The 536,003-nt window shown below is 40.6% G+C and overlaps 8 protein-coding genes, 2 long non-coding RNA genes, 4 other non-coding genes and 2 pseudogenes across 45 annotated transcripts; 7 read left to right on the top strand and 9 right to left on the bottom strand.

Annotated features, from left to right (window-relative positions):
• Nucleotides 1-13,190: 13,190 nt before the first annotated feature.
• LOC141423515 (U2 spliceosomal RNA) lies at nt 13,191-13,380 on the bottom strand. Its single transcript, XR_012448377.1, has one exon. It is a non-coding gene; the product is annotated as a U2 spliceosomal RNA (small nuclear RNA).
• A 5,541-nt stretch (nt 13,381-18,921) lies between these two features.
• On the top strand, nt 18,922-19,028 carry LOC141423601 (U6 spliceosomal RNA). The gene has a single exon (XR_012448446.1). It is a non-coding gene; the product is annotated as a U6 spliceosomal RNA (small nuclear RNA).
• Nucleotides 19,029-44,570: 25,542 nt separating this feature from the next.
• Nucleotides 44,571-100,378, top strand: Muc4 (mucin 4, cell surface associated). 2 transcript variants are annotated; one of them, XM_074073386.1, is made up of 25 exons: nt 44,571-45,004; nt 63,922-78,603; nt 78,862-78,987; nt 80,276-80,409; nt 81,149-81,313; nt 82,036-82,191; nt 82,809-82,939; nt 84,568-84,656; nt 85,027-85,206; nt 85,288-85,413; nt 86,095-86,214; nt 86,539-86,747; nt 87,237-87,327; nt 87,744-87,911; nt 88,361-88,462; nt 88,798-89,034; nt 90,131-90,268; nt 91,866-92,044; nt 92,969-93,128; nt 94,253-94,432; nt 94,833-94,906; nt 96,162-96,226; nt 96,314-96,546; nt 98,505-98,667; nt 99,789-100,378. In XM_074073386.1, exons 1-25 carry the CDS (start codon nt 44,923-44,925, stop codon nt 99,982-99,984), a joined length of 18,186 nt encoding a protein of 6,061 aa, XP_073929487.1. In that variant the 5' UTR covers nt 44,571-44,922; the 3' UTR covers nt 99,985-100,378. The 2 variants fall into 2 exon arrangements, with proteins under 2 accessions (XP_073929487.1, XP_073929488.1); XM_074073387.1 differs by lacking the exons at nt 44,571-45,004; nt 63,922-78,603; nt 78,862-78,987; nt 80,276-80,409; nt 81,149-81,313 and adding an exon at nt 81,707-81,927.
• Nucleotides 55,131-55,189, bottom strand: LOC141423784 (small nucleolar RNA SNORD78). The gene has a single exon (XR_012448592.1). It is a non-coding gene; the product is annotated as a small nucleolar RNA SNORD78 (small nucleolar RNA).
• On the bottom strand, nt 57,036-57,178 carry LOC141423670 (small nucleolar RNA SNORA73 family; annotated as a pseudogene).
• Nucleotides 100,379-101,766: 1,388 nt separating the features above from the next.
• Muc20 (mucin 20, cell surface associated) lies at nt 101,767-118,096 on the bottom strand. 2 transcript variants are annotated; one of them, XM_074073388.1, is made up of 5 exons: nt 117,954-118,096; nt 113,468-114,904; nt 110,595-112,229; nt 104,202-104,293; nt 101,767-102,099 (listed from the first exon to the last, which is right to left on the bottom strand). In XM_074073388.1, exons 1-5 carry the CDS (start codon nt 118,024-118,026, stop codon nt 102,031-102,033), a joined length of 3,306 nt encoding a protein of 1,101 aa, XP_073929489.1. In that variant the 5' UTR covers nt 118,027-118,096; the 3' UTR covers nt 101,767-102,030. The 2 variants fall into 2 exon arrangements, with proteins under 2 accessions (XP_073929489.1, XP_073929490.1); XM_074073389.1 differs by lacking the exon at nt 110,595-112,229.
• An 8,401-nt stretch (nt 118,097-126,497) lies between these two features.
• On the bottom strand, nt 126,498-133,407 carry LOC141423258 (uncharacterized). 2 transcript variants are annotated; one of them, XR_012447979.1, is made up of 4 exons: nt 133,269-133,407; nt 128,338-128,472; nt 127,711-127,905; nt 126,498-126,753 (listed from the first exon to the last, which is right to left on the bottom strand). It is a non-coding gene; the product is annotated as an uncharacterized lncRNA (long non-coding RNA). The 2 variants fall into 2 exon arrangements; XR_012447978.1 differs by having other exon boundaries at nt 127,811-127,905.
• A 30,998-nt stretch (nt 133,408-164,405) lies between these two features.
• Nucleotides 164,406-229,707, bottom strand: Rubcn (rubicon autophagy regulator). Of its 8 annotated transcripts, none has more exons than XM_074073380.1 (21): nt 229,442-229,707; nt 201,273-201,426; nt 193,726-193,809; nt 191,764-191,923; nt 191,037-191,143; nt 189,880-190,036; nt 188,705-189,238; nt 187,123-187,167; nt 184,330-184,445; nt 182,599-182,809; nt 182,114-182,215; nt 179,058-179,132; nt 173,555-173,615; nt 172,871-173,003; nt 172,113-172,258; nt 171,405-171,469; nt 170,704-170,942; nt 170,035-170,096; nt 169,438-169,591; nt 167,630-167,723; nt 164,406-167,123 (listed from the first exon to the last, which is right to left on the bottom strand). In XM_074073380.1, the coding sequence occupies exons 1-21, from the start codon at nt 229,498-229,500 to the stop codon at nt 166,945-166,947; spliced, it is 2,937 nt and encodes a 978-aa protein (XP_073929481.1). In that variant the 5' UTR covers nt 229,501-229,707; the 3' UTR covers nt 164,406-166,944. The 8 variants fall into 8 exon arrangements, with proteins under 8 accessions (XP_073929481.1, XP_073929484.1, XP_073929485.1 ...); XM_074073383.1 differs by lacking the exon at nt 229,442-229,707 and adding an exon at nt 227,631-228,125; XM_074073384.1 differs by lacking the exon at nt 229,442-229,707 and adding an exon at nt 211,126-211,341.
• LOC141423607 (U6 spliceosomal RNA) lies at nt 226,352-226,455 on the bottom strand. The gene has a single exon (XR_012448450.1). It is a non-coding gene; the product is annotated as a U6 spliceosomal RNA (small nuclear RNA).
• Fyttd1 (forty-two-three domain containing 1) lies at nt 227,879-253,147 on the top strand. Of its 2 annotated transcripts, none has more exons than XM_074073385.1 (9): nt 227,879-227,897; nt 233,488-233,616; nt 241,232-241,380; nt 242,801-242,913; nt 244,787-244,883; nt 245,297-245,358; nt 247,608-247,682; nt 248,583-248,709; nt 250,689-253,147. In XM_074073385.1, exons 2-9 carry the CDS (start codon nt 233,583-233,585, stop codon nt 250,785-250,787), a joined length of 756 nt encoding a protein of 251 aa, XP_073929486.1. In that variant the 5' UTR covers nt 227,879-227,897; nt 233,488-233,582; the 3' UTR covers nt 250,788-253,147. The 2 variants fall into 2 exon arrangements, with proteins under 2 accessions (XP_073929486.1, XP_020039787.1); XM_020184198.2 differs by lacking the exon at nt 227,879-227,897 and adding an exon at nt 228,219-228,420.
• Nucleotides 253,148-257,827: 4,680 nt separating this feature from the next.
• Lrch3 (leucine rich repeats and calponin homology domain containing 3) lies at nt 257,828-365,344 on the top strand. 10 transcript variants are annotated; one of them, XM_074073361.1, is made up of 21 exons: nt 257,828-258,110; nt 301,781-301,925; nt 304,082-304,208; nt 307,322-307,427; nt 314,657-314,793; nt 316,443-316,552; nt 321,708-321,801; nt 323,391-323,511; nt 325,172-325,317; nt 328,248-328,324; nt 334,134-334,185; nt 334,683-334,832; nt 338,370-338,420; nt 339,984-340,037; nt 344,203-344,274; nt 348,265-348,313; nt 349,153-349,260; nt 350,531-350,637; nt 351,796-351,933; nt 355,412-355,489; nt 362,465-365,344. In XM_074073361.1, the coding sequence occupies exons 1-21, from the start codon at nt 257,849-257,851 to the stop codon at nt 362,591-362,593; spliced, it is 2,313 nt and encodes a 770-aa protein (XP_073929462.1). In that variant the 5' UTR covers nt 257,828-257,848; the 3' UTR covers nt 362,594-365,344. The 10 variants fall into 10 exon arrangements, with proteins under 10 accessions (XP_073929462.1, XP_073929458.1, XP_073929460.1 ...); XM_074073357.1 differs by having other exon boundaries at nt 359,099-365,344; XM_074073359.1 differs by having other exon boundaries at nt 344,203-344,325.
• On the bottom strand, nt 296,567-297,322 carry LOC141423153 (protein archease pseudogene; annotated as a pseudogene).
• Nucleotides 365,345-365,964: 620 nt separating the features above from the next.
• Nucleotides 365,965-424,772, bottom strand: Drc9 (dynein regulatory complex subunit 9). 7 transcript variants are annotated; one of them, XM_074073372.1, is made up of 13 exons: nt 424,333-424,772; nt 422,032-422,099; nt 420,811-420,873; nt 419,642-419,906; nt 418,671-418,876; nt 411,706-411,780; nt 411,466-411,594; nt 405,431-405,512; nt 379,666-379,827; nt 378,272-378,346; nt 368,899-369,030; nt 368,137-368,238; nt 365,965-366,563 (listed from the first exon to the last, which is right to left on the bottom strand). In XM_074073372.1, exons 3-13 carry the CDS (start codon nt 420,816-420,818, stop codon nt 366,429-366,431), a joined length of 1,371 nt encoding a protein of 456 aa, XP_073929473.1. In that variant the 5' UTR covers nt 420,819-420,873; nt 422,032-422,099; nt 424,333-424,772; the 3' UTR covers nt 365,965-366,428. The 7 variants fall into 7 exon arrangements, with proteins under 7 accessions (XP_073929473.1, XP_073929472.1, XP_073929474.1 ...); XM_074073371.1 differs by having other exon boundaries at nt 424,577-424,772; XM_074073373.1 differs by having other exon boundaries at nt 424,702-424,719.
• LOC141423257 (uncharacterized) lies at nt 395,885-407,306 on the top strand. Of its 2 annotated transcripts, XR_012447977.1 has the most exons (3): nt 395,885-396,040; nt 405,517-405,608; nt 407,043-407,306. It is a non-coding gene; the product is annotated as an uncharacterized lncRNA (long non-coding RNA). The 2 variants fall into 2 exon arrangements; XR_012447976.1 differs by lacking the exon at nt 405,517-405,608.
• A 267-nt stretch (nt 424,773-425,039) lies between the features above and the next one.
• LOC109698881 (large ribosomal subunit protein eL33) lies at nt 425,040-428,404 on the top strand. Of its 2 annotated transcripts, none has more exons than XM_020183309.2 (5): nt 425,040-425,064; nt 425,777-425,821; nt 426,019-426,171; nt 427,260-427,404; nt 428,334-428,404. In XM_020183309.2, exons 2-5 carry the CDS (start codon nt 425,811-425,813, stop codon nt 428,355-428,357), a joined length of 333 nt encoding a protein of 110 aa, XP_020038898.1. In that variant the 5' UTR covers nt 425,040-425,064; nt 425,777-425,810; the 3' UTR covers nt 428,358-428,404. The 2 variants fall into 2 exon arrangements, with proteins under 2 accessions (XP_020038898.1, XP_073929479.1); XM_074073378.1 differs by lacking the exon at nt 425,040-425,064 and adding an exon at nt 425,127-425,294.
• A 144-nt stretch (nt 428,405-428,548) lies between these two features.
• Lmln (leishmanolysin like peptidase) lies at nt 428,549-491,193 on the top strand. 4 transcript variants are annotated; one of them, XM_020183310.2, is made up of 17 exons: nt 428,549-431,905; nt 441,637-441,734; nt 442,616-442,646; nt 443,846-443,928; nt 444,439-444,556; nt 450,154-450,332; nt 453,398-453,503; nt 458,692-458,786; nt 462,043-462,160; nt 464,305-464,412; nt 466,550-466,626; nt 468,433-468,543; nt 473,751-473,883; nt 476,311-476,470; nt 478,499-478,629; nt 482,747-482,957; nt 489,520-491,193. In XM_020183310.2, the coding sequence occupies exons 1-17, from the start codon at nt 431,600-431,602 to the stop codon at nt 489,618-489,620; spliced, it is 2,166 nt and encodes a 721-aa protein (XP_020038899.2). In that variant the 5' UTR covers nt 428,549-431,599; the 3' UTR covers nt 489,621-491,193. The 4 variants fall into 4 exon arrangements, with proteins under 4 accessions (XP_020038899.2, XP_073929470.1, XP_073929468.1 ...); XM_074073369.1 differs by lacking the exon at nt 489,520-491,193 and having other exon boundaries at nt 478,558-478,629; nt 482,747-482,884; XM_074073366.1 differs by lacking the exon at nt 428,549-431,905 and adding an exon at nt 440,805-441,487 and having other exon boundaries at nt 441,637-442,646.
• Nucleotides 491,194-536,003: the final 44,810 nt, after the last annotated feature.

Genomic DNA, 536,003 nt, shown 5'->3' with positions numbered 1-536,003 from the left:
ACATATTCTTATTTTTACTTAGAGTAGTTACTGGAAGCACCTTCCCATTCTTGCTTAGTCTTTTGCTGATGGATATTTTGCTTGTTTACAGTCCCTTGCAGTAAGTCCCCTCGGTGGGAGAGTCAGTCTGAAGGATGAGCTGCCTACAGTTGGGCTCCTGGGTCAGTAGGAGGGGTGATGATGGATGCTGCTGAATGGCCCTCAGTAGGTGTGAGGTAGTTTCAGTTGTCAGCAGCAGTGTGGGAGAGGCGGCCACACATGTTAGGGAGCTTTCTGCTCTTTGCCAGACTGACTGGTGGGAAATGGTGTTTCTGGAATTTCAATTTGCATTTCTTTCTCTTAGGAGTGAATAGACTTAAAAAATAAGTTGAGCCATTTGTATTTCTTTTTCTTTGAGTTGCCAATTATTATCTTTGTCCCATTTTTTTTAAAGGACAGTTATTAATCAGTTCCTTACTGGTTTTTAGGAAATTAGCTCTTGGAGCTTCACATTTTATCACATGAACTTTAGAAAAAGAGATATATCATAGAAAGTAAGCTGACTTGGACTTATTAAAAACAAAGCAGAATCTAGATGCAGTGATACCTGCCTGTAATCCCAACACTTGGGAAGCCTAGGAGGGATGTTGCAAGTTCAAGACTAGCCTGGGCTATATAGGGAGACCTTGTCTCAAAAAAAAAGAAACCATGTGAGGCCCTGAGTTCAAACTCCAGTACCAGAAAAACGAAAAACAAGCCCAACCAAACAAAAACAAAAGCAGGAACCTTTCATTGTGGACCAGAATTGCTGTGTATGTCTGGGGCTCTAGGCTGGCTTGTGTGGTGGGCACCAAGGCTCTGTGGACCCTGTTTCTAAGGCAGAAATTAAGTTATTTTCAGTTACAATTAAGAAAAATAGTTTATGTCAGAAAAGGGAGAAAGTTAATATGAAGTAAGCTTTGAACATTGCTGTTCGACCTAGAGTCTATTTTCAGCTGTTGCATAAACGTTATTTCATCTTTCTGAGCCCATAAAGGGTGAGAACCCTTCCCATCTAATAGGATGTTAGTGGGGCCGAAAGGACGTCACGGAGATAAAATATTTTGTTTGTGCATGCCATAGTAAAGTACCCACTAAACTGTAATCATTGTAAGTTTTGTTTCTTAAATGTTCCTTCCTGTTTCTGCCATTGGTACCGTACATCATACACACCACACTCACTGTAGAATTGCCTTACTTTTTCCATTCTCTCTCTCTCTCTTTTTTTGTTTTTAAACACTGTGTTCTTTTGCTGTGCACAGTCATCTTATTTATAGATTATGGACATTTTTAACTCCATTTTTAGAAGGTCAATTTTTGTAAATGTGTGCTTTCCCAGCATATAAGAGCCAAACACAGAAAACAAGTTTTGGGAAGGTTTTTGCAGGGGCAGGGGTGCCAGAGCAGCTGGAGGTTTCTCAGGGGATGAAAAAATCCAGCCTCCTTTTCTTGCTGTGTTTCCCAACCCTAGGGTTTCCTGATGGCTTTTGTACTTGTAATCAGCTAGCATCTTGCCAGCATCTCCTGGATTTACTGAAAACATTTTAAAGGTAATGTTGAGAAGTCAACTCAATGGGGATTTACTGGTCAGTGTCAACCCCCCACCACACACACCATGACAGGACACAGTCTTTCGGAACTGTGATGTCATCCCAGCAAGATTATTGAGGTCATTATGTACCTGAGGAGGTGGCTCCCTAGAAGGTGACATGTGTTGACTTAATAGGTCAGGATAGGCAAATGCCAGGAAGGTGAGGGAATGGCAGTTTAGCAGTGGTCGGCTGCATGGTAGGAGGCCATGAACTGGTTTGTCCTGGAGCCCGTTCTGCCTTGTTTTGGTGTAGGATGGAGAAAGCTCTTGTATCTTGGTGAGGGAGGTAGGCCTGGATCGTGAGGCTGCCGTTTTGACTCTAGGCTAAGGGAGACAGCACAGGAGGTGTTGGGGGGAGTCTGTCTTTCAGCAAGATGGATCTGCTTCAAAGTAGTAAGGAAGGAATGATCTAGCACATGTTGCACTGCACCCTAGAAACGAAAAAGCTGTTCTTAATTTGAAGCAAGTTAATTTTTATAGAACTTTGAACTTGGATAATGAAAGAACTTCCAATGCCTGGAAGCCTCAATGACAGCAGCAGTTCTCGAAGCCAGTCTAAGGCCACTGCTGGCCAAGGGTCATATTTTTACTAGTCAGAGGTGAAATGGTAAGAACTATACCACTGACTTTTTCTTTAAATGTATTCTATTTCAAGAATTGCCTTACTCTGAGACTTTTGCCTGCCTTTGTGGGTGTTCTTGTGTGGTAGTTGTGTTAGGTAGTATCGGCCTGTGTGTAGTGATGCTATGTCAGCACACCCCTCCAGCAATTAATACTATTGAATAATGCCTAAAATCTGCCTTGAGGACCCCTGGACAAAAGCATTTCTGTGTTGGCAGCGCCACCTACTGTCAAAAAGTGACATTGCACATTCAGGCTAAATTTCAGAGTGGGAGGAAGGGGATGAGATTGTGTAAAGTATAGCCCAGTCAATCCACTAAGTCCGTTGCTGCTGGCCCAAGGCCATGGGTGCTTAAAGGGACTCAGCCAGGGAAGCTTGGAAGGGAGGGAACTGGTCTGTCTACCATCTGGAGCCAAATGGGGAACAGCTAGGGTCAAATGCCAGGAAAAGGGACTGGGGGACCTTGAAGGAGGCCATACCGAACTTGGGAAAGAAGTCAGCAGCCACGGGGCTACCTGGAAGGACACTGAGGATTTGGGGAGAGCACTCAGTCTCTCCCCAGGGGAGTCCTGGTGCAATGCCACTCTGTTTAGGATATCTAAGTCTCCACTGTATTTTTTAATGTGGGTTTTTTTTGTTGTTTTTTGTTTTTTTTTTGTGGTCCTGTGGCTTAAGCCACTCCACCAGCCTATTTTTGTGAAGGGTTTTTCAAGATAGGATCTCATGAACTATTTGCCTGTGCTGGTTTCGAGCTGCTATCCTCCCGATCTCTTGCCTTCTGAGTAGCTAGGATTACAGGTGTGAGCCACCGGCACTTAGTGTTGTTTTTATGATTGTCATAATGCCCATTGTTGAAATGGAACATTCAGAAAAGCACTGGTTTCTTCCAGTTTTTTTTTCTGTACACATATATATTGCATTGTGTTTTTATAAAAATAATGCTATCTGGCATGTACTATTTATAATCTGCTTTTTAAATTTTCACATTTTGGGACAGGCGAGGTGGCTCACGCCTATCATCCCACCAAGGGATTGTTTTGCTAGGAGGGATTGAGATTCAAGACCAGTCCAGGCAAGAAGTCATCCTAGACTATATCTCAAAGAATAAGCTGGGTGTGATGGTACAGGGGGCTGGGGACATGACTCAAGTCGATCATTTGCCTAGCAAGTGCAAGACCCTGAGTTCAAACCCTAGTACTGCAACTGAGTGCATAAATAAATAAAATTTCATAGTTTGTACTACAAGCGGTTTTCCATATCTTTAAAGTCATCTTCTCAAAGAATATTTAAACACTGCAATAATTTTCATTCTGTGGAGGAACTCTTTGTTGTTTAACACATTTTAATATTTTTATTTTGTAACAAATTATTTAAACAACTATTGCTAAACGTCTTTCCGGAAAGATTTTATCTTCTTTTTCAAAAAATAAAATATGTTTCTAAAGAGAGGAATTAGATTCTGGAAATATGCTTTAAAATGTTTATGAATGAAATGATCTGATGAGGGAATGACAGGTGGCTGACAGCTCTTCCAGTGGCTAGGACTGAAAATCGTTGAAGCTGAAATGGGTGGTGGGACTTGTACTGCTCTACTCACACGAATGTGTGAACATGTCCACAAGCCTGAGTTAAAACGTGCTCTCTGGATGGGGACATGCCCTTTGGTCCCAATGTTTTCTCTGAAGTCCCTTTGGAGATCTTACTTTGGTCTTGTATCCACCATCAGGGCAGTCCCAGGACACATGACTTCCCTCTTGAATCTCTTTCTTTTACTGGCCTTTTTGAGGTGGAGAATGAGGGAAGGTGGGAACCCTTGCAGTGCTGTCATCACTAGCTTATCACAGCCCCAGCCCCCATGTGTTCCTTTGTCCCTTGTCCTAAGATCTTCTCATATGCAGGGCAGCATGAGGCCCAGGGAGTCAGCTAGAAATGCAAACCCTGCTCCAGCCTGGACTAGAATCTGCATCCTACCAAGATTCCCAGGGATCCTCAGACACGATGGAGTCTGAAAATCCTTGAACTAAGGCAGCAAAACTTGCAGAACTTTGGGGGTCCTGAGCCCCTCGTGGTCCTCTGGTGTCTGTTCCCTGCCACTGCAAGATAGCTCCTTACCTATCCTACCTTCCCTTCCTTTGAGTAAAAAATACTTTTGCCTTCCTTTGTAGCCACGCTGGTCTAGAACTCACAAGACTCCTGAACACTGGGATTATATTATGCCTGGCCAGATGTTTGTTTTTAATTGAGGGAAAATACCCGTAAAACCACTCTCTGAACTATTTGAAGTGTACAGTTAAGAAGTATTAAGTATATTTACACCATGTTGTGCAAACATCACCACCCATCTCCAGACTTGCTTATCTTGCAAAGTTGAAACCATATGAAACCCATTAACAACTCATTCCCCACCCCTGGCGATCACCATTTTACTTTCTGTTCCTGTGACTTTTGATGACAATTTGAGTGTCTCATATAAATGGATTCATACACTGTGTGTCCTGTGACTGGCTTACTTCACTTAGTGTATCTTCAAGGTACATCCACATCGCAGCAAGGGTTGAAATTTAAAGTCTGAATGAGATCCCACTGAAGGCACAAACTACATTCTGTGTATCCATTTGCTGGACTCTGGGTTGCCTCCTCCCCTTGGCTGTTGTGAATGACACCACAGTGAGCGTAGGTGTACTAGCATCAAGACTCTTCTTTTCATTCTTTTGGGTATATACCCAGAAGTATGATTGCTGGATCATCTGATAATTCCATTTTTAATTGTTCGAGGACCTGCTATCCCATTTTTTATAGTGGCAGTAGCATCTTACATTCTCACCAACAGGGTACAGGGCTGCAGTTTCTTTTTCTGCTTGCCAGCTCTTGTTATCTTCTGATGGCGTGAGGTGGCTCTGACTTGCACTTCCCCAGTCATTAGTGATGGTGAATGTATTTTCACATGCTTGTTGGCATTATGTAGCTTTGCAGAAACATCTGTCTGAGTCCTTTGCCGGTTTTTAATCCAGGCATTTGTTGTCCTAATTGTCCTTTATTTAGAACTCCTAAGCTGGAGCTTCATCCCTCACCAGCTGCTTTAATGGGCTTGCAAATCCTACTTTCTGCCCTTTCCTTGTCTCCCATGTGAACATAGGCCCAGCTCTCTCTCTCTCTATATATACTCCAGCACATCCTATCCTGGCTTTTCCTTTTCTTAGGGTATTGTCAGCCTGTTTCTCCCCCTCTGAGCCAGGCCTCCACACTCTGACAGGCTAGGAAATACCAACTTCCCCACAGCCAGGAGGCCTCTTCCACAAGGCCAAGGCCAATACCACTACTGTTCACTTTGTAGTGGTCCTGTCTAGCCGTGAGCCACCCCCCATGGAGGGGCTATTCAGCCCTCTGGGCTCACAATGAATGAGGGAAAACATTCATACACGTAGAGGTTTGTGTAATGTCTGACAAAGCAGATGGGAATAGGAGCACAATCTCAGAAATGGATGGGTCCTGGAGGGTGAGAAGTTGCCAGGCAGAGAGAAAGTTGCAAGTTAGAAGGAAGGTGTGAGCAAAGATCTGAAACCATGGTGAAGGGAAGGCTGGTGAAGGAAGGCCTGGTAAAGGAGGCCTAATGAAGGGAGGTAGGGGGAGACCAGAGGAAAAACTGGAAAGACTGCCTGGAAGTGGGTCTGTCTTGTGATTAGGGTTTTGAGCTCTAGAGAACAGACCTATATCTTACTCCTTCAGGTATCCTTGAGAGTATATGGACTGGATTTCCTGTTGGCTTTCAAGGTTAGCATTTTGATTTGATTTCATCCCTTCCTCCCCTCTCCTCTTTCTGTTACTCCCCCCCACAGGTGGCCTAGAACAAATTAATCAGATTAGCATGAGATGTATTGTCTGTGACAGTGCATCTCGAGGCAGTGAGTGTAGCTGTGTTAGGGACAGGACCCCCACCCCTGTGTCTTCACTGTACACCTCCCTCGCCCACTTTCCCTCAGAACCTCAGGCTTGATTATAGAGAGCTGGAGGACAGCTGAGGTCCAAAAAAGTGATGTCATTTCCACCTAAACTGGATTTTAGGTGGAAATACTACAGACCACAGGCTTCTTGGAAAGTGGTTGGACTGCTGGAGGGCTGGGCCAGGAGCACTGCATTGTCTGATAACCAGGTTCTGTTTAACCACAGCCTAGTCTGCAGGTGGGGAAACTAACAGCTTCCTCTACCTCAGGTGCATTTATTTCTCTTTTCTCAGTTACATACTTCCTATTTGGAATACTTATTTCTAACTCTTTTATTTCTGTATTAGAATTTTTAAAAAAAATCAAGTGTTGACTTGTTTCCAAATATGTCATTCTCAACAAATGAATTCATCAACGAATGAGTTCCACATTCCTATTGCGTACTTGGCCCTGTACTAGGAGCTGGAGCTGGAAGTGGCTTAAACTCAGACCAACTATTGTCCTCCTACTGAAATAAAAGACTGTCTCTTCCCCTAAATAAAACATTCTCTTTCCTTGCCAAAGGAAAATTCTCATTATGAAACTTCTAGAATAGAAAAATCAATCTTCAAGCTCATTCTTGTTGGTTGAATACAACCACTCTTTAATATACTGACGTTTCTATCCTGTCGTGTGTCTGTGTATTCATGTGTTTACTTCACTACATAAACATTGAGTCTATGTGACAAAATATCCTCAGTCATTTTTCTTTGGTGGGTTTCAGAGGTAGTTCCTATTTTTCTTGTATTATTCTTATTGCCAAAGTGACTTGTGCTAAATCTCTTCCTATTTAACCACCCCTCTCTGTGCTTGGCATTTAATCTGTGTGGAAAGAGAATGATTTGGTGGGGGCCATGCTCTGATCACTCATTGTCCCCTGCTGAAAGCCCCAGGCTGCAGGCAACAGACCTGGTGTGCGTTCCTACTCTGTTCCTTCTTGCAGCCTCCGTCTGGTCCTTAATGTCACAGGAGCATCAGTTTCTTCATCTTAAAAGCAGTGTTGAGAAATTGTGAGGGAGTCCAAGAGGCAGAGCTGTCAGCTCTACATAAGATCACATCACCGGCTAAATTCTGCCTCCCCCCTTCTCCTCACAGCCCAAGGTGGAGGCAACGCCTCAGTTGGCCAGACCTCTTTTTGTGCCTCTTGCTATATGCAGAGAAAAACCAGCAGTCTCTTCCCAACAGACGCTGACAGCTGTATAGGGGCGCCCTCTATAGGAGGTGGTGAGGAATGCGTAGCCGTGTCCCAGGGCAAGCGCCCCAAACTGATTAGGACCTAGTTTGGCTGCTTGAAGCAGGACTGGGAGGACCAGAGCAGATATGAATCTCAGTGGCTGCAGTACCAATGCTTCTGACACCAAAGCCACCTGGTTTGGTTATGGCCCATTAATGTCCCCACCATAGTCCTCCACACCTGAGGAATCTGAGAGCTGCCTGAGTCCATTCTGATATTGTTCCTAGCTAGTGACTTTTTAATTTTGGTTATTGTGTGTTTTGTTCTAAAATTTGCATTCGTGAACCTGGCATGGTGGTGCACACTTGTCACCCCAGCATTTGGGAGGCTAAGTCAGGAGGATCACAAGTTTCAGGCCAGGGTTTCAGACCAGCCTGGACTACATAGTCTGAGGTGAGCCTGGGCAACATAGCCAGTCCCTGTCTCAAAAAAAAAAAAAGGTCTGGGAGCATGGCTAAAGTGATCGAGCGCTTGCTTAGCAAGTGCTGGGTGCTAAATTCAATCCCTACACCACAAATAATAATAACTGCATTCATTTCTTTTTAAAATTTCTTTCTCTGTGAGGCCTTCTATCTTTCTGCTAGGAGCATGGTAATCATGGCTGTCTGATAATTCCAACACCTGCCTCATCTTGGACTTGGCACTGTTGAATGTCTTTTTTCCTTGTGAGATGTAAGATTTTTCTGACTGTGTACCAAGTATTTTGAATTGTGACTATTATGTTTTGGAACTCTGGGTTTTGTTTAAAACCTCTGGAGGAGATTTTGGTTTTCTGCTTGTGTTAGCAGATAATTGACTGAGGTTCCGGCCCAGGTTTCTGCCTATCTCCTGTGAGCTGTGGCACTCTTTGGATCTGTTCCACATGTGTGCCACCCAGTGGCAGGGACCTGGGTATAGTGAACTGTACAGTTTCCTTCTCAAAGCCATCAGATCCATTCCTGTGCAGCACAGGACTGGGTCCACAGTTCCATACAACTTTCTGGAATCATCAGCTTGAGCCACACAATCTCTTCCATGTTTTCTCCCCGCCCCTCAATCCCCACATGCCCTTTCAAGCCTGGTTCTCTGGCTTGGAAGACTTGATTTTCATTTTCCTGTTTTTTTTGTTTATTTTCTGGTGTTACTGGGGTTTGAACTCAGGGCCTCACGCCTGCTAGACAGATGCTGTACCACCTGAGCTTCTCTGCCAGCCCTCGTTTCCCTGCTCCTAACACACACTTCCTGTGACTGCAACTGCCTCTGTGGTCAAGCCAACAGAAGATGAAAAGAAGAAAACCCCACACTTTGGGGACTACAGATCCTCTGGTCCTTGGACTTTTAGTGGTGCCCAGCAGTTGTGGTGGGTTTACTGTGAACTGGATGCCCATTGTCTGACACAGCAGAGGGACATAGAGGGCTGTGTTCACTGTCTGAGTACCCTGCCACCTGATAGAATGTAACCCCAATGAGGGCAGGGGACTTTGTGACTTTGTTCATTGCTGAATCTTCTAGTGCCCAGAACAGTGCCTGGTACATGGTAGGCACTGAATACATATTTGCTGACTTTGGTGAACTGTTCTTTCTGTCAGTAGAAACCGCCACCCCTTGCGGGTTTCAAGCCTATTAAACCCAATGTCCCCTTTCTATATACAGCATTTGGAAACATTTTTATTATACTGTAATGAAATGTCACAGAAACACGATCTGTCCACATACACCATTTAAAAAATCTGAAAATTGCTGTAGTGGACACCGGCCATGCACCCAACCTCTCACCTGGCACTGAGACCCTTCTGAAATCTCACAGCTGAGGGCAAAGAGAGTCAAGCTGATGTCTCTTGGAGGAGGGGACACTGTCTTCCAGTGCCCTGCTCTCCTGCTTTTGTTTGGGACATAGCTGAAGGAGCTGAGTTCCCTGGGGGACTCACTCTGTTGTGACTGTCTCAAGAGCCACTTCTTCTTCTGCCAGTCCTGCATTTTGTGTCCCTGTCTGACATTCCTGAGAGCAGGCTCGGGTAGACCATCTGAGCACGGTGCTATCTCTCAGCCCATCTCCTGGGCAACTGGACCTGAGCCGGTGGCCTGCCATACAAAGGAGGAATCAAAGAAGTGCAGTTTATAATAAAACATGTTCTCTGCGTGTTGTGGCTCAGGCCTGGATGCATGGGGCCCTTCCAGCATCAGTGTCTCCTGTAGGCTCCTTCAAGAAGCGCAGACTTAGGTCCCTCCCGCCTCAGACCCTCTGCGTGGGACAGTGCACATACAAGATCCCCGGGGGATTTACGTGCACGTTAAAGAGGGAGAAATGTTTTCCAACAACTGTTGCAAGGGTCAGATGGGCACCCAAGTGGCTCCTGTTACAATGTGGATGACACACACGGGTTCTGCATGGCCATTCGTATCACAAGTGACAGTGCTATCAGTGGTGAGATTTTCTGTATCAGTGCAGTGACTCTTGGTAAAGTGCTAAACAAAATACATAAAACTCTCTGAATTTACTTAATAGTTGGGTTCCAGGAAATTCAGTCTGTCTTAAAACAGTGAAAGAAAGTCCTTGTCACATACAGCATTTGCTCACTGCTGCCCCTTGTATTACAGGAGGGAGGTCTGGGAGCCTTGGCCTTTCCACCAGTAGCTTCTGACACAGCAGGAACTGAAAACAGCCCTGACCTTCCCAACTTGTCCTCTAGAGGTCATCGCTGTTCTCACTGAGAACCATTGCTCTGGAAGCTAAAACACCATGCTTACGACCCTTCATGTCATTTTCTCTCAAGAAGCTGAAGGAGTCAGTGTTATGGAATGAATACAGAAACCTCAAACCAGGGCCACCACGGGAAGGGGACTAGAGAGCATGAAAGGACTGGTAGAGATGAACCAACTGGGGTTGTAATACATACATGCATGGAAACAACACAAGGAAACTCCCTGTGTAGCTATCTTTCTCTCAAACTAGCAAAAACGCCATGTTTCTCTTTCTCTTTTATGTTTTTTATTCTACAAAATCAGAGAACAGGAGGGCAGAACAGGTGGTGGTGGTGGTTTGACACTGGTGGGAGGGGGGAGGTAATGGGGAAAGAGGTGGGAGGATGAATATGGTGCAAATAATGTATACACATGTGTAAATGCAAAAATGATACCTGTTGAAACTGTTCTGGGAGTTAGGGGAGTGGGATGAAAGAGAGCAGTGGAGGGTGAATTCAAGTATGATATATTTGATACAGTGTAAGAACCTTTATAAATGCTACAATGTACTCCTACCCAGCACAGCAATTAAAAAAAAATCAGTGTTATTATTCTCTTCCTTTGGTTAAGAGAATCAAATTCTGAGATGGTAAGCAATTTGTCCACAGTCACACAGCTAGTAAGTGGGGGAGAAAGGCAGATCTGCACCCAGGCTGGCCTTTACCAAAGCCCAGGTTTTCTTCTGTAGGTGGCTTTGCTGGTGTTTGTAGTTGGTGAAGAGTTGCACTGTCACTAGGTCAAGGTCAACCTTGTTTATAACAGAAAAGAATAGCCATGTTTAGGGCCCATCCTCTTTTTGGGACATGGAGCTATAGGAACTGAAGGCTGAGTGCAGCTGGGCCTCACTGGGGAGCCTCACCTTACCTGCCCGTGCCTTCAGAGCCTGGGTTGGTGGATAGACTAGTCCCAGGCCTCCTTCCTCATGTGCAACCCCAAGTGATTGTCCATAGACATACATACACAGAGACATGTGGACCAGATCAGGAGGTGCCCTGAATCCTACGATTCTTCTCATCCTCGAACCTGGGCTCTAGGTGGTACCCCAGTGTCTAGCTCAGGCACCATGCAGCCAACAAACCATCCTCCTATGGCCCCTGGGCATCCACTGCTCTTCCTGTGAACTTCACACCCACACCCATACCCTCTTCCGGAATGGAGGAAATGTACAGCATCCTTTAAGACCCTGAACGCAAGTGGCTGGGGCATATCTCAAGTGGTAGAGCACTTGCCTAGCAAGCCCGGGACCCTGATGGTACTCTAGTACCATCAGAAAAACCCAAAAAACAAGATGCCCAGATTCTCAACTGGATCTGTTTCCTCAAGAGTGTGAGTCCCAGGAACAGGAACCAAGGGATGGGTCTTGTGCCCCCGTATCTCTCCCCATCATCTTCACTGCCACTACCACTGTCTTACCATCAGTGAGTGTGGCTTACTTGAAAGGGGCCAGGTTGAGAATCAACTCGTGGTGGGTACCCACTGCATGACTAGGACAACAACTGGTGACCACTTGCTCCTGTGCTCCCCTATCTTAGAACAACCCCAGGGACCAGTGATCACGAGCCCCATTTGATTGAGGTTGAGAGACCTATGCTAACTTCTTAAGTTACAGCTGTGGCAGAAATGGGACCTTAGCCTGTTCAGTTTCAAATTCTTCCCTGCACCAGTGCCTCTCCACCCTGGCTGCCCTTTGGATTCACCTAGGAGTGTATGCAATCCAGATGCCTGGACCTCATGCCCCTGGGACTCTGATCTAATTGGTCACAGACTCAAAAAGGCTCTCCAGGTAGTTCTGATGGGCAGGTGGGAGCCATTGCTTCACTTTGAATTACCTTGACCTTGAGCAAAACTTTGAAGGATGTCTATTTGGCAGGTGTAAGCCACAGAGACAAAGACATGGAGGTAGGGGTGGAGATGGGAGGTTTCTAGGACAGGGTTCTCCCCCAGCTGAGTTCCCCCAGAGTGAGCCTTGAACCAGAGGGCAGAGGGAGTGCTCTGTGTGTGCTTCGCCCCTGCTGGTAGGATCCCGCACTGCTTCCTCAGTGTTGGGTTTGCCTGGGGCTTGAGGGTGCGTGGAGATGTGCACGGCTGGATTCTGTTGGTCTAGATCCTTTAAGAAAGCAGTCACCAAGATGGGATTAAACACCCAAGAATTTCACTAGGGGAAGTAACTGTGTGAGAGAAAAGAAAGGAGAAGAGAAACTGGGAGAGGCCCCAGAATGCCATGCAAGCCTGAACCTGAGTGAAGAAGGAGGAAGGGAAGGTAGAGGGGACGCCCTGGTGGCCCTGTTGTATAAGGAAGGTTCCTCCTGCCCCCCAACCTTGCCCCAGTCAGTCTTGCCCAGGAGCTGCCCCTGGGAGGCACCATCTTGGTATACACCCAGTGAGGGGGTCCAAAGGCTGCTGTCGGGCCTTGTAATTTGAGGTTCACTCACTTCACCAGTGTGGCAGCCAGGAAGGCAGGCTTTAAGCCAAGGCTGCTTGGGCCACCCACCCCCCTCCTGTGTATATGAGTGTGAGCAAGTTTCCCAGCCTTCCTGGGCTGTGGTTGTCTCATCTGTATAATAGACATGCATGAGCATCTGCCTCAGAGAGCTATGGTAAGACCAGTAATGTGCCTCCCATGTGCACAAGCCTCATCTGTGTGGGGCTCAGAGGTAGAGCTTGCCCAGCATGAGAGAGGCCCTGGTTCCATCCCCAGCATCCCCGCCCCCCTCCACACACCATCATCACCGTCTTCACCATCTTCACCGTCATTAGTGATTGTTCTTAGAAACTGAGCCATGCTATGTCATTTGGAAGGGCATAAAGATACAGACTATTTTAAAAGGAGATCTTCCTTATAAAGCAATCCAATAGGTTTAGAAATCATGCTTGCTGCCCACTGGTCCCTTCAGAGTTCCTGCCCTTGCCCCATGGTGGGGACACTGGGGAGCTTCCTTCCTTCCTTTCCCTTTGATCTCCTCTCCTCTCCTCCCCTCCCCTCCCCTCTCTTCCCCTCCCCTCTATTCCCCTTCCTTCCCCCTCTCCTTCTTCACCATTCCTGGGGGAGCTGCAATACCAGGAGGATACATGAAGTGTGAATGAAGCGAGCTCCTATTCCTTCTCCCTGTTCCAAAAGTCCATTAAATATATTGTCCTCAGACAAACAAATCAAATAGGAAACTGATAGGAACAAGCACTATACTGGATCTTAACCAAAAGACTGAGAAGCAAAGGGGGGTCTTTTTCGGGTCTGACCTTGACCCTCCTTTCCATCCCCACATCCAGTGGGTATCATCTGTAGGACGGGTTCAGGCTTGGTCATTCCTGAGTGCCCAAGAGGCTACAAAACCCTGGGGCAAGTCCTTGTTCTGAAGCCCAGACCTCCTCTGTATCCTCCCAGTGACTCCATCATCTTTGTTACCCCATGCTCCCTGAGCTAAGTGACTCATGCACAGTAACCTCCCCAGGAAGAGCAGAGATCAGGCTAAACTCTGAAATGGAAACCAAAACCCAAGTGGCATGGTTGATAAGCTGGGCAGCCAGCCACTCATCTGTGCCACTGTACCAGGAGAGAGGTGTGGGCCTGGGGAGAGGAAGGAAGGGGTAAAGGCAAGAAGAGAGGCAGGCAGAGGGAGAGGGTGTAGGAGGGATAGGGAAAGGTTTCCCACTAGACTCCATGAAGACAAGAACCAGGTTTGTCTCACACACCCGAGGCCTGGCAAGCAACTGGCACATAGTAAGCAAAGAACATTTATTGATTGATGGATTGATTTTGAACACACTCACCTAGTGGGACTGCACAAAGGAGGGTGAAAATGGTGTTGGGTTGAGAGGAACTAGTTTGCTCCCCAGGAGAGACACAGCCTCTGGATAAAAGTGGTAGAGCCTTTTTGTACCTTAGAATAGCAGCCTTTTGAGAAGTCACAGTGGGGTCAAGGGAACTATCTAGAAGGTGCACTTCAGGGAGGGACCTCCCCTGATTCTGTGTCCAGGGTCAGTGCCAATGTCCACAGAGCACTGGGGGGGGACGATGATGGAGCAGGAGAGTGCTTCTCTCGGGGAGTGCCAGGCAGTCATTTCCTGCTGTGCGTTTGCTCTTCATGCACCATTCAAGGTAGCCCCTCCAGTATGGCAGCCACTGTCACCTGTGGCTATTGGCCCTTGAAACATGGCCAGATGGAGACATACAGTCAGTATAAAATACACTGGATTTCAAAGACACGGCATAGGAAAAATGTGAAATATCTCATTCATAATTTTTCAAACTAATAGTTGAAGTGATAATATTGTAAATATTTTGGGTTAAATAAAAATTAGTAATTTATCCCATTTGCTTTTTATTTTTAATGTGGCTCATAGAACATTTAAAATTATATACGTGCCAGGTGGTCCTGTCAGTGCCCTGGCTCCGCAGTCGACACCTGGAAACTGTCCTGTGTTGGGTTAATTTGTGCCACACAGATGTGACCCAGGATTCAGTGATCTCCCTTGGGGCTCATCCCCAAACCTTCCCCCACCCCATTCCCCCACCTTGCCCCACCTCTGCTGAGGGTATTTCAGTGACTTTATTTCCAGGGAAGCTCCAGGGAAAGAAAGAGGTTAAGAGGCTCTGATCTTTGAGCTCCTGTCCTGCCCATGGCTGAGCTGAGTCTGGGACCCTGAGTGGTGGCTTACTCTAGCCTGTGGTGGAGGAACGAGATTGCATTTGGTGACATGGGAAGCTTTTCCCCCTTTGCAAGAGGGAACTTGTGAGTTCTAGAGACACTGCTTCTTTGCAGATTGCATTACTGAAAGGAGTAACTTCTGAGGGCGAAAGAGAGGACCTTTACGGGTCCATCCAAAGGTAAGAAAGGTGCGAGCCCAGGTGTGGGTTTCAAAGCTCCTTCCTGAAAGGCCTGTCAGCCACTTATTACACAGGGCACATAGGTGACCAGATTTTTCAGTACTGCCTCTGCAGAACACCCTTCTTCCAGAAATGGGGGTACACAGACGTCTTTGCAATCAACAGGTGATTGTTGCTTCACAGAATTGCAAATCTGGTGTTATGCTTTTGGTAAGCCAGGATGGGCTTGGCTTTTCTACAGTCCAGTTTTTGTGTATTATTTGCAACTATGAAATTTCTATTAACTGCTAAACTTTAGAAAAGAGGCAGCTTGCTCTCAGGTATGGCCACCCTCCAAAAGCAGAGAGCGCTGAATGTCCTGGCGGGGGATTTAGATTTTTTTTATTCATATTTTATTTATTTACTTTTTTTCAATCCTCTCTGTCTCTCTAATGCCTGCTGAGCTTACTGTTGATTAGTACACTATCTCTCCCTGTTTATATCTTTGAAACTTTTTTTGTATCTTTGTTTTTTTCTACTTGTTTATTTGTTTTTCTTATTTTCTTTAACTTTTTTGCTTTCCATCTCCTCTCACCCTTCCATTCTAAATATCACCAGTGCTATTATCACAAGCTAGAAAATACTTAATTGCACACAATACAGGGATAGTAACAACACCAAGGGAAATGATGGGAAGACAGAAAAAACAGGGAAACCAGTTTCCCCACAGCAAAAAATTAGTACAGGAACCAGAGAGAAATGAAGAAAACAGGTACTCAGATCCAGACTCCAACAAAATGAAGATAAACTATGCCAAAGAACCCAATGAAGCCCACAAGAATAATTTAAAAGAAGACACACTACAGGTACTCAATGAGAATTTTATAGAGATGATACTGGATATGGTCAACCAAAATGTACAGGAGACACTCAAGAAATTCCAAGACAACAAAAATAGAGAATTTGAAAAAGCAAAAGAATAAATAAAGGAAACCATAGAAGCACTGTATAAACACCAAAGTGAAGCAAAGAACATGATTTATAAAGAGATAAATGAACTCAGGACAAAAATAGACAACATTAAAGAGGAAACAACCCAAGAAATGGAAAACCTCAGAAAAAAGAACGAAACAGAATTGCAAAACAAAACGGAAGGCCATCCAGCAGAACAGAACAAACAGAAGACAGAATCTCAGAACTCGAAGATGAAATGGTAATTAAAGGAAAAACCAAAGAACTATTAGTTAAACAACTCAAGACCTGTGAAAAGAAAATGCAAGAACTCACCGACTCCATCAAAAGACCAAACTTGAGAATCATGGGCATCGAAGAAGGAGAAGAGGTGCAAGCGAAGGGAATTCGTAATATATTCAACAAAATAATAAAGGAAAATTTCCCAAATCTAGAGAAAGATATTCCCATACAGATGCAAGAGGCCTCCAGGACACCAAACAGACCAGATCAAAATAGAACTACCCCACTACATATCATCATTAAAACAACAAGTTCAGAAACTAGGGAAAGAATATTGAAGGCTGTAAGAGAGAAAAAGCAAATAACATACAAAGGTAAACCCATCAAAATCACAGCAGACTTCTCAACAGAAACATTAAAAGCAAGAAGAGCTTGGGAAGAGATCTTCTGGGCACTGAATTTTCATTCAACCCTAGGATACTCTGCCCAGCAAAACTATCATTCAAAATAGATGGAGCAATAAAAGGCTTCCATGATAAGCAGAAACTAAAACAATATGTGACCACAAAGCCACCACTACAAAAGATTCTTCAAGGGATTCTGCACACAGAAAGTGAAACCCAACATAACCATGAAAGGGCAGGCAGCACCAAACTACAGGAAAAGAAAAAGCAAGACAGTAGAGAGTAACCTCAACTTAGATACACATGATCAAACCTTCAAACAACTAAGACAAGTAAATGACAGGAATCACCACATACCTATCAGTACTAACACTTAATGTTAACGGACTTAATTCCCCCATCAAAAGGCACCGTTTGATGAAATGAATTAAAAAGGAAGATCCAATAATTTGTTGCTTACAGGGGACCCATCTCACCGACAGAAATAAGCATAGGCTTAGGATGAAGGGCTGGAAGAAGATTTACCAAGCCAATGGCCCCCGAAAACAGGCAGGAGTAGCAATACTTATCTCTGACAAAGTAGACTTCAAACCTACATTGATCAAACGAGATAAAGGACATTCCATACTAATAAAAGGGGAAATAGACCAAAAGGAAATAACAATTATCAACCTATATGCACCCAATGTCAACGCACCCAATTTCATCAAACATACCCTGAAAGACCTAAAAGCATATATTAACTCCAACACAGTGGTTGTGGGAGACTTCAACACCCCATTATCATCAATAGATAGGTCATCCAAAAAAAAATCAATAAAGAAATCCAAGATCTAAAATATACAATAGATCAAATGGACCTACTTGCTGTCTACAGAACATTTCATCCAACCTCTACACAATACACATTCTTCTCAGCAGCCCATGGAACCTTCTCCAAAATAGATCATATCCTAGGGCACAAAGCAAGCCTCAGCAAATATAAGAAAATAGAAATTATACCGTGCATACTATCTGATCACAATGCAATAAACAAAACAACAAAAGTAAAGACAAAAAACATGCAAACAGCTGTGATCCTAGCTATTCAGGAGGCAGAGGTAGGAGGATTAAGGTCTGAGGCTGGCTCTGGGGAAAAAGCAAAAATCCCTACCCAAAAAATAACCGAAAGCAGCTGGGCGCCGGTGGCTCAAGCCTGTAATCCTAGGTACTCAGAAGGTAGAGATCAGGAGGATCATGGTTCGAAGCCAGCCCTGGGCAGATAGTTTGGCAAGACCCAATTTGAAAAAACCCATCACAAAAAAGGACTGGTGGTGTGGAGTGACTGTTTAGTAAGTGTGCAAGGTCTGGAGCTTTTGCACAGGCTGACCTAGAACCTTGGTCCTTCTGATCTCTACCTCCCAAGTACCTAGGATTATAGGCGTGCACCACAGGATTGAGAGTTTGAGGCCAGCCTGGACTACTTAATGAGTTCAAGTCCAGCCCATCCTACACAGAGACACAGTGAAATCATGTCCCCCTCCCAAAGGACACATAGATTGCTAGGTAAAAAACATTATTGTAAATTTATTTTTATTTTCTGGTGGTACTAGGGCTTGAACTCAGGGAGTCACACTTACTAGACAGGAGCTCTACCACTTGAGCCATTCCACCAGTCCTTTTTGCGTTGGGTGTTTTCAAGATAGGTTTTCTGGAACTATTTGCCTAGGCTGGTTTCGAACCACGATCCTCCTCATCTCTGTCTCCTGAGTAGCTAGGATTACAGGCATAAGCCACTGGTGCCCAGCTTATGTAAAAAACATTTTGAAAAGCAATTTGTATGAAGAGCCATAAAAGACTTATACACTTGGACTCAGTAATACTACCTCTGGGAATCTACCCTGAGGAAATCCAGTTGCCTCTTAGTATGCATGGGGGATTGCTTCCAGCACACCCTTCTGGTACTCAAATCCTTGGACACTCAAGCCCTTATGTAAAATGGCCTTGTATTTGCATGTAGCCTACATGCTTTTGTACTCACCTAGATTATTTGTAATATCTATTACAGTGTACATGCTCCGTAGTAGCATTTGGAGAATAAAGAGAAGAAAAGTCTGCACATGTTTCAGTACAGATGAAATTGTTTTCCTGAATATTTTCATTCTGAAGTTGGTTGAATCCATGCATGCAGAACCCACATATACAGAAAGCCAACTGCACAGAAAGAAAAGCTATAGGTGTACTTACCACTGCACTATTTATGATAGTTAAGCAAGCAAACCAACTAAATATTTAATTGTTCAGTAATAGGGGAAAGCTCATTAAATTACAATATGACTACTTGATGAAGCTGTTCCATTGAAACTAAAGACATATGCTCACTTGGGCAGCACATCTACTAAAATTGGAACAATGCAGAAAAGATTAGTATGGCTCCTGTGTGAGGATGACACACAAATTCGTGGAGCCTTCCATATTTTTAAGCAATCATGTACAGGCAAAGGAAGGGATGGTAGGAGAGGGTGAATGGGATCATCCAGTCCTTTCTCTGTATGGATTGAACCCAGGTCGCCATTGCCCTGTACATTTCCACTTAGCACGGATTTGTAATCATGCATTTGCAATAAAGCACAGCCTTATCCAAAAAAAAAAAGTAGTAATATTGCAGATGTTTAATATGACAAATAAAACCACAGAACACAAGCTATGTTAAAATCCACATGCAGTTGTAAAAAATTGGGAGCTGAGCTCAAGTATTAATATGTGGAAAAGGTGGGTTATATATGATCTTTGCCCTCTAACGTCAGATTTTCTATGCTGTGTATTGTACTTTATTTTTTTTAAGGAAGAAAGGAGGACTGGTGGAGTGGCTCAAGTGATAGAGTGCCTGCCAGCAAAAAAAAGAAGGAAAGAATGGGGGCGATGGTGGGGAGAGACAGAGAGACACAGGGTGCCCTCCCAGCTGCAGGAATTTTGGAGACCGTCTTGGTGGTGGACACTGCTGTGCCTCCTCCCCCCCCCCCCCCCGGCCCCTTCCCTTCAGTCCTCCATTCTGGGTCCTCCCAGGAAGGAGAGGAGCAGGTGGCAGGCAGTAGCTCCTGCAGGGGAGAGGGTGTTATGGTTTGAAATTCATGTGCTGAAAACAACCCCCAACTCCAAAAAGATTAGGGGTAATCAGGATGAGATGAGACGTGAGAGTAGGACCTTCCTGGTGGCATTAGTAGTTTCGTAAGAGAGGCTTAAGCCAACATACTTCTCTCTTGTCCACTATGTTACGGTGTAGCTAGAAGCCCTGGGCACGGTGCCCTTGGAGCTGGAAGTTTCTGGCCTCCAGAATTGTGAACCATGTTTCTTCCTTTCTTCCTTCCCTTTCTTCTTTCCTTTCTTTCCTTCTTTCTTTTTTTTCAGTGCTGGGGTTTGAACTCAGGACCTCACTTTCCTAGACAGGTGCTCTACCATTTAACGGTCTGCAGCCCTTGTATGCTTTAGTTACTTTTTGGATAGGGTCTCGTGCTTTTGCCCTGGGCACACCTCAGACAGAGATCCTCATACTTATGCCTCTTCAGGATCTGAGAAAACAGGCATGTACCACCACACCTGCTTGTTGGTTGAGATGGGGTCTCATTAATTTTTGCCCAGACTTGTCTCTAACTGCAACCCTCCAGATCACTACCTCTTGAGTAGCTGGGATTACAGTTATGAACCATCATGCCCAGCCCTATTTCTGCTGTTTCTAAACTACATGGTTTCAGGTATTTTGCTATAGCAACAGAAACCAGACTAAGTCAGGAAGAAAGAGTTGTGGTCTGGTCCTTCCTTGCCAGCGCCCTTCCTTCCACCACGGGGTTCCTCCTCTACCTATTCCAGTCCTACCATCCTTCAATACCTGCTCACATCTCTTTATTGCTCTCCAGGTGGGAGTCTGGCAAGGCAGAAAGCCAAGGTTAGTTCCAGAAACTTGCCTAGAATGTCATAACTGATAGTGGCTAACAGTTCACTGAGGCTCACGTCTCTCCACTCAAGGATGGGGGAGAAAGGGGACTCTGGGTTGTTTGCTAAATGTATCCCTCTGCAGAGAACCTTCCCCTTTTCTTTGACTAATTTCTATAGACTTGGAGCACTCAGCTGAGGAGCCCCCTCCTGTGGGAAGCCTTCCAGGCTTCTCTGGCTGGGACTGCTGGGAAGACAGAACAGTGCTTCCCAAACCTGGGCAGAGCTGAGCTTAGAAAATGTGCTAACTGAACAGAACATCACCTGCTTGGAATTTATTTGGTCCTTGACCTCACTTCTCCCTGGGCCCAAATCCTTTTTACTACACATATTATCTTTTTGTTTTGTTGAGACAGGGAAGCCCATTATGTGAGACCAGGCTGGTCTCAAACTCTCAATTCTCCTGCCCCAGCCACCCAAGTGCTGGGATTATAGGTGTGTGCCACCAGGCCTGGCTCATATATGTTATCTTTTAAAGAACAACTTCTTTGATTAATTTATGTACCATGTGGTTGGGGGGGGTGCATTTTGGTGTAGTGACTGCCATGAAAGCGTTCCACTTGGGCTTCTGTTGCAGGAGCACAACTGCTTGACACCCCAGCTGCTGTCCCTAGACACCCACCCACCCTCTGCCCAGGTGCAGCGCCTCCCCTAGCTGCTCCCAGCCTGTGCTTGAACACATGGGGTACAAGGCAGGCACCTCCTATGAAGTGCGTGGCATCTCTAGTGGCTAACTGAAGGCGAGAACATCCTATTGGTCTGACAGAAGCTTCCTTAGGACTGAGCTGCAGTACAGACTCTTGCTATGCAGCCATCTCCCTCTCCCCTTTCCTCACAGAGTTCAGACCCTGATCACGAGCTGAACCCTCTCTTGTCTCCTGCCTGTGGTCACTAATCTTCAAGATGGCCCCAAATGATCCACACATGCTGATTTCATATTCTCATGTAGCCCCTCCCACATTGAACCCAGGTTGCTCTGTGTAACCAGCAGAATATGGCACCAGAGACAGTATGTCGCTTCTGGGATTAGGTTGTAAAAGACAGATACTGCAGTTTCTCTTGGTTGTATTCTCTCTTTCTCTCTCTCTCTTCCTTTCTGCCTCTCTCTTTCTGTCTGTCTGTCTCTCTCCAGTCGCCATGGCCCCAGCCAAGAGCATACAAATGAGCATGGAAGCCTTTACCTGATTGTAGTCCCCATTGACACCTGACCACCAGCTCATACCACCTAGCTCAGCTCTCTAACCTCCCACCCCCACCTTCAGAAACTGGATGAAATAACTTTAAGCCACTCAGTTTTGGAGTCATTTGTTAGGCAGCAACAAACACCAATACACTCTCCTGTCCCCTTCGGAGCCATTTCCTCCAGTAAATCTTTTGCACATCTAATGCTATCATGGAGTCAGCATTTCAGAGCACTGACATAACACAGGTGTAAAGAGACAATAGTGAATGGGGCATGGCGATACATGTCTATAATCCCAACACTAGGGATGCAGAAGCAGAAGGATCACAAGTTTGAGGCCAGGCTAGGCTATATAGCAAGTTCCAAGGCAGTCGGGGCTATGAGATCCCATCTTTAAAAAGACAAAAAACAAAAAAAGCAACAAAAAGAGAGACAATAGTGAAAACAGCTAATCCTTACTGAACATCTATCGGTGGTAGAATCTTCTAATCATGTATCTTTGTGTGTGTGTGTGTGTGTGTGTGTGTGTGTGGTACTGGGGTTTGAACTCAGGGCCTTTACCTTGAGCCACTCCACTGGCCATTTTTTATGTGATAGGTTTTTTTAAGGCAGGGTCTTAAGAACTACTTGCCTGGGCTGGCTTCGAACCACGATCCTCCTAATCTCTGCCTCCTTACAGCCATGAGCCACCAGCACTGGGCTCACATGTCCTTTTAATTAATCCTCACAGCAATCCCATGTGCTATGTTTTATAGATGGGGAAACTGAGACAGAGATGTTATTTATTTATTTATTTTTTGGCAGTACTGGGGGTTGAACTCAGGGCCTCACCCTTGCTAGGCAGGAGCTCAATCACTTTTGTCACTCCTCCAACCCCTCAGAAATGTTAACTTTTGAATGTGGAGAGAGAAACTAGAATAGTGAAAAGAGCTGTGGTTACCATAGAAGGTTCTAGTTCTAGCTCTGCCATGTGGCTTTGGATCAGCCATTTCACTCCTCAGAAGCTGTTCTTCATGTCTACCATGACGGAACTAAATAGCTGGACTCTGACGTCTCTTTTATATGGTAACACAGGTAACGATGAGGCACCACCTCGTTGTGTGATAGACAAGACCACACAGACCATGCCAGTGTTTGCATGCAAACCAACGACACAAATGTCACCTGGAGTCATCCTTCTCTTGGGATCTAGAGAAAAGATTGGCTCAGCTCCATCACCCCCCATTGTCCCAATGCTCTTTTGCCAGCACCAGCTCCAGAGTCCTGCCTGAGGGTTTCTTGGGTCTCTTGCTGCACACATTCTGCCCCTGTGTCAACCCAAATGTGTCACATGGTATTCTCTCCTTGTCCTGGGCCCCTATGTCTCACCTCCCTGAGGTGCCCAGCCACAGTGGAACACGGTCTCCAGGCCATCAGCCACACTGTACTGCAATCTACTATCTGTCACAGAGTGGCAAATGACCCTTCAAGTGTCACCTTTCCCAGTCTCCCCTATCTGCCCCCTTGTCCCCACTGCCTGCCCCACTGCCCCAGCCACCAGTGCCTGCTGCTGTGTGGGATTACCAGACAAAATACAGGACATTCTAACAGATCTGAATTTCACACAAACTACACATAATCCTTGGTACACGTATGCTTGAAATTTTGTATGGGACATAATTTTCTTTCTTTTTTTTTTTTTGGTGGGACCAGGGTTTGAACTCAGGGCTTTACGCTTGCAAAGCAGACACTCTACTGCTTGAACCACACCTACAGCCCATTATTTTGGAGACGGGATCTTGTGAACTATTTGCCTGTGCTGGTCTTGATCCTCGATCCTCCCAATCTCAGCCTCCCAAGTAGTGCCTGGCTTGTGTGGGATATATTATAGTAAAAATGCATCATTTGCACGAAATTCAGCTGTAACTAAACGTTCTGTGTTTTCGCTTGTTAGATCTGGCTTCCCCTCTCTTTGCAAGCCTTCTCCTTACCCTGTTCATCCAGATTGTCCTGACACTCTAGATTCTGGTCACTGTGTATGCTAGAGCAATTCTGCTCTTTCCAGACCTCACCCCAAAACTCAGCCAGGGTCCACACCTGCATGCCTAAATCCCTTGAAGACGTGTGCCCTTTCATTAGCTCAGGACACCCGAGGTTTCTGTTTTTTCCTTAATTCCTTCAACCTGTTCCAAAGAGCATCCTCCCTCCTTGCTTGCTAGACTGGAAGCTGCCTTAAGCAGAGAAAGGCTCACTGAGCTGACATCAGGGTGTGGTGGGTGGTCACACATTGATTACAGGGATAAAGAAAGAATTTGCCCTCACAGGAGGACAGGAATGGGGTCCGAGATGCTGAAGAGGGGCGGGCAGCCTAGGGACACAGGGACCCTGCTCTGCCATTCTCAGAGTGGTCTGGGAGACCAGGCTGGACTCCCAGCCTGACTCTTTAGGTAGTGTTAAGGAGTTCAGGGAAAAGCAATTTTGTGGTCAAATAAATCTGGAGAACTTGTAAAGCATTGTTCACTCCAGACTCACAAACAGGCCTGTGCATGCTTTGGGGACATGTGGCTGCCTCTGTAGCCACGGAGCTCTTCTGGAAAGAAGCTCATGCCACAGGGCTCTGCTTTGGGAAATGTGGCCTTACCCTTTCTGTTCTCTGATTCTGTTTCTAGGCTTATCACACTACCTAGTTCATCTTCAGATACCCAGAAGTTGTGAAGCCCTATGGTCAGACACAAGGATGCTGGTCTTTGCAAAGGGACAGACCGGATGAAGGTTAAGAGTCCCATTCCAGGGAGAAGAAATCAATAGTTAGAGTGAGGCATTGGCTGATTTGGGATTTGTGTTTTATACTGTAAGTTAATACACTGGCTTTCTGGTTTATACATCAACCCCCACCCCTAGGGGTCTGGTTAGCAGGAATCATTGGCTCAGTTGGAGGACACTGACATGACCCTACTCCTAGCTTCTGGGAAGAGAGAACTGCCCCCCAAAATTACCAGCAGACTCCTCATTACCTCTCATCAGCACCTTCCAACTCTGAGAGCATGGGGGTTTAGCCACATGAAGCTTTTATAAGTAACAGTTTTTATAAATGTTAAATTTGCTGAAGGCCAAAGGGGTCATTGTGGGGGGAGCTGTCTTAGCAATGGGCAGAAGGCCAGAGGCATGGGAGGAAGGAGAGACAGAAGACGGAGGGGAAGATAAAAAGAGGAAAGGTGAGTCAGGGAGGCAGCATCAGGCACTGACAGGTGGGACAGTTGTCCAGCTGGAGGGCAGTGGCAGTGGGAGGAAGCAGCGGGAAGGGAGGCACACAAGTCTTTCCCTTGAGGTCGACACATGGCTGTCTGCAAGGGTGGCCAGTCATTGAGGCTTCTCTTCTGAGCACTCACACTAGGGAGGAGGGTCTGGCTGCTGGAGGGCCCTTGCTGGGGTTCAGAGTAGGGGCAAGAAAGTTCTGGAACTCAAAGCTTCGTGTGCTTCATCTTCCCTTTTGGCCTTGCTCCTGTGGCCTTTCCTGGTTATGTGAGGGCATGTGGCCTTTTGGAGACAGTTGAGACCCCTCCACAGAGGATCCTCTCCACCTCTAGCAGGATACTCAGGTCCATGTCTTCGGCCTTGCTGAGCACACAGCCACCGACTCTCCCCCCAAGTAGACAGGAGCTGGGACAGGCTTGTCACTCATCAGCCTCCTTCTCCTAAAATTGTCAGAGCACAATCCCCACCCAGTTTTCTGAGCAGCCCAGATAGAAACTGTATTTGAGATATCTCCTTACTTCCTTGTTCCTCTTGGCAGCTGGGTCACCACGGTCCCAGCCCCAAACATCTGTTTCATGCCAGCACCCTTCAGAATCACACACCCACCCAAGCCAACTCAAAGTCTGATGATTCAGAGCTGGAAGGGACAGACCACGCCAAACTCATTTCAAAGCAAAAGAAACCAAACGTAGACTGGGTGGCAGCCACCCAAGTTCACCCAGGGGGGAGACTGTCCAGGTCTCCTGCACCAAAGTGGCGTCCACATAGAGAGAGCCTGTGACCAAAATCCAGCTTCTGGCCTTAGTGGTCAGTGACAACAGGATGGCTGCCATCCCATAATCTGGGTTCAAGGCCGCCCGGCCCTATGGGATGCCATGGCCCAGGGCAGCACCGCTCCTCCCGCAGGTTGTTCTGACCTCACAGTGGCAGGGAGGGGAATGGTCACTTCTCTGAGGCTCAGTGTATTTAGCGGGAAGTAAGGGACATTGCAGCAAGCTTGCAGTGGTGTGATTCTTGGGGAAAGGACTCAGGTGGTGGGAGAACTGCAAGGCCTCTGCCAAGGTCGTTGGGGAAGGAAGCTTGGTCACTGACATTTGGTATCACTTGGCTGTCGGCTCTGTGGCTGCCTTGTCCCCACACACCTCTGAGCCAAGTGGATCCTTGCTTTGCTATGTTGCTTCCTCCATCCCTTGGTATATCCATCTGACAGGGTTTGATGAGTTATACTTCATTTTGGAAGAGACAGTGTCCCTGAGGTTTTAGAATTAGATCTGGTTTCAAATCCTGACTGCACCAGCCTGCCACATGGCTTTGGTCTCAGTGGCTTCCTTTCCTCTTAGGAAAAGTCTCAGATCTTTCAAATGGCCCACAAGATCTACACTTGTCTCTCTTGAATCATCCTCCTCCGGCCACCAGCCTCTGTACCAGCCGGAGAAATAGGTCCACAAGAGACTGAGTGAAGACTGCCTTGAAGCAGCTCTCTCAGGAGACTCCTTGCATGCCATGCCCACAGAGTTGCAGACCTACAGGATCTGACTCCTGTCTTGCTCTCTAACCTCGTCTGGCTCATCCCTCCCCCTCCAGATCCCTTTTAGATTCTTTTTTTTTTTTTTTTCTTTTTTTTTTTTTCCCTTTTAGATTCTTACAGAGGCAAATTTTCTGTCTATCTTAGGGCCCGCACCTGCTAACATGCTCACAGAAGTCCTGCCCAGTCTCCACCTGGCTAACTCCTTCTTTAGCTTCAGCATAGGTTTCCTTCTTCCCACCCCAACTAAGTAAATGTCCATGTTGCCTGTCCCTAGAGTGCGTTCTACTTTTCCTTCCTAACGTTTGTCACAATTATAATTGTTTCTGTTTCTGCTTCATTTCTGCTTCTAGTCAGACTGATGAGAGCAGAGATGGCCTTTACCTCTGCTTCTAGCCCTCTCCCTGTCACTGTGAGATGCTTAAGAGGCAGCGATGGAACAAAAATTTAACCTCTCTTTAATCTTCTCATCTGCCAAATAGAATGGAAACTCCAACTGCAGGATTTCCAGGGATTAGAGATTACATATTAAGTCACTGTAATTTAAAATTGCTTTTTCTAACTGAGAATAAACCTTGTATATATTATGGTGATAACGTTTAATATATGTACATGTGTGGAAGGGCTAAATTGAGGTAATTAACATGTTCATTACTCATATATTTTGATTTCTTTGTGGAGAGAATTCTTAAAATCTACCCTTAGCAATTTTTAAGTATATAATGTTATTAACTATGGTCATATGACACACAATGGCTCTTTTGAACCTATCCTCCTAACTGAAATTTTGTGACTGTTGATCTACCCAACTTCCCAGCCTCTGGAGAACAATGTGTCTGGGTTTTTTTTTTCCTTTCCTTTTTTTTTGGTGGTACTGGGGTTTGAACCCAGGGCCTTGTGCGAGCTAGGCAGGTGCTCTAACACTTGAGCCATACCTCCAGCTCCTAAGCCCTGTCTGTTTCCATGAGTTTGATGTTTTTAGATTCTGCTTCTGATGAGATCACCCAGTATTTGTCTTTCTGTGGCTGGCTTATGTCACTTAGCATAATATCCTCCAGGTTTGTCCATGACACAAATGATAGGCCCTCATTAGTTTTCATGGCTGAATAGTATTCTTCTCTATATGTGCACCACACTTTCTTTCTCCATTCATTGTGAAGGGACACTAGCTTGATTCCATATCTTGGCGACCGTAAGTAGGGCTGTAATAAACATGGGAGTAAGTGCAGATGTCTATTCAGATACTGGCTTCATTTTCTTTGGACAAATGCTCAGTAGCACAACTGCTGGATGATGTGGCATTTCTGTTTTTAATATCTTGAGGAATCTCCATGTTGTTTTCTATAGTGACTGGACACCAAGCATATACAAGGGTTCCCTTTTCTCCACTTGCTCACCAGCACTCACCTTTCATCTTTTTCATACTAGATATTCTGGTGAGTGGAAAATAATATTTCACTGTGGTTTTAAGTTTCATTTTCCTGATGATTGGTGATTTTTTTCATATGCTCCTTGGCCATTTATGTGCCTTCTTTTGAGAAATGACTATTCAGATTCTTGGCCCATTTTCAAATCTGGTTTTTTTTTTGCCATTGAGTTAGTTGTTGGACTTCCTTCTATATTTTGCATTCTCAGATGTATGACTTGCAAGTATTTTCTCCCATTCCTTGGCCTATCTCTTCACTGTGCTGATTGGTTCCTTTGCTGGGCAGAAACTTTTTAGTCTGATGAAATCATATTTGTTTAATTTTGCTTTTGTTTCCTGTGCTTTTGGGATGAGAGCCAAAAAAATCATTTCCCAGCCCAATGTCCTGAAGCTCTCTCTAAATATTTTCTTGTAGTAGTTTTATAGTTTCAGGTCTTATGTTTCAGTCTTTAATCTGTTTTGAGTTAATTTGTTTTTTTGATGATAACAGGATTTGATCTCAGGGCTCCATGCTTGCTAGGCAGGTCAGGTGATCTACCACTTGAGCCACACCTCCAGCCCAGAGTTGGTTTTTCTATATGTTATGAGATGGGGGTCTACTTTCATTCTTCTGCATGTGGCTATCCAGTTTTCTCAGCACACCACATATGTGTTCTCATCATTGCTGTTGAAAATCAATTAGCTGTAAATGTGGAAATTTATTCCTAGGCTCTATTCTATCCCATTGGTCTATGTGTCATTTTACACTGATGCCATGTTATTTTGGTTAAATTCCAAACACAGTTGGCGCTCAATAAATGGTTTATTTTATTTTATTTTACTTTTTTGGTGGTAATGGGGTTTGAAATCAGAGCCTTACTCTTGCTAGGCAGGCTCTCTACCACTTGAGCCACTCCTCCAGCCCTGTTTGCTGTTGGGTATTTTCAAGATAGGGTCTTGTAAACTATTTGTCCAGACTGGCTTCGAACCGCAACCTCCTGAATAGATGCAGGGATTACAGGTGTGAGACACCAGCGCCTGGCCCCAGATCAAATCTTTACAAATTTATTTAAAAAATAGTTTCTTGTTTGATATGCATTTTTTAAAATGATGGATCTTTTACCATTATGGTTATCATATTTAGGCTTAAGTAACGTCTTAGCGTAATTTTCATTATTTTGCTTAAGTAATTGTAAACAAAACAGTCAAAAGTATAATTGTAGCTTCCAGATGTTGCTTGCTAATTTTTGCATCTCTGTGACAAGAAACCCAACATACACTAGTTAAGGGGAGGAACTATCAATTTTGACTGAACGTTTCAGAGGGTTCAGTCCATGGTCACTTGGTTCCATGTGTTTGGGCTCATGGTGAAGCGGCACGGCTTGGTGGCAGGAGGGTGTGGTGAAGGAAGGCTGATCATGTCATGGTGGACAAGAAGCAGAGAGCTAATATGTATTTCTTTAAGCTAGTGAGAGTGAAAGCTTTTTCTCATTATTTCCTACTTTCATTCTTTTGTTCTCATGGTTTTGCCCCCATTTTTAAAGTAGTGATACTATTATAAGTGTTCTTTATATATTAAAGAACTTATTTCAAATACAAATATTCTCCTTATTTAAGATCATCTTCCATGCTATGCTTCTTTTTATATACAGAGCTTTAAAAATGTATTGCCAAATGCATTCAAAAGCCCCAAGTGACAATGTTTGGATTTGCATGCTATTTTGCCCACCTCCTCACTGTCCCTTCTGTCTTCCCTTTCTCCACCAGGAAGCAAGTGAGGGTTCTTTTGATTAGTGAGACTGTCTTATTTTTCTATCTCTTATTTTCTCTGCTGCTCTCTTGCTCATAGTCAGGAGTAGGACCAGATAAGTCCAATGTTGATTTTCTGTCCTGAGTTTCCTATCCAAATAATCCAAAACTGTATTGATGCAGTGACTCTGCCTTGCCCTCCCTTGCCCACAAAACCTGGCAGCATCCCTGACTAATAGGGGACAGAGCAGGGTTGGCAGGACTCCCTCCTGGCTTCTGTACCTCCTCTGCCTTCTCCTGCCCCGCCAGGCAGGCTGCTCAGGAAGCTTCCAAAGAGTAAAGGCCTTCTGAAGCCCTGTCTCCTGGGCCAGGCACAGCCATTCCTATTTTCAGATTGATCCTCTCACAAAACCCCCCTGAGTTCCGGATGTCTTCCTGCCCTGACCTCTCCACCTGCACACCCTCTGTCACTCCATGAAGAAGCTATAGGAGCTTCTGTCTTTGGGGGAAGAAGAGTTGTAGTGTTACTGAACTCAGGTCTGGAAGTTCATTCCATGGAAAAACCAATGCCTGAGAGATGAGCATCAGGGACAAAGACAGCCTCGTTGAGAATGCGAGTGACCTGGAAAGGTGGCAGACTAACGCTTCAAGCCCCCCTTTCAAGATCTTTAGAAAAGTGGGATGATAAGGTGAGGATCAGGTCAGGGGCTATGTATAGACATCGACGTCTCCCAGGACCTTGAGTTTGGGCCCCAACTGCAAGTGGCAAACTCCCTGTGAAGGCATTCTCTTATCTTGAGGATGGGATGTTCCAGTTTTGCGGTCAACTTCTGGTTTCTGGAATCAGCTCAAAAACACAAGAACTATCTCAGGAATCAGAATGGGGGCTGTATCTGGGAATAAGACAGGGAACAGGAAGAAAGCAAGATGGAGTCACTGATGACCACAGCCTGTCATGGTCCTCCTTTATCTTTCCAGTAGAAATCTGACCCCAAAGTTAAGACTGCAAAAGAGACAGACAAAATATGAAGGTAGAGATGCCAAACCTTTTCACCAGTCACCCATCAGACATCTGCAGGCTCAAGTAAGAAGTCAGTCTTTTCAGTAAAAGTGGCTTTCAATCTCTGAAAAGTAACCTAGGCAACTGTTACCATGCTAACCTACATGTCAGAGGTCTTATCTACAACAAAGCTAGTAGGAGACTAATAATATATTGTTCAGCTGTGTGACCTCCAAAATTAGTCATTTTTTAAAAAAGTCAACTAAGCCAGGCACAGGTGGCTCAGGCCTGTAATCCTAGCTACTCAGGAGGCAGAGATCAGAAGGACCACAGTTCAAAGCCAGCTGAGGCAAATAGTTCTGGAGACCCTATCTCAAAAAAACCCATCACAAAAAAGGGCTGGTGAAACTTGAAAGTGTTTGATGCGCCCACTGCAGAGGTGTAACGTCAGAGGTCTCTCTGTATAGCTGTCCTTATCTCAAAGTAGCAAAAATGCTATGTCTTTCTTATTATGGCTTATGTCTTTTCTTCAATAAAATTGGAGAAGAGGACAGATCAGGTTCTGCCTGGAAGCGAGGAGGGTGGAGGGGAGAGGGAGGAATGGTGGGCAGGGAGGAGAAATGGCCCAAACAATCTATGCACATATGAATAAATGAATAAATAATAATAAAAAACAGAGCTGGTGGAGTGGCTCAAGCAGTACGAGCACCTGCCTAGCAAGCGTGAAAACATGCGTTCAAACCCCAGCGCCACCAAAAAAAAAAAAAAAGTCAACTAAGAATGAGTAAGCTAGAAAGCTTATTTAATTTTCCCTCAGTGAGAGTGAAAAGGCTGTGGAGAAGATCTGCGATCTAATTCTGGCCTCCGTCAATGTCCACTGCACAATCCGGGACAGACAACTTGCCTCGGAGCTATTCAGAGACAGTTATGTCATTCTCTGCCTGCAAATAGTTTGCTCACTTATTTGAGGAAGAACGCCCATGAGGCTCTTGTCAATGAGCAAAGGAAAACCAGGATTTTAAAAAAGAGAGCAGAGAAAAAAAGTAGTCTAGGAAGAGTGACATTTGTGTTTATACTTTTTCAGTTAATTGATAGATAAGTGGCTGGGCTAGGGGCCCCAGGGTGGTGTGCCCCTAAGCATCAAGAACAGCAGTTTTAATTACGTATGGATTCTCTGGGAGGGCTTGAGTGTAGCCATGCAGAATACGGTGTCAGGTTCACCAGGGTCCCTCTTAACCCATAGTCCCTCACGTAGGTGGTCCCCTCCACTCACTCATCAGAACATCTCACGGAAACTTCCTGGAGAGTTTATTACTCTAATGGCTGTGTGTATCAACACCTGCAAACGCTAGACCAAGACAGTGAGCTCTGCTAAAACTCTTGTTTCACAAACTTGGATTTGTTTCAGTGCGATAGATGTATTAGGGTACAATTTAAGCATAGTGAGAATATTGCATTTATTTATGAGCAACTTTGTCTTTGAGAAAACTAGGTAAAAGAGCAAAATACTGCCCTGGGTTGAATTGAGCCCTGTACAAACACAGAAGGCCTGCACCCACACACGACTCACACGTCCACTACGTGTGTTGTGAGCTACATCCTTCTACATCTGATGTCAGACAACCCACCTTCCTCCATGTGTGATAACAACAGCCCTCACCTTTCCAACACCACGCTCACACGCTAACTGCAGCTTTTTACTGGAGTGTTAATGTGGTTTTGAACTATTTATCTGTGTAAACATGCTACCACTTTTTTTGGTGTGTTTTTAATGTGTAACTGATAAAGGCTTTTGTTTTGCTTTGATTTTTGTTTGATTTTTTTGAGACAGTGTCTTGCTGTGTAGCTCAGGTTGGCCTCAAACTTGCAGTCCTCCTGCCTCTGCCTCCTGGGAGCCGGGAACAGAAGTGTGCACCACCATGTCCAGACACTGATGAAGTTTTTGGGGTTGCATCCCTACTCTATTTTTCCCATAAGCCCCGTTGTTTTTATTTCATGATTCTGCATAGCTTTCTGATTTTTAGGAATGAATGTGTGGTGTTATAGCCTGGACCAGCTGCATAATTTGTGGAGGCCTATCACAAAATAAAGAATTTCAAGATGGTGCTGAATGCAGAGTGTTAAACCAAGCATGGTGCTCTCCTAAGCGAGATGCCCTGAGTGCGCAGGACACCAACGCTTGAAGTCAGCTCAGACAATGGCAGGACGGACTAGACTGGCCTGCTGTTTCTTTTGGGGTTTCCCTCATGATTCATCTATCTCCATGCTATTAAAGCATGCTATGATTTGAATCTGAAAGGCCCACCGAAAAGCTCATGTAAAGGTTTGGTTGCCAGCTGATAGGGATTTTGGAAGTGATTGGATCATGGGACTCTGATGTCATCGATGAATCAATCCATTTATGGAGTTGCAATTTGGTGGCATCATTGGAAGGGTCAGAGATTTAGGAGTGGGGCCTAGTTAGTCATTAGGGGTGTGCCTTTTATGGGCATATCCTGTCCACAACCCTCTTGGTCTCACTCTTGGTTTTTTTGGGAATGGGGTTTGAACTCAGGGCCTCACACTTGCTGCTTTTGCTAGGCAGGCACTCTTTTCACTTGGGCCACTCTGCCAGCCAATCTATTTTTCTCTCTGTCTGCTTTCTGGCCACCATGAGTTGAGCAGCCTCTCTGTCACATCCTTCCACCCTGCTGTTTCTGCTTTGTCACAGGCCTGAAAACATTGGAGCCAACTGACCCTGGACTGGAACCTCTTAAACCATGAGCCAAAATAAACCTTTCCTCCTTTAAATTGTTTATCTCAGGTGTTTGTCACAGCAAGGAAAAGTCTGACTACACAAAGCAGAAATTCTCTAAAGACCCTGTACTCATTCATTCGTTCACCTACCCATCAACAGACATTGATGGAGAATCTTTTAGGGCCTGGGCACTGTACTAGCGTGGAGACCTACAGGATGGGAATGTGTAGCACCTGAATGAGCTACCCAAGGAAACCAAAGATGGGGAAAGAGCCAACAACCTCTGCCAGCTGTCAGTTGGGCCTGGGTTTCCCCTGGCTCTCAGGTATTGGGAGACAATTGTTCCTGGGTCGCTCACATCTCAGAAAGATTTTTGTTCTGACTCTCTTCCAGGATACTTCTACAGGGAAAGCCTTGGGAGACCAGGCAGGCCCCTGTGGCAGAAGGCAGATTGGTTTGCCATCCAATATCACAAGATTATGCCCAACTCTGGAGAAAGGGTTTGGCAGGTTTCTTTCACAGCCCCATATAAGAAATTGGTGTTTCCTGGGCTGTGATGCAAATCCAAGTGGGCCTGCCTCTGCGTTGTCCCAGAGGGACTTGGGGGTGGGGGGGGAGGGAAAAGAAGGAGACCATGAAATTCACACTGCCTGCTGTGCCTTGAGTACAAAGTCCTTTGTCTCAGACTCAGCGTGCCTTCTGCCAGCATCCACAATTGTGGAAGGCAAACCTGTTGGCTTGCAAGTAGGCTAAGATTGTCACAGTTCTTGACATCCTGAGTCTGTCTTTTCAGCTTAGTAGGTGAGTTGTGAAGCCAGTGTAGGAGGGAGCAGTAGGAGGGCAAGTCTGGACACTGGGCACTTTGGGGTTATCTCAGGGCAAAGCTGGGCAGGAGAGCAGGTAAGGAAGCTAAGGGTTGCCTGGGGGAGACAGAGCCCCAGTGACTCCCTAAGAATAAGCTTTAGTGAAACTCTGAGGCGCTGTGAAGACCAGCCAGGATAAGAGAAGACTGCAAGTCTCTTCCTCCTTCCTGCAGCAAGAAGGAAGGCCCAGAGGAATCCTGGAGCTGAGAAGCAGGTGTCAGCCTCCAGGGGACTTGGCAGGAGCTTCCTGAGCAGGGAGAAGGTGGCAGCAAGGTCAGGGAGGAAGGGCCTGGAGCCCAGAAGACTTTACAGAAAGCTCCATCTCCCTAGGATGACGATTGTCACATTTTGGTGCTGTGAGAATCAACTGAAGTCAGGTCATTTCTGTCAAAGGGGTTAACGTATAGTATATTATCATTGTACAGATGTCAGCTTAACTTCCTTGAATTGTTGCCTATGTGCCTTGTGAGATGTCACTTAACCTTGTAAATTCCCGTTTTGAACAAAGGGATGTTCTTAGCTGAGCAAGTTCCTGTTATCACCAGGTGCCCTAGTTTCAAAAACTGCTTGCTTAAGGAAACTATTGTTCAAGTAAATCTTTGCTGTCCCTGCTCCAGGGTCCCTTGCCCCATGTGCCCCCTTTTCAAATTAGCCAATCATGAAGACTGTGAACCCAAAACCCGTTCATTCAGGGTGAGGGACAGACTTCCCGCCCAGTGTGCTTGCTTACCGGACTCTTTGTTGGTTGCACACCCTTCTGCAGAAGTAAATTTTCCTTGCCTAGTGACTTCCAAGTTGTGTCATCTCTCTAGTGACACCCCAATATTCTAAATTAATTTCTAGCAGGTGCAACCTACTCTCTCTCTCTCTCTCTTTCTTTTTGTCTATTCTTAGCCCCCTTCTATGAACTCAAAGGCCTCCATCTGGAGGAGAAAGCAGAGAACTCTTCCCAAACATGGCCACCCTCTGCACAGAGCCCCTCGCCACCTTCCAGCACAGAGTGGTAGGAGATGTTGCTCCTCACAGCCCCACAGGCTCTCCTCTGCAGTTTTCTTCCTATCTGAGGCTGCCCAGCAGCACCCAGGCTCCAGCCAAATACCAAAGGACTTCCCCCATGTTTGAGGGAGTCTGCGTGAGCCAGCTCCCTGTACTTGACACGTTTCTTACAGGGTCACTCACACAAGTTGAAAGCATTACACCACCAACACCCTGCCCAAGGGGCTCTAGTTTCATGACTGCATTTATTCTTATAAGAGCTCCTTCCATCCCCTGCTTAGGCAGGGTACATAGCTGTCAGATTTCTGATCCACCTCAGTTACAGCTGTCATCTGAGTCCCATGAACTTGGTCCCTTCTGTGGTCCTGAGTTCAAGGTTGGGACCGTTTGCCTGAATGGAACCTGCAAATTTGCTTAGCACTTTGCTGCTGGCCTCTGCATTTTCTCCCTGCTTTTCTCGTTCTGTGTAGGTACCCGAGGAAAGGCTTTACTTAACGTCCTGAAAAGGGTAAATGAAGTCGTTGTTGTTGTTTTTTGTCAGTACTGGAGTTTGAATGCAGAACTTTCACTTGCTAGGCAAGTGCTGTACCTCTTGAGCCACACTGTTGTTCTTTAAATGCATTGATCACTTACACAGACAAAACACCAGGGACTTTTAATCTTGCCTCTCATTCCTGTCGAGGCTGGTGGGAAAGGCAGGAGAGCTTGGGAGCAGAGAGCAGGAGCTGGGTTTTATGTTCTCTCTGCTGTAGGCAGAGCACAGCCATCTTCACTCTGATGACAAGAGGGTGGGAGTGGGTGTCTCCCCAATAGCCAGAGCCCTCTGAAAGCCAGGTCCTTGCTGGCTAAAAATCAACATCTGGCCTTTCTGGAGAGTCACCTTCAGGACCCGGGCCTGCCTCTTGGTAGAAGGGTGAAGCTAACTGAAGACAGGTGGCCTAGTGTCTCAGGGTAACCTAGGCTTGGGGTCCGGCTGCCCGGAAATGTTAAAGGGCATCAGACATTCAGGGACTCCCCACACAATAACAGTTCATGCAACATTTTAAAGAACCTTTAAAAGGTCGATCTCACAGGTATCATATGGTCTGTTGTATAATAGTGCATATTATATGCACACACTATTCACAGTGTTTATTACACATCGTGTACACTATATACACTATCATGCAACCCATCACGAAGTATTTCACAATGTATTATTAGGTGTATATTATTATACTATAGATATCTGAGCCTGAACTTGAACTTCCATCACACAGTCAGGTTGCATCTAGGGTTTGGCCTGCTCTGTGAAATGGCCTCGTGTCAAATTTTTAAAAAGACCTTAAATAAAAATATCCTTCCAGACCCCCTCTTCCTTTGTCCTTGTATGTTATGCCTTTTAGTAGGCCAATTCAATTCTATTGCTTCTGAATCTGCAAACTTTATTCTCTCAAACATATCTCTCTCCCCCAATCACTAAATCACAGTCTTTTTGAGACTGGGTCTTTCTCTGTAGACCAGGCTGGCCTAGAATGCTCTATCCTTCTGACTCAACCTCCAGAGTGTTAGGATTATAGGCATGGCATGTGCCCCCATGCTCAGTTTAATATGTTTTTGTCTCTTTCCATGCTCACACACACTTGTTGAGGACACTCTATGTTAATGGGAATTATTACCACTGCTCCTGCTGTGCAGATGTGAAGACTTAGGTCACAGTGCTGCCAAAGCCCTCGCTCCGCCTCCCAGGGACCACAGCAGCCCTCACAGAAGGAAGGCAGGCTGATGGCTCCCCTGGTCCTCGGCAGGTTATTTTGTACCTGGCACCTTGTGCCTAAAGCCGTCACTAGACCCTGGACTTTTGTGTCAGGGAAAACCTTATCTTGCAGCTAATGTACCACGTAAGATGCAGGTTTATTCATCACCATCTCTCTCCTCCAGCTCAGGGCGCATGCGTGGGAACTAGGGCCTGGGGAAGAGAAACCCTTCCCATTGCATCTGAGCGAGCAATTTCAAGGAACTGTGCAGTGTTGAGAAGTCACGTTTTCCTATAAAGGGAGAATGTAGCATTGTGTAGCTAAGGAGAAAACGTCTAGGTCTAGTTCTTCCCACTTGGAGAGCAGCTGGGGTCAATTTGGGGGGTGTGGGGAGTTGGCCCACACGACTGGCTGTGGAATGTTTGAGGACGGGGTGGAGTTGATTTATTTTTAAACATACCGTTCTGTCCTTCTGCCCTCTCTCACCCTTACTCTCTTCTCTGGGTTCTGGAGGAAACTAGGAAGTGTGATACCTTCATTCAGCTGTGGCAAGTCCACCTTTGAGGGAGCAGGGCTGAAGTCACCACAGGCAGAGGTGGCCAGCACCACCTAGGCTCTGCTTTTCTGCTCCTATCATTTCTCCCCAGCTCTCCAGGACAGTGGAGTGTGGTCTCAGCATGGGTCTGATGAGGCACAGCTGCTGTTCATCCAGCTTCATGCCTTAAGGAAGTTCGATCAAGGGATTAGTTCACCTGTTTCCCTTGGTTACCCAGCCTGGCTTGTGACTCCTTGATGACGTGGGCAGGTATTTGGAAGACTTCCAGGGCCATCCCAGGATGAGTGGGTCACCAGCTGGTCTTCCCCACATACAGGATTGCCTACTTTCTTCAAGAAGATTGTACTGAGTTGAATAAGTGCTCCGCCCAAATTCAGGTCACCTGAAACCTCAGAATGTGACCTGATTTGGAAATAGTCTTTGCAGGTGTTATTAGTTAAGTTAAATTGAGATCATACTGGATGAAGGTGGACCCTTGTCCAACAACTGGTGTCCTTAGAAGAAAAGAAAACAGAGCCAGATACATGGAAAGAGAGCAGCCATGTGACAATTTTGGTAGCCACTGGAGTGATGCACCTATAAGCCAAGAAATACCAAGGATGGCCAGCCACCAACAGAAGCCAGGAACGAGGCAGGGAAAGGTCTTGCCTTAGAGCTCTGGAATCCTTGGAGACCTTGGAGCACAGAACAGTCTTGCTGATGCTTGATTTTGGACTTCCAGCTTCCAGAACTATGAGAGAATAAATGTCTAATGTCTGAAGCCACTAAGTTTGTAATGGTGGCCCAAGGAAGCTAATATAGAGGTCTTCTTAGATAGCTCTCATCGAACCTTCTCCACTCTCCAACACACACACACACATACATCAGGGCCACAAGCCAAGAGGCTTTTCCTTAAATTAGCTCTCTCCCCCGTGTCTAGATCCCACTAGACTGTGATCCTGTGAGGGATCGTCTTGTTCATCTTCGCAATCCCTGAGGCAGGCATGGTGCCTGGGACCCAGGGTCATATAGTAACTGGCTGTTGGGTTGCCAGGCTGACCCTCTGCCTGAGTTCTGCTACTTCTCCTACCCATGGAGGAGGCTGCTGGGACTTCCTGGCTCTGTTCCCTTTGGTCCTCCTGATCTTCCCCTCCAGCTGCAGCTGGTCCCTCTCCCAGGAAGCAAGAGGGAGAAAGAATGAGCCTCACTCCTTAGCGAGGTTTTGCTGCAGAACCACTTCCATTTTCTTCTGTTCTAACCTCCTGGATAATTTTCTCTCTCCTCATTCCCCTTTACTCTTATTAGTTCCTTCTACATTACTTTCTCTAGAATACACAGCTGGACTAAGAATCAAGTTTCAGATACTCAGATGAGAGGCCTGGCAGTTGGTCATGCATCATGGCTGAAAGGTCACCCAGGAAGGAGGCTTGGGCTTCCCCACCTGTTTATCAAACCACCTACAGAGTCCTTAATTCACCTGTCATTTTTGTGTCACTTGAATAATTATCTTATTCTCCTATTGGTTTTCCCTCTACCATTAGACTGTCAACATTAAAAGATTTAATGGACCCCAAGTGCCCAAGAAAATGCTCTATATCTTGGGGTAAGCAAAGTCATGTTCATTGACTTCCTGCTGCACAGAAGGAAACACCTTGGATCTAAGGAGGCCTGATTCTAGCTTAAGGAAATGAGTCTAAATACAGAAGGAGCTTTGAGTGTAAAGACTATCATCTCTGTGTCACTTGTAATAGGGATGACTATAAACAACTCAAGTGGCCAACTTAAACAAGTTATGGTGGCATTGAATGGAATACAACACAGTCTTTAAAAATATGTGAATGAGCTGGCCATATGCCTGTAATCCCAGCACTCAGGAGGCTGAGACTTGAGTTCAAGGCTCCATAGAGAGACTGTCTCAAAAAAAAATGTGAATGAAATGTTTGTGAAAACAAAATACACATTCAGGTTAAAAGTTAATTGGTAAAGTAGGAATATAAATTATATCAATGATATGATAGATTTAAACTTTGTCTATGAACTCTTCATGAGAAAAAGCCCAGAAATCTATCAAAGTATTTGTAGAAGTTTGTCGGGTCCTTGACCTGAAAGGGCTCAGGGAAGAAATGAACAGATGAGACACATGAAAGGATTCAGTCACTCAGGAAGGGAATGACAAAACACATTATCAAGAGGGCCAGCAGGCTGATGACCAACTGGCAAAATTTTATTTTTCTCAGCAAGCTTTATACAAAAGAGGAAGAGACTTAAACATCAAAACACTCTGACCTAGTTATAACCTTTCTGTTTTTGCCACCCTGCATTCCTACTGCCAGTGTCCTTGACTAAGTATAAACTTCTTTTCAGTCAAGGGAAACCATTTATCCCACTGTGATAGACATGGTGCACCTGCAGATTCTGACCTGTCAGAATGCTGCTAAGCCACACTGATCTTGTCACTGTGGCTTTTGGTTCTCAACAGAGGTTGTTCTTGGGTGGTAAATACAGATGATGTTTGTCTTCTCTGTAAGTATTTTCTGTATCTCTATAATGAGCATGCACCATTATTATAATGGGAAAAACCCCAGTAAACTTTATTGTAAAAGTCAACTTTGGATTGACTTTGGGTTGGGCCCTTCATCAGAAACCTGCATGGTTGACATGGTGGTACATATCTATAATCCCAGAACTCATGAGGCAGAGGCAGAAGGATCAAGAGTTCAGAGCCATCCTGGGCTACATGAATTAAAGTCCAACCTGGGTTACATAGCAAGACCTTGATGAGAGAGAGAAAGAGAGAGAGAAGGAGGGAGGGAGAGAGGAAGAAAGGAAGGAAGGAAGGAAGGAAGGAAAAGAAAGGAAAGAAAGAAAGAAAGAAGGAAGGAAGGAAAGAAAGAAAGAGTTGAAGATCTCATGGGCTCACCCTGAGAGGACATCCATCATGGCCATAATTACTGAAGGTTTCCCTGTATGTAAACTGGGAGAAATGGTTCTAACTAGGGTACTAGAAGGATGAAAAGAGAGCTTAATAAAAACACAGGAGGCAGTGACAAAGCAGAAACAGTACAGGGAACCTGTGTTTCAGGCCAGAGCTGCGACCCAGAGCTGGGTGAACTTGGATACTTCCTTCCTGGGCCCACACCTCCTCTTTGGCAGAATGATTTGGGCTACATGGCTGCCAGCATCTCTTCAGTTCTAAGATTAAGTTGAGATTCTTTTGTTATTTCACGTTTTAAAAGGGGAAGCCCAATTGCAGAACACAGGTGATAAATCCGAGGACCTGACTTAGCAATGTGTCTAACTTCCTGGTCTTAGTTTTCTTCTGCATAAAGTTGAATAAATAGAGCAAGCTGAGATTCCTGGGCTTCAAGCCAGCTCTGGCCGTCCATGCCTCCTGTGCACCCAGAATGCCCCTTGCTTCAGGGGCATATCCAGAGGATGTAGGTTGCGTAGGCATTATGCATCTCTCCCTGAGATGCAAGCTGAGAAGGGAAGTGAGCTAATTGTAATCATGCTTAGTACTTCTAGAGAAAGGGTCTGAGAAACCCTATCCTGGGAGAATAATGGTGGCCTTTGTGTGGTCCAAATGCCAGGGCCCCTGCTGTCACCATAGCCCATAGGCCAAGGCTCCAGGCATAGGACTTCCCATTGTCACCTCGTGATTGCTCCTTTGCAGTGGCACCAACAAACACTCCCCTGTGAAGGGATCCAGCCACGGGGCTACTGGTATCTTTCTCTTCTGCAATGTGAGGATCTTGTCATCACAAGCAGGTCACACATTTTCATGGACAGGGACCATGAACAGCAGGGCACACCTCTCCTTGCTGAACTGTAGGGGATGGAAAAGTGGGAAGACCCAGTCTTTGGGCTGGGGATGATCTAGATCCAAACCTTCCCTCAGGGGCCAGTTTGACTATCTAAAATAATCCTCCCCCTTTTAAGTCAGGGTCTTGGGCTGGGACCTATTGTAAGCTGAGATGGAGTTAGGATGAAAAAGCCCATTGGGGTTCAACATCCTTGAAAAGGGAAGAGGCAGGGTTGGGTAGGGATCGTGGCAGAGCTGACAGTCAAAAAGCCTCTGCCCTATGGGATGCTCTGAGGCACAGACTGCTATTCAAAGCGTCCCTGGGGGTGGAACTGACCAGTCCTTGCACTGCCATTTTGCTTAGTCATTGGCTAAAAAGTGCATGGAATAAAGGCACGAACTCAGCTTAAAAGCTGCAGGGTGGCTGGAAGGAGCCAGCAGCTAGAAGCTGTCTCCCAACCACTCCTCTTGCAGCTGGACAGCAAGTCCCCTTGTAAAGGTCGCCTCTGTGTCAGTCACAGAAAAGTCAAGCGTACAGTAATCACCCAGCCCAGCTTAATTCCCTTCTTTCATTTAGGGACCAGGTAGACTTGGCTCAAATTCCAGCTTTGTGATTTAGCGTGTGACCATGTGATTAGGACAAGTGCAATCAGGGAAGTCAGCTTTCTCTAGTGTCACTTGATCACCCAACCTGGCCTTGACACAATGATGAGGGGAGTATCTGAGTATCTGCTCTCCTTCCTGAACCTCAGTTTCCTTACATGTGAGAAGGGCACCTCCCAGGGTGCAAGGGACACACACAGGGCCTCACATTCTAGTTACAAATCTTTCTAGTCAAGACTTAATCAATAGATTTCACAAGTGTTCAACTTCTTGCCCTAGCTCAGTCTGCTTTCTTAAGTCTCACCCAAAATTGTTTCTTTTTCTTTTTCTTCTTTCTTTCTTCTTCTCTCTTTTGTCCTCCTCCCCCTCTTCTCTTTCTCCCCCTCCTCCTCCTTCTTCTCCCTCTTTCCTTATTTCCTTTTTCTGTTTGAATAGCTTTATCAGCAGCATATTAGTGGCATAAATTGTATATGTGGGGACCCCAAGAACTAGAGACTCCCACTATGGGGAGCTTAGAAGAGCCATGTCCTTGAAGATCCTGATTTTGCTGCCCAGAACTAAACAGTCTGTGCCAACTAGGTCAGCCTTCCTCCTATTGGAAAATATTATCCCTGCTCCAACTCACATAGACCCCCGACTGAGCTCTTCTCCCCACACCCCAGGGCATATCAACTTAAACCTGACTTCAGATTCCTGCCTGGGGGTAAACCCAGTAGTTTACAGGTCGAGGTCTCCACTGGACAGAGCTCAGAGAATCCACTCATTTCCTCTTCTCTTATCAGAGACCTAGAAGCATCCTAACGCTGGGAAATAGGTGAGTTGAGGAGCTGGTCTCACAGAGAAAGCAGAGGGAGCTGGGAGAGGACAGGGAGGAGACGAATAGGATCCCATGCACCTCCTTATCCAAAGTCTTAGGTTCCTAGTTAAAAGATTGCAAAACCCAAAGGGAACTAGGTAGATAGGCCTACAGATTCACGTCCAGATACCTCCTCTTCCCCTGGCTTGCCTCATTTGTATTCACCTTGGGGGATGATGTCAGGATGAAGTGAGGAAGCTGATGCCCTCTACAGGTGTCTTAACATTTGCAAAGCACTTTAACACCTATAAGCTCATTTCAGTCTTACAACCTTTGGGTAAGTATTACTATCCCCATTTTAGAGATGAGGATAACAAGGCTCAAAGAGACTGTGACTCACGTTGTGTGGCAGTTAGGATTGAAGCCCAGGTGCCCAAATGTCCAGTTGGAGCCTTGACCACCACATCAGCCTCTAAAGAATGCTCTGCCCCTCTGGCTTTCCTTGCATCGCAAAGTGGGAGGCCATCTGTGCTAGGGTGACAAGATGTCCACCTCTTACTTTAGTAAGAGGATTTTCTTTTCTCATCTCTGCTGCAAATGGGGGAAAACTGTAATCGAGAGAGTGACACCAAAAAAAAAAAAAACCCTCAAAAACAAACAAACAAAAACTAGATGGCAAGTTAATAGGGAGAACTCACAAGCAAGAATTGACACAGAAAAGTTGACAAGACCAAGTTGGGCCTTGGTACCTATACAAATTGTCTTCAGTGACATTCTGCTGTACTGTCCAGAGCCCAAGTCCCTCTTTACTTTTGTGGCTTTCCTGCTCCTGGAAAAGAATGGAATCAACCATACAGAATCCCATACAGAGGTGGAGGGGTGCGTGGGTAACTTTGCCACGTCTCTGTAGGACCTGCATGATAACAGCAAGGGGCCACCTGTGGGCTTGGGCCATAACTGGACTTTTAGCTTCAGAAGACAAGTGGTCAACAAGGTGATAAGGCCACCAGTGTCACCCTCTTCTCCTCCTTGGCAAGGTTGGCTCTGCCTAAGAATGCAGAAATGCTGACTCCTCATCCCAGGCTATGCAATGTCTGGGAGCCTGGGAGCCTAAGATCCTGCTCTGAGGCCAGTCACTCCACAGACTACAGACTCCCCACACTCAGGGGTCATGTATTAGGGTGCCAGGAGCATAGATTCACACTGTGGGGAAGGGTGGGGGAAATCACCATTGTTTTCCTTGAAACATATATAGAATAGCTTACACCAGCTATTCTCCCCCACCTTCAGAATTCTGCCTGGCACACCCTGTCTGGGATCCCTGTCCCATTGTTGCTTGAGTCTGTGAGTCCTCTAAGAGGTAAAAAATGGGCAATCTAATCCCAAGGTCTCCAGGAGCACTCCACCACCACCCGGCTGCCCACTTCTATGGCACAGCAACACAATCCACTCAGGTTCTACCTCATCCTCAACCCTCATGTCAGATCCCTCAAGCTGCTTTCCCAGGTTGCATTGGGCTCTCTGGACCCTGGCTCTGTGTTCTCTGTTCTGGACAGAAGACATCCGTTCTGTGGTGAGGGTCCTCCATGTGTCGGCACTGAACAGATGGCCTAAGCCCACCGCCTCTCTCTAAAACATGCCTACAGGATATTTCTAATTCTTATCCCTCACTCCACGTGGGTCCCCCAACTTCCCATGCTTCTTAGAGTCTCTATAAATCTTGCTATCTTGTCCTATTAGTACAATCCCAAAGTCAATCTCTCAGTACCCTTTATTCCCTTCCCCTTTCTTCTGAAGTGAGCCAGCTGCCTCCTACTATAGATAGCTGTAGCCATCTACAGCCCTTGGAGAGGGTGGAAAGGGCCCAAGACTTCAGGCAGGAGGGTGCCCACTCATTTCCGGTGTGTCTTGTTTCTCTTTCCCCACTTCCTCCTCCTATTCTCCTCCCCCCCCCCCACCTTGGCTCAGGCTGACAAGGAGCAGAGCATTGGGTGTATCGGTATTTTTTCCTGGTGGGGGAAGGGGGTGGAGATTGAGGAAGAAAAGACCTTGGAAGGATGATTGGCATGGGGCCCCGCCTTCTTTTGTCCTCCTCCCCCTGGTACTCACTCTGGCCCCTTCAGGAAATACACCTGCTTGAGGTTTGTCTTCTGCTCCTCTCTCTGCCACTTCTGTGCTGTGGAGCTTCTCTAGGGGAGCCTGAGGAACTTTTTCTGAAGCCATGAGGGGGCCCCACTGGAGGAGGGTCCCCTGGGTGTTCCTGAGCTGCTTGTGTTCCTGCCTCCTTTGGCCAGTGGTCCTGGGTAAGTGATGTACCTGGGGTGGCTTTCTGGCTTCAGGGAACCTGTCAAGGATGCTGGAGACTCTGTGTGTGTGTGTGTGTGTGTGTGTGTGTGTGTGTGTGTGTGTGTGTGTGTGTGAGAGAGAGAGAGAGAGAGAGAGAGAGAGAGAGAGAGAGAGAGAGAGAGAGAGAGAGGGAGAGATGAATGATGAGCAGAGATGGGATAAAATGGGGAGATTGAGTGGGGGAGAAGGGGAGAACACTGGAAAGACAGAGAAAACAGGAGACAGAGGCAGAGAGAACAAGATGTGGCCTGGTTTGGGAACCATTGGTGGGAGGCAGGGCTTAGTTTGCATTGAGAAAGAGGCAAAACTATAGCAAGGAAGAGAGTTGAGGAGAGAGACTGTGACAGAAAAACCAGGAAAGCTGGTGACAGAAATGGAAGAACAATTCATATAAGGATATCAAGTTAGAGGACAAGACAGTTGAAAATCAGACAAAGCAAAGCCAATGGACAGGGAAAGAAGAGAAAATTGGAGACAAGCAGAGCCAAGGGAAAAGGCCAGGAAGCATGAGGTAGGCTGGCTTGAAGAATGGTAGATAGAGACACCAGGCAGGAACAAGTACTGGAGAAATGAAATATTCTGCCTTCCTTGACATTTGTAAGGAATAGTTTAAGAGCAAATGAAACAATCACCACCTCCCCAACCCTCAATCCCCCTACTTCCTAGGCCCCTAGGCATCACACAGTGAGGAAGCAGAGGCTAGAAGGAGCCAGCCTTGGCCACTGTTCAGGGGCTTCTCCTAAGATGAGGAAGAAAGGGTTGCCATGAGAACGATGACTCCCAGGGCAGTGGAGATAAAGTGGCTTGGAATCAGGAGCTCTGAGCCATGTTTTGGCTTTGCTGCTAGCTGTTCTGGTCCCTGTGACCAGGTCCTACCCTAGCTCTCCTGGCCTTGGTTCTCCTGCATTAAAAGCAGGGTGGTAAACGCCACAACTTCTAACTCCTCAAGTTTGTTGTTCTTGTTCCTTTTCTTTTTCTTCCGAACAGTGCAGGAAATCAAATCAGCTAAAATCACACTACCATTGAGCTATATCCCTAGCCTGGTTCTTAAGTTTTGACATTCTGTGATTTCAAGTCAATTCTGAAAGTGTTGGGTATCAATTCTACACTTGACCCCAAAGTGTCAGGACCATTAAACTCAAGAGGAGTTTAAGAAGTGGGGTCTCCAGAAAGGATCCCTAGGGGCAAGAGCAGGGAAAGTGGAGGGGTGTGGCCTAGAGAAGGAAAAGAGGCCACTGGAGACCTGAAGAACTGTGGGCATGCCCTGGAGCTCCCAGTCCTGTGACACCATGGAGCAGGGCCAGGAAAGTAGGTGGGAGTGGCGTGGGAGATGGTGCCCGAGGATGAGCTGGAGTATTATGAGAGCCTTGGTAGGGAAAAGCAGACACTGGGACAAACAGACAGTCCCTCTGAGGGGCTGGGAGCCCATCAGTATGGTTCCTTCTGGGTCTCCAAGGGGCTTATCAACCTGCCTATATTTCATAGTGTGACTCTCTCCCAAGCATGGGCTACCGCTAAAGCAGATGTTGGAGCTGCCTCTTCCCCAGGGCAGAGGGAAAACCCAGAGTTTCCACAAAGGAACCCAGTGGTGAGGGCTGCTGTCCAAGCAGAGGTAGGGAAGCAGCATAACAGAAGTGGGTTGTACAAGGAGCAAACAGAAACTCTGTGGCTCTGTGGCTCCTGGTCGCCCTAGGCAGGGATGGCTAAGGAGGAAACCTGGCAGCCCTACTTTCTTGTCCCACAGTTAGGAAGCTGGGCCAGCAAAAACCTTCATATCCAGTACTGTCAGTGGCCCAGTGATGCAGGGGCCACTACTTTGGGTGGCCCCTAGGAGGTTGGGGGCTGTAGCAAGGGCAGGGCAGGAGAGGAGATCCACGGTCACAGGAGACCAGAGAGGAAGGGTCCTATTGGCCTCTCTCAGAACCTCCAATCTGCCCTTCGGACTGAAAGAGGCTTCTCCAACCTGCACCAGGGACACCAAAGCCTCCACAGGCCTACCAGCACCTGCAGGAGACACTCTCTGTGCCCAGGGACACTCAAAATGGATAATTCCTGGACAACAGGTCCTGCCAAGAAAATCAAAATGCAGGTCAGTGAGATGTATAGCAAAGAGCAGGAACTTAGAGTCACAAGGCCAAGTTGATGTTGTCACTTACCTACCAGGGAATATAAGCAAAATCCCCTTAGTTCTGGAGCCTCAGGATATTCAAAGGGAAAACTGGGTTGAAGGGAGGGGCTCCCATGTAGAGTTGTCATGAGGATAAAATGAACAGCATCTGTTTTAAAGCAAAAGAACCATAATATTTCTTTGAGATGATCCAGTCCACTTCTGAGCTGGGAGGTTGGGGGCGGGAAGAACGATGGGACAGGAATAGAGTGGGCACCTCCAGTGGTGGGCAAATCCATTCACCCAAAGAGCTCAGGCATCTCTGAAGCCACCCCATCCTTCCTATGGGTCTGCAAGGGCTGGCTCAGTTTATTCAGACTGCAATTTATCGCATGGGCTGACCTGACGGCCAGCCTCTGCCACGGAGTGGATCATGTGTGAAGCTGTGCCAATCTCCTCCACACCCTGGTTTCTGGGATCAGCTCTGAGGCAGAGGCCACGGGGCACAGTTTAACAAGTGAGTGGTTTGTGTCTTCATTGCCAGGAGAGGCTGAGAAGTAGTTAGCCTTTTATGTGCTCAAACAAGTGGTTTTGCTACTGCATCTGCTCTCTGGTTTCATGGTGCGTTGTTAAATTCTTCACACAGATCCATAGCACAGCCTGTGGAGACACTTCTCTGCAGTCCAGGATTGACGTCCTCCAGGCCAGGTCTCCTCTGAGTTTTCAACCTTCACCTCTATTACATGTCTTTGTGTGAGGCTGAGCTGGCCTGGCCTGAGCTGCTGAGTCAAAATAAAGGAAAGCTGTTGGCACTTCACAAAGGTTGAGTATTCACCATTTTCCCAGAGCTCTGAAAAGGCCCTGGGAATGGGGTGTCTGTGTGGCACAAGGCCTGTGCAATGGCAGCCGTGCTCAGGGGGGCCCAGCTGAAGTGGCAGGCAGCTCCCATCTCCACGTGTGCATTTTGAGGACTGTGTAGACATTGACTCACTGTGTTGCTACTCCAACTTGCATAGTAGTTTGTGTTTCAAAAGTCCAGTGACAGAGGGGTTTGGGGGATAAAGAGCTTAGACTTTGGAGTTATTCACTTGCTGGACACTAAGGTGAATAAGTCATGGTCCTTCCATAGTTCTCTGTCTAGTTAAGTGACCTGTTTAAGATCATGTGACCTGGAAGTGAGGCAGTGGAACTAGAATCCAGGTCTTCTGAATCTGGGTTTCCCTGGCAGCCCTCAGCCGTCCACAAACAAACCTCCTCACCAGCCCAGCCCGTGTGTGGAGGGAAGAACAGAAGTGTTCACAACCCCTGAGTCACTCTTCATTCATTTCCTAATTAAAGGACCAGTTAAGGAATGCTGCCATTGTTCCAGAACAGCACTGTATGTTCACAGTAAAGCATGAAATAGACATGGCCAGCCTTTGGCAGTTGAGACCTCACCATATGCAATAGACATTAAATAGTTACAGAAAAGTTCCAAGAACCAGTGTGGCAGGTGCAATGTGGAACAGCCCAGGGGGTAATGAGAGTAAAACAGTGGGGAGTCATTTCCATTGGTCAGTCCCGGAAGGTTTCTCTGAGGAAGTGCTGTGTATGAGCTGAGACCTGATGGCTGAGGAAGAAGCCGGGGAACGTGCGGCAGACATGTGCAGGCAGGGCAAGAGCAAGTGCAGATCAGGAAAGAGCTCAGCTCTTAAAAGAAGGACTTAAAAGAGGTAGGTGAGCACCTGATCCTGCAGGGCTTTGTAGGCTGTGAAATAGATTATGGGTCTTAAGTCACTAGCGTGAGCAGACAGTGAGGGGCTTAGGTAAGAGGGACATGTTCACATTTTGGAATGGTCTTTGAAATGACCTTTGAACTACTGCTCTGTACACTGTGAGGAAAATGCATTAGGAGGAGGCAATGGTGATAGGAGAGATTACTTAGGAGCTGGTGTAGGTGTCTAGCCAGTAGATGCTGTGGCTTGGCCTGGTGGCAGCAGCAGAGATCTGAAAATGCAAAAACAGCAAGGTGAGCTCCCATAAGAACCCCGTCCCAAGGACTGCTGCCTCTGCCAGGACTTTGAATTTGTAGACAAAAATGGCACAATGCCAGACAATGTTTATTGAGCTAAGGTACTTAGCTAAGTCCTTTGCATACTTTACCTCACTGCTATTACTATTATTTGTCATCCTGCCAGTTTTATGGTAAGGACCCCAAACGTCAGAGAAGTCAAGTTACTTGCCCAAGTCTCACAACAAATGCTAGTCGGTCTAACTCTAGAACCCATGGTCTTAACCATTCCATGGCCTCAATACGTTATACCATTACTTGTCCTAGTCAGGATCAGAAAGACCCTTGCTAGGGGGTGTCAAAAGCACCATGTCTGGCAGGAGTCAGAGCAGAAGCAAGAAAACAGCACATTGCCATAGTTCCTGCAATGTCTTCTTCATTCCTTTATCCCCCAAGTCAAAGACCAGATGACCTGTGTTCAAGGGAACATCACTGACATCATCCCAGCTTTCTTAGGCCCCCCTTTTATTCCCTCTCCAGTAAGTGGAATCACCCCCTCTCAACTGACCCTAAAATTGACATCAATAAGAAAAGAATGTAGAATCATGCTTCACCTTCTTTTCCAACTCTGCCTGCTAAACTCCCAGCAAACAATGCCTGTCGGTCACTGTGCCTGTCAGTCAGGCACTTCTTCACCTTGGCCGTTGCTGCATGTCATCTGATCTCCTTTCTCCCAGCATGTGGGAGATGATAGCTCCACAAGCTCTAAGACTAGTGACAAAGTCCCAAGACCCACTGCAACCACCACATACCAGCCCAGCTCCCACTTTCTTCTCTCTCTTGCCTCCCTCTCCTCAGAAGTTTGACCTCCAGCCTCTGCCATTGTGGTTTTGGAGCTCATCTCTCCTGGCTCCCATTGGAGCCAGGCTAGGGTTGCTTCAGGGTATTTGATCACTGTCTGCTACAGTGATGGTCATAACCTCAGGCTAGAACTGTCATGTCAGCCTCATCCTTGCCCGGGGGACCACCATGACAGGAGAGAAACCTCACCCTACCTCCAACCTCAGTTGAAGAAGCCAAAAACATCTGTTGATTCATTCAACAGATGTTGATGACATAATTACTGTATACCAGGCACTGTTCTAGGCACTGTAGTAGTTACTCTTAGGGTGTTCTCAGTTAGCATCTTTCTTCATCTTCAGTTCTAGCAGCCATAGAGAGAAAATTCCTAGTGGTGGATGCCACACTGGTCACTGTTAATTCTGAGGGAGATACACACACGAGTAGCTCTTGACTCTTCACACAGGTTGGCAAGGCTGGCAGTCCTCTCACTCCCTCTGCTTCTTCACACCTTTCCCAGCACCTGCTGTCCAGGTGTGAATGCCTTTTCTCCTCAAGGCTGTCCTTACAGTTGGGTGCTGTGCTTAAGTTCTAGCCTGCTCTAGGCAGCCCTGCCAAGAACCCACCACACACCCAATGGAGAAAGCACAGAAGGTAACACATCATGGGAGATCTATTTTTGGGTTCCCCACCTCCAGTTCCAGGAAGAGCTCAAGACAAACAGACCAGGTGCTAAGAAGCAGGCTCAACCCACAGGGCACACAAGGCACAGGCTTTGTTCTCTGTTTGGGGAGTGACTTCGCTGCTCTCTTGGAATGTTATCTTCCATTATCTATACCACTGCGGCCACCACTCCTCCTGAATCAGCCACACACCCATCAATTCTTCATGCCTGTGGAGTCACCAAGGAGGAATGCCTACGAGGACTTTCAATTTTGCCATCCTTGGCGCCCCGGAGGCATACACAGCCGCTAGGTGTCTCCCACCTGGCATAGCTCAGGGAGAGTCGACTTTGCTGAGACTCTGTGACTGCAGTGGGGGCAGAGAATGGAAGATGGTCTCAGGGCCCATCTTATGGCCACCTTCAGGACCCTCACCATCCCTTGGTGAAGTCGCCTTTCCTGACAGAACTTCTTAAACCTCTCCATTTTAGGCTTGATCACACATGTCATCAGTTACCCATAAGGTCAACAGTCATCACAGCTCACTCTGACATCATCACAGAAAGGAGACACCAGGAAACTAAGCAGAAATGTTCCAGGGTCACGATCGGACCCTGATAATATGCCAGATTTGTCCTGCACGTGGGAGGCCAAGAATGTAGGGCAGGTCAACCACTGTGGCTCGATGTCTACCTCAGCTCTCCCTCCACTCAGTGACCATCCCAGAGTGGAACAATGGCTCACATCTTCAGCGCCTTGGCCTTCACATTGGAGGCCCCAGCCTTGCTGCTTACTAGAGATGTGATGTTGGGAAAGTTGCTTAGCCCCACCTGTAAAATGGGGGTCACTATTAGAGAAGCTATAAAGCACTATATGAATATGAGGTATTAACATTTTTATTCTTTATAATCAAAGTGTGCCTACTGGGAACAGTAAAAAGCAATCTATTTATGGGTTAGTTAATCACAAAAGTCAACTGACACTCAAGAACTCAAAGTGAAGACAATGTCCCTGCTGAAACTGCTCTAGCATAGAAGCCCCAGGCACTTCCTTCTCACAGAAGCCACCCTCCCAGAGAGACCGACCTAGTGAAAGAATTCTTAGACACTCAGCCACAACCAGAGGTTAGCTATCACCAAGTGGCCTCTCTCTGAGGAGGGGCCCTGGATTCTGGCATCCTTATCACAGTTGAGGGGGGTGACAGGAGCAACTCTAGTCACCAGTCTCCATGGCTCTGATAAGGCCCAAGACCCATGCACTCAGCCTCCAAGCAATGCCTTCCAGTGTAGACGATACAGACCACTTTCTAAAGCATTCTTGCTAAGGAGACGAGAGGAGAAGCTCTCCTTCCTGTTTCCTGTAGCTGAAGATCAACACAGCAGTAGTGGAGAAATATTAGTCAGCTTTCATTACGATAACAAAATACCTGGGGCAGATTTATTTATTTATTTTTTTAAAAAGAGGTGTATTTAGCTCAGAGTTTGGGATGCACGGTGCAAGCTCTGGTGAGATGGTAGAACAGTAAGAATACATATGGGAGTGAGCAATCACATCACCAAAACAGGAAGCCAGAGAGAGACAGGAGTCCCACAATTGCTTCCCAGGGCACATCTCCAGTTGACCTTCCACTTGCCCATGTCTTAAAGGTCCCACTACCCCACTGAGAACCAAGCTTCCAACAGAGAAGCCTTTGGGGGACAAAGTCACACCAGACTCAAACCATGGGTATGAGGACTGGAGTCAGGAGTGGTTAAGAGGCTGCAGCGAACAGTTCGAGTGACAAGGATGACACAACAAAGCAAGTAAGAGGATATGAAGAGTTGGTACCAAACTGTGATGCTGGGGACAAGGAAGAGGAAGGGATTGAAGATGACTCGGAGGCTTCTGGTTGGGATATCTGGGGACTGTTAACAATTAACAGAAGAAAGGAAGATGGAAGAAATAGTTCCAGGAAAGTTCCACTTGTACATGTGGCATAGGACAAGCTAGGCAGGAAGTCACTGGATGATGAGTCTGGAATGTGGGTTAGAGGTTAGGAAGCACTGTAGCTTTGTAAGGCATGAAAGTAGGTGCAATGGAGAGAGAGAGAGAGAGAGAGAGGTAGAGACAGAGACAAATAGAGAGAGAGAGAGAGAGAGAAAGAGAGAGAGAGAGAGAGAGAAGTAGGACAGGGGAAAGGCCTGAAGCTGTCACCCAGAAGCTCAGCTCCATGTGTGGGCTGAGGTGGAGAAGGACTGGGGAAAGTGGAGGCAGGAGATACCCATTCAGCTGGAGGACCATACCATGCAAATATCGGGGGGCACTGGCCAAGGGGTCAGCGGTCAGCGCTTCGTAAATACCATGCATGAATGGATAAATTGATGATAATTAGGAGAGTCTGGTTTCAGTGAGGAGGCTGTGGTGGAGGGCAGAGCAAAAGGAGGGCATGATGAAGCAGGGATGGTGTCAGCTGCTCTCTCTAGACACTTGAAGATGAAACAAAATGTAGACAAGGAGGGCACAAGATGGATGATACTTTTATCTTAGGTCCAAAGAGACCTACATGAGAACAGGGTTGCAGGAGAACTGAAGGATGAAGTAATTCAAGCAGATTGGAACCCGGGGAGGGGTGTAGCTGTTAGTGGAGGTCATTTCTTTACTAAGACGAAATGGGGACTCGGTAAAGTCAGAAACATTTCCTGATGGAGAGGGCTTTGGGACATGGAATAGGTTGAAGATGGGTGGCTTTTCAGTGAAGTGTAAGATGCATGTAAGAAGCGGTGGAGAAAGGAGCAGATTCTCTGTTTCTCTCAAACACCAACCTGTGCAGGGAACTCTTCAGCTCTCTCCTCTGCATCTGTGCTATGTTGCAACAGTCTGGAGAGCCACATTGCATTCTGGGAAAAGACAAGGTCAGTTCATTCCCCCAATGTTTGGGCACAAGGTCAAGACTGAGAACATGCTTTAGAACACAGCTTGATCGAGACCCCAGATTTTTGTGCCTTGCAACTTCCATACGACAGTTTTAGCTTACAAACACTTTTGAGGGGGTGTTGGGGATTGCACCCGAGGCCTGGCATATGCTAAGCACACATTGTACCCTTGAGCTATTCTCCGAGCCCTGAGGAGCAGTTTTAAAAGCAGATACTATCACTTCAGTATTAGAATTACCCTGAACACCCTGGCACAGATTCCTGGATCCCATCTCATAAATAAAAAATTAGGCTCCCACTATCAACCCAAGGGTACATTTTTAAAGCTCCCTCAGGGATTTTGACTTATCTTGACCAAAAAAGAACTTCTTATCCCTCACCAAGGTAGGGTACCTATCAAGGTAGGCACTTGATAGGTACCTACTACCTACTCAAGGTTAATAGTTTGAATTATCTGCCAACTGTTTCTCTAAAGAGCTGAATAATCTGTTGAGGGAGTGGCTTAAGAGTTATTGTTTAAATAGTGACAAAAGACAAATACGATAACTGTAGTTTGTGGTGATTTTTTTTTTGAGCTCAGAAGAGATGCTTTTTAAAAAATTATTTATTTATTTATTTATTTTATTTATATGTGCATACAAGGCTTGGGTCATTTCTCCCCCCTGCCCCCACCCCCTCCCTTACCAGCCAGCCCTGCCCCCTCCCTCTCCCACCCACCTCCTCGCTATCCAGCAGAAACTATTTTGCCCTTATCTCTAATTTTGTTGAAGAGAGAGTATAAACAATAATAGGAAGGAACAAGGGTTTTTGCTAGTTGAGATAAGGATAGCTATACAAGGAGCTGACTTGCATTGATTTCCTGTGCATGTGTGTTACCTTCTAGGTTAATTCTTCTTGATCTCACCTTTTCTCTAGTTCCTGGTCCCCTTCTCCTATTGGCCTCAGTTGCTTTTAAGGTATCTGCTTTAGTTTCTCTGCGCTGAGGGCAACATGGTTTGTGGTGATTAATGCAAATCTCTTCCTTCTCACGACAAGCCTAACAGATTTGGGGACTTTGTGCCTTCTCCCATAAATAAAACCATGTCATTCACATGAAGCAGCTCCCTTCTGGTCCACTGAGCCAGGAGATTCTAATAAATCAATCAATCAGGATTAGGAAGTTCTTTTAAAAAAAAGCCATTTGAAAGGAGGACTGCCAGGTCATGGCCCTGTTTGGCAAGATTTTGAATCAGTACTGCAATGCAAAGCATTTTTCAGAGGGAGGCTGTTGGGAAACGGGCCCCCTCATATATTGCCAACAGGTGGTAAGGTGGCCAGGATCTTTCTACCAAGAAATTTAGAAATGCACGAATATCATGAAAAATTGTATAGCAGCATTAACCAGTAATTCCACTAACAGAAATTTATATGAAGGAAATGGGCTGAAATAATGAAAACAAGACTGAGCATTATGCACAGAGAAAGTTGTCAAAACTTCATTTATAATACACACTCCCTAAAAACAGCCAAAATATTCAGGAATAAGTTAATTACAAGTTTTCCCTATGATGGAATATATATTTAATGATTTTTTTCTTCAGCATTAAATTTGTCTATATTACCAATCAGACATTTGATCAACTTAATTATAAATATTTAATATTCAAAGACCATGCCCAATTTTCCACAGACACATGGATAAATACACACACAAACAATCACATACAGATACTAGTCACACATGGAATAAGCACAAAGTAAGATTTATTAAGGAAAGACTTGTAAGCCACAAACAGGATCATGACCCTGAGCTGTCATTATTGCAGAGAAGGGGGCCCATTGCAGGAGGAGCCTCAGGAGGGGACTTGTCCCTGTGCTACTGCTCTAATCTACATGGACATGGGAATTTAATACCAGAAGTTTCCAGCTGAGGGGCAAGGATTTGTTAGGAAGGAGGTTCTCTAAAGCCTGGCAAGAAGAGTTTTCACACAGCACCAAGGTTTTGCTGTTGGCCTGAGCTCACCCAGGCTCCAAAACGGGGAAAGAGAAAGAACTACCACCCAAAATGCAAAATATTGGGCTCTCCTCAGGGTATGCTTACAAAAATAATAACATGAAAAAATGCTTATAATATCAGCTAAAGTTAAATATACTGGGCACATTAAAATTTTGGAAGGAAGCATAGCAGTGTAGTTTTCTGGACAGTTAAATAAAGGTCTAACTATATATGGTCTTTCAACTACATATGTTTTCTAACATGTATTAAGTGAGTATCTTCATTAATATATGTCAATGAAGACATCACTTTCTCCATAAAGATGAGACACTCACTAGTTAGATTTATATTTAATAAACAGTCTAAATCTTTCTTTATATTTTTTGTCACTACACAAACATTATAGTTTTAAAAATATTATTTCTTTCACTGATGCAGTGATTTTTTTTAAAATTTTGACCATGTATATAGAACTTTGTTTATAAGTTATAAGTTTGGGAGGATTTTTCTTTTCTTGTTTTGGTGGTGCTGGGGATCAAACCCAGGGCCTCACACATGCTAGGTAAGAGCTCTCTACCATGGAGCTAAATTCTCAGCCCCAACTGGCTTTCTTATGTAAACGGTTATATTATCTGCAAGCAATCATAGGTTTGTTTCTTCCTTTCCATACAAAAAAAATCTTAGAATTGTCATACCTATGTTTATTTTTCTTGTCGTATTTTACTGGTGAGACCTCCAACCTAATGTTGAGTAGAAACAATAACTGTTGGCATCTTGGTCTTATTTCCGATTTTAATGGAAATATTTCCAATGTCTTATCTTTATTGTGTTGACCATGGGGTTTTTATTGATATGGTTGATGAGGTTAAGGTAGCTAGCTTCTATTTTTCATTTGCTAGGGCTTTTAACAAGAATTTTATCAAATTCTTTTTCTGTATCTCTGGATAGTCATGTTTTCCTGTTCACTCTGTTTCTATAGTGATTTACATTAATTCTTATATTCATCTTGCATTTCTGATTCCAATATACTTTTTAAAAATCCAACATTGAATTTGGCTTACTGATATTTTGCTTAGTTAGGATGCTTCTATCTATGTTGTCATTAAGATGTATTAACCTACAGTTTTCCTTTCTTATACTGTCTTTGTTTAGTTTGGGTTTTAAAGTTACAGCAACACTGTAATATTAGTTATAGAACATCCTCTTGTTTTAAACTCTGGGAAAGTTTATGTAAAATGGAAATGATCTATTCCTTGTCTGATAAGAATTGCCCATAAAATTATCTTGATCTACATTTTTTGGTGGGGTGGGTAGATTCGCTTATTTATTTTTCTGGTGCTGATGGAGATTGAACCCAAAGCCTCTGCCATGCTAAGCATAGGTTCTGCCACTGAGTTCTTCCCCAACTTCCTAGATTCTTTTTTAAAGTGCTGATAATTTAAGTTAGTTTGTATTAGAGTTTTCTATTTTTTCTCATCCATTTTTTTCTTTTATTGTTTTTACATTGTTTCCTGCATGGTTTGTCTCCTCAGTCATTGTTCACAGGACTCTGGGAAGTTGTGGGAATATGCAGGCAGAGACTCAAGGCCCAGCTTCTTTGCCAACATTGTGGAAAGGGACTCTCATCCATTTTTGTTGTTGTTGGTACGGGGGTTTGAACTCAGGGCCTTGCACTTGTTAGGCAGCTGCTTTACCATTTGAGCCATGTGCACAGTCCTTTTTGCTTTAGTCATTTTGGGGAGAGAGTCTCAAGTTTTTGCCTGGTCAGACTGGACTACAATCCTCCATTTATGCTTCCCACCATAGCTGAGATGATAGGTGTGCAATGCCATGCTGTTATTTGTTGAGATGGGGATCTCGCTAACTTTTTCCCTGCGCTGGTCTCCAACTGATCTCTACTCTCAATCTGTTTTTGATAAGTTATATTTTTTAGAGAAATTGTCCAATTCACCTAAACTTTCACACTCTTTGGAATAAATTCATCAGAGCATTGTCTAAATGTTTTTCTGAAGTTATAGCACCTTCTTCATTCCTAATAATTTTCTTTTCCCTCTTCTCTTCTCCTTCATTTCTTTTTTTCTTTTTTAACCTTGCCAGGAGGTTGTTTATTTTATCATCAAAGAAACCAACTTTTGGATTGATTGATTCCACTTTTAATTGTGTGTGCCAAGATCCATTCTGCTGTTACTCTATTCTTCATTCTGCTTGCTTTTTCTTCCTAATTTTTCCAATCTGTCTTTTTCACTTTATGCAGGAGAAACTCAATTTAGTGTCCTAAGATCTTGATTTCTTTCCCCTTCCATTCTTAAAACTCAAGACCATGCTGGACATGGTGCTGTATACCTGTAATCCCAGCAACCTGGAAGGCAGAGATAGGAGGATTGAGCAGACCCTATATGAAAAACAAACTAAAACAAAAAGGGGTGTGGGCATGGCTCCAGTGGTAGAGCCCTGAAAAGCAAGGTTGTGAGTTCAAACCCCAGTACTGTCAACAAACAACAACAAAGCTATGATCTTAGAAATAGTGAATTCCTAAAGGGAATTAACTCAACTTCTTCACTCCTGAGCTTTTTCCTTTCTTCTGATCCCAGCTCTGCATTGGAAAACATTTATGTGCAATGTTTGCCCTTGCATGTTTTGTAGTTAGAGGCTAACTCTTCTACCAGACTGTTGAAGTAGAAGCCTATCACTTTTATAAACAAAAATCTTTACTTTAAAAAAATTGGTCTATGTTATCGGGTATTTATTACAACGGAAGTGACAGAGAAAAGATGGTAATTGCTAAAAACCTCCAAGTTCAGAAATTTGGCTTGGAAATAGCTTCTGCCTATTGACCCAAAGCCTGATGACAGGACAATGTTTAGGAATGTCCTTAGGAAAAAGGAACAAGTTTAACAGTAATTGCATAGAGAGTGCTTCTTAATCTAAACCTCATTTGGAGAAATGAAGTTTTGCAATTTTATTGAGGAGAGGTGAGGTATAGACCTCAGAGTCCAATAAGCAAATCTCTCATTGGATTAAGTAGGGCCAAGGACCTTGTAGCCCAGCTCTGCAGTTCCATCCAGGCCTTTGTCCAGACCTCATCAGCTTAGAAGTGTCCCTAGGAAGTAGTTACTATTAGTAAAGTACACGAGCTTGTGGGCGGTCATTTCTAGTAAATGAGAGCTGATTTGTAATGTTAGAATAACACGGCGCTGCCATGGTCACAAATCAGACACATGCTCGAAAGCTGGTGGACAAGGAAAAATTTACTTCTGCAGAAGGGTGTGTGCCTCTGACCTAGGTCAGGCAAGCCAGCACACACACACTGGGGCGGAAGGACCCCTCAGTTTTCACCCCTGATGCAGGACTGCCCCTTGCTCTGAGGAGGGGCTCAGGTTCACAGTCTTCACGACTGACTAAGGCTGAGGTTTAGGGGAGGGCACAGGGGAAGAGCAGACATGAATGGAGAGCATGGACATGAAACTTATTTGAGTGGTTTTCCCCCAAGACAAAGAGGTGACCCATAAGGTGGGAATTTCTAGGATTCTGGAGAAACTGAGGCCTGAAATGACTGTTTGACCTGGAATAGCAGCACCAAGTATATAATTAACCTGTGGGCCAAGGGGACCTTGAAGCAGAGATTCTGCTGGACAATGATTATCCTAAGACTAGCAGTTTGAGTTTTAGGACATCCAATGACAATCAATTCTCTGCTTAAAGGCAAAAATTTTACAGCCAGGGGAAGTGTCACCGAGCACAGAGACAGCTGGGGAAATTAGCTAATGCTCATACAGTGACAGATATATTCCATAGTGTGATACCGGGGGATGGGAGGGGAAGGGGATCAAACCTAGCACCCTGAGATTAAGAGTCTCATGTTCTACTGACTGAGCTAGCTCTTTGGCAGAAAAGACCCAGTTTAGTTGATTGTCACAGTAATCATTCTCCCTCACTTGAAATTCTCTGAGGAAGAGAAAGTGGGCGTCAGGTGTGGTGGTGCAAGCCTACAATCCCAGCATGTGGGAAACTGAGGCTTTAGAGAGAGAACATGAGTGAGAATTACAGTCAACTCAAGGGACTCTACTTGAACCAAAATTCTTCCCTGGGAGTTTCCTTTCTCGGTGAACTTCCTCCCTCCCAGCTAGTGAGTACCAAGGTTAAAAAAAGGGTGAGGGTTTGGGGTGGTGGAGGGGTAGTATAGCACTCACCTGCCCTTTTGAGAGGCCCTGGAATTGATCCTTCCCCCCACAAAATAGTTTGAAAGGCCCAAAGAATGAGTTCCTAAGGGAAAAAGTCTTTTAGAAAGCTCAGATAAAGAAAAAGTTTAGGAAGATGGTACCTAACTAATGTAGGTACAGACAGACAAATATTTTGAATAAAATAGATCAATATTTAAATATTCTGCTTGGGACTTCAATTTTTTTTAGTGAAATTGTCAAGACCAATTTAATTAGCATCATGTTAGGTTGTGACCAGTGCTGTGGTATATGTATTGACTTCTTAGGCTTCTGCCAGATTAGGATAAATGGGAAAAATGAAAAAAATAAGATAAAATAAGCCTAGAAATTTAACTTACTTTCCAAAAGCAATGCTACACGTATGCTCCTCTGGTCAACTGTGGTCTGAAAATGTTAAATGGAAAATTCCAGAAATGAACAATTCGTAAGTTTTAAATGACATTTATTATTATCACTGTTCTATTATATTCTTTTTGTTATTAGTCTCTTACTAATTGCCTAATTTGTAAATTGAATTTTATCATAGCTGTGTATGTATAGGAAAAGACAGTGTATATGAGGTTCAGCACCATTTGAGGGTTCAGGCAAATGCTGGGATCTTAGAACACATCCCCTGAGGATAAGGGGAACGTCTAACCCAAGTTGAAAGTCACCACAACTTACAGCAAGGCATTGTCTCCCTCCACCAGGGACTTCACCACAATTGGTCACCATTCCAATTTAATCTTGCCATTTTCCTCATAATGATGTCAGCTGGGGAAACCCAGAGCGTCAAGTATGCTAAACTGAGCTCTGCTACTGAACCACACCCCCAACTCTGAGATTTCTTTACAAGATAGTTTAAGCCCCTTTTCAGTGGGAATCTTGTGCCTCCACCTGTCATTGTTTCTTGCAGTTTTCCTGGACACCTCCCTACAGGGACCTCTAAACATCTGACCAGGAGCCAGCCTGTTGACCAGGCCTGACTTGAGGGTGGGGGCTCACTCAGCCCCCCAAAGATGCACGGTGTGGAAGGTTAAATCACTGACTTCCAGCCAGGAAGGAGCTCCTTCATGGTGAGGGAAGCTGCCTCCATGTCTTTGTAACCTCTTTGGTTGTTTGAAGGGAAGGAATATTTGGCAATTTTAGCAAGAAAGATTGGCCACTTGGAATCACATCGAATAATTAAAGTTTTAATTTTATTTCTAAATTCCTTGGAAAGGTGATTTTTTTTTTTTCATTTGAGGGACATTCACATTGCAGGATTTATTTATTTATTTTTGGAGTACTGGGGCTCGAACTCAGAGCCTTGCACTTGCTAGGCAGGCAGGTACTCGACCACTTGAGAGCTACTCTGCCAGCCTGTATTTGAGGATTTTAAAAACAACTCATTTATAGAAGGGGACAGGTTGACTTCCCAGGCCTCGAGCATATGTATCAGAACTCTCAGCCAGCCATAGAGGGCCATCCATGGAACCATTACCCTTATCAGTTCTCTGAGTGTTTTGAATTTGGCTAGCCATGGTAAATTTTCCTTCTTTTGGTTACAAAAATTTTAAGTTATTTTATTTTTTATTCACACCTGTTAGTTATACATATTAAGGTGGTTCAGTGTGATATTTCTACACGTGTGCAGTGTGCACTGATCAAATCTAATCTTCCTTTATTTATTCTCCCCTCTCACACCCTTCTCACCTTCCCAACTTCTAGAATTTTACAACTGGCAAACATTGCCTTAGAGGAAACAGCATTCTCACCTTAAGATTCTTCTTTTGCTTTTGCTCTTTTAAGATAGGGCCTCACTAAGTAGCCCGGGCTGGCCTTGACCTCTCAGTCCTCCTGCCTGTTCATATTCTTTAAGACAACATCTCTTGATTTATGGAAAAGGGTTTTCGGTGAAGAACGAAGTTTGTTAAACCTGACTTTACTGTTGTATCAAAATCTTTTCAGCATCAATGTGGTTGAGGCAAAAAGAAGGTAGCTCTGTGATTTTTTTAATTAACATTTTACTTTTTGAAACTAGAGATAATTATTGTGTGTTGGAAAACACCAGAACAGGTTGCCCAACCAATGTAAAATATAAAATGATTCAGACTGTTATCAGTAACTGTCTATTGTGTCTATCTCTTTATTAAGGGCCACATTTTTTGTGTGTGTAAATGTGGTGCTGGGGCTTGAACTCAGGGCCTACACCTTGCACCACTCCACCAGCCCTTTTTTGTGATGGGCTTTTTTTCAAGATAGGGTCTCACAAACTATTTGCCCAGGCTGACTTCGAACTGTGATCCTCCTGATCTCTGCTTCTTGAGTAGCTGGGATTACAGGTATGAGCCACCAGCATCCATCTTAGGGACCACACTATGACTCTTACAGGCCCTAGGCACTGTTGCCTTCTATAAAAGAAAAAATTAAAACATATTTTATAGTGTTGGACTAAAGAGATCCAATAGGGACTGGACTCATTGATTATTGTGTTGATTTTTTTTCTTTCTGACTATAAAAGAAATTGTGGGGCCCTAAAAGTATCTTAGTCCTGAGTCCAGTTCTTCTGGGCCTCGGTGATTCATTGGACCTCCTGATTATAAGGTGTAGCACCTCAAAAGCTGTCCACTAAGGTTTGTCTCGAGCTTGGCCACAATCTTTTCCGTGGAATATTGAAAACAAAACAAGAGAGAGAATTCACTCTTGCTACCTGTTAAAAAGAAAGGGTGAAGCAGGAAGGGGAAGTTCTGGGTTTTAAGTACTGGGAAGCAACCAGAGGCAGAGACACCTGCAAGGACTGTCCCTGGGGAAACCAAAATGAAATATAAACAATCTATATCTGAAGATAAGGCAGGAGACCCTCCCCACTTCCTGCTCCCAAAACACCTTCACATTGTCTCTAAGGAAGAGGGAGTGTCACTGGAACTAGAGTCCTCATACATTCTCTGGTGTTAGTGGGTGCTCTCTCAGTTATTTTGTACTGAATAATGAAGCCATTTAAGCCAGTGCCAAAGCACATGTATTCAGGAGGGTATTCATATAGTCATGTGTCACTTAACGAGAAATGAGACATCAGACGTTCGTGTCATCGTGCAAACATCAGAGTACTTGTACAAATGAGAATGGCTAAAACAGCACTAGACCATAGATCACACAGGACCACCATCTATGTGTGATCCATCCTTGACTGAAATGTACTTACGTGTCACATGACTGCACACAGTCATGGCCTTTTCCCTAGCTCTACTCTCCAAACAAGGTCTTGCTGGGCCGTAGAGGTCTTCCGGCTTTCGAATAGATATTAGAGATGAAGGAGGACAAGAGGATCAGGTAGTTCTTCCTATGGTAGAAGTTATTTGGGATGGGTAAGAAAATGAGTAGAGAAGAAAAAGTGATGTCAGTAAGTAATAGATTGAGAAGAAAAGGGGGCTGTGAAAGAGCACCCTGTGAAAGGTGAATCATTCCCTTGGTAGTGATGGAAAACTACATGTATAGGACAAGGGGTAATTGAATTTAGTTTTGCTTTACAGGGTCTCCCTAAGTAGTCCAGGCTGATCTCAAACTCATCAACCCTGACACAGCCTTTTTAGTGATGGGATTTAGACAGGTACCACAAACCTGGCTTTAACATGTAATTTTTTTATCACATGATTTGTGTGTATATTTTAGTTAAAAAAGGTTTTAAGAATGAGGCATATGATTTTGCAGAGAATAGGGCATGCATTGGATCAATGATACTCCATTATTACATTTACAAATAATCTGTCAGGATGCAAAATATGGACACACGCTATTTATAGAGCTATTATTCATCAGTAGTTATGTGCATATGAGAATTTCTGGCTGGAATTAAATAACAACTTGTAACAATCACTCTTTAAGAATGTTCAATAGAGTGCTACATGAATAATTATGGGCTATAAACTTTAATTTCACTGGTTACAATATCTAGTCAAAAACCTAGCAATTATATCTTAACTATATGTCACCACTGCAGGTGGTTCAATCTCAGGCAAATCCACTGAGACAAGCACAATTTCAACAACATTCTCTACTCCAGAATCATCTACCATTTCTCAGAACACCAAGAATCAGGGCATAGAGACTACCAGCCAATATCAAACAGGGCCCTTCACAGAAGTCATCAGGTCAGCTCTCTCATCCTCCCCAAGTAGACACACTATGATACACACTGCTTCTCCTACAGGTGCAAAAACCACCTCAATGTCCACAGACTCCACTCCAGGAAGCACAGTGGACACATCACCATATACAACTGGAAGTCTCACTGAAGTCACTTCAGCAGTCTCAACAACACCTTCACCAAATGGAGGATCAACAGCAGAAACACCAAGCACTCCTTCTCAGGACTCATCTACACTTTCTCAGAGTACCCAGACTCAAAAAATGGTGACCACCAGCCAGTCTCAAATTGAGCCCCTCACTGAGATGACCACCTCAACTCTTTCATCCTCCCCAAGTGGACACACAAAGACAGAGACTGTTTCTCAGAAGACATCTCCTACAGGTGAAAAGACCACCTCATCCTCATCCAGTGTCAGCAACACACCTTCAACCACATCTGAGGGGCTCACCACAACAATGTCCACAGGCTCCACTCCAGGAAGCACAGGGGACTCATCCACATATGTAACTGTCAGTCTCACTTCAATCACTTCAGGAGTCTCAATGACACCTGCATCAAATGGACTATCAACAGCAGAAGGAACAAGCACCTCTTCTCTGCATTCACCTACATTTTCTCAGAGTACCCAGACTCAAAGTATATTGACCACCAGTCAATATCAAGCAGGGCCCCTCACAGAAGTGACCACCTCAAGTCTTTCATCTTCCCCAAGTGGACACACTCTGACAGAGACTATTTCTCAGAGGACATCTCCTACAGGTGAAACAAGTACCTCATCCTTCTCCAGTGTTAGCAACACTCCTTCAACCATATCTGAGGGGCTCACCACAACAATGTCCACAGAAACCACTCTAGGACGCACAGAGGACACATCACCACATACCACTGGAAGTCTCACTGCACTCACTTCAGAAGTCTCAACGACACCTGCATCAAATGGACTATCAACAGGAGAAAGACAAAGTACCTCTTCTCAGGAATCATCTGTACTTTCTCTGAGTACCCAGAATCAAAGCATGGTGACCACCAGCCAGTCTCAAACCAGGCTCCTAACTGAGGTAACCACCTCAACCCTTTCATCCTCCCCAAGTGGACACACAAAGACAGAGACTGTTTCTCAGAAGACATCTCCTACAGGTGAAACAACCACCTCATCCTCATCTAGTGTCAGCAACACACCTTCAGCCACATCTGAGGGGCTCACCACAACAATGTCCACAGGCTCCACTCCAGGAAGCACAGGGGACTCATCCACATATGTAACTGGCAGTCTCTCTGCAATCACTTCAGGAGTCTCAGTGACACCTGCATCAAATGGACTATCAACAGCAGAAGGAACAAGCACCTCTTCACTGCATTCATCTACATTTTCTCAGAGTACCCAGACTCAAAGTATAGTGACCACCAGCCAGTATCAAGCTGGGCCCCTCGCAGAAGTGACCACCTCAACTCTTTCATCTTCCCCAAGTGGACACACTCTGACAGAGACTATTTCTCAAAGGACATCTCCTACTGGTGAAAAAACTACCTCATCTTTGTCCAGTGTCAGGAATACTCCTTCAGCCACATCTGAGGGACTCACCACAACAATGTCCACAGACACCACTCCAGGAAGCACAGTGGACACATCACCACATACCACTGGAAGTCTCACTGCACTCACTTCAGAAGTCTCAATGACACCTGCATCAAATGGACTATCAACAGGAGAAAGACCCAGTTCTTTTACTCAGGAATCATCTGTACTTTCTCAGAGGTCCCAGACTCAAAGTATGGTAACCACCAGCCAGTCTCAAACTGGGTTCCCCACTGAGGTAACCACCTCAACCCTTTCATCCTCCCCAAGTGGACACACACAGACAGAGACTGCTTCTCAGAGGACATCTCCTACAGGTGAAACAACCACCTCGTCCTCATCCAATGTCAGCAACACACCTTCAACGACATCTGAGGGGCTCACCACAACAATGTCCACAGGCTCCACTCCAGCAAGCACAGGGGACATTTCCACATATGTAACTGGCAGTCTCACTGCAATCACTTCAGGAGTCTCAACAACACCTGCATCACATGGACTATCAACAGGAGAAAGACCCAGCACTTCTACTCAGGAATCATCTGCATTTTCTCAGAGTTCCCACACTCAAAATATGGAGTCTACCAGTCAGTTTCAAACTAGGCCCCTCATAGAGGTCACCACCTCAGCTCTTTCATTCTCTCCAAGTGGCCATACACTGACAGAGAATGTTTCTCAGAGGACATCTCCTACAGGTGAAAAGACCACCTCATCCTCATCCAGTGTCAGCAACACACCTTCAACCACGTCAGAGGGGCTCACTGTCAAAGCTTCCACAGATTCCACTCCAGGAGGCACAGTGGACACATCACCACATACCACTGGAAGTCTCACTGAAGTCACTTCGGGAGACTCAATGACACCTGCATCAAATGGAGTATCAACAGGAGAAACATCAAGCACTCCTTCTCAGGACTCATCTACACTTTCTCAGAGTACCCAGACTCAAAAAATGGTGACCACCAGCCAGTCTCAAATTGAGCCCCTCACTGAGATGACCACCTCAACTCTTTCATCCTCCCCAAGTGGACACACAAAGACAGAGACTGTTTCTCAGAAGACATCTCCTACAGGTGAAAAGACCACCTCATCCTCATCCAGTGTCAGCAACACACCTTCAACCACATCTGAGGGGCTCACCACAACAATGTCCACAGGCTCCACTCCAGGAAGCACAGGGGACTCATCCACATATGTAACTGTCAGTCTCACTTCAATCACTTCAGGAGTCTCAATGACACCTGCATCAAATGGACTATCAACAGCAGAAGGAACAAGCACCTCTTCTCTGCATTCACCTACATTTTCTCAGAGTACCCAGACTCAAAGTATATTGACCACCAGTCAATATCAAGCAGGGCCCCTCACAGAAGTGACCACCTCAAGTCTTTCATCTTCCCCAAGTGGACACACTCTGACAGAGACTATTTCTCAGAGGACATCTCCTACAGGTGAAACAAGTACCTCATCCTTCTCCAGTGTTAGCAACACTCCTTCAACCATATCTGAGGGGCTCACCACAACAATGTCCACAGAAACCACTCTAGGACGCACAGAGGACACATCACCACATACCACTGGAAGTCTCACTGCACTCACTTCAGAAGTCTCAACGACACCTGCATCAAATGGACTATCAACAGGAGAAAGACAAAGTACCTCTTCTCAGGAATCATCTGTACTTTCTCTGAGTACCCAGAATCAAAGCATGGTGACCACCAGCCAGTCTCAAACCAGGCTCCTAACTGAGGTAACCACCTCAACCCTTTCATCCTCCCCAAGTGGACACACAAAGACAGAGACTGTTTCTCAGAAGACATCTCCTACAGGTGAAACAACCACCTCATCCTCATCTAGTGTCAGCAACACACCTTCAGCCACATCTGAGGGGCTCACCACAACAATGTCCACAGGCTCCACTCCAGGAAGCACAGGGGACTCATCCACATATGTAACTGGCAGTCTCTCTGCAATCACTTCAGGAGTCTCAGTGACACCTGCATCAAATGGACTATCAACAGCAGAAGGAACAAGCACCTCTTCACTGCATTCATCTACATTTTCTCAGAGTACCCAGACTCAAAGTATAGTGACCACCAGCCAGTATCAAGCTGGGCCCCTCGCAGAAGTGACCACCTCAACTCTTTCATCTTCCCCAAGTGGACACACTCTGACAGAGACTATTTCTCAAAGGACATCTCCTACTGGTGAAAAAACTACCTCATCTTTGTCCAGTGTCAGGAATACTCCTTCAGCCACATCTGAGGGACTCACCACAACAATGTCCACAGACACCACTCCAGGAAGCACAGTGGACACATCACCACATACCACTGGAAGTCTCACTGCACTCACTTCAGAAGTCTCAATGACACCTGCATCAAATGGACTATCAACAGGAGAAAGACCCAGTTCTTTTACTCAGGAATCATCTGTACTTTCTCAGAGGTCCCAGACTCAAAGTATGGTAACCACCAGCCAGTCTCAAACTGGGTTCCCCACTGAGGTAACCACCTCAACCCTTTCATCCTCCCCAAGTGGACACACACAGACAGAGACTGCTTCTCAGAGGACATCTCCTACAGGTGAAACAACCACCTCGTCCTCATCCAATGTCAGCAACACACCTTCAACGACATCTGAGGGGCTCACCACAACAATGTCCACAGGCTCCACTCCAGCAAGCACAGGGGACATTTCCACATATGTAACTGGCAGTCTCACTGCAATCACTTCAGGAGTCTCAACAACACCTGCATCACATGGACTATCAACAGGAGAAAGACCCAGCACTTCTACTCAGGAATCATCTGCATTTTCTCAGAGTTCCCACACTCAAAATATGGAGTCTACCAGTCAGTTTCAAACTAGGCCCCTCATAGAGGTCACCACCTCAGCTCTTTCATTCTCTCCAAGTGGCCATACACTGACAGAGAATGTTTCTCAGAGGACATCTCCTACAGGTGAAAAGACCACCTCATCCTCATCCAGTGTCAGCAACACACCTTCAACCACGTCAGAGGGGCTCACTGTCAAAGCTTCCACAGATTCCACTCCAGGAGGCACAGTGGACACATCACCACATACCACTGGAAGTCTCACTGAAGTCACTTCGGGAGACTCAATGACACCTGCATCAAATGGAGTATCAACAGGAGAAACATCAAGCACTCCTTCTCAGGACTCATCTACACTTTCTCAGAGTACCCAGACTCAAAAAATGGTGACCACCAGCCAGTCTCAAATTGAGCCCCTCACTGAGATGACCACCTCAACTCTTTCATCCTCCCCAAGTGGACACACAAAGACAGAGACTGTTTCTCAGAAGACATCTCCTACAGGTGAAAAGACCACCTCATCCTCATCCAGTGTCAGCAACACACCTTCAACCACATCTGAGGGGCTCACCACAACAATGTCCACAGGCTCCACTCCAGGAAGCACAGGGGACTCATCCACATATGTAACTGTCAGTCTCACTTCAATCACTTCAGGAGTCTCAATGACACCTGCATCAAATGGACTATCAACAGCAGAAGGAACAAGCACCTCTTCTCTGCATTCACCTACATTTTCTCAGAGTACCCAGACTCAAAGTATATTGACCACCAGTCAATATCAAGCAGGGCCCCTCACAGAAGTGACCACCTCAAGTCTTTCATCTTCCCCAAGTGGACACACTCTGACAGAGACTATTTCTCAGAGGACATCTCCTACAGGTGAAACAAGTACCTCATCCTTCTCCAGTGTTAGCAACACTCCTTCAACCATATCTGAGGGGCTCACCACAACAATGTCCACAGAAACCACTCTAGGACGCACAGAGGACACATCACCACATACCACTGGAAGTCTCACTGCACTCACTTCAGAAGTCTCAACGACACCTGCATCAAATGGACTATCAACAGGAGAAAGACAAAGTACCTCTTCTCAGGAATCATCTGTACTTTCTCTGAGTACCCAGAATCAAAGCATGGTGACCACCAGCCAGTCTCAAACCAGGCTCCTAACTGAGGTAACCACCTCAACCCTTTCATCCTCCCCAAGTGGACACACAAAGACAGAGACTGTTTCTCAGAAGACATCTCCTACAGGTGAAACAACCACCTCATCCTCATCTAGTGTCAGCAACACACCTTCAGCCACATCTGAGGGGCTCACCACAACAATGTCCACAGGCTCCACTCCAGGAAGCACAGGGGACTCATCCACATATGTAACTGGCAGTCTCTCTGCAATCACTTCAGGAGTCTCAGTGACACCTGCATCAAATGGACTATCAACAGCAGAAGGAACAAGCACCTCTTCACTGCATTCATCTACATTTTCTCAGAGTACCCAGACTCAAAGTATAGTGACCACCAGCCAGTATCAAGCTGGGCCCCTCGCAGAAGTGACCACCTCAACTCTTTCATCTTCCCCAAGTGGACACACTCTGACAGAGACTATTTCTCAAAGGACATCTCCTACTGGTGAAAAAACTACCTCATCTTTGTCCAGTGTCAGGAATACTCCTTCAGCCACATCTGAGGGACTCACCACAACAATGTCCACAGACACCACTCCAGGAAGCACAGTGGACACATCACCACATACCACTGGAAGTCTCACTGCACTCACTTCAGAAGTCTCAATGACACCTGCATCAAATGGACTATCAACAGGAGAAAGACCCAGTTCTTTTACTCAGGAATCATCTGTACTTTCTCAGAGGTCCCAGACTCAAAGTATGGTAACCACCAGCCAGTCTCAAACTGGGTTCCCCACTGAGGTAACCACCTCAACCCTTTCATCCTCCCCAAGTGGACACACACAGACAGAGACTGCTTCTCAGAGGACATCTCCTACAGGTGAAACAACCACCTCGTCCTCATCCAATGTCAGCAACACACCTTCAACGACATCTGAGGGGCTCACCACAACAATGTCCACAGGCTCCACTCCAGCAAGCACAGGGGACATTTCCACATATGTAACTGGCAGTCTCACTGCAATCACTTCAGGAGTCTCAACAACACCTGCATCACATGGACTATCAACAGGAGAAAGACCCAGCACTTCTACTCAGGAATCATCTGCATTTTCTCAGAGTTCCCACACTCAAAATATGGAGTCTACCAGTCAGTTTCAAACTAGGCCCCTCATAGAGGTCACCACCTCAGCTCTTTCATTCTCTCCAAGTGGCCATACACTGACAGAGAATGTTTCTCAGAGGACATCTCCTACAGGTGAAAAGACCACCTCATCCTCATCCAGTGTCAGCAACACACCTTCAACCACGTCAGAGGGGCTCACTGTCAAAGCTTCCACAGATTCCACTCCAGGAGGCACAGTGGACACATCACCACATACCACTGGAAGTCTCACTGAAGTCACTTCGGGAGACTCAATGACACCTGCATCAAATGGAGTATCAACAGGAGAAACATCAAGCACTCCTTCTCAGGACTCATCTACACTTTCTCAGAGTACCCAGACTCAAAAAATGGTGACCACCAGCCAGTCTCAAATTGAGCCCCTCACTGAGATGACCACCTCAACTCTTTCATCCTCCCCAAGTGGACACACAAAGACAGAGACTGTTTCTCAGAAGACATCTCCTACAGGTGAAAAGACCACCTCATCCTCATCCAGTGTCAGCAACACACCTTCAACCACATCTGAGGGGCTCACCACAACAATGTCCACAGGCTCCACTCCAGGAAGCACAGGGGACTCATCCACATATGTAACTGTCAGTCTCACTTCAATCACTTCAGGAGTCTCAATGACACCTGCATCAAATGGACTATCAACAGCAGAAGGAACAAGCACCTCTTCTCTGCATTCACCTACATTTTCTCAGAGTACCCAGACTCAAAGTATATTGACCACCAGTCAATATCAAGCAGGGCCCCTCACAGAAGTGACCACCTCAAGTCTTTCATCTTCCCCAAGTGGACACACTCTGACAGAGACTATTTCTCAGAGGACATCTCCTACAGGTGAAACAAGTACCTCATCCTTCTCCAGTGTTAGCAACACTCCTTCAACCATATCTGAGGGGCTCACCACAACAATGTCCACAGAAACCACTCTAGGAGGCACAGAGGACACATCACCACATACCACTGGAAGTCTCACTGCACTCACTTCAGAAGTCTCAACGACACCTGCATCAAATGGACTATCAACAGGAGAAAGACAAAGTACCTCTTCTCAGGAATCATCTGTACTTTCTCTGAGTACCCAGAATCAAAGCATGGTGACCACCAGCCAGTCTCAAACCAGGCTCCTAACTGAGGTAACCACCTCAACCCTTTCATCCTCCCCAAGTGGACACACAAAGACAGAGACTGTTTCTCAGAAAACATCTCCTACAGGTGAAACAACCACCTCATCCTCATCTAGTGTCAGCAACACACCTTCAGCCACATCTGAGGGGCTCACCACAACAATGTCCACAGGCTCCACTCCAGGAAGCACAGGGGACATTTCCACATATGTAACTGGCAGTCTCACTGCAATCACTTCAGGAGTCTCAACAACACCTGCATCAAATGGACTATCAACAGCAGAAGGAACAAGCACCTCTTCACTGCATTCATCTACATTTTCTCAGAGGTCCCAGACTCAAAGTATGGTAACCACTAACCAGTCTCAAACTGGGTTCCCCACTGAGGTAACCACCTCAACTCTTTCATCTTCCCCAAGTGGACACACACAGACAGAGACTGCTTCTCAGAGGACATCTCCTACAGGTGAAACAACCACCTCGTCCTCATCCAGTGTCAGCAACACACCTTCAACCACATCTGAGGGGCTCACCACAACAATGTCCACAGGCTCCACTCCAGGAAGCACAGGGGACATTTCCACATATGTAACTGGCAGTCTCACTGCAATCACTTCAGGAGTCTCAACAACACCTGCATCACATGGACTATCAACAGGAGAAAGACCCAGCACTTCTACTCAGGAATCATCTGCATTTTCTCAGAGTTCCCACACTCAAAATATGGAGTCTACCAGTCAGTTTCAAACTAGGCCCCTCATAGAGGTCACCACCTCAGCTCTTTCATTCTCTCCAAGTGGCCATACACTGACAGAGAATGTTTCTCAGAGGACATCTCCTACAGGTGAAAAGACCACCTCATCCTCATCCAGTGTCAGCAACACACCTTCAACCACGTCAGAGGGGCTCACTGTCAAAGCTTCCACAGATTCCACTCCAGGAGGCACAGTGGACACATCACCACATACCACTGGAAGTCTCACTGAAGTCACTTCGGGAGACTCAATGACACCTGCATCAAATGGAGTATCAACAGGAGAAACATCAAGCACTCCTTCTCAGGAATCATCTACACTTTCTCAGAGTACCCAGACTCAAAAAATGGTGACCACCAGCCAGTCTCAAATTGAGCCCCTCACTGAGATGACCACCTCAACTGTTTCATCCTCCCCAAGTGGACACACAAAGACAGAGACTGTTTCTCAGAAGACATCTCCTACAGGTGAAACAACCACCTCATCCTCATCCAGTGTCAGCAACACACCTTCAGCCACATCTGAGGGGCTCACCACAACAATGTCCACAGGCTCCACTCCAGGAAGCACAGGGGACATTTCCACATATGTAACTGGCAGTCTCACTGCAATCACTTCAGGAGTCTCAACAACACCTGCATCACATGGACTATCAACAGGAGAAAGACCCAGCACTTCTACTCAGGAATCATCTGCATTTTCTCAGAGTTCCCACACTCAAAATATGGAGTCTACCAGTCAGTTTCAAACTAGGCCCCTCATAGAGGTCACCACCTCAGCTCTTTCATTCTCTCCAAGTGGCCATACACTGACAGAGAATGTTTCTCAGAGGACATCTCCTACAGGTGAAACAAGTACCTCATCCTTCTCCAGTGTTAGCAACACTCCTTCAACCATATCTGAGGGGCTCACCACAACAATGTCCACAGAAACCACTCTAGGAAGCACAGAGGACACATCACCACATACCACTGGAAGTCTCACTGCACTCACTTCAGAAGTCTCAACGACACCTGCATCAAATGGACTATCAACAGGAGAAAGACAAAGTACCTCTTCTCAGGAATCATCTGTACTTTCTCTGAGTACCCAGAATCAAAGCATGGTGACCACCAGCCAGTCTCAAACCAGGCTCCTAACTGAGGTAACCACCTCAACCCTTTCATCCTCCCCAAGTGGACACACAAAGACAGAGACTGTTTCTCAGAAGACATCTCCTACAGGTGAAACAACCACCTCATCCTCATCTAGTGTCAGCAACACACCTTCAGCCACATCTGAGGGGCTCACCACAACAATGTCCACAGGCTCCACTCCAGGAAGCACAGGGGACTCATCCACATATGTAACTGGCAGTCTCTCTGCAATCACTTCAGGAGTCTCAGTGACACCTGCATCAAATGGACTATCAACAGCAGAAGGAACAAGCACCTCTTCACTGCATTCATCTACATTTTCTCAGAGTACCCAGACTCAAAGTATAGTGACCACCAGCCAGTATCAAGCTGGGCCCCTCGCAGAAGTGACCACCTCAACTCTTTCATCTTCCCCAAGTGGACACACTCTGACAGAGACTATTTCTCAAAGGACATCTCCTACTGGTGAAAAAACTACCTCATCTTTGTCCAGTGTCAGGAATACTCCTTCAGTCACATCTGAGGGACTCACCACAACAATGTCCACAGACACCACTCCAGGAAGCACAGTGGACACATCACCACATACCACTGGAAGTCTCACTGCACTCACTTCAGAAGTCTCAATGACACCTGCATCAAATGGACTATCAACAGGAGAAAGGCCCAGTTCTTTTACTCAGGAATCATCTGTACTTTCTCACAGGTCCCAGACTCAAAGTATGGTAACCACCAGCCAGTCTCAAACTGGGTTCCCCACTGAGGTAACCACCTCAACCCTTTCATCCTCCCCAAGTGGACACACACAGACAGAGACTGCTTCTCAGAGGACATCTCCTACAGGTGAAACAACCACCTCGTCCTCATCCAATGTCAGCAACACACCTTCAACCACATCTGAGGGGCACACCACAACAATGTCCACAGGCTCCACTCCAGCAAGCACAGGGGACATTTCCACATATGTAACTGGCAGTCTCACTGCAATCACTTCAGGAGTCTCAACAACACCTGCATCACATGGACTATCAACAGGAGAAAGACCCAGCACTTCTACTCAGGAATCATCTGCATTTTCTCAGAGTTCCCACACTCAAAATATGGAGTCTACCAGTCAGTTTCAAACTAGGCCCCTCATAGAGGTCACCACCTCAGCTCTTTCATTCTCTCCAAGTGGCCATACACTGACAGAGAATGTTTCTCAGAGGACATCTCCTACAGGTGAAAAGACCACCTCATCCTCATCCAGTGTCAGCAACACACCTTCAACCACGTCAGAGGGGCTCACTGTCAAAGCTTCCACAGATTCCACTCCAGGAGGCACAGTGGACACATCACCACATACCACTGGAAGTCTCACTGAAGTCACTTCGGGAGACTCAATGACACCTGCATCAAATGGAGTATCAACAGGAGAAACATCAAGCACTCCTTCTCAGGACTCATCTACACTTTCTCAGAGTACCCAGACTCAAAAAATGGTGACCACCAGCCAGTCTCAAATTGAGCCCCTCACTGAGATGACCACCTCAACTCTTTCATCCTCCCCAAGTGGACACACAAAGACAGAGACTGTTTCTCAGAAGACATCTCCTACAGGTGAAAAGACCACCTCATCCTCATCCAGTGTCAGCAACACACCTTCAACCACATCTGAGGGGCTCACCACAACAATGTCCACAGGCTCCACTCCAGGAAGCACAGGGGACTCATCCACATATGTAACTGTCAGTCTCACTGCAATCACTTCAGGAGTCTCAATGACACCTGCATCAAATGGACTATCAACAGCAGAAGGAACAAGCACCTCTTCTCTGCATTCACCTACATTTTCTCAGAGTACCCAGACTCAAAGTATATTGACCACCAGTCAATATCAAGCAGGGCCCCTCACAGAAGTGACCACCTCAAGTCTTTCATCTTCCCCAAGTGGACACACTCTGACAGAGACTATTTCTCAGAGGACATCTCCTACAGGTGAAACAAGTACCTCATCCTTCTCCAGTGTTAGCAACACTCCTTCAACCATATCTGAGGGGCTCACCACAACAATGTCCACAGAAACCACTCTAGGAGGCACAGAGGACACATCACCACATACCACTGGAAGTCTCACTGCACTCACTTCAGAAGTCTCAACGACACCTGCATCAAATGGACTATCAACAGGAGAAAGACAAAGTACCTCTTCTCAGGAATCATCTGTACTTTCTCTGAGTACCCAGAATCAAAGCATGGTGACCACCAGCCAGTCTCAAACCAGGCTCCTAACTGAGGTAACCACCTCAACCCTTTCATCCTCCCCAAGTGGACACACAAAGACAGAGACTGTTTCTCAGAAAACATCTCCTACAGGTGAAACAACCACCTCATCCTCATCTAGTGTCAGCAACACACCTTCAGCCACATCTGAGGGGCTCACCACAACAATGTCCACAGGCTCCACTCCAGGAAGCACAGGGGACATTTCCACATATGTAACTGGCAGTCTCACTGCAATCACTTCAGGAGTCTCAACAACACCTGCATCAAATGGACTATCAACAGCAGAAGGAACAAGCACCTCTTCACTGCATTCATCTACATTTTCTCAGAGGTCCCAGACTCAAAGTATGGTAACCACTAGCCAGTCTCAAACTGGGTTCCCCACTGAGGTAACCACCTCAACTCTTTCATCTTCCCCAAGTGGACACACACAGACAGAGACTGCTTCTCAGAGGACATCTCCTACAGGTGAAACAACCACCTCGTCCTCATCCAGTGTCAGCAACACACCTTCAACCACATCTGAGGGGCTCACCACAACAATGTCCACAGGCTCCACTCCAGGAAGCACAGGGGACATTTCCACATATGTAACTGGCAGTCTCACTGCAATCACTTCAGGAGTCTCAACAACACCTGCATCACATGGACTATCAACAGGAGAAAGACCCAGCACTTCTACTCAGGAATCATCTGCATTTTCTCAGAGTTCCCACACTCAAAATATGGAGTCTACCAGTCAGTTTCAAACTAGGCCCCTCATAGAGGTCACCACCTCAGCTCTTTCATTCTCTCCAAGTGGCCATACACTGACAGAGAATGTTTCTCAGAGGACATCTCCTACAGGTGAAAAGACCACCTCATCCTCATCCAGTGTCAGCAACACACCTTCAACCACGTCAGAGGGGCTCACTGTCAAAGCTTCCACAGATTCCACTCCAGGAGGCACAGTGGACACATCACCACATACCACTGGAAGTCTCACTGAAGTCACTTCGGGAGACTCAATGACACCTGCATCAAATGGAGTATCAACAGGAGAAACATCAAGCACTCCTTCTCAGGACTCATCTACACTTTCTCAGAGTACCCAGACTCAAAAAATGGTGACCACCAGCCAGTTTCAAATTGAGCCCCTCACTGAGATGACCACCTCAACTCTTTCATCCTCCCCAAGTGGACACACAAAGACAGAGACTGTTTCTCAGAAGACATCTCCTACAGGTGAAACAACCACCTCATCCTCATCCAGTGTCAGCAACACACCTTCAGCCACATCTGAGGGGCTCACCACAACAATGTCCACAGGCTCCACTCCAGGAAGCACAGGGGACTCATCCACATATGTAACTGTCAGTCTCACTTCAATCACTTCAGGAGTCTCAATGACACCTGCATCAAATGGACTATCAACAGCAGAAGGAACAAGCACCTCTTCTCTGCATTCACCTACATTTTCTCAGAGTACCCAGACTCAAAGTATATTGACCACCAGTCAATATCAAGCAGGGCCCCTCACAGAAGTGACCACCTCAAGTCTTTCATCTTCCCCAAGTGGACACACTCTGACAGAGACTATTTCTCAGAGGACATCTCCTACAGGTGAAACAAGTACCTCATCCTTCTCCAGTGTTATCAACACTCCTTCAACCATATCTGAGGGGCTCACCACAACAATGTCCACAGAAACCACTCTAGGAAGCACAGAGGACACATCACCACATACCACTGGAAGTCTCACTGCACTCACTTCAGAAGTCTCAACGACACCTGCATCAAATGGACTATCAACAGGAGAAAGACAAAGTACCTCTTCTCAGGAATCATCTGTACTTTCTCTGAGTACCCAGAATCAAAGCATGGTGACCACCAGCCAGTCTCAAACCAGGCTCCTAACTGAGGTAATCACCTCAACCCTTTCATCCTCCCCAAGTGGACACACACAGACAGAGACTGTTTCTCAGAAGACATCTCCTACAGGTGAAACAAGTACCTCATCCTTCTCCAGTGTTAGCAACACTCCTTCAACCATATCTGAGGGGCTCACCACAACAATGTCCACAGAAACCACTCTAGGAAGCACAAAGGACACATCACCACATACCACTGGAAGTCTCACTGAAGTCACTTCGGGAGACTCAATGACACCTGCATCAAATGGAGTATCAACAGGAGAAACATCAAGCACTTCTTCTCAGGACTCATCTACACTTTCTCAGAGTACCCAGACTCAAAAAATGGTGACCACCAGCCAGTCTCAAATTGAGCCCCTCACTGAGATGACCACCTCAACTCTTTCATCCTCCTCAAGTGGACACACAAAGACAGAGACTGTTTCTCAGAAGACATCTCCTACAGGTGAAAAGACCACCTCATCCTCATCCAGTGTCAGCAACACACCTTCAGCCACATCTGAGGGGCTCACCACAATGTCCACAGGCTCCACTCCAGAAAGCCTAGGGGACATTTCCACATATGTAACTGGCAGTCTCACTGCAATCACTTCAGGAGTCTCGATGACCCCTTCATCAAATGGACTATCAACAGGAGAAAGACCCAGCACCTCTACTCAGGAATCATCTGCACTTTCTCAGAGCACCCAGATTCAAAGTATGGAGACCACCAGTCAGTCTCAAACTAGGCCTACCACAGAAGTGACCACCTCAACTTTTTCATCTTCCCCAAGTGCATACACTCTCACAGAGACCGTCTCTCAGGGGACATGGCCTCCAGGTGAAATAATTACCTAGTGTTTTTTGTAGGGGCTGAGGTGAGATTCACCAGAAAGGTTAATGAGTTTTGTCGTAATGGGTGACCTATTCTCCTTCTCTTCTTGCTACGGGTACCTATGTAGGTTGTGGTTTGGAGGTGATTAGCATTCATACCAAAAATTTCTTCTGTCTCTTCTAGGCCCTTACTTTCTGAATCTCTTTGACTCTGCTATTCTTTGTTTCTATGTCTCACTCACGTCTCCTATACTTCCATTTCCAGGAGTTTTTTCAAGCTCCCTGAGTCCCAACACTGGAGGAAGCACAGTGACACTTACAACCTCTACTCTTGGCACAACCGCAGGCTTGAGCTCTGCCACTACCTCACGCCCTGTGAAGCCAGAGCAAGGTGAGTGATGCCACTGGACTGGGCTCTTTCCACCCTGCATCTGAGCTAGACATAGAGGTTATAGTTGGAGTACTGCATTGGAAGGGCCTTGTGTGGAGTTGAGGGAACCAGTTCTCTGCATACCTTCACCATCCCATTTGAACCATGGGAAATCCAGCTGCTCCCCATATTCTCTTAAGACAAGTGGTATAAAACTCAGACTGCTTGCTCACAGTCTCTGCTCTCTAAGATCAGAAGGGCTTTACCTGGGGACAAAGAGACAGCATCAGAGTTGGGAGCTAAAGGTGGCTTTGAGCGTGGTGCTGGACTAGGAGCTGGAGATACGAAAGTGATGTTGGTGCCATTCATCAAAGGACAGACTAGTGGTCCTGTAGGTTCAAGCCCAATGTTCATAGCCTCTGAAGGATGTGGAAGGTGAACAGCAACCTTCATGACAAAAGCAAATAGGAGCCAGGGGAGGGCAGCACCGTAGGCAGGGAGGAGTCTGAGTTTCTAAGCAGCTGAAACAAAGGCATGGACATGAAAAAGTAGGCCCTGAGTTGCATGCAGAGGAGATCCTCAAGGCATTTGGCATTGCTGGAAGTAAGGTGAAAGTAGTGAGAAGGAGGCTTCTGTGGGTGAGAGTCCTGGAGCTAAGGAGAACCATGGAGGACACAGCTAGATTTGTATCTTATGCGTGGTACTATGGTGGCTGGGGGTGGGTAGTTAGTGAAGAGGCAGAGGGCTATGGAGAGACTCTTCACAGTATTCCAAGCAAGGCCAGGCATGGGCCCCAATGAGTCAGTGGCTACCAGTATAAGGGAGACACATTTGAGAAACACTTAGGATAACCTTTCTCAGACTGGACCCCAAGGACCTCTTGGTGGCCCTAGGACAAATTCTAGGGGGCTTCAAGTTTCTCTGGAGAAATACTGTCTTTGGAAACAAGTCCCAGTCTATGAAAAGGTCTTTCAGTTAATACTCTTCACTGCACCTGATTTGTCTTTTAATCCTGAGAAGAATTATGACACCAAAACAGATGCAGAATAGTTTGTTGGAATTCTGACATCAAGACTTGTTTTAATCCCAACTGGGGGATGATAAAAGTAACAGTAAATGGAGTAAAGGAGTGATGGTTAAATGTGAGAGAAGAACCCTTGATGGCTCTTAGTCAGGACCTACTGGAGCCTTCTGAGGAACAGAGGAAAGGGTGAGGAGCAAATTTTAGGGAAGCTTTCTGGGATCCTTCTGAGCCTGAAAGAAGGTCAAGGTTCAGAAGGACTCCATACTGTTCTTTGTACTGGCTCAGGCGTTCCCCTCTTCCCCTACGGGTCAAGTGCTGGAGACGTGCAATTGTTTGCTAGGACTGTGGACGTTACCTCTCGACTCTTCAAGCTCCAGATTGGCTTCCCCTTTGGCTCCTCTCTACGGGATTCCCTCTACGTGAGTCTCTGGCTGCAGCCCACGTGGCCAGACTTGTGATCTTGGCCCTGCTTCTCTAGCCAGCTTGGACATGGCTCCGTGACTGATAGAAAGGGAGAATGGAAGCCATCTTTGTTAGGCACTGTCTTTTTGTTTACAGCCTTCTTTAATGGCAAGGCTCTAGCTGTGAAAAAAGAGACTGAAGCAACCCCCCCCCCACTTCCTGTGTGAACAAAAATGTCCTCGCCTCAGTATAAAGAGATCAGGGTGAGAAGTGATACTTGGGAAACTTGACTGGTGCATGTATTTCCATTTTCTGTGACTACTTCCTTGTTCCCTGATTTGTGTCTCCATAGTAGACTTGGAATAGTAGTCCTGGCCCCTGTTGCTCTCAGGGAGGGGCTTTAGTCAGCAACTCAGCAATAGGAGTAAGGATATCAATTTCTTTAGCCCTACCTGATGTCACCTGATGTGGGGAAGGGGCTTTATCAAGAAGGCTTTCCTCCATGAGGGGCAGGGCTATAGCCAGGGTTCTACCACTGAGGTAGGACACAGTTACCCAGGTTACTAGGTAAAGAGATCTCCCAGAAGGCTGGAAGTATCTGAGGTGACCTTTCAGGCATTGTTGACACCTCTAACCTTCTGCCCAGAAGGCAGAAGAAGCTCTTAGGGGTATCACTTCTGAAGAGCTGTCCCTTGGGTTGGGACATCTCCTCACCTCCTCCCTCCTTGAATGCTAACCAAGAACCCTTGTGCTCAGTTCACAGATAATGGCCAGATCATTTTCCCAGAGTCAGACTATCATATTTTCTCCTACCCCAACCCACCCACAAGATGCTTCACAGGATGGGACCCTGTGGCCATGGTGGCTCCATTCTGGGATGATGCAGATTTCTCCAGCTATAGGGGAACCATGTTTTACCAGGTGGGTTTTCAAGCTTGACTGTCAGGAGCCCCCAGTAACCTGCCAGGGGGAGACCAAGGACTGTTAGAAGGCATTAGAAGTGTTGCTGCTGTCTCAGCCTGGGCTCTTGTGGGCAGGTACTGAGGCTTAATTATGGGATAGGGAGGAAGTCAATAGGGAATATTAAATAGACTCAGAAATATCCCAGTCCAACCATGAAGACCTGCAGGTGACAGGGATAAAGACTGGCAACTCAGCATTTGGTCTTAAAATTAGGTGTAGAAGGTCGGTCCTAACAAGTCTGAGACAAGCAGGCTTGGAGTTTCTCAGTGCCCCTGGATTGGGTTAATAATTCCAGACAGTAGAAACACATCAGGAAAAGCTACTGCAGCAAATGTGTTTTGTGTCCCTGCCTTGGACAAGGCACTGCAGAGGCTTCAAAGATGGGGAGACACTTGCCTGTCCTTAAGGAGCCCAAGTCAGACACTGGGAGGTAAAAATGGAAACATGGTCACACCATCTGAGCCAATTTGAGCTAAGAGATGTGTCAGTTCAAGTCTAGGGGACTTGGCTGGGGCACTCCTAGTCCACATACCCCAGGTTTTCCTGCAGCCCAAATTTGAATTGATCTTAAGGTAAGAACTCTCGTAAAAATTCAGGCCCTGGTGAGGGAAGGTGGGGGTTCCTCAGAAGTATTAAGAGAGACCCTCATTTCCTTGCTCTTATCTGCCTTTCTTTTCTAGGAATATGAGACACTGTATGACGAATACAACTCACTAGTCTGGCAGGTGGAGACTTGGATAAATAAATTCACAAGTGCAAGGAGCTTCAAAGCCAAGTGGACCCTGAAGGTCACATGGGTCAATGTGCCTCCCTATCCTGCCCAGTGGACCTTGGGGGTGAGTGGACCATGGACAGCTAACTCAAGAAAAGATTACTAATTATAGCAACCCCACCCCCACCCCCACTGCACTCTGTGCAAGCACAGTGCAAGGCCTGCCTCTTCCCTTCATGGACATAACCCCATGGAAGCCCAGAAATAGGAAATCGGTTTTTTGGTTAAAAAAAAAGTCTGGCTATTGGCAATTTCAAATGGCTTATGTTATTAGATTTTTGTTGCCATAACACTGGAAACAGGCTACTTATGAAGAAAAAAGGTTATTTAGCTCATAGTTCTGAAGGGTGAAAGTCTAAGCAGCATTACACAGGCTCCTTGGCAGTTATCACCTCATAACAGGGAGAGCAAGGGTGGGAGCAGCATGGCTGGCGTCACGTTGGCTTCTTTGTAATAACCCTCTCAAGAGAACTCAAGGGGTCACTCAAGAACTATCTGATGCCTCCAATGATCTAAGGACATCCCACCAGGCCCCACCTCTTAAAGGATCCACCACCTCTCAATAAACCCAACCTGAGGACCAAATCTCTAAACAATAAACCTTGGACCAGTGTGGGGACACCAGGGAGAAGATCCCAGGTCTGTCATAGGAATCTCTGTTTGTCTCCCACCAACCCCCAGACCAACACCTACCAAGTCATCCTCTCAACGGACGGGAGCAGGTCCTACGCCTTGTTTCTCTACCAGAGTGGTGCGATGCAGTGGGACGTGACCCAGCGTCTGCACAACTCGGTCATCATGGGTTTCTCCAGGTGGAGTGAGAGTGGCTAGCAGTACTGAACTGGTAACAGGGAGGGGCACAGAACATGCTTCCCTGCACACACACTCCCATCCCTGAGGTGAGGCACAGCTCCTCCTTGCTGGAGTGTGGCACACACTGACTCCAGCTCCCGCAGAGCCTCTCAGCTTTCTGTCTCCAGTGAAAGGGTCCCCAGCAGTCCTGCCGTCTTTCCTATCCCAATCCTATGCATTGTAATAATTTCCACATTGATCTCCCCAATTTCCATTGATTTTAGTGAAGTTCTCTTGACCTCTGAAATACCATAATAATAACGGCCAACTTTTATTATGCTAAGTATGTTATATATACCTTATTTTGTTGATTATCACAATCACTTATGAGGTGTATACTATATATGATCCCCATTCTACAGATAAGGAAACTGAGGTACAAAACTCACAGTTCAGAAGAGGCAAAGGGGGGATTTGAACCCACACATCTGAGGCTAGAATCTGCCTTCCTGACTCCTAGGAATTGCCCACTTGCCAAGGGACATCCTGCAGCCTAGATGTCATGGGCGGGAGGAGGGAAGGGGGCTGCGGAAGGTTGCGCTGTGGGTGGGTTCCTGTGGGTGGAGAGCCTCAGGCTCTGGGACCAGTTTTTCCAGCCACATGCTGGTGTGTGGCAATCAGCTGTGATGGTAATGCGTCATTCCCTTACTGGTAATTGCTGCAAATGGTTTTCTTTTACATTAGGGTGTGTAAGGGTGCCCTATAATTACATTGCTTTCCCTTGCTTTTTGATGTTCTGTAAAAGAGAAAAGAGTGGAATTACCTAGCTAGCTAGGAATTTCACACCTCACAGAGGTGTCAGGCATTGTGTGTGTAACAACCCTGTGTGACAGAGGAGCAAGCATCAGGATCCCTGCTTTGTGGCACACACCTGCAGTGAGTGTGGGACTGCTGCTCCAGGCTTCCCTCCATCCTAGACCCATACTGAAGACAGTGGAAGTGGCAGCACCATTACATTGGGTCTCCACTTGGTTCTGAGGGATTTACAAATGTTACTGCATTGAGGTCCCACAATGCTGTGAGGTAAATGCTACCGCAATCCCTTTTACCTGGATGTGAAAACCAAGAATCAGAAGTTACGTATCTTGCCCATAGCCACCAACCTAGTAAGGGCTGGAATCAGCAGTTAAATCTATGACAGCCTAACTCAAGACCAGCTCTGCACCATCACAATATTCTGTCCTCTACAGTACTCCTTTCCACTCCCCTCGTTTAAGGAAAACAATCAAGAAGGAGGCCTGAACCCTGTTGTTCACATCCCTCTATCTCGTGGCTACTTTCTTGCCATCAGCAATCAGACATGGAATAAGGCAGAGCCCCTCCCCTCTCTCAGTACTGGCCAACTCAGTAATAGGCTGCCAGCTGCCGACTGCAGACTAGCTAGACTGAATGCTGAGTGAATGTAACTTTATTTTATTTTAATTTTGGGGGGGCAATGCTGGGATTTGAACTCAGGGCCTCACACTAGCTAGGCAGGCACTATGACACTCAAACCACTCTGCCAGCCCAAGTGAAGAGTAACTTTAGCTGAGAGGACAGAGCCTGTGTGTGACACAGACAGACCTAAGAGTCTTTCCTTTGCCTGCAGTGGAGACGGGTATTTTGAAAACAGCCCACTGACATTCCGGCCAGCGTGGGAGAAGTACCGTCCGGATCAATTCCTGAATCCCAAATTAGGTAAAAGTGCCAACTATCACACGTGAGCTGACCTCAGTCTTCTCTTGCCCTCTACTCCGTATGCCATGACATCCTAGAAGGCAGCTCCCTAACGTCTCCACCACTCCAAAGAGCACCCCACACAGGTTGACTACCTACAGATATATTCCAGACCTGGCACTGCCTGAGACATAGGGTGCATGAGGAGGAACAAGTTTGGGGGAACTGCGAGTTGTTGGAGCTTACAGGGGTGGGTCCCCTCTCAGGAAGAGCTGCCCAGAGAGGCAGGGAGCAGCCTGGGCAGCTGCAGTCATAAATTTGAGTTGACCCTAAACTTAAGCCAAGCCTGTGGCCCCGCCCGGGATGACCCCTGCTTCTCTTGCTTCTTTAGGTGTCCGGGGGCTGCAGTTCTACGAACTCCACAGGGAAGAGAGGCCCAACTTCCGCCTCAAGTGCCTGTGGTGGTTGAGGAGCCAGCCTCAGTGGCCCAGCTGGGGCTGGAGCCGGCTTTCCTGCCCTTGCTCCTGGCAGCAGGGACGGTGGGACTTACGATTCCAGCCCATTGGCACAGGTGACACCTCCTCCCCCGCCCCCACAGCCCCTGCCCATCCCTGCCCCTCCACAACCTGGGCCTGAGGGCATCTCCTTGCAGACTCGTGGGACTTGAACGGCAGGCAGCTGTGCAGCTTCCACTCCCGGCGAGGGGGCGTGTGCTGCAGCTATGGGCGCTGGGGAGAGCTCCGAGAAGGCCGGGGCATGCAGAATCCTTGGCAGTTTGGTATGTGTGTCCCAGGAGGTCTCAACCCCACCTGCTCTGGAGCCTACTGCTCTTCCAAGCCAAGCCTGGGACCCTCTGAATGCAGCCCCAGGTCCCCATTCCTTCCCAGCTCCTTCCTTCTTGCCCTAATCCTCTGATCCTGGGAATTTAGGAAGCTTCCTCTCTGCCGGCCATTTGATGTAGCCTTTTATGACTGAGTGCCTCTTGCTCCATATCCACTTGGCCCCATGGCCCTCGCCTGGAGTGGGGACATCTTTCAGGGAAGGGAAGAGGACCTAGTCTGACCCTGTCCCTCTGGGCCTACCTCAGCAGGCTATTTGGAGGAAGTCAGCTCCCTGCAAAGACCCTCTCTCCAAGAGAGCACAAGGGAGTGTGGAGGGGGCAGTGTAGGCTGTCTGCCCTGTGCCTTCCTGCCTGCTCCTCCCCACACTGTAAGCCATGCCCTCTCCATTCCTACCTCTTTGAGAGCTTCTACCATTTGCCCTACTGTGTAGTGGCCCCAACACATCTGCAAGGGACCTAGTACTATGTCTATCCCCAAAGCTCATTGAGCAGGGCAGAAAGGCAACTGTGCCATGCCTGATTCCAAAGCCATGGTTTTGCCACTGATGCCATCTTGCCCCATCAGACCTCCTCACTGGCTCTCCAGGGCCTCCACCCCCCATACACTGTTCTCCACAGACCAGGAGCTGGAGGCGCAGAACTGGTGTTGTCATTGGAACAACAAGCCCTTCTTCTGTGACCTGTACTGGCAGAGGCGGCCCCGCATCGGCTGCACTGGGTACCGGCCTCCACGCCCTGGTGAGCACCAGGGCCAAGGCAGAGCGTCTGGGGAGGGGGTCTCTTGGCCTCTGGGACCTGGAGTCTAGATTGTCAGAGGATCAGCTTCCTGGGGCCAAGCTGTGGTCACAAAGGAAGATGGGAACAATTCCACTGAGAAGCTGATGATGAACAGGGGAGGGGTGAGGTTGGGAGTGGGGACCCACGAGTGCCCAAAGGCAGGTTCTATTTCTTATGAGCATCTTCCCAGGATTGAGTCTGCCTGGACAGATGTCTTGCCTGTGGGTCTTCCTAGTTGGGAGACCTCGGCCCTGGTTTGCTTATGTGTTACTTCCTTTTTGTCAGCCTGGATGTTTGGAGATCCCCATATTGTCACCTTGGATAACGCCAATTTCACATTCAATGGGCTGGGGGACTTCCTGATGATCCGGGCCAGGGATGGAAACTCCTCCTTCCTGCTGCAGGGCCGCACCGCCCAGACTGACTCAGCCCTGGCCACCAACTTCATTGCCTTTGCTGCTGAGTACAACTCCCTTGGCCTGGACCCCATCACGGTGAGTGAGGGACACCCAGGATGTCCCTGCACTAAACCCCAGCCCCTCAGAGACCTTCAGCTGGACACTGAGGCCCAGGAAGAGGAAGAGGACCAAGTAAGGAAGGGAGTAGAAGGGCGGGTACAGCCTGCCAGTGGAAACATCTGTGAGCTTTCTGATAGCAGAATTAGAATCCTGGCTCCACCTCTTAGCAGCTGCTTGGCTCTGAAGCAACTACTGAGCGTCCAGTGTCCTGGTTTCTTTATAGCCCTACTTCACAGGGCTGCTGTGAGATTCAGATGAGATAACCCAAGAGACGTGTAACACAGAGCCTGGCCCATGCTGAGCTCTCCACAGATGTCAGCTGACACAACTTCACGGTCAAACGCTCCATCACCTTCCTCTTCCTCTGGGCCTGGGTTCTAGCCCAGAGTTGCTCTCAGGAGCCTTGTTTCTAGGCCTCTGCTCCACCAGCTGGTTGGGCTTAGGCCTGCCCCAATTCCCTTCTAGGTTCAGTGGTTCCTTGCGTCCAATGACACAATCCACGTTCTGCACAATAACCAGAGTGTAATGTTTGAGACCAACCACACGGACCCAGAAGGTAGGCTGGAGGTAGCTGTCAGCTACCTGCCCTTAGGTCCCTAGGCTGGGGTTCAGCAGGTTGCTCAGCACCCTTCAGTGGTGTGTGGGAACATGGAGGTGCAGCATCTGGCAAAGTGGCCCCCACTTCTGCTCTCCCTTCAGCAGCAGTGTCTGAGCAGCTTCTATACCCAGGTCCGTGGCATTGAACTTGCCTTCCTTGCGTCTCTCTTTCTCTCCACGCTGAGTCTGCTCTTTGGTTAGCACCTGTCTTCAGGCCCCAGGAAGCAGGGCCTTGAAGGTGGCCTGAATGGTTTGGGGCCACTCAACTAGGCACCCTCAAGCCATCCCAGCGTGGCCCTCCTTGGAGTCCCCTTGGAATTGTGGCCCTCAGTGTGCCAGTGCTGACTGCCTCTTCACGTCCTCTCCGTCTTCTAGGCTTACAGATATTCAACACTACTGGCCTCCTACTGACCCGCAATGGCTCCCAGGTCTCAGCCAGCTTTGATGGGATGGTGACCATCTCAGTGACTGCTCTCTCCAACATCCTCCATGCTGCCTTCAGCCTCCCAGAGGAGTACCAAAACCACACAGAGGGCCTCCTGGGTAAAAAGCAGTAGCTGGGACCCTATATGGAGGCAACTGGTTCTCACCTAGAGCTGTACCGCCCTGCCCAGCCCAGTTCTCTTTCTCAGCCCCCGCTTAGGGCATACAGCCAGACAGGGATGGGAGGGGCCACTTCAACCACCCTGAGTTTCACTCCCTGTCCTTTTCCTGTGCTGCCAGGGAGCATAAGGATGGGCTCTGAGGAGGCTGGGACCGAGTCCCCTCCCCTCCCTCCATCTCCACACCTTTCCTTCCCTTCTCTTGCCCCTTGCATTCCTCCCAGCTTCCTCCATTTCCTCCTTGGTTTTCTTCTCCTGTCTCTAAGGCATAGGGGCAGGGTGTAAGCTCATGGGCCCCTCCCCTCACCCTGAGAGCATGACCCCCTTGTTGGATGACCCCAGGGAAGGGAGAGCTACCTTCTGAGGTGGCCAACCTACTTTGTCCCTAAGGGGTCTGGAACAACAATCCAGAAGATGACTTCAGGATGCCCAATGGCTCCACCATCCCCTATGACAGCTCTGAGGAGACGCTCTTTCACTATGGAATGACGTGTGAGTCTGGGCCTCAGCCAGCTGATGGGGCAGGCCAGTGAGGGGTGGGGAGGCACTGGATGGGGAGGATGGGTCCTTTAGACCTCCATCCTCTTTAAGGGTCTGAGGACTCTGCTGCCACCCCAGATTTGTCCCCCGCCAGCTCCCCCGCCTGCATATCTATCAGGAAACAAGGTGGGGCAGGTGGTTATCCATTCCCTGCAGGGATTTCACTCTGTCCCCACACCCTTCCCCCACTGAGTCAGGTACTGTGAGGACTAGGAGTGGACACAGTCCAAATATGGTAGTCCCACCCCTGGACCTGCCACCATCAAATGTAACCATTTGTGTTACAGGGCAAATCAATGGAACAGGCCTCCTTGGGAAGAGGATCCACCCTCTGCCTTCCACCTTCACCCCTGTGTTTTTTTCCGAACTAATAAAGAGAAATAACTCCTTGGACGAAAAGTTGATTTCTGGCTGTAATGGAGATAAACAATGCATTTATGACACCCTGGCCACAGGAAACGCAGACACTGGACATCACACCCAGATGATCTTTGGAACATACCAGCTCATGAACACCACCCTCAGTAAGAGGCGTGAGGCCCAGGAAGGCATTTCCACAGCTAAGAAACAGATATGGGCGCCCCCTTCCATGACATTCCTTTAAGCTTCAAATTTTTATTTCCTTAATGGATCATTCTCCTCAGCTCAAAACTCTCTGACCTTGCAATTCTGGCCCTATGCAGTCTGTGTGCTTTTTATCTGCAAACTGTTTTCCTGGCACTCCACACCTCTCCATCCCCCACGAAGCTCACTCGTAGTTCTGAGACTTTCACCAGCTGTCTCTTGTCTCTTGTCTGGAAGATCCTTTTCCCACATAGACACATGTGGCTTGCTCCCTCCCTTCCTTCTCCTGGCCTCAGTGAGGCCCCTCAACTACCCTCTCTAAAATTTCACATTCACTCACACTTCCTATTTTCCTTTCCTGCTTTATTTTTTCCTTAGCATTTATAACTGCTAAACATAGTTTATTGTTTTCATAGGTGCTTTTTCTTGTTCATTGCTCTAAGAATAGTGCATCCACATATTAGATGCTTAATAAAAATATTTGTTACAGGCTGCCACCGTGGCTCAAGTGGCATTTATTTGTATATAGAAAAATATATTTATGTATGTGTATGTGTATATATATATATATATATATATATATATATATATATTTGTTAGCTGACTGACCATATGAGTGAATGAACAATGCAGTAGAATTAGCAGAGCTCCAAGAAACAGACAATTGAAAGGATTTGACTGCCTCTCTATTTGTAGATAAATGTAGTGTGCATCGAGATATCCCCCTTATGGTTTTTAGCCCATCCCCAGATATAGAACTGTGATCAGAACAGCCCTGTTCTCTGAATCACTTTGTGCCAGATCCAGCATGACACTCTGTTTGAGAAAAACTGGAAATGAGCCCTGTTTGAGGAGGGGATAGAAAAGGAGAGGGTAAAGGTTTGGACAGATGGGCAGTTCAAGCTCAACCTGTTTTGCATAGAACAGGCAACAGGGACACAGACTAACTCCTACCTCCAGGGATGGGTCCCAAGCCTGGGAAGGCCTCCCAAGGCATAGGGACAGGAGAGAGGAGAAAGACAGGCACCCTTAGCAACAGTCCTCTGTGTGTTTCAGATCAGAACCCACCGTCTATCAATGGTCCCAGTGTGATTGAAGCCTTCAAGAGGAAGACCAAGAGGATTCAGTTCACTAGCAACTCTAAGAATGTCACATTCAGTCTTGGGAAAAACTGCACTGACTTCAAGCTCTTTGGTAAGAACCTTTGGCTGGGAGGGTGAGCATAGAGGATGAAGTCAGAGTCAAACTGGGTCATTGTGTCTCTCTTTTTTTTTTTTTTTTGGATGGGGAGACTGGGGTTTGAACTCAGGGCTTTGTACTTGCAAAGCAGAAACTCTGCCACTTAATCCACACCCCCAGACCATTTTGCATTGGTTATTTTGGAGATGGGGGTCTCACAAACTATTTTCTGACCTTGAACTGTGATCCTCCCTAGCTCAGCCTCCCAAGTAGCTAGGATGCCTGGCTCATTTTATATCTCTTTACTCTGTACAACACCCCATCACATTTTCATTCGAATATCCAGAACCAGCATTTCTTAAGAATGATACGTCTGATTCAAATAGGTGCTCCTCCCTACCCCCTCCAGACAATAGTAATGACAGGCTTAAGAAGATTTGGCCTGATAGATAGGCTGACTCTGGGCACACACAGTTGATTCAAAGACCATCTCATCTCCATCTAATAATATGCAGTTATTGTTAATCATCATTATGCATTCATAAAATAATTAGAATATTCAAGTACAACAATTAAAAATACTAATTTACAGCATTTTCATATTTATTAAAAGAAGGAAATAATGTGGGGCAAGATTTAAAGAAATTCAAATACTTCATTTGGAACCTTTCCCATTATTTTCATGTTGTTTAGCCCTCCTTTGACCTTGTCTCTCCTTGTCTGATTTATTTTGTGCTGGGACCAAGCAAAGGTTGCCTTCCCTTCTCAGTAATGGTGTTAGAGACCCCCCAGGCTAGCATACATGATCTGGGTCACAGGGCCAAAGCACAAGGATTGTAGCTTTCCTTCCCTTCCCTGAACTAATCTTACTGGTTACTGTCTTTTGGTAAACCAAAGCCCTCCAGGACTTTATTCTGAGCTCTGATCACCTCTCCTCCTCATTTTCTTTCTCTGTGGCTAAGGAGGGACTGCTGACTGCATCCTTTTTGCTTCATGTGTCATCTGCCCTGGTGTACAGTGGCCTTCTACAATTTTCTTTTCCACTGGCTCCTCTCCTAAAGAGTGACGGTTTAGAAGTTCCTCCTGTCTATTTCCTACTATCTGCTCCTTTAAACCTGCTGTTTCCAAGGAGGCTTTCATTCTTCCTGAAAATCATAAGGCAGGTTTCTAGCAGCATTTCCCCCTACTATTGTGGGTAAGAGGGTAGTTGGGCAAAGTCCAGAAATGGGGCAACAAGAAATCAGGACAAGGGATGGGACCTCCCCATAGTTGGGGAGGTGTTGGGAGGATTCTGGCCTTCATCCTCCTCCCCGCAGGTCATCCCATCATGGTGCAGATCTAGGTGGGGGGGTGCCCTTTGGAGGGTCTCTTCAGGTGAAAATGGCATTCCACTTTGTGGATTTTACCCACAGTCAATAAGTTGGACCTCTTTCCAGGTGGGAGCATGGCCAAGATCTCCCCAGGAGACCTGCCTTACTCAAAGAAGATGCCTGATGAGCTTGGGGGTGGGCTGAGAGGGGTCAGGAGCCCAACATCAGCAGTTAGGGTGGTTCATTGAACCACAAACTGGAGGAGTCACCTAACCTTTAATGATCTCATCTTCCCTGGACAGAGAATGGGACTTTGATATGGACACCAACATTGGAACCATGCACCCTGGAGATTCTAGCAAGAAAGGCCAATGTGGACTGGCCATCTCTATTCCGGCCCAAGATTGTGGTCTGCTTTTGTGTTGCAGAGAGCCAGTGTTTGTATAACCAGACCAACAGGGTGGGCAATTCCTCTCTGGAGGTGAGTGCTAGAAAGAATGTTGTGCTTCGGTAAGGTGAATGTTGGGAGGTGGGTGGCTCTGTCAGGGTGAGTAGGGCAGACAGCAATCTCAGGCCATTCATTCATGTGTGAAGAACTGGAACTGTCTTTATTGCTTCTAGCTCAACTGAGTTTTTGTGTGCCACCCCCATTTGGCCAAGCTGGCAGGAAGCTTCCACTTCAGCACCTCCTACAGTTAGTTCCCCCAGATGTAGCTATGAGGTGTGGATAGGAAAAGAGTCCCTTGAGCTTCTTGGGCATGATTCTGTGCCATCCTACATCGGCTCCACCCTCCTCCCCCCAGGCCCAGGGAGAGTCATGCTGCGTTGGGATGCTCAAGGCCTTCTCAAAGCAGACACTTCCTGGCCATTGACCCAGTGCAGCCCACAGACATGTCTCTCGGGTGTTGGGAAGGGAGGTGCAGGTCCCTCTACCTTGACACCCACAAATCCCTTTGTTTCCTCTTTTTCTCTCTCCCTTCAGCTTAAAGGAGCATCTCTTTTTTTTTTAGTTTGGAAAAATTCCTCCCCATCCAAGTTTCTTGTCAAGATAGTTGGCCTAAATCCGTGAATCTTGTCCTATCTGCTTTTTTATTCTTTCCTCTCTTCTCCCTTCCTCCCTTCCATGTCTTACTCTGTCCAGGATTCCAGGGAAAGAGATACAGTGTGAGAAGGACAGGACTCAGGGTAAAGAAGAGTTAGGAAGGCTGGGTGTGCAGAAGGACAGTGTAGCTTTGGGCAGGGCTCTCAGGTCTGGCCTGATCAAGCAGGTGTTCAGTAGATGCTGGCAAAACTGTCAAGCACTCAGGCTCCATGGGTTCTCACACCAGAGGGGTCAGTACAGAGACCCCAGAAGCCCCTAATGGTTCAGCCTCTTGGCTACCCAGTGATTGGCAACCTATTCCAGGAGGCCACCTGCAAGTGTGATGGGGACACCTTTGGCCACTACTGTGAACACTCCAAGGACCCCTGTGATGAGCAGTGCTTTCCAAATGTGAAGTGCATTCAAGGAAGTGGTTGTGAGGCTTGTCCACCAGACATGACTGGGGATGGGCATCACTGTGCAGGTGAGTGAGCCAGGAGTAGGGCCCTGGCAGAAAGAGATTCTGGGGCCAGGTGACATCTCAAGGGTCCTGGGCAGCAAAAGGCAAATTGCCCATCCCCCTTTCCTAGCAAGTCTGTAGAATGCTCACTATGGGAAACCTTGGTGAGGAGGGCTTAGAAAAGGGGTGGTGGGATGGAAGAGAAGAGGCTATACAGGGAGGGAGGGGTCAGGCAGAGCAGCTCAGAGGCCATAATGGGGAAAACCCAGGGCAAAGGACTAAGATGGGCTAGACGGCTCATGTCTGTAACCCTTAGCTACTCAGGAGGTACAGACCAGGAGGATCGAGGTTCAAAGCCAGCCCAGGCAAGTAATTCGTGAGACTCTATCTTGAAAAAACCCATTACCAAAAAGGGCTGGTGGAGTGGCTCAAGGTGTAGGCCTTGAGTTCAAACCCCAGTACCTTAAAAAAAGAAAAAAAAAATACTGAGAAGATCTGGAGAAGGCCAGGGACCCAGAGGCAAGCTGGGCCCTTATACACAGGGGGTCTTTAGAGACAGGAGGCCTGCCCAGGGTCTGCATCTCATAAGTCAGGACATTTGGAGAAGCCACCATGGGGTCTGGCACAGAGAGCCTCATTTTTCTTTGAGTTTTCTCCCCACCATCTGCTCCTTCACCTCTGAGCCACACAGTTATGATGAAGGAGGTCATAAGAAGGCCATTCCCAGTCCCCAAGGCAGCCAAATAAAATCAGGAGACCACCTTGTCTTCTGAGCAGAGGCCTGAGTAGGCAGAACCACAGCCTGCTAGGAAATGGAAGTAAGGGAGTGAGGAACAGGGAAGGGAGAAAAGCAGGCTGGTAGTCCTCTCTCTTTAGCTTCCAGATCCTTCCCTGATATGGAAAGTTTGATAAACATGCCACTCTTTTACTTTCTGCAGAAGTAAAAGAATACCTGTCCAGCAGAGGGAGAAAGGTTGTCTTTTAGGGAAATGTCTGGAAAAAGAAAGAAAGATAATTTGAGGTTCGGAGTGGCTTGCAAGCAGAACACAGATTGAGCAGGCATTGGCAGGGGGAAGAAACCAAAATGTCACATGAGCAGGTTCCCCTGCCACAGTGTGGTGAGGCTGACCTCTCTGATACTTCTGCAGCTCTGGAGGACTCTCTCGTCTGTCAGAACCACTCCTGTCCTGTGGATTACTGCTACAACCAAGGCCACTGCTACATCTCCCAAGCTCTGGACTGCCAGCCCATGTGTACTTGCCCCCCAGCCTTCATTGACACACAATGCCTCCTGGCTGGGAACAGTTTCACTCCAACTGTTCATGGAGGTACGACCAGATGCCCTGCTGTCCCCACCCCATACTCTCTTGGCTCTGGGGAAACTGGGGTTCAGGGCCAGCTCCTCAGAGTCATAGATCAGAACTCCGACTTCTCCTTACATGTAGTGAGTTATAGGCTGTGGGAGCAGGTGAGGCCAGCTGTCATGTCATGAACCACTGGCCTGTGCCTTCTGCTGGGGACAGACTAAAGCAGAGGCCTCTCAGCTTGGTGAGATGGGCATTACAGGTGCCTTGGCCATCACAGAAGAAGCGTGAGGGTGAAGGTCAGAGACCTGCCAGTGACCTTCTGTCATGATGGAATGGAGCAGTCTCCCTAGACTGGCCAGCAGACATCTTGGATAAGTCTGATAAACATGAGATGTGGTAATAAATCTTCTTCTATCTGCAGAGCTTCCCTTAAGAGTCATCCAGCTGTCACTCAGGGAAAGCGAGAATGCCTCAGAAGCTGATGTGAACGCCTCGGTGAGTGCCACATGCCAGGCTCCGGGGAGGGGGGGACTTGAATCTTTGTAGGGTTGGGTCATCACTTGTGCATCCCTCCAGCTTCAATCGCCAGAAGGGGCTAGAGCCTCTTGCTTAGGGGAGGTCAGAGACTTGGGAAGTCAGGCAACCTTAGGCTAGAGACCCCAGACACGTTAGAATCATCAGCTTGCTATGAGCAAGCTAGGGGGCCAAGTCACCCCAGCTCCTCACTCTGAATGCCCTTTGAGACCTATACTCTTGGCCCAAGTGGTAGAATGCCTGCCTAGCAAGCATGAGGCCCTGAGTTCAAGTCCCAGTACCACCAAAAAATTTTTTTAAAGACCTGTACTCTTGGCATGTCACATGGAAGAATCACAAAGAGGCATATCACCTCCACCCCAACTTCCCAGAGGGAAATGGGGCACCTTTTGGCCTCTATACCCTGCCCACCCTTCAGTCACAGGCAAAGCATTCCAGGTGTTGAGTAAACTGGGGTTTCAAATCCCTGCCTACCCTTAACAAAGCAGGTGAAATGGTCAAACTATTTTTATTCTTTACTTTTTATGCACATATATTAAATTTTACATAATAAAGTGTTTCATTATGACATTGCCACACAGTCACATGATGTACTTTGATCATATTACACAAACTATTTAGTGGCTATTTGTATTAAAAGGGCTGATAATATTACCTATGTCAACTAGGTATGTGTCAAGGTTTAAATTAGAATGTATGTAAAGAACTTAGCGTGGTGCCTGAAATACAAGCATTGAAAAATTATTATTACAATTACTAATACTTTTACAAGTCACTCCACACTCCAAATGGTAAAATCTGTTGATGTTTGTCTCCTGCACCTGACTGGGTACAAGCTGTTCCTAAGTCACCCTGACGCCTGCAACCTGACCATCCCAAGGTCTGGCTAAACAACTCGTGTTTGGTACGCATGAGGGAAGGGAATGAGGAGGGATCAGAAGCGAGATAGGGGTCATTCAGTTCAGGTCCTCTCCCTGTAATGAGAGGCAGAAAGAATGTCACGTCCTTTGCTTGCCAAAAAGGATTGATCAAGCAAGGACCCACACCAATCACTGGCCTAGGCAGGAGATTGGGGGAGCAGAGGTGGTGAGAAATGTTTCAGGGTCCTGGGTTCATGTTCACAGGTGAAACCAGACAGGGATGATGACAGTGGAAGGGGTCTTCTGGTCTGAGCCTCACCATCACCCCACCCTTCCCTCTCCCCCATCTGTCCCAGGTGGCATACAGACTGGACACCCTAGATGTGCCGGCCTTTCTCCAGAATAGCCAAGTGCAACTAATGTAAGTGAGACTGTCCCTGTGTGCCCCCCGCCCTCCCTCCATCTTCTACGCCTACTCCTTAACCCTTACTGTCTCCTTCCCACACAGCTCTCAAACAGCAATGGCCTCAGGAAGTTTCATTCAACACTGGTTAGTCACCTCCGAGTTCCAGTACCGCCCTTGGGGCCCAGTCATCTACTTCCTGAACAATCAGCTGCATCAGGCCGTGGTGGAGGCCTTCCGCCAGGCTCTGACAGGGAGGCAGAAGAGGAGCCCAGGGCCCAGGAACAACGTGAACTTCCACCCCATCTCAAGGAGAGATGTGCGCGATGAGATGGCTTGTGAGTCACTGTGTTTTGGGGAAAGTACAGGACAATTAGGGGAGGGGGAGGCAAGTGACTAGAGGGAGCCTGTCTCAGATCTTCAGGCCAGGCAGACCCATGATGGAAAAGTGTGCTGTGGAAGTCCACAGACTAATAGGAAGCAGACTAATTTAGTGTTGCTGTTTGTAACTGAGAGAAATTTTGGATTCGGAGCAGAGGCACAAAGGATCCTGACACACCCACATAGGTGGTTTCACACAGCAATTACTCCAACCATGGCCTGTCTGACCATTGCAGCTAATTTTGCTCATGGTGTCTCTCTCTCTCTCTCTGGCAGCACTGGGGGGTTGAACTCAGAGCCTCATGCTTTATTAGCAAGTGCTCTACCACTTGAGCCATGCCCTCAAGTCCTTTTGCTTTTTTTTAGGGCTTCCCACTTTTTCCTGAGCTAGCCTTGGACCATAATCCTCCTATCTCTGCCTCTGGGCAGAATAACTGGGATTATAGGCGTGTACCACCATACCCAGCTGCTTGTGGTTTTCCTAAACTGTCATTACACTTTAACACACTCAAGGACCTCTCCTTCACTTTTTCCTTTTCCTTCCAGCTGGAGGATCTTAAGGTAAGGCTGGAGACTGGCCAGTGACAGAGATACCCTTCCTCCTACTAAGCACCTTCCCCGAGCCAGGCCTCAACACTCCTGTGGAGAAAATGACATGGGATTTCTGAGGCTCCATTCAGCTCTGGCAGCATCTGGTCTTCCTGAACTGGGAATAACAGAGAGAAAAGAATAGCCCACCCTGTTTTCTGTTTATGGCTTTTTTTGTTTTTGGTGGCACTGGGGTTTGAACTCAGGGCCTCAGGCTTGCTAGGCAGGCACTCTACCACTTGAGCCACTCCACCAGCCCCCACCCTGTTTTCTGGAATGGGGCAGAGAATAGAACGGTGACCACTCACAGTACAACAGAAACTGTTGTCCTACTTGTGTCCAGGATCAGGAAAATGCTGCTTCTAGAATCCAATATATGCCTCCTTCCTCTTGGGGTGAGAAGGTGAAATCCCTCAGAACTACTGCATGTTGGGTGGGGAGTCACGGGGGGAATGGATGGCACTAAGGGAACAGCAATCCAACTCTGACTGGGATGTTCATTAATAAAAACCCACAATTTTTATTATACAAGCATAATAGGTTTATTGCAGAAACTTTAGGAATCTTAAGTTAAGAAAAAGCAGAGAGGGAAAAAGAAGCTGTAATCTCAATCCGGAGACAATAGTGCTTTGTACACATCCTTCTGAATTTTCTGTTGTGCCTTAGGGACCTTCCCACATTTATCAAGGAATCAAGTCGTACCTAACATTTGATGGCCTCCTCATTAAATAATTGTGAATGTATTCCCTCATATATTGTGTACATATTTCATGTGACATATTATTTTATAATGATATGTTTGAATATAGTGTTTTATAGTATATTTTAAATAAGTTGTGATAAAGGTTCCCCTTTTTCAGTGCTGTGTGGCAGACACTGTACTGTGTACTCTGCATACAGTATCGTATTTAAATCTAGCAGCAAGATAACTGCTATTTTATAATTTGTTTTAAAGATAAGGACACTGAGACTGAAAAAGTCAGGAAATTTTCCCTAAATCATGAACTAATTTGTAGTAGAGTTTGAATTTCAACTCAGGTCTGGCAACTTCAAAGCTTATTTTCTTCATTAATGAGTTTTCCATACTTTGGAAACTGTCATTCTGTTGGTAAGTGTACATAGTAACTTATTTACTAAGACCCCTCCTCTGCTTAAACATAGTTCATGTTTTCAGCCACATGGATCTGAATATCCACAGCTGTGTGTATTTGTGCACTCTTCTAATGATTTCTCAGGAAAAACGCCTGAAAAGGGAACTCTTGGTTGAAAAGGCTTGAATTTCTTTTACTTGGTTGCCCTCCGTGTAAATCTGTGTTCTACTTGACAGTGAACGTTAGCACGCTGGAGACTTACTTCAGATGCAATGGCTACAGGGGCTACCGTCTGGTCTACAGCCCCCAGAGCGGCTTCACCTGCGTGTCCCCATGTAGTGAGAGCTACTGTCACCACGGAGGCCAGTGCCAGCACCTGCCCAATGGGCCCCGCTGCAGGTGTGTAGGGCCTCAGGCGGGAGGTGCTCGGGAATCCATGCTGGGCAAGACACTGCAAGGAGCTAGGAAATGCCATGGTGCCATCCCTGAAATAGGGAAGACTCCTTGTGTGATCAGAGAGAAAGGGAGCAGGGGAAAGGGGCAATGGGGAAGAAGACCCTTTGTGGAGGAAAAAGATGCTATATTACACCGACACTCAAGCTAGCCACAAGTTCGTGCCATGTTTGGCCATTCTGGAGATGATAAGGAAGTTAAGTAGCAAACTCTTCTACCTGACTGTGCTTCCTGAGAGTGACACTGAGGGTCCCTTGTGAGAATGGAACCCATCCTGCGGTGTCTGGGGCCAGCCCTGCTCCTCCATAAGCACACTGTCAGAAACTGGCACCTTCTGTCCCCTTGTACAGAAGCAGTGGCTCCCATAAGGACAGTGCATCAAGGTGGCAGCACCACCCTGGTGCCTGTCTCCGAGTGCCCTGGGCTCCAGATCCTCCAAGACCCCTGGTTGGAGTTGGGGGGCGGGGGTGGGGTGACTTTGTGGTCCCCATGCGTGCTCCTGTTGCATGAGCCTTCCGGGCGGTCCACGTGGAGCTATTCACACCCCTGGTTTCTACGTTTTTGTTCATTTGTTTGTTTTTTAAACTGAGGGCCTTGCACTTGCTAGGCAGGCACTCTACCACTTAGCCTTGGCTCCCAGCCTTTTTTGCTTTAGTTATTTTTGACATAGGGTCTCGCTTTTATGCTGGACTGTGGTTCTTGTATTTATGTTCCCCTCAGTTGCTGGGATGACAGGTGTGCGCCACCATATCAGCTTTTTCTTGACTGAGATGGGGTCTTGGACTTTTTGCCTGTTCTGCCCTCCAACCTGTAGCCTTCTGATCTCTGCTTCCCAAGTAGCTAGGATTACAGGCGTGAGCCACCGCACCCAGCTCACACTCAGGTTATAAAGGACCACACCTCCCTGCTTTGCCCAGTGGTCTTGCTTCAGTCATCCACAGGTTTCACTAGGCCCTCTCTCCAGTGGAGACCCACCTGTGCTGGACAACCTGCCCTGGCCCCAGCAGAGAACTTCAGAGGCTGAGCCTGGCCTCCCTGCCTCTGACTCTCCCTCTTTCTGTCTGCAGCTGTGCAAACTTCTCCATCTACACGTCCTGGGGCGAGCGCTGTGAGCACCTGAGTATGAAACTTGGCGCGTTCTTCGGGATCCTCTTTGGGGCTCTGGGCGCCCTGTTGCTGCTGGGGATTGTGGCGTTTGTGGTCCTGCACTTCTGGGGCTTCACTGGGGCCAAGTACTCTTACCCTCTAGACTCAGAATCCTGAGGCCTCCTCCAGCCCAGCTGTGGCCTCCATACCTCAGGACCCGTGCCCTCACCCCACCCTTCAGGTGCCATGGCTTTGGGGAGACTAGAAAGGGAAAGGTGGGGAAAAGTGATTTGGGATTCTTCAAGAACAATGAATGATGGGAATTAAGACAAGACCTTGTTAGTAGATCCATGTGCATAGGAAAGGCCATGAAGACCAAAAACAGAAATGGATGTGAAGGAGGACACTGGCCTGGATGGGCAGGACACACACACACACACACACACACACACACACACACGGGTTGTTAATTAGGTGATTGGCTCTACCTTAACTAAAATGTTTTCACATACAAAACTCTCTGGTTTACTTGTGATTAAAGTCTATTTAAATAAAGTCTGTCCTTGTGTCTCCAAACCATGGATTCCATTCCCATTTTCCTTCTGGAGGCTGAAGGGTGAGGAACAGGGTTTTCCCAGCCATCAGGAGGCCTAGGTGTCATGTGTTAGGCAGGGGGAGGAGCAGGGTGGGCTGTACCCCGTCCTGACCCGGCTCTCAGTTCTTCCATACTGGGAAGCCTCAGTTGCCACAGTCCTGACTTGGTTCCTTGCTTCCTCCTTCCATGCCATGTTCTTCACCCAGCCCAATGCAGGTTGCAAGGCTTTGGATGTGGTTTGTCCCCAAAGGTTCGTGTGCGGTCACGAGGCATAACCCTTGGAAGAGACTGATGGATTGCTCAAATGGCCCCATCCTTGGTTCCGATGAGAGTGGGTTTTTCTAATGCAAGGCCACCCCATGCCTGTGGCCCTTCTGCATGCAGCTGGTTCCCTTTCTGTTTCTGTGCCATGTTTTGATCCAGCCAAGGGAGCCCTCATTATGGGCCCAACAAATGAGGTCATCCAATCTCAGACTTGAAGCCTCCAAAACTGTGAACTCAGTAAACCCTTCTAGTTTCTTAGTAGTTCTGTACAGATTCTTCACCATTTTCTCAAGATTAACTGGAAATGAAATTGCTGGGTTGAAGGGACTTTGGTAAATGGTCAAGTTGACCTCCAGGAAGTCTGCACTACTTTCATTCACGCTAAGAATGTTCACGCCAGGCTCACGCCTGTAACCCTAACTACTTGGGCGACTGCGATCAAGAGGACTGCAGGAAATTCAACCAAAGGCTATGTGCAGTGGCACACAGGCCGTCCCAGCTAAGGCAGGGAGCTTAAAAAAGGACAACCTGGGCCCAGGCTGACCTGGGCAAACAGCAAGACTATCACCAAAATAACCACAGCAAAAAGGGCTGGGGTGTGGCTCAAGTGGTAGAGGGTTTGTCTAGCAAGCATAAAGCCCTGAGTTCAAATGCAGTACCACCAAAAAAAGTTCACACCCTCATCTGTATGGATATTAACATTTTAAAATAAGTCTTTACCTATTTGACAGACAAAAGGTAATATCTCACTGTTTTAATTACCCCCCCTACACACACACGCTTTTTTTTTTTTTTTTTGTGGTTACTTGGGTTTGAACTCAGGGCCTCACATTTGCTCAAGTGGCTGTAGCCCTTGAGTTACACCACCAGTCCTTTTTTACGTTGGGTGTGCCTGGGCAAGTCTCAAACCTCAATCTTCCTGATCTCAACCTCCTGGTAGCTCGGATTGCACGTGTGAGCCACTGGCGCCTGACTAATTTACCCTTTTTGCTAGCAAAGTCAAACTTTCTTTTCATTTAAAAATTTGAAAAACATATGGTCACATAGATGACCTCTGGGTTATAATGAGTATAACTTCAGTGCAAAAGAAAAGTACACAGTTGGGTGATTAGGCCTCTCTTTATTGAATCTCACGGGCCAGGGGAAGTAAAGGACACCTCTGGTTCCCTAACTCCCCCTCCCCACACATACACGTAGGCATAAGTGAGCCAGGGTCCTGTGGCCACGTCTAACGTGGAGCAGCCAACCTTCACAGGAACCTTCTGGGCACCTCAGCACAGGAACAGTACGGTGGAGGAGACCCAGGCCTTAGGCAGCACTGTCCCTCCTTTGGCACTCAGGCCATGCCTGGTCACAGCTGGTATTTAGACCCTCTTGACACGCAGTAAGGAGACCTGGACAAGTGGCACGTGGATGCGCAGTTCATAGCGGAGCTGGAGAGGAAAAAGAGGCAGGTGGTGTGCCCAGCTCTTCTGGCTCACGAGCTCATTGTTGGCCAAAAACAGGAAAGGACAGTGGGAGAGGTCACCCCCATGTGATAAACATGGGCGAAGTGCTTCACGCACTTCATTTAAACCTCATAGGAGCCTGTGAAGCAGGTGCTAGTTTCCTCATTTATAAGGAATGAAGGCAATATGGGTTAACTTACCCAAGAGGTAGGAACTAGAGTTCACGGCCAGATCTACCCACTCTGAAGCTCTCTATGCCTCTGAACCCTGAACCCCACAGGATAGGCCAGCCCCCAACAGGAACTGACGCCCAACCTACATGGCCAGCTTCCTGCACATCAACTGTCTAAACTGCTTTTGAGCTCCCCAGTTTCTTCCTGAGCCCTGAAATTGTTCCAGTTTGGGGGCTCAGGTCTACACCCGTATGAGAAGTTGCCTCCCTCTTCCACTATGATTCAGACTTTCGACTTTGGTCGTCATGAGCAGAGGTGTTCGTCATTTATCGGCTGACCCACTTCAAACCTCTACACCTGATATAGGTTTGGAGGAGATCCTCCCTGGACAGTCCTGATGACGTCCACTCAAGACCCAACTATCTGTTCCCTCTTCCCATCCCCTGGAAACAACTTGTGGGCATAAGAGCTGAGCTTAGCTGAATGGCTGTTGCAGTCAGGACTTTGACTCTGAAGCAGGTGACCCAGTGGCAAAGAGGCAGGAAAGCCCATTTGCAGTAGTGTATACATGATGTCCATTGGTTATCTCCCCGCCCCCATTAACTATGAAAGATGCTAGATGCAAGTTTGAGGCATTGGTGGGGTACTGCGGAAGAGGCAGTCCACTTTAGAGTATGCACTGGATCTGTCCTCACTGGTGGCACTGTGGGCAGAGCCTAGACACTTCCCACTACCTCGTACTCCATCTCCTCCTTTGTGAAATTTATACCGAGCTAGACCAGTGAAATCTATACCAAGCCGACCCAGTCTAGCCTTCCCATGGTTCACACCAGCACCAAGAATCCTAGAATTTCACCACTGAAAACTCTGCTGAACAGTCTGGTTTTAAGAGAATTTCCCCAAGTCGTTATAGAAATATATCCCAATCTTGCTCCCAACCTAGAGTTTATATCCATTGGGATTTTTCTACTAAGCTCCCCTATTTTGTCTGGGGCCTGTCCGTCCCCATCTATGTGGTACAAATTGGGCTGACAGTCATGGTGGCTGTTGCAGTCCTTTTCTGGATGATCTGCAGATTTTGGGAAAAGGAAGTACTTGATGAGTCATAGCTCACAGCTACCCTTCCATACATATGAAGAAAGGCTAAGAAGAATGGGGATCAGGCCTGAGAAAGAGAAAGTCCACAGAATCGCAGCAAGCTGCTGGCCTCAGCCATCACTGAAGCTGGAAGAGCCACTGGTAGGTTTCTTAGACTTTGCCTTTTCCATGTAAATTACTCTGCAGTCAAGAGTCCTGATTAACTGCTCATCAATGTCATTGACCTTTCCCTCAGAGGCCAGAAGGTCTGCACTTCCTAGGACCTGAAAAGCTTGGGGCTAAGGGAAGAATTTGTTAATATTGCAGAGGAGAATGAAGAACTCAGAGGAGCCGGGCAGAAGCAAAGCCAGACAGGAAGCCTTAGATTTGGCTCCTAACACTCTGTAAGAAAGTAGACCCCCTCGCTTCCTGAAATGCTGAGATCAGGAGGATCATCGTTCAGGTCAGCCTGAGCAAAAAGTTCACAGACCTCACTTCAACAAACAGCTGGGCATGGTGGCACACACCTTATCATCCCAAGCTTCACGGGAGGCTGAAATTTGGAGGATCACAGTTCCAGGCCAGTCTGGGTAAAAAAGTTTGCGAGATCCCATCTCAAAAAACAAAACAAAACAAAAAACTGGGTGCAGTGGTGCTTCTGTCATCCCAGCAAAAAGTGAGACCCTATCTTCAAAATAACTAAAGGGGGAGACAAAAAAGAAAAAAAAAAAAAGCAGACTTTGTGCGTGTAGCAGTTGCTCTGCATTTGAAAGATGTTCCCTGTGATCCTTGAGAACCTCTCGCTTTGTTCTCCTGACCTGGAAGGTGCCCAGTTACCTGTTTCATCAGCCTCTCCGCCAGTCTGGGCTCAGTGAGGTCTTCTGGAGAGGCCACGCTCAGCCGCACAAGGAGAAAACCTCCATCTCCACCTAAAGGTTGAGAATAGAAGGAAGATTGACAATACAGTCAAGTCAGCTCCACCTTCGGCCACCTTCCTCACACATGTGTGCACTCCCACATGGAAATGTGCCTGTGTTGACACACTTGCTATACAAGGAGAAATGAGAATTCCCTCCTGGGGTAAATGTCCCCACTGCAGTGTCCTCTCCTCCAGAGCGAAAGATATGATAGCTTAGGGCACTATGCACATCTGGAAAAGCAAAAAGGGAAAGGTGAGGAAGGAGAACTGGAAGTGGATCTAGAATGCTCTCAAGAACTGGAGCTCCTACACTGGGGCAGTTGGGGAAGAGTTCAACCAGGGAGAGTGCTGGAGAGAGGCTGGCACTATGAGGGATGCCCTTGGCCAATTCTTCCAGCTGTACGATGGTGCAGGGTGAAGAGGTCTTCCAATCCAGCCATCCTGGCTCAGCAGCCCTGCAAGAAAGTGCTGTCCTTCTTTGAGTCCTCTCTCCATGGCACCTTGTAGTCATTGCTTCCTATCACAATACTATTAGAATTGATATAACAGTTGTGCTTCTAGTTTATCCTACAAAAATATACATGTGAGAAATGTACAATTTACTGCAGCATTGTTTGTCATAACAAAATACTAGAAACAACCTTAGTGTTCACCCATAGCAGGTTAATTAAATAAATGGGAGGTTGGGAGGCATGGCTCAAGTGGGAGGGAATTTGCCTAGTAAGAACCAGGCCCTAAGTTCAAACCCCAGTACCACCAAGTAAATAAACAAACAAATAAATAATGGAAAACAGAATGGAATATTGAGCAGTTATTTTTTTTTTAAAATAGCTTTCTGGAATAGAAGGAGGGAACAGAGAGTTACTAATCAATGGGGATAAAATTTTAGCTGTGTAAGAGGAGTAAGTTCTAGAAAACTGCTGCACAATCTCTGTGCACTTAGAAATCTGTTATGAGAGCCAGGCACCAGGGGCTCACGCCTATAATACTAGCTACTTGGGAGGTGGAGGTCAGGATGATCATGGTTAAAGGCCAGCCCAGGCAAACAGTTTATAAGACCTCCATCTCCAAAATAATCAGAGTAGAAGAGACTGGAGGTGTGGCTGAAGCAGTTTGCAAGTGCAAAACCATGAGTTCAAACCCCAGTTCCCCGCCCCCATCTATTAAGAGGTAGATTTCATGTTAACTGTTCTTACCAAAATGAAAAAAAAAACCCACTAAGAATAAAATCTAGAGACAAAATATGAGGTCACAAATATGACCTTAAAATATGAAATAAACGAAAGCATTTCCTTCCCCCTGCAAAAAAAAGTAACTATTGCAGAGATCTGAGTTGTCATATGCTCCACTTTCATAAAAAAGGAGGACTTGCCTTCATGGGAATGTGCTATCAAATCAACAAACGATAAAGAAAAGTCTTTTAAAATAGAAACATGTTAATAAATTAAGCTTTTAAAAATAAAAATACAATAAGAAGACTATGAGTTTTGGAATCAAATAGACTTCCACTTAAATCCCATTGCCATCTTTCTAGAACAATTTAGTTACCATCCCTAAATCTGTTTCTTCACCTGTCATATGGAGTAGTGCTATCCACCGCCTGAGGTTGTTTTGGAGGATAAATTAGAGGAGACAGTGTATGCAAAGCTCACAGTACCCTGCAGGCATCAGAGAGAACATTCAACTGCAGCCAAGCTAGCCAAAGAGAAACCTCAATAAAGCCTCTAGCTTCACTTGCTTTCAATTGACTTTAAAAATCACTAATTTTGAGGAGAGGAAAGAGAGTGTGATCAACCTAACCGGGATACTTTCCTTTTTTTTTTTTTTTCATTTTTCTTTTATTATTCATATGTGCATACAAGGCTTGGTTCATTTCTCCCCCCTGCCCCCACCCCCTCCCTTACCACCCACTCCGCCCCATCCCTCTCCCCCCCAACCCCTCGATACCCAGCAGAAACTATTTTGCCCTTATTTCTAATTTTGTTGTAGAGAGAGTATAAGCAATAATAGGAAGGAACAAGGGTTTTTGCTGGTTGAGATAAGGATAGCTATACAGGGCATTGACTCACATTGATTTCCTGTGCGTGGGTGTTACCTTCTAGGTTAATTCTTTTTGATCTAACCTTTTCTCTAGTACCTGGTCCCCTTTTCCTATTGGCCTCAGTTGCTTTAAGGTATCTGCTTTAGTTTCTCTGTGTTCAGGGCAACAAATGCTAGCTAGTGTTTTAGGTGTCTTACCTATCCTCACCCCTCCCTTGTGTGCTCTCGCTTTTATCATGTGCACAAGTCCAATCCCCTTGTTTTGTTTACCCTTGATCTAATGTCCACATATGAGGGAGAACATTCGATTTTTGGTCTTTTGGGCCAGGCTAACCTCACTCAGAATGATGTTCTCCAATTCCATCCATTTACCAGCGAATGATAACATTTTGTTCTTCTTCATGGCTGCATAAAATTCCATTGTGTATAGATACCACATTTTCTTAATCCATTCGTCAGTGGTGGGGCATCTTGGCTGTTTCCATAACTTGGCTATTGTGAATAGTGCCGCAATAAACATGGATGTGCAGGTGCCTCTGGAGTAACAGTCTTTTGGGTATATCCCCAAGAGTGGTATTGCTGGATCAAATGGTAGATCGATGTCCAGCTTTTTAAGTAGCCTCCAAATTTTTTTCCAGAGTGGTTGTACTAGTTTACATTCCCACCAACAGTGTAAGAGGGTTCCTTTTTCCCCGCATCCTTGCCAACAGCTGTTGTTGGTGGTGTTGCTGATGATGGCTATTCTAACAGGGGTGAGGTGGAATCTTAGCGTGGTTTTAATTTGCATTTCCTTTATTGCTAGAGATGGTGAGCATTTTTTCATGTGTTTTCTGGCCATTTGAATTTCTTCTTTTGAGAAAGTTCTGTTTAGTTCACGTGCCCATTTCTTTATTGGTTCATTAGTTTTGGGAGAATTTAGTTTTTTAAGTTCCCTGTATATTCTGGTTATCAGTCCTTTGTCTGATGTATAGTTGGCAAATATTTTCTCCCACTCTGTGGGTGTTCTCTTCAGTTTAGAGACCATTTCTTTTGATGAACAGAGCTTTTTAGTTTTATGAGGTCCCATTTATCTATGCTATCTCTTAGTTTCTGTGCTGCTGGGGTTTCATTGAGAAAGTTCTTACCTATACCTACTAACTCCAGAGTATTTCCTACTCTTTCTTGTATCAACTTAAGAGTTTGTGGTCTGATATTAAGATCCTTGATCCATTTTGAGTTAATCTTGGTATAGGGTAATATACATGGATCTAACTCAGGACAAAAATAGACAACAATAAAGAAGAAAACTGCCAGGATATGGAAAGCCTCAGAAAAAAGAACAAAACAGAACTGCAAAACAAAACATAAGGCCAATCCAGCAGAATAGAACAAACAGAAGACAGAATCTCAGAACTTGAAGATGAAATGTTAATTAAAGGAAAAACCGAAGAACTATTAATTAAACAACTCAAGACCTGTGAAAAGAAAATGCAAGAACTCACTGACTCCATCAAAAGACCAAACTTGAGAATCATGGGCATCGAAGAAGGAGAAGAGGTGCAAGCGAAGAGAATGCATAATATATTCAACAAAATAATAACGGAAAATTTCCCAAATCTAGAGAAAGATATTCCCATACAGATGCAAGAGGTCTCCAGGACACCAAACAGACCAGATCAAAATAGAACTACTCCACGACATATCATCATTAAAACAACAAGTTCAGAAACTAAGGAAAGAATATTGAAGGCTGTAAGAGAGAAAAAACAAGTAACATACAAAGGTAAACCCATCAAAATCACAGCAGACTTCTCAACAGAAACATTAAAAGCAAGAAGAGCGTGGGGTGAGATCTTCCGGGCACTGAATGAAAATAACTTCAACCCCAGGATACTCTACCCAGCAAAGCTATCATTCTAAATAGATGGAGCAATAAAAGTCTTCCATGATAAGCAGAAACTAAAACAATATGTGACCACAAAGCCACCATTACAAAAGATTCTTCAAGGGATCCTGCATACAGAAAGTGACACCCAACTTAACCATGAAAAGGCAGGCAGCACCAAACCACAGGATAAGAAAAAGCAAGACAGTAGAGAGTAACATCAAGTTAGGTACACACAATCAAACCTTCAAACAACTAAGACAACTAAATGGCAGGAATCACCACATACCTATCAGTACTAACGCTTAATGTTAATGGACTTAATTCACCCATCAAAAGACACCGTTTGACAAAATGGATTAAAAAAGAAGATCCAACAATTTGTTGCTTACAGGAGACTCATCTCACCGACAGAAATAAGCATATGCTTGGGATACTTTCCTGATAACACCTCTGATGTGTGGGTTATGATAACAATGGCTATATGTGTTACTTTTCAGGGATTCGAAAGCCACTTTTGCTAAAAGCACTGACTCCTCACTTGGATCTGCAGATGTCTGATGGACAATTAAAACAGATAAAAATGCTTGACTTCTATGCCTTCATATTAAATCTTCTTCTTTAGTATTTTAACCTCTGGATCATATTTCTGTTCAACTCTGCATATAGACATATTCAAGAAATGTTTTGTCGGGAACTATAATATGTCATTGATTTAACTTACCTTATCTCTCTCCTTCTCTTCAAGACTAAAGGCCCCAAAATAAGAGTAACTAAGACAACATCCTATTCCAGGTCACTAGAGTGATACTTAGAAATTTCCAGACATCAATTCTTTTCTTCCTATTACCTCCTTCCTTCTCCTTCCCCTCCCTATAAAAGCCCTTTTGTATACCTGAGTAACTAAGTGGTCTCTCTTGGCAATAGACTCCCATCTTTGGTTTTCTGGCTTTCCAAGTAAATCTTTTTCCTTGCTCCAAAAACTTGTCCTTGAGTCATTAGCCTTCTCCAATGTGGAAAAACAAATTTGGTTTGGTAACAAGTTTTGATGAGCCAGCAAAGAGGCTTTTTGCTCACAACTAGCCAGCCTCAGGCCTGGGATTCTCTGGGTCAGTCCCCAACAGCCACCAGAACCATTTATGCTCTGGAGAAATTCCCCCTGGGCTCCCTGACCCAGCACTAACTACTTTCATGCCTGGTGGTTGGAGCAAGGAAACTTGATGATGTGCAGGTTTACAGGATTTGATAATTGAATAGGGTAAGTTGTCTCAGGGTGCATACTCAGGAACTGCCTTCCCCTCTGTTAGGGTTTGAATATGAAATGGCCCCCACAGATTCATGTGTTAAATGCTGGATTCCAGTTGTTGGCACTATTTGAAGGTTTTGTAAACTTCAGGAGCTAGGGTCTAGTAGGAGGCAGTGGGTCATTAAAGACATGCCTTTGAAGGTTATACTGGTCCTTAGTCCCTTCCTCAATCTCTGCTTCCTGTCCACCATGAGGTGAGTAGCCTCAGCCACATGCTGCTTCTGCCATGATGTTTGGCCTCATGATAGGCTCAGAATCAATGGAGCCAAGGCCTATGAAACCATGTGCCAAAATAAATCCTTCCTCCCTTGAGTTGATTATGTCAGGTATCTCACACAAACACAAAGTGACAGGAAGGGAAGGCAGTTGCTGTTGGTCATCAGGATCTGGACATACCAAGGAATCTCTGACAATGGATGTCTCCCCTGAGAAGTATCTGCTGTCTCAGACACATAGCTTTGAACACTCACAATTTGCACAATTTACTTGTTCTTTTTTTTATTTGATTATTTAAAGTCTGGGCTAACACACAGCAAATACATTTAGAAAGCCTCACTTTCATGAGGGTCCCTGCTGCTCAAAAAATAGCAATTTGGGCCAGATGCCCACACACTGCTTCTCTGGGTGCCTATGGCTAGACTAGAGGCTGGCTTCAAGGCTTGAGGGCCATGTCTTAAATAAAATCTCAGGCCTTGCCTGATGCACAGTAGCTTCTCAACAGTTGCTTTCACAGAAGGTCAGAGCTGGAAAGGACTTCACTGCTCATCCAATGCAATCCTCACCTCCCAGCTGCAGGTGGAGAAATTGAAGACTCAAGAGGATTAGGGACTGCTCTAAGGTCACTCAGGTTGTAAAGACAGAGCCAAAAAATCAACCACTTCTCCAACTTCCACTCTCACACTCTTTTCATATACCACCCTAACTCACTTATTGCTGACTTTTCAAGAACCACTTGAAGATGATAAAGAGACAATATCAGTGAGATGGTACAACCCAGGCCCTCAGATCCTTCCTTCCTTCCTTCCAACACTCAAGCATGCAGAAATCCTGGAGACTCCAAATCCCAACCCCGCGAAGATCACACAAGGGGGAGTCACTTACTTGCACTAACTCCTGTGGTCTGTTTTACAGAAGCAGTGGTGGGCATAGATGTTGGGGGCTTCATCGGGGTCCTGGGTGAGGTTGTGGCTTTGGCTGAGGTGATGTTTCTGTCTCTGCTACTGTTGGCTAAAGTCGGGTGGACAGAAGGAGGAAGGCGTCTGCTGATGGGGAAGGACCCAATGGTTGTACTGTCTGTGTCAAAAGTCACTGAGTAGGTGAAGTTCTCGATGGGAGCTACTTCTGAGGGGCTGGAGGTTGAAGCTGAGGGACCAGCTAAAGAAGTCACTTTGCCCACTGCTGACCCAGCCTCTGTTGAGCCTGACACTTCAGCGTGGCTTGAGGTCTCAACAGAAGGGTCTGAGGTTTCTTTAAAGGGGTTGCTGGTAACTGTCCCCAATGCTCCACTGTGGGTAGAGGCCTTGGTTGCTGTTGTTTTTCTCTCTGTGGTGCAACTGGTGGGAAGTGTGGCTTCAAGGGTGGTAGCTGGGGAAGCTGACTCTGAAGCATCAGCAAAGGCTGTGGCCTTGGGGATGTGTGATTTTGCTTCTGTGGAGGGGGGCAAAGCTGATGTCTCAGAGGTGGACAATGCTGTCACTCCTTCTGTTGACCTTTGATCTGTGTCTGAGGTCCTAAAGGTGGGGGAAGCTGTTTCTATTTCCGTGCTGTAATTGGTAGGCTCTATGTGGGCGGTGCTGTAGGCCACTAAGGTCTTAACTGGAATCCAAATGTCAGGTGACAGGGCCTGTGAAGTTGTGAGGGCTGGAGCCAAGCTGTTAGAAGAGGAGCTGCTCTCTGAGGACAGGCTCTCAGCTTCCTTGGAAGTATGTGCCTGTGTCAATTGGTCTACCATGATCTTCTTTGTCTCTTCAGTGCTTACCCTGGTAGGAAGGGTGTCAAACATGACTTCTGTGGAATTGCTGCCTGTACCAGTCCTAACTGTGCTAGTTCCATGTCCTGTGGGGCTGCCTCTTGTGATAATGTCAATGGTGAGGTTGGAAGTTATTATCTTTGAGAGGGATGTGGTCTCTGCTGTGGAGGAAGTAGTCAGGGTGCCCAAGGTCCCTGATGCAGGGAAAGAAGTTGGGGTCCCCTCAGTCTCTGATGCAGAGAAAATGGTTTGGGTCCCCTCATCTTCTGATGTAAGGGAAGTGGACAGGAAATCCCTAATTTCTGTTGCAAGGGAAGTAGTTGGGGTCCCTCTGGCTGCTACTGCAGTAGAGGTGGTTGGAGTCCCATGCGTCTCTGGTTCAGGGGAAGTGGTCAGGAACCCCCCAGTCTCTGCTGCAGAAGTGGACAGTGTCCCCAAGGTCTCTCTTCCAGGAAAAATAGTCATGTTCTCCAAGGTCTCTGACATAGGAGACTTGGTCAGTGTCCCCCCAGTCTCTGCTGTAGGGGCCATGGTCGTGGTCTCCAGGATCTCTGCTTCTGATGGGGTACCTGATGGGATTAATGTCTTAGAAACTGTCTCAGTGCTGTAAATTAGAGTTTGCATAGAAGCATGGCTTAGCACTGAGGACTCAGCAAGGTCAGTGGTCTGGAATGTTCCCTCTGATCTTGTCCTGATCCCTTGAGTCATGGCAGGTACTTCTGTGTTGCTTGTTGTCACCAAAGGGAATGGTCTACTGGTGCTGGGGCCTGTGTTGGGTAAAACCAACTTGGTCAGCCATGAGTTCCAAAGCACTGATCGCATATGAACTCTTGCATTTATGCCCTGGGCACTATGGTGAGGATGGGAGAGATCACAGAAACCCCACTTTCCATTTATACAAATGAGGAAGAAGAAGGTAGTACTGGGAATCCCAGGCAGACCCTGTGGCAGCTATGGAGCTGGGGATGCCCTCACCAGCATCCTATGAAGCCCTTGAAACCAACTTGTGTCCAATTAGCCCTAGAATGTCAGCCAATTTGTGTGCCTGTAGTAGTCACATGCAACCTGTGTGGCTACATCACCTTCAAGGGTGGACAGAGAAGCAGAAGTCTAGGCAAGCAATTTATCACTGAGCTACATCACTAGCCAATGGTTAATATTTTATTTCCTCTGCCAAAAAGGGTGGGGCAACATGAAGATACTCAGGAACAAGGCACAAGGACAGAGTGACAGAAAAAAGAACTGAAGACCATAGGCCAATTAACAGTTGGGATCTCAAGACAAAACTGACAATGGATGTCTCCTCTGAGAAGTTTCTGTTGTCTCAGATATGCACTGAGCTCCCAGAATTGGTCCCATTCATTTGTTTGTCTGTTCATTTATTTATTCTTTTTGTTTGTTCTATTTATTTAATTTATTCATTTATACAAAGTCCCTGAGACACAAAACCCAGTAAATCTAGAGAGCCACACATTCATGGCTGCTCAGACAGCAACAGTTTGGGCCAGATGCCCACACACTGCTTCTCTGGGTGCCTATGGCTAGACTAGAGGCTGGCTTTAAGGCTTGAGGGCCATGTCTTAAATAAAATCTCAGGCCTTGCCTGATACACAGTAGCTTCTCAACAGTTCCCTTCACAGAAGGTCAGAGCTAGAAAGGACTTCACTGCTCATCCAATGCAGTCCCTGCCTCCCAGCTGCAGGTGGAGAAATTGAGGACTCAAGAGGATTAGGGACTGCTCCAAGGTCACTCAGGTTATTAAGGCAGGGCCAAAAAGTCAACCACTTCTCCAACTTCCAGTCTCACACTCTTTTCATATACCACCCTAACTCACTTATTGCTGACTTTTCAAGAACCACTTGAAGATGATAAAGAGACAACATCAGTGAGACAATACAACCCAGGCCCTCAAATCCTTCTTTCCTCCCAGCACCTCAAGCATGCAGACAACCTGGAGACTCCAAATCCCAACTCCACAAAGATCACACAAGGGGGAGTCACTTACCTACACTAACTCCTGTGGTCTGTTTTACCCAAGCAGTGGTGGGTGTAGATGTTGGGGGCTTCATCGGGGTCCTGGGTGAGGTTGTGGCCTTGGCTAAGGTGATGTTTCTGTCTCTGCTACTGTTGGCTGAAGTCAGGTGGACAGAAGGAGGAAGGCGTCTGCTGATGGGGAAGGACCCAATGGTTGTACTGTCTGTGTCAAAAGTCTCTGAGTAGGTGAAGTTCTTGATGGGAGCTACTTCTGAGGGGCTGGAGGTTGAAGCTGAGGGACCAGCTAAAGAAGTCACTTTGCCCACTGCTGACCCAGCCTCTGTGGAGCCTGTAAGCACACTTGACATCTCAGCATGGCTTGGGATCTCAACAGAGAGAGCTAAGGTTTCTTCCAAGGGATTCCTGCTAACAGTCACCAACGATTCACTCAGGGTAGAAGCCTTGGTTGCTGTTGTTTTTCTCTCTGTGGTGTCACTGGTGGAAAGCGTATCTTCAAAGGTGGTAGCTGGGATAGCTGGCTCTTTGGCACTGGCTATTGATAAGGCATCAGCAAAGGCTGTGGTCTTGGAGATGTGTGAGTCTGCCTCTCTGGAGGGGGACAAAGCTGATGTCTCAGAGGTGGACAAGGCTGTCACTTCGGTTGGGCTGTGATCTGTGTCTGAGGTCCCAGTGATGATGGCCTCTATTTCTATTTCTGTTAAACTGTAATTGCTAATCTCAATGTGGGTGGTATGATAGGTCATTAAAATCTTTGGTGGAATAGGAACAGCAGGTGACAGGGCCTGAGAAGTGCTGAGGACAGGAACTGAGCTCTTAGAAGGGTAGCTGCTGTCTGAGAATAGGCTTTCAGTTTCCGTGAAGGTGTGTGCCAGTGTCAAGAGGTCTATCACGATCCTCCTTGCCTCTTCAGAGCTGTCCTCAGTAGGAAGGGTGTCAAAGGTGACTTCTGTGGGATCACTGCCTATACTAGTCCCAACTGTGCTAGTTCCAGATCCCTTGGGACTGCCTCTTGTGTCATGAGTGTCCATAGGGTTGATAATGTCACCCATGAAGTTGGAATTTATTATCTTTGTGAGGGAGGTGGTCTCTGCTGAGGGGGAAGTAGTTGGGGTCTCTCTCGTCTGTGGTGCAGGGGAAGTGGTCAGAGTCCCCTTATTCTCTGCTGCAGGAGAAATGATTGGGGTTTCCCCAGTCTCTGCTGCAGGGACCATGGCCAGGGTCTCCTGGGGCTCTGCTTCTGATGTGATGCTTTCTGGGATTAAGGTCTTAGAAATGATCTCTGTGCTTGGAGTTGGAGCCTGCATAGAAATATGGCTTAGCCCTGAGGACTTAGCAAGGTCAGTAGTCTGGGATGTTCCCTCTGATCTTGTCCTGACCCTTTGAGTCATGACAGGCACTTCTGTGTTGTTTGCTGTCACCAAAAGGACTGGTCCACTGGTGCTGGGGCCTGTGTTGGGTAAGACCAACTTGGTGAGCTATGTGTTCCAATGGGTGACCTCATATGCACTCTTGTGTTTATGCCCTAAGCACTATGGGGAAGATAGGAGGGATCATTGTTACCCCACTTTCCATCTATACAGATGAGAAAGAAGGAGCTGGTGGAGTGGCTCAAGTGGTTGAGCATCTGCCTAGCAAGCACAAGGCCCCAAGTTCAAACCCCAGTGCCACCAAAAAACAAAACAAAACAAGACAAAAAAACGAGAAAATAGAAGGTAGTACTGGGAAGCCCAGGCTTGTATGGCAGTCACCAAATCGAGGATGGCCTGACCAGTGTACTCTGAAACCCTGGCAACTTACGTGAGGCCAGCCAGCCCCAAAATCCCAGCCGATTGTGTTGCTGTGGCCTTCAGATGCAGTGTGAGCAGCTGCATCTACTGTCAGTGGTGCAAAGTAGGCAGAGGTGCAAGTGAGGCAAGAATGTCAGAGCAAGGACCAGACTCTCAGGACTTTCTAAAAGAGTCTTGTCACTTTCCTGGGGATACTTTTCTCATTCAACAAATGTGTCCCTTTGGAAGTATTTTCTTAATATACAAGAAGGATCTGTGGTTTTCCTTTTTTTTTTTTTCAAATTTATTTTGCAGTACTGGGGTTTGAACCGAGTGTCTGGCTTTTGCTAGGCAGGCACTCTACCACTTGAGCCATACCTCCAGCCTTTTTTGTTTTAGTTATCTTTTAGATTTAGTCTCATGTTTTATTTAGCCCAGGTCAACCTGTGACTTTGAACCTGTATGTATGTCTCATGAGTTGCTGGTAGGCATGAGGTACCATTCCCAGCTATGGTTTTGGCTATAGAGCTGACTGGGGTTGGGGGTGGGGAGACTGGGGAAGCATGAGTTTGGAGTGTGCTGCTAAGAAAACCAGGTGACAGGCGGAGTCCCTGGTACCGCAGCCAGGGAAAAGAGAGCTTATTCTCCTTGCCAATGCTCTCCTGAGTATGGACCTGAGCACTACTTGATGGACCCCAGAACCACAGAAGTGGTGGACTCAGTCTTCTCCACATGTCTCAGGAAGCTGGTGAGGCAGAAAACTTAAGCATTAGAGAAACTCTGCTGGCACTTTCCTGTAGAGCGGGTGACCTGGGTTGAATAATTGTTCCCTGAAGTTGGAAGAATGGAGAGACATCCAGCATGCTTTGATGACAATTTTTTTAGATGTAGGAGAGAGTGAATAAATATTAGTACAGGTATTTTTCATGCACTAGTTGAGACATACACTTAAAAAAAAGTCATTTTTCCAAATTCAAATTTAACTGGATGCCTTGTATTTTGTCTAGTAACCCTACTCTTGGAAGAAAGAGGATCAAACTATGCACCCCCTTTTGACCTTCTGAGGGTTTATGATGGTCTTTACTGAGATCCACTGGTGTACACACAGCCCAAGAGCACAAAAGAAACCTAGGACCTCCACGCTGGGTGTCAGGACAGGGCCCCAGGGCCCAAGCTGATCCTCCTGTGGGCCTCATTGAATGATAGAGTAGGAGTCAAGAGAACAGGTTGCTGTTCTAGGTCTGCTGTCCACTAGCTCACTGATCTACTGGTGCCAGCCCTGAGCCTACCTCCTACTGGCTAGGCTAGCCACTAGGTCTCTCCCAGACTCATGTCTTCACTTTACCCATCCTGCCAACACAGTGAGAACCAAAGGAAGAGGAAAAGGGAAAGCTCCAATCCTCAAAGCCATCAAGGAATTAGGAAGCATCTTCCCCATTGTATCCTCTCAAAATATCATTTGAAAGCACACACCCTACTTAACACAGTGGGCATTTGGCATGCACAGCAGTGGGCCATGGGCAACCCAGCTGTGCGCACAGCTCTTGCTTCTGCAGGAACCGCTAATCACCTTCTTCAAACACTTTCTCCTCCCCACTGCCAAGCCTGAGCTGTGTTTCTGAGCCTCCTAGTTCAGAGAATCCATCCCTCCCCGCCTCTACAATGTTGCCACACTCTGGGACATTGGAGCCTGGTTTGAGCCCCCATTTCTGCTCCTTACTCTGCTGTGTACCAATCCTGTCACCCTGGCCAAGTCTCCAGGCTCCAAGCTGGCATTTTGTCATCTGTAAAGTGGAGCTATGGGCATCTATTTCATGAGATTGCAAGAATTAAACTCACTGGTTTCCATTCACTGAATGGAAAATGCAACACAAGTGAGGTCCACTGTGAGCACATGCAGGAGGCAGTGTGGACAAGTGGTTAAGCACTGGCCTCAAACACTGGATCTGTGGATAGATGATTTAATCCCCATAAGCCTTGGTTTTCTTGCCTTTAAAGGGGTGGCGGTGACAGTAAGACTAGTACCTACTGCATAGGGTTAGTAGGAGGGTTAAGAAGGAGAATGTATGGCAATGATGTGTCCTTGTGGGGTCATAAAATGTAACCAGTGTGCCACTCTGGTGGGAGATGTGGAGAACAGGAAGGTTGTATGTGGTGGGGACAGGGTAAATATGGCAATTCTCTGTACGTTCTGCTCAATTTTACTACGAACCTAACACTGCTCTTTAAAAAGTCTATTTTTAAAATATATATAACAATGAGTTTGGCACAGTTCCTGTTAGTGACAGATCAATGTGAACACCCTTCTTTCATTACAAAGCTCTGTCTCTCAGAATCTCCCTGGTCTGAGCCATTTGTCGTTGGACTTTCCAAACAAAAAGCCATATTTGGAAGGAAGTCCAGGCTAGGCAACAAACTTGGAGGAACCTGAATCTTGTTAAGCCACATTCTTCAGCTTTAGGCAGAATTATAAGCAGCTGCCACCTCCCCACCCCTCACCCCACTTACACTGCCACCTGCACTAAAGACAAGCTCTGAGAGCCTCAAAGGTGGCTGTAGTGTCACACATGCTTAAGCTCATTACTGACAATAGCCATAGTTCACATACAGCCTGTGGTTAATTGTCATTAATGAAAGAGCCTACCCTGGCCCAGAAGGGTTGCCTATGTTGAAACTCACACCCAGAGTCCTGCCAGGGGGAAGCCCACAGAGTCCCTCTCACCCCCTTACCTGTAGAGCTCCCAGAGACCCCAGCCTCCCAGCAGAAGAAAAGAAGCAGAGCGAGGCCCCAGACAGAGCCCATCCTAGCTGGGCTGTGGCCACCACTGGCCCACAGACCTGCCCACTGCCTCTCTCACCACGGTCTTTTTCTGCTTCCTTAACCCAGAGAGAGGGGCGGGCCACCTGCCTAGGTGTGACTAGGTAGTTTCCAGGATGCAACAGGTGAACACAAATGTGCAGGGTTAGATCTGGCAGGTCAGGGCTGTGAGCAAGCTACCTTCCTGCCCCCCTTGCCCAGTGACCTCTCCTATCTGAAGGCTGATTTAAAGATACAGAATCATTTCCATGCTTATATTTACCCCCTCAGTTCTGCAGCTGGAGAGGTTGTGGGAGATGGTGTTTACCCATGCTGGGTTTGGGTTTCATGGACAGAGCTGGGTTTCATTCCTGATCCTAGACCTTATCAACTCTAGAATCTAGGGCAAATTAGAGAACCTTTCTGAACCTCAACTCCCTGATCTATAAAATAGGCATAATGTCTCTACCTCAGCAGGATGATGTTGTAAGGACTATGTGAGGTTGTAAAACTCTCACACAGTGCCCGCTACACAGTTAGTGCTCATCAAAAAAACAAAAACAAAAACAAAAACAAAAAATAAACCATGTATCTTAGCTTCTTGGTAAAGGAGAGTAAGCTCTGACATTCGCTCTGATCCTCAAGCAAGGAGAGAAGACTCAGCGTCTGAGAGCTCAAGGAGACAGCTCCCCAAGGTGGGGCAGGACTCTAATCTCTAATATCCTTCTGTCCCCAACATCCTGTGGCACTGCATCCAAGTAAAGCTGGGACCATGTCCCCACCTAGGCTGGAGGTACCAGGATGGAGAGGGTAAGCATGCTCATCTGAGTCCCAGGACCTGAGAGGAGGGGACAGGTAAGGGTGATGACTTAGGGACACTCAGGGAATCAGTGCACAGAAGGGGAGTGAAGTGTGAAGGATATTTCCATAGAGAATTTTCTCCCTCAAGGGGCCAAGGACATGAGCTGTTATAGCTACAAGGAATGGATAGACAAGTATCTTTAGGGAAGAACGTTCTGATGAAAGCAACGCTGGGGTGGAGGAATCACAAAGCTCAGGCAGAGCGGGGAAGAAATTGAAAACTAGATCAGATCTCCAGGTTCTTTTTCCAACTTTTTCCCTAAGGGTGGCCCTGGGAGCTGTGTGATCTTGGACAAGTCACTTATTCTCTCTGGGCCTCAGTCATTAAGAGCCACAAGGTTTTCTTAGCCCTGCAGTCTGGGATTCTGTATTACGTATGTGTCATTGTCTTCTAGAACTTTACCCCATATTGAAATGAAAGGCTGTGCTGCCAGGATTGAGTCGTCCTCCTAGGGCATGGAAGAGGAAGACTCTCCCAGAAGAGGTGGAAGGGGTCCATGTGGGGACAACATGACATTGGGGCCTTAGTTCCAAGGACACTATTAGTCTGTAGACTGAGCCCCTTTCATCCTTCCACTCAAACTCAACTCTTCACTCTATAAACTGGGAGAATGGACTCCCTGTGGAAGGTTTTGGGTGGGGAGAGGAGGCTGGGGCCTGGACTCAGAGATCCTGTCTCGGAGTGGTGATCCAGTGCAAGGCTCACCCAAGAGAAGGTGAGGGAGAAACCCAGCAAGAATGCAGCTCCTCTCGGCCACCTCCCTTACCTCTCCCACCCCACCCCATCTGGGCTAGGCGAGGGGTTTCCTCATTCCTGGAGCAGGTAGGTCCCTAGACCTGGCTTAATCTGCTAACAAGCATTCAGGTGAATACCTCTTTTACCCTACCAGGGACTCCTCCACTCCATTTCCTTTTTCCTTTATCACTGAGATAATCAACAGCCTCTTGCAAATGAGGAGATAAGGAACCCCTGAGAAGGAAGTCTGGGCCAGTTTCTTCTGCATCTGGGGCACTTCTAAACCTGGAGGGAGATTGTTGGTCCTGGGGACCTTAACAAGTTTATCCAGAATGTTCTTGGAGCATTTCTTCAGTCAAACTCGGCTCTCACCTGTATGAGCAAAGAGGCTAGTTTCACTAATTTAACAAGCATAGACAGAGTGCCTACTACCTGTCAGGCCCCATTCCAGGCACTTGGGATACACCATTGATAGAGCAGATCCCTGCTGTCATGGAACTAACTTCCCACTGAAGAGATGGCCAACAGAAAGCACAATAAATTAGTGAATATATGGAAAAAAGGAAAGCCAGGGGAGAATAATCGTGGGCACTGGTAGGGTAATGCAGGTTACAGTATTAAACAGCATGGTGAGAGGAGGGAAGGAAGCTGCCAAGTGGAGCCCTGAAAAGAAATATGTCAGGCAATGGGATCTGCTAGAGAAGGATCTAGAGGCCTAGGCAGCAACAAGTTCAGCAAACACCAAAAAGCTAGTGAAGCTGGAACCACCCCAGTTGGGGTGTAGGGGACACTAAAGTGGTAGGGGGCAGATGATAAAGGACTTTGTAGGCTTTGGGGGCTTTTACTGTCAAAAGACAAATTACGGACTGGAAGAGTGGCTCAAGTGGTAGAGCACCTGCCTAGCAAGCTTGAGACCCTGAGTTCAAACTCCAGTACCACTTCCCCTCCACCAAAAAAAAAAAAGACAAATTATAATTGAGTTTAAAGGTCTTAATTGACTTTATTCGTGTTTCTAGAACTGGGCAACACTTCATTCCATAAAACAGAGTAAGTGTTCTAATGAGCTGAGCTGAGGAAGTTGTTTTCATAGACAGGGAAGGGTTGACTAAAGCAGAAAAAAGGAAACAAAGAAAAAGAACATGGGCTGGGGTGTGGCTCCTTGCCTCTCAAGGACAAGGTCCTGGGTCTGATCCCCAGCATTGCAAAAAAAAAAGTGGACTTCAAAGTTGCTTCCCTTGTAAGGTGGGGACAGGGAAACAGAACAGAAAATAGAGATGACTGATCGGTTAATATCAGGTTACTTTTTCTTTTCTTTTGGTAAGTACAAAAGCAGAGGGACTTTATAATCATGTCAACTGAAAGTGGCCTGTGTGGGAAATCTGGCTGTCACTCTTTCCTGATTTGTCACAAGGTCACATAACAACTTAGTTTTCTGGGTGGTGAGGAGGAGCTTAAGCATGGGTGACTCCCCTTTGGCTTTTAGTCAGATCTGTTTGACCAAGTGCAGGTGCTTTGTCCAAAGCAGTGGCCTCTGTAATTTTAACAACCGAGCAAGGTAAGAGAGGTGACCCTGGAGGATTCTGAATAAAGAGTGTTTATGTTCTAAAACATAGGTTTTAGAAGGCTCACCCTGACAGCTGTGTTGAGAACAGGTAGAAACAGGACATTAGGAGGCTTTTAGTCCAGTCCAGGTGAGAGGTAGGATAGCAGAGAGGTGGGGGTAAGTGGTATAATTCCTGATATATTTTGAAAATAGGGCCAGAATGTTTCCTTCCAGATTGATTTGAGATGTCAAAAAGAGGAGTCAAGAATAACCACCAGATTTTCATCCCATGTACCTGGAAGTATGGCATTGTCATCAGCATCATCTAGGTCTGCCTCTAAAGCCCCCTGCCCCCATGAGACCAGAATATGGGGTAGGGATGAATCTGACTCAGGACGAGGGCCTCAAGTACAGCCCAGAGCACTGGCATGCTAAGGGCCTGATAGAAAGAGTTACGTTGGTAAAATGTCCTTGAAATTCAAGTTCAAAGGTCTGTTAGACCACTGAGCTGAATCCTAGCTCCACAGGCCACAAACAATTTGTTCTGGGTTGTTGAAAGGAAAACAGACTAAATGTGTAAAGTCTAAAAAGACTAAATGTGTAAGTATATACTGGAAGTTGTTCAGTAATGAGTGACTCACTGAAGAACCAAAGGTTTATATACCAAACTTAACAAAAGGGGAGGGGCTTCGGGGCACCCTGGGAAAATATGGAAGGGTCTGTTGGGCTTTTTGATGCTAATGGGATCTGTCTGGCTCCAAGGCAGTGGAATTGTCAGGAAACTGTCAACCTCCATGTTTGGGGAGGCTCTGCCTAGTCAGATAAGAAAGTAGGGTATGAAGGCTTCCTGCATCTCTGTATCTCAAATGCTTTCACTCCAAAATATTTTTTATGCCAACTCTGCAGGGATGAGAGGACCCCATAATTCCCAATGCTGAGCAGGCAGAGATGGTGTGATTGAGATCCTGGTGAGAATCCTTTAAGTTTACCAGGCTCCGAGAATGGCCCCTCCCACGCCAACCCTCATTTCCTAGGGTTGTAGAAAAACAAACTCCAGGGAGGCCTCTGTTCATTTGATCTTTCACCTCTTTATTACAGTAAAACTTTGATACTGTAAACTAGGCAATCGTCAGTAGTATACAGCTGGGTGAATTTTTAAATACATATGGGCGTAGAATATATTTGTCCCTCAGCTCAAGATACAGAAAAGAACATTTTCAACACCTCAATAGTCTCTCTAGCTACATGGTGATGCACACCTGCAATCCTAGCACTCAAGAGGGTGAGGCAGGAATATGGAGAGTTTGAGGCCAGCCTGGGCCTCATAGTTAGACACTGTTGAAATAAAATAGAGGATCATTTGTTATGGTTTGGATAAGAAGTATAGCCCCCAAAAGGCTCACGTTGAATGCTTGACCCCCAGCTGTTGGCGCTATTTTGGGTGTAAACTCTGGGAAGGAGGACGTAGCTGCAGACGACCACTGGATATGTGTCCTTGGGTGTATCTTGTTCTCCCCCAGCCCCCCTTCCCCCATCCCTGCTTCCTGTCTGCCATGAGGTGAATGTTCTCTTCCATGTTCTCCCACCAACATGATGTTCTGCCCAAACTCACAGGGCCAAGCAACCGTGGCCTCAACGCTGTGAAACTGTGAGCCTAAATTGATCCTTCCTCCTGTGGATTGTTCTCTCAGAGTTACAAAAAAAAGTAAAAAATACAGAAAATTTGTACCAGAGAAGTGGGGTTGTTGTTGTGACTAAACCTTACCATGCAGTTCTTAAGACTTTGGAACTGGTTTGTGGAAGGAATTTGGAAAAGTTTGGAGAAACAGGCTAGAGAAAGCCTACAGTGCTATAAGCAGACTTACTGGATGATTCCGGTGGAAACTCAAGGACCAGAATGCTGATTAAAATGCAGACAGTAAAGACTGTTAAGTTTCAGGTAGAAATGAGGACTCTATTTATTAGGAATTGGACTAAAGGCCATTCCTGTTACATTCTGGCAGACGATTTGTCTATATTTTGTATGTGACCTGAGACTTTAAATGAGACTGAATTTAATTGGTGATTAAATTTGGTGATGATTAATTAGGTGGGAGAAATTTCAAGTTAGCATAACATTCGGCCTGTGACATGGGTATTGCTGGCTTGTTTTAGCCAGGTTTACAGAGAGAATCAGAAGCAAAAGGCAGAATAGAAAGACTTGAAAATGCATTTTGGTCAAAAAAAAGCCCATGTGAAGTTGGAGCTAAAGAAGACCTGATTTCTGAATAGACTAGTGCCACTAAAAAGAAGCCAAGCACTGCATTGGGACAACAGAAAAGATGCCTTGAGGTCATCTCAGGAATTGACCCCACCCCACCCACTGCAGGCTCAGGGGATAGAAGAGAAAACTCATTTGAAAGACCTTCCCTTGAGAAGAGAGCTCCTCCAGGGTGTGCTGTTTCCAAAGAGCAGCTGAGGAAAGTGTTTCCTGGGATTTCTTTTTTTTTTTTTTGCAGTACTGGGGCTTGAACTCAAGGCCCTCACCTTGAGTCACTCTACCAGCCCAATTATTGAGAAGGTTTTTCAAGATAGGGTCTCACAAACTATTTGCCTGGGCTAGCTTCAGAAATCCTCTTGATCTCTGCCTCCGGAGTAGCTAGGATTACAGGTGTGAGCCATGCTCAGCTGCCCAGGTACTCAGAGAACACGACAGCCATGGCCCAAGTGGGCTTCGTTACTGCTTACACTGGTAGCAGACCTTGGCATCGTCCACGTGATGCTGGTTTTATAGACATGCAGAATCCAAGAGTTGTGAAGTCATGGAGGCTTAGATCCAGATTTCAAAGAAGGCCTAGGTGTGTGTATCAGAGTTGGAGCTGGAGTCCCGGCAGGCAGGACCTAAATAATTATGTGAAGCCGAGGGTGAAGCTTAAGCTGCAGTGAACACCCGAGAGTGGTGAAGATGCAAGAGACATGCAACATCTGTTGAGGAAAGCTGTAGGCAATGAGTGGCGCTTCCCCAAGAGGAAGGCCATGTTGGTGGCAGCTGTCAAGGCCACAGGAGTGGGACTAGCCAAGCCCTTGGAGCTTAGTTTTGACACCACATGCACTGGATGCCACACATGGGGTTACAGGATTTAATGTCCTGATGGGTTTTTGTCTTGCTTTGGTTTAATCCTTCCTTGGTATTCTCCTATCGGAATGGGTGTGTTTACTCTGTTCATTGAATATTGTAGGCATGTGATATCCTTTCTTGATTTTTATAGGGGGCTCACAGCTAAGAGTTGCCTTGTGCTTGTTCGGCAGACATTTTACTACTTGAATTATGCCTTCACCCTCCCACCCCCTTTTTTTTGCTTTAGTTATTTTTCAGATAGGGTCTAGCATTTTTGCCCAGGACTGGCCTCAGACTGCCATCCTACTGACTATTCCTCCCATAGCTAGAACTACAGATGCAAAGCACTATGCCCAACTTGTTGGTTGAGATGGGGTCTCCCTAATATTTTTGCCTAGGCTGGCTTTCAACTGCAATCCTCCTAATCTACACCTCCTAAGTAGTTGGGATTACACACGTGCCACCATGTCTGGCCTAGACTATAGGGACTTTTGCAGATGGACTGAATGCGTTTTGCATTGCAAGATAGACAGAAGCCTTTTGGAGACTAGGGGTGAATATTATGGTTTGGATATGAAACGTTCCCCCAAAAGGTTCATGTGTTGAATGCTTGGTCCCTAGCTGATGGCACTATTTGGGGAGGTTCTGGAAACTTTAGGGGGTTTTGCCTTGCTACCACTAGGGGCATGTCCTTGGGGGCTATTATCTTGTTCTGGGCTCCTCTCTGCCTCTTGTCTCTGTCTCTGTCTCTGTCTCTCTCTGTCTCTCTCCCACTTTCTCTCTGTGTGTCACTCTCTCTGCTTCCTGTCCACCTATGTTACCACCATGATAGGGCAGAAGCCAAAGTGCATGGGGCCAAGAAATTTATGAGCCCCCTGAAACTGTGAGCCAAAATAAATCTTTCTTCCTTTAAGTTGTTTTCTCAGGTATTTCTGTCCCAGCTACACAAAAGTAGTTAATACACTCCTGTCCCTTCCAGTCAATGTCCCCCTCACAGTGTCACCACCCATTGATGAGTTCTATTCCTGAGCTTCATATGATGGGATCACACATCGCACTCTTTTGTCTGGCCTCTTTCTCTTAACATTATGTCAGTGAGGCTCACCATTGTTTGCACAACAGTTCTTCATCCTTTTTTGATGTTGGGTAGTTTTCCATTGTATAAATATACAATTTATTTGTCCATTTTCCTATTAATGGACACTAGGGTAATTCCAATTTTTTGCTCTTCTGGACATTCTTACATATGTCTAGGGTACATTTCCAGAATCCCTGGAGTGACTTGTAACCAATGGAGAATGAGCGCTGCAGATAAACTTGTTCTCATGACAAATGGCTCTCTTCACATTCCTGAAGCTTTCCTAAAGGAACCCGCAGGGTCAAGCAACCAGTCAGTGTCTTACTGGATAGTATGTCTTTATGCTGGCTCTCCCTCCATTCCTCTTTCACTTCCCCTTTCCTAACCATGTTCCTTGGGATTGTGTTCCCAAATAAATTATTCTGAGAAACTAAGCCAAGACCAACCCATTAGCTAAGAGTGGGATCTGTGCCAACAGGGCTCCTTGCTATAATCATTTACCTAGAAACCCGTGTTCAGATTAGCAAAGGCCTAGAGCCAGGACTTGAGTGGGGATAATGTGTCATTCCGTTCAGGGAAAACACAGGAGTGTGCCAAGAGGATTACCATGGGATCGGCCTGAAGCGTGCATTGGGCCCTGCCCTGGGGGACCTGGCATGCTCTAGCCAGAAGTGTAGTCTTTGTTCTGTAGATGATGGGAAGCCGGTGCTGGTTTCTGAGCAGAGAAATTTGGCAAGACCGAAGTTCTACTTTGGACTGTATGATCTGGGCAGAGAGCAGTCAGGGAACAGAATTAGGCAAGAGGACCAGGTGGGAACCTGTGACCTAGGACTTCAGGAGTGAGACTATGATAAGGATGGATGTGACAGTGTTGTGAAGGAGATCTAGAAAGTTTTGGCAACTTGGAGAAGGCCAGGGGCAGAGAAAAGTAAAAGATGACTCTGAGGTTTGAAATCAGAGAGGCTGAAAACAGGGAACCCACTCATGACCCAGGAAGAAATATGGAAGGGAGAGGATGAAATTACTTAGCTAAAGGGGTGTTAGGTTCTTATTTCCTGCTTTCAAGAAATCACAGTAAGCATCACAACACAAATAAGCTAGATCATGGGTCAGATGTATATGTCATAGTTTGCATGGCCAATTCTACGCATAATTAAATGTGTTTATAATTGCAGATTTTTATTTTCCTCAGCTGAAACAACATGGAAATATATAGAATGGCAGCTGGAGACCAACACCTCCAGACCCAGCAATAGTGGCCCAGACAGCCAAGGTCAGGACAGGTGACCTCTGTTCTGTGGGTCCTGCCGGCATGGGTGGAGGAAGAGCCTCAGGAAGAGTCAGGTTCTCTTCTTGATTCCCTTCACAGTCATGGAGAATGGATTTCCCGTGAGGTTGGTTTGGAGAAGCTGATGAACCTAAAAGAGCAGGAGACAAAAGTCTGTCCCCTATCCTAAAGATGCAGTCATCTCTCATCCCCACCAAGAACCATGGCCTTTCATGTTTGACCTAAATTAATTCTCACATAGTCCTACCAGGCAAGCTTTAGGATACAATAGAGGAAGCTGAGGCTCAGAAAGAAGTCGTTTGTGGTTCCCCACATAGCAAGTGGCAGAGCCAGGACTTGAGGGCAGGTCTGTCTGACCCTGCTCTTTCCTTTGTTCTGCCTTCTTTTATTTCCCAAATGATAATATACCAGGATGGGGCCCGAGGCCATCCTCCAGTGCTGGGCTGGGTGCTCTGGACAGGTCAGGGTTCCAGTCAGGACACAGAAGGAAAAAAGAGAAGGGACAAGGGCTTAGGGTAGAGGGCAGCTGAGTACAACCTGTTTGTACAAATTTCTTTTTTGTACAGCTTGCAAGCAAAGAATGCTTTCCGCATTCTTAAATGTTAGGAAAAAGAATCAAAAGAAGAATAATATTTCATGACACATGAAAATTAAATGAAATTCACATTTCTGTGTCCCAGTTCCTACTCCTAAAGCCATCGCAATGGAGCTCCCCTCTAGCTCAGGGAACCCCTTCTTCCCCTCCCTGACTCTGGGGCCTGGAAGCCAGAGAGGCTGATAAGGAAACCCTGAGAAAGATCAAAGTTAGGGAAAGGATCAAAGAGGAGTAAAGCCCTTCTCCCTTGTTGGGGCCCCTGCATGCAGCTATCCCGCCAGAAACTGCAGATGGCCTTCGTCCACAGCTGTGCTGACATGATATATTGTAACCTTGAACAGCTAACTGCCAAGTCTGCTTCTGCACTCCCTGCTTGCTTGCTGCCGCTTTTCTAGATATAAAAACAACCACCCTGAGCTTGGGGCCGGTGCCCTTTTGGAGATATTCAGGTGCTGGCCCGCTAGCGTAATAAACTTCCTTTCCTCCGTCTACCTGGGTTTGAGTCTTGTTCTCACTGGCCTGGTGATTTTCCCACAACAAGGCAAGAGCAGGCCGCTACCCAGGCCTGGCAGGGAAGCTTCAGGGCACGCACCATGCTCTTCACCCAGTCTGGATTGCTTCTGGCAGGGCCGAATGGATTCCCCATCCTCAGCACCATCTGCAGCACCATCCTGGCATTGTGAGAAACTGAGGGAGACAGAGTTGAAGTTCCTGCCCTTGTCCTTGCCTCCCACCCCTGCTACTGCTACCCAGCACCACCAGCGTCTCTCTGCAGACTCCTGTCTGGTCTCAAAAGTCTACCTGGGGCAGGCCAAGAGGCACGCACACTGCAGGAGAAGGTGGGGCAGTTAAGTGGCACCCACCACAATCCTCACTACCAACAGCTTAACCTCTCCCTTTGGAACCTGGAAAAGAGGCTCAGAGGAGAATAGCAGGTGACAAGGAGCACTGGAGGAAAAGCTGGGAGGAACCCTTAGGTACTTTTGACGAGATGGCTAGAATGCAAGGATCTTAGGATGGCTAGGGACTTTAAGTGCCATCCAGTCCACATCCTGGTAAGGGACTTTCCTCTGTCAAGCCTGCTTTGCCATGGGCAGAAATGAGCCTAATGTGAGTTACCAGGGCTGCAGAGGGCATGGTAGTCTGAGCAGCAGTCTGGTACCACATGGCAGAATTCATCACAGTAGCAGCTTCCCCTCCTGCAGCGGTGATCTGTTCCAAGGCAGCAGAGAGGCTGGGGTTGGGAACAACTGCCTGGAAAAAAAGGGACATAAAAACAGACAAATGGCCAGACACTGGTGGCTCACACCTGTAATCCTAGCTACTCAGGAGGCATATATCAGGAGGATGGCAGTTTGAAGCCAGCAAATAGTTCCACAAAACCTTATCTCGAAACCTTCTCAAAAATAGGGCTGATAGAGTGGCTCAAGGTGAAGGCCGTGAGTTCAAGCCCCAGTATCACACACACACACACACACACACACACACACACACACACACACAAAACCAGACAAATGATGTCAGGACAACTGAATTTCCACATGCAAAAGAATGGCTTTGGATCCCTACCTCATACCCTATACAAAAATTAACTCAAAATGGATCACATATCTAACCATAAGATCTAAAACTATAAAACTGAGAGGAGAGTGTGTAAGAGGAAGAGAAAACTTCTATGAATTTGGAAGTTCTCTATATTCCCTCTTCACAAAAGTTTTTCCAATCCTATCCCCCCAAACCATCTCCTGAGTTGCTCAACTCAGTGATTATCTGATTCTTATCCATTCACTACAGGATGAGGAGATGCATCTTTCAGAGATGGGAAAAGCAAGACATTGGCAGGTAGGGACCATGGAACAGTTCCCTGGCGAGTCTGTCACTCAGGTGGGAACAGGCTGCAGGTGTTCTCACCCCAGGACTCTCAGTGTTGTTCTGTCTCTGCTCTATCTTCCTTTCCCAATTGCCTCCTGTCAGGTTAGCACCTGCCTAGGGCTTTGTTTAAGGATAAACCCGAAGGCTTTTCAAGGTTGACAGGATCAACAGGGAGCAAAGGCTCTGAGAAGATGTGGGACTGGATAGTCCACAATCTATTGTGGAAACAGGGTCAATGGGTATCTGGCCAGAGGACAGCAGAAGCCTGGGACCTCTCAAGGTGAAGGCAGGCTGTGCTGGGGGCGGTGCCATCTAAGTTTGGCTTGGCTTCTGCTCATGTTCAACTCAGGAGCCTCCTACAAGTGATCCCTTTCCCCAAGTGCCCAGGCCACATCAGGACGGTCAGAGAGGGTGAGTCCAGGGGCCATCCAAATGAGAGTTGAAGCCCATTTGTGAGCCAGAGATCATTTCGTTGGTCACAACCAACATTTGTCTTAATTGGATGGGATGGGATGGGATGAAGTGAAATAAGATGAACTGGAATCAAATAGAGTCAAATCAAACTGAACAGCTCCACCTACATTATATATATGCTCAAAATAAGTTGTTTGGGATTACTTTTGAAATTTTTTTGATTTTTCTACATATATAGATGTATTCAGTTAGCATAAAACATGTTTATTAATGTGCATTAGAGCCAGAAAATCTTGAAAGTCACTAGTCTAGAGAGATGCCCTCATTTTATAGATGAGCATTTACCCAGGGTCATGCTTGAGGTGGTGACAGTGTTGGGAGTAGAAGAAGAAATCCTGACTTCTTCCATGCCTTCTTACTGCAGCACGCTCAGAAGTCCCACTCAAAAAGCCTCTCATTAGCCAGGAGCCATGTAATCCTAGCTACTTGGGAGGCTGAGAATAGGAGGATCAAGGTGTGAGGCCAGCCTACGCAAATAGTTCACAAGACCCCCATCTCCAAAGTAACCAGAGCAAAATGAGCTGGAGGTGTGGCTCAAGTGGTAGAGGGCCTGATGTGCAAGCACAAAGCTCCAAGTTCAAACTCCAATCCCTCCACCCCAAAAAAAGCCTCTTTTATATGAAGCCACCCGTTTCTGCTATTCTTTCAACACCCTCCATGCACCTGACTCTAGAGCTTGAATTATGCTCTTTCCTCAGTTTGGGAAGCCCTTCCCTCCCAAATCCATTAGAAGAAAACATTCTTATATTTGCACCGAGCCTCCCCACGGCTGGGAAGGAACTCACTCATTATTGTAAATATGTTCAGTAAAGAATCAAATATTTACCCAGCCTTTCCAGATCAGCCAAAGCGTTAACAGGGGAAATTCTTCTGGGCACCAATAAATTCAGACAGAATTAGACAATCACTATTTGGTAACTCGTGGTGAAAAAAAAAAGGCTCTAAGTAATAATTATCCCTAGGAGCTAAAATCATTGGAGAAAGGTTGATAGGGAACCTTTATAATGGACCTGTTCTCTGGCAGATCAAGTTCAGTAAAAGTGGGACATGTAGCACTGTGTGTCTCCTTGAAGATGCAATGAGTATTACACGACCCCATAGATGGAATATTCTTGCCAAAGAAATGATGTGTTTCTGGTCTTACCTTAATAACCAGACTTCAGGAAATATAGAAGCAGAGGGATATTCTCAAGAATTTGATCAGCCCCCCACTCAGCACAACAATAAATAAATAAAGAAATTCAATCAACTTAATCTAAGAATGTAGGCTATGCTTCCAGATGGACAATTTCCCTGGTTTGTTCAACAAATAAATGGTGTGGAAAAAATGAGGCTGATGTATAGATTTAATCTATGGCCATACCACCCTGATACACATCTGATATACAGATTTAAGGACACTTAAGAAATATGCCAGTTAAATGTGTGTATGAATCATTTTTGTGTCCTGAATCAAATAAGACAGCTGTAAAAGGTCATTTGACAAGTGAGGAAACATGAACACTGGTAGATATCAAATCATACTAAGCATTTTAATTGTTTTAGCTCAGATAAGGTATTGTGGTTATATTCTTTAAGTATTGAGGATAAGAATTTGAGCAAAATTTCAAAAATTTCAAGACAGGTAACTTGATTGGGTTCATTATACTAAACTTTCCATGATATGTAGCCTTAAAAAGGATAAAGGAGATCTGGAACTGGAGGCATGGCTCAAACAGTAGAGCACTTGCCTATCGGGCTTAGAGCCCTGAATTTAACCCCCAGTACCAAAGAAGAAAGAGGAACAGGAGGAGGAGGAGGAGGAAGAGAAGGAGAAAGAGGGAAAGAAGAGGAGGAGGAGGAAATGAGATCTATCCTAAGAGGCCTTCCCCTATCCTCCCAGTGGGAATAATTTTTTTTTTTACCTTAAAACATACTGATTTTAGCCGGGTGTGGTGGTCATGCCTGCAATCCCAGCACTTGGAAAGCTGAGATAGGACAATCATAAGTTTGGGGCCAGCCTGGGCTACCTAGTGAGACACTGTCTCAGAAAAAAAAAAGATTTTTATTTCTAACATAGCATTCATCCCTCTCTCCAGTATCATTACAGTCTGTCTTCACTACCAGTTCCCTGAAAGCAGGAAAGGCATCACTACATTTCTAAGGTCAGATAATTTTTATTTAAGTAAAAAAAAAATATGACTGGGACTTGGGCTCACATTTGAGCCACTACAGTGTCTGTGGCTCTGGAGAGACTTAGTTTTTAACTGGTACCTTTAGAAAATGACAGCATGACAGCACATTAAGAAAAAGGACATCACCCCATGGTGACCAAGCACCCATTTGCTCATTCATTCATGCACTTTAGGGATAAGTGACTCTGAGCTGGGAACCATGGCAGGCCATGGAGACCCATTCCACTGCCATTCAGCCCACACATCCATCCCGAGCTGGTAAACAGGATGGTGTCATTTCACATGGTGCTGTGCAGTGGGGAAGACACACACAGGATTTGAGGGGAGACAGGGCAGCAAGCCTATGAGGAAATGACTTCCTGATGAGGTGGCACTTCAAATGACTCCAGTAAGACTGTCAGAATACCACAGGCTGGGTAAATTATAAATGATAGACATTTATTTGGCTCACTGTTCTGGGGGCAGAGAAGTCCAAAAGAGAACCAACAAAAAGGGGAGGCCAAATTCCCTTCATAAAAAGCCCACTCTCAACAAATAATCCACTTCAGTGATAATGGCATTCCTTCACAGAGTCCTTATCACCTCTCAAAGGTCCCATGTCCCAGTGCTGCAGTAGGGATCGATTTGCAACATTTTGGACACATTGAAACCATAGCAATTAGCATACCAATGACTTCAGAAATAGAAGCCAATACAAATACCAACCTGGGGGGCCAGGACCAGGCAGGCCCCAAAAGGGCTACATGAAGAACCCAAGCTAAGAGGTTGGCCCCCACCTTGAGCAATACTCTTTAAATATGTTAGAGAAGAAGGCGAGTGTAGTGAAGAAGAGGAAGGGGGCAATGGGCAGCCCTCCCAGTCCTTCATCATCCTGGCGATCCTGTTCCAGCCCCAAACTTGCAGGTCCTGCTCAGCAAATCCCTGCTCTCACCCAGAAGTTCTTTGTGCAAAGCAATTTAATGGCATGTTTGTGGTTACTTAGCATGTCCCTTGAGGCTCCCACACACAATAAGTATTCCTATCAATGACACCTAATTTTCTCCTCCCAAAAATTCTGGCACATACACCTTTATTGAAGTTCCCATTACATTTTCTGGGATGTTTTAGTGCCTGGCAGTTGATCAGTGAGTTTACTGTTAATCGGATCTGGGTCTGTCACACTCACCTTCCTCTCTGTCCCCACCCCAAAGTCACATTCTAGAGTCTCATGGTGCCTCTGTACATCAGAGCCTCCTCAGGACACTCTGTACCTCCCCAACCAAATAGACTTCCTCAGGTTAGTCACTCAAACACATATTATGGACACAAAATAACATACAGAGAAGCTACCTCAAACCATCACAGGTACTTAGTAAATGTCTCAATAAATGAATTATTTGATTAATGAATGCTAGCTCTCAGAAGGTGGTGGCTTTTGTCAGAAACAAGAGATTAGTTGATTGAATCATGAATGAATGAATGAATGAATGAAAGAGTTCAGAGGCCCGGGTCCCTTTGACCTCTGCCACAGGTGGCAGCCCAGCTCCTCACCTTTCTTCCATATTGGGGTCACAGGGCTCAGCCACAGCAGGAAGAGAAGGACTAACCACATGGATGCAGGCTTGACAGACACTGAGTGCTTTGTGGATCAGGGCCAGGGCTCAATACCTACCCTCCCCAGTAAGCTCACCTGGTATCTGCACCCAGGGGAGGAGCCGGCTGACACTTGGATATTCTCTGACTGAGGACAGGGGTGTGGCATCAAGGCGGTGGCACAGGTGTCCCAATGGTTTGAAATAGCCCATCTCAGCTGAGGTAATTTTCACATCTCTTGGGAATTTCCCACTCTGGGAAGAATCAGAAATACTAGAGTGGCAGAGTTGCCAAGGACCTTGGAGATGATCTAGTTTGACCTTCATGTTTTACAGTTAACAACACTGAGGCCCAAGGACAACGAGGGACACCCGGGCTCACACAGCTTCGGTGATGTAGAGCTAAGGCAAGAATTCTGATCTTCTGGCTCCCACTCCAGTGTTCTTTCAACCAAAATGCAGAGGGGATATTAAGAGTGTCCTCTGAGAGACCCGTCGGCCATGAGAACAAGCTGGGTGGGCATCTCTGTCTCTCTCAAGTTGGTGTAAGTTCTCTATACCACAGGGATGCTGGCTGCTAACAGAACAAGAGAGAGTTGAGGGGTAGAGATTTTTTTTCTTATCTCCTATAAGAAAATGTGAAGAGCTGACTCTGTTGGACACCATGGAAATGCCTAACTGTGATCTGGTACTGGTTATACCCAACTGACTGGACCAAGCGGTTCCTCATTAATCCCTACGTGTGGCAGAGGATCTGCCTTAAAAGAGACAGTGAGTGCCTACGACAGACTCAATAGCCATACTAACCACAGCCTGGCACCTTTCACTAGGTGAGGGGCTGGACAAATGAAATCTTACTTTCCCAGCCTCTCTTCACTTGGTAACCACTGATAGACTTTTGACCAATTACATATAAATGAAATTATGCTGGAGAATCGGAGACTCCTTCTTACAAAGGGGTCAGGAAGAAGAGGAGAGTTTGCTGGCACTCCCCCTTTCCTTTCTTCCTGTCTTTAACAAGAGTCAATGTCCAGGGCTGTGGCAGCCATTCTACAATCACAAGGCACAAGGGTGAAAGAAAAGGCAACATGGCATAGCAACAAGATGGAAAGAGCCTGGGTCCCAAAGACATCATTGAGCAACTGAACCAGAATCATTCATTGATTTGCCTACCTTGGTATATGAGGGAAATCAGCCTGCATTTGTTCAGCACTTCTAGTTGGGATTCCTGCACTCGCAACTGGAAGCATCGAGCAGATGACCTCATAGTGACCAGTCCTCAGGCCAGGTTGCAAAGCCAGCTCTCCAGGAGGCTGTCATGGAGACTGCACTTGATTAGAAAGTGGATCCAATGACCCACTGAGGTTCCTTCCAGCTCAGAGATTCTGGGGTGCTATGACAAGGGGAGTAAGCTTTTCCTTTCTATCAGCCCCTAAATTGTTGCTGCAGGAGATGCAGAAAGGCTTAGGGGGTCTTGGGATTATGAATGCATTCTGTTACCTTGTCACATTCCTGAATCTTCACAATTGATTTAATAACACTATTTAACACCTATTCTAATCCAACACTGAGAATTCAACAACGAACAAGAGAATGCAATTCTGCCTTCAAGGAGCTTAGGTCTAGTGGCAAAAGAGATGTACAGACTGGTAATTGCAATTTAATTTGATGATGACTGTGAAAAACAGAGACAGGATGGGGATCTAAGGAGCTGAGATGCAAGCAGGTGGGCTGGAAAGACTTTCTACAAGTATCCTGTGTATGCCAAGATTTAGACGGTAAGCAGGGCCTATGAAGACAGTGTGCCAGGTACATAGGGGAATGTCCCCAGAAGGGGAAATGATGGGTTTAGGAGTTCCATGCCGTGTATTATTTAATATAGCCTTATTAAATGGGTATCTTAATTATGCATAATATTGCACAATGGAGTGTAAAATGGTACAGCCCCTGTGAGAAATAGTCTGTTGGTTCCTCAAAAAATTACAAATAGAATTACTGTATCCTCTAGCAGTTCCACTTCTAGATACATCCCAAAAGAATTGAAAGCAGGGACTCACTATTCATACACCTACATTCATATTTACAATAGTCGAAAAGGTGGAAAGGAAGGCCCAGGAACAGTGGCTCATACCTGTAAGCCCAGCTTCTTGGGAGGCAGAGATTGGGAGAATCACTGTTCAAGGTCAGGCCTAGGCAAAAAGTTAGCTCAACTCTATTTCAATTAATAAGTGGGGTGTGGTGGATCATGCCTGTGGCCTCAGCTGTGTAAGAGGCGGCAGGTAGAAGGATTATTGCCTGATGCTGACTGGGGCAAACACACAAGACCCTATCTGAAAAATGACAAAAGCAAAACAGGGCTGGGGGCATGGATCAAGTTGTGGAACACCTGCCTAGGAAGCACAAGGCCCTGAGTTCAAAACCCAGCACTGCCCCCTCAAAAGGTAGAAATGACTCGATTGTCCATCATTGGACTATACGTGTAATGGAGTGTTATTCAGTCTTGAAAAGGATAGAAATTCTCATACAGTCTACAGCATGGATCAATTTCAAAAACATGCTAAGTGAAAGAGCCAGATGTGCACTTCTGTCATTACAGCTGAGTGTGAGATCATTGGCCATTTGTGTTTCTTTTTCTGCAAATTGCCTGTTCATGTCCTTTGCTTTTTCTTCTTTGTTTTTATGAGTTTAAGTTTATAAGGTGTTTATCTTTTTTCTTGCTGAAAGTAGGTATCCTTTCTAAATTCCAGTTACTGCTTCTTTTTTTGTTTTGTTTTGTTTTGATGTTGCTGTGGTTTGAACTCAGGACCTTGTGCTTGCTAGGCAGGCACTTTACCACTTGAGCCATGCCTTCAGCCCAGTTACTGCTTCTTAATGGTTATGTATGTTGTAACTATTTTCTCCCAGTGTGACTTCTCTCTCTCTCTCTCTCTCTCTCTCTCTCTCTTTCCCCCCTTTGTCCTCTCTGAAGTGCAAGAACTTTATATTTTAATTTAAGACAAATTTGCCAGTCTTTTCTTTTGTGGTCTGTACTTTTCTGTGAGTTGTTTTAAGAAGTCTTTCTAGGGGCATGGCACAGTGGCTAACATCTAAAACCCAGCTACAAGGGATACATAGGTAGGAGGATCTAGTCCAAGGATAGCCCAGGCAAAAAGCATGAAACCCTATCTAAAAAATAACTACAACAGGCTTGGGGCATGGTAGAGCACCTGCCTAGCAACTGCAAGGTCCTGAGTTCAAGCCCCAGTACCACCAGAGAGAGAGAGAAAGAGATTGAGATCTTTCTCACCTCAGTATTTGTATTAGTTCCTAAGGCTGCCAGGACAGATTACCACTAATTTCAGTGATTTCAAACCAGAGAAATCTATCATCTCACAGTCCTGGAGGCCAGAAGTCACACGTCAGGTGTCAGCAGGGCCTCACTCTCTTTGAAGCTCTAGGGGAGGGAGGGTGGGTCTTGCTCTCTCTTACCTTTTGGTGGTTGGTGGCAATCCTTGCCATTCCATATCTTGCCAGTGCATCATTCCAATCTCTGCCTCTGTGGTCATATGCAGTCCCCTTGTGGGTCTCTGCATCCCTGTCCTCTTCCTGTAAGCAAACAGTCACATTTGATTTAAGGCCCATTTTACTCCAGCACGACCCCAACTTAACCTGATTGCACTTACAAAGATCCTACTTCCAAACAAGGTCACAGTCACAGGTACTAGGGGTTATGACTTGAATATATCTTTTTTTTTCATTTTTCTTTTATTATTCATATGTGCATACAAGGCTTGGTTCATTTCTCCCCCCTGCCCCCACCCCCTCCCTTACCACCCACTCCGCCCCATCCCTCTCCCCCCCAACCCCTCGATACCCAGCAGAAACTATTTTGCCCTTATTTCTAATTTTGTTGTAGAGAGAGTATAAGCAATAATAGGAAGGAACAAGGGTTTTTGCTGGTTGAGATAAGGATAGCTATACAGGGCATCGACTCACATTGATTTCCTGTGCGTAGGTGTTACCTTCTAGGTTAATTCTTTTTGATCTCACCTTTTCTCTAGTTCCTGGTCCCCTTTTCCTATTGGCCTCAGTTGCTTTAAGGTATCTGCTTTAGTTTCTCTGCGTTAAGGGCAACAAATGCTAGCTAATTTTTTAGGTGTCTTACCTATCCTCACCCCTCCCTTGTGTGCTCTCGCTTTTATCATGTGCTCATAGTCCAATCCCCTTGTTGTGTTTGCCCTTGATCTAATGTCCACATATGAGGGAGAACATACGATTTTTGGTCTTTTGGGCCAGGCTAACCTCACTCAGAATGATGTTCTCCAATTCCATCCATTTACCTGCGAATGATAACATTTCGTTCTTCTTCATGGCTGCATAAAATTCCATTGTGTATAGATACCACATTTTCTTAATCCATTCGTCAGTGCTGGGGCATCTTGGCTGTTTCCATAACTTGGCTATTGTGAATAGTGCCGCAATAAACATGCATGTGCAGGTGCCTCTGGAGTAACAGTCTTTTGGGTATATCCCCAAGAGTGGTATTGCTGGATCAAATGGTAGATCGATGTCCAGCTTTTTAAGTAGCCTCCAAATTTTTTTCCAGAGTGGTTGTACTAGTTTACATTCCCACCAACAGTGTAAGAGGGTTCCTTTTTCCCCGCATCCTCGCCAACAGCTGTTGTTGGTGGTGTTGCTGATGATGGCTATTCTAACAGGGGTGAGGTGGAATCTTAGCGTGGTTTTAATTTGCATTTCCTTTATTGCTAGAGATGGTGAGCATTTTTTCATGTGTTTTCTGGCCATTTGAATTTCTTCTTTTGAGAAAGTTCTGTTTAGTTCACTTGCCCATTTCTTTATTGGTTCATTAGTTTTGGGGGAATTTAGTTTTTTAAGTTCCCTGTATTGAATATATCTTTTTGAAGAATACAATTCAAACCACTACTGTATAAATTTTTTTCTTTGCATTTAGGTCTTTAGCCTATCTGGAATTTATTTTTGCATTTTGATTTCAAGTGTGAATTTAGTAAACTTTTTTTCCCATATGCATAAACAGTACCATGTACCAAATAACATACCATTTCCTCATTCATTTGTGATGTCATCTGTTATATGTTTTATTGGTCTGTTTGTCTTTCCCTACACCTTTCTCTGTCCCCAAACAATCTTACTTAGGATAGTTTTAGAATGCACCCTGAAATTTAGTAGAGAAAAATTCTTCTTTAGAATTTCCTTGGCTATTTTTAGCCCTTCGCACTTCCATATATGTAAATTAATTAATTAATTGACTTTTTCTGCACTGGAGCTTGAACTCAGGGCCTCACGTTTGCTAGGCAGGTATTCTACCACTTGAGCCACTCCACCAGCTAATCGACCCATAAAAATTGTGCATATTTATGGGTACTATGTGATGTTTCAAGACATGTATATGTTGTATAATGTTCGACTCAGGGTAAGCATATCTCCTCAAGCAGTTATCAATATCTTTGTGGTTAAAAAAACATTCAAAGTCCTTTCTTCTAGCATTTTGAAAATACATAGTACTTTAGTGTTATCTATAATACCTGTTGGTTGGTCAACCAACCTGTCACCATCTCTCCACTCCTTTCTGCACCACCAGCCTCTCGTGACCACTATTCTACTCTCAATTTTTATGACATTAGTGTTTTTTAGATTCCACATGTGAGATCACGTGTGGTATTTATCTTTTTTTTTTTTTCTGTGCTGGGGTTTGAACTCAGGGCCGCAAGCTTGTGTGCAAGCGCCCTACCACTGAGCCATGCCTCTAGCTAGTATTTTATCTTTCTGTTCCTGGCTTACTCAACATGATGATTTCCAGTTCCATCTGTGTTGCTACAAATGACATAATATGCTTATTTTAAATGTTTATCTTATATCTTACAACCTCCAGAAGGCTTAAAAAAAACTGATTCCTTAGGATTTTCTACAAAATCATGTCATCTGCAACTAGAGACCATTTATTTTATATTTTGTTTCTTACCTTATTGGACTGTCTAGAACCTGTAGCCCTATGTTGACTAAGAGTGGTGAGAATGGACACTGTTCCCTTGTTCTTGATCCTAGGGGAAGGCATGCAATCTTTCGTCACTAAGTATGATGTAAGCCACAGGTGTAATGTTAATTTTTACAGTGAGCGCATCATCACAAACGATTGTTTGACATGGGAGCACTGAGGCCTGGATGGTGGAGATTTATACTTACATGGAAGTACTTTCATATTTGTCACTTCCAGAGTCCTGTGGAAGTCATTGTGCTGACTTTAGCTTGGGGTTTCCCACATAGCAGAAGCATAGTTGGGGTGGTGGGGGCTCTAATTTTTCTAGGTGACTTTTCCCCCATTCAAATCCTATGACACTTGACTAAGATTCTACCCTAGAGTCCTTTCCTATAGTTTTCCTTCTTCCTTCAATTGTATTAGCTATCCCTCAATCCATCACCCCAGAATCATTGCAGTGGTCCCCTCTTCCTTATCTAAACTAGTGTGGCATGGGTTTTGCCCCTACAATCAAAAGAGCTCTAAAAGGTGATTGTTATCTTTTTTGTTGTTTGTAAGGAAACCTGTGAGAGGAGGACAATGCACCTGGGATGGACAAGTGAGAATAACGAGGCAGTAAGCAATGAGTGATACAGAGATGTTTAGGGAGCCCCGCCCCCACCCCAGACAGAGGGCGGGGCCAGCGGCAGGAGCGGGAGCGCGCCCCCAGGCGGCGGGGATGCGCAGCGCAGCCGGCCGAAATACACCTCCCCGCCCCTCCCGCGCAGCAGGGCTGCGGGTGCACTGGATGCGTGCAGCAAGCAAGCGAGGTCCGGAACTGCCGGCGACCCGGAGTGGTTGTCCCCTCTCCACCCCGCGCTGCAGCCTGGAGAGCCGACGTCTTCTGTAACCCAGGGGAGCCAAGCAGTCTTGAGCCCGAATTTCACAGGGCATCTTGTTAGTAAATGTGCACTGTCACTCCCGTTGTCACAGGGTTCATTCGCGGCCGCCGACAGAGCTTTATTAACAAGGCTGCACGTTGGAAGATGGCCGGCCCTCGCCTTTAAACGACCATTTTATCCTAAGTTAGGACCATTTTTTCTGTGATTTTTTCAAGGAAGGTCTTTGGGTCGCAGACAGGTCTGCACATATCTTACCTGGGTCACACAGGTGCAAGCCGTGGGATCTAAAGAAGGCGTCGATGATGGAAGTTTCTGTGTTGATCGAGGAGATTTGAGTCTGGCTATGCTGTGGTCAGCTTGCTGGCAAGCCCCCTTCCAGGGGAGACCCAATGGGAGGACCCCACTCCAGTGAGACCAATGTGCCTATTGCAAGGAGATTGGCCACTGGAAAAATGAATGCCCCTGCTGCAAGAGAACAGCATTGGAGCCTAACAAAATTACTCCAGGAAAGAGGACAGGATGGCAAACCAAACCAGAGGCCCAGACCTCACTGGCCTAGCAGGAATTGAATCAGACTAGGGAAGACTGGGCTTCTTGCTGCTAGGCCCTCAAGAACCTTTCAAAATGAAAGTAGGGGGTCAGTCAATAACCTTTATAGTGGACTCAGCTGCTGAGCATTCTGTGGTCACTAAGCCTGTGGCCCCACTCACTCAGCACAGGACCACAATAGTTGGAGACACTGGTACCCAAACCACCCAGCAGTTCTGCCGACCCCGGACATACCAACTAGGACACAAGGTGACTCACAAATTCCTGTATTTACCAAAATGCTTAATTCCTCTGCTGGGAAGGGACTTATTAACAAAGCTTGGAGCCCAAATCACCTTCACCCAGGAAGGGCCTATAAGCCTTACAGTGAGAGGACCAAATGCCCTCATCATGGCAGTGACCATGACTACAGAAGATGAATGGCAACTTTATCGCCAGGAAAAGTGGGACCTGGAGGAGTTTCCTGATGTCTGGGCTGAGAATGGGGCCCCCAGCCTGGCTCACAACCATGTGCCCATAATGGCAGATCTCAAACCTGGGGCTCTCCCTGTCAGACAGAGGCAGTATCCAGTACCATGGGAAGATGCCTAGGAATTCAGACCCACCCACAGCGGCTGCAGGATGCAGGAATATTAATTGACTGCCAATTGCCATGGAACACCCCACTGTTGCCCATCAAGAAGGCAGGGGGAGAAGATTACCGGCCCATCCAGGACCTGCGGGCAGTCAACAACACCATTATCACACTGTACTCAGTAGTCCCTAATCCCTACACTCTTCTGAGCCTTCTACAACCATAAGCAAGCTGGTTCACCTGCCTGGACCTAAAGGACGTTTTCTTCTGCCTCTGCCTGGCCCCAGTTAGCCAGCCTCTGTTTGCCTTTGAATGGGAAGGCCCCCATACTGGAAGAAAACCACAAATGACCCGGACTATGCTACCTCAGGGATTCAAAAACTCACCCACCTTGTTCGGGGAAGCCCTAGCAGTGGATTTGTCAACTTTCCCAGAAGAAAATCCAAGCTGTACTTTGCTTCAATATGTGGATGGTCTGTTCCTGGCAAGCCACAACTGGGAGAAATGCTGGGAGGGAAGAAGGCATTGCTAACCCGACTCTCCGAGGCAGGCTACAAAGTCTCCTGGAAAAAGGCCCAAGTTTGCCAGCAAGAGGTCCGATATCTGGGGTCTGTCATCTCGGAGGGACAATGCGCTCTGGTCCAGAGAGGAAGCTGGTTGTCTGCTCCATCCTCTGCTGAAGATCAAGAAGGAGGAAGGAGAACTCCTAGGAACAGCAGGATGCTGTTGCATCTGGATACCCAGATATTCAAGCCTGGCCAAACAACCGTATGAGGCCACAGCAGGCTTCAGGAAGGACCCTCTAAACTGGGGACCAGACCAAGAAAAAGGGCTTCCAGGAAAAAAGAGACTGTTAACCAGCACTCCTGCACTAGGGCTGTCAGATGTAACACAACCATTCAATCTCTTTGTCTGCAAGAAAAATCACACAGCTCTGGGGGTCCTCACTCAAACGGTGGAACCACGGCAGTGGCTAGTGGCTTACCTGTCGAAATGCTTAGACCCAGTGGCCTCAGGGTGGCCTCCATGTCTCTGAGCCCTGGCTGCTATGGTAACCCTAATCAGGGCGGCTGACAGGCTCACCCTGGGACAGGACACAAATGTTAAGGTCCCTCACGCAGCCATGGCTCTAATGAATGGGCAGGGTCATAAATGGCTGACCAGTTTCAGAACAGCCCATTACCAAGGACTACTATGTGAAAATCCTTGAGTCAGGCTTGACACTGTACGAACTTTAAATCCTGCCACCTTCTTGCTGACAGAGGAAGGGCTCCTGGATCATGACTGCAAAGAGGTTATGGATGAAGTGTATTCCAGCAGGCCAGACCTAATGAATGTCCCCCTCTTAGATCCAGAGCCCGAACTCTTCATGGATGGAAGCAGCTTTGTCCAGGGCAAAGGGCAAAAGGCTGGGTTCATAGTCACCACTGCTAATGATGTCATACAGGCTGATGACCTACCACATCGAGCTGAACTTTGGGCGTTGGTCCAGGAATAACTATATGCAAAGGGAAAGTGGGTGAACATCTACACAGATTCTAAATATGCCTTTGCCACCCTGCATGGAGCAATACACAAGGGAAGAGGGTTGCTGACAAAAGGGAAAGGAGATTAAAAACAAAGAGAATCCTCCAATTGCTGAAAGCCATCTGGGAACTGTCTCAAGTGGCCATCATGCACTGCAGAGGCCACCAAAGGGGCACAAATGATGTCAGTTGAGGAAACCACCTGGCTGATCAGGCGGCAAAAAAGGCAGCAGAAGAGCAAAGCTCCCCTGAGGCGCTGAAGCAAACCACCAAACTTCTGTTGGCTCCGGAGCTGCCTCCCACCCCGAATTACACCAAGAAGGAAGAACAATGGCCAAAAGATGAAAAAGGAATAAAAGAACAGGGAAGCTGGTGGAAGTTGCCTGACCAGAGACTCTGTTCCCCAGTGCTGTAACAGCCCCTCTGGTTAAACAACAACACGAGCTAACACACTTGGGGAAAACGGCCCTGGAAAAACTATTGGACAGATACTATTTCATTCCTAAGTTCCCCACCCTATGCACCCAAGTGAGTGCTAGATGCATTACATGTGCACAAAACAATGTGAGTCAAGGGCCGAAGCTAAGCTCTGGGGTACAAATAACAGGCACCGTGCCTTTTGAGGACCTGGGAGTGGACGTCACAGAGGTCAAGCCCTATCAAGGATACCGGTACCTCTTGGTTCTTGTCTGCACTTACTCAGGGTGGGTTGAGGCTTACCCCACACACAGAGAGAAAGCACAAGAGGTAATAAAGGCTCTCTTAAGAGAAATTATCCCCAGATATGGGCTTCCCCTTTCTATTGGATCAGATAATGGGCCAGCCTTTGTGGCAGAAATAATTCAGGGCCTGGCTAAAATTTTAAAAATAAAATGGAAGCTCCATACAGCGTACAGGCCTCAGAGTTCAGGGAAAGTAGAGCACATGAATCGAACCCTTAAAATTACCTTAGCTAAACTCTGCCAAGAAACACAATCTCCCTGGACAGACATGCTACCATTAGCCCTGCTTAGAGCACTCTGTACCCCTAGACCTTCCAGCTACTCACCATTTGAGATTCTCTATGGTAGACCCTCTCCCATAATAAACAGGCTCAGAGGGGACCTCAGGAAATTGGAAATCTAGACATGTTCCAATATCTGCAGGCCTTAGGAAAAACCCTATGCCACATCTCCTGGGAAGTCTTAGAAAAGACACCAATCCCCATGGGTAACTGGACCCATCCCACCAACCCAGGGATATGGTATGGATAAAATATTGGAAAAAGGAACTGCTCCAGCCCAGTTGAACGGGTCCCCATCTAGTAATATTAGCAACTCCCACAGCTGTTAAAGTTGCAGTTTCACTCCCTGAATTCATCGCCTCTGGATAAAGAAGGCAGTTGTCCTTGAAAAGCCCACTGACTGGCAGGCTGTCTGTGATTCAACTAACCCCCTCAGGTTAAGGTTCCAGAGGACATCACAGCAGCACACCATCGCCAGAGAGAGCTCCAGCCCTGCTCCAGCCACCTCCTGGAAATTGGTTGGTCAACACATGGTAGAAGCCTGAGGATTCATCCACCAGGACACAAATGTATCCCCTTTTCTGCCACCCATACCTTATCCTGTTGATTTGCATTGTTGCAACACTGTTCACACTAGGGCTGGCCATCACTGCTCCCCAGGATTGGAACATAGGCCAGAGATTACTGCTGGCCTCCTATTAGCTCCTCATAGTAGGAAGCCTTACTGCTGCTTGGTACTATCTGTAGCCCAGACCCCAGTATCAGGCATGAGGTCTCATGTGTTTTTGCCTTCTGACACTATGACATTTTAAGGTTGTTCTATCTAGAGGCCAGGATGACTGCTCAGCTTGAGTAAAACCACTCTCCTTCCAGGGAAAATGCGGTATGCCTTCACCTTTTATCAATACCTGTCACCACATGCAGCATATCAATTTCTGAATGCATCAGGGGAGGGACAATTTACTATAAGGGAAAACTGACAGGCCTGACGGGGTCCTGCAAGAACAAAGGCACTATAGGGCAGATGGTTTGCTGACAGAAAGATGGGGACCCGTTAAAGACATGGAATAGCAAAATGACAGGGGGAGGAAATAAGCCTTATTATATCTGGGCACCCTACCTTTCCACTCCATCTTCATATCAGTTTACTAAGGGGAGAGCTGCAGATCTAGAGAGGCCATCCAGAGGTGATTACCTAGGTGGATATGAGCCTATAAAAGACATTGATCTGCCACCACCACGACCCTCATTAAGGCTTCGTACCGGGACAGGGAACCTTAACTTGGAACTTCAACTATACAGTCTGTTAAATGCAACTCACCACTTCCTTAATCTTATGAACCCACATTAGTGGGTGATTGTTGGCTCTGCCTGTCCTCAGGCCCCCTCCATTACATAGCAACCCCGGTGAGCCTCCTCAACCAGAGTATTCATGACACAATTTCCAACTCTACCAGCACAAAACCCAAAGTAAAAAATATACAGCTATCTCAGAGGACCCCTAATTGTATCTACAATTCAAGAGGATACTATCCAGTGGGGAACTGACCACTGGCCAGTGTGCCCAGATCCAAAATGCTACAGACACCACCATTAGATGTACAGTTGACAGATCATGGTGCAGCAGCCTAGGAACCTTCTTTGTTTGTGGGAACCTTGTTTATTAGTGCCTGCCAGCTAACTGGAAGGGCGTTTGCACATTAGCATTCCTCATTCCCCAGATAAACATAGTGCCTAACAATCAGACCCTCCCCGTACCTTTAATGATCCATGCATGGTCTAAGAGAGCTACCCAATTCATACCTTTATTAATAGGATTAGGGATAAAGGCTGGGATAGGAACAAGCATAGGAGGAATTGCCTCATCAACCTTCTACTATAATCAATTATCTATGGATCTAACAAATGACATAGAACAAGTGGCTAGGTCCATAGTGACTATGCGGGACAGCTGGACTCCCTAGCATCAGTGGTCCTCCAAAATCAAAGAGGGTTGGACTTACTCACTGCCAAAAAGGCAGTGAAGAATGTTGTTTTTATGTGACTCCGTTGGGAATAGTTAGAGATATGGCTCAGTAATTGCAGGACTGAGTCACACGTAGGAGGCAGGAATTAGCAAATTCCTGGAACAGATGGAGCAGCATCTGGAATTGGGCCTCATGGTTTCTCCCATTGTCTGGGCCTCTTCTCATGCTTCTATTGACACTGGTATTTTGGTCCCTGCATTCTTAAAGCTATAACTCACTTTATTAGCTTGTGAATGGAGGCAATAAAGTTACAGCTCTTGATAACACAAGAGACAGGAGAAACCACATGGAATTCCTGAAATTTAGTGTTGATGCTTATCCCTGAGTAGAAAAGCATCGAGAGGGGGGAAATAAAGAAGAAGATTATCTCAGATGGCTGTAAGACATGAGAAATTGCCAATTAAAGCTATAAAAGAAAGTTCAGGGCTGAGACAAAGGGCACCATGCAGAGATAATTGCCCCTAACCAACCTTAGGTCTCTAACCCACCACTAGCTCACCTATTAACCCCAGCACATTCTTTGTAACCTGATGCCCTGCACTGCCCTTTAATTATCCTGTGAACTCTTTGTTCAGGGCCCAGATTATGAGTATGAACTCATCTGGGACCACCAGCATAAAATAAAATCTGAGTTCTCCACTTCTCCGAGTGTCGCTTCGTTTCTCATCTGACAACATTTCCACAACAATCCCAGGTGTCAGAAATATGAATATTCCAATTAAAGACACAGGAACAAAGAATGGTCTCAGCAACACAAAACTTTACTTCTGGCCAGAAAGGCGCTAGCATGCATGTGGGCAAAACCAGCACAAAGTGGGGTGGGGTAGTCCATTCCCCTTACATCCCCAAGAGAATAATCTGCCTCTTGACCTGGACTGGTCCAGATCAAAAGTTCACAATTTTCTCCACTTGCTGAAATTCTATACGTACTTGGGCAATTCTCCTGGGCAGAGGAGACTCAGCAGGAATCCCAACAAAGAAGCCAGAAATACAGCCAATTAAAAATGGTGACTTTGATAGAAAAGAATATTTTCTCACAATTCTCTCTTTTATTTCATATACTTTTCTTCAAACTCTTTTAACATCAATTGACTTTCCAAGTCAGCTGTGCTTAACAACAGCTGGCCTGACACAGGAGTTTGTTTAGCTACAGCGGTTTCTATGAGCTGACTTGTCAATCCTCATATATAGGGAATAATACAACAACCAACTAAGGTTAGGGCCCCAAATACAACAATGAGGGATGTTAAAATTGAGGTCATTACTCCCTTCCATTTTTCAAATCAGTGTTCTAACCAGCTAGTAAAGGGGTCATTTATTCCTGAGTTTTCTTTAGTTCATTCAACAGGGCTGTCAGGCCCTTGAGAGCCTTGGTTGTAGTTCCATCTGGGACTATATTGTTAGGGATGTACATACAACATTCTCCTCCAATTGGATACATACCCCCCTTTCTCTGCTAGAATCATGTCCAGAGTGATTCAGTTTTCCCATGCCATTTTACTAGTTTGACCTAGTTGTTCTGCAATTCGCTTTATTGCCTCACAGATGTAGTTAACAAACCTCTGTTGTTTATAGTAGATGTAATTAATCCAGTCTATGTTCTTATTGATAGTAGACCACCAAAATAATGCCATTTAAAGCCTGCAGCTACTTGATTTCTTGCTTTGAATTCATGGGGAATTCCTTGTGGGATGCTGATAGCATCTATATAAACATGAAAGTCGAATGACCCTCCAGGGGAAGTAAGATTTTGTTTTTGTCTTCTTCTAGCCAGAGAAGGTTTAGGGTTTTGAAATGCCAAGGTGAAAGGGATAGCCAACTGGACTAAAATACAAGTTCCACTCCATTTGACCAGAAGAACCTCAGGTAAGGTTCCATCACAATACCACAGACATCTGCTCTGGCAACAGCTCCAGTGGTTTTATTGGTTACCTCTTCAAAAGATCAGCCTTCACTGCACCCTGACACATGCCCCAGAAACTCCAATTCCTCCCCCCACCTGGAGAGGCACTAACTGTAGAGTTTTGAAGCGGGGGTCTGACTGTCTGAGGCAGCCTTAACCTTTCAGGGTCATTAATCAAGAGGAACAGTAATGACAAGGTCCAGCAAGACTTATTGCCCCAGGCTGTCCTTTCTTGGGAGAGAACAATCATACAAGCCATTTCAGCAGGGTCTATGATCCATCCCAAAGGAAAGGGGATGGTCGGGGCTCTGGTCTCCTTGCCACACGTGCACAGCAATCCATTTTGTTTAGAATGCGGACAGAATAGTTAATCCATTCCAACCAGGCCTTTGTCTCCCCATAACCCATCTCAATGGCTATAGTTTGCCTTAAGTCTTTGACTTCTACTATACTTACTCCCTCTGATTATGGTGGAGTTTGGGCAATCACGTTGGCAGCAGAGCACTGAGGGTGTTTAGGGTAGTAGGATCTGGGAGCAATTCTAAAAGAAACTTACCTATTGGGTTTTTGTATACATTAGGAGCTCATAGCCCACATTTTCTGAAGATAGAGTTTTGGTGGACATAGATAAGGGTCATTGATAATCAGTAGAAGGGGGTTACATTGAAGATGTTGAGAGTTTAGAGGGAGCATGGCCCTATGGGTTTGCATTTTTGGCAGCATATGTTTCCAAAAGGGCTGACTCATACAGCCAGAGAACCATGAAGCCGCTTGTGCAGCACTCCCTTTGGGTCTCTTGTCATTCCACAGCACTCCAACTTGCACATGGAGGATCGTTATGTTGGCTAGTGTGACTATCTCAATAGGAATGGGGTTGGGGGGCACATGCACATACATATTTCTAAGCTCTGGATATAATGTTGGTTTTAAAGATCACCACAGAGGATAGCAAGACGTGCATTAAACTTGACAGTTATAGGAGAGGAAGCCCAGGGAACACTAAGAGTAGTTATGCAATTCCCTCCATGAAGAAGAGTCTTTTCAAAGTTACTTTTGTATCACCTGGTTTTGAGGACACAGCCCAGCGCTCTACCTGGAGTGCTCACTTTACTCAAGAGTAGTGGATCCATCCTCTTTCAATGGTATGCACTGCTGTCTCTGTGGATACCACTGAGAAACCTGGAATGGTCCCTCCCAGGATGGCTCAAGCTTTTCCCCACTCCAAGTTCTGACCAGGATGTAATCTCCAGGTTGATGTGTGTGTGCCTGATCCAGTAGTCCTTGGTGCCTAAGGGATGACAAGACTGAGGAGAGACCAAGTACATAGTTTTGGAGGAACTGGTCTTTGGTTTCAAAGAGGGGAGGCCTAAGGGCTGGCCTAAGTGAGATAACTCATACAACATCTCATAAGGAGAAACTCCTATATCCTTTGGGGGAGTTGTTCTGCTACTAAGCAAGGCAAGGAGTAGACACTTAGTCCAGGGTAGCCTGGTCTCAATAACTAATTTTGTTAATTGTCTTCTTAAGATCTGGTTCATCCTTTCAACTCTTCCTGAGGAAGAGAGATGCCATGAGGTATGATGGCACCCACTTGAGGCTTAGTGCCTTTATTAATTCCTTAATTATATTGGCTGTGAAGTGGCTTCCATTATCTGAATCTATATTTTCATCAAGTCCAAATCAAGGAATTATGTCATCCAAAAGTACTTTAACCACTCCTTTTGCAGTGGCACTTGATAGAGGCATATAGCCTCAATCCAATTGGTTAAATAGCCCACTATAACCAGTAAATATTTCAAACATCCTACCTGAGGTAACTCCATATAACCCACTGGAATATTCTGGAAGGGTCTTATAATCCTGGACTTCTTCCTCCCAGGATTTGTCCTCTAAGAACCTGCTTGCTAACTTTTCTGCAAGTTAAACAGTTTTCAATAACCTGCTTTGCCAAGGTATAAATTCCTGGGCATACATAAGCCTTGAGACTAGCATCACACATGGCTTGGATTCCCCAATGACCTCCCCAGTGTAACTGAGTCATTACTTCTCTCATAAGGGGCTTAGAAAGTACTTCTCTCCCATCTGGAAGAAGCCATTTCCCTTTTGGGGTTTGGGAAGTGCCTAACTTCTCTAGTTGGACCCTATCCAAGGGAGTGAAACCAGGGTTCACAGATGATGCCTGGATAAGGGGTGAGATGTAACATTTGCAGTTCCAGATGGAGGGCAGCCTCCTTCACAGCCTTATCAGTCAAACTGTTTCCATGAGCCTCCTGGGAGTTATCCCTTGATGTCCCAGGACATGGACTACTGCAGTTTCTTCAGGAAGCATGAGACTCTCTAGCAGTTTACTAATCAATTCCTTGTGTACTAGATCCTGTCCTCTACTGCTAATTAACCCCCTTTCCACCCACATCTTCCCAAAGGTGTGTACTACCCCAAATGCATACTTAGAATCCGTACAGATGGTTCCTTCCTTATGCTTTAGGAACTTCAGGGCCTGGTTTAATGCAAACAAGTCACAGGTCTGGACCGACCAGTTGTTAGGTAATCTTCCTGACTCAATAACTTTTAATTTCTCTCCATTCACCACTGAATACCCATTGTGTCTTTTCCCCTAGATCATTTTAGAGGAACCATCTATAAACAGTTTGTATCCATCCACAAAGGGAGTCTCTCTGAGATCTGGTCTGACCTTGGACTGATAGTCAATGACATCTAAGCAACAATGTTCCGTGGGACTCTGTGTCTTTCCTCCTAATAGAAACTTGGCTGGATTTAGGTAACTCTCAGCAGTTAGAGCCAGATTATTCCTTTCTAGTGGGATAGCCTCATATTTTAAAATCCTGGAATCAGTTAACCATCTTCCCACCCTTTGCTGAAGAATAATCCTGACCTGGTGGGGTGTGCTGACTATTAGAGATCCACCAAAAGTCAGCTTCCTGCTTTCTTCAGTCAATAGGGCTGTGGCCGCTATTGCTTGGACACATTCTGGCCATCCTGTGTGACAGGATCAAGAATTTTGGACAAATAGACTATAGGCTGTCCCTTTCCTGAGTGAGGACTCCCAAGACTGTTCCTTTATCTACACTAACAAAGAGGTGAGAGGGTTTCACCAGAGAGGATAAGGCCAACACGGGGGATGGTGGCCAGAGACTGAGGGTTTTTATCATCAGAATTTCCTCTGGTTTCCAGACTAAGGGATCAGGCTCCTCTTCTAGCAGTTTGGAGTAAAATGTTTTGGTTTTGAGAGCATAGGATTCTATCCAAATCCCACAATACCCCATCAATCCTAAGAATTTTGAAGCTCCTTAGTTAGGGGCAGAGGCATGCTAGCAATCCCCTCTATCCTCTCAGGGCTCAGTCTATGTTTCCCTTCACTGATCAGGTGTCCCAGATATCTTACTTCTTCCTCGACAAACTTAATTTAGTTTTTGAGACCCCCCTAGTCCTTGATGGCCCAAGAAATTTAGAAGATTGACTGTGACATCAGTCACCTCTTTTTCAGTGAGTCTGGACAACAGAAGATCATCTATGTATTCTAATAAACTTATCTGGGGAGGGAGAGCAAATTCTTTCAGTACTCGTTCCAAAATTTGGCCCAACAAGTTGGGAGAATCAGTGAAACCTTGTGGGAGGACTGTCCACCGTTGTTTCCTGCCAGTTTGGGGGTCCTCCCATTCAGATGCAAAGATGTCCTTAATATCCTCCACCAGAAGGAAGACCTAGAATGCATCCTTCAACCCTATCACCCTAAAGCACTAGTGACTGGGAGGGGTCCTGCTGAGGAGAGTATAGGGATTTGGGACTACAGGGTATCTGCTGTGAGCTATTTGGATGATAGCTCTGAGATCCTGTACTAGCCAATAGGGTCCATCGGATTTCCTCACTGGTAGGATAGGAGTGTTTAAAGGAAGACATGCATGGTTCCAAAAGGCCATCCTTTAACAATCCCTCAATTATGGGTTTCAGACCTAAACTTCCCTCTAGGGGAATGGATGATTATCTTCTCTGTACTTTTATATTGAGGGTTTTTTAGGTCAATATGGATTGGGGAAATTTGTAACCCTCCTCTATTTCCATTCTTAGTCAAAACCTGGGGAAGAATTTGGCTCTTAATTTTCACAGTCATCAAATTTAAAGAAATTTCAAAGTTCTTTTTAGCCACTTTTATTACTATGCCCAATTCAGACATTAAATCCCTTCCCAAGGTTCCAGCCTCAGGTACGAAAAGGAGGCTGACCCATGTTACCTCATCTTGGAATTTCACTTGAGTGTGCTCAAAAAGAGAACATTGAATTCCTCTCCCTTTATTCCAGAAACTGAGAGCTGTTCTGAAGAGACAGACCTGGGGGGACCATAGTAAGGGATGACCTGGCTGCCCCAGAGTTGACCAAAAATGTGACCTCTTTTTCTTTGGGTCCTACTTTTAAATTTTTTTTCTTTATTATTCATATGTGCATACAAGGCTTGGGTCATTTCTCCCCCCTGCCCCCACCCCATCCCTTACCACCCACTCTGGCCCTCCCTCTCCCCCCTACCCCCTAAATACCCAGCAGAAACTATTTTGCCCTTATATCTAATTTTGTTATAGAGAGAGTATAAGCCATAATAGGAAGGAACAAGGGTTTTTGCTGGTTGAGATAAGGATAGCTATACAGGGCATTGACTCACATTGATTTCCTGTGCGTGGGTGTTACCTTCTAGGTTAATTCTTTTTGATCTAACCTTTTCTCTAGTTCCTGGTCCCCTTTTCCTATTGGCCTCAGTTGCTTTTAAGGTATCTGCTTTAGTTTCTCTGCGATAAGGGAAACAAATGCTAGCTAATTTTTTAGGTGTCTTACCTATCCTCACCCCTCCCTTGTGTGCTCTCGCTTTTATCATGTGATCAAAGTCCAATCCCATTGTTGTGTTTACCCTTGATCTAATGTCCACATATGAGGGAGAACATACAATTTTTGGTCTTTTGGGCCAGGCTAACCTCACTCAGAATGATGTTCTCCAATTCCATCCATTTACCTGCGAATGATAACATTTCGTTCTTCTTCATGGCTGCATAAAATTCCATTGTGTATAGATACCACATTTTCTTAATCCATTCGTCAGTGCTGGGGCATCTTGGCTGTTTCCATAACTTGGCTATTGTGAATAGTGCCGCAATAAACATGGGTGTGCAGGTGCGTCTGGAGTAACCTGTGTCACAGTCTTTTGGGTATATCCCCAAGAGTGGTATTGCTGGATCAAATGATAGATCAATGTCTAGCTTTTTAAGTAGCCTCCAAATTTTTTTCCAGAGTGGTTGTACTAGTCTGCATTCCCACCAACAGTGTAAGAGGGTTCCTTTTTCCCCGCATCCTCGCCAACACCTGTTGGTGGTGGTGTTGCTGATGATGGCTATTCTAGCGTGGTTTTAATTTGCATTTCCTTTATTGCTAGAGATGGTGAGCATTTTTTCATGTGTTTTTTTGGCCATTTTAATTTCTTCCTTTGAGAAAGTTCTGTTCAGTTCACTTGCCCATTTCTTTATTGGTTCATTAGTTTGGGAGAATTTAGTTTTTTAAGTTCCCTATATATTCTGGTTATCAGTCCTTTGTCTGATGTGTAGTTGGCAAATATTTTCTCCCACTCTGTGGGTGTTCTCTTCAGTTTAGAGACCATTTCTTTTGATGAACAGAAGCTTTTTAGCTTTATGAGGTCCCATTTATCTATGCTATCTCTTAGTTGCTGTGCTGCTGGGGTTTCTACTTTTAAATTTATCAAGGGTTCTCCATAGGACCCATCCATATAAAGGAACACTTGACCCCCGTATTCTTCCTCAAAAATCATAAGGGGAATTTTCCTCTCTTCCTTTTTCCTTTCAGAACATTCTCATTTGAAATGTCCCAGTTCCCCACACTGGTAACATTTGTTTTTTTTCTTTCCCCCTGGAGTCTGTGAATCCTGTTGGAGGTTTATATCCAGGTCTTTGAGAAGTGCTTTTCTCTTCAGTGGCCTGCCCCAGGGTGGATAGCATAATTTTAACCTTCTGTTTTGTTTTTCTTCATCCCATCTCACATAAACCTTTCAGGCTTCCCTCAATACATCATCCAAGCTCTTGTCCTTCCAGTTTTCTATTTTCTGCAATTTTTTTTTAGCAATGTCTGGCCAACTATTAGTTACAAAATGAAGTTTAAGCATTCCCTGTCCCAGAGGATCATCTATATTTAGCTATGAATAACTTCTCTTCTGTCTTTCAATCTACAAAGGAAGTCAGCAGGTCCTTCCTCTTTTCCCTGCTGCACTTCAAAAGCCTTGGCTATGAACTGGGACTGTAGGACTGTGGAAGGGATTCCCTAATCTCTTTATTGATCAGGTTCCTCCAGCCCCCATCTTCCTCTTTATCGTTGGGATCATTACTATCCCAGTGAGGATCCTCGAGAGGAAATTTTCTATCAGCTCAGTCAACTCTGGGGCCCAGGAGGTGCTCTCTCTCTCCCATATGGTCATGGAACCCCTCCTTGTAATTCTTTCCTCCCCAGAGAATAAGACTCCAGAATTGACATAAGTTTCACCCACGTGTAAATTTGTGGGTTCAGGAATTGGTCAAGCTGGTCAGCAACCTCCTTTGAATCTTCTAAAAGGGACTTTAATTCTCTCTTAAAATTCTGGACCTCAGAGCTAGTCATCTGAGCATTGACAAAACAGAAGTTTCCACTTCAAGTTGGGACCTGTCTGAGTGGCTAGAAGGTCTGGGACAGCATCTTGGGAGAGAGGGAAAGGGGAGGTTTTAAATGTCCCTCTGACATTGTCGAAGCTCTCATCTGAGCCCCGAAAAAGGATGAGCCATGACACGAAGGCGGGGCCAAGAATGGTTGGGAGTCACTTAAGGGCTAAGAGGCAGGGCTAGACTGAACCCCGGGGGCTGAACCTGACCAGGGCTAGAAGCTGACCTGACCTGAACAGACGAAACCAACTGGGGCTCCATCCTGATCTTGGGATTCTGTCTGAGGAGCCCCTGAATTATGGGAGGGTCCCATCTGGAAGGCTTCTCTTTCGGATCCGTTTTGTTTTCTGTTTTATCATCTTTCCCTGATTTTAGAGGGAATGGACTATAGGTCCCCTTCTCCAACAGAGAGCACATTCAATTACTTCTTGGCTCCCTGGGCTTTTATCATTAACATATCTAATCAGTAACCGACAGACCCAGTCCTCATGTGACCCAAATCTTGGCCAGAAAACTGCTGGTGTGAGGATGGGTCTCCGAGTCCAGATAAAACAGCAATATTTAATCATCTCTTGCTTCTTTTTGCCTCAGGTTATCTGACCAGTATCTTAACGTCTGTCCTAAGGAGCTGTCTGAAGGGATTTTATTTGTGGATCCATTTTTCCCAGAGCGGTTTTTACTTGCATTATTCCCCATCCCGGTCTATCTGACTGGTGAGAAAACCCGGTAGGTGCTCAACCTCTATTTCCCTTGAGGTGCTTCACACGCTACCCCACGCGCTTTGCTCTTTTTCTCTGATTCCCTTGCCGCACGATATCCAGCAGGTGGCGCTACTTAGCAATAGGCGGGTGGGGAAGAACCCGGCTAGGACCTTGCGGTCTGAAGCTGCCTGGATACCTGCCCAATTGCGAATTGGAATTCTGCACTCGCCTCCTGACTTAGACGCGTCTCATTCTCTCTCACATAACCTCCAAGACCTCCCCGCCCCCACCAAGGAATACTCTGCCACCCAGTGGCGTTTCTAACCTTGGCCTATGCATAGGATTTGCTTGACCACCGTGGTATGTGGGCCCTTCCTCCCTGTGTTGCTAAGAGAATTCAGACCCAGAAATGAGTCTCCAGTCCAGAGGTGCCAGTCACCCAATATCCTGCCCCACTCTCCCACTTCCACCCCTACCCCCACCCCACCCCGCAAGGAGGTGGAGGGGTGTGCCTGCCTGGAGGAAAGGGCTTCCAGTCGACTCTGCATGGATGGAACTTGAGGTTCCGGGCCAATGCACCAAAGTTTGTTAGAAATGAATATTCCAGTTGAAGATACAGGAAGAAAGAATGGTCTCAGCAACGCAAAACTTTACTTCTGGCCAGAAAGGCGCTAGCATGCATGTGGGCAAAACCAGCACAAAGTGGGGTGGGGTAGTCCATTCCCCTTACATCCCCAAGAGAATAATCTGCCTCTTGACCTGGACTGGTCCAGATCAAAAGTTCACAATTTTCTCCACTCACTGAAATTCTATACGTACTGGGGGAGGTGGAGTGGGCAGTTCTCACGGGCGGAGGGGACTCAGCAGGAATCTGAACAAAGAAGCCGGAAATACAGCCAATTAAAATGGTGATTTTGATAGAAAAGACTATTTCTCACACAGGTAAGCGGGAGGCTGTTGGTAGGAGGAGCTCATGGCTGACCAGGGGAAAAACATGAGCCCTTACTGACACATTAGGAGACAGAAAATGGTCAGGCAGAACAGAGACAGGGGGAACTCCTTGGAAACTTACCAAGGACAGAGACTAGATAAACACGTGTGGGAGTCTGGGGAATCTTAAAACCATTTGCCCAGACCTTGAAACTACTGAGGCATATGAAAGAAAGGTGTGTGAGCCATGCCCTGATAGGATGCCCAGCCAGCTATTGGGAAGGGAAAGAGGCATTTGCACAGTATCCCCATGGAACACACTGGCTGGTGATGACACACATCCCATGAATAAACCAGTAACACAGAGACACAACCAACTTCCCTTCAAACAGGAAATAAAAGCCTTATAAAACCCGCTAGACAAAGGGCCTTGGGGGCTCAGCATTTCTGAGATGCCTCCCATGCATATGGGAGCTTTTCTAGTCTTTTTCTGTTTAAGTCAAACTCTGTTCTTTTGATCACTCTGTCATCTGTGACTTTCATTCTTCAATCGCATGAGACAAAGTTCCCACAAGACAAAGTTCTCAGCAACTATTGTAGTACACCTGAGACCAGACCACTGCCACACTACCTGAACAATAACTCTAAAAAGAAAAGAAAAACAAAAAACAAGACCAAACAAAATGACTTGTGGAGTGGCTCAAGTGGTAGAGCACCTACCTAGTAAGCATGAGACCCCGAGTTCAAACCCAGTACTGCTGAAAAAAGAAAAAGAAAGGAAATATACAAAATAGTATAGTTTTGTTGGAATGATGGGTTTGTGAATTTTTTTTCCTTTTTGGTGATACTGGGGTTGGAACTCAGGGCTCTGTACTTGTTAAGCAAGCAGTCTACCAAATGAGCTAGTACTCCAGCCCAGAGTGATGGAATTGCAGAGTATTTGGGGGATTTTTTTTGTTTTTTATTTGTTTATATTTTGATACAGGCTCTCACTGTGTACCCCAAACTCAAAATTCTCCTGATTTCACCTGAGCGCTGCGATTATAGATGTGAATTACCATACCCAGCCAGAGTGATCTTTGTAATCTGTAGTCAATTATTTTTTATAATTTCAAAGGCTAAATTAGGTGGTTTGTTTTGTTTTAAGGCAAAAAAAAATTTTTCCCTTGAATGTATAGGGAATATAAAAATGTATATTGACGCTGGCATAGAGTACTTCTCATGTGACCTTGTTATTTAGTATGTGCCTAACAGAACAACAAAAAAGTGAATGAATGGAATGAAAGAATTTCCAAGTGGTGTTTGAAGGTAAAGAACTGCCTGTTCCAGTCAGAGATGGTTAGAGAAATAAAATGACTTTTTGTTTGGACAGAGAAGATTTTGCTACAGTGCCCCAGCTGGCCTTGAACTAACTATGGGCTCAATTAAACTCAAGATCCTCCTGCCTCAGCCTCCTGAGTCACTGGGATTATAGCCGTTTGCCACCATTACTTTTAAGTAAACTCCAGATTTTATCAGTTTCCCCACAAATGTCCCATCCAGGATACCATACTGCATTTAATCATTGTGTATCCCTAATCTCCTCTAGCCTGAGACAACTTCTGTCTTTCCTTGCTTTTCATGACCTAGACAGTTTTGAAGAGTACTGGTCAAGTATTTTGTACAATTCCTCAGTAGGGTTTGTCTGGTGTTTATCTCAGGATTACCTGGGGTTATGTGTTTCCTAGCAGCTGGTAGGAAGTCTTCTGTGAGAAAGCCTATCTTTTCCTCTCTACTTATTTGTTTACTCAATCGTTTATTTGTACCAGTATGGACTCATGTGCATTGGACTCATACTTCTCTTTTGTTTTCATACAACACTGTTACAAGATTCCTCCCATGTTACTATCATGGTCTTCCTAACCTTTCCCCCAAGTCCTGTTTTTATTGTTTTGTAGAATACTCAACCTAGAACATAATTGCAAACATTCCACTGTACAAAAGAGGAGCTGGTGCTTACGTGGGAATGGAGACATGATTCGTTTGTTTTAAACTAATATGGACACATAACTCTAGTCCTACAGGTGTCTAAACTCCAGATCTGAGTAGAGTATATAGACCTGAAATGACGATGACATCATCACACACACACACACACACACACACACACACACACACACACACACACACACACACCCTAGCACTCAATACATGGAATCAGCGTACCAGTGGTTACATTCTATGATCACAATGAGCCCCTTTCTGAGAACCTTCCCAGCCCTCTACAGACATGATCTTACCGGGACAAAAACAACTGGAATTTCTCAAATGTCAATGACCCACAACAGTTAAGTATTCTACGTGAATCTTTCACTTCTGTTATTACCAGCGGTTTTAATGGTTGTGTCTGTTTTGGGGTGCTTTCTGTTATTATTTTTTTGCTCACATTATGCTACAGTAAACATCTCTTTGAGCAATGCTCTATGACTTTTGTGTATTCACAGCCTTGGCATGATGTCCGGAACACAGAAATATCAATAGATGATTATGAGGGCTGGGTGGCTGGGTGAATGAATGAATGAATGAATGCTGGGCTGACACTGTGACCAGCTGGTGTTTTTTCCTACTAAACAGCTTTTTTCACTCTTTGCCTATGAAGCTCTAAAATCTAAGTTAAGAGTAGGGAAAAGAAGCTTGAGAACTTGCTGGACATCAGGCTAGTTTGTAATGCTAAACAAAGGGCCTTAGCACAAACTAAAGATTTTGTGGTCTATTTTCCCATCTGTGGTCAGCAAACTTTTGAATATTGTGTCAGTGTCAACCATGGCTCACAGGGCTTTATCATTCTCCTCTCAACTAAAATTGTAGACATGGAGTTTTTAAATTCCTAGGATGCTCTTATGGCATATAAATTATCATACCTCCTGGTTTAGTTCCTCCATGGCAAGTAAGAGCTGGCAGATTAATAGCGAAGTGAGTGAAGGCCACTTGGAATGTATCTTCCCTGATAATGACTGCTTGACAAAACATAGCAGCAGCAACTGCAAACAGAGCAGCTGAGGGAGGAGGCATGAGATGAGGAGATGTTCATCAAGATTTGGGGAGTAGCGTCTGCAGAGATTTGGTGGCAACAGAGAAACAAGAAATGAGATAGTTAGAATGGAGGTCAGAACAGTACTGTCCTTGCCCTATGGTGTATTTCTGATTATTCTCACTCCCATCGCAAGGCAGGGAGGGAAAAAACAGAAGAACAATGTTTTCCAAGTAGATCTCCCCTTCTTCTCTGGAAGTCATGCCTAGTTGTAGAGAAAGGTGATCACAGGTGAACCCACATGAACTCTGAGGGGGTGCCACCCATCCATAGAACTTATCTTCTGTGGAGCTCTTATCTGGGAGGAAACAACAGGGACATATTAAAGGATAGATTGTGCAATCTGACTAGAGCTTCCAGGGCCAATCTGCATCACATTCATCTCAAGTTTGGGCGAATGTTCTATTCCTGTGGTATGCTCGAACTGGTAGTAACACAGAAGAGGGAAGTTGCTGCAAAGATCCATGTGGCTGAGAGAACTGAGCCGATCCACCTGACTAAAGAACCCCAGTGACTGCACAGGAAAGGGAGGCAGCCAGGAAGGGCAGATGTGGGCTGCGCCTGCCAGGGCTTCCCTTCTGCCTAAGACCTCAGCCTGGGTTCTTCTGACATAATTGGGAAGGGCTTGTGCTGGGTCTTTTGGGGGGGTCTCATTGGGTTTTTGCAGAGGGAAGTCTGCTGAGCCTCAGGTGATTAAAGAGGACAGGCGATAGCAGTGGTTAGTCAGGGCCACTGCTGCAGCAAAGGCAATCCTTGTCATGAAGGGCCCTGGGATGGTTGTTTCATCCCTCCACATGGAACAGGCACTCTTCTTACATTCAAAGAGCCACTTGGCAGTTCATTTACTCATTCTAGTTACTTGTTTGTTGTTCTTCTAGGGACATAATAATGAAGAAGAGTTCTGACAGGTTTGGACAGAGTGCCCAGGGCTCACAGATGGGCAGAAAGATCAGCATGTGCTCAGGGAAAGCTGAGATACTGCTGGGTTAGTTCCTAAATGGAGGAACAAACAAGGTGTATTTGGGACTGCTAAAAGTTCAGGGAGTAACAGATGAGGCTAGGTAGCCAATGTCGCCATATACTGATGGCCCCTTATGTGCCAGGGAAGGAACCAAACTTTATTTTGTAGGTGAGAGAAGTATGGATTACTCTTAGGCCAGTGAATATGACCCCACAGGGATCCTTGCTAGCCTTCATTAGCCTTTTGTGTTGAGAGATCCATTGTTGGCATCGGGTTGGAATTTTTTAAAAACAGTTGCAACATGCTATTTTGATGTATGTATACATTAGAAATTGCTTAAATCTAGCTACTTAATACATCATCACTAGTTTGAATGTCTTCTTTCAGATTCTAAGAAGAAAATGGTCAAGAGGTGATGGGTAGGGGAAAGAAAAAGTGTCTTTTACTTCCTTGTTTTCTCATAACCACTTCTAGTGCCAAAGCAGTGTTCTGGGCTTGTGTTGTTGGAGTTTGGGGCAGAAGTTGGCAGGGAGGCTGACACCATTCCTGCAGTAGGCCAGAGAGAGAAAACCAGCTGGGCAATACCACTCTTGGGGATATACCCAAAAGAATGTGACACAGGTTACTCCAGACGCACCTGCACACCCATGTTTATTGAAGCACTATTCACAATAGCCAAGTTTTGGAAACAGCCAAGATGCCCCACCACTGATGAATGAATTAAGAAAATGTGGTATTTATACACAATGGAATTTTATGCAGCCATGAAGAAGAACGAAATGTTATCATTCGCAGGTAAATGGATGGAACTGGAGAACATCATTCTGAGTGAGGTTAGCCTGGTCCCAAAGTCCAAAAATCCTATGTTCTTCCTCATATGCGGACACTAGACAAGGGCAAACACAACAAGGGGATTGGACTTTGATCACATGATAAAGCGAGAGCACACAAGTGAGGGGTGAGGATAGGTAAGACACCTAAAAAACTAGCATTTGTTGCCCTTAACGCAGAGAAACTAAAGCAGATACTTTAAAGCAACTGAGGCCAAGAGGAGAAGGGGACCAGGAACTAGAGAAAAGGTTAGTTCGAGAAGAATTAACTTAGAAGGTGTAACACACATGTACAGGAAATCAATGCGAGTCAACTCCCTGTATAGCTATCCTTGTCTCAACTAGCAAAAACCCTTGGTCCTTCCTATTATTGCTTATACTCTCTCTTCAACAAAATTAGAGATACGGGCAGAATAGTTTCTGCCGGGTAGCGAGGGGTAAGGGGGAGTAACGGAGGGCGCGGAGCGGGGGTAAAGGAGGAGGTGGGGGGCAGGGGGGAGAAATGACCCAAGCACTGTATGCACATATGAATAAAATAAAAATTAAAAAAAAAAAAAACCAGCTGGGAACTACAGGAAAGGGAAGGGAAAGAGAAGTAGGTGAGAAATTCCTGAGAGAAAAGGACAGACTTCCCCAGGGGATGCCTCAAGTTTACAGGCCATCTGTGCCATGCTGATCCCCCAGTGTCTGCTGTAGCCTCTCAGAGGGCCCAAAACTCCACCCAGAGGCTAACAAACCTTTTTATCATTCAGGGTTTATTTTAAACCACTACCTCTACTTGCTGGTTCTGTTATCAGCCGTGCTGTCAAAGCCAAAGGTGCAGCTCTCTAGAGGCCTTTGGTTCCTCCTCCAGAGCTGGTCACAGGAGAGAGGAGGCAGGGGAGTATTTAGCATAATGTGGTATTGTCACACTCCTAGGCTAGTGCAAGGCAGATTCTTATAACTCACATTCATCTTCCATCCCAAGAATATTAGGTTCACAAGGACAAAGTGTAAGCCACATGGCAGTTGCTATCATTAAAAGTAAGCAGTTTGAGGCTGGGTGCTAGTGATTCACACCTGTAATCCTAGCTACTCAGGAGGCAGAGATCAGGAAGAGTGTGGTTCAAAGCCAGCCCAGGGAAATAGTTTGCAAGACCCCATCTCTAAGAAACTCATCACAAAAAAAAGGGCCGGCAAAGTATAGGCCCTGAATTCAAACCCCAGCACCCCACCCCTCAAAAAAAGTAAGCAGTTTGGTAACCTAGATATTGGATAGGGGAGAGGACTGTAGCGCAGAAGAGTCAGCAGCTTATGGTAGTCAGTGACCTCTTTCTCCCATTCTCTAAGTCAATCGTTCAGAGGAAAAATAAAGCCAAGTTGGGTCTCACTTTAACCAAAGTGCTATAAAAATGCTACTTGCTCTTTTTACCATTCCTGTACAGTAAACCTACACTCAGCTGAGTCCACAGAACAGGATGAGTAGCACAGTCAGTGCCACAATGGCTACATGCTCGATTCCCTTTCTTTGGTATGGGCATTACTCAGGGGTGAGTCCCCAACACAGCCATTACTCTGTGGCCTGTCTCTCTGACAGCAGGCTCAAGGGAAAGTCTGCAAATCCTGCAGTCATGGTTTCCAGAGTTGCTGTGGTCTCTGCCCTTCTGAGACATTGTTGGTTTTGTGTTTTGCCATATTTTGCCCCCAGCCTTTTGTTCCCTGCTAAACATGCCAATAGTAGCAGAACATTTGGACTTTGTCTTATCCTTAATCCTTAGAGGTTAATGAGGTGACAGTGATGGTACCCTAGTCTAAACCAACATATTTTCTCTCTTGAACTACCGGAGACATTTCCCCAGGACATTGCACTGTTTTCACTCTTCATTCTCTATGAGGGTGCTGACACTTTAAAGGAAACTCCCAATGACTTGCAATTGTCTTAGTTTGAACTCTACAAGAAAATACTAAAATACCATAAATTAAACAACAAAGATTGACTTATCTGTTCTGGAGTTGGAAGTCTTATCTCCAAATACCATCACATTGAATAAGGTTTTAAGACAAAAAAAAAAAATTGGGGGTGACACATTCAGTCCACTGCACCAATGCGCTTAGAATAAAATCTAAAATTGTGGCCAGGCCTAGTGGTGCATGCTTGTAAATCCCAGCACTCAGGAGGCAGAGGCAGGAGGATTTTGAGTTTCAGGCCAGCCTGGGCAATACAGCAAGTCCTTATCTAAAATTAAAAAAAAAAAAACCAGAAAAACTAAAATTATTAGTTTCAGTTTCTTGCCAAGTTCTTCCTATTTTAGGATCATCATATGTGCCAGTCCCTATCTAAAGCCTTTTTCTTCCTACTCTGAGCCTCATTCTTTGGGGCATGGTGAAAAAACACTTTCTTAGAGGCCTTACCTGTCTCCAGTCTAAATTAGGCTCCATTGTTATTTATTATTATTTTTAACAGCATATGCTCTTTTTTCTTTGGAGCTTGTAATTCTAGGTGTCCCTCTGTGTCTTCAGAGGATTGGCTCTAGGACACCCATGGATACCAAAATCCACTGATGCTCAAGCCCGTTATTTTAAAAAAAGGCCTAATATCTGCATCAAACCCACATGCTGCTCATATGCTTTAACTCATCTCAGATGACTTATCATACCCAGTACAATATAATGCTAGGTACAGTTATTGTACTGTACTTTTAAATTTTACTGTTTTTGTCATCTTCTTTTTTTCCAAATATTTGTTTTGAGATGAGGTCTTACTTTGTTACCTGGGCTGGTCTGAGATTTGTGACCCTCTTGTCTCTGCCTCCTGAGTGCTGGGATAACAAGCAGGTACCAGCACCTCTAGCTTACTTTCCAAATACTTTTGACTCATAGGCGTTTGAATCTACAGATACAGATGACTGTATATATTCATTTTGGTGACTTTAAGCAATGTCTGTCTCCTTCACAGGGCTTAGTTCCTTATGGGTAGAGACTGCCTCCATTTTGCTCCCTACTAGCACAGAAACTGGCACATAGTAGGGATCCAAATATTTGGTGAGTGAACAAAGGAAGAAATAGGCATGACCAGAGATAAGTGAGATGTGAAGTAACCTGAATTTGTGTGGTAGTGGTGGAAAGTGAACAAGATATATTTATTTTAAAGAAAAAACGCCAACAGACTTGATGACAGGGTAGCAGGCAGAAGACAGTGCTTCACTAGCCAGACATACCACCTGACTCAGAGAGGAAGTCAAAGACAACTAAGCTTTCAAACCTGGGTGACTAATGGTTGGGTTTGGGGAAGTATATTTAGGTTGGTTTTAGGCATATTGGTTGGAGAAATAAGGGGAGATCTAAAGGGTTTTGTGGGGAAGACACATTGCACAAAATCACCTCCAGACTTTTTAGACATGTCTTGTTTTACAATGGCTACTTGATACTACTTTCAGATCATTGACGCAGGTAAATGAGAGGCAGACTTTAATTTCCTTAGTTTATTAATGGTGACCATGAACTGCTAGGCTGTGAAAGAATTACAGCAAGTGGAAATCCAGTTCAAAACATGACATGTACACACATGGAGCACCTCTATTTGGACTCTTGCTCCTTTCGTGTTAATTCAACAAAAACTCTTAAAATCTTGGCAGAGAAAGTCAATAACAGCCTCATTTAAGTGGAAAATGTTTGCCTTCCACTCATCTGCAGTGTCTTGAATCTTGTCTCCACCTTGTAAGCAAAGGTTTCCTTCCCTTTATATTTAGAAAAGAACACTTCTCCCCTCCAATGTCATTTAGAAGGAACTCTTCAGTGCATTAAGAAGCTTATCCCCACAACAGCAGGGGGTTCTTAGATACTGCTAAGTTGCAAAGTGCTTTCAAAACATCTCTCCTCTTCCCTCTCTTCCCCATTCTCAAATAAATAAATAAGTGGACATATGGATGGTGATGACAGCCTAGTATCGGGGCACTTAAACATATGCAATCTAAAGGGATGGGGGGTAGGGTGGAGTGGTGAGGAAAAATCGTAAAAAACCAGGAGCATGTAATATGATTGTTGAGTTCAGTTTTGAACCACAGAGAGTATGTCTCTCCTCCAGTATAGTGATTTGGAGTAAAGATTCAAAATTTAAACCAAAACTGGAAGTAGAGCTCACCACTTCTACAAACTCAAGTCTGAAGCCTTTGTGAGACTTGAGTTTTGTGGGGTCATTCCTTGTCTTAAAGGGACAAGAGAGCGTCTAGTCAGCCCTTCAAAACGGTGCTAGGCCTTGGCTTTCAGAGCTTCACCATGAACTGAAAGGAGAATAGCCCTAGTCTTCCAGTTCAATGTAGCCTTCAGAACCCATGTGTGCCACAGAGCAACCAACACCATGAACCAGTTCCTACATGCTCCCTCTTGCTCTGGTAAAGCCTCAGCTCTGGCTATTGCCTCAATGCCTCTCTCACTTCCTTGTGAGACTCCTTGTTACCTCCAGCTCAGGTACTTGTCAGCTTCCACCAACCATGTGCAACTTTCTATTTGGCTTCTAGGGGCAGCACCCAAGGCAAATTTTTTCTACTAGCAACCAACTATGGGAAGACAGGTAATACAGGAAGAAGTCAATTCCAGAATGAGAATGCTGTGGGCTTTAGTTCACAGAGCTGCCAGCCCTTGGAAAAGTGACCCTGACCAGTGTTTTACATAGAGATTAGGAGCTATAGTGACTTAAAGAACACCACAAACATACCTCTGGTCCCATTCAAGAACTTTTCCCATCAAAATACATATTAAAGTATGGGAGAGTATGTTAAAATTAGTAATATGAAAAGGATGATTGAATATACAGTACCAGGCTACATAAGGAGTTAAGTGCATAATTGGCATAAAGGCTCTTGTTTTCTCAAGAAAGCAGGAATATTCACATTCACAAATTGTCAAGTTCTCTAACACTACTAATAACAGGAAGGTTTTTCCCCAACTTTGAGAAAAGAAACTAAGGCAAGAGATCAGTCACCAGGGAAGATCCCAGCTCTGTTGTAGGAAGGGGACAGAGAATGGAGTTGGGCCTTACCTTTAGTCAGAACCACAGTGGCCATCTCATAGGAAGAATAGTAAGGCACCCACTAATAAGATGGTGGGTGAGGTTTCTGTCTTCACCTTAGGATGGCACCAGGGACTTGCCTGAGCTTGAAAGACAATACCTTCACCCAAGATCTAGGTTAAGTAAGAGACCTGAATACCCAAGAGGCTGACAGCTCCTCTAACTGAATAAATGTTCCTTAAGCAACAGTTGTAGCCTCACTTATGTTTGTGGTTCTGGCTACAAATGGGCTTGTCCTAAGCCTGTTCTTTGCTTCAGACCCACCAGAGTACATAAAATCAGCTTCTGCTATCATCTATGCCTAGAATATTTCACTCAGGGAAGTTGTGGCTACCTCCTTGAGGTCTCTAAAGATTCTAGGACAGTAATGATTCTGTTCTTATGGCTCTCAAGTCCCTCAATAAGCTGAGTGGAATGCCCAGGATGCAGCCCCATTCTCTGCTGCTTCTCCTCAGGGAACTCTGACCCTATTTCAGGTTGGGAGAGAGAAAACTCCATCCCTGTTTTAGCAGCAAAGGAGAAAAGAGTTGGTTGAGAAAGACGTGGCTCAGAAGCTCTGAAACTAAAACAAAAGTGGAAATGATATTTGAGATGCAGTGGCAACCAGATCCCGTCCTAAGTAGAAAAGGCCATGGATGTCAGAAGAATTAGGTCTTACTGTTCATCAACTGACAGAGGCACTCAAAACCTCACTTAAGGACCCATGTGTTGGTTCTGATGGTAATACCTGGTGCCTGAAAATACCTGTCACAACAGACTGGACCCATCAACCTGACAAAGGTTGACTATACCTGGACAACAGACAAGTCATTAAAAAAAAAAATGACAATAACTAAAAAAAGAAAAAAGCCCCAAGTGAGGAAAGTCCTTGAAAGGGTGGCTCAGTTCTGCATCATGTGTGACCCTAGCCCCTTGACAGAGGGCTGAATGCACTTTCTTCAGGTGGTCTCCAGGACGGTGGCTTCTAGGGCCAAAGCTTCGGTGGGTTCCTCCTCATAGTCTGTCATGCAGGACTCGAGGCTCTGCTTGGCCAGTAATTCCCGCCGGGCCTGCAGCCGCTCACACCGGGGACAACTTCCAGACTTGAAACAAGCTTTATGATAGCATGCTTTACACTCTATTCAGGTTGGAAAGGTGAGAAAGAAGAAAATAATTTGTACTGTCTCAGGCTGGAAGCAAGTCACTGCCACAGCCCCTTCTAATCACAGTGGATCAGTGCTCCAGTGTGAACCTCAGAGACGTGCATTTCTTTTGGCAGTACTGGAGTTTGAACTCAAGACTTCCTGCTTGCTTGAGTCATGCCTATAGCCCTCCTTTCTCTGGTTACTTTTGAGATCAGGTCTTGTTTTTTGCCCAAGTTGGCCTATATTGCGATCTTCCTATTTTATGCTTTCTCCCTTGCTGGGATACATGCAACTTTTTTCTGTTGAGATGAGGTCTTGCCATCTTTTTTTCTTTGTGGTTTTTTTTGTGCTATCTCAGCATCCCAAGTAGCTAGGATTATAGGCATGAACCATTGGCACCTAGCTTCAAACCAAACTCTTGCCAATTGGGATAGACCATGGGTAATAAATTAACTTTGTGTTCAGCTTTGTTTGCCCCACTCCTAGCACCAGTCCTTACCATCACAGGTCCGGCACTTATGGAGCTCAAAAGGGAAGATGATGTCATCCTCATTCTGACAGAATTCACAGATGAAGCCCTTGGCTTGGCAGAGCTGGGGAGGAAAGAGACAGGTAACAAAGTCTGTCACAGGAGGACAGACTCTAGGAAGGGGACAAGGGATTCTCCTGCCTACAGGAAAGAGAATAGAGATGGATTTAGCAAGAGAGCCAAACCTGGGCCGGAGCTAGGTAATGTCAGATAAACCCAGGCTTGAGAAGCTTCTACCACTACAGTGGCTCTCAATGCAGAGAAGAAATGGAGGGAAGAATGGTTACCCTGAGGGCCTCCTATAATCAATATTCTGGTCTGGGTAATGACTTTATTTTGAAATAGGAGCCACTACTAATAAGATAAAATGTGAAGACAAGGATGTTTCCCCAAAATAATACCCAGCCTCAAGCCAGGTTATAATGAAGCATGTCTAATTCCCCCACCTATTCAGGATCCTCTACACACGCCCCATTTTGAGCACTAACTCTGGGACAGCCCCAGAAACACAAACAGCAGAACCTGAGATGGGCAGATCTAAAAATGGAATTTCTAAATTTCTATCACACTAAGTATATCATGAACAATAATAACTTGCACTTGTATAAGACTTAAAAGTTTACAAATGCTGTCACATAAATTATTTTATCAATCTGCAAAAATATAAGAGAAAAGAACAATGTGTATAATTATTATTTTAATTTTAGAGACAAGAAAATTGAGGCTCCTGGGTGTGGTGGTACATGTCTACAATCTCAGTACTTGGGAGACCGAGATAGGAGGATCATGAGTTCAAGGCCAGCCTGGGCTACATTAAAAAAAGAAAGAAAGAAAGAAAGAAAATTGAGGTTTACTTCAGAGAGGGCAAATTATTTCTTTTGGTCACAGTGATTGACAATAATAAAGCCAAGACCCACATGAGAATCCCTCTCCAGAGTATAATCAAGAGTTCTCTTCCCACATGTGACAACTCTTTACGGAAGGCTGCTCAGTCTTGCCCAGAACTACCCACGAGCAATGCCAGCACCAATTCCTTCTCTCATTTTTTTTTTGTACTTGATTTTATTGAGACAGGGTCTTGCTATGTAGCCCAGGCTGGCCTCAGCTTCCCCAGTGCTTCCTCCTTTTTTTTTTCCTTTCTTTCTTGTGGTACTGAGGTTTGCATTCAGGGCTTTAGTGTTTACTACATAGGCATTCTATTGCTTGTGCCACACCTCCAGCCTTTTTGGTTTGGTTATTTTGGAGATAGGGTCTCACTTTTTTGCCTGGGCTGGCCTGGACTGCAATCCTTCTATTTTAGGCTTCCCACAATAACTGGGATGACAGATGTGCACTGTGATGTCCAGCCTTTTTCCGTTGAGATGGGGTCTTGCAAACATTTTTGCCTGGGATGGCCTGGAACCTTGATCTTCTCTCTCAGCCTCCTGCGTACCTTGGGATGGCAGGTGCACACTACTATATCCAGCCACAGGTTGAGATGGAGGTCTTACAAACTATTTGCCTGGGTTGGCCTCAAACTATGATCCTCCTGATCCCAGTCTCCCAGGTAACTAAGACAAAGGATGTAAGCCACTGGTGCCTGGCTCAAGTTCTTCCTCTTCTAATTTTAGGTTCTTTAAAGCTGAATGACTTCACTATTCACCAACCCAGAGAACAGCAACCCTTTCCAGTTTCTCTCTCAGTGTCAATTGGCCATTTCAAGTTTCTAAAACTAAATGGCAAGAACCCTGTATTCCTAAGCAATGGCTCAGATGCAGGGTAGAGCGAGACTTTCTCACCATGCATCGTTCTACATGGGCAGCCCCTGCCCTGGTAAGCTCGGCAAGCCGGGGCCCCAGCTCGCCCTTCTTGGTTGCAGTCAGATCATTCAGCGAGTACAGGTGGAGATCCTCTGTTAAATGGCCTGGGACTGCATCAAAGGCATCCAGAAGCCTACAGATAATGAGGGGAAGAGGATGGAGAGGGAATGAACATTTTGAATAGCATGTGATAGTAGAAAAATCCCTGTTCAGAAACAGGAAAGATAAGGGGGTGCACAAAATTCAGCCAGCCCAGGCATTCCAGACCATCTCAGCCCTCCCACACTACAAGGTGTCTGAATGACAGAAGTGATTTATGTATAACCCTCTGAAGAGTGACACATGCCAATTTGCAAAGAATGGTGACTGTCTTGAGTAGAAAAAATCACAGATATCCCCCCTTCAGAGAAGACAGAGACACAGTTACTGCCATGGCTTCTTATTTACTATTTTTGGACATTTCTGCAAATCCCCCTACTATCCTTTTTCACATAACACAAGAGCCAACTGTTGGGATATGGCCTTGTCAGAGACATTAACTCGGCCATAGGACTCTGGCCTCCACACAAGACTTACTCTTTGGCTAGTCGGCATGTCTTAAACATGTTCTTCATGTGATACAACTGGACCCGCAGTAGCTGAAGAGAAAGACATGGGGAAAGGGGTGGAGAAGAGGAGAAAACTGACTGTGAGAAGGGTTAATTAATTAGTGCCTTCAAACCTGGGGGGGCCTAGAGGCTTTGCATGCAACAGCCAGAGTTGGGCTGCCCTCAACACCTCTAACTCAACAACTCACTTCAAAGGGATCTCCAGACAGGGAAGGCCTGATCAATCACATACACAGCTGGCAGCAGCTGAGAACCATGCAAACTCAAATCCCCCACTCTATTCTTTCCTCAGTAATATTTCCAGGGAAGGAAGAAATCCTGCCTTTGCTATCAAGTGCTATCTACAATTTCAGAGCTACCATTGCTAGGTTTCAGGCTGACTAGACAGATACTTGGGAAACAGGGAAAGAAACTTCCTAGAAGGCTGGGGATGTGGCTCAGTGGTAGAGTGCTTGACAAGCATGTATGAGACCACTGCCAATACTATAAAAAAAAAGAAGAAGAAAAAGAAAAAGAAAGAAAGGACATAGGCAGAGCATGAATGATGAGATAACTACAGCTCTGACAAGAAGTGGTGATCATCTGTATGAACAGAGAAGGGTAGGAATCTATGATGTAGCTTTTTCAGGGGTCTTACCCGGACTTGATTGAGCAGCTTAACTTTCCTATAGAGAACACTGTTGATGTCCTGCACATTGAAGAGAGGATCGTTCCAGATCTTAAAGAGCAGGTCCTTGGAGAAATTGCTGATGTAGTACTTGCTGAAGTCCCACTTGCGCAGAATCCGGCTGGGAATGACCATCTGGGCATTCTCATGGCAGCACTGACAGAAGTACTTGCCCAAGTACTCACAGTACCTCAGACGCTTGATATAATCTGGAAAAAACAGAAAGTCAAAAGGCCAGATGTGACTTTCCTCTGTACAACCTGGTGAGGCAGCTCTATTGATTCTTCAAAGGGTAGGAAGAGATGGCTAGTGGCCTCTAGCCACTTCTGTATGAGCAACTTAAAGCTAACAGAAACCCACAGAGTGGGGCCTGTGGTTCCTTTGTCCTATCCTGGAGGCCGCTAGGGAAACGAAACCTGTCAGAATTGGTAAGACCTAGTCTCCAAGAACCTAGATGAAATTACCCAGTTTTACATAGTACACAGTCCCAGTAATGTGTTCCCAGAGACAATTTCCCTATGATTGTCAGTGCTCTTGCCTAGGCTTTCCTCCCGATCCAGGCCCTTCTTTCCTTTTCCCCATTTCTTCCCTGTCACCTTCTCTTACTAGTTCTGACAAGTGTGGGAGAAAGCAAAGCCCTCTGGGGCAGTACAGTGCTACAAGAGACTCACCAGGGTCAGTCCGGATACCACATCCTGCACAGCGGTAATTCTGCTTGGCCACAGCAATCTTCCTCCTAAGGAAAGGCAAAGAAGATTGGCAAACGGATTTGAAGACAGCAGCTGCATGGGGCCTCTGAGGTATAAAGGATAAGTACACAAAAAGAACTCTTTGTTAAGTATGGAAGAGAAAGGAATTCATCCTCATTTCTTCCCTCCCTCTCTCTCTCCCTCCTTTCCCCCTCCCTCCTTCCTCTTTCCCTCCTTCCTCCTTCCTTCTCTCCCTTCCAAGTTGGACAAAATGAACCTATGGGGAGAACTAATTCAAACTGGGGATTTCAAGGTTAGGATCTGGGACATGGCAGTAACTTTCTCCAATAATGAACCACGTTTTCTGAACACAGGTAAGGGATGAGAAATAGTAAAGAGAAAAGAACACTAGGAGAGAAAAGTCTCCAACCTTCTTAAAAAGGGAAAACCCACTGAGTTCACGAACTAATGAGAGGAAGGGAATGACAGTGAAAAAAGGCCTTCTTTCTAGTTAGATCTGGGAAAAAATGGAAAGATTAAAGAACAAAAATAGGTAATCCTGCTCATTTGCTTTAAAATCAGCAGATATGTGTGTGTGAAGTACAGCTGCAGCAGAAACAAGAGGGTGAGAAGGACAATCCAAAGCAGACGTGTCCAATTTTCCAAAAGGCATGGCTACTGGCTACTCACGTTGGAGCTGGATGAACATTAAATATTATTTGGGGCCGGGGTGGCGCCCACTCCAGGTTGCCACGAACACGGATACGCAGCTTATAGATGTCTGCATGCTGCCCATCATCTGGTGAGATGGGCAGTGAGTCAGGGATAGGCAGAAGCTGCAGGAAAAAAGCACAGGTGAGCTCACCTGAACAGTATGGGAAACACATATGCTTGACCCATTTGGCCATGACAGAAGCATAGTTAATGAAAGACACTTCAGAAATATCACAAGCTAAGGGCTGCAAGAAACCTTGGCCTCAAGACAAACTAGACAGCACCAGGGTACTAGAAGTGAGGACCTTGGGTTCAAAGAAGCAAACAAATAGTATCTCACGGTGGTGTCACCAATTGCTGATGCTGTCCCTACACTCATCCCAGGACCCTTGTTATGCCTAGGGGTGCTTCAACTACAGAGCACAGAGTCTTAACAATTCATATTTGAATAGTGTCTCAAAGTTGGCCACAAAAAATGAGTTCTACCTCTAGGTCTACAGAGTGGTTATGTGGAATAAGGACACTGAAGTACCATCACATCCTGTTTTGACAACTCCTAGGGAAAAACCTACACAAGCAAGCATCCACTCACTCATTCAACACATTTGTAACACATGGCTTTTATGAGTAAGGTGGGAAACACATAGGCTTATTTCAGACTGGGGTCAAGTGAGAAAGCAAAACAAATCAAAAGGGCTTACAGCCTCCTGAGCAGAGAACACGGGAGAGCCTACCTTTTGAGGGGCATCGTGCTCTGGGACTAGCCACTCTAGCTCTGAGGCAGCTGGAAGCTGCATCCCCTCAAACTGCTTCAGGAGCCCCATAGCCACAGCCTCAGCAGATGTGGAGTGCAGGAAGCAATGGGAGCTGGAAAGGAGAGAATCAAGGGAAGCTGAGCACAGGGGAAAGACGGGAAGATCAGAGCGTTCCCTCAGGATACCATACCACATGCAGAAACATGCTAGCTGAGGAAACACTCATGATCTGCTCAACTTTTTACTCATCTTCAGATACACAGGGACAGTGAAAAATATACTATGCTTACAGTCCTAAGACTTAGACTCAAATCCTACTTACATACATTATGTAGCACTGCTAGTTAAGGGTCCTGTAACGTCCTTTCTCTAGCCTTCCAGTTTAACTGACAAGTGGAGACTATAATGCCCGTTTATAAAATAAAGTGAGTAAAATTGCTTTGTAGACTACAAAGGGATACTGTACTTTTCAAATGAGCTAGTGCATATCAAAGATGAACTGTCTCTTTCTTCCTAGGGCTGCCACCATCAGGCAGGCCCCATCACTTGAACCTTGCCTCATCCTAAATTGGGATAGCTTTATCTGTGGCCTTTCCCACCCATATGCTAACATTTCTCCACAAACTCGGAGGTTATTAGAAAGGAAAAAAGAAATGTACTCACAAGGACTGGGAGGAAATGGAGGGTTTGCTATTTGAGGCTGTGCTCCTTCTGATGTCAGCATCTAAATGGAAACCAGAGATAAGGGGAGCAGGAAATGGAAAGGGAGAAAGCAAAGGACGATGGAGACCATTACAAGGTACTGCCAGCTAAGCACTCAAGGCAGCAGCCAGGTGCTACATTTTATGCAGGATTAAGGGGCAAGTGAAGCTCTAAATGCTACTTGTAATTTGGCTCTATTCAAGTTTCAACCAGGCTGAGAAAATCAAAGTGGCTACAAATTCAGGTAGGAACCAAATGCTTACTTGGTGCAAAGCAGTGAATGAGAAAAGGAAGCATCCTAATACACACAAGGACACAGCCCCTAGCAGGGACAAACACAAAATAATGACTCAAATCTTTCTCCCAGCATAGTTGTGCATCCCTGTAATCTCAGCACTTAGGAGGCAGAAAGATCATGAGTTCAAGGCCAGCCCAGCCTACACAGCAAAACTTCCCAGAGACAAGAACTCTGGATGACTTTTTAAAATGTAAGAATTAGCACTGATCTAATATAGAACCTGGAACATAGAAATTACTCATTAAATGTCTGTGAAATTGGAAGTTTGCTTCTAACTTCTCACCATTATTGCTATTACCCTTGAGTGTTAGAAGTTTTCTGTGTTCTTAAGAAAGTTTCATGGAAAGATTTCATTCCTGTCTGGTGACACCAGGAGAAAAAAGTACTTCTCTATGACTTGACAACTTCCTGGTAACCAACAACTTTTCAGAGATTATCAATATGATCTTTACTACAGAGTTCTCACATGCAATTATAGGAAACTATGGTAGACTTTCCAAAGTCTGGGGGTTTTTTGTAGCAAAAATAATAGTACTAAGTTTATGAGGAAAAAAATTTAGTATAACAGGATAAAAGTGGGGAGAAATGGAAAAAAAAAAAAGAAACATTTCTTAGCCCCCATGCAGGTAATGGGAGTAGAGACTCCCCAAAACCTATGTCTAATAAAGAATTTTGAAGAGGATTTCTTTTCTTTTTCCTTTATTTTATTATTTATTATTCTTATTATTAGCAGTAGTGGGGTTTGAACTCAGGGCTCAACACTTCCTAGGGAGTGTTCTACTGCATAAGCCAAATGGTTATTTTGGAAACAAGATCTTGGTTTTTGACCAGGCTGGCCTGGACCACGATCCTCCTATTTTAAGCTCCCCATTGTTACTGGGTGACAGGCACCACCACACCCAACTCTTCTCTGGAGAGATGGGGTCTCAGGCGCTCTTGCTTGGGTTGGTCTGGAATTGCAGTCCTCCTACTCTCAGCCTCCTCCATAGTTTGGGATGACAGGCATGCACTACTGTGCCCAGCTTTTGGTTCAAATGATGAACTCCCTGTCCAGGGCTGGCCTTGAACCACAATTCTCCTGATCTCAGTCTCCTATACAGCTAAGTTTATAGGTGTGAGCCACCAGTGCCCAGTTTGAAGAAGATTTCTAGTAATGATACACCTGAGCCTCCAGGAACCCAAATACTTTTGATGAGGGGAGAGGGCAGTGAAATACAGAAGTCATGTTCTGGAAAGGCAAACAGATCCTAACCAAGTCATGAAGACTGTTTTGATCAATCCCATCTTCATTTCCTTTGGTGCCTACTGAAAAAACCCTTTTTCTTCAACTTAGTCTGCCATTGTCTGAGCCCCTTAACAAAGGACTAACCTTACATGACATCACTCTGTAATTGGTCATGAGTAGTTCAATTGTTCGTCATATGTTTCACTGTACAAAGATTTTTTTTAATATATACAACCAGATTAAACCAGATTATAAAAATCTCCTTGTGAGGAAATGAAATTATTCTAACTCTTCTTTTAGACCTACAATTCTTAACAAAATCCTGTAAACAAGCACATGTTCAAATAATGGTGACAAACTAATGACTCAAAGCATATAATCAGTTTAATAGAAGTGAAATTTGTTGGTTAGATTTAATATGCTCTTGAAGCACAGAAAAACAAGACATTGATCAAATTTTTGGTGGTAATTAACAGTCTATTTAACAAAAAAGATGCTCATCTATCTCATCTTTTCTGTCTGAACATGTGTGTCACCAAATCCAGATCCCAATGCAGTGCTAGTAGGGGAAAAAAAAAAAAAAAACAAGTCTAGGCAACAGTACACCAGACCATTTGGTTTGTAATGATTATTTGGGAAACACATACACTGCCTCAGATTGTATGTAAGCCTTGCCTTCTCCTAGTAACATTCAAGAGTGCTTTGTACATAATAGGTTTTTAGAAAGTATTTCCTATATGAATATTAATTGACTAAAAGCAATTAAAAATTTTTTGCACATTTTGTTTTGTTTAGGAGTAATAAAGGAAGAAAAATGAAAGAAAATCTTAAAGATAGGTATCTTTGAATAAGGGGCTAGCCAATTTTGTTACTTTAGGACCAGGCTATTAAAAACAAACAGACAAACAAAACCACTACACAGTAGAAAGAGGAGGCAATTGATAATGATAACTCATAATTGCTAAGGAAACCAGTTTTCACAAAAACTACAATTATGTGCTAACTAAGGATATTAATGTTAATGATAGACTATTTATTTGACAGTGGCCCCATAACATTATACTGTCTAGTGACTGGTAGCTTAGCTTGTGTAAGTACACTCTATGATGATATTCACAGAAAATCACCTAATGACACATTTCTCAGAATGTATTCCTATATTTAAGCAAAGCATGACAGTATTTAGCAGCTCTTCATCCTCACAGAGAGGAAGTCTTTATTTTCCACTTTGAGAGAGGGAAAAAAAAAATCTCCTTTCTTTAAAATCTATAATCAAGTAAGAATTGATCATGTTTGTTCTTTTTTCTCACCAGAGGTACAAAGAAGTCAGAGGTATGTGTGGCAGGGGCTTTTTAGCTAATCATGAATACTTCCTCCAAGAGTGTGAAAGACAATACTGCTTCAGGGATAAAGATTTTACCAAAGGAGCAAGAGGAAGAGCAGCACCTAACATCAAAGGGGACAAGACACTTCACCTAAGGCTCCTCTGGGCCTCCACTGCACCCTGCTGGCTCTCTGGTTAGGTCAAGCAGATGACTAAGTTGATGTGGGCGGAGCATTATTTGAGGATGTGAATAAAAGTAGAATAAGGTCTAAGATAATTAAGGAGTGAAGAGAAAGGAGGAAGTCATTCAACTGGATGGATTAAATGTACTCAAATAAGAGCATTTGAGAAAGAAGTCTGAGAAACTCATCTTCCAAGCGGAATTTAATGAAATTATGAAACTTTTGTAATCTTTTGTACAAAAATGAATATATATTTTTCTAAGACATCTATCTGATGTTTTAGATAGAATAAGGACATTATTATTGACTAGAAAAAGTTAGAAAATATACAAGCAAACACCAAAAACATTGACATGCTATAAGAAGATGACTGTGCAGCATGTTCAGACACTGGTATTGGGGTGATCAGGGAAGAACTGGTTAAAGCTTAGAATCTTAGCAAAATCTGGAAAATTAAAAAAAAATAAGTGAAGCATAGGAAGAGTCACTTTGGAATTTACTGGCCAGTTTGATGCTGGTTTCCATCCTGTTTTCCTTCTAGCAGACAAGGTGATACCAACACATCTGGGGATCCAATGCAATGAATTTTCTGTAATTGCTAACTCAAAGATGAAACACTTTAAGATGGAGAATCACTATTATTGTGTTAAAAAGAGAAAAAAATGACAAGGGAGGAAAGAAAAGCAATTGGTTACCTTGAAAGTTTCTCTTTATATCAATTTATTGCTTTTTGGTCCCAAATATGCCCTTCTTTTTGCTCCCTCTGTGATAATGGAGCTGGATTCATAAACATCTCTGCCAGCTGGCACAATGTTGAGCTTTGTCACCAGAGGGCATTGGAGGGACTCTGAAGAAGAAGGGACTTCTGTGGTGTCTGGTCTGTGCCTACCTAGGCTGACAGCTACAATACAGGTGACTTTCCCCAAGGAGGTAGACCTTGGGTGCTTTTGCAATAGAGTGACACTAGTGGTTCCTCTCATCATCGGCTTCTGTCAGCACCTCATGGGAGAGCTTCAAGGCAAGTATCAAAGGCTGGCACTTCCCTGAACTACTTTTCTCAGTCTTGCTTGAGGTCTGAGGCAAGGCACTGCCCCCAGCAGCTGAGAAGTTTCCCAGTGAAGGCTTCTGGCATTGCACCTCCCCATGGACAGCATCTGAGAGCTCTGCCTCCATCCAGTGAGACAGGTCTGGACTTCAGTCCTGAGGTACGGCACTATTTTCTATCTGTTCTGTCCCTAGGTGTTCTATCCTAGCCCTGGAGAGAATGACTACCATCTATAGCTATCCTTCTTGTATTCTCTAGAGTTGTTTAACTCTTTATGAGCCAATCTTCCATTACTTCACTCCCCCATTACAGTTAAGAGTTCTTTTTATTTTTTGCAGTAAGGGATTTGAATTCAGACCTCACACTTAAGCCACACACACACCCCCACCCTCATTTGCTTTAGTTATTTTTGGATGGGGTCTTGGCCTGGACCAGACTCAGACTAAGATCCTCCTATCTATGCCTCCTGTGTAGCTAGGATTACAGATGCATACCACTATCCCAGGTTTGCTTGCTGAGATGGAGTCTCACTAACTTTTTGCCTGGGTTGGCCTTGAACCTCAAAAAAAAAGTGACCTAGGATTAATTACCTCTCAAGCAGGGGAAGAATAAATTACAACAGTTCCGAAGTACAGAAAAAAGAACATTACCCTTATTTCTCTAATTCTTGATCTAATTTTATGTAATTATTTCAAATGCTTATGGCTAACAATATTGTCATAAATAACTGTCATTAACATAACTAAAAGTTCTGAGTTTAATTATGAACTCAAGTTCTGAGTTTTTTGTTGTTTGTATTTTAAAAGCATTTTGAGTAGAAAGCTGCTACTTCCTTTCAGTTAATCCTGCCTACAGAAAGCCTACTTGTTTGAATGACAAAGCAATTTATAATAGCAACTCCTAATTGTATATGAAGTACTTTTAGAGGAGCTAGCTCTCTGAAAGTTGGCTTTGCAAATTCAAAATACTAAGATTTAGACAGTAGGCTTCATGCCATTCTGCTCTATTTTTGTTGTCTGAATGTATGAAAGTAGCTTAGCTAAAGATTTGAACTAAACTTCTTTATTGGACTATTCCTTTCCAAACTACCAATATCTTTCATCAGTCACACAACTACTTAATCTAAAATTATCACTGTAAGGCAGGATCAACAAGGACAAACTCAATGACGAGGACTGTTGGAGTCATATGCGAAAGACTATCTGAATGTCTGAATTGTAACTGACTTCTTGTTATGGTCTAAGTCTGGTGTTTTCCAATTAGTTCTCCAGACCACATAGTCCTTATAACCTTGACAGGTATCACATTATCAAGTATATACAAAGCCAGTGCAAACATTCGTTCACGCACATGCATATATAAGCACAGCCACACTTTCAACATAGGCTACCTGAGAACATCGAGGCCATTGACACTGAGAGTCCATTCTTTGACATGTGAGTCAGGTTAGATCCTTCGCTACCATCTGTGTAATAATAATTATAATAATAATTATAAAAGGAGTCCCTTTAGTTTTCTGACAGAAAGCAAGTTGATGAGATTGACAGTTCATGGGATCCCACATGTTCTTGGGATCAGGACCTGACTTTGCTCCAAAAGATGAAATGGCTTTTAGGAACTTACAAGTACAGGTAGGTGTTCACAATAGCTTGGGAGATAGTTATTGCTACTCTCAAGAACCTCCTAAAACTGAGTGGTTCTCAATCAGGGGTGATGTTGGAATATCTGGAGATATTTTTTACTGTTGGGTAAACAGTGAAGTAGTACTGGCACCTAGAGCATAGAGGCCAGAGATGATATGCAACATCTTAGAATGCACAAGAAAGTCCCTCACAAGAATTACAGAGACAGAGGATGAGAACCCTGTTCCAAGATCTTTTCCTTTAAGGATTTCTGCTTTGAAATGACTAGGGAATTAGTTGATTAAACATCTCTTGGGGCCCACACTGCAGCAACAGTTTCCAAGGGAGTGCACTTTGTGTCTCCCACTAGGCAGGCTCCTTCCACACTGGCTCCCTACTTTGCTGCAGGGAACATGACATTTAGTCAAGAGGACTGCTCCACACCTGGCAAAACAGCAAGTTCTGATTTTATCTCAATATTATCCTCTTGAAATTCTGCTGCTGATCCTGAGAGAGAGGGTGGAACTCTTTTATTTTCTTTTAATTTGGAGATCAAGTCAATCATAGATTGTGATATAATAAAATATAAATATCTTGTTATATAAAACATTATATAAAGCTAAATATAGTATCTTCCTAAGTTCTGACTTCTAGTATAGAATGCCTCAAACTCTTGGATTTTTCTGAATGATAGCACTGTCTTTAATGTTTTATTATTCACAAGGAGCCCCCTTCAATCATATCTGAGCATATGCTAATGAATGACTTTTTTTTTTTTTTTTTTGGGAGACATGGTCTTGCTGTTAGCCAAGGCTGCCCTCAAACTCTGTCTCAGTCTTCTGATTGAGGGGGTAACAGTTGTGAATCACAATGCCTAGCTTGAAGGGACACTTATTAGGCCTCTCAAAAGCTTTAGGGTCAGGGCCAGTCAGCAGAAGAACAAACCACATGATTATAGTGTTAGATTTTTACTCCCCCTTTACTCTAGGGGGTAGAGAAATGGGTTGAAGACAGAGTTCAATTATCAATGGCTAATGATTTAATTATTCATGCCCATGTTATAAAACCACAATAAAAAACTTATAACAAGGTTTGGGGGAGCTTTTGGTAGGTGACTATATCAGTACTGGGAGGGTGGTGCGCCCTGACTCCATGGAGACAGAGGTTCCTGTGCTCGAGACTCTGTCCTTCATACCCCTTCATGTGGCTATTTATTTGTATCCTTTATAATAAACCATAATAATAAGGACAGTGTCCTCCTAAGTACTGTGAATCATTCTGGAGAATTATCCAACCTGGGGGAAGGAGTCATGGAAATTTCTCAATTTGTAATCAGCAAGATAGAGTGTGGGTGACCCCACTTGCATCTAGCATCCGAAGTGGGAACAATCTTGTGAAACTAAGTCCTTAACTCGTGGACCTGTGCTGACTCTACATAATTAGTGTCAGAACTGAATTAGAGGACAGGTAGTGTTTGGGAATTGTTGCTGGAAAACCATATACAAACTAAGAAAAAAACCAAAAAGGTTTTTGGTTTTGTTTTGGTTTTTTGGTGGTATTAGTGTTTGAACTCAAGGCTTAGTGCTTGCTAAACAGGCACACTACCACTTGAGCCATGGCCCCAGCCCTATTTGCTAGCTATTTTTCAGATAGGGTCTCTCATTTTTTGCCCTGGACCACAATCCTCCTACTAATGTCTCCCATGTAGCAAACGTCTAGGATAACAGACATAAATCACTATGCCCAGCTTGTTTGTTGAGATGGGAGAGTCTCACTAACTTTCTTGCCTGGGCTGGTCATGAACTGTAATCCTCCCAATCTGCACCTCCTCAGTAGCGGATCTCAGTGAAGTTTATAGATATGAGCCATAGAACCTGCTTAAAACAGGAGTGTTGAGTGACTATTATTGTCATGAATAGAAATCTGATACATTAAGGAGAACAAAGAAGGAAGACTTCCTGGAGGCCTGAAAAATATGAATTTGAATTTCTGAATAGGAAATAAACCTGGCTACTTCATCTGGAGGGTATATGCAGATGAATGGGTTGTCTAAAATGCAGTAAAAGATCTATTCATCAGCATGCTACAATGTTATACGGATTATGAGAGAAACAGTTCAGCTCTGTACAAAATCACTCTTGGTTTCATCCACGGGGAAGAGTCTGTCCTTGAACTGTTTGTTCATTTGTCTTACTGATGGAAACTTGAGGAAATCTATGATTTACAGGAATGGGACATTAACCTGATTTAACACAACTGCCTTCCCAGATAGGAGTACCTCCCCTTTTCAAGGCTGACACTTCCAACAAGGAGCCTGTGATTCTGCTAAGCAAGTTAGCACTGGTAGGATAGAAATTAAAGCTCTACTTTGTAAACTTAATTTTCCCCCCTTTTTGCTTCCCCCTCAATGATGCTCCTTATCCTTTTCTCTTAGGATTATAATAAAGCTCATTTTGAATACTTTGAAACAATTTCAGTTGTATCAGAGACCACAGGAAAAGATGATTCTCACTTCATGTGGCATGGGTCAGCCCAACAAGCAAGAACCTTTGGGTTCTCACTCAGAGGAATCAGAGTGAGAACCCAAAGAAAAGATGCAAATGAGGAAGGAACATCGGGGTGACTTCAACAACAGTCAACCCATCCATAATGCTTCTGCTTAAATTTTAAAGGGGTTTTGTTTTTAGCAAGAGAAGCTGTCCCTGACAGTAGCCAACATTCCATAATGAGCCATAATGAAGACCAACTCCAGAAGTCTCTCAACCTGATTCCAGAATGAAAGAAACAAGTAATAAAAAAGCTCTAATGAAGTGTCACTTCTTACCTTGGATTTCAAGTTCATCAACCTCATCAGCAGAGCCAGAGTCAGAGAACTGTGCAGAATCACGAGAACTAAACTGGGAGCTGCTGGAAGTAACTCGAAAGCCTGTTATATTAAAAAATAATAATGGTAAGTAGGACAGAAAAGGGTTCCTACTTCTTTCAATGTCACAATAAAAGGGACCTAGTATGACTTCGACAGAGAGAAGTAAACAGAACCTTGGCTGGGAGTGAGACTGTGAAGTAGAAACTAGTTATTCTTTCTGGGTTATGCCTTAGAAGTTTTAATGTAAATAGGAGGCAGTACTATTTGGGAAGCATATCTAGAGCCAGAGGTCTTAGTTCTCACATCTGAAGCCTGTGTTGGAAGGAAGCTACTTCTAATGTAGAAATGGATGAGCTCTAGGATGAGTATTCCTAGTCTGGTAGGGAAAAAAAAAAACAAAAAACATAGCAATATCTTGTCCTGAAGCTTGACGCCTCACTCACTCCCATGCTCAGTTTCCTGGTACGCAGGGAGCAGGTTCTTGGTACGAATCTGTTGGCGCCGAAGGCGGATCTTCTGCTTCAATTCCTGAATCTCTCTATCACTGTCTTCCTCCTCTACTTCCTCCTCTTCCAGGCACTGGCTCATCATGTTGCATTTCATTAGCTCGATGGCAGCAATCAAAGACTCTGAGATGCTGAAATGAGCGTTCTCCTGGAGGAAGGAGAGCACCAAAGAAATTGCTTAGCAATCAAACACCTCCCTGATGGTAACGTGGGAAAGCAGAGTTTTCAAGACATGAAGACACTTGGTGGAAGTGGACACATCTACTATAAAGACAGTGATAGCCAGAAAACCTATTCCAGATTATCTTTGCTCTCTTACCTAAACATGCCTGTCCCCTCTCCTATTCCACTTTCTACACAGAAATGAGAAGAGAAACTCAGCCAATTGGTCCAAGATTCCCGAGTGCTAACCTTAATCCCCCAGTGTGGCCCCATTTCCACCCCAACAAGGTGAAAGAAACAATGGTGAAAACTCTCAAACTGTAGGCACAGTGCACACTGTAGGAAGAGAACTTCTCAGAGAGAGAAGGAACAGTTCATAGAACTACAGAGGATGATTTAGAGAGAGAGAGAAAGAGAGAGAGAGAGAGAAAGAAACCTGAATACAAAAAACCTTCAGTTCTCCTTGAAGAGGGCAGGGGTAAAAACTCTATTTAATACTGAAGCAGTGAATATGTTTATAAACCAAAGAACAGTGATCCACCTGAATACACAAAGTTCAGGCATCTCTTTCCCCATGACAGGCCATGCTGAGACAATGCAGGTAAAAGGAATACTAAGACATCTTAAGCCAGCATACTGCAGACAGTCTGAGAATTTAAGGAAACTGGCTGAAGCCACTTGCTATTGGAGAAGATGATGGTGAATGACTGTCTAGATCTTGCAGAGAATTTTGACAAGGCTTCAAATGAGGCAAATTGAATTGAATCAACTTCTGAAGAAGGTAAAACTTGAAGAAGTTACTGGGAGCTGCTATTTCATCTCATGATAGTTTTAAAAATTGTTTTGTTTATGGACACGATAAAAAATAGATCTTTAATAGTTTTAAACACAAGTCCACTGGACCCTGCAACTCTTTTCAGTTTTTACTTACACACTCTTCATTCTTTGCAACTAACTAAGCTGACAAAGTCTTGGGAATAAAGTTTGAAACAAAGGTTAATATAGTTCTTTGCTTAGTGAATGAGAGAAACTGACAGAAAAGATTCTTCAAGAATTTCAATCAGGTTCTTTTCTAAAGTCATATACCTACATATGAAATATTAGGTAAATGTAATGATTTGAGTTAAAAGTGTTTTGTAAGCCAGAAAGTGCTCCATAGATATTATTTATTATGTATCTGAGCCTTAGAATAAGATACAGAAGTTGATTCTAGAAATAGTATTTACATGAGGTTCCATGGTCAAGGGAACAATAATCATGAGCTGAAATCTAAGCTTTTCTGCCCTGAGTAGCTTCTAAGATGAAATCACTAATATTTTGAACTCAGTGAGGAATGCACACTCCCTGAAGAGTTCTCCACAAATAGAACTTGCTGACCTTACCATTACTGCAGTCTACACCTACATTACTGCTGTGTACCGAAACCTCATTCAAATAAATGGCACCACAGACCCTCAAGCCAGACAGCCCAATGAATGAGCTCTTCATCAGCTTTTGATTCCTCACCTTTTCCAGGTCTGCACAGCTGCCGAAGTCTTGCTCAGAGAGGTAGCTGATGAGGGACTGTCCTTCTGATGGTCTTCGGAACATGCCTTCTCCTGAGCACAGGTACTGGCCACTCTCTGTGGGGAAATGGGATTGGATGTTAAAAGTTCTGACTTGATATGCAAATCTGTAACAACCTTGCTTCTTCAAGAAGACTGAAGATTTTACCACTAACTATGCTTTCAAACCTCTCAGATGAGGAATTAAAAGCTGGAAAGAAGATGTCTACCTTCCAGTGAAATAACTTGGACTCTTAGATTCCCAGAGCACTAGCCACTTTGTTGGAGTATGGTGGAATAAATGGAGACACCACAGAGACAATCCTTTTACTATCTTAATTTATAGATGACATACTCTCCCTCATACTCCATGAAAAAGAAAAAAAAAATTAAACCCTATGTTGAAAGTTAGAGGATACAAATGGCTTCCTCCTATGAATGATTTCCATGTGGAACTTGTCTTCTGATAATTAACCCCAGACATTCAAAGGCCTCTTTTCAAGATTCCTGTCTCCACTCAGAAAGCCATCTCAGCTGGACCAATAGACACACTTGATGGTAACACCAGAGCATAGGAGAGAGTAGAATCTAAGTCAGAAAACACCAAGAGGAATGGTACTTAAGTGTGATTTCTAGCACAGGGGCTGAAAATGACAAAAGGGTGGGTGAAACTGCACAGTGTGTATCTTTTCACACTGCTCAGATGGCCCCAAAGCTCAGAATTTAGTAGGCATGAGAGGAAAGCCAAGAAAAGATACCATTTCAGCCCTAGTTCCTTGTGCTCACTTACCATACTACATACACAGAGCTGGGGTGCTGACTTCACTGCTTTGGCCAGAGTAGGGAAAGAGACCTCTCAACTTTGACTTACTATTGCAGGATTCTAGTGTCAGTGAACACAACAAGAAGTAAAACACACATCCAAGTAAGCAGCAGATACATTCCCAACTCTGGAATTTCAACATCTAACTTTTCTTATTCCCAAGCCTTCCCAAATAGGAAACAGGTGGCACACCAATGGTGAATAGCCCAAGAATACAGAACACATAGAGGAAAGGAGATGGGAAGTCAAGTGTATTCTAAGGGGAAAGAGAAAACATGATCCAAAATGGGGTAAGACAAAGGTGAAAAACAAATTGAAATGGATTTATTCATTTAGTTCTCTTTTCTTCCATATTATAACCAAATGTTAAGAAATATCAGTCAATTTCTAACCTCTTGACAAACTAATTTAAGAAACAGTCTTCAGATCATAAAACAAGGTAAGCTTATTGAATTTTCTGATACCTTGACAGTAGATTTTAAAATAATATCAGAAGGTTTACATTCGTTAAGGAATCAAAATAAAACTCAGCAATGTCCTTAAAAGCAACATCAAGACAAAGCTAGAGAAGTCAAGAATGATGGTCTTAAAACCAAAGGGCTCAATCTTCAGAGAAGAAAAGGAGAGGATTCAAGAGAAGGATGGCAAAGCAGGAAGTGCCAGAGCATAGGAACAGTGAGAGCAGGCAGGGCTCACAAGAAATGAGAAGCTAACATCCTTCAAAAGGAAACACAAAATTCCCAATGCCAAAGAAGGCAAAGCTGGAGGCTGCCTGAGAAAAGAGCAGAATGCTTTGGGGAAATGAAATGATTGAGCCACTTCCAACCCATTTCCCTGACAATTGGTGCCAACTTGTCAGCTGCTTCTCTTGCAAAAAGAAAAAAAAAAAAGAGCTACTATATGGAAAGTGATGATTTTTGTGTTTTCCTTGAGCTTCCAAGACTTCTGGTGGCCCTGGCAGTGGACTATGCTCATTACTGAACTAAGGACGATGGCTTGGTAAGAAAACATGTCTCTCAAAGAGACTCTGAAGATCTCCAAGCAAACTCAGTACACAATACAAACACCACTTACTTCTTTACTACAACCTGTGGCCATTCAGCCTTTGTTTACTGAGTTCATTACTTCTAATGGCGCCCACTTAACTAATTCTTAACCATTTCCTCACACTCACTTAAAATCTGCTTTCTTACAATTCCTCATCCTCTTAAGACTTTATTCCTCTTTAACCTTCTGTTTTCCAAGCTAACATACCCAGTTGCTTTACCCATACCCCAGAGGCCATGGTTTTCAGTCCTACTTCAGCATTCTGTCTTGCAGACTCATGCCTGTAATGTTAATATCTTCATTCATACCCCGAATGAAACAGAAATCTGTTTGAACACCACCATGAAAACAAAGGAAACAAACTCAAGTCACTAGAAAAATATACAGTGGCTAGAAAGGAGTGTGGGGATGCACAGGGGAATGAAAATGGGTGAAAAAAAAGGGAAACAGGACTCTTGGACAGGCAAGAAACATGCAAATATATCCAAGACCACAGAAAAGGGATAAAACACATTCTGGTGTTAAGTCAAGGAAAATAAAGTAATCCATAGTAAGAATTCACTTATAAAAAATACTCTGCCTTGGATTCATCATGAGGCCTCAGACAAATAGCAGCCTCAGGTTCACCTTTGAGTAAAACTAAATTGTTAAGTCTTGCTTCTGCTCCCAGAAGGTGTTGGGAGACTGATAAGGCATTTGGATGTTGTGGGCACAACACATATCATGTGAAATATTGGTGTCATTTTACCAAAAGGTCCCAGAATTGCAATAGGAACAGACTAGCCAGACTTGATTTGACACCAGACTGGAAAAGAAAGTTTTGAATTAAGCAAGGTGGTCACAGAGGAGCAGAAGGAAGAAAAGGTAGAGGACCGGCTCCCAAACCTGCAATGGGATCTTCAACTATAATGGTGATATTCCTGGGGCCTCCTGTAGGTAAACAGACAGGTGCAGAGGAGAGTCCAGACAGAACAAACAAGATTAGAGAGAAAAGGGTGGAGGAAGGTGGAAACAGTGTCCTTTTACCTAGCAGAAGTGTTGCTGTAACTCCTGAGAGGAAAGCCCAGTGCTGGAGGAGGGATGCCCTCATACAAGAAGCTACACACATGACCCATAATCCCTCAGACCCTTCTGCATGGGTTTTCTGTTTCCCTTTTCCCATGCAGGTTACCATGGTTTCTGGACTCCAAATGGATTCGGGAATAGGGGTTTGGGAGTGGGGATGTAATTCAGTGGTAGTGTGCTTGTCTAGCATGCTCAAGGCTCTTGGTTCAATCCCCTATACTGCAAAAAAGAAAAAAATGGGGGCAGGGAAGTTTTACATGCTCAAACATCAGTGACCTGGAGTACAACAGATGCCAGGCCTGTAGCAGGAGAAGGACGTGATAATTTAACTTGAACACTCTTCATACATGAGAAAGCTCATGGGAAGATAGACTTTGATGTGGAGGTTTTTCTCCTGAAAAGTTCCAGTAAGAATTTTTGAGGGACAATAGATATAAAAGTTTGTCATTCAGGAAGCTTCAGTTGAGGCCCTTAGTTTCATCTTTCTAGAAATTAGAAAACAATGGTAGCTCCAATTGCAAAGGTCTTATTACATTTTTTATATTTCACTTTTACATTTTATTTCTGGGGCTTTCCTGACCCAATATGGCTTTGGGCACAAAGGTCCATGTTACACTTATTATAATCTCTATGGGGACCTTATTATAAATGACATCCAACTAAAGTCTGCCAGATACCAACAACCCATGGGAGATGATGGCAGGAGATGGCAAAAGCAATGAGACTCACCTTCCCCACGTTTACGTTGCTCCTTGCTATCAGCTAGTGTTTCTGTGAGAAAGGTCCTAAGAACAGGCAGTCCTACCTCCTTGGATTAGGTCATAATCCCATATTGACTATATCCCTAGCTCTAATTAGGAAACCCTAACACCACTCTGTTTCTCTCATATTGCATTTTGACTTCTGAGGAATCACAGAAAGAGGAACTTAATGAGATTATCTGTAAAACGCTTTAATACTTTCCTTCATTCTGAAAGATACATTTAAAACTCAAACTGTGATGAGTCACACTATCGTTTGATGCTAAGAAGCAAGTGAAAGAATTCAGGAAAGCATTTAGTATTTAGCATTATATAAAGGAACAAACATAAATATACTCAGTTCTGTTTTGTTGAGACAGGGTCTCACTATATAGTCCAGGCTGGCCTTGAACTCACAATCCTCTTGCCTCAGCCTTCCGAGTGCTGAATTACAGGCATGCACCACCACCCTGGGCCTCAGAGATAATTCTTCAATATCAATATTACATTATAAACTTTTCTTTCATTGTAAAACAGAATGTCATATCATCACAGATATAACTTCTCTTTCTGCCACTTGAAAAGCCTCAGGAAGAAACCCTCTCTTTCACCCTAAATTCAGGGGGCCATCTTGCTATCTAGTGCCTGGTGCTTATCATTACCTGGGGCTCCTCTGGAGGCAATGTTGGTATCTGAGTGTGAGCGAATATGACTCTTCTTTGTCCCATTGGTGACAGTGACTGTCTGCCCTTCTGAGAAGCTGGACCTGCGGAGGATACTGGATAGCTGGCTCTGCCTACCTTCCTCTTGGTCCCCTAAGGAAGAAGCAACAGAATCTGGTTTCTGAGAGCTGCTAGAGGAGAACAAATTAGAGCTGCAACTCTCAGCATTGCTGCTGTGACTCTGACAGCTGCCAGTCCGGCTGTGGGGGTCCAGGTTGCCGATGGCCAGGTATTCAGGCCCCTCACTGGCATCACTTGTGGAATCATTCTGGCTGCTGACAGTGGATGCCTCTATGGGGCTTGTCAGAGTGCTGGAGCTCATCTCATTTGGGGTTGATGGAGAATCCTGGGCTAGTGCAGAGTCTGAAAGCAGAGGAGCTTGGATGGTTTGATCTTCTGCTGGTGAGAAATGTCCTCTGATTTCTTGTGGTTTCTGGGGAGGACCGGAGAGTGAAAAGGAAGTAGATCTTCTGTCTAGGATATTTAAAAAAAAAAAACAAAGAGTAAAGAATAGAAAGGTGAGCTGGAGTCCTGTGGTAAGTACAAAGGATTTCGCTATAACTAAGGACCCAACTCCCTATTGCTACTGGGTATACCGGATATATGTTACTTCAGAAAAGATAAGTCAATTAAAGTAAAAAATTATTTAGCTAATTTAAAGCAGCTAAGTCAAGAGGATGGGCTCTTGAGACAGTGGCTTTATTGTTTGTTGGTATGCATTCCTCATCTGTAAAATGAGCAATAACAATAATATCTACCTTACAGGACTATTTAAAGGATCATATGAAATAATAAATATAAATTGATTACAACAGAGCCTAGCATGTTGTAGACACTCAATAAATGTTAGCTATTATTTAAATCCTTTCTTTGCCATGTGGATTAGAAACCTAAGAAAATCTAATAACATTTCTTTCCTCTGTTACTTTAATAATTCTACTGAATCATCTTAGACTAGCTGCTATACACCCTTTTAAGATGTCCATTATTAATGCATGAAGTTTGACAAATTCTGCCAAACCAAAGCTCAGTTTGCAGCCTTTGAGCACTTACAAAGTCTTCTACTTTCCAGGCCTTGGGATACACATAAAGGCTAACCCTTCCTGCTCCCATACCTGAGCTGTTGTTGGGTACAGATTGGTGGAGGCTAGAAGAAGACCCAAAGTAGGAATGCTGAGCATAGCTGGTTGGAGGGGTGTATGTGGAACTGGGCAAAGCTGTCAGGCTCTGGCTCTTTGTCACCAGCAATGGGCTCTCGTGCTTTCTGGCAAACTAAAACAAAACAAAACATGTATCAGAGTCAAGGATAGAGGAGGAACACTGAGTACTACAGAAATGCTGATAGAAACTAGTTTTGGCAGTATACCTGGACTATAGGTCAGACCCTATAGTGCCGCTACCCTCTATTATAGCACAAAACTTTGAAACCTTTGTTCTACTATACACCACAGCTTCTATACTGGAATCCTTCTAGGTAAACAAAGTAGGGATGCTCTCTCCTGGAGGCAGCACAACAAGGTGCTTCAGATGACGCATGTGGAGTCAGTAGTCAGATAGAGTAGGATTCTAATCCACACCCATCACTTATAAATCATTTGACATGAACTTTGGGTATGACTTACCTTCTATGTGCTTCAGTGGTATTCTTTATAAAAAGAGATTAATGTCTGCCTTGTAGAGTTGTGAGGATTAAATGAGATGATGCATATTTTATGAACAGGGCCAAGTCTGGCATATAAAGAACTCAACAGATGGTAACCCATAATCAAAATGAAAACACCCAGGAGAGACAGGGGATTCTTCACCCTAAAAGGAGTAGAGGCTCCGACTTCACTCTAACTGAGGCACTTACTGGAGTATTAATAATGGGGCAAGTTAATTACAGGCAACAAAATTTTCTTTGTACCAAAGGAAAAAAATGGTCTCATATTCCACTAAACCATACCAGGTCTGACACTATAAACCCTATTTCTGATTTAGAGCCATTCCTCTTCTCTCCAGCTCATTATCACATTGCATTTAAGGAGGTGCAGACCAAGGGTCCCAAGAGTTTTTAAAACATACACATATACCATCAGTAAACAGACCTAAGCTTAGACTCTTTACTTCAATAATTTCTAACAGTACCTCCCCTTCTTTCCAAGCATTTTTTTTCAAAAAAAAGCCATTCAACTCACAACTGCCTCAGTGAAGAAGTCATTTGCTACTAAGGGTTATATCATGGTAAGGTCCAGGACCCAGCATAGACATGAACAATTCCTTGCCCCTTTACCATAGATGCATCAATCTGAGCCAGGAGGCGGGGATTGTTCTGTTCCACTGCCTCCAGGCATTGGAGCATGGCTGTGACATGGGCGTCACTTAGCAGGAAAGCAGTTTCTAGGAAGAAAAAAAACTAATATAGTGATAAAGCCTAGGGGAGTTTTAGCCTCCCTGTATAGCCCTGGGAGAGAGAAGTTCAGGGAAAGAGATGGAGAATAAGGGTAAAAAATTCAGCAGAATCATGTCACTGTGGGGAGAAGAGGAGTCAGGGACAGTGAAGTATAGGAGGAACTAAGTCATGTGTTAAAGTACAACAAAGAGGCCAAGGTAAGAAGCTTCCAAGTCAGAAAGACCCAGAACTGAATCCTAGCTCTGGGTGAATTTGGCCAAGTCACTCAACCTCCTTGAACTCTATTTCTCTGATTGGAAAATGGGGATACTAATACACAACTCTTGAGGCTGTTACAAAGAGTACGGTATAACAGTAACAGGTACACAGGAAACTCTGAATAAATGGTGGTAATCTTATTGGTTTATGTGTATTAGCGTAGGGGAATACCTTAGCATAGTTTGACTGTTTTTTAAGTAAGGTAAAAGAGAAGACTAGATATGTGTTTCTGAGTAGAATCTATGGCATCAAGTGTAAACTATGAGGTGTTAGGGTTCGAGGGAGTCTACAGAGGAATAGTGAGATGTTAAGGAAGTATATCCAACAATCCTAAATGACCTCTACCTACCTGTGTAGAATTTTCTGATATACTGTCTATCCCCGAGCAGAGGCCGGAGCTGGGCTGAGAGGCAGTGGCACTGCAAGCTGTGCTGCAGCCACAACTCTGCAACAGCATGTTCACTCACACCATCAGTGTCGTCTTGGCCATTCTCATGCAGGTTGATGAACTGGGAAGCAAAGAGGAAGGAGTCAAAACATACATCCTGATAGAAACAGCAAAACCAAGGCCTAATGACCTGAGAACTATATTGAGACAGGAAAGGAGAAGCATCAGAAGTATTTTCCTACAGATAGCATTCCAGGAATATTGGAGGAGAATGAAGTAAGGGATTAATAGCTTCACTGCTCTATTAGTATCCCAGTGAAGGGCTAAGCTGTTAAGTTCTGACATATAACTCCAGGAGAGACAAAGTTGCTACATCTGGACTTTTATGTTCTAACTTCAAAGAGGCATCTGTTCTGGGATATTCAGAGAAAGCATGAACTTGGCCTCTTGGCTTTTCTCATAGAGTCCTCTATTTCAAGTGGCCTCTAGAAAGGAATGTGACAAAAATTGTGTGTGTGTTTGGCGGGGGAGGAACTATGAAAAATGCTAGCAAAGATTCTCCAATAAGAGAAGCCATCTGAGTACCCCTTTTGGACTCTAGCCATGGCATTCTGTATTTGGAACCTCCTCCACCTTGAATGTTTCTAAAAGCGAGGTCTGATAGCCCAAGATCAATATAATGAAATGTATGAATGGCAATTTCAAGCAGCTTCTAAGAGAAAATGCCACAGCAACATATTTTAGAAAAGGAAGATGGAAAGCCAGGAGTGGTGACACACACGAGCAATCCTGGCATTTAGGGGACTGAGATAGGAGGATTGCAAGATTGTGGCCATCCTGGGCTATACAGCAAGACCCTGTCGGAAGGAAGGAAGGAAGGAAAGAAGAAATGGTAAAGAAAGAAGGAAGGAGAAAAGAAAGAAAGAAGGAAGGAAGGAAGAAATAGTAAAGAAAGAAGGAAGGGGAAAAGAAAGAAGGAAGGAAGGAAAAAAGGAAGGAAGAAATGGTAAAGAAAGAAGGAAGGAATGAAGGAAAGAAAGAGAGAGAGAAAGAAAGAAAGAAAAAGAAAGTTAGTTAGTTGGAGGGATGCTTAGTGAAAAAAATAAAAGGAGGACAAAGAATAATGGGGACTGGATTTTTCTCATAAAAAATGGCCATATGACACTTGTGATTTGGTTTCCTGATCATTAAAATGAGTTACTTTTCTTGACCTCATCTTAGCAATAAATCTAGCAGTGGGGGTATACTTGAAACAAGGCTGGCCATATGTAGAAAAATGTTGAAGAAAGATGATGGATTTATGGAGTTAATTTTGTTAACACAGTTTTAGATATATATGAATTTTCCATAATACAAAGTTAAATAAATACAATACAAAATTAGTAGTGATTGTTCTGGAATCAGCTATTGAATTCTGGCCAAGTGACTTGACTTAACTTGAGTTCAGTTTCCCTAGTTGGAAATCATGGGTACTAGGCTGAGCTGAAGGTAGGAGAGTAGAGAGTAAGTAACCTAGGCTATTAAACACACATATTTGGCTCCATTTGATACTGGCTTCCAGAAACCTCATATTCCTTTTTAACTGATGCATCTTCTTCTTAATCAGTTATCAGTGTATCACTCCTCTATTACTTTAAGAAAACTCTTGCCATTTGCCATTTTATCCTGGTTGCACATATCCAGATCTTTTCCACTCCTTTCCCAGAGGAGAGAAAGTGGCCTGGATCGATGGCTTTATAAGGCTTATTTTTTTCTTTTACAGCATGTAACCATCCCCTTCAAGTCAGTCCTACAGGGATAATTTTCTTTTTAAAAGGAAATTGGATAAACTTTATCCTAGGGTGGAAGATTCTGCCAAAAGAACATCAAACGATGAAGACTTGAAGCTACACTCCGCGACACCAGCTCTTCTTCCACTCTTACCTTCTCAACATGAAGGGCTGAGTGGGGACTGAGCCATCGGATGTCTTTCACAAATTGCCAGTAATCTGTCTGGCGGCAACATACCTGCCAATGGAAAACTCAAAGTGAGCAAACTACTACCACTTTGAACCAAATGTAGTTTTACTGCTGGTATTCAAAGAGAGAAAAAAGAGCCAGGTGTGAAGGTTCTCGCCTGTAATCCCAGCATTCTGGAGACAAAGGCAGGAAAATCATGAGTTTGTGGCCAGCCTGGGCTATAGGGTGAAATGCTGTCTCAAAAAAAAAAAAAAAAAAAAGAGAGGGAGAAAAAAAGAGAAAAGAGCACAACCTTCTCTTGCCTCAGCAAAAGTTCACAATCAAGGGAATATACATACATGTTCACTTCTTTGAAAAAGTAATTGTTAAAAATTATTTTAATCTAAGGTAGACATAATGGCACACACCTGTAATCCTAGCTACTCAGGAGGTAGAGATTGGAAGGATTGCAGTTCAAGGTCAGCCTGGAAAAATGTTTGTAAGACCTCACCTCAACCAATAGCTGCACACAGTGGCATACAGCTGTCATTTGAGTTACTGTGGGAAGCATATATAGAAGGATCATGGTCTAGGCTGGTCTGGGCATAAACAGTTGAGCACCTGCCTAGCAAGTGCAAAGCTCCAAGTTCAAACTCTAGTACTACCACCAAAAAAACCTCAATGGTAGACTGGATATGCTGAGTGCATCACAGCACCCAGGAGGCTGAGGCAGGAGGATGGTGAGTTCCAAACCAGCCTAGACAACTACACAGAGAGATTGAGGTCAGCCTGGAGTATATATAGCAAGACCCTGTCTCAAAAAAAAAAAAAAAAAGGCATTGAGGTTAATGGTTGAATGCCCATGAGCCAGGCTTGGGTTCAATCTCCAACAGCAAAAAAAAAAAAAAAAAAAAAGAAAAAGTTAATGGTAGGGACCATTAACAATAATTATATGCCAATAAATTGGAATATCTAGAACAAATGGACAAATTTCTGGACACATACAATCTACCAAAACTATGAAGACACAAAAAACCTGAACAGAGAAATGAGTAACATTATTTCAAATCAGTAAGAAAAGTATCCCAAGGAAAGCCCAGGAGCAAATGGCTTCACTGCTGAATTTTCCAAAACTTTAAAAAACACCAACTCTTTGGACTGGAGGTGTAGCTCAAGTAGTAGAGCACCCGCCTAGCAAGAGTGAAGCCCTGAGTTCAGATCCAGTGCTGCCAAAAAAAAAAAATATATATATATATACACATATATATATACACACATATATATAATTCTTCTCAAACTATTCCAAAGAATCAAAAAGAAGAGAATGCTTCCAACTCATTTCATGAAGCCAGCCAAGGGCACAACAAAAAAAGTCTCATCAATATCCCTGATGAACATAAATGTAAAACTTCTCAACAAAATACTAGCTAACCAAATCCAACAGCATATCAAAAAGATTATATGCCATGATCAAGTAGAATTTATCCCAGGAATAGAAGGATGATTCCACATACACAAATCAATAAGCATCATTTATTACATCAGAATGAAGGACAAAAAAAGGTATGATCATCTTAATAGCAATAGAGAAGCAAATTTTTAATTTCTCTGCAGAGCTAAAGATATAGCTCAGTGATAGAACACTAGCCTAACATACAAGAAGCCCTGAGTTTAAAAACATTCTTTACATAAAATTTTTTAAAATATGTTAATATTCAATCTTTTTTATGTGGTGGTAGTGGGGTTTTAGCTCAGGGCTTCATGTTTCCTAGACAGGTGCTCTACCACTTGAGTCACTCCACCACCCCTGAATATTTAACATTTTTATAAGAGATAAAAATAGGTAAACAGCTTGAACATATATTAGAAAGGCATTGATTAAATTAGGATACATACATACATGTAATAATATAACATTAATGATGATGCTGCAGGGGCTGATGAAGTAGCTTAAGCAGTAGAGCGCTTGCCTAGAAAGCATGAGGCTCTGAGTTTAAACCCCAGTGCTGTCAAAAAAAAAAAAAAAAAAGGTTTAAAAAAGAAATGATGCTGCAAAAGGTAGGGCAAGATGACAGAGTAGAAGCTTCCTCCATGTGACTCTGTGAATAAGAAGAGTCACAGTAACAAAGATGAGACTAGATTATATTCCAAAGAGAAAAAGAAAGGAAAAACATTAGGTATCACGAAAGAAGTGAAAGGACAGCTGAAAAATGTGGAGGAGCAGAAAGGTGATGCAGAGAAAAACAGGAAACAGTTCACAGTTCCAACTTCAGCTCCCTGGAGGGCAAGGAAGGGGAGGGAAAGTCATAACCACAAGGTAAGCATGCAAACCTGCTGACAACAGACTGGCAGACCTAAACACAAGGTAAGTGCAAAGTTCTCTCAAGCCTTAAATCCACTGGAGGGATTTGGCATGATAGTGACTTCTGTATGGCAGGCTAGCTCCGGCCTTGTGCATGCCAGGCAAGAATATATTTTTAGAGGCTGGACGTGATGGTGCCTGTAATCATGGCTACTAAGGAGGCGGAGATCAGGAAGATCATGGTTCAAGACCATCCTGGATAAAAAGTTAGTGAGATCCCACCTCAATAAACAAGTGGGTATGGTGGTATGTACCTATAATTTCAACTACATGGAAGGCGTAGGTAGGGGGATCAAGGTCCAGACTAGACTCAAGCTAAAAATGCGAGATGCTATCTGAAAATTAACTAAAGCAATCCAGGCTGGGAGCATGGCTCAAGTGGTAGAACCACTGCCTAGCAAGCATGAGGCCTTGAGCTCAAACATTAGTACTGCTAGAAAAAAGAAAGAAAAAAAATATATAAATATATATACATGAAGAGAGTGATATATATATATAGCATAATGTTAATATTTTTAAAAGCATACAAATACATAGAAAAAAAGTATAAGAAAATCTACCAAAATCTTAAACAGTGGTTATTATTACTTGGTGTTGAGATTATGGGTGATATATAATTTTCTTTTGGAATTTTCCAAATTCTCAACAAATGAAATTTTGTATACATATATATTCAGGAAAAACACAAGAGTTTTTTTTTTTTTTCATTATTTTAAAAACTGGGCTATCTATGTTTCCAGTTTCTTCTTGGTGGCAGTAAAAGGGGGAAAACTTTCACTTCTACTTAGCTACGCTATCTGAGGGACTGTCTCCACATTTGTGAGCAGCAGAACAAGTTATCAAATATTTCTTGCCTTATGAAGAACTAAAAGGTAACCCAAAAAAATGAGATCCTCTAAGAATATGGTCATGATGTTGTTAGCTTCCCCAAGGCCCTCACAGCCTATAACACATCCTTTTGAGAACACAGAAAAGATATGACCAATGTGAATCATTTACTCCCTTCCCCACTCCAAAGGCACAGTACTCAGAATAGCTTCCTAATGACACAGCAACCTTTAAAAGCCTAAATCTTCAGAGAGGCAATGAAAGGGGTAACCAAGCTCTTGACACAGACTTTATTCCTTAGTCATTACAAGGCAAATAAAGCAGCAATGAAAGGATCTTTTATCTTTGATTCTTTCTGCTAGCGCCTCTATTTACTAAGTGCAGGTATAACCAAGTTGCCTGGTTTTATCTGCTTCTACTGGTAATACTACTGCTGTTTTGTAAGTGACCGCATATTTGGATATTTTTCATTTTGATAACCAGGTGCTTTCACAAATATCACTTTTAAAAACTACAACAAGATATGGTAATTGTGTTTCGCATGTGATGAGCATCTTTCATTTGAGAACCTTACTAACTTTACTGTTTCTGACTTTATCAGTTCTTTTTTTTTTTTTTTTTGGTGGTGGCAAAGGGGTTTAAACTCAGAGCCTCCCACTTACTAGGCAGGCGCTCTACCACTTGAGCCACTCCTCCAGCCCTTTTTGCTTTAAGTAATTTTTCAGATAGGGTCTTATGCTTTTTGCCCAGGCTGTCCTGGACTATGATCTTCATCCTGATGCCTCCTATATAGCTGGGAGGACAGGCACAAACCACCACACCAGATTTTTTTGTTGTGATGGGGGTTTCGCTAATTTTTTGCCCAGGCTTGTCTCCCAACTACAGCTTTCCTGCAGCTCTCCAGAGCTCTGTCTCCCAAGTAGCTGGGATTACAGGCATGAACCACCACACCCAGCCTGAGTTTACCATTTCTTCATGACACATTTTTCTCTTTGGGTACAGATAGTGAAACTGTCTTGTAATATGGTTAAGTGGTTAGTAGAGATGACAATGTAAAATTATTAACAGGGCCAAGAAAAGATCCCATTTGTTATCAAGACACAAGTACTTTGACCACTAAATGGCAGTGCCACCAATGTGGTAGCTATTTTGGTCATCAGCCTGGGAAACTTACGTTGAGTTTTTATAAGACATGTTGACATGAACCCCAAATTTCTGACTTAAGACACTGATAGTCTTAAGTCTTCAATGTATAAATTGAAGTAGTGTTCACTGCTATAAATTAGTATAAAGAATAACAAGAGGAAGGGCAATGTCATGGGAGAAAGTATATTTAGGTTGGCTGGGCTTATCTTGTTGGACAAATACATAGGTGATAATGTAGGGAGAGAGCTAGTCTTCTGGATCAAGAGTTCTATAGAGATATCTGAACTGGGTGTCAGCAGTGCATAAGTGACAGTTAAGATAATGCAAGTGAGTAAATGAGACTGTTTACAGAATAAGAAAAGACAAAGAAAGACAGCAGAAACCCATTTAAAAAAATCCAAGAGGAAGAAATTCCAGGGAAAGAAATGGAAGAGTGGTACAGGGATAGAACAATGCCTCTGTGACATCAGAAGACAATGACATACAAGTCAAGGTGTAATGGTGATGAACAGTATTTCACAAAAGACATCTTCAAAGGAGAAATATTCATTGGATTAGGTGACATGAATGTTATTTTTTCTTAAGTAGCACTGCACGATCACTAGTGGTAAGGGCAGATAACAGATTTCAGTGGGTTAACTTACTTGTTTTGCAATTTCAGTGTTCTTAATTATTCCCCCCATTAAGAATATGTGCAATTGGAAATCAAAATAATAAATAGAATATTCGATAACTACTTCTTATGTGCCACAAGTGATGCTAGGCAAATTTGTATGGTACTTCATTTAGCTTTTCTATCAAGATTTATTTTATGACATAAATACTATTATCCTTATTTGTACAGATGAGAAGAGCATGACTCAAAAAAGCTAAGTAATATTACCTAATAGCTAAGACTGATTAATGCTTTTCGTGTATTACATAATTGCCAAAATAATCCTATGTGGTGGGCACCACTGTTATCTCCTTATTTCACAAATGAGGAAACAGAGGCAGAAAAGGTTATATAACTTATCCAGTACTTAATGATGAAGTGAAGAAGAAATACAAGCAGTGTAACTCAAAACTCTGTAATTTTAACTACTACATCATTATATTGCTCAAGGACCTGAGCACGGAGTCCAGATTTTGATCCATGTTCTGTTTGACCCCAAAGGCTTTTGTCAATCTCTTCTATGATGTTGCCTCCAAATTCCTGGAAAGGTGTTTTTAAAATAATGGCCATTAAGTTCTTTAAAGGGTATTTTTTTCTATCTCATAAACGAGGGCCTCACCTTCAGAAACTACTCTAAGTAGAAAAAAATCTAACCGAAGCCAAAAAATAAATAAATAAATAAGAGAAACTTGTCTCAGGCGAAAGGAGTTTCTGGAAAAAATTCTCGCATCTGACATGACAGGACATTAGTGTTTAACACCGTACAATTGTGTGTGCATTTGTGAAATTTGATTTTTAAAAAGAGGTTAACAAACTCCACTGTGACTTACTTGACAATGTTAGCCAGAACCAAACATTATTTAAAACACTACAAATGGAGTAACTGTTAAAGATAAAGCAAAACCCATTAAATATTATTGAATTCTACTCATTTTCAAAATTAAAAGCTTATCAGAATGTTTGAGTATATGAAGAAAAAGAAAGCCAACATCAATAAAATTTATACTGAAAAAAATTTAAACTATAATCAAAATGTCCATTCAAAAACATCAAACAGGACTAGGGACGGTCTCAAGTGGGAGAACACCTGCCCAGCAAGTGCAAGACCCTGTTTTCAAACCCCAGTAACACCAGAAAGAAAAACATCAAACAGTTATCTATTTAAAGTAATGCTCAAGGATATTCTAAAAACAACAATATTTTGTAATTATTTCTCAGATGTGTCCTAGGATGCTTCTAAGAGGAGAATCCCAATGGCTTAATCTTTACCTACTAATTACTTGTGCCAATCTTTGTTTCTTTCACCTCTTACTTTCCCTAGTCACTTCTATACATGCTAAGGTTTTCACATGTATTTTGAGGATGAATTCTCACCAGTCTTGCAAAGAAAGTATACAATTCTTTAATCGTATTATTATTAAAGAATCATATTATTAATTTAAAGTAGTAAAAACAAAAGAAAAATTCAATTCAAAGACAGAGGAAAGAAATGATTTTGCATCAGGAAAGATGTAATTCTAATTACACAAACTTCATCAATTGTAAAAATTAATTATCACTAGATCACACAATTATTTCTAGGCAAAAGGATTTCACAAAGGAAAATACATCAGTATAACTGAGCCCATGGAGTTTCAGCTTCTTATTCAGTACAAACATTTCCTGGATGAAAGAGACTGAATACATTTTTCCCTTGGCTCTTTTTCTTCCTTTATTCATCTACCTTTTTTTTTTTTTGAGGTGTAGGGTCATGGTTTTAAACCAAAACTAAGGGGTGGGGGGAAAGTCAGAAAAAAACCTCCCTGACTGCAGTTGGCTTAAAAATGGTCCCCCAAGATGTCCACATCTTAATCCTAGAACCTGTGAATGTTACCTTTTATGGCAAAATGGACTTTGCAGATGTGATCAAATTAAGGCTCCTGAAATGGGAGATTATCCTGGATTATCCAGGTGGCCCAATGTAATTACAGGGGTCCTTCTAGGAGGAAAGAAGAGCTCATAGGGAGGAAAAGTGATATGAAAACATGGAGAACTTTGAAGATGCTGTGCCACTGGTTTTTAAGGTGGAAGATGGGGGTCAAGAGCCAAAGAGTGCAAGGAATGAACCTCCAGAAATTGAAAAAAGCAGAGAAACAGAATCCCCTAGAGCCTCCTGAAGGAGCACAATCCTGGAGACACCTTGGTTTGAGCCTAGGGAAACTTTCTTCGAAATTCTGACTTAATAACTCTAGGTTAACAAATTTATGTTGTTTCAAGCCATTACATTTCCAATCATTTATAGCAACAACAGGAAACAACTTGATCGATGCTCTTGTTGTGGATTTGCCATTTTACCCAGCAATTTATTTGTTCCACTGATGTCTGTGGTACATCAGTTACTATGTATTCTGGGTACCAAAAAATGTATTAAGTCCTATTCCTGCCCTCAAGAGCTCACAGACTGGTGGCTTCGTCTTCTGCCTGCTAGCCAACTTAATGCAATTATTTATTTCCAACAAGTGATTCAGTCAATTAGGAAAAAAAAAAAAGAGTTCTACATACCTGGTCATGGATGAGCCCATGATAGAGAATGCTCTGCATGTCCCTGCAAAGCCGTTCCAGGCCACCATATTTGGACCAAACATTGGGGCAGTTGGCTGACACCAAACCCTCCACAGTAGTCTTCAAATTACCCAGCAACTGCCAATGCTCCCTCCTGCAATGATATCAATGGTTAGTTAACTGTGTTGTACCTGATCCTGATCATGTCAAAGGTAGTCTAAGCTAAGAAGCCTCCCATTCTACATTCTAACATTCTCCCGTTTTAATTTTTCACTTGGGTATAAAACTCAACTCTGAGAGTATTTAACTTATAGAGGAGATTAAAATTAAAAACCAAACAAATAAAAAACTCACATTTATACTGTACATTATGCTTTATAAATAAGTTTTATCTATGTCATTCAATCCTATATAATCTACAATTGTGTTTCAAGGAGTGTGTCCCATTAAGATCCATTTCTTTTTTTTTCCATTAAGATCCATTTCTGAACAAAGATAGTACATGGATAAAAAGACGAGAACACTTACCCAGAATCAGAAATATTTTAACAGATAAAAAGCCAAAAAGCTACTTTTTGTTCATTATATTTCCAAGGACTAAGGACAACATAGTGAAGTACAGAAGGTGCTTCATATACATGCTCACACACAAATATTATGGATAATAAATACAAATGATTTTTAAGCTAAAGTTGTAACAAAAATGTTTTAAGTTTGCACTGAGTCACTTTGGCTCATGTCCCCAAGTCAGTCAGCTACCAGCTCATTTTCCTAGACTACTTGGCATAAGTTTGAAAATTGCTGCCCTAGATGATCTTAAAGATTCATCTAAAACCCCTAGCATTTTCTCAACACAGCTTTCTACCCAATAAAAACTTAAAACTGCAATTGAAGGAAAGAGCTGAACAAGGAAACAATAAGATGAAGAGTCAAACTCTGTCTCTTGGGCCCCCAATTGTTATGGTGCACACTCTATCTTTTTAATTTTATTTCAGGTTTGAGCTCAGGGCCTTGGGCTTGCTAGGCAGGCACTCTAGCACTTGAGCCATGCCCCTAGCCATCTTCCTTTCATTGCTTTTTTTAAAAAATAAATTATTAGCATATCTTAGTTGTATGGGGAAGAGGGTCTTTCATTTCTTATTAGAATACTACTCTTTCCCTCTTTCCTCTTTTCAAGGTCATATAAATAGCAATGACTTCTTTAAGGAATTTTTACCATAACTATTTTAGAGCATGTAAATAGCTATGGGGCGGGGTGGGGGGGGCGTCTAGAATTAGAATTCTTTCTAGCAACACTAAAACAAATGTCTTTTGTATGTTTTCTGAGCTATTTTAGGAAAGAGAAAGAGTAAAGACAGGTGAATAAAATCTACAAGTAAAATTAATGATAGATATGGAACAAGTTTATCATCTAAAGAAGGAAGGCCACGTGGATCTCACTCTGGCTTGCTCTGAAGGCCTTGTGAACAAGAATTTATTTGAATTGGGAGACATCAAGTTTTCTTAGTTGTATGTCATTAAATATTTGAGTCACCAGACTTTTCTTATTCTATTTCTGTACTACTTCTGATAAATATTTGAGGATAACTAAAATGTTCATGGGACTAAGGTGGTCACTACAATGCCGTTTTTTGTTATATGGCAAGAAACTGCCAACCCAGAAGCCAACTGACTGTCAACTTTTGCATCTCCTATGCTTCATCTGGTCTATTCTGACTGACACAGCTGTCACATTCCAATAGGCTACAATCAAGTCTTACAGGCCTGACAACCAGTCTGGCTCAACAGGTGACTGCCTATCTATGTGTTCTGACTCATTCTGTATTAATCTCACAACATTAACTATTAATGAACATCATGATAAATTCTAAAAGGAGACATAAAATGTCTATCATCCTAGGGCTTTTGCTTCTAAAATTATACAGAAAGCACTGAAATCCTAGACACTTTCAGCCTTAAGATCTACTAATAACTTCCTGTGAATGAAACTAAAGACCTTCCTTTCGCCACAATAAAGTGTCTCTGAGATGCCAAAGTAACAAAAAAATGCTCTTATTCTACAATATATCATATATACTCATGTAGAAGAAAAGCAAACTTTAAAAAAACTGATTTACATAACCAGTCTGTTAGTGTCTTCGCCTTTTTAGGATCCTTGACCCTGATGATATAATTGGCATTTTCAGAGACATGAAACACTTAATTAAATTGAAGCCCATACACAGTGATTGGATTAATCCATTCATGCCTGAATCTTAGATGCAAGTAAACAAATCACTATCAAGAAATCAAATATCTTTTCCTTAAACACACTTTTGGTAGGTAAGTTCAGCTTTTTCTAGCTTAAACCTGTCTGGTAATAATTATTTGGATAGTATCACCCTGTATTCATATGTAATCTTTACTTGGACCCACACCAAGGCCTTTAAGCTTATGAGGCAGAGAGCAGCTCTTGGTACAGTCTCTTTTCCAAGTACACAGAATACTTACCATTAATCACCTTCCCAAGCATCTCACTCTCTACCAAGGAGGAACTAGACCTGAGCAGCAAAGGACAGCGTAACTCATCTCCATCTGTATCCTTTTCATCAAGTCACAGTAAAGCCAGTCTCAGACAAAAGTCCTATCTATTTTCTCCTGGGAGGATTTTGACCACATTCCTCCTTTTAAAAGGAATAGGAACTGCTTAAGTGACTGAGGATATCTGGGGAAAAATAGTTTTCCTAAATGCCAACTCAATATTAAATTTGCCAAATCACAAAAAGTGACATTTAAGATTAAAATTAAAAAGTTAACAAATGTTATTTTTTAAATAGTACATTGCATATATATATATATATATATATATATATATATATGATGTACTATATATATATATATATATATATACCTAAAATATAAATAACTAAAATAAGTGAAATATGTCATAAATAAATGAAAATACTACATAATTGCAAAATGAGATTCAATGTAAGAAATATATTCCAGCATATCATCAATCCCCAAATGTTATTTTCAGTCACAAAAAGAAACACCTTTATCTCATTGGCATATTCCTTTTACAAGGTGCCATTTATCATTGGCACTGGTTATGGTGTCATTACCTGACATCACAGTTAAAGGTCAGATCATACCAAATCATGTAATGATTTGATTCCTGAAGTGGGGGGGAGAAAGGTATGATATCCATATGAAGAAAGAATTGAAAATTTTAATCAAACAGTTTCCAAAGCTAATCATAGCATGTTCAAGTATAAAAAGCAAAATATAAAATTATATTTATGATCTTGATACACAAATACTGCAAAATATGTTAACAGTGGTTATCTTTGGTGAAATGAGGGGAATGCAGAGAAGAGGAGAACTGTTTAGGCCTTCTTTGAGACTAGCAATTAATAAAGGATCAATGATATGAACAAAGTTAGCAATCAAGAAACTGAAACGCACCAATAAAGGATTTTTTTAAAATACCCAAGTACCAAGGGTTTCTTATGCTGAAAGACTGATCGGCAGGCCCCTGGGACTTTTAATGCCAGAAAGTACTTCCTGAAAGAATGGGTTCCTCCTCATGGTAAGAAAAACATAATTAAGAGAAATAATTACTGGTAACACTGAGGTAGCATACTCCCACATTTAAGTTGTGTTTAATGTTTCTTCATATCTGGCTGCATATTTCTGTTTTTTGATTATACAGTATATAACATATACTATGTAGTTAAATAGATGAGCTGCTTTTTAAATAAATAATATGCTCATAGAAAAACATATTTGACTCTATTATACACTCTTTTAGCTCTGGGGCACCCATAAGAATGCAACCACAGGCCAGTCCCACTCCTTTAATATCTATGAACCTTAATATCTATGAGGAAGTAAGCAATATCTACTGTCATATTTTATAACTTCATACTTATTTAACAAATGCCTCACCAATCATATTAAATTTGAATGATACTGAATTTATTGAATTTCAACAATGAGTAGATTTTACAAAAAAGCAGGGAATTCCTTATGCTAGAGACCTAACCACAGATGACATACAAACATTTTAGTATGGAGTTCAAATAGTCTCCATCATTTGGCCCCAATCTAAATATTAACTTTCCTTCTCAGTACTCCTCAGTTTGAATATAATATTTTATTATACATGTCAACCTCACTGTTATTTCTATTACTATTACTGCAGATCTTTCCATTTGGAATGTCTCAGGTTCATCTCTAGCTCACCATCCTCTCATAGGAACCCCTGCATCTTATGCTGTCAACATACCATTCCTCTTAATAATACTTTAAAATTATTATTTGTTACTGCATTTGGTTAGTGGCAATCCTGTTGGACAGAGCAAGTCTATAATCACCCAGCCTGGATGATGAAACTTGTGGAAGAAAAGATTTAAAAAAAAAAAAAAGAAGAAGAAGAAAAGAGAAAAAAAAAACCTATGTAGTAGAAGAAGCGATAAAGTTCTAAGAAGAAGAAACAGCTATGGGGAGAAAGACTACTGAGAAAAGCTTCAGGCTTAGGGTTGCTGCAGTCAGCTGATACACCCTCCCCCTCCAAGGTTCCGACACTACAGTTTTCCTGAAAGCTTCAAGGGCATATTTCTGTGTTTTTGTACTAATAACTGAACTAGTACTGTGGACTGCTCAAAAATCATGTGAGCGTACTACTTTGCTATCAGTTTTATGCAAACTATCAATTAACCCTTAGTGTAACCAAAGGGAAAAAGGAAAGGGAAAAATAGGAAATAAAGATAAATATGAAAATGTATAGGAAGACAGTGAACACAGGAGCCTCTTTTGATGGTAAAAGTACTACTGGCACCTGCCCAACTGCAAAAGGCCTGAAAAATTGTTAATGTTTTCATCCCTTGAACAAACATTGGTTGAACACAAAATATATGTCAAGCACTGTGTTAGGCAATAGGGTTGTGGTGGTTAAAGAAGAGTCTCCATCTCTCAGAAAATTCAGAATGTAATGGGGAAAACGGGCACTTACATAACTATGCTATGAAGTGAGAAGTGCTATAGTGAAGAGATGGAAAAGAACAGGTCAGGAATGCCTTCCAAATGAGTGTCATTTAAAGGATGACTAAGTTCTCTAGGCAAAGAGGGAGGTATTACAGGGAGTGTACAGAAGAATGGTGAGAGAGATGTAACTGAATGTCATGGTTCTGTGAGTAGAAGCTTCATAGGAACTAATGTACAGACAATACCAGTGAAAGGAGTCTTGACTATATTCTACTTTTAATGAGAAACTACTGAATATTTCTTAGAAAAATAGTGTAATAACTTTGTTTCTGAAAAATTAAATTAATAGCAGAATGGAAGCTGTCTGAAATTGGAAGACTAAATTCAGATAGGAAGATTAGTTAAGACATTGCTAAAATAATCCCCCTGGAGAGGTAATACAAATCTGCAGTGAATATATTGTTTCTATCTGCCCAGAATTTATGACCCTTACTTTGAGAACAGAACTCGGACTTTCCACAGGGGAACCACCCCTCTACCACTTACTGTGGTCCACAGGATTCAAAGGTCTCACACTCTCCTAGGATACAGCATTGGGTAAATAATTTAGGGCTGACTGAGCAGCACATTCCATATCCTGATCCCAAGAACAGGAACATAAGCCAGTTAGCCCCAGAATTTTTGCTTTTGCTTTTGCTGAAGCAATGGGGACTACATCCCTTTTGTTATTGTTGGTACAGCCAAACATGGAATTGCTAAGGGTTTTCCTGCAGAAGCCTCCCTGAGAATGAAACCAACACATCGAGAATGAATACTGGACTTTGAGCACCTAGATTTGACCATGCCTGAAAGGACGATTGTTTTTTTTTTAGTAATATAAATTATTATTTTTGGAAATGGAGAAAAAAGGTTTCAAGGCAAAAATCAGAAACAGAATTCATAGAACCTGGTAACTGCTTGGATATGGGAAATGGAGAATAGGGAAGTATTAAATTTTACTCAGGCTCTGGCTTGGTTGATTGAGTTGAAAATGCTAAGAACTGAAATAGAGAATAGAGGAAGAAAAGGTTTTGGTCAACTAAAAGCTAGCTCAAAGACACTAAAAAGTTTCTTACTACTTAAATTCTGAATGTGTGGATTACTGTAATAGGAAAACTGAGCAGTGCATGTAGCTGAATTCCAAGCTCAGAACTAGACTACAGCTGGGTGCCGGTGGCTCACACCTGTAATTCTGGCTACTCAGGAGGTAGAGATCAGGAAGATCACAGTTCAAAGCAAGTCAGAGCAAACAGTTCAAGACCCTATCTTGAAAAACCCCAACACAAAACAGGGCTGACAATGGCTCATGTGGTAGAGTGCCTGCCTAGCAAGTGTTTAAACCCCAGTACCACCAAAAAAAAAAAAAAAAAAAAAAAAGTGGACAACATAGCCCAAGAAAAATCTAGGGTGACAGAGCAATGTTAGAAGGACCATTCTCTAACTGCTTAGTCGTTTCAGCAGACAATCTTTAAAGAAAATTCAGTACTAACAAAAATCAGAAAGAAAAAGGCAAGGAATAAGGAAAGCTAAGTATCATCCCTAAGCATTACAAGCACTACAGCATTTTCTATAGGATAGCCAGGTAGGTGAAAAACAATGGGGAAACCTATGATGTAACTACACTCCTAGGGTGACGCTAAAAGCTAGGCCAACATCCTAGAACCCATAGTGCTAAACTCAGGTACAGGAGCCATGGAAAGAGAAAGAACAAGCTCTACCATTACAAATGGTAACCTGTGGATCACTTACCAAATATATTTCAAGAAAACAGGAGAGAAGATGGAAGTATTCAATTCTTTGGACATTAGTACATACCAGGCACTCAGTAAGGAATCTATGCCTAATATTTCATTGAATTCTCATAACCTTCTAGGCAAGAAGACTAATAATGCCTTATCAAGCAGAGGAGCTAGCATTCAAATGTAGCTTTGGATATAGGAAATGAAAAGAGAAGTAGCAACTTTCACTCTAATGCTCTGACCTGGTTGTCGGAATGGAAAATGCTATTTATTAACTGACATAGAGAACAGAGGAGAAAGTTTTGGTGGCTTTAAAGCTTATGTAGATTTCAGTATATCAACTGTTTTCAGAAAAATACATTGAAAAGTTGTATCCCTCGTGATTAAAAATGATGCCATCTCATCAAGACTGTTTCTGAATTGGGTGTTGTAGTGTCCACAGAAAGGCTATGTTTGCAGTGACCCAGCCACAATACCTCAATTTTCAAGCACAGAGCATGTATTTACCAGTACCATAAAGCCTCATTAAACAACACATTCTGAGTTAACCAGCCACCAACAGAGAGTAGGCCTATTTAGTGACTTTATGGGGGAAAACTCCACTACTGAAACTGTTGTGACTAAAGTTCTTTGGTTAAGAGGCAAGCATAAAAAGAGTTATAGACAGGAAAAGATACCTACAAAGGAGTTGTCCTACTGGTCTAAATGATAGACACAGAGTGGTATAAAATTGGACACCATCTTGTATTTTTGTCACTATTAGTATATTGAAAGGTAGTATAGTGTACATATTAAAAGTGCAGACCAGGAGTCAGACTGCCACAAGGGATTCACTGCTATGAACATGGCAAGTTACTTATCCTATCCATGTCTCAGTTTCCTCATCTGTGAAATGACAACTAGAATATCCACCTCATACAAGTAAAATAATTAAATAAGCTAACATTTGTAAAATTCTTAAAAACAGTGCCTGGCATATGGAAAATAAGTGTTAAATAAATTAAATAATGAATGCAGCAATTTCTGACCCAACCTGCTCTATTATGAAGTACTAAGGAAAATCAAAATAATCTTGTTTAGAATTTACAGGGCATCTTTACATGAAACACTTCACAGACATCTGGAGGGAGAATAAATAGAAATAGCCAAATATACATAAGCAGAAACTGAAACGTGGAAAGAAGAAGTAAGATGTTCAGTTTCAATTAGTGCACATCACTCATAGACCCCAGACAAGAACCCCAAAGTCCTCTCAGTCCAGGCTTTTCTCAGCAGGCCACAGGATACTTGTGCACATAAAAGTGAGTCACGCTTAAAAACAGTGAAAACTTAACCCAGGCACAACAATTCTCCCCACGTTATTTGGCATGTGGGCTTTGGACCTCAGTTGCTCCTGAGACCATCCTTATATCTGAAACCATTTCTAAATGCCATTCAAGGCGCCCTTTAGCCATGTTCCTGCTGCAGCCCATCACCCTTCCAGTCTTTTAAAAGGTTAAGATCAGTTTTTGTAGGTGTGGTAGTGCTGGAGATGGAACCCACGACCTCCTGTGTGCTATGCAAGTGCTCCGCCACTGAGCCAAAACCCCGGTCCTAAGAAGCAAATATGAGAGCACGTCTACAGAGTCCATTTGATCATTTAGACAAAGTAGCTATTAAGTCCCCTAATTTCTAGAAGATATGAACTGTCTGACGATAGTTCCGCATAAGTGTGAACATGCTTAGTTTGCATTGTGGGGAAGAAGTGAAAGGTCTGAAGATGAAAAGGAAATGACAGAGGTCCTGCCACTCTGTCAGGGATCCAGCATTGACAAGGGTCACGCACATAATTTGGTGTCACCAGCAAGCTGGCACTCCCACCCACTGCCATTGCAATTGTTTGCTTTCCATCCGCGGGCCCTCCTCGCCTTCTTCCCCACACTCATTCCTGCCTAATCTTTTTAGGCCAGTCATAACCTAAAACCTTTGCTCCCAGAAATTCTTACATCACCCTCTAAATACTGGCCTGGATTGCTGTCACCGCAAGTTTCAGTCGGGGCACCAATCTTGTCCCCTGCTCCGATCTATAGACTCTGGCCTATACAATGTCACTACAGCAGCTCGGTCCTTTCCTCCCAGACTCTTGAGATCCACCTCCTCTGCAGCAGTCCTGGATCCGAGCTTCACCCTCGTCTGCTCTCCAGCCTTCAACAAATCCTATCCATCCTCTCTCACTCTCCCTCAGCCGGTCTCCTCGTCCTATCCACGCCCTGCCAGTCCCTCCTCTCTGAAATTCTTCCCAAACAAGTCCATCGCAGCAGTCCCCCTCCGGTCTGCCGCACCCCGCACTTCTCCCGGTCCTGCCAAGCCTCCGCGTGCTTCGGAGCATTTAACAGCCCTGACTCCACAGCCCCCTCCCAGCCCACCTGCTCTCCTCTGGCAGGCGCTCCTCGGAGCCGCCAAAATCCATTCCCGCGCCCTCGGGTCGCATCCGGGACTGCGAGGCGGCCTCCTTGCTGCGGAGAGGCGACCCGGCCGCTTCACCCTTCTGGGCGCCCGGATTCCCCAGGGGACAGAGGAAGAACCCACGGCTGGTGGGCTCGGAGAAATGCACTACACCCAGGCGGCGTCAGCGTCAATGACTGGCTGCCTCAGCTGCGGTTTCCACCACAGCCACCCCCACTTCCGGCTCCAAGAACTACAACTCCCAGCAAGCCCTTCAAAGCCCGTGCCGCTTCCGGCTTGCACAGCCCTACGCAATCCGAGGCTGCGCTCGCGGTAGACGCAGACCTAAGCGGCCTGCGTGGCGGATTTGCACCTGGCCTAGAACAGAGATTGGACGCTCTAGCCTGTGTTAGTCTAGAGAGTTAGTGCGGGTGTGTTCCCCTTGGACTCCTGCCCAGCTTCACCCTGGGAACCGGGCTTAGTCGGAGGTATAAACTAGGGAATAACGCTGTTCTAATCCAAATTCGATTAACTCCACTTCAGTTTGTACTGGTTTACGACCCCCTTGGTGGTGTTTAGAGGTCTCAAGCATTTAAATAAAGAGCTCACAGACTCCGAAGGGCACAGGTCTAGTTGGGGTCACAAAAGAAGAGCAGAAGGAAATGGTTTCGGGACAAGGTTACCTGGAAGATTGATGTCAGAGCAGTTTTTGGTTCCTTGAGACAGGGTGTCGCTATAGCCCAGGCTGGCCTCGAACTTGCTATCCTTCTGTCTCAGCCTGCCGAGAGCTGGGATTACAGTTGCACCACGCTCGGCAAAGCAGAGGTTTTAAGGGTGAATACGAGTTAACCAAGAGAAAAAGGGAAGAGAAAATGAGAGAACAGCACAAGCAGACACAAGGAAGTATGCTGGGTTTAGAACTGCTGGGTCAAAGGTGGAAAGGGGGTGGGAAACAGAAAGGGGTTGGTATTTGGGCACATGCAGACCAAGTAAGTCATCAAGTGCCACTTTAAACAGTTTGGATTTTGTCCTGAAAACAGCATATCAAGGATATGCAAATCAAGTGATTTGATCCAATCTGCTACTTATTCTGACAATGAGGAGAGAAGATGGACTAAGTACTATGTTAGAGGAAAGAATAGAAAACTGGAAGTCATTATAGGGGCTAGTAGGTAATGCCAATGAGTGAAGTGAGCAAGTTGCAAGAAACAGAGATTGACCAAAATTCTCAGGGCTTATCTAAAAGGAAGTCTCATCTTAGTTGGAACTGACTGTTGTCAAAGGGACATATGGGCCTAGGGTTGCCAGATATTCTGATTTTTCAAACAAAGCTGCAATCTGCATTTTAAAGTACAAGTTCAAAAATTTTGAATGTTGGCAATTTTTTAAAAAAAATTTAAACATTGCACAAGCCAAAAAAAACCACTTGTCTGTAGGCTGAAGATGGCCCTTGGGTTGCTAGTCTAAACTTCAAGGCTAAATTAGAACAGTATCTATGAGAACAAGGAGATTCAGATTATAACAATACTAAGGCAATAAAATCCATGCTACTATGTGAAGGATGCATATGGCAAGTGTGAGAGCGGAAGAGATCAAGGATAACTCCATGAAAAACTAGAATTTTCAAACTTGAGAAAACTTGAGAATTGAAACTGAAACGAGCCAAGTTCCAATGGTTTATGCCTACTTTGAAGGCTGAGATTGGGAAGATCTTGGTTTAAGGCCATCCTGGACAAATAGTTCTCCAGACCCCATCTCCAAAATAACCAGAGCAAAATGGACAGGAGATGCGGCACAAGTGGTAGAGTAGCTGCTCTACAAACTCAAAGCCCTGAGTTCAAACCCTAATCCCACCAAAAAAAAAAAAACTTCATATTTTCTCATATTTTTCTATTAGAGGCTACATGGAGTGGAGATGGGAGGACTGGTATGATAGATCTGGCAAAAAGCTAGCAAGACCCTATCTCAGTAGAACAAGCTGGGCATGGTGGTACAGGCTAGTAAACCCAGCTATGTGGGAGGCAGAGGTAGGAATGCAGTCTAAGGCCACCAGGACAAAAATGCAAGACCCTATCTAAAAACTTAAAGCAAAAGGCTTGGAGTGGGGCTCAAATGGTAGAGTACAAGATCCTGAGTTCAAATCACAGTACTACCAAAAATTTAAAAAAGGGACAGTGATAGTCATTGAGATTTCTGTTTCTCCAAATGTATGAAATTCAGTTTTTGGCATACAATCTAATCCCAAATTATTGCAACATTATCTTACAATACACGTAGATGAAAGTCAGCTTTATCAGGAAGTTCTAAAACTAAAATTATAGTAAATGTTCTGTAAAATGGAATTTTTCTCATATGTCTAAGTCTAGGTTTATGTGTATTTTCTTTAAAGCAGGTAGTAACCGTGACCATAACCTACACAAACCACGTATACACACACACACACACACACACACGTACACACACACACACACACACACACATACCCATCCCCTCCCTCTGTCTTCCCTCATCCAAGGTTGTTAGAATCCTAAATTACTTGTGTATATGATTCCATTGTTGCCTTTGTTATGTAGTTTCTTTGCATCTATCTACATTCTTACAATGTATTATTTATAAAATATTTGTGCTTTAACTTTATTAAGATGTATTTATTCTTTGGGGCCTTACTTTTTTGCTTAATATGTTGATAAGATTCATTTGTGTTGTTGTGTCACTAGTTCATTGATTTTGTCTGCTGTGCATTAGTCCAGTGTAGGAATATATCACACTTTATTCATTCTCTCTCCTATTAATAGGCATTTGAGTTTCTAAGTTTTTGCTATTATAAACTGCTTTTGTGAACAATCTTGTATATGTCTCCTCTTGTATATAAACAAGTTTTTCTCAAGTACACATGAGAAGTAGAATTGCCTGGTCATAAGACTACTGTCCTAGCTTTTTCTGAGTGATAGAGTTGTAAATGCATAATTTTAAAAATAACTTATTATGACAAATTCTAGTCAGTTATTTAACTGTGCATAGAAGTCGAGAATATATTCACAAACCAAGGATTTTTTTTTTAGATTTTTCAATTCTTTTTTTTTCAGTATCTTTTATTTTTAATTGTTGTACTAGGGGCACATTGTGATATTTACAAAAGTTCTTACAATATATCATAGATGAATTCACCCCCTCCATCATTCTCCTTTATCCCTCCTCCTCCCATTCCTGGAATAGTTACAACAGGTCTCATTTTTCCATTTTCCTACAAGAGAACCAAGCATTTTGATTAATCCAATTTTTTTATGCATCTGAAGTCCAAATACCAAAAAAAATGCCAGATATGCAAAAATATCTAGTGTCAGGGTTCAATAGTATCACAAATACAATGGCCTTATTTAGCAACTGCTTACTGAATTTTCTTTTTTTCTTGGAGTGCTAGGGATCAAACTCAGGGTCTCATACGTGCTAGGTAACTGCTCTCCCACTGAGCTACTCCTGTATTGTATTGTAAAAGTCAGAAAACTTGTCTGGTGGAGTAACTCAAGTGGCCTAGCAAGAGAGAGGCCCTGAGTTCAAATCCCAGTACCACCACCAAAAAAAGAAAAATCAGAAAACTTGAAGTTTACTTGATCTCAAGCATTCATTTCCAAGTTTACCATAATGCTATTTTTATACAAACAATAGTCCTAGAGAAGCACTGGTAGAAAGTCAATTTCACTCAAAGATCAACTTATCCAGTATGAATTGAGGAATACTTTGTGTGTGTGATACTGGGGATTGAACTCAGGGCTTTGCACTTGCTAGGCAAGTACTCTACCACTTAAGCCACACACCCTCAACTCTGAGATATCTTTTTAAAAGATACAAACTTTAAGTAGGGGGAAATTGTGTGACTTACATAAATTTGTTTAGTTTTGCAAAATTCTACAATTGGACATTAAATCCAAATGGATATTGACCTGGTAGTCAAGACCCTTACCTGCCCAGGGAAGACAAGGCAGAATAAGAAATGAGCTGAGGGGGTCCAGCCCCTGAGTTTAAGAAGAATTCCCCCTCAAGTTCTCCTTTCTACCCAAAGTAGGTTCCCCAGTCAGAGAAAACTGGTGGTCATAGACTTGTAGACCAGTTAACGGTCCTTTAAACTGGCAAGCTGGAGTGGGAGGCCCCTCTGTAGCTCATGACTTCTCTAAAGGCAGCAGCTATGCCTGTGACCTTGTTTGTCATGGTCTCTGCTGTATCCCCAGTATCGGGCACTCAAACTATTGAATAATGAATAAACAAATGAATCCTAAGATTAAAAGGCAGAAGACTAGAACAACAGAATATCAGAATAAAAGAAATGAGCAACATAGAAGGGGAACAAATGCTACAGCAACAAGGGGCAGGGTGTGTGTGGGGAGCTTTCTGCTTATAGCAGAAAACGTTGGTAAATGTGGTAGAATGGGGAGAAAAGAGCAGGAAAGAGAAGAAAAGCTGGGCATGGCAGAACACTACTATAAGCCCAGCACTTGGGAGGCTGAGGCAGGAGGATTGTGAGTGTGATGTCAGCCTGGGCTATATAGTGACAATCTGTCTCAAAAAAAAAAAAAGATCTGTATTGTATATAAAAGTAGCTTAAAGGAGCTTAGTATAAGTAATAAGTAGTCATGATACCAACTAAATGACTACAAGCAGACATTATACCTACCTAATACATACTTTCCCTGTATGTAATACAAGTTTCCTTATGATGTCATTCCCTTATTATACCGCTGTAATACACATTACATCAACAATGAATTCTAGAAATCCTCTTCTGAAAAGCAAAAGGCTTGGGTGGTAGAGCAGTGGCTTAAAGCAGTAGAGTGCCTGCCTCCAAGGCACAAAGCCCTGAGTTCAAACCTCAGTACTGCCAAAAAAGAAAGAAAGAAAGAAAACCTTGGGGCTAGAAATGTAGCTCAGTTGTAGAGCAATTGTCTAGCATATGCAAGGCCCAGCACCACAAAAACAAACAAACAAACAAAAAAACTCATGAAAAGTAAAAGGGCTGATGGAAAAATCACACAGACATTGTAAGAGAAGGAGGTTGCATACCAGTGTCACTCAAAAACAGACAAATCCTTGACGAAATATTAGCAAATTAAATCCAACATTATATAAAAAGAATAATATCCCATGATCATGCACATTTATCTCAGCAATGAAGTATTTGAAAATCAATGTAATTCGCCAGTGAATGATAAATTTTTTAAAAAATTGATCATCTCAATAGACGCAGCAAAAGCATTAAAGCTCAACACTTATAATTAAAACTTAGCAAACCACAAGTAGAAGGGAACTTCTTCAACCTAATAAATGGCATCTAAAAAAATCTGTCAACTTAAGGATAAAAGACTGAATGCTTTTCCTCTGGGGTTGGGAAAAAGGCATTGAGAACAAGGCAAAGACATTCAGTTTTACCACTAATTAAACATGGTACTAGAGTCCCCACTCAGTGCATACAGTAAGAAAAAGAAATAAAAGGCATATAGATGAGAGACAATTATGCTAAGTGAAATAATCCAGCTTAAAAGATGCATATTGAATGATTCGTGTAAAAGTCTAGAAAATGCAAATTAATCTACAGTGACAGGAATCAGATCATTGGTTGCAAAAGCAGTAGGTAAGGGGAAGGATTACAAAGCAACACTAGAAAACTTTTAGGAATGATGGATAGATTTATGATTCTGACAATGGTAGAAATCACAAGTAGATGCACTGCACACCTTTATAAACTGTACACTTTTTAAACTTTATAAACTGTACACTTTAAATATATATATCTTTTATTGTCTGTCAATTATATCTCAATAAAATGGAGAAAGAGGAAACTTAAAAGGCACATGAAACCAAAACATTAAGGGGTGAAGTATATAAGACTTGTGCTTACCTTTGAGGAGAATGTAGATTTCTAAGCATATTATGAAAAGAGAAAGTGTTTATAGGAAAGTATGCTGTTTTTAAGGTTACCAGATTTAGAAAATAAAATAGAAGACTCCCAGTTAAGCCAGGCACACTGACTCACTCCTGTAATCCTAGATATTTAGGAGGCATAAAGTTCACAAGACCCCCATCTCAACCAGTAACAGCTGGCCATGGTAGGAGGTGCCTGTCATCCCAACTATGCAGGGAGGCACAATAGGAAGATCCTGATTCAGCCATGCCAGGCATAAAGCGAGACCCTATCTACAAAATAATCAACACAAGCCAAGCACCTGGTGGCTCACATCTGTAATCCTAGCTACTAAGAAGGCAGAAATCAGGATGATTGAGGTTCGAAGCCAGCAGAAAAATAGTTTGTGAGACCCTATCTTGAAAAAACTCATCACAAAAAAGGGTTGGACTCTGGAAAAAAATTTGGAGGCTACTTAAAAAGCTAAACGTTGATCTACCACTTGATCCAGCAATACCACTCTTGGGGATATACCCAAAAGACTGTGACACAGGTTACTCCAGAGGCACTCGCACACCCATGTTTATTGCAGCACTATTCACAATAGCCAAGTTATGGAAACAGCCAAGATGCCCCAGCACTGACGAATGGATTAAGAAAATGTGGTATCTATACACAATGGAATTTTATGCAGCCATGAAGAAGAATGAAATGTTATCATTCGCTGGTAAATGGATGGAATTGGAGAACATCATTCTGAGTGAGGTTAGCCTGGCCCAAAAGACCAAAAATCATATGTTCTCCTTCATATGCGGACATTAGATCAAGGGGAAACACAACAAGGGGATTGGACTTTGAACACTTGACAAAAGCAAGAGCACACAAGGGAGGGATGAGGATAGGTAAGACACCTAAAAAATTAGCTAGCATTTGTTGCCCTTAACGCAGAGAAACTAAAGCAGATACCTTAAAAGCAACTGAGGCCAATAGGAAAAGGGGACCAGGAACTAGAGAAAAGGTTAGATCAAAAAGAATTAACCTAGAAGGTAACACACATGCACAGGAAATTAATGTGAGTCAACTCCCTGTATAGCTATCCTTATCTCAACCAGCAAAAACCCTTGTTCCTTCCTATTATTGCTCATACTCTCTCTTCAACAAAATTAGAGATAAGGGCAAAATAATTTCTGCTGGGTATTGAGGGGGTGGGGGGGGAGAGGGAAGGGGTGGAGTGGGTGGTAAGGGACGGGGTGGGGGCAGGGGGGAGAAATGACCCAAGCCTTGTGTGCACATATGAATAATAAAACAATAAAAATAAATAAATAAATAAAAATAAAAAAAATAAAAAGAATTTTAAATTTAAATAAAGTTGTTTTTTCAATTAAAAAGAAAAGGGTCAGTGGAGTGGCTCAAGGTGTAGGCCCTGAGTTTAAGCCCCAGTACCACAAAACAAACAAACAAACAAATCAACACAAAAAAGGCTGGCGGAGTGGCTCAAGTTGTACAGTGGATGCCTAGCAAGTATGAGGCCCTGAGTTTAACCCCTAGTATGGCAAAAAACAAAATCAAACAAACAAACAAGAAAACCTCCCAGTTAAACTTGAACTCCAGATAAATAATAAATGAAAGATAGTAAAAGAAGTTGTTAATGTGAAACCTGGGACATACACCAAATAATTGTTCACCTGAAATCCAAATTTAGTTGGCCCTTTATTTTCTCTGCCATCTTAAATGTTGTCTTACCCACACTGTATGAAATCAAGTCCCTAAAAAAGGTAGCTGCTGATTTCAATTTAGATGAAGCTGCTGAACTGCTGTACTGCAGGCAAAGGATATATGCCCAGTGTCTAGCACAGTGCCTTATTCATGGCAGTGCTCACAAAATACCTTCTGCCCAGCAAGCTGTGGAAGACAGAAACTATATCCATTTTGCTTACCATTTTAGTCCAAGGGTTTATTAAAATACCTGGTGCTCAATGAATATATGATCAAATGAACAGCTGACACCAATGCCCCCGGAAAATTGTATGATTGCCCCTTTAAGTCCAGAGTTTGTAGCTCACTGATTGTCTTATGGACAGGTCCTGGTTCTGATTTCTTGGCTCATATCCCTTTTTCATTTTTGATGTATGTTTCTTAGGTTGCTATTTTGTTTTGTGACTTACCTACTGTCTGATTATTACCCACAAAGCCTCACTCTTGTATTCTTGCTTTTTCCTGGAGAATCTGAGAGATTGCACAGAGCCTGTGAGCCCTACAGTCCTTGGGGAAACTTGAAACTACAAAAAACACAGGAGAATTCCAGGATGGTGGCTAGAGGGAAGAAGCAGAGAGCATGCCTCCTAAAGTAAAATCTTGGAGAGACGCTGGAGATACACTGTACAGGAAAAACTACCAAGAGGCAAAACTTTGACTCCTCCACACCTCCACCCCATGCATAGCATCTCCACTTCATGTTAAATGGAGAAACCAGGAGGGCTCCGGTGCTGCCATCAGACACCAGTGCCCAGACGGCTTGGGAAGATGCAGACCATAAGGTGAGCTAAGAGGCACGTGGTCCTCCCACAGACAACCCTGGGCCAGATCAGCATAGCCCCCTGGACAGACCGACCCCCACCCAGGGCAAAAAGGAAAAAAACCCTGAATAATAAGCAATAACAACAAAAACGACACGTAGCAAAGAGGGCAGAGCACCCTGAGCGCAGCAGAGGGGGAGGGGAATCCCTCACAGAACTGTAAATAAACAAACCAGGCCAGAGAAGGCAGGAGCAGGGGCACATACCCAGCAACCAGGAGCGGGAAAGCTTGTAAAAGTGGCGGTGAGAGGGGGGGAAGACCCACTTCCCACGTGAGCTGTAAATAAATACACCAGCCTGAGAAAGCAGGTGCAGTGTCACCTCCCCCAGGGTGCTTGGAAAGGGGAAAGCTTGTAGCAGTGGCATGGCTCCCAGGAGAACTCTAAGTAAACAAAGTCTGCAGGGCCAGGTGAGTGTTAAGGTCACTCCTGAGATCTGCATAAATAAAGCTGCCAGCAACAGCAGGCTGACAGCAGCAGTGCAGCCTCAGATAGCCATTCACAGAACTGTCTCCAGACTCTTTTTTTTTTTTCTCTTCCTTTGATGAGACAACAACCAAACTACACCAGCATGCTGAAAAACTTACTGAAACTGTATTGCTATTGAATTTGGGACACTTTGTGGTGTTTTTTTTTGTTTTGTTTTGTTTTGTTTTGTCTTCTTTTATTTTGTTTGGGTTTTTTCCACTTTGATGAGACAACAAAAGAACTACTTCTGAGACACCATCTCCAGGATTGGAGGCTGAGGGACGAACACCAAAATTATTAAGACTGAAACTTTATTGCATTTGAGCATGGAGATTTTTCTTTTTTTAATTATTATTATTTTTTTATTCATTATTTATTTATTTATTTATCCAATCCTCTCGCTCTCTAATGCCTGTTCAGCTTACTGTTGATTAGTACACGATCTCTTCCTGTTTATATCTTTGAAACTTTTTTTGTTTGTTTCCTTGGTTTGTTTTTTTCTACTTGTTTATTTGTTTTTCCCTTTTTCTTTAACTTCTTTGCTTTCCATCTTCTCTCACCCTTCCATTCTAAATATTACCAGTGTTATTATTACAAGCTAGAAAATATTTAACTGCACACAGTACAGGGACAATAACAACACCAAGGGAAATGACAGGAAGACAGAAAAAACAGGGAAACCAGTTTCCCCACAGCAAAAAATTAGTACAGGAACCAGAGGGAAATGAAGAAAACAGATACTCAGATCCAGACTCCAACAAAATGAAGATAAACTATCCCAAAGAACCCAATGAAGCCCACAAGAATAATTTAAAAGAAGAAATACTACAGGTACTCAATGAGAATTTTATAGAGACGATACTGGATATGGTCAACCAAAATGTACAGGAGACACTCAAGAAATTCCAAGACAACAAAAATAGAGAATTTGAAAAAGCAAAAAAAAGAAATAAAAGAAACCATAGAAGCACTATATAAACACCAAAGTGAAACAAAAAACACGATTAATAAAGAGATAAATGAACTCAGGACAAAAATACACAACATTAAAGAAGAAACCACCCAGGATATGGAAAACCTCAGAAAAAGGAACGAAACAGAATTGCAAAACCAAACAGAAGGCGAATCCAGCAGACTAGAACAAACAGAAGACAGAATCTCAGAACTCTAAGATGAAATGGTAATTAAAGGAAAAAACTGAAGAACTATTACTTAAACAAATCAAGACCTGTGAAAAGAAAATGCAAGAACTCACCGACTCCATCAAAAGACCAAACCTGAGAATCATGGGCATTGAAGAAGGAGAAGAGGTACAAGCAAGGGAATGTATAATATATGCAAAAAACTAGTAACAGAAAATTTCCCAAATCTAGAGAAATCTATTCCCATACAGATACAAGAGGCCTCCAGAACACCAAATAGACCAGACCAAAATAGATCTACCCCATGGCATATTATAATTAAAACAATAAATACAGAGACCCGAGAAAGCATACTGAAGGATGTAAGAGAGAAAAAACAAATAACAAATGACATCAAAATCACAGCAGACTTCTGAACAGGAACATTAAAAGCAAGAAGAGCTTGGGGAGAGATTTTCCAGGCACTGATGAAAATAACTTCAAAGCCAGGATACTCTACCCAGCAAAACTATCATTCAAAATAGATGGAGCAATAAAAGTCTTCCATGATAAGCAGAAACTAAAACAATATGTGACCACCACTACAAAAGATTCTTCAAGGGATTCTGCGCACAGAAAGTGAAACCCAACATAACCATGAAAGGGCAGGCAACAACAAACTACAGGAAAAGAAAAAACAAGAAAATAGAGAGTAACCTCAACTCAAACCTTCAAACAACTAAGACAAGTAAATGACAGGAATCACCACATACCTATCAGTACTAACACTTAATGTTAACAGACTTAATTCCCCCATCAAAAGGTACCATTTTGACAAAATGGATTAAAAAGGAAGATCCAACAATTTGTTGCTTACAGGAGACTCATCTCACCGACAGAAATAAGCATAGGCTTAGGATGAAGGGCTGGAAGAAGATTTACCAAGCCAATGGCCCCCGAAAACAGACAGGAGTAGCAATACTTACGTCTGACAAAGTAGACTTCAAACCTACGTTGATCAAATGAGATAAAGAAGGACATTCCATACTAATAAAAGAGGAAATTGACCAAAAGGAAGTAAAAATTATCAACCTATATGCACCAAATGTCAATGCAACCAATTTCATCAAACATACCATGAAGGACCTAAAAGCATATATTAACTACAACACAGTGGTTGTGGGAGACTTTAACACCCCATTATCATCAATAGATAGGTCATCCAAACAAAAAATCAATAAAGAAATCCAAGATCTAAAATATACAATAGATCAAATGGACCTACTTGCTGTCTACAGAACATTTCATCCAATTTCTACAGAATATACATTCTTCTCAGTAGCCCATGGAACCTTCTCCAAAATACATCATATTCTAGGGCACAAAGCATGCCTCAGCAAATATAAGAAAACAGAAATTATACCATGCATTCTATCTGATCACAATGCAATAAAACTAGAACTCAACAATAAAAGTAAAGACAAAAAACATGCAAACAGCTGGAAACTGAATAACTCACTACTTAATGACCAATGGGTCACTGATGAAATAAAAGAGGAAATTAAAAAGTTCTTGGAAGTCAATGAAAATGAAAACACAACGTACCGGAACCTATGAGACACAGCAAAGGCCATCCTGAGAGGAAAAGTTAGAGCCATGAGTGCATATATTAAATCAATGCCAAATCAATGCCCTAATGATACATCTCAAACTCCTAAAAAAACAAGAACAAGCAAATCCCAAAACAAATAGAAGAAGAGAAATAATAAAAATAAGAGCTGAAATCAATGAAATACAAACCAAAAAAACCATACAAAGAATCAATGAAACAAAAAGTTGATTCTTTGAAAAAATAAACCAGATCAACAGACCACTGGCAAACCTGACTAAAATGAGGAGAGAAAAAACCCAAATTAGTAGAATCAGGAATGCAAAAGGGGAGATAACAACAATCACCATGGAAGTCCAGGAAATCATCAGAGACTACTTCGAGAAATTATATTCAAATAAATTCAAAAATCTTAAAGAAATGGACAGATTTCTAGATACATAACCATCCAAAACTGAACCAAGAGGAAATTAATCACCTGAATAGATCTATAACACAACATGAAATTGAAGCAGTAATCAAGAGTCTCCCTAAAAAGAAAAGTCCAGGACCTGATGGATTCTCTGCTGAATTCTATCAGAACTTTAAAGAAGAACTGATGCCAACCCTCCTTAAACTGTTCCACGAAGTAGAAAGGGAAGGAAAACTGCCTAACACATTTTATGAGCCAGTATTACACTTATCCCAAAACCAGGCAAAGTTCTCCAAAAAGGACAACTAAAAGGCCAATCTCCTTAATGAACATTGATGCAAAAATCTTCAACAAAATAATGGTAAACCAAATTCAACAACACATCAAAAAGATTATCCACCATGACAAAGTAGACTTCATCCCAGGAATGCAGGGGTGGTTCAACATACGAAAATTAAACCACATTAATAGAAGCAAAGACAAAAACCACTTGATCATCTCAATAGATGCAGAAAAAGCCTTTGATAAGATCCAACACTATTACATGATAAAACCTCTAAGAAAACTAGGAATTGAAGGAAAATACCTCAACATTATTAAAGCTATATATGACAAACCTACAGCCAGCAATATACTTAACGGAGAAAAACTGAAACCATTCCCACTAAAATCAGGACCTAGACAAGGATTCCCACTATTGCCACTCCTATTCAACATAGTACTGGAATTCCTAGCCACAGCAATTAGGCAAGAAGAAGGAATAAAAGGAATACAAATAGGTAAAGAAACTGTCAAAATATCCCTATTTGCATACGACATGATCCTATACCTTAAAGACCCAAAAACTCAACTCAAAAGCTCCTAGACACCTTTAATAGCTATAGCAAGGTAGCAGGATATAAAATCAACACAGAAAAATCATTAGCATTTCTATACATTAAAAATGAACAAACTGAAAAAGAATATATGAAAACAATTCCATTTACAATAGCCTCAAAAAAATCAAATACCTAGGTGTAAACCTAACAAAAGATGTGAACAACCAATACAAGGAAAACTATAAACTTCTGAAGAAAGAGATTGAGGAAGACTATAGAAAGTGGAGAGATCTCCCATGCTCATGGATTGGTAGAATCAACATAGTAAAAATGTCTATACTCCCAAAAAATCTACATGTTTAATGCAATTCCCATCAAAATTCCAATGACATTCATTAAAGAGGTTGAAAAATCTACCGTTAAATTTATATGGAAACACAAGAGGCCACGAATAGCCAAGGCAATACTCAGTCGAAAGAACAACGCTTGAGGTATCACAATACCCGAGTTCAACTATATTACAAAGCAATAACAATAAAAACAGCATGGTACTGGTACAAAAACAGACATGAAGACCAGTGGAACAGGACAGAAGACCCAGATATGAAGCCACACAACTATAACCAACTTGTCTTTGTCAAAGGCGCTAAAAATGTATGATGGAGGAAAGACAGCCTCTTCAACAAAAACTACTGGGAAAACTGGTTAGCAGTCTGCAAAAAGCTGAAACTAGATCCATGTATATCACCCTATACCAATATTAACTCAAAATGGATCAAGGATCTTAATATCAGACCACAAAGTCTAAAGTTGGTACAGGAAAGAGTAGGAAATACTCTGGAATTAATAGGTATAGGCAAGAACTTTCTCAATGGAATCCCAGCAGCACAGGAACTAAGAGATAGCATATATAAATGGGACTTCATAAAACTAAAAAGCTTCTGCTCAACAAAAGAAATAGTCTCTAAATTGAAGAGAACACCCACAGAGTGGGAGAAAATATTTGCCAGCTACACGTCAGACAAAGGACTGATAACCAGAATATATAGGGAACTTAAAAAACTACGTTCTCCCAAAACTAATGAACCAATAAAGAAATGGGCAAGTGAACTAAACAGAACTTTCTCAAAAGAAGAAATTCAAATGGCCAAAAAACACATGAAAAAATGCTCACCATCTCTAGCAATAAAGGAAATGCAAATTAAAACCACACTAAGAAAAAAAAAAAACCACACTAAAATTCCACCTCACCCCTGTTAGAATAGCCATTATTAGCAACACCAGCAACAACAGGTGTTGGTGAGGATTCGAGGAAAAAGGAACACTCTTACACTGCTGGTGGGAATGCAAACTAGTACAGCCACTGTGAAAAAAAATTTGGAGGCTACTTAAAAAGCTAGACATTGATCTATCATTTGATCCAGCAATACCACTCTTGGGGATACACCCAAAAGACGGTGTCACAAGGTTACTCCAGAGGCACCCGCACACCCATGTTTATTGCAGCACTATTCACAATAGCCAAGTTATGGAAACAGCCAAGATGCCCCACTACTGACAAATGGATCAAGAAAATGTGGTATCTACACACATGGAATTTTATGCAGCCATGAAGAAAAACAAAATGTTATCATTCGCTGGTAAATGGATGGAATTGGAGAACATCATTCTGAGTGAGGTTAGCCTGGCCCAAAAGACCAAAACTCGAATGTTCTCCCTCATATGCGGATATTTAGCTCAAGGGCAAACACAACAATGGGATTGGACTTTGATCACATGATAAAAGCGAGAGCACACAAGGGAGGGGTGAGAATAGGTAAGACACCTAAAAAATCAGCTAGCATTTGTTGCCCTCAATGCAGAGAAACTAAAGCAGATACTTTAAAGCAACTGAGGCCAATAAGAGAAGGGGACCAGGAACTAGAGAAAAGGTTTAATCAAGAAGAATTAACCTAGAAGGTAATACACATGCACAGGAAATCAGTGCGAGTCAACTCCCTGTATAGCTATCCTTATCTCAACCAGCAAAAACCCTTGTTCCTTCCTATTATTGTTTATACTCTCTCTTCAACAAAATCAGAGATAAAGGCAAAACAGTTTTTGCTGGGTAGTGAGGGGGGGGAAGAGGTGGGAGGTAAAGGAGAGGGTGGGGGAAGGGGGGAGAAATGACCCAAACATTGTATGCACATATGAATTTAAAAAAACACTCAGCAAGGATTGCCTAATGAAATATTGAAGCATGTCCTGTAGAGTTAAGGAAACTTGGGACAGAGCTTCAGTTCTGAGAGAAGACCAGGAAAACAGAGAATCTTTATTATTTTGGTGGTTGGAGGATTTTACATATTTGGAATTTTTGTTATCTGTCCTAGAAATACCCAAAGTACAAAAACTTCCAAACTCTAAATACATTAATTTTCTTACATAAAATAGGTTTTTACAAAATCTAAATACCTTAATTTCTTACATGAAATTAGGAAGTTAATCTGAAATTTGCTCCTACAAATGAGCAGATGTTGCAAAGCAGGCACTCTACCACTTGAACCACACATCCAGTCCATGTTGCTCTGGTTATTTTGGAAATGAATTCTCACAAACTATTTGCACAGCTAGTCTTGAACAGCTATCCTCCCATTCTCAGCTCCCAAGTATCTAGTGTCATAAGCCACTGGCCTAGAAGTTATTTCTAGTGAGAGAGGGCTAGTATGGGTAGAAAATATCTTGTGCTTAGAGAATTTTAGAACTGTAAAGAACCTAAGAAAGTATAGTATAACTTATGTGCTTAGTATCACTACTTTCTTGCTTTGAAGATGAGTATAAGGCTCAGAGATGCTTGCAAAATCACATGGTGAATGACTGAAGCGAGGGATAAAGGAAAACTTAAGTCTCCTATAACTTTTATCTCTGTAATCTAGTTTCTCTACTTAGCAGTCCACAGAAAGGTGGAAACTACAGGGGGACATAGAAAAATGAAATGCCCTTACACAGCCCATTCTTGTTATTTATTTATTTTTTAATTTTTATGGAACGCTTCATGAATTTGCGTATCATCCTTGCACAGGGGCCATGCTAATCTCTCTATCATTCTAATTTTAGTATATGTGCTGCTGAAGCGAACACCACATCCCATTCCTGACTTGCTAAATATTGTTCTTCAATTTTCCGAGTTCAAAGCTTTTTTTGCCATTAAAGTTGCATTACTCCCCTGCCCCTCCCGCCTTTGAGATAGGTCTTGCTATATAGCCCAGGCTGGGATCTTTCTGCTTCAGCTTCTCAAGCATGAGATTATAGGTGTGTGCCACCACACCTTACTCCCTTGTACCTTTGATCTGTGTGTTCTAGGCTGATTCACTAACTCTATGGGAAGAAAAACAACTTGACCTTTGAGTATAAGGAGTTACAGTATTTCCGAAAGCCTAATAAAAATCATACATTTCTGGGGGAGGGGGACAGGGAGGAGAAATGACCCAAACAATGTACGCACATTGTGAATAAATGAATAATAAAAAAACATACATTTCCTCAAGATAAGACTACACAGGCACACACACACACACACACACACACACACACACCCCAAATCATGGTTTTTTGCTTTCAGCTGTGATGGTTCTTGATTTTATCCATGCTACAGGACAGAAAACGTTAGAATGTAGTTTTGTTAAGGTGACCCAAAAATTGTCACTGCAACGTTTGCTTTGAATTCAGATATGGAAAGGGGAGATGGGATGTAGTTGGTGTTTTCATAAAAATTGCAAAATAAGTTATTAATAAATGCAATGTGCATAATAAAAGGTATTTTAAGACATGGGATCCCCAAGCAAAAAATAGTAAAATGTGTCACTGGTGTTGGAAACCACATGACATTATGACATTACTAAATTAAATATAGGCTGCTGTGGCTTTGAGATACTTTAGGTCACCACACCACAACGCTCTGGCTCGTTTTTATGCTAAAGCAGTTTCAGGAAGTGGAGAAAAAGGTGGCAGAGATTTGTAGGTGACAGAATATCTGCCCCTGTTTTTGTTTTTGTTTTTCCCCTTATATGAAAATGCCTGAATGTTAAGGCGTTATACAAAGATGAATAACCTGTTTCCACGTTGTGGAAGGAGAATGAGGTATCAAGAGAGGAGAATGTCACATTTGTAAACAGGAAAAAAGTTATTAAGCAGGAATTCATCAAATATTAAGTTTTCTTATAGGGATGCTGGTGGAGGGAGTTAAGCCCTGCCTTGTCAATTCCCAACGCAAATGCATTAGAGAAAAACGCAGCTAGAGTAGCAAGGGTACTTACCCTCCCAAGGGAAGATGAGGTCTTAAGCTGGTACGGTGCACAAGGTTTTTAAAGTGCCGACTGAGAGTGGTGCAGATACGTAAACGTTAGGATTTACTTTTATTGTGAACGTGACGCAAGAACTGTCCCCGCGTTCGGACGAGGGAACCACGCCCGCTGCAGGTGGAGGGGCGCGTCAGGGAGCGGGGATCGGGGACGCATTACTGCGATCCCCGCCCGCAGGGGTCTGTCCTGCCTCTCGAGGCTCCATTGCAGTGGGTGTGCAAGGTTCGTGCGTACTGAAGCTAGGGGGCCCTTCTGCAGCTACAGGGACCCGAAGGACACCGAGGGCAGGATAGCATTTAAGACGTGATATTGAGGCGCTCTGAATCTAGCGCCTCCCGATTGGGGCCGAAAGTGGAACTGCTAAAGCCGCGGTGGCACCAGGCGTCATGGACAGCGGGCCCAGCGCGGAGCCCCAACGGGCGGGGGCGGCTGAGAGCCGGAGCCCGCGTGGGCCGCTCTGGCCCGCAGCAAGTCTCGGTAGCCCCTCCCCCGCCCGCCGCCGCGGGTGGGAGGGCGAGGACGCCGCAGCGCGCGTGCGCGCGCCGCGGTGCAGCCAGTCTGCGTGCGTGAGTGGGAGGCGGCAGGCCTCTGACTCCGGCCTTCCCGGCTCACTGCTCCAGCGAGACGTCTCTAGCCATGAACCGGTTTGGTGCCCGGTTGGTGGGAGCCACGGCGACCCCGCCGCCGCCGCCGCCGCATAAAGCCCGCAGCAATGAAAACCTAGACAAAATCGATATGTCTCTGGGTGAGGGGCCGCGTTGGACCGAGTTGGAGTGGGGGGAGGGCGCGGGTGGAACCAAGTGGCGCGGTCTGTGGGGGAAGGGGGCGGTTGGCCGCAGTTGCCGATCGGGTTTTCTCGCGGGTGGGCGGAACCAAGCGGGGATCCTGGGGAGAACCGCGAGCGGGGTTGGGTGCCGGTTACGCGAGTCTGGCCGGAGGGACCCAGGCTTCCCGTCCGCGGAGGCCGCGTGTGAGGACGGGCTGTGGGGAGGGTCTCCAGAGGGCCGCGGCCGCTTGCCGGTTACCCCGGTTCTTTGTGAGGAGAACTCGTGCGGGCTCGCGGCGGGCGTTTTCGGAACTGGGGTGCGGGTCCGACGGGTCGGTCTTTCCGAAGGAAGGTCCCAGCCCGGCGGCGTCGGTCGTCGGTCGGGTAAAACCGAGTTCCCCAGAGCGCTGCAGGGCGTTACCGGGCCCCGGCCCGCCCCCCGCGGGACCCCGAGTGTCGGGCGGGAGGAAAACTTCGTTAGGAGAGCACCGCGTCACCCGTGCGGTATTCGAAGGGGTCCAGAAAATCTCGTTCTCCCGGTCCATCCCGGCCTCAAAGTTAGCTCATTTTCAAAGAAAGTGGAGCAGGGACCCAGGGAGAGACGTCCTGCGAGCGAGGGGTCCACACCTGGCAGAAGGGAGTGACGGCGGTGCTGGTTACATAAAAAGCAGGATTTTTAGGGGACCAGGAACTAGAGAAAAGGTTAGTTCAAGAAGAATTAACTTAGAAGGTAACACAAAGAAAAAAAAAAAAAAAGCAGGATTTTTGATGTGAAAAATTGAGACCTCGCTCGGCCGAGGCTCGAGCCCCTGTGCCAAGAGCGATTGGCGTTAGATGTAGTCGGCTCTGCCTGCGCTTTCTCTTTGCAGTTGTGCGGCTATTTGAAAAGTACATTGCTCACCAGTGGACACAGAGGGGTAACCTTCCCCAGGACGTTACTCCAAAGAAATCAGGGGATCTTTTGAGCTGAAGCCAAGAATCCACACTAGGGGATACTTACCGAGTGATTGCTACCTTCCAGGCTCTGAACATTGCTACCTTCCAGGCTCTGAACAGCATTGCTGGGTGTTAACTTGGTCTGTCTTCTCAGTAACCCCGTGGGGATTGTGCTCCTAGTGATAGGCAGCCCGCAATCCAGAGCCACACCGTTAGCTTACTAGCCACTCACGGTAGGCAAATTACTTGTCAGTGCTGCTTTAAAAAAGCCATCGTATTAAGTGTTATGTCCCTCATAGATTTCCTGCAAGTACTGAATGAGTCAACAGGCATGTGCAAAATGCTAAGGACACTACTGGTACACGAGCACTACATTTTATTTTTATACACGCACATACGCCATTGTTGTTATTCTCATTTTACAGAAACCTGAGACAGAGAAGTTAAATAACTTGGTCAAAGCCATTCAGCCAGTAAGTGGTGGAGCCAGGGTTCCAGACCCCCCGCCCCCCCAGGCTATAGATGTTGTAGGGAAGTGTAAAAACATGTTCTTGTTTTGTTTTTGCATCGTTCTGGGGCCTGAACTCAGGGCAATGAGATTGGCAAATGCTCTACTACTTGAGCCACGCCCCCAGTCCTTTTAGTTTTTCATTTTATTTCTTTTGGGGGGGGGGTGGTACTAGGGTTTGAACTCAGGACCCAGTGCCTGCTAGGAAAGGGCTCTACCACTTGAGCTACATCTCTAGTCATTTAGTTTGTTTTTCAAATAGGGTCTCAAAAGCTTACTTTTCCTGGGCTAGCAGGGAATGGTGATCCTCCTTCTTCTGCCTCCCTGAGTAGCTGGGATACAGGCATGCACCACCATGCGCTGCTTTTGGGTTTTTTGTTTCTTTTTTGTATGTGTTTTGTTTGGTAATTAGAATGCTCAAGTGAAGAGAACTGAGGGATAATTTTCTTCAAGGTAGACGTGAAGTGCTATAGAGAGCTACAATTGAGCTTAGTCTCTTTCTATCCCAAGAACATACAATAGTCTGTCAGGAGCCTTTCTTTTAGTGAGACTCTTACAGAGATGTAATGCAGAAAATGATCTCTTTTAGATTATCATTATGCTTTGTGAATATTTCATTTTGTCAGGTCTGCAGAAGTTTTAGAATCTGATTTTCTGGGTTTGGTTTTAAATTGTGGCTATACCAGGTTTATATAAGTATTCATGTAGAATATCTACCATGCTTACTAACAGCTGGCCTTATGACTCAGTTTCTTAATTTTAAAAATGAATATTATGATAACACTCCTATCATAGGATTGTTGGGGGAATTAATTTAATACACATCAGAATAATTCCTTTTACTACTCAAATAGTGCTATTACTATTATTATTATCTATATAACTCATACTATGGAAGAAACTCTTAAAGGATCATTTTTTTCTTCTGATACCTATTCTGTTTACTTATTGGGTAGAAAAAGGCCATATTCTTTTAGTTAGGAAGACATGTTTCTGCCACAATAATAGCTCATTTAACTTGTTTGAAGATTTAGATAAAAAAGTGTTTAAATATAAAAAACTTTTTATTTAATATACCTTCTTTTAATTTTTAGTTCTATTTAGCCCACATATATTCTATTTTAAAGTTAACCTGGTTTGTCAAACTCATACTATTTCTCTCTCTCTCTTTGTGTCTATTTTTAAATAACCCCCAACCAAATTTATTTATTTATATTTATTTTTGGTTATACTGGGGATGGAACTCAGGGTCTCATGCTTGCTAGGCATGTGCTCTACCACTTGAGCCACTCCACCAGCTCTTTTATATATTGAGTATTTGCAAGATAGGGTCTCTCGAAAACTGGCTTCAGGCTGACTTTGAACCATTACCCTCCTGATCTCTGCCTCCTCAATAGCTAGGATTACAGGTATGAGCCACCAGCACCTGGCCAAATTCATTTTTTGAGTGTGCTATCAAGACTGATTTTTAGATTTCTAGTGGAGAATAAACAGTAACTTGTTAAAGAAAAATAGTAGATCACTGGTGGTTTTCCTTTGAAGGATATATCTCATTCTCAATTCTTCCCCTGGCTCTGCTTCCTGGCTGCCATGCTGTCAGTAGCTTTCCTTGTCCATGTGCTTCCACCATGATATGCCTCACTTCAGGCCCAGAAAGACAGAGCCTAGTGATCATAGACTGAAACCATGAGCTAAAATAAACCTTTACTTCTTTTAAATCTCCTTGTTTTGTTTTTGAGACAGGAACTCACTATGTGGCCTAGACTGGCCTCAAACTTTTGATCCTCCCGTTTCACCCTTCTGAGTAAGTGCTGGGATCACAGCATGAACAACCATGCCAGGCTCTCTCTCTTAGGTGTTTTGTCACTATGGTAGAAAGTGAATAACCCAGCTGCATTTTAATGACTTAAACTTTGTTTTTCCTTGGTACAGGGGATCAAACCCAGGGCTTCATTCATGCTAGACAAGCACTCAACACTGAGCTGTACCCCCATCCTTGATGTCTTTAACTTTGGTAAACTCTTTTTCACTTGGAGGATGAGCTCAAGAAGACAACAGTGTTGGGGAGATTTAGAGTATTTAATATGAATCTTTAAATGTGATTAAGAACCTTAAAGATTATAGATGGGTGAGGTAAAGCAGTAATAGATTAGAAATGATCCTTACAATCTCTTGTAGTTCCTTCACTGACTTAGAAAAGACTCATTATATTGACATAAATTTGTGCTTAAAGCAATTTGTAAAAATGATGGAAGATAATTAGTTTTAAGTTTTATTAGGAAGTTGTTGCCTGTACAGTTATTCAGGTTTATTTCCTTTATCAAGCATCAACATTAATATTGGAGTTAGGACTACAAAAATTCCGGATATTTTTTAAATGAGTATTGTTGACGTCTAATAACAGATAATAGATACAAGTAGGAATTTGGAATATGTTTAGTTTTCTTATCTTCACATTATTCTGTTGTGGTTTTAGGACAGTGTGATATTTATGAATTATCCTGGGGAATTATTTTTGGAAATAATGAGGCTTACAGAATTACAGAGATCATTTAGAAAAGAAAATAAGGTAAATGTGAATGACTTGGTTAGAGAACTAGTAGTATTTTTTTTAAGTATATACTTTTATTTATTATTTAATTTTGTGTTTGCTATTTGCATATCTGCTGTTTCTTCCAATAATTTTAAACTTACTGAGAACAGGGACTATATTATGCTGTTTTTTTTTTTTTTTGTGGTACTGGGGTTTGAACTCAGGGCTTCATGCTTGCTAGGCAGGTGCTCTAGCACTTGAATCACTCCACCATCCCTTTTCTGTATTATGTATTTTCGAGATAAGGTCTCAAGAACTATTTGCCCCAGGTTAGCTTTGAATCACATTCTCCTGATCTCTGCCTCCTGAGTAGCTAGGATTACAAATGTGAGCCAATGGCACATGGCTCTTTTTATTTCCATAACAGCACAGCCTTATAAATACATTCATTGCACAAAGTATATGCTCAGTAAATACTTGCTGAATTCAGGTGAATTTAGAAATTTGACCTTTAATTTGCTAATTTTTTAACTGCCTATGGTTTACTAAAAGGTGGTCATCTTTAAAAATGCAGACTTCTGGTGATTATGGAAAGTAAATATATATGAATAATTGTTCAGAAATAAGCTTTTGTTTATTTACATTCACTAGGGGGGAAATGCTATGGACAGCAGACTCTTCATTAGCTGGTAGATCTACTTTGGGCTATTGAACTTGTCCTATAAAAACTTTTTTCAGAACACCATACAAAATCGCTGACCTAAACTTTATCTTCTTATCATTATTTTCCTCTTAGGAAAGTGCTTTAAAAGTAGAAAAGGAGAAGTCTGGTATGGTGGTTCACTCATGTAATCCCAGCACTTGGGAGACTGAGGTAGGAGGGTCTCAAGTTTGAGACCAGCTTGGACTATATAGCAAGACTTTGTTTAGCCTTCCCTCCCCAAATAATAATAAAAATAAAAGTGGAAGAGAAGTTAAGGACATAGAAGTCTATTAACTAGAAAATGAGTCTGAGAATTTTAGCCATTAAGTCAAAATGAAGATAATTATGGCATTTCCTCTATTGTAGATGATATTATCAAATTGAATCGAAAGGAAGGAAAGAAGCAGAATTTTCCAAGACTAAATAGAAGACTCCAGCAAAGTGGTACCCGGCAATTCAGGATGCGAGTACGGTGGGGAATCCAACAGAACTCTGGTAAGTTTTGAAAATAGGTCTTAATAAAATGCTGTTATTTGTGGATTCATAGTATACTATGTTTAGCATATGCTTAAGGCCTTGAGGAAATACATTAGATTCCTTTGAAATTTATATTTTCTCTATTCTGTTTAGTTATTAAAACCTGGTTTAAAAAACTGTTTCCTTAAATATATGGTAATAGTGTTTCTTGAAAATAGTAAGTCATTTTAAAGTAACCTTAGTTTATAAATAGTCTGGATTATGCTTAGGGTTTAGAATTGCAAAATATTTTTTTGTATCATGAGGCCCTGTCTCCTTCCCATTTTCCTTTAACAGTCTGTTTGATGGATAACTACAGCTTATATGTGTTCAGTGAAAGAGCATAGCACCTCATAAGACAAGTTGAATAAGTTATTGTAGACAACTGTATTTACTAGAAAATTCCCTTTGAAATTTGTGTGTGTGTGTGTATGTGTGGTATGAGGGTTTGAACTCAGAGCCTTGTGCTTCCTAGGCAGGGTCCCTATGACTTGCGCCACAATTCCAGCTCTTAAGTTGAATTAAAGCATGCCTATCTATTCCTTCTAGTATTAAAGGAAATAAACTCCCTTTTCTAAATGAGAACCCTTTAGTATGTGGAGATTACTATTCTGCATAGAAAATTACCTCCTGCTCTTTATCATACAAAAGTTTTAGGATTTGTTAAATCCTCCAAAGGTCAAACTCCAAAATGAATGCTTTCTTTCCCACTTCTGTACCGGGGTTTAAACTCAGGACCACTGTGCTTGCTAGGCAGGCAGTCTACAGCATGAGCCATTCCTCCAACTCCCAAAGTGAATGCTTTAGATATAATATGAAACTCTACATGTATTTTGTTTTAAAAAGGATTGAAGGAAGTAACTGAATACTATTAATTATAGATGATTCATTAACTTTTTTAGCAACTGTATCAGCATTTTATAATAAGCTTTTTTTCCTTTTTTACAGTACTGAGGCTTGAACCCAGGGCCTAAGCAAGCACTGTACAACTTAAGCTACACACCCAGCCCTAGAATAAACTTTTGTTCAAATAAAACACTTTTAAGTGTTTTCTAGTTATATAAAAAAGCATTTGCCTGATGCAGTGGTTCTCACCTGTAATCCCAGCTGTTTGGGCATGATCATGCTGATCATAGTTTGAGAGACCCCATCTCCAAAATAACCAGAGGAAAATGGACTGGAGAGGCATGGCTCAAGTGGTAGAACATCTGCTTTGCAAGCATGAAACCCTGAGTACAAGCCTCACTTCCACCAAAATCAACACAGAAGTTAGTGAAAGGTGAAAAATTTAAAAGTACACACGTGCATATGAAACCTGGCGTGTTATATACCAAAATGTTAGTAGTTCCTTCTGTTCAGTGATTAAACATTCTTTTCTTTACTTTTGTGCATTTTTTGAAACACAGTTATTTCTGAGACAAATTGTACTTTTATGCTATGTGTTGAAAAAAAAAGCAATCTACAGTAGTTTGGAAATAATTCTACATTTAACAGCTAATATGCCAGCATGTCTTCAAAATATGTCTATAACTGAGATTAGACCCTACAAAAATGTTACTCTTTTCTATAATTGTTTTTTGAATAACTGAAACTAGCTAGTAAATTTCATGACAGGTATTTAGCTGTAGCAAATGAGTATGTAATTCTTTGATTTATATTCAGATGTTTCTTACAAATGTTATTCACTATGCCATTTAATATATTTTATATGTTGAATATATTTATATATTTTATTTTGAAGTAACTATTTTGAGTTCATAGAAGCCAGAAATAATATTCATTAATATTTTAAATACCTGATAAATGCTTTGAATTGATCAGGTTCTTGGGGGTACATAAAGATGTGGTCTTTTACTTTAGGAATTAGTTTCTAGTAGCAGAAATAAGATAGAAAAGGTAGAGTTTGAGAAATGTAATGAGAAATTCAGATCATATAAGACTGTGGTTGATTTAAGGTTTAAGGCAAAATATAATCTGGTCCATGAGGATCAGAAAAACTTTCTTCCTTTTATGGAAGTTATGATCTGAGCCTTGAGATAAGTGATATCTAGTGGCAGCTTCGGATCTCCTAATATTGAGCTTGCACTTAAGTTACTTTCTCTGCTCACATGTGACAGGGGTTAAAATAGAACAGCTGCTGCTAGTTCTGAATGTGCAGAGAGCTATAGAATTGTCTTAAGCTCTGACTGGGTAGGAAAGGGTTAGATTTTCACATTGTAATGTAAGTGAGAGTGTTAGTTTAAGGTAAGAGAATAAGTATGACAGAAGAAAGCCATTGACAGATACTCTATATGATTTTTGATTCTGAAATAAATAAATGAAGTCTTTCTAACTCCATGCCTAAAATACACTTTAGACATGAAATGAGCATTTGTAGAAACAAATTAAATGTCTTATAGTGGTAGAGTACTAAGAGCAGTGGTTCTTAAAATGATATCTGTGCATCTCTCTAGAGTCCGTAAGAATCAAGATGCCCACAAAGTCAAGACTTTTTATGTTATGACATTAATTTTTTTATTTTATTCTCTCATGAACATATATTTTTCCTGAATCTGTGACATTCGATAATCAAATTAAATACAAAAAGTGACCCCTTTTTTGGCAGTATCAGTATTTGAACTCAGCGCCTTGTACTTGGTAGACAGTTGCTTTACCACTTGAGCCACACCACCAACATCAGAAGCAATATCTGAAGTTAGTTTAGCATGCTGTAATAAAGTACTGTAAGCTAAGTGTTTTTCTGTTCTAAAGGCTGGAAATCTTAGATCATGGTGCCAGCACAGTTGAGTTCTGGTGAGACTCCTTTTCTGGGAAATTTTCTATGTCCAGTTTTAGTTATTCTCATGGATAAACAGGCAGTGGAAAAGATAATGTATATGGGAACAATATACTCTTAAAAAGAAACAGAAGGCATCATTAATCAATTTCTCCTCAGTTTCATCTGATCATGAAACTATGGTACAATAATGGATTCCTCCTCCCTTTAATCTTTCTCTTTGCCCTACTGTTCATTCTTTTGGAATACTTTCACATTTCTTCATTACCCAGTACTTTTACCATGTCACATTTGAGTGCTATCATAGCATCTAAAATGGTCCTATTGCTGGTGGAGTGGCTCAAGTGGTAGAGCACCTGCTTAGCAAGTGTGAGGACCTAAGTTCAAACCCCAGTTGTGCTAAAATAAAATAGTCTTATCACCTTTTCTCTTCCTCTTCCAACTGGAAGTCTTAAGTACTGCTTGTTAAGCTGATGTAGTCTAATTATGAATTCAGTACTCCTCATTCCTTGTCAAGTGCAATCTTTATCCATAATTAAAGCCCTGTATGATTTGAGCCCAACAGGTCCATTCACTTATTATCCTCTTTTCCCTGTGGTACTGGAGTTGAACTCAGTTTCATGCTTTCAAAGCAGGTGCTCTACTGCTTGAGCCATGCGTCCAGCCCCATTTACTTACTATCCTTGTTCACTAGACTTAGGTCTCTCAGTATGGTATGGCCACCCATGTCTTTGTACTAGTCACTCCAACCTGGAATCCTTAATGTTTGTTCAGATCTTGTCCATTTTGTAATACCTAGTCCATAGCCTACTTTTTTAATAGTAAGTTGTTTGTTTCTCCTTGGAAATATATTATAGGTTATATTATATTTTTATTACTCTTCAATTTTTATATCATAGTTTGGAGAATATTCAGTTTTTAGAGCCATACATCCACACTTAGATCATGGTTCTGCTTTTTTTTCTGTGACCTCTCAGTAGTTACTGTTCTTTGCCTCAATTTATTATTTTTATTTATTTTTTGGTGGGACTGGGCTTTGAACTCAGGGCTTCATACTTGCAAAGCAGGTGCTCTACCACTTGAACTACACATCAAGTCCATTTTGCATTTTGCTGTGGTTATTTTTGAGATGGGGGGGGTCTCACAGACTATTTGCCCAGGCTGGCCTTGAACTGTGATCCTCCTGATCTCAGCTTCCCACGTATCTAGGATTACAGGCATGAGTCACTGGTATCTAGCTCTTTACCTCATTTTTGCTCACCTGCAGAATTAAGTTGTTAGCACCAACCTCATCAGGCTCTCATGTAAATTAAATTATTCAGCACAAAGCTTAGCACACTAAGTGGTAGCTATTCCATTAGTTAGTACAAGTAAAAATAGCAAGTCATAGATTTAATATGCAGGTTACCCTAACATGGTTTAATCATTCTAAAAGGGAATCAAGTGTAGAGCAGCAATAATTTGATTCAAAAATTTTTGATTTCTATTTCTGTTGTTTTTTCGTGATTATAAAATTAATTATAATACCTTTAAAATAGAGGTAGAGCACCTGGGAAAGGAACAGATCTGGAAGGAACCCCTCTACCCCTCTGAATTCCTGACCTTGGAATTCTTCACCATGGCTCCCTGGATGGTTAGAAGTTCATTGAGTTGCCTTGCTGATGGGACTCACTGGGAAGCTCCCTGTGGGGGTTATGCAGCTTAGGTTCACTAGGGGGTGATCAGGGGCAAGAACTAGATAATTGCCTAGGATATAGAATTTAAGATACCTTGCACAATTTTTGTGCCATCAGCATTTCTCTAGCCTCATTATATCAGCCTGGTAGGGCCTGAGGGATGAGGGGACTGGTTTCATTTGGTGAAAGTTTAACAAAGTTTAACATAATACTCGTTGACTAATCAGTGATGTTCTTATCAAAGGCAGGGCAGTAAAAGTGAATTGGGAGCTGAAGGCAATAAATTGATAAGTGATTCAACCATCATAATGTAACAGATTTTATTGTCTTACTTTACTGTCTGGTCTCAAAATTACTGATAGGGACATCACTCAAAAAGGGGTAAGAGTTAGATAAGCTTGGGAATGGCATATGCTCTTTACCACCCCCTTAGAAACTCATCATACCTGTTGGCCCTGAGAAATTATTTTAGCCATGAAACTTTTTGGGCTATCGGGGCTGATCCTGGGGTTTGAACTCAGAGCCTTAGGCTTGCTAGGCAGATGCCCTACCACTGCCTTGAAACTTTTTGGTGATACCTGCTAACGTTGCAGATGTATAATACATTACCATTCTGAAAATATTTCCCCTAAATCAGAATTAAGATGAGAATGCCCACTACCAAAATCATTACTAAGTATGAATCTCTGAAATTTCTGACTGTTGCATTAAAAATTTTACTGAGCCAATTTAGTGAGGAAAAAAAAGACGTGTATAGGTGGGGAGGTATGCTATGTCATGATGTAAAGATGCTGATTCTTGGACTTTTTTTTTGAAGGTACTGGGATTTGAGCTCAGGGCCTCACACTTATTAGGCAGGTATGCTACCACTTTAGCCATTCCTCCAGCCCAAGATGTTGGTTGTTGAAAAATTGATTATATATATAAATGATTACATCTATATCTATCTATCTAATGTAATTCCTCTGTTATGACATTGAAGGAAATCAAAACTTAACCACAGAAAACTGGTTTGTGAACATGACATTTCATTAATGGAAGAGTACAAATAGCCAACAAACATATGGAAAATGTTTATTCTCACTAGTAATCAAACTACCAAATAAGGAAAGTTTTTTTTTTTTTTCAAATATTAAGTGATAATGATGAAAAAGAGTGGATTGGAGATGTAGAGCACCTGCCTAGTGTACACGGGGCCTGGGTTAAATCCCAAGCACTGCAAAAAAATGTCCAAGGAGATTTAATAAAATTCAAATATAGCACTCCAAAATATTTTTAAATAAAAACTTTTTTTTGTCAGTTTTGGGGTTTGAACTCAGGACCTCACACTTGCTAGACAGGCTCTCTGCCACTTGAGCCACTCCACCAGCCCCTAAATGAAAACTTTTAAATGAAAAAAAAAATGATAACATACTGAGTTGTCAATGTTTCTTATGTTCCTGGGAATATAAATGAATGAACACTCATTTCTGGCATGGATTTTGCACCATAAATAAAACTTCTTAAGAGTTTGCTTTACTTTTTAACCTGGCATTTCACCTTCTAGAAATTTGTCTTGAAATAATAATGGATGTTTAAAGTGTTAGAAATTAATGATTAGTAAGAAGCTGGTTAGATCTCAAGTGTGGCACATTAAGAAGTATTGCAATAATGAGGTGTGCCCTGAGTTCAAATCCTAGTCCCACAAAAAAAGAAAAAAAGTTATGCAATAGAGGACATAAAACATTTATAGTGTAATGTTAATGTAAGCTATAAAATAGTACATAGAATGTGAAATATAGTTGCTGAAAGATTGATTCAGTTCACCTTCTAAGTATTTAATACAAAAAATGGTGAATTACCCCATGTGATTGTCTTTTTCAATATAGTTGAAACTAAAAATATGTTTCTAGAATACCTACAGTAGCATTTTTTAATATTCAGGAAAAATATTTAAATTGGTAAGATATATAATGGAAAATCAAAATGAGTAATATTACATGTACGTTGACACTCAAGGGGACTTAAGAAAAGCAATTTGAATAGAGTAGGACTGAAAGTGAAGAAGCCAGGCTGGGCACCTGTGGCTCATGCCTATAATCCTAGCTACTCAGGAAGAGATCAGGAGGCAAATAGTTCGTGAGACCCTATCAAGTGGTAGAGTGCCTGTCTAGCAAGCATGAGGCCCTGAGTTCAAACCCCAGTACAAAGAAAAAAAAAAAAGAAAAAGTCAGATTGCAATGTAGTAAGTGGGAGATGAGATAGTGATTATACTGTAGGTCACTACTATCCAGTAGAAATAAAATGTAAACCACATATTAGTAATTTTTATTTAGCCCAGCATATTCAAAATATTAGCATTTCAACATATAATTAATACAAAACCTAATGAAATAATTAATATTATTGTACTTGTAACATCTCAATTCAGACTAGTTGTATTTCATTTATTCAAAAGTCATGTATGAATAGTGGCTACTGTTTTATGCAGGTAAAGTATAGACTGTCCTGTTGAGAAAGTAATAATAGGGGCTGGAGGTGTAGTTCATTGGTAGAGAACTTGCTTAGCATGGGTGAGGCCCTGATTTCAGTCTACAGCACCACATAATAAAAAGAAGGGATGACTTAGAAGGGACATGTGGAAATCATCTGGTCCTTGGTAGTCTAGTCAACCATAGAACCCTTTCTAGTGCATCTTACTTGCTGTTTAAAAATGAAGTATTTTTGGCTGATTGTGGTGTCTCTTGCTTGTTATCCCAGGTACTTCGAAGGTAGAGACCTGGAGGATTGTAGTTCAAGCCCAGCCTGTGTAAAAAGTTAGTCATTTCAACAAATAGCTGGTGTGGTAGTACCCTCCTGTCATCCTAGCTACTCTGGAAGTATAAATAGGAAGATTATCATCCAATGTGAGACTCTGTCCCCAAAATAACTAAAGCAAAAAGGGCCACGGGAATGGCTGAAGTGGTAGAGCACCTGCCTAACAAGTGTAAGGCCCTGAGTTCAACCCCCAGTACCACAAAAAAAAAATGTATTATGAAACTCATATATATAAATAATAATAAATAAAGCACTCATACCCTCACCTTACTTGAGAAAATAGAATATCCTGTGACCATCCCAATTGCATTCCTAATTGATACTGTTTCTTCTTTTCCTTCTACAGGTTTTGGTAAAACTAGTCTGAACCGCAGAGGAAGAGTAATGCCTGGAAAGAGACATCCCTATGGAGTTATCACTGGCCTTGCAGCTAGAAAAGCAACTGGAATTCGAAAAGGAATTAGTCCTATGAATCGTCCACCTCTAAGTGACAGAGTAGGATGATGGCTTAATCCTCAGACACGCTTTCCTTTATTTGTACTAATATTTTTATGAGTAAGCTTTTAGAGAGCATTTTTTATTTATTGTTGTTGCTTTATTTTTTTGGGTGCTGGGTATTAAACCCTTACACATGCTAGGCAATCACTCTTACCACTAAGCTATATCCCCAGGCCTGATTTTTTTTTAGTAATTTTTTTTAGTACTTTTTTGTAAGCTTACAAAAATTTTTCAGTAAAAATCATTGCCACTTACAAAGAATATCTGAATTTCCACATTCTCAAATATGGTTGTCCCTCCATAGCAGTGAGGAATTGGTTTTTAGGACACTCCTTCTATACTAAAATCTGTAGATGCTCAAGCTACTTATATGTAAAATGGCATAATATGTGCATATAACATATGCACATCGATCGTCCTGAATACTTTAAGTCATTCCTAGATTACTTATCCCTAATACAGTATAAATGATATGCAAATAGTTGTTTCGGAAATAATGACAAAAAAAATAAGTCTATACATGTTTAGTAAACTTTAGTTATGTCTCATGGAAAACATGGGAACCTAAATTAGGCTTTAATGATAGATTTAACTTATAAATGTGGAGGAAGAAAAAGTGGCCATATCTGAGTTTGTGATTTTTATCATAATGAATTTTCCTTTTCTATTCCAACTCCTTTGCTGTTGAAACTGCCCTTGTTTCTTTTTCACACATTAGTTTTGGAACTTGACCCTCTTATCCCTAAATGTGTTAGTCAACTTTCCGTTATGATAACAAAATGCCTGACATAATTAACTTAGGTTTATTATAATAACTTGGGGTTTTTTTTTTTAGCCCACAGTCTTGCAGGTTCCAGTTCAAGATGGGAGAGTCAAGAAGGGGCAGTGTAGATAGCTTCAGACCTCTGGTGAGGGAGCACATCATGTCAGAGCACATAGTGGAGCAACAGCTCATCTCATGATCAGAAAGCAAAGAGAAGGGGCAGGGTTGCTCAGTCCCTTCAAGTCCCCATCCCCCACCTCCAGTGACTTACTAGACTAAAGCTTCCATGACCTCCCACCCCGGGAACTAAACCTTTAACACATGGACTGGGGTAGAGAACACTTATCCAAACCATAGGGCTTAGTATCAGAATTGTGTTTATGTAAATTGTTCCATAATTTACATCTCTGGCTCTTTGATTCTTTTCTTGAGCTCCAGAGGTACATTTCCCAGAGTACATCAGATATTTTAAGTATAATGTGGTTTTCATCTTTTTGGTCACTTAGGAAATTTTTCAGTCATTTTAGTTTCTCTTCCTTATCTATACATCTGAGCAGTTGTCAGTTGTTATTATTCTACATCAGAAATGTTTATTGTGATAGGGTATATCATAAAAAAGCAATTCGATTAACATAGTTTCTTACCTTCTGAAAGAATATAGAACGGTATTTTCCAGTGTTAAAAAGGAAGGCAAGCCTTCTGAGACAAAATGAAGTGCAAAGGAAACCAGTTGCAGTTCTCAAGAGACCTAATCAGTTAAACAGAAAGTAAGTACTTTTTTAAGTACTTAATATAAGACAGTATTGTATTAACCTGTATAAATAAATACTTCTTTCACTAAGTGTTCAGAAGAGTGTATTTACAGTGATTCTTCTAGTTATCTGATCATTTTCAAGACAGATAGTTGGTAAGAGTGTTTAGCATGCATGTGCCTTGGGTTTGATTCCCAGCACCACAAAAAAAGAGAAAAGATATTTGAGATGTCTATCTAAAGTGCAACAAAGGAGTGTTCAGTAGTAGCTTCCTTATTTCTTAGATACAGTATTACCGATGAATTACACTAATATAAAGTGTTTAAAAAGGCATCACTCTGCTTTTTTACCTCTCTTGACAAATTGTAAAACTGATTACTTAGGTAAAAATTCTAATACTTTGGTCAGAATTATTCAAAATTGAGAATTCTGAAAACTGAACAGTTTTGATGACTTTTATTAAAACACTGAATTACAATGAATTATTTGTGGAAAAAGCAAGTGAGAAAGAAAGAAATTGCATATAAATGTTTTTTAAGCTGAAATTTTTATACTAAATTGAAAGGCATAAAAAACAAACCTAAAAATTATGACCTGTTTTAGTATTCTGTTTTCTGTAAAGATAAAGTACTCAGAAAGGAAGCTGACAAGCTGTGAAGTTACCATATTTCAGTTTGAAGTACCATTTATTCATTTCTTGCTGGGGGGTGTGGCTCAGTTAGAGTGCCTGCCCAGCGAGTATGAGGCTCTGAGTTCAAACCCTAGTACCATTTCTTCTTTTTTTTGGTGGTGGTACTGTGGGTTGAACTCAAGGGTGCTTGCTAGGCTGGCATTCTACCGCTTGGGCCACTATACTAGCCCACATTTGTTCATTTATATATTAGATATAAACAAAACCTGGAATGAGGTCTTTTTATGAATAAAATGGCTAGAATTGCAGTTTTACTTAGTCATTATCTTTGGTAGTATCTTCTGTGAGAGGAGAACTTCACAAATAAGAACCTCTCATTTACATGAGACTTAGATGTTCATTGGGTTCACTTGGGAAATTTTGCATTTGAACCTCTATAAGATTGGAAGTAAGATTAGGTAACCTATTATGCACTTGCTTATATTGTAGATAAACAGGAAATTTTGCAACTTCTTACAGAAAATGAAAAGTGGTGGAAGTTAAATATAAGTGTCCATTCTGTATATGAAAGAATAAAGTAGAAAAGGATAAGTTTCTCAGTGGTGTGTATGGATGTGTGTGTATGTGTTTGTATATATGTATACATGTGTATACATGTATGTGTATGTATTTGTACATATAGTGTTGTGTGTGTGTGTTTTGCTGAGGATCAAAACCAGGCCCTTGCTTATGCTAGGCAAATACTCTATCACTAAGCTACATCCCCAGCCCTGTGGATTGTATTAATATATAAAGGTTTCTGTGTGAGGAAAGAAGAAAGCTGGAGGAGGAGAGGTGGTTCTTCAAGTCTTTCTTTTTATATTTGGTTTTCAATTTGATTATAAATGTGCCTGTTTGATATTCTTTGCACTAATTCTGTAAATCTCTAAATTTAGGTTTGCACCAAATTTAGGAATAGGAAATAGCATTTAAAATGTGATTTTGTAAATGTCTTCAGAAGACATCTTATATTTGGAATATTAGAAAGCAGATTATTTGGAAGATAAATTACTTCAAAATTAACCAGGTGATATGCTGCAGAAGGAGATAGTTGTAAATCGAATTCAATTGCTTCATGTAAATAAGGAAACAATTCAGAGTATTCCATAGTAAATGTTTATCAGGTTTTCAGCCTGAGTTTAAATATTTTTATTTTTTCTCAAGATGTTTAAAAGCAAAGTATTGAGATTACTCATGATATATGTGTTTTCGTTGCAGAAATAACATTCCAGCTAATTTTACCAGGAGTGGAAATAAATTAAGCCATCAGAAAGACACTCGTCAGGCAACTTTTCTTTTCAGAAGAGGCCTGAAGGTATTAAGTAGCCTTAGTGGTGTTTTCTTTTTACCCAAAATGGACCCATTTAGTGATACTCAATCATAGGTATAGTCCATGGTTGAGGAGAATAGGTTTGGGCTATGGAAAACATGACATTAGATTACTTTTTTCTGTTACATTTTTTTTTATTCCTTGTCTTTTCTTACTCTCATTAGCAGCTTATAAGAACTTGACATGTTATTTAATATATAACTTGGTTTGCTACTTGTTTCTATATAGGAACCTCAACAGAGTGGTATTGCCAGAATAGAACAGACCCCCCTCTCTTGCATTCTGCACATACCACACTGGTTATAAAGTTAGAGTGTATGGTAGCTGCTTAGATTTGAATCTTCTGCTTTCTATGGGATCTACTGCTTTTTTTTTTTCTCTCTCTCTCTCTTTTTTAGGTTCAGGCCCAGTTGAACACAGAGCAACTGCTAGATGATGTAGTAGCAAAGAGAACTCGTCAGTAAGTTTCAATTTGTTTTCAAGATGTCATTTCAAAACTCATAGAATACTAGCTACTCAAATTATTATGTGCTATAGTGTGAAAAGAGATTAAGACGACTCCAAATGAAATTATTTTTGTTGTTTCTTTTCTCAATTTATGCATGTATGTGCATGTGTTAAGTGCTGGAAATTAAACCCAGGACCTCACACAATACTGGACAAGCACTTTACTACTGAGCCACATCCCCAGTCACATCAAAAACCTTTTTTGAGTTTTCATATGTCAGTGTTCTAACAGTTTTAGCACTAAGCAAATTACTATTATTTATTATTGCCTATTTATTCCATTTTAATGAAAGATTTTTTCTTCCCTCCTATTTTTGGGAGGCTGTATCTGCTTTTATACAAATAAATAAACGAAAATTCAGTAGAGCTTTTAGGAAATTTGTAAAACTAAATAATAGAATATTTTCCCATGTAACTCTGTAAAAATGTTTTTAATGACTGGAGGTGTTGGCTCGAGTAGTAGAGTACCTGCTTTGCAAACATGAAGCCCTGAGTTCAAATCCCAGTTTCACCAAAAAAAAAAGTCTTTTTAAAAAAAAAATCTGTTTTTGTCTGTTTAATTATACTTCTTTGGCAGTACTATGGGTTGAACACTCTTAATTCCATCAATATGATCAGGTTTTGAGATTAAACTATCTAAAATTATAGCTGCTTTTTAGAAAATACAACATGAAATGCAGTCATGGTCTACATGTGATGCTGAGTACTGTGCAGTACGATTTTGAGCAGGGTGTAGGAAAAGAAACTAATTTAACCTGATACTGACAGCATTTTTTATTTTGTTCAGGGGCCATGACATTGAAAACCATAAGGGAAGTAGTAATAGGGCTAGGCATGGTGGTGCATACTTCTAATCCCAGCTACTTGGGAGGCAGAGATTGGGAGAACCATTATTTGAGGCCAGCCTGGGAAAAAAGTTAGTGAAATCCCATCTAAACCAGTAAGTCAGGTGTGGCATGTATCTGTAATACCAGCTATATGGGAGACCCATAGGAAGGAAGACTGGCCACAGACAAAAACCGTGAGATCCTATCCAAAAAATAACTAAAGGAAATATTAATCATAGCCTATTTCTTTCTGTAGTAAACTATCACTATCATAATAGTGATAATGGATGGTATTTATTTTTGAACTTTGAAAATCAACCTGTAGACAAAACACAAAATAGTTAACTTGGAAATAGAATATATATAAGTATCAGATTTTGTCTAATGTAAACATAAAAGAGCTGACAGTTGGAAATGCTGGCACTCAATCCCAGCACTTGGGAAGTTGAGACAGGAGAATTGCAAGTTCAAGGCCAGCATGGGCTATATAAAAGATCCCTCCAATTCAAAATAATACTACTAATAACGATAGAAGTAGAGCTGATGAAAAGTAGAAGATACAAAGTGGGAGGAAAGATGGGGTAGAAAGAAAGATGAGAAGGGACTACCCACAAAGTGAAGAGGGGATCAAGAGACACTACAGGGCCAGGCCCCAGTGGATTGCACCTATAATCCTAGCTACTCAGAAGGCAGAAATCTGGAGAATCACCGCTCAAAGCCAGCTCCAGGCAAATAGTTCACAAGACCCTATCTCGGAAAAAAAAACTCATCACAAAAAAGAGCTGGCAGATTAGCTCAAGCAGTAAGAGCACCTGCCTAGCAAGTGTGAGGACCTGAGTTCAAGCTCCAGTACCACCAAAAAATAATTTAAAAATACACTTACAGGAAGAAATAAGAGATTTAAGTTGCAAGATTTTCCTACGTAAGCATCTTATTTAGTGAACTAGAAGTAACCAGCAAGCAGTAAAAGCAGGAAAGTTTAGATGTGCTGCCTCCAGGTTTCATTAGAAGTCCTTCTGTATTTGATTTTGTTTTAAATGTGTTCATATTTATTATATTGAAAAGTAATAAATTCAAGTGCCCAGTTCTTACATCCAACACACTGATTAAAATATATGATAGATCCAGTTGTCTTTGCTTCTTAAAATCTGAAAAAGAAGTAGCCACTTCTAAAAATGCATATTTTGGAGCTGGAGTTGTAGCTCCGTAGTAGAATGCTTGCTTAGCAAGCATATAAGGCCCTGGGTTCTCCAGCACCAAAATAGATGGGTGGGTGGATAGACAGATCGATCAGTCGATAGACTATCTTTGTGTGGGATCTATTACTAGATTTATAAACTTCCATTTTAATGAAATTTTTGTTTTTTGAAACTAGATGGCGTACTTCTACCACAAATGGAGGAATTCTGACAGTATCCATTGACAATCCTGGAGCAGTGCAGTGCCCAGTGTAAGTCTTTTCTTTCGTTTTGTGAAAGTTGTGAACGCTTAGTAAATTAGATAATGGATAAGTATTGGACTTGTGCTCAGAGTGTGATGTCTGAGATAAGATAAAGTGAGAATCAAGGATTAAAGTAACACTTGTGATAACAAATTGGAAATAATATAGGGTAAAGTAAAAGCTCCCAGATTTCTGGTTCTACATCCCTAAAAAACTCCTTTTTAATGATTTCAGGTAGCTAGACAGACAGATACAGCCCAGGCTGGCCTGGAACTTAAAATTGTAATACCTCAGCTTCTCAAGTGCTAAGATTACAGGCATGTGTCACCATATCTAGCTCTTTTATATCTCTATTTTTAAAAAATCTTTTCAAGCATTACAAATAATTGTACAGTTTTGAATGCATACATGGTAGCAAATGGGATGGTACTGCACATACTTGTTCCTTCTTCCTGGTATATTTTGGGTGCCTTGCCTTTTCAGACCCATTTATAGACCTACCTTTAAAGGCATCATAGTGTATTCTCTTATCTAGATGATCTTAACCATTTCATTGTATTTATTGTATAATAATAAACTTTCTAGTTTTATAGAGTTTCTATGTATAATTCCAGCTACCTTAATAATTGAAATGTAAAGAATGTAAAGGATAGGTCTTTACACGTTACTTTATTTTAAAGACCAAGACTTAGAAATCAGCAATCATTCAAAATTGTTAATTATTTGTAGTTGTACGTAAAGAGATAGTCTATGAACAGTTAAAAATTTTAGCCTCTGAGGTGGTTGAGAGCTAGATACTTTTTTTGAGAACACAATAGAAGAGCCCTAATACACTTGAACATATGTACGTCATTTTAACTATCAAATGTTTTTCTGTTGTTGAACTAATTTTAACTTTTTTTCTGATAGAACTCAGAAACCACGATTAACTCGGACCTCCGTACCCTCATTCTTAACAAAACGAGAGCAGTCTGATGTAAAGAAAGTTCCTAAAGGGGTCCCCCTACAATTTGACATCAATAGTGTTGGAAAACAGGTAAAATTTTCTGTATTTCTTTGAGCTCTTTATTGACAGTATATATTTTTAAAAATTGCTGTACAGCCAATTAAACAGGTTGTCACCTGGCCCCAGGCAACTACTACTTGCTTTCTGTCTCTTACAGATTGGCTATTTTGACATTTCATATAAAATTGGATCACATAATACATGACGTTTGTGACTGGATGCTTTTCCTTACCATAATATTTTTAAGGTTCATTCATATTGTATTAGTATTTTATTTCTTTTTATTGTTTGAATAATGTTCATCATATATATATATATACACACACACACATATATATATATACACACCACATTTTAATTTGTTCTTAGTTGATAGAAAATTGGATTATTTTATTTCCACTCTTTGGCTATGATAATGCCTCTTTGAACATATGTGTCCAAATATTTATGGGGGCATATGTTTTCATTTCTCCTTGGTAAATACCTAGGGGTAAATTTGGTAGATTGTATGGTGATTTCCCTGTTTAACCATTTGAGAAACTGCCAAACTTTTCCAGAGAAGCAGCTGTGCTATTTTACATCCCCACCAATTTATAAGAGTTTCTAAATTTCTCCATCTCTTTGCCAGCACTTCTTACTATCTGTCACTTAATTGTAGTCATCTAAGTGAGTGTAAAGTGGTTTCTTACTGTGGTTTTGACTGATAATCTTTCTAAACTCACTTAATATTTATAGTAAATTTCTATATTCCTTAGGATACTCTATATAACCCAACAACTCATTCTCTAAATTCCTTTTCAGTGTTTAGGTCCTTTGTTTTTCTTGGTTTTTTTATAATGGGCAGGACCTCCAGTATAATGTTGAATAGAAGTAGTAAGACCTTGTGTGCTTGCCTCGTCCTAAAGCCTAAGGAAAATGCCATTCAGAAGGATTTTAGCCATAGGTTTTTTTTTTTTATGAATTTCTTTTGTCAGATTGAGGGAACTCCTGTCTTCCTAATTTGCTGTGAGTTTTTTTTTTTTTTTTTTTTTTGCTTGTTTTGGTGGTATTGGGGATTGAACTGAGGGCCTTGCACATGCTAGGAAAGCACTGTACTGCTTGAGCTACACACCCCAGCCCTTGTTAAGAATTTTTATCATGAATGAATATTGGATTTCGTCACACTTTTTTGGTGTCCATTGAAATAAGAATCTGGAATTGTAAATACAAAGTATGGAAAAAATTTGAGCAAGCCAGGAGTCAGTGGCTCACACCTATAATCCTAGCTGCTTGGGTGGCTGAAATCAGGAGGATTTGGCTCAAATAGCCCAAATAGTTCTTGATACACCCATCTCCAAGCATAATCAGAGTAAATGGAGTGGAGGTATGGCTCACGCAGTAGCGTGCCTGCTTTGCAAGCATGAAGCCCTTAAAAAACAAATTGGTCTAGGGGTACGATCTCTAATATCAAAATATATTTTTTTCTTATTTTTATTTTATTTTGTAATTATGACTCATTTTGGGAGTACTTTGTTAGTGATTAATCAAAAAACACATTTTCATTTGAATTTCTGTAGGGAACTGAGAAATTCAAGAAAAATTGTTTTAAAATATTCCCAAGTTGAAATAACTCACACTTTTTATCAGGATATCATTAGAGTTTATAGCAATGTTTGCAGAGCCTGAAAATAATTCATATAGAGGCATCTTGAGTATATGATTGATAGGCATTCTGTATGTATTCTATATAGTGTATAATATAGGCAATAATGGTTAGGGGTAGGGATCTTGAGTCGGGCTACTAGTTTAAATTCTGGAGCTACTGGTAAGCAACTTAACTAACTTTTTAAAAATTTAATTAGCTTCTGTAAACATCAAATTTCACCTGTTTCATCTGGTTTTTGCTAGGGTCTAATGAGGTCATGCACACAAATATTCAGGGCATGTTAGCTATTGTTAATGTCAATAATAAGATTATATTGTTCCAATGCAGATGTGGTTTCTAATCATGTTTTTTTTCCTTTCTATAGACAGGAATGACTTTGAATGAGCGATTTGGGATATTGAAGGAACAAAGAGCAACGCTCACGTTCAACAAAGGAGGAAGTCGCTTTGTAACTGTGGGATAAGAGTCCATGTCAAAGGAACTTTTAAATGATGACTGTTTGAAAAAGTTGGATTGCTTGAAGAATTCATCACAGAAATTCAAGAAACTTTACTTCAGAATATTCACAAGGCTAAATCTTATTTTTGAAGTTTTTTTTTGTTTGTTTGTTTTTTTAAGAAAAACATGTATAAAATAATGCCCTGAAAGAGTAACAGGGAATATACCTATTTGTTCTTAAAGATTTCATGGTTGGCCCAAACAGAACAATTCTCTGTTGACTTCATTGGTGCCTCATGCAGCAGAGGGAAGACAAAGATAGAAATTGATTATTTTTATGATAGTTGTATTTAGGTTCTCATCAACTTTGCCCATTTTTTTAGACTTTGCCATGGTAAATCTTAGTTTTCAGAAATATGAGTAGGCCTCTTTGTTGTTGTCACTTATCCTTTAGTAGCGTTGATATAATAAGTGCAGTTGCCTTTTCTTCATGAGAGATGTTTTAAAAACTTGAGAATTCCAGTTTTGGCTTTTAAGATTTATGGAAATATCTGGAATTTGGTTTATTTTTCAGGTAGTTTTAGGTTAAACACCCAGAGTTATAAGTCTTTAGTGCTGAACTTTTAACAAAAAAATGTGGTTCTTGGCATTAGTGTCAGTTTAAAATGTTGGTGTTTCAAGGCTATAAATGCGTATTTACAAAGTTAATCTGACAGGGTGTTGGAGGGAGAAGGTCCGATGTAAAAAACCTGACAATTTGTGTTTCATAAATGAAGAAAGCATGAAAGGAAGTAGCAAGTTGAAAGATTATAAACTTAGATGAATAACTTCAAAACCCAGTTATAGGTATATTCTTTGGATTTAGTGTAGTCTTTAATGTCCACAAATTCTTTTTCAGATGACATTTATACGAATTAAAATTTTAAAATTGAGTCCCTTAGATATTTTGTAGTAAACTTAATAGCCATAAAGTCCTACACTTTCTTCTTATTCAGAATGTTAAAGTTCATAAGCTTTAAGCTTGCTAAATTAATTTACAACTCTAAAAAGAAAAATATACTTGTTTATGTCAAAGAAAATGCAAAATTATAATAGAGTTACACTGTAACCTTGTGTTCCTTTCACTCTGATTTCTTACATGATACAAACTTCAGACATTTATAAGGAGAAAGGATTTTTTGCCTATTCTGGAGGGGTGGGAGGAGTTAGTCTGATGTGCCAAGATAGTGCTAAGAGTCCCTTAATAGTTGTATACTGTAAATTACAGTAAAATGCCAAAATGCAGCAAAATATTCCAGCTACTGGTTAACAAGTTTGGTCACTTTGAAGCTTGACGTTTTGGTTTGCTATATAGTGCAAACCTTTAAGTAGGTGTTAAGTTTCTCTGGTGTTAGATGTTGACTTTTCTTTTCCTGTAACAAAACAAAACAAAAAACATTATCACTCCTGCCTACCTTGCATTGTGTACTAGACTTCATTGTCTCTCATGCTCCTTGGGTTACTTGGTTTATGCTAGCCATGTAAAGCTATCAGTAACAGTTTCATGCTTATACCAAAGAATTAAATCTGATCCTTAATACCTGATATTTTGCTGGTACTTCTGCTTGATCTTGATAATGGATTACTGGAAGCCAGTCAGAATTTGAAAAGACTCTAGTCTCTCCTTCACTATTTGATGCTTTTCATAGAAGCCAAGGACTCATTTTTCGAGTATCAGTATATTTGATCCAGGAATAATACATTTTAGACTGGTTTAGAGTTACTGGAGCTTATTTTAAATCAAAGGAAAAACAACTGAGTGTGACTTTGCTGCCTTTAGAACAGTTTGTGAAAATATGATATAAAGGTGTTTTCATTTTCCTATTATTTTAAATATTATTATAGAGAGGTATTATTCATGCCAAATTTTTTTGGTAAACCTTAAAATTGCCCCAAATGTTGACATTAAGTGCATCAAATAACAAAGTGTTTTTGGTATATTAAACGTTTATTCTTCATGCATTTGTAACTTAATTTTCTTTCAAAGTAAATTTTGCCTTTGGTACAGCTAAATTAAAATAAGTCTTGAGTACCAACATATATATAAACAAAACAATATGCTTTGTTGGAGGAAAATTTCCTTTCTTGGAATGTGGTTGTAGTCATCCTTGTTCAATTCTTAAAGTTTGTTTGTTTGTTTGTTTTTTTCAACAGGATGCAACTTGAAATTTCCTTTGCATCAAGGTGTATGCAAAACATTGATGCAGTGCATCACAAAATGAAAGTTTGTATTTAATGAGGAGGTGCTTTACACTGTACTTTTTGGTGTTTTTTGGAAAAGTTACATTTAGATCTATTATGAAGCTGTTCATTTTTAACAAATAAAATGTAACAGGTTTCACATGATTTTTTCTTAGAGAATTTGAGTTGTATTGTTCTATGTTACAAAGAACTTTGTTGATTTTTTTTTTTCGGATTTGAAAAGTTACTTACCAGCTAAATTGTTAAATCAATCTGTACTCTTTTATTGGCATCCTTCTAACTGCCTTTTGACCATTTTATTCATAGCTTCAACCAGGAGTTAGCCAAAGGGCATTAAAAAAGAGAATCGAATTATTTACAGTGCAAGCTAGCTGAGCCTTTAGAGACTGTCTAGGTTAGTAAAGTGAGACCCAGCATTTTCTAAGACTTCGTTTTGGCAGTCTCATTTTGAGCCTCAGATCTTACAGTTCTTGATGATAGTAAACTGTTTCTTGCTGGCAGAGCGGCTCAAGTCGTAGAGCACCTGCTTAGCAAGTGTGAGGTCTTCAGTTCAAGTACCAGTACTGCAAAAAAAAAAAAAAAAAGATTATAAACTTCTGTAAAATGGATATCCTTAGAAAGTAATGGGATGGTACATGGCTTGGTCAGATATCTAAGAATTAATAATAGCCACAATATGCATTTGTAGCAATGATAATTAACATGTGCTACTTTGGTGTTCATGTTAGGCCAGTATTGTAATCAGGTATATTTTCAAATATGCATAAACTTTTTACAGTTATAAACAAATTATAAAGTACTTCTGTATAAGAAACAAGCTTTGACCTGGCATGGTAGGGCACATCTGTAATCCCAGCTACTTTGGGATATGGAGACAGGAGGGAGGATTGTTAGTTCAAGGCCAGCCCCAGAAAATGCTAGTGAGACCCTATCTCAAAAACCATAAAACCAAAAGGGCTGAGGTGTAGCTCAAGTAGTAGAACACTTGCCTAGCAAATGTGAGACCGTATTCAAGCCCCATTACTGAAAAAAAAAAGCTTACAGGACTTGTTGCCCATTTGTTAGTTTTTGTTAGAATAGATACGTATACCATATGTTGCTTCCAATAGCTTTGCAATTCAAACAGTATATGCAGTCTCAGCCAATTTTTGTTCTAGTTTATTTTTACTAGAAAGAGATGAGTGCAAAGGCACACTTGGCACAACAAAGAATTCCATATATTCCAAATCCAGGCAGTATTAAGGCAGAAAATGATTTCTTCATTTCTAATCAATAGACCTTTGAACTTCCATCATAATTAATATGACTGTTTTACTCCTATAAAAATTTAGCATATGATTTAAGCTTCCCTTGAAAGAATGTTCTTTTTGGATACACCAAGTTGGAGTTAGTCTTTTTTTTAAAGTGACATTTCAGTAAACCCCCAGCATTTGTGACAAGAATTTTAGACTACTGTGAACCCTTAAAAGATTAAAAAAATTTGCTTAGAAGACTGGAGGCCTGGTTCAAGCGGTAGAGTACCTGCCTGTCAAGTGTGAAGCCCTGAGTTCGAACCCTAGTACCACCAAAAAAAAAAAAAAAGATTTGCTTAAAAGTTGTAAACTTCTAATGTCTTTTTTCTCTGCTTCCCGATAATTTAGTTACTCAAGAGAATCTTGATAAAACATGCAAATGTGCCATTCTGGGGCTGGAATTTACTCTGATATATTCAGATGAGGTATACTAACATTTAAGAAAAATAGGAAGCTATTTCCCTAGTATGTATTATTAAATTACTACTTTTTCCATTTCCATTTTCCTGTAATGAGAAGAAAATCACATTGAATTTTCTTGTATAAAGTTTTAAAAAATCAATTATTAATGCTTCTTATTAAGAGGATAATGAAGAGAAGAACTAAACATTTATTGAATATATTTAACAAGTCAGTTTCTTAAATTGAAAGAGAATGGATTTACTAAGATTTTAATAAAAGGAGTGATAATAATGTTTCTAGTGAGTAAAGGTAGTGAAAGAATTTTATTTCTATATGATGTAGTGAGATACATAGAGCCAGAAAGAGCTACTGAGATTTGAGTAAACCTTTTGCCCCTGGTAATGAATGCGTTAACTTTGAGCTTATAATATAAACAGGGAGACGCAGAGAAGTTCACTCTATCAGTTCCTAAGACTGAACAGCTCCCACTGCCAACTTTTTATTATTTTTTTTAGCTTCTCCCCTTCCACAGTGTAGTAGTATAATAAGTTATAGATCCATATCCATATAGCCCTTTTGCTCAGTCTTTTACAACTGTCTCTCATTACTTATTCATCACTAGACTCTGGTGAATTCACAAAGACTCCATTTTTGATATCTCATTCTCATAAGATGACATCACCTACTTGAAGATTTAAGGGGTTGGTCTTGGTGGCAGATGCCTGTGATCGCAGTACTCAAGGCTAGAAAATTCTAGGCTAGCCTGGATTATGAAGTGAGAGCCTGTCTCAAAAAAACAAAGGGGTGGGGAAGAAAAGATTGAGGGAATAGGCTGAGAATTCTGCATATTACACATACTTTGTATTTGAAAGCTCAAGTTCTTAAACATCTCATAATTATTCCTTGAGCTAGCTTTCTTCATATCCTTATTTCTTCTTATGTAATAATACACATTGCATCTTCACTTTTCCCCACATGCACAGACTTTTCTTATGGCCTTCAGATATCTACAAAGTTAGGTACCCTATTTAAAGATTATAGTTTTTTCTCAATATTCTCTCCTGTTTTAATACATAACCCATCTGCTATCTCTGATGTTTTCACTCATCCTTAGTACTTTTAATATTATGCTTAGCCCTGGAATATGGGAGATATTTATAGCACAGAGTTTAGTATATTAAGGTCCTTAAAATCTAGTCATATGGGCTAACATCAATCTATAAACTTGGTCAGTTCAGGATTAGTGTATGTTGAGATTGAAATGGAATATGCAAATGGATGGAGAATGAGGCCATATTACTGAGAACTTAGTTTAGTGTCAATGTGGAGGTAATAGACAAGGTAAATGGCATGGTGGAACTAGTTCTATACCATTTTAGTTAATATGGAATATATGAATAGACTCAGTCATTGTAGTTGAAGGTCATGCTCTTAAATAGCTTAATACCTTTATAAGAATAACATTTCATGAAGATCAGAATGATAAACCTATACATAAATTGGATAGGAATTACTTGATAAGAGATGACACATTACCTGCCATTGAAGTGGCCCATGCTCACAACATATAATTTATTGTGGAACTTGTTGCTGAATAAACGAATGTAGTGGTAAAAATTGAGAGAGCCATGTGTGGTGGCATGTGCCTGTAATTTCGGTACCTGGGAGGCTGAAACAGGAGGATTGGGAGTTTGAGGCCAGTCTGGGCTACATACTGAGACACTGTCTCAAAAAACAAAAGGTTCATAAAACAGTTCTCAGTAACAGCTACAAGTCAACATTATCACTGAAATTACACATTCCTATAGCCTCTTGAATTTAGGAATTTAGAGAATTGAAGAGTTGGGCCTTTTAAAAATAATGGGGAGTCTCTTTCCAGCTTTATAATTTCTTTTACTTTCTGGCATGAACTTTATTATCTGTGCCTTAATGTCCTTCATATGTATCTTTATACATCATACCTAATGGATGTGCTGATCTTCCAACCTAGAATGTTCTCACCTTCCAGCTATCCCACCTCCTATTTCTTCAGGTTTGATTCAAAACCTCATTTATCTATGATGTGGATCCCTTTTGTCTAAGCCCCTACTCAGCCCCACCTCCCCCGCCCTTTTTGTGGTTGTTGTCTTTAATTGACCTATTTGGATTCCACAATAAAATTAGATTATAATCCTTTAGGAAAAGGACTGCATTTGACAGTCTCTTATATTTCCCATAGTAAGTATGAGTTGATTGTAGGTGAAATTTACACCATGTTGCAGGAATAACCTAACTCTAAAAAGCCTGAAAAATACGCAATATTAGTGGTCTAGTTGTTTTTAAATGTGGTATTTTCTACTTTTTCATTACTTGAATGATTTCAATTTTGGCCAATCAGTTATACCTTTAATCCCTACTTCTAGATTATAGTGAAAGTATTTTCCTTAATTTTGGCTTCAGACCTAATTTTTTTTTACTTCAATGCTGTTTGTACTTCTTTACTCAGCAGTAAAATCATGCCTAAAGGACAGTTACTGTGTAGCTGTCTGTTTTCATTAAGAGCTCTTTTATAAAAGGAAGGAATAGTCTAAAATACTTATGTAACCTTTTCAATCATTGTTAGAGTTTGGAGCCCAATTATCACAATATTTTTCCATCCTAAGCACAAATACTAAATGTACAAATTTATTTTTTGCAGGATGGAAATCTGAACCCAGGGCCTATCTGTACACCAGGCAAGCACTCTACTACGAGGCCTTAGTTTTCTGAGACAGGGTCTTGCTGTGTATTTCAGACTGGCCTAGAACTCTCAGTTGTCCTCCTGAGTGCAGGGATTTCAGGCGTGTACCACCACACCGGCACAGATTTCGATTTATAGCCTCTGGTGATACAATGACAAGTTGAAAACCGTTAGAGGTTGCATCCCAGACAGTCCCCCTTACTGCCCACGTTTCTGGCTGCAGCAGTGCTAAGAATCTTCAATGCTTAGTCGCCCAGTGCTGAGGGAGGAAGGCAGGACGGTTTTGTTGAGTTGGTCCGGGTTTCCCTGGAAGCCCTCCCATGGGCGTGGCCGGCAGCCCCCTCTCACCCCCGCCGGAGCCCCTTTCCCCGCCCACCCTGCGATCCTGGCCGCGCATGCGCCGCGCCGAGGCCAGCGAGTTGTTGGCTGGAAATGGCGGCCGCGGGCTTGATAGCGGTGGCGGCAGCCGCGGAATACGCCGGCCCAGGGGCGTCGGGAGGGAGCCTCTCAGGGGCTAGCTGCGGCCCAAGCACCGGCGCGGGTCCTGGTCCTGGCCCGGCCTCGTGGAGCCGCTCCCTCGACCGAGCACTGGAGGAGGCGGCGGTCACCGGAGTGCTGAGCCTGAGCGGCCGGAAGCTGAGGGAATTTCCCCGCGGGGCGGCCAACCACGACCTGACGGACACCACCCGCGCGGGTGAGCGGGGCGGGCGGGGCGGGCGGCCGCGGCATCGCAGGCTCCCACAGGACGGGGATGGGGCCAGGGTCCCACCGGGGCTCGGCCGGCGCCGGGGAGGGCGCCGCCCATCCTAAGATGCGCTGGCGCCCTCCCCAGAGCTTCGGGGGTGCGACTGAAAACGGCGGGCCCCTTCCCTGCCCACCCCTGTGTCCTCCAGAACAGGACAGAAAAGATTTGTCCACCGTGTCTGCCTTTGCATTCCCGTTTGTACGGACTGTCGGCACAGGCACCAGTAAGGACTTAGGGGCTGCTGGGTTTCTTGGTCGTAGGGAACAATGTCTGGACGGAGGTATTCAGCATGACTTAATGCGTTTCCCTTGTGTTTAAAATATCGCTTCCTCAGGGAGATTAAAGATCGAATCTATTCATGCTTTACACAAATACGAGGCAAAATAACCCCTTACACACGAGGTATTTAAACGGTTTTTTATGTAAGTTTTGCAACCCGAGCCTGTGTAGTACTTTGTGTCTTATAGTCATTCCTTATATATTTTAGAATCTTAGCGTTAATGTTTTTACTGTGTGTATTTATTAAAGATTGGTAAATGTTACACATGATTCACTCATTTTGAAAAAATAAACAACTGTTAGACTACTTCAAGAAACTATTCTATCCAAAGAGACTTGCCACCTCATAAAATGGAATTAAATGCCTGCTTATCTAACCTGGTTTTGGAATCAGTTGTTCTGATATAATTTAAAAATACAAATATCAAACTTTCTTGCCAAGGTAAAAGTGAGCAGCCTTTTGTATGTGTTCTGATAGACAACATCTAAAATTGTCATCCATACCCCGAATTTCCTGATTCTGTGTAGGAGGTGGCTATATGGCATGGTGATTCGTTTTGCTGTGACTCATTTCAGTATTACTACATTAAGCCTGCAGCTAAAGAATAAGTTCATTACAGGAGTCTGTCTAGCTTATTATCTTACCTGCTTTTAAGTCGTTCTAGGAGCAACATGTTGACATTTTAAGAAATATTTTATTGACAAGATTGAAGTGCAGTTGTGAAGAATAATGGTAATCCCAAGGAAATTTTTCCTTACTGTGCTCTGAATTTTTATGTATTTTATTGCCCACACCTTAATGCTGTAGTTTCTATGTAAACCAAGTTTTTTGTTGATTGACATTTTACTTGGTCAAAAGTGTAGAAAAAGTAAAAAAAAAAAAAAAATTTATGAGGTATTTTATAACCATTTAGACTGGATTCATTTCTAACATGTAGAAGTGGGCTGGGATGTAGCTCAGTGGTAGAGTGCTTGCCTAGCATGTGCAAGGCCCTGGGTTTGAGCCCAGCCCAAAAAAACAGGGAAACTGGCAAACCTTGGTACTTAGAACAAAACCAGTCTGTTTTAAACAGATAATGCCAATAACATCATTCATTGAATGTTTACTGTTTGCTATTTATTGTTAGGTGTTTCAAAATACATTGTATTGTTAAATGCACTCAACATCCCATGGATTAAATGTTTCTGTACCCACTTAACATGTGAGGAATAACTCAGAGAAAGTCATGTAGTGGTAGAATTTCAGCTCAGATCCATCCAACTCTTGTCTGTCTATTATACCAAGCAGTCTATTTGCACCATGTGCAAATAGGTATTACTTTTCTTGTTCTTACAGATAGTGAAACCAAAGCTTAGAAATGTTACATAATTTGTTCAGAGACATGTAGCTAAAGGGCAGGGGAAAGGGATTAGAGTCTTATTTGCTGTAATTCTAAAACTCATATAGTCTTCCTTTTATAACAGTTATTTAATGGATTCAGACATAATAGTAGACTATTGAAAATGTAAAATTATATCAAAGCTGCCTCACAGACTGTTCTTTAATAATGTATAGAATGTATGGGGTAGGCTGCTAGCTGTCAAGAGTTTACATCCAGCAAACAACACATATTACCCATATCATTTATAATGTGATTACCACGTATCATTTATTATGACATTAGAATTTATCAGGAATGTTTTTTCAGGTTTTCCCTCCTTTTGTTTGTTTTGTGGTGCTGGGGATACTAGGCAAGTGCTCTACCACTGAGCTACACCCCAGCCCCTTAAAAAGGTAGATCTTTAAGAAAAGGGAAAAGGTTATTTGGTTATAGGTGACTTGATCCTGTGGATGAGAAAAATCTTAAAGAAACAAGACTTTTTGGAGCAGAAAAGACATAACTGATTTGGGTAGGCAGAAATGAGAAAGAAAGAAAACCATTCTAGGCAGTGGATAGCAGGCAAAAAGTTTTAGAGAATAGAGGACATCAATAAATTTTGCCAGTTTGTTATCCATTCCCCTTTCATTTTTAACAATACCTCAATTTAATAACAATACCATTTAATAACAATCCCTCAATTTTCCTAAGGAACAACCCCTGTCAGTTACATGAATCCCATTCTGTTATAGGGTATGCATGTGACATGGGCCTAACTACTGGCCAGTCAGTATAGTCCATTGCTCTGTCCACAGTGATTATTCAGAGATGAACATGTGTTCCTATCAGCATATGTGTGTTAATTCTGAATTTTTTGTTGAAATATTGAGAAACATGCTTTCAGACATGCTGTGAGAATAGAGTATGAGCCTGCAGCATGCCAATAAATGAAAAGCAAAGCCAACAGATGGAAAGAGAGACCAGTTTCTGAGGATAGTATTTGAACCTTGGGATCAATAGCCATGCCTAAAGTTAGTGCTGTTCATGGACTTTCAAATCATGTGAGCTAATCATTTGCCTTTTCTGTTTAATTTCAGTAGAATTTTTGATACAAAAAATAGGTCTTGACGTTGTGGTGAGGCCAGTTTGGTGATAATAAATGATTAGGTAAGAATGTAAGAGCTGCTTTTCATATATGAGGAAGCTAGGTTGAGCACAGATTTAGGGACAATTAACATTCATTCATAATTTATTGACTAAGGGACTATGACAGTTATACAAAGAGGACCAAAAGACTCCCTGCTCTGAAAGAACTCAAGGGATCTAGTAGGGAAATAGGCAGATGTAAAGATTATTTCAGTTGTCTAATAGCAAAACTTTTGTGTATTAGTCATTATGAAAGATAATGTTGCAGTATAAAAATAAGAAAGGGCATTATGAGTATTTAAAAATTTAGAAATCTTGGGAGGGGAGGGTGGAGGAAGGAGATTAAAGAATGGTATATGGTAGATGGACTTTGTATACCTATTTGAAACAGAGCTAAGAAACCTCTTGTAATTGCTTTAAGTGGGGTGGAGTGGGGGTTGAGGGGGCGAGACGATGGGGGCAATGTAAATGTACATTTATACTAGAAGTCTAATTGGAACTATCACTATGAATCACCCCCTGTATAATGAATATTCCTAATGAATATATCCTAATAAAAAACTATTAAAAATTTAGAAATCTGGTTGAGTGGCTGCAGAAACAATCAAAATCTGTGAGAGTCCAAAAAACAGATCATACTGGAAAATAAAAATATACAAGTACTGATTGAATTTATTTTTAGAAAGCTAACTGAACTGTTAAGCTTGGAGGACTGGAAAGATAATAATGCTATTGCTAATAACATTAGCTAGCATTTACTAAGTTCTTTGTTATCTCTCTGTTATTATGACACAATACCTGAGATAATAAGCTTCGAAAGAGGACTTTTTTTCTTTTTTAGCTAGGTCAATTTGTTTTTTGAATTTTTCACAAGTATAATTTTGGTATGGCTATTTAGTAGATTTCAGCAGTAACTGCCAGTTCTATAGTCACGTTTAACAAAAAATGTGTTTACTCTTGCCCCTTTTAATACAGGCATAGTGTCCTATTACATAACAAATAGTAGAGAAGTAGTAACAGACTTGGGGTCATAATATTACAGGAATAAGATCTTTTCTTTCAACTGCTATTTAGTTGAAAAAATAACATAGTACAGACACATTAATGGTGATCATGACCACCAGTGATTTGTAGAATACAAATACAAGTCTATATACTTAGAAGGCAGACACTAGTAAAACAATATCCAAAATGGTGTTTTTATCTGTAGATTGTTAATCACAGAGGTTCCTGTGACCCCAGTTTTGCAAGATATAATGGGGAGTTAGGGGAAAGGGACATAGGGAAGACTGTCAAGTGCCTGCTGAGTTTTAGAGTTGGGACAGTGGCTCGTATTAGTCCTCAACCAGATCAGGATGATGTTTTGGAAAATTTAAAAAGGGAGGTTCATGCAGAGGTTTCAGTGTATAGACTTGGACCTGTTGCTTTGGGCCATAATAGCACAGTATAACATGGTTGGAGTGTATGGCAGATGAGACCTGTTCGTCTTAAGGCAGTCGGGTAGCAAAGAGAGACACGTGTTGAGGTCCCAATAACCCCTTTTAAGGCCATACCTCCAATAACTAATTTTGTTACACTAGACCCTGCTAGACCCTACCACCTCCTAGTAGCCCTACAGGCTGGGGACCAAGCTTTCCATGCTGAGACAGTTCAGATACAAACTGTAGCAAGCTCTTATCATATCCCAGATACTGTGCTAAGATATAAATATATCTCATGAACATACAACAATCCTATGAGTTGTATATACTATTTTTGACCCCTCTTTACATATGAGGAAGTTGAGATTTAGAAGAAGGCCCAAAAGTAATGGGGTCAACCAACCATGGACTGAAACCTCCAAAACTGTAAGCTGAAGTAAATCTTTACTGTTTAAAGGAGAAAAAAAAAATACACACACACACACACACACACACACACACACACAGAGTGTAGTGGTGTATGCTTCCAGCACTCTGGAGGCTAAGGCAGGAGTGTTGTGAATTTGAGGCCAGCCTGGGTTACATAGTAAGACCATTTCAGGGGAAAAAAAAAACAGTCAGATACATATCCTGAAACTTCTGTTTTGATCATTGAGTCATACTGACAAAGAAATCTGGATTATAGAATTTCTTTTGGTTTTCCTGGTACATTTAAAAGATGGGTGGCATATCTAGTTATTCATGTACAGCAAATAAGATGTAGATCTGGAACTTTAGAGTGAAGTTAGGACTACAGCATAAATTTGAGAGAATCAATAGAGTTTCAAAGATTCAGAATCTTCTTTAAGAAAGAATGTGGAAAAGCTAGTTAACAGCATTTTAAAAAACGGGAAGAGGAATCCACTTGAGGAAAAACAGAAACAAGATTCAATAACTAGGCCTGTTCTAAAATTCATAGGATCCTGAAGTCTGAGGAAACCATAGCAACCCTCTAAGCTGTTTTACAAATGAACATTCTTAGGTTAAATCATGTGCTTAAGGCTAAATAGTGAGGTGATACTGTTTCGAAGATGCTAAACACAAGTCATACTTGAAGCTGTAAGAAATGCCTTTTTTCACGAGCTCTACCTCTTGAACCACTGCCCTTGTTCTTTTGTTTCTAGTTTGTTTTACAGATAGGGTCTCTCCCACTAACTTTGCCTAGTCTGGCCTTCAACCAGGATCCTCTGGCCTTCACCTCACCAGTAGCAAGAACTCAGGCACGAAATGTCAGGAAATGGAGGACAGTGTTGGGAAAAAGGGCATGGTGGAGGACAGGATGGGAGTGGGGAGGGAGGACTAAGATTTCACACCAAAAAAAAAAAAAAATTGAGATGTAACGGGTGCACCAAAGTAATGCAGTGTTATTGTAGTCATGAGAATTGAGATTTAAGAAATGAGTACTTATTTCCTAGGTAAGAAGAATGAAGATGGCTAAAGTACCATTTAATTTTTCAAGGATGCAATCTGTAACCCACAAAATTGTGGGTTTTTTTTTTTAAGTCTTGGAAATATGTACTGGAGTATCAGGTCTTAAGTGGAAATACGTGTTTTTCTTGGATCCTTATTGATGTCTGTTTTGTATCAATCATGATAAAAGTACTATGAGTTTTTCTAGAACTATACTTTTCAATTTGATCACCACTTGCCATAGGTGCTATTAAAATAAAAATTATTCCCAGGTGTGGTGATGCATGCCTATAACCCCACCACTTGAGGCTGAAGCAGGAGAATTGCCAGACCAGCCTGGGCTGCACAGCAAGAACCTATCTCAAAAATAAATAAGTGAAAATTACTGATCTGGGTGTGGTATCTCAGGCCAATAGTCCAAGCTACTCAGGAGCATGAAGTAGAAAGATCACTTAAGCCTAGAAGTTCCAGGCCAGTTTTGAACAACAGCATAGTAAGAACCCACCCACCTTTAAAAAAATTATGTAAAATAAAAAATTCAGGGCCTGGGATTATAGCTCAGTGATAGAGCACTGGGTTCCAAATTCTAGCACAAAGAATTAATTTTAAATATGTATTTCCAAAATCACTGGTAACATTTTGATATATTCCAGTATTTTTAAATGCAAGCACCTGCATGTTGAAAAAACAGTGTTTCTTATGGTTTGCTTTTTTCCATTTTATAGTATATTAGAAATATTGTATCATAGCCATAAACATTTTCTTATAATAGGATTTTAGTAACTGCAGAGTATTTATCTTTGAACTTTCCCAGATCCCTTTTATTGGGCATTTAGGCTATTTTTCTTTCTTTCTATTCTTTTCAGAGAGGGGGTTGTTTTGTTTTATTTTCTTGAGACAGGGTGCTGCTATATAGCCCAGGCTGGCCTCAGTTTATAATCCTTCTATCCCAGTCTCCCAAGTACTTGGATTACAAGTGTGAGTCACTCCTCTGGCCATTTTAGGCTATTTCTGATTTTGCATTATTATAAAATAACACTGAATATCTTTTTATTTTTTTATTTTAATTTTTTTATTTATTCATATGTGCATACATTGTTTGGGCCATTTCTTCTCCCCCCTTCCCCTCTACCCCTAACACTGAATGTCTTTTTGTATAACTCTTTGCTTATATCTCATATTATTTCCATTGAGTAAATTCCTAGAAATGGTTGTTTTAAGAAGTAATAAACAATTTAAAAACAACATAGCGGGGTGCCGGTGGCTCATGCCTATAATCCTAGCTACTGAGGAGGCAGAGATCAGGAGGATCCCTGTTCTAAAGCCAGCCCCGGCAAATAGTTCAAGAGACCCTATCTTGCCTGGAAGCCAGGGGGTAGGGTGGTTAAGGGAGGGGGCGGGGGGAGGGGGAAGGGGGGTGAAATGACCCAAACATTGTATGTACATATGAATTAAAAAAAAAAAGAGACCCTATCTCAAAAAACCCTTCACAAAAAAAGGGCTGGAGGAGTGATTCAAGGTATAAGCTTGTACAGCAAAACAAAACAAAACTTAGTTTACAAGCAAAGTCAAAAGCATTTCTTCATAGAAAATGTTACATTAACTGAAGTTGTGACTCAAGTGATAGAGTGCCTGCTTTGAGTGTTCAAACCCTAGTCTCCCCCCTTCCCCCCCAAAAAATCCATATTATAGCCTCTATATGTTTATAGGTTACCCACAAAAATTTGTAGTTTTGTTTTTTTTTTATGTAGCTGGGATTTGAACTCAGGGCTTCTTGTTTGTTTTTTGGGTTTTTTTTAAAAATTCATTTATTCACATGTGCATACATTGCTTAGGTCATTTCTCCCTCCTGCCCCCTGCCCCCTTGCTCCAGGCAGAACCTGTTCTGCGTTTTTCTCCTGTTCCATTGAAGTATAGAAATAAGCAATAATAAGAAAGACATAGCATTTTTGTTATTGAGATAAGGACAGCTATACAGAGAGATTCCTAGCATTGCTTTCATGTACAAATGTGTTACAACCCAGGTTGATTCATCTCTAACTGATCCTTACACTGGTTCCTGATCCCCTTCTCATGTTGACCTCTGTGGCTTTAAGGTTTCTGTATTAGTTCCTCTGGAGTGGGGACATCAAATGTTTTCATGTTTTGGGTTTTCTATCTATCCCCATACCTCCTGTATATGTTCTCCCCTTGTCATGTGACCCAAGTCCAACAACATTGCTGTGTTTGCCCTAGATCTAAAGACCACATATGAGGGAGAACATACGATTTTTGGTCTTCTGAGTCTGGCTAGCCTCGCTCAGGATGATGTTCTCCAGGTCCATACATTTACTTGTGAATGACAAGATTTCATTCTTCTTCATGGCTGAGTAATTCCATTGTGTATAAATACCACATTTTCTTGACTCATTTGTCAGTAGTGGGACATCTTGGTTGTTTCCGTAACTTGGCTATTGTGAATAGTGCTGCAATAAACATGGGTGTGCAGGTGCCTTTGGAGTAACCTGTGTTGCATTCTTTTGGGTATATCCTTAGGAGTGGGATTGTTGGATCATATGGCAGGTCTATGTTTAGATTTTTAAGAAGCCTCCAAATTTTTTTCCAGAGTGGTTGTACTAGTTTGCATTCCCACCAGTGGTGTATGAGGGTTCCTTTTTCCTCACATCCTTGCCAACACATATTGTTGATGGTGTTTTTGATGATGGCTATTCTAACAGGGGTGAGGTGGAATCTTAGTGTGGTTTTGATTTGCATTTCCTTTATGAGAGCAGGTGCTCTACTGCTTCATCACTAACTCACACTGCTAGTCCATTTTGCTCTGATTATTTTGGAGATGGGGGTCTCCCGAACTATTTGCCTGGGTTGGCATCAAACTGTGATCCTCCCAGTCTCAGCCTCCCAAGGAGCTAAGGAGCCATGGGTAGTCAGCTCATTGTTTTCTTTTTTAAACATGAAAGATAGCTGACTTCCGATTTCTTATCTCTTTATACCTAATAGCCGTAATCTCCTGCATGTCTTTTCCTATATAGAGACAGTGAGCATACTCACTGTGTTTGGGGAAGGATAATTTTTTTTTTAATTGAAATATTCCTGACATCAGAGAAGATCTGGGATACAGAGCTCTACATTGCGGTGTAAGAAAGTTGAAATTTAAAGGCTTGGAGTTTTCTTAAGAATTCCACTCTATATGTTTACATTTGTTTTAATACAAATATATGGTTTTAAATTACCAATCATTAGAAATGACCAAAATTAGTAAGTTTCTATAATGTATATTCTGTTGTTTTTCTATAACCTACTCCCCATTGCATACCCCAGTTTCAAAAGTATATATGGACTGTACAAAATACTGTTACAGCCAAGCTTGTAGAAATAAGCGTTCAGAATTCAAATGTCAAATGCTAGGCACATATCTCAGGAAGCATAACATTTATAACCTTAAAACTCCTCTTATAACTGTACCTACTATTTAAAATGAAGATTCCATAGCTCATTTCTTCCTTTTTCTGTGCCTCAGAACCAAGCACAAGTCTTATATTGTATTTACACAATAAGAAAGAGACTTAGGAGGTAAAAACACTTTTATTATTTATATCACACACACATAAACACACACGTACTTTATAAAGAGATATAGAGACCATGGTTGGGGTAGACCATGACTGCTGGGGATAGGATTTAAATTTAAGTTTCAGGAGGAAAAATCCATACTCAACTGTATTGGGTTAGCTTTTGTTTAAATAGAAGGGGTAGTAGGATGGCAACTTTAGCAGGGGTGAGAAGATGAGTCACACATGACCACAAAAATCAGTGTTGAGACTAGAATGGCCAGTGTTGGGGCCAAGGATTTCCTAAGTTCCAGTTCCTTTTACAGTGGCTGTCTTTGGGAGCTGAGTGGCTAATGCTCTCTCATATTACAAAATACAACTTTTAAATATTATAGTAACATAGATGTTTATTATTCTTTTCAGTTTACTCATGAAAACAGTTATTTCACTCATGATTGGAAAAAATGTATGGTAAATGTGGTAATTCACACAAAGGGATATTATTTTGAATTCCTGAAGAAGCCAGCAGTAACAAATGTAATGCTACTAATTTTAGAATCATAAGCTAGTCCTAAAAATTTATTTCCTTACTCATTTTCAACTAGTTTTGTTGTTCTAAATTTTCATATCTTTATTGTTTAAAGGGATTTAAACTGGTTTATTTAAACTAATTTCTTAAAAAAGCTAGATAATAGTTTTTTCCTGTTAAAATTGGGTTTTAGAGAATAATTTAGACATCATAGAGTGAAAAGATAAGCCACAGTGTAAGAGAAGACTTATTTCCAATAAATACAAGAAACTCAATATTCAGAATATGCATAGAATTTCTACAAGCAAGAAAAAGAGAACCCAAGTAGAAAATTGAGAAAACTCTTGAACTGGTACTTTACTAGAAAGTACCAGTAAAGTACCAGTTCAAGACCAATTCCAATTGGCCAATAAATATGTAAAAAGTGCCCTACTTCCTTAGTAGTTAAGGGAATGGAAAAGAGAATCACATTGAGGTACCACTTTAAAAAGCTGATTATAATACCAAGTACTGGAAAGAATGTAGAACAGTGGGAATACTCACACAATGCTGATGGAAGTGTGAATTGAAGTACATTGACTTAAAAAAAAAAAATTGAGACAGGGTCTCACTGTTTAGCCCAGGCTGACTGGAGCTCAATATATGTAGCTCAGACTGGCCTCAGCCTGCTAAGTGCTGTGATTACAGGTGTGCACGATACCTGTTTCAGTACATTGACTTTGAAAAATAGTTTGGCATTATCCAGTACAGTTAAAAATGCATGTATGTATTCCATGCCTCAGAAATACCGCACTGACATATCTATCCCAAAGAAACTTGTGTATTTGTATCCTGGGATATATGTATAAGAATGTTTATAGCATTATTCACATTTAAAAAAATAAAATCGAGTGATCATTGATAAATGGGTGAAGCAATTGTGATACTCTTGTTTATATGATTTCCTAGCAGTGAAATGAATGAGCTACAACTACATATAGTTACATGGATGAGCCCTAGAACCAGTGTCGAGCAATGAAGTATGGCATGATGTATCATAGTACAAATATATTTAAAGTTTGAAAACAAGAAAAATACATAAATGCTAAAATTATAAAGAAAAGCAAGGAAGTGGTGCTTAAAATTAGGATAATCATTACTTCTAGAGGAGAAGGGAAAAATAACTAGGTAAGGGTATCTGTGGGTTGGGAATCAGGATGTACTTCTGAAGTCCTGGGAATGTTCTATGCCTTAACCTATGTAATGATTACATGATTGTTCACTTTATACTTTTCTTAAAATTGTACATCTATGGTTTACTCATTTTTCATTTATGTTCTGCTGCTTTGTTTAGGCTAATTTTTTCATTCTTACCTCATGTATTTCTCAAAGCACCTCTTCTTTTTGACCTTCTCTTTTTTTTGTCCCTATTTCCCTACCCTTCCTCCTATCAGTGAATTATCATTTGGTGTTTGATTTAACTAACAAATACAAATTTATATCTTTATGGTGTACGTAATGATGTTTTGGTATATGTATAACTGTGGAATGGCTAAATCAAGCTAGTTAACATTATTGGTTTTGTGGTGAGAATACTTAAAATTACTCTCAGTAATTTTTAAGTATATAATATATCATTATTAAATATAGTCACCACAATCTACAGTAGTCTCTTAACTTCTTCCTGACATCAAACTGAAAGTTGGTAACTTGAGCCATTTTACCTTTCCATGTGAGATAATGTAGCATTTGTCATTCTGTGCCTGGTTTATGTCATTTAACATAATGTCCTCCAAGTTCATCCGTGTTGTTGCAAATGACAGGATTTTACTCTCTCTTTTTTTTTTTTGCAGTACCATGCAGTAGGCTGGAGGTGCTGATAGAACAAAAGGGAAAAAAAGAGAAAGCCAGCTAGTGCAACCATTCTCTCTCTCTGCTTTCTGTCTTCCTTGGTGTTGTGAACTGTTCTTCTCTGCCATACTCTCCCTGTCATGATGGACTAAGACCTATGAAACAGTAAACCAAAATAAGTCCTTCCTCTCTGAAGTTATTTTGTTCAGGTATTTTTTTCTTAGCAACAAGAAGGCTAATACAAACATCAAAGACAGAGCAATACATGACACAAGGAACCCAGAAGAAAACAAATAGCGTAGACAACAAGAAGAAAAAAAGCTTCAAAAAAAATTTAGAATTGGTATCCTTAAAGTCAGAAAAGAAGATATTGCACACATGAAATATAATAGGAGTCTATTAAAAAGAAACATGGGAACATTCAGAGAACAATAAAGAACTCTTGGAAATTGAAGTTTTTATCTCTATTGGAATAAAGGTGAGGAAATTCAAGAGAGAAGGAAAAAGGAAACAGAAAAAGATACAGTGTAAGAGGTTTAACATCTAACTGTTAAGGTTCTGGAAATAGAAAACACTACAAAGAAGGTCAAGAAATAGTTCATTACAGGTTTTCAAAACTGAAGTACACAAGTCTCTAGATTTAAAGGGCCCATCATGTTTTCTGCATGGTGGAAAAAAGCAAAAAGATCCACATTAGGGGACAGGGGGTGTGTCTACCCCCGGAGCTGAGGGAAGAGGATCATGAGTTCAAGGCTAGCCTGGGATACATAGTGAGATCCTTCTCAAAAAGTAAAAACAACAAGCTGGGTCTGGTGGCTCACACTTTTAATTTCAGCACTCCTGAGGGAGATAGGATTAGGGTTCAAGGCCAGGCTGGGCAAAAAGTTAACAAGACCCCATCTCAGCCAATGGCTGGGTGCAGTAGCACATGCCTGCCATCCCAGTTATACAAGAAGCATTACTATCAGGATTTAGGAGGGATTAAACATCTGCTATTTTGGTGCTAATTAGTATTTTTAATGATTTTTTTATAGACAGCTTACAGTTGCATCATATTTTTATAACCACTTTGCTTATCTCTTGTCTTTGGGTGTATTTTGATTATGTATATATAATGTGATTGTTTATGTGTTAGGGTTTACATCTGCCAAGTTATTTAGTTGTTATTTTTGTTGTTCATTTTGTTTTTCCTGTCTATCTTTCTATATAATTTTTTGGTGAAAAAGTATTCATCTAAATCAAACATGCTTAAGTATTTCTCACTTTTATTCTAAAAATATCGCATCTAGACAGAATTTTTATTTCACTTCATGCCAGTATGATGTGAATTAATGAAATGGAAATAAATCAGCTCTTAAAACTCATGTGTTAATAGACTAACAGAGTCATATAATGTTCATGTTTTAAGGGGTCCCAATATCATTGTTTTTATTATCATATTGCTGTACTGGGGGTGCATTGTGACGTATATATCATCTTAAACTCATCCCCTCCATCATTCTCCTTTATTCCCCCACCTGCATTCTTAGAATAGTTTCAGCAGGTCTCATTTTTCCATTTTCATACATGAGTGCATAATACTTCAGCCATATTCACCCTCCTACACCCTTTCCTTATATCCTTCCTCCTCCACTGATATCAACTCCCAGACAGGACCTGTTTTACTTTTCTGTTCTTCGTGTTTTAAAAAAAAGATTTTTGTTTAAGACATCTATGCAGAGAGTTTCATTATGACATTTCCATGTATATATTCATTCTTGTACAGAAAGTACATCAACCATGCTCACCTTCTTAACTTCCTCCTTTTACCCTCCCCTTGCCATTGGTGCCCTCCTGTTAGTGTGGCCTTGTTTTCCTGTTATTTTTGGCCTTTGTTGTTTTGGTATCTGCTCATTGTTCAGTGGGGGTATTGCCTTGGTTTTATATCCGTACATGTGTTCATTTTGTTTTTCCTGTCTATCTGTCTATATAATTTTTTGGTGAAAAAGTATTCATCTAAATCAAACATGCTTAAGTATTTCTCACTTTTATTCTAAAAATATCACATCTAGACAGAATTTTTATTTTACTTCATGCCAGCATGATGTGAATTAATGAAATGGAAATAAATGCTTAAGTCATTGCAACCCCCCTCCATTGCGCTTCCTTGCCCTTTCCCCCCATCCTTTCTGTATTTGTTTTCCAGCCTTCTTATGGATTTACTGCACATTTTTTTAGAATTCCATTTTTATTTAGTTATTTCTTTGAGGTATCTCTTTTGTTCCCTTTGTTGTTACATTATACCTAATTTAGCAGTTTGCTAGTGTCATCATTTTACCATTTTGAGATAATAGAAACCTTAATTTTCTTTATGTGTCTTTACTTTCCGTGATATGTCTTAAGACTTTCCTCTACATAGTGTTCAAATGTTTGCTTCAACTTATAAATGTAATTTAGAAAACTCAAGAAAAGCCTTATATTTTTACTCATGTTTTTTATTATTGTCTATTATGAACTAAATTGTGTCCTCTCTCCCAAATTCATATGTTTGTCCTAATTCCTAGCGCCTCAGAATGTGACTTTGTTTGGAAATATGAGCTCTAGAGAGAGAACTAAGTTAAAATGGGATCCTTTAGGTGGGCCCTAAGCCAGTGTACTACTGTTGTCCTTCTAATAAGAGATCAGTGCAGAGACGCAGTGGAAAGATCACATGAGCACACAGAGAGATCTTTGCCAGCATCTTCACCTTGGACTTCTAGCCTCCAGAACCTTAGTTCTCCTCGTGTTTCTTCATCTGAAAATATCTTGACTTCCTCTTCATACCTGAAGGCTATTTGCTGGATAATTGATTCTGGGTGGGCAATTGTTTTCTAGCAGTATTTAAAGATGTGCCATTTCTGGCCTACATGGTTTCCAATATGAAACCCACTGTCAATTCTGTTGTTTCTTTCACTGCTTTCAAGATTTTTTTTTTAATCTTCACCTTTCAGAATTTTAGCTATAATGTGTCTTTAGTGTTGATTTTTTGGGGGGTATGTGTGTATATTATCTGGTGTTTGCTCAGCTCCTTAAATCTGTGGGTTTATGACTTGCCAAATTGAGGAAGCTTTCAGTCACTTTTCTTCAAAATCCTTTTCTAGACCTATCCTTTTCCAGAACTTTGATAACATGAATATTAGACTTTTGTTATACTCTCACAAGTTTTTGATGCTCAACTCATTTTTTTCTAGTCTGTTACTCAGAATGGATAATTTCCAGTGTTCTATGTTCCAACTTAACTGCTTTTTTCTGTACCCTCATTCAGTTGTTGAACCCATACATTGAAGTTTTTGTTTGTTTTAAAGTTTCCATTTGGTTCTTTATGTCTTAATTATTTGTTGAGACTTTCTGTGTGTTTCTTTGTTAAAATTCTGTTTTTCTTAGTGTTGGCATGTGTTGGTTGTTTTCATTCAATTTGAGATTTTTCTGGTTCTTGGTATTACAGATATTTCTGATTGAAACTGCACTTTTTCATGCTACTATCATTTAGTTTACTTGTATATATTAATTATATATATTGAGGGGTTTTATTGTAATACTTCCATACATGCATATAGTGTACTTTGGTCATACTCCTTTTATTTCTCTTTCTTATCCTCCTCTATCTAATCCCTCCCCACTTTGAACTCTTTTGGGGTGGTCGGTATTGAGGTTTTGAGATCAGGGGTTTGTGCTTGCAAGGCAAGTGTTCTACTGCTTGAGCCACGCCTCTAGCCCATTTTGCTCTGGTTATTTCTGAGCTCAGCTTTTTTCCATAATCCATTCATACATTTATGGACAGTAGGCTAAATCGGTGATATGGCCATTGTGAATGGTGCTGCAATAAACATGGGTGTGTAGGAATCTCTTACTGAATGATATCTTGCTTTCTTTTAGGTATATGTTCAACAGTGGTGTAGCAGAATCGTATGGTAGTTTTATTTTTAGTTTCTTGAGGAATTTCCATACTGATTACCATAGTGGCTGTAATGATTTATATTCCTATCAGTAGTGTATAAGGGTTCCCTTTTCCCTGTATCCTTTCTGGTATTTGTTGTGAAACCTGAACTTTCTCTGGTGTTATAAGGCTCTGGATCTTATTTAAACATTCTATTTTACCTAGTGTGTTTTGGCCCTACTCTTACTGGGGAAGGAGATGGCTGCTTTATTACTACCAGGTGGAGATGGAGATCCAGCTTTCCCACTTGGCCTCCATTGACCACTTGAGTGTGCACGAATGCCTCTTGTTTCTGTCAAGCAGGGATGGGAGGACCAGCTCCCAAATAGCCTCTACTGATACCCACCTTGCTGGGAGGGGAAAAGGGTGTCATTACTGTTACTCATATACCTGCCATTGATACCACAGGGGCAGAGGATGTTACTGCTTGCTGGGCAGTGATCAGAGTCCTGACCTTCTGTTAGGTCTCCTCTAATACCATACCTGTGGGGAGGCAGAAGATGCCTCATAACTACCATCTGACAGGAAGGAAACTAAGTTTCCTACTTGGTCTCTTCTGGCACCACCCTTGCAAGGAAGGAGGATGGGTCACCAGAACACTTTGTTATAGGCTAGCAGGGGTGGAAGATTAAGCTCCCCACTCAACCTTTGCTGGAATGGGTGGGAATTGGGGCACAGTGTTTTCTATGGTGTTCAGCCAGTGGGACAGTTCTTTTCTAAATGTTTTCTGTTTTGCTAAGCTGCCCGTTTTCTAGTCTTTTGGCTAGGGAAAGGAGGCCTTTCTTGGGGCTTTTTTTTCTTTTTTCTTTGTCTCTGCTCATTGGTATTTGTGGGTTGCCAATTTAGACACATCAGTTCCAAGTCTAGAATCCATGAGACAAAACAAACAAAAATAATGATGACAACAACAACAGCAACAACAAAACCTACAAAAACCAGGGAACTTGTCACTGTAGTTCCTTAAATCCTGAGGCCCCCCTCGCCATCTTCTTTCAACCATTTAGAGTCTATGTCTATTTTATATATAGTATCTGGGGATTTTAGTATACTTAACAGAAGGAACAGGGAAAAGTATATCTATACCATCTTCCTGGAAGCAGGAGTCACCAGTTTGACATTTTGAATTATATGCATTTCTGCTTTGATTAAAATTAAAAAGCAGTTTTAAAAGATAATACACACCTGCCTGAAACTGAGGAGGGGAGGGGGGAAGGGTAGGGGAGGGAGGCAGGGTGGAGAAATGACCCAAAGAATGTATGCACATGTGACTAAATGAACAAAAAAAATAAAATAAAAGATAATACACAAGTCATTTAAAGTAATACAACTTTGGAATGAAAAGGATTAGACAATATTCTCTTTTCTGACCTTCCTGGTTTAATATCAATAGGTAAAAGAAAATTATTTTTATTTTTATTCTATCTTAACAGAATTTTCATAGGAATGGCATAGTAGTTGAAATCAAAAAGGAAATACCTAAGTATAGAGTGGCAAATTGAAAGACAAAGTTTCAGAAGTGTACCAGTCTGTCATCAGTCATCAAATGTCCTCACAGATAACTTTTGTGTTCTGCGTAATACTCTTTAACTTATTAGAAGCAACATAAGCAGTATTATTATATTTTGTTAAGTAGTTATCAAATACTATATTTTAAAAATTACTTTTATGTAATACTATTAAGTACTTCCTAAGAATTTTTTTTAGTTTATTTTGTATTGAATGTATATTTTAGAATTCTTTTTTTTTTACAGTTTGCATTTCTTATTTCTTTTTTTTTTCTGGGAGGTACTGGAGTTTGAACTCAAGGTTTCATGCTTGCTAGGCAGGCAATCTACCACTTGAGCCAGTTTGCCAGCTTCTTATTTCTTCATGTATTAAAGGATGTAATTTTATAATTTTACCTTGCTCAGTGTTTTAAAAAGTCTTACACAGATTATTTGTCATAATCTCCGGTCCTCTTAACATTCATAGCAGTGACTTCTAGAGAGTGATGGTACTGTATGTGGGTATTGCATAATGGCTTTATTTGGTAAGGATGATATCATTGTGTAGGATGGCCTAGAGGAATTATTAGAGGAACACAAGACTTTTGAGTGCCAGTATTTCTTAATAAATACCATACTGTTGAAAACATTATTTTGGTTTGGACTGGAATGAACCTAGGTTTTCCTGGCTTAGTTATTGACATTTAAAGAAATAAATTCTACTGTCATAATTACATAGCTGAATAGGATAAAATATTAAAATATGTTTCTCCCTGGCAAAGAGAATGAAGTTAGGGAAGAAAAAGTTAATAAACAACTTTCAGTCTGTATTACACAGTTGTAAGAGTAACTTTTGAGATTTAAAGTTCAGGGATACTTTGGATTTTTGTTTCTGTAATTTGTATGTTACTCAGTTTATTACAGAAGCATAAAATAATAGTTGTTAGGAAGGCCTGTAATTTTAGAGATTTTTAAGGAACATATCACTAAAAAGAGGCAGGTTACATTTCTTTCTTAACTTTGATTACTTCACGCTTGTATTTTTATTGTGGTAAAAAATACATGATAGAATTTGTCATTTTTAATGTTTCTGGTGTACAGTTCAGTGGTATTAAGTCTCTACTCAGCCATCACCACTTTGTCCATCTCTATAACTTTGCATCATCCTAAACTTAAACTCTCTATCCATTAGTCGCTTCCTGTTCCCTTCTCCCTTCCCTAGCTCCCGGTAATTATTCTACTTTATGTCTTTATGATGTACTGTTTTAGGTATCTTACATAGATAGAATCATATACTATTTGGCCTTTGGTATCTGGCCTGTTTAACTTAGTATAATGTTTTAAGGTTTATCCATGTTGTAGAATGTATCAGAATTACATTCCTTTTTTAAGGCTGAATAATTTTTTATCATATGCATATACAACATTTTGTTTTTCCATTCATCCACCAATGGGCATTTGGATTTTTAATACTTTTGGGCTATTGTGAGTAATGCTAGTGTGAAATTGGTATACAAATATCTGTTTAAGTCCTTGCTTTCAGTTATTTTTGCTCAATACCCAGAAACGGAATTGCTGGATTATGTGCTTAATTAACATAATTCTGTGTATAATTTTTTGAGGAACTTCCACACCCCTTCACAGTGGCGGGACCATTGTATCACCATCACTGCACAATGCCTCCGTGACCTCACTAACACTTGCAGTTTTTCAGTTTTTGACCATAGCTGTTGGAATGGTTGTGAAGTGGTATCATTGTGATTTTGACTTGTTTTTGTAATGTTAAGATGCTTTCATATGTTTCTTGGCCATTTGTATATATGCTTTGGAAAAAATGTCTATTCAAATCTTTTGTCCATTTTAAATTTTTTTTTTTTACTAATACTGAGTTTTAGGAATTCTTTATATATTGTAGATTTTAATCCTTTATCAAATTATTCATTTTATTTATAATTTCTGTTGCAGAAGTTTGGTGGTCACATGGATGTGATATTACCTGGTGTGTCATATCACACAAGTCTGGTTCCCACACATCTTCTCTAAGAAGGGTTCTTTTCCTGTGTTTCCTTTCATGATGCCCCCATTTTAAAAATTAATTAATTACCTGTCAAATAAACTTCATTTATTCAGAAATAATTTTCTAATTTTTAATAAAAGAAAGATAATGCATTTGCAATTTTTTTGATGGTACTGGTGTTTGAACTCAGGGCCTCACGCTTGCTAGGAAGGAACTCTGCCGCTTGCACCACTCTATCAGCCTTCAATTGACAATTTGATTAACATGAAATAGCCAGTGTTAGCATGCTAAGTTAACTTAATTTTAGTGAATAAACTTGATCTTTTAATAAGCCTGAGGATCAGATATCGTATTAATTGCAAAAGACATAAAACTCTTGATCTCAACAAATTAATAAAACTACCACATGATAAGTATTAGAGTGGAGCAGTGGCGCACAATGGGAATCTGAGTGCCTAGGCAAATCAAGGGAAGTATGAAATTATGTTTGAGAAAGTTATCCAGATGTGGAGGTGAGCTCAGACTTCAGTATCACTTAGAGATTACTTAAGTATCACTGGTATATAAGACTGAAAATCTGGGATGAAGGATCAGCCCCTATGAATGAGAAAGAAGCTGAGAACATTGTGAGATGAACAAATCCCCTAAAAAGCATTTGCTACAGACATTTGTAGTAATAAAGAGTTCACAATGGCCCAAATATCTACAGTAAGCCTGCCTTATTCATGAATTATGATACTAACTTTTGACCAAGTGTGGTCAAAAATAAATAAATAAATAAATATCAAGGACTGGGTGCATGGCTCAAGTGATAGAGTGCCTGCCTAGAAGCATGAGACTCAGAGTTCAAATCCTATTACCAAGGAAACAAATCAAAACAAAAGTTACAAAAATCAAAAGAAAATCCCAACACAAAACACTTTAATTCCTGCAGTCTCATAATATAGCTCAGTAGGTGCAGAGAATTTCTCAGTCCTGCATTATCATCTGTTATGTTTAAATTGTGTGATATGCTTAATGTTTCTTGCCCTTCATTTTTTTTGTGAAAATCTACCTCCTAAAGAAGCAAATGATGTTCCCAAAGCAAAGTAAAAATGGATGTGTGAGAAAGGTGGTGTGTCATTAGTGGCAGTGGATTATAGGAAAAATGAACCATACCTCCTGAGCATTTGCAGTTTTTCTTCAATGGTGGTCTCCTTGGAACCATATGCCTGCAGATACCAAGGATCCACTCTATTTTTTAAATGAGAGATTTTGAAAGTGTGTCCCTTGGTTCATTTTCCCTGCTCCTTGATTCAAGTTCCCTTTAGACAACTTGCTCATACAGAATAGCAGAGAAGTTTCTTTGTGGTCTTTTGGTTAAGATCAAGTGCAGTACAGCTGGAAAAATTCTAAACTCTATATAGAGCTGAATGAGTTCAAGCTGATCTGTTGTAAGATCTAGAGAGCCTAAGTTTGCATTAAAAAAATACTTACACTGACTGGGTCAACTGAATTTAGCTTACTTTGGTTGTGATCAGGATACTCCTTTTAACAGAGAAATTACCATGATTAATTTTTCTGATAGTTTTCATGAGAATGAGAAGAAAAGGGATAAAAGAGAGTAATAATTGGATGTGATACTGTCCTCTCAGATTTGGTGATCTCACCACCTTCAGTATAAAAGACAGACACTGATCTGTTAAAAAAAGAAAAAAAAAATGTTGCTTTAGGCAACTTAGGAAGAGTCAAGAATGGTGACTGCAGCAGTCTGACTCCATCTGAAAGAAAGGGCGGAATTGTGTAGACTTCTTCAGACAGCAAATGAAGACTTGGGGAGCTGAACATTGAAACATGACTTAGATATTTATAATTATTTTCTTTTAAAAGATTTAAATTATGAAGCTATTCAGTTGTTAGTAAGCTTTTGTATTATAAGGAATCTAAAAGGTTTTTCCGTTTCCTCTTTTTTCCTTTTTCTTTGCTGCCAGTGTATTAGAAGTGAGCAATACCACATCAGTAAAATTTCTGTACCTTGTGATCTTCTCAGCCTCCAACAAAAGTAGAAAGTTGGAAAAATTAGCCAGAGAGCATCTGCTTTGCAAGCGTGAAGCTCTGAGTTCAAACCCCAGTCCCACCAAAAAATAAAAAAGAAAGAAAACAAAAAATTGTTTTTCTCTATAAAGTATATTGTTTCAGCAAATTATGTGATGAGCAGTAGTCAAAGGAAAAAAAATTTAAACATTTTAAAGTTTGAAAAACAATATTGCATGAAGTAAGTCACAGGTTGTAGACTCTAAACTTGAGAGTATTTTTCTAGTTTCATGTAAATTCAGAACCCATTAGAGACAGAAATCCATGTTCTTTCCTGAGTAAGCTAAAGACTTTTTAAAATGAAATCTCTTGTGTCCTGTGCATTATTTGGAAGTGGAACGGGCTGGCAGAATGGCTCATGTGGTAGGTAGAGTGCCTGCCTCGCAAGCATGTAGCCCTGAGTTCAAACCACAGTGCCATAAAAAAAGGGGTGGAGGGAATGGGAAAATTAGTAACATATTTGGAAGATACCTGAAAATAAGTGGAGAAAAAAATTAGAAAATTCCTAGTCTATACATATGCATAAATTTGGGCATATTTATGTCTATACACACACATACACCCTTTCTTTCTTATCATTTAGATTTAAGGTAGGTGTTAGGGTGCAGCTCAAATGTAATGCACATTTTATCATGCCCTGGGTTTAGTCCCCTGCACCAAAACAAACAAAATGGAGATTTAAGATCAATACTTAGTTATCTTTGTTATTTCACATTTCAATAAACTAAGCCTTATAACAGAAAGCCTTTTGTATCTATGGTAATTTAAATACATCATATTTCATTTCTAATCTACCATGCTATTATAATTTTTTTTTTTTCAGGACTGAGGTTTGAACTCTGGGCTTCACACTTCCAAAGTAGCTGCTCTACCTCTTGAGCCACACCTCTAGCACAGTAGCATTTTTTTTCACTGTTTCCCTCCAGCCTCTGCCAAAGCTCTTGTGTGGTCACACTACCTGCTCCCTGGCTCTAAAGCCAATGCCACATATTTCAGCTTTTGTTACACCAGCACTCTGCTTCCACATACCAGTTTCTGCTTCGCTTCTTTGTTGTTGTTTAATAGAACACTTTAAACCTGAGTGACTTGAAGCAACAGTCATTTAATTCTGCAGTTTCCTTTAGGACTGGAGCTTTTCCATCTCACCATCTACTCAAATCTAACTTGCCACAGAACTTTCTGTTACAGAAGAAAACAAGTGATTCCTGAACCAGGGTAGGAAGTTGTAAGATAAGCCTGAAACATCTTGTGTCAGAATATAAGGAAGTATTTTTAAAAAGTGAGGTAGATTGGGCTGGCAGTGTGGCTTAAGCGGTAGAGCGCCTGCTTTAGAAGTGTGAAGCCCTGAGTTCAAACCCCATTAGCCAGGCACTGGTGGCTTACGGCTGTAATTCTAGCCACTCAGCAGGCAGAGATCAGAAGGATCGCAGTTCGAAGCCAGCCAGGCAAATAGTTCATAAGACACTATCTCAAAAAATCCCATCACAGAAAGGGCTGGTGGGGTGGCTCAAGGTGTAGGCCTTGAGTTCAAACCTCAGTACCGACCAAAAAAAAGATACAAGCGCTAGCTGAAGGAGAGTTCTGGTAGTCAAATCTAGGACAATATGAGCACCAAAATAAATAAGGATTATAGTGGATTATATAAATAATCAAATAAAAGGAAAATTGTAAATCCATACACTAATAGGTAAATAAATTCATGTGTGTATATATATATATATATATATATTTTTTTTTTTTTTTTTTTTTTTTTTTTTTTTGCAATACTGCAGTTTGAACTCAGGGCCTTGTTCTTAACTAGACAGATATTCTGCTATGCTCTACCCACACATGTATATTTTAAATAGGAAGGGGGATATAATAAAAACATTTATTGTGTGCTTTAAAATGGATATAAAAATCCAAGATTGTTAAATTGTAAATATTCCTAAAGCACTCTATTTTATGATAGCAGCCCACCTCATATATTTATATATAAAAATATATATTTATACATATTTATATCTTTGGTTTAATTTATTGTTTGTGCATCTGTTCATTCATACAGTTATGTAATAGTTTTAAAGTTAATTTAACTGATACATACAATTTTACATATTTATGAGTTACTATGTAATATCTCTCTATATATTATGTCAGGTTAAGCATATTTATCTCCAGAAACAATTTTTTTTCTTTTATTATTCATATGTGCACACAAGGCTTGGGTAATTTCTCCCCCCTGCCCCCACCCCCTCCCTTACCACCCACTCTGCCCCCTCCCTCTCCCCCTCACCCCCTTAATACCCAGCAGAAACTATTTTGCCCTTATTTCTAATTTTGTTGTAGAGAGAGTATAAGCAATAATAGGAAGGAACAAGGGTTTTTGCTGGTTGAGATAAGGATAGCTATACAGGAAGTTGACTCACATTAATTTCCTGTGCGTTTGTGTTACCTTCTAGGTTAATTCTTTTTGATCTGACCTTTTCTCTAGTTCCTGGTCCCCTTTTCCTATTGGCCTCAGTTGCTTTTAAGGTATCTGCTTTAGTTTCTCTGAGTTAAAGGCAACAAATGATAGCTAATTTTTTAGGTGTCTTCCCTATCCTCACCCCTCCCTTGTGTGCTCTCGCTTTTATCTTGTGATCAAAGTCCAATCCCCTTGTTGTGTTTGCCCTTGATCTAATGTCCACATATGAGGGAGAACATACGATTTTTAGTCTTTTGAACCAGGCTAACCTCACTCAGAACAGTGTTCTCCAATTCCATCCATTTACCAGCGAATGATAACATTTCGTTTTTCTTCATGGCTGCATAAAATTCCATTCTGCATAGATACCACATTTTCTTAATCCATTCGTCAGTGGTGGGGCATCTTGGCTGTTTCCATAACTTGGCTATTGTGAATAGTGCCGCAATAAACATGGGTGTGCAGGTGCCTCTGGAGTAACCTGTGTCACAGTCTTTTGGGTATATCCCCAAGAATGGTATTGCTGGATCAAATGGTAGATCAATGTTTAGCTTTTTAAGTAGCCTCCAAATTTTTTTCCAGAGTGGTTGTACTAGTTTACATTCCCACCAACAGTGTAAGAGGGTTCCTTTTTCCCTGCATCCTCGCCAACACCTGTTGTTGGTGGTGTTTGCTCATGATGGTTATTCTAACAGGGGTGAGGTGGAATCTTAGCGTGGTTTTAATTTGCATTTCCTTTATTGCTAGAGATGGTGAGGATTTTTTCATGTGATTTTTGGCCATTTGAATTTCTTCTTTTGAGAAAGTTCTGTTTAGTTCACTTGCCCATTTCTTTATTGTTCATTAGTTTTGGGAGAACGTAGTTTTTTCAGTTCCCTATATATTCTGGTTATCAGTCCTTTGTCTGATGTGTAGCTGGCAAATATTTTCTCTCACTCTGTGGGTATTCTCTTCAGTTTAGAGACCATTTCTTTTGATGAACAGAAGCTTTTTAGTTTTATGAGGTCCCATTTATCTATGCTATCTCTTAGTTGCTGTGCTGCTGGGGTTTCGTTGAGAAAATTCTTACCTATACCTACTAACTCCAGAGTATTTCCTACTCTTTCCTGTATCAACTTTAGAGTTTGTGGTCTGATATTAAGATCCTTGATCCATTTTGAGTTAATATTGGTATAGGGTGATATACATGGATCTAGTTTCAGTTTTTTGCAGACTGCTAACCAGTTTTCCCAGCAGTTTTTGTTGAAGAGGCTGCTATTTCTCCATCGTATATTTTTAGCTCCTTTGTCAAAGACAAGTTGGTTATAGTTGTGTGGCTTCATATCTGGGTCCTCTGTTCTGTTCCACTGGTCTTCATGTCTGTTTTTGTGCCAGTACCATGCTGTTTTTATTGTTATTGCTTTGTAATATAGTTGAACTCGGGTATCGTGATACCTCCAGCACTGTTCTTTTGACTGAGTATTGCCTTGGCTATTCGTGGCCTCTTGTGTTTCCATATGAATTTAATGGTAGATTTTTCAATCTCTTCAATGAATGTCATTGGAATTTTGATGGGAATTCCATTAAACATGTAGATTACTTTTGGGAGTATAGACATTTTTACTATGTTGATTCAACCAATCCATGACCATGGGAGATCTCTCCACTTTCTGTAGTGTTCCTCAGTCTGTTTCTTCAGAAGTTTATAGTGTTCCTTGTAGAGGTCATTCACATCTTTTGTTAGGTTTATAACTAGGTATTTGATTTTTTGAGGCTATTGTAAATAGAATTGTTTTCATACATTCTTTTTCAGTTTGCTCATTGTTGGTGTATAGAAATGCTAATGATTTTTCTATGTTGATTTTATATCCTGCTACCTTGCTATAGCTATTGATGATGTCTAGAAGCTTCTGAGTAGAGTTTTTTGGTCTTTAAGGTATAGGATCATGTCGTATGCAAATAGGGACATTTTGACAATTTCTTTACCTATTTGTATTCCTTTTATTCCTTCTTCTTGCCTAATTGCTCTGGCTAGGAATTCCAGTACTATGTTGAATAGGAGTGGAGATAGTGGGCACCCTTGTCTGGTTCCTGATTTTAGAGGGAATGGTTTCAGTTTTTCTCTGTTAAGTATACTGCTGGCTGTAGGTTTGTCATATATAGCTTTTATAATGTTAGGTACTTTCCTTCTATTCCTAGTTTTCTTAGAGCTTTTATCATGAAATGGTGTTGGATCTTATCAAAGGCTTTTTCTGCATATCTATTGAGATGATCAAGTGGTTTTTGTCTTTGCTTCTGTTAATGTGGTTTATTACGTTTATTGCTTTTCATGTGTTGAACCACCCCTGCATCCCGGGGATGAAGCCTACTTGGTCGTGGTGAATAATCTTTTTGATGTGTTGTTGAATTCGGTTTGTTATTATTTTGTTGAGGATTTTTGCTTCAATGTTCATTAAGGAGATTGGCCTATAGTTCTCCTTTTTGGAGGTGTCTTTGCCTGGTTTTGGTATAAGTGTAATACTGGCTTCATAAAATGTGTTTGGCAGTTTTCCATCCCTTTCTATTTCATGGAACAGTTTAAGGAGGGTTGGCATCAGTTCTTCTTTAAAGGTCTGATAGAATTCAGCAGAGAATCCATCAGGTCCTGGACTTTTCTTTTTGGGGAGACTCTTGATTGCTGCTTCAATTTCATTTTGTGTTATAGGTCTATTCAGGTGATAAATTTCCTCTTGGTTCAGTTTTGGATGATCATATGTATCTAGAAATCTGTCTATTCTTTAAAATTTTCAAATTTATTTGAATATAGGTTCTCGAAGTAGTCTCTGATGATTTCCTGGACTTCCATGGTGTTTGTTATTATCTCCCCTTTTGCATTCCTGATTCTACTAATTTGGGTTTTTTCTCTCCTCATTTTAGTCAGGTTTGCCAGGGTTCTCTCGATCTTGTTTATTTTTTGTTTCATTAATTCTTTCTGTGTTTTTTTTTTTTGGTTTCTATTTCGTTGATATCAGCTCTTATTTTTATTATTTCTCTCCTTCTGTTTGTTTTGGGATTTGCTTGTTCTTGTTTTTCTAGGAGTTTGAGATGTATCATTAGGTCATTGATTTAGAATCTTTCAGTCTTTTTAATATATGCACTCATGGCTATAAACTTTCCTCTCAGGACTGCCTTTGCTGTATCCCATTAGTTCCAGTAGGTTGTGTTTTCATTTTCATTGACTTCCAGGAACTTTTTAATTTCCTCTCTTATTTCATCAATGATTCATTGTTCATTAAGTAATGAGTTATTTAGTTTCCAGCTGTTTGCGTGTTTTTTGTCTTTAATTTTGTTGTTGAGTTCTACTTTTACTGCATTGTGATCAGATAGTATGCACAGTATAATTTCTATTTTCTTATATTTGCTGAGGCTTGCTTTGTGCCCTAGGATATGATCTATTTTGGAGAAGGTTCCATGGGCTGCTGAGAAGAATGTATATTGTGTAGAAGTTAGATGAAATGTTCTGAAGTAGGTCCATTTAATCTATTGTATATTTTAGATCTCGGATTTCTTTACTCATTTTTTGTTTGGATGACCTATCTATTGATGGTAAAGGGGTGTTAAAGTCTCCCACAACCACCGTGTTGGCGTTAATATATGCTTTTAGGTCTTTCAGGGTATGTTTGATGAAATTGGGTGCGTTGACATTGGGTGCATACAGGTTGATGATTATTATTTCCTTTTGGTCTATTTCCCCTTTTATTAGTATGGAATGTCCGTCTTTATCTCGTTTGATCAATGTAGGTTTGAAGTCTACTTTGTCAGAGATAAGTATTGCTACTCTTGTCTGTTTTCGGGGGCCATTGGCTTGGTAAATCTTCTTCGAGTCTTTCATCCTAAGCCTATGCTTATTTCTGTCGGTGAGATGGGTCTCTTGTAAGCAACAACTTTTGGATCTTCCCTTTTAATCCATTTCGTCAAGCGGTGCCTTTTGATGGGTGAATTAAGTCTGTTAACATTAAGTGTTAGTACTGATAGGTATGTGGTGATTCCTGTCATTTAGTTGTCTTAGTTGTTTGAAGGTTTGAGTTGAGGTTACTCTCTACTTTCTTGTTTTTTCTTTTCCTGTAGTTTGGTGCTGCCTGTCTTTTCATGGTTAAGTTGGGTTTCACTTTCTGTGTGCAGGATCCCTTGCAGAATCTTTTGTAGTGGTGGCTTTGTGGTCACATATTGTTTTAGTTTCTGCTTATCATGGAAGACTTTTATTGCTCCATCTATTTTGAATGATAGTTTTGCTGGGTAGAGTATCCTGGGGTTGAAGTTATTTTCATTCAGTGCCCGGAAGATCTCACCCCATGCTCTTCTTGCTTTTAATGTTTCTGTTGAGAAGTCTGCTGTGATTTTGATGAGTTTACTTTTGTATGTTACTTGTTTTTTTCTCTCTTACAGCCTTCAATATTCTTTCCCTAGTTTCTGAACTTGTTTTAATTATGATATGTCGTGTGGTAGTTCTATTTTGATCTGGTCTGTTTGGTGTCCTGGAGGCCTCTTGCATCTGTATGGGAATATCTTTCTCTAGATTTGGGAAATTTTTTGTTATTATTTTGTTGAATATATTACGCATTCCCTTTGCTTGCACCTTTTCTTCTTCGATGCCCATGATTCTCAGGTTTGGTCTTTTGATGGAGTCGTGAGTTCTTGCATTTTCTTTTCACAGGTCTAGAGTTGTTTAATTAATAGTTCTTTGGTTTTTCCTTTAATTACCATTTCATCTTCGAGTTCTGAGATTCTGTCTTCTGTTTGTTCTATTCTGATGGATTGGCCTTCTGTTTTGTTTTGCAGTTGTTTCATTCTTTTTCTGAGGTTTTCCATATCCTGTTTGGTTTCCTCTTTAATGTTGTCTGTTTTTGTCCTGAGTTCATTTATCTGTTTATTCATCGTGTTCTCTGTTTCACTTTGGTGTTTATACAGTGCTTCTATGGTTTCCTTTATTTCTTCTTTTGCTTTTTCAAATTCTCTATTTTTGTTGTCTTGGAATTTCTTGAGTGTCTCCTGTACATTTTGATTGACCCTATCCAGTATCATCTCTATAAAATTCTCATTGAGTTCCTGTAGTATGTCTTCTTTTAAATTATTCTTGTGGGCTTCATTGGGTCTTTTGGCATAGTTTATCTTCATTTTGTTGGAGTCTGGATCTGAGTATCTGTTTTCTTCATTCCCCTCTGGTTCCTGTACTAATTTTTTGCTGTGGGGAAACTGGTTTCCCTGTTTTTTTGTCTTCCCGTCATTGTCTTTGGTGTTGTTACTGTCCCTGTACTGTGTTAATTAAGTATGTTCTAGCTTGTAATAATAACAATGGTAATATTTAGAATGGAAGGGTGAGAGGAGATGGAAAGCAAGAAGTTAAAAAAGAGGGAAAAGCAAATAAACGGACAAGAAGGAGAAAACAGAAAAAGGAATCAGACAAGGAAGTTTCAAAGGTATAAACGGAGCGTTAGTGTACTAATTGACAGTAAGCTGAACAATCATTAGAGAGAGAGAGGATTGAAAATAAAAAAAAAGATAAGAATAAAATAAATAAGTAAATGAAAGAAATATATATAATAAAATAAAATAAAATGAAAAATAGAAACTTTAAAAAAAACCAAAAAAACCTCCAAGTTCAAATACAATGAAGTTTCAGTCTTAATAATTTGGGTGTCCATCTCAGTCTTCAATCCTAGAGATGGTGCCTCAGAAGTTCTGTAGTTGTCTCATCAAAGGGGACACATAAAGTAGAACAAAAATACACACACACACACACACACACACATGCACAATCCCCTCCAAGTGTCCCAAGTTCAACTGCAATACAGTTTCAGTAAGTTTTTCATTATGCAGGTGTAATTCGGTTGTTCTTTCATCAAAGGTAGGGAGAAAAAGAAAAAAAAAAATAAAGAGCCTGGAGAAAGTTCTGAGAATGGTATCTGCGGCTGTGGCTTGCCTGCCCACTGCTGTCAGCCTGCTGTTGCTGGAGGTGTTATTTATGCAGATCTTAGGGCTGAGCTTAGCGCTTAGCACTCACCTGGCCCTGCAGGCTTTGTTTGCTCAGATTTCTCCTGTGCGTCTCTGCTACAAGCTTTCCCCTTTCCAAGCACACTGGGGAAGGTGACACTGCACCTGCTTTCTCAGGCCTGCGTGTTTATTTACAGTTCATGTGCGAAGTGGGTCTTCCCCCCTCTCCTGTGCAGTTTTCCTCCCAACACCAGTTTTACAAGCGTTCCTGCTGCTGATTACTGGGCAGTGCTGCTGCTCCTGCCAGCCACCATGTTGTTTACAGCTCACGTGGGAAGTGGGTCTTTCCTCCTCTCCTGTGGAGTTTTCCTCCCTCCGCCACTCTCACAAGCTTTCCCGCTCCTGGTTGCTGGGCACTCGCCCCCGCTCCCGCTGGAGCCTCTCCTGCCCACCGGGCTTGTTTATTTACTGTTCCGGGAAGGATTCCGTTCCCCCAATCTTTGGCACTCAGTGCACTCCGCCTCTTTCCCGCGTCTTTATTGTTCTTATTGCTTATTAGTCAGTTTCTCTTTTTTCCCCTGGGTGGAGGTTGGTCTGTCCAGGGGGATATGCTGCTCTGGCCCAGGGTTGTCTGTGGGAGTACTGCGGTACCACGAAGCTCACCTCGTCCGCGTGTTCCCAAGCCATCTGGGCGTGGGAGACTGGCCGCCTGGGGACCCTCCTTGTTTCTCCATTTATGGTGAAGTGGAGATTCTCTGCCGCCCGGCTGGATGTGTGGAGGGGTCAATGTTTTGCCTCTTTGTGGTTTTGCCTGCAAAGTGTGTCTCCAGAGTCTCCCCAAGATTTCAGTCTAGGAGGCTCGCTTTCTGCTTCCTCCCTCTAGCCGCCATCTTCTCCCAGTCATATTAACAATTTTTTTTGTACTGAGGCTTGAACTCAGGGCCTACACCTTGAACCACTCCACCAGCCCTTTTTTGTGATGAGTTTTTTTGAATGGGGTCTCACAAAGTATTTCCCCTCACTGGCTTTGAACTGTGATCCCCCTGTCTCTGCCTCCTGAGTAGCTAAGATTACAGGTGTGAGCCACTGGCACCTAGCTAACAATTTTTTCTTTATGATAAAAACATTCAAACTGCTTTCTTCTAGCTTCTTGAGATACTCAGTGCTATATTATCTATACTGCTCAATAGCTTTTTGCTCCTATCTAATTATAACTTGGTACCCATTGATCAACCTCTTGTAACCCCTTCCATTTCCCTTCAGCCTCTGGTAACCATCACTCTACTCTCAACTTTTATAAGATCAACTTTTTTATATTCTACATATAAGTGAAATTATATATTACTTTATTTTGCCTACTTATTTCATTTAACATAATGATCTCCACTTCCAATCACATTGTACCAAATGACAAGACTTAATTATTTTTTATGGCTGGATAGTATTCTCTGTTGTATATGAATCAAATTTTCTTTGTAACACTTAGGTTGTTTCCATTTCTTGGCTATTGTGAATAGTGATACAATAAATATGGGAGTGCAAATGTCTCTTCAAAGCTTTTTTAAAATCATGAAATACAGAGAAAAGTTAAGACATTTCTGAGTCCACAATTTTTGTTTGATACATTTATTCATTCATGTTTTAAACAGAAATTCTATTTGAGCACCTGCTCTGTTCTTGTCCCACGTCAGAGCTAAACAAAACAAATGTAGTTTCTACCCTCACAGTGTTCTGATTATTTGCTGAATGACTATAATAGTCAAATGTATATTTTAAGATAAGAATAAATTCCACATTCCTCACCATAAAAAGTGATAGATTAGCAATATAATAGATGTGTTAATGAGCTTGATTTAATCATTCCATATTACATATATTTATGAAAACATCACAGTATACCCTTAAACGTATACAATTATGGCTTGTCAATCAATAATAATAATAATAATAATAACCAGGTGCCAGAGGCTCAGGCCTGTAATCCTGGCTACTCAGGAACCAGAGATCAGGAAGATCACTATTCAAAGCCAGCCCTGGGCAATCTTGAAAATACCTTTCCCAAAAAAGTGCTGGTAGAATGGCTCTGCTGCCTAGCAAGCATGAGGCTCTGAATCAAACCCCAGTACCACCAAAATAATAAGAATGATAGTAACATTTGCTGTGTGAATCTTGAGTGATCATTCTTGTGCTCTTCAATTTATATTGAGAATTGTTTTTTTTTACTATTGCTTAGGATTTTTTCTTTAGCTCATTATTTAAAAACTTAAATGGATTTAACTTTGAGAGTAAGATTTTTATAAGAATATTGTCATGAGTTTGATTGCAAAAGTGATGATGTAAAACATTTTTCACTGAAATATTTTTTAATTAATTAAAACTTGTATGATATTTCCATGTACCAGAAATTTTGCCATAGTTTTATCAGGCTAAAACAGTCCTTTTCTGCGTCTGTCAGCTGAATAATACATCCAAGGACTGTGCCAAAGATTGGCATAGTTGTTGACTTGGAGTTTGAAAAACGAAGGCCACATTCAGGATGTGGTATATAGAAGTAACTTGGCAGCTTAATTGAACAGTTACTTTATATGATCCAACTTGTGGCTTTTTATATATGTGGCAAATCTCCATTGAATTTGCAGTCTGGAAAACAGCAAAGATTTATTGCACTGATACAAAGATAGAATCTTAGAGGACTTTGTCACAGCAATAGCATTATCTGTATATGTGAAGAAAAAAAAAGGCTTAGTCTAGTGACACAAAGATCATTTCTGTTCTTACTTAACCTTATTTAAACATTTTAATATAAGTCTTAAAATATTTTTTTCTTTTTAAAAGTAGAGTATACTAAATACAATAGTGCTTGTTTCTGGTGAACAAAGATCATAAATCTTTTTTGATGACCTGCAATTTGGGGGATTTAGGGAGAGGTTACTTGTTCTTTTTGTGGTACTGAGTTTGAACTCAGGGCCTCCACATTGAGCCAATCCACCAGCCCCTTTTTTTATGAAGGTTTTTTTTTCGAGATAGGGTCTCACAAACTGCCCAGGGCTGGCTTTGAACCATGATTTTCCTGAGCTCTGCCTCCTGAGTAGCTAGGACTACAGGTATGAGCCCCTGGCACCCAACACTTGTTCATTTTTTGTTCTATTGCTGTTGACCTTAGGAAGCTGGCTTATGCTTACATCTTTTCATTTTATATTATATTAAATAATTTTCCTGTGTTACTTGATTTGATCCATAGAATAATCACAAAGAGGCAGTGACAGGAGATGAAAAAAAATAGATGGAGCTAGGTGCTAGGGGCTCCTGCCTGTAATCCTAACTACTTAGGAGGCTGCGTTTGGGAGAATCATTCAATGCCAGTCTGGGCACGTAGTTCAAGAGAACTCATCTCCAAAATAACCAGAGCAAAATGAACTGTAGGTGTGGCTCAGCAGTGGAGTGCCTACTTTGTGAACATGAAGTTCTGAGTTTAAACTTCAGTCTTACAAAAAAAAAAAAAAGAAATGAATAGATTCAATATTCATTTGAACCAAGAAACTGACATTGTTTGCTGATAGAAAGAAAGAGGTTGGGGGAAAAGAGAAAGATGTCAAGGATGATTCTAGAATTTTCCACCCAGCATCTGGTGGAAAAGCACCATCTATTGAGATAGGAAGTATTGGAAATAGAATACATTTGTAAATATATAGCACTTTATGGCATTATTGTGTAAAATTAGTCCTCAAAAACTAAGAAGTATTTTCCCCTTTATGATTAAAACACGAGGTAATTTTTAAGCATTCAATTTTCCATACAAAATCAGTTCACTGTCTATAAATGAGAATTTCCTGCATCAGTTTCGTTGTTAAAATTTTGTATCTGCCCTTGTTATTTTCAGCTTTATGGAATTGAAACTGTATAGTTGGGACTTCATTATTTTGAACACAGTTGAAATTCTAGCAATACAAAAGGAGACAACATAAATATTCAGAGAGCAGTGAGTGATGTGTCATGTGAGTCTTGAAAATCCAGATGTGTGGGGTAATTACTGTTAAGCATAAAACATATTTTTTAAGTTAAAAATAAGGATTGTGAGAAAAGAAAACAGAAGCAAAATGTATTTAAAATACTGTTCATAAGGAACACATTTAAGTCTAAGAATCCTGAGAGGTTGACTTAAAGGATAGGTAAAATGTTCTCTAGAAACACTTACTATATAAACTTTATGTATTGCATGCAAAGTTACCAAAACCTTGACAGCTTAAAATAGCTCAGATTCCTTTCAGTCAGGATTCTAGGCATGGCCTTTGCTGGATCCACTGTAAGACTGCAATGACATTATTGGTCAGGGCTGAGTTCTCTGGAGGCTTGATTGGGGATGGATCTGCTTCCAAGGTCCCTCAGTTTATTTGCAGAGTTCAACTGTAAGAAGCTCCTGCTCTTTCAAAGCCAACAACAGAGAGACAGATAGATAGACAGTGGATCAAATCAGTTATCAAGATAATGTAACATACCACCAGAGTGATGTTAATTTAACCTTTGCAATAATCTGTTGGTTAGCAGCAAGTGACAGATGCCATCTACATACCAAGGTGTGAACAGGGATCATGGAAGTCACATTAAACAAAGCCAAAACAACAAAAGAAAAAGTTTCAAAACAAACAGCACTAGAGGTAACATAAAAATTATTAAAAAAAAAAAAAAACCTCAATTCACAAGGAAGATATAATTATCATAAATTTTTAGGTACCAAATAAAACCTGAAAATAAAATGTTAAAAGAATTACAGTACAAAATAAACAAGGTAGCAACAATAATGGGCAATTATAATATACTTATCTTTCTCAGCAGTTGATAGAAGAAATGTAAAAACAAACAAAAAAAAAATCACAGGGCTGGCAGAGTGGCTGAGTGGTAGAATGCCTGCCTAGCAAGTATGAGGCCCTGAGTTCAAACCCTAATACTAACCCCCCCACCCCACCCCTGCCAAAAAAATCCACTAAGAAAGTTGAATGTGGTAGTACATTTGTGACGTCAGCACTTGGGAGGCTGAGGCAGAAGGATCTCAAAGATTTGAGACCAGCTTGAACTACATAGTAAGTTTCAGGCCAGCCTGAGCTTCATAGCAATATTCTGTGTTAAAAACAAAAGCCAACATTAACAAAATGGCGGCCAGAATATCTTACATGTTTGGAAATTAAGTAATATAATTCTAACAGAGTGAGTCAAAGAAAAAATAATAGTGCAAGTTAGAAAATATCCTAGTAATATTTTTTAAGATTTCAGTAAAGTATTTTATACTATATATAAAGACTTAGTGAGATACAACTAAAACAGTGCCTGGAGATAATTTTATAGCTTTTAATGCACATATTTGAAAAGAGATGAGTTAAAATTAATGGGCTAAACATCCGATTCAATAAATTAGAAAAAGAATAGAACCACCTCCCCTTCCAATAGAAAGAAGATGGTAAAGATAAGAACAGAAATTAACAAAATGGAAATCATACAACAAATAGGGTTAGTATGGTGGTGCCCACCTGTGGTCCCAGCACTTGGGGGCTAATGCAGGAAGATTACTTAGGTTTGAGACCAGCCTAGGCAACATGAGAACTTGCCTTAAAAAAAAAAAAAAGTAAACTCCTAGAACATAATTTAAAACTGATTCAAGAATATATACAGGGCTGGGGGCATGGCTCAAGTGTAATGTTTGCCCAGAATGCTCAAGGCCCTGTGTTCAATCCCTACACACACACACACACACACACACACACACACACACACACACACACAGATAGAAAACCTAAATGGTCTTAAAATAACTAAAGGAATTCAGTCAGTAGTGAATAATCTTTCAAGGAAAACTCAAGCCCAAATGGCTTTACCAGTGAATGCTAACAAACTTTAAAAGAGAAATAATTTGAAACATGCATACTTCCTTCTGCCAATAGAAAAAGACGAATATTCCCAAAATAAATTTTATAAAACTAGCTCAGTGTTGATATCAAACCCTTACAAAGCTAGCATGAGAGAGGAAAATCCAGGTTCATTGATAGGCAAAAATTTTGAACCAAACATTAATGAACTTAAGTAGTTTAAAATAAAGAATGTATAATAGCTATAAGGATAGCTAATGTAAAGAATAATACATCATCAATAAGTTGGGTTTAGCTCAAGATTATAAAATTTCCTTAACATTAGAAAATCAATTTGATAGAATAAAGGATTTATGAGAAGGATAAAATTTCTACACAAAAAGAAGAAAATAATGGTGGAATGGGGTAAAATTAATTCCACATTAATGTAATAAAATGCAAAATCGTATGATCATCTCAGTAGGTGGAGAAAAAGTGATGAATAAATTCAACATCCATTACTAATAAAAACTCTTAGCAAATTTAGGAAGAATTCTGTTTATTCTGATAAAGAATAAACATTTAAAAAAAACTTTGAAATTAAGAACAAGCCAGGCACTTGTTATTTAGCATTATACCACTTTTATTCAACATTGAACTGGAGGTCCTACCCAATGCAGTAAGGAAATTCAATAAGTAAATAAGAATTAGAAAAAGTTGTGTGCAGTGGCTCATACTTGTCATCCTAGCTTCTTGAGAGGCTGAGATCAGGAGAATAGAAGTTCAAGGCCAGCCTCTGCAAAAAGTGAGACCCCCATCTCAACGGAAAAAGCTGGGCATGGTGGGGTATGCCTATTATCTCAGCTACAGCGGGAAATGCAAACAGGAGGATTACCATGCAGGTTGGCATTGTCAAAAGAGAGACCCTATCTCAAAAATAATTAGAGCAAAAAGGGCTTGAGTTATAGCTTAAGCAGTAGAGCACCTGCCTAGCGAGTTTGAAGCCCTGAGTTCAAACCCCAGTACCACCAAAAGGAAAAATTGAAAGGAAGAAAATAAAGCTGTCATTATTCATAGAACCATGTAATTTACATGGGGTAATCCAAAATAATCCACAGATAAATTATTTGAACTTATAAAGCTTATTAAGGATATCAGATACAAAATCAGTATATAAAAATTGATGTTATTTCTATATGTAAAAATGGTTAGAAAATAAAACTTTCAAAATATATATCATCTGTGAAATAATAAGGATCTGGGACTATACCAAAATCTTATAGGCCCTCTTTGAGGAATATTACAGAACTTCACTCCGAAGCATTATAGAACCTTTTATTGAATGTGAGAGCAATCTGGTTGTAACATCTGTCACCCCACTGTCAGATGATTCAGTGGATCTGGTTAGCTAGGTGAATATCACCTTCCTGCCTCACTACTCCATGTATATGCCTCCTGAAGCTGTGGGCTCAGTGGAAGAGGATGACCTTCCCTAATAGAGGAGAGGACTGTTCTTAGGTCAAAGGAGTTTGAGTCCAAATATAGTGATATAGGATATATAGTGAGATTTTGTCTCAACAACAATAATAATCTGTTACTACTAGATATTAAGAATTGTCATGAAACCATGTAGCCAGGCATGATGACGCATATATGTAATCCCAAGGCAGACGCAGGAGAATCACAAACTAAAGGCCAGCCTGGACTACATAGTGAGACCTTGTCTCAGATATACCCTCCCATGTGTATTACTGATATAGGATAAACAAAGATAGCAATGGAACCAATTAGCCCCCAAATAGGCCCACACAAATACAGAAGCTGATATATGACAAAGGCAAAGGTGTCACAAGAATACAGTAGAACAGGAAAATGTTCTTCTCAACAACTATCACTGGAACAGTTGGGCATCCCTGTGGGGGGAAAAAATGATACTAACTTCCTACCTCAAATTACACTAGAAAATCAGTAAATTAAATGTGATGACCAAACTGTAAAATTTTTAGAGGAAAATATATTTGTGACTTTTGGGATAAGAACATACTTTTTTTTTTTTCTTTTCAAACTTAAAGCAATTTAATTTTTTCAATCCCCAACATCGAAAAAAAAGTCCAAGTACTTTATTTTTTAAAATTCTTTTCTTCTCTAATGTTATATATGTGCATGTATATATATATACATACATGTATACATGCATGTATATATATACATACATGTATACATGTATGTATATACATACATGTGTATATGTGTATATGTATAGACTGTCTTTAAAATAAAGTTGTTGCACCTTAGGGGCTGAAGTAGTTCAGTGGTAGAATACTTGCCTAGCATGCTGAGGTTCAATCTCTGGCACTGCAAAAATAAGTAAAATAAAAATTACGTGTTAAAAAGAAGGGTCCTTTTGTAAGGTGTAATATCAAATTTTCCTGATGAGAAAATATGAAGTATCATCATCACTGCTTAAAAGGAAGAGAGAAATCAGGACTCTTCTTGGAGAAGTCTTCTAATTAGTACTAAGAAAACAGGTCAGCAGCCCTGTCCCACAGCAATCTAAAATGAGACCTCCCTGAACATAGACATAGAAAATGCCTTTGCCAATTTGGAAGAAAAGCAAAATTCTAGATGCCTAAGCTATGCCCTCATTTTTCATTTCTGTTTGTTTGGTGGCTTGAACTCGGCCTCAAGCTTGCTAGACAGGTGCTCCCGCTTGAAGCACATCCCCAGCCTTTTTTTTTTTTGCTTTACTTATTTTGTGGATATGTTTTTTGTTTTTGCCAGGGGCTAGCCTCAGACCACCTGCCTGTGCCTCCCACATAGCTAGGATTACAAAAGGGTACCACCCCACGTAGCTTATTTTTTAGGATGGGATCTTGCTAACTTTTTGCCTGGGCTGGTGCTGGAACCACAGTCATCCTTATTTCCACCCCTCAAGTAGTTACGATTACAAGTGTGAGCCACCATGCCGGGCCCCTGATTTTCCATTTCCAAAAGTTAAAATTTTCTGTTCTATTAACTTACATTTGGCAAAAGATACTATAGGAATTAAATTGTATTTTCTCAAAAAGAAGAAAACATAGTTCTTCATTGGACTCTTTTCATAGGAGTCTTTTTCTTTTCAGTGTCATAAGTATCAATGATTACAAAAATCTCTGGCTTCTCTTCATTATAGACCTGTATCACTGAGAATGTTATTGCTTTGACTTCTGTTCCCTGAGGGTTCTTGGAAGTGAAAATTCTTCTCCCCAACCAGTTGACCATAATTTGAAATTTCTTTGATCAGTATTAAGTACTTTTACTTCCCGGGGTATGAAGAATTCTCCAGCACTGAACTTACAAAGCCACTCATCCAAAAAGTGAAACAGAAGAGATTGTAAGTCGTTTCCTTGAGTTTCTTTCTACTTTGAACTGTTTGGAGGGGTTCCAGAGTCCCAGTATCTGTCATTTAACCAAATGTGGCGGTTGCACACTGCTCAAATGCTTCCTCCAGAGTATCTCCCCATGCTTGTAACTGGATATCTGCTCATGATCCAAATATTCGTACTTTTGATTGACAGGAGGATACTTGGCCTTGATCGCCTTCTGCTCCTCAGTCAAACTATAAACTCTAACATCTTTCTCTTCTTCAGCCACGATTACAGGATTGGGCACTCTACTTCTGCCCTTCACCTGCCAGACTTTGGCTCTGGGTTACAACTTCCACCATAAACTCTACCCCTTGGCATGCACTGTTGAAAGGCTAGTACTCCATTCTTCTGAGCTCACGAAAGGTTTGCCCCTGAGATTTTCATCCAGAGGCCCTGAGGCCTGAGTGGCATGTTTAAAAGGCCAACGCCTCATCTTCTGCACTTGCTTATAACCAGTTCTACGTAAAAACTGTTGAAACAAGTTGAAGGACACCTTGAATTAGATAACCTCTGAGCTTAAGTGGTGAGGCCTTTGGTCTCCGCCCTCAGAGTTGATAACTAGATGCAGAATCTGGGTTTCCATAGTTCTTTGAAGGTGTCGGTATTATAACCACATATTTCTTTTAAAACTGCAAAAACAACTAAACATACAGGTAAAGATTAATTTTAAAAAATTATAAAAAATGTTGCTCTGTTAAAAGTAAAGCCTTGACCCTGTGCCCTTTAGTGTGGCAGCCTGCTATCATCTCCCCTTTCAATGGTGTCCTAATAAATCTTAGTTTTCTCATAAAAAAGTAAAGTCTTTCATCAAAAGACAATGTAAAGAGTGAAATTTCAGACTGCAAACTAGAAGAAAGTGTTTATAATAACTGACAAAGGACATTCATTTGTATACATACTCCATTGAGAGAATTTATAAGGTCTACAAAAGACTTGAGCAGACCCCTCACAAGAAAGGAAATCTACAAGGACAATAAACATTTGAAAATCTCTTCTACCTCGTTAATAATCAGGGAAGTGAAAATTAAAATCATAGTGAGATGCTACTATGCAGATATTAAAATATAATAACAAGTGTAGGCAAGGATATGAAGCCACAAGAACTTGTACACTACTGATAGATTAGATTTGTAAGCTGGTACAACCAGTTCAGAAAATGGTTTGACATTCTCTTGTGAAGTTGAATGTCCATGCATCACATTACACAGCATTTTTACTTCTAGGTATGTTTCTTGATCAGTGTATGATTGAAATATTCATCATTAGTGGAATGAATAAATTCTGGTGAATTCGTGTAATAGATTATGAAAACTATGAAAATGAAGGAAGCATTGCAACACGCAACTACATTACTGATTTCAGATGTTAAGTAAAGGTCACAGAGAATATAGATACAGCATGCTTCTCCTTCAAGCATGTGGAAGGCAGAATTATGCCCCACCCCTAAAATGGTATACATCCTAGTCCCTGTAATCTGTGAATATATTAGGTTACATGGCAAGAGAAGTTAAATTTGCTACTGAGCTGTTCATAAAATAGGAACATTATCTAGATTATTGGGGACTGGGGTACCTATGGAGTCAGTGTTAGAGGATTCTTAAAAGTGGAGGAAGAGAAAGAGGGAGAAGCAAAAAGATGACATCATTAAAAGGATTAGGCTTAACATTGCTGCCATAAAGATGGGGGGAATGGGGCTATGAGTCAAGGCATGTGGACTGCATCTAGAAGCTGGAGAAGGAAATGATCTACAGGCTCTAGAAGGAGCACAGTGCTACTGACACCTGTAGCCTAATGAGGCCCATTTCCAACTTCTGACCCCTAGAATTGTGAAGTAATATATTTGTGTTGTTTTAAGCCATTGAGTTTGCAGCAATTCATTACAAGCAGCAATAGGAAACTAATAATAGGTATCAAAACTACCGATTACAAAGTCTTAAAACTGTAAAGAAAATGATTATCACAAAAATTTGTAAATTGGCTACTTTTTTTTTTTTTTTGCGGAGGGAGGGAGGGGTTGTGATCAGGAAGAGCTATACTGGGGCTTCTGGTATGAAATAGAATATTTTCTATTTCTTTAAAATATTCTTTAAAAATAGACCTCTTAAAAGTACTTCAATAGCCAAAGAGAAAGTGAACCAAGGAGAGAGCATCCAGAATAATTTGACTTTAGTGAAATGTAATTATTGGAAGAGATTGATGATAACTTGAACATTCAGAACAAGAGCAAATTGTCTTGAAATTCTCAAGAGAAAGTAGCATTGTTTCTTTTTTTTTTTCTTTTATTATTCATATGTGCATACAAGGCTTGGGTCATTTCTCCCCCCCTGCCCCCCACCCCCTCCCTTACCACCCACTCCGCCCCCTCCCTCTCCCCCCCACCCCCTCAATACCCAGCAGAAACTATTTTGCCCTTCTCTCTAATTTTGTTGTAGAGAGAGTATAAGCAATAATAGGAAGGAACAAGGGTTTTTGCTGGTTGAGATAAGGATAGCTATACAGGGCATTGACTCACATTGATTTCCTGTGTGTGTGTCTTACCTTCTAGGTTAATTCTTTTTGTTCTAACCTTTTCTCTAGTTCCTGGTCCCCTTTTCGTATTGGCCTCAGTTGCTTTTAAGGTATCTGCTTTAGTTTCTCTGCGTTAAGGGCAACAAATGCTAGCTAATTTTTTAGGTGTCTTACCTATCCTCACCCCTCCCTTATGTGCTCTCGCTTTTATCAGGTAGCATTGTTTCTAATTCTAGAAAAAAGAATTAACATAATCTGCCTTGCAAGTGTGAAGCCTTGAGTTCAAAGCCCAGTACTTCCCCCCAAAAAAAGGAAAACTTTTGTATGTTAATTTGTACAGAGGATGATTTTTTAATTAAGACTAGTGATGTAGAAGATTAAGTAGAAGAGTATAGCAAAATGGAAAAACATAAAAGTAGAAAAAGCAAATGGACAAGATGCAACAATTAAAAATATAATAAAGGAAGACTCTTTTAGCTTGAAAGAAGGATTGTGGTGGATAGGCAGAACAAGATCCTTGAAAAAGAAATCTTATGAGCAATGTACTGTTCCATGTGACAAGGAAAGCTACAGATTACTGAAAAAGAACTGTGCCAGTATATCATTTACTTACTGTCATTAAAACAAGGTATTTGCAGATATGCATGAATTCAGAGGTTGGATTAGCCAAATCCTCCATCTAGAAAAAACTCTCAAGGATTTTCACCAGCTATATATTTAGTTTTTGTTTATGAAAATAAAACAATGAAATTGTTGAAATTTTTCTAATGGGGGATGGATTGAATCTAATAAAGGTACATTGTAAAGACATATGTAAATGTCACAGTGTATCCCCCATACAACAATTATATGCTAATTCTCACCAGTTAATTCCCAATTAACAGAGATGTTAAGATTTGTTAGGTTTTCTACAGACAGAAGAAGGGAAGACAGTGATGAGTAAATGAATCCCACAAGATATTTATTAAATCTAAATAGAGTGATGATAGAGGAGCATAATCCTTTCTTCTCTGTATCTCCTGAAAGTTTGCAGCTGATTTACAGTTTTCATTAGACTCAGATTCTGGCCTTTTGACAAGACCATAGGTGATGTTCTGTTCTTCTAGTAAGAGGCATATAATTTCTGATTGACCTTTTACAACTCATTAGTTGCAAAATGTTGATATCCTGTCATTCTTTTTCACTCATGGCTTGGATGATTTTATTTAGAGATGCTTTGATTAGATGATATCTAAGTTACTTAATGATATCTGGAAGACAGAAGAATGATTTTTTTTTTTTTTTTTTTTTTTTGGTACTGGGGTTTGAACTCAAGGGCCTTCACCTTGAGCCACTCCACCAGACCTATTTTTGTGATGTGTTTTTTTGAGATAGGGTCTTGCAGACTTCCCCTGCTGGCTTCGAACTGCGATCCTCCTAATCTCTGCCTCCTGAGTAGCTAGGATTACGGTGTGAGCTACCAGCGTCAGGTTGATTCTTCTTAATTTACCAGTTTAGAGGCTAGTGAATTGGTTCTGTCATCCTTTTGGGATGTATCATTATAAACCAATGTAGCTGAAATGCATGATGGATTTTAATCCATTGCAGTTACTATTTTTTTTTTCTTGGCAGTACTGGAGTTTGGAACTCAGGGCCTTTACCACTTGAGCGGTGGGGCCCAGCCTTTTTTTCTTTTTTTTTTTTTTTTTTTCTTTTTTAGTTGCTTTTTCAGGTATGTCTTTGCCTGGTGTGTATGCTGCCATACACACTTGGAATTACTATTGGGGCAGGGGGAGAAGGTGTTAGTGGAATTTGAACTTAGTGCTTCCCAGGCGCTCTGCCACTTGAGCCACACCTCCAGTCTCAATTACTATTTTCATTAAGGCTCAAATTGTCTCCTCTTTGGCTAGTGAGAGCAAAGAAGATTGCTGAATTCTTTTAACAGGGTCCTGATTATCTTTGTTTAATAAAGAATAGGACAATGTTTTTGTTATTTTGCTATTTTAAAATCCTTTGGATATTTTCTGGGCCTTTGGGAAGGTGGACTTTTAGGAGTATCCACTTGTTTCCTGGGATATTTGGAATGTAAAGATAAGGTCTTTGATATAATTTGTAGGTTAATGCCTCAGAACTTGTTTTACTTACAAAGAGTGATAGTTTTACTTTTTAGTATATGTGGAAACTCAAAAGGAATCAACATTTTCCAGAAGCAGATTTAGAGGCCTACATTTTAATGCTTTATTCAGTCCAGCAATAAATATTTGAATACTTGAGTTTACTCATTCTCCATAACAGGAAAACTCTGTGATTATTATTCAAGTAATCACAAAACCTTATTAATTTAACATTTCATTAAAATAAGTTCCAGGGGCTGTTAACTTACTTTTTTTTTTTTTCTTTCCAGACCTATCACGAAATCGCCTCTCAGAAATTCCTTTAGAAGCATGCCATTTTGTTTCTCTTGAAAATCTTAACCTGTACCAAAATTGTATCCGGTATATCCCAGAGGCAATTTTAAACCTACAAGCTCTAACATTGTTAAATATTAGGTAAGAATGTTTTCTTTTAAAAATTTTTGTTTTATATGATCTTTAATTTGCTCCTCTCTTTCCCTCAAGTGTTTGCCTTTATTTACATTATCTGTTCATATCAGCAGTTCCTGTACATGTAGACATAGTGACGATATTCTTGTGTTCTTCTGCTTTGTTCTTTATCTTTGGCTTTGTAGAAACAACCTACTAACCAGTAGCCTTATAGCAGTGGCTGTCCAATTATATTTTCAAATTAGCTTCATCAAATAAGAGTAGTAGGTCTGGCCAGACACCAGTGGCTCATGCCTGTAATCCTAGCTACTCAAGGGGCAGAGATTAGGAAGCTCGAAGTTCAAAGCCAGCCCAGGCAAATAGTTCGTGAGACCCTATCTCTAAAAACCCTTCACAAAAATAAGGCTGGTGGAGTGGCTCAAGGTGAAGGTCCTGAGTTCAAGCCACAGTACTGCCAAAAAAAAAAGTAGTAGGTCTGAAGTTACCATGGATTTTTTTGTGTTAAGTTCTATATATAAATATTCAACTCATTTTCATTTTTTGCATCTTACAAGGACTGTTTTTGTGATTGCATGATAAAAGTTATTAAAAGTTTTTTAGAGAAAATGCACAAATGTAGGAAAAGTATAAAGGAAATACATCAAAGTGTTGTATCTGAGTTATATAATTAAAGATGATCTTTTCCTCCTGTTTGTCCAGGCTTTTAGCTTTTTTTTTTTTTGAGACTATGTAGTTCAGACTAGCCTTAAACTTATGATCCTTCTACATCTACCTCCAAACTGCATCAATGATAGGTGTATGCTACCATGCCCTATCACAGCTTAGACAGATGTTTAAATGTGTTTTTCCCCTGTCATAAAATAGTCTTTGGAAATATTTTTTATACGTAATCATTTTGTTGCATAGTTTATATGCTTTAACAAATGCATTTTTTTCTGCCAGATACTTAGTTAATGCCAGTTTTATACCATGAAAAAAGTAATGTTAGTAGAATTTTTATGTGTATTTTTTCTCTTTCTTTAAGTTAAATGTCTAGGAATAGAATTATTACAACTTTATAAAGTTGTAAAGGCTCACGATCTATATTGAGTAAATTAGCAAAAGATCTTGAAAATAGGGACAAAATTGGTTCGAAGGATTAAGAGGTTAAATCTGAGCAAAATTTTGACTTACTTTTATCTTAATGATAAATGTGTGTTTTGCTTTTAGTTCTGATTTTCATGTTTTTATATAAAGATTCCTTACCTGTAACTTAGCCTGTATGATACATGAAATCATAACCTATCTCTTGTTTTCTGTAGAGCTGTTTTTGAATCATTTATACACTTTTGGTTGTAATAGGGAAGTAAAGTACAAATACCTTCATGTTTATAACTTCAGGAAGAAGAAGAAAGGATGATATTTACCCTCTTAATAAAATCATTTTTCCTATTTAAATGTTACTTTAATAATATGTTCAAGCTGGGCACCAGTGGGTGGCTCACACCTATAATCCTAGCTACTCAGGAGATGAGATCAGGAGGATCATGGTTTGAAGCCAGTCCTGGGCAAATAGGTCATGAGACCCTATCTCAAAAAAACCCATCATAAACAAAGGGTTGGTGGAGTGTTTTGAGGTATAGGTTCTGGGTTTAAGCCCCAGTACTGCAAAAAGAAAAAAAAAGTTCATGTAGCATTTCATTTTTTTTTCTTTTTCTTTTTGGTGCTTGGGATTAAACACAGGACCTTGCACTTGCCCAGCAAGCATTCTGCCACTTAGGTAAATCTCCAACCCTAGCACTTCATTCTTTACAAAGGAGTTTTATTGGGTAAGAGCCTTAGAAGACAGAACAAATTCTAAACTCCTCGATTTTTTTTTTTAAAGGTGATAATGAGGTTTGAACTCTGGGTCTCACACTTGCTAGGCAGGCATTCTACCACTTATGCCACTCTGCCACCCTAAAGTCCTCAATTTATACATAAGGAATCTCCATAAGATTTAGATAAGTTTAGTGTTGTTCCTGAAACCACCAAGCAGACATTTGATGAAGTGACAGCTAGAACTCAAATCTAATACCTTGTTTGTTGATTATAAGGCTTGTATTTGAATCTCGAATGAGAAAGATGGAAAACTTTCTTTCAACGGTAGGGTCTGACTCCTGTTTTTCTACTTACCCATTTAGTCGGAACCAACTGTCAACATTGCCAGTACACTTGTGTAATTTACCATTGAAAGTCTTAATTGCTAGTAATAACAAATTGGTCTCACTTCCAGAAGAAATTGGACATCTCAGACATTTGACGGAACTTGTAAGTTAATATTTTATTTTTTGATGGTCCATTGTCTCTCCATACTCATAACATACTCTTCTATATGGTAAAGATCTATTATTAAGATGTGTTTTTTAAATATTTTCTGTTGTTGCTTTGACACAGTATTAAAAAAGAGCCAAAAGTTCAAGTCTAAAAGGCACTCAAAAAATGGGAAATATCATTAGAATTATTTTTTAACCAGTAATGAATGATTTCTAGCCAATACTCAAAAGTTGTTACACTATTGTGATGAAAGTTAGTAATGCATTTAATTTTTCAACTTAAATTTTGTTAATATCATCAATATTGTAATTTTCAGTTGACCCATAGAAGGGAATAGGTACTACAAAGGTCAGGCTCTTCTTTTTTTTTTTTTTTTTAATTTATTTATTTTGCCTCATATACCATCCTGTTTTTGCTTTTGCTTGTGGTAGAACTGGGGTTTGATCTCAGTGCTTAGTGTTTGCTAGGCAGGCGCTCTACTACTTGAGTTGAAAATTGAAAATTTTACCATTTTCTCTTAAGAAATATTTTGGCAAAATTAATGCTTTCTAAACTGAAGAGACCACCTGCAGAGTGGGAGAAAATATTTGCCAGCTATGATCAGACAAAGGACTGATAACCAGAATATACAGGGAACTCAAAAAACTAAACTCTTCTAAAATTAATGAACCAATAAAGAAATGGGCAAGTGAACTAAACAGAAATTTCTCAAAAAAAGAAATTCAAATGGCCAAAAAACACATGAAAAAGTGCTCACCATCTCTAGTGACAAAGGAAATGCAAATCAAAACCACACTAAGATTTCACCTTGCCCCTGTTAGAATAGCCATCATTACAAACACCACCAATAATAGGGGTTGGTGGGGATGTAGGGAAAAAGGAACCCTTATACACTGCTGGTGGGAATGCAAACTAGTACAACCACTCTGGAAAAAAATTTGGAGGCATCTTAAAAATATAAACATAGATCTGCCATATAATCCAGCAATGCCACTCTTGGGGATATACTGAAAAGAGTGTGACACAGGTTACTCCAGAGGCACTTGCACACCCATGTTTATTGCAGCGCTATTCACAATAGCCAAGTTACGGAAATAGCCAAGATGCCCCTCTACTGACTAATGGATTAAGAAAATGTATTTATACACAATGGAATTTTATGCAGTCATGAAGAAGAGTGAAATCTTACCATTCGCAAGTAAATGGATGGAACTGGAGAACATCATCCTGAGCAAGGTTAGCCAGGCCCAGAAGACCAAAAATCGTATGTTCTCCCTCATATGCGGACTTTAGAACAAGGGTAAACACAGCAAGGGGATTGGACTTTGATCACATGATAAGGCGAGAGCACACAAGGGAGATACGAGTATAGGTAAGACACCCAAAAAACTAGATAGCATCTGATGTCCTCAATGCAAAGGAACCTATGCAGAAACTTTAAAACGAGAAAGGCCAATAGGAGAAGGGCACCAGGTACTAGAGAAAAGATCAGTTTGAGAAGAATCAGTTTAGAATGGAACACATATGCACAGGAAAGCAATGCGAGGAATCTCCCTGTATAGCTATCCTTATCTCAATCAGAAAAAACCCTTGGTCCTCCTTATTAATATTTATACTCTCTCTTCAACAAAATTAGAGATAAGGACATAACAGTTCCTGCTCAGAAGCAAGAGGATAGGAGGGGAGAAGGTGGGAAGAAGGGGGAAGAAATGACCCAAACATTGTATGCACATATGAATAAAAGCAAAAAAAAGAAATATTTTGGGATAATTACAAAGTGATGTCTGACACTTATTGAGACTGTCTAAATAGCAAATGTATTAATAATTTTACTCATATATTGGAAGATTTTTAAGTATTAATGTGCAGCTTGGGGCTTTAAAATCTAGGCAGCATCCCTGTTACATGTGATTATGGGTTTATAAATTATTTGGGTTGGTCTCAGAATTACAGAATTCTGAATTTATTAATATTGGAGCCTATAGCTAGTCAATCTCTTTCAGAATCATGGAAATCAAGCTATTAACCAGTTACCAGAAAGCTTACCTACTATATGTATTAGAATCAGGTTGATCAATAACTTTTAGCTTTTCATTGCTTTCAAGTTATGGGTACTTTATTATTTTCCCCTTACATTCAGTTTGATTAGAATAAAGGCACAGTCATCTGTGCATTTTTATTTTAATATTCTTGAACATAAAATAAGTTTTTCTTTCAAGTAACTTTACCACTTCATTTGAATTTCTTTTCATTTTATTAAAATAAAATGAAACTTTTTTTTTTCTACTTGGCCTTTTTACCAACATTTTCATTTGCTCTGATATTCTAGGCCTCCTATTCACATTTTCTTTTCAGTACTGGGGCTTGAACCCAGTAATGAATGCAAATACTAAGGAAGCACTTTAACAATCAGCTACATTCCAGCCCTTGTTTTTTGGTTTGGTTTTTTTTTTGGCACTGGAGTTTGAACTCAGGGCCTTGCACTTGCTGCATTACTTGAGCCAAGCCACTAGTCCTTTTTTGCTCTAGGTATTTTTTGAATAGGGTCTCATGTTTTTGTCCAGGCCATCCTCTACCAAGGTCTTTGTATTTGTGCTTCCTGAGTAGCTAGGATGACAGGTATGAGCTACCGTTCCACCTTCTTATTGGTTGAGATGGGGTCTCACTAACTTTTTGTCTGGGCAAGCCTCTGTGATCCACCTAATCTCCTCCTCCTCATAGCTAGGATTACAGACATGAACCATTGTGCCCCTGCTTCCAGTTCTTGGTTTTTTGAGACAATATCTCACTATGTAGCCTAAGCTGACCTGGAATCCTTCTTTTTCCACCTCCTGAGTGCTAGAATAACAGTCATGAGCCACTATACCTGGCCATTTACATTTTAAGCCATTTAATTTTAATTCTTAAAATATTCATGTAAATCTATGTAAAATGTACAGAATAAGTCAAAAGCCTATAAATTTTGTAAGGACACAGAATAATAATTTTTTTTTTAACTATTGGGGAAGACTGTAGATATTATTTTCACCTAATCTCATTTTACAGATAGTTTAAAGCAGATGAGTCTATAATTAAAATAATCTGTACTTTATATCCTTTTGAAATAGGATGTGAGCTGCAATGAAATTCAAACTATCCCTTCCCAAATTGGTAATCTGGAAACTTTGAGAGACCTTAATGTAAGAAGAAATCACTTAGTACGTCTGCCTGAAGGTAAGAACTACGAAATAACTGTTTCATTATTATTATTTTTTTTTTATTTTAAACATCTGTCAGACTGATGCAATTAAGACAAAAATGTATAAGAGTTAGGGCTAGCATTTGAGATCTAGTGGTTTATTTAGTATTTCTGTTGTGGATTTTAAAAGACTTCACTGCTCACGCCAGCAATCCTAACTACACAGGAGGCAGAGATCAGGAGGATCTGTGTTCGAAGCCAGCCCTAGGGAAATCTTGAAAAACCCATCACAAGACAAGGGCTGGCAGAGTGACTCAGGCTGTAAGAGTGCCTGCCTAGCAAACTTGAGAACCTAAGTTCAAACCCCACTGCTGCCCAAAAAAAAGACTGTTCAGTGAAAAGTTCTGATAACTACTTACAACAATTTTACTTTTAGAACTTACCAAGTGATGTAGTTGATAACTCATAGTAGAATCTCAGCATAACTGTTGTGGGAAATGTAACATGTTTTGAGCAGGAGATAATCTAGTATAATGAAAAGCATTCCTGCAATTAGCACTGACTTAAAAATGGATTTTGAGCTGAACTTTAACCATGTGAAGGTAATATATAGACTGAAATAATGAGTGGGGTGAGAGACTGTACTAGGAGACTGGCTCTTAGGCTGACTATAAACTTTGTTGTATATATCTAAATGATAAAAATGATTAAGCATAATTTATCAGTCCCTTAACCAGAATATACAGGGAACTTAAAAAACTAAATTCTCCCAAAACTAATGAACCAATAAAGAAATGGGCAAGTGAACTAAACAGAACTTTCTCAAAAGAAGAAATTCAAATGGCCAAAAAACACATGAAAAAATGCTCACCATCTCTAGCAATAAAGGAAATGCAAATTAAAACCACGCTAAGATTCCACCTCACCCCTGTTAGAATAGCCATCATCAGCAACACCACCAACAACAGGTGTTGGCGAGGATGCGGGGAAAAAGGAACCCTCTTACACTGTTGGTGGGAATGTAAAGTAGTACAATCACTCTGGAAAAAAATTTGGAGGCTACTTAAAAAGCTAGACATTATCTACCATTTAATCCAGCAATACCACTCTTGGGGATATACCCAAAAGACTGTGACACAGGTTACTCCAGAGGCACCTGCACACCCATGTTTATTGCGGCACTATTCACAATAGCCAAGTTATGGAAACAGCCAAGATGCCCCACCACTGACGAATGGATTAAGAAAATGTGGTATCTATGCAGAATGGAATTTTATGCAGCCATGAAGAAAAACGAAATGTTATCATTCGCAGGTAAATGGATGGAATTTGAGAACATCATTCTGAGTGAGGTTAGCCTGGCCCAAAAGACCAAAAATCGTATGTTCTCCCTCATATGTGGACATTAGATCAAGGGCAAACACAACAAGGGGATTGGACTATGAGCACATGATAAAAGCGAGAGCACACAAGGGAGGGATGAGGATAGGTAAGACACCTAAAAAACTAGCTATCATTTGTTGCCCTTAACGCAGAGAAACTAAAGCAGATACCTTAAAAGCAACTGAGGCCAATAGGAAAAGGGGACCAGGAACTAGAGACAAGGTGAGATCAAAAAGAATTAACCTAGAAGGTAACACACACGCACAGGAAATTAATGTGAGTTAACTCCCTTTTGCTTATCTCAACCAGCAAAAACCCTTGTTCCTTCCTATTATTGCTTATACTCTCTCTACAACAAAATTAGAGATAAGGGCAAAATAGCTTCTGCTGGGTATTGAGGGGGTGGGGGGGAGAGGGAGGGGATGGAGGGGGTGGTAAGGGAGGGGGTGGGGGCAGGGGGGAGAAATGACCCAAGCCTGTATGCACATATGAATAATAAAAGAAAAAAAATAATAATTTATCAGTCCTTCACAAATACAAATTCATGAAAGAAAAAGCTATAAGTGAAAGTGACAATGTGAAGAACCATTTTTTATTATATACTTCTTTAATTTTATTATGGAAAATTTCATATCTAAATGGGAGCTATGAACCTCCATGCATCCAATCAACCAGCTACAACAGTCATCAGCTCATTGCAACTCTTTTCATTTATTCATTTATTTAATTTATTAATCTAGAGGATACCCCTATTGTACTTTCTAGATTAATTTGAAGGAAATTCTAGAAATTCATTCATAAACATTTTAGAATGTATATTTAAAAGATTAAGATATCTTCAGAAGATATGAAAATGATGGTGATTTTCTAGGTTCTTCTACAAAAGATGACATAATTAACTAAGGATGTTTTTGCTTTCACTGTAGAATCCAACACATTTATACCAATATGTTCCAGTTTAGTATTTAGTTCTAAGATACTAATGTATCTTTGGCATTTTGGATCCAAAGTAAACATATGAGAAGGTGATTCACCAGTTCACCTTTATACACTTATTGGTACCATAACTTATCTTTCCACTCACTAAACCTTTATATACCTTTGTCTTCAAGGCCTTTCTCATTTCCTTGGTATTTGCTACTAGCAAAGGAGTATGAATACAGGCTCTCAAGAGAACCAAAACCACGACATATGACCTAATAACACCAGGTTCTCTTATTTATTAGGTACTAAGGATTGAACTCAGCCCTCATTCATAATAGGCAGGTGTTCTATGACTGTACTATAGCTCACCCCATTATCCTCCTGCAGTAGCTAGGACAAGTGTGCATCATCATGCCCAACCAAAAATTCTCTGTAGGAGCATTCCTCTACATAGAATCCAGAACCCATTCACTTATCCTTAAGGTCTTGCTCATGTAAAATCAGTTAATAAAAACATTCAGATGTGTGTACATGAGTGTGTATGTGTGTGTGTTGGATTTTTTACACTTGATCTTAGCCAGAGACAGGCTCTCACAGTATAGCCTAAGTTGACCTCAAACTCTTGATCCTTCTTCTGATTATTAGGATTACAGGTGTATACCACCATGCCCAGCAACATTGAGGTTTTGATGAAAATGAAAATTGAGGCTTTCAGATGACAGTTACAATGTAACAATCTTATCATCTAATTTATTTATGTAATCTTATTTTGATTACAAACTATCAAGAAAATTATGAACCATGAAGTTTTAAGTGTTTCTTAATAGCTTGTTTTGTAGTTGCTATATATAGTGAAAGGGAGGCAGCATGAACTTTATTCCAACAGCTACATAAATTAGTTTGGAAGTTTATGTCAATTAGCAATCTCTAACACACTACAATTAGGTTGGTAACATATTACATCTTTTATATTGCCATTTGTATTTTAGTTTTTACTAAATAATATTGCATCATTCAAAAAGTATTAAAAAGCTTCAAATAAATAATAGGATTCCCCTTCCTCAAAGTCTCCCGCATCCCAGTTTCAGTGAACAAGATGCATCTAAACTTTGACTATTTCCACTGATGTTTGGTTTTTTTTTTTTGCTACATTAACTGGGGCTTGAATTCAGGGCTTTGCACTTGCTAGGCAGACACTTTACCACTTAAGCCACTCCCCCAGCTCTGCTTTGATGTTTCTTGAAGTATTTCTAAGTGGGGTGCTTTTCTAGCAATGGCTGAATTTGTCAACTTTGATACTTAACGTCAACTTCTATTATGATAGGTGGGGATTTTACTTCCTTACACTATCATGTCATACCTTTACTTCCCTCCTCCCATCTTTCCAGTGTAGTTTTATCACACCTTTTGATTAAATTGTTATTCTGTGTTTACATTACTATAACTACATAAATATTATTCCCTGGCAATTCAAATGACATAATCTAATTTCATTTCCTTTCTTATGTATTTTATTGTTTTCTAGAGTTTTTTTTTTTTTTTCCCTTCCATACCAGGGCTTGAACCCAGGGCCTACAACTTGAGCTACTCCATTAGCCCCTTTTGTGTTAGGTATTTTTGAGATAGGGTCTTGTGAACTATTTGTCTGGACCAGCTTTGAACCATTATCCTCCTGATCTCTGCCTCTTGAGTAGCTAGGATTACAGGCATGAGCCACTGGCACCTGGCGAAATGAAAATTCTTTTATTTTTTTGGTGGGACTGGGGCTTGAGAACTCAGGGCCTCACACTTGCTAGGCAGGTACTCCACCACTTGAGCCACTCCAGCAGACCTTGTTTTCTAGAGTTAATAATTCTTCATTTAAAAAAAATTTATTTAGGTTTTTTGGGTTTTTTTTAATATGTATCTATGGGCTAATTCTACCCTGTTTTTTCCAGCAACCTTTTTGGTCAAACCCATCAGATTATCTATCACTCTTTTTTCCTGCATATTTCCGTCATTGAGTCTCTTCCCATCTGATTGGCTGTTCCCTAGTGCTGCTGTTCAGCTTGCTTTCTTCCATGTTGAATAGTTTTTTTGTTGTTGTTTTTCCAGTTCTCTAACACTTGAGCCACCCACCCTTTGTTTCAGGGTTTTTTTGGCGCTTTTTTTTGGTGGGACTGGGGCTTGAACTCAGGGCTTTATGCTTACAAAGCAAGTACTATACTGCTTGAGCCACACCTCCAGTCCATTTTATTTTGGTTATTTGGAGATGGAAGGTCTCGAGAACAACTTGTCCAATCCTCCTGATCTCAGCCTCCCAGTTTTTTTTTTTTTTTTTTTTCAAGATTGGTTCTCACTTCCTCTTTGCCAGAGCTGACCTTGAAACTCTTTATCTTCCAGCTCCACTTGGAATTACAGATGTAAGCCACCAAGCCCAGCTCCATGTTGAGTACACTTATTTCTAGGCTCTGGGTCTTCCTTTTTCTTAGTTTACTCCCTGTTTTGCTGGACGACCGCTAGTAGTTTTAGGGAACATGTCATAGAACATTTCTTTGAGACCTCATTTGAAAAGATGTGTCTTTATTCTGTGCTCTTCCTTTGACTATAGATTCTAGAATGGAAACTATTTTCTCTTAGTATTTTAAAATTTTATCATTTTTAGTTTTCATTGTTAAAAAATTGGTAGGTGAAAATATGCCATTTCTAATCCTAGTCCTTTGTGGCCAATTTTCCTCTGGAAAATTTTAAGATCTTCCCTTTTTTTTCTTCTGCTCTAAACTTTTACGGTGATGTGCTATTGTATGAGTTGTTTTAATTCAGTATGCTGAATACTTGGTAATACTCTTTCCAAACCTTCATTCTGAGAAACTTTCTTATCTTTTTGATAATCTCCTATGATTTCTCTGTCATTGTTTAAACTTAATGTCATTTTTTAAACTCTTTGATTCATCTGTTGATTTTTCTTATCTTTTGTTGTTATTGTACACTGTATAGTAGCCCAGGCTGGCCTCTAAATCATGATTCTCCTGTCTCTACGAGCCAAGTGATAAATTGCAGGCATATACCACTGCACCTGGCCTGATCTTTAATAATCTTTTTTTATTTTTCCTTTCTTTATCATTTTGTGTTACCCTGTAGTAAAATAGTTCCAACCATTCTTGGGGTTTGAATTTCAGAAATTCATTCTGGATTTTGAATTCCTATCACCATTTTTTCATTTCTAAGAACTCTTTTTCTTTTCTGACTTTTTGGGAAACATCCCTTTCATGTTTAATTGATTCAGTATCTTATCTGAAATTAAAGATACTAATTACAGCTTTTCAGATTTTCTTCTGCTTGTTTTCTTTCTTCTACTTATTTCTTCTAAGTTTCTTTTTTTGGTTGGTGTGTTGATTTTTGTTTCCATCTTACATGTTGTTGGAGGCTTCTTTTAAGCTTCTGTGGATCATATACTGTCAGTATACAGCAGACTAGAAATTCTGAGAATACCAGACAGAAATTGTAGAAGGGTAATTTAGAAATAAGCTGTATATTTTATTAGAGGAAACTCCAAATCAGTATCTAAACGCCTTTTATATGGAACTGTGTAGTTTCTGTAGGGAAAGATTCTTTGTTTCCCCTATATTACCGTTTGTGTTCCTAACTGTTGGCATTCAAGAACTGAGATGAGGTGGGGCAGGATTAAACAGTGCTGAGGAATTACCATTAAGTATAGACTTTGATGTAAAGCCTCTATTTCTGGCAACTCATCTTGTCTTCCCATTGTGCTTGGGGCCCCTGAGTTCAGAGCCTTTTTGATGCAGTTCCTATAGGAATTGGAAAGGGGTAGTTCCCTAGTTGTATGAATTGATACTGAAGACCAAGGCATCTAACAGCGCCTTTTTTTTTTTTTTTTTTTAATTCATATGTGCATACAAGGCTTGGGTCACTTCTCCCCCCTGCCCCCACCCCCTCCCTTACCACCCACTCTGCCCCCTCCCTCTCCCCCCACCCCCTCGATACCCAGCAGAAACTATTTTGCCCTTATCTCTAATTTTGTTGAAGAGAAAGTATAAGCAATAATAGGAAGGAACAAGGGCTTTTTGCTAGTTGAGATAAGGATAGCTATACATGGAGTTGACTCACATTAATTTCCTGTGCATGTGTGTTACCTTCTAGGTTAATTCTTTTTGATCTAAACTTTTCTCTAGTTCCTGGTCCCCTTCTCCTATTGGCCTCAGTTGCTTTTAAGGTATCTGCTTTAGTTTCTCTGCGTTGAGGGCAGCAAATGCTAGCTAATTTTTTAGGTGTCTTACCTATCCTCATATCTCCCTTGTGTGCACTTGCTTTTATCTTGTGATCAAAGTTCAATCCCCTTGTTGTGTTTGCCCTTGATCTAATGTCCACATATGAGGGAGAACATACGATTTTTGGTCTTTTGGGCCAGGCTAACCTCACTCAGAATGGTGTTCTCCAGTTCCATCCATTTACCAGCGAATGATAACATTTTGTTCTTCATGGCTGCATAAAATTCCATTGTGTATAGATACCACATTTTCTTGATCCATTTGTCAGTAGTGGGGTATCTTGGCTGTTTCCATAACTTGGCTGTTGTGACTAGTGCTGCAATAAACATGGGTGTGCAGGTGCCTCTGGAGTAACCTGTGTCACAGTGTTTTGAGTATATCCCCAAGAGTGGTATTGCCATCTAACAGCTCTTTATACAGACTGTCATCCTTTTGTTATCCTCACCTTTTTTTGGTATCAGGGCCTCTAGCTTGAGAATTTCTGTAGCTTTGAGTGGGGTCAAACTGCTTGATTTTTATTAGTATTCCTATTTGTAGACAATTAGATTTGATTTTATACCACTTTACTACATTAGTCACCAAGAATGGCGGTAACTACCGATATTAATTCTGCCATATTTAGCTGGCATCTCTTGGGAAAATGGTGCATATAAAAAATATCATTAATTGTTTGCATTTTACCTCTGCAGAGCTGGCAGAGTTGCCTTTGATACGGTTAGACTTCTCATGCAATAAAATTACAGCCATCCCTGTTTGTTACCGGAACCTTAGACACCTACAGGTGATCACCCTAGATAACAATCCACTACAATCACCTCCTGCACAGGTAAATCATACGTTAAGTATGTTAATGAACTTTTTTTTTTTTTTTCACAAAGGATGACATTTAATTATGTGTTTGCTTCTGTTGGAAATTAAGCTCTTTTAAAATAAAATCCCACAAAAATGTGTTCTTTAGAAGCCTTGAATAAATAGGATGGAAATAAGGCAATGTTTCTAGAGGTGTTTTTCTTTCACTAATTGCAATTTTTAAAGTTGAAGATTCTTCCAAAAATTTTTTAATAAAATTTAAGTTAATTTCTTAATATTTTTCTAGTAAAATTTGAATATAGAGAACATAAATGCTAGAGATAAATAAAAATACTCATCTTTCCAAACTAAAGATTATCAGTGTATTTTTACCATAGTTTTGGTCCCTCCTGTTTTCCTCATTGAGCCAGTTTGTTCATTTGTTTATCAATGACTGAAATGAAACTGATAATAGTTGTAAGGTAGCTTTGCATATAGCTCATAGATATACTACCATCTAAAATGTTTGTTAATATTTAATTTTCATGGTAGCTTTTTTTAACTCTGCAATTTAATGATTTTGTACAAGCCTATTGTAATTTTTATGGCATCTTACAAAACTTTTGAATAAATTTCATAACTATAGAAGGGTTTTGTATTAGTCAGTATTTTGTCGCCTTGACCAAATACCTGAAAGAAATCAACTTAAAAGAGGGAAATTTTATTTTGGCTTATGGTTTCAAAGGTTTCAGTCCAGCCACCTCCATTGCTGTGAGTCTGTGGTGAGGCAGAATATCATGGCAGTGAGAGTATGTGCATGGTAGCCAGGAAGCAGAGACAGAGAAGAGGATCCAGTGACAAGATATATCCTTCAAAAATACACTCTCAGTGAACTCCTAATAGTGCATTAAGCTATGAATTCATCAATGGATTAATCCATTGGTGAAGTTAGAGCCCTCATTATCCAGTTACCTTTCAAAAGCCCATTAGCTGGCAGCCAAGCCTTTAATACCTAAGCCTTCAAAAGACATTTTAGATTCAAAGCATGACAGGTTTCATTAGCCCAAAGAATTTGTTTTGACTTCTGAAACAGGTCTTACAGAAAGCAGAATAAAAACATAATTATGACTGAGGTAGGAGGATAGAGAGTTCAAGGCCATCTGCCTCAAATAAAAAAATAAAAGAAAAAAAAAAAAAGAAATGCACACAAACAATTATTAGACTCCCAAAATCAAAAGTTGTCAATATAGTCTATTGGATGAAAATCTTTAAATTTGATGACTATGCATAACTAATCAATGGAATGAAGTTCCTTCATATTTTAAGTGTTTGTAATTATAAATTACTTCTGTGTTACTAATACTTTACCAGTCACTAAAAAACAGAAACCTATATTTACTAGTTAAACATCCAAAATAACACTGAATCAAATGGTAGATACAGTTTGGTTTGGTTTGTTTTGTTTTTGGCAGTACTGGGGTTTGAGCTCAGGGCCTCCTGCTTGCTTGGCAGGTGCTCTATACCTCTTGAGCTATACCCTCAGCCCTAAAAATAGTTTTAAACATTATGCTATGAACTTAATAAAAATGCCTTCTAGTCCCAACTTGCATTACATAAAATTGTTTATGATAAAAAAATTATTGCAGATGAATAATTTGGTTGTATTTATATGTTAATTTTATTTAGATATGTATAAAAGGCAAAATCCACATATTTAAATACCTGAACATACAAGCTTGTAAGATTGCTCCAGACCTCCCAGATTATGATAGGAGACCCTTGGGTTTTGGCTCCTGGTGAGTATGTTCTATTCTTGTATCCATCATATTCTATCACACAGGGAATCAAATAAACCAAATCCTTTTATTTACCTAAATGTTTGAAGGGAAATAACTTATTTAACATTCTTATATTCTCTGAATGCTTGTATTAAATGTAAAATTGATTACATAGATCTGACAAAGTGTAGTTCTACATCAGATTTTCTCAGCCTTGACACTGCTGACATTTTAGATCAGATAGTCTGTGTCATGAAAGGCTATCCACTACATTGTAAGACTGTTTGCAGCATCCCTGGCCTCTACTCACTAGGTATCATTGGCACCTTCTAGTGTGACAAACTAAAATGTCTTCAGACATTGCCAGTTTCCCTGGCAAGCCCCCAGTTGAAAACCACTGGTCTGAGTGACTTAAATACTAACCTTAGCTCTGCTGCTAACAAGCTTTGTTACTTACAGCAAGTTATTCGAACTTTTGGACTTCATTTCTCCCTTAGAGAGTGAAGAGGTTGGATTTGTGGATTGTTTAGTATTACTTCAGGATCTTTTAGTCCATGAATCCCTCAGTTACATGCCACATGACTTACAACATCATGTACTTGGCAGTATGAACCATCTGGAACAATCTTAAGTACAGGAATTAAATTAAAGGGCCTTTAAATAGGCAAGATAGATGCACCCAATAAATACACAGTAACACTCATGGACTTTCCTCAAAGAGAACCCCTCAGGCCTTTGGGAACTTGACAAAATTTGCTTCTTAATTTCCAAGACTGAAACAGATTAACAAATTTCCATGTGTTTTCTAAGGGGAGGTATATTAACAAGTACAAAAATTAATATGTAGAAAAAGAGAAAATTATAAAAAAGCAGATGAATTTTTTTAAAAAAAACCTTCAAGATAGATATTTAACTCTGAGAGGAAGAAAGATTTAGTGTAATAAGGGAATAAGGGGACTTCAGAAGTATTAATAATGTCCCATCATTTTAAAAAGTCATGCTTCTTATAGATATCCTTTAATATCATTTGCCATATTTCATACTTTTAATAAGATATTTAAAAGCAGTATAAGTCTAAAATCATAGTAGTTTGACACCATTAGACCTGTCTTGTAAAAATCCCTTCCTTTTTCAGTAATATTTAAGTTACTAATTACCATACTATAAATGAATATAATAATTGATTCTTATTAAGAAAATGCTATGATATATTAAGTATATATCATCACTTTCAGAAAGGGAAATATGTATTATAGTTTAAATCTTTTACCAGAAATTATTAAAATGAAGTAATAAAGTGTTTTATGGTATAAAAATATTTGACTTGCAGAGATATGATTTCTCAGTTAAATAAAGCATTACTCCAGAGGGATTTGGTTTCTATCCTTTGCCGCAGGCTGTGCTTTTCTTTATCACTGTATTCCTCGCCAGGCTGAGTATTTGGCGTACACAGTAGTTGGCTCAACAAATGTTTACTGAATAAAAGAACAGTAGATTTAATCATAGAAATGTTGCTTTCCTCTGCCATTGGAAACAACTTTGAAATGACATTCTCAGGTGTTTGGCCTGGCTTGTAGATTGAAGATTTACATAGACACTACAAAGGATGTATAAGGCACCAGCCCTAATCTGGTTGTTTAATCATAGAATATTATTGGTTTTAGTGTATTTATACGAATACAAGAAGAAAACGAAAAATACATATGCCTGTAAAAGATTCCTACAAAGAACCTCCTCAGACCTAACATATTTATCTCTGAGAGGACTGAAAGCAGGGGAGGGATATTAGGAAGGCCATAAAAGGTAAGGTTTTGACAGATGGTAGAGATTAGATCTGACATACTGTGTGCTAAAACTAGGTCTGTCTTAGAAGGGATGATTTTGTTAGTGGTGAAGGTAGGAAGGGACCCATGTCATTATTGTCAAGAGTCTTTTAATTTTACCTGTTATTATTTCTCTTTCATTCTTCATTTTCTTTCTCCTCTTAGCTCAGGTAATTGCTTATAATGTAGAAACCCTTGTCATTTTGAAAAGAAAGCTTTGTTTTTCCTATCTTAAGTTTTTCTTAAGTGTTCTACTCCTATATTCTTACACAGTGTACAACAAATAAAAGTAGCCATTTTATTTTATGTATACACTAATTGATTTTCCCCTTTGAAGTTCATAATAGCTTATATTTTCTCAATTGGTCTTTATAGCAACTGTATAACATAAGTGGGGTTTTTATTTTTTTAAAGAGGAAATTGAAATTTTCATAGTGAGTGGTAGTACCAAGTATCATTCCGGATCTTTCAGAATGAAAAAGCCACATTGTAAACTTCACTGCACTGCACTGCACTGATCCATCATCTTACTGTAGTGAAGTTATCCATATATTTGGATCTGTTACGACAAATAGTTTGTTAGGGACACTGGAATTTCTAACAGGGTAAAACTGGAGCCAGAAAGAACTCTGCTTGGTCTTCTGAAGGCTGTATTTTTATGTATTAAAATGTATTGTTTAGCAAATCTTGAAGTACACTTAGTTGGTTTGGCAGCTGCAGAAAGGGAGTTTTTTGTTTATTTGTTTTTTGTTTATTTGCAGAAAGGGAGTTTTTTGTTTTTTGTTTATTTATATAGAGCCTTGGCCCATACTAGGCAAAAACTCTGTCACTACACTATATCTCTTGCCACCAAAAAGTAATTTATCTTTCTTTCTTTTCTTTTCTTTTTTTTTTTTTTTAGACAAGCACTCTATCTTTTGAGCTAATCTGCCAGACTTTTTTTGTTTTGGATATTTTTGAGATAGGGTCTCATGAACTATTTGCCTGGGCTGGCCTTGAACCTCGATTCTCCTGATTGCTACCTCCTGAGTAGCTAGGATTACAGGTGTGAGCTACCAGTGCCTGGCAAGAAGCTAAAATTATAAAACTTTCATTAAGTAGAATATCTTTGTAACTTGGGATAGGCAACAATTTCTGAGGACACCGAAAGTGATAACCATAAAGAAGTGATAAATTTCATCAAGATTAAAAGCATTTACTCAAGAAAAGAAATGTTCAGAAAAGGAATAGGCAAGCCATTAACCTGGATGAAAATATTTGCAAAACATATATGTGACCATCACCTTGTGTCCAGGTATATAATGAATACCTGAATTCTAGTGATAAAGAGACAACCCAATTAAAAATGAACAACAGATTTGGATACTTAACAAAGAGATACATAAATGGCCACTAAGCACATAGAACAGTACTCACTATGATTAGTCATCAGAGAAATGCATATGAAGTCACTAGCTATCAGCACATTCCATTTGAAAAACCAAAATTAAGAACACTGACAATACCAAATGTTGGTGAGGACATGGAGTAATCTGTGCACTTATACATTGTTTAAAGAAATGTAAAATAGTTATCTATTTTGGTGAAATGCTTTAGTTTGTGGGGTTTTACAACAGCTTTGTTGAGACTTGAGTTATAAACATTTTAAGTGTGCACTTCAGTGAGTTTTAATTATTAAACCACCAGTACAACCATGATATTTAACATTTCTATTACCCATGTCCCTCTGTAGGTAGTCCTTTCCCTCTATCCCTAGTTCCAGGTGACCATTGATCTTCCTTCTGACAGTAGTTTTGTCTTTTCTAGAATTTCAGATAAGAGGAACTAAACAGTACGTAGCATCTTGTGTCTGGCTTCTTTTGCTTAACAAAATAATTTTGAGATTCGTTGATTTTGCATTTTAAAATTGGGCAAAAGATTACGTATCATATAAATCATTTGTTTTACTCCTAAGGCATTTAACCCAGAATAATGAAGGCAAATGTCCATACAAAGGTTTGTTCACTGCAAGGCACTTTTACTCACAGCAGCCAAAAACTGGAAATAGCCAAGATTCCTGCTAACAGAAAACGGATTTTTTAAATTGTATACTTGGGCAATGGAATGTTACTAAGCAGTAAAATGAAATGCAAAAGCATCATAAATCTCACTGGCGTTACGCTGAGCATAAAAGCCTCAGGAAAGAGTTCATACGATTCCATTTTTGTAAGTTCTAGAGAAATAATTGTGTTAGTTTTCTATTGCCACTGTAAGTAATTACCACAGTCTTAGAGGCTTGAACAACACAATTATTTTTGGTGGGACAAAAACAGGCACTGTACCAAAATCTTCCCTATCCTAGCCTGAAGTAGTAGGATTACAGGCTGAGCTGCTGGCGTCCTGCCTAATGACAAAAGTTTTTTATCTTGCAATTCTGTAGATCAGAAGTCTAATAATCCTCATGAGGCTAAATCAGGATGCTTGCAGAGCTGTGCTTCCTTCTGTGGGCTCTAGATAAGATACTTTTTCTTGCTTTTTTGACCTTCTAGAGGCTGTCTATACTGCTCAGTGTCTCATAGTTCCCTTCCATCAGCAAGTCCTCTTCTGCCTCCCTTTTCCGCTTTAAGGACCTTGTGATTGCATTGGGCTCATTTTAATAAACCAGCTGACTAGCAACCTTATTTCTACCTGCAACCTTAATTGCATGTAAGATAACATACTCACAACTTCCAAGGAGTAGGTCATAGACCTCTTTAAGAGCCATTATTCAGGGGGAGAGGGAGGGGGTAGGGGAGGGGGGTGGGGGGCATGGGGGAGAAATGGCCCAAACAATGTGTGCACATATGAATAAATTTTTTAAAAGGCCACTATTCAGCCTTCCACACAAATTTAAGGTAAAAAGTAATGAGAGCACTGGTTGTCCCTAAGGAGCACACAGTGTCAGAGTGTCAAGAATTCAGAGGGAAGGAGTGTAGGGGAACTTTACTGGCAAAGTAGAAACAACCTCTGTCATGATAGAAGTGTATTTAGGATTTTGTCAAAATTATACAACCAAGATGAGTGCATTTCAATGTGTGTAAATTTTATCTAAAAACAGTAAAGGCAGCATGGGGAATGGATTGGCGGTATAGAGGAAACAAGAATTGCAAAAAGGTGGTATTTTTGAAGCTGGATAATGAGTACATGGGGGCTTATACTATTCTATTTGTTTCTATTTGGAATTTTTCATATTAGAAAGTTAAAAGAATACCCATTTAATTCTGATAGTTAAGTAACTGTCATGAGAATGTTTATTAGTAAAATTGGTTTATACCAAATGTTAACTTTTAAATTATGAAACTTTGCAGTAACAACTAGTTTCTTTTGAGCAGCCATGAAGAACTATACTCTAGTCGCCCTTATGGAGCCCTTGATTCAGGTTTCAATAGTGTTGACAGCGGTGATAAGAGATGGTCAGGGAATGAGGTAAGTGTTTCTTCCATCCCATGTTATAACTCCTGATTTGAGAAAATAAAATGATGAAAAGGAGAAGTTCTAAATTAGATTCAGTTTTTATTACATAAGTCAAGGGAGGGGCAAAAATGCCAGATAATACTCTACATCTGAAAATGCTATTCTGGTTTTTTTGTTTGTTTGTTTGGTTGGTTGGTTTTTTGTTTTGGGGTGTGGGGGGGTTATTTTGTTTTGTTTGTTTGTTTTTGGTGGGATTGGGGTTTGAACTTAGGGCTTTGTGCTTGCTAAGCAGGCACTCTACCACTTGAGCCACACCTCTGGTCCATTGTGCTCTGATTATTTTGGAGATGGACTGGCCTTGAACACTGATCCTCCTGATTTTAGCCTCTCAACTACCTAGGATTACATGCATGAGCCACTGGTGCCCGACTTTGTTTTGGTTTTGTGTGTGTGTGTGTGTGTGTGTGTGTTGCTGGGGATGGAACCTAGGGCCTTGCACATGCTAGGCAGGCACTCTACCACTGAACTATACTCCCAGCCCATAAATTCTTTGTTGTTGTTTTGGCAAGGCCTCATCCTTACTAGGTAGGTGCTCATACCTTCAACCCTGCTATTTGCTTCTTTACCATCTTTTTACTGCATGTGCTTTTACAAGTTTGTTACTTCTTTGCCTCATATAGTTTCATATTCTAGAAAACTTAAATAGGAATTGAGTCATTTAAAAACTAAAGTTTATTAGAGCATGGTGGTATACACCTGTAGTTCTAACACTCAGGAGGCTGAAGCTGGAGCATTGTGAGTTCAAGGCTAGCCTGGACTGCATAGCGAAACCCTGTCTCAAAAAACTGAAACAAAACAAAACGCTGAATCCTGAAATTTGAGGAGGTGGGTAATCTAGAGCAGAGGTAGTAGAAGGGATGCTAGATGATTGGGAAAAAAGTAGGACTATAAACTGATGGGTAGAGATAGGAACGTGGGCTAGGCATGATAGCTCAGTGGTACAGCCATGTTTAAGGCTCTGGGTTCAATTCCCCATATTGCCAAACAAGAAAAAAGAGAGAAATTATATTATTTTTTAAATGTTGTTTAATTATTGGTATTTTATTTTCTTTTTAAGTTGCTAAGATACAATATTTATAAGCTAAATGATTAAGCTTTTGATAGCAGGAATGGTAATATACAATTTATATAACATTGTTTCATTGAGAGTCCAAAACAAATTAAATTTCAACCACAAACCATTTGTAATTCGGATTTGCTTTTTTATATACTTCTGGAGGGTTATGTAGGTAAGTGCAGCTGTGTCCTGGCAGATATATGTAGCTAATTTAAATCTCTGTATATATTTAGAATCATGAATACCTTTCTATTTCTTCTTTTTGTTAATTGTAGCAAAATATATAACATAAAGTTTAACATTTTAACCATTTTAATGTGTATATTCCACTTGCATTGAGTACATTCAGTGTTGCACAAACATCTTCACTGTCCATTTCCAAAACATTTTTGCTGTTTCATAAGTGTAAATTTTTGATTTTTTTATATTTGAAATATGTTGTCTAGAATTGGAAGTGGCATTTTTAATATTTCTATTTTTTAAGCCTACAGATGAATTTTCAGATCTGCCTCTCCGAGTAGCAGAGATCACTAAAGAACAAAGACTGCGGAGAGAAAGCCAGTATCAAGAGAATCGCAGCAGTTTGACAGTGACAAATGGTGGAGGTAAACATAATTCTGGTAATAGATAAAGTCTTCATCTTTCTGAAGTAGTCTTTTTCACATCTACTCATTTCTGTGTGCCTGTGACTCCTTCATACTTCTAAAGACTTCTTTTCATGTCTGACTGAAAAAATTTGTTTGCCATTGGCATGAAATTTGAATTTCTCTGTGTTTTCCCTCTCCTTTATTGGAAAAAAAACTGTCCCTTTATTAGGAACAGTTACCTGGAGTAGATGTTTATTAATCTTGATTTTACCAGTCTTCTTTTGAAATAGTAATTTCCCTTTTTAAGACTCCATTTTTAAGGGATTTGATCTTCAGGATTCTAGTACATTTGTTTGTTTGTTTGAAGACTGGTTGTCATCATGTCACCCAGGCTGGTCTCAAACTCCTGAGCTCAAATAATCCTCCTGCCTCACCCTCCTGAGTATCTAGGACCACAGGTGCATGCCACTATGTCCAGCTTCCAGCATATATTTTAATGTTTACCTTTTCTTTCATCTGGAATAATGCTCTTTGGGGCCTCAAAATCTCAGTTTTCCTTATTCTGGCATTTAAAACTTTGTTTTGCCTTTACAGAATGAGCACTGTTCTTTCTGCTTCCTTGTACTATGAAGCAGGCTCTTGATTTTGGCCTTCCATTTTTCAGTGCTTTAGTTTGATTTACCAAATCCTAATGTTTAAATTTTGAGGGTCAGGGATAAGGGAGAAATTAACTTTGGTTTTTTTATGAAGCAATAAGAGCTTTTACCTCCGGATGATGAACTCCCTCCACCACACACATCCTCCCTGTTCTGGGGTTTAAACTCAAGTACTTGGAAGACAGATGCTCCACTGCTTGAGCCACACCTCCAGTCCTGAATGATGGTTTCAATTAAGTGATTGGCTGTCTTTCTTTTCTTCACCATCTTACTCCTGTCACTTACTACTCCTTTCATTCACTGTCATATGAGATCTCTTTCCCATCGGTTATTTAAGACTTAAGATAATTTCTAGCTCTTTGCTCTTCAGTATGTTAGCTGCTAGCCACTAAATATAAGTATGAAATACACATAATGTTTTGAAAACAATATGAAAATATATGTAAAATAATACTGTATATTGATTATATATTGAAATGATAATATTTAGGTATATTGAACAAAATTAAGTACATCATTAAAATTAATGTTATTTATTTTTTTTCAGTACTGGGGCTTGAACTCAGGAGGCTGAGGCAGGATTGTGAGTTTGAGGCCAGCCTGGGATATATAGTGAGTTCTAGGCCAGCCTGGGTTATGTAGATAGCAAGACCCTGTCAACAAAAACCAAAACCAAAACAAAAAAAAGAAGATGCAGCCTTCAGTCTTTAAAAATTAGTTTTCTCTATTTATCTCACTAACTCAGACTGTCTCACTTAAAACATTAAAGAACTGTCCAAGGAAAAAGGAAATATTTAAGGTCTATAGTCACCATCAGTTACTGCATTCGTAAGTGAATTAAGACTAAGGTTTTCAAGAGACTTTGTATGAATGACCATGGACCAAGGCTTATATAATTTAAACTTCTTATTCCTTCCACTTTCAAAATAGAAAATGTTGGTGAAAATGAGATAATATAATTTAAGTAAATGCCTTTTATTTGATGTCTCTTTGAATTTTATTGTGTATCTTTGTGTGTACAGTGGAGCATGATCTGGATCAAATTGACTACATTGACAGCTCCACTGCAGAAGAAGAGGATGAGGTGAGACAACCCAAGGGCCTGGACTCAGACAGTCTCAGTTCCCAGTTCATGGCCTATATTGAACAACGGCGAATCTCTCATGAGGTAGTACATAATTTTAACCTATGTATCTGTCCCCTAGTGGAAACAATTAGTGATAGTATACATTTCTGTCATGTCATTGATTTGTTGATCTAGGCCTAATTGTTTTAACATGTTCACCTCTGATTTTAATCCTGGATTTTTCAGATTTATTAGAAAATCAGACAATAATCCCAAATAGGACTTTAATTTTTTTAAATAAGAAGACAGAGTTCATTATTTTGAAGAAGGAATGAAAGAAATTCTAAGAGTAACCTAAGGTCTTTGAAGAAAATGGGAAAGAATATGTTTTCATTGTTACTTTCTGTTTTGTTTCCTGATGGCTTGGGGGTGGTGTTTGTTTTTGTTTTGTTTTATTGTGTTTTTGTTTTTTACTGTTAACCAGCTGGTAAATCATGGTTTGATTGATTGGTAATTAAGAATTAAACCAAAAAGTTGACTTTTGAGGCAATATACAATGTATCCTTAGATTATTTATAGTAAGCTTAATTATATTTATTCTTTTATCTTAAGTTAACAGGACATAAATTGTTTGCTATTAAAATTCTTAGAGATCTCCTATAGTGGAACATTGAATTGCCTTAGAAAACAAATGAGCATTCAGCCCACTACAGAATTTCTGCCAATTCCCCAAGGCTCTCAAGTAGAATAGCATTCTTCAGTGTATCTAGTCAGCATAGTAAAATGGCTCCATTTTAGTGTATGTGATATTGATGTCTGGAGTTCATCCCAGGCTCTGAGCAGGGGTTATTTGAGAAATACTTGGGGCCTTTTTGAAGAACACAGTATTTTTTTGTTGGTGTTCAAAAGACACATTTGCATTTTAAATTGTATAATGTTATATAAATCAAATCCTGCAGCCTAGAGAAAGCAATAGGCCAGGTGATTAATGAAACTCTTTGTGGTTCAGGCTAATAGTCTCTGTGTTGGAGCAAAGAACTACTCTGCAATAAAAGTAAAATTTATGCCACATTATAATCTCTAAAGAAATCTTTTTTACTTACGGTCTTTCTCTTTGATCATTTTATGGTAAATTAGGCTTTATAAATCTGGGTATCTCTATTAAACTTGAAAATGCTTATCATATTACTGTGAAAATTGTACTAGCATTTCTTTAACCCATTTTATTGGTTCTTTTGTTATAATGCACTTAATTTCTACATAGTTTTTTTTATGGTTCTATGTCATAAGGCTCTTTATGAATTCTATGTCATAAAGGTCTCTAAAATTTGGTGATCTGTGAACATATGATGAAGTAGTAGTATTTTAGATGATTTAGCAACCAGTGAAGAAATATACTTTTGTATTCCTAAGTATTGTCTAACAATAGAGTGCTTAAAAACACTAGCCAAATTGAGGTGCTGCTGCTGCTATTGAATTTTATTTGAATTTATTTGACTTTTATTTTTAATGCCTCTTGTATCAGTAGACCACCTCTGCCTGAGTAGGATGTGACTTATAATTATGTTTTCAATTAAATCATTGTCACATTGATTTTATTATGGAAATTTCTTGTACCTTTTACAATAATTTATTATAATCTTGTACCTTTTACAATAATTATCTAAATTGCAGTATCATAAAATCAGGGTGGTAAGTCACTGATAGAACATCCAAAGAGCGATTTTTGCTTATAAAATGACATGGTCAGAGTATCAGAACTGTAGTTTATTCTATATGACCCTCCTGCCCAAACTTTGAGGCTGTCAGTTTTTGAAATATCTTGTCAGAAATTTTTCTGTTTATGTGTGATGTGTTTATTTCTTGGAGGTGTGTATAATTTTATGTTTGGGGTTTTTTTGCTTGGTTTTTTTTTTTTTTTTTTTTTCTTTTTAGTACCTAGGATTGAAATCAGGGCCTTATACTTGCTAGGCAAGTGCTCTACCACCTGAGTCACACCCCAAGTCCTTTCACTTTTTCTTTGATTTTCATGAAGTGTCTTGCGCTAACTTTGTCCAGGCTGGCCTTGGATTGTGATCATCCTACCTCTGCCTCCCGAATAACTGGGGTTGTGAGTGTGCACCACCACTTCCAGCTAAGAATACTCATTTTGATGGTTATATTTGGTCTTGAAATAAGCATGTATTGCTTCCATAGATTCTCATTGGACAAAGTATATACTGTTATAACCTTTAAGTCTGTACTTTTGATTTTGGCTTTATGTTTTAGTGTGTGAACCATCTCACTTAAGTCAGCTTCATGTTCTTCAGTTATTTTTTTGAAAATGGCCTTACCATTTACTTTATAAATAAGTTCTATTGCCAATAATATTTCTTTCAATTTATACTACTTTTTTTACCAAGTAAATAGAAATTACTTTTTGTTTTAGCTTGATACTCTACTAACATGCCCAGGACTATTTGTGTTATTAAGATAAGAGACACTTTGTAGTGGTAAAGAAGTAAAGAGCGTCTGTCCAGTGAAGCCCCTGTTATTACATACATTCAAGAGAAACTGAGCAAATGTTGGGCTGGGGTAGATAGAAATTTCTGTCCTAGACAGAAGCTTGTAGTAGATAATGTCTAAGATCCTTTCTTATCATTCAGTAAATACTACTGTATAGTTTTATTGTATAGTTTATATACTGAGAAAAATCTTTTTTAAATAAAATGTAGGTTATAAGTATTTTTGTTTTTCAAAGCATATAGTATATAGCCTGCAATGACACTTTGTTTTATATTTGGTTTGAGACAAGGTCTTGCTTTGTAGCCCACGCTGGCCCTGAACTCACAATCTTCCTGCCTCAGCTTCTCAAGTGCTGGTATTATAGACTAGCCTACAATGCTTTTAAATATGACTCACATTTGGAGACTCTATTAAAATAAAGTTTTAATGTAATATACAAATTCCTAAATGTCAAGTTGAATGAATAGTGTAATCGCAGTGTTCTGGAAACTATGTTAAGTTGATTTAATTTTGCTTTTTTGGTCTAGGGTTCACTAATAAGGCCAGTTGCCATTAGGGAGTTTCAAAAAACAGAAGACATGAGAAGATATTCACATCAAAACAGGTTTGAAAAAGCAATTTTACTTACTTCTTTGTGCCTTAAAACTCACTAATAAGAATGTGAAGTGCTTTTTGGTTTTGCACATCCATGTATAATGAAGCTGTGTAGCAACTACATTTTTAGAGATCATGTATTTAAAACTGAGTGACAGTGTGCTTTTGTGCTCATGCCACAAGAAAGAAGTAAAATTGAGTTATTGATCCTGAATTCAGACCATCTAAATCATTTTCTCTACAATTACTTGATTTGAAGGTATTTAATAGCAATGATGTAATGATGTAGAGATTCATGCATAAAGAGAGCTTAGGTTTTAAAAGCCCTCAATTTTTTTAGCTGACCTTTTTGACTGGATAATGGAGAGGTAGACAATGATATGTATTCTCATTTCTGTCTTTAATTAATATGATCTTCCCACTGTCCTTTAGTCCTCGCTATTTCTACAATGGGCTCGGTTGTTTAGAATGCTTCCCATTCTTGGACTCTAAAAGATTACTTACCACAAACTATCACAGTAGCTTTGAGTTCTTTGCCTTCTGTCTGTTTTCATGAATTCTTAAAGCAGTATACGTGATACAGCAGTTGTTATATAACAGTAAGTTTAGTATGTAGGAACTGTTGTGGGTTTTTTCCCCGTACTGGGGTTTGAACTCAGGGCTTCACACTTACAAAGAAGGTTCTGTACTGCTTGAGCCACACCTCCAGCCCATATATCGTTCTTTTTTGTTGACAGTGATAACAACTTTCCAGTTATGGATAAGCTCTAAAATCAGTACAACTGCATTTGTTTAGTTAGCAGATGTTTGTTCAATAGCTACCATTTGCCAAATACTTTTTCTAGGTGTAGGGATTTGGCTATGAACTTCAAAGTTCCTTCCATCCTGGAGTTCATATTCAAATGGAATAATGAGTAAGAACCTAGAAAGACAAAATCACCTCAAAGTGCCAGTAGCTCTCACCCTCCCTCACAGGACTTGTCTATAACTTGAATAATATGTTAACAAAAAGAATCTGTCTTAGCAGTCTCTAATTTTCAGACTCAAAGGAGTTGAGTCAGTTTATTGGATTGCTGCTTGCCTATTAAAGTGTCCTAGCCCTCAGCTAGTGAGCTGATAAATTTGCTTACTTGGTCTTTTTCCCTCAGTCCTCTTTCTTTCCCCTTGTTCGTGTACTCCACACCCCCATCCCCACCATATACACATAGAGTCTACCTCCTGGGGAATAAAGGAAGAGGGATACATTAAGTAGAAAGTGTGATAAATTGGTGAGTGTTTTGCAGCTATTTGTCAAGATTTATAACTTTGAAGTTGAAACTAGACAAAATTATCATTTATTTTTTAAAGTCTCAAAATACCATTTTTAAACTAGATCTGCCTCTGGTCTGAATAGTACTTTAGTTCAAGAGAGATGGTGATATCGGGCTGGATCCTATAAAGTTAATTAACTTCCTTAAGAAGCAATATGGAATTAAAAAACGTTTGGATAAAACCTGAAAGTTTTTTGTTTCATGTTATAAAAAAGTAGAAAAGCTTCTCATTAATTATGTGATTTTACAAACAAATAAAAGCAGAGTGGGCAGTTCAAAGCCTGCTTTATGAAGTTTAAATTTACTCAGTTCAAATAAGTTCCAAGATTTAAAAGAGATGAGTTTGTGTTACCTGTATTTTTGTTTCTTATGTGTCAGTATTCCGTGCTTTGGCGGGAGGGACCAGTGCCATTCATTTAAACAATATTTTTGAGTACTATAGTGGTTCTGGCTCTGTTCTAGGTCTCTGATGTGTTAGAGCTTACCTTTTAGTAGATGTTCACAAATATGTGTTACAAATATGTGTCAGGTTCTGCTAAGTGCTGTGAAGAAAAATAAAACAGTAAAAGAGGATAATAGTGTCAGAGTTAGGAGAAAATGAGAGTGAATGTATTGTAGTGTGATAATATTTTAATAGAAACCTGAAAATGTGAGGGAGCATGCATTATTGCTATCTGGGGGAAGAACAGTCTAGGCATAGGCCATGAGGTAGGAGCATGCTTGGTGTATTCAAGAAACACCAAGAAGCCCGAACAAAGGGAAGACAGGTTTGGTGGGTGAAATGAGAATTTGGCTGCAGTCATGTTCCATTAAAGGTGTCTACTAAACATACACTTGAATTATTGAGTGAGTAGTTAGATATGTGAATTTAAAGTAAAGTGGAGAGACAGTAGGCTTGAACAACTAGAAAAAGAAACTTAGCAGGAGTAGTCATAGAGACTACTCCTAAGTAGTCTCTCTAAGGAGAGGATGGTATCGCAGAGGAAAAGTGAACAGGGTGATTTAAAGAAGAATAGAGAGGGATAAATTATGTCAAATTCTACTGATAAGTAAGTATAGTAAGGCAAGAACGAAAAAATAACTGTTGCAATTGGGAATATTTATTATTGTGAGCTAAAAGAACAGTTCAGTGACATTGTAAGGACAAGCTCCAGATTGGAGTGGGTACAAAATAAATTGAGATGAAGTAGAGACAACGGACTTGACTGACTTTAAAAAAAAGAAAAAATGGTGTAAAATGAAGGCAAAGAAATGTGATAGGAAGGAGGTTTGTATAAAAAGATCTAAAAAACATTGTTAAAACAGTGTTCAATGGAGCATATAAATGTGCTTCGGATGGGTTTATTTGGTCCTTTCTGTCTTGGTCCAGTTTATGTACAAATGGCTAATAAAAACTATAGGAAATTTTAATAGTGGAACTAGTAAAGTATGGACAAAGCTATGGTTAATCTCTGTTATCCTAAACATGTAGTCATTAGAATACACTTTTAATGGTCTATGTGTACATGTAATATCTTGTTTAATCTTCATAGCATCTCATGAGGTACACCTAATTATCCTCACTTTACAAATGAGGAAGTTTAGACTCAGAGAAGTTACATAAGTTTCCTAGCTCACTGAATTAGAACAAACCACAGAGACTGGCCTGGATTTATGAGGATGTACAATATAATATTTGCCAAAAAAAATGTTGTCATATTATTCCCATAGCATTAGGCATTGTAAAGCCTGTACATAAGATAAGGTTGCTCCCCATTGCCTCTGTTACTTTACCAGGGATGAGCAGCTTGGACATGAGTCTAGGCAACCCAGGTAAACTGAGATATCAGATTGTCTGGAAAGTAGGCAATTATGGACTTACAGCCTGTTATACTGCCAACTACTCAACATCTAAGAACTGTTTCTAATACAGCATGCTATCATACTGCTATTCAACAAGTTCCATCCAAACGAAAAAGAATTTTGTGAATACATCAAAGATGTGGGGGGGAGACAGAGTGGCTCAGTTGGTAGAGTGCCTGAGGCTCTGAGTTCAAACCCAGTACCACAAAAACAAAACAAAACAAAAAAAAGTCTTCAAGCCGGGCTCCGGTGGCTCATGCCTGTAATCCTAGCTACTCAGGAGACAGAGATCAGGAGGATCGTGATTCTAAGCCAGCCTGGGCAAATAGTTTGCAAGACCCTATCTCGAAAGAAACCCAACACAAAAAAAGGCTGGTGGAGTGGCTCAAGGTGTAAGCCCTGAGTTCAAGCCTCAGTACCAAAAAAAAAGATGTGAACCAATATTAAAAGGAAAAAAAAGTGGAGAGAAAGAACAGTAGTGTAGCTTAAGGTTTTGCTTTCATGCATATTTTTTTTAATTCAGAAAAGTGTGAAGTAGACCAGTGTTTCTCAAAAGTATTTGAAAATGTGTTTATGTATTGCCAAAATGACTGACAGTGTTACTGGCAGGCTTTGAGGCTAAACTACCTATAATGTGCAGGATAATCTTAAATAATGAAAAATTATCTTATTTGAAATGGTAGTGATGCCCTTAGTGGAAAACAAATTCATAAATGAAAAACTCATACAACATGAAATATCATGGTGACAGCAAGGAATAGCACTTTTTTGGGGGGGTGGGGGAGTGGCACTGGCGTTTTGAACTCAGGGCCTCACGCATGCTAGGGAGGCATTCTTACCACTTGAGCCACTCTGCCAGCCCAGCAAGTAATAACAAAGCAGTAGTGAGCCTGCAGATTGGTATGGAAAAGCTGTCAGTTCTCAGTTGTCTTCTTCATTGTCACTTATTTTCTCATATACTGTGCTCCCTGCTTTACTTCCATCCTAAACATTTCACAACTTAGTTCATGCGATCACAGATACTTTTTAAAAAATGTATACTCCTGTACTTTCAAACCCTAAAGCTCATTCCTTTTGGCTTCTCAGCTTCTGTCTATTAATTGAAGGAAAAATGATGTGGTAGAAAGAACAGTGAACTATAAATTACGTAGCTTGAATACTAATCCAGGCTCTGCCAGTAAGTAGCTATCACTTAAGTCCTGAGAGTCTCAGTTTTCACGATTGTAAAATTAGTAGCTTCTGCTCCATGATTCTGAGGTTCCTTCTTGTTCTCATAGGTTGCATGGTAATTAAGAGTATAAACTACTATAGGATCAGATAGATAAAAATTCATATTCAACTTCAACTTACTGGCTATGTCACCTTGAGATTTCTCAACTCTCAACTGAGGAGTATAATCATTCTTACTTTATATGATTGTTATGAGGCGTAATTGAGAAATACTGTGTATGCAAAGTGTTTAACACAAGGCAAATGTAGTACATGGTAAGAGCTAAATTTGACCTAGAAAAATGTTAGCCAGAAAATGACATGAATCATAGCATAGTTGATAAATGCAAAAAAAAAATTGATTACACATGTACATCAGGGGGAAAGTCCCAATTTTATAGGAAAATAAGATTCCAAAAGAGACCTTTACTGGAAAGAGATCCATAAATTTGTAGTCTTTAGAATTAATAGATGATTAGAGGTATTACTAGAAAAAAGATTCCATAGTAGGCATATTTTAGATGGGGTAAGAGTTCTAAATGCCAAGTTAAAGAATTTATATTATTAGCAATTACTAAGAAATTACTGAGAAGGAAGTGGTTTGTTTTTTTTTTTAAACATATCAAATAGGGTTTCTTTTGGGTTTTTTAGTGGTGCCTATGCTTAGTAGGCAGGCAGTCTACCATTCTGCCATCCCTTTTTGCATTGATTATTTTTGAGATAGAGTCTCACTTTATGCCCAGACCAACCTGGACTGAGATTCTCCTATTTGTGTTTCCCCACATAACTGGGATAACAGAGGCATGGCTTTGCGCCCAGCCATTGGTTGAGATGGTGACTCACAAACTTTTTGTCTGGGCTGGCCTGGAACTATAATCCTCCTGGTCTTCACTATCTGAGTAGCTATCATCTTTTTCTTAAGAATAAAAATCTATAGAAAAAAATCAACATAATCTTTACTTTTGTTAGTGAAATTGCTTCATCAGTTGAAAATAAAAGTAGGAGTGTTTTATAAGTACAGTTACCAGGTTCTGTAGTATTCCAGTTTCTCTGGATTAAGTGGCTTTGTATATAAAAGGATCTCAGTTTACATGTATCTCGTTTCAATAATGGAAGGAAAGCAGATAGTAGGTATTTATGTTTTAAAGAAATGATACTTTTTGAAAAGTGATCTCAGCTAACTGTATTGTCAGTATTGGTTGACATAAACAGTTGTTAACCAGCTATAGAATAATCAAAGATATTATCACATGAAATAAGAGTTGGAGACATCAGGTATTCCTGTGGTTTAATTTAATGACTTGGGCTCAAGTTTATGAAATGCAGTCACTCTTTCAGTACTTACTATATAGCTTGCCTGCTAATTAGTGGTTACGTTAATAGTAAAATTTCACTGGTCCCTTATCTGTCTGTCTTGTTATAAAAGAATTTTTCCTTTGTTTTTCTTTTTGGCATCAGAGTTCCAATTGAAGCATCTTCTCTCTCGCCACTATCACCAAGTCACAATCAGGTAATTGTTAGTAGATTTATTTAGTTTTTGCTGTTTTAATTTTGATTTTTTAAAACTAAAATGGTTTTCCTTTATAATACTCACATTGCCATTAATTGCCTAATACATGTAAACTTTACAATCAGTTCATATAACACATGCATATGATACTTGCTAACAGTATTTCAGAAAATAAACCTTTAAGCTAGGCATGGTGGTGCAATTCTGTAATCCTAGCACTTGGGAGGCTGAGGCAGTAGGATCACAAGTTTGAAGCCAGCTTGGGCTACATAATATGACTCTGCCTCTAAAAAAAAAAAAACTTTACCTACAGTGATGGCATTACAGTACATATAAGAATAGTATGAATATGAGAAGCATTGGCAGTAAACACATTCAAAGAAGTGCAAGGTGACAGCAAAGTAAAAGTTACCTAAAGCAACCCTAAAATCGATAGAAGATACTGATAAGTTGACCTTTATCCCTCTTGCATCTGTAAAATTATACCTTTGTTCCAGCTTTCACATGCAGACTTGGAACTTCATCGGAGAAGAGAACAATTAGTAGAGCGCACTCGAAGAGAGGCACAGCTTGCGGCCCTGCAGTATGAGGAGGAAAAAATAAGGACCAAGCAGATTCAGAGAGATGCTGTCCTAGACTTTGTCAAGGTAAGTCATTGAATTCATTGACTGATACTCTTAAAGTTACTTAGAAGTAAATGTTTATTCGTTTGGCCAAGACTGTTAGGTTTTTTATTGTCTTAAAATACCAATTTTTTATCTCTCATTATAAAGAATCTTGACTAATAGTAAGTCAGTAGAAGTGATTATCTTGCTTTTTAACAGTGTCCTCTTCCTCTTAAATAGCAAGCTACCATTGGTCTTATTACTTTCCTATTTGAGTCTCTGGTGTCATAGTAAAGAGCGATAAGCTCACGAAAGTGAAAATGCTGGGTAAACTGTGAAAGTGCTATTATGCAAGTGTTAACCTAGTATTTACCAAATTTCTCTTCAACTTTTTCACTCTATTAAATATACCCCAAATTTGCTAGGCTGATAGCCTTCATCCTTTACAGTCATCTTTGGTTCTTGTCTTTTTGTTGTTCTCCATACTCACTCAGTTCATAACCCCAGTTAATGTCTTTTTTCTTAATATTTTGATGTATCTCTAGTAGTATCCAAACCTTGCTCATTTTACTTTGGTTATATGATTTGATTTTTTTACTCTGAAAAATCACCTTAGATTTTTTCTTCATAATTAAATAATTATTTGTAATTTTGTAAGTTTAGTATTTGTCTCCCATTTTTTTTCAAACTTCATGAAGATAGGAATTTTGTTTTACTCACTGCTATGTCCCTAAGACTTAGCAAGTCTGAGCCCATAGCAAAGCTCAGTAGATACCTGTTAAATGAATGAGTCAGTTAATGAATCACTCTTGATTTTCTTTTTTTATTTGTTTGTTTTTTACTTTAGTTTTTTTTTCACTCTTGATTTCTAAAAGTTTTCTCTGCTGTGTTTCATAATTTTAGCCAAAGACCATATTTTTAAAATATCATGCACATACCTCTTACTGTTTTGCATGGTGAATTTTTTTCAAATATATCAAGTCTTCTTCAGCTAACAAGTTCTGTTGCCTATTCTTTTTTGTCAGAATTTAAGCAAAAAACTGAAGTTAATATTAGAAACAAAAGTTTAGACGTCTGAAGAGTGATCTCAGCTAACTATATTATCTCTCAATTCTTCCCTCCCTTCTGTCTACCCATAGACAAGGCGTCTTCTTTCATGCCTTCTCCTTACCTCAACTAAAAAGTGTTGTTATACTAATGTCCATGTCTTTTTTTCGTGCCAATAAAACTTTATTCACAAACACAAGTGGTGGGCCAGATTTGGCCCTAGGATTATAGCTTGCCAACCCTAGTCTAAGGCTTTGGAATTTATGAAGTTTACACAGTCACAGTAGCAGAGGTGGGACTAACATATAAAGAACTCCATCTCCTTTCCATGTGTCCAGTAGACTTCTGTGCTCCTTCTACTGTTTATTTTTTTCCTTTTATTATTTATATGTGCATACAAGGCTTGGGTCATTTCTCCCCCCTGCCCCCCTCCCCTCCCTTACCACCCACTCCGCCTCTCCCTCTCCCCCCCACACCCTCAATACCCAGCAGAAACTATTTTGCCCTTATTTCTAATTTTGTTGAAGAGAGAGTATGAGCAATAATAGGAAGGAACAAGGGTTTTTGCTGGTTGAGATAAGGATAGCTATACAGGGCATTGACTCACATTGATTTCCCTATGCGTGTGTGTTACCTTCTAGGTTAATTCTTTTTGATCTAACCTTTTCTCTAGTTCCTGGTCCCCTTTTCCTATTGGCCTCCCTTGCTTTTAAGGTATCTGCTTTAGTTTCTCTGCGTTAAGGGCAACAAATGATAGCTAGTTTTTTAGGTGTCTTCCCTATCCTCATCCCTCCCTTGTGTGCTCTCGCTTTTATCATGTGATCAAAGTCCAGTCCCATTGTTGTGTTTGCCCTTGATCTAATGTCCACATATGAGGGAGAACATACTATTTTTGGTCTTTTGGGCCAGGCTAACCTCACTCAGAATGATGTTCTCCAATTCCATCCATTTACCAGTGAATGATAACATTTCGTTCTTCTTCATGGCTGCATAAAATTCCATTGTGTATAGATACCACATTTTCTTAATCCATTCGTCAGTGCTGGGGCATCTTGGCTGTTTCCATAACTTGGCTATTGTGAATAGTGCTTCAATAAACATGGGTGTGCAGGTGCCTCTGGAGTAACCTGTGTCACAGTCTTTTGGGTATATCCCCAAGAGTGGTATTGCTGGATTAAATGGTAGATCAATGTCTAGCTTTTTAAGTAGCCTCCAAATTTTTTTCCAGAGTGGTTGTACTAGTCTACATTCCCACCAACAGTGTAAGAGGGTTCCTTTTTCCCCGCATCCTCGCCAACACCTGTTGTTGGTGGTGTTGCTGATGATGGCTATTCTAACAGGGGTGAGGTGGAATCTTAGCGTGGTTTTAATTTGCATTTCCTTTATTGCTAGAGATGGTGAGCGTTTTTTCATGTGTTTTTTGGCCATTTGAATTTCTTCTTTTGAGAAAGTTCTGTTTAGTTCACTTGCCCATTTCTTTATTGGTTCATTAGTTTTGGGAGAATTTAGTTTTTTAAGTTCCCTGTATATTCTGGTTATCAGTCCTTTGTCTGATGTATAATTGGCAAATATTTTCTCCCACTCTGTGGGTGTTCTCTTCAGTTTAGAGACCATTTCTTTTGATGAACAGAAGCTTTTTAGTTTTATGAGGTCCCATTTATCTATGCTATCTCTTAGTTGCTGTGCTGCTGGGGTTTCGTTGAGAAAGTTCTTACCTATGCCTACTAACTCCAGAGTATTTCCTACTCTTTCTTGTACCAACTTTAGAGTTTGTGGTCTGATATTAAGATCCTTGATCCATTTTGAGTTAATCTTGGTATAGGGTGATATACATGGATCTAGTTTCAGTTTTTTGCAGACTGCTAACCAGTTTTCCCAGCAGTTTTTGTTGAAGAGGCTGCTATTTCTCCATCGTATATTTACTAATGTCCATTTTTTCATGATCTCCTTTAACTTCTGTTATTATATTTTTGCTCATGACATCCATTACCCACATACTAGACCTCCTATTTTGTCAAGCCATTTCCCTTTCTCAAATCCCTGCCTGATTTTTTACCAAATAAAAAAATTTTATATAGCACATTTAAAGCCAACCAAAATACTTTATTGGCTTACTTAATCTTTATATTAGGGAAGGTGGAAGTGTTCCTGTTTCACAAATGAGGAAGGTACAGTCTAGGGAAATTAAGCAACGTACTTAGATATAGTAAATTAGTGTGCTATGTAAAGCCATTAGCAAGAGAATCAGGTCATTAAGAGAATATAGTTAACAGGTCAGTATTCCACAATGCATATGGAAAAGTACATACAGTTTTTAAATTTTTCCATTTATAAATAATGAGAGAAATAAGATTATACAGTTTGTTACTTTTCTTCATCTAAACTAAGATATTCAAGTCAAAAGAAAACATCTTAACTAATAGGTTCTACAAAAATGGTATATATAAGAAATAAAGAAATTATTTTAGTAAATATAATTTACCATAAGCAGTGTTCCAGATTCTAACCAACTTCCTTTTTTTGGGTATATAGCAAAAAACAACACAAAGTCCACAAAAACAACAACCCCCTATAGATAGTGAGGTAAGTTGATATAATCACCTTTTCTTTAAATTTATTATCTTTACAATGAAAATGAAATGTTTTACATGTGATCGTCATGTTTTTGGTGGTGAAAACATTGCCTGTTTTTTCCAAAACATCATGACATTCTATGTATAGAGGAGAAAAAGAAATAGGCTGGGAAGTTTATCAGAATCTATATATTAAGATTCTATATACGTCCATCTCAAGATTATCTTTTCCTCCGCTGTCTCCATCAAAGGCATCTCCCCCATTACATCCATTTCAAAATACACTGTGTAATCCTGAGAGCTATGACACAGGTAAAAGGTGCTGGTGTTTATTATTTCAGTGGTATCCATTGTACTTTCACATACTAGTTTTATAATAACAGACAGTACATTTTCATTACAAATAACTGAAATTCATTACTTTTAAAAATTTATCCACCTATTTTGATCAGCCAAGATGCTTACTAAATGAATATTTTTTTATAGTTGACTTTCTCTCTGACCATTTTCCCTTTTTTTTGTCATTTTTTTCAATTTATAATAATTGCTTCCTTAAAAATTCATAAAGGTACTGTGTGAATTGTGTGAATTTTGACTTTGATTTTCATAAAAGCATAGCTTTTCATTTGAAAACCTAATTTGGGGCTTTTATAACACTAATTTTTCATCACAGTGTTTTAAAGCACAAGTTCTGATATACGAAAGTATATTGTTAGCCAAGCAGCAGTGTTTCACACCTGTAGTCCTAGCTACTCAGGAGGCAGAGATCAGGAAGATCATAGTTCAGAGCCAGCAGAGCAAATAGTTCCTGAGACCCTATCTCAAAAAACACTTCACAAAAAATGGCTGTTGGAGTGGGCTTCAAGGTATAGGCCCTGAGTTCAAGCCCCAGTACTGCAAAAAAAAAAAAAAAAAAGTATATTGTTTAAATGCTTTTAAATAACCATTAAAATATTGTTGAACATATAATAACAATTTTGTTTATATAAAAACTTCATAGGTTAGTATACCAAGTAAGTCAAGCATTTTCGTCTTTTCTTCACATAGTAATAATTCTGTACAATCCTTTGACAACGAAAGTTTGATAAGCTTAATACATTTTTCCTTTTTTACTCCATCATTTCCTTTTTTGATGATTGTTCTCGAGTAATTCATTCTCTAAAAACTGAAGCTTCACAGAGAAATAACGTGTATAGTTTTAGATATTCCAGTTGTCCCTTGTTTGTCTGAGAAAGGTAATGGATGCCTAGGTCAGAAATCATGACATTGAGCTTATTTAATTTGTCACTGGCTCTCAAATTCTTTGTTATTGCTGTGTCTTTACTTCAGCTTTCTTCTCTGAACAGAGAATAATCTCTTTTTCCTCGTTCCTTTAGGAAGTTTTTGAGCAATAAGATTGTAGAAGTTGTTGAAACTCTGGAAGAAAATCAGTATTCAGAATCAACTTACTGGTCATCATGGTGCATGAATTGTCAGCCTCTTATATCGCTTTCCTGTGTCTGTATTTGTGAAATACGTCAATTGTGTGCATAGTTTGTTTTTGACATTGCTTCATTTTTCTTCACTTCTCCAGTGTCCCCTCCCATCCAGAAGGTCTCAGCACACTGATGATAGTGCCTTGTTAGTGGTAAGAGTTTGTGCAACCTAGTTTTACATTGCTATGTCTAGAGATTAAAGAATAGCTATTATGCTTTTCAGTCAGAAATGACCTACATACCATAAAACATGATGGGCATCTTTACTAAATGCTTTATAAAGTAACTAGCACTGTTTCCCTACATTGCCATTACCCAGTGTGCCAGAGTTCTGCAGCTATGATCACATGGCTTTGTCAGTGCTTCCCAAAGCAAAACACTTGCATTGAGACCCCTGTTGGCTTTGTATGTGAATGTTAGGGTTTTTTTTTAATGTTTGGGGTTTTTTCCTAATTCCAGGTGCATTTTATTAATCACTAATTTGGCTCATGAGTCACCTATGTGTTAAATGGAGCACTTCACCCCATGGCACTAATTATGCAACTATATATTTGGCATCCTACTTTATTATGTATTTTAAGCTACTAAAAAATCCCAAGTTTGGGGAGGCTTTGTTTCGTTTTCTTTTATGAGATGCCCTACTCCTGCACTCTGTGCAAATAAAAACCATGTCAGACATGCACAGTCACTGCAGAAACCCAGTGGCTGGCAAGAATGGGAGCACCTATTCTAAAGCCCTCATTTACAGACAGGTTCTAAATACTTGCATCTCAAAAGTATCCCCGTGCTCTTTTTAAACTCAAGAAAACATTAACTGGAATGCTATCTAATCATCATTTTTAACACTGGCTTACTTTCTTGCAGTTTCATCAGTGGAAAAGGAGCATAACATGAAAGCTTTGAAGTTTTAACTGTTATCAGACTTGCAAGAGAATTCTACTTATAGAATTGCATGTCCTATCATGTTTTATGTTATTTAGTACTGCAAACTAGCAGTTCAAAAGTCTAGTGTCTATGGCAATGCTTGTGTTATGTGCTAAAAATTGCTGCCATTCTGTACATTGGATGAGTTTCCTTCCTAACTTCTACTGTCTGTCAAAATTTCTGTGTATTTTGCACATTTCTTTTAAGATGGATAAAGCACATTTTAACTGAGCAGAGATTTATTTTGGTTGGGGGTTGTTTGGGGTTTTTTTGGGTTTTGGTGGTACTGCGGTTTGAACTCAGGGCCTCGTTCTGCCACTTGAGCCACACACTCAGCCCTTTTTTTTGCTTTAGTTACTTTTGGGATAGTGTTATATTTTTGCCTGGGACTGACCTCAGACCATGACCCTCTTAGCCATACTTCACTATTTAGCTTGCATTATAGGTATGAACCACCATTCCTAGCATATTTGTTGAAATGGTATTCTTCCTAACCTTTTGCACTGGCTATCCTTGAACAGTGATCCTTCTGATCTTTGCCTCCCAAATAACCAGGATTACAGGCATTTAAATTAATGTACACAAATAGAGAGGGCCTCTGATGATCCAGTTACCAAGTTATCTCATTGACTTTTCACAGAAACCTTAAGGGTTAATGTTAAATTTGTCACCAAATGATTACTAAGGCACAGAATATCTTGTTCAGATGTGATTTGTCCAAGATCACATAGCTAGTAAGTGCAAGGCTAACTTTGAATCATAATCTGTCTAGATCAAGGATCTATAATAAATACCATGCTGTATTTCCTTCCATTCTATAACTAAAAACAGTTTAGGAAACTAAACTGAGATTCAGTAACACATACTGTAAGTAGTATAAGTCTGAGTGCCCAGACTTTTGTCAAGGAAAAGTTGAATTCAGAAAAACAACATCAAAATACATTTAGCATGATATTTGAAAAAGCCTTCAGCCATTTGTGTGTAAAACACATACACTTGTACTTTAGTTATTGGTGTTTATGTCTGACCTCCTAATTAAGATAGCCTTTAAAAACAAATCTTACATTTCTTTGTATACCAAATAGTATACAACCAACATCATGCAAAAAGAGCCATATTTTAAATCATATCTCTGATCTTTTTAAGACTATTCTTTAAAGGCTTCAGGTTGCTTTTAATGTCTAAACCTCGTAAGATGCCTGGCAGTTTTTGTCCTCTGGCTACTCCCTACTTCTTCATTCTCACCTCTCAGCTCACTCTATACCAGCATTGTTTACAGCACTTGAAATATGGCAGGCCATTTCCCACTTCAGTACCTTTATAAATACTGTCCTTCTGCATGGAATGCCTCTCCATCTGTATGAACACTGCATGATTGATTCCTATTAATCAACCAAGTATCTGCTTTAAAATGGCTTTTCTGTAGCCTCCTATCCTAAAATCAAATTTGTGTCTTCACTGTTATATTTTTCTTCAGAGTACTTTCATTTGGGTGTTCATTGTTTTATATCTTTCTCCTATTAGTCTGGACTGGAAGTATGGATCAAGTGGTAGAGTATTTGCCTAGTTAGACTACTAAATTATAAGCAACATGGGCATAAGAATATTCTCTGTCATGCTTACCTTATAAACCAGTCCCCACCATAAGTTCCCTAGGTTATATTAGGTGCTCAGTAGATATTTTCTGAATGAACATTTAAATACTGTGCATCGGTTAAGTCTACATGATTTTTAATGTCAGTAACACTAACATTCTCTTAGGGCTATACCTCAAATGCCTGGTGCTTTCTGTTAACACCCCCATTTCATGTGAGAGTATCTAGGCTCATTTTACTTCCTTCCCCCCCACACTTTTTTTTTTCTTCTTTCCCAGTATAATGGTGGTTAGCTTTTTTGTATTTGAGATTGACAGTAGTTCCAATTTAATTAAAAGGAGTCTTAGGAAATCTAAACAGGTAAAGCATACACAATGTCTTACTGTTGTCACAGTCTTATTCCTTGCTACAATTTTTTTATGTCTTACACATTTTCTTGCATTAATATATTGTACATTACATGTTTTTTTGCTGTCAAAGAAAAAAGATACTGCTACATATTTACTCTCACTAACAGTATAGTTGTAGCCGGTCACCAGTGGCTTACACCTGTAATCCTAGCTACTCAGGAGGCAGAGATCAGGAGGATCACAGTTCAAAGCCAGCCTGGGCAAATAGTTCGAGAGACACTATCTTGAAAAAACCGTCACAACAAGGGCCAGTGGAGTGGCTCAAGGTGTAGGTCCTGAGTTCAAACCCCAGTACCACACACACACACACACAAATACAGTTGTAGCTAGGTATGGTGAGACATGGCTATTATCCCAACTACTTTGGAGACTGAGGCAGGAGGATCACTTGAGCCTATGACTTCCATACCAGCCTGGCCAATATACGGTATTTATTTTAACCATATATGCATTTTTCTAACTGTTTACATGTTCTTGTTCAATTATCCCATTATTCAGAAATTTGTGATCCTAGTTTAAATTTTTTAGTAATTTATAAAGACTAAGTTTTTTAGCATTTTGTTCATTTTATTAGGTAAAATCTTACCCACTTCCCTTTGTGAAGATCTTTGTCTCTGATATCTGCTCTCCAAGTGGCAAATGGAAAAATTGTCATGTTTTGGGCATTAGTTACTTGTCATCAAAATCCTATATGATAGCCTTTTTCAGTTTTAAATGTCAAATAATAATTATCTTTAACAGTAGATTCTAGCAGTATCTCTAGTATATCTAACTACTTTTATATTGGTTGATAAAAGATGAAGGATTCAAAGAAAAGGGAAATTCTGCCTTCTAGGTCATTTGGAATTTCATGGAGGCAGAAATGAAGTGCTAATTCAGCTGTAAGATGTGACACATTATCTTCATTTCCTGTCTTCTCACATTAGAGGCATTAAATTGAATTATAATAAATCCCATTTGGATTAATTGTGAAAAAACATGGTTCTCATTCTTGCCAGTTCTGATCAAAATGAGGTCTTTGACTGGATTTATTTCCCTTGTCACAGGAATAGCAGAGGACTCATAATTTTCACAGCTATTTTGCTAAAAATGTTGATGTTCTCAGTTTTATTTCTTCATAAAATCATTTTTATTAAATCATGCCTTTTAATTCCTCCTTAATGTGGTATGTGTATTACAAATATCCTGAGTTATACTGTTGGAAAAGCTATAATAGAATTTTTTTCCCCCAAATATTCTCTTTTGGCCCTATTACTGTCTGGGTAAACCGTTTGGAAGTTTATCAATAACCTTTCTTTTTCTAATGTCACTGATCAAATCTGCCTGCCTGACATTTTGCTAATATAAATGCTGCCTTCTGTTTCTTCCCTTCCTCTTTTGAAATATAGTCGCTGTCTGGGTTGAATCAAGTGGGCTACGCTGCTACCCTGCCTCATTCTTCTGCCTTCACACCTCTTAAGGTATCTCTTATTACAGTAATTCACCAGGAAATTTGGGGAGGAAGTGTACAGGTAGGTCTTAAATTTTTCCATGGATTGGTTTAACTGCAGTCTGGCATCTTGAATTGCATGAACTGTATACCTAAGCTTATGAAACTATTTGAAGGGCTGGTAGAGCAGCTCAAATGGTAGAGTGCCTGCCTAGTAGGCATGAGGCCCTGAGTTCAAACACCAGTGCCACCAAAAAATAAAATATAGATAATGAAACTATTTGAGTTTTACCTTGAGTTCACTTGAAATAGTTTTGGAAGCTTTATCATCCCTAAGATAGTCATAGAGCCTGAAGTAATCCTTCATATTCAGATTCTGTTTGAAATGTCATTCTGATTTCATATCAAAGGCTATTTTTTATCATGAATTATTTTAGTATGGTTAATAGGTAATATCAAATTAACTCTGATATCTAATTTGCATGCAAAATAATTTGATTACCAGTCTGCATAACTATCACTGCCAAAACTCTTTATAGTAAGCCAGCCAACTATGGTCCCTAGGCCCCCTGTTTTTATAAACAAAGTTTTTTTGGTATACTGCCAATCTCCTTTGGAGATTTTTTATGTATTATCTATTGCCAGTTTTTTGGTAAACAGCAGAGTTGGGATGGTGGTAACAGATACTGTAATGATCTGCAAGCCTAAAAATTGCCAACCCCTGTTTTATATCAACAATAACGTCATGAGAGACGATAGATTAATATGCTCACTGTCAAGAAGGTCCTCTCTTTCTCAAACTTCTATTTGCCCTGCAGTAGTTTACAGTGATTTCTTCTTTTCTTTCTAGTTACTTAGCAATCTTTATGTAAGAATCTTTATATTTGAAAAATTATGATAGCACCTTTGACTTCTCCCTAAATAAACTCAGGTCCTTCACATGCCTTTTCCAAACTATTTGCCCTTAGTGAGTGTTCACAAGTTCTCTGGCTTTCATTTGTGCTCCTCACTGCCTTTAGGGCCTGCCTGGCATAGAGCTTGGAACCAGGTTTTTGATATGTCTCATTTGAGCTTTAGTTTGGCTTTTTCAGTTTTTGGTGTTCATTTTGCTCAGTATCTACTATAGTTCTCAATGTGGTCTGTTCCTAAATGACAATTTATATATCTTGTGTCTTTTTCCCCTGAATATTTAATTTTGCTATTTGAACATTTGTACTTCTCTAATTTGCTAGGATACTTTAAAATTCTTGCATCATGCCCCTCTAATGCTGACTTCATAACATCTGCAAACCTGATGAGCCAGCTCCCTGGTCCTACTGAAGCTATTAATGGACCTTGCTGACTCCTGAGAAAACTGTATAATTCTCTTCCATGTTAATCTTTTGCCAACCTTTCTCAGTTGGGTTTCTTATTTGTATGATAACATAGAAAATGATTTTCACTGACTTTTAAAAATTCTGTCAAGGTAGGTCCATAACTTGTATAGTTCTCCATGTGTAAGAGAGAAATTAATTATACTCAAGGGAACCGTAAGGCCTTGGGCTTATTCTCTCTAGTCAGTTGAGAAGGGCCAAATGTGAATGTGGCCAATCATCCTGACCATATTTTCTCTACAAACTGACTACCCCAGGAAATTAAATCTAACATTTTGCAAATGAACTTAAGATGGGTGATAAGTCAGACTTTCCTTCTATCACACCTGCTAAACTTCAAATGATTTGTTTCAAAAGATTTATTCTCGATTTTTACTTTCACAGCAGCAATACACTGTATTTAGGCATAGTTTTGTTTCTTTTGTTGCTAGGCCAGGCTTAAAAGTTGAGTTCACAGTGCAGGTGGCTCACATCTGTAATCCTAGCTACTCAGGAAGCAGAGATCCGGAGGATTGTGATTTGAAGACAGCCCAGAGAAATAGTTTGTGAGACCCTAATCTCGAAAAAACTCATCACAAAAAAGGGCTGGTGGAGTGGCTCAAGGTGTAGCCCTGAGTTCAAACCCCAGTATTGCAAAAAAAAAAAAAAAAAAAAAATGTTGAGTCACACCAGTTTCTGAGATTACGTCATGAAGTTGTTTGCTGTACTGCTCTCCAAGAGTTCCCGAATGATTTCAACTAATTATTTTAGTATCCTAGAGTGCAAGTCACTTATATGTGTAGTTTCAAAAAGTACATTTGAAAAGTCATCGTTTTGCAAGTCCTTTCCATTATGGCTTTGTTTTGTGTTGCGGAGTCTGGCTGTTTCTGGAGTTGGAGAACATTTGGTGCCTTGGTTTCATCTCTTCCTTCTCATCTAATAAACTTGTCTATTAATTTTCTCCTTTTATTCCTCAATATGCTTAGATTTCTAGTTGGTCTATAAACAAGTCTTTTTCATTTTTTAAGTATTTTTCTCCATATCTTGAATAATCTATCTGTAATGTTTTTCTGTTTTTACCATTGGTCTTTGAACATGTCTTCACTTAACTTGCTCCTCCCTATCTCATATGCTCTGAAAATAAAGATAGCCTTTTGTTCAGTTCTCATGATACCAAGCTTTTGCCTCATTTACGTGTTGATTCCCTTTACTAGTTCCTGGTATGCTTGTCTAAAATTTATTTAAATGTGCTTTTCTTTTTTTCTCAGCACCCAAAACTTAGATGCCTCTATAGTCTTAATGAACATGACTTTTTCACTGAAAGTGTAATCACTGTTTTACTCATCCTAATGCATCCTAAGGCAAAAGTTTTTACCAGGAAATATACAAGAAAGAGAACAAAATTAATTTTGTTATTTTGCTTACATTTTAAATCTTAATCCTCAGCCCATGAGTATCAAATTAAGGAATCATTACCAGAAAATAATCACTATTCTCAACAGTGTGCTTTATTTTTTAGCAGTTAAAATTCTATTTTCATTAATGTCATCTGCTCCAACTTCAACTAGAGATGTGAGATTTCTCAAAATGTTAAATCCAAAGGAGGGAGAAACATCAGAAGAGATGAATATATTTTAATTGTCATGTCATAAAAGTTACACTTAAATTTTATTGGATACCAAGACCTGAAAACTTGTTGATGTTGTTCACCCAGCCAACAAACATTTCTTTTTAAATTAGCTTAACCACATTTTCATTTATGTAGGTAGAGTTAATATTAGTTTAGCTAGTTCTTTGCTCTTTTGAGCAATGAGTTGAAAACATCTTGGACTGTAATATATCATCTGTTTTTTGTTGTTTTGGGGTTTTTTTGGGGGGGGACTGGGGTTTGAACTCAAGGCTTTGTACTTACAAAGCAGGGGCTCTCCCTCTTTGAGCCATATCTCCAAGTCCATTTTATACTGATTATTTTTTAGAGATGGGGTTCTTGCAAACTCTTTGCCTGGGCTGGCCTTGAACCTTCATCCTCCCAGTCTCACCTCACAAGTAGCTAGGATTATACCTGTGTTGGACTTTTTTTTTAAATTGTGGTGGTGGGGATTGTGTTTATCATGTTGTACAATCTAGATGAACTCTCTGTCACTGAGCTATATCCCTAGTCCTCATCTGTCATCTCTTAAATACATTTTCTCTAGCTGAAATGAAGAAATGTACATTATTCTTTCCTTGAAGATTATTACTGTCCAGAGGAAAAAAATACTCTAGACAAATGCTATTAGACAATAAATTTTGAGATAGAGGTGTGACTGAAGCAGTGTGCAATGTTCTGAGTTCAACCCCAGAACCACCCATAAAAGGAAAAAGAAAAGAAAGTTTGCTCTCTTTCCTGTGTATTTCCTGGTAAAAATTTTGACCTTAGGATGATCATTTTTCAGTCTTCGGAAAGACCTGTTAGATGATGAGACTGTTGGTGCACTACACACACACAAGAATGTAAAAAGTTCTGTCTTTGTCTTAAGTACAATATTAATTCCATCAGATTTTCATTTCTAAACTTAAATTTGAAGGAGAATTTTGTGGATTTTTTTCTTCTATACTCCCAAAGTTATCTTAAATGTCAAAATACCTCTTCAGATAATATAATTGTTGGTATATTTGTTTCTCTACAGAGTGATGACAGATCTAATGCCACATCAAGTTTACCTACGACAGAAACAGGTAATAGACCCAGAAGTGCTATTAAATGTATCAAGATTACAAATTTTTTTTTGTAGACAGGATCTCAGTGTGTACTTAGGCTGGCCTTGAATTCATGATCTTTCTGCTTTAACCTCTTAAGTGCTATGATTACAGCATATACCACCATGCCCAGCAAGATTATAATTCTTTACTGGGATTTTTTCCCCCGGAGGGAGTACTGGGGTTTGAACTCAGGGCCTTGTGCTTGCTAGGTAGGTGCTCTACCACTTAACACATGCCCAGCCCTTTTTTGCTCTAGATGTATTTTGAATAGAGTCTTACATTTATGCCTGGGCTGTCCTGGTCCATGATCCTCCTATTTACGCTTTTCAGATAGCTGGTTTGATAGGTGAGGGCCACTATTCCCAACTTTTTTTTTGTTGAGATGGGATTTCCTGAACTTTTTGCCAGGACTATCCTCAAATCATGATCCTCCCAATCTCTGCCTTCCAAGTAGCTAGGATTACAGGTGTGAGCCCCCACACCTAGCTGGGATTTCTTAATCAGTTTTATCTGAGAAGATGACTTCTTTTTCTGAGATGGAAATCGGACAGAAAGTTAGCATTTTTCTGCATTTATTGTTTTACCAAAAATAACATAAAAACTTAAAAACAGATACCAGCAGCCTCCCTGGTTTCAGGATCACTCTTCTGTGGCAGAATTTTCCATTAGTAAACAAAATTGTCCTTTTATATCATTGCCATGTTTAGTTATTTTTATTTATGCACTATTTTATATAACTTTTGTGACATGTCTATATGAATTTAATTTGCTTTCCATCTCCTTCAATCTCATTTTGCTTTTCCATGCTGATTCAGTTCGTCATTCCACTGAATATTCTTTTCCTGCTGCTATCCAGAGAAATCAGCCCCTCCGCCCTGAAAGTTTCCTTTTCCGAGCAGCTGTTAGGGCGGAAACAAATAAAGGTAGGTGGTAGTGATTTTAAAAGGTGGGGTAGGGTGGAGGATGGCTTCACACAACTACATTAACTGTTCCATGCTTTTAAACTTCTGCACCAACTTTTAAACTTCTTCTACCACCTTGAAGAGAGCGTTAACCCTTCGATGTCTATAATCTCATCAACATTAAATTAGGAGCTTCTTGTTTGAATTTGTTTTCATTAGACAGTTTCTTAGTACTGCCTGAAAACACATTTTAGAATGTTTGAACAAAGCCAGGCATGTTTGCCCTGTGCCTATAATCCCAGGACTTGGGAAGTTGAGGTATGAAGACAAGTTCCTAGCCACCCTGGCCTACATAGCAAGACCCTGTCTCAAAAAAGAAAAGTTTGAGCAAATAAAATGCTCTTATGCTCTTTCAATTAAAAGAACTTTGTTCCACTTTTGAGATGGACACTTCCTCTGTCTTAATAAACTGTTGAGCATTTGTATACCCATTACCAGCTCTTTTACTTTGAGAAATACGCACACATGTATACCAAGAGATATATACAAAAATAGTCATAGCAGCATTATTCATAAGAGTGTCAAATTGAATTCCTTCAATAGAATGGATAAATGATTAGTAGTGTATCTATATGAAGGAATACCACACAGGTAATGAAAATAAAGTACTATATCCAGCAAGGTGGATAGATCTCATAATATTGATCAAAAGAAGCCAGACAAAAGATTACAGGCAATACAGTTTAATTTATAGGAAGTTCAAAAGTGGACAAAACTAATCCATGGCGTTTAAAGTTAGGATGCTGGAAACCTTTGGGTACTGATGGGCAGAGGGCATGAGAGGAGCTTCAGAGTACTGGTAATTTTTTATTTATATACTTTAGTTGTTTCACTTTGTGAGGTTAATTTATTGAGCTCTGTAATTATAATTTGTGTAAATTTCTGCACATGGGACTTTTCAGTAAAAATACTTTTAATGGGGTTGGGGATATAGCTCATTGGTTTTAGTGTTTACCCAGCATGCACAAGTCCCTAGGTTCAATCCCCAGTACCAGAAAAAAAAAAAAAAAAAAAACTTTTAATTTCTATAACCAAAAGTAGTTTAGCCAAATGGATAATGAAAGTTTCCTAGTTTTTAATACTTTTCTACCATTGTTGTGTATATTTGAACTTTATAATAAAAGCCCTTTTAAAAAGTCAGTCCATTGCTGTACTTACAAGGAGACTGTCATCAAACAGATCTGGGTGCTTCCTAGCACTGGCATCACCTTTCCATCTTACATTTTTCTAGGTCATCCTTTACCCCTTCTCCCAGCTGCTGCACCTACCACTGATTCTACAGATCCCACAACAAGACAGAGAGAAGAAGAGCTGAAATTAATAGATCAACTACGTAAAGTGTGTATATTACCTTTGAATTACACTTTTTCAGTGACACTGATACAGTCCATAATCCTGTAATCACTTGTTCATTTAACATACAATTGTTACAGAATCAGTAAGTGTCCACTTTATGCTATGTTTTGTGGTAAATATAAAAGAAATTTTGGTATTAAGAAAATTCCAGCCAGGTGCTGGTGTGTCACACCTATAATCATAGCTACTCAAGAGGCAGAGATCAGTAGGATCAAGGTTCAAAGCCAGCCTCAGGTAAATAGTTCTCAAGACCCTGTCTCAAAAAAACCTATAACAAAAATGGGCCGGTGGAGTGGCTCAAGGTATAGCCACTGAGTTCATTCTTAACTTTTTTTTTTAAGGTGGGACTGGGGTTTGAACTCAGGACTTTGCATTTGGCAGGCACTCTAACCTCTGAGCCACGCCTCCAGTCCATTTTGCTCTGGTTCATTTGGAGATGGGGGGAGTCTCCTGAACTATTTGCCTGGGCTGGCCTTGAACCACAGTCCTCCCAGTCTCAGCCTCCCAGACAGCTAGAATTAATTATAGGCTTGAGCCACCAGCACCTGGCTTCCTTTCAACATTTTGCTAAGAAAATGAGCTGGGTTATTCTAAAAGCTTAATTCCTAGCCCTGATCATTTAAAAATGTTTCCATTTCTCTTCTTCATGTTAAAAAAAAATCTTGTAAGCATAATAATTTATATGCTCTGGGTTTGGGAGTTTAAGCCTGTAAGCATAGTTCTTGGGAGGCTGAGGCAGGAGAATTTTGATTTTGAGGCGAGCCTGAGCTCAAGAAAAAAGAAAATTATATGCATGTATACATATATGTATATATGTGTGTGCATATTACAAAATGTATGTATCACACACACATATATTGGCTATTTTATTTTGACATTGAAAGAATTCAGGTGTTTTTTTTTTTTTAATCAGTAAAAGTGTATGAATTTCTGTTGTACTTTGTACCACTGTGGCCTGGATGCCCTACATACCTATTGGATCCCCTGGGTTATTGATTTGAAATAGAAGGATAAATTGGCATTGTGGTAATTTTTATTTCTTTTCAGGATTTCTAATTAACTATACTCCAGTATAACTCTATTATATCCTGTGTGTTAATTACTCTTCAGTTAGTGTTACATGTTTTCCTGTTCTTGCAGCATATTGAGTACCGGTTAAAAGTGTCTCTGCCTTGTGACCTTGGAGCAGCTCTAACTGATGGCGTTGTTCTTTGCCATTTGGCCAATCATGTGCGACCTCGATCTGTCCCAAGCATTCATGTTCCCTCACCAGCTGTGGTAAGAATATAATGCTAAAAAGCAATGGCTGTTTATCAGACATTTATTAAACACAGTGGCATTGTGCTGGATGTTAAGGACACAGATACAAAGGGTCAGTCCCCTGTGTTCTTGGTCTCACTTCTAGAGAAAAAAGATATGTAAACAATCACTTACAGCAGTGTGGTAAATTTTATAGGAAAGATGTGTAAGAAATGTACTATGAGAAACAGAAATGGGACCAGTTAACTGCCTGGAGAGTTCAAAGAAACCTTCTTAGTGGAGGTGAAATTTGAACTAATTCTTGAAGTCTGAGTAGGAATTTGCGAGCAGTAAACAAAGAGGAAAGCATTCTAGGCATAGTATTCCTAGGCTCAAAAGCGAAGGAAGGCCTAGCAAGCTGAGGCACTGAGTTCAAACCCCAGTACTATTAAAAACAAACAAAAAAAGCTAAGGAAGAGCCAAGCTTGATGGAGCACACCAGCCTAGGCTACATAGTGAGAAAAGGGACCTAGCACAGAGGATCATGCCTGTAATCTCAGCTATTCACGAGATAGAGATAGGGAAAATTGAGGTATGATGCCATCCTGGGCAAAAAATTAGCTAGATTCCATCTCAACGAACAAGCTGTGGGTGGTGGCGTATACCTGTCATCCCATCTATTTAAAAAAAAAAAAAGTGAGATGCTATCTGAAATATACTCTAAAAAGCAAAAAGGGCCAGAGGTGTGGCTTAAATGGTCGAGTGCTTGGGCCCTGAATTCAAACCCTAGTACTGAAAAAAAAAAAAAAAAGCTATGGAAGGGAGCTAGGAGTATAGTTCATTAGTAAGACACTTTCTTAGCATCCACAAGTACCACCACCACCAAAAAGAAAAACCCTCAGGAAAGCCATGGCATATTCAAGGAGTTTTTAAGTTGCTTAGAGTGAATCATATACAGGATCAGGGTACAAATGGCAGGGGTACAGCTAGAGAGGTGAGCTAGGGGCCGTGTTTCAAAGTCCCTATGAACCATGTCAGGGAGTTAGAAGTTTATCTTACTATAGATAGTTGGGAAACACTGAAAGAATTTAAGGAAGAGAATACTGTGACTATAATCACAATTTAGAATGATGAATCTAGCTGCTAAATGACAAATGGTGGCTTCTTCTCTTTTTACTTTCTTCTTCTTACGAGGTGCTGGGGATTGAACCTATGTTCCTTGCACATACAAGGCAAGTACTCTCCCACTGAGCTACACCTAAAAGTGTATACATGTGTATTTTTCTAAAGAGTAGATACAACTTTTATCAGTATATAACAGAGTTGTATCACAGTTATGAAACACTGGCCTATATCCCTGGGATGTGACAAATCCTGAGAAAAAGGAGAAAGGAATGACAGGGAGAGAGATAGTCCACCTCTCCTTTTACCTAGCATCAATCAGAAATCTACTCTGCTGGGGACATTTCAGAAAACTTTCTACTCTACCCCACCTCCCCACACCTTTTAGATTTTAGATTGCTAGTAGTCCTTATATAGATAATGCTGAGTACTAAACTGCCTTCTCTCTCTCTCTCACATAAAGTGGTAGTGAATCTTTGAACCAGGTTTTCACTTAATAACATGAACTGTATCATTTTATCCTTTCTTTTGCTCAGAAACAAAGGTTTCTGCCTGTGAAGTCAGACCTACTTCATGCTGCTCTCCCATAGATGCTTGTTAATTTTCCTTCTTTTATAGTCAAAATGCCCATGTCCACTTCTGCTAGGGTCTTTTCATCCAACCCCAGTCTTCTGTCCCAAACTCAGGTCAGGATCCTGACCTGATTTGCTCCCTTCATAGGAGAGAAGCTATTCATACTGGTTTTGCTTCCATTTCTATGAGGCAGAAAGGGAAACTGGTGTATGGAATTTCAAGCCTTTGAAAAAAAGCAATTTTTTTCCTAAGTGAAAACACGGGTATTTTCTCTATTTGCTCAGTTGCTCTGAAAGCTAAGCCCTTCACCCAGTAGCTCTCCCCACCCCCAGCTTTTCTTTTGCCTCAGTTCACCTTACCCCCCTCTTCAATAGTTAGGAGCCAAGAAGGCTGTGATACCTCTTACCCAATGAACAACTTCTCCTTCAGCTCTTTCACATGTAAACAGTGGAAAAGGAAGAATTAGCGGGTGTGAACCCTTGGTGTTTTTCTCTCCTTCTGTTAAATAGATCTTGATTCTGCTATTTATGTCTCCCTTTTCTTTTTTCCTACCTTTTTACCTCAGTTATAGGCAAGAAAGAATAAGATTACTCTCCATAGAAACCAAATTCCTTTCCTTTCTGGACCCTTTTGGAAGTTTTTCCATTTGAAATTTGAAAATAATCATTGCTTTCCTTCCATCTCACTTGTTGCCTGTTGTATATTTTATGACAACCAATCTTAGCCCCTGCTGCCTTTCTCAGTTCAGAATTGTAGTGCTTCTTTTCACTATCATTTAGTTTGTTTCCCCTCCTCTTGTCACAAAGTATTATGTTCTGTCTTTGAAGAAAACCCAGATATTACATATGAAACCTCCCTCCCACCCCAAGATGTAAGCTGATTAAAATAATCAGCTTACTGTTGTAAAGAACTGTATGTCAGAGTCCCTGAAAAAGTTTGGCTTCCAAACCTGATGCTTGAGCATTTTTGGAAAGCAACTGGTGAATTCCTGGAATATGGGATTCCTTCTTTTTGTTGTTTGGTTGGTTGGTTGGTTCACATTATGTTCCATGATGATCCACTATGTGAAAAACCTTACTGAAACTTCATGTCATATGGTGTGGCTCCCTATTTCTAATCATTAGAGGTCTTTACAGAAAACGGGCTTACCAATTAGTAAGGAAGGAGATTTTTTTCCTGTGGGAACTATTTGCCCTTTGGAAAATAGGTTCTTGAACCTACTTTTTAAAATTTAAAAATATTTTTAAAAATTTAATGTTGCTAGTGAGTGAAGACATGATGTATCGGTAGTATATTTAGAACAAGTGCTCCTGACTTTCAAAAATTACCTTCTTTAACATAGATTAAAAGAAATGAACCAAGTGTTTATTGTGGTTATGTTTAAGCAGTGAGCTGTGGATAATGAATTTTCTTGCTGTTCTTCCTAACTTCCTTTAGTATATATTGTTTAAAAATGGAAGAAAATTTAATCCTCTAAATTTCTTTACTTAGCACCTACTTTACTAAATCAAAATGAAATGTGTAGTGGGGTAGCAAACTGTTACCCACAGACCAACACTTACTTCTGTGTGGATCAGATCTTACTGTGCAAGCACTGATGCGTTTCCTTGTTTGCATGTTCTCTGTGGTACGGTCATGCTCCCCACGAAACTGAGTGGTTATAGCGGTTCTTACAACTCCAAGAGTAACATTCATTGTCTTAACTCCCCATTTGACAGAGGTGTGGGTATATGAAGCAACTGGCAAGAGTATTTTTAAAGTTTGCACCTTTTTTAAACCTTTGCTGGTAACACAGTTTCTCTCCTTTATTTGTTCATTGCAGCCTAAATTAACAATGGCCAAATGCAGGCGAAATGTGGAGAATTTCCTTGAAGCTTGCAGAAAAATTGGTGTACCTCAGGTAATAAATTTAGTCAATTGTGTGTTGCCTAAACAGACTTGGATATTATTATCCTAAATCTGTAAGAAATGCAGGTCTATAAAATCTTCCTAGGACTAGCTCTGCACTAAGTTGATCACTACTAACATGATGCTGTGTTACAAGATTCAATCAATATCCTTTTGATCAAGTTTTCCTTATTCCCAAAGATCTTACAAAGAAATTGTAAACATAAAAATTTAAATAATTATGTTGTAATAAGTAATCAATGAAAAGTAATTATTCTGTTTTCCTTAACACAGACTTCAGCACAACTACACATACAACAGAATCTGTTCTTACAAAGCAGGTGCTTCTCAGATTAAGAATGATGTCCCAGTTGGCTTCAGTTTCTGGTTTTTGGTTTTTGAGGCAGGGTCTCATATGTAGTCCAGGCAGTCCCTCGGCCTCCCAAGTGCATCACCATGCCCAGTAGCTTCAGTTTTTTAACACTTGCCTCTTTTTTTTTTTGGCAGTACTGGGATTTGAACTCAGAGCCACACATCTGCTAGGCAGTTGCTGTACCCTTTGAGCCTTTTTTTGGTGAAGGGTTTTTTTGAGATAGGGTCTCACGAACTATTTCCCCTGACTGGCTTTGAACGATCTCTATCTCCTGAGTAGCTAAGATTGCAGGATTTTTTTTGGACAGTCTCACTATGTTGTCCAGGCTGTCTCAAGCAATCTTCCCACCTCAGCCTCTCAAGTGCTGGGACTATAGTTATGCATCACAATATCTGGCAACAAATTTAAAGAAATAAACTACTTGATACATTTTTTTCTCTTTTTGTTTCTGAAGATTGAACCCAAGGGTTTCAAGCATGCTATGCTAAGCACACATGCTATCATACCCTCAGCACAAGCCATACCACCAAGCCCCTGTAATTCTTATATTTTGTCCCATATTCAAGGAGAAAAACATGACTCTTACAACATTCTTGACTAGCCGTCAAAAACTCAAGACTGGCTTATGGGCCCATCAACAACAGCACGGTTTCACTTAAAGTTAACCCTTGTTCCAGAAGCTTTCACAATGACTCTCTTCACCTCTCTCTACCTGACCAGGAGCTGAGTAGGCCACAGCATCACTTGTCCAGGAAGCAGCCTTCTCTTTCAGCTTTCACATCATAGAGTAGAAGAGAAAGAACCCAGCTCCCCATCTGCAGTAGCCAGCATGAATTCCCTCACGTGGTTTTCTGCTTTTATTAAGTGGATCACCATACTACCCTTTTCCAGTTTTAACTTGAGTTATAAAAGAGCTGAAACTTCTATAATGTGATAGATAACAAGGATGGAAGGGCTTTTTTTTTTTTTTGATTCTTGTGGACAAGTTCAAAACAAGTTTTTAATTTTTGTATCATTGTTTTATAAAGGCCCACCAAACCCTTTTTTAACATGCTAAGAGAGCATTTATTTGATATTGTTTCTAAAGACCTAGCATGCGTTTTTTTCTGCATATCGACAAGCAAGTTCTAATGTTTATATGTGCACATTAACATTCAGTAATTCCTTTCTTAGGTCAGAATGCCTAATGCCTGCTCGGTTCCATACAACAGTGTCTTTGAAAAAGAGAATGTGCAGTATGTTGGTACAGAGAATGGGAACTATAGAAAAACAAGACATGCTGACTTAGCTTATGTCAGTACTTATTAAAAGTACTGTGTAGCAGCCAGACATGCTGCTGCACGCTTGTAATTCTAGCTACACAGGAGGCACAAATTGGAGGAGGATTATAGTTACAGGACATCCTGGGTAAAAAAGTTAGCAAACTCCTATCAGAACACAGGCTGGACATGATAACATGTGCCTGTAATCCCAGTCATTTTGGAGGCAGAGACAGGAAGATCACATGTGAGACCCTATCTAAAAAATAAACTAAAGTGAAAAAGGGCTGAGGGCATGACTCAAGTGGTAGAGGCCCTGAGTTCAACCCCCAGTACTGCCAAAAAAAAACCGTACTGTTTACCAACTTTTACAAACATTGTGCCTGCACTTTACTTTACAGAATCATCCTCTCATTTAAAGCCCTTAATCTGGAATCCTTTCAGAGTGTTCCTGCCATGGGTCAGCAAAGTATACCAACAGTGTACCTTAAAACATGCATTTTAAGTCAACATTTTCCAAGCAGCTGTTAATAGAACTTATTATGGGCTAGCCATCTCTGTCCAGAGCTGTGCCATTCGAAGGCAATTTTTTCTGTGCTCAGAAAAAATACATTTTTAAAAGACCAGGGGTTTTTTTCCAGAGCAGTTAGACTTGTTTATGACGCATCCTTCCTACCGCTCCCTCTCCCCAGTACAAGGAGGAAATGGACAGTCTACACAAACCACCTCTTCCTTCTCCCTTCAGCCCTTCACCCACGTCACTACCACCACCACCACTACCAGTTTTAGATGTTTCCTGTCATGGTGCTACTTCTGCTGAAAATTAGTCATTTGTCTAGACAGAGTGAAGGAATATGAATAAATGCAAACCAGTAGAGTTCAAGCTAGTATTTTCAGGACATTCTACCACAGGAAGAAAGAACCCTGCTCCTTTGTTCTCCCCGACTTATGGGCATCCTGCCCTTTACCTAAGCATCCACACTTGATCTGTTTAACTTAAAAAGTGGGGATGTGATCATGACTGCTTTTGAAAATGTAAGATAGGAAACTTAATAGCATTAACTATCTGTCAGATTCTGTGCCCAGGTAGTATGTGTGATAGCAAATGATTTGCCTTCTCAGTACAACTACTAATGTACGAGTTCAAATGTGAAGAAAACGTTAGAGTAAGATAGCTAAAAACCTCTGGTGAGGATGAGTATCTAGGTGTTCACTTTTATTGTTAGGCTTTTATTACGCATGTTCAATTGAAAAAACAACAATGGACAATAAAAACTTGCATTCGAGTCCATTTTCTTACGTCTAGAGTAATTATATGTTATGTGTTAATATATTCTGGTTTTCAAGTCCAGTTATTTACTTAGTTATTTCTTAATATGTGAAATGGAGGTTTTAGACGATCTCTGAAGCCCCTTACAGCTCTACATTCATGTGTACATAGTTGTGAACTAGACTTGGTTAAAATGGACTTGATCTGATTTAAAAATCTGAGGAACACCCAATCATTTAGTCCATTTGGCCTCTAGGTAGTAAATTTCTCAATTATTAAGCTTTCCTCATTCTTTGGGGCTCTTCATTTACCTGGTTTCCCATGAAAACTTTCTCCCTCCTCAGTCCACCCCAGTGTATGTCCTTGCTTTCTTGACTAATAAGGAAAAATGAGGGTTGAGAGGAAGGTGGCCTCCCTCAAACCCCCACACTTGCCTCACATAACTCTTAAGCCAGAATCCAGCTCCATTCATTGTATGCTTAGTGTTCACACTGTGCTAATCGATCAAATTTTATTCCTAGAGGTAAAAGCAGTCTTTGTACATAGAAGATTCTGTGTAGTTTTGGGGTTTTGTCACTTTTTATTCATCATAAGAAAAATGTTACAGGATATGTATCTTTTAAGTGTGATTGAGATATACTGAATTCTATACTCAAATCTGCATTTCTGAACCACTGACTTTGTTTTTCTGTTTTCCTTTCCTGCTCACACTTTGGACAGGACAATCTTTGTTCCCCTTCCGACATCCTTCAGCTAAACCTCAGCGTTAAGAGAACTGTTGAAACACTACTTTCTCTCGGGGCAGATACAGAAGAATCCAGTTTTGTTTCTCTATCTGTCCAACTTCTGGGTTTTGTGGCATTTTACTGTACTTTAATGTTAACTCTCTGTGTGCTTTATTACTGGATATTCCCCCACTAGCAGAAATACTGCATTCCAGTGATTTTCCACCTTATTCCTGTGCTTGGTAAAGGAGGTTTGTTTCTCATGCAGAATTATTTACATGGCTTCCTCCATCCCTACCATCAAAGAGCAAACCATAGTACAGAAATCTTTCCTCACATGTCCAGAGGAGCAGCCTGTCACATAAGCAAGCATTAATGGTGGCTAACAGAGAGTAAAAGACCAGCATTTTTTCTCCTGTTAATTTATCCATCCTCCTGTCTGGGACCTTGTTCTCATGGTCATGTATAAATGCTTATTTCTTTATGTCATCCTGAGCCTGATCTTAGAATGTGACCTGTACAACTTTATTTCCAAAAGATACAATAACCCCCACCTAGTCATTTTCCATCCCTTAATACAACAAAAGTGTTGACATTGTGAGCTACTAAACCTTTTTAAGAGCTGCTCATAAGGAAAACAGTGATACCCTTTCTGGTCCGGGGACACCTTGTCACTTAAGTCTCTGCCCTGAAATTCTGAACTCAGCCTTAGTCAGTAGGCACAGATCCATCTCAGGATTTAAAGCCTGGACATTTGAAAGGCACAGGCCATTTAATCTTACTAATTTTAGTTTAGTCAGAATATTCAGTTTCAAGATCATGTAGGTTCCCTAGATTGCTATTCTGAGCCTATGTACATATAAAATAGTATACTAACCAAATGACCTGGCACTTACCTTTTCAGGATTTACTATGTTGGTTATCTGTAACTGAGATTCACTTCTAGAATCCTACTTAGAATGTACAGTTGGAATTTATGTAATTTCTAATCTATTTGAACCATGTTTATAGGTGTATTTTATAGGCTGTTGAGGTGATTATATCTGAACAGTAGCAAGTAAAGTATTGGGCAGTCTGTTCTGTTCCCAAGGCAATGAATATTGTCTGTCTCTTCCAGAATGCTTGTTATATTACTGCTGGACCTTACTACTTAAAATTCCATTATAATTTCATTCAAACTCCAGTTCTCCCAAGTGGTGTTTCTGAACATTCAGCAATCTTCTGAACTCTGTTAACAAAATTGGTCAACAGAACTCAAGTATGAAGGGAGATTATGAAGAACATAATGTCCTGTTGTAGAATTCAGCCTGACCGGACCATCTGATGGTTTTATTTTCTTCCATATCAAATAGAATACTTACTTAACATATTTAAAGACTATTTGCTGTTAATTCTCAAACACTGAACACTGTGATAAAAACTTCAGTTTTATATAGAAGTGCCTTCCAGAATTTGGGGGTTTTTGTTTTATCTTTAAGATGTATTAGAGTCAGTGATTGTCAGCTTTGTCCCTTTAAAAATATGTGCACACACAGTCTCATATGTGGTTTAGGGTAGTAGGTGTGCATTCTTTTAAAACACACACACTTGCTCTAACCCAGCTGGAAGGAAGATGTGCGTGTGAAAGGCATCAGTCTTTCAGGAATGTCTAGACCACTGAGCCACTGAGTAAACCACTAAGTGCTGGGTACTGCCCAGAAGAGAGCAGGGAATTGGTCCTGGAGAAAATACGTCTCTTTTAGAGCAAAACACCATACAGATTCACTATAAAACATAGTTAATTTTTAGTTGCAGTTGTAGTCAAAAGTATTGAGCCACAGTTGCTAGTTTTATTAGTTCAGAAAATTGCAGTTACCTTTTTTTATCAAAAAAAATTAAATAAAAAGAAAGTAATTAAGCACAAGTACCAATAACCACCTCAAAAACAAAGACTTAATAAAAAACAAAGAAAAAAAATCAAATACTTGCTATATTTTTATTACAACTGGTTTTATAAAACTTCCTAGTAATATAGTGAGTACCAGTAAAAAGCAGAGAAAAACTAGTTACTTTCTTTACTAAATGTCTATACTCTGTTTTTTAATGGAACCAGAATTCTACTTTCTGAGCCTTTTTTTTTTTTTTTTACAGTAGTGGGGTTTGAACTCGGGGCTCACACTTGGCACTCTACCACTTGAACCATTCCACCAGCGATCTCACTTTTCTACTGAATTTTCAGTCTTACCAGAAAAACCAGTGAATTCTAGGCAAGGTGGTACATCCTTATAATCCCAGGACTGGGGAGGCTGCAGCAGGAGCATCATGAGTTCAAGGCTAGCCTAGGCTACACAGTTAGACTCTATCTCAAAACAAAAAACAACAGGGGATATGATTCAATGGTAAACTATTTGCCAGGTTTATACAAGACCCTGGGTTTGCTGTGTAGTGCATGTGCACGCATGCACACACACACACAAAGAGAAGCCAATGAGTAATAAGTGTTCTACTTAAGATTTGCCTTTTTCTCTTACAAGAAAGGATCAACCAAACCAGTTAATGAGGCAAACAAGATAGAGATATTCAACTTCCCTAAGCAAGCTGTAAACACTTTGGGTGGAAATGAAGATACTAACTAAGCACACATAATAGTTCTGTAGTTTAATCCATTAAATTCTAGGGTATGAAATATTTTACTTTTTCAAATAAAATTTCTTTTAAATTTTGTAATTTGGATTTTTAATTAATTCAGATTGGTCCTTTCATGAACTGCCCAAATCAAGGGAAAGTTTCTCAAGTATGTCTGAATCTCAAGAGCTCAGGGTACCCGATTCCCTTCCCCCTTTCCCTGCTTGTATGGCAAAATCGGGATTGTCATGCATATCAGGCTTCCCCTTTCATGCAATCTGAGTTATGTCATGAAGCCATCTTGTCTTCCCGTGTTGTGTGATTTCCAGAGCTTTCTCCTAAAATGTTCTTTTAGATGAGCCATCTGGTAAGTTGAAATTGTTTTCCTATTTTTCACTGCCTGTTTTATAAACCTGCCTTGGTCTTTGATTTGCCAGAGGTAAAAGATGTTGCTTTCACTCCACAGTATTCTGTTCCTCCTCTATTGTTTATATAAATGTATGCTACTTGTCAATCTTGCAATTTTCAAAATGATCTGTATGTTCTTTTAATTGTGTTAATAAAGTGACAGTGAATGTCAGACACCATCTCTAACTTGAATTAACAGAGGTCAGTTTCCCAGGTCTGGCTTTTTCATATCTCACTGGATTATTATGAGAGGGAGGGAGGGGCGGTGCTTATTTTTCGTTTTCAATTCTGTGATGTTCATCCCTGTTTTCTCTTTTGTTTGTTTTTATGTTACGTTGTCCCATTTCAGGAGCAATTATGTTTGCCTCTCCACATTTTAGAAGAGAAAGGTTTGAGCCAGGTTGCAGTGACGGTCCAGGCTCTAATGGAACTTGCCCCACCCAAACAGCAGCAGCAGCACCAGCTCTCTGCTGTTTAAGGACTCCCAGGACCTTGGGCATAACCTGGCCAAAACAAGGAGCAGGACAACTCGATGCTGCTGCCAGCCATTTGCTCAAACAAAGCTCTTATGTGTTCTTAGATGGGACTGTTTCCACGATTCCTACCAGGAATGTTTTGCTTCATTTCTCCATTTTAGGGGAGGTTAAATCCATTTCCATTGAATTTTTTTATGAAGACATGGTTGGATTTCTCAACTGAAACTTCTCATTACTGAGAATCCAGCACCGAAGCCTCAACTGTCTGTGCTTTTTAGAGAGTAGGCTTAGTTTACACGACAGAACGAATACCTTCCCTCTTAGAGACACTGATGTGCTGTTATCTTTACCAAGACATCAGGTTCACTGATTTCTAAACAGTTATGCTTTGGACTCTCCTGGAACATTTGTAAAAAGACAAATTTGTATTCAGTAGGTCTGGGGTGGGGCCTGGGAATCTGCATTTTCACCTGTATCCCAGTGTTTTTCAGGTAGTGGAGACCACTGTTCCAAGCCAGACATTTGTGTAATTTGAAAGAGTACTGTCCTTGCTGCATTTTTTTCAGCCACACTGAAAATGAAAAGCTCTATTACAATTACTTGGACTATTCTGTCAAAGGGAAAACAAAAATATAGAAGGCGAGGGCTTTGCATAGCAAAATAGAGAAAGCGATACAGTTGTACTTAAAGTCTGTGTTCTAGGCTTTTGTAGAGGACAGTTCTGTGGTATCCTGCTATTATCTAAACGTAAACAAGCACTCTACACACAGGCTCCGGGTCCATAAGCTGTAATATGCACTATGCTGCACCATTTGCATGCACCTCAGTGAGGCACCCTCGTCCCCCCCCCAGGCTGCTCTCAGGACACCTGGACCTGAAAACACATTCCAGTCACAGCAGAGACACTTCCAGTTCCCTGACCAGTGGAAGATTATGAAAACGAAGCAAAAGGGATTGAAAGAAAAGCCAGGTTTCTCATATTTCTTTCAGGTAACTAACTGACAGTTTCCATGGGTAGATGAAAGCTTTTACAGCTTCTTAAGAACAGCCCCTCATAGAGCTCCACCACTAGTGCCTTATGTATCCAGTTGTGGGTGGAGAAAAAGGGCCAAGGGCTTACACAACACAAAGCCAGGAGTCTATTCAAGTTTAAACCATATGAGATTGTCTTCCCCAAATTATGAACCTTTTTTAGTTGTCAGTGATATCTTTTGATTTTCACTGTCTTTGTAAACCAAATAAGAGTGAGATACTAGTTATATAGTTGGGTTTTGATGTTTTTTTTTTTCTCCTATAGTTAACTGTTCTGATTTTCTTTACCAATGCATGCATTTCAGCATAATGTCATCCTTCTTTTTTACCATGTAAATGCAGCATCTAAAAGTAGCTTTGGACAAAAGTCATTTTGAGCACCTGGTCAAAATAACGCTTTCTCCTTCTTCCTGCAGAGAAACATGTACATTAGAACATTACCACTTTGTCCAAGTTTAAAATTACATAGCACAACATCCAGGCCCAAAGCCCAATCCTTCGGGGTCTTCACTAGCAAAAGTAAAATGTCTTACAAATTCTAGAGCCAGACCTCATTATACTTACAATTCCAAACAAACAGACCTATCAGCCATATAACTTGCTTAGGATTTAGCTGTGCATATTTCTGAACTATAGGTATTGTCCTTCTAGTCAATATTCAACCTTGGTGCAATCTCTATTACAGATTTTAATATATTATGTGAGGAAATCATTCAGAACATACGACATAATGCAACACCGAGAATATCTGCAACTAATTTTTCCATAGGAATAAGTGGAAATTTCAACTTATTTCAAAATTTGTGCATAATATGAAACAATGTATTTTTTATCAAACTAGTTCAAATTTGTAATTGAATTGTTGGAAAAATTTTGTGTACAATTTTGGTTGATGATAGTGAATGAAAATTACCATATGTGTTGATTTTTTTCTATGTCAGCATATAACATGATTTGTTGGAGAATTTTTATATTCAGTGTTTCATGTTATCTTTTTTTTAAAAAACTGGAAAGAGCAATTCGGTTTGACATTTAGCTTTGTAGACTCCCAATATATGATGAAGATGACCTTGTCTCAGTTGCCCTTGACCTGAAGCCAGATCAAAGTGTGATCTGGCTAAGTGCCCATCCACTGGGTGTGGCCCCTGCCACCTACAGACTTATATCAGCAGTTTCCAGGCTTTCAAATCTGTCTCCTTAGCACTTCAAGCCAGTATTCTCTTGTAATAAGCAAGTCTGGAAACCGCTCATGGGAGGAGAGGATTTTGCATCTGTCTAGAACACAGACGAGGAAAAAGCTTAGTACTAGGTCACTTTCCTTAATAGCTTTTTAAATACACCCTTCCACCTAGTCAAGGAGTCTCTAATTTCTCTCTATAGTCAGCAGTGACTAATGATGTGTGCCTGTGCTGATGAGTCTGATGAGTTTTTCAGAACTAAGTGCTCAAATGGTTACAGAAATGAAGGAAAACATGGATATTAAGAAGCTTTTTACATACATGTTGCAGAGGTTTACAGCAGATTTCCTTTTGCTTCTGGAAATGTTGTGAACATGTAATTAGTAAAAGATTTTGTAAAACATTGTCCTATACTGTATGTCTGTAAATATAAGTTCTAACTATAAATATGTCAATATCATGTATGTTATTTTGAATTGCCTGTATGCCACCTGACATGACATTAAAATAAAAGCAAATAACTTCAGTAGCATGTAATAAACATTTGAAAATGTCATGGTTTCCTTGGCAAAGGTGAATCAAGGAAAGGGTATCTAGTTTCCTAAAGGAACACCAATGGAAACTAATCTTACTATATTTTCATCATATTAATCACTTTATTATGAAGCAGAGATAGCAAGATTGCCCTGTAAGCAGAGTTGAATAGAAGGCTTCATGAGATACGTGTGACACTAGGATCACTTTTTTCTCAGAAAATACCAGCTGTGCTCTAGAGGAAGCTTTAGCATACCAAGACATTCTGTTTTGATGAGTGGAAGCAAGAATGTCCTAGTGGGCTTGTTTTTTAAGAGAAGAGAGACAAACAGTTTTACTATATGCCAGATACAGGTTAGTGATTTTCACATATCTAAAGTCTTAATACCCCAGAAAATGGAAGTAGTTGTGTCTCATTTGTCACTAATATATCCAAATAGTCTTCCAGTGTCCTCAGTGAACCTGTGTCCTCATCTTTGCCACTGGTGGGCATTGTATGCTCTTTTCCACTTCTATCTTGTACTTAGGATATAGAATCCTACTCTTCCCGGAAAAGTTGCAGGAATAGCTTATAATAAGATATGTATCCATACCATAATCCAATAAAGACACTAAAATGATAATGGATCTAAAAGGCAAGAAACATTTATTAAAACTTTACTAAGTATATATTATGCTACATAACTTCATAAACATCTTGTAATTCCTACTAAATACTTTTATTCATAAGAGTCATGTTGGTTGAGTTAGATAAAATGAGATTACAAGTAATTACTGAAATTTTAATACATTACTATAACCAAGCCAAAGAACTTCCTTTTCTGATTAAAAAAAAAAAAAAGGCAATAGGAATCTTCACAATGTTACTAAAAACAACTAAGCAAAATTCAAAATACGAAGAATCGCTAAATTGATGGTATAATCCTAATTCAGGGTTTGAAAACATAAAACAGGCAAAGTGAAATCCCCAGGCTTCACCTGGTAGTGTCCAAATAATCTGTAGTTATCTGTAATGGTACAAGATGTTTCTTATTCTCTCTGAGTTTTCCTTCCCTTCTCCAGAATAACAGAGGAAAGGACAAAAGGTAATTGGTCACTTTTTGCCTCTCCGTTTCTCCTTGTCCTTGCCTTTACCTTTTGAATCCTTGGTATCATCTTTCTCTTTCTTAGGCATTTTGAAACTTCCAATTTCCTTCCGTATCACTGTGCCTCGCCACCAGGCCTGGAGCTGGAACAGAGGAGGGTGTGAGTGCAACTTACAGTGTGCAACTGATGCACTGTATTCTTTGCACAGAAAGGAAAATTGTTTAGCACAGTAACTGTGTATCTGAGACAAGGAAGTAGGCCACTGTCAAAACAGTGATGCCCCTTACCCCATTGTGCAGGACCCCTGGTTTAAGCCATGGACTCCAGTGAAGTTCTCAAGCAACAGAAATAAATCTGATTGGGTCAATTTTTCCTTCGCACTTAGAATCCTGACTTCCTTGAACCACTTTTCTTTATAAACATCTAAGTTCCCCACGCCTAACAAGCATTCGATCAAAGGGAATGTTAGTTAACCTGGACTCAGTCCAAAATGCACGAATAAGTCTACATTACTTTGATAGGTTTCCTAGTACATTTCATAGCTTTATGAATTGGTTAAAAGGTCAGTTCTCTTCAAAAAAAAGAGTCACACAGCTCCCTTGAATGTCCTTGTCATTAGATACAGCTGTTCTGAATTCAGTCTAGGTAACTTTAAAATCAGACTAAACCCTAGTGACTGGGAGCAAATCCACTAGTGAAAACAAAATTAGTTTTCAGCTAGTTCTTACATATTTTGCCCAAAATCAAGAAACTTGACAAATGGAAATAACATAGAAGCTTGATAAGACACTTGCTAGTTACATATCTGACTGTCTTATAATGGACAGCTCCAAGTTAGGTTTGGATACCTGGTCCTGAAAGTACTTTAAAGCTTTTTTTGGGCTGGGTGCTGGTGGCTCACCCCTGTAATCCTAGCTACTCAGGAGGCAGAGATCAGGAGGATCACAGTTTGAAGCCAGCCCCAGGCAAATAGTTCTTAAGACCATATCTCGAAAAAAACCCATCACAAAAAAAAAATAAATAAATAAGCTTCCTTTGAGAGCTGAGGATGTGCCTCAATGGGTAGAGCACTTGGCTAGCATGCACGAGGGCCCAGGGCCAATCCTTCTCAGTCCACCCCCTAACAACAATCCAAGCTACAGTTTGTCCCTTGGGGTCTCAGCAGATGTTCCTTTTTCAGAAAGGAGTGATCTTCCAGACAGTTTCAAGCTGACAGTATTTCTACATTATAGTTTTCCCACAATCTGTAACCTGGAAGATTAGATAAAACTAAAACAAGCTCTTTTTCTGACCTGCTGCTTATCCTTCCAACCTTTGTTGACAGCAGCCTGTATCAGAATGTATCAGATTAGTCTGGGCTGATTTATAAACAGCACTTTAAGAAGCAGTAGGACAGTCAAAAGAATCCGCCAAAAGCTGGTTTGGGTTAGAAGTTAGTTACATTCTCAAATTTGACCTGTGAACCTAGTTTTGCTTCCACTGCTCATCATCTCTTTTCCCCAGATTAAGAGCTGAGAATGTCTTTTACTGTGTCAACTATCCTCCTGCACTGTGGGTTGTTGGTAAATTCCAGTAAGAACAAAGGCCTTGCTTCCTCACAGATCTGTTCCATGATACACCCATGGATTTGATAATGAGAAATGCTTTGTGCTCCCTGGTGTTAGGCCAGCTGTGGCAAATGGCGGGATCACAAGATGCTAATTACAGTTTTCTACCTTTATGATGCTCTTAAGTTCCAAGTCATCCTGTTGTATCTTCTTCCGGGTCTTCTCCTTTTCTATACGATCTTCAATGATGACCTGCTCATACTCCCTTATCTGCAAATTAGACATTAATCACATGCTACTGTACTCTCTTGGCTAAGCTGAAGTACAGCCAGCCCTGCACTTATCATATATAAAGTTTCAAAATAATACATGCTAAATCAAAGAAAATCTCACTGGATTCCCAGATTGTAAATATTCACAAATTAACTTCATAACGGTTCACATATTTTAGTTTGAATAATTCAAATTTAAGCTTTAAAATCTCATAAAATGAAATACTAACTCAGTGTGTGATCAATGACCTCAAAATAATGTTTGTTTTTTTTAAAAAATCGGTAGAATGTACATATACAAATTGTTTTCTTTCAAAAGAGAAAATTAGGAAGTTCTGCACTTCGGTGATAAAGCCATAATCAGAAGCTTTTGAGAAATTGTCATTTTTTTGAATTGTCTTCAGAGGTCATAAAGTGGAAATAATCATACAATATCTATGTCAAAGGGTTGTGAGATTTAAATAAAATACTAGAAAAGTGTTTGGGACAGAGTAGGTATTATATAAGCTGTGACTATTGTCCCATCATCACCACCATCATCTAAGGAGAATCTCATTGGTTTACAAGGCACACCTCCATTTTTGACCAGAAATAGCATTCCTCAGCTCCTGGAACTTAGCTACCATTTGCTGCTCCAGGCACTGTTCCACTTCCTTACCATCTTTGCTAGGTCTTGAAGGTGTGCTAGGTCACTGGCCTTTGCAGCCTGGAGAGCATTTAATTCATTCTGTTTTGCTTCTGTGTCCTTATCAAATTTCTCCATCCAGAACTCCAGCTTCTCTTCAAGTTTCTATTTGGAAAGAACATGAAAACATGGCTTCTACCAGACACAAAACTGTCTTTACTGTATGATGCCATTTATATAATGTTCAAGAACAAGCCAAACTTTTCTGTGGTGACACAAGTCAGATCAGTGGTTACTGATTGGGGATGGGGCAAGTGAGAGACCTGGGATGCTATAAATGTTCTTTGTATCTATCTGAGTGGTGGTGACATGGGTATGTATACATAAATTTTCATCAAACTGTATGCTCAATGTTTGTGCATTTTTCTGTTGTGTGTGTTACTGAATTTAAAAATAAGAAGAGGAGCCAGGTGCTGGTGGCTCAATCCTGTAATCTTACCTACCCAGGCACAGATCAGAAGGATTGCAGTTCAAAGCCAGCTCAAGCAAATAGTTCAACAGACCCTATCTCAAAAATAGACAAAAAAAAAAAAAACAAAAAAACCCAAAATGCAAGTCTGGTGGAGCAGCTTAATCTTCCAGATGTCTTGGTATGGAAAGTTGCAGTGAAAAGGTAGATAGAAAATCCTGAAGATTAAGAATGGCATTGATGTCTTTCTCATTGACAGCACTAAATACTAGACAAGAAGGGTGCAATGTCTTCAAATTTCTAAAAGAAAGTGAGTCTGAGTCTAAGATAATGTATCTAGCCAACCTAATATTCAAATGTGGTAGAAAAATGATACCATCTTTGAAAGTTACTCAAAGATGTATAATTACAGGAGAAAATGAAAGAATAAAATGTCTTAAATTTTGAAGCTACATCATATATGGTTCTTTTTAATAATAAATCACAACCTGGAACTAAAGGCCCAGAATGGGAGTACAGTCTAGTGCAAAGAGCATGACTCAGAGGCAGATTGCCTAGGTGCAAATCTCAGCTCTGTGTTCCAGGTTACTGAACGTCTCTAAGCCTCTAGTTCCTTCACCTAGTTGTTGGGAAGCTCAAATAAGCCAACCCTGGTAAAGCACATAGTTCCACGCATATATATAAATATATATATATTTATATAATGTTAATTACAATATATTAATATAAAGAATGATTCAAAATGGGATATAGTAAAGGAAAGAAAAAGGATTTGCCTTGGACTGGGGTGTGGCTCAGGTGGTAGAGCACTTGCCTAGCAAAGTGCTTTGCCTCAATGAGAGCAATAGGATATAGATACTGATTACTTTCAGACTTAGGAGAAAGAAAAAATTCAATGTATGTTAAAATTTTAAATTTCAGTTACCACTGGAGGAATAGAAAGGTCTTAACTTCCAAAGTCTTACAACATGTACCTCAAGAGTAAGACAAGTGACTCTAGTTGGGATATAGCATGGCTTTTTCTTTCTTCTTTTTCTTTTGGTGGCATAGAGGTTTGAACTCAGGGTCTCATGCTTGCTAGGCAAGCACCCTACCACTTGAGCTATCCCTCCAGTCCAGCATGGCTTTTTCTAAACAGGATTCATAGTCACTCCAATTAAGGTAAAGCATGTAGGTCAGCTACTGGGACACCTAGATCTTTCTTGCTGTAGTTAGCCTTTGGAGGTTGTTTTTAAGAAGTAACAGGTTCCAGATAGACAGAGGGTCCAAATGAAATGGAATGACATCATTTGCTATTCATAGTACTTCTATTTACATTAATAGCCACTTAGGGCAAGTGACACTGGTTTCCCTTTTAATGGTAATAACACAGAAATCCTAATTTAAAATAAACTTAGTTGTTCAGGAGGGTAAGTGGTATGCAAATAAACTGAAGACTGCATAAGAAAGCAAAAATAAATAAATACCAATCTAAGAAAAGAGAGGAAAAAACTAGAAAGCTTAAAAACCATACTGGTATTTATTGGTGGCTCACACCTGTATTCCCAGCTATGGGGAGGTAGAGATTGGGAGAATGGCAGTTCAAGGCCAGCCTAGGCAAAAAAGTTAGTGCGATCCCATCTCAATCAACAAGCCAGGTAGGTGTGTTGGGGAGTGCCTGTCATTCCAGCTACACAGGCGGCTGTATGTAGGGGGATTTTCTGAGGCTGACCCTTGGCAAAAATGCAAGACCTTACCTTAAAATAACTAAAGCAAAAAAAAAAAAAAAAGGGCTGGGGCAGTAGCTCAAGTGGTAAAGTACTTGCCCAGCAAGCAAAAAGTTCTGAGTTCAAACCCCAATATCACCAAAAAATAAAATGCTTAAAAAACAGGAAAAATAAGATGGAAAAATTTGGATGAAAAATCACAATATAAACTCTGGTAAATTTCCTTTATTTAGTCCATTTGGGCTGCTATAACAAATACACTACAGACTGGGTACCTTATAAATAACAAATCTGTTTCTCGCAGTTCTGGAAGCTGGGAAGTCCAAGATCACAGAGGATTGTGTTTGGCAAGGACCTACATCTTAAACTCTTTGCACTTGAGTCTCACATGGTGCATTCTCCTGTGACTTCTTATGTAAGGACACTAATCCTATCCATGAGGACTCCACCTTCATGACCAGATCATGACCAAAGATCCCATATGAATTTGGAGGTAATACACATTCAGTCTACTATACCCCCACCCTTTTGCTCTCACTTTCTCTCCCCTAAGCTGTTTATGTTTTTCACTATTTTGCTCACCTAACTCCAAACCTAAACTTCTAACCATAATCATTACTGCACTAACCCAGGAAAAGATGGTTATACCCTGGTCATTAGGGAAACTATCTTCAAATTTTTGAGTGGTGAGGGGGAGAAGGAAGAATGATGGAGGGGTGTGTACAACTATGATACATTCTAAGATATATGTACCCCCAATATAACAATAATTTTAAAAATTGAGTGGTGAGATACTAGGAAAAATTGAAAACTGGGACAACTCTCCCTATGGCCCATGAAGCAAAGAATTAAGACCAGCTCAGTCTGAAAGAAGAAATCCTACAGGTAATCAATGAGAACTTTATAAAGATGATACTGGATATGGTCAACCAAAATGTACAGGAGACACTCAAGAAATTCAAAGAAACAAAAATAGAGAATTTGAGAAAGCACAAGAAGAAATAAAAGAAACCACAGAAGCACTGTATAAACACCAAGTGAAACAAAGAACACGATTAATAAAGAGATAAATGAACTCAGGACGAAAATAGACAACATCAAAGGGGAAACGACCCAGGATATGGAAAACCTCAGAAAAAAGAACAAAACAGAATTGCAAAACAAAACAGAAGGCCAATCCAGCAGACTAGAACAAACAGAAGACAGAATCTCAGAACTCGAAGATGAAATGGTAATTAAAGGAAAAACTGAAGAACTATTACTTAAACAACTCAAGACCTGTGAAAAGAAAATGAAAGACCTCACCGACTCCATCAAAAGACCAAACCTGAGAATCATGGGCACTGAAGAAGAAGAAGGAGAAGAGGTGTAAGCAAAGGGAATGCGTAATATATTCAACAAAATAATAAAAAAAATTTCCAAAATCTAGAGAAATCTATTCCCATACAGATGCAAGAGGCCTCCAGAACACAAAACAGACCAGATCAAAATAGAACTACCCCACGACATATCATCATTAAAACAACAAGTTCAGAAACTAGGGAAAGAATATTGAAGGCTGTAAGAGAGAAAAAACAAATAACATACAAAGGTAAACCCATCAAAATCACACCAGACTTCTCAACAGAAACATTAAAAGCAAGAAGAGCATGGGGAGAGATCTTCCAGGCACTGAATTTTCATTCAACCCCAGGATACTCTACCCAGCAAAACTATCATTCAAAATAGATGGGGCAATAAAAGGCTTCCATGATAAGCAGAAACTAAAACAATATGTGACCACAAAACCACCACTACAAAAGATTCTTCAAGGGATTCTGCACACAGAAAGTGAAACCCAACATAACCATGAAAGGACAGGCAGCACCAAACTACAGGACAAAAAAAGCAAGAAAGTAGAGAGCAACCTCGATTTAGGTACACACAATCAAACCTTCAAACTACTAAGACAACTAAATGACAGGAATCACCACATACCTATCAGTACTAACACTTAATGTTAACACACTTAATTCTCCCATCAAAAGGCACCGTTTGACAAAATGGATTAAAAAGAAAGATCCAACAATTTGTTGCTTACAGGAGACCCATCTCACTGACAAAAATACGCATAGGCTTAGGATGAAAGGCTGGAAGAAGATTTACCAAGCTGATGGCCCCCGAAAACAGGCAGGAGTAGCAATACTTATCTCTGACAATGTGGACTTCAAACCTACATTGATCAAACGAGATAAAGGACATTCCATACCAATAAAAGGGGAAATAGATCAAAAGGAAATAATAATTATACACCTATATGCACCCAATGTCAACGCACCCAATTTCACCAAACATACCATGAAAGACCTAAAAGCATATATTAACACCAACACAGTGGTTGTGGGAGACTTTAACACCCCATTATCATCAATAGATAGGTCATCCAAACAAAAAATCAATAAAGAAATCCTAGATCTAAAATATACAATGGATCAAATGGACCTACTTGATGTCTACAGAACATTTCATCCAACTTCTACACAATATACATTCTTCTCAGCAGCCCATGGAACCTTCTCCAAAATAGATCATATCCTAGGGCACAAAGCAAGTCTCAGCAAATATAAGAAAATAGAAATTATACCGTGCCTGCTATCTGATCACAATGCAATAAAACTAGAACTCAACAACAAAAGTAAAGACAAAAAACATGCAAACAGCTGGAAAATGAATAACTCATTACTTAATGAACAATGGGTCATTGATGAAATAAAAGAGGAAATTAAAAAGTTCCTGGAAGTCAATGAAAATGAAAACACAACCTACCGGAACCTATGGGACACAGCAAAGGCAGTCTTGAGAGGAAAGTTTATAGCCATGAGTGCATATATTAAAAAGACTGAAAGATCCCAAATCAATGACCTAATGATACATCTCAAACTCCTAGAAAAACAAGAACAAGCAAATCCCAAAACAAATAGAAGGAGAGAAATAATAAAAATAAGAGCTGAAATCAATGAAATAGAAACCAAAAAAACCATACAAAGAATTAATGAAACAAAAAGTTGGTTCTTTAAAAAAATAAATAAGATCGATAGACCCCTGGCACACCTTACTAAAATGAGGAGGGAAAAAACCCAAATTAGTAGAATCAGGAATGCAAAAGGGAAGATAACAACAAACACCATGGAAGTCCAGGAAATCATCAGAGACTACTTCAAGAAACTATGTTCAAAAAAAATTGAAACTTAAAGAAATGGACAATTTCTAGATATATACAATCATCCAAAACTGAACCAAGAGGAAATTAATCACCTGAATAGATCTATAACACAACATGAAATTGAAGCAGCAATCAAGAGTCTCCCCCCAAAAAAAACGTCCAGGAGCTGATGAATTCTCTGCTGAATTCTATCAGACCTTTAAAGAAGAACTGACGCCAACCCTCCTTAAACTGTTCCATGAAATAGAAAGGGAAGGAAAACTGCCAAACACATTTTATGAAGCCAGTATTACACTTATCCCCAAACCAGGCAAAGACACCTCCAAATAGGAGAACTATAGGCCAATCTCCTTAATAAATATTGATGCAAAAATCCTTAACAAAATAATGGCAAACCGAATTCAACAACACATCAAAAAGATTATTCACCACGACCAAGTAGGCTTCATCCCAGGAATGCAGGGGTGGCTAAACAAACAAAAATCAACTTAACAAACCACATTAACAGAAGCAAGGACAAAAACCACTTGATCATCTCAATAGATGCAGAAAAAGCCTTTGATAAGATCCAACACCATTTCATGATAAAAGCTCTAAGAAAACTAGGAATAAAAGGAAAGTACCTCAACATTATAAAAGCTATATATAACAAACCTACAGCCAGCATTATACTTAACAGAGAAAAACTGAAACCATTCCCTCTAAAATCAGGGACTAGACAAGGATGCCCACTATCTCCACTCCTATTCAACATAGTACTGGAATTCCTAGCCAGAGCAATTAGGCAAGAAAAAGGAATAAAAGGAATACAAATAGATAAAGAAACTGTCAAAATATCCCTATTTGCAGACAACATGATCCTATACCTTAAAGACCCAAAAAACTCTATTCAGAAGCTCCTAGACACCATCAATAGCTACAACAAGGTAGCAGGTTATAAAATCAACATAGAAAAATCATTAGCATTTCTATACACTAATAATGAACAAACTGAAAACGAATATATGAAAACAATTCCATTTACAATAGCCTCAAAAAAAAATCAAATACCTAGGTGTAAACCTAACAAAAGATGTGAAAGACCTCTACAAGGAAAACTATACACTTCTGAAGAAAGAGATTGAGGAAGACTATAGAAAGTGGAGAGATCTCCCATGCTCATGGATTGGTAGAATCAACATAGTAAAAATGTCTATACTCCCAAAAGTAATCTACATGTTTAATGGAATTCCCATCAAAATTCCAATGACATTCATTAAAGAGATTGAAAAATCTACCGTTAAATTTATATGGAAACACAAGAGGCCACGAATAGCCAAGGCAATACTCAGTCAAAAGAACAATGCAGGAGGTATCACGATACCTGACTTCAAACTATATTACAAAGCAATAACGATAAAAACAGCATGGTACTGACACAAAAACAGATATGAAGACCAGTGGAACAGATTAGAGGACCCAGATATGAAGCCACACAACTATAACCAACTTGTCTTTGAAAAAGGCGCTAAAAAGATTCAATGGAGAAAAGACAGCCTCTTCAACAAAAACTGCTGGGAAAACTGATTAGCAGTCTGCAAAAAACTGAAACTAGATCCATGTATATCACCCTATACCAATATTAACTCAAAATGGATCAAGGATCTTAATATCAGACCACAAACTCAAAAGTTGATACAGGAAAGAGTAGGAAATATTCTGGAGTTAGTAGGTATAGGTAAAAACTTTCTCAACGAAACCCCAGCAGCCCAGCAGCTAAGAGATAGCATAGATAAATGGGACTTCATAAAACTAAAAAGCTTCTGCTCAACAAAAGAAATGGTCTCTAAACTGAAGAGAACACCCACAGAGTGGGAGAAAATATTTGCCAGCTATACATCAGACAAAGGACTGATAACCAGAATATATAGGGAACTTAAAAAAATGCTCACCATCTCTAGCAATAAAGGAAATGCAAATTAAAACCACACTAAGATTCCACCTCACCCTTGTTAGAATAGCCATCATCAGCAACACCACCAACAACAGGTGTTGGCAAGTATGTGGGGAAAAAGGAACCCTCTTACCCTGCTGGTGGGAATGTAAACTAGTACAACCACTCTGGAAAAAAATTTGGAGGCTACTTAAAAAGCTAAACATTGATCTACCATTTGGTCCAGCAATACCGCTCTTGGGGATATACCCAAAAGACTGTGACACAGGTTACTCCAGAGGCACCTGCACACCCATGTTTATTGCGGCACTATTCACAATAGCCAAGTTATGGAAACAGCCAAGATGCCCCACTACTGATGAGTGGATCAAGAAAATGTGGTATCTATACACAATGGAATTTTATGCAGCCATGAAGAAGAACGAAATGTTATCATTCGCTGGTAAATGGATGGAATTGGAGAACATCATTCCGAGTGAGGTTAGCCTGGCCCAAAAGACCAAAAATCATATATTCTCCCTCATATGTGGGCATTAGATCAAGGGCAAACACAACAAGGGGATTGGACTTTGATCACACAAGTGAGGTATGAGGATAGGTTAGACACCTAAAAACCTAGATAGCATTTGTTGCCCTCAACGCAGAGAAACTAAAGCAGATACTTTAAAGCAACTGAGGCCAATAGGAGAAGGGGACCAGGAACTAGAGAAAAGGTTAGTTCAAGAAGAATTAACCTAGAAGGTAACACACATGCACAGGAAATCAATGCAAGTCAACTCCCTGTATAGCTATCCTCATCTCAACTAGCAAAAACCCTTGTTCCTTTCTATTATTGCTTATACTCTCTCTTCAACAAAATTAGAGATAAGGGAAAAATAGTTTCTGCCAGGTAGCGAGGGGTAAGAGGGGGTAAGGGAGGGAGCCGGGGGTGGGCAAGGGAGGAGGCAAGGGGAAAGGGGGAGAAATGACCCAAACATTGTATGCACATATGAGTAAAATAAAAATTAAAAAAAGAAAAAAGACCAGCTCGGATGGGAAGCATGGCTCAAGCTGAACAGTACCTGCTCTGCAAACACAACTCCCTGAGTTCAAATCTCAGTTCTACCCTCCCCAACCCTTCCAAAAAAACCCAGCTTAGAACAGCATGTGAGAGACTACGTACAATCCCTAGCAAAACAAAAGCACACACACACACACATCCCATCTTTGCCAGTCATCAATTTATTACCTCCTAGCTCCAAATTTATCCTTCACTGCCTTGCTTTGGAAAAGATGCTTGGTATAAATATGTTTGGCCACTTAGCAAAATGCTAAACTTAGTCAGTAGAGGGCACTAGAGAACACAGCAGGAGGTCTCCTTGGTTCCCAGTGTTGCTTGTGGCACACTACTAGTGCTGTGTCAGACCTCAATGGCACACAGTCACCGTTTTACTGACAGCACAGCACAACATGACTAGGTAAGGTTTATTTAAAGATTTAAATTTAAAGATAATTCTACCTCAGCAAATCTATTCATATATTTTATGAATATATTATTAGAGGTAAAAAAACCTGTATCATCTCAATGAATGAAAAAAACCTCCTCATTAAATCTAGTACTCATGATTTAGAAAAAAAAAAAAAAAAAACTTTAGCAAAATCCACCGTTTCCTGCTTTTTGGTCTTAGCCTGCCTGCCTTATCCTGGCTCAGGGCAATCCAGCAAACACCTGTGCCATCCAGGTGTTCACAGCCATACCCTCTCCAATGAGGCTCTCAACTTGGAAAGTCTCAGGAAGGATCCTCTTCTCCCCCTACCTTCAAGTTTATTCCTTTCTTGGATAGTCCATCAGCTATAGGCATTCAAACCCCAATACCACCAAAAAATTATTTTTGCCAGGTGTGGTGGTGCACACCTGTAATCCCAGCACACAAGATGCTGAGGCAGGAGGATCACAAGTTTGAGGCCAGCCTGAGCTACCTAGTGAGTTTAGGGTCAGCTTAAGCTACATAGTGAGTTCAAGGTCAACTTTGGCATAGCAAGACCCTGTCTTTTCAGTATTTTATAAAGGGAATTTTTTTTAAAAAATCAGAAGATAAAAGGTTTTGGTGACTCACTTGCTGCTCTTTTCTCAGGAACACTTCAATCTCCATGTGAATCCGGTTCTCTTCTTCAGTTTTCATCCTTAGTTTCTGTAAAAACAGCAATCAGATAGCAGGAATTCTATCCAGAAAGACTGGGATGGAAAGTTCTTCAGTGACAGGTACAACTGAGAGCAGCAGCACAGGGTGCCTTTTCCAGTTGGATCCCAGAAATGCCAAGACTTTGCTCCAGAGCTACAATTTGGCTCCATTCAACTCGATGCACGTTTCGCAGATGTCACAGAGCCATGTCCTGGCATCACGTTAGATATGTGCAAGGCCCAGAAGAAAATGACCACAATCCCATGATACCAATTTAAGGAGGAAAACAATGCTTCAAGGGCCTGAGATTCCCAGAGTGCAAGAAGTATATTGTCACAGTCCTAACTACCCCCTGAGTGGTGAACTTTCACATAAGCAGAGGTGTCAGGGAAAAAGTCCTCCTACACACAAATGCCACCCTTTTTTTTTTCTTTTCCTTTGAGACAGGTTTTGCTAAGTTGCCCAGGCAACTTAAAATCAAAATCCTCCTCTCAGTCTCCCACGTGCTCAAATACAGGCATGGGCCACCATGACAGGCTTAATGACACCCTCTAATAATGGCTGTTCCTTTTTCTGGCCTGTGTTTGTTCTTTAACCATTTAGCATTCCTTCTCTAATGAAATTATACCCCTCTTTCTCCTGAGAGTTTTCAGTGAGACTTCTTATCCTTATAAAATTGGGTATGAATGAAATTCAATTCTGTAGATTTTGTATTTTTTTTTTTTTAGAGAGAGGATAAAAGGTACTAGTTGGATGAAGTAAGAAGGAGCAGAGACCTGCAGTATCTGGTTTTGTCCTCTCCCAATAATCACTACAAAAAGTGGCTAGTGGCATTTTAAGAAGAATAAGACCAGCCAGGCTTGGTGGTGCTAGCCTATAGTCCCAGCTACTGCAAAGGCTGAGGCAGAAGGTTTGCTTAAGAACCCAAGAGTTCCAGGAAACCTGGACAGTATAGCGAGATCCTGTCACTGCCTCCTTCCCCCAAAAAAGAATTAAGTGACCAAGAAGAGAAAGTACAACTGAGTTTCAAAGTCATTGTAAGAGAAGCAGGAGATGGAGGGCACAGCCAATCAAAACCCCTGCTTTCAGATACTTAAGACCTCATTTAGTCTTTATTATCAGTCTCAAGGGCTGGGAAGTGATAGATGGGAGGAATATCTCCCTCTGTCTTCTCTCTTGTTAGCTGACACAGTATCAGGAGAGTGACAGCTCAAATCGTATCTAGCTGGCTACGGATGAAACCCAGGGCCTGACGCAAACTAGGTATGCACTCTACCATGAACACATCCCAAGTCAACCTGGCTGTTTCCTAATGTAGCAACAATTACCTCAATCTCTTCTAGCAAGAGTTCCTCTGCTTTGTTACATTTTTTCTGGGTCTGAGAAATCTGCAGCTCAGTATTTTTTTTCATGTATTGATTTTCCAAGTTAGTTTTTGCCTTCATCTCTTGCAACTGGTCCTTGAGGTGAGCAATATATTCATTTCGGCTCTGCAGAGAAAAAGACCAGGTTTCTAAATTAAAAATATATTCTACCTCTATTTAGTTTGGTCAGTGTCTTAAAAGCTTATCTTTGGCATTTATAAATCAATAAGGAACTGGAACTGTTTTTCTGCTATCACTAAAGGAAATTTAAACAATAATTCTGATAGTCTAAGTGAAAAGTGAAAGATAACAAAGTAACTCTAAGAATCAAGACTGTGAGATTCTTTCATAGGATATTGTTTGAGTACTCTGTATTTCCTGTCAGGATCTCATTTTGCTAAAAAGAGCAATGATCAATGATCAAAAATCATGACTTCTTACCCAAGCCCCATCAGCTGTGTGAACTTGGCCAACAGTTAAAGTCTCTAGGTTCTACCTTCTAAAAAACAAAAAAACATTAACATCTATGCCACCTGACAGAGTAGATCTCAGAGAATGATTACAGTCACCCATCAGCATCTGTTGGGGATTGGTGCAGGGACCCCCAATGGATACTGAGATGATCCATTGCATTACTGTATTGCATTACAGTACAAATGCAATTTTTTTCAAATATTTTGTGTTGAATCCATGGGTACGGAACCTATAGATATGGAAGTCTGACTGTATAAGGAGTCATTAAGCATATGTGTAAAAAATTTGCAGGTTACTAAGTGGCAATTTTGAGGTCTCAATCAAAAATTTTTCCATTAAGAAAAATACTTGAGAACGTGAGGCAATATGGTGGAGCAGAAGATTTTTCTGTTTGGAGAGAGGAAGAGCATTGGGAACCACAAAAGAGGGACAAGACAGCTGAAAAACCATGAGGAAACAGAAAGATTTCAGAGCAAAGTCAGAAACAGTCTACAGCTCAAGCCCCAGCTTCCTAGTGAGGAGAGTGGGGAGATGCAGCCTCCACCACAAGGTAAGCTAGATGGCATTGGTGACAGACTAGCATGACTAGCTACAGAACAAGCCCACACTTCAATGTACCCAATTTCATAAAAACAAACCCATAGAACACACAGATAGGCCCCTAACATGATAATAATGGGTGACTTCAATATCCCCCTCTTACCAATAGATGAGTCACCCAGACCCAAAAAAAAAAAAATCAACAAGGAAACTTCAGAATTAAATGAAGAATTAAATATAAGTTAATAGACTTAACATTAATCTACAGAATATTACAAAATATGCATCCTTCACAGCAGTCCAAGGAACTTTCTCCAAAATAGGTGATATTTCAGGACATAAAGCCTAACAAATGCAACCTCCTGTGTTTTATCAGACCACAATGGAAGAAAATGAGAAATCAACAAGAAAAACTACAGAAAATATTGAAACACATAGAGACTGAACAATAAAATTTTGAATGATTAGTGGGTCATGGAAGAAATAAGGGGGAAAATAAAAAAATTTCTACACTCAAACAAAATGAAAACACAATTTACCAAAACATTTAGGACACAGAAAGGCAGTGATAAGAAGAAAGTTTATGGCTATGAGTGCCTACATTGAAAAATGAGATCCCAAATAAATAATGACACTCATCAATCTCTTAGAAAAACAAGAGCAAGCCAAACCCAAAAGCAGTAGACAGAAAGAATAACAAAAACCAGGACAGAAATTAATAAAATGGAGACCAAAAGAACACAAAGAATCACAGCAATCAAGAGTTGGTCCTTTGGAAAGATAAACAAGGGCTGGTGAAGTGGCTCAAGTGGTAGAGCACCAGCCTAGCAAGCATGAGACCCTGAGTTCAAACTCTAGTACCACCACAAAAAAAAAAAAAAGAAAAAGATAAACAAGATTGTCAAACTCTTGGCCAAAATAATCAAAATAAAGAGAGAGAAGGCCCAAATTAATGAAATTGGAGATGACAAAAAAATCAAATACCAAATGAACAAACAATCCAATTAATAAATGGGCAAAGGAATTGAACAGACAGTTCTCAAAAGAAGTACAAATGGAAATAAATACATGAAGAAATGTTTAACATCCTTAGCCATAAAGGAAATGTAAATAAAAATGACATCAAGATTCTATCTCACCACCATCAGAATGAGTGCTACTAAGAAAACAAATAAGGCTCGTGGCATGGCTCAGGTAGTTGAGTGCCTGCATAGCAAGCAAGAGGCCCTCAGTTCATACCCTAGTACCACCCTCTCCAAAAGAAAGAAAGGGAGGAAAAGAGGAAGGAAGGATGGAAGGAGGGAGGGAGGGAGAGAGGGAAAGCAATCAACCACAAATTGTTGATGAGATGCAGGGTAAAAGGAACCCTTATATACTGTTGGTGAGAATGTAAATTAGTGCAGCCAGTATGTAAATCAGTACAGTGGTTCCTCAAAAAACTAAAAATAAAACTACCAAATGACCCAGCAATACCACTGTTGGGCATATACCTGAAAGATTGCAAGTCAACACACAGTAGAGATACCTTCACACCCATGTTTATTGCTACACTACTCACAACAGCCAAGTTATAGAATTAGTCTATGTGCCCATCAACTCATGAGTAGATAAAATGTGGCATATATACACTATGGGTATTATTTAGCTATAAAGAAGAATGACATAATGTCATTTGCAAGAAAGTGGATAGAACTGGAGATCATTTTAAGCTAAATAAGTCAGACTCAGAAAGACAAATACCGCATGTTTTCTCTTATCTGTGGAAGATGGATCTAAATAGAAAAAAATGGACATGAAAATAAATGGGGGGTGGCTGGGTGCTGATGGCTCACACCTGTAATCCTAGCTACTCAGGAGGCAGAAATGAGGAGGATCCCAGTTCTAAGCCAGACTGGGAAAATAGTTCATGAGACCCTATCTCGAAAATACCTAACACAAGAAGGGCTGGTGGAGTGGCTCAAGGTGTAGGCCCTGAGTTCAAACCCCAGTACCACAAAAAAAAAAAAATGGGGGCTCAAAGTACATTGTATGCATGTATGGAAAGGTCGTAAAGAAGCCTATTTTTAAAATTGCAATAACCTACCATCTTCAGAAGTTGATCTGTGGCAAATGTGGCTACCCTGCCAAGCACAAGAGAAAGTATAACTGGAGTGCCAAGGCTAAGAGATGAAACACTACAGGGACTGGTCAAATGAGGCACCTAAAAATTGTCTACCACAGATTCATGCATGGATTCCATGAAGGTACAACACGTAAACCCAAGAGGGCAGCTGTTGTAGCATCTAGTTCATCTTGAGAATTTCAGTGACTAATCACACAATAAATGTTCTGGTTTTGAAAGCTAAATAAATAAATAAATAAAAGTGCAATAACAATTTAAAAAGGCAGTGTGGGAGAGGGAGATAAGAAAGAATAATAGAAGTGGTGAATATTATCAAATATATTATATACATGCATGGAGATATCACAGTGAAACCACCCTCTGTATTATACTATTAATATGTGCTAATAAAAATGTGGGGGTAGGGGGGAAGAAAATATTGGCTGGCAGTGGTAGTGTGCCTGCCTAGCAAGCACATGGCCCTGAGTTCAAACCTTAGTACTATCAAAAAAGAAGAAGAAGAAAAAGAAAAATATTCAGTACCATGCATAGAGAGGTAGTCCTGCCCTCATAGAGCTCTGCCTCTAGTCTGAAGAGATGTTGTTAAAAGGAAACATGTATGTGTAAACTTATTTACATTGTGCAAAGTGAAAGAAAAAGGAAACAGGCTATAAGAGAAAATAACAAGGGAGAGATCTACATCAGAATGGATGGTCTGAGAAGGACTCCCCGAGAAAGCAGTATTTATTCTGAACCTGAAGGATAAGTAAGTCCATCACATGAAAAATGGGGCCAAGAAAAATTAAGAAAAAAAAAAAAGGCAAAATGTATGCTAGAGACCTGAGGCAACTAAGACCTGGATGGGTTCCATGAACTGAAAAAAAATTCCACAGTGAGGGTTGAAGGCAGAACAAAGTAAGTCTGCAAAGGAGAGGATGATAAGAGCAAGCATGCAGGTCCTCAGAGGCCCTAATTAAGAAGTTCAGGTTTTATGTGAAGTGCCACAGGAATCCTTGGAAAGGTTTTAGTTAGGGATGTAACATTTGTTTCAAAAGAATCAAGGTGTTAGTAGCTGCATTGAGAGGTGATGAGACAGCTAAGAGCACAGTTTTTAGCTAAGCAAATATTCAACTAAATGACAAAAGTGCACAGCTAAGTCAGGCATTGTACCATGCACCTATATTTCCTGCTTGGGAGGCTGAGGTGGGAAGATAGCTTGGAGAAGGAAGGAGTTGGAGACCAGCTTGGGCAATAGTGGGATGGGATTTATGCAGGTTTCAATTCAATTGGAGATCAGTCCAAATAGCAACCACCTTTAATTTTACCATGTAAACTGGGTAGAATTAGTTCTGAGTAACTACTGGAAGGAGATACAAAGCAGAAATTTGGTCAAAATTCTCATAACAAAATCAAACACAGCTTAAAGGATCTCAGGTCCCTAAGATTAATCAGAAGGAATACTTCAAGCCATTTTGTCTGACTTCTTGGTGTAACTCTACCGAACATTCCAACTGTATAATAATTACGCCAACTGTATTAGAACCATTCCAAAGAGATAAGCGTCTCCTGCAGAAAATACATTCTAAGTTTGGTTGATAATATGTCTTTAGTACTTAATAGTCTCTTGTAAACTGTGGGATTATGGGTAAATTATTTAGTTTCATGAAGCCTATTGTCTCATAAGTGCCTGGCACAGCTTAAGTGTCCAATAAATGCCTATGAAATGACTTTCTACACTCACCTCCATTCTCCCTCTCTTCCAGATTTCCTCTCCTTTCCTCCCTTCTATTTCCACTGCAGTCAGTGGTAAGATCTGACTCTCTAGGAATAAGACTTGTGTTAAAGTGAAAAGAAGAATCCTTTTACCTATTTAATCTCTGAGATTTTCTCTCAAGGTCCAGAATATACATTACTTAATAACTATAGTTTTAGTTTTTTCTTTTAACAGAATCTAATAGACAGGTATTCATTAAATAATGTCTGTATAAAAATATACTTTCAAACCCAAAAGCATGTTGTGGATGATTTTATTTATAAAATGGAATATTAAATCTTTCAAAGTAATAATATGAAGTTCAGAAATGCAGCATTAAAACTCTAAGAGCGAAGAAGTATTTTCTGAATTCCAAGATGGTGGCTAGAGGGAGGAAGCAGAAAGCGAGCCTCCTATAGTGAAATCTTGGAGAGATGCTGGAGACACACCTTGCAGGCAAAACCACCTAGAAGAGGCAAAACTTTGACCCCTCCATACCTCCAGCTGGTGCAGAGCATCTCCACTTCACGTTAAATGGGGAAACCAGGAGGGCCCCTGGGCCGCCAGTCGCCTGTGCCTAGATGGCTTGGGAAGATGCAGACAAGGTGAGCTTAGCGGTACTGTGGTACTCCCACAGACAACCCTGGGCCAGATCAGCATAGCCCCCTGGACAGACCAACCCCCACCCCCGGAAAAAAGAGAAACTGAGTAATAAGCAATAAGAGCAATAAAGACACATGGGAAAGAGGGTGGGCACACTGAGCACCGAAGATTGGGGGAAGGGAATCCTTCTGGGAACTGTAAATAAACAAGCCGGGCTGGCAGGAGCAGGGGCGCACGCCCAGCAACCAGGCGCAGGAAAGCTTGTGAGAGTGGTGGAGGGAGGAAAACTCCACAGGAGAGAGGGGAAGACCCACCTCCCACGTGAGCTGTAAACAAACATGGTGGCTGGCAGGAGCAGCAGCACCGCCCAGTAATCAGGAGCAGAAAAACTTGTAAAAGTGGCGGTGCGAGGAAAACTGCACAGAAGAGGGGGGAAGACCCACCTCCACATGAACTGTAAATAAACACGCAGGCCTGAGAAAGCAGGAGCAGTGTCACCTCCCCCAGTGTGCTTGGAAAGGGGAAAGCTTGTAGCAGAGGCTCCTGCACAAAAGAACTCTGAGTAAACAAAGCCTGCAGGGCCAGGTGAGTGTTAAGCTCCCCCCTAAGATCTGCATAAATAACGCCTCCAGCAACAGCAGGCTGACAACAGCGGGCAGCAGCGGGCAGACAAGCCACAGACACAGATACCATTCACAGAACTGTCACCAGGCTCTTTATTTTTTTTTTCTCTCTCCCTACCTTTGATGAGAAAACAACCTAACTACACCTGCATGCTGAAAAACTTACTGAAACTGTATTGCATTTGAACTTGGAACACTTTGTGTGTGTGTGTGTAGCTTTGTTCTACTTTATGCGTCCCCTTTGATGAGACAACTACAGAACAACATCTGAGGCACCATCTCCAGGATTGAAGACTGAGATGGACACCAAAATTATTAAGACTGAAACTTCATTGCATTTGAACTTGGAGGTTTTTTTTTTTCTATTTTTCATTTTGTTTTACTTTATTTATATATATATATATATTGCTTTCATTTATGTATTTTTTATTTTTATTCTTATCTTTATTTTTTTCATTTTTTATTTTCAATCCTCTCTCTGTCTCTGTCTCTCTAATGCCTGTTCAGCTTACTGTCGATTAGTACACTAATGCTCCCTGTTCATACTTTTGAAACTTTTTTGTTTGACTCCTTGTTTTTGTTTTTTCCTACTTGTCTGTTTATTTGTTTTTCCCTTTTCTTTAACTTCTTGCTTTCCATCTCCTCTCACCCTTCCATTCTAAATATTACCATTGTTATTATTACAAGCTAGAAAATACTTAATTGCACACAATACAGGGATAGTAACAACACCAAGGACAATGATGGGAAGACAGAAAAAACAGGGAAACCAGCTTCCCCACAGCAAAAAATTAGTACAGGAAAAACAGGGAAATGAAGAAAACAGATACTCAGATCCAGACTCCAACAAAATGAAGATAAACTATGCCAAAGAACCCAATGAAGCCCACAAGAATAATTTAAAAGAAGACATACTACAGGTACTCAATGAGAATTTTATAGAGATGATACTGGATATGGTCAGCCAAAATGTACAGGAGACACTCAAGAAATCCAAGACAACAAAAATAGAGAATTTGAAAAACAAAAGAAGAAATAAAGGAAACCACAGAAGCACTGTATAAACACCAAAGTGAAACAGAGAACACGATTAATAAAGAGATAAATGAACTCAGGACAAAAATAGACAACATTAAAGGGGAAACGACACAGGATATGGAAAACCTCAGAAAAAAGAATGAAACAGAATTGCAAAACAAAACAGAAGGCCAATCCAGCAGAATAGAACAAACAGAAGACAGAAGTTCGGAACTTGAAGATGAAATGGTAATTAAAGGAAAAACTGAAGAACTATTAATTAAACAACTCAAGACCTATGAAAAGAAAATGAAAGACCTCACTGACTCCATCAAAAGACCAAACTTGAGAATCATGGGCATCGAAGAAGGAGAAGAGGTGCAAGCGAAGGGAATGTGTAATATATTCAATAAAATAATAATAGAAAATTTCCCAAATCTAAAGAAAGATATTCCCATACAGATGCAAGAGGCCTCCAGGACACAAAACAGACAAGATCAAAATAGAACTACCCCACGACATATCATCATTAAAACAACAAGTTCAGAAACTAGGGAAAGAATATTGAAGGCTGTAAAGAGAAAAAGCAAATAACATACAAAGGTAAACCCATCAAAATCACAGCAGACTTCTCAACAGAAACATTAAAAGCAAGAAGACCATGGAGTGAGATCTTCCGGGCACTGAATGAAAATAACTTCAACCCCAGGATACTCTACCTAGCAAAACTATCATTCAAAATAGATGGAGCAATAAAAGTCTTCCATGATAAGCAGAAACTAAAACAATATGTGACCACAAAGCCACCACTACAAAAGATTCTTCAAGGGATTCTGCACACAGAAAGTGAAACCCAACTTAACCATGAAAAGACAGGCAGCACCAAACTACAGGAAAAAAAAAGCAAGAAAGTAGAGCATAACCTCAACTTAGGTACACAGACTCAAACCTTCAAACCACTAAGACAACTAAATGACAGGAATCACCACATACCTATCAGTACTAACACTTAATGTTAACAGACTTAATTCCCCCATCAAAAGGCACCATTTTGACAAAATGGATTAAAAAGGAAGATCCAACAATTTGTTGCTTACAGGAGACCCATCTCACTGACAGAAATATGCTTAGGCTTAGGATGAAAGGCTGGAAGAAGATTTACCAAGCCAATGGCCCCTGAAAACAGACAGGAGTAGCAATACTTATGTCTGACAAAGTAGACTTCAAACCTACGTTGATCAAATGAGATAAAGAAGGACATTCCATACTAATAAAAGGGGAAATAGACCAAAAGGAAATAATAATCATTAACCTGTATGCACCCAATGTCAATGCACCCAATTTCATCAATGATACCCTGAAAGACCTAAAAGCATATATTAACACCAACACAGTGGTTGTGGGAGACTTTAACACCCCATTATCATCAATAGATAGGTCATCCAAACAAAAAATCAATAAAGAAATCCTATATCTAAAATATACAATGGATCAAATGGACCTACTTGATGTCTACAGAACATTTCATCCAACTTCTACACAATATACATTCTTCTCAGCAGCCCATGGAACCTTCTCCAAAATAGATCATATCCTAGGGCACAAAGCAAGTCTCAGCAAATATAAGAAAATAGAAATTATACCGTGCATACTATCTGATCACAATGCAGTAAAAGTAGAACTCAACAACAAAAGTAAAGACAAAAAACATGCAAACAGCTGGAAACTAAATAACTCATTACTTAATGAACAATGGGTCATTGATGAAATAAAAGAGGAAATTAAAAAGTTCTTGGAAGTCAATGAAAATGAAAACACAACCTACTGGAACCTATGGGATACAGCAAAGGGAGTCCTGCGAGGAAAATTTATAGCCATGAGTGCTTATATTAAAAAGACTGAAAGATTCTAAATCAATGACCTAATGATACATCTCAAACTCCTAGAAAAACAAGAACAAGCAAATCAGAAAAAAAATAGAAGGAGAGAAATAATAAAAATAAGAGCTGAAATCAATGAAATAGAAATGAAATAGAAACCAAAAAAACCATACAAAGAATTAATGAAACAAAAAGTTCTTTGAAAAAATAAACAAGATCGACAGACCCCTGGCAAATCTGACTAAAAGGAGGAGAGAAAAAACCCAAATTAGTAGAATCAGGAATGCAAAAGGGGAGATAACAACAAACACCATGGAAGTCCAGGAAATCATCAGAGACTACTTCGAGAGCCTACATTCCAAATAAATTTGAAAATTTTAAAGAAATGGACAAATTTCTAGATACATATGATCATCCAAAACTGAACCAAGTGGAAATTAATCACCTGAATAGATCTATAACACAAAATGAAATTGAAGCAGCAATCAAGAGTCTCCTCAAAAAGAAAAGTCCAGGACCTGATGGATTCTCTGCTGAATTCTATCAGACCTTTAAAGAAGAACTGATACCAACCCTCCTTAAACTGTTTCACAAAATAGAAAAGGAAGGAAAACTCCCTAACACATTTTATGAAGCCAGTATTACACTTATACCAAAACCAGGCAAAGACACCTCCAAAAAGGAGAACTATAGGCCAATCTCCTTAATGAACATTGACGCAAAAATCCTCAACAAAATAATGGCAAACTGAATTCAACAACACATCAAAAAGATTATTCACTACAACCAAGCAGGCTTCATCCCAGGAATGCAGGGGTGGTACAACATACGAAAATCAATAAACGTAATAAACCACATTAACAGAAGCAAGGACAAAAACCACTTGATCATCTCAATAGATGCAGAAAAAGCCTTTGATCAGATCCAACACCATTTCATGATAAAAGCTCTAAGAAAACTAGGAATAAAAGGAAAGTACCTCAACATTATAAAAGCTATATATGACAAACCTACACCCAGCATTATACTTAACAGAAAAACTGAAACCATTCCCTCTAAAATCAGGGACTAGACAAGCATGCCCACTATCTCCACTCCTATTCAATATAGTACTGGAATTCCTAGCCAGAGCAATTAGGCAAGAAGAAGGAATAAAAGGAATACAAATAGGTAAAGAAACTCAAAATATCCCTATTTGCAGACGACATGATCCTATACCTTAAAGACCCAAAAAACTCTACTCAAAAGCTCCTAGACATCATCAATAGCTACAGCAAGGTAGCAGGATATAAAATCAACATGGAAAAATCATTAGCATTTCTATACACTAACAATGAGCAAACTGAAGAAGAATGTATGAAAACAATTCCATTTACAATAGCTTCAAAAAAAATCAAATACCTAGGTGTAAACCTAACAAAAAATGTGAATGACCTCTACAAGGAAAACTATAAACTTCAGAAGAAAGAGACTGAGGAAGACTATAGAAAGTGGAGAGATCTCCCATGCTCATGGATTGGTAGAATCAACATAGTAAAAATGTTGATACTCCCAAAAATAATACATGTTTAATGCAATTCCCATCAAAATTCCAATGACATTCATTAAAGGATTGAAAAATCTACCATTAAATTTATATGGAAACACAAGAGGCCACAAATAGCCAAGGCAATACTCAGTCAAAAGAACAATGCTGGAGGTATCACAATACCTGACTTAAAACTATATTACAAAGCAATAACGACAAAAACAGCATGGTACTGGCACAAAAACAGATATGAAGACCAGTGGAACAGATTAGAGGACCCAGATATGAAGCCACACAACTATAACCAACTTATCTTTGACAAAGGCGCTAAAAAGATTCAATGGAGAAAAGACAGCCTCTTCAACAAAAACTGCTAGGAAAACTGGTTAGCAGTCTGCAAAAAACTGAAACTAGATCCATGTATATCACCCTATACCAAAATTAACTCAAAATGGATCAAGGAACTTAATATCAGACCACAAACTCAAAAGTTGATACAGGAAAGAGTAGGAAATATTCTGGAGTTAGTAGGTATAGGTAAGAACTTTCTCAACGAAACCCCAGCAGCACAGCAACTAAGAGATAGCATAGATAAATGGGACCTCATAAAACTAAAGTTTCTGTTCATGAAAAGAAATGGTCTCTAAACTCAAGAGAACACCCACAGAGTGGGAGAAAATATTTGCCAGCTATACATCAGACAAAGGACTGACAACCAGAATATATAGGGAACTTAAAAAACTAAATTCTCCCAAAACTAATGAACCAATAAAGAAATGGGCAGGTGAACTAAACAGAACTTTCTCAAAAGAAGAAATTCAAATGGCCAAAAAACACATGAAAAAATGCTCACCATCTCTAGCAATAAAGGAAATGCAAATTAAAACCACACTAAGATTCCACCACACCCTTGTTAGAATAGCTATCATCAGCAACACCACCAACAGGTGTTGGCGAGGATGCGGGGAAAAAGGAACCCTCTTACACTGTTGGTGGGAATGTAAAGTAGTACAATCACTCTGGAAAAAAATTTGGAGGTTACTTAAAAAGCTAAACATCGATCTACCATACGATCCAGCAATATCACTCTTGGGGATGTACCCAAAAGACTGTGACACAGGTTACTCCAAAGGCACCTGCACACCCATGTTTATTGCAGCACTATTCACAAAAGCCAAGTTATGGAAACAGCCAAGATGCCCCAGCACTGACGAATGGATTAAGAAAATGTGGTATCTATACACAATGGAATTTTATGCAGCCATGAAGAAGAACGAAATGTTATCATTCGCTGGTAAATGGATGGAATTGGAGATCATCATTCTGAGTGAGGTTAGCCTGGCCCAAAAGACCAAAAATCATATGTTCTCTCTCATATGTGGACATTAGATCAAGGGCAAACACATCAAGAGGATTGGACTTTGAGCACATGATAAAAGCGAGAGCACATAAGGGAGGTTTGTAGGTAAGACACCTAAAAAATTAGCTAGCATTTGTTGCCCTTAACGCAGAGAAACTAAAGCAGATACCTTAAAAGCAACTGAGGCCAAAAGGAAAAGTGGACCAGGAACTAGAGAAAAGGTTAGATCAAAAAGAATTAACCTAGAAGGTAACACACACGCACAGGAAATTAATGTGAGTCTACTCCCTGTATAGCTATCCTTATCTCAACCAGCAAAAACCCTTGTTCCTTCCTATTATTGCTTATACTCTCTCTACAACAAAATTAGAAATAAAGGCAAAATAGTTTCTGCTGGGTATTGAGGGGGTGGGGGGGAGAGGGAAGGGGTGGAATGGGTGGTAAGGGAGGGGATGGGGGCAGGGGGGAGAAATGACCCAAGCCTTGTATGCACATATGAATAATAAGACAATAAAAAAAAAACTCTAGGAGCTTTAAGCCAGGTACCAGTGGCTCATGCCAGTAATACTAGCTACTCAGGAGGCAGAATCAGGAGGATCATGGTTCAAAGCTAGCCTGGGCTAATAGTTCATAAGACCCTATCTCAAAAAAAAAAACTTCACAAAAATAGGACTGGTTGAGTGGCCCAGCCCAGAGTTCAAACTCCAGTACCACCAAAAAACAAAACAAGTCTAGGAGTTTCTGCTTATAATAAAGGGACAATTTACATTATGTGGCTGTTTATAAGCTCACACAATATGGCCTGTGCCAAGCCAAAAGCATCTGGGTTTAATGCTGTTGCCTTAGGCCGGCCTCTGATATCCTTCCCATATTGCTGCTTCACACAAACATTTTTGTGGTCTTCCATGGTGACAGTGTGGAAACATTAGTGGAATATGAAATACTAACTTGGCTAGCGATGATAAAATCAGGATCGAGGCTACTAAGAGGTAAGCTGAGTGCCATTCCATTTCTTCATCTTTCCACTGTGCAACAGGAGCTAGCCTGGAAGCAGTAGGTACAGGCTATCTTGAATTGTATGAATTCCTTTTAAGAGTCTCACTAAGAAAAGATTGGCTTCACCATAATCTATAATCCCTACTGTCCAGGGAGTCTGGAGTTTCCCATAAGCAAGGTCCATGGACTGATGCAGCATATTTGTGGGTTTTCATGGCAACCAAACTTTACTTCTAAATCCCCAAAAGTGCCCTCAGACCTGGTAATCTGGAATTGGTATTTGAATTCAGAGAAGATGATTTAGTAACGGAAAGAGGCAGTCATTCATGAGACTCTGATGGCTGCCACAATAATGTGAACCAAAGGCTTTTAACAGTAGTGTCTGTTTTCCTAATTGAGCACAAAGTAGAGAAGACAGTACTAGTTCCTGGAATTTTGAAAGCTACTATTTAGTTACTATCTGGAGAAGCTGGAATTTGTTTTGCACCTCAGGTTGTCTCTTTGGTTGAATGGCAAAAGGAAATGAGGATGTAGTCTATCAAAGTGATCAAAGCCGCCAGGTGCCAGTGGCTTACCCCTGTAATCCTAGCTACTGAGTTCAAACCCCCCAGTACCATACAAAAAAAAAAAAGTGATAAAAGCCACACAAAAAATATAGCTACAACCAGGTGCCAGTGAGTATGCCTGTAATCCTGACTGCTTAGGATGTTGAGATTGAGAGGTTCAAGGGCAACTCAGGCAAGAAGTTCACAAGACCCCATGTCAGCCAATAGCCGGGCGACAGTGGTGTGTGCCTGTCATAACAAGCTAACAAGTATCATAAGGAGCTAAGTGAGATCAGCAGGCTGAGATTGGGAGGATCTGGTTCAAGTTAGTGAGACCCCATCTTAGCCAATAGCTGGGTGACAGTGGTGTGTGCTTATCATACAAGCTAAGTGAGATCAGCAGGCTGAGATCAGGAGGATCTTGGTTCCAGGCCGGCCTAGGCAAAAAAGTTTGTGAGACACCTCTCCCCCATTTCAATGGAAAAACCTGGGTGTAGTGTTATGTGCCTTTCATCCCAGCTATGGTGGGATGTATAAGACAGGAGGATTGCAGTCCGGGCCAGACTGGGAAAAAGGCAAGACCCTATCTTCAAAATAACATAAGCAAAAAGGGCTAGAGGTGTGGCTTAAGCAGTACAGCACCTGCCTAGCAAGCACAAAGCCCTGAGTTCAAACTCCAGTACCACCAAAAAGAAAAAAAAAGCAGTAAACAGATGCTTTGTGGGGGGCAATCCTCTAAAAAGAGAAGGAATAATCCTAAAAGGAAGGAACTAATAAAAAACCAGTGAAGGGAAACTCCAAATTCTGTGGATAAACTCATTCCAAATGTCCGGCTGCTTCCTGAACCACATGGTATCAGAAGAAAGCAGGCAGCTCTGCTAAGGATCAAAGAACTGAACTAAGATGTGACCTGATGCCCTCTGTGGATAGGAGGGCTTTTAGTTTAAATTTACCCAAGTTTAGTGCCTGCTAAAATAAAAATGTCAATACAATTTGGGAGGACAGAACAGAATGCAGAGGCTCCACAGATCCTAATCACTTTGCCAGAATACATTCCAAAATTATCCCACACTGAAGAAGAAAAATGTGGGCTATCTCAAGAGAACAGATACTCAACAGAGACTGACCTTAACATGCCTAAATGTTGGAATTAGCAGACTGGTATTTTCTACAAAGCTCAATAAAGAAAAGGGAAAATATGTTCATAATAAATAAAATCTCATCAGAAAAATAAAAACTACAGATAATAACTAAATGGAAACTCTGAAACTGAAAAATACATTATCTAAAATAAAAACAATGTACTAGAATAGGTTTAACAGTAGAGTGGAAGTGACAAAGGAAAGTCAGTGAACTTGAAGATAGATTAATAGAAATTATTCAATCTGATGAACAAGGTTTAAAAAATGAGTAGAGAGAAGAACCTATAGGTCAACATCAAATCAGAAGTAACTGGAGTCCCAGTAGGAGAGGTGAGAGCAAATAAAACTGAAAACCTATTTGGACAAATAATGGTTCATAGTCACAGAACACAAATACTGTCTGATCCCACTTGCCTGAGGTGCCAGAGTAGTCAAAACCCACAAAAATGGGAAGTAGAATGGCAGCTGCCAGGGGATGGAGGAGAAGGAAAAGATGAAAAGAGTTCAGGAGATCAATGGTAAGGGTTGCACAACAATCTAAATGTACTTATTGCCACTGACTTATTTGACTGATGGCAAATTTTAACATACATTTTGCCATAATAAAAAATTGGGGGGGAAAAGAATATTGCTAAAAACAAGTTAAATTTTGTGAAAGACACAAATTTAAATATTCAGGAATCTCAGTGAAACACAACAGAATAAACAAGAAGAAAAGTACATTATCAGCACAAAATAGTCAAACTGCCAAAAACCAAAGATAAAAACAAAAATTTTATCTGGCATGGGTGGCTCATGCATGTAATCCTAGCTACTTGGCAGTCTGGCATTGGGAGGATCTGGTTCAAGTTAGTGAGACCCCCATCTAAACCAATAGCTGGACACAGTGGTGTGTGCCTGTCTCCCAAGCTAGGTGGAAGGCTTATATCAGGAGGATCTCCAGTTGAGTCCAGCCTGGCAAATAGCTGGACAGACCCCCCCATCTCCAAAATAACCAGAACAAAATGGACTGGAGGTGTGGCACAAGTGGTATAGTGCTTGCTTTGCAAGCACAAAGCCTGGAATTCAAACCCCAGTCCCACCAAAAAATAAATGAGTGAATGAAGTATAAGTGAATAAATAAATAATCTTTAAAGCCTGAAGTGGTCGTGCATGCCTCTAATCCCAGCACTTGACAGGCTGAGGCAGAATAATCAAGAGAAGCCAATCTGAGCTATGTAGCAAGATCCTGTCTCGAAAAAATTTGATTTCAATAACTACTATCTTTGTGGGGGTACTGGGGTTTGAATTTAGGGTCTCACGCTTGCTAGGCAGATGCTCTACCACTTGATGGTGGGAACCAAAAGCCACAGGCTGACAAGGTCGCTGTGGCTTAGCAGAATTCTGACAAGGTTGGAATCTGAGGGGCGCCATGTCTCTATCACAGTGGGAAGGAACGCTAAATGGTTTCCCTTGACTGAAAAGAAGTTTATATTCAGTCAAGGACACTGGCAGTAAAAATGCAGGATGGCAAAAACAGAAAATTTCTAACTAGGTCAGAGTGTTTTGATGTTTAAGTCTCTTCCTCTTTTGTGTAAAGCTTGCTGAGAAAAATAAAATTTTGCCAGTTGGTCATCAGCCTGCTGGCCCTCTCGATATGTGTTTTGTCATTCCCTTCCTGAGTGAGTCTTTCGTATGTCCTGTCTTGTTCATTCCTTTCTTGAGCCCTTTTGGGTCAAGGACCTCTGCAATCCCAGCAGGTGGCGCCCCTAAACAGGGACCTGAACAGAGGCTTAAGGTAAGGAAGGCTCTGGAGGTGCATGCAAACATGATACGGAGCAACACTGAGTGAGAAATGGGCCAACAAGTAAGGAGCAGGCTCGCTTTACAGAAATTTTATGTTCAATGTTGTGTAATAGACGTTATAAAGTGTCTTAAAGTCAGCTTAAATGTTTTTTGTCTTATGTCCAAGAGTGCACTTGAAATTGTTGTAATTGTTTTGTGTTTCTTTGTATAAGTTTTGTGTATGTCTATGATATGATTAATTTATTAGAGACAAAAAACCTAATAGCTATGATAACAGTCTTATTAAAAACTGGGTTTGACTCAAAACACTATTCCTAAAATTGACTCTTACTTCAGCTATCAATCCACCCAAAATGAGTCCTAAAAGAACAGAATGGGACACTTCTCAATCTACTCCTTAAAGCTTTTTAAAAATAACTTATCAATGTACTTGTGGCCACTTAGTTAATTCTTATATGTTCTTGAGCTCTTGAATCTATGCGCACTTAAATTGACATTTATGGCATGCCTAATTTAAAACTTTTTTACATATGCATATATTTAAACATCTTTAGGATGGTTCTTATTATAAAATTAATGTAAAGAAATACAAGGCTTCTGTTCTTTTCTCTCTCCCACCTCTTCTGCTGCTACTTTTAAGAAAAACCAATTTTTTAAAGGTTATATCAATCAGGTCTAACTAAATTATAGGCAATATTTTATGGACAGTGACCTTAGTCTGTTTCATTTCATCATAAGTAATTTACATTCAATTCCTTTATTATTATATCTCTATATATTTATAATTAAATATAAATACATATTTATATATAAATATAAAACAAATATATAAATATTATATTTATTATATCTATTAACAAATGGTTCTTTATAGGTTACTTATTGTATAAAAATAATTTAAAATTGCCTTTCTACGTGGGTCTATATAATAAAAATAAGGCTAATTTAAAAAACTAATTTTATTTAAATTTAAATTTAAAATTCTTATAAAAGTTATTTTAAAGTTACAAAGTGATAAAGTTAAAATTGACTATAATCTAAGAGTTGCCTAAAAGATTTTTTGGGGTCATACCAAACTAAAATCTAATTCTCTGTGTCCATAAAATAACAAGGCTATCTTAATATTGTTCTGCTCTAGATAACATCTACAAAAAACTGTTATAAAAAAAGATTTTATCAAAGAAATTACTTGTGTTTTCTGTCGATCTTGTCAAGCTTTAACTACTACTAAATGAGAGTTCATTTACATATTTGCTCATGCAAAGGTCTCTTAAATGACCACCTTATAACTGTGTTCTGTGTCTATACTTTATCTAAATATGATACAAATATTTACAAAGTTAAAAGTGTCAATTTATGTAAAATGATGAGCTAAAGCTCTTTTATCTCAAAGTGTTACATTTAACCTGCATCCTGACAGTCAGCACCTGTTTGCCTTTAAAGATTCCACAAACCCTTCACACCAATTAACTTAAACAGTTTTACCATAAGGGTTTAGAGACAGGCTCACTCCCTGAGTCACCTACCTAGATGTAGTCTTAAAGGGACAGGCTCACTCTCTAAGTCATAAACAAATCTACCCAATCCTCCATTTCCCACTCCCCAATACCATAAAGCAGCTTAGAGCTTTCTTGGGAGTTACAGGATTTTACAGAATCTGAATCCCAGCACCCTGTGATATTAAGGACTTACTCTATTAAAAAAGAAAAGACAATCCACTTTTCAACAGTCTTACTTCATACATTGCCTTATGGATGTGTTCCAAGTCCATATTACAGTTACAAATTCCCTAACAAATACATCTATAAATCAACATGTGTATACCCTTAAATCTTGAGGTTGAGATAGCATAAAAGACTCAGCCCCAAAACTATTTTCCCATTTAGAGTGTGTCATTTTTTCACTGCACAAAAAAAAAAGCTTCTAAAAATATTAAATTTAACATTCTCATAGGAGTGCTTGTTTTCGCTCTTGCTTAAAAAAAAAGTTAAAACAACTCTCACACTTAGGTCATTTCTAAAAAGTAAACTACAAAATGTTAAAACTGGCATGTATCTTAGATGTGATTTAGTTAATCAGAGAAAATACATTTGCCTTCACTACTCTTAAAAAAACCCAAGATACAAATAAGTAAAAAACCCTGATTGATTCTCCTGTCTATTTTCCTCATATTTGAGAAACCAAAAATGGACAGTCATTTTTAGGCCAGTGAGACAACACCATAACACACCTCTTATCTATTTCATTTTTAAGATCATAAATTCTTCTACACTGCTCCACTCTTCTATTTACCCCAGGCCAATGAATCTCATGGTTAACAAGTCTATTAGGACCATGAGATGAAACAAAAACGTATGTCAACATCCATTGGATATTATAACCATAACAAACCACTATAAACCATAAAATAATCACTGTTATTAAAAATAATATTTATAAGATCGTTTTAAAAAATTAATGTACTAATTCATAAAATATATTTAAGCTCAAAAAATTTAAATAAATATTAAACATCAATATTACATTTAACTACACTGTCACTTACAAATGTATATAAAAGTAAAGATAGATAGTTAATGTATAGTTCATTGCTTTTCAAAAATTAGTAATATAAAATTCTTACTTAAAATTTAAAATTTTAAGGTCTGGGGTAAAACTCAATGACAGTGTTTGCCTGACATGTTAAAAACCTGGATTTGGTGTCCAGTACCATAAATAAATAAACAAACAAATAAATAAATATATATTAATTTTTTAAAACTTCCCATTTTTAATCACATAAATAAACATGTAATTTATCATGCTAGGTAAAATTAGCCACACATACTCAACTGCTGTGTCATATAACATATAAAAAATTTTAAAGTCAAATCATAAAAAAAAAAAATGGTAAATACTTGACAGGACTTGGGTTAAAATAAAATTTAAAAAAAGAGATGCTAATTAATAGGTAAACATTTTCAGTTATGAAATGGGTAAACTATGGTAATCAGATGTACAACATGGTAACTATGGCTAATACTGTAATATGTAATTAAAGTTACTAAAGAAAGTAACTATAAGTGTTTTAAACACACACACATACACACATACAACTATGTGAGGTGATGGTTATGTTAATTACTTAATTAACTTAACCCTGGTAAACACTGTGGTAATACAATAAATGATCACCTTGCATACCTTAAATATATACAATTTTTCTTATAAATCTTACCTCAATAAACCTAAAAAAAAAAAGTTAGTACAATTTCACCAGACAAAAATCCAGAGGTTAACAGCTATGTTTTAAAAGCTTTATGAGAGCAACTGTTTCCTACATTCTGCCAATTACAAGACTTTGTCAAGTTTTAGTTTTAAGATTTTGCAGGCATCATAAAATTACTTTATGTTTAAAATGCTATTTCTCTTTCTATTGTCTAAAAATGTTTCTAAAAGATATAGACCAATTCAAAATTTCCTTTTCTAAATGCACCAGCTTTGGTAAGTTGTCATTTTCAAGGAGTTTGCTATTTCATGATCATTCTAAAATTTATAGGCATCAAGTTATGATGCTTTTTTTTTTAAAAAAAATGTATTATGGGGTCATTTTATTTTGTTCCTGGTATTAGTATTCTGTATCTTCTCTCTTTTATTCTTAACCATACTTGCTAAATTTTACTACATTTTTTTGTAAACCAACTTTTGACTTGATTTTCACTTTACTTTTTAATTAATATTATTAATTTATTAATTACACTTTTGACTAGGTGTTCATTTTTAAATTTTAATATTTAGACAATTATTTTTCAGCCTTTCTTCTTTTCTCATGTTATGACAAGAGTATCAATTCCCCTATCAAGTGTTGTGTCATATTGTACTGTATTTTATTTCAAAAGATTTTAAATTTCTATTGTGTTTCTTTTTTTGGCATACAAATAATTAAATTATTTTACATCATTTCAGGTAACTAAAGATTTTTTTTTTTTTTGTGACATTGGAATTTAAACTTAGGGCCTCATACTTGCTAGACAGATGTTCTACCACTTGAGCCACTCCGTCAGTCTCATTTTTTTTTAACCAATGATTTCTAGCCTAATATCAATATTGTCAAAAGGTATATTCTCTGATATGTTCTTTGATATTTGTTGAGACTTAATAACTCAAAAAAATTGTTACTTTAACTGTTCACTTAAAAAATACATATTCCATCTTTGTTGTATTCATTGTTCTATATAGATATGTATATAAATATAGACATGTATATTGACATATATATACAGATATGTCAATTAGGTCAAGGTATTAATAAACATACATACCAAATGCTTAAAGCTCAGTTTTTTTTATTTTTATTTTTATTCATATGTGCATACAATGTTTGGGTCACTTCTCTCCCCTCCCTTACCTCCCCCCACCTCGCTCCCTCGATACCTGGCAGAAACTATTTTGCCCTTATCTCTAATTTTGTTGTAGAGAGAGTATAAGCAATAATAGGAAGGAACAAGGGTTTTTGCTAGTTGAGATAAGGACAGCTATACAGGGAGTTGACTTGCATTGATTTCCTGTGCATGTGTGTTACCTTCTAGGTTAATTCTTCTTGAACTAACCTTTTCTCTAGTTCCTGGTCCCCTTCTCCTATTGGCCTCAGTTGCTTTAAAGTATCTGCTTTAGTTTCTCTGCATTGAGGGCAACAAATGCTAGCTAGTTTTTTAGGTGTCTTACCTATCCTCATACCTCCCTTGTATGCTCTCGCTTTTATCATGTGATCAAAGTCCAGTCCCCTTGTTGTGTATGCCCTTGATCTAATGTCCGCATATGAGGGAGAACATACAATTTTTGTTCTTTTGGGCCAGGCTAACCTCACTCAGAATGATGTTCTCCAATTCCATCCATTTATCATCCATTTCTTCGTCATGGCTGCATAAAATTCATCAGTAGTGGGGCATCTTGGCTGTTTCCATAACTTGGCTATTGTGAATAGTGCTGCAATAAACATGGGTGTGCAGGTGCCTCTGGAGTAACCTGTGTCAGTCTTTTGGGTATATCCCCATGAGTGGTATTGCTGGATCATATGGTAGATCAATGTTTAGCTTTTTAAGTAGCCTCCAAATTTTTTTTCCAGAGTGATTGTACTAGTTTACATTCCCACCAGCAGTGTAAGAGGATTCTTTTTTCCCGCATCCTCGCCAACACCTGTTGTTAGTGGTGTTGCTAATGATGGCTGTTCTAACAGGGGTGAGGTGGAATCTTAGTGTGGTTTTAATTTGCATTTCCTTAAAGCTCAATTATTAAAACAAAAAGGGGGAATAGAGTATGCCACTCCTGCTAATAGATTTAATCACACTCTTTTTGTTTTAAATTTTTAAAATGTAGATAAACAGGGATGATCAACAGCAGAAAGTTTTTGGGGCCCTTCTAAATAGACTCATTCTCTGGTCATGTGGAAGGATCCACTGACAAATTAATGGATGGGCCCTGACCCTGTGTTAATGTAGGATAGAGGTTTTCTTTGTATTTTCTCCAGGGATGCTGATTCTTCTCCTTGGATTCCAAAAAGATTGGTGAGACATCATGAGTTCTCCGGTGATGCCCAAAGTGGTGGACGAGATCAACCGAGGAATAAAAAGGATGAGAATAACTCGGAAATTATCCCCTCATCCAGTAAGGAAGGCACATAATACCCATGCCTCTCCTCTGCCTACTTGGGGTCAAGTCAAAAAGTTAGCCACAGAGGGTGAGGAGTTGTTGCGACATACAACACAACCTCAGACATTGGAGGCCTTGTTTTTGGCCATGGTCGCCATACTCTCCTGTTAGGTGTGTGGGACTTCTGGAGAAATTTATTGGGCATACTTCCTCGATCCCCCTATTCTTCATCCTGTGTCATGGAATGACACCAGCATCAAGATTTCTACTAATGATACTGCTTTATTGGGGGGCTCTGACTCTTCCCATATTCCTTATCAATGGGCCTCCTTCAATTATTCTGCAAGGTCATTTTCTCCTCCTCTGTGTTTATCCTGGAATGATGGCATTGCATGTTTGGATGCTCAACTGACTACTCAAATTTCCAGTGCCTTGGGCTCACAAGATGATTTTACTGAATTACATTGACATACTATTATTAATATGGGATTTCCCAGTCATTATTCTCTTGATCAACGAGGGCCACCTGGGGGCCTTCCTCCTTGTCCTGATCTGGATGAGAAGTTTTATGGACCTCCTCCTTGGTTGGATTGTACATACCCAACACATTTTAAGTGACCCTTGGATAGGTACAGGACAAATGAACATCTCTGGGACCGTTCTCAAAGACAACCTATGTCTACCAATGAGGGGGATTGGGTCACAATTGCAGAATATTGCAGTTATGTCTCCTGGAGTGATGCAAAATGATATTTGACGGTTGGTAGCAACCGTCATATGGGTCCTATGACAGTGTCATCAACAGCACTATCAGATTGTATATCATAATATAACTGCTTGTATTTCTCCACCTTATCTTTTACTAACAGGTCATGTCATGATAGCTTAAGGCAGTAATAGAACCCTCTACCCTTACTATGACATTACCTGTGAGCATTATATTTTAACTAATTGTATTAATAACTCAAGACCTTTAGATCAAAAAAGGATACTGATAGTGAAGCAGCTTGCCTTTGCTGTGCTGCCTGTAGAGATAAATGGTACTTGGTATAACAATCCAGGAGTACAAGCTTTACTGGAAGTTGAGAAAGCTTTAACCAGGCACAAAAGAGTCATTGGCCTTATTATTGCTGGAGTATTGGCTCTGGTGTCACTCATTGCTTCTGCTGTAGCATCCACTGTAGCCTTGTCACAGAGTATCCAAACAGTTCATTGTGTTAATCATTTGGCTAAGAATGTGTCATTAACACTAATATCTCAAGAAGCTATTGACAAAAAGATTGAGATATGACTTGATGCCTTAGAATCAGTAGTTGTGTTGCTTGGGGATGAGGTACAAGTCATAAAGACGGTGTATCCCTGCACTGTCACTCTTCCTACCAATGGATTTGTGTCACAACCTTATAATGAATCTCAATGAGGCTGGGAATGTATTAAACAGCATCTAAAAGGAGTCTGGTCTCATACTAACCTGAGTTTAGATTTAATTGCTTTGCATCAAGAAATATTAGACATACAAAACAGTAATTTGCCTATCATTCAACCCTCAGATGTGGCTGCCCAGGTGTTAGATGCTTTAAAGGGTTTTAACCCCTTTAACATATTAAGACATTCATTTTGGATTATGCTTGGAATGGCTTTTCTGATTTTGTTTATTCTGTGTTTATTTCCAGTCATCTGCCATATTGGCATGTACTAGCTCTTCAAATTAAAAGCAGAACTTCACCATGTTCAATTAAAAAATATAAAAGAGAGGAGATGTTGGGAACCAAAAGCCACAGTCTGACAAGGTCACTGTGGCTTGGCAGCATTCCGACAAGGTCGGAATCTGCAGGTGCACCATGTCTCTGTCATGGTGGGAAGGAACACTAAATGGCTTCCCTTGACTGAAAAGAAGTTTATACTCAGTCAAGGACACTGGCAGTAAAAATACAGGATGGCAAAACCAGAAAATTTCTAACTAGGTCAGAGTGTTTTGATGTTTAAGTCTCTTCTTCCTCTTTTGTATAAAGCTTGCTGAGAAAAATAAAATTTTGCCAGTTGGTCATCAGCCTGCCTGCCCTGTCGATATGTTTTGTCATTCCCTTCCTGAGTGAGTGAGTCCTTTCGTATGTCCTGTCTTGTTCATTCCTTTCTTTTTTTTTTTTTTTAGCATTTGTTTTTTTTTTTTTTTGCTACAATGACTTATTTTTTTTTTCATTTTTCTTTTATTATTCATATGTGCATACAAGGCTTGGTTTATTTCTCCCCCCTGCCCCCACCCCCTCCCTTACCACCCACTCCACCCCCTCCCGCTCCCCTCCTCAATACCCAGCAGAAACTATTTTGCCCTTATCTCTAATTTTGTTGTAGAGAGAGTATAAGCAATAATAGGAAGGAACAAGGGGTTTTGCTGGTTGAGATAAGGATAGCTATACAGGGCATTGACTCACATTGATTTCCTGTGCGTGGGTGTTACCTTCTAGGTTATTTCTTTTTAATCTAACCTTTTCTCTAGTTCCTGGTCCCCTTTTCCTATTGGCCTCAGTTGCTTTAAGGTATCTGCTTTAGTTTCTCTGCATTAAGGGCAACAAATGCTAGCTAGTTTTTTAGGTGTCTTACCTATCCTCACCCCTCCCTTGTGTGCTCTCGCTTTTATCATGTGCTCATAGTCCAATCCCCTTGTTGTGTTTGCCCTTGATCTAATGTCCACATATGAGGGAGAACATACGATTTTTGGTCTTTTGAGCCAGGCTAACCTCACTCAGAATGATGTTCTCCAATTCCATCCATTTACCAGCGAATGATAACATTTCGTTCTTCTTCATGGCTGCATAAAATTCCATTGTGTATAGATACCACATTTTCTTAATCCATTCGTCAGTGCTGGGGCATCTTGGCTGTTTCCATAACTTGGCTATTGTGAATAGTGCCGCAATAAACATGGATGTGCAGTTGTTCATTCCTTTCTTGAGCCCTTTTGGGTCAAGGACCTCTGCAATCCTGGCAACTTGAGCTACATCCCCATCCCTTTTTGGCCTTGGTTATGTTTTGGATATGTCTTGTACCTTTTTCCTGGGCCAGCCTGGATCTGTATTCTCCAACCTACAGCCTTCCAGGTAGCTGGAATTTTAGGGATGTGCCACCATGCCCGGCTTATTGGTTGAGATGGAGTTTCAGTAACATTTTTCTTGGCCTGGAAGCTAACCACTATCCTTCTGATCTCCACCTAAGAAGCTGGAATTACAGGTGTCCCCCACTACACTTGGCAGTGGTTAGTCATTCTAATAGAGGTATTATCTAATGGCTAGGTTACCCCAAACTTTGTTTTGCAAGTATTGCTTAGAACTTGGGATGCATTTTCTTATAGAAGTAAACTAGACAGGAAGTTAGGTCTTAATGGCCATAACAAACAGCTCATTAAATCCACTTTGTATGTGAAGTACAATATAAGAGGCATTATTTAACCAAACCATCATGACACTGTCTGAGACAAGGTCTCCTGTAGGGAAGGAATGGCTGGTACGGTCAGGTAGGATATGAGGGTAACAACAGACTAAGAGCTCCAGGGAGCTGGGGTCTCCCAGAGTTCTGCTCCTGGCACGCTTATACGTCCCAGGCTAGTTCTCTATTTATTCTCTTTCTAGTGACGATAGTAAAGGCACCCTGGAAGAAACAACCATTTTGCATATGTTACCTTTCTTGCTTACAAAAGATAGTTTCTATATAGATATTTAAGCTCAGTAACTTTTGGTGTTGTACAGGTCATCCTTACCTGTACTTCAGCTTGCCGTTCTTTTTTGACATTAATTAGCTGCTTCTGAAGAGATCTTATCTGCTTTTTTCCTTTTTCCTCCCTAGAAGAAATGAGAATGATTTCTAGCAGAGCATGGTACTGCACAAGTGCAATCCCAGCACTCAGGAGGCTGAGACAGGACGATCACGAGTCTGAGGTTAGCATTAGCTACATAACGAGACCACGTCTCAAAAGAAAAAAGAAAGAAGGCTGTCTAGGTTCCCCCAGAGATTCTGACTCAGCAGGCCTGGGATTTGAGGAGCTCACATGCTGGTCCCTGGAGCATACTTTCAGCAACACTTTTTTATAAAAAAGACAATGACTTGTTTCAGTAAATTGGAAAAAGATTTCCTGGCTCATCAGTCTTTATCTAAAATAGTTGCTGCTGAAAAAAAGCAAAAAAGAGGAGGAAGAAGAAGAGGAAAAAGGAAAACTCCTTCTATACTGAATACTTCAATTACATAGTCTTACCTAAAAATAACTTTAGGAGGGAAGCTAACATTTTCTCCACTTTACATTGGTAGATATAAGAATGTCCCTCACAGCCCTCCAACTACAGGAGCAGAGGGGAACACGTCCCAACTTCTGGGCTGTGGAACCCTTCATTGTGTGTTCTGAGGCCACAAGTCCCACAGACTGCTCTCAGTTAGTTTCTGAGTATGGCAGGAATATATGGCAGGTCCTTCCTGGAAGACCCAGGACCTCTCTGGTAGTTGACTTTGGCCCAAGGGCTTCCTGATGACCCTGCCAAACCATCCTTGGACTGCAAGGATGATGTGAAGGTTCACCCCCATTTCTCTCACACGGGTGGTTCCCTCTAATAAAAACCATCTCAAAATCTGTTTCTCAAGACATTTGGATTAATGTATTTGCTATGATCACACAAACAGCAAATGGTAGGAGAGTTCAAACTCAGTACTGTCTGATACCATAGCCTGAGAACTTAACTGCTTCACATGATTGCTTCTCAGTTCTCCCTGAGAAACAGAATTCTGCCTTTCTCCAGCAACCCCATGATTTAGGCTTAAATCAAACAAAGTAACAAAACAATATAAAAATAAGGAAAGCGACCAAAAACATTTCCCACTAAACTGCATCTAGGTAAGTATTTGTACTCAGGAATTTACAGAAAGCATGTACCTAATTAGAATCCGAGACTATCTCTGCCAAAACAAAACATTAGGCATTGTCCATGTATAGGTCACAAGAAACAGAAAAGAAACAGAGTAAATACTTTCTCTCTCTAGTTCTCAGCATCTCAAGACAGATTCACTTAAACGTATAAATAAATATTCATTTATATCAGATTACAAAAGCAATATATGACCATTTTAGGAAATCTAGAAAATTCAAAAAAGAAAAAAGAAAAAAAATCACCCATAATCCCAATATCTAAAGTTAACTATGGTTTAAATTTTATTATATTTCCTTTGTGTCAATATAAACTATAATTTTTCTCTTAGAGAACTTGGGTTTTATTATATACATACAATTTTATCCTCTTTTTTTTTCACCTAACATAATTATGTGCACTTTCTCTTTTCAATGACTAGTTGACCACATGCATTTTTCTTCTGTCCCCCTTGAACAGTAAGTACTGAAATAAAAAGGAAGATAAAATCAAAGGTATAATCCCATAAAGACAAAGAGATTGAAAGAGGAAACAATGCAGATGAGAGAAAATCAACAGAACTACAGACAATACAGGACTACAGACAAGAAAAGAGAAAAAATGAAATCTAATGTGCATAGAATGAGAAGTTAAGAAGAAAAGGCTTCGAGCTGCAGTAATGGAGGTGCTCATCACATTTGAAGGCGGACGGTACAGGGTTTAATAAAAGCAATTGGTTGAAAATCCTATGTTCTTCCTCATATGTGGACTTTAGATCAAGGGTAAACATAACAAGGGTATAGGACTTTGATTACATGATAAGGCGAGTGCACACAAGGGAGGTATGAGGATAGGTAGGTAACCCAAAAAAAAAAAAAAGATAGCATTTGATGTCTTCAATGCAAAGGAACTAATGCAGAAACTTTAAAGCAACAGAGGCTAATAGGAGAAGGGGACTAGGAACTAGAGAAAAGGTTAGTTCGAGAAGAATCAATTTAGAAAGTAACACATATGTACATGGAAGCAAAACTAGGAAACTCCCTGTATAGCTATACTTATCTCAACTAGCAAAAACCCCTGGTCCTCCTTATTAATGTTTATACCCTCTCTTCAACAAAATTAGAGATAAGGGCAAAACAGTATCTGCTTGGAAGTGAGGGGGTGGGATTTCCCAAATAAAATTTACTTAACTGTCAAAGGATAAAATGTCAACAAATTTAGCTTAAAGATCTAATTGGCTTTTATTAGAAATTCATGAATCAAACATCATCCCATCAACAAAACAGAAAAGCATTCCAGTGAGTTGAGCAAAGGAAGTGGTTTTAGGCAGAAAAAAGCTGAAGAAGCAATAACCAGGAACAAAAAAGCTCATTGGTCATTGCAAAGTTCCCTTCCTCACAGGGTTCAAGGAGAGGGAACTTTTGTTTTATTTTGAATCATGCCAGCTCCCGCTGATTAGACTCTTCCTGACTGGAATGTCCTGGTTTTTAGAAATCTGGCTTGTTTTAAAGTTCAGTTGATTATGTGCCCACTACCATGAGTGACTGTCTTCTGGTTTGGTCTGGTCTACTGCAGCCAAGTGCAGGACAGTGGGCTCTCAAAAATTTTATTTAATAGTATTTTTAGAGATAGGCAGAGTGGCTCAAGTGGTAAGAGCAACTGCCTAGCAAGTGTAAGGCCCTGAGTTCAAACCCCAGTACCACACATACAAAAAGTATATTAAAAGAAGCCGGGCGCCAGTGGATCACATCTGTAATCCTAGCTACTCAGGAGGCAGAAATCAGGAGGATCATGGTTTGAAGCCAGCCCAGACAAATAGTTCACGAGACCCTATTTTGAAAAAACCCATCACAAACATAGGGCTGGTGGAGTGGATCAAGGTGAAGGCCCTGAGTTCAAACCCCAGAACTACGCACAAAAAAAAAGCATGTATGTTATATTCTACTATCTGCTGAGATGAGAAGAGCTCTGGTGTGGCTTGCCAGCAATGAAAGTTAAGTCTATAGTTGCAGCTATTATTATTAGGCCATTACTACATTCCAGGAACTTCCCTCTTTGGCATGTATTAATTAATCTAATGTTCATAATAACTCTAGTACAAAGTTAATTACCAATGCTAAGGAAAGAAAGAGGAGGAAAAATAATTCTACTTGTTTAGACAAGAGAACCACTTTTTCACTCTGTGAGTTCCACTTCCATAAATTAAACCATCAATCAAGGGCTGGTGGAGTGGCTCAAGTGGTAGAGTACCTGCCTAGCAAGTGTGAAGTCCTGAGTTCAAACCCAGTACCACCAAAAAAAAAAAAAATTTATAAACCATCGACCAAGCACATTTTAAGGGAAGTCTATGCCTATCCTGAACAAATAAATACTTTCTTCTTGTCATTGTTCCCTAAACAATACACTATAACACAGCATTTATATTGTATCAAGTATTTTAAGTAATCTAGAAATGATTCAAAGCACATGAAAGGATGTACATGCATATTTCATATATGTTAAGTATAGCATTACATAAGGGACTTGAGCATCCTCAATTTTGGTATCCACTGGTCATCCCTTGTGGATACTGAGATAGATGAGTGCATATAAACAGAACTTTATCTTGATCTTAAAGCATTTTGATTGCCTTGAATATTCTCTTTTTGTGTATGTGTGTGGTACTGAGGTTTGAACTCAGGGCTTTGCACTTGCTTAAGCCATGCCTCCCGCCCTTCTTGCTCTGGTTATTTTGGTGTTACGGTCTCACTTTTTGCCTGGGTGAGCCTGGAACTGCAATCCTCCTCAGCCATCTGCCTAGCTTGGGATAACAGGCACATGCCACCATGCCCAGCCATTGACTGAGATGGGGGTCTTACTAACGTTTTGCTTGTGCTGGCCTCGAACTTTAATCCTCCCAATCTCAGCTTTCCAATTAGCTAAGATTATAGGCATGGTCCAGTGGTGCTTGGCTGATTGTGTCAAATATTCTTTTGTTTTTGTTTTTGAGATAGGGTATTGCTGTATAGGCCAGGCTGGCTCCTGAGGGCTGGGATTATGGGTGAGTTGTCTTTCTCTCTCTCTCCCCACCCCAGCCTGAACTATCCCAGCCTTGTACTGAATATCTTTGGAACATACTGAAAATTTGGTATGTTCTTGGGTTTTTGTTGTTCTTGTGTGTGTGTGTGTGTGTGTGTGTGTGTGTGTGTGTGTAGTGCTGGGGATGAATGTTAGTGCTTCATGTATTTGGAAATGTTCAACCATCCAGCTATATGCCAGCCCTAGTGTGCACTTGTTTTTTGGTTTTTGGTTTTTTTTTGTGGAACTGGGATTTGAACTCAGGGCCTAAACCTTGAGCCACTCCACCAGCCCTTTTTTATGAAGGGTTTTTTTGAGATAGTGTCTCATAAACTATTTGCTTGGGCTGGCTTTGAACTGCAATCCTCCTGATCTCTGCCTCCTGAGTAGCTAGGATTATAGGTGAGACCCACTGGCACCCGGCTGTGCACTTGCTATGATTAAGGAGTTTCAGTGAAGTTAGCCAGGCTCGGAAAGCCAAAAATCAAATGTTCTCCCTCATATGTAGATTACAGACCCAAAAGAAATGCAGTAATATTATTGGACATGGGTCACACACGAAGGGGAGAACATGCATAGGAGAAAAAGGGAAAGGAAAGGAAACCTAAAACTTGAAGGTGGTTGATGTGCTCCCTGTTGAGTGAATAAAGTAATCTTAAATTGGCAGAGGCCACTATGGGAAGGCGACCAGGAAATAGCAAAGAGGTCTGGTAGAAATAAAGCACTGTAGGTTGCAAAACACAAGTGCACAGAAGCAATGCTAGGAGTCTCTCTGAAAACGATATGTATTTCTTATTATCTCTTATGTTTTCTCTTCAACAAAATTGGAGAAGAGGGTGGGACAGGTTCTGCCTGGAAGCGTGGGATTGGGGGCAGCGTGGGATTGGGGGCAGGGTAGGATGGGGGGGTGGCACAATGTATACACATGTAAGTAAATGTAAAAACGGTAAAATATAAGGAGAAAAAAATTTAAACTGATTATAATTTAAAAAAAAAAAGAATTTTCAGTGAACTCAAGTCTTAAGAAAGATTACTATAGCCAGGTGCCTGTGGCTCACCCTGTAATCCTAGCTACTCAGGAGGCAGAGATCAGGAGGATCACAGTCCAAAGCCAGTCCCAACAAAATAGTTCTCAAGACCCTATCTTGAAAAAAACTCATCCCAAGAAAAGGGCTGGTAGAGTGGCTCAAGGTGTAGGACCTGAGTTCAAAAGTTCAAACCCCAGTACTACAAAAGAAAAAGAAAGATTACTATAGGATGAACAATATCCTTGGGGTGGGGCAGTCCTAGGGTTTGAACCTAGGACCCTGTACATGTTTGGCAAGCACTCTACCACTGAGCTATATCCCCACCCTCTTGTTTGTGAGACAGAGTTTCGTTATGTTGCCCAGGCTGGCCTCGAACTTGTGGTCCTCTCACCTCAGGCTCCTGAGTAACTGAAACTATAGGTGTACACCACCACACCAAGCCAAAATATTCTTGATATATTGTAAATGCAGATAATTAAGGTCCCCAGAAATCTAAGTTATTGTCACAGTCAGACCAGGAATAGAACCCAAATTTCTAACTTAGCTGTCTTCCTCGGAAAGTACATGTTTCATTTCCTGTAGAAATCAAGGGCTTTTGGTAAGAGTTTTATACCACTATTATACCACTATAAAATACTGTGAAGCAGAACTGGGTGTGGTGGTATGTGCCTACAGTCCCAGTTACTGGGATGGCTTAGGCTGGAGGAGCTCTTGAACCCAGGAGTTCAAGGATAGCTGAGGAAACATAGCAAGACCCCATCTCAAAAAAAAAAAAAAAAAAAGGAAAGCAAATAAACATAAAATAAAATTATTCTGACCTGGCAATTACATCAAAGAAATGGATTTTGCTGTCCCTTTCTTCATTCAATGCTTGCAGGAGACTTGTGTAAGTGCCTGACTCTTGCAACTCCTGCCTGGTATTTGCAATCACATCACTGAAATATTGCCTATAAAGAGAAGTGAGAAAGATAATAAAGTATATTTCCGTACATTCACAAAAGACTTCAAAAGTCATACAAGTTAAAACCCAGGTAGAAGCCAGGTGTAGTGGCACATACCTGTAATCCCAGCACTCTGGAGGTTGAGGCAGGAGGATCAGGAGTCCAACACTAGCCTGGGATATATAGTGAGAACTTATAAAAACAAAAACAAAACAAAAGCCAGAAGAAGCATAATAACTAAATTGGAATTATCTCAGGACTACAAGAATAGTTTTAAGTCAGGCATGGTGGTATATGCTTATAATCTCAGAACTCTGGAGGCTGAGGCAGGAGGTTAGCAAGTTCTAGGCTAGCCTCGTTTACAATAGCAAGACTCTGTTCCAACAAAACAAAACGAAAGAGTAGTTTAGCATTAGAAAATCTATTACACCAGATTAATAAAGTCTAATAGAGAAAAAACATACTACATGAACAGAAGTAGAAAAGGCATTTGGTAAAATTCAACACCCACTCATCACTTAAAAACAAACAATAAAAGCACAGATAAAGTGGCTTACATCTGTAATCCTTGCTACTTGGAAGGATCACTGTTCTACAAAAAAGTTAAGGAGACGCCATCTCAACCAATGGCAGTGGTGAATGCCTGTCAACACAGCTACACAGGGAAACACAAACAGGATCGTAGTCCAGGCTGGCCCAGGTATAAACCAAGACCCTATCTCAAAAACAGCCAACACCAAAATAAAATAAATAAATACAAATAAAGTAACCAACACAAAAAGGACTGGTAGAGTGACTCATCTACCTAGCAAGTGCCAAGTTCTGAGTTCAAAAACAAAGAAAAGCGGAGTGGGTGGTAAGGGAGGGGGTGGGGGCAGGGGGGAGAAATGAACCAAGCCTTGTATGCACATATGAATAATAAAAGAAAAATGAAAAAAAAAAAACAAAGAAAAAAATTCAAAAGCATTTGATGATTCCATACATATGATTTATTATTTTATTCTTTATATGTTTTTGCATTTTAAGAATACTTCATAGGGCTAGGGGTGTGGCTCCAGTGGTAGAGAACCTGTCTAGCAAGTGTGAGGTTCTAAGTTTAAACCCTTGTACCACCAAATAAATAAATAAATAAATAAATGAAATGTTCATAATTTTGAAAAAGATCATATCCTAGGGCACAAAGCAAGCCTCAGCAGATATAAGAAAATAGAAATAATACCGTGCATACTATCTGACCACAATGCAGTAAAAGTAGAACTCAACAACAAAAGTAAAGACAAAAAACATGCAAACAGCTGGAAACTAAATAACTCATTACTTAATGAAGAGTGGATCATCGATGCAATAAAAGAGGAAATTAAAAAGTTCCTGGAAGTCAATGAAAATGAAAACACAACCTACCGGAACCTATGGGACACAGCTAAGGCAGTCTTGAGAGGAAAGTTTATAGCCATGAGTGCATATATTAAAAAGATTGAAAGATCCCAAATCAATGACCTAATGATACATCTCAAACTCCTAGAAAAACAAGAACAAGCAAATCCCAAAACAAATAGAAGGAGAGAAATAATAAAAATAAGAGCTGAAATCAATGAAATAGAAACCAAAAAAACCATACAAAGAATTAATGAAACAAAAAGTTGGTTCTTTGAAAAAATAAACAAGATCGAGAGAACCCTGGCAAACCTGACTAAAATGAGGAGAGAAAAAAACCCAAATTAGTAGAATTAGGAATGCAAAAGGGGAGATAACAACAAACACCATGGAAGTCCAGGAAATCATCAGAGACTACTTTGAGAACCTATATTCAAATAAATTTGAAAATCTCAAAGAAATGGACAGATTTCTAGATACATATGATCATCCAAAACTGAACCAAGAGGAAATTAATCACCTGAATAGACCCATAACACAAAATGAAATTGAAGCAGCAATCAAGAGTCTCCCCAAAAAGAAAAGTCCAGGACCTGATGGATTCTCTGCTGAATTCTATCAGACCTTTAAAGAAGAACTGATACCAACCCTCCTTAAACTGTTCCATGAAATAGAAAGGGAAGGAAAACTGCCAAACACATTTTATGAAGCCAGTATTACACTTATCCCAAAACCAGGCAAAGACACCTCCAAAAAGGAGAACTATAGGCCAATCTCCTTAATGAACATTGATGCAAAAATCCTCAACAAAATAATGGCAAACCGAATTCAGCAACACATCAAAAAGATTATTCACCACGACCAAGTAGGCTTCATCCCAGGAATGCAGGGGTGGTTCAACATACGAAAATCAATAAACGTAATAAACCACATTAACAGAAGCAAGGACAAAAACCACTTGATCATCTCAATAGGTGCAGAAAAAGCCTTTGATAAGATCCAACACCATTTAATGATAAAAGCTCTAAGAAAACTAGGAATAGAAGGAAAGTTCCTCAACATTATAAAAGCTATATATGACAAACCTACAGCCAGCATTATACTTAACAGAGAAAAATTAAAACCATTCCCTCTAAAATCAGGAACCAGACAAGGATGCCCACTATCTCCACTCCTATTCAACATAGTACTGGAATTCCTAGCCAGAGCAATTAGGCAAGAAGAAGGAATAAAAGGAATACAAATAGGTAAAGAAACTGTCAAAATATCCCTATTTGCAGACGACATGATCCTATACCTTAAAGACCCAAAAAACTCTACTCAGAAGCTTCTAAACATCATCAATAGCTATAGCAAGGTAGCAGGATATAAAATCAACACAGAAAAATCATTAGCATTTCTATACACTAATAATGAACAAACTGAAAAAGAATATATGAAAACAATTCCATTTACAATAGCCTCAAAAAAAAATCAAATACCTAGGTGTAAACCTAACAAAAGATGTGAAAGACCTCTACAAGGAAAACTATACACTTCTGAAGAAAGAGATTGAGGAAGACTATAGAAAGTGGAGAGATCTCCCATGCTCATGGATTGGTAGAATCAACATAGTAAAAATGTCGATACTCCCAAAAGTAATCTACATGTTTAATGCAATTCCCATCAAAATTCCAATGACATTCATTAAAGAGATTGAAAAATCTACTGTTAAATTTATATGGAAACACAAGAGGCCACGAATAGCCAAGGCAATACTCAGTCAAAAGAACTATGCAGGAGGTATCACAATACCTGACTTCAAACTGTATTACAAAGCAATAACAATAAAAACAGCATGGTACTGGCACAAAAACAGACATGAAGACCAGTGGAACAGAATAGAAGATCCAGATATGAAGCCACACAACTATAAGCAACTTATCTTTGACAAAGGAGCTAAAAATATACGATGGAGAAATAGCAGCCTCTTCAACAAAAACTGCTGGGAAAACTGGTTAGCAGTCTGCAAAAAACTGAAACTAGATCCATGTATATCACCCTATACCAAGATTAACTCAAAATGGATCAAGGATCTTAATATCAGACCACAAACTCTTAAGTTGATACAAGAAAGAGTAGGAAGTACTCTGGAGTTAGTAGGTATAGGTAAGAACTTTCTCAATGAAACCCCAGCAGCACAGCAACTAAGAGATAGCATAGATAAATGGGACCTCATAAAACTAAAAAGCTTCTGTTCATCAAAAGAAATGGTCTCTAAACTGAAGAGAACACCCACAGAGTGGGAGAAAATATTTTCCAGCTACAGATCAGACAAAGGACTGATAACCAGAATATACAGGGAACTTAAAAAACTAAATTCTCCCAAAACTAATGAACCAATAAAGAAATGGGCATGTGAACTAAACAGAACTTTCTCAAAAGAAGAAATTCAAATGGCCAGAAAACACATGAAAAAATGCTCACCATCTCTAGCAATAAAGGAAATGCAAATTAAAACCACGCTAAGATTCCACCTCACCCCTGTTAGAATAGCCATCATCAGCAACACCACCAACAACAGGTGTTGGCGAGGATGCGGGGAAAAAGGAACCCTCTTACACTGTTGGTGGGAATGTAAACTAGTACAACCACTCTGGAAAAAAATTTGGAGGCTACTTAAAAAGCTGGACATCGATCTACCATTTGATCCAGCAATACCACTCTTGGGGATATACCCAAAAGACTGTTACTCCAGAGGCACCTGCACATCCATGTTTATTGCGGCACTATTCACAATAGCCAAGTTATGGAAACAGCCAAGATGCCCCAGCACTGATGAATGGATTAAGAAAATGTGGTATCTATACACAATGGAATTTTATGCAGCCATGAAGAAGAACGAAATGTTATCATTCGCTGGTAAATGGATGGAATTGGAGAACATCATTCTGAGTGAGGTTAGCCTGGCTCAAAAAACCAAAAGTCGTATGTTCTCCCTCATATGTGGACATTAGATCAAGGGCAAACACAACAAGGGGATTGGACTATGAGCACATGATAAAAGCGAGAGCACACAAGGGAGGGATGAGGATAGGTAAGACACCTAAAAAACTAGCTAGCATTTGTTGCCCTTAACGCAGAGAAACTAAAGCAGATACCTTAAAGCAACTGAGGCCAATAGGAAAAGGGGAACAGGTACTAAAGAAAAGGTTAGATCAAAAAGAATTAACCTAGAAGGTAACACCCACGCACAGGAAATCAATGTGAGTCAATGCCCTGTATAGCTATCCTTATCTCAACCAGCAAAAACTCTTGTTCCTTCCTATTATTGCTTATACTCTCTCTACAACAAAATTAGAGATAAGGGCAAAATAGTTTCTGCTGGGTATTGGGGGGGGGAGAGGGAGGAGGTGGAGTGGGTGGTAAGGGAGGGGGTGGGGGCAGTGGGGAGAAATGAACCAATCCTTGTATGCACATATGAATAATAAAAGAAAAATGAAAAAAAAAATAAATAAATAAGTGAGTATTGATATAAAAAAAAGAAATAAATATGCTACACTCACATTAAAAAAAAATAAATTAAATAAAATAATAAAAAAAATTTTTAGTGGCACTGGGGTTTGAACTCAGGGCCTCACACATACTAGGCAAGTGCTCTATCACTTGAACCACACCCCAACCCCAAACCCTCACATTTTAGAGGTGAGTAAATCCAAGCTCAGGAAGGTTAGGTGACTTGCCCAAAGTCATATAACTAGTTTGAGAAAGAGCTAGAACCTTAAAGTTCTTATTTCTTGACTCCTAGACCATTGCTCTTTATAATATTCTCCTATGTATAGAAGTTTTAAAACCTGGTATTTAATATTTTGATACAGAACTGGCAAGAATTACACTCATAGGTTGGTGGCACTGTCGAGTGGTAGAGTGCCTACCGACCAAGCATGAGGCCCTGAGTTCAAGACTCCAGTACCACAAAAATATTGAAATTAAAATAAATTAATTTTAAAAAGATTTATACTTGCTACTTTACATAACAATTTATTGACAATAGTTCACATGAAAGGATTCAGTAACTATATTAAGCAAAAAGTTCCAGGGACTATAGGTATGACTCAACAGGTAGAGCACCTGCCTAGTAAGAACAAAGTCCTGAGTTAACCTCAGTATTGACAAAAAAAAAAAAAAAACAAAGAAAAGAAAAAAGCTCCCAGCACCATAAAAGAGAAAACAGTTAAGTATACTAAAGTCAAGGAACTGAAACCTGCCAAGTGCCATCAGCTCATGCCTATATTCCTATCTACTCAGAAGGCAAGGATCAAGAGGATTATGGTTCAAAGCCAGCCCCGGGCAAATAGTTTGAGAGACTCTATCTCGAAAACACCAATACAAAACAGTGCTGGCGGAGTTGCTCAAGTGGTTGAGTATCTGCTTAGCAAGAATAAGGCCCTGAGTTCAACCCTAAGTTTCAAACCCTAGTACCAAAAAAACCAAAAGAAACCAAAATGTAAATTTGAACAAGAACTCATCTCTTATATAACAGAACAATTAAAAATTCAGAATTTGATGCAATAAGATTATAATGCATAAAGACACCTAGAACATGGAAAACATACACACACTTGCTATAATTTTCCACTTTAAATTCATAAGCTGTTGCAGTTTTCCTGCCTTTGATATTTTGATTTCTATTTTGATTCAGGATAACTGGTAGAGATGTATATTTTATGATTACATATCACCCTGAGTTTCATAACTGGATTTTGTATGAAATATAAACCTAAAAGTATCCCTTAAAAATAATCTGAGACTAATATTTTGAACCTTTCAGGAAAAGATATAAGCCATCGCACTAAGAATGAAGAGGGCACTGATGACAGTGGCAGCTCGTAAGTAGGACATGTTTCTGTTAGGTATGCAAATCTAGGCCACACTGATTTTGGCATGAGTCATTGTCCTTTTTCTGTAAATGAACAAGGAGTAAATTTTTTGGCTTTGAAGATCACAAATTCTCTTACAAGTACTCAACTCTTTTGGTTGTTCTTTTGGCAGTACTGGGGTTTGAACTCATGGTCACAGCTTCATAGGCAGGTGCTCAACCACTTGAGCCATACCCCCAGCCTTTACAACTACTCATTTCCACATTTCTGTCATGAAAGCAGCCCTGAACAGTATGTACACAAATGGACAGTGTTGTATTCCAATAAAACTTCTCAAAAGCAGACTCCCAGCAAAATTCAATTGGTGACCCTGGGTAACGGCAATAAACTCTCAGCATTAGAATGTGGCTACTTTGACAGTGGCTGTTGCCACAATAGCTACCAGCTTGTGCCAGGAAGTAGGCTAAAGCTTTATTTCTAATGTTGTAAGTTTGGTATCATACTTATTCTTCTGTTTTTGTTTTCTGGGTCGTAGGGATGGAACCCAGGTCCTTGTACGTACTAAGCATGTCCTCTACCCGGCATGTGCTCTACCCAAGTAATACCCTATTCTCATTTTTAAAAATTGGAAACAAAGGCTCAATTACTAGTCCTAGACAATATAACCACCATGCTCTCAACTGTACCACAGCATCTCTATGCAGTCATTAGCTAATCCTATTACCAGTAGTCACTTTGTCTATAATGACTAAACCATGAGAGAAGATGGCAGTCAGCTACCTTTGTACCTACTCTCTCATCTTTGTATAAATACATCGTCATATTTCCGAATATGCTTTGCCTCCTTACCTATCCATCTGAATTTTCTTCAGTGTCTCCGCAGTCATTATGGTCTGCCTTGTAGGTTTTACAAAGATAAGATCCTGAATTTTGTTAGCCTCCAGGCCTCCTTCTCTGACTTCTGGTACTGTTGTTTTTTCTTTAGCTGACAATGGAGTAGCAGCTACTCCCCATGTATTTGAGACCATTGGAGGTTTCTCTTGGTTATTACTTTGCTAAGAAATAAAGGATGTTTAGAAATATTTTATAAAACTGAAAAGACAATACTCTAAGAAAGTGGGCCTGCGTCTAAACTTTTAAACTTCATTTCTCTGACTTATATTCTATGCTCCAAGAAAATGCGCCACATCAATCCTTATGTCTTGGCATTTTGTGTCTTCCTAGCTTCACAGAACATTCCTTCTCACTATCATTTTTCAGTTTACTACCAGATAAACTGTAAGACTCAGATCAAAGGTAAAATTTGAGGCTGAGGGTGTAGCCCAGTGACAGAGCTGGGTTCAATCCCACCACAGAAAAAAAGGAAAATTCTTTGGGAAATATCTTTGTTAGCAGGCTTTTACCATATTATAAATATTTGTAATATATCAATATTAGTTTATGGGTTCTGTGAGGGAAGAGACACTATCATAGAGAAATGAGTTCACTTCAAATTCTTTTTGGAGCAAGACTGGATATTAAATAAATGTAGCCATCTTAATAGCCTCATTGCTTAGAACAATGATATATGACAGCCTGTACTGTATTTATACTGATTCAACCTTGGGCTTTCTTGACTGATGCCAAGTGTTAGAAGAGGATATTTTACTTCTGTACTTTGAGCTATGCCCATTTCACTCCATCAATTGAGGTGGTAATTATGGTGGCCGTTCATCTGAGATGAAGGTGCTATTTCTCAAGTTAAACTTAATGACACAGGTACTATAAATTATAGATAAAAAGGAAAGAAAGCAGAATGAAATAGTGGTGAGTGTGCTTACTAAGCTGGTGCTTTGTTTTCGCTCAAATTGAAGTGGCATGATATAGTTTAGAATAGAGAGCTGGTCCATGGCGTCCTCCAGAACTGCAGAGATCCTCAGCACATCAAGAAGGGGAAGTGGCTCAATGACTTCTGGGATGACTTCTACTTTATTAGTTGTGTCTTCTTCATCTTCTTCCACAGCACTGGGTGGTTCGCCTGTCACCGACACTGTAACCTCAGAATGCCAAGTTTTTAGAGGAAGAGATGAGGCTTCCAATTCATCTCTAAGGAAATAATAAAGGAAAAATAAGCCAGTGATCAATGTTTAAGCATTACTTAAACTCAAAAGCACAGGCAGCATGTAATTTGCCTCCTGTGAAGCTCATGTTGTCATAATATAACCTAGATTTGTTTTTTAAAAGTAGGACTTTGCATAGAATTCTGCTAAATACCTTCTACTCTGACCAACCAAAGGTAAGCAATTTGCTGTTTCATAAAGATATGTAGTCCATGCTATTTGACTATGCTTAATCAATTTGAATTTCAGCCAAAATTAACTTTGTTTCCAAGAAACATCTTTAGATGCTAACAAAAACTGTCTCATGATTACTAAAAGACAGAATGTGGTAGCTAGCCTTCAAATAATCCTTTGTGGTGTTTATTTCCTTGTGTAGCTTCCCCCATGTTGGACAGAACTAACCAAAAGGATATTGTGGGGATAACAGAGTATGCCTTCCAAAGCTAGGTGACAAAAGACATTGCAGGTTCTACCTTACTCTTTCATAATCTCTCACTCTGAGGGAAGCTGGCTGCCTTGGCATGTGGACACTTAAGCAGTCTTGGGGAGATGTCCCTGAGAGTGAGCAACTACAGGCCTCTTGCCAGCGAGCAGCATCAATTTGCCAGCTGTGTAAATGAACCATCTTGGAAGTGGATCTTTGAGCCCCTGACCAAATCTTCAGATGACTTTAGCCCCCGGCCAACTTCAACCTTATGAGACCCCAAGCCAGATCATTCAGATACACTGCTTCTCACAGAAACTGTGTGAAATAATAAAGATTTATATTTGAAATCATTACGTTTAAGGCAACTTGTTACACAGCAATAGATAAGTAATACACAGTAATTTAACAGACAATATAATTTAAATATATATATATACAAAATAAACTGGGATTTTGAACATACTCTTCCATCTTTCTTGAGTTTGTTACCCTCGTGGTATCCCTATAATCTCACAAAAACAGTCACCTAAAATTGGAAGGAAAAACTGATTAGTTTAAGGGAGTGCTGAATGATGTCTCATGTTTTTTTTTAATGCCCTTTCATGAAGAGAAAATTACAGAACTATGGCTGTGGCTTATCCCCAACGTTTGCTTAGTAGAACAGCCCCAGAGATGAGAGCCACTGATACTACTGGGCTTGGGCCCATTAAGAAATCAGCGTAATTATTGGTCCTCCCAAACTGAAGATACCTCTATTCTTCATGCCTCTTCTTAAGGTAAATTAATGTCCAAGATGGTTTAAGTACACTTCATTGTATTCTGACTTTAAATTGGTTATCTCTAAAGGACTGACTTATTTTTTATTATTCTTATTACCGTATTTAATTAAATGACTCCTTTACCCTGATCTGACCGATAACAGAATTTATTATGCCTGGAATTAGAAGGAGAATTGAGACTACATTCAGAAAACTGTATTAATCCTGGAAATCAGTTTAATATTGATATCAAGGTGTTACCCCTTACAGTCAGGCATGGTGATGCACACCTATAATCCCAACACCTGGGAACTGGAGACAAGAGGATCACATGTTTGATGCCACCCTGGGCTACAAAGTAAGACCCTGTCTTAAAACAAACAATAAACTTAAATCCTTTCTGCTTAAATAAGCTTTACTAGTGAAAATAGTTACAGAGAACTTTGCTTCCTATTGAATGATATAGGAGATGATTAAGTCTCTGGTGTGATTTTGTCCATGATAAAGCGACCCTGAGTGGAACGTACAAGTATGTTTCATGCAACAAAAATTTTATATGCAAAAACTTAGAAACATAGGATAGAATCTTATATAAACTGAAAAAAAGAAACTCCAAAGTAGTCATTTATTTTTGTTGTTTCAGGGACAGTACTGAAGAAGTAGCATGATATTGACAAGAATTTGGTTCTTTTTTTAGGTTGTTTGTTTTTCCATTTTTAAGACTTGGGCACAGGTAAATGCACTTCACCTAGACAAAACAGAACCTAGTGCTTATGTAGAATCCAGTGCTTTTATGCTGCTCGGGTTTCTAATTCCTCATTCCAGAAACCAGGGAGCCATTCTTGCCACCTCCTTCATCTTGGCACTCACATGCTTCCCTGCCTCATCCCCCAATCCAAACCACCACCAAGCCCTGTGGATTTTACCTGTCGTATCCCCCAAACCATGCTGGACCTAGTTGTTTCTTGCTTGGACCACTCTCACAGCTTCCAAACTGAAAGAACATTTTAATGAAAAGTGATCTTTTTTTTTTTTCTTTTTTTTTGGAGGGGAGAACTGCAGTTTGAACTTAGGGCTTCATACTTGCACAGCAGTCATTCTATTACTTGAGCCACACCTCCAAGTCCATTTTACTGTGATTATTTTGGAGATGCTGGTCTCATGAACTATTTGCCCGTGCTAGTCTCAAACCTTGATCCTCCCTATCTCAGCCTCCGAAGTAGCTAGGGTTATACGTGTGAGCCACTAGCACTCAACTGAGAAGTGAGCCCTTAAAATTGAAAATATGGTCATATCTCTCCTTAGAACCCTCCAGTGGTTTCTCATTGCCTTAGGAAAGGAATTATTAACTTGGTTAAGAAGGTTTACATGATCTAGCCCCCGTTGTTCCTCTCCAGATCCTCTGACACTGCCATTTCCTTGCTCTCTTGCCTTCAGCCTCAGTCTTTCTATTCTTCAATGGAATCATGCTCCCGTCCAGCTCAGGGTCTTTGCCTATGTTATTCTTTCAACTTGAACCACTCTTCTAGGTCTGGGGGTGGGGTGGCTCAAATGATAGAGCTTTTACCTATCAAAAATAAGGTACTGACTTCAAACCCCAGTACTGCAAAAAATAAATACATAATGGTTGAACTAGTCCCAGTGATCCATTAGATATCAGCTTAAAAGAGTAGCATTTTTCTAGGTATCTGCCATCTGCATTTATAAATCTAATCTCCATCATTTTTTGTGCCTTAACCCAATATGGAATCCATCAATGAGAGAGTCCAGAAAGTCCCAAGTATAGGAGAGTCAGATCAACTATTTTCCTCCTAGTTTCTAAGTGATTGGCTATTTTCCTCTATTGAAGGTTACAGTTCCTGTCAGGCAATCCTTTTCCCAACCTTCTCTCAATCTCCTTCTCTCTCGCTCTTGCTCTCACTCTTGAAACTACTTCTTCTCCATATACCTGGACACTAGATTATCTTTTGTAATTTCATTCCTGCCTACACTTTTCTACACTTTTCTCTACACTTTAGACTCTCACAAACAAAAGTTTCATAAAACAAATTATCCATATAGTATATGTATAATATATTCTGTCATTTTTAATTCTATTGTATTTGTTCAAAAGTATTGTGATCCTGACCTACCAATAAACCATCACCTGCAGTTTGAAAAATGCCTCACATGACTCTTCTCCAAGTGTCCCTGACTCATCAGACTGGATCAAGATTCTTCTGTTTAAGCACTCAGGGCACTCTTTATTTTCTTACAGATTTCTCTTTATTATTTGTAATGTTTATGTCAGTTGCCTCTGAAGACTGTTAAGTTCCATGAGAGCAGGAAATCATAACAATGATTCACTATTTTACCCTAAGTTTCAATGATGCTCTATAACTAATACTTTGAGGAATTAATCTCTAATAGTGAGATTTCAAGTACATTTCTGGGACAGAAAAAATTGATGGGATAGTGGGTTATAAGGTATGTAACTCTATCTTGATGTATTTAAGAAAGCATCTGATTTTAAATGTAGCATACATACATATATTTCATAAAACCTTGGGGGCAATCCTTTACTGCTCTCTTATTCCTTATCTGTCAGCTTTACAGTTAAAATATATTCAGAATTTCAATACTTATCACCCCTGTCTACACACCATCATCTCTCATCAGGACCATTTCAGTGGCCTCTTAAGGGATCTTCTTGCTGTTCCCCTGCCTCCCTTCAGCGTTGATACAGTGACTCTCTTAAATGGATGTCAACGAAGTCTCTCTTCTGTTCAGAACCCTCAAATAGCTTCCTATCTCAGAGTAAAAGAGGGCTCATTACAATGGCCTTTCTGCTTGATTTTTCTCCATAGAAGTTATCACCTATGTGCTATATATTTTACTTGCTCATCCTCTTGCTTCCTCTAGTAGGATGTAAGGTCCACAAGGGCAGAGATTTTTGTTTATTGCAGTGCCCTCCAAACCTACAATTCTGGGTACGCGGTAGTCATTCAATAAACTACTTTAATAAATGCACGAATAAATCCTTAGGACGATCTAAATAAATGAACAGTAAATGAATCCATAGGGCGGACCAAATAAATGTGTGTAATAAGGAAATGTAAATTTCTGACGTCCACTAAATCCGTATTCGCCTTTAGAATCAAAAAACGGGATAAGAAGTCTTGTGCGAGGCCCTGAGTTCAAATCCCAGAAAAGCCAAAAAAACCCTCTTAAGTCTCCTCTCTACCCACCCAGTTTTTCTTCCTTTTTTTTTTTCCTCCTTTCTTTTCTTGAGACAGGGTGTCTCTAGGTTGCCCAGGCTGACTTCGAACTCGTTCCGCCTCAGCCTCAACCTCCCCAATACCTGACACTACGGGCGCAAGCTCCCAAGCCCAGCTTTTGGGTCATTTCTTGAAAGAAAGAAAGGAGCAGATGGGAGGAAAGAAGCAAAGGGCGGAGGCAGGAGAGGTTAAGAGAAGGAAGCGCTCCTCCTGCCTTCGTGCTCCCGGTCTTTCTCCTGAATCTCCGTTCGTCCAACTTCTGTGCTGGGGAACGGAAAGACAGTACTGAGTTCGCGAATCAAGGTCAGCTATCCGAAGCGAAGGAATGTCCTTTCGTACAGGTAAAGACCTTTTCCCGCGACCCAGGACAGCCAAGCCAAGCTAAGGTGTTGTTATGGCAACTTGCAGCCTTGAGGGACCTTTATCCTCTCCTCCCTTAGCTGGCTACTATTTTGCCTGCCTTTTTCCCCCAAACACTACATGTTCCAGACTACAAAGATGAAATAATTACTTAGGAGAAGAATGGTTTAAAAAAAAGTATTCTTGAAAGTGGCTTGTTTCACTCCGAAAACGACTTCTGAGTCTTGTTTTTCTGGCGGTTATGAAAAATGCCTAAATTGGGGGCGGGGCGGAGTGTTTATCCCACAAGGCCACGCGGCGGGGTCTAGCTTTCCTTTTTCCGCCATCTTGGAGCCTGTGGAGGTGGGTGACTTCTCTGCTGCTTAATTTTGGGGGCAAATAATGGGGGTGGGCTTTTCCAGATCCCTCGGCTAGGCTCGGGAACTCTGCCAGGAACTGGTTTCTATGAGTTCCAGGAAGGGAGATGATAGGATGGTGGGGATGTGGGACTGATGGTGCTCGGCTCCTGCCATCCGGAAAACCGGTGTCCCAGGAATCGGACCTGATTCCTGGGTGTAAGGGGAGGGAAATAGGTATATTTTATCATTCTGTACTTGCTCATCCAGCAGTAGTTCTTCTAAGCTTTTTTTCCGTTTTGCTTCCGTTCTAAATCTGGTTTTGCTTGTCTGTAATCTCTTTTCTCATCTTTTCGCCCGCTAATACATAAAAGCTAGGTTTTCTGTGTGCTGCTTTGACTACTGCGTAAATCTTCGTTTGTCAATGGGTTTTGGCTAATAGCAGCGTGAGTTTTCTCAGGGTTTCGTATTGGAGGTTCTATGGTTTAGATCTTTACTGTGTAGTCTAGGGCCACCTAGTTTGCGCCTTCACTTTGAAGTTTGCTTGGGTGTGTTCTGAGGTTTGAATCTCTTGCTAAGTTCTGTTCATGTACGTAGCATACGTTTCCCCATAATCAGGTGAAATGCTAACCAAAAAGAAATATGCCTGTCACAGGTTTAAGAAATGGGGAGGTGATAAGGTGAGAAACTTGCATGACTTTAAATTCTTTTTGTTCTAGGGCCTGCTGGGAACAGGACTTCTAAAAGGCAAATATGTCTGGAAGGTACGCCTTTTAAGTATAGTTTTTCTGTTTTATAATGTATGTGAACCAAAATGAGAGTTTAAAACCGGTGGGAAAAAGTTGCCTGCTATAGATAACTTTGGGTGGGGGTCCTTAATAATGAAATATAGTGGTGGTTTGTTGAAAGTAAATGAAACCTTTTACCAACTTACCTTTAATATTTATCTTGTGTATTTTAGGCTATGGTGCAAGGCCATTTTTGCTGGCTATAAGCGGGGTCTCCGGAACCAAAGGGAGCACACGGCTCTTCTTAAAATTGAAGGCGTTTATGCCCGAGATGAAACCGAATTCTACTTGGGCAAGAGATGTGCTTATGTGTACAAAGCAAAAAAGTAAGCTTATAATTTATGCTTTGGAATTTTTTATTTTTTATTCTTTGGCAGCACTGGAGGTTGAACTCAGGGCCTCACATTGCTAGGCAGGCACTCTCACCACTTGGGTCAGGCTGCCACCTTTTTATTGAAAGGATAAAAGGTGTTGGTAAAATAATAGATTGCTATGGTAGGGGACGTTAAGGAACTTCAAGAGAGAATATACAAAAGGTTGTTCTTTTGGGGATGCTAAATTAATGTAACTAAGCATTTATGAAAATTACTGTCTTTAATTGCTTCAAGGAGGAGATAATTCCTTATATCATGATTCTCTTTAGCAGTTTATAAAGTACTTCTTGTGGGCCTTAATTCATTCTGTTTGTTTATTTTGCAGCACTTGAGAATTGAACTCAGGGCCTTGGGCTTCCATTCTTGTTTTTGTTTTGAGATGGTCCTTTTGTATGAATGCTTTACAATGTAATGTCTCGAATACTCTCTCTTATGTCTGAATACTCTCTCTTATGTGTCGAATATTCTCTTAGGCCTTGTGCAGCTAAACATGCCCTCTACCACTGAGCTATGCCCCCTGTCCCAGAACACTGGTTCTTAATCCTGGGTTCTTAACCCACTTTAAACCAATTAAAATCTCTGGGGAAATACTTTAATCCTGTCCTTGCTTTTCTCCTTCAGCCAGAGTATTCCTCTAAAATTATAAGTTTGGTCATGTGTATGTTGCTTAAAACCAAATGGTTGGTTTATCTTGTTCAATGATAGCCAAACTCATCAAGGAGCCCCCGCACCTATGCATTTGGGAGAACTACATATTTCTCCAGCTAGGATGTGCCTCTTGAGTGTCAGCAACTAAAACCTGAACACCTTCAGGTTTTTAGGACATGGTCTTCATTCAGCCTGTAATCCTCTGATGAAAGTGCATGCCATACTGTAGGTACTGTATAGGTTCAATTAATGGCATTCCAGACATTTTTAAGTTTCTTGGGTGATTCTAAGTGGGTAGCCAGGGTTTAGAGTTACTTGGGGTCCAGAGGTCACCTTAATTTGTGTCAGTTGTATTGGTTGCCTGAGTGCCTTTTCTATCCTTTTAAAATCAGCAACACAGTGACTCCTGGTGGCAAACCAAACAAAACCAGAGTGATCTGGGGAAAGGTAACTCGTGCCCATGGAAACAGTGGCATGGTTCGGGCCAAGTTTCGAAGCAACCTTCCTGCTAAGGCTATTGGACACAGGATCCGTGTGGTAAGTACAATTGGAACATCTAATTCTTGGTGTGCTAAAGGTCAGTGAAGGGAAAGTGTTCAAATAAATTGTGCCTAAATTTCAGATTTTGTAAACGCTGTCTGAGGGAATGACAGAATTTGAACAGTGTTTTGTTGTTTTTTGATGGTTTTCTCTTTTGCGGTATTGGGGCTTAAACCACACCTTGAGCAGCACCGGACCTTTTGTGATGGGTTTTGTCCAGGTAGAGTCTTGTGAACTATTTGCCTGGACTGGCCTGGAACCTTGATCCTCCTGATCTCTGCCTCCTGAGTAGCTAGGATTAGAGGTGTGAGCCACCTGCACCCAGCTGAATAGTTTTTTTAGCAGAAATATTTACTGGATACTGAAGTGATTGTTGGACAGTAGAAATTCAGCACACTTCTGTCTGCCATAATTGTTAATGTTTTACCATCTATCCTGTCAGTCTTGATAAACTAGCTGGTGTTAGCTTATTTGGTACATGAAGAAAACACGAAACATGGTGGTGTTCCTATAACTCAGGACTTTGGCCCAAGTCTTTGAAGCCAGATCCTGAGGTTTTTATTCAGTTACAGTGCATCTTTACCCCAGAATCTGGAGGCCATGGAGGTACTGCTTACTCTGCTGAGCAAGTGTCACTTGAAAATACAAGATTAATGTACTTTCAGTACTTGTTTTTTAGAGTGTTGGTTCTTGGGCTGGGATAGAGCACTGTCTAGCATGTGCAAGGCTCTGAGTTCAGTCCCAAAGTGCTGGTTCTTAAGCATGTTCATCTAGAAACTGAATGGTACAAAAACTTGGTTCCCTTAGAACCAGGATATAAACCAGGGACGAGTAATGGTAATGAATTTTCCTGTTGTGAGTAATCAGTAATACTTGTAAACATTGTGTATAACATTCACCTAATGTTTTTTGTCTTTTCCCTCCAGATGCTGTACCCCTCAAGGATTTAAACTAAAGAAAAGTAAATAAAGTGAATTTGTGCTCTTCTGTTTTTTAAGTGGTCTTAAAAAACTTGTCCTAAATTCAGTTGCTATATGGTGGAGGTTATCCAGCATTTTTAGAGTACAAGGAAGTACTTTATTATATTATATGTAATAATATTAGAACAATGACAAATTTACAAAATACATATCAGCATATTGGATAGAATAAATATACTTTGAGGATTGTGGAAAGGTAGCTTTCTGGGTTGGCAGAGTGGCTCAAATGGTCGAGTGCCTGCCTAGCAATTGTGAGGCTCTGAGTTCAGCGCCACCAAAAAGATTAATTAATTAAAAACATGACTTTTTTTTTTTTAAAAAAAACTTAAATCTTGGACTGGGGGCTGTGGCTTGACCCATAGAGTTCCTGCTTTGCATGCACACAGCCCTGACTTCACAAATCCTTACACCATCTTCTGATGGTATGTACCTTTCAATAAGGATTGGTTGGAAAAGTTAAGAGTAGAAAATGGAATTGGGAGGAATATGATGGTGTTTCAACTCATTCAGATAGGCTAGGATGAGATACCCTTGGGATTTGTGATTGGGCAAATCATTTCTCAGACAAGTATCTACCAATACCCTGTGCTTTCACCTAAGAAACACTGTACAGTATTAAAATACTTTAGCATATTACAAAGGAAAGTAAGCAGGGTTCCAAAATACTTTAAATCATGAGGATTTGCCAAAAGTAAAAGGTGAAATAAGGCATTAGTTTGGGGAATGGTTGTAGGCTTTTGAATTTTTGAGATGGTCTCATGTAGCCTAGGATGGTTTCTCACTTGTGGTCTTCCTGCTTCAGCCTCCCTGGACTTGATAGTAGATTGTTAGGATTTTTTGTGGGGAGTTGGTACTGGGGTTTAAACTCAGTGTTTTGAGCTTACTAGGCAGGTGTTATACCAATTGAGCTGTACCTCCAGCCCTTAGTTGTAGATTTTTATTGTTGGCCCTGTCTTTCCACTGAAAATGTCTACAGGAAACTGGAGTTTGCCATACTGAACCCCTTCTACAGTTACAAAAGTAAACAAAAATGACTAGCATATTAGGAACGTGTTGGGCAAGCAAAGACCTTTGAAGAAGGGGAAGGAAAGTGATGGCAAGAGGAGCACTTTCCAGTTTTAGAAAGGTTTGATCAGTGGTTATTGCTTTGGGTGTGGGGGGGAGTGGTACTGGGGTTTGCAATTTGAACTTGACCTCACACTTGCTAGCAGACACTCTTAACCATATCAGCCACTCTGCCGGTCCTTTTTTTATGTTGGGTATTTTTGAGATGAGGTCTCTCAGACTGGCTTCAGACCAAGGTCCTCCTGATTTCTACCTCCCAAGCTAGGATTACAGGCATGGGCCAGGGCATCCAGCTTGGTTGCCTTTCTTGGTGTCCCATGTTTAATGGGAATGTTTGGGACTACCGCTCAGTTATGCTCTCTTCAGATCTGAGCTGTGCATTTCATTTACTGAAACCTTTAGGAAAATGAATTTGGAGAGTCTACATTCAAGTGTCCACAACTGCCAATCTTGGGCCTACTCCAGGGAGATTTAGTTCTTCCATCAAAATACCAACAAACTAGATCTACCTACAGTGTTGCACCAATTATAGATGGGATCGGTAGTGTAGTCAGGGATAGATGCATGTAATAAACTTGGGTTCTTGTATCAAAAGTACAAAATACACATAAAGGGAGAACATGGCAGATCAAAGTAACATACATGCTGTTGACATATGTAATAGTCATGAAGGGTGACCACGTTAGAATTTTAGTGGCAACCCAGCATAAACTGAAGAAAAAGAGGCTGCATTTTTAAAAGGTTTTTGGGCACTGAAGTAGTCTACATACTGAGAATTATTTTTAAAAAATGATGTAGAGACTTTAAGGATAACATCCCTGGCTTTGGTTGAATGTGTAATTGTTGCAAAATTGGAATTCCCAGTGGTTTTTTTTTTAAGGGGACCAAGGTGAGTTCAACTGAGCATGATGCCCTGAATCCTATTCCTAGCACTGTAGGGAAAAGCTTGAGTTTGAGGAATCTATAGGATGTTGAGCTGTAACTGCCCAGGAAGGCAGGTGTGTTTTAGACCTGGGTTAGGTATGTAGAGGAGAGGAAAAGAATGTTCCATACCTGTAACCTCTAGGAGTTAAGTGAATGTGATTGAGAGGGATAGAAGGCAGGGCTTGGGTGTGAATAAAGGAGGCTTTTGAGGCAAAACAGTGAAAGGAGGGGCTGAGCATTCTTAGGGTAAGGAGTAATTTATAGGGGGTGTGGCTAAATGGGCCATGTGCAAGTGACAGATTTTTCTGCTCCTACCTAAACCAAGTCAAAGATAACTCTAGCATAACTGCCATTGGAAGAGTCCCATCCGTCACAAATGAACTCTTGTTACTGTGCTACTGAAACCTTTTCCAGTATGACACTACTGTTAAAGCTAAGAAACTTTCTTCGTGGTCTTAAACTGGGAAGAGCATGTATTGAAAATGAAAAACTTGGTTCAGAATCCCAGTAGGTCAAGCTACTTTTACTCACGTGTAAAGTGATGTTTTAAAGACAAGGACCACATAGGGGTGCACACCAGCTACTTTGAAGGCAGACGAAGGAGGATCCCTGACTGAGGTGTTCTGCCTGAGACCTTATCTGAAAAACTAAAGCTTAAAAGAGTTTACCTAGCAAAGAAGAGGCTTTGAATTCAATCCCCAGTACCACCAGGAAGAAAACACCATCATGCTCTTAATTTGAGTACACAATCTCTACCAATACGTTGTGAAGATTTTTTTTTTCCTTTCCTACCACTACATTCTCTGGTAATTTACAATATTCTCTGTTCCTGTTGAATGATATTCCAGTTAAATGTTTTCAGTTCCTGGTGTATGTTGTGTGCTTTTTCAGTGTAGTAGTGATTCGTGGCTACAAGCTAAGGTTTGGAGTTAGTAAAATAGTAAAGAATATAACTGGTTTTTATAGGAAATAGCCTTAGTTGAGGAATGGGACTAAATTGGTGACTCGGTAAGAAAACGATTTTGCTTAACTTTTCACATAAGTCTACACTATAGTCTATACACTCTAAAATATTTTGCTTATGCCATCTGATTTCCTGGCACCTGCAAATCTGGTGAATGAAAAAGGGCTGAGAAAGTGCCTCAGTAAAGACGCGTACCACCAATCCGCCTCCGGTTAACGTCGGTTTATCTTCGGGATGAGCTGGAGGGTGACGCTAGCCAATGGGAAAACATGGTTCCGCGGCCGGCCCTCCACCTGTCCCGAGCGGCGAGGGGCGGGGCTGGCCGGCGCGGAGGCGTCACGCGCTCCATGGTAACGACGCCCTGCCGAAGATGGCGGCCGATTGGGGTGGAGGATTCTGTAACTCTGCCTCAGGCCCGGGTCCGACCCGGTGGAGCTGGAGCGGTTCTCTGTGGGTCCAAGGCATTTTACTCCTGCTGGGCGGGCTCCCAGCAAGCGCCGCGTCTGTTTCCGTCGCCCTGAGCAGTTCGCCTCCTTGCCGCCACCACGTTCCTTCTGACTCCGAGGTACTGCCGAGGCGGGGCGGGAGCAGGCCCTGTGAAGGGAAAGTGATCTGTCGGGTGTCGTGCGGAAGCATGGAAAGAGGGACGGACAGGACTTTTCCGGGGCTGGGACCTGCTGTCAGCCCCTGCACGCACCCTACAGAGTGGCCGGGGTGGGCGCTCGGCATCGTCACGTCCCCGTGCTTAGTCGGTATCCTAGGGCAGTGCTGTTCAAACTTGAGCGTGCACTTACTTGTTAAAGCAGGCTGCAGACCAGCTCCCCGGCTTTCCGACACAGTCGGTCTGGCATGGATCCGCACAACTGGCACTTCAACCACTGGTCCAAAGATTTGGGAAGAAATTGTTAGGAGAGCCAGACAGGCGTTGGAGGGATAGTGCGGTTCTCTGGAAACAATTCAGGTTTATTGTCAAGTTATTCCACCACTGGGCTTGCTTTATTCCGTTCCCCTGCCTCCTTCCCACCCGGTTTCTCTCTCAATCTAAATTGTTTCGGTCTTAGTGCAAGCCTCCAACCTCAAGGCAGCCTGCTGAAACCACCTAGGCAGATGTTCTTTCCATACCTCAGGACATCTTATCTGTATTCTCTCCTGGCACTTAACCAAGTATTGCTCTGTGGTAGTGGCTTCTTTTTCAGGCATGTCTTGCTTTTGTACTTGAGTTGTAAGGTCCTTGACTTTAGGTTTGTGTTTTACGCTGTCATCCCTTCCCAGCAAACGTTTAGCAGGGAGGTGGGCTACAATAATCAGTGTTGTGTAAAGAAAGAAGGGTACTGTACCTCGGGCAGGGCTGCATGCTGTGATGGGTTCTATAGTTTGTTCTACTACTTTATCTAGAGAGATTCACTAGGAATTTTCAGGTTGGCCCAGATAGCTAAGCCTACTCATTTTTGTGATGATTTCTATTCCTAACTACATGAACCAAAATGTGGAGTTTGAGATTTGGAACCATATCATAGCTTTTGCCATGAGGCTGCATTTTGGCTGGATTCTTAAAAAAAAAAAAACCACAAAACCCTGTACTTCTGCTCTTGAATTTGAATTAAGAGAAAATACTTCAAATATAAAAATCTTTGTACTAGAAGGAACCTTCGCTATTTTCTTCTAGTGGTTGTTGCCATGATATAAATGTCCAGTTTTTTTTTCGTTTATTTATTTATATGTTTTTGTAGTGCTGAGGATCAAACTCAGGGCCTCACCCATGCTAGGCAACCCCAGCCCTCTACTGGTAGGGAAATTTTAATCTCCACAGGACAGCCCTTTGCTTTTTGGAGATGACCACTGTTAAGTTGCTTTTGTTTGTTTGTTTTGGGGGACTGGGGTTTGAACTCAGGGCTTCATGCTTGCAAGGCAGGTACTTTACCGCTGAGCCAGTAAGGCTGTTACAGAGCTGAAAGCTACCAGGTACTTACACCCACTAATTCTGTTTGTGTCTCTTGGCTGAACATAGTAGTACTTGTGATACTAAAATCAAGCTATTAAGTTCTCAAGAGTCTTCATCCTTAATAAATTTCTCTAGTTCTTTATAGAGTATGCAGTAGCAAGTCGTTTTCACCATTCTCTTTGCTTTAACCTAGACAGAGTATAGACAAGAAGTAGTCAATTAAAAAAAATATTTTTTGGCAGTACTGGGGTTTGAACTCATGGCCTTGTGTTTGCTGTTTGCTAAGCAGGCACTCTACCACTTGAGCCATGTCCCCAAAAGTCTGTAATTAGACCAGTTTTTTTTGTTGTTTGTTTGTTTTTGATGGCACTGGGGTTTGAACTCAGGGCTTCATGCTTGCTATTGCTAGGCAGGCACTCTTACCTCTTGAGCCACTCCACCGGTCCCTCTTGTTAGGGAATTAATGTAACTTTTATTTATTGATTAATTGACCTGGTGATAATGGTGGTAAAATACAAAACATTTTGACTTACTTAACTTGACCTCAACTAAAAATTATGTGTTTTGTTTTTAGTTTTGTTATTATTATTTGTGGTACTGGGGGGTGGAACACAGGGCCTTGCACTCACTAGGCAGGCACTCTACCACGCCACCCAGCACCCCTCCCCTTTTTTTTTTTTCAGTTTTTGTTATGTGAATTGAAATAAAAACAGAATGTTGAACTCCCATGAACCCATGACCTGGCTTTAATACTTATTAGTATCTACCATTCTTACGTAATACACTTTCAGTCATTCCCCATCCCCCCCCATTTGAGTTATCTTTAAAGTATTTTTTGTCAAAATTTGCATATATTCAAATACCACCAGTATATCCATGTATATTCATGTAAAACCCATAACCCTGTCACAATATAGAACTCTTCCATTGCTCCAGAAAGTTCCCTCCTGTCCTATGCCAGTCAGTCTCTCCCATGTCATTGATTTCCCAGCACTGGAGAGGCTGAGGCTGGAGGATCTCAAGTTTGAGGCCAGCCTGGAAAACAGCAAGACTCTGTCTCAAAAAAGAGGAGGAGGCTAGTGGAGTGGCTCAAGTGGTAAGAGTGCCTCCCTAGCAAGTGTGAGGCCCTGAGTTCAAACTTCAGTGCTGGGAAAAAAAAAAAAAAGACCCCATCTTAAAAATACCCAACACAAAAAAGGACTGGCAGAGTGGCTGAAATGGTTAAGAGTGCCTGCCTAGCAAGTGTGAGGAGTTCAAATTGCAAACCCCAGTTCTGCCCCCACAAAAAAGGCAATAACCACTGGACTGACTGAACCTTTCTTAAAACTGCCGAGTGCTTATCAGCATCCCTTCCTTCCCCTTCTTCAAAGGTCTTTTCCCCAACACATTCACTGGAACAGACTAAAAGAAGATTGGAGCTGGGTATGGTGGGATTCTCCTTTTTGTTAGAAATGAAAGAGGTGCAGAATGGATAGACAGATGGCTCCTACACCAGCACAGGGTTTATTGTGGAGAAGCCGTGTGGAGGGGGACCCCAGCAAGAGAACTGGAATCCACACCCTCTTACACACTGGGAGTGTTTATGAGGTGGGTGGAGAAGTCCCAGGAAGGTCACTGGGCGGAACAATCCTCAATGTCCTTCTGATCTTCCCAAGATAATGTCTCAAGAGCTGGTCATTCCTTCTAGGCCAGGTGGGGACTTTCTAGTAAATGACTAAAGGTGAATGTCTATTTTCTTTAGGCCTGGGTGGAGAGTTTTCAGTAAGTCACCTTCAAGGGGGTGGGGTCCAGTTCTAACATGGCTTCCTTTTGTTCACCCTAACATTCCTGCCTTTTGATAAAAATATATATATATATACAGAAAATGGGTGTGCTTCCTGCTGAACAGGAATGTCAAGGTCTCTTAAGGAGCAGGGGTATCAGCAGGGTCTTCTTGCTAGGTAAGCCTGTAGCAGGCCTGTTGGAGGAAAAGAACTGAGTTGATCTGCTTGTGGGTAGTATCCTGGATGAATGCCTGGAGACTCTGGGAAACAAAGTGAGAAAGGGTTTGAAAAAAAAGGTCACAATGAGGAAAAAAATAAGGACTCATGGCATCCACTTTGCCCAGGAAGACCAGTCTTCCCAGCTGTGTGTTGTTCGTCGTCGGAGATTGGCAGCACATTCCCGAAGTCTCAAGAGCATCACAAATAATCCTGGACTAGTGGACTTAAAAGCAGCATTGACATAAAAACAGCATTCTTTGAACAAGGTTTTGAGTGGTGACCTATGTAAAGGAATGTAGGCTTTGGGAAATAAAGTGAGACATGTAGTTCAGAATGAGAAAGAAATCCAAGGGATCTTGGGGTACAGATACTGGCTGTAGGTTTGAGTAGACAAAAGAATTGAAGGCAGGAGATAAAGGTATGTATAGTAAACAGTCCCGACGACAGTTGTGGCTGGGTCCGTCATTATCTCAGTTTTTGTTTTGTGAGAGGTACCAGAGTTGTTACCCAGAGGGTGTTCCATCCTTCAACTAAAACAGTTTAAATCAAAAGTACTTGTTACTTAAGTCTAAAGCTAGAAACTCCTTTAAAATGTAGAGTACAGAGTAAGTAAAAGTCTGAATATTCCCAGTTAAATAGATTGTGTAGGGGAAAATAGCTCCATGAGCATGGACTACTAAAAAGATAAGTTTGAAGCCTTGGTGGAAAATTTGAGTTTGCCAGAGGTACCTGCATGGGCTTGGATGTCTAGTAGCCCTGCGTAAGATCACTTCTTTAAAACCCATTTTTTAAGTAACTTCTTTGAGGTCTGGCACAGGTGACTGCATTTGGATTGTGACAGCTTTCTGCTCTTTTCTCCAAACTGTCTCTGAACAGTCTCCTCACAAGATTTTGTCAGTTAACCAGTCTAGTTAATGAAAGTCCCTCGTTTCAGGAATAGCTTTTCCTGAATGTTTTCTATGTTGGAGGGGGAGCATCAGAAAGGTCAGGTGGGAATCAGTGCCAATTAAGACCCATTTGGCCAAATTTATAATCAACAAAAGAGGTCTAGAAGAAGTGCACTTACCTGGTATCCAGTTTTAGTTGTCTGGACTATAGATGATATTCTGACAACTTAAAAATGTCAACAGACAGCAGTTGAAAGTTTTACAAGGAGAATATAAAAGCCAACAAAAGTAAATATTTAAAAGTCTGACTCAGTTGAAAAATAAATACTTGTTGGAGTCATTTTGGAGGTTTTATTGCAAATGCTCCAGAAAAGGACCCAGACTGCAAATGATAAGGCTTAGAATGTCCATGGTTAAAATACTGAAAAGTAGTTTAGTAACTGTCAGAACATCTAGTTATTCCATTGCAGACACCATTTTAGGAAAATAATTATGACTGACAGCATTAAAAGAAAACACTTAGTGCTCCTTATTACAGTTAGGAACACATGAACACAACCCTGCAAAAGTCTAGCATTGTTAACTTTAGGTCTCTTGCAAGTTAGGAGACAATGCCTGTGATCCCCACATAGCCTTATTTCCTAATGCACGAGCACATTTCATGTATATTGTAACACTCATTTGACTTAAGACAAATATAGGCCAGGTTTTAAATGGCAGAAGTGCCCAACTGGCAAGGTTTTTCTGAATGTTAGTGATTACAAACAGCACAACTGCCAAAAATTTCATTAACCATTTTACATGCCAAAGGTTTAGATGTAATGCTTCTGGATAAAAGAGCTTTAGCAGATCATTTTACATATATTAAACTGACACTTTTAACTTTGCAGATGTTTGCACAATATTTAAATAAAGTTTAGACACAGAACACAGCTATAAGGTGGTCATTTAAGAGGCCTTTACATGAGCAAATACTTAAATGAACTCTGATTTAGTTAAGGTTTAGTTTTCTAAGTATTTAAAAGCTTGATATGATCAACAGAAAACACAATTATTTTGATAAAATCTTTCCTTATGACAGTTTCTTACATTTGTTACTCAGAGTAGAACAATATTAAGATAGCCTTGTTATGCACATAGAGATTCAGGTTCTAGTTCAACAAGACCCTAGAAAATCTTTCAGGAGACCCATGAAGAAAGGCAATCTTAAACTGTTTGTGTATACAATTAGTAACTTATAAAGACACATTTATTAATAGATCTAATTATAAAAGAATTGAATGTAAACTACACTTATGACAAAATGAAACAGATTAAGGTTACTGCCCATAAAATAATGCCTGTATTTTAGTTAGACCCGACTGACATCTTCTTTTCTGTCTTTGGTCCCTCCAGCCTGTGCACACCTCAGGCTGAAGGCGTGGGTCCATAATCCCGACTGCATGGTGCTTTGGCAGGAGAACGAATGGGTCAGCCCAGCGTTGCTACCTGCAGCAACCTGGATATGGCCTGTTCCTTCTCCTGGTCTTGGCACATCTGCAGTGAGAAAATGGCCCATTTCAAAAGCAAGACTTAAAGGAGAAAAACTGTTAATGGAGGTTTTAGGCAGAGTTAGAGGCTTAGTTTTAGGTAGAAGACCAGGAGGAAGTCAGGACAGAAAAGCAGCTGCAATGTCAGCCACATGCCATTTAGATTTCCAGTTGCTTTTATATTTGTAGTCCTGGGATTGCATGAGTCACCCAGAATGCTGAGAGAACTGGCAATGTGACTTTCTCCTTGTCCGTTTCTGTGTCTGTTGTCCCCACTTAGATGGCCAGTCTGGGAGAGGAGATAGTAGCAGGCTATGGAGTAGGAAGGGTAAAAGAAACCTCCATCATGGCTGGGACAGATTTAGAGAGAAGAGTTTCAATTTAAACACTTTTCATACCTTGTGAGATGAGGGATGAAGAAAGGATGACATAGAGCTAAGTAGAAGTCAGAAGAGGGGAGTTTTTTTTAATGGAAGACAGATAAACCTGGGAAGTGGGGGAGATTTTTGTTTAGAAAGAGATCAGAGAGGGAGAGGCTAGAGTAGAGATAAACAGAGGCCCGAATTTAGGGAGACCTTGGACCATGTCCCATAGCATTGGAAGTTTTTGAGATTGTGCTGTATTTGGAAATTGAAAGTTCCTTATTTGGACCAATGGTTATCATTGTCCAATTTATACTGGGGCCAAATTGTGTTAAAAATAGAAAATTAGCCACTTGGGTTTAACGGTCTTTGTGAGCCATGGAGTCTGAAGGTTTTGGAGGAGTCATGCCAATGGACTATGTCTTGGCCTGGATAATTTCTGACCCATTTTTGTGGATTGGAGACCATTCCCTTAGGACTTAGGGTCCAGCCTGTGGGACCTAGGATCCAGAATGGAGACAATTCCTGTGGGAACTAGGATCTGTCCTGTGGGATCTAGGGTGAGATAGAAAGGTGGTCAGTAATCTCTGTAGTGGCCCTACCTGGTAGGGGGCAGGGGGGGGTCCCAACTGCCAACCTATAGTCTATGATATGTATGTGGTGTAAGTGGCTGTGGCATGGAATGGATAGGCAGGGAGACAGTACAGGATTTATTGTGAAGAAGTGGTCCTGCAAAGGGGGACCCAAGCAAGAGAGCTGGAATCCACAGCTGCATACAGACTGGGGGTAGATATGGGCGGTGGGTGGAGAAGTCCCAGGAAGGTCACTGAGCAGGACAATCCTCAATGTCCCTCTCATCCTCCCAAGATAATGTCTCAAGATCAGGTCATTCCTTCTAGGCCAGGTGGGGAGTTTCTAGTAAATGACTAAAGGTGGGTGTCTATTTTCTTTGGGTCTGGTTCAGTTTTCAGTAAGTCACCGTCAAAGGGGAGAGGGTCCAGTTCCAACACGGCTTCCTTTTGTTCACCTAACACTTTGAAGTCCCTGAGCACATTTACCTGATGTTAAAGTAATTCTTTGAATTTAGGTCATTTTAGGGTAAGTTTCTGTTTACTGCTTTTTTCCCTCAGTACAGGTCACAATTTTCTGTTCTAATTGCTGCTGATTTCATATTAGATAATGGACACTATGAATGTCATATTATAAACACTGAATTCTGTTGCATTCCTCTGAAAAATGGGTATTTTTCTAGCTGGTAGGTATCTACAATGTACTCAAAATTCTAAACTCTGTCTCGCATGGTTGACAGCAGCTGATACCTTGTTCGCTTCCTTAGCTTTCTGCTGCTGTTCTTTGCTGTGTTTTATCTCATACATAATCATTTAGTATTCAGTTAAGAAATGTAGTGATCATTTCTGAGTGGGTTTCATATGCAGGCCTTTGATTATTCTCTGTGGTTTCCTTCACCTTTTGGTGCTTTAAGCGCTGAACACTGTGCTGTAACTCAAGCAGTTGACTTTCTGCCATTCCAAGAGGCACAGATTGGGAAGTGCTCTCAGGCAAAAAGTAAGTCTTGCAAATCTCAGAGGTTCAATTCCTTTATTTCAAGGGTAGATTCTTCCGGTTTGTGTGGGAGTTTCCCCCCAATACCTTCTAATAGTCGTCTTTTCAAATATTTTGTTCAGGTTTTATAATGTGTTATAAAACAATAATAATACAGCAGTTCTCAATGTCTGCTTTTGTATGTTTTGGTAAGCTGGTTCCGCATTTTTGCACGTGGCCTATTACTGCATCTAAGTTCAGAGAGATACTAATCCGTTTTATTCCTTCAAGTCTATACTCACATTTCACCTTCTCCCTAAAACATCATCTCCATACTATGTTCCTCTAAGTCAGAGTTAGGTTTCTTCTTTCTGTGATCTTTTATCCATTTTATCATAGTAGTTATTGGATTTTGTGTGTGTGTGTGTGTGGTACTTGGGTTTGAACTCAGAGCCTTCACCTTGACCCACTCCACCAACCCATTTTTGTGATGGGTTTTTCAAGATAGGGTCTCGCGAATATTTGCCTGGGCTGGATTTGAACCACAATCCTCCTGATCTCTGCCTCCTGAGTAGCTAGGATTGCAGACGTGAGCCACCAGCGCCTGGCAAGTTACTGTATTTTTTTGTACTTCATAACCTAAAGTCAAGGACTGGAAATTTGTTATGTGATTTTGTTGTTTGCCTTATTTATTTATTTTTTGCACCATACTGAGGTTTGAACTCAGGCCTGCTTGCTAGGCAGGCACTCTACCACTTGAGCCATTGTGCCAGCCCAAGGACTGTAAGTTTGTATTTGCACTTAAGTACCTACCACAGTGCCTTGCATCTGGAGGCATTCAGTATATGTTTAAATTAATGAATGTAGGCTGAGGATGTGTAGCTCAGTGGTAGAGTGCCTGCTTAGTGTGCACAAGGCCTGGGTTTATCTACAGCACTGCAAAACAAATAAATAAAAAACAAACAAACAACAACAGCAACAAAAAAACCACATTATCTGGAAATGTGGGTTGGTTTGGAAGGGGAAAAACCTGGAGGCAGCATATCAGGCCACAATAGTAGAGTGGGCAATGGGTATTATGGAAATCTATCAGTTATGTATTATGAGATTAAAGGCATACAGTATTGCTCTTTTTTCTATAAAACATAAAATTCCATTTTCATTATATTAATCTTCATAAATAGTATAAGAAAAATGTGATTGTTCATTGCTATAGTTATAAGAATGAGATATGCTTATATACTCATAAGAAGATTTATACTTATAGCTTACTTTTTTTTCTTGGTGGAAATGGGTTTTGAACTGAGAACTTTGTGCATGCAAAGCAGGCACTCTACCACTTGAGCCATGCCTACAGTCTATTTTGCTCTAGTTATTTTTGAGATGTGTCCTCTCATACTATTTGCCCAGGCTGGCATGAAATTACAGTCCTCCTAATCTCAGCCTCCCAAGTAGCTAGGATTGTACATGTGAGCCACTGTTCCCAGCTATGTTTATAGCTTACTTTTAGTTTAGCTAACTCATTTTTTTTTGCTCTTCTTTAAGAGTTGCATAAAGTGTTGATACTTCTCAGACCTTTCTTATTCTCTTTTATTCCTCCTTTGAAGATCATATAAACGATTGCTAGAGGAAAAAAATCAAAGTAAAACAATCTTTTGTTAAAAATTCTTGTTCTCTTTTTAAAGTAATTTAAGATAATTTTAGTCTCTTCCTGTCTTTTTCTGAAGACTCAAAATCAGCAAAACTAGAATATGTATAAGAAACTACAAGTAAGTAACAGAGAAGCTCCAACACTTTTTGGTACCCATGTGACTCAAGATCATAGTGCTTGTGGCTGAGATGATAGCATTGCTGGGGAGATATTTGAGATTCAGAAGTGCTGAACCAAGGGACTTTTCGCCAGGTATTACGCTTGAAATTTGGTTCATTAATTGTACATTTAGGTCTCAGTTGGCTAATAAAATAGGTACATCTTATTATGTAAAAATTTTACTTCAGTAAGTAAAAGTATATAACCTTTAAATTTTTTTTCAAATCTCTTCCCTTTTCTAGGTCATAAATAAGGTTCATCTTAAGACAAATCATGTTGTCAAAAGAGATGTTAATGAGCATTTAAGAATCAAAACTGTCTATGATAAAAGTATTGAAGAGTAAGTATGCTTTTTTTTATTGTGACAGAGTCCTGCTATTTATCCCAAGCTAGCCTTGAACACACTATCCTCCCACCTCATTCTTGTCATCTACTTTATTGTCAATCTCAATACTAAAGACATTTTTACGTTATTTAAAGTTAAGTCCATAGATGGAACTAAATCTAGTGTACATTTAAGATGGAATTAAGATGAAAATGCTTTTTAGTCTGAAAAGCTGAAGGCCATGGAATATGATTAAAGTCTGCTTATCTTGAATCATTTAAACAAAACAAATGTGAACCTACATGGATATGGTCCGTAACAGACCTAGAAGACACTTGCCAATAAGTATTTGGAGGAAAAATAAGAGGAGTATTAACATAAACCATAACAAGAAAGTTCACAAATGTGTTAACCAGAAGGCTTGTATAGTTTAAGAGAGGTCCAGAAAACAGATGAATTATGAACCTGTAATAGTTTATGAAGAGCTATAAGGAAGGGGCTGGTTCATAGTGGAACACCTGCCTAGCAAGCATGAGGCCCTGAGTTCAAACCCTAGCACCACCACAAAAACAGACAACCAACCAAAAACCCCTAGAATAGCTAAAACAGTATTTTTTTTTTTTAAGAGCTTGAAGGAATAGTTGGTATCATTCTCTATGTTGATCTCGAATGAGGTAACATGTAGTCAGTCACACATGTGCTTTGGTGCAGAGTAATCTCTCAAATACTCACTGAGGTAAACTGAGATTTTTGGAGGACAGATAGTCCAAAATACACAGATGTATGTTTCCATATGGCATTTCTTAGGTATCTTGACTGATGCAATCTGAACAGATGAGAAAGTGGTTGCTCTGCCTCAGGGTGGCAATTCTCATGTTCTGTGCCCTCATTTTCAGGTTGCTCCCTGAGAAAAAGTATCTTGTAAAGGTAAGTAACAAGTACTCGTAAATTGGATACTTAAAATGAATACATTTTATTATATACATTAATTCTTCCTCCATAAAGAAAAATATACACATGACTGGTTTGTAAATGACTGAATAAAAATTTTGGTACTGAATGTATTTATCATTTTGCTAAAGGTGATTTTGTGATGCACCTATCAAAGCTTCATCGGTATTTGCTATTTGTCATCTTATTTTGTAATTTGACATTAAATTAGTACTCTTTTTTTTTTTGACTTAAGTTTTTTTGGGAATAGGCATGCTGAGGATAGAGTGAAAGGACAATTTTTAAATTACATTGGAAACACCATTCTCTTGGTGGAAATGTTCTTTCTTCTGAAGATTAATTGATCTGACAGTATAATTTGCCAAAGCTGTTTTATGTAAGTGCTAACCTCAGTAGATTTTTAGCTAACTCACTATAGCCCACAGAAATCTATGAATTTAAACCTAAGATTTGCCAGGCCTCAGGGGCTTATGCCAGTTATCCTAGCTACTTGGGAGGCAGAGATCAGGAAGATGCCAGTTCAAGACCAGCCCAGGCAAATAGTTTGCAAGACTCTATCTAGAAAATACCCAACACAAAAAAGGGCTGATAGAGTGGCTTAAGTGGTAGAGGGCCTGCCTAGCAAGCACGATGCCTGAGTTCAAACCCCACTACCACTTCCACCCAAAAAAAAAAAAAAAAAAAAAAAATTTAAGATTTTTTTTTTTTTTTTTAGCTAGCCAAGAACCATGTTCTGGAAAACAAACAAACAAACAGCAAAAACAAAACAAAAAAACCCCACACCACTTCAATCTCAAATTTGAAATGGTCAGTTATTAGTAGTTAAGACTTATGTTTTCAAAATTAGTTAATTATTTTCAGCCATTAATAGTCGAGATTTCTTTTTTTTCTTTTTAATTTCTTTAATAATTGAGATTTATGTTTCCACATTTTTTAAGTTAGGAGTAGGGAAAGAAGTTTCTGCCTAGTGCTCTGCTAGGCGCTCAATTAAAAAATAAGAAAATTTCTTTCCTCCTAGACTCTCTCTCTTCCTACCTGTTGCCAACCTTTGCCTAGTGTCTGTTTCAGAATTATAAGGCTTTTCTTTCTTGTTCTCACAGTTTCCTTTGCTTACTTGTTTCAGGATACTGCTCAACTAAAATTCTAACTGGATTTTTTTTTCAACTTTTGTTTAGAACAAACTTTTCCCACAAGCCATTTCTTATTTAGAGAAGACTTTTCAAGTTCGTAGACCAGCTGGCACTATCTTGCTAAGCAGGTATGTTTCATTAAACACTAATCATTTTCTTCATTTAGTCCTCTGCCCTCTACATTGTACCAATATGGTAATGTGTGGTTTATACTATAAAACTATATTATGTTTGTGCTTAGAGACCAAATTACAAGGTATTTAAAAGAAATGGAAAAGCATCTGCTGAATAATCACTTACCCTGAATTACCATTATGAGGTGGCCTATGAGATCTTTTCCAAGGGTCTATGTGCCTCTCTTCCCCATCCCCCTTTCCTCCCTTCTTCACATGGCTACAGGTTTGGCTTTATGAAGTACTTGAATGTTTGAAAGTCCAGATCAGGAGTATTCCTCACAGAACTAAAGTCCTTTCTTAGACTACTTTCCTAGCTAAAGCAGTAGCTATTATTAATGAATTCATATAACAGCTACCAGTGTATTATTATGTTTTAACTGCTGTGAATTCCTCCTCCTCCTCCTCCTCCTTTTTTTTCTTCTTCTTTTTTAAATTAAACTTTGATATACAAATGAACGGAAGACAATGTGCAACAAACCAATACCTACGGAAAGAAAATGACCCTCATAGATACTGTACTGGGGAATGTGCAGCTCACACAAAATGCGGCCCAGTTATAGTGCCCGAGGAGCATCTCCAGGTAATTCACCTGCTTTTAGCATAACTGGGGAGATTTGAACCTCTTTGACCAGGAAGATTTAAATACAAAGGCATAGTAACTTCTTTTATGTGTGTGTGACCGGAACTCAAATCCAGGACCTCAGGCATGCTCGGCAAATGCTCTACCACTGTAATTTCTACCCTGTAATTTCATTATTTACCAAAGTGATCACCGTTCAGCATACTGATTTTATTCTTTCATTGGTTTTCAAGGATGTTTAATGATCGTTCCCCGCCACACACCCCCCTGTAAAATGTTTACTGATCATTCTAGCTTAGTGCTTTACCTTTGTTCTCCAGGTCATCTTTTAGCAGGCATATACCTTACCTCAGCCTTTTTTTTTTTTAAAGGTTAATTTGATATCTCTTCACATAAAAAATGTTATATGCATCCACCTAACCTAGAAATTTATTGCATAAAAAATACAAACAACCAGCTGGAAGCAGTGGCACATGTAGTTCCCTACTTGGGAGGCCAAGGCAGGTGGATCACTTGAGTTCACAAGTTCAAATCTAGCTTGGGGCACCATAGCAAAACCCTTTCCTTCCATCCACCCCAGAAGAAACAACTAATAACTGTGTGATATATGTTAAAGGGTGTTTTTCATAAAACTATAAATATGCTTGTTTAGATTATTAAATTATGATATAACCATATACTAGAATACTGTGCAGTTGTTAAAGAATGAATAGATCTCTATGTACATATTTAAAAATATATTTGAGCCCTTAAATGAAAAAAGAAAGCTTGCAAGTCAGTATGTATGTTAGCCTATTTTATTTGAAAAGTACTTTCATGCATGTAATTAAAAATTATGAAATACCCAGCACCACAAAAAATTGAAAAAAATTATGAAATAAGGTGAGGAAATTCCAGCACTTAGGAGCTGAAGCATAAGGATCTTGAGTTCAAGGCCAGCTTGGACTACAAACTGAGACTCTGCCATTAAAAAGATCTAGATATGTGTCAAAATCTTGATGTTTTTCTTAACATGACTCTTAACAACTCTTAGTTGGATGGGAAAGGCTTTTCTTTAGTAAGTTAATATTTTTGTGATGTTCTGATTTTTTATATTGAGCATCTGTTATTCATATCAGAAAAATAAAACATTTAAATCTTTAATATATACCAGAAAACCAAATTATACATATAAATCTGAAAATATGATTATTGCTATAGCGGTTTTTCTCTGTTTAGCTGTGTTCTTTCATAAGTCATAGAAAATGAACACATTATTGAACACTGACTTTATAAACAAAGTTAACCTATATTTAGATTAAATTTCTTTCTTTCCTTTTTCTTTAGTACTGAGATTTGAACTTGTTAGGCAGGCACTCTACCACTTGACCCATACTCCAAGTCCAGAACTAAGCAAGCCTGATGCTGCTTAGCATCAGATCATGTGCTTTAGGGTGGTATGGCCCTAGACCTTATTTATTTATTATTGGTGGGACTGGGATTTAAACTCAGGGCCTCTTGCTTGCTAGGCAAGTGCTTTACTACTTTATTATTGGTGGGACTGGGATTTAAACTCAGGGCCTCTTGCTTGCTAGGCAAGTGCTCTACTACTTGAGCCATATCCCCAGCCCTTTTGCTTCAGTTATTCTTCAGATAGGGTCTTGCACTTTTTTGCCCAGTATTCCTGACCTTTGCTGGCTTGTTTTGTTTGTTGAGATGGAAGTCTCACTAAATGTTTGCCCAGACTGCCCTTGAACCATGCCCAGCCCAAGATTAAATTTCTTCTAAGTTTTTTCTTGAAGAATTTGAAGCTCAGTAGCTTTTATAACACTGTATATTGGCACCTATACAATTTGCTTACTTGGCTTTGTTTTCTCAAATTTTTTTATTTGGCGGCATTGGGGCTTGAACTCAGGCTTCATGCTTGCTAGGCAGGTGCTCTACCACTTGAGCCACTCCTCCAGCCCTTTTTTGTGTTGGATATTCTTGAGATAGGACCTTGAGAGCTCTTTGCTAGGGCTGGCCTTGAACTGTGATCCTCCTAATCTCTTCTCAAGTAGCTAGGATTACAGGCCTAACCCACTGGTGCCTGGCTCATTTCTCGGATTTCTTGAGCATGTAATAGACTTTAAGGACAGGTTTAAAAATTAAAACAAATTGTCAATTGTATCCCCTTCTCTTTTCCCAAGATGTTTTAAGATAGAAATTTTAAGATAGATTTCTTTGCTTTTTTTCCCCCTAATGTGTTACTTGTTGTTTTTCATTTTCTTGGCTCTTGCAAATTCTGTTTCCTACTTAACTTCTTATTGGCTCTAATTTTTAAAAACTAAATAATCATGAATAGGAATGCTTAAGAGTAATAGCTTCCTGAAATACCAACTATTAATAGGTTAAAGTAATTGAATTTTTAAAATGTATAAATATATGTGTTAGAGAAGCAAGAGTAAACTACATGTATTTTCTATTAAATGAAAGGGAAATTTCTGTTTTATTTCTCTACATCACTTATTAACCTAAAAGAATCACAACTTGCTGATTTTTCTAGTTATAATTTGGAGGTTATGAACTTTGATAAAGCTTTGTAAAAAAGCAAACATAGCAAAGGCAAAGTAAGATTGTTTAGAAAAGTAAAAAGAAGTCATCTTACTATTGAGCGGAAAAAATGAAAACTTAAAAACAAGGACAACATGAGATAACTTTTACTTTACATACTTTTTGTATTATCTAAATTTTTAACAAAATACATGAATTTTCTTAAAATAGGAAATATATTTCCATTAGGAAACAATTTTTATTAGTATTGAAATTACTAGATTCAAAAAAAATTATGTATAGTAGACATCTGAGTGGTAAGAATACTTGGCTAACATGCATAAAGTCTTAGGCTCCATCCGTAGCACAACAAAAAACCAAAAATATATATAAAGATATAAAAATAAAAAGATTAGGGCTGGTGGAGTGGCTCAAGTGGTAGAGTGCCTGCCTCGCAAGCGTAAGGCCCTGAGTTCAAGCCCCAGTACCACTTGTGAGAATCAACTAAATTGGGTCTTTTCTGTCAAGGAGATGGTAGAACATGAGACTCTTTTTTTTTTTTTTTTTTAAGTTTCTTTTTTTTTTTTTCTTTTATTATTCATATGTGCATACAAGGCTTGGTTCATTTCTCCCCCCTGCCCCCACCCCCTCCCTTACCACCCACTCCACCCCCTCCCGCTCCCCCCCCTCAATACCCAGCAGAAACTATTTTGCCCTTATCTCTAATTTTGTTGTAGAGAGAGTATAAGCAATAATAGGAAGGGACAAGGGGTTTTGCTGGTTGAGATAAGGATAGCTATACAGGGCATTGACTCACATTGATTTCCTGTGCGTGGGTGTTACCTTCTAGGTTAATTCTTTTTGATCTAACCTTTTCTCTAGTTCCTGGTCCCCTTTTCCTATTGGCCTCAGTTGCTTTAAGGTATCTGCTTTAGTTTCTCTGCGTTAAGGGCAACAAATGCTAGCTAGTTTTTTAGGTGTCTTACCTATCCTCACCCCTCCCTTGTGTGCTCTCGCTTTTATCATGTGCTCATAGTCCAATCCCCTTGTTGTGTTTGCCCTTGATCTAACGTCCACATATGAGGGAGAACATACGATTTTTGGTCTTTTGGGCCAGGCTAACCTCACTCAGAATGATGTTCTCCAATTCCATCCATTTACCGGCGAATGATAACATTTCGTTCTTCTTCATGGCTGCATAAAATTCCATTGTGTATAGATACCACATTTTCTTAATCCATTCGTCAGTGCTGGGGCATCTTGGCTGTTTCCATAACTTGGCTATTGTGAATAGTGCCGCAATAAACATGAATGTGCAGGTGCCTCTGGAGTAACAGTCTTTTGGGTATATCCCCAAGAGTGGTATTGCTGGATCAAATGGTAGATCGATGTCCAGCTTTTTAAGTAGCCTCCAAATTTTTTTCCAGAGTGGTTGTACTAGTTTACATTCCCACCAACAGTGTAAGAGGGTTCCTTTTTCCCCGCATCCTCGCCAACACCTGTTGTTGGTGGTGTTGCTGATGATGGCTATTCTAACAGGGGTGAGGTGGAATCTTAGCATGGTTTTAATTTGCATTTCCTTTATTGCTAGAGATGGTGAGCATTTTTTCATGTGTTTTCTGGCCATTTGAATTTCTTCTTTTGAGAAAGTTCTGTTTAGTTCACATGCCCATTTCTTTATTGGTTCATTAGTTTTGGGAGAATTTAGTTTTTTAAGTTCCCTGTATATTCTGGTTATCAGTCCTTTGTCTGATGTATAATTGGCAAATATTTTCTCCCACTCTGTGGGTGTTCTCTTCAGTTTAGAGACCATTTCTTTTGATGAACAGAAGCTTTTTAGTTTTATGAGGTCCCATTTATCTATGCTATCTCTTAGTTGCTGTGCTGCTGGGGAGAACATGAGACTCTTAATCTCAAGGTCGTGGGTTTGAGCCCTGCTCCCCCCTCCCCAGTACCACACTCTAGAATAAGTCTGTCATTGTGTGGATGTAAGTTAATTTCCCCAGTTGTCTATGTACTTGGTGACATGTTGCCAAGCTATAAAGTCTCTGCCTTTAAGCAGAGAATTGTTTGTCATTGAATTGGTACAACTCAAACTGCTAGTTTTAGGATAATCATTGTCCAAAGTAATCTCTGCTTCACAGTCCGGTTGGCCCATGGGCTGATTATATATTTGGTGCTGCCATTTCAGGCCTCAGTTTCCCCAGAATCCTAGATTCCCACCTTATGGGTCACCTCTTTGTCTTTGAGTACACCAACCAAATTAAGTTTCATGTCCATACTCTCCAATCATATCTGCTCTTCTCCTCTGCCCTCCCCTAAACCTCAGCCTTGTGGTGAAGACTGAACCTGAGCTCCCTCTGTTAGAGCAAAAGAACAGGCCTGCATGAGGGATAAAAACTAAGGTGCTTCTTCTGTGTGTGTGTGCTGGCTTGCCTGCAGAGGCACACACCTTCTACAGAAGTAAGTTTTGCCTTGTCTATCAGCTTTCGAGCACGTCTGGTTTGTGATCCTACCAGCACCCTGATATTTCTAACATGTTCAGAAACAAAAAAATAAATAAAAAGATTTTAAAAAGAGAGAAACTCACCACACATGGAGTCCCTTTACCTAGTTTCAGGGTTTAAAAGCCTGTTTCTTTTTGAATTCTTAGTTTGTTGACCTTTATAAATAGCAGTCTTTGTTTTCATTGACATTATAGATTTATGACTGTTCTATATAAAGTAGAAATTTTAGTTAAAAAGATTCAAAATTAGAGATAGGGACTAATAGAAAGAGAAAGGTATGGATGTTTTTTTGTTTTGGTTTTGGTTTTTTTTTTTTTTTCATTTTGAACTGGTCTCACCAGATTGTTCAGGCTGGGCTTGAACTCCTGGACTCAAAGCAGTCCTTTTTGCCTCATCCTCCCAAATGCTGAGACTATACACCTATATCCCCATGCCTGGTGAATTATGGATTTGGATAAAAGTTTAGGGATAATGAAAAAATTAAACAATACTGTATTTAGCATCTAGATTCACTACACAATTGTCACTTCAGCTCATACTGTTTCTGGTCTGATTTTTCTGTTCACCCTGTGGATACAGCAATGCAGGGTCTGCCGAGGGGGTAAGTGGCCCTGTGGAGCAGTGGGTGTGCTGGACCAAGAGGGTGTCCAGGATGCAGACTTTGTTCTTTATGTTGGCGCTCTGGCCACAGAGAGATGCAGCCATGAAAACATCATCTCTTATGCAGCCTATTGTCAGCAAGAAGCAAAAATGGACAGGTAAACTTTCCTCTGAGATTCATTTCCCAAGATCTAATGTAGGAACTCATAAAACAGACCATATTTGAAGTGTTATCTTTACAGGAATCTTGCATTTGCCAAATTGCCTCTAGGAGTAAGGAATAGCATGCTACCTGGAATGGGGTGAGATGTGTGGCAGCAATAGGACTATTGTTGTTTATGGTGATAGTTTAGTCAGGGTGAAAGAGACAAAAGTGAAAAACTGCCTTTGACTCTTTTCTCTACCACTCATCTTACATACTTATGTTTTTGCCAGTAAACTTCAAAGGATAGGTCTGTCAAGAGAATTTTCTTTCAAGGCAAATACCTCTGTAAGGAAACAATTTGAACTTTAATCTAAATGCTAATTTTCATGTCTGACTTACACTTTAAGATGTTAAAAATAACTGTCCATTTAACTGTCCCATCATTTGCTGTATGTGCTGCACTTTACTAAATTACTACTTCAAAATTCATAGTTTTCATTATTTACAAAGGATTTAAAGATTTTTTCACTGCAGAGCAGCCCAGCCTTAAAATGAAAAGTGGTTATGTATGCAGAAGATTACCTGTAATACCGGACAAATGAATCAAAAGCAGCAGAAACTGCCTCATGTCAGAGTGGGCCATGTGTAACATTCTCAAGGGTAGGAGAGGTTAGAGTGACAAATTCAAGTGCATTTATGAACCATTGCTGAGGTGCTGGGCATCCACCTAGCTGTCAAAAGATGCCCTGACTTTTAAGAGCTGATTCTCTTCTAGGGGTATGTCATTTGTTTAAGGAAGAGAATGAAACTATTTATTGAACTGAATAAGCAATACAAAGGAATTCTTCAGAATTGTACTGTCAGTCTCAAAGAAGGTACTAAGGAAGTCAAAATCGACACTTTCATGGAAAGCAGTCTTGTTACGTAGATGTGATTGTTAATTGGTGGAATAGACTCAAAAAGTCCTAAGACTAAATAATGAGAAAGCTTAGCATCAACTATTGAATGTGTTACTGCACAAGAAAATATCTGTATATAAGAGTTCCTTTTTTTTTTTCCCTCTGAGACTCTGCCTTTAAATTTATTTATTAATTCATGGTTTCTCAGTTCAACAAAATTTGGTATTTGAAGTGCTAAATGAATAAGTTTTTTGATAAAATGAGATAGTTTCTTGAAGTACATAGATGCCTTTGAGAAACACTGTCACAATAGTAGTGCAGAATCATGGTTCTTTATCTTAATTTGAATTAAGCCTTATGGATTACATACACTCAAAATCTCATTGAATGAATTAAGTTTCAAAAGAACATTGAAAAACAGAGTATCTAATATGATTCCATATTTGCTTAAAAATCTGAAAATCTACTGTGCTAAGGAAAAGAATCAGAAATACTAACAGTCCCAGGTTGCCTAGGACTGCCCAGGTTTTAACGCTGAAAATCCCACGTCCCAGGAAACTGGTTAGACCTGGGCAAACTAGGATGGCTTAAAAATAGAGCACATTATATTGTTGATAGCCGTTACCTCTGATGGTGGAATTTAGTAGTGGTAGGGTATAAAACGGGATTTTTTACTTTTTCTTTATACATTTCCATAGTGTTTGAATGTATACCCTTTTATAGTGTGCTTTTATTACTTTTATAAAAGCTGTGTTGAACTTTATGTATCAGGATCAGACCAACTTCCATGGAGAAGTGAGGAGAGAGTTATAAAATCCTGGGTTGAATTAACCTTTTCACATTTGGCTCACATTTGATACAAATGAGTAGCTAAAAGAGTAAGTGTTCTGACTGGGCACCAGTGGATCACATCTGTAATCCTAGCTATTTGGAAGACTGAGATCAGAAGGATTAAGGTTTGAGGCCAACCTGGGCAAATAGTTCACAAGACCCCCATCTCCAAAATAACCAGAACAAAATGTACTGGAAGCGTGGATCAAGCAGTAGATTACCTGCTTTGCAAGCATGAAGCACTGAGTTCAAACCCTAGTCCCACCAAAAAAATAAATAAATAAATAAATGAATATGAAGCTGCTTACATTTATTTTGGGGAAAATTTCCATTTCTCCTGAGAAAAATGTTGATGTTAGAAGAAAGGGCAGTACAGTATCTTCAGTTGTTTTTGAATCTTTTTGAGGAAATTTCTTCCATACTGCTATTGCATGAATTCATTCTATTCATTATTTGAATATCTGATACGTTGGCAGCAGAGTAGGTGAACAGAATAGATGTGTCCTTGCATCAAGGAACTTATAGATTATAGAGGGAGAGAGATATTAAACATATTTGAAAAAAATATGATTTTGAATTGTGATTCTTTGTTAAGAAAAACTATCATTTCTATTTTCTATCAGTTGGGCAAGGAAGGCATTTTTGAAGAAGTAAATGTTAGCTGTGACTTGAACATTGATAGGTGTTGGCCAAATAAAGAGGTATGGGAAGTAACTTACATTAGGAAAAAGGCATGAGTACTTGTTACTGTCAGAAGGCACTTCAGTGGACCCTGTGAAGGAGGGTGAGAGCTTGGGGAGGCAGACAGAACTGTTTTACTCTATTGCTGTAGGAAGTTCCTGAAAGGTTTTAAGCTTGGCAGTGACATAATTTATATTTTTATATTGAAGTATAATTTGTTGAAGCAGGTATTGATTTGCTATAGTTTAGGAAAGCAGAGAGTACAGTGTTGACAATAGAAGGTAGTGGGAACTACAAAATCACTTTTTTTTGTGTGATACTGGGACTTGAACTCAGGGCCTCACACTTGCTCTCAGGGCCTCACACTTGCTAGGCAGGAGCTCCACTGCTAGAGCCATGCACCCAACCCTGTTTTGTGATTTTTTTTTTTTTTTTTCAGATAGGGTCTCAAGAATTATTCACCTGGCTTAGAACCCCAGTTCTCCTGATCTCTGCCTCCTGAGTACTTAGGATTACAGGCATGAACCACAGCACCCGGCACAAAATTACATTTGATATTAAAGAGTTTCCTGTTCATGAGCAGTTTTGATAGAGAAATGTAGGTTAGTAAATATCTTAAGAAATATTGTTCTGGAATATAATAAAAATTTAACATCTATTTTAACAGGCCAATAGCAGGATATGCTAACCTGTGTCCAAATATGATCTCTACCCAGCCTCAGGAGTTTATTGGGATGCTGTCCACAGTGAAACATGAGATTATTCATGCGCTGGTAAATGCTGTTACCTCCTCTCCTTTCCTTTGTTCCTTTGGTTTTCTGCTTATTGTGCTTTCATTTTGATGCATATTTTAAATAGTAAGATTACATAAATTCTTAGATTTGTGATTAGTGAATTCTATTAATTAGGTCTCTGTAGAACAAAGAATTTTTAATGATTAAGATAGTGGGTGGATTGAATTTTGCTATCAAATGTAACTTATTTATTTTATTTTTGTACTGAGGGTACATTGGTGCATTGTGGCATTTACAAAAGTTCTTGCAATATATCAAAATATCATGTTTGAATTCACCTCCTCCATCTTTCTCCTTTATACCCCTCTCCCCTCATACCTGTAATAGTTTCATCAAATATAATTTATAATTAAATAAATCCATTGGGTAAATTGAGCTTTTGAGAGAATGATTAAGTTTCATAAGAAAAAAACTTAGTAACTTAGAAAAGTTCTCATTCTTCTAGAATGATAACGGTCATACCAACATAGCTCTTTCTTATCTCTTACAGACAGCTCTTTTCTAAGATCTTTCTCGATCTATTTCGTCTTTCTAATATATATACAAGTTGGTTCAGAGCTTTTCATTCCTTTCACCCTCATTTGTCCAAAATGGTGAACTTTTACTATATGCTAGGGAATTTAAAAAAAAAAATTAAAGTTGCCCAAGGCCTTAAGAAATGTTCTCCTGATACTATTTGAGTGTATTTAGGAAACAGGGTGCAACAAAATGCACTTGTTAAGAGAGAGAATGGATTTTACAGACCTAAGCTGTATCTCTAGAACTCTTTCGGATCTTTGGCAAATTGGTTAACCTTTGGAAGCCTCAGTTTCATCTATAAAATGAGAACAATAGCAATAGAGGTTTTTATACTAAATAGAGGTTTTTCTTGAAGGTTAAATAAAACAATACAAGTAAATGGCTTATTATCATTCTGTATACAGTAAGCTATGATAAAACTAGTGGCTATTGTTATTACTCTTACTTAGTGAGCTATAACATATGAGCTATTATGTTATTAACAGGCAATAAAGAAAAAATCCATTGGCCAAGAAATGTTGATAAGGTGTGCAGCCTTACTCTGGTCAGAGAAATCTCAAAGCCAGACATCAGTATCTTATCAGATTGGCAAGAAATAATCACTTAGTATTACCAAGGACTTAGGAAAGTGGGAATCTAGTTTCCCACTTGTACCAGCCTCTTGGTTGAACTAGTTACCATCACCTAGTAATGTGAACTGAGCATGTCTGCAGTTCAGAAATTTTGTACTCTTCTGATGTTCAAAGATATTGTTTGAATATCAATATCTTTAGATTGTAAAAAAAAAAAGTTTTTATAATCTAATTGGCACTTTTTAGTGGAATAGACAAATTATGTTTTATTTCTAAAAGGGAATATTGTACAGTGTTTATAATGAATGGACTAGAAATAATTTGTCAATACAGATAAATACCAAAAACATAAGTTTAGTAAAGAAATCAAGGATGGGCTGGATGTGGTGGTGCATGCCTATAATCCAAGCCCTTGGGAGGCTGAGGCAGGATGGTGGGCGTGAGTTTGAGGCCAGCCTGAGCTACATATTGAGGTCCTGTATCAAAATAAACAAACAGGGAGATGCTAGAGTGGCTGAAGTGGTAAGAGCACCTGCCTAGCAAGTGTGAGGCCCTGAGTTCAAACCCCAGTGCTGTTGAAAAGAAAGAAAGAAAGAAATCAAGGTCTGCAAATGTAGCTTAGTGGAAGAGTACCTACTGTATTCAAGGCCCTGGGTTCAATTCTCAGCTCTCCAAAAAAAAAAAAAAAAAAAAAAAAAAAAGAGGCAAAAGTATATGTATTGCATGAAACCATTGTTTAATATGATAAAAGATGCCTAAATATAAAATTTACCATTTCAACCATTTTAAGTGTATGCTTCTGTGGCCTTGAGTACATCCATATTACTGTCCAACCAGAGCCTTCTCATCTTCCTAAGCTGAAACTCACCATCCCACTTTTCCCTGCTGACCACCATTCTACTTTCTGTCTTTGTGAAGTGGACCACTCTAGGTACCTCATGTAAATGGAATCATATTGTATATGTCTTTTTAACATATTCAAGTTCATCCATGTTGTAGTATGTACCCAAAGTATATTTCTTTTTAAGGCTTAACAATATTCCATTTTATATGTATATCAAACACCATTTGTATAAGTTTTTTAAATTCCCTACCAAATCACATCTTATTTATGGTTGTAAATATAGCAGAATTATAAAAACATGTATGAGAGTTATGCACATTAACTTCAAAGCAGTGGTTACCTCTGGGAAGAGAAGGACAAAGAGATGAGGTAATAAGACATCAGAAATATTTCTCTCCAATGCTTTCTTTCTATAAGAAAAATAGGAAAAGCAAAAAGTCTGAAGTATGATAAGACTGCCATCTTAGGCTCTCTCAGAGGATGTTCTCTCAGAGGATCATTTCTATAATTTTAAAAACTTTTATCTACTTTAATTATTTTCAAAATTTAAAAATATAAACAATCCTCTAAACTTTAGTTTAAGCTTCAGAAACCATCCTAGGAGATGATAAAAATTAAATATTTGACAAACATACATGTTCCCTTGTAAAGTTATATATGCTCATACTGTTAACCATAGTCATTCATTCAAGCTATTTTGAATACCAGATGAGCCTTATAAAATGGAGTTAAAAACTTAGAAAAAAATTTCAACTTGATAAGTTGAAAAAATGTACATTTCTAATATTATAAAGGATAAGGCAAATCATAATTTTTTTTTTTTTTGTGGTACTGGGGCTTGAACTCAGGGCCTAAACCTTGAACCACTCCAACAGTCTCGAACTATTTGCCTGGGCTGTCTTCGAACAGCGATCCTCCTGATCTCAGCCTCCCGAGTAACTAGGATTACAGGTGTGAGCCACTGGCGCCCGGCCAAAATTATAGTATTTTAAGCTTTGTATGACTTTAGTGAATTATATGTTAAATAACTGCTTAAATTTTCTTTGCTGACTCCATCAAGTTTCTTTAAGGAATTAACAAGAGAAGAAAACATATAGAGATAAAAGAATAATCTGCTACAACAAAATTAGAAATAAGGGCAAAATAGTTTCTGCTGAGTATTGAGGGGGGGGAGATGGAGGGGGAAAGGCGTGGTAAAGGAGGGGGTGGGGGCAGGGGGGAGAAATGACCCAAGCCTTGTATGCACATATGAATAATAAAATAAAATAAATAAATAAAAATAAAAGAATAATCTGGATTCCATTATTCATTTTTGCAGTTCTTGAATGACACAGAGGCCACAGTTGCAAAAACATTGTCAAAGAAATTGATTAATTGATTATTACAACTTTGATAGCTATTTGGTTATAGCTAGAGCATATTTTCTATTTTTAAAAAACAAATAAGTAGTTACAGAGTACTTTGTTTTAGTTATTAGACCAGGAAAGAAAACAAGAAATCTTGCAGTGAAAACGAAGATAGAAACCGGAAGTAATTTTTTCCCCTTTCTCAACCTTATCGGTGGAGAAGGGGGCAGAGAATAGGAGAATGGGCATTTGAATGACTTTTGTGAAGTATGTATGAGCTCATTAGAAGCTGAGAGTTCTTTAAAGTATTATTTTTAAAAATCTGATTATATGCATACAAATTCACATTGTAAAAAATGTTCAGAGTATGGATGATTGTGTCCATAACCCTCTCTCCAAAAGAATCAGGGCTAATGCTGATTGGTATGCTTCCAATCTTTTTCTTCTTAGACACACACACCCCTAGTCTGTTTCTTTTTTAGTATATATATATGTGTGTGTGTGTCTGTGGATATATATTTAAAATAGTTCCTCTCTGCATGCAGGTGGCTCACACCTTTAATCCTAGTTGATTATGAGAATTGTGGCTCAAGGCCAGCCTGGGCAAATAGTTCCTGAGACCTGTCTCCAAAATCACTACAGCAAAATGAGCTAGAGCAGTGGTTCAAGAGGTAGAATGCTTATTTTGCAAGTTCGAGGCCCTGAGTTCAAACCCTAATACCACCACTACCAAAAAAAAAAAAAAAAGTTAAATTCATCTGTCTATCTACCTGAAATGTGAATTTGGGTTCAGGTCTTGAATTTTTTTATGAATGCTCTTAGTACTATACTCATCTTCCACTTCCCTACATTACTCTTTATTGTTAATGGTTTTCGGTTGTATTCCCTGGATGCAATTGTAACACTTAATAAATTCAGGTGAAGAAGACAAGCAATTGAGATAAACACAACCAAAGAATGTCTTTGTTATTATTATTATTGGTGCCTTCGACTTCCTCATTTAGTAAGGTAGGATAATAGCTTTTTCATAGAAAGTTTTTCCTCTCTTAAGATTCTGAGATTTCTGAATAAATGGTGCTAAAGGGTCATGAAAGTATTCAGCTACGGCAGAGCCCTGGGCCACTGGTTCAGCTAACCAGAGAAATCCTTATAGGAAGGAAGTAGAGATGACTATTACCTGCTCAGAATTAAAGGAAGAGAAATTGATAGCGTCCTTTTTTGTGTATTTGGTTACATGGAAATGTGTATCTCAGTAATCTGTAGTTAAATTCATCTGTCTCATTTTAACAAAGTGTCAGTCTTGGCCCTACTTCAATGCAGTGCTCTCATCATTTTGACTCATGTCAAACCTTTAAAAATGATAGCTGTAGGTTTTGAAACAAGGAAGAAGGCCAAAATAAAAAGTAGGCAAGCAGAGGAGTTAAAAAACACTATAGCTGATGCTCTGTTGTTTAGTTTTAAAAATCTTAAGAGTGCCTGGAAGTTATCAACACAGTATTGATGTTTATAGTACTTATACTAAAAATAATTTTATAATGTATAATGAATTTTGGGCATACTTTCATTAAAAATGTTCACCTCAAGTAGTTAGAATGTATTATTTATTTATTTTGGTGGGACTGGGGTTTGAACTCAGGGCTTCATGCTTGCATTCTTGCAAGTAGGCACTCTACCGCCTGAGCCACACCCCCAGTCTAAATAGTTAGAATTTTAAAATTTTAACTATGGCACAGTTAATTGCTTCAGTGTCTGAGAAGCTCCTGGAGAATTGTTGACATGGTGCTTTTATGAACGAGCATCAGTACTCTCCTTTCATAGCAGACATGTGATATCTGTAATCCCGCTTGTTATTTTTACTGTAAGACATCTTGAACTTTTTCTTACAGGGTTTCTCTGCTGGATTGTTTGCATTCTATCATGATCAAAATGGAAATCCTCTGACTTCAAGGTTTGCAGATGGCCTCCCCCCTTTTAATTACAGGTATTTGCTATTTTTAGTCATTTTTTCTTGTAGGAGAATGCTAAGACTAGAATCTGAGAATCATAGCTTGTTAAGTGCCATAAATAATAAGTCTATGTGGCTAACCCACAGAAATTTTAGATATTAAAACAAGATATGCTATAAGAGATCATTTAACTTCATGATTTGTTCAGCGTCAGGACTCCTCTTGCCTAGCAGGCTTCTTTACCAGATTATAACTTGTATTAATTTATAGGATAGTCAGGCTGTGAGAAATGTGGGTTGGTTATACACAGTTCTATCAACATCCATATTTTTGAAATTTTCACAAAGTAATGTCAGAAGAAAATAGCCTCATTCTAAGTCTATTTTTTTTGGTGAGAAGCAGAATGAGAGATTCCTAGGGGGCAATGGTAGAAATAATCTAGGAAGAAAATCCAGAAAAATAATTCAGTTCATAAGGAAAACTCAAAATTGATGTCCATCATAATTTTGGTTAATAAATATATATTTTTTTATTTTTATAGGAGTACTTTCACTTATGTAAGATAGATCTGCCAAAGTGGGTTGTTGATTCAAAAATCTATGGACACTACAAATTTTGAACAATAACTGCCATATTACTTTTTTTTTTTTTTTTTTTTTTTGTGGCACTGGGGACCTGGGTCTCACACATGCTCTGCAAGTGCTCTACCCCTGAGCCACTTCCAGCACTGAGTGCATGTGCCTATGAAGATGTGCCGAGTGCATTCCCACCAGCAGTGCTTGCATGCTTTTGTGACACCTTAACAGAATTGTAGTTCTCGCTCTTTTTTTTTTTTTTTTGCCCATCTAAGGGATAAAAGATCGCATCTCATTATTGAATTTCTTTTTTTTTTTTTTCATTATTGAATTTCAAGGACTACTAGAGAGGTTTTATTGCATTTTCTCCTTGTATGTTGTCTCTTTATTCTGTCTAGTCTTTTAGGTTAGTTTTCTTTTTCTAATCACTTTGTATGAGTTTTTTACAAATTAGGGATGTTAGTCCTATTTCATGTTTGTTGCAAATTTTTCTCCTAGCGACCTTTTTACTTCATTGATCATATAGAAACTTTTAAAATTTTTGCTTTAAACCAGTCATTGGTGCCTCACGCCTGTAATCCTACCTACTCAGGAGGCAGAGATAAGGAGGATTGAGGTTCAAAGCCAGCCCAGGCAAATAGTTTTCAAGACCCTGTCTCCAAAAAAAAAACAATCACAGAAAGGCAGAGTGGCTGAAGGTATAGGCCCTGAGTTCAAGCCCCAGTATTGCAAAAAAAGAATTTTGCTTTATTAAATTTATTCTTCCTTTGTTGACTAAGCTTTCTGACTTTCTAGTATTATAAAAATTTTCTCCTGAGTTTCTTTTAGTAAATAATTATTTGTTTTTATTTGTTTTTTCACATTCATAGCTTTAATCCATGTGTGTGTGTGTGTGTGTGTGTGTGTGTGTGTGTGTGTGTGTGTGTGTGTGTGTGTGTGTGTGTGTAGTGCTGGGGATTGAACCTAGGGCCTTACTAGGCAAGCGCTTTACCATTAAGCTACACCCCAGCCCAGAAGGTTTTTTTGTAAGGTACACTATGCTTATAATTGTTTTAACTTTTTAGTGGTTACCCATTTATCATTATGAAATGTCCTTCTTTGTCTTTAATAACAAACTTTTGTCTTAAAGTCTATTTTCTCTTAGTAGAGCCACTCCATTCCTTGTTTGTGTATATGTATATATCTTTTTTTTTGAAGACAGGGTCTGTCTATATAACCCAGGTGGTCTTGAACTTCCAATCCTTCTGTTGTGCCTCCCAAATGCTGGAATTACAGGTGTATACCACCAGTCCCGGCTCTATAGTTATATCTTAATTTAGCGTATCTTTTTAAATTCTTTTACTTTCTACCATTTATGTTCTTGAATCTAAACAGTGCTTCTTGTACATGTATAGTTGGATGGTGTTTTTTTTTAATTCTTTTTCTGCCAACCAGTCCTATTCTGCCCCCTCCTGGCTACCAGGTTTCTAGTGTTTACCATGATTGTGGGGTGCTGGTTTTCAAAGTTGCCATGAAATTGGAGAGAGGGTATAGAAAAACACTACCACACCTGCTGTTTATCCTTTTTCATGAATAAATGCTTCCCAATTTCTCGTACACTTATGGTTAGTGTCCAGAGCTCTGAAAAAATTGACTTGGCCAAGTTGGCTAGTTTTCTCATTGCTTTCATGGAGGAATTTTCAGAGATCCTTATTACTCAAACATTTTACTGACATCTTTCTGGAATTTATTTTTGTATATAGCATGAAATAGTGATACAACTTTTTTTTCTTAGATAAACAACCAGATTCATAGCACAAGTTGTCAAATAAATTTCCACTAAATTATGGGTTTTTTTTTTTAGTTTGCTGTTGCATAGACACATCTCTAGACTTGTTTTTGTCTTGTTTTCTTTTTGCTTTTTTTTGTCTATTTTTTGAAGTTCCTGACCTCATGGAGTTTGTATTCTAGTGGGAGAAGACAGATAATAAAGTTGCCATATTGTCAATTCTCATATATGATAGGACATATTAGATCTCTCAGCCTCTTCTAGAAATACTTCCTTTACTTGGTTTCTGGGATACCACATTCTCTTACTTTATTGCTTATCTATCTTAGTACCCTTTGTTGCATCTCCTTATCTTCCTGACTTTAAACTGATGAGCTCCAGAGCTCAACCTTCAAATATTTCTTACCTCTTTCCCATCAGTCCTCATCATTCCCATGAATTTTAGTCTCTTTTTATTAGTGTATATTGATTGTACAAAGGAAGGGTTTTCATGTAATATTTCTATACATGCATGTAGTATACTTCGATTATATTCTTTTTGCTTTTATCTAATAAATTTGTCAAAAGGAAGCAATTGAGGGCTGGGGATATAGCTCAGTAGCAGACTGCTTACCTAGCATGTATGTGCAAGGCCCTCGATTTGATCCCCAACACTGCAAAAGTTGAGGGGAGGGAAGCAATTGATTGTCATCTTATACCAGTATTAGCTATGTGAACTTGAAAAAGTTACTTCATCTCCCTAAACCTCTGCCTCTTTATTTACGAAATAGTGCTTATAATCTCATAGGGCTATTGAAAAGATTAAGTTAGAAAATCCTAATCAAGTATATTACATGATATATAATAAACTCAAATATTTTAATTTCATGTTGATATTAATAAGCACTTTTACATTTAAGGTACTAGTGAATTTGCAAGAATGACTGTCTTTTTACTCTATAATTACAGTCTTGGATTATATCAGTGGAGTGATAAAGTAGTTCGAAAAGTGGAGCGATTATGGAATGTTCGAGATAATAGGATAGTTCGTCATACCGTGTATCTCCTAGTAACACCTCGTGTTGTCGTAAGTATTACTGAATTTCTTCATGTCTCATGAATCATCTTCCTTCATTATGGTCCTTGCTTTGCTAATCATTACTGTTTAAGAATTTACAATTAAGGACTGGGCATGGTGGCATATACTTTTAATGCTAGCACTTAGGAGACAGAGGATCAAGAGTTCAAGGCCAGCCTGGGCTATATAGCGAGACTCTGTCTTAAAAAACAAAACAAAGCAAAGCAAAACAAAACTTTAAAAAATGGGCAAGGAACCTGAATAGACATTTCTCAAAAAAAGAAATAAAATGGCCAACAGATATATGACAAAATGTTCAACATCACTAATCATTAGGGAAATGTAAATTAAAACTACAATGAGATCAGCTCACACTGTTATCAAACAGACAAGATAGCAAGTGTTGGTGAGGATGTAGAAAAAGAACCCTTCTTATACACTCTTGGTGGAAATGTAAATTAGAATGTCATTATGGAAAACTAAATGGGAGTTCCTTAAAAACTAAAAATAGAATTGCCATATGATCCAGCAGTCTTACTTTTGAGTATTTAGATAAAACATTTGAAATTAGTTTGTCAAAGAGATGTCTGTACTTCCATGTTCATTGTAGCAATATTCACAATAGCCAAAATATGGGACCAACTGAACTGTCCATCAACAGATGAATAAAGAAAATGTGCTAACTATATGCAGCAGAATACTATTCTGCCTTAAAAAAGGAGGGGAATCCTGTCATTTATGACATCATGGGTGGAATTAGAGAACATTATGCTAACTGAAGTAAGCTAGTCATGGAAAGGCAAATACTTGATGTTCTCACTAATATGTACTGTCTAAAACAATGGAACTCATAGAAATGGGAGGGAAGGGTGGTTACAGATGTTAGAGGGAAAGGAATGAGGAGATAATGGTAAAACAGTACAAAATTTCAACAGAAGGAATAATTTTGGCTATTTTTCTTTTATGAGATCTGTTGTACAGCATAGTTAAGATGTATGGTAAATTTCAAAATTACCAAGGGAATGAATTGAAATATTTTCATCATGAAAAACAGATAAGTATTTGAAGTGATGGACATGTTATCAGCTTGATTTCATTATTCCACATTATATTCACAGATTGTAACATCACTCTGTATTCTACAAAGGTATATACAGTTATAAATTGTCAATTTATAAATTTAAAAATTTTTAAACTATTGACAAATATTATTAGAGGCAATCATAAAAGTCTGTTGCTTATTAAAAATATATGTTAAGCTGGGTACCAGTGGCTCATGCCTATAATCCTAAGATAAAGGATTTATTCTAGGAGTAAATCTTGGGAGTTTAAGATTAGGAGGATCTTGGTTTGAGGTCAGCCAAGGCAAATATATCACAAGACCCCATCTCCAAAATAACCAGAGCAGTTGGATGCTGGTGGCTCACACCTATAATCTTAGTTACTCAGGAGTAGCTAAGGAGATATCAGAAAGATCATGGTTCAAAGCCAGCCTGGGCAAATAGTTCATGAGACCTATCTCAAAAATACCTAGCACAAAAAAAGGGCTTATAGACTGGCCCAAGTGTGAGGCCCTGAGTTCAAACCCCAGGCCCACCAAAAAAATAAATAAAATAAAAATACTTGTGACTTAAAGTCAGAATTTTCAAAGAGAAGTGGGTCTAGGCATGAAGGTACACATCTATAATCCCAGCTACTCAGGAGGTAGAGATTAAGAGGATTGTAGTTTGAGGCCAGCCCAAGAAAAAGTGAGACCCATCTCAACCAACAAACCAGATTTGGTCTAGTTACACAGAAGGCCATAGGTAGGAGAATCAAGATCTGAGACTGGCTCCAGACAAAAACCAGAACTCTATCCAAAAAATAACTAAGAGCAAAAAGGGTTGAGACATGACTCAAGTGGTGGCGTGCCTGCCTAGCAAGCATGAGCCCTAAATTCAACCCCTTCTGCCATCAAGACAGAGAGAGAAATGGTAATTTCCTAGCAAAGTATGATAGCATCAAAATATTTTATTATATTAGAAGCATATTTTTAAAAGAAGTTCTCTCTTTTTAACACAATAATTCTTTAATGTCTACTTTATTATATCCATAAAGAGTTTGCATTATCTTATAGTACTTTTGTGGGTTTTATTTTTTTTTCTGATTCTCAGGATGAAGCACGAAAACACTTTAATTGTCCAGTTCTGGAAGGAATGGAGCTTGAGAATCAAGGTGGTATGGGCACTGAACTAAACCATTGGGAAAAACGGCTATTAGAGGTGAGTGTATTTTTAAATTTTACCGCACTGTTTTTCTTAGTTAACATAATTCATGCTCACAGTAAAAGATATTTTAATGGGTTATAAAATAAGAAATTTAAAAGTCCCTGTCTGCTGTCCAGATCCACTTTCTAATTGTAATCTCTAAGCCTTTTGTGTATCTTTCCCTAAATGTATGTATGTTTGTATATACACACAAAGGTTTCTGTTAGTGAGCTCATGCATTTATGCACTTTTTTCACTTAATGATATAACATAGACATATTTCCAAAGCAGTACAGATACTTCTGCTATAATGCAACATGTGCTTCCCTAAGAGAACTCTTTCTGCTGCCAGAGTGGCTCAAGTGGTAGAGCACCTGCTTAGCAAGCGTGAGACCCTGAGTTCAAATCCCAGTACTCTCCCCCCACAAAAAAAAGCCCAAACAACAAAAGACTCAGATTAAAAGACATTAAATTTTCAATAAAACTGCTATGTTTATTCTAGTATTTCTTTCCCTTTAGCAAGAAGAGACCATGGTAGCTGGGTGGGCATTGTAAATCTGAATAAAGAGACAGAGATTTGACAGAACATGCAATAAGCACTTGCAGGCCAAGCCTCTGGCCATTCTGAGCCAAAAGCTTCAGAGGAGACAGAGTAAGCAGGCCACATTGCAAAAAAGATTCTCTGTTTAGAAGGCCATTAGAAAGCAGGCACAGCATGCCAGCACAGTGGAATCGGGCATTTTTCTTGTGCATCACAGTGGCGTGTGGGCTATCAACTGTGCTTCTCTCCCTCCTCTCCTGCTCATGTACAGGAGCCCAAAATCATAGCAGATGGGTATACTACCACCTTGGCTTAAGAGAACCATGTCCCCAAAACCCCAGATCAAAAAAGAAAACAAAAGAACCACGTATTAAATAGACAAATCTTCCAGATCCCTATAAGAAACATACCCAAAAGTCACTGTATACAGGGAAGTCCCAAGCTGTGGTTTACTAACAGGTATTCAAGTTCATTTAAGGTGACCGCATGTTGGCTGATACCACAGTTGACATTCCACTTGTATCAGGTTCTTAGGAACAGAACTAGAAGGTTAACCCAAGGTCACAGTTGTTTATGTAGAATGAAAGAATAAATCCTTGAAAGTGGAATTCCTGGGTCAAAAGGTTTAGGTAGATAGTTATAGTGAGCATACATCCTGACTAAAGAGAGTAAAATTATGAAAAGAGTGAAATTAATGCTTGTACTTACTGCGGTGATATGGGTGATTACAAAGGAACAATGATGAAAACTTATGGAAGACACACACACTTTTCCTCCCATGAGAATCTCAGTTTCTTAATTTTCCTTAAAGGAAATTTTCAAGTGATTCCCTTTAGAAAACTATAGATGGGCCAGAAATGAAAATGTATGTATTTTCAGTAGAAGACAAGAGAATAGAATTTCATTAACTTCTTCCTTTCTTTGAAATCAACTTTGTGTCCTCAAACTATCTTTTTTTTAAAGGATGGTGTTAAAGCTTTTTACATGACCATCCAGTATTCAATGTAGAGAGTCAAAGAACAGAGCTGTCCAAATTATGCTCCCTTAAGAGACATTGAAGTCCTCACCAGTAGACGACCTCCTGGTATGAATTTTATATTACAAACTAAAATACTGGGTAGCTACTAAATATTGATGATATTTTAGGTCCCTCATGTAAATCCTTTGGTCCCATGATTCCGTCATATTTATTTTGCGTTCTAATGTATACCTCTGTGATCACAAGGCTGAGGTTTACAAAAGCATTTTCGATATAATTCAAGTAATTGTTGCTCCTGACCCCAAATTATCTGGGCATCTGTCTTGACCACTCACTTGACTTTGCCCAAAGAGTATAATGTTTTTATAGTAGTATTTCTGATTTTTTGTATATTTATCTTTGTTTTCTTTTGAAAGTCCTAAACGCTGATTGTCTGCCATTCCTCAGAATGGAGACATTTGAGGCACACAATAGATTTCACTTTTTGCTTCAGGCTTATGTATTTCATCATTTTTGAGTGAATATTTTACTGTCTTCTCCTTGAAACATTTTAAGTACACATCAGAGGAATCATAGAAATTACTGGAAGGTGTAGAGTCATCTTCTAATTAAAATCTGTTTGTGGTTTTCAGAATGAAGCAATGACTGGTTCTCACACCCAGAACCGAGTCCTCTCTCGAATCACACTGGCGTTAATGGAGGACACTGGGTAAGACAGCTGTGAGAATATGGTACTGTTTATTAAAAGAAATTAATACAAAGATTATAGGTTAAGAAAATGCTGATATTTTATACTGAAGCAAAGGGTGCTTACTGATTCTCTGGATTTTGTGCAGTTTGCTATCTCTTATCTACACCAACTCCATTCACTCATTTATTCATTCATTCATTCGTTGAATAAATGCTTGAGGCCCTAAGGTATAGTAATGAATAGAACAAAGTCTGTGATATTGTGAGATTTGTTTTCTGATATGCAGAAGGCATACTAGTGTGTTTTGGTGAAATGTTTTACGGAAGCTCTACTTGTCAAACAAATAAAATCAGCGGTGCTTTGGTGGACACATTATTGCCTCTTATTTTTCTCTCAAACAGCCTGGGGAACATTTGAAAATAGAATCAAATTTGAAAGTCGGTCGTAAAGGTGTTTTTTAAACCGTAAAGATAGTTGACATTGCCTTAACTTTGGGAGAAAAAAGTTATAAGGATTTAAAAATATACAGGTCATTTCTGACCCAGAGATTAAGAATTTCTCAGATCTGTCTGCTTAATGAGAGAGAAATATATAGATAAGAAGGGATGTCATTAACACAGTCTTTTCCCTGAGCGTGCAAGAAAGTTGGGATCCAGAGAACAAGAGAGAGGGAGAGGATCAGTTTAAAGTTAAGGTAGGTAAGATCTAGAGAACTAAGAGATAGCTAGCTTAAGTGAGAATCAGTTTCCTGTCTATCAATCCAGGAAGAAAGTAGAGAAGTGAGAATGTAAGGTATTTTGTGGGTGGAGTCAGGAAATTGAAGAAGTGCAGAAATCAATCAGGAGGCAAAAACAAAGAAAAACTAACAAAAGTAGGCTCATTGCCTTTGATTAAATTTGTTAAAAAACAAAATGAGTATTCACTGTTTTCTTTTTCCTGAAATTAGAATATTTAATAAGTATTGGACACTATGTTTATCTTTTTGGGTTTTTTTGGTAGTACTGGGAGTTGCGCTCAGGGCCTTGTATTTAGGAGGCTCTCGCATTTTTGCCCAGAGCCAGCTTCATTCTGCATCCTTCTAAATACACCTTCCTGTAGCTGATATTACAGGCATGCACCACCATGCCTGGCTGGTTTTTGAAATAGTCTTTCTAACTTTTTGGCTTCAAATTGATCCTCCAGAATTCTGTCTCCTTAGTTGGGATTACAGGCGTGAACCACAGTGCCCCACTTATTTGTCTTATTATAATGAGGTAGTGTTTAGACATATATGGGGCCTATGTTGATAATTTGAAGCCAAAAGAACAAGAAACTAGAGCCAACTGAATCAGATTAAGGGTAGCCAATTAGTAATTCCAATGTTTCTTCCTCAGTGCATTGTCTTCTCTTCTGTTTCCTCTCATTCTCTTTCTGTTTTCTTGTCTTCCTTTCCCATGTCTCACATTGTAACTACCTTCTACTTTGTTACTTGTGTCAATTTTGAAAATTCCAATGGAAATGTTTTCCAAATATCAAAGAACCTTCACATGGACAGACCTCAAAACCCTGCTGCAGAAACTCTGCAGCAAGGGTTCGCTAGGTGCTTCCCTGTGCCTGTGGCCTCTAAATCCTCACAGTCCTGGTGTGTCTGTTGTGAGATTCACATTTGCTATACTAGAATATCTTTTAGTTTTGTTTTTTGTTTTTTTTTTTCTCCTGACACTGGGGTTTGAATGCAGGGCCTCACACTTGCTAGGCATGTTTTCTACCTCTTGAGCCACTCCATCAGCCCGAGAGTTTCTTTTAAGTGCTGGGAGTAAGAAGTGCTTTGAATTATTTCCACAGCTGGTATAAGGCGAATTACAGCATGGCTGAGAAGTTAGACTGGGGCCGAGGAATGGGCTGTGACTTTGTCATGAAGAGCTGTAAATTCTGGATTGATCAGCAGAGACAAAAGTAAGAACGCATCTCCTCACATCTTCCTTTATACAGTTCACTTTTGGTTTTGTTCTCTATCCTGAGCCGCCCAGTACTAACTACTTCAAAAATGTGGTCTGAGCAGTTCAGTTTCCAAGTGTGTAGAAAATTTTGTATATGTGCCTGGTAATAATTTAAGAAGTAACTGCAGACTTGTTTTTAATCATACACTATTAAGAATCCAGTGAGGTGGCCAGAACCATAAACATTTATATTTAGCTTATAATTCATATATATGTGAATAATATGTGCAATATATATATAATATATAGCAAACAATTTTGCATGCAATCATTCTTACTGTTTTCTTTGGAGATTGTACACATAAACCTAGATATAAATGTTGATTCAGTATGAAAAAAAAAAACAGGCAGGGGATATATTTTAGTGGTGGAGTGATTGCCTCGATTGTGGAAGGCCCTAAGTTCATCTCCAACACTGAAAAAATAAGTAAAGGAAGGGAGAGGGGAAGGAGGGAGGAAACTTGTATAGGGGTTGGGAAGAATGGGTGGAAAAGAAAGGAAGGATGGAAGAAAGAGAGGGAAGGAGGGATGAAGAAAAGGAAGGGAGGCTCTTGAAATTATCGATTAGAGACATTTCCTCTTTCTAATGTGTATGTTTAGTGCTATAAATTTCCTTCCTATCAGTGTTTTAGCTTTGTCCCACAGATTCCAGCATGTTGTAGTTTTATTCTCATCCAGCTCAATGTATTTTTTTAAATTCCTTTGAGACTTCTTTGACCCATGGATTATTTAGAAGTATGTTGTTCAGTTTCCAAGAATTTGAAGTTTTTCCTATTATCTTTTTGTTGTTGAATTCCAGTTTGATTCCATTGTAATTGGAGGATGTATTCTATAATTCAATTATTTTAAATTTGATGAGGCATGTTCTGTGGCCCAAGATAGGGTCTGACTTGGTATATGTTTTATGAGCACTTGAAAATAATGTATATTCTTATATTATTTGGTATAGTGCTATATAAATGTTGATGATGTCCTTGGGTTGATGGCATTGTTAAGTCCTACTATATCCTTGCTGATTTCTTGCCTAGTTAGTGAAAGACCTCCCCACCACAGCAGTCTTCAAATCCTAAAATCCCTTCTTTCCTTTTTCAGAGTCTTCTTACATTTGTTTTATTTATTATGTCCAGGATTTTTAGTTATATTTACAGAGAAGAACAAGGAAAAGCACATCTATGCCACTTTCCAAGTAGAAATGGTACTTAATATTTTTATATTATATATTTAAAAAAATATTTCCCTAGTGACTATAATATGTTTAGATTATGGGCCTGCATCTAGGAATCACTGCTTTAGAGCAGTAATAATAATGATGACTTATTCCATTTACTTGGCATTTTATGATTAATAGAACTTTGAAATAGAATATAATCTCATTTCTTAAAGGAACCTTCCAAAGTCAGAACTGGTATCTTTATTTTACTGATAAAATCAAGTCAAGTGGTTTGCCCAGGGTGGTATGGCTGATAAGGCACAGAGTTGGAACTCTAAGTTCTCTCTCCAAGTCCAGTGCCTTGCTCACTAACCCAAAGATACTTTTGTGTCATAGAAGATAATCTCATCTTCTCTTACCTGGGTTCAGTCACCAAGTGATTTCAATCACTTACAGTTTCTATTAAGGAGTCTGAAAACTGAGTTATTATCCTAACATGAAAAAGGGCTGCTAATAAGCAGTAGCAGCCACTTTAGGGGACACTAATAAACTCCAGTACCACAATTTCATCTTCCAGAGTAATGGTTCCCAAATTCCATTGCAAATTAAATCCATCTAGAGAGCTTTAAAAAAATCTCAATGTCCAATTTGTACCCCATTCCAATTAAACCAGAATGTCTGAGGTGGTGTGTGTCGGGGGCGGTCCTTCTTGCATTCTTTTTCTTTTTCAGAGATCCTCAGTGATTTCAGTGTGCAAAAAAGACTGGGAACAACTCTTCCAGTATCTAAAGGAAGCATGATATTAATATTGCAATGGAAAAATTTTCTTTTTCTGTTTGTCCCCCTTTTGATTTCAATTATAGGATCACCTAAGCCAAAAGCAGAAGAGGATTTCCACTCTTTAAAAAGAAAGCTAGATCCCTTGAATTTTTTCCTTTCCTTTGACTTATAAGCAATGATCAGAAAACTTCTGTTAGTAAAAGATCAAGAGAGTGAATATTTAGGCTTTGAGAGTTATTACAGTCTTTATTATAACTACTGAACTCAACTTTTATGCAAGAGACAAAATGAATGGGTATATCCCTGTTCCAGTAATACTTCATTTTACAAAAACAGGTTGCAATATTGCTCAGTGCTAGAGTGCTTGCCTAGCATGCACAGAGTTGTGGGTTTGATCCCCAGCACCACAAAACAACAAAAAACAAACAGGTTGTGGGCAGGATTTGACTCAAGAACTATGTTTGACCTGTGTCATAAGCAGTCATGTATCCCAACTTGTGAAGAATTAAAGTCCAGAATTAATTACAGGACAGAGGCCATCTTCTGGCACCATGATCCTAGTCTGCCATGTCCCTGAGTTATCTTAGAGATTTCAATGTGACCCTTCTGAAGCACAGGGGCTGGTGCTTAACTTCTGAGTTTTATCAACTTGACTCTTTCTCTCCATCACTGGGAAACCAGTGTGAGAAGGGATCGTTTGGAGATAGGAAAAGCATATTGATTTGTATCTCGAATTTACGCATATTCAAATAAGAGTGTTCCCTTTTTTTTCTCCTTTCATTTTTATGGCACTGGGATTGAATCCAGGGCCTTGGACATGCTAGGTAAGCATGCTATCTTTTTTTTTTTTTTTTTTTAATGCTTTTAATGCTTTGGGAGATCAAACCCAGCGAATCACCCATGCTAAGCAAGTGCTCTACCATTGAGCTGGAACTCCAGCCCAATTCCTTTGTTTTGAAGCAACTAAAACCTTGTTTGACATTGATAATGGCTCTAGAGCTTCACTGCCCAATATGGTGCCCTTAGCCACATGTGACTACTTAAATTAATTAATGTTAAATAGAATTTAAGTTCAGTTCTTCAGTTGATTAGTCATATTTCAAGTAGTTAATAGCCATATATAATTAGTGGCCTCTGTGTTGAACTGCACAAATACGTAGCACTTCCATCATTGCAGGCAGTTTACTAAACCGTACTGCTCTAAAATTTGTAAGGTTACAAGTCTTGGACAGCTGTGACTTTGAAACTTTTTTTTTTTTTTATTCATATGTGCATACAAGGCTTGGGTCATTTCTCCCCCCTGCCCCCACCCCCTCCTTTACCACCCACTCCACCCCCTCCCTCTACCCCCTACCCCCTCAATACCCAGCAGAAACTATTTTGCCCTTATTTCTAATTTTGTTGTAGAGAGAGTACAAGCAATAATAGGAAGGAACAAGGGTTTTTGCTGGTTGAGATAAGGATAGCTATACAGGGAGTTGACTCACATTAACTTCCTGTGCGTGTGTGTTACCTTCTAGGTTAATTCTTTTTGATCTCACCTTTTCTCTAGTTCCTGTTCCCCTTTTCCTATTGGTCTCAGTTGCTTTTAAGGTATCTTCTTTAGTTTCTCTGCATTAAGGGCAACAAATGCTAGCTAATTTTTTAGGTGTCTTACCTATCCTCACCCCTCCCTTGTATGCTCTCGCTTTTATCATGTGCTCAAAGTCCAATCCCATTGTTTTGTTTGCCCTTGATCTAATGTCCACATATGTGAAACTTTTTTAATCACTAATTTAACCTCTTCCTTCATCGTTATTCATTTAGCCAAAACAAGAGGGGAGGGGAAGGGAGAGAAAGAGAATGGGAAGGGTAGGGGGACAGGAGTCAGGAGGTAGGCTAGCCCCACTCAATATCACCTCCTCCTGGCCAGAATTCATTTTTTTATTGAAATAAATATATTGTTGTTTTAGAGGTTAAAAAAAAAAGGAAATGTGATTCACTGAAAAAGTGAGAACTTCAGGTCATCCTCATTGGAAATTTCATCATGGGAAGTTTTAAAATTGTCTTATAAAGTGGTGTGGACAGTGGAAGTTTCATTTATGGAGAGTGTGTATATGCTGGGCACTGAGTACTTTGTAAAGTTCAGAAAAGTTGAGAACTACCAAGTGGCTAGAGCTGATACTTGAACTCAAACCTGTGTGATAACTCAAGACCTTTACTTTCTATTACACTGAGCTGCTTTGTTTACTAAAGACTATAGCAGATATTTTACATTTTTTATCTGAGAAAGCTGTAATTCCCTAAATATGTTAGGTTAATTTTTATTAATTTTGTGATGTGCGGATGGAACCCAGGGCCTCACTTCAGTAGACAAGTACTCTTTTTTTTTTTTAATGGTACTGGGATTTGAACTTAGAGCTTAGTGCTTGCTGTGCAGGTGCTCGAGTCATACCTCCAGCCCCGAGATTTTAATCTTTTGAGAATTTTCAAGACTCCTTTTTTCAATCACTAATTGTTTTTAAGAAAAAAACAAAACTAGTTGCTACTGATTAGGAATATTCATATAGTCTTCATTTTGTACAGTAATACCAAATTAATTGTCTTGTAAATGTTTCCAGTTTAGCAAATCACCAAATGAAGTTCTTTAAACTAGTTCATAGCATAGAAAACAAAATTCACTCTTTGTAGCTACAGGGCAGAGGAGACATTACCACCATCTCTTTCTGAGATTCCATTTGTTAATTAGGGTGATTTGATTTTTAGGGCACAATCTGGAATTTCACTTGTTGGCATTAAAAACACAAAGCAGATCTGCAGAACTCAATTTTACTGCAAAAGCAGAGAAAAGATAAGTAGGACTTTATTTAATAACAGTGCAATGTTAGAATTCATCTAGCATTTATCTTCCACATCTATATTAAACATTTTCTTTTACTCTTTGAAAAATTCTTTATAAGCTGATTTAGAAATTACTATAGCTGGTGGAGTGGCCCAAGTAGTAGAGCACCTGCCTAGCAAGCGTTAGATCCTGAGTTCATAGCCCAATACTGCCAAAAAAAAAAAAAAAAAAAAAGAAATTTACTAATTTCTGTAAACTATTAAAATATATTGAGATTATAATTGGAAAGATAAGTTCTAAAATGGACTTGTAGTATTTGTTCTAAAATTTAATACCAAACTATACAGACCTCATTCAGTAAATTGTTGGCATGAAAAGTAATTTGATACAAGGTGCTTATCTTTGTGTGCAGGAGGCAGGTGTTGAGCCCTTACTGTGACACGCTCAGAGGTAACCCACTGCAGTTAACGTGCAGACAGGACCAGAGAGCAGTTGCGGTGTGTAATCTACAGAAGTTCCTTAAACCTTTACCACCAGAGTACCAGGTAACACTTGTTTTAAGCACACTTGAGTCAGCTTTTTAAAAAATAGTCTCCATTTTGAGTCAAGAGTAAATTGTCTTAAATTTATTACTATATAAGGCTCTATGTGTTTTCCATGTTTAAAAAGAACTGAAAATTTCCTCAATCTCTTTAAAATTAATGTGCTAGTCTATAGCAGTTGCAAAATACCTAGCAGTGCCTTGTAATAATGGCAGGAGTTATTTAGAATACGTTTTGATCTATTTCTAAATTGTTGTTTGTTTTGTTTTGTTGATACCCAGTTTCATTATGTAGCCCAGGCTGACCTTGCATTTTGATCCTCTTGCCTCAACAGCCTCCTGAGTACTGGGACTTGCATCACCAGGCCTGGCTATTTCTAAACTATGTTTTATTTTTAATTCGTGCCAAAGTCTCCCTCTTTAAATTCCTCCAATTAACTCAGAAAGCAAAGTTCTTTAAAGAAAATACTCCAATCCAACTAATTAGAAGATTTGGAAGTTCTGCTTTAAAAAAGATTCGATTCATGAGCTCTCCAGTCTTAATCTCTGTTGTCAGGCTATCTCTAAAATGCCTCAGCTCCACCTGCCATTTACAAAAGAACCTTTGATCAGAAGCTAATTTAATGTGCTGAATTTTGAACATCCCATGTATATTTATAACCTCACGGAGTGTTTCAGACACCATGAGATGGCAACTGTATTTCTAAGCATAGTGTTATTATTCAGTAAATTGATGTCAAATGTGAAACCTCTTTTGTGAGACAGATTTTTTTTTTTTTTTTGCAGTATTAGAGTTTGAATTCAGGGCCTTACTCTTGCTAGGCAGGTGCTCTACCACTTAAACCACTCAGACAGCCTTTTTTTGTGTTGGGTATTTTTGAGATAGGATCTCACAAACCATTTTCCCAGTCTGACCTCGAACCTCAAACCCTGATCCTCCTGACCTCTGTCTCCTTAGTAGCTGGGATTACATTGGGACAGATTCTTGCTACAAAATCTAGGCTAACCTGGAGTTCTTGGTCCTCCTTCCTCAACCTCCCAACTGCTGGGATTACAGACATGTACCCCCACACCCAGCAAAATGGTGAAAGTTTTAGAATTTATCTAGCACTTTGTTCCTTTTGTGTTCAAAACATTTTATATAATCCCATTTATTTTCTTGATTTGCATTTTTTCAAGATTGTCAAAACAGCATATCAATTAAGTCTCATAAAACCACTTTTTTGGATTTATTTATTTATTAAAAGGGTCTTACTCTATTACTCAGGCTGGACTCAAGTGATCCTCCTGTGTTATCCTCCCCAGTAGTTGGGGCTATAGACATGCTTCATCGTGCGTGGTGTTTTATATTTAAAGTGTGTTAATTCTATGTATTAGTTTTATGTTGTGTCAACTCTTAAAACTCTTCCTATCTGGGTACCAGTGGCTTACACTATGATCCTAGTTACTTGGGAGACTGAGATCAGGAGGATCACAGTTTGAGGCCAGCCTGGGAAAAAAGTTTGTGGGACCTCATCTCAACCAATAGCTGTGTGTGATGGTGCACACCTATCATCCCAACTATGGGGGATGCTGAGATAAGGAGGATTATGCTTCCAGGTCACCCTGGGAAAAAAACTTTTTGAGACCTCATTTCAGTGGAAAAAAGCTGGGTGTGGTGGTGTGTGCCTGTCATCCCTTTGATGGCTGGAAGCATAAAATAGAGTATCATGAACCAGGCTGACCTGGGCAAAAAGCAAGATCCTATCTCCAAAATAAGCAGAGCAAAAAGGGCAAGAGTCATGAATCCAGTGATAGAGTGTCTGCCTAAGCACTACTTCAAACCCCAGTACTCTGAAAAGAAAAAAAAAAAAAAAAAACCTCTTCCTTTTGCTCAGTTTAATTCTATTTCATCCTTTTAAAACATTAATCAAGCTGGACACCAGTGGCTCATGCCTATAATCCTAGCTACTCAGGAGGCAGAGGTCAGGAGAATTGTGGTTCTAAGCCAGGCCCAGGCAAATAGTTCACAAGACCTTATATCGAAGAAACCCTTCATAAAAATAGGGCTGGTGGTGAAGGCCGAGTTCAAGCCCCAGTACTGCCAAAAGATAAATGAAAATTTAAAATGAAACATTAATCAAATTTGTCATCCTCATAGATAAATTTACTTATCCCACTTATTTCTAAAACTATAGCAACTTCAAGATAACCCTCAGGTGGCATAATAACATATAGTAGTATTAGTGTTAGATATTCACACATTATTGTGTTGCTCGGTTTGTGAAGAGAAACTACATTAATACCATCTGTTACAAAATAGTAGAGGGCTGTTGTGAATTGCCTGTGGACTTTGTCTTGATCATACAGAATGATTTTTATCTCCCTGTCTTGTAGATATATATGTATGTTGGTGTGTAGATATATTCTTTTTTTTTTTTTTTTTTTGCAGTACTTTGATGAACTCAGTGGAATACCTGCAGAAGACTTGCCTTATTATGGTGGTTCAGTAGAAATCGCTGACTATTGCCCTTTCAGTCAGGAATTCAGTTGGCATTTAAGTGGTGAATTTCAGCGCAGCTCAGATTGTAGAATACTGGAGAATCAACCAGGTTAGTAGTCTAGTGAAATGAAGTGGGTATGCATAATATGTGTATATCAGCAATATAAAATTGTGGGTAAGTATATGTCCCTGAAGCCGTCTGTCTGAGTTTGTGTTTTCGTTCCACAGCTGACCATCTGGAAGAAGTCAGTTAACTTTCTTTGCCTTTTGCTTACCTTTCTCTGCATGAATAATAACACCTTTTTCATAGAGTTGTTTTAAAAATTAAATGAGTATAGCAAATGATAGAACTCCGTCTCACACTTCGAAAGGATTGTTGAGTATTAGATCCACAGTCCATTATGAACATGTACCTTTTAGCAACACCTTAAATCTGCATGATTCTTCATTTGGAAAGCACTTTCATCATTTATTATTTCATTTTTCTAAAAACCTTATTAGAGACATAAGGAAGATGTTGCTGTATTTCACTGGTGAGTTAACCAGTATTGGTGCAAGATCCTCCAGTACAGGGCTATTTTTATAAAAACACTAAGTTGCACTTTATGCAACTTAGCAGTAACATGTCTCTCTCTCAAAATTATACTATTGCAATATGGCCAGTAAGATGTATTGCTGAATTATTTATTTCTTTCTACTATATGTAATTAAATAAAACACCAAAGAAATAAACAGTGTGGCAGTTGGGTATTCCATAATAATGGCTGTGGCTCATAAAACAAGCTTTGTAAATAGAAATATTCTCACATGTGATATGTTAATAAAAAAGCAATAGCTGGTTTGTCTCTTTTCAAAATTTTTGACCTGATCTCCTCCTCTAAACTTACTCTCTACTTTATTACAGACTAGGTCATTTAAATTTTAAATTTCCATAGTGTTTTTACTGCATGTTCTTAAGCCTGGCAGATTTAACTGGATTTCTACTGTCATTTTTTTCCCCAACACTTACCTATTTAATAAATGTCCTAAAGATGATGATATAGTTATTCAGCAATTCCACTTTCAAGCAAGACAAATGCATAGACCTGTGCACTATGGATTCATCAAAGATATCACCACATTTAGTTTTTAGAGCTGGGGTCAGCAATTTTTTTTTTTTTAAAGAGCAAGATACAAATATGTCAGGCATCTCCATGTAGTCTATGTATGTAGCTATACTCCATTCTGCTTTCAGCAGTGTGAATGCAGTTACAGAGAATTTGTAAAGAATGGGGTTGTAGTTTGCTGAACCTTGTTTGGCATACTCATCATTATACTTTTTAAAGACTTTGAAATTGATAAAAGAAATACAGAGTATGTCTCATTGACTTTCATTTTGTTTCTTAACTTATAAAATTAGGGTTTTTCAAGACTGACATTAAATAAAATATATTATTTCAAAATGGGTTAGCTGAACTCTCTGCTTTCAAAAAATGAAACTTGTTACAGAGTTAAAGTGAACACGTTATTGCCAGGGCATAAGAGTTTCATCTGTCTGTCCTGTTGGAACGAAGAGGTTGTTATCTCCACCCTGTACCTCTGCAGGTGTGTGCTTGGCATGAGACTAGATCTGATGTTATTTATAGACTTTCAGGAGGCAGCATACATTGAAGATACAAGAAAGCCTGGCAAAAATTGCAATACCCTGAAAAACCCTTCATTATATAAATCTTTGGCCTTGTCATGGGTCACTTGAAGGTGACTCCTCATTTAGGGCACCACTGATGGCCATTTCTTACCGTGGCATCTAATCACCTAGCAATTCTCAGTGCCAAGGCCTCTGAATAGCTAACCTAGATAGTTTGAGCCCAGTTTTACTCTTTTGTTTCCAATATAGTAGTTTTCTCATTTATAGTAATTTTCTTAAAGTAGTTCCTTTACTGAGAACTGTTTGAATTTAGAATTTTTTATCTTAATTTTTTAAATTTAAAATTTCCATTAAATAAGTTTGATTTTTGAAATAATTCATGGTCTTCCTGCCTCCACCTCCTAACTCAACTTTTAATTATTAAAACAGAATGCTTCAGTTTTTGGTTTTTTTTTTCTTGTTCTTTGCACTAAGTCCATTTTTGAGGAGACTTTTTCTGGTCTGCTTCAGAAATTTTAAAAAACTATGGTGCTGAAAAATATGGACCTCATTCAGTTTGTCTAATTCAGAAATCGGCATTTGTCATGGAAAAATGTGAGAGGAGGCTGAGTTACCCAGACTGGGGGAGTGGATGTTATCAGGTAAATCATATGCTTGTTAATAACTGTACCAATTATTAATTATTATTCATTAATAATTATTAATTTATCTCATGGCTTTTGTATTCTAAATTGTGCTTCTTTTATCTATCCATCTATCTGTCTGTCTATATTATTTTTCCTTTATTCATGTGTGCATACAATGATTGGGTCATTACTCCCCCCTTCCCCCCATCCCCTCCCTCTCCTCCCCACCCCTTCGCTTCCAAGCAGAAACCATTTTGCCCTTATCTCTAATTTTGTTGAAGAGAGAGTATAAACAGTAATAAAGAGGACCAGGGGTTTTTGCTAGATGAGGTAAACAGTGCTGTGGTTTGAACTCAGAGCTTCATGCTTGCTAGTCAGGTGCTCTACCACTTGAGCCAAGCCTCCAGCCCTATATATTTTTGGATAGGTAATTTACTAATCATTACTTTAACTTATTTTAGCCTTTTTATGTAGTCAATAGTTTGAATGCTTGTGGTTTATGAAAATATTGTCATTTCTTTGAGAACAATTGCTTTTGTTGTTTAAAAATACATATAGTTGCTATATATTAGTAAGTTCTATAATAATTTTACTTCTGGGCATATATCCTATGGAAATAAAAATATGTAATTTTGTTCTTGAACAAATATTACTTTGCAATGGGGAAAATGTATAATTTTATTACAAAAGCTCTGAGGAATTAATAGACCAACTACTGATTAATAATATTGTTTTGTCATTCTGAGTGAGGTTAGCCTGGCCCAAAAGACCAAAAATCATATGTTCTCCCTCATATGTGGACATTAGATCAAGGGCAAACAAAACAATGGGATTGGACTTTGAGCACATGATAAAAGCGAGAGCACACAAGAGAGGGGTGAGGATAGGTAAGACACCTAAAAAATTAGCTAGCATTTGTTGCCCTTAACTCAGAGAAACTAAAGCAGATACCTTAAAAGCAACTGAGGCCAATAGGAAAAGGGGAACAGGAACTAGAGAAAAAGTTAGATCAAAAAGAATTAACCTAGAAGGTAACACACACGCACAGGAAATCAATGTGAGTCAATACCCTGTATAGCTATCCTTATCTCAACTAGCAAAAACCCTTGTTCCTTCCTATTATTGCTTATACTCTCTCTTCAACAAAATTAGAGATAAGGGCAAAATAGTTTCTGCTGGGTATCGAGGGGGTGGGGGGAGAGGGAGGGGGCAGAGTGGGTGGTAAGGGAGGGGGTGGGGGCAGGGGGGAGAAATGACCCAAGGTTTGTATGCACATATGAATAATAAAACAATAAAAAAAAATAATAATAATAATAGTGTTTTGGTTGGGGTTGAGCTCAGTGGTAGACCACTTGCCTATAGCATGCACAAGGCCCTGAATTGGATCCAGAGCAACACACACACATACACACACACATACACCCCTGAAATTAGAAATTCAAAGGGGGCAAACTACTATTTTCTTAATCATCTCACTTATACATCTGATATTGAGTGACTGTGCTATCTTATTAAGAATGGATCAAGATACAGTAGTCCTTAATCTAGGGGCATCAGTTAATGAATTTTCCCAACCCTACTAAGGGATGTCAGGAAGGACAGCGTGACCCTGAGAAATGAAGTATTAGCATTCCTTGTGCCATTTCATCTGCGAGAACTAAATGGACTTGTTTTTTTTTTTTTTTTTTGAGACAGGGCTTTACTTTGTAGCTTGGGCTAACCTTGAACTTGTTCTTTAGCCCAGGCTGGCTCGCCTCCCAAGTACTGTACTTACAGGCATGCACCACCACACCCAACTCTCTAAATGGACTTTTGTAACTATAAATTTAACTAAGGTTACTTATAAAATTCATTTTTTGGGTAACAGCTTTATTGAGATATATTTTATATACCATTTAATTTATTATAAAATTCAGTTTAACCCTTACGGAAGATAGGAATAAATATTTTCCAGCTATAATCTGACAACTCGAATCCAGCAATCACTTTCCAATAAAGTCCATTAAAGGTGTATTGATTAAATACATAATTTTTACCTAGTTGAAATCATAGAACATAATTTTATTTACTGCTTTCACTTGGTACTTTTTTTTTTTTTTTTTACAGTGCTGGGGAATGGAACCCAGAGCCTCCACATGCTAGGCAAGTGCTGTACCACTGAGCTGCACCCTAATTTTCTCTCGTGATAATTTAGATAGATATGTATTCAGTGTTTACATTGCTATGACTATGTAAATATGAAGCCATGTAGTGTACCTCTGTTGTTCTCCCAACATTTTATTTTGTCTGGATTTAATAACTTACTATTTTTTCATTCAGTTGGGGTTTCTTTTTTTCACACTAATCTAATTCCAAACTATTCTCCCAGTTGGTCTTACCTCTTTCCAATACGATCAGATATTCTAGGTCTTTATCAGTTTCTTCTTTAGAAAATCTGTGGAAACCTCTGACCTACACTAATTGGGATTAGATAGTTCAATTAGATAGCTCCAGTCATGATCATCCAGGAGATTTCTTTGTTTCTCTCTTGTATTGGATCCCTACTTCATGGCTTTGTGTCATATTGTTTTCTGGTTTCTCTTTTCATTTTGATGGATCACATCTGCTAGTGGATTTTGAAAAGGAATATATGGGAGAGAGTAATTTTGAAACCTCACTTATCTGAAAGCATCACCACCTTACCATCATACCTGATGAGAGCAAAACTTTACCTCTGCCCAGGCAGGATCTCTGGCCAGGCCTGAGAATTAAATTGGCAGAAGATAGATTAACAGGAGAAAAGCATACCAATTATTGAATAAAGTTTTATGAGACACAGGAGCCTTCACAAAGAAATGAAACCTAAAGAAGTGATAAGATCTTTGTGCTTTTATAATAAGTTAAGCAAAAGGAAGCAGTTAAGGAAAAGTAGCTAAAGGATATGAGGGTAATGGAAGGTAATTACTTTACCAAGATTGTACAGAATTCTCTGGTCACAGTCACAGTAATGTTTCTTTTATCCTAGAGCAGGGAGGACATCTTTCACATGGAATTATCTTCTGCTTTCATGAAGAAAGGGTCTTTAACTCTAAATAATGACATATTTGGGGGTGGTATATTCTACTAGCCTTCAATACTTTGACTGGACATGGCTTTCTTTTTTGAAAATCATTTTCCATCACACTTCTAAAGGTGTTTTCTGTTTGTATTCTAGTTCTTGTTGTCATTCTGATTTTTTGTTCCCTCTATAGAAGCTGGTAATTTTTTTTTAACTCTTCACGATAGTGAAAATAACGGTCAGTACACATAGTAATGTACACGCTCAGAGCTTCAAACTTGTTTTCCAGTTAGTTCTTGAATATCAACAAGCTGTTAAAGATCACCAAAAATAGACCCAGCCTCTAGTCAGCTAAGCTTTCGAACTGTAGCCTTTACTTCCTGGTTCCTGGTGACAGCAATTCTTGGGCCTTCCTTGTGTTCCTTGGGTTTTCCTATTCCTGCATTTTAATTCAGCCATGACTTGTACACCAACCCTATCTGCCCACCCTTAATCCCCCGAATTTCACAGTGGGAATAGCTGAACTTCATCAAGAAGACTTCCTATTCATACTTTCATATAATTCTCATCTCAGAGCTCCGTGCATTATTATTTCCCAGCATGTAAGATCCATCTACCTTCTATGATCCAAACCCTGTACCCATCCTTAGGACATGAGTGCTATTTTGTTCGTGAAACTTTCTAATTTGTATTGCTCTTGTTTCCACCATTTTTAATTCTTATTTTATAAGTAGGCTGCTCGTTTTTTAGAAAAAAAAAGATTTATATCCCATTCCCATATCTTCCATTAAAGCCACTAGAATGCAAGCACTCTATTATGGACTTGTTTGGTATCCTTTTCTGCACCAAGCACAGTGCTCAAGAGGTAGAGTTCTTGCCTAGTATGCTCAGGGCCCTGATTCAAGAATTACTACCACAGAGTAAAAGGCTGTCAGAACCTAAAAAACCCACATTGGATGAGTTAAAGATATGCCTACCTCCCAAATCGTGCTTTATAGCTAATATTTTTTCACAAATTTTAACATTTTCTTACAGTTGAAGGAGAAAGCTTCTATTCTTGCATCTCACTGACTTGATTTCCCCCTCCGTTTGAAGGTTTCTTGTTCTCCCCAAGGTCTGAAGGTTTGGGTCCAAGATACTTCATATGTGTGTAGTCGGGCTGGGCAGGTCCTCCCTGTCCGTATTCAGATGAATGGCTGGATACATGATGGAAACCTGCTCTGCCCATCATGCTGGGACTTTTGTGAGCAATGTCCGCCAGAAACAGATCCTCCAGCTGTGAACCTGACCCGAGCTCTTCCACTGGGTGAGTACTCCCTATGACCAGGGGAAGAGGGGCAATGAAGCGGGGGACTGTCAGTACAAGGTGTTGAGATTCTGTTTAAGGCAGCTCTGGAACCAAGTTGAGCTTTTTCTTTCCTGATTGTAGTTCTATGGGAAAATCCTCCTTCCCACCATTATCAGACATCAAAGGTAGGTAAACTTGACACTATTGTTCAGTATAGCAAGGGTGAGGAAATGTTCCATGTAAAGAACCTGACTTGCGTGGGTACCAGTGGCTCACACATAATCCTAGCTACTTGGGAGGCTGAGATTGGGAAGATCACGGTTCAGGGCAACCTGCACAAATAGTTCATTAGACCCATCTCCAAAGTAACTAGAGAACAGACTAAAGGTGTGGCTCAAGTAGTAGTGCCTCGCCTACTTCGCAAGCTTGAAAATCCTGAGTTCAAACTCTAGTCGCACCAAATAACTCATTGAGGGTCACAAAAAACTTGGGTGTATTCATTTTGAAATTAAGAGTAAACAAAATTCTGCTCATCAAATACATCAACTAAATATATTTTAGTAGTATCATAACCAGTGAGGTGAATAGGAACTACATTGGAAAAGATACCCAAAAAGGGACATACATACCCACAAAAAAGAAAAAGGTACAAGGAGACACAAATACATACACAAAATGGAGTAGATATTAGACTGTCAAAGACCAGGGGCTTTTCACTAAAGGATATTACGTGTTGAATATTCCTTATCTGAAATGTTTGGGACTAGAATTGTTTTGGATTTCAGATTTTTTTCTGATATCAGAATATTTGCATATTGTAATGAACTAATTTGGGGATAAGACGCAAGTCTAAACAAAAAATTCATTTACATTTCATATATACCTTATACCATCCATAGCCTGATACTGATTTGATAACAGTATTTTTAGTGGACTGGTGTTTTTGACTGTGACTCGTTCACACAAGGTCAAGTGTGGAATTTTCCATGTGTGGCATCATGTCAGTGCTCAAAAAGTTTTGGATTTGGGAGCATTTTGGAATTCATATTTTCAGGTTATGGACGCTCAACCTTCATATGCATTCTGTGAGACTCAAGAGAGTAGAACTGAGGCCAAAACTTGAAGTTTTAAGTAGACAGATTCCAATTAAATCCGCCAGAAGCAGGAAGAGAGTGAAAGGCCTGGCTTGAGAAAAATGCCTTCCTCATAGTCAAAGGTGTTGAAGCTGAGATTCACAACCCACTCACTAAGAATCCTAAGAGCAGAAGTCTTGAATTCTCAATTCAAACTGCAATTTAAATGACCTACATGATTCTATTACAGCATTTTAGAATATGAACAATAAAAATATTGTGAAATGTTTTGGCTTTTTTTTCAACTAGCAGTATTTTTTAAATGGAACTGTACTGCCCTTTGACTGTTCCATGGTCTGGTTGAAAAATAGAGAGCTATCTTCACTTTACGAGTGAAAGTTTCTAAGATTAGCTTCCTTTCTTTCCCAGCTCCTGAAGGCTTAATCCCCCAGGAGGCTCTAAGCAGAGGGTTCTCATGCACTGCACCAGCTAGTCCTAGAAACCTAACTGGGGCGAAGGGAGATGCTGGAAAAGGCAACAGACAGAAGACCAAACATACATAAAGCTGGGGCCAGGTAGCCTGGGTGATTGGATGGAGACACCAGCCCCCTCCACCTCCAGTGTGTTTATTATGTACAGTCCCAACACAAGGTGTAGAGGCTATTCTCGGGGAAGGGAGCATGACATTATAATCCTCAGGAAAAGGAGAAACCTGTGACAGCTTGTAAACATCTTAGGAGAAACAGCTGTATGCATCTTGCCCACTTCTGCAGCTGAGGCTATGCCAATTCAAGCGTGCAATTTATTGGGCATAACTATGCTTGCTCCCTTCTGCAGTTTGGGGCTGTGCCAAATTCAAACACACACACAGCTTATTTGATACACCTGTCGGCTCCCCACCGAGGAGAATTTAGGGCAATTAGTATTTGTGTTGGGGGTCCCTAAGATTAACCTCAGGTTTGTTGGTTCACTAGAAGGACTCGCAGGACTTGCTTGAACTTAGATTGGATAAAGCAAAAGAATACAAAGCAAAATCAGCAAAGGGAAAAGGTGCATGGAGTTTAGTCCAAAGGAAATCTGTTACATGGCAGCTAAAGACCATCTTTGAAAACAGAGTTTCTAAGGTAGCATTCTCAGGTCTTCTATGTTAAAACTCTTTTCTACAAGGTATTCTAGTTAGTCAGCTGGAATGTCTGCAGTTACAATAGTGATGACACAATGATTTATTTGAAATGCTATAGAATCTTAAGTCCTTTGAAGTGGTGTAAATGTAGTGTTTATGCTCAGTTAATTTTTCCTTCTAATACTGAGTTGGTAGGAAGTCTTCATTTTGTATTGTTCTTATTAAATTGCTTTGGCTAGAATTAGAGGGCTACTGGTCCATGAACGGATAGTTCCCAGAGACTTCCCATCTTCAGACCTAGTCTCAGATTTAACTGTAAGAAATTTTCGCCTTCTCATTATCAAAGAGATAAGCAGGGATTCAGACCAATAGCAATTAGAGTTGAAAGAAAGGGAGAGTTAACTCCAGTTGGTTCAGGGGTAAGACCCTTAGGAGTACAAGAGATACGTGTAGGAAGGAGGAAAAAGCCAGACCAGTGAGTAGGCTATGAAATGGTGAAGTTTCTGCCTTAGGAGCAGAACAAAGAAGAGACTCTTGAAAGGAGATCAGGTAGTGGAGATTGCAAACCACTCAGTACCCTGCACCTCATCTAGCTAGCTGGCAGCTTACATTCTTTTTATCTGCTCCCTGTTCATCAGTCATCTTTCTGAAACTGTCTGTTATGTGATTTTTTTTTCATGTTAATTTACTAGTTCTGTGAGGAAACATGCTCAAGAGAGCATTGTAACCTCCATCCAGATTAGTAACATGATCCCGAGAAATGTGCAACAATTACAAGAATAGGCAACTCCTAAGCATTAGTTTTTAAACTTTGTAAACAACACTGTTGAAATTCTAAAGTATCCCCACTCCCATGTTTGTTAATATGTATGAACAGAATTTAACTGAACACCTATTAAACTCTACTAGGGCCTGTGGCAAACCTTACCTATGCTGTTTCTTTTAGGTATATTCTTTCTCATTAAACAAATAAACATCCCTAACCTATTTGTATTATGATTTAAGTATTCTTAATTATGTCTTTAAAACATGAAAACTGAGACCCCCATCTCAACAAACAGCTGGGCAAGGTGGCACACACCTGTTATCCTAGCTCTGTGGGAGACTGGGATCCCACTTCCAGGACAGCCTAAACAAAAAAGCTTGCAAGACTCCATCTCAATGGAAGAAAAACTGGGTGTGATGACACAAAGTTTGTCATCTCAGCTTCAATGGGAATACTAAAATAGGAAGAGCTTGATCTAGGCCAGCCTGGGCAAAAAGCAAGACCCTATCTCAAAAATAACCAGAGGAAAAGGGGCTGGAGGTTGGCTCAAGTAGTAGAGTGCCTGCTGAGCAAGTGGAAAGCTCTAAGCTAAAAATAATAATAATAATAGAATCAGGAGATAAACAGATATTCTGGGTTATGAGTGACTCCAGCCAACTCCACTCTACCTGATACTCTGGCTAGAATAACATCCTGGAATAATGGAAATAGTCTGTAATTACACTGTCCAATACAATAATCCACTAGCCATTGGGATCGCTGAAATGTGTAGTGTCTCTAAGGACGAATACTTTTTTTTCTGTGCTGGGGATGGAAATTGGCCTCATTTGTGCTAGGCAAGCACTGTACCCTGAGCTATATACCCCCTGCCCTAAAATTTAATTTTAATTAAACTTAAATAGCACTAACAGCTAGTGACTACCATATTGGACAGTACAGCTCCAGGTCAGAGGTTCTCAAGCTTTGGCATACATCAGAATCATACTAAAACAATTACTGGGCCTCCCCCAAGTCCCCAGAGTTTCTGATTCAGAAGATTTGCATTGAGCTTTGAGAATTTGGCATTTTTAACAAGTTACCAGGTAATGCTGATATTGTTTCAGGGACCACACTCTAAGAAGCACTGTCTTCTGCCAAGTGTGCTTTTTATAAGATTTGTATGCAGATCTAATTACATTTGTAACCATTACAACTTGATTCCTTTGAGAAAGAATGGAAGTTCCCTAGAGGCGACCTTGGTCACATGCAGTGAAATTTTAAAAAGTTTTTTTCTTTTTTTTTTTTTTTTTTGTGGCACTGGGATTTGAACTCAAGGTCTTGCATTTGCCAGGCAGGTGCTCTACCACTTGAGCCACTCCCACCTATCTCCTTTTGGTCTAGCTATTTTTTAAATAGGGTCTTGTAGTTATGCCTGGGCAGGCGTGGCCCGTGATCATCTTATTTATGCTTTCCAAGTAGCTGAGGTGACTGGCATTCGCCACCATGCCCAGTTTTTATTGATTGAGATAGGGTCTCACAAAGCTTTTGCCTGAGCTGGCCTCAAATCTCAATTTCCCTGATCTCTGCCTCTCAAGTAGCTAGAATTACAGGCATGAACCACCACACGTAGCTTTAAAAAAAAGATTTTTTTAGGTGGAATCTTGCCATGTTGCTGGCCTCAAACTCATGATCCCAATTAGCCACCACATGGGGTTGAAATAAAATTTTTAAATATTATTCTACACTTTATAGAATGCTCAAAGAACAGCCTCCAGTGCCTTAATATTATTGTTAGGCTCATGCTGTAATTGAAGATCAGCCTCATTTTCTTATCTTAATTTTGAGCAAGTCAGATTTGAACCTTAGTGGTTCTTTAACAACCTATTCTTATTTCTCAAAAAAATCAAAACAAAACCTAGAGGTTTAATTCAGGGCCTCTCACTTCCTAAGCAAGTGCTCCCCCACTTGAGCCACACCTCCAGTCCTTTTTTCTTTAGTTAATTTTGAGATGGGGGTCTCACTTTATGCCCAGGCTGGCCTGGAGTGGGATCCTCCTATTTGTGCTTTCCGTTGTAGCTGCAAATGACTGGTTCATGCCACTACACCCAGTTATTGGTTGAGATGGTGGTGTCGACCTTTTTGCCTGGGCTGGCCTCAAACTGTGATCCTCCCCATCTTCACTTCCAGAGTAGCTAGGATTACAGGCTTGAGCCACTATGCCTGGCCTCAAAATATTTTTAAGCTCAATATTTATTAAAGAGATCTTACATGTTGTGATGCCTTCCTCTGCCTACCAAGGTCACTTTAGTTACTCTAAAGCTTGAGTCAAGATTTATCTGTAAAAGAGCCTTTTTTTCTTTTGTGGTACTGGGGTTTGAATTCAGGGCCTGCCTACACCTTAAGCCACTCCACGAGTCCTTGTTTGTGATGGGTTTTTTCAAGATAGGGTCTTGTAAACCATTTGCCCAGGCTGGCTTTGAACTGAGATCTTCTCTGCCTCCTGAGTAACTAGGACTATAGGCCTGAGCCACTTGCACCCCTTTTTTTTTTTTTTGGCGGCGGGGAGAGGCATTGGATTGAGGTTTAAACTCAGGGCTTCTTGCTTACCTAACAGACTCTACCAATGAACCATACCTTCAGTCCATTATGCTTTGGTTATTTTGGAGATGGGGTCTTGCAAACTGTTTGCCCAGCTGGCCTTGAACCTTGATCCTCCTGATCTCTGCTTCCCAAGTAGCTAGGATTACAGGCATGAACCATGTCCTGACAGAGTCCTTTTTAAAGAACTGATATTTCATCCACAGTTGTCCTATCAGCCCACGACTCTTATTTGTGCTTTTTTTATCTCCAGTTGAACTGCGGACATCTTGATAACAACCTCAAAATTCCCCACCCAGGATCTTGTTCATTTTAAAACATCTTAAAATAAGGTCAGGTTAGCCTTATCCCTTAACTGCTATAAAAGTGTTTCCATTATGAGAATTGTTTTTGCAACAGTTTAGCAATGAGAATAGCTCATGGCTAAACTAAACTAACTCCTAGTGCCCAAAGTCTATGGAATCTTCTGTATTTTTCCAAAGAAAGCCTTGGGCGATATGGGTGCATGGGTAGGTATTTAGAAATAGGGGACACCGTATGTTCTGGTTTGCTTGAGATAGTCCAGGTGCTTGATATTCTGGTGTAATTATTAATGATTTACCCCTTTGTATTCTCAAAATGTCCTGGCTTGGAGTGATAAACTATATGGCAACCCCACTTGTAAGGGACAAGGAGGAATAAAAAAGAGAGTTCTTCATCCCATCTCAGAATAACAAGTCCATTTATTTTCCCATATATATCATCTTTAGCTTTCTTAGATACTACCCTAGGTAGTATCTTTTATTGGGTACATTGTTTTAACCTTAAGATGGTGGATGCGTCTTTTCTTCCTCCATATATATTCTATTCTTCTTCCATAATATAGAAAAATAACTGCATAGCTGGGTTTTAGGAAGTCACTCTTGATTCTGCTCTCTAAGATGCTTCTTGTTCACCTTCTAATAATCACCTCTATTCCTCTGACAGTATTTAACTGTTATGATTTAATTGCAAAAATGTCTATAGAAAGTCAATTTTTTGTTGTTTTGTTTTCAACCTTAGATCTCTGTTCCCGTTCCTCTAGCCTGGTGGTCACCCTCTGGCTTCTGCTAGGCAATCTGTTTCCTCTGCTGGCTGGATTTCTTCTGTGTGTGTGGCACTAGGAATGGAAAAGTTAATTCTCAAGATGTTCCTTCATGTCATGTTCCTGTAAACAAAGCACAAAATCTGAGTGCCAACCTTGCACATGGCAGAAGTGGCATTCCTAACTTTGGCTTGGAAGTGTTGACCACTGTCAGACCCTGAAGCAAAGCTTCCCTCCTCATCAGCCACACAGAAGCCTCAGAGCTTGGAGAGGAGAAGGAATTACAAGTGTCACCAAGTCTCTGATTTTCAGCATACATGATCTCCCTGAAGTTTTCCTTTGAAAATGGGATGTGATGCAATTTTCAGAGTGATCATATACCTCAGCGTTTTCCTTAACCTAAAGTGATGGGAAAGTTCATCACCAACACTACAGTCACTTATACAGCAGCTGATTATTGCAAGATTGTGAGTTATGGATCTTGTCCTCAAAGTATGAAGTATCCTTTGATTTCAGGACATAATCGAATCAGGATTTCTGCATCACTGTAGTACCTGTTTTAAATGGAATGGCTGTATATGGTACACCAAACCATTGTTCTTATTGTTCGTTTCACTAAATACCATATTCAACCATGCTTGCCTTTTCAGTTGTGTGGCAGTTCACTACAGACTGTTGTCAGCGTGTTGGTAGGCCTCCATACTCCCTGACTTTTGTCAGAGATCAGTTTCCACCTGCATTCTCCAGTAATTTAATAACAGCTTGAAAAATATGGAAGCAGAGAGAGTAAAATGTACTGCCCTGTAAAACCATTAAAGTCATGCAAACAGAAGAAAACATAATTATATGTTTTGCACACAATAGTAATGTGCAAGACTATTTAATGCCTAAAAATTATTTTATTCAGAAGAAGAAAAGTATAAATCAACAAGGTGGTCTGAATTTTTACTAATAACAAAGTGTAGGTTTGGGATACAGCCTGCCCACTAGACTTCATTTATTGCTCAGTTCACAGAAGTTGGGAAATTGCTGTTGTTTTAATTGTTACCTCCTGCATTTGACACAGATTCTGTGAAGCATTTCTACTCTGGTACCAAAGCTCACCAACCCCGTTTGTTAATTCAACTTTGAAATTCTTTAATGATGGGGTATGTCCAGTTTTTCTCTCTAAAGACAGTCATGTCCTGTGGCATTATAGACACCATACCTGGACAGGCTCCCCTCCCTCCCTTGCTTCTGTTCACCATAGAGGTATTGAGTACTCCAGTTCAGAAATTGTACTAAGTAAGCAAAGCAGCACAGGTGCTAAAGAGAAATTCTAGCTCTTTGGCATTGGAACCAAACATTAAGCCCAAGAATAAAGGAAAATCATTTTTTTAAATGCAGAAATTCAAATATGTGTTTGCATGCAGTATAAATTGGAGGTATTTGTCATTGTGAAAAGCCAAGAGTCCCAAACATACAGTCACCATCAGCTACAGGGACGCTAACAGTAATGGTCAACCAGTCCCACATTCCTAAAGTTGTGTGAGGCCAGACAAAAGTGAAGAGTATATTTTTAAAGAACTGTATAATAAACTTATATACGTATTATAATTACAAATCATCCTACAAAACTGCATAAAGAATTTCACCAAAACTAAATGGGTTAATAGTACCCATTTAGTACCCTAAATGCGATTCGGTGGAAGGTTTGACCATTGACTGTTGTGCAGTAATGCCACTTAGGTGGTATTGTTTCCAAGCATGGTGCTTTTTATACTTGAAATATATTTTTGCTTTATTTTTTATTGATATATTATATTTGCACTAATGAATTTCTGGAGAAAATATTATAGATGACATTTTTGTACATATATTTATTAAGCTTGGAATCTGGTTTCTCAGTGTTTTCTCTGCACAAACATGAAACTTAGTAGTGAAGTGTGATGTCATGAAATCATGAGTTCCTGGAAACGAACTGCATCTATGTCTCCCTGTCTCTTCAGTATGGCTTGAACGAGGTGGCTTCACTGATTCTGCATAGTGTACTTAGCTAGACCTAGCAGGACACTAGAATGTAAGAAATTTTAAGATATGCATTTTAGTCACTTACAATTCGACAATGGAGCAGAGACTTAAAAATTGGAGCTTTCATTGCAGAAGTATTGGTGTAGAATTTAGCTATGAACTAAAGAATATGTAATAGCCTAAATGCTGGTGTTCTTTGGCAGGTTAGTCCTTTCCTGTTAGCAAAAACAAACAAACTAACAGTTACCTATGTACAAGAAGCGGTTTGCAGTGTGGTGGAAAAGCCATGGAACAGAGAAGAAGAAGGGGCCAGCTGATTTGGAGACAGTAGACTGGAGTCCCTCCCAGGATTAAAAAAGGTCAAGTGCTTATAGAAACTGACTACCTCGGTTTTCAGTTCAGATTTGGTTCATTCTGAGTGCTTTAAGGTCCCAGTTGTCAAAAATATGAAGTGAATTTGTCTCAGGTTTTCAAGAACAGAATTTACAGGAAGGAATCAAAAGCCATGTCAGTAGCCTTGAGCTGACAGTTTTAAAGATACTGGCAAGCAGTTTGGTAGTCGTGATGTAGATTCCTCTCATAGTCTCCTGAAAAGCATCCTTTTTCCTTGCTAATTTCTTAAAATCATTGCCCTTACATTTTTCCTATAGGATTCTTATTTTTGTTAAGACCAAATGGACATTCTAAAAATGTTATAAATTATACTCAACATTAGTTTTCAGCCTAAGTTGGCTTAGGGTTTATCAATATTTGAAGTTGAAACATAATTTTATGAAGTTTAAATACTTTTAGGAGGATACATGAATAGGTATGTATAGCAAATATTCCATAAAATTTTCTCAGTGTTGTCTTTAGTATTAGAAGAGGGCAGCTGTGAAACACTGAAATGATTTCTCAGAATTCTTCCAGTCCTCATGTACTACAACTAATACTCATCCAGAATTTGCTAGGTCATTGCTGGCCCTGGTGCGCCTCCTGGAGTGTGCCAGCTTGTGTACTGTGCTCACACAGCCTCTCATGCTTGATGCCTTGACACCGAATGGACAGGGAAGAGCCAACTCAGAGCAGTGCTGGCAGGAGGAGATGGATTTTAGGCACAGCCCAGAGCCCACTTCACAGTGAGCACTAGTTATTCCTGCCCTGACCTGGCAGCCCAGGAGGACTAATGTGTTGTAATAAAGTCTGTGTTTCTCATTCTGAAAAACAAACTTATGTGAAAGGAAAATTCTGTTTTGTTTTGTTTTGTTTTGTTTAAGTAAGGGTTGAGGAGAGAGTGGTAAATTCTTTTATGTTTACATTTTTAATGAAGTAGAAGATTTAAGAATTATTCTTTATTTATGGTATTGAACTTTAAGTGTAATATATTCCTTAGGGAAAAAAACAACCTTAATAAAAATGGACACTAATTTGCATCTTGTCTTTACTTAACGCCATTTTTTTTTTAAACGTGAGTGAGGAACACAAATACAAACATGTACTCTATTTGGGGAAGTGAGGTGTTATGAAATATAATTCACTCTTAACTTATATGTGAGTAAAGTCATCCTCCTTACAGAATGGGGACAGGTCATATGTAAAGTTACAGGGAAGAACCCTCATATGGTTAAGCAGGAAAGCGAGTGACTGATCCATTCACAGAACAGTTTATGCTGTCCTGCAGGTGAGAAGTGTCATTACGTGACCACCATGACTGTCACCCCGGCAGGTGGCTCTTCTTCATAACCTGAATGTGGTGGGACAGTATGTCCCTAGATCTCTGTTAAGCACTTAGTCATTCTGCCTGTGACATGGGAGCGTAGCCATGTAACCTAATTGCTGAACTGAGATCCTTTTCAGAATTTTCTAATATTTAGATTTTTTTATAAAGTTTTAACTATTCCATGTAAGTAGCTAAAACTAGATACAATAAATTACTTCAAGTATTTGATTAAAAATCCAATACTCAGCATACTGAAGATGAAGCTGTCTGCATCTCTTATGTTACCTTATTTACACTACCTTTGGATATAGTCATAGAGTATAGCTTACTAGGGAATCTTATTATATTAGTCTTTTTTCACAGTCTCTCCAGTGGATTTTTTTTTTTTTTAATTTTTGAGTGGGACTTGGGTCTTGGGAACTATTTACCCAGGCTAGCCTCGAACCGCGATCTCCCCAGTCTCAGCCTCCCAAGTAGCTAGGATTACATGTGTGAGTCATCCACTCCTGGCAGAAAAACATTCCTATGTGGAAAAGGTATTAGTCGTCTATAGAACAGGTCACACATTTATAAAGCTATTTCACTGCTCAATTTATCCTGAACATTTTAAAATGAACTTCTTGTGCTCTCCACATGCCATGATTCTGATTTCTCAGAAAAAAATCCCTCAACTAGGATTTCATGGCCATCTGTGTAATGATGCCTAGTGGCTAGTGTTCTCTCCACCTCCCTTGGAAAGCTGACAGCTCATTTATTGCCTTCAATAAAAATTTGGCAGAGCTTAGGGTGTGGCTCAGCAATAGAGGTCTTGCCTGGTATGCACAAGACTTTGGGTTTGATTGCCAGCACCACCAAAAAAAAAAAAATGGCAGCTAGATCATGTGGATTTAGATTGCTGTATGTTACAACATAAAACCTATATTGTAATATATATCTGTATCTGTGTATGTATCTATATATAGAGAGATATATATCTTTTTCATGTCTTTAACCATAACATTGGAAGGGCTGAATACTGAAGATGGACTGTTATTTGGTGGTACTGGGGTTTAAACTCAGGGCTTTGCATTTGCAAAGCAGGTGCTCTACCACATGAGTCACACCTCCTGGACTCTTTAATTCTAAAAGATTATTATCAAATTATTGACTAAAAAGAATATGTATGTTTCCAGTGTCCCTGACAATCCAACTTGAATTTTTAAAAAAAATTTTTGGGTGCTGGAGATCAAACCCAGGAACTTTACTACTGGGCTACCCCGCATTCCTTCCAAGTGGAATCTTAATAGAGTCTAAATAAAACAGGCTCTAACTGATTTTCTAAAGTAATACAATTAATTGTGAAACTTCATGCTGGCTACTGAATAAATGTGTAAATATCTGCTTTTTTTTTTTGGCAGTACTGGGATTTGAACTCAGGGCTTCACACTTGCTAGCAGGCGCTCTACCACTTGAGCCACTCCACCAGCCCAATATTTGCATTTCTTACAATATGTTTGACAAAGGAGTAGAGAGAGCCAGCCAGTGCTCTCTAAAGTATTAAATAACCCTTAGAATTAGTATCAGCTTGTGGAAGGAGAATGAAGTGCAGTATCTAAGGGGAGTCAATCCTTAGACTGACTAAGGTGATCAAGTGGCTTTCCCACTGCTGGATGGAGCCCCAACATCCAGCACCAGCAGTAGGAGGCACTGCAGAGTGCCACAGATGGGGATTTGCATTGTTTTTCTCACAGCCATCCCAGCTGCCCTCCACCCTAGGCTGTGGCCACTCCTCCCCTCTTCTCCCCATCACTACTTCATAACAACCCTGAGTTTTTTCAAGTATATGGACATAGCTGTTTGTTGTCATTGCAGGGAAGGCTGGGGGAGACTGTATAGAAGTCAGATGTCAAAAATAAGTCAAAGAGCACAGATGCAGAAATTACTACAGTCCTGAGGCAGAAAGAGAGAGTGACCATGAATATAAGAGAATGAAGGCCTAGGAATAAGGTAATAAGAAATCAGTGGAAGATGAGGGAAATGATGGGGCTGAGGAACAGGAGTAAGCACAAGAATGATCAGAACACGTGCTGGAGATGGGGAGGGCTGCCTTTTATTCTTGACTTCCAGGTGTGCGTGCACAGAGTGGCTTCTGACATTGGCACGGTGTAATTTAATGATGAAGAGACGTTTGGGTTCTTATTGTTATGTGTGCTTAGCACCCTGCTGGTTGATGGGAGCACAAGAAATCAGCAGTCATGGTCCTTGTGCCCTCTGAGCTGATGAGGGAAGGAGAAATTAAGAATTTACAGTAACATGTATTTGAAGTAGATGAGATAAAATTTATAGCATGCTGATGAGAAATAGTGTAAGAGATGGAAGTTGTGTCAGCTTTGCATCTCTGTGACAAAATACCTGAGATAAATATAAAGGTTTATTTTGGCTTGCAGTTTCAGAGGTTTCAGCCCACGTTCCTGTTGCTTTGGGCCTGTGACTGCACTGTACGTTATGGTGGGAGGGCATTGTGAAAGAGGTCTGTTCACCTCATGGAAGCCAGGAAACAGCAGAAGGAAGGGGCCAGGGTTCCACTGTCCCCTTCAAGGACGCACCCCCAATGACCTAACTTCCACTAGTTCCCACCTTCTAATGGCTTGTCTACCTCCCAATAGCACCACAGGCGGCAGCCAATTCTGTTTGTTTTTTTGTTTTGTTTTGTTTTGTTTTTTTGGTGCCAAAACCTGGGAACGAACAGCCAATTCTTTAACACATGAACTTTTGGGGACACTCCATATCCACCACAACAGAGGTTAAAGTACCCTCTGAATCCAGGCAGGCTCTGAGAAGAGAGAAGCAGCTGTGTCCAAATGATGGGACAAAGTGTGTGTCTTCACACACATACACCATTTTCAGTGGTGTCTATGTTCCTTCCATTTTTGCTCTATTTTTTATGGTTTTACTTTTCTGTCATGTCTTTCCTGAACCCACAACTAACTTTTGACATCCAAAGCTGATGATTGAACGCTGAAACTCTTGAGTATGGCTGCAGCTGCCTTTATTTATTTTTTTTTTATGTGTACTTTTTTTTTTATTCATTCACATGTGTGTACATTGTTTGGGTTATTTCTCCCCCCTGCAGCTGCCTTTAAACACTTTAGTCTCCCTAATTTTGGCAGCTAATAGCAACAGCTGTTGCGAGATGAGCTCTGTTCCACATATACCTTATAAATCTTTTAGGGGTGCATCCACCTGGCAGAACCTAATTCCAGTTAGAATCTTAGCTGCAAAGGAGTCTCAAAAATCAATGCCTTCCACAGACAGAAAGATGGAGGAATGGAAGTTGAGTGAGCTGACACAGTATTTGCAAGTCTTCTATGTTGCCAATGCTTTTTGTAAGCCTGTCATTTATCAGAAGTTTTGACTGAATCGCCCTGGTTTTTGTCTTTAAGTGTTGATTAGAAGAACTTCCTGTTATATTTTTTCACTTTTAAAAGTGTAGCTTTTAGCCGGGCACCGGTGGCTCACACCCATAATCCTAGCTACTCAGAAGGCAGTGATCAGGAGGATTGCAGTTTGAACCCAGCCTGGGCAAATAGTTCACAAGACCTTATCTTGCAAAAACCCCTCACAGAAGAGAGCTAGTGGAGTGGCTCAAGGTGTAGGCCCTGAGTTTGAACCCCAGTACTGCAAAAAAAAAAAAAAAAAAAAGTATAGCTTTTTTCCCTCTGGAAAATACTGATCACAAGTAAAATACTTAACTAATTCATAGTTCCATCACACTTAAAAATATTATACAAAGTAATGAAAGTACTCTCACTTCCTCTGGTCCTTCACTTCCATTCCATCACAAATAACCTGGAGAGATCCAGTTTGGTACACTGTATGTTCAAATGCTTTTCTACCATTATATATAACACGTAAATATAAGATTAGGCATATCATATTAAAAATCAAAGTGGGATTACCCTATGCATATTGTTTGGCATCTTGTATTTATTGCTTACAAGTTCTGCACATCTTTCCAGATCAGTGTACTTAGATTTATCACAGGTTACAATGATTTCATGGTACTCAGAGGAAAATAGTATTACATACTTAACCCCTCCCCTACTAATGGAACATTAAAATTATTGTTAGTCCAATTATTTACTTGTATTTTATTGTGGTTCCTTTAATTTTTACATTTTATTCTTTAATACAGCAGGAATTCATTTTGATGTTTAATCCAAGGAAGACTTCTAACTTCATTTTTGCCAAGTAGGTCAACTCCAGTGTTGTTTATTAAGCTAATAGGAGCAAATTTTCTACAGCCAGGGGAGAGATTTCACAGAAAAGAAAGCAAAATGGCTCAGTTCTATTAGAATTCAACCACAAAAAAAATCCAAAACTCAGAATTATATATATCTTTCTGGTGTTGTTTTCAAATTTCTTTTCCAGTATTCCCTTTAAATTGAAAAAAAGCACTTATTTCCTCTAATAGGCAAAGGTATTCATTCATTTTCAGGAAAACGGTCACATTTCCTCTTCAGAGACACAGCTTGTTTTTGTTTTGGCTATTGTAGGCAGTAGAGCCCACGAGCATGAGGGAATGTTATAACACCACAACACTTTAGAACTCACTCATTCCTCACAGACAGTATTAGAAGGGAAGGAGGATATTTTTAGTCAGTCAGTGTGATGTGCCCCTGGTCGTATTCCTGCAGGTGGAGATGTATTACTTCTAATTGTATTTCCAAAGACAGAGGGAACACATTCTGCCTGGATAGCAATACACATTTGGAAATTTCACTCATCTATGCCAAAAGGACAACATTTCTCAATCAAGTTAAGCAAAACATTGTTTTTTTGGGGACATGAGTATTTCTCTAGAAATGAAGTACAACACCCCCTCACACACATGTTAGGTAGTGCAGTCATTTTAACATCTTTTTATCCTTCAATAGATGTATAATAGGCATCTTTTCTTGATAATAGTATACATTGATATTATTTTTAATGACTTCGTAGTGTCCCATTGTACACATTAGCATCATTTATTTAATGAATTCCCTACTAGTGGATATTTAGGTTATCTCCTAATTTTTTCCTCTTATAAACAACATTGCTAGGATCATCCTTGTACATATATGTGTTTTTAAAATTACTCTGATTCTCTCCTTAGGATAAATCATCAGAAGCGATATTACTGAGTCAAAACCATACTATAATGTGAACACAAAAGGAAATGCAGTGCTTCTGTTAATGAGTGGACTTTGATTGGGGGTGATGAGGACTCTGTGGAGGTAGACAGTGGTGACAGCTGCCCAACAATGAGAATGTGCTTCAAGCTACTGACCTCTGCACTTTAAAGTGGTTAACCTGGGACTGCAGTGTGGCTCAGTGTTAGAGTGCTTTTTTTTCCTCTGGTGCTGGGGACCAAACTCAGGGCCTTGCACTTGCCAGGCAAGCGCTCTTCCACTGAGCTAAATCCCCAACCCTAGAGTGCTTGCCTAGCATGCATGAGGCCCTGGGTTTGATCTCTGGTACCACAAAAAAAAAAGCTAAAATGGCAATTTTTGTGTTATGTGTATTTTACACAATAAAAAATAATAGGTAAAAGTGAAATGAGTACATATAGGCAAACTCCACTGGAGTGGAGCAGATTACTCATTTTCCTTATAATCACCAGTGCTAGATAGTATTTTAAATTTTCTTGTCAAATAATAGGTGACTTTTTATGTTGATTGCATTTTTGCCTATAAGGGTGGACACTTTTTATAGTGCCTATTCATGCCTTGTATGTCTTCTGTTGATACTTACATATTCAACTCGATTTTACCATTGGGGCATTTGCCTTTTTCTTACTGATTCTCGCTAGCTTTTCATGGGTGTTAGGACTAGGAGCCCTTTGCTGATCATAGACATTTGCCTTTTGAGCTCCCCTTCTTTTTTCCAGAGATCCTTGGGTCCAGCCCCAGTCAACCCACATCTTCCCACTTGCCTTCAGTGCCACACAGGCCCACTGTTTCACAATCTTTTCCATAGTGATTTCCAAGAAGGAGCTTGGAAGAGTCCCTTAAATATCTTCCCTTGCTCCTTGAGAGAAGAAAGTGGAAGCCACAGTAGATTTGAGGTGGGATTAATAATTCTTCTTCCTTCTCCTCCCTTTCCTCTCCTCACCTTTCCTGGCCTCCCCAACCACGCTTCCTTCATGCTACCAGGTGAAATGATCCTTCCTGATTTTAGAAGTGCAGGCCAGGCCTGGACTGTCAGTGCTGAGGAAATGGAGTGGGAGAGGAGGCTCCTTCTCACCCATTCCTGGCAAACAACCCTCATCTGAACAAAGGGCCATGATGTCATTCTCATAGGGACACTGGAAGGATTGATTGGGATAATACTTATAAAGCACCTAGCACAGTGTCTGGCATATGGTAACTATTAATGTCATTACTATATTATCCTGGTTTTGATGGGGGTGGTGGCACATGCAGAAGCAAAACAGCATGACAGTTACAAAGCACACAAAGAAAAATGGCACATCTGCAGGAATGCTCACAGTTCCTGTTTGAGGAAGCCGACGCCCCCTAGAGTGCACTTTTCACTAGGGGATAGTACATGTGGCACTATCGAACACCCAAGGCCACAGTTTAAATGACGACTGATGTGCATCTGGCTCTTGATGCCTCATGGTTCCTCATTACTCAGTACGCCTGGGATGATGCTCCACGGCAGTCAGTGCTTTGCTTTCCTAACCTTTGTATATTCATACCTCATCCGTCTGTGCTATTTCCTCATTTATTTTTGTTTTTTAGGCAGTTCTGGAGATCAAACCCAGGGCCTTGTGCATGCTAGGCAAACATCGAAACACATCCCCAGGCCTGTGCAATTTTCTTTATTTGGGTTTTACTTCTCTTTGCATGCCTTCTGTTTTTTTGGGGTGTGTGTGTGTGTGCATGTGTGTGTACATATGCAACCCACTTTGGACCTGTCTGAAACCAGGCTTGTTAGCACCAATGATGTGAAATCTGAGGGCTACCAATACACAGAGGAATTTACAGCACTATGAGCCAACCAGAGACCTGAACTCATAATACTGCCTTAAGTAATGAATGATGGACTTTTTTGGAACAGCTAGCACTTTCAATTTTCAGCTGGGAAAGCCCCATTTTCAGACTGTTAACAGCAGCTATCTTAGTTCATGCTACTGTAACAAAATACCACAGACTGGCTGATTTAAAAAACAGAAATTTCTCACAATTGGGAGCTAGAAATTAAAGATCATGGTGGTAGCCAATTCAGTTCTAGTGAGGACTCTGTTGCTGGCTTACAGGCTTACAGGCTTACAAATGGCTGCCTTCTTGCTGTGTTTTCACATGGCAGAGAATAAGAACAAGAGCAAGAACGAGAGCAAGAACGAGAGCAAGGGAGCGGGAAAGACAGGGAAAGACAGAGAGGGAGGGAGACAGAGAGAGAGAGCAAGTGAGTGTGCTGGAGAGCTGTCTACTGTCTCTTCTCCTAAGGGCACTAATTCTATCATGAAGACTTCATCCTCTGACCTAACTGCCTCTCAAAGGCCCCCATCACATTGGGTTTTAGAGCTTCAATCTATGAATTGCAGAGTGTAGGGGGAAATGACACAAACATTCAGTCCATAACAGTAGTCTTTTTGTTCCTTCTAGCCAAAGTAGTATTAGTAAGATAGAGCCTAGTCTTTTAAATGACCCTTCTGCTCTTAAGATTATGAGAACCAGGGCAAAGGAACTTGGCAGTCTCAGGCACTAATATGAAGTGCAGATGGATTTCACCATTTGCTACTTGTGGCCTCAGGCAGGTTGTTCAACCTCTGTTACCTCATACTAAATTAGGGTTAGTAGTGTTCCCAGGCTCTTGAAGGAATTGAAAGACTTAAAAAATATAAAGAAATTAGATTTGCCTAGGATGAAGAAAGCCCAAAAAAATGTTGGCATTCGTGCTAAGGATTTAGCTCAGTAGCAGAGCCCTTGCCAAGCATGTGCAAGGTCCAAGATTCCATCCCCAGCACTGGAAAAAAAAAATTAGCAACCATTACTTTCTTTAGATGAGAAGTTGGCCTCAGGAGGCTTCTAAAGGTCTTTGTCTTTTCAGATTATTTTTATTATTATTATTGGCACTGAGGTTTGAACTCTGGGCTTCATACTTGTGAGGCAGGAATGCCTCCAGCCTGAGATTTTTTTTGTTGTTGTTTTTGATCATCTTGGGATTTTCTTTTTTCCCCTTTCACCTCACTTTTTTTTTTATTTTTATTTTATTCATATATGCATACAATGTTTGGGTCATTTCTCCCCCCTACCCCCGCCACCTCCCTTATACCACTCCCCTCCCCCTGCTCCCTCCTTTACACCCCCTTACCCCTCACTACCAGGCAGAAACTATTTTGCCCTTATCTCTAATTTTGTTGAAGAGAGAGTATAAGCAATAAAAGGAAGGAACAAGGGTTTTTGCTAGTTGAGATAAGGATAGCTATACAGGGAGTTGACTTGCATTGATTTCCTGTGCGTGGGTGTTACCTTCTAGGTTAATTCTTTTTGATCTAACCTTTTCTCTAGTTCCTGGTCCCCTTCTCCTATTGGGCTCAGTTGCTTTAAAGTATCTGCTTTAGTTTCTCTGCATTGAGGGCAACAAATGTTATCTAGTTTTTTAGGTATTTTACCTATCCTCACCCCTTCCTTGTGTGCTCTCGCTTTCTCATGCCCTTTCACCTCACTTTGACTTTGTCTTTTCCTATCCATTGTCTCAGCTATCCCCCTATGCATGTTGGGAGGAAACAAGACAAGAGCTTTCCATCGGATCTCACAAACACCCCCGCATTTGCAGTCCTCCCCCTTGTCAACTGCTTTGAGCTCTTCCAACTCCAGTATGATGTGGTTCTACAAATAGAGAAGAAAATATTGAGAGATCCAAACAAGATGAGGCAGGTCAAGTCCCATCCCCAGTCTCCTGATTGCACCTAGATGCTCATAGCATGACTCACTGATAAGCTAGGGAAGATGCAGCATCTGCCTTGGGTTTGCCTTTGACCCCACCCCAGCAGCCTGGTCACCAGGAAGCTAGGGTCTCCCGGCTGGGCTGTGTAGGCCTTGACATTTGGTCCAGGGCATATTGAAATCCAAGCAGCCCAGAGCTCTGAATAGACATCCTAAGACAAGCATCGTTCTTTACCCTGTCTGCAGAACATCTCCCGAAACATGCTTCATCTAACCTCCCTGTCAGGATGTGCCCATCTGGCCTCCTGCACCCTGTTTTGTGGTCAGTTCCCTTTGGTTGCATTCAATTTCCTTCTTTCAAGGGTCATGGGGTTTGCACAGCAAATTCTGACTGGTGCCCTGGAGTGTAGGTGCATCGGTGGTTCTCGAAGGACGAGTGCCATCAGATCTGGCCCACGTTTGAAAGGTTGTGCCTCCCCGCACCCTCGATCCTGCCTCCGGCTACCTAAACTCTACAAATCAGCAATACCTCTTTCTTAACATCAGTTTGAATATGTCACAACTCAGCTTCAATCCCCCTCGGGCTTGAGTTTGTATCACTCGTTAAGTTGAAATTATTTTAATGTACTTTTTTTTCTGTCAGTCTTTGCCCTTGTCATGTAACTATGTTTCGGTTTGATTTGTTTTGTTTCATGAAGTCCCTGCTTGGACTCCTGAGAGTAGCAAGGCAGGTTGCTTCTTGTCTCTACACGTTGCCACTGTTCTGCCCTCACAGGTATAATGGCCCTGGGCTGAACTGAAAAGCTATGCCATCCCCTACAAACTCATCCCAAAAGTTGCTCCGGTCTTGGTACTGAGAAGAGGAAACTTCTGAACTGTCCCAAATTTAATTACAGGGATCTGAGGATAGAGAGGAAATGAGATGGGAGTGGTTAATCAGTTAACAAGGTAATCACTTTTTTTTTTTTTTTTGAGGTGCTGCAGATAGAACACAGGGCCTTGTGATACTGTCCTCAGCCCCATTTCATATTTTCAAATGTATGTTAAAATCTTAATTCAAATGCCATTAAAATCACTGTGGCTGTTCGCCCTGCATAAGTAGGAACCCAACCAGAGGTAACAAGTACTTCTCCTTAGGGATTGCCCTCTTGTCCCCAAGCTTTCCCTGCTTTGCATAATCCCACCCATCTTATCTGTAGCCAACGTACATTCAATTGAACAATTTATTCTTTCCCTCCTCCAATTTATTTATCCATTTTGGTGGTACTGGGGTTTGAACACTGGGCTTTGTATTTGTCAGTCATGTGGTATACCTCTTGAGCCAAATCACCAGCCCTCCCAAATTTTTGTTATAAGAAGATGATCTTATAGGTTGGGGGTATAACTTCAAATGGTAGAAAGCCGGCCTTGCAAGTGTGAGGCCCTGAGTTCAAACCCCAACACTACCACCAAAAAATACATATATATATATATATATATATATATATATATATTCCTAGGAATCAAGGGATAGAACTCAGGGTAAGAGTGGAAAGATTTACCTCAAAGATCTGAAAATGGGAGGATAGCATGGTGTTTAAGATCAAGGGAGGCAAAATATTTCAATCCTGACTGCAACCTTGGACAAATTACTCAGTTTTTTGTTTTTGTTTTTGTTTTTTTGATAAAATGAAGACATTCATTCAGAGCTAAGTGAAAGTTAATATTAGTAAAGGTGTTAGAATAGACCCTGACAGATAAGAAAGAATAAATACTAGTTAGTAGGCTAGTCATAAGGTAGCCAAAACTGGAACCCTAACCAAACATGGTGGTGCACACATGGAACCCCAACTAGCTGGAAGCAGAAGGATGGAGAGTTCAAGGCTAACTGGAGCAAAGGTAGTAAGACCCTGTCTCAAAAAAAATAATAGTAATCAATAAATAAAAGGCTGGGTATGTAGCTCAAGTGGGAGAGCACTTGCCTAGCCGGTACAAGGCTCTGAGTTCAATCCCAAATCCAAGTCCAAGTCCAGCAAAACTGGAGCCCTGTTTTCCATGGCATTGGAAAGTAATACATAGCATACTTACTTCAATACATAGCATTGAAGTAAGTAATACATAGTAAACTCAATTGCTTTTAGTCTATTAGTAGAAAATTGAAACTGTATATCCTGAAATAAAAAAATGTACTAGTAGTGATTCTCAAATTAAAATGACACTAGTTTTATGCTGTGCATGCAGAAGCAGCCATTGACAATCCAGTGATTCTGTGGAATCAGTGTCTCTTACAGCCAGTTGGTGGTGGCACAGACAAGCCTCGAACCTTGATCTAGCTCCGAGATTGTTTACTCAGTCAGGTTACACGGGCTTACGTTCCATATGCCATGAAGTTCCTGATTTTTTGGAGAATATCCATGATGACTTTCCTGCTTGTGACTGGAAAAAATATGATTTCCTATGCAGATCAAGAGCATGGGAACTAAATATAGGCTAGTTTTTGATATGCTGTGAACTCTTAGACGGACTCCCCTGTAATTCCAAGCTATTCTCTCTCTGCCCTAGTTTAAAGTGGTATGGCTGGTTTGCCCAATTCCACCCATTGCTTGATTTCAATATGGAATTTTTCCTTTAATGACTTCAATCTTCCACCAAAAGTTAGTCAAAGAATATTTAGTGAGTTCGTTATTGATTATAATGCGAAGAATTTTTTAAAAAATCTTATACTTAGTCCTTGTTTTCCTCTGGTTTCAGTAAAAAGTATACGACTTTGAGCAATAGCTGAGCTGTTTCCACAAATATAAAACAGAAATAAAAGGTCGCCATGGCAGCATCTTGCTCAGCGGTTAGCATCTGCCCTGTCTGCCTCCCTTGCTCAGAGCTGACATTTCCCTTCAGAGTGTGTATATTACGCTGAGCTACATTGTGTGTCTTTTCAGTTTTTTCCCAGTGTATTTAACTGGGACGGTTACACAATACTCTAGTAGTCATTGACTCAAGTAATGTTTCATATACCAAATGTGTATATATGTATGTGTGTGCATGTGTGAGAGGGGCAGGAACTAAACTATTAGGCCAGCTTTAAAAATTCTCTAAAATTTAAACTGTGTTATTCTTTAATAAAGAGCTGAACTCAGCCAAAAAAAGAAAAGGCTCTTAGCTCTAGGCTGGAGGCATTTTTTTAGCTGCCACTTAACCCGGTAGCTAGAAGTTGCAGGAATTTGTCCCAGGACCCGATCCTTTCCTAACTAGCCTCTGCAAAGGCTCAGCAAACCATTTTGTTTCAGAGATCCTCTGTCTTAAGAGTTTTGGCTAGCAGTACTTCAGGCTCACCTTTGGCTTTGCAATTCATGGTTACAAATGTGTAAGCATCTTCCTATAAGTGTCTTTGTATGTAGGGGTAGCCCATGGATTCAAAGTCAAAGTGATGGCTAGAGGTAGAGCTCAGTGGTAGAGCATGTCTTCAGCTGGGTTCCATTGCCAGCACCTTTCCTCCTTCCTGGAAAAGAAATCAAAATGCCATCACATCCCTGCTATGACATAGATGACCCTTGAAAATGTTAAGTATAACAAGCCAGACATAAAAATCACATATTGTGTGATTTCACTAAATGAGGTACCTAAGTAGTCAAACTCTTAGAGAAAAGCAGTACAGCAGTTGTTACCAGGGTTACCAGGATGGAGATTAGTATGAAATGCTGAAGAAGCTCTGAAGATAGATGGTGGGGGGCAGGGGAGCACAGCAGTGTGATTGTACTTCAGTGAGTGTCACCGACTGTACACTTAAAAATGGTAAGTTTTATATTATGTATACTTTATCAAAACAAACAGAATTTTAAATTAATACATGGTGATTACAGGTTTTTCATAAAATTTGGAAAAAGATTATTTCCAATTAATTCATTAACATCTTTCCCAGTCACTTGTCTCTGATATCTTGCTATAAAACTTACTTAAAGTGTTGAGTGGTATTTATTTTATTTTATGGTGTGCCATAATTTATGTAATTAATATCCTATCAGTGAATATTGAGGTTTATTACTTACAGCAAGTCACTCATGGCTTTACTCCTGGCCCCCAAAATTTCGTGTCCATCTTATAATGCCAAGTGCATTAATCCAACTGCAGGAGTCCCAAAAGTCTTGACTGTTCCAACATTGTTTAAAAGTTCAAGTTCAAAGTCTCTGAGACTCAAAGCAAGCTCTTAGCTATGAGCCCCTGTAAAATCAAAAGGCAAATTACATATCTCCAATATACAATGGCACAGAGTAAACATTCTCATTCCAAAAGGAAATAATAGGAAAATTCAAGGAAGAATCAAATCAAAGCAAGGCCAAAACCTCATAGGAGAACATTAAATCCTATAGCTACAGGTACTGCATCTAAGACACATGGTAGCATGATATGAGCTCCCAAGGGCTTGGGTAGCCCTGCCCCATGACCTTGCTGTCTTTAGAACACTTGGCCTCTCTGCTTCCCTGCCTATGGCTTTCCTCAGCAGATGGTCCACATTCCTGGCATCTCCAACCTCCTGGGATCTCCACTACAGCATTGGTTTCACTCACAGCTTCACTCATTGCCCTCTCAGCGGCTGCCTACAGGATCCTGACCCTGCCATACATTGCCTGGCCTCCTGTGTTTTCCTCCATGACCCCATATGTTCTACATGGCTGCAAAACCAGCATCACATGGATGACACCAAGGTCTCCCACCAATTCAAGCAGTGGTTGGATAGCTGCAGTGGCCTCTGAGTGCCTGGATGACTGATAAATGCAAGGAAACTCTTCCCTAGGCAGCCTTGTGTGAGCAGGGCCCCTCTGTGGCTCTCTCTTCTCAAGGGAAAGTCTTTCAAATACATTTACACTTTTACTCTCTTGGAATGTGATGGGTGGGGTCTGGGGAATTCCCAAGAGGCCCTGAAGCATCTTTCTTATTGTCCCAATGCAAAGCACTTGGCTTCTTTTTAATGACCTCATCTCTTCAGCAGCCATATTTTCCTTGGCTCCATCTTTACACATATATGCTGCTTTTCTGGGCAATCTGCAAGTTTTTCAAACATTTCCATTCTTCTCTTTACTCACAGTTATCACTGTAAATTTAGCTAAAAGCAGCCAGCAATAACGATGGCACAGCCTGAACGCTGGGATGCCTTGTAAATTCCTCCACTAGATTAATTAGTCTGTCACCCTTAAACTCAGCTTCCCACAGAATCTTAGGGCATGGATGAAATGTTCACAAGTTCAAGTCAGGTACTTGGGAGACTGAGCTCTGGAGAGTTGCGGTTCAAGGCCAGCCCAGAGCAAACAGTTCTTAAGAATCCATCTCCAAAATAACCAGAGCAAAATAAGCTGGAGGTGTAGCTCAAGTGGTAGAGCACCTGCTTTGAAAGCTTGAAACCCTGAGTTCAAACCCCAATCCTGCCCAAAAAAAAAAAAAAAAAATATATATATATATATATATATGTATTCATAAGTTCTTTTTGAGAATATGACATGAATAGCCTCTAGTCCAATTTCCAGTAGCATCCTTGTTCACATCTGAAACATCATGAACTTGCTATTTACTATTGGCATTCCTGCTAGCACTCTGGCCTCCTGATCTCCCACCAGAATCACCCCTCAATCTCTGTTCATAGAATTCTAGGGCTTTCTCTAAGCCTGCATTTCCAAACTTCTTCAAGTTTCTCCCACAAACCAGCTCCAATGGCTTCCAAACCACAGGGTCAGGTAGTTGCAGCAACGATCCCACTTCACTGGTACCATTTTGAAGGACTGAAGGACAGACTGCAGGAGGTCCCCAAAGGGCGATAAGTGGTCAAGGAGACACTTCTCCTCCCTAGGAAATGCCTGTTTGCATTTGAAAGGCATCTCCACCATCAGGCAATGCAAATAGGCTATAAAACCCCACTCCCCAACCTGACCCAGGGGATCACCGGTTTCCAGGTCCCCTTGCATTCTCCAATATGCAGTCTTTCTCTTCTCTTTTCTCAACTAAATTCTGTATAAATAAAATCTTTCCGACCTCTGCTGTTAGAGTCTGTCTGTGCTTTCATTCTCAGAGCAGACTCAAGAACCCTGAGCATCTGAAATTCCTGTGCGTGTCATCCGTGCATCATATTTGGCGACCAGGAAGGGATCAGCCTTCACCTGAGGTCGGTATAGGTTGTGCCAAACTGGGAAAGATTGCCTAGGAATGTGACCACGAGCGTCCGGCACTCCGGTGGAGTCTGTTTTCCAGGAGAGACCCCCCCACCACAGCCTAGCTACGGTGGAACTCTCAGGTCAACCTTTTCTCCCTCTCTCTCTGTCTTGTTAAGGAGGGTTTCTTCCTTGGGAAACTGAGGAAAAGGTCCGAGCCCACTACAGCTATACGGCAGGCAATCTGAGGAAACTCAGAGGCCGGGCAGGGGTTTGTACTGCACTGCCAATGCTATGTGGGCGGAACTCTACTTAAGTATACCAAGGCTTTTTCTTTTTTCCTCTCCTTAAACGCTAACACTCTCTTTCAAGATCTGACCAGCTTAAGGGGAGGTCCAAAAACAGCCAGTGGAAAGGAAAGTTTGTCTTCAAGCCACAAAAGGTGTTCTGGCCGGGGCACTCCCTGGTGTCACCCAAAGGCTGGAGACGCAACTTTTTGACCCTCCCTGAGGCCCCAAAGGCGGCTAAGTCTTGGACCTCTCCAGCCATGTCTGTGGCAAACAGACAATCAGATCTCTCATGCTTTCTTCATGGTTTCCGTGGCCCAAGAGTGGCCAGTGCTCCAGTACTGCCTTTGGCAGGATGGACCTGGACAGCAGTGATGACCAATAATCCATCATGCGTTGAGCCTGGATACTCTCTTTTTCCTCAACCCTCAGCCTCTCCTTCCCCTTTCCCAGGCAGTTTAGGATGAGTGTCCCCCTCCCTGCCTTTGCTGTAAATAGCAGTGAGCTTCTTTCTTCAGGGAGTTTGAGAAAAATCCCTACAGACATCAGAAAGTGCTAATCTCCAATTAGGTTTAACTGTCTTTGTCAAGCATCAGATTAACTGGTTAAACAGGTTCCACAGCCTGCCCTCAGGGAAAGGAAAAAAAAACAGTTAAAAGGCAAAAACCTCAGGTCTCTGTTTTTTGCCCCTTACCAGAGCAAAAGCCTCTAGATGCTCTCTCTCCTTTCATAGAAAGCATATATGCCTCACAGGATATAGAGGGGAACAAAAGTCTACTTCATCAAGAGTCCCCATCCATGCCTCTAAAGGGGTCCTCCTTCTGGCCATGCAAGCCCTCTTGATTACTTTGATAAAGTTATTTTTTTTAATTACAAGCCTTCAGCTGATAGAGGACAACTAGGCCTACTTGGGTCACAGGGCAAACAGGCAAATCAAAATAGATGAGAGACCGGTCAAAGATCATCTCAGGGGGATGGGTGCAACTGAGATATCTATCTGTAAATCCTCCACGACTGTACCCACGAGTGGCAGTGGAAGGAGCAAGGGAGAGCGGGACGCCCTCTCCCACCAGAGTTTCTCCTTATCTGGGGATGCTTAGATAAAAAGAGAAACCTCTGTTAAGGTGATCAATTTTCCCTTGTTTCCCTTTTTAGATGGGAAATCAAGCCTCAAGGATCCAGGAAGGATCCCCCCTTGCCTGCTTATTAAAACATTGGAAAGATCTTGATCCAGAAAGTCTTCAGCAAAAGCGACTCAAGTTTTACTGCACCCAGGCTTGGCCACAGTATCCTCTGGGAGATGAGGAAAGACGGCCAGAAGGAGGCAGCATTAATTATAATACCATTCTTCAATTAGATATGTTCTGTAAAAAGGAGGGAAAGTGGACCGAAGTTCCATACGTTCAGTTGTTCCTTTTCCTAAGAGACCACCCAGAATGGCTAAACAAATGCAGGCTAGATATTCAGACCATGGTAACCCTTTGCAAAAATCCCCCAAACTCCCTTGAGCAAAAAAAAAAACCCATCTAATGCTCCATCAGCTCCCCTCTTCCCCCTTACCCAGCCACCTCACACGCTAGATGCTGTCCCACAGGACTCTACCCGCTCCAGTTAATTCCCGGAGGGGACAGAGCTCATGTTCCTTTTAGAGTGAGTGAACTTAAAGAAATAAAAAAGGATTTAGGAAATTACACAGAAAATCCAGATCAGTACATCCAGGCATTTAGAGAAGTCAGCCAAAACTTTGAACTGAGCTGGAAAGATGTGATGCTATTGCTATCTCAGACCCTCACTTCTCTGGAGAAACAGCGGGTTCTAGATCAGGCAGTCACAGCTGGAGACAATTATCACTTAGATAAAAGTGGCCTGTAGGGCCACTAGTCTCCTACTAGGCCCTCACAGGAGGAGGAGGGGGAGGGAGAAGAAAGACAAAGACATTGGATACCTAGAAGGGAGCCTCGATTCCCAATTCCAACAGGAGATCAGGCAGTGCCTAGGTATGACCCTAAGTGGGACCCTGAAAATGACAAGGATGAATGGAGCCGTAATCATTTCATCCACTGCATTCTTTTTTTTTTCTTTAATTATTCATATGTGCATACAAGGCTTGGGTCATTTCTCCCCCCTGCCCCCACCCCCTCCCTTACCACCCACTCCGCCCCCTCCCTCTCCCCCCCACTCCCTCAATACCCAGCAGAAACTATTTTGCCCTTATTTCTAATTTTGTTGTAGAGAGAGTATAAGCAATAATAGGAAGGAACAAGGGTTTTTGCTGGTTGAGATAAGGATAGCTATGAGACACTTCTCTTTAGGGGAGGGACCAAGAATTCCCTTCTTTCTGTGCTCTTAGTAGTGCTTCTTATATCACCTGGGAGTCCTTGGAACCAACTTTGAAGGATAAGCAAGGTCTTTCATCTTAGAGGTCATTGTGATCTTAGAGTTCTATGATTTAACATTTCAGTAGCAACCCCTGAGAGTTGTTAGAAACTCAAGTTGTTAGAAATTCAAATTCTCCAGCCCCACCCCAGACCTATTTAGTAAGTTTCTGGGCTTGGAGCCCAGCAATCTGTTTTAATAAGCTCTCCAAGCACATAAGAATTTGAAAAGTGTTATTTGTGGAAGACGTTGGGGAGCGTTTTCTTTTTTTCTCCATTCCTCCATCCTCAACAGTGTATCAGTCTATGAAAACAGGCTCGTATACACCCTTAGCACCTAGAATGTCTCATGAGCTCACTGACGTACACAAAGCCAAACATGTCCTGCTACCTACTGAGCAAGTGCTCAATAAATTCTTCTCAAATGTTTAAAGAAAAATAAGCCAGCCACCCTGGCCTTACGATGCCTGCTATAGAAGGCCGAAACCGTCTAGAACTGATTTGTCCCTTTAGTCTAGTCTTTTCGGGTGTCCTCAGTTCAAGAAACTACCCCCCAACCCTTCTGGTCCTGTGACCAAAACTTGGCATCTGAGCCAAGTTCCCCAGGCCTTACCCTGGAGGATAAGTCCTTAATCCTCTGGTGGTGATGCCACAGCAGCAGCTCCGGACTTGATAAAATAGCTAGGCCCAGGCTCAGGGATGTCAGCACTGGGCAAGAAGACTTTCACTCAATTGCATTCTATAAAAGTTTTCCCCTCGCTAAGAGTCATCACTTTTATTGCTCTTCAAACTCAACCCGATTCCCCTGAGAAGCTCAGAATTGTCACGACTGGCATGGGGACTCACCTCCCAGTCCTTGGAGGAAGGTCAACGCTGACAGGCTTGGCAAGCAGCTCTCACTCCTTGGTCCCCCAAACACCCATCATCAAGAAGGGCGCCATCGCAATCTCACCCAGTGCAAGAGCAAAGCAACTGTAGATAGGGAAAGGAGATGTCACACACGGGCTCTTAGGCCCAACATGAACCATCAGCTCTGTGCATACAGCTCAGTCATGTTCCAGAGGACAGACAGGAACATCACCATGGGGAGTGGCCTAGCAGGCATCTGCTACCCACACCAGAAAAGGCAGCCTTTACCTGAGTTCTCTGTCACGTCACTCTTGTCCCTCCACATGCAGTGTAGCCTGGCTGGAAAAACGTCCTTGGGACCATGAAACTGAACGGTTAAGGATTAGGACCTTAGCTCTCGATCTGCCAGGACCACAGATACACGGTGGTCAGCTGACTCAGCCTCTGCCTCAGTTTCTCAATTTGGCATCTCTCAATCACAGGCCCTAAATTCACAGTCCATTCCATCCAGCATCTTACCACCCAATGGCCACTACTGAACGACCCAAGGTAAACATTTAGACGTTGTCATTACCAGATCAATTATTTCAGTCCATGACATAAGCACACAGGCTTATGGAATCATTTTACTTACTTGTATTTCTTTACCCCCATAAGACATGAATCTTAAATGTAACTCAGAGTTTTGGGTTTTCACTTTACACTTTCTGAGATGTCCTATCCACACAAGCTCACTTTGTTCTGGCTTATCTTGAACCCAGGGCAGAGGGAAGAGACAACACTTCCCAGTGTCTGTCCTTGCTTCGTTTCCTTAAGCCCTCAAATCAGTAGAGTGTGAAGTGAGTTCCCATGTCTTCCCTGGGCCAATGAGGTGAACAAAAGTAGTTTAGTTGCCTCCCAAGTTGCTACAAAGGCCTCTGAGTGCTTCCTACTAGGCCCCTGGAAGGAAGCATCTTGACCTTCATAAATCTGTGCTTTTCACCTTGTGGCAGTGTTTAGTCACTGAAAGCTCTTCTTTTCCTGGCCAAAGATTCATGGTTTATTCATTTATTTAATTTTTACTATTTAAATATTGTAATATCTATAACAAAATTTGCTATTTCAACTACTTTTTTTTTTTAGTGATACTGGGATTTGAATTCAGGGCTTCCAATTGCTAGGCAGGTACTCTACCACTTGAGTCTCACCCCCAGCCCTTTTTTCTTTAGTTATTTTTCAGACAAAGGCTCAAGTTTCTGCCCAGGGCTGGCTTTGAGTAGTAATCCTTTCACATATTCCTCCCATGTAGCTGGAATCCCAGGCACACACCACCGTACCTGGTTTATTGATTGAGATGGGAGTCTTACCAACATTTTGCCAGGGCTGACCTCAAATCTCAATCCCCCTGATCTGCTTCTCCTAAGTAGCTGAATTAAAGGCATAAGCCACCAGGCCTGGCCATTTCCATGACATTACAATTTAGTTGCAATTTAGTGACATTAATTACATTCATATTGTTATGCAACCATTACTACCTACTTCTAAACTTTTTCATCACCCCAACAGAAGCTCTGTGCCCATTGTATAACACTCCCTGTTCATTCTCTGCATGACCTCGTAACCAAGTTACTTTCTGGCTCTGAATTTCAATAGGGTGGTATTACATATAAGTAGAATAACACAATACTGTTCGGCGTCTAACTTCTTTCACTTAACATGTTTCAAGTTTCATCCGATATGGAATTGTTTATGATTGCATAATATTCCATTTTGTGTATGTATGTATGTATGTGTGTGTGACATTTTGTCTATCCATTCATCATTGATGGGAACGTAAGTTGTTTCCATTTTTGGTTATTGTGAATAGTACCACTATGAACATTGATGCACAAATATCTTTTTGAGTCTGATTTCAATGCTTTTAGGTTCTGTATATACTTGATAGCTCCAAGTTGACCTTTTTGAGGCGCTGACAAGGATCAGCGTTTAAGGCCAACACAGGCAAAAAAAAAGTCATCAAGATCCCATCTTAACAAAACAAGCTGGGTGTGGTGATGTGTACCTATCATCCCAGCTATGAAGGAGGCCATCAGTAGGGGGATCTCAGTCTGAGGCCAGCCCCAGCAAAAAAAAGTAATATCCTATCGGAAAAATAATCTAAAGCAATATAAGGTGTCTTAAGTACTAGGGCACTTGCAAGGCCCTGGATTCAAACCCTAGTACCACTAAAAAAAAAAAAAGGAAAAAAGAAAAAACATTATGGCCAGGTGTGGTGGCATACACCTGTAATTCCAGCTCTTGGAAGGCTGAGACCTATGAGAATTCAAGGCTAGCTTGGACTATTTAGTAAGAACCTGTCTTAAAAAAAAGTTATAGGGTGGGTGGAAGCCATTATTGCTATTATTTTTCTATCACTATTTCCTTATTTATTAATTTAAAAAATACTGTCCTTCAGAAAAATGAGGGACAGGGACAGGAAGGAGATTAGAGTCAGGATGAAGGGCCACGCATAGTGGTACATGCCTGTGATCCTAGCTATTTGGGAGGTGGAGATAGGTGGATCACCAGTTCAAGGCCAGTTCAGGCAAAGTTAACAAGACCTTATCTCAAAACCAAAAATGAATTAGGATGAAGAAAGGGGAAGAGATTACAAATGCCCAGTGGGAACAATTACAGGTTCTGTTCTGGGACGCAAGGGCCTGGCTGCCATTCCCTCTCCCTTCTGCTCTCCTGTGATACCACCATCGTGCTCCTCAACCTCCAGGTAAGCCATTCCAGAATTCTCTTTGCCCCATCATCCTCACCCCCATCAAGCCCTGCTTTGTCTCCACATACCACCCAGAAGAAAGGATGTTGTTCATTCTTCTCTGTCATATTTCAGGTCTTTGGTTAGATTTGGCCACATTGAATCATTTTTCCTTCATTATACAGCGCAGATACCCAGATATCCAGTTAGACTGGACTTCAATTCTTGGTCATAAATGGCAAGCATATCTTTACTCACCATGGGATTGGCTTCAGCAGCCAGGATTGCACCTTGTATTTCATGTCCCCTGGTTGTAAGTGGCTCACTGGCCCAGAAAGGACACTTTACCCAAGCCAGGAATTTGTGAGCTAGAAGCCATGACTCTGGAGTGGCTGGAAACAGCCATCAGCACTGTGACAGAAGAGTTCAACAACCGTAGTTGATCATAGTTGATCAGACAGCTGTACTGGGTCCTGTCTTTGGATTCAGGGAGGTGGCCCAACACATATCCTTGTAAAAAACTCTCTTTTCCCTTCAGCCAACTTTAATTGAATTCTCTTACAACAGCCAAAGAACTTCAGCCAATTCAAAAATAAAGGTGTTCAGGGATGGTAGCCTCCAGAATTAGCCTTCAAGAAAAGCTATTTAGCAGGAATGCCACTGTGTGCCTTCAGCTCTTCTTCTTGAGCAGAGGCCTGAAAATTTTGATGACCAACATCCTCCACCATCATACACTTTTATCCAGGATGAGGTGTCTGAAAAGCCACGCATCATGGTCATTGCCAATACCAAGCACTGACCGAAGCATCATGTCCTTTCTTCAAATATACCTAAAGAATAGATGAGGAGGGTCAGTGGTTTATGCCTGTGGTCCTACTACTTGGGAAGTTGAGGTAGGAGGACCACTTGAGCCCAGGAGTTCAAGACCAGCCTGAGAAGACCCTGTTTTTGACTAAGGCTGTAGTTCAGTGGTGGAACACTTGCCTAGGCTCTTTGAGACCCTGAGTTTGATCCCCAGCACTGCGTGGATGGGGAGAGATGAGTTTAGACTGTCCATAATCACAGCCAAACTGTGTGGGGAAAAGCAAGGAAAAATGATATGCTCAAGTGTCTTGATGTTCTCATAGGCTGAGATTAGCCTGAAACGAGACACTTTTGCCTGAACTTCTCCCATTGGATGTAGACTTGGATGCTACAAATGACATGTGAGTTTCACGTCCCCATTAAGCCAACTCACTACACCAGCTATATGTTTATACAGGCAGTCAGCCCCATGTGAAGAACCAGGGAAGCAGGACCGGCACTGATGAATGCTGAACACTGGCTGCTCTGGTCAGGCATCTGGCTTCTGTTTGCTCCTGCTGGTTATCCAGTAAGACAGGTGGTGTTTTTCTCATTTGGTGTGGAGAGCCGAGGTTTAGAGAACTCAGGTAGCCTGTCCGATACATCGCAAGTGGAAGGTGGTGGATTCTGCCTCTAATTCTAGAGCTTGCAATTATTTTTTAAAACGACACCATTCTCCTTCATTTAAAAGGTATCCTATTTCCAGGGAAAAGTTGTAAGGTTTTCCCAGCAGGCTTCAAAGTCGTACTATAGCCTGTGCCAGGAAAAGGATGGGAACCCTTAGCCAGCGGGAGCTCTGAGACTCTATTATTGTGGATTCAGGGTTAGTCATAATTGTCTTTGAAGGAGTCAGTGACAAAAGGAGGGCAGTTAGATGCACAAGGCTGTGGGCTGGGGCAACCCAATTGTGGGGTTCCTGTCCCTATTTCCCAGGTCCCAATGTAGAAAGAACAACCCTTGTCCATTCCACCTCACAAAGGATAAAGAGGGGAAGGCACTGCCAAGAGTGAGTCCTTTGGCAATTAGCACAAGGCCGGGACCCAAGGTTCCCCTCTCACCCTTAGCAAGATCCTTGTGGTGGCCGAAGAAATGTGACAGATTAGAAAACTCAGCAGGTGCTTCATCTGTGGTGTCTTTGCCACAACTCTCCCTTCATCTCTTCCCTCTAGTCCTAATCTCCTAAGAGCTGCTCTTCCCTAGGGTGGGGCATGCATCTGCAAGACCCACCACACTGCTCTGGTCTTAGTCAGGTCTCCTTTAGGTACCATGAGTAAGCCTTCAACCAGCTGTTTCCCTGAGCATAGAACAGGAATAAGGTTAAGTTGCTGGCAAATATTTTCTCCCACTCTGTGGGTGGTCTCTTCAGTTTAGAGACCATTTCTTTTGTTGAGCAGAAGCTTTTTAGTTTTATGAAGTCCCATTTATCTATGCTATCTCTTAGTTGCTGAGCTGCTGGGGTTCCATTGAGAAAGTTGTTGCCTATACCTATTAATTCCAGAGTATTTCCTACTCTTCCCTGTACCAACTTTAGAGTTTGTGGTCTGATATTAAGATCCTTGATCCATTTTGAGTTAATCTTGGTATAGGGTGATATACATGGATCTAGTTTCAGTTTTTTTCAGACTGCTAACCAGTTTTCCCAGCAGTTTTTGTTGAAGAGGCTGTCTTTTCTCCATCGTATATTTTTAGTGCCTTTGTCAAAGACAAGTTGGTTATAGTTGTGGCTTCATATCCGGGTCCTGCACACCCATGTTTTTTGCAGCACTATTCATAATAGCCAAGTTATGGAAACAGCCAAGATGCCCCACTACTGACGAATGGATTAAGAAAATGTGGTATTTATACACAATAGAATTTTATGCAGCCATGAAGAAGAATGAAATGTTATCATTTGCAGGTAAATGGATGGAATTGGAGAACATCATTCTGAGTGAGGTTAGCCTGGCCCAAAAGACCAAAAATCGTATGTTCTCCCTCATATGTGGACATTAGATCAAGGGCAAACACAACAAGGGGACTGGACTTTGATCACATGATAAAGTGAGAGCACACAAGGGAGGTGTGAGGATAGGTAAGACACCTAAAAAACTAGATAGCATTTGTTGCCCTCAACACAGAGAAACTAAAGCAGATACTTTAAAGCAACTGAGGCCAATAGGAGAAGGGGACCAGGAACTAGAGAAAAGGTTAGCTAGAGAAAAATTAACTCAGAAGGTAACACACATGTACAGGAAAGCAATGTGAGTCAACTCCCTGTGTAGCTGTCCTTATCTCAACTAGCAAAAACCCTTGTTCCTTCCTATTATTGCTTATACTCTCTTCAACAAAATTAGAGATAAGGGCAAAATAGTTTCTGCCTGGTAGCGAGGGGTTGGGGGGGGCAAGGGGGGGAGGTAAGGGAGGGAGCAGGGGTAAGGGGGGAGAAATGACCCAAACATTGTGTGCACATATGAATATAATAAAAAAAGGAAAAAAAAGGTTAAGTTGCAGGGGAAAATTAAGAGCTCCACTGCCTTGTGGCTCCCATGGCACACTGCTATTCCAGCACTATGGTACTATCTTATTGCTGTTTAGTTTCATGCCTGTTTCCACCTATTAGAACATGAACAACTTGTGGCTAAGGAACTTTTGATGTCATATGAGAAAAAAATGAATAAGTTCCCTGTTCAAAATAAATAAATAAAAACATTACAGAGAGGGCTAACAGCTTCTCTGATCATCTTTTCTGTTCTAGCTTGCCCAACCTCAGTCCTTACCCTGGAGGCGCCCTCTGTTAGCAGGAAAAGTGTGGTATTCTTCTACGGATTCTTTCAATGGGTGTCATATACATACTTAACTTACACAAATTCAATTTTTTTTTTTTTGACAGCCTGGGTTTGAACTCAGGGCTTTGTGCTTGCAAAGCAGGTGCTCTCCTGCTTGAGCCACACCTCCAGTTCACTTTACTGTGGTTATTTTGGTGATGGAGTCTTATAAACTATTTTCCTGGGTTGGCCTTGAACCACCATTTGCTTCATGTCAGCCTTCCAAGTAGCTAAAATTACAGACGTGCCACTGGCACGATTTTAACCAAAACAAAACAAGAAAAACAAAACAAAACAAGAGAGAATAACCATTTAAATAGTACTATTCTGTGCACTAGAAGTCAGTTGATAGCCTGGAGAAGTGTGGATGAGTGACCTAGTTTCTCAGTTAGGACAAAGTCCCTCCCCTTCTCAATGGACCATTTTACCACCCTTAGGATTTGTTTCAAGTACTTCTCACGAAGCTTGATTTTTGCCTTAAACACTTTTGAACCTAGCCCCTATATGAGTCACACTGTGTACATACACACAGGTAGGGTCCATGACTACCCTGAAGCCCAGTGTGAGACCTGAAACACAGGATGCTGTAACATTTCAGGACAAAGGAAAGAAGAAAATGAAGGCTCTTGAGGACAGATCATTCTCAATAATGGGGCTCTGGCTTTGCTGGAGAGATATTCAGAGGAAACCACACACTGCTCATGTAAGGCAGACCTTCAACGCTGGCCATTTGAGAGCTACTCTTCAGAGCAGAAAGTGGGGTCCTCCTGTTGTGAGCATGGGGTTATGCTAATCAGGGCTTCATCAGTGGAAATACCAATCTGCTGGCTTGTCCATGTGAACTCCATGTTCCCAGACCCTACTTCAATCATGCACTTTCCTTTCCACAGATGTGATTTGAAGGGAGTGGGCATGGTGGCATCTTCTTGAAAGGCCCAGGGACCTTCAGGCCTCACTTTCTTCTGCCTGCTTGGGTGTCTGGTCTCCCGGCAGGTACCTGGGGTCTTCATGGTCCTGATTGACAATCACTATCAATTTTTTTAAACCAGAGTTTTCACTTTACTGTCAAAGCAATTGTTTCAAAGTGTACAGGTGGCTCACACCTATAATCCTAGCTACTTTCCTAGTCAGGAGGCTCGCGGTTCAAAACCAGATTGGGGCAATGATGCTTGCAAGGGTGCATCCTTGAAAAAGAGGAGAGGAGAAATGGATGGTGATTCTTATGACATTAAAGGCTGCAGAATTGGCGCAAATAGCTCAGAATTACCAGATAATTCCCCTGACCTAGCCATCTGAGGGAAACAGCTCCTGCCCAGCTGTTGCTCTGGTGGATAGGCAGAGTCAAGGTCAGGTGAAGCACCAGCAAAGACAGCAAAGCCAGTGCTTTCATCTGCTCTAGCAGGATGGAAAGCGGGGATTAGAAGGACCATTAGAAACAGTCTAATCCAGCCATGACATTTTAGATTGTGTGTGTGTGTGTGTGTGTGTGTGTGTGTATGCGTGTATGTGTACACTGTTGGGGATAGAACCCAGGGCTTTGCACATACTAGGTAAGAGCTCTACACTGAGCTACATACTCAGTCCTTAGATTTTAATTTTCAAGCTTTTCAGTTCACAAAGAGGAATCAAGTGCTCCAAAAGAGGAAGTGTCTGTCTTAAGATCTTACATTTGCATTGTGGCAGGGAGGACATGAGAATCAGTTCTCTTCTTCTGACTTTGAACTCATTGTTTATTCTCAGCACCTGTGTGTCCTAACCTGTGCTCACTGGGCTTTGTGTTCAGACTTCTGAGCTTACAGTGCTCATGTACACCACTTTCTAAGTGAGGGATATAATTTTCCCACTTCCTAAACTTGTTTAATCATATTCCTTTTAAAATACTGTGTCTATTTACGCTCTCCAGAAGGAGACTCAAGGATGCTTCATAAAAGCTTAGGAATGCTAACCCACACCCTGCTCGTATGGTTAAGTGCTGCACAAATCAATTATCTACACACAATTTATTTAATCCCTTCAGCTCACATCATGCAGCTCTGATGCTGAGACACGGATGCCCAGCCCAGGGGAAATGTCACCTGTTGTGCTGCATTGATGCAGCAATGAACTCTGAATCTCAAAATGCAGGAGTGTGTGTGTCCGGGTCAGGGATGTGGGTAGAGCAAGGGTTGATGGTGGCTCTTCTCTGACATGTAGTCATCTCAGTGTACCTGGGATTTAGGGCTCATCAGCCTTATTCAACATGCATTAATTGTACTTCTGCAATATGTCACAGAGCCTTGTCCTCAGGAGGACTGTGGTCTAATAGGGGAATCAGATATATAAGGAGTGGGGTACTATGGTAGGTGGAAAGACAAGAATTTGCACAAGGCAAAGTAAAGGTACTAAGGAGAGAGACTGAAAAGTTAGGCCTGGAGGATGGTGGCCAGAATGACTACCCACATAGGCCTCTTCCATTGGGCTTCAAAGGCCAAGTGGGAATTTACCAGATGGCTGAAAGGAGTGAGGAATAGGCGACAGTATGTACAAAGACAGGAGTGAAACCACTGTGAGTCTGGTTGGAGGGAGGGAAGAAGGTCCTGGAGTGACCAGGCAGGGATCTGCACGTGAACAGCCTCTTGCACCATGCTGAGTGTGACTTTGTCTGTTGAGGCCTAACTAAAGGAGTCTGTTCAATGAAATTGATTCTTTGGCATATTAGTTCAGTTACAAAACACTGTCCTGGAGGTCAAACGTGGTACATTTTGCTCATCATAGGGATGACAGAATCCCATACAAACTTAGAGAAAGAATGGCAAAGTCAGACCCAGAAAAAGGCAACAGCCAGGGTGGGAGGGGAGATGGGGACCCAGGAGGTTGGGGTTAGCCACTGTACTGCATCACAGCTGTTCCCAGGAGTGGGCCACTATTACACGCTGACCACATCGCTCCAGCTGTCCACTGCTCTTCCGTGTACATACTTGCTCCACTAGGAGCCCATCAGAGCAAAAACGGTCTTCTGAATTGTAGCAACAGGTCCTTTTCCCTCCCCACAGGATCACCTGTTTGAAACTTTCCCCTAAGGACAACTGTTCCAGGAGACCATTCTCATCCATGGCTCTCTCCCTCCCAGAGCACAGGCTTCAAGAGGAAGAGGAAGGGTCTTAGGAAAAGCAGGACCTTAAGGACTGCCACCATCTGGCCCTGCCTTCTATGCCAGCCCCATCTCCACGCCTGCTCTGCTTTTGTGTTCTGCTAATTCCAGACTCTGGACTTAGCCTCACAACGCTGTTTCTCATCTCCAAGATTTTGCTCTTGCTGTCTCCTCTCCACTCCCTAGGATGCACACGCTGAACCTTCTCCTGCCCTTTCTTGCCAGCTTAAGGTTTACTCAGCATCTCCTCCCAGAGCCTTCTCGCTCCCAGGCTATCAGGCTCCACTATCAGTGCTCCTGTGATGGCCTGTGTTCATGGCTGTCGCTTGTTCACCACACTGAGTTATGAAATCCGTAAAAGGTCCATCTTTGTCTTTAGACTGTGAGCTTTTGAGCACAGGGCTATTTTTTATTCATTTTAGTATTGATTTTTTTTTTTTAGTATTTTTAGTATTTAGCATTATTCCAGTGCCTAGCCCATAGTACTTAATTAAGGCTTAATTAAGGCTTAATTAATGTTCATTGAATGGGTGAGGTTTAGCTCCTTGGTAAATCATATCACCTTCTGAAGTCTAAGCTGTCATTTTTTTTTTTTTTTTGGCATTCTGGGATTTGAATGCAGGGCCTTGTGCTTGCTAGGCAGGCACTGTACCACTTGAGCCACACCCCAGTCTTAAGTTTGCTTTATCTGCACAATAAGGTAGCGATACCTCCTGCCCATGACTGTTATTAGAGCCAAATGAGATAATGTACACAAAAGCATTTAGTATGGCACCTGGCTGGTAATTTTTTAATGTGATACAGTCAAGAAGTTATCTGATCCAGCCTCCTGCTTTCATCATCATCAAACAGCATTAATCCAATCTTCTTGTGCTCCAGGCTAAGTACCACTTCATATCAAAGAAGAATATGGTGAGTATGAGGAACCTTCCTCTGGGATATAAATTAGATTGGGGTTTAGTCTAGAGAGCAACCCTCTCAAGGGCAAGGTCTCCAGTGTGCATTCCGCCTGGGCTGTCCCATGAAACAATCAACACTCCAGACTCCTACCACTCTAAGTCAGGAAAGAAAAGGGAAACAGACTCAATGGTCCCACACACTGATTTTGTTTCAAAGACAGGATGTTATTTCTAAAATCTCACCCGTTGGTCCTTCTTACTTCCCACTCTCAAGATAATATCTGTTTGCCTTTGTAATTGGGAGTGGAAGGAGGGTAGCAAGGCATAGTAGAGTGAGAGAGGCTAGGCTGGATGTGCTGGCTGTGGTTTCATTGTAAATTTTCTTGTCTTTGCCCTTGAAATAAGGGTAGGAGCCCTGGAAGGTCTTAATGTCTGGCCATATGAGCCTCCTCAAGTTTCCTTTAGAGCTAGAGGTCTAGAGGTACCAATCCCAGAGTGTAGCGTGCCCATCCTCGGGGATGTCTGGTTCACACTGGTTCAACACATATTCACTGCCTCCTTTGCGCCAGGCACTGTGCTAAGAGCTGGAGATACAACTCCCAACAAGATACGGTGCTTGCTGTGTACTGTCTTCATTTTGCAGATGAGAAAACTGCACGGGCAGGGTAAATAACTTGCCTAAGATCACAAAATGGAAAGAGGGACAGAATCCAAAGCCAGGTCTGCTTTCAGAACTCATCCTGTAATCTCTAGGCTGCTCTGCCTCTTAGGCTGATCAGATGTTCTTGGGGAACTAACAAAATGGGGAGGCTCAGAATAGAGGGCTCATTATTGACAGATTCCAGGGGCTGAGGCTCTAGCCAGAGACAATTTCTACTTTTGTCTTAAAATAAGAAAGGCTATGATGGAAAGACCTGCTGGATTTGTGAATATAAAGGCTGATGTTCTATTTAAAAGACTGGGCAAGAATCTGGGGCTCAGAAGTGACTCATCTGACACCAGGACACAAGAGTAAGATGCCACTTGACTAAGTAGCCCAGGCCTCTCTGGCTGGACAATGCACCGTGGAGAATGTGATTAAAGTCACTGTTCATTTGTTAAATGATTTCACAGGCTCTGAGGCATGGATTTAAAAACAAAAAAGAAGGGAAATCAAAGCTTAATTTGATTAAGATTAATTTGTTAGGCTAGGCTAACATTAGTAACTGTCTTAGACCAGTACCTAACTCTTAATAAGTTCTGTGTAAGCGTTTGTTAAAAATAAACAAAATGTAGACAAGTAGGTGTGGGAGTGTCACCGCTGGGTGATCTCAGAAGACCCTGGTTGAGAGGATCTGAGGTCCTTGGTGTGCCAAACAAAGAATTGAGCAGAGACACATAGATTGCAAAAGAGCAGCAAAGTTTTATTGATTGTGAAAGCAAGGAAGGGGGTGGGGAGGGGTAGGTTCCAGTGGGGTCATTTAAGAGCAGCATCTGTGGCTCAAGAGCACCCATGCCTTGGTTTGAATGGGTATTTATACACTACAAGGGGTGAGCAAGATGTGTGTGGGGAGGGATTTGGCTTTTGGTAATTGTGCTTGTGAATTAACTTTGGGGAGGTTCTGGGTGGAGATCCACCACCCACCCTCCCCAAGACTATCTGTGAGGAGGCCACCTGTTCCCCTATGACCTGGTTTGGGGACTTTCCCTGAATTTCCTGCCTCAGGAGGAAACCTCTGAAGACACCCACACTCAGGTTTGAACCACTTTTCTTTTTTTTTTTTTTTTCCATGAATGTTAATATAGGATTTGAGTAATCCTTTTTTTTTTTTTTTTCATTTTTCTTTTATTATTCATATGTGCATACAAGGCTTGGTTCATTTCTCCCCCCTGCCCCCACCCCCTCCCTTACCACCCATTCCACCCCCTCCCACTCCCCCCCCCTCAATACCCAGCAGAAACTATTTTGCCCTTATTTCTAATTTTGTTGTAGAGAGAGTATAAGCAATAATAGGAAGGAACAAGGGGTTTTGCTGGTTGAGATAAGGATAGCTATACAGGGAGTTGACTCACATTGATTTCCTGTGCGTGTGTGTTACCTTCTAGGTTAATTCTTTTTGATCTCACCTTTTCTCTAGTACCTGGTCCCCTTTTCCTATTGGCCTCAGTTGCTTTAAGGTATCTGCTTTAGTTTCTCTGCGTTAAGGGCAACAAATGCTAGCTAGTTTTTTAGGTGTCTTACCTATCCTCACCCCTCCCTTGTGTGCTCTCGCTTTTATCATGTGCTCATAGTCCAATCCCCTTGTTGTGTTTGCCCTTGATCTAATGTCCACATATGAGGGAGAACATACGATTTTTGGTCTTTTGGGCCAGGCTAACCTCATTCAGAATGATGTTCTCCAATTCCATCCATTTACCGGCGAATGATAACATTTCGTTCTTCTTCATGGCTGCATAAAATTCCATTGTGTATAGATACCACATTTTCTTAATCCATTCGTCAGTGCTGGGGCATCTTGGCTGTTTCCATAACTTGGCTATTGTGAATAGTGCCACAATAAACATGGATGTGCAGGTGCCTCTGGAGTAACAGTCTTTTGGGTATATCCCCAAGAGTGGTATTGCTGGATCAAATGGTAGATCGATGTCCAGCTTTTTAAGTAGCCTCCAAATTTTTTTCCAGAGTGGTTGTACTAGTCTACATTCCCACCAACAGTGTAAGAGGGTTCCTTTTTCCCCGCATCCTCGCCAACACCTGTTGTTGGTGGTGTTGCTGATGATGGCTATTCTAACAGGGGTGAGGTGGAATCTTAGTGTGGTTTTAATTTGCATTTCCTTTATTGCTAGAGATGGTGAGCATTTTTTCATGTGTTTTCTGGCCATTTGAATTTCTTCTTTTGAGAAAGTTCTGTTTAGTTCACATGCCCATTTCTTTATTGGTTCATTAGTTTTGGGAGAATTTAGTTTTTTAAGTTCCCTGTATATTCTGGTTATCAGTCCTTTGTCTGATGTATAATTGGCAAATATTTTCTCCCACTCTGTGGGTGTTCTCTTCAGTTTAGAGACCATTTCTTTTGATGAACAGAAGCTTTTTAGTTTTATGAGGTCCCATTTATCTATGCTATCTCTTAGTTGCTGTGCTGCTGGGGTTTCATTGAGAAAGTTCTTACCTATACCTACTAACTCCAGAGTATTTCCTACTCTTTCTTGTATCAACTTAAGAGTTTGTGGTCTGATATTAAGATCCTTGATCCATTTTGAGTTAATCTTGGTATAGGGTGATATACATGGATCTAGTTTCAGTTTTTTGCAGACTGCTAACCAGTTTTCCCAGCAGTTTTTGTTGAAGAGGCTGCTATTTCTCCATCGTATATTTTTAGCTCCTTTGTCAAAAATAAGTTGCTCATAGTTGTGTGGCTTCATATCTGGATCCTCTATTCTGTTCCACTGGTCTTCATGTCTGTTTTTGTGCCAGTACCATGCTGTTTTTATTATTATTGCTTTGTAATATAGTTTGAAGTCAGGTATTGTGATACCTCCTGCATTGTTCTTTTGACTGAGTATTGCCTTGGCTATTCGTGGCCTCTTGTGTTTCCATATAAATTTAACAGTAGATTTTTCAATCTCTTTGATGAATGTCATTGGAATTTTGATGGGAATTGCATTAAACATGTAGATTACTTTGGGGAGTATCGACATTTTTACTATGTTGATTCTACCAATCCATGAGCATGGGAGATCTCTCCACTTTCTATAGTCTTCCTCAATCTCTTTCTTCAGAAGTGTATAGTTTTCCTTGTAGAGGTCTTTCACATCTTTTGTTAGGTTTACACCTAGGTATTTGATTTTTTTTGAGGCTATTGTAAATGGAATTGTTTTCATACATTCTTTTTCCGTTTGCTCATTGTTAGTGTATAGAAATGCTAATGATTTTTCTATGTTGATTTTATATCCTGCTACTTTGCTATAGCTATTGATGATGTCTAGAAGCTTCTGAGTAGAGTTTTTTGGGTCTTTAAGGTATAGGATCATGTCGTCTGCAAATATGGATATTTTGACAGTTTCTTTACCTGTTTGTATTCCTTTTATTCCTTCTTCTTGCCTAATTGCTCTGGCTAGGAATTCCAGTACTATGTTGAATAGGAGTGGAGATAGTGGGCATCATTGTCTGGTTCCTGATTTTAGAGGGAATGGTTTTAATTTTTCTCCGTTAAGTATAATGCTGGCTGTAGGTTTGTCATATATAGCTTTTATAATGTTGAGGAACTTTCCTTCTATTCCTAGTTTTCTTAGAGCTTTTATCATGAAATGATGTTGGATCTTATCAAAGGCTTTTTCTGCATCTATTGAGATGATCAAGTGGTTTTTGTCTTTGCTTCTGTTAATGTGGTTTATTACGTTTATTGATTTTCGTATGTTGAACCACCCCTGCATCCCTGGGATGAAGCCTACTTGGTCGTGGTGAATAATCTTTTTGATGTGTTGCTGAATTCGATTTGCCATTATTTTGTTGAGGATTTTTGCATCAATGTTCATTAAGGAGATTGGCCTATAGTTCTCCTTTTTGGAGGTGTCTTTGCCTGGTTTTGGGATAAGTGTAATAGTGGCTTCATAAAATGTGTTTGGCAGTTTTCCTTCCCTTTCTATTTCATGGAACAGTTTAAGGAGGGTTGGTATCAGTTCTTCTTTAAAGGTCTGATAGAATTCAGCAGAGAATCCATCAGGTCCTGGACTTTTCTTTTTGGGGAGACTCTTGATTGCTGCTTCAATTTCATTTTGTGTTATAGGTCTATTCAGGTGATTAATTTCCTCTTGGTTCAGTTTTGGATGATCATATGTATCTAGAAATCTGTCCATTTCTTTTAGATTTTCAAATTTATTTGAATATAGGTTCTCAAAGTAGTCTCTGATGATTTCCTGGACTTCCATGGTGTTTGTTATTATCTCCCCTTTTGCATTCCTGATTCTACTAATTTGGGTTTTTTCTCTCCTCATTTTAGTCAGGTTTGCCAGGGGTCTATCGATCTTGTTTATTTTTTCAAAGAACCAACTTTTTGTTTCATTAATTCTTTGTATGGTTTTTTTGGTTTCTATTTCGTTGATTTCAACTCTTATTTTTATTATTTCTCTCCTTCTATTTGTTTTGGGATTTGTTTGTTCTTGTTTTTCTAGGAGTTTGAGATGTATCATTAGGTCATTGATTTGGGATCTTTCAATCTTTTTAATATATGCACTCATGGCTATAAACTTTCCTCTCAAGACTGCCTTAGCTGTGTCCCATAGGTTCCGGTAGGTTGTGTTTTCATTTTCATTGACTTCCAGGAACATTTTAATTTCCTCTTTTATTGCATCGATGATCCATTCTTCATTAAGTAATGAGTTATTTAGTTTCCAGCTGTTTGCATGTTTTTTGTCTTTACTTTTGTTGTTGAGTTCTACTTTTACTGCATTGTGGTCAGATAGTATGCATGGTATTATTTCTATTTTCTTATATTTGCTGAGACTTGCTTTGTGCCCTAGGATATGATCTATTTTGGAGAAGGTTCCATGGGCTGCTGAGAAGAATGTATATTGTGTAGAGGTTGGATGAAATGTTCTGTAGACATCTACTAGGTCCACTTGATCTATTGCATATTTTAGATCTTGGATTTCTTTATTGAGTTTTTGTTTGGATGACCTATCTATTGATGATAATGGAGTGTTAAAGTCTCCCACAACCACTGTGTTGGCGTTTATATATGCTTTTAGGTCTTTCAGGGTATGTTTGATGAAATTGGGTGCGTTGACATTGGGTGCGTACAGATTGATGATTATTATTTCCTTTTGGTCTATTTCCCCTTTTATTAGTATGGAATGTCCTTCTTTATCTCGTTTGATCAATGTAGGTTTGAAGTCTACTTTGTCAGAGATAAGTATTGCTACTCCTGCTTGTTTTCGGGGGCCATTGGCTTGGTAAATCTTCTTCCAGCCTTTCATCCTAAGCATATGCTTATTTCTGTCGGTGAGATGAGTCTCCTGTAAGCAACAAATTGTTGGATCTTCTTTTTTAATCCATTTTGTCAAACGGTGTCTTTTGATGGGTGAATTAAGTCCATTAACATTAAGTGTTAGTACTGATAGGTATGTGGTGATTCCTGCCATTTAGTAATCTTAGTTGTTTGAAGGTTTGATTGTGTGTACCTAACTTGATGTTACTCTCTACTGTCTTGCTTTTTCTTATCCTGTGGTTTGGTGCTGCCTGCCTTTTCATGGTTAAGTTGGGTGTCACTTTCTGTGTGCAGGATCCCTTGCAGAATCTTTTGTAATGGTGGCTTTGTGGTCACATATTGTTTTAGTTTCTGCTTATCATGGAAGACTTTTATTGCTCCATCTATTTTGAATGATAGCTTTGCTGGGTAGAGTATCCTGGGGTTGAAGTTATTTTCATTCAGTGCCCGGAAGATCTCACCCCACGCTCTTCTTGCTTTTAATGTTTCAGTTGAGAAGTCTGCTGTGATTTTGATGGGTTTACCTTTGTATGTTACTTGTTTTTTCTCTCTTACAGCCTTCAATATTCTTTCCTTAGTTTCTGAACTTGTTGTTTTAATGATGATATGTCGTGGAGTAGTTCTGTTTTGATCTGGTCTGTTTGGTGTCCTGGAGGCCTCTTGCATTTGTATGGGAATATCTTTCTCTAGATTTGGGAAATTTTCCGTTATTATTTTGTTGAATATATTACGCATTCCCTTCGCTTGCACCTCTTCTCCTTCTTCGATGCCCATGATTCTGAAGTTTGTTCTTTTGATGGAGTCAGTGAGTTCTTTCATTTTCTTTTCACAGGTCTTGAGTTGTTTAATTAATAGTTCTTCAGTTTTTCCTTTAATTACCATTTCATCTTCAAGTTCTGAGATTCTGTCTTCTGTTTGTTCTATTCTGCTGGATTGGCCTTCCGTTTTGTTTTGCAGTTCTGTTTCGTTCTTTTTTCTGAGGTTTTCCATATCCTGGCTGTTTTCTTCTTTATTGTTGTCTATTTTTGTCCTGAGTTCATTTATCCGTTTATTCATTGTGTTCTCTCTTTCACTTTGGTGTTTATACAGTGCTTCTATGGTTTCCTTTATTTCTTCTTTTGCTTTTTCAAATTCTCTATTTTTATTGTCTTGGAATTTCTTGAGTGTCTCCTGTACATTTTGGTTGACCCTATCCAGTATCATCTCTATAAAATTCTCATTGAGTACTTGTAGTATGTCTTCTTTTAAATTATTCTTGTGGGCTTCATTGGGTCCTTTGGCATAGTTTATCTTCATTTTGTTGGAGTCTGGATCTGAGTTTCTGTTCTCTTCATTCCCCTCTGGTTCCTGTACTAATTTTTTGCTGTGAGGAAACTGGTTTCCTTGTTTTTTCTGTCTTCCTGTCATTGTCCTTGGTGTTGTTACTGTCCCTGTACTGTGTGTAATTAAGTATTTTCTAGCTTGTAATAATAACAATGGTAATATTGAGAATGGAAGAGTGAGCTGAGATGGAAAGCAAGAAGTTAAAGAAAAGGGGAAAACAAATATACAGACAAGAGGGAGAAAGCAGAACAAGGTATCAGACAAGAGTTTCAAAGGTATAAACAGGGAGTGTTAGTGTACTAATCGACAGTAAGCTGAACAGACAATAGAGAGACAGAGAGAGGATTGAAAATCAAAGATAAAAAAATAAAAAATAAGTATATGAAAGTAATATCTATTTATAAAAATGAATTAAAATAAAATGGAAAATAGAAAATTAAAAAAAAAAAAAAAACCCAAAAAACTTCCAAGTTTATATGCAATGCAATTTCAGTCTTAATAATTTGGATGTCCGTCTCAATCTCCAGTCCTGGAGTTGGTGCCTCAGATGTTGTTCTGTAGTTGTCTCATCAAAGGGGATGCATAAAGTAGAACAAAACTACACTCACACACACACAGAAGAAAAAAAAAAAAAAGCCCCACCAAGTGTCCCCAGTTCAAATGCAATACAGTTTCAGTAAGTTTTTCGGCTTGCAGGTGTAATTCGGTTGTTCTCTCATCAAAGGTAGGGAGAAAAAGAAAAAAAAGCGTCTGGAGGCAGTTCCGAGAGTGGTATCTGCAACTGTGGCTTGCCTGCCTGCTGCTCTCAGCCTGTAGCTGGCGGCGTTATTTATGCAGATCTCTGGGGTGAGCTAGCACTCACCTGGTCCCACAGGCTTTGTTTGCTCAGAGTTCTCCTGTGTGGCGGCCTCTGCTACAGGCTTTCCCCTTTCCAAGCACTGGCAAAGGTGCCACTGCCCCGCGTTGTCAGGCCTGCGTGTTTATTTACAGTTCACGTGGGAAGTGGGTCTTCCCTCCTCTCACAAGCGTCCCCGCTCCTGGTTGCTGGGTGCGCCCCGCTCCCACCAGAGCCTCTCCGGCCCGCCCGGCTCGTTTATTTACAGTCCCGGGAAGGGTTCCCTTCCCCCAATCTTCAGCGCTCAGGGCGCCCCACCCTCTTTCCAGCGTCTTAACTGTTCTTATTGCTTAGTACTCAGTTTCTCTTTTTTCTCCGGGTGGAGGTCAGTCTGTCCAGGGGGCTATGCTGCTCTGGCCCAGGCTTGTCTGTGGGGTACCACGGTACCGCGAAGCTCACCTGGTCCGCGTCTTCCCACTCCGTATGGGCGCCGGCCACTGGCCACCCCGGGGGCCCTCCTGGCTTCTCCGTTTAACGTGAAGTGGAGATTCTCTGCGCCGGCTGGAGGTGTGGAGGAGTCAAAGTTATGCCTTTTCTCGGTGATTATGCCTGCAAAGTGTGTCTCCAGCGTCTCTCCAAGATTTCACTATAGGAGGCTCGCTTTCCGCTTCCTCCCTCTAGCCGCCATCTTGGAATTCTTCTGAACCACTTTTCATGTTTCTTCCCCCAACATGCCTTAGAAAAATTCCTTTTTTGGTATTGGGGATGAAACTTAGGGCCTCACATATGGTAGGCAAATGCTCTACCACTAAGCTACTGCCGGCCTAAAAAAACTTCTCATTTCTGAACCTCAGTTTTCCTAACAATAACGCCAGAGGGCTGTTGTGAGGCCCAAATAAGACGGTGAAGTGTTAGCGATCAAAATCTGTCATTTGTAAGCTACAAAACACTATACAAATGTTATTATTTTTCCTATTACTCCTTATTCAAAAAGGAAGGGCTGGAAAGATGTCCTGAGGCAGAGAATCCAGCTTACGGTACTGCTGCCCTGGATGACCGCTCTCTCCCAGCGTCCTCCCTGGCACAGTCCCCACCCCTCGCTGCTTGGCTGGCCAAGTAGGGAGCAGGCCAGAGCTGTGTCCCTGGCTGCCAGAGCTGGAACACGAAGTGCCCTAAACCAAGATGGTGCAGTTATTGGGGGTAGCTGAAGGTCCCCCTTGCACCAGATGGGCGACATTCTGGATCAGGTAGCCATTGGTGGACTGGCCTGAGATGGGTGACCGGAGGTAACCTCATTTCTGTGGGAGCTGGCATTGTGAGTTTCAATGACTGGCTCTGAAAGTACACTTCAGAACACATGGGCTATTCCAGAAGTGGGGACTGCTTGTCCAGCGCCAAATGGAACTGCAGGAACTGTGACGTGTTTTCAGAAAAGAACACAGAGTCAGAGCAGCCATTATACAAACTGTGAGTGTTCCCCATGGACAATTCTTTGTTTTTTTTTTTTACTTTTTTTTTTCCTTTTACTGTTTTGGGAGAGAGTGATCGTTACATTTTGATTGTCTCTACGGTCAAATCAAAGGGGAAAAATTAAAATGACTTATTGAGAATATATGAAAATCTGGGTGTGGTGGTACACACAGGTGGTTCCGGCACTGGGAAGGCTGAGGCAGGCGGATCTTGAGTTCAAGGGCAGCCTGAGCTACATTGCAGGACCCTGTCTCAATAAAACAAAACAACAGCAATAACAAGAATATGTGACAGACAGGTGCCAGTAGCTCATACCTATAATCCTAGCTACTTGGGAGACTGGGATCTGGTTCATCTTGGGAAAATAGTTCTCAAGACCCCATCTCCAAAATAACCACAGCAAAATGGGCTGGAGGTGTGACTCAAACAGTAGAACACTGCTTGTGAATCTGCAGTTCAGAACCCCAGCCTCTCCCAAAAAACAAAACAAACAAACAAAAAAAACCCATGACTCCACAATGCCAGGAATTAGCTGTCACCCAGGTTAAAAAAGCAATCTAAAGCCACCAAGAAAATAAGGAGGAAGTTTTCTTTGGAACATGAAGTCCAGAGAAAAGCAGAAGCCTGCAGGCAGATAGGAGCCCTTTGTAAAAACGGCTTTAAGCAACTTTCCAGTATCAAGGGTCAGATGAATTCCATCTATAGATATTTAGGCCAGGTTTCTTTATCTGAAATAGTGTGAGAAGATAACTAACATCATGTGCTATTTCATTTTTTCTCCCTGTGACTCCAGCATGGAAGTGTTATTATGTCCCCTCACCCCTTTTTTGTATGTTAGGGAAGAATTCTTTAAAATATATTGGTTTTTGTGTCCTGGAAATCAAACCAAGGGCCTGGAGGGTCTACCACTAGGCTACACTCCCAGCCTTATGTTTTAATTTTTAATTGACATAATTATTGTATAGTTGGTTTTATGTTTGTGATAAAGTCTTGCTATATAGCCCAGGCTGGCCCCAAACTCTCAATCCTCCTGCCTCAGCCTTCTGGATGCTGGGATTATAGGAGTTCCTCACCATAATTGTAGGTATTTTGGGGGTACAGTGCAACATTTCAATACAGGTGTACAATGTGTAATGATCAGATCATCATTCCTACTTTCTCTGTAAGAGAACTGAGTCTTAGGGATGATATGTAGTTTGTCCAATGTCACGCAATTATAAAATAGTGAAGTCAGGATTCAAACCAAGAGTCATGTCACTCTATTCTGTGGTCGTTAACTAGACCACATTATCTTTACTACAGAGCCTTATAAAAGAGCCATATTACTGAACTTCCAAAAGTTCCTGTTTTGGAAGAAAACAAATCAGTCTCTAACGTAGAATGACATTTGGGTCTCACACAGGAGTTGGTGCTTCAGTCACTTTCTGAGATTAGTCCTTAGGCAAATTCACATGCACATGCAGACAAAGCATCCAAGAAGATTTCATGGTCACCATGTTTGCAATATTGTCATGTTTCAAAATTGCATTGGCAGCAGTAGGGCCCCCACCTTTGTGTAGCCGGGGACAAAATGAGAAGAGTGAGTTGGACTGAGTATAGAGTCAACTCCTGAGATAGTTTTGACTTACCAAAGACATAGGTGATTCCAGCAGGAGTCCCTTAAGGCAGAAGACACCATGGAGCTGAGGACCATATATGGGCTTTGTTATCTTGAGTGGGGCTGGGTCATACTTAGGAGAGCTTGAAGGTGAGACTGGACTTTTTGCACAAAGTCTTCCTTCCTCCAGTTAAAAATGTTTATGCGAGTGAAATATGCTTTAAATGATGGATGAAGCTTAATGCAAACATTCTGAAGAAGAATCGTACATGTACTCATTCGTTGCTTCATCCATTCATTCAGCACTTACTATCCTGTGAGTCTGTGCCTCAGTGGGGAATACAGAGGTGAACACACCTCTCACTCCCAAAAGCACACAATCTAGTTGGGAAGATGTAGTGAACCAGGAGGGACTACGCAGAGTGAGAGTGTGTGAAGGGTCCAGAAGGGCTGTTAGAGCACATTAGGATGGGCTTACTTTTTCTGGGGGTGAAATGCGCAAGTTTGATTTTAAAGGAGAGAGGGACTGAAAGCAGAGAGCAGAACAAATGTAAAGTCATATATCTGAAGAAGATTATAGGGGCTGGGGATGGTGGCTCACACTTGTAATCCCACCTATTTAGGAGGTGGAGATCAGGAGGATCACAGTCTGAGCCCAAATGGAGCAAAAAGTTACCAAGACCCCTTCTCAACAAGTAATCTGGGTGTGGAGGTGCACAGCAGTGGTCCTAGCCATATAGGACACCATAGATAGGAGGATTGCTGTTTGAGGCTGGTCCTGTGAAAAAGTGAGACTTTACCTGAAAAATAACTAAAACAAAACAGGGCTTGGAGTGTGACTCAAGTCATAGAGCCCCTGCCTAGCAAGCTTGAGCACCTGAATTCAAACCCTAGTACTGAACAAAAAAAGAAAAAAAGAAGATGATAGGTTCAGAGGCTCAAGGAAAGTAAGTATGGGTCAGGTGTGGTGGTACATATCTCTAATCTCAGCACTCAAAAGGCTGAGACAGAAGGATGGTGAGTTCGAGGACAATCGGGGAAACATAGGGAGACCCTGTCTCAAAAAAACCAAACAACAAGAATGGGTCGGGGATGTAGTTCTGTGGTAGAGGTCTTGCCTATCATGTGCAAGGCCCTGAGTTTGATCCCTAGCACCACAAAAATAAAACAAAAATGAAAAGTAAATGTGGTTGGAAAGCAGACTATGGATGTGGGAAAGGCAGCTGCAGATGAGAGCAGGGGAGGATGACTGAGGGCTTTACACGCACAAGAAGCTTGAAGTGTGCAGGATGAACAGCGAGGAGCAGACCACAAGAAAGCTTTAGGGCTGCTGACATGGCTTGGTGGTAGAGCCAGTGTGTTTAGCATACTCGAGCCCCAAGCACCAAAAAAATAAATAAAATAAAAACTTTTAGAGATGCTACAGTCCTAATTGCGTTTTAACAGATCACTGAGAAAGTGGTGAGAACCACTGAAAAGGGGAAGGACAGTGATGGGACACTCCTTAGAAGGTATGGTGACAAGAAGACACAAGTAACACGAATGCATTTTCATTATTAGACATTTGCTTGTTTATTTGTTGCAGTGCTGGGGATTGAAACCCGGACCTCGCACATAATAGGCAAGTGTTCTACCACTAACCTACATCCCCATCCCTCATTACCAAAAATTAAATAATACAGAAGCTGTTCCAGAAGTGGCACATTACCTACTAATGGGTACTTAGGTTGTTCCCAATTTTCTTTTTATTATAAACTCCAAATGTGTTTGTACAGGTGCTCAATAAAAGGCTGGTGAAAATGCTGCACTCTTAGAGCAGTCTTTCAAAAAAAAAAAACTAGAGGACCATATTTTGGGGTCTGGCTAAAAAGATGTTTCCAGAGTCCAGTATAAGAGGGCAAGATGACATAGCAAGATTTCTTCAAACCCAATTAATATCAGCCAGAGCATGACTGAGAACAGGATGTGAAGAAGAGCACTTCTGTGTCAGAAGCCAGCCTGAGGGAGAGACTGTCCCCTCCTGCTCTCAGGAAAGAGATGGAGATGGGGACACGGCCCATGTTACCTATGAAGACCTGGGTCTGATGACGATGGGAAGTGGAGCTGGGTGGAGGAACCTTTCAGAGCAATTCAGCACGTGAAGCAGGTGGTCCAGGTGTACCCAAGGGTGGCATCTGGTCCTGATGAGCTGTGGCTGGCTGGCTAGCCATGATCAGTCCTGGAAGGCATTTGATATGCCAGGCTAAAAATAAATGCCCCTTACTTCTCCTCCCTGAGCTGCTCCTTCCTGGTTGGCCTGTTAATCGCTGAAACAAATCTGAACAAATTTTAAGAAATCTTCTTCATTTTAAGAAGTTCCAAGTTCTGGGGTAGATTTGCTGAGGGTCATGCCCTCCTTGGGTTCTGTGCCAACCCCATCTCTGACACTCGGGGGCATTAATTCTTTCCCCAGAGTCCTGTGGGGATCAAGAATTTCTAGCATCTTCCCCCTGGATTCATCTCAGTTTCCCAGTCCTTTCCTGGTCAGGCAGATGCCCCAATTGAAAGCTGAGCTCGGCTCCCTTTGTTCAGATTTTAGAGACCAGGATGAAGAAGGGAGGTCAGCTGTGACAGCACAGGGAG

Source organism: Castor canadensis, chromosome 5, assembly GCF_047511655.1.
Source record: "Castor canadensis chromosome 5, mCasCan1.hap1v2, whole genome shotgun sequence".
In the NCBI taxonomy this organism is placed as follows: domain Eukaryota; kingdom Metazoa; phylum Chordata; class Mammalia; order Rodentia; family Castoridae; genus Castor; species Castor canadensis.
Note: the sequence above shows the minus strand (reverse complement) of the source record. Positions and strands in the feature narration are given on the sequence as shown.

Excerpts from the sequence above, each read along its gene's own strand:
- Drc9 (XM_074073370.1), bottom strand. Across the intron at positions 418,877-419,641 it reads GAAAACAAAGCACCAGCTTA|CAAAGTAATAACCAAGAGAA; the intron begins GTAAGCACACTC and ends TTTATTTCTTAG. Across the intron at positions 368,239-368,898 it reads TTCAAGACCTAGCAAAGATG|ATAAGGGAGTATGAGCAGGT; the intron begins GTAAGGAAGTGG and ends TCTAATTTGCAG.
- LOC109698881 (XM_020183309.2), top strand. Across the intron at positions 426,172-427,259 it reads TATGTGTACAAAGCAAAAAA|CAACACAGTGACTCCTGGTG; the intron begins GTAAGCTTATAA and ends TTTTAAAATCAG. Across the intron at positions 427,405-428,333 it reads TTGGACACAGGATCCGTGTG|ATGCTGTACCCCTCAAGGAT; the intron begins GTAAGTACAATT and ends TTTTCCCTCCAG.
- Fyttd1 (XM_020184198.2), top strand. The coding sequence starts at position 228,312 with ATGAACCGGTTTGGTGCCCGGTTGGTGGGAGCCACGGCGACCCCGCCG. Across the intron at positions 242,914-244,786 it reads CCTAATCAGTTAAACAGAAA|AAATAACATTCCAGCTAATT; the intron begins GTAAGTACTTTT and ends TTTTCGTTGCAG. Across the intron at positions 248,710-250,688 it reads TCAATAGTGTTGGAAAACAG|ACAGGAATGACTTTGAATGA; the intron begins GTAAAATTTTCT and ends TCCTTTCTATAG.
- Lrch3 (XM_074073356.1), top strand. The coding sequence starts at position 257,849 with ATGGCGGCCGCGGGCTTGATAGCGGTGGCGGCAGCCGCGGAATACGCC. Across the intron at positions 323,512-325,171 it reads GACAGTGACAAATGGTGGAG|TGGAGCATGATCTGGATCAA; the intron begins GTAAACATAATT and ends TTGTGTGTACAG. Across the intron at positions 334,186-334,682 it reads TATCACCAAGTCACAATCAG|CTTTCACATGCAGACTTGGA; the intron begins GTAATTGTTAGT and ends CCTTTGTTCCAG.
- Rubcn (XM_074073379.1), bottom strand. The coding sequence starts at position 210,488 with ATGCGACCCGAGGGCGCGGGAATGGATTTTGGCGGCTCCGAGGAGCGC. Across the intron at positions 187,168-188,704 it reads TGCCTCCAGAGGAGCCCCAG|GAGGCCCCAGGAATATCACC; the intron begins GTAATGATAAGC and ends GTTTACCTACAG. Across the intron at positions 167,724-169,437 it reads CCCATGTAGAACGATGCATG|CTCTGCCAAGCCAAGGGCTT; the intron begins GTGAGAAAGTCT and ends TTTCCTCCCCAG.
- Muc20 (XM_074073388.1), bottom strand. The coding sequence starts at position 118,026 with ATGGGCTCTGTCTGGGGCCTCGCTCTGCTTCTTTTCTTCTGCTGGGAG. Across the intron at positions 114,905-117,953 it reads GGTCTCTGGGAGCTCTACAG|GCCCCAGCACCAGTGGACCA; the intron begins GTAAGGGGGTGA and ends TACCCAACACAG. Across the intron at positions 112,230-113,467 it reads GACCACAGGAGTTAGTGTAG|GCCCCAGCACCAGTAGACCA; the intron begins GTAAGTGACTCC and ends TACCCAACACAG.
- Lmln (XM_020183310.2), top strand. The coding sequence starts at position 431,600 with ATGGGAAAACATGGTTCCGCGGCCGGCCCTCCACCTGTCCCGAGCGGC. Across the intron at positions 441,735-442,615 it reads TATGATAAAAGTATTGAAGA|GTTGCTCCCTGAGAAAAAGT; the intron begins GTAAGTATGCTT and ends CCTCATTTTCAG. Across the intron at positions 482,958-489,519 it reads GACCCGAGCTCTTCCACTGG|ATCTCTGTTCCCGTTCCTCT; the intron begins GTGAGTACTCCC and ends TTTCAACCTTAG.
- Muc4 (XM_074073386.1), top strand. The coding sequence starts at position 44,923 with ATGAGGGGGCCCCACTGGAGGAGGGTCCCCTGGGTGTTCCTGAGCTGC. Across the intron at positions 86,215-86,538 it reads GTACCGGCCTCCACGCCCTG|CCTGGATGTTTGGAGATCCC; the intron begins GTGAGCACCAGG and ends CCTTTTTGTCAG. Across the intron at positions 94,907-96,161 it reads AAGCTGATGTGAACGCCTCG|GTGGCATACAGACTGGACAC; the intron begins GTGAGTGCCACA and ends CATCTGTCCCAG.